Raw genomic sequence first — 456,363 nt, 5'->3', positions numbered from 1 at the left:
TCACTTTTTTCCTCCTAAAAAGTAAGGGGAAATGTCTGTGCGTGTTATGGAGGGAATGCCTACGGGTAGCATGCCTACAGATTTTCCTCCTCTAAAAACTACGTGCGTGTTATGGTCGGGTGCGTGTTATAGAGAGAAAAATACGGTATTTCTATTGTTTTACATGATCTACAGGGGGGGCACGGCGCCCTCTGCCTCCCCCCTTGGCTATGCCCATGGCTCCACTTATCTCCTGACTCCACTTATCTCCTGGTACAGTGGTACCTCAGGTTAAGAACTTAATTCATTCCGGAGGTCCGTTCTTGACCAGAAACTGTTCTTAACCTGAGGTACCACTTTAGCTAATGGGGCCTCTCGCCACACGATTTCTGCTCTCATCCTGAAGCAAAGTTCTTAACCTGAGGTACTATTTCTGGGTTAGCGGAGTCTGTAACCTGAAGCGTCTGTAACCTGAAGCGTCTGTAACCCGAGGCACCACTGTATACAGCAAGTCACTGCCACTTACCCAAGGGAGAGCAGGAGGTGTGGGGAGCTGAAGGCAATGTGGTGCTCCTGCTGTTTTGCACCCACACTGAGCCAACACTCCCCCCCCCCCACATCACCCCTCCCCACCAGACAGATGCCACTCCACAAGCTGCAAATCGTGCAAATTTGGTTATGATAACTTAAGAGATGTTCAAATGCATCCGTAAATATTTGGTAGGTTGCTAGATTAGAGATAAATGAAACAAAATTAAACAAAACCATTGCCGTTCCAAGGCTTAGGCCAATCCCTTCGGGGGGGGGGGAATGCCCATGGCATGGAGAGTCTTTGTTTAATTGGGAAAACTTTTAAATGGCTAGGCACAGAATGCAGCCAAGAGTGGAGTGGAAAATAATTAAATTAAACTACTTAATGAGACGAAACAATATGAATATGGTACTAAGGGAACTGCAGGCATCCACCGCAGAAGACACAATTAGCCTAATTGGATGTGCAAACAAATATTTCTGGTGTCTAAATTTCAAACAGATTGCCCTGTAACTTGCAGCATATGACTTATTCAAGACTGCATAACTCTGCCAACCAAACACTTCAACAGGGTGACAGAGCAAGACCTGGTTTTAACAGTTCCAAAAATGTCCTGACAGTAATAAATTTTCCCCTGCTGATGAAAAACTAGGATCCGTTTTTAAATCGGCTCTGTCTCTAAGTTATCAGGATAGATAAAAGTCATTCACGGACCCTGATTTTCCAACACTACATATTAATTAGGTATCGAGGGCCTATGGACCACAATTAATCAACATTTTAAAAGAACCAGTGAGATATATTTGAGGTTAATTTCTGTTTAATGTAAAAATAAAAATGATTTGTTCCTTTGTTGGGTTTTTTTTTTAAATGAAGGGTCACTACAGGGCTATAGCTGTATACCAGAAAGGTATCTGAACTTAGGGCAGGCCACTGTTTTTTGCCTACTATACCATTAAAGTGCATTCGAAACACACAACCCACCCCAAGGAACCCTGGGAGCTGTAGTTCACCACACAGAGCTACAATTCCCAGCACCCTTAAACTACAGTTCCCAGGATTCTTTGAGGGGAGGAATGTGCTTTGAAGGTGTACTGCGTATGGAGCCGCCTATGAAAAGTAGAACCATATATCCACACTTTTGTGCTGCTGCTTCCCCCTGGGGAAAACCACTCTTTAGCACTCAGCCAAAGCAATCTGATTTTCTGTGGATTGCTGTTTGTTCCTATTCAGAGCTAAAGAGTGAGTTTTCCCTGGGAAAAGAGCAAGGCAAGGGGGGGAGGAACTGATTGTTGGGCCCATGCTTTCTATATATATAAAATTATATATATATAGATATGTATACATATATATAATTTTTATTAAAATGTCTGTTTTACAATTAAAAATACTCAATACTGAGATATCAATGCCTTCCCTTCTCTTTCTATGGTACATTTTACATATCATAAATCCCTGCATACTTTACAAAAACTATACCATTCAGTATTCCATTATTGCAGCTATCAAAACTGATTTACACCGTTGAATTTATCTTAAGGCTGCCAGCTTTTTCAGCTGTACACATTTCCCATATATTCAATAAACATTTTCCAATCTTCTCTAAATGTATGTTCTTCTTGTTCTCTTATTCTATATGTCAAGTCTGCAACTTGTGCATACTCTGTCAATTTAAGTTGCCATTCTTCTTTGGTTGGGACCTCGCTCGTTTTCCATTTTGGGGCTAACAAAACACAGGCCGTGGTAGTAGCATACATAAATAACCTTTTTGGACACCTGGGAATTTCCGTCTGAATTATCCCCAACAAAAAAGAACTCTGGTTTTGGGGACGAAAGTACTTTTAAACGTTTTTTTCGATTCATTATGGATCATTTCCCAATACTCTTTTACCCTTTTACAAGTCCACTGCTTTCTCGGCATAAGACAAGTGATTCCTGAGAGGCGGTGAAACCCTTTGTTTTGGATTTAAGTAAGAATACAGGCAGGCAGGCACAGTCTGAGATTAGCAGGGCAGCTCTCCATTTGCCCTAATTCACGGCTGTCCAACTTCCAAGAGACTGTGATCTACAACCACTATAAAAAAAACTGGCAGTGATCTGCCCATTGGATTGATCAGAGTTGTTGAGCTATTTTTAGGGAGCCAAAGTTGCTGAGCTTTTTTTTTGGGGGGGCGATCCTGCAATCAACCAGGATCCACCAGCGATCGACCAGTAGATCACAATCTACTTGTTGGACAGCCCTGCCCTAATGGACCAGCTTCCACTGGATCTGCGCAAGTTGCAAAGTGCAAGCCTGCAAGCTGCTTGCCTCCCTCCATCTTATAATCTGCTGCCCATATAAATTGTTGTTGTTGTCGTTTAGTTGTGTCCGACTCTTCGTGACCTCATGGAGCAGAGCACGCCAGGCCCTCCTGTCTTCCACTGCCTCCCGCAGTTTGGCCAAACTCATGTTGGTAGCTTCGAGAACACTGTCCAACCATCTCGTCCTCTGTCGTCCCCTTTCTCCTTGTGCCCTCAATCTTTCCCAACATCAGGGTCTTTTCCAGGGAGTCTTCTCTTCTCATGAGGTGGCCAAAGTATTGGAGCCTCAGCTTCAGGATCTGTCCTTCCAGTGAGCACTCTGGGCTGATTTCCTTAGAAATGGATAGGTTTGATCTTCTTGCAGTCCATGGGACTCTCAAGAGTCTCCTCCAGCACCATAATTCAAAAGCATCAATTCTTCGGCAATCAGCCTTCTTTATGGTCCCCCATATAAACTAGTGCCCCATGCACTGAGTCTTTTCTGTACCCGGCCACATCCCAAGAAGCATCATGTACCACTTTGGCCCATGGAAAACTGCTGCTTGCATTGCTCCGCTGTTCCCTACGGAAGACATTCCCTTTTCAGATAAGACTGTTGTCAGGCAGAAAGAGGGGGCGGTAGAAATCCTATTCACCTTAATGTTTTCATCTCAATGCAGCTTTCTACCCCCTCCAGCAATTTATATTACTTCCCCCCCACTTGCAACAGTCCAAATCAAACTAATCGTTTCTCATCAGGTTTTTGTTGCTATGGAAGTGTTCATTATCTTAAAATACCCAAGGCAGAGGCAAACGAGGTAGTGATTTGATTTCAGAAAGATAATAGGAGCTTTTTAATGTGTGCATTTCCATTGGGTCACTGATGCAGCCCTATAGTTTGTAGAAAATGTCCACCTGCCCATGCCAAGAACTTAAAATATATGCACGGGGGAGCAGAAATCGACGACTCCAAGTAATGTCATCTATCTGACAATTAATTATAGTGCTACCAAATGAGACTTTGACTGTTCTAAGAATACCTCTGTGATCCATGACAGTTTCCCAAGCCCTGTTTCCGAAAAAGAGAAGCACATTATTTGATCTCTGCCCTGTGGTGCTCCTGAGCAGAAACAGGAAATTGTTTGAGGGGCACGATTGAATGCCTTGTGTGTGTGTTTAACAATATTACAAGCTTCATGATTGCAAGGATAGCTCAGAAAAACTGCTTTCCTGTGCCACAGCAGACCCTCCAAGTATCCCTGTTTTTCAGGGATAGTCCCAGATTTAAAGAAGCCACCCTGGTTTCTGATTTGATCTTGGAATGTGCCACTTTTCCTTAGGACATCCCTATTTGCATCAGAGAAATGTTGCAGGGTATGGAATAAATAAAAAGGTAACGGGACCCCTGACCATTAGGTCCAGTCGTGGCCGACTCTGGGGTTGCGGCGCTCATCTCGCTTTATTGGCTGAGGGAGCCGGAGTACAGCTTCCGGGTCATGTGGCCAGCAGGACTAAGCCGCTTCTGGCGAACCAGAGCAGTGCACGGAAATGCCGTTTACCTTCCCGCCGAAGCGGTACGTATTTATCTACTTGCACTTTGACGTGCTTTCGAACTGCTAGGTTGGCAGGAGCAGGGACCGAGCAACAGGAGCTCACCCCGTCGCGGGGATTCGAACCGCGACCTTCTGATCGGCAAGTCCTAGGCTCTGTGGTTTGACCCACAGTGCCACCCACGTCCCAGGGTATGGAATAGGAGGTCCCTATTTTCATCAGAGAAAGGTTGGAAGGTATGCAGTTATCCGACCCCTGAGCCAAGGAGATAAGTACCCGGTAACTATACAACCTTTAGTAGGGGAAGCTTGTATGGGGAAGTTTGCTAATGTCCAATGTTTTGTTATGGTTTTATAGATATCGGAAGCTGCCCAGAGTGGCTGGGGTAACCCAGTCAGATGGCCAGGGTACAAATAAATAAATTTATTATTATTATTATTATTATTATTGAATAAGATGTCCCTATTTCCATCAGACAAAAGTTGGAGGCTATGCCAGAGATGGACAAGAGTAGCTCAAGATACCCAAAGGTGGCTCTCACCTATGGAAGCTAAGGCCCGAAAAACACCCAATATGGAGGCCAATTGGCCAAAATATTGGGAGATACTAGAAAAAGATGGAGACAATTGGAAATTGCAGAGTTTGGAGAAATTGAAGGACAAAGTGCGAGACTGGTTACATTACGCTCAGATTAAAGAAATTTTTAAAAATGACAAGAAGTTAGGGTTCAAGGGGGAGAAATCGAAATTGGAAACAGAACTGTTAGAACCAAAGACTAAGGTACTTTCTAGAATGTATAACTTGCTGCTAAAATGGAACACTCAAGATGAAACGGTTAAATCCGCTATGATAAGGTGGGCGCAGGACATTGGGTATAACATCATGTTTGAGGACTGGGAAAGGTTGTGGACTACTGGGTTGAACTTTACTGCATGTAATGCTCTGAAAGAAAATATAATGAAAATGATTTATAGATGGTACATGACCCCAGTCAAACTGGCAAAAATATACCACCTGCCTGATAATAAATGTTGGAAGTGTAAAGAAAGTGAGGGAACATTCTTTCACCTCTGGTGGACATGCCCTAAAGTGAAGGCCTTCTGGGAAATGATATATAATGAATTGAAAAGGGTATTTAAGTATACCTTCACTAAGAAACCAGAGGCCTTTCTTCTGGGCATGGTCGGCCAAGGGGTGGCAAAGAAGGACCGAACCTTTTTCATGTATGCAACAACAGCAGCAAGGATACTCCTAGCGAAGCACTGGAAAACTCAAGATTTCCCCACAGTGGAAGACTGGCAGATGCAACTGATAGACTATATGGAACTGGCCAAGATGACGGGCAGAATTTGAGACCTGGGAGAAGAGAGGATGGAAGAAGACTGGAAGAAATTCAAGATTTACTTACAAAAATATTGTAATTTGGCTGAATGTTAAGTAGGTTGCTAAATCATAAACAATCGGGCACCACTAAATTAGATAGAATTAGGAAGACAAGTGAGATTGAGAAAATGTGAACCATTTGGAGAACTATTAGATTATAAATTAAGATAGTGGGACATAAAATGCAAACAAGATGATAAATTGCTGGAAAATTCCTTTTTTATGATGAAAATGGGAGCGGGAGATGAGAGGAAGTCCAGAGAAGTTGTGAAAATATGTTATGGCAGATATTGTATTGTGAACCAACTATGTATTCATATTGAAAAACCTTAATAAATATTTTTTTTTTAAAAAAAAGAGTAGCTCAAGATATTCAGCTGCAGGAAGTGAAGGGTGAGGTGGTGGCAGAGGCAGAGCTAGCCACTGGGGCACCCAGAAGGGCACGCATGCCATGCACCCGGGGGCGGGGCGATCCGCCCAGGAGGCGATCCTGCGCCACAGCAATCATGCACATGTATCTAAATATATAAACCATGTGTCTGAAATAGTACTGGAGAGCAATCCTGAGGCCATTTTCACTCTCCCAGTGACCTGCAGTAAGGGAGGCAAATGGGGAAAGCCTTCCCATTGTCTTTTCCGCTTCCAAATCCTGTCTTAAGGGCCTATTTGTGTATGAATAGGGTGAACCTGTGATCTAGATTCAGGAACTAAAGTATTAGCCATCACAAAAGAATAGCCAGGCTGCCCAGGTAATGCACTCAGTGATCATTATCAGGTATCCTGGCAGACAGGGTTTCTGCTGTAGACACCCTCCTATGATGTATGTATGATGTTTGGGGGGTGGCCTTTGGCTAAGGGGGTTGGGCAATGTCAAAAGTCTTTAAAAGTTCCTGAACACTTTTGTTCAGGGTCTCTCCTTCCTTGGAAGGAGGCGAGAGAACTCTGTTGCAACATAAAAATGTCTGCCTTGCTTTCCACTGGATCCTATCTCCATCCATTCTTCTCGGACCGATCATGAACTTAGGGGACTCAGAGTCCCATGGGGAGTTGGGCAGCAAAAGGCAAACCCCAATTTTTACACACCATAGTTATGCAAAACGGCTTTATGCTATCAGTGGTTTTATTTTTCAGTTCCTTTTCTAATGTTCCATGCAATGAATAGCACAGCTGCCACATATAGGTTTGGCACCTTCAGGTCTTGTGCAGTTCCTAAACATTGGCATAAGATTTAGACTGCTTGTCGTGGACAACCTTGCACCAATGCACACACAGAAAAACCAAACCATAACTACTTCTTGTGTATGATAAAACACACACACACATCCATGGACACAGCAGAAAATCTAATTAAAAAATGCGTACCCCTCCAGATCTGCAGCAACTCAGCAGTACTTGATATTTCCACTAGATGGTGCTAGGTTTTTTTTGGTTTTTGGTTTTCTTTTTAAAAAAAGCAGTAATACAAATACAGTAATAATAATCATTTGCAGCAGCAAGTCCTGAATCTTGGAAGAGGCCCAAGAGATTTCATCTAAGTCACCAAATATTACCGAGCAGGCAAACAGTATTTTGAAGGGCTGATTTATTGCTATGAAATGCATGCAGACAAGTGCAGTGTGGTTTTTCATAGCCAATTGTACTGGGGAAAAATGAGCCGCAGGACCTGCTGTTCTATATAGAAGTGGACTGTCTCTCGAGACTCTGTAAAAAAAAGTTAACGGCACTGAAAACTGAGCAAGCGCATTTGGCCTCTGCCAAATTCAAATCCCAAATAGACTACTTTGGTGTGAACAGAGGCTGGCAAACACTCAACAGGTATAAGATGCAACCCCCCAAATCTTGGGTGTGCAGCAGCTGGATTGTATTACACCAATCTCACACCAACAAAACTGGTTACTCATTCATTTCCAGCCCCTAAGGAACTTCCTTTCAAACCCCTTTCAAGCTTGGCAACAAATTACCTGCAGGACCCGCTGTATCCGCATGAATCTGCTTGGGGCTGGATTTAGAGGTCCTGCTCTCTGACCTCACTAAGTCGCTCCACAGCTAGACGGCAGGTAACAAGGACAGCATCTCCTTGGAGGTGGTACTAGTGCAATTCTGGGACGCAGGTGGCACTGTGGTCTAAACCACTATGCCTCTTGGCTTGCCGATCAGAAGGTCGGCGGTTCGAATCCCCACAACGGGGTGAGCTTCCGTTGCTCTTTCCCAGCTCCTGCCAACCTAGCAGTTCAAAAGCACGCCACTACAAGTAGATAAATAGGTACCGCTGTGGCGGGAAGGTAAGCGGCTTCCATGTGCTCTGGCTTCTGTCACGGTGTCCCGTTGCACTAAAGGAGCTTTGGTTATGCTAGTCACATGACCCAGAAAGCTGTCTGTGGACAAACATCAGCTCCCTTGGCCTGAAAGCAAGATGAGCACCGCAACCCCATAGTCGCCTTTGACTGGACTTAACTGTCCAGGGGTCCTTTACATTTACCTTACTAGTGCAATACAGTGGTACCTTGGGTACCACTCTGCTAACCCAGAAATAGTACTTTGGGTTAAGAACTTTACTTCAGGATGAGAACAGAAATCGTTTGGTGACAGCTGGAGGCCCCATTAGCTAAAGTGGTACCTCAGGTTAAGAACAGTTTCGGGTTAAGAACGGACCTCTGGAACAAATTAAGTTCTTAACCCGAGGTACCACTGTATTGGATTTCCTACCCCAAAGAGCTCCCCCAGGCTGTCTCTTTGCCCACTGGCCTACCTGGCAGCAAGTCAGTGCATCAGGTACAAAGTCCAGGATCCAGCCACCCAAGCAAAGTCCAAAGGTCCAAAGGTCATGACACCCAGTCCAGGGTCAATCCAAGCAGCCAAGTCCTGCAGTCAGGATACAGTCCAGAATCAAACCCAAAGCATAACCCCATTGAGGCCCACAAGCATCCAAGCTAAGGCCCATCAACATGGGCAGTTGAGCAGACACGGCACCCCACCTCTGCTTCCCTTTTGTACTTTGCATGCTGGTTGCAGCATCTGGGCTTGACGAGGCAGATGACCCTCACCTGTTCCAAGCCTACTCCAGGTGAGAAATCACACCCCTCCTCCCAGAGCCCCACCTGGCCAGCTAGGGAGTCAGTGTGGTGTAGTGGTTCAGAGCGGTAGATTCGTAATCTAGGGAACCGGGTTCGCGTCTCCACTCCTCCACATGCAGCTACTGGGTGACCATGGGCTAGTCACCTTTCTCTGAAGTCTCTCAGCCCCACTCACCTCACAGAGTGTTTGTTGTGGGGGAGGAAGGTGAAATATACTCAGAGTCGCAAAGTGATTTCATGCTCTTTATTCAGCTCATAGTGGTGAGGAGGAATGAATGTCCCCTCAAAGTATCTGCTTTATATACATTATTTACACTATGGGCTGCACATGATTGGCTAATTCTGGAATTCTACTGTAAGCCAATCAGGTTGTGGATTCACTTCTATCTGGAGCATGATTGGGTGGTTCCTGCCAACCAATCATACTGCTGCATTGTTCTAAGACCAATCAGACTGCTGCATTCTGAATCCTATTGTTCTAGGACCAATCAGACTGCTGCATTCTGAATCCTATTGTTCTAGGACCAATCAGACTGCTGCATTCTGAATCCTATTGTTCTAGGACCAATCAGACTGCTGCAGTTGGGATCCTATTCAACTCAGTACATAACAGAAGGGAAAAGATATTGTTAGCCGCTTTGAGACTCCTTCGGGTAGTGATAAAGCGGGATATCAAATCCAAACTACTACTACTACTCTTCTTCTTCTTCTTCTTCTTCTTCTTCTTCTTCTTCTTCTTCTTCTTCTTCTTCTTCGTCTTCTTCTTCTTCTTCTTCTTCTTGCCTGCCTCAGCCTCCTGGAGCACCCTGTCAGCTGCTCCCTATGTCTCGGAGCCTGCAGTGTTCATGGAGACGCCGCCCCCCTCCGAAATCTCAAGGTCTGGGATGCTCCTTACCTGGCAACCCTAATCTTAAATAACTAAGCAGGTTTTCAACCAACGTGGTGTTCACTGACTGGATAAAGTGTGCCTTTAATCATCATCCCAGTACGTTTCCGAGCACAATTCAAAGTGTTGGGCTGACCTTTAAAACCCTAAATGGCCTCGGTCCAGGATACCTGAAGGAGCATCTCCATCCCCATCGTTCAGCCCAGACACTGAGATCCAGCGCCGAGGGCCTTCTGGCGGTTCCCTCACTGCGAGAAGTGAGGTTACAGGGAATCAGACAGAGGGCCTTCTCGGTAGTGGCGCCCACCCTGTGGAACACCCTCCCTTCAGATGTGAAGGAAATAAGCAGCTATCCTATCTTTAAAAGACATCTGAAGGCAGCCCTGTTCAGGGAAGTTTTTAATATTTTACTCTGTATTGTTTTTAACACTTGATTGGGAGCCGCCCAGAGTGGCTGGGGAAACTCAGCCAGATGGGTGGGTTATAAATTATTATTATTATTATTATTATTATTATTATTATTATTATTATTATTGGAAAAAAGGTTCACCATGAATAACTCCCCCATTCTCTTACAATGGCAATGGCACCCACCTGAATTAAAAGCTCTGGCAAAAATAATAATACTTCAAAAAGAAATTATTAGTCATGCAACCACATTTCCTTTCAGTTTCCCACATGAAAAAAAAATCCAGCCTCGTCTTTTCACCCGGCCCTGCCAAACTTCACTTGCTTCTTGCACCTGCCTGAGGGGCTGATAATGCCACTTAGAGCTTGGCAAGGTTCCCGCTTTTCCCCGCAAAGTAAGGCACAACCAATATACTTTAGCTTCGGCCTGCACACCATGCTTGCTATTCTGCCCAGAGACTGCCAACCGTGCCAAATTGAATAGTGTTTATTCTGCAGACAGAATTCCACCAGGAGTCAGGCTCTGACAGTCAGACTCATTTTTATGTGTGAGCTAATCCAATTTGAATCCAGATTTCTTAGAATGTGCCGCTGGCACGTTATGCAACGCAGCTCCTTTCCTTCATAGGCAGAGGAGAAATTAAGCCATTCCCCTTACTAATCTTAGGAAATCAGCTCCCGTTTGGGCCCCGCACAGTAACTGCTCTTCATAACTACCTGTGGGCAATATATATGCAGAGCATTATCCAATACATTATTTTATAAAAACACACTCTTCTTTCCCATCACTCCTCTCTTTTCAAGAAGCTATCGTTCACAATCTCCTAGCATTTCAAGGTGAAAACTTTTACTCTAGTGCCAATTTGTTCTGGCACCAAACTTGCTTGCATTATATTGGATAAATACTCGGGTCTCCTTCGTTCTCTCTCTGTCTCGCACACATGCACACATGATATCCGTATTGCTATTCATAAAGGATATGCTATATTATTATTATTATTATTATTATTATTATTATTATTATTATTATTATTATTATTATTATTATTATTTTCCTGGATAACCTTTCTCCAAAGGGAATGTGTCAGTGGTAGCCAAGGCAAAAAACTGGTTGGAGCTAAAAATATAATTTTTACCTTTGTGCGCTAGGCTGAGTTCTACACACAGTCCTTTTTATCCTCTATCCAGACAGGGAAAGGACATTATGCAAGTTCAATGGCATATTCCACCCAGACAAAAACACTCAGACTGTGAAGTAGGGAGTGTAGCCTGAGGAGCGTTCCAAGGGCCAGGTAGGGAGGTTGAGAGGGCCACTCTGGCTAAACATTTTCTAGGCACTTCATATAAGGTCAAAACAGACATTAGACAGACAACATCACTCTGCTCAAAATGTTTCAAGAAGCCCAGCCAGCTACACAACATTGTGACATCTCTTCTGAAATTTGTTTTAGAGGTTTTATCATTTTAAGGCGTTTCTTAACCGTTCTAAAGTGCGGTAAATATTTGCCATTGCATTTTTTTGTTCGCAGAAGTGATTGCTGCCCTGGGCTCCTTTGGACGCAAGGGCAGGCTAGGAGTTTAATGAATAAACAATCACACGATGTTTCTTTGTTTGAGTAAATAGCAGTGGCCTGAAGCCCCAATCCAGAGCAAACCTGACCGTCGTGGAGGTGAGGGGTGGGTTTTAATGTTTTGCCCCCACCGTGCGCTGAGTCAAATCCTAGGGAAATGGCATGAGGATGAAATCTCCCATTGGCTGCCACTTGTGGTTAGTTTCAGAAGGGGAATTTCAGAACAGGGGCTGGAAAGGATTAAATTTGTCCTTCTGTGCCTGCTCTGAGCCCATTAATTATCAGCTAATGTGAGTTGCATTTTTTAAAATAACAAATCACCCTGCACATTTGATGCAAAGACACATTTAAGGGCAGGTGTGAGGGACGATAGGAAGGATTAGGGAGGGAAAGGGGACTGAGGAAAGAACAAGGAAACAAGCAAATTCAGGAACTAATTCTTCATTTATTTATTTTATTAAAAAAAAACAGGTGGAAAGGCCGAGCCAGTTGAGTGAACTGTGTGCTTTTACCACTTCCTCTGCTGCAGCCTGATGGAATGGCTGCTGAGAGAGGACAGCAGCAGCGGTACATTAAAGAGGTGTTTGGACAATCATATTTTTTCCCCCTTTTGGAAAATATAACTTGATTCCATCCCCACAGGCAGTATTTGTCTTTTCAAATTGCAGCATACCTGGGTCATCATACCTGGCACATGAAGTACCGTATTTTTCGCTCTATAAGACGCACCAGACCACAAGACGCACCTAGTTTTTGGAGGAGGAAAACAAGAAAAAAAATATTCAGAATCTCAGAAGCCAGAACAGCAAGAGGGATCGCTGTGCAGTGAAAGCAGCAATTCCTCTTGCTGTTCTGGCTTCTGGGATAGCTGCGCAGCCTGCATTTGCTCCATAAGACGCACACACATTATCCCTTACTTTTTAGGAGGGGAAAAGTGAGTCTTATAGAGCAAAAAATACGGTAGTTTCCCTCAGATTAAAATGACAACTATTTGAGACTCCAAATGTGCTTCTTTCCACTGGTCCTCCCCCAATATCTGATATACCAGATTGCCAGGACATCATTTGTGGGTTATCAGTAATATTTTGGATGCTCCACCTGAGATGCTCCAAATATTTCTGGACTGCAACAGCCCCGGCCAGCATGACCAATGGCCAGGGATGTGGGGAGTCTGGTTATCTATTTATATGATTTATATACAGTGGTACCTCGCAAGACGAATGCCTCATACGATGAAAAACTCGCAAGACGAAAGAGTTTTTCGTTTTTTGAGTTGCTTCGCAAGACGAATTTCCCTATGGGCTTGCTTCGCAAGACAAAAACGTCTTGCAAGTTTGTTTCCTTTTTCTTAAAACCGTTAATACCCAGGGTGCATTGCTTGAAGAGGTGCAGTTGCGACTTGACTTCGAGGAGCAACTCATAGCAACTCATAACTTCTTTTGCAGCCATTTGGTAAGTTAAACTTTTAAAACTTTTTTGGGGGGTTTTGGATTTGGGGTTGGGGTATTTTCTAGGAGGTTTGGTGCTTTTGAATTTTTTGGGTGTGAAGCACTGATTTGGGGGGGGGGGCGTTGCGAAGGTAGGAGCTGTGCTGCCATGGGGCCCAAGAAGACTGCTGCTGTAGAGGCCGGCGAGAGGAAGAGGGAGAAGAAAGAACTGAGGGACATGTGCCAGAAGTGGAAAGATGTGCAGGCTTTTGCACAGCGGCACCACCCTGACAAGGACCTGACAAGTGACCTTGCGAACACTTTTGATACAAGGGTCATGTCGTCTTTCAGGGAGGTGCTGAAAAGGCGGATGAAGCAGCAGACCATGGACAGGTTCTTCAGCAAGAAGCAAAGAGTGGAAGAGGAACCTTCTTCGAGTTGTCCCCCAGAGTCTTAGAAAATGTATGTACAGTACTGTACACTTTGGTGATTTTTAAACTTTTTTTGACCATAGGAATGCATTAATTGATTTTCAATGCATTCCTATGGGAATCCGTGCTTTGCAAGACGAAAAATTCGCAAGACGAAAAAACTCGCAGAACGAATTAATTTCGTCTTGTGAGGTACCACTGTACTGTTTAACATAAAAAGAGGAAAGTGTGCAAGAAGAAGAGTTTGGAAACCTGGGTAAACATATATGTCTGTTGGGTGATTGAAATCATAGGAACCAACTCCTAGGAGCCGAGGTCCCTTTGCCCCCACAATAAAATATATTGAGGGGTCTGTCCCCCCAAAGTTGATAGGCATTGCCATTTAAACGGTGTGTGTGCACCGCATAATGTGATTGATATGGGGCGGGTGTTACCTTCCCTCCCCCCAGTATTTTATTCAAGTTGGCTACCCTGACTAATGGTCTACGGCAGGCATGGCCAAATCTATGGGAAAAACTTTGGAAGAGTTATCTGAAGTTTACAGCATGTTATTCCTTGAAGGAGAACTACCTGAAAATGATTTACAAGTGGTATCTAACTCCGAGTAGACCTGCTAAGATGTATAAGACTGAATCAGATATGTGCTGGAGATGCAATGAGACTGAGGGTACATTTTATCATATGTGGCGGACCTGTAAAAGGGTAAAAGAGTATTGGGAAATAATTCATAATGAACTGAAAAAAATGTTTTAAAGTACTTTTCAAAAAACAACAACAGAGTCCTTTTCGTTGGGGATAATTCAGACGGAAATTCCCAGGTATCAAAAAAGGTTATTTATGTATGCCACTACTGTGACCCGTGTTTTGTTAGCCCAAAAATGGAAAATGAGTGAAGTCCCAACTAAAGAAGAATGGCAACTTAAACTGATGGAATATACGCAGCTTGCGGACCTAACATATAGAATAAGAGAACAAGAAGACAAGAAGAACATATGTTTAAAGAAGACTGGAAAAGGTTTATTGAATATATGGGGGGGGGGAATTGTGCACATTTGAAAACGTGGGCAGCTTTAAGATAAATTCAACAGTGTAAACAAGTTTTGATGGATGTAATAATGGAATACTGAATGGTTTTGTTTATATAAAATATGCAGGGATTTATGTTATGCAAAACGAACCATGGAAAGAGAAGGAAGTCATTGATATTTTAAGGTTGTTTAAATGAGTATTCCAAAATGTAAAGCAGAAAATTTAATAAAAATTATACAAAGGAAAGAAAAAAGAAAGAGGGCATAGCTTTAGGGATCACCTTGTTATGGCGACCCACTTTTGTCTGCAAGACATGGAAAGGAAATTAGTAGTAGGATTTTTAAGAGAAAAGCAAGGTGGAGACTTGCAGTTCTGAACTCCATCTGTTCTCCTTGACAACAGGTCTCAACACTGGTGCGAAGATTTCATGAGTGAAATAGCCAGAAACTCAACAGAGCATCCTCAGGCAAGCTAGGCGGAGAATTGAATAAATTGAACCCTAGAGCGTTGTATTATTGGATATTTCATACATATAATTTTTCCCCCTGATCATGGAAGGGGGGTGGGGGTGAATCAGATCTTCCCAAACTTTTACTTAGACCTCGACATAGCACAAAGGAAGTGAAAACTTCCTGTTGCAAAGATCCACAATATGTGAGTTTTTTGTGAACCTTCAGCCAGGTTATTATTTGTCGGATCACGGCGCATCTCATTTCCAATACATCCCCCTCTCCGGTGGCTAATAGGCTGTGTAACAGATACACGTACGTTAATTAACAGCCATTTTGCACTACGGCTAGTGCTAATAGTTAATGAGCCATAAAAGCAACACTCAACTTCTTCCGAGCTTTCGTTTCAAAGTTTCACTTTAATTTGTTTAAATCGCACTGGCAAACTGATGCTCGCTCGCTCGCTCGCTCTCTGCATCACGAGCTCAGCAATTAATCGAAGTATCACACTGGGTGTCCTTGTCCGATCGCGCACCAAATGCATGGAGAGAAATGCTATTTCCGGCGTGTTGCATTTAGCATAGACAGAGCAGCCACTTCTAAGATGTTGCCGGCTTTGTCCTAACAAATATCCGCTAATTACAATCAAGGATTTGTTCTTCTCCTTATTACGGGGAGGAGGCAGAAGTGGCAAACATAATTTTCCATAAACATGCAGAATGGGGCTTATGTGGAATCTTATCCACTTAAACAAATTTTGGTTCGTTAAAATAGACAAAACATATATATCCCCAGAACAAATACCCAATTAGCCTTTAAATGGAGGCCTGATTACAGAATAAGGCAGCGTACACACCATATACCCCCCCCTCAAAAATCCTGGAAGCTGTAGTTTACACCTCACAAAGCTACAATTCTTAGCACCCTGTAAAAACTACAGTTCCCAGGATTTGCGAGGGGTGCTTTTCAAAATGCTTTAAATGTATAACAGTGTATAACCAGTACTTAGTGGGAACTTACTAACTTGACCCATTTTAATCCAGTTTGTGGCCTAGTTTTAGCACCAAAACAGATTTGGTTGCCCTGATTGTCTGTCTGTACAGTGGTACCTCAGGTTAAGTACTTAATTCGTCCTGGAGGTCTGTTCTTAACCTCTTAACCTGAAACTGTTCTTAACCTGAAGCACCACTTTAGCTAATGGGGCCTCCTGCTGCTGCTGTGCCACCGCTGCACAATTTCTGTTCTCATCCTGAAGCAAAGCTCTTAACCTGAGGTACTATTTCTGGGTTAGAGGAGTCTGTAACCTGAAGTGTCTGTAACCCGAGGTACCACTGTATTGGGAAAGGAGGAAGAGGAGGAGGAGGGCAATCCTATAGATCCCTCCTTGATTTCCCATCATCTTTTGAAACCATCAACCTTGGGATCCTCCTGGACCGGTTCTCTGGACAGGGAGTTGGATAAATTGGGTCTTTGTGTTTCCACATGTATCTACATGGCCAATTTCAGAGAGTCTTGGGGGTGGGTGGGTGTTTCTTTGGCCCCATGGCAACTGTGCTGTGGAGTCCCACAAGAGTCGATTCTGTCTCACATGCTCTTTAAGGCTTACAGAGTCACTGGAAGTGATTGTCCAGAGATTTTGGGGGGAAATTCAGCTTCACTTCTTGCCATCTGTATCAAGGGAAGTTGTTCCAGTGGGGCTGATCAGTGTCTGGAGGGTGTAATAGATTGGATGAGGGTCTAGAAACTGAAACTGAATCCTGACAAGTTGGAAGTTGCTCTTTCTCCAGAAAACAGAGGGTGATTTCTGAATAGTTAAAAAAAACCTATGCTATATGCTGAATATTGTTGCACAGAAAATGGTGAACATCTCCTTTTCAATCAAGCCGAGAAAGCTTTTAAAATCTCCATTAAATGCCACATTAAAAATGCAAATTACATTAATGCATAATGTAGATGCATATGCCTGTTGAGTCGTTTTCCTTTCACGCCTTTGCTGTTGGTGCTAAATTTCATTCCAAGCACAGGACTGTTTTGTCTAAACACCACCAAGTGCCAACTTGGTACAGAGATTCAGTAGCGTATTGATTTGATATGACATGACACAAAGTGGGCCTTGCGTTGACCGAGCTACCAAACAAAGAGAAAACTCTGTCACCCTATTTACCTTTATATGAAGATACTCCTCAGCTTTAGATCTGAATCTTCACTCAGCCACAATGCTCACTGGGTGAGCTAAGCCCTCTCTTCCAAACACATCTCCATCATTGGGCTGTTGTGAGGATGGAAGTGGCAGAGGACCAAATATACCACTCAGAGCACCTGGATAGTAGGTGGGACTGCAAAGTCCTGTAAGGACCAGGACCCTGGGCGGGCAGGCAGCATTGGGAACACTTGCTGCATCAACTAGACATACAACTAGACATACATATAAAGCCTGCCTGCCCTGGGGGTGGCGGCATGGCTGAGATGAGAGCATGAAGCCAGCCCCCTTGCATTGAAATTATTGTTGCTGGACTCCCTGGGTCATGGTTGGGGGCGATAGGAATCATACTTCGACATCTGGAGAGCAAAAGGTAAAGGACCCCTGAATAAGTAAAGGTGTGATGCTCATCTCGCATTCAGGCCGAGGGAGCTGGTGTTTCTCCACAGACAGCTTTCCTGGTCATGTGACCAGCATGACTAAACCGCTTCTGGCACAACAGAACACCGTGACGGAAACCAGAGTGCACGGAAATGCCGTTTACCTTCCTGCCACGGCGGTGCCTATTTATCTATTTGCACTGGTGTGCTTTCAAAGTGCTAGGTTGGGAGGAGCTGGGACAGAGCAACAGGAGCTCACCCCGTTGTGGTGATTTGAACCACTGACCTTTTGATCAGCAAGCCCAAGAAGCTCAGTGGTTTAGACCACAGCGCCACCCATGTCCCTAGGCTGACATACACCTGAATTCACAAAGTGAAGTTGAAGGGATGGTGAGCAGTGGCGTAGCGTGGGTTGTCAGCACCCGGGGCAAGGCAATTAATTTGTGCCCCCTAACCCATGGATTTGCGCCCCCTAACCCTAACCCCCAGATGTTGCGCCCGGTGCGGCCGGCCCCCCCTGCACCCCCCCCCACGCTACACCACTGATGGTGAGATACTTAGCCAAGGAAGGCAAATAGCCAATCATGGGCATAGTTGGAGGGGCAGCGGGGGGCAGCTGCCACCCCTAAGTCAAGTAGATAAATAAAAAATACTTAACTAAAATGAGAAATAATCAGAATATTTGAAATGGAAACGACAGATTTTTCTGACCACTTGAGGATAAAAAGTAATTTAGAACAACTGTGATTGAGACATTTCATTCTGAATCTGCCAACAGAGGACAATCACAGGTCTGTCCTGCCCCCCCCCAACATAAATCCTGGTTATGCCAATATTTAATTCTTTACTGACTTACAGCAGCTCCTAAGGTGCACCAGATACACGCACACGTTTCTAACATTTACATAGCTGACACAAACCTTTCTAGGATTCATAAGCATATGTGGCGTGGGGTGCAAAGATCCGCCCGGTGCCCCCTCCCCCCAGGTTGCCCAGTCCCAAGCTTGCAGCTGGCTGCATCAGTGTCTCGCTGGCTCGGTCACCCCCGAACTCACGCCGCAGAGCCACCCGCAACAGAAGAGCCCACCACAGCACTCTGACAAATGGGTGGGCTGGTCCCAGGACTCAACTCTCACGCCCCAGGCTATTGGCCTGGCGCCCCTGAAAACCCAGCGCCCCGCACCCGTAGTGCCTATGGGTAAGACGGTCCTGCTAGGATTGCACCCAGTGAAATACAGTGGTACCTCGGGTTGAGAATTTAATTCGTTCTGGAGGTCCGTTCTTAACCTGAAACCGCTCTTAACCTGAGGTACCACTTTAGCTAATGGGGCCTCCTGCTGCCACCGGATGATTTCTGTTCTCATCCTGAAGCAAAGTTCTTAACCCAAGGTACTATTTCTGGGTTAGCGGAGTCTGTAACCTGAAGCATCTGTAACTCGAGGTACCACTGTAGTTGAAGCAACAGTAGGCTATGCCCTTGTCTGTTGGAGTGCATACACACTACCCAAAAACTACTCCTGCACTGAAGTTGTCCCTGTGCTTCCCTCTTCAAGCCCCTATTGATTCTAGGAGACAGCGTGGCAGAGGGCAGGGGACATTTGACCAGCCCACCCATCACCCGAACAGTCTCTTCCTCAGCTTCCAACACATCCTGAGCCCCCCACCTCCTTCTCTGCTTGTCCTTGGCCCCTTGCCCTGGCTCCTGTAAACCCTATAAATCCCTGAACCCCTCTCCTGAGTCAGCCTCCGACCCCACGGTCTCCATCACACGCTCGCCAGAGCCCTTCCAGTCCCTGTTGACATCTGGGCAGTTGTTTCTTTCCCCTACTAAATACCATTTCCCATAGATCTCTACTTCGTCTCATTGTGTCCTCCGGGCTCCCCCACCTCTGCAAGGAATGAGGACATATTTCTCTTCCCAAGACACTTGGGCTGTTTGTCTCCCTGCGTTGGCTAGCCCTAACAACTGACTACCACTCCCTCCATGGAATGATAGAACATAAAGAATGGCATATCTAATCCCATTATATTTCTAGTCAAACGACGGCCTTCCGGGGGTGTTTGCATTGTTCGAGCAAACATTGCTTCTTCCTTATGCAGAACCTCCATGAAAGCAGTCACTGCCCCACCTTTGTAGCAGATGCTTGCACAATCTGTAGGGCTGAATTGAGAGCGATTGTTTTTAGAGTCCCAATGAAGTCTTAGGAGGTGAAACTTTGGGTTCCCACCACCACCTTCCTTGCAATCTTGGTTTTGTCCTTCCTTTGTGAGGCTTGTGTAACTGTCAAGTAGGAGTGAGGTGATAGAGAAACTATTTGGCTCCTAGGGACCACATTATCCAGTGGTAAAATGATGAGGATTACATTCTAGTAATGAACCAAGCCAGACCCACACACAATCGATCTCACACAAAACTATCTCCCATGTAAACGGAGACAGATACTTAATTCATATTTACTCCAGTCAAGTTTCACCTTCCATTTTCTCCATATAAAACATTATTTGTAATAACATATTTTTATTTTTAAAAACCATCCATTTTTTAAATCTGTCCTGACTGTGCAAAAGACAAAAAACAAAAAAACAAGCCAGCAATCACCACATAAGGATGAAAATAAGGTGGCCTCAAAATTCAATATGCAGTTACCAAAATGCATTAAACACGCAGTTTCAGCTCATTTGATGGTATACTGGTACCCGACTCCTTTAAGAACAAGTAAAATAACTCTGGGATGCCCTTGTGTAAAATAAAAGTAGGTAAAATGAATAACTTGGGGGTGCTACTGCACCCAAAACAGACGGCATTCTTACATGGTAGCATGTAGAAATATTTAACAGTTTTCCAAGGAGGTTATTGAAATTATGTACAAATTTCCACCAACACCTTTTAGGGCTGCAATCCTATATTCTTTCACTTGGAAATGAGCCCATATTAAGTAGACATGTATAGGACGGTAAGGTTATTACTTCACATTTATTTACTCATAGGCATTTAACAGCTCATCGTAGGGATGTGAGTAGTGCTGTGGTCTAAACCACTGAGCCTCTTGGGCTTGCGGATCAGAAGGTGGGCAGTTCGAATCCCCACGATGGGGTGAGCTCCCATTGCTCTGTCCCAGCTCCTAGCAACCTAACAGTTTGAAAGCAAACCAGTGCGAGTAGATAAATAGGCACTGCTGCATCAGGAAGATAAACAGTGTTTCCATGCGCTCTGGTTTCCGTCATGATGTTCCGTTGCACCAGAAGTGGTTCAGTCATGCTGGCCACATGACTCGGAAAGCTGTCTGTGGACAAACATCGCTCCCTTGGCCTGAAAGCGAGTTAAGCACTGCAACCCCATAGTCGCCTTTGACTGGACTTAACTTTACCTTTTACCTTTAATAGCTCATCCAGGATGGGTTACATGGCTTGATTGCATGTAACTTTTGATGGAAGGGATATTCTGATCTCATCTTCTACCCTTAAAGGCCTGTGCAGAAAAAGGGTGTGTTTTCATCTGAGGATGAGATGTTGAAACCTTGATACCTACAAGAATTGGTGACAAACAGAGGTCACCTCCAGGGCGTCAGAATTTTGCAGGAGTGATTCAAGAGCATGCTGGAAGTGGATGTTAGTTGCACAATTCAAGGGGATTAAAGTACTCTGCCACCCTAATGCAGGGGTGGTGAACTGGATTTGACCGACAGACCAGATCATTATCTCCCCCACCCATCTGTGGGGCAAGTCTGAATGGAGGCCACCCAATGCCACTGAGGAACGTGAAGAGGAAATGCGCCCCAAAGTGTGGGACGAACAAATTATGAATGGGGAAGGAGTACGAGCGGCACGCAAGAACATCGGGAAGAATAATCACTGTCATATTTCCTCCGTGTAAGCAAATCAGGAGGAGTGCTCAGCAAAGAGTGGACATCATTTAACTGCTCAATAAACAAGGAGTCTGGAAGAGTGCTTGCTTATTTCAGCCACAGCAGCTTATAAATGGGGGGGGGGGGACCATGCTTAAACATATGTATTTAGTGTGATTCTGAGAAATTCCATATGCATTAAATTTTGGATCCATCTAGAATTCATTTCTTGAACATCACAATATACCATATTTTTTGCTCTATAAGACACAACTTTTCCCTCCTAAAAAGTAAGGGGAAATGTGTGTGCGTCTTATGGAGTGTGCAGTGATCCCTCTTGCTGTTCTGGCTTCTGGGGTTCAGAATATTTTTCCCCTTGTCTTCCTCCTCCAAAAACTAGGTGCGCCTTATGGTCTGGTGTGTATTATAGAACGAAAAATACGGTATGTTGTCAGAAACATATGTCAACTGATATTTTTTTAAGGAGCTGCGTGGTTTCTGGTGTATCGTTCATAATCACATAAAAAAGGAATAGTTACAGAGATGGTGCAGAGAAGAAGAGAACACATTACAGTGGTACCTCGGGTTAAGAACTAAATTCGTTCCAGAGGTCCATTCTTAACCTGAAACTGTTCTTAACCTGAAGCACCACTTTAGCTAATGGGCCTCCTGTTGCCACCGCCCCACAATTTCTGTTCTCATCCTGAAGCAAAGTTCTTAACCCGAGGTACTATTTCTGGGTTAGCGGAGTCTGTAACCTGAAGCATCTGTAAACTGAAGCGACAGTAACCCGAGGTACCAACTGCACGTATAAGGTGAGCAGATTGTCCTATGTTTTGTGCTTCCAGAGTCCCTGCCCAGGTTGAATACATGCAGAAGTAATAAACGCCTGGGTTTCCAAAAATCTCCACCCCAGCATCGGAACAGTTAGAGCTGGAAATGTCCATTCTGCACATGTCTGTATGCTCAGGCATCTGTGTGGCTATGATGGCTATTTCCTACCTTTGCTGTCAGAGGCACTAGGCCTCTCTTTCAATACCAGTTGCCAGGAACCAAGAGGCAAGGAAGCGATGATGCAGTCAGATTCTGTTGTCAGCATCCCCCAGGCATCCAGATGGCCACTGTGAGAAGAGGATGCAGGACTCAATGGGCTGTTGGTTTGGTCCCACAGGCTCTTCTCGTGTGCATAGGTTTGTGAGCAAGTGAAAGAGAGCTGTGTGCTGGTAAGTGTGGTGTTGGTGAGTTGTGTGTATGTGTGTGCATGTGGTGCTCAGAGGGCTGGCTGATGTCAACATACCCAGGGCCAGATTTAGGTTTGATGAGGCCCTAAACTACTGAAGGTAATGGGGCCCTTTATATGTCCAGCTGTCCTTTGTGAACAACAAATTGTTGCTGTTTTTTGTGTTGAATATATGCTGTATTTCCAGACTCCCTGGAAATGACCCTGATTTTGGGGAAGATTCAGCGCACAAGGAGAAGGGGACAACAGAGGACAAGATGGTTGGACAGTGTTCTCGAAGCTACCAACATGAGTTTGACCAAACTGTGGGAGGCAGTGGAAGACAGGAGTGCCTGGCGTGCTCTGGTTCATGGGGTCACGAAGAGTCGGACACAACTAAACAACAAATAATGGTAATTTATGGACCTAATAGGTATCTAAAGCCATTTGCACATAACAAAATATGTATTTTATCAAAGTAATTGTTGAAAAGTCCGTGCGGAATGCAAAGTCCATGCAGAATGTAGGCAGCCTATATATAGAAATGAGCAAATCAGTATATTTTAGGGAGCAGGCTAGCAGACGGGGCCCATTACTTATATACATCATAGGAGCCTGCACAACACAAAACACTGTTGCTGTATGTAGGTTTTATTTTATTTGTTTTTTACCTTATATTTTGGAAATGTACATCCAGGGTCCCCCCCCCCTTTAATTTGTTTGGGGGCCCCAAGAGAGTGGGGCCCTAAGCTATAGCTTGTTTACATAAATCCGGCACTTAACATAGCTCTTGGGGAAAGGTTAGCTCCCCCCCCCCACCCCCTACTGTTAGTGAGAACTGTTTGCAGGGAAAATGCATCCCAGAGGAAGAATTGTTCCAAACCTGTCACGCCTGAAATGGATCTTCCTCCAAGTGCCTGGAATTCTCTGTCTCCTCCCCCCCCCCCCGCCCCTTGTCTCCCTTCTTCCCCCACATGCAACACATTGCAAACCTCCTGCACCTTTGATGGCTGGGTAGAAAAAAAGAATTCCACTCATTGTGTAAGTTACACATGCTGAAATTTCTCTTCTATTAAAGGTGCAAAGACTTTGCTCTCTCTTGCATAGGGCCACCCTACCATGTGGCTGCTTAGTTGATCAAGTCAATTTTGCGGGGGAGGGAGCATTGATTTTTAGCAACAGGCGAGGAAGTTTGCTTCATAGCTTAAGAATTATGATGCTTGACAACCCTTCCCCAACCATGTAGTGTAAACATGTATTTTAGGGAAGTATTTTCATTTATTTACTTGATTTACGGCCTCCGCCCCCTGGCGCAGGCCTTTGCTGTCAGACAGCTCGTTCTCTCTACCACCCCACATGGGTGTAGCCAGAGAGGCAGGCTTTATGTTTCGGAGGGGGGGTTATCTCAGAGTACTGAGTTATCTGTGACACAAGTGGTCAGTTAGCATGGGTCATAGCCAGGATTTATTTTGAGGGGGCAGGCTTTGTGCTGGGGGAGGGGGAAGAACCAAGCTATCGACAAAAAATTGGTCAGTTAAGTGTGTGTGTGTGTGTGTGTGTGTGTACTTACACAGTGGTAAAGGCAAAGGGACCCCTGACCATCAGGTCCAGTCGTGGCCGACTCTGGGGTTACGGGGGTCCAGTTGTGGCCGACTCTGGGGTTACGGCACTCATCTCACTTTATGGGCCGAGGGAGCCAGCGTACAGCTTCCGGGTCATGTGGCCAGCATGACCAAGCCGCTTCTGGTGAACCAGAGCAGCACATGGAAATGCCATTTACCTTCCCGTTGGAGTGGTACCTATTTATCTACTTGTACTTTGACGTGCTTTCGAACTGCTAGGTTGGCAGGAGCAGGGACTGAGCAATGGGAGCTCACCCTGTCGCGGGGATTTGAACCGCCGACCTTCTGATCGGCAAGTTCTAGGCTCTGTGGTTTAACCCACAGCGCCACCCACGTCCCACCCATATATTGTGGTACCTCGGGTTAAGAACTTAATTCGTTCTGGAGGTCTGTTCTGAACCTGAAACTGTTCTTAACCTGAAGCACCACTTTAGCTAATGGGGCCTCCTGCTGCCGCTGTGCCGCCAGAGCACGATTTCTGTTCTCATCCTGAAGCAAAGATCTTAACCCAATGTACTATTTCTGGGTTAGCGGAGTCTGTAACCTGAAGCGTATGTAACTTGAAGCATATGTAACCCAAGGTACCACTCCCTATATATAATTTATTGACTTGATTTAGGGGGGCAGCTACATCCCCCCCAGCTATGCCCGTGCCACCCCACATGTTAAAACCGTACTTTTGCCTTCAAACAAGATATGAACTCCAGCCACTGTGATTGTTCTCAATTACTATGCAGCTCCTATTAGCATTATTTTTTACAAAAAACCCCCCAAAAAAACCAAATTATGAAGAGGTAGAAACTTTCCCAAGGGCCACGTGGAGCTCAGATGGCAAGATCTGCCGTAGCATATAAGGAGTTGAGAACGGTGGGCTTTTACGCAGGGAAGTCTCCAGCAATCCAGCCGAAATCTAGAGGGATGCGGTGCAGCGAATGTAGCGCCGCTTCGCTGCAGGGACAGAGAATTCCGACAGAGGGCGCCGGAGGGCACACACAATGCAGAGCTCCTAAGGCGATGCTTAACTGTCGCCTCCTTGAGATCATGGGGGATGGGTCTCTTCTAGGCGAGTCTTAGCAAAGGGGAAGAAAGCTCTCTGCAGCACGGCTTGAGGGCTTAAACTGCTGCATGGAGGAGCGAGGTGCATGCAGCTGGGAATAAGTTATTTGCACACACTGCTTACCATCTGCAGGTGTCGTGCCAAGGAAAGCTATACCTGTTGAATTCCTGCCAGCACATATAACACTGAGGTCCAGCTCTGAGGGCCTTCTGGCGGTTCCCTCACTGCGAGAAGTGAGGTTACAGGGAACCAGGCAGAGGGCCTTCTTGGTAGTGGCACCTGCCCTGTGGAACGCCCTCCCATCAGATGTCAAGGAAATACAGTGGTACCTCTGAATGTGGACGGAATCCATTCTGGAGCCCCGTTCGCATCCAGAAGTGAACTCAACCCACATCTGCACATGCGCGGGTCACGATCTGCCACTTCCGCACATGCGTGCGACGTCATTTTGACCGTCTGCGCATGTGTGAGCGGCGAAACCTGGAAGTAATGTGCTCCGTTACTTCCAGGTCACCACAACACGTAACCCGAAAATACTTATCCCGAAGCTACTTCAACCCGAGGTATAACTGTAAACAACTACAGTGGTACCTCGGGTTAAGAACTTAATTCGTTCCGGAGGTCTGTTCTTAACCTGCAGCACCACTTTAGCTAATGGGGCCTCCCGCTGCCGCTGTGCCACCGGAGCACAATTTCTGTTCTCATCCTGAAGCAAAGTTCTTAACCCGAGGTACTATATCTGGGTTAGCAGAGTCTGTAACCTGAAGCATCTGTAACCTGAAGCGTATGTGACCCGAGATACCACTGTATCTGACGTTTAGAAGACACCTGAAGGCTGCCCTGTTTAGGGAAGTTTTTAATATCTGACGTTTTATTGTGTTTTTAACATTCTGTTGGGAGCCGCCCAGAGTGGCTGGGGAAACCCAGCTAGATGGGTGGGGTATAAATAATATACTACTACTACTATAACAACGCACAGGAGTGCTGCCGGGTTGCAGGTGGCATGGGGAGGTCAATTCTAGACACACTGGAACTCAGAGAAGGCTACGTTATAGATGTGGACCTGGTAGTTGGGCAGGAAAACATCCAGCAGCTAGTCTTATGTAGCCAGAGCTAAATCTAGGCTCTGAGGAACTAGGTGTCTGCTATCCTCCCAAGAGACTCTTTAGGACGCTGGGGTCAAGTCACGGCCTCTCGGCTTCAGCTCTGTGGGGCAAAATGAGTGAAATAATGGACTGTCTCCTAGGTTCATTGTGGGGTTGGTGGCCCTTGGGTCCCTTTTAGCTCTACAATCTGATGATATACTTGGAGAGAGAGAGAGAGAGAGAGAGAGAGAGAGAGAGAGAGAGAGAGAGAGAGAGAGAGAAGGGTGGGGTTTGCGGCAGGCACAGAGGTTTTGTATAAAATAATAGTCATACCCAGTTGGGAGAATCTTATGGTCTAGAAACCTATTCATCTTGCTTCAGCTTCATTTGGTTAAGTCTTAGTCAGAAGGGCCAGAGAAATAAGAGGCGGAGGCCCCTAAATAGCTATATGCAGAAGGCAAAATTTCAGCAGGTACATCTTGTTGTCACGTGCAGCTGCTGAACTTCCTTCAAGGTGGAAGAGCCTAGTTCTCGTTTGCATGTGGCCGAGCAACTCTAGCCTTTTGGCCCCGAAGCAGCGAATCCTAAGCTGTCTTAAGAACAGCTTCTTCTCCAGAGCGATCTCGGCCCTGAATGGGAAGCCTGGACTTTGAAAGTCATCTAATCTTCCTTGCTGTATTATACTGTATTGTTTTAATTAGTGTTTTTATAGCTGTTTTGATTTTGTGTGGAGTGCCCTACCTGGGTGGATGGAGCAGCCAAGTAATTTCGTTGTCCCCGAGAGGGGGCAATGACAATAAAGATATTATTATTATTATTAAAAGCTACCGAACCTCTCTTACAGCCCGAGCTTCTGCACGTTTACTTAGGAGTCATTCGCAGGATGTCACTGTGTAGTCAGGATTGGTTCCTTAAAACCTCCCCCTGTAGAACGTCTCCTTCGAAGTAAGTTCAGTGGAACTTACTCCCAGGTAAGCAGACTGCACTGCAGCTGGAATCAGGAGCTCAGCTGAATCCCACGGCACACGCCTTCCCAGTTATCACAGAATTGTAGAGTTGGAAGGGACACCGGGGTCATCTAGTCCAACCGGGGTCATCTAGTCCAACTTTTGGCCAAGATTCAGAGTCTCAGGTTCTGCTGACTGAACTATTCTTCAATGGAAACAATAATAAATCAGCAATAAAGTAAAAAGGATGATACAGTATTTAAATTATCCAATGCCAGTCCTTTGAGCCGATGTGCCCTGTCAAAGGATGGGAGGAATCCGATCTGTGAAATAAGAAATATATATATTTCTTCCCCATCCCAAGGAATAAATCTCAACAACAACAAAGCAAATGCAACGCAGATCGGAGATCGGAGATGAATCCAAGGCACCGCTCGCTTCCTCGGGAGTAAGCCCCGAGAGAACCAATAAGAACTTCCTTCCCAGGAAGTATCCGCAACTCATTGTATGATGCGGATTTGAGCCTCTGCGCCCTTAGAAGCCGTTGCGCAAGGTCTGATCCTTTGCCCTGATCCTTTGACTGGAGATGCGCGCCAAACTGGTGGAGCGGGTTGGCCAGAGAGAGGCACCAGCTAATTCGAATTAACGTGCAGCAACGGCATGGTCTGCTGCAGTTACAGGAGGTCACCCCCTTCTTTGAAGCCAAGCAGGTATCGGTCAGGTCGGCGTTTGGAGGAGACGCCAGAGCCAAGCGCGCGATTGCTGCTTTGGGTTGCTTGGCTGAGGGAACAAAAGTATATTGCGTTTAGACGCGTTGCTCTCAAATCATCCTTGTCAGGATCACGCGCAAAGCTGCGATCTTGTGCACTTTGGCCTACGGGAGGAGAGGGTCGCATTGTAAGCGCCACTTCCTCACTCTGTGCGGCCAAAACGCTTCCCGAGAGCAAAACCTTTTTAATAAAACAAAAACCAGCGCCGCGGAAAACGCCGCGCTCTCCCCACTCAAGAGTTGCCCGCGAAGGAAACAGGCTTGCCAGTTCAGCCAGTGACAGGGGGAGGAGATGGCGGGCGCCTGGGTGGCGATCCGAGCATCCCTCCACTAGGAAAAAAACGCGCCGCGCGTTGCGCAAAAAGGCGCGCCAGCGACTGCGGCTCAGCCGCGGAGCCGGAGCCGGATTTCCTTTTCCAGGTTGGCTTGAAAAGCAAGCCTCGCACCTTCGAGGGGCCGAAAGAAAAGGGCTCGGGTCTTTACTTCGGCAAAAAAAAAAGGGGGGGAGGAGCGGATTCTCTAGATGGCAGCATTGTAGCCAAAGAACATGGGATTTTAATAATAATAATAATAATAATAATAATAATAATAATAATAATAATAATAATGCATGAGTAACGGTGATAAAATTTTAATAACAACAGATGCATGATTAAGGGTGAAGAAGAAGAAACCGACAGTTAATCATGCATCTATTTTATCTTTCCAATTTCTTCAAATTTTTCGAAAAAGAAGAAGAGAATTGATTAAATTAATTTAAAAAAACCTTTATTGGGGGGAAAACAACCCTCCCAAATAACTATAGATCTTTCTTTGTTGTTAAATCTAAAATAACAATCATGCTTCTCTACTAACCATCCCAACAGCGACGATGCCGCGTCTTTTGCTGAACAAGAATCGTTCTAGTGGCATCCGCCCAAATCCTAAGCAAGTTTACATGGGAAATCATTTTTTCGTGGCTTCCAAGGTAATTTACCTGGGAATGATGTAGGGAGGCGGTTAGGGACGACCGTGGCCTTAACTGTTTTCTCTGTTCAGCTTGGTGAAATTTGACTAATCCCGTTCTTATTTTTATTTGGCAGGAGGGAGACGGGAACTTCTGATAAAATTTCTCTCTCTGACCAACCCAAGTTTTGTTTTCGTTTGGCGATGCCCACCACCGGCGCTTAAATAGCACCCGATTTATATAGTATATAAATCACGTCGGGAAATGCATAAAAGCGCGCGGGGGGGGGGAGCTCGTACGAGGAAAAATGGTTTCGCGAGCTCCCCCCAACAAACAAACAAACCAACAAACTTGGCAGCCGCCCCGTCGCCTCCTGGCAGCGCGCCTTGTCAAGACGAAGCGGCGCTAATGACTCTAATGACGTCGGGCGCCATCGAGGGTGATTAGAATCAATAAGAGCTTCGCCTTCGACGGCATGCGAATCACACCGATTATGCTCACTATTATTTTGCCCATTGCTCTTTTCCGAGGTGAAAAGGAAGCCTCTTCTCTCTTTTTTAAGGGCTTTAAAAAACAAAATCTGAGCCCCACGTCGGGCAAAAGATTCCTGCATTGCAGGGGGTTGGACTAGATGACCCCGCGGGTCCCTTCCACTCTACAATTCTGTGATTTTCTATGAAAACTTGGTCTGGATACACACACGCACGCGCGCAGGCACTTGCCTATACAGTATATAACCCCTCGCAAAGAAAGCGGGAGACTCCGGGGAACACAAAACGTCAGGGACGCCCCCTCAACCCAAGGCCTACATTGGCCACGGGTGAAAGGCCGCCTAGCCCCACCGAGACCCCGCCCCCAATTGCCATGGGGCGCTCCCCTCCCCCATTGCTTTTTCTCTCTCTTCCTTTTGGCCTTTGATTTGTTCTCTTGTCACTCGCTTCGCCAGACGTATTTTAGCCGTCTGCCTCCCGTCCTATACGCCCTCCTATTCCAGAATACACCGGGCGCTACTTAAAAATATGTAGCAACAATAATTATAATAGATCCACACCAGCGGACTGGTTCTGACCCTCGCAATGCTCTCTGGCTTGTTTCTTGGCTGCCAAAAACCTTCTAAGCTCTCGACCTTCGTGAGAAAAGGAAACGCTGCCTCCTGACTTCCACGTTGCCGGCTGCATTTAAAGGGCGGCGGCGGCTCCTGGGAATTACAGTCTAGCCCGTGGGTAAGCAAACTAAGGCCCGGGGGCCGGATCCGGCCCAATCGCCTTCTAAATCCGGCCCGCGGACGGTCTGGGAATCAGCGTCTTTTTACATGAGTAGAATGTGTCTTTTTATTTAAAAGGCATCTCTGGGTTATTTGTGGGGCATAGGAATTCGTTCATTTTATTTATTTTTTCAAAATATAGTCCGCCGCCCCCCACAAAGTCTGAGGGACAGTGGACCAGCCCCCTGCTGAAAAAGTTGCTGACCCCTGGTTAGCCCTCCCTGCACCCAAAGTCCCAGGACCCTTGATAATCTACAGTTCCCAGCACCCATCAGAGGAAGTCATGTGCTTTAAACGCGCGGCGTGCCGGCCATCCACAGTCTTCGCTGCCTCCTTTGGCGACCCCAAGTTATCCGGAATGGATCCAGAGGGTGCGAGAGTGGGAGCCCTCGGTGGGCTCTTTCGCCCCATTTGCCAGACCCAGGTTGAGGCCGAGGGAGAGGGAGGGGTTCTCCCAGGCCTGCCCGACCTGCAGTCGCCAGGAGGTGGGGGAGATCAGGGAAGCCGTCCTCCGACTGCGCGCTATGGCGCACGCTTCCTTCTAGCCTCTCCGTCAACAGGGGCGGAGGAGGGACGCGCGCTCTGGCTGGCCGCGAATCATCTCGAGTCGCTGAGCTTTGATCAATCCGAACTAATTACCCCCGAGTCTTAATTAAAGTCTTTAGCAGTTGGATCAACGCTTTGGCAAGCGGACAGGAAGGAGCGCTTGGCAGTTCGACGACACTCGCGTCGGGCGGAGCCTCGCAAGCAAAGGGCGGCGGCCGGGAGGCCTCGCAGCTCCGACGGCGAGGCCAAGCGGCTCCCCTGGTGCCGATCCACGACCCGTTCTCTCCCTCCCCGCCACCTCGAGTCGCCAAGAGCCAACGCACTCTGCTTGAAAGGGGCGGTTCGCCCGTTTATTTGCCACCAGATCCACCAAGTCTTTTTTTTTTTTTTTGGCACGTGCAATAATTATAATAATAATAATAATTCTTTTAAAAATACAACCGGGAATTTCAGATCCGTACAAAACTGAAGCCAACCCCGTCCCCATTCACAAGAGATCACGAAGGACAGGAGGCTTGGCGATGGTTGGGGTTGAGGCACAAGGGAGGGAGGAGGAGGAGGGAGAAGACCGTCGGGGAAAGGGGGAAATCGAGAATCCGAGATTCAGCCAGCCGGCAAAGTCAATCGACACACTTTTTTCCGGGGACGAGGGGTTTGTTATTCTATATACAGCGACCAAATTCGAGGGATGAATATCGAGGGTTGTCAGAGCCCAAAATAACACACTGTTGGATGTCGGGGAACAAGAGATCGTCTTGCGGACGCATCCCTTCAAGGAGGAGACCTTCCGTGCCAAAGGAGGGACTGGAGGGCTCTGCTATATTTTAAAAGGCGTCTCTCTCTCTCATACACGCACACAGTTAGACGAGCCACACTCTGAAGTAAGGTGACACACACGACCCCTGGAGCTGACACTTTCCGGACCGTCGAGGGGCCGTCCTTGCAGTGCAGAGCCACCGCTGAACTTTAAAGAGACGCCGGTTCCGTTTTCTACAGCGGGGCGGGAAGGCGACTCTTTGCCAAGGGGAGATCCCCGCTGGAAGGCCGCTGCTCCTTTGGGAAGGACGCAGATCTCTTCCCAAGAAAGGTCAGTCGCGCTCCCGGGGCAACGCAGATGGGTGGGACTGGGGCCTTGCGACAGGGATAGGAGGGCCTTCGACGTAAGTCAGCGTCCCTTCAGCTAGAAAACCCTTGCCACCGGTTACTGAACCCGAGCTTAGAATATATATTTGGATAACCTTAGGCAGGGAATCCTGCATTTAAATACCCGGGACTTAACAGCTGCTGAATAAAGCGCCGGGCGCGCTGAAGTTTGAAATGGCACACGTCGAAGGTGGCATTTGAAAAGGGAGCGCCCCCTCCCGCTGTTTTCGGTGGGGCAGGGTACTTAGAAGGACTCCTTTGAGCAAGGGATACCCCAGAGTTTGGGATGTGGGGGCGACGCTTTAAAATCTCTCTCACTCTCTCACACACAAGTGACACCAATTGGGCGCTGCGAGAAATTCTGGAGCGAATGGAAGTCCTTTAAAAGGAAGGGGCCTTTTCAAAAAAGGACAGGGGATTTTCATAGCAAAAGGGGGTCTGTTCCCCGCACCCCTCTTGGAGGTGAGCACCTGGCAACTCTAGGCAGACTTCCCAGCCGGGTCTCGACCCAGCTTTTTCAATAAATATACGCCCAAAGTAACGTTTCATTAGTCCTGGTTTTCTCAAAACCAGCTCCCCGGCTCACGCGGGGAGACGCAAGTCTTTCTTTCCCCGACTGTCGGGGGCAGAGAGAAAAAAACAACCCAAAGCAATTTCCTTGTCTCTCTATCTTTCTCCAGCAGTCCCAGAGGGGAAGAAAAACCCGACGGCTTTCTCTGGAGGGAGCGCGGGAGAAGCGCGGACCGCCGTCGAAGTGCATGCAGAAGAAGGGCGGACGGCGGCGGTGCGCCTCAGGGGCGGTGAAGCAGCATTGGCGGCGGCGGCGGCGGCTGCAGTTCTGGCTCGACGGCGCTTCGCGAGGGAGCCACGCTCGAGCCGCCGCTGCCGTTGGTGTCGTGCAGTTTGCGGACGTGCTTCTTGAGGTCAAAGTTCCTGCAGAAGCCTTTGCCGCAGGTGGGGCAGGTGAAGGGCTTGGTGTCGTTGTGGGTGTGCATGTGGAAAGTCAAGTTGTACACCTGGTGGAAGGCTTTGTTGCAGATATTGCACTTAAACTGCTTCTCGCCGCTGTGCGTCAGTTTGTGGTTCTTGTAGTTTCCTGTTTGGTGGGGAGGGGGGACACAAACAACAGGGCGAGGCGCTCAGTGAGGCACGTGGGGAGACCCTCTCCCGCCCCCCAGGCACACACAGCCCAAGCGCGCACACACCCACACCCACACACCCCGCTTCAAACAAAAAAAAACAAAAACAAAAAACCCCCCCCAACAACAACACAAAACTAGCTCGGGTTAACTTCTTCGGTTGGTATTCCCGATTCCATTCCGTCGAAAGAATTCAAATTCTTTTTAGTTTTTTTTCTACTTTAAAACAAGAACGAAACGAGCAATCGAACAAAAAACCACACACGCAAACAGACAAGACACCCAAATCCAAAGAAACAGAAATCTTGGGACGCTCCTGGGTAGCCGATTTGTGTGCCCAGATCCAAAACGCCGCTTATTTGGACAAAATTCCGTGAACTGACTTCCAGACTGACCTTCAAGAACCGGGGTACTCCAAATAATAAAGCGGTTTAAATCCCTTTCCTCTCCTTCTCCCTCATCCAAAATAAAATAAAATCGTTAGCGAGCGAAATCAAACCGCTTTGGGGTGGATTAAATTAGGACTGGAATAATCCACAATGCGGTACTAAACATAATCTACGATTTTTATTTTTAAAGATTTTCTTCACAAATAAATATTTAAGATGGGAATGTTAATTCCCTGCACCTCTGCGAAGCGGAACCATCTTAATCCGAAGCGGTGCGTTGTGGATCCGGGTTTTCTTTTTGCAATTAATTGCACCTACAAACAGAACCGTGCAGAATATTCGGAGTTTACTCTCATAAGACTCCGGTTAACACTTGCAAGCCTATAGTTCGTTTATTTGGAAATAAGTGCCGTCGAGCTCAACTGGGTTTACTCCCAGGTAAGAGTGCAAGACATCGCTGCCTTGGGTTTCAATAATATACGCGCCGCCTCACAAGTAAGTCCCACTGGGTTCAGGAAATTGCGGCAAGCCCACTGAAATCAGTGGCACTTATATCCGCATAAACCTGCACAAACTAAGTTGTTAATCCCAATTATCCTCACAATAATTGCAATCGTTCTCGCGTTTTTAAATCCACACTAACGCTTTGCCCCTCACCCCAATTAACAGAAGTGGCTATCTCAGAAAAACAACAATTGGAGAAGCTAAATAGATATATATCTCTCTCTATCTTTTGCTCCTAGTTTTGTATAACAGCGGTTATCCTCCTTTCGTCTTCCCGCAACATAACTCTCCGAGCCTACACAAACAATAATGCTGGCGTAACATTTTAGACACGCTTAAAAAATATCCGTTTGATATACGTTTTAATTATTATTTTTTTAGCATATTCGTTTTGAACATCGGACACGGGAGGAAAAAAGGGTGTGTTTGTGCGCGCGCGCGCGCTGAAACAACAACGACGCCATCGAATGCAGAGTCGTACCTTTTTGGTGAAACCCTTTCCCGCAAAACTCGCAGACGAAAGGTTTGTAGCCCGCGTGGATCCGCGTATGCGTGTTCAGCGTGGAGCTCCGGTTAAACGCTTTCCCGCACTGGTTGCATTTATGAGGCTTCTCCTGTATTTTTAATTTTAAGGAGAGACAAACGCAATCAAAAGCCAGTCCGTTTTGCAGCTTCTCTCCAAGCGGGGCACAATCCTGGCTCACTTTTTCCCCACCCCCCAGGACCGCAAGAACTGGGGAGGAAGGTGCTGTTTTCGCTTGGAAAGAAGATCAGCTTTCTTTGCGACCCGAGGGGCCTCGTCCTGTTAAGTTTAAACTCTGGCGGCGAGCGCCCCTCAAGTCTGTTGGAGACTCGCGCGGGGTTGCGGGGAGGGAGAAGACCGAAGCTGGAACTCGGAGCCTAATCGCGCTTGGTGGGATGTGAGTTTAGTCGGGCTTACTTCCGAGGAAGCGCATTTCAGGATGGTGGCCCTAGTGAAATAAACAACCGACGGAGAGGCAGCAGTGGGGAAAAGGGAGAGAAGGTGGCTGTCTAGGGGACAATACCCAAGCACTATTGTTGGGGAGGGGGAGAAAGGGAAAAAGACTAGTATTTCTCTCCCCCCCCCCCACTCCTCTCTCACACACACGACGAACAGCTCGCTTTCCAGTTACTGTCTCTAGAAGACAAACATTCCGCACGTCGAGGAGGCAGAACAGTCTAACTCAGACAGAGGGAGAGAGGCAGATGCTGGCCAGTTCGACGGACCAGGGACGGGAAGGGAGGAGGCTTGCAGAGCCACGGCGCGGAGCCGTCGGTGGGAGCCGCGCGTTGCTACTGGCTTTGTACGCGGCGGTCGGGAAACCCGCGCGTTTGCTGGGCGCGGAGCGGAGGGAGAGCGAGCGATCGCGCGCGGTCGGTCGGTACCTGGGTGTGGATGATCTTGTGGCGACAGAGTGTGCTGGCCTGGCGAAAGCCTTTGCCGCAGACCTTGCAGACAAAGGGCCGGGCTCCCGTGTGCACCGGCATGTGGCGCGTGAGGTTGTAGTGCGCGTTGAAAACCTTGAAGGGGGAAGGGGAGGGGTCAGAAAGTGAAAGCAGAAAGAGACAAGAAACGCGATTAGAAAGGGTGCGCGAGAAAGCCAGCGCAGCAGCCGCAGCAAACAGCAGCCTCGACGGCCGCCTTGGCGGATCGGATTTGGGAGAGGGGCCGGATCCGGCACTTGCCTTGCCGCAGACCTCGCAGGTGAAGACTTTGGGCTTGGCGCTGGGCGAGCCGCGGCTGAAGTCCGCCCCGACGTTCTTGAAGGGCAGCTTGTCGGTGGCCAGAAGGTGCGCGGCGGCGGCGGCAGCTGCGGCGGCGGCTGCGGCTGCCGCGCTGTGCAGCTGGGCGTGCGCCAAATCCTTGAAGGCCGGCGTCGGGTATTTGTCGGAGCCGGGAGGCAACACGTGCAGCTTGTTTCTCTCCGCCAGGTAGGCCTTGGGCGCCGTCGGGGCGTGCAAGGCGGCGGGAGAGGAGGCGTGCAGCGGCGAGCCTAGGAAGTAGGACGCCACCGGGTGGAGGCTGAGGCCCGACGGCGGCGGCGGCGGTTGCGGCGGCTCGGTGGCGCGGCTGAAGTAGCCCAGGGTGCCCAGGGCGTGGAAGGAGGAATGGTTGACCACGCGGGGCCGGACAAGCTTGTAGTGCTGCTGCAGCGGCTGCAGGTCCCCCGACGGCGGCTTGAGGCTCAGCGCGCAGCTCAAAGACGCCGCCGACGAGGAAGAAGAGGGGGAGGGCGGCAGCGGCGTGTCCATCGGGGGCTTCCTGGGCTCCGAGCCCGCCTTGGCTAAGGGCTCGTAGGCCAGCGGCACGAAAGGGATCATGCAAGGGATGGAAGATGCCAGGCTGAGCGCCGCCTCCGCCTGTTGCTGCTGCGGCTTGACGTGCTGCTCGGCGCTTTTGGAGCCCCCTCCTTGCAAGAAGTGGGGCAGCAGCGGCAGGGCTTTGGGCTCCGGTGCCGTCCGGGCCATGATGCGCTCGATGGAGAATGCCAAAGGCTTGGAGGCACTCAACATGTTGGCTCGAGGAGCGGCCAGGCTCTTGGCAGCCGTCGGGGGGTGCTGCTGCTGTGGCGGCTGGCCGCTATTGTTCATGGCTGGCCGCTCGCTTGCCTGGGCGCCTCTCCAGCTGCCTTTGCCCCTCCGCAGCCCGCTCACTGAGCCGAGCCGACGGAGCCCCGCGCGGCTGCTGCCACCCGCGACGCCTCGTCCTCCGATGCCCACACCAAGCCCACCGCCGCTGCCGCCCTCGCCGTTTCGCTCGCCGTCTGGACCGCCTCCAGAACCGCCGACAGCTGCCTCTCCATCTCGACGGCCGGCGGCGGCACCAGCCTGCGCATCCCGACGGACTCGTGCCGGCCCATCGCCGCCTCTGCGCGCCTTTGGCGGGGGACGGTCGCCCCTGTCTGCTCCTCCTCGCCTCTCTCCCTCGTTTTCTCTCTCAATGGAAAGTGTTGGGTCAATAGCAGCAGCCACGATCCCGCCAATCGTTAACTTCCAAGAGGAGAAGGTAAACTAGATAATTGCTCAATTCGCTTCCAACAGGCATTAGGAGGAGAAGGGGGGGGGGAGGAAAGTGGAACCCCCTCCCCTCCCCGCTCCCAAGATCAGGAGGCTACTTTCCATTGGCGCCCGATCCTCCTCCGCCTCCTCCCCCCGCCCAGAGGGAAGGAGGTGGGTCTCCCCTCCCCCTCCGCCTCTGGGTCTCCCCCTCCTTCTCCTCTCCCCTCCTATTATTCCCAGTCTCCTTACCTTACACAGGCTTCAGAGGCCTCCAGATCAATGGTCTTGTTTGCCTTTAAATGACATCATCTTTTCCTTTATAATCATAAAAGGAAAGACAATTCGCGGCGTGACCTCTAAATCAGGGAAATTGGGGGGCCACAGCGACGGGCTTCTCTCGGACAAAGGAGGGGCAGTTGCGCTGCCTGCTTGTCAGTTTCAGCCCAGGCCGACATCCCCGCGCTGCGCACCTGGGCGCGCGTCTTGGCTGCTCTGCTTCTGCCCCGGGTCTGCTCCTTCTTTCCTCCCTCCCTTCCCTCCTTTCTCGGTGCCACTTCGGAGGTAGTCCTTTGGACGCCTGGCCTTTTGACAAACGCGCCGCCCTTCCCAAGAAACAAAAACGCTTCGCTTTCCCGAGGAAAAGCGCGGGGCTGTCGGCGGCGGCTGCAGCTCCAAGCGGGTGTTAGACGGGGCGTCCCAGTGTAGACGGGCAAGCCGGATGCAAAGGAGGAAGCCGTTGGGGAGACCCAGGTTTCCGGAGCGTTGAGGATGATGGCCTCGCCCAAGACCAAACTTTCAATAGCTATTCAAGCAAGGGCGACCCCAACCACTGCAAACTGGGGGTGGGAAGAGACAGACGGCAAAATGCCCAGCGCGAAAACCAGAGGTCAGCTCTCCCAGCGAGAACTCGGGAGGCTACAGTGAGAGATCACATTGAAATCAACGAGAAAGAGGTGGTTCCCCCACCGCCGTCGATTTTGATGGCTCCAGATTGCTCACCCAGCGAGTAAGGGAATTTCTGGAGTCATTTTCCCCACCTCACCTCAGACTGGGCTTTCAGTCCAACCTGCTTTCTAGAGGCTGCTTAGCAACACAGCCTCGTTGTGCTCTAAATAGCGAGATGTTCCTTCAAAGGAACCTTTCGGAGTTTTTGGTACTTTTCAGAGCTCCCGGGAACAAACTAGCGTTTAGCTTTAAACCAGTTTCATTAACCAAACAGAAACCACGCGGATTCTCTTAGGTTTAAAAGAGAAACAGATCCCGGTTCTCTCGCTTGTGAGTTGCTAAACGTAGCCAGCTCCGGCTGAATGGCGGGAGCGAGCGAGGCTTTGCCGTCGGAAGACACCCTCCACCCTTCAAATCTGGAATGAGCCCAAGGAAGTGAATTGCAGGGCTATTACAGGGCCGTTTCGGGGCAAATTGGTTGGGAGCCTCTCCGCTTTCAGATGATCCACTAATTAACGACAAATCTCTCTTTCGGTCCCCGGGGCCAAGGGCTATGTAAACAGGCCGGGGAAGGCGCGGGCCTGGATTTCCTCCTCCGAGAGGAGGCAAACGGGCAGCAGAATGCGGGTTTGGCGTGTGTATTAAATCCAATGTTTCCTAATAGCTTCACAGAATCCTCAGCACAAAGGAAAGAATTAAGAAAAAGAAAACACCCACAGATTGTACTGGACATTGGACAAAACAAACAAACAAAAACAAACAAACCACCAACATATAATACAAACGCTCCAAAAACGATCGCGACGCATTGTGCTTTGTAACTCAAGTGGGACTAGAGAGGCGTGGAATATTTCTTTCCTTGCCACATACCCGTCCCATGCCCACCGCGAGTGGCTGGTCCCGTGCCCCACAGGAGAAATGCCGCAAAGCCTTTTGCGGGTGCTTCTCTTTTAAGGGCATTTGGGATAATAATTCTATGTATTCCTTCCTTCCTATATTGCATGCCTACCCCACCGTTTATCGTCAATGAGCTCGAGGGGGCGCACACGGTTCTCCCCCTCCTCATTCCATCCCCACAACTAGAATACACGCGACCACCGTCGTCAGGCTGGCCTCTTAAATACATCACAGCAGAATCCCCCTCCCTAACTTTTAATGGCACTCGCGGGCAGCTCCGCGTCAGCTAGGATCCGTCGAAAGACCGTGCAGATCTAACATACGCGGCAAGCCCTCTCCCCCCCCCCCGACGCCCAATGAGTCCTGGATTTACTCCCTTCCAGCGGGGAGGTGGGGGTTTTCTCCCTGGGATCCCTTCCCCACAGCAGATGGGTTGGCGCAAAACTTCTCTCCCCCGAGGGAAGCTCAGGTTCCCTTCCCTCGGCCCCCGAGGCAGACGCCAGACGGGCGCACTTGTGGCGCGAGGGGGCAAACCAGGCTGGTTTCAGCGTACAGGTGAACTGGCTCACCTGGGCGACAAGGAAACATTTTGGCCACTTATCTTCCTCCTATTATATTTAATCTGTTTCTTATTTAATAAAAATATCTTATCTGCCCGACTCCCCATTTACTTCTGGGGCACGTCGCCGCGCCCTCCATCAATCCCTCGCCGTCGAATTTTAAAGGGGATGGATTCGGTTCCTCGCTTCCTGCGCTCCACCCCTCGGCTGGGAACTATTTCAGGCGAAGCTTTCGCTTCCTTAGCGCCTCAGCAGCTGGCTCGCTCCTGGTCTTTCTGAGATCGACTTTTCTCTGACATGTGTTTGGGAGGAGGCGAAACGACACGCCGCGTCGTCGCTGGAGCGTAGGAAACCTGGTCCCAAAGCGACAATTACTGGCTCTGCCGTTAAGACAACGCCGGACTGAGGAGGAGTTTGGGCAATCTAGCGCAGGATTCCGGTGTTTGGTTTTACAGTGAAAAGAAAGAGTGTGAGAGAGAAAGAGCCAGAGAGTAAAGAGAACAGACTAGGCTGAAATGGAAAGTGTCACCTGGAAGGGAAAAGATCTCCCTTTCCGAGCCGAATTCACGCTACAATGCAGCGTTACTTCGGAATACTTCTCCGAAGCACTTCTGCCCTTGAAACCCTCCAAAGTTAGGCAACAGCCCTAAATGCATAAACTTGGGAGTAAGTCCCTCCTGGAAGCAGATGGGACTATAAGTGCGTAAGATCGCTCTGCGCGAGCGCGCAGAATTCCAGTCACGCGTGGTCATCCTAAGCTGGTTGATTGAAAAGTTCTTGCGTTCCGTAAGAACTTGACAGTATAGGATTGCAGCTGGATCGTAGGCAAGTTTGTGTAGAGGTTCAGGCCCATCATGTCCAGCCCGGCTGCCTCTCAACCTAAAGAATCGCAGCTTTCTGCATCGGAGGAAGCGAAACCTGTCATCTTATATATGCCTTTGGTTTTTCAAGGCACCACCACTGTAAGGTGTTTCCATCCTAAGCTTGTTTTCACGGAAGAAAGGTCTGCCGGAGCCAGTGGATTAGCTGCGCGCTCGCTCACCAGTCAATCCGTTTGCTCTCTTATCCTAAAGCCGGCTCTTTACTGAATCTCGAAGTAGGTGCCCATTGCCCAGAGTCTTGAGGAAGCAAATGAGTCTGACTCATCAGTGAGGATGTGAGATGCGGACGTTTTAAAGAGAGCGACCTGGTCATCACCAGTAACATCGATCCTTACAGTTTTGTTGGAGAATCCGGCAGTTTTGCTACCAGAAAGGGCCCAGAGAAGGATTGCTTGGCAATGTGCCCTCTGCCCAAGCCCAAACCGGGAGCCGGTCGCTTCTCCTGGGCAGGCAAATCAGGCGAACTCCCAAATCTTCTTCTAAGGGAAGGAAGAAACGAGGGAGGAAGACCTGAAGCCTAGGCCAGGGGTGCTTAAGGTCGCAGAAAAACCCTCCCCGTTTCAGGGAGAGAATAATTCAGGCCCCACCTGCACTAGACATTTAAATCAGTATCATACCCTTCTAAACAATCAGAGTTTCCCACGAAAAACCCTAGGAACTGTGGTTCCTTAAGCATGCTGAGAGTTGACGGGAGACTCCTATTCCCGTTTCCTAGGGTGCTTTAACATCCCTCTTCCCAGGAAATTATGGGAATTGTAGTTCTGGGAGGGGACTGCCGCACAACTTTCAGCACCCTTAACGAACTACAATTCCCAGAATTCTTGCGGGGAAGCCGTAGCAGTTTAAAGCTGTATGATAATGCTTTAAATGTCTAGTGCAGATGGGCCCGTGTTAAAGCGAATCTTTTAGGAGACGGAAGGGATTATTTCAGACTAAAGCGATCTACTTTTTTTATTTTAAAACAGAAAGCTAGAACTGCCCAGATCCGCCAAGTGGAGTTTGGTGCAAAAGACATACACTTAACAGAGATTCCCAAACTGTGGCCATTGGCTAGGCTTGCCATACCTCAGGAAAATTCCTGAGATGTCCTAGTTTTCGGGTGTAAAAATGGCGTCAGGGGGAAATTTTGCCGACCTGGCAAAATGTCAGGAAAATCCCGATGGAAAAAACAGCGCAAGCAAGCTCCAAAGGCATAATATCACTATTTTTTTGTTTGTTCCCAAAAATAAAAGCTCAACAATGTCGGTGGTTTCCTTAAAGAAGCTCAAGAATTTTACTTTTTGAAATATGGCAACCTACCATTGGAACACGAGACAAGCTTCACTCAGGACATGCCTGTGAATTTAGGGTCGAAGACAGTACAGTATTGCATTTTATTGTATTACAGTTTGGAGTCTGCAATTAACTGCAATGTATAAGAAACTGAAGAAGCACGGACAATGCAAAATCGCACAGCATGTAACAGAGCGCATTGCCGCGGCTGCTACAGCAGGCAGAAAGGTCCGTCAAGACCCCCCAGCAATTTTCAAGTGGTCTGTGGGGCAGAAAGGTCTGGGGACCCCTGACTTCGAATGAAAGAAGCCTGAACGTCGGAATTCGTTCTGAGTACTAGAACTGAATTGAACTCCCAGCCCTTCAACACACCCCAATGCTGCCTTTGTTATCCGCCCCTCTGCGCCTTTCTAAATTACATATCTTATGTAACCTGGAGGGGGAGAGAAGAGGAAAGCAGCTTTATCTGCGCTCCACGTACAGACTGAGTCCAGCCAGATTGACTCCGAAATAAGCCCCAGTGAGCACAACGGGTCTCACCCAGAACTAACATTCTCTTGTTGCATGGTTGCACGGAAGTTGTGTCTCGCTTTACGCCGTCTCTCTCTCTCTCTCTCTCTCTCTCTCTCTCTCTCTCTCTCTCTCTCTCTCTCTCTCTCTCTCTCTCTCTCTCTCTCTCTCCTCTCTCTCTCTCTCTCTCTCTCTCTCTCTCTCTCTCTCTCTCTCTCCTCTGCTTTTCTTGCTCACTTACGTTTACTTGTGGTCGAAGCCCTCTCCCTCTGGGCTTTTCATTAGCAGGCAAACGCATCGCAACCTCAGGGCAATATCTGAACCCAGAGGCGATTAGATCGCCAATATCACCAAAGGCACGAGCTTCGCGCCGCTTCCCATCGCGGGCAGCTGGGAATCCGAAGGAGCGCGCCCCTTCAGTCGGAAGGGCCGCTTTCTGCCCAGGGTGTGGGCGAGACCTCGCCTTCCGAGGGGGTAACCTGAACTTGACATCTACGCTTCTGGTGAAGGATCGCATAACCGCCTTTTCCCACTTGGTGGGGGTATTTCCCCCCCCTCATTGCTAAAGACAGCGCGGATAGCGGTTAGAGCGCCTGGGAGAGCAGGGTTCAAATCCCTACTCGCCAGGAAGCTCACTGGGTGACCAGTGTCTCAGCCTAACCTACCACAAAGGGTTGTTGTGGAGAGCGGGAGAATCCTGTACGCCCCCTCGAAGAAAGGTGAGATAGAAATGCAGTCAATAAAAACTATTAAAATAGAGCAGGCATAGGCAAACTCGGCCCTCCAGATGTTTTGGGACTACAACTCCCATCATCCCTAGCTAACAGGACCAGTGGTCAGGGATGATGGGAGTTGTCCCAAAACATCTGGAGGGCCGAGTTTGCCTATGCCTGAAATTAAGGACGTGTCTAGGATTTGTAGAACCCGAGATGTGAGGCAAATGGGCAAGGCCCTATTCTCATTTGTTTAGGGAGAAACTTTTAGCTGTTTGTATGAAGTATTTATTTTGCCCCCTCCCAGAAATAAAAATAAATTCCGGATGCCCATGCCCACACAATAATCTTCCACACCTTGGGCTATGGCAGCAAGAGGAAACTTTCTGCAAGGTTCCCAGCCTCTCGGCAAGACAGAGGAGTGGTGAGGTGGGTGGCTGGGTATTTATTGCCCCCCCTTTGGAAAGCCAGTTCCACCAAAGCAAGAAATAGACGCCTTCGCCTTCTCTCAAAGTCAAAAGGCAGCAGAAACGCACGTCTAGTCTGCCGCGTCCACGTCAAAGAGGAAATTGGCAAGCCTGAACGCTGCACCTGAACTCCATCTGTCCAGCTCAGGGAAAGAATTGCTCCACTGTGGAAGTGTATGGTGAAAAATAAGTCCTATCAAAAGCAGCAGCAAAAAACAAACAAAAAAAACCCCAAGAAAAACACCAACACCCAGCGCTGCGTGCGCTAAAATATGTTTATCTGATTGTGAAAGGCGAGCTGAATTTACGCACTTGCATCTGAGTTCTAGAATAAAGGTAAAAGCAATCCCGCTGTTGCAAATAAGTAAGAGAGAGAGAGTGTGTGTGTATTTTCCCCCCTGCAGGATGTGTGAGAGTCCACAGTGAACCGCCGGCCCTGTTACCCCGATCCAGCTGCGGGAGAGAGGTCTGCGCTTTTGACACGGTTTCACCTGCCCCGGTTGATCCAGGCGCGCCTTCGGAGCGCATCAACGGCTGTCAGGCCCAGGTCGCCAGACGCGCGTTCGCAAAAGGCTCTGAAACCCAGAGAGGATTGAAAGGCAAACTAAACAGAGCCGATGCAGCGATTGCTGCGCTTTTGGAAACCCAGCCCCTCACGAACCACCTGCTAACCAAGCCGGACCACAAAGCCTACAAAAGACATCTTTCCTTGGGCGCTTGGTTCCGCGTAAGCGTGAGCATGAACTCAGACTTGCAGCCGTCCGGAGAGATTTAGAGATTGGGCTCCAGACAAAGGGGTGAGACGGTGTGGGGGGGGGAACCACACGCACACACACAAATGACGATCCACGGGACAATAAACTTCAGGACTTTCATCCAGTGTATAAAATAAATGGCGTGCTCATGAAACTGTGGATGGCACTAAATCACTAAGTCACAAACGCTGAAGCGTGGACAACAGAAATCGGCCCTGCCAGCTCTTATAGAAGAACCAACATTCATTTTCCTCTGCTCAGGGGCGGAACATGTCACTGCCCTCCAACGTTTGAAGGCATCATTTATAATCGTCATTCTCACTCGGATACCTATTTAGACATAAATGTAAAGGTAAAGGGACCCATGACCATTAGGTCCAGTCGTGGCTGACTCTGGGGTTGCGGCGCTCATCTCGCTTTATTGGCCGAGGGAGCCGGCGTACAGCTTCCGGGTCATGTGGCCAGCATGACTAAGCTGCTTCTGGCGAACCAGAGCAGCGCACGGAAACGCCGTTTACCTTCCCGCCGGAGCGGTGCCTATTTATCTACTTGCACTTTGACGTGCTTTCGAACTGCTAGGTGGGCAGGAGCAGGGACAAAGCAACGGGAGCTCACCCCATTGCGGGGGTTCGAACCGCCGACCTTCTGATCAGCAAGTCCTAGGCTCTGTGGTTTAACCCACAGCGCTGCTCGCGTCTTTAGACATATGGGCTACTAATTTATGTTTCAAGTCAGAACTGATGGAATATTCCCATCGTTAATGTCAGCTGACACAAAAAGCCTGCTCTATTTGTAACGAATTTTTTTTTAAAAAAATAATAATGTTAAAGGGGGTCCCCAGTGCTTTTTTCTGGAGAAAAAGGTGGGGGAACTGACCAATACGTTTGCTTATTACCAGCCCAGTGACAGTGCCAGACCAACCACCCCCTGCCAGGGGCAAAATGTAAGATATTATTAATAATTTGGATTAGAAATTGTCAAAACTTTGATTACAGATATGGGTGGATTTTTGGCTCATTGGGTGCATATTCCAGCACCCCCAGGCAAAATAAATAAATAAAATAATTATTTAATTGAAAAAAGGTAAGGGAACTCAGACCCCCCCAGGTCCTGCTCAAAAAATCCCCTTCTCCCACGCAATACATTTTGTTCTGCTTGAGTTGGAGCAGCAAACCGTGCCTCCTCATAGGATTCAAGGCTGACCAAATTATTTTGGCCCTGGGGCAATAAATCACCCATATCACCATCAGTGGCCACTGCAGCCAGGAACCTCCACTCTAATGAGAGTTGCTACCATCTTGTCTTGTAAGAAATCACTGCAATTTGGGCATTTGAAAGGCAGCAGTGGCAGGACATTTTCTGGACCAGCGCTGGGTGCTGACGTGGGTCTTGCAGCATGGCCTTAAAATACCTCAGCCAGTTTTCAACGCATTAATGCATTGCTTATGTAGTTTAAAATTGGCTTTCTTGGTCCCCTTGATGTCCCCTAGACATCCGTACTCGGCAGCACATTCCATTGAGATCAATAGCACCTCCTCCCAAGTAAACGCGGTGCAGATCAAGGGATCAGCTATGACTGTCAGTAACTCCCATGCCAGTCTCAACCCTGCTAATGTCATATTCCCAGGGAATATTCAGGTCAAGTATACTTCTGTCAATATCCCCTGTATCAATAACAACTCTCTCACGGATACTGCTCACTGCCAGCCACTCTCTAGTCTAAAGCCACTCTAGGTGATGGATTCACTGAATAAGTGACCATGCTCTTGTCCCTTTACCAGGTATGCAGGAGAGGGGATTTCTACACTTGCTGAAATATGATTATGATTTACAAGTTGCCTTATACCCAAAGGTCTTAGGCACCTTACACGGTAAACAAATATTTCAAACATAAAACAGTGATAACTAAATGATCATACGAAACAACCCCCACAAAAACACATTCCTCCCTCCCTCCATAAAATTGGTACCCTCTCCTGCTATATATCAGACATCTATTATGTCTTCTGCATCTGCTGAAGACATTTATCCTTCAACAAGCCACCCAATTAGCTTGTTGACTCTGTATTGGCTATGAAATTGTTGTCATATATGAATTAGTACCTAAATACACAGTATATATGTGTGTGTTATGAAATAGCTTCGAGATATTTCACTTAATTCATGAATTGCTTCCTACAAAGTGATAATGAGGCCATCGCAAAGCAATCACCATAAAACAGCAAGCAGTTAAAAAACGTTCACTGAACAAGAGAGAGACAGACAGACTGACAGACCATTCAAATGCTTAGGCGTATTAAAGAAGACTTAGCCTGGTGCAAATGCGATGCCAGACTTTGACACAACAATTAAAGGGGCGGGAACTTCCCTGCAATCCTTCCCTAACAAACAGGCAAGGATTGGATGTTCTCTGCAGGCATATGTGACAACTCCCAGTGAATATGGTGGGGCCAAAGCTGGAAGGCTGAGGTATTGAGGAGTGATGTTTTAAACCAAGCAGCTCTCACAACTCAGGGTGAAATGCTCAGCACACTTTTGTTGTTGTTTAGTCGTTTAGTCGTGTCTGACTCTTCGTGACCCCATGGACCAGAGCACGCCAGGCACTCCTGTCTTCCACTGCCTCCCACAGTTTGGTCAAACTCATGCTGTTAGTTTTGAGAACACCATCTAACCATCTCGTCCTCTGTCGTCCCCTTCTCCTTGTGCCCTCCATCTTTCCCAACATCAGGGTCTTTTCCAGGGAGTCTTCTCTTCTCATGAGGTGGCCAAAGTATTGGAGCATCAGCTTCAGGACCTGTCCTTCCAGTGAGCACTTAGGGCTGATTTCCTTAAGAATGGATAGGTTTGATCTTCTTGCAGTCCATGGGACTCTCAAGAGTCTCCTCCAGCACCATAATTCAAAAGCATCAATTCTTCGGCAATCAGCCTTCTTTATGGTCCAGCTCTCACTTCCATACATCACTACTGGGAAAACCATAGCTTTAGCTGGTAAAACCCTAATATAACTCAGTGGGGCTTGTTTCCAAACACAGGTTCTGGCTGATGGTCAGTCTCCTTATCAGGCTTCTAGTTTCCTCTTCTTTTGCATCTAGACACCCCAGATGCAATCCTGGCTGCAATGTAACACTCCCTTGAATGGCCACACATCAGTGAATGGCAAATGCTGACTTGCAGGTGTTCCTCTCAACAACCCCGAGACACAGCTCTTCTGAGACGATATTAGAAAAATGAATTTTTGACTAATGCAGACATGATGACTTCAATTCCAACCAAGCTTTCTCTCTCACACACTCTTCTTGCTTTGCTTGATTAAGAGTTCTAAAAGACACAAAGGCTTGCTCTCTATCATAAGGCATTTTGGTTGGTCATAAGAAAGGGTGTTGTTGTTTTTTAATCGTTCAAAAGAAAAGTGGCATTTTATTTTATTTAACATAAACTTACATTCTGCTTGAGTGTAAGAAAATCTCTAAGCGCTTTACAGAAAAGAAAGAAAAATCTCTAAGTGGTTTATTTTATAAAATATATTTAAAAAATATAAAAACTTTAAAAATACTGAAAATATAAAAATTGTTGATAAAAATATATACGGAATATATTAAAAAATGATTAAGATCAACAGGAGCTAAAAAGAAATAAAAACACATATAACTTCTACATGTCTGCATGTTTAAGCAGGCACACAGAGGAGTAGAGAAGGTACAGTGGTACCTCGGGTTAAGAACTTAATTCGTTCTGGAGGTCTGTTCTTAACCTGAAACTGTTCTTAACCTGAAGCAACACTTTAGCTAATGGGGCCTCCTGCTGCCGCTGCACCGCCAGAGCATAATTTCTGTTCTCATCCTGAAGCAAAGTTCTTAACCTGAGGTAGTATGTCTGGGTTAGTGGAGTCTGTAACTTGAAGTATATGTAACCTGAAGCATATGTAACCTGAGGTACCACTGTACTTCCCTCCCTGATGTCAATAGACAGGGAGTTCCAAAGTGTGGGTGCTGCGACACCAAAATATAAATTTATGACACATGTTAATCAAGTATTATGTGGCCCCTAGAACAGTGCCGGTTTGGCAGATTGTAGTGGTCAAGAGGGCATTTATACAGTACAGTGGTACCTCGGGTAAAGAATTTAATTCGTTCCAGAGGTCAGGTCTTAACCTGAAACTGTTCTTAACCTGAAGCACCACTTTAGCTAATGGGGCCTCCTGCTGCCGCCACGCCGCTGGAGCATGATTTCTGTTCTCATCCTGAAGCAAAGTTCTTAACCCGAGGTACTATTTCTGGGTTAGCAGAGTCTGTAACCTGAAGCATATGTGACCGAAGGTACCACTGTAAGTTGATCCTGCAACAAAACTGGTCCCAATTCATTTAGGGCTTTATATGCGATTAGTAAACCCTTGAATCTGGCCCAGTAGCAATTGGACAATCAGTGCGCATCTCTGAGCAGTGGTGTTGCATGCTGGCAGAGTCTTACTGTGTCGCGAAACAATGCAAAGTGAATTACTATGTCGCCAAAGGATGCAGGTACAAAAAGTGTGTCACCAACATGAACAGTTCGGAAAGCTCTGGTCTGAACGACTGTGGACAAACTCTCTTGGTCAATGAATGGCTGTAGCTATTGCACCTCACACAGCTTGTAGCAGGTGCTTCTAACCACTGAAGCCAGCTGGCCCATAGAAGCAAGTTGCACGGGGCGCCAGGGTGCCAAGTTCTGGAGGGCACCAGGGAAGAGGCGGAGGCTGGATGCAGCGCCTCCCAGCATCAGCTTGCCCCCCTTGCCCGCCTCGCTGAAACAGCGCTGTGCCCAGAGCCTTTCGCCTCTTCCCCGCCGGAGGAGCCGCCCTCCAGCCGCTGGCTGCCTCCTCCAGCCCCACAAAGCTGCCAGCAGCGCCGTAAAAAGGTCAGCAACTCTGGGAAACTCCAGCGCCGGAGGGATCTTTGTACCACGGCGCCGTGGATATATTTAAGACGGCCCTGCTCCCTGGGTTTCCAGTGACAGAGCTGGATCAGTTTTTAACCCCCAAGGCACACCTAGTAACATCACCTGCCTCTTCATCTGTGTACTTCATTTGATGGGTTTCGCTCTGAGCAAAGCTTATTTAGTTTGCATGCAGAGGATTGGCAAATGGCTTCATGACTTCATTGTCCCTGTTGCAAAATCAGAGGTTGCCCTTTCTTCCTCCTCCACTGGCACAGAAACCCTTGTATGGAATTATTACTACAGCAAGATGTCAAGAAGAGGTGGCATTAGCAGCTGAAGGGAAAATAATACGGCCTTAAGTCGCAGGGCCAGAAGACAGGAAACGGAACCTTCTATCCTAGTGGTTCTCAGCATCTTTTTTTCTGGGCCACGCTTTCCGAGGAAACATTTGCTCGCACCACACCGATTTTTCAATTGACAAGGAATGCATTGGAAAACAAAAAGAAGTGCCTGACTGGTCACACAGAACACAACTACTTTATAGTATGATCACTTGACTTCCAGAAAGTATCCAACAATGCAGCTTCCTCCCACACTTGCCAGCCTCTCCTGCCACACCAGTGTGGCACGCCAAACCCTTTGAGAGCCACTGTTCTATCCCATCATGCCACTGCCACACGGGATACCCACATCTCCGTGGGATGTGAGACACAGTGCAGTCAAATACAACATTCCTAGAGGGGACATAAAAAGAGGGTGTCTGGACCAGCCAGTCGGAATTTCCTGTTTCCTCCTGGGCTGGGAGAGACTTCCTTTGCATGTGACCAGAGGTGGGCGAGGCCTCACCTGTGCAGGTAACAAAATACCTCAGGGGAGGCAGACATATCTCTCTCTCTGACTCCATTCATCGAAGAGGCAACATCTTCTTAGCCTAAGATGCTCCCTTGCCCCCTGCAAATATATAAGATCCATTCCCCCTCCCCAGCACACTTTCAGTAATTAAAGGCCATTTATCTTACTCCAATACCTTGGCCACCTCATGAGAAGAGAAGACTCCCTTGAAAAGGCCCTTGTGTTGGGAAAGATGGAGGGCACCAGGAGAAGGGGATGAGAGAGGACGAGATGGTTGGACAGTGTTCTTGAAGCTACAAACATGAGTCTGACCAACTGCGGGAGGCAGTGGAAGACAGAAGTGCCTGGCGTGCTCTGGTCCATGGGGTCACGAAGAGACGGACACGACTAAACAACTAAACAACAACATCTTACTTGCATACAACTACTAATTATCAATAAAATACAAAGATAGCTAACTGATCAGGGCACCTCTCAGGCAGAAATTAAACAGGTTCACCAGCTCAGTTCTGCATATCCATGCCTGGAAATGTTTCCTGTTGCTACTTTTCTGTCTTTCACTCCAACGGTAAAGACAGAAGAGCTCAGAAAGGGAGGAAAAAGGACAGTCACTCTAGAACAGAAGCCTGTGAAAAGGGGCGTAACTTTGAGGACAATGAAGTAAAACCTTGAAACCTAAAGCACATTCATTCAGAAGCAGGTCTCTTTTTAGCGGAGCTTGCTTCTGAGTAAACATGCATATGAGCAACCATTTGAAAGCTGTGGTTCTTTGTAGACAGAGAAAATAAATCTTTGGTTTAACCAAGTCTTGGCTCCCCCAGCCCTCACACCTATCTCTAAGAGTCAAGTCTTGGAACATGGGGCCATAATGAGAAAAAATAAGGCCTTTGGGCATTGCAGAGTGCCTTCCTCTCATCGATGTGGTGTAGTCATTAAGAGTTTTGGTTAGACTAGGGCCTGGGAGACCAGGGTTCAAAACCCCTCTCAGCTATGCTGGGTGACCTTGGTTCAGTTGTTGTCTCTCGGCACAACCTACTTCAGAAGGTTGTTGTGAAGATAAAATGGAAGTTTGGGTGGGGAAAACCATGCACACTTCCTAGAGAAAAGGTAATAACACAGAAAGAAAATGATCAAAGCCAAGGGTGCCTTCTTGAATAAAATATTTGGAGCCCCAAGTAAGCCCTGCCCCAACAAAATCAACCACAAGATGTGGCACACCCCATTTCAGTGGCAATGCCCATCAACTTTGGGGCTTCTCTCGAGTGGGCTCCTGTGACTGAAGCATTTTAGGACCCCCCATCAAACAGGTATACACAGACATTTAGGATCAGGCAGCATAGTTTCTCACCAGGCTTGCCTGCTTTAACAAAAGTTCACTTGTTGGGGGGGGGGGCAACAGGTATATGTGAGGGTTGCAGATGTAGTATGGGGAAAGAGGAAACCACAAAAGGGTGGGTGGGAAAGCACTGTGATGCTCAGAAATAAGGGGGTCGCCCTTCGGAACGCCCTCCCATCAGATGTTAAGGAAATAAACAACTACAGTATCTGACTTTTAAAGGTAAAGGGACCCCTGACAGTTTGGTCCAGTAGTGACCGACTCTGGGGTTGCGACGCTCATCTCACTTTATTGGAGCTCACCCCGTCGCGGGGATTCGAACCGCTGGCCGGCAAGTCCTAGGCTCTGTGGTTTAACCCCACAGTGCCACCCCTGTCCCTAAGACATCTGAAGGCAGCCCTGTTTAGGGAAGTTTTGAATGTTTGATTCTATTTTTAATATTTAATAATATTTAATAATCCTCAATGATCCTACCGGGTTCTGTTGGTTTCAGTGCTGTCCAAGAACGCGCAGGACTGCAGCTCCGACAACCTGCGAGGAAGTCAACTGCACAGTCCTTCTGTCTTTAGTCCTGAAAGAGATTCCAGAAAGCGGGGAGAGGGTGCTGATAGAAAACCCGCTGGTCTCTGAAATCGCCCAGCAGAAAGTTTCTTTTAACGAGCTTCCCGCGGGGCCTGCGCTTTGCGCCTTAGCGCGCAGAACGCGCCAGAGGAAGCCTCCATCCCGGGAAAGGATCCCCTGGGCTTTTCGCTCTTAAAGCCAGGTGTGATCTTACAGGGAGTTGGCCTAGGTCAAGGTGGTCCTTCCGAATCCGAAATGCTCTGAATATCGAGGGAGAGAGCTTATTTCTAAGCGGCAGAGCTGGCGGTGATGATCCTGCCCGGACACTTGCGCCTGGGAAGCCCTTTTAAGCCAACAAGCCTCAGGTGTGAAAAAAGCGCAATGGCTACGTGGCGGGCGTGGCTTGGCCTGTCGGCTTGGGAAAAGGCGCCGTTCGGGAGGGAATGGCGGTGTAAACCCTTGGCGTTCCCCAGGAGTCCTGGGGAAGGGCCCGCCTGCGCCCCACGGTTATTTGGGTCTCCTTCAGCGGGGAATCCGGGTAAGTATGAGTGAAGCGCTTCGGGGCCCAGCGTTGGCACGAGGCGCCAAGAAGCGGAGCAGGAGTTTCCTTCCGAGCCGGTGCAGGGCGCCAAACCTGGCCTGGCGCCTCTCTTTTCGTCTGAGCCCCGGGCCCAAGGGCTCCGGCCTGGGAGCAGGTCGCCCGCCTTCGTGGCCGGGCGCGCGTTGGTTTCGAGGCAGCTATGGTTGATCCGCAGCGGGGCTGAGGACGGGTGGCCACCTGTCCTGTATGATACAAGATTGTCCCGTATTTCAATGTAAAAAGCTGCATCCTGTATTGATTCAGAGTTTTGTCCTGTGATTCAGGTCTTCTCTATCTTTATCTCTCTGCCAAGTTAGGGACCCTCTCCAAATGCGTGTGTTGGAAAGGGTGTGTGAAAGGTTATGTTTTTAAGCTCTGCGTAGCCAAGTGCAGATAGATCTACAAATTCATGGGTATGTGTGCACAACGGAGCTTTTTTTAAGGGAACCACCGAAAAAAACGCCGGCTGCCCATCAAATGCACGCCATTTTAGGAAGACCCCAAAATTGTTGAGCTTTCCTTTTTAGGGAAACCCGAAAGTTGCTGAACTTTTTTTTTAGACAACTCCCAAAGTTTTTCAGCTTTTTAAAAGGAAACCACCCCCAAAACACATTTTTTTGATTGACCAAGACAAAACACCGCCTTTTGGAAATTCTCCTCCGACGTCAGTTCTGCCCTTGAAATCCCGTCAATGTCTGGGAAAATCTGGACGTATGGCAGCCCTGCTATGGGTTGTTTTGAAGTCGCTTCAGCACCATATGAAAAAAAATCACCGCAACCACCCGGTCCCATCCTGTGCAGAACAACCCTAGAGCCACGGGCGCTGCACCTGGCAACAGGTGTTTCTCTGGCAAGAAGCAACTAGTTGAGTCCCCCGCATCCCCTTCCAACCTCCCCTCATTTGCCTTGGGGAAGGTCCTGCTTGACCTCGGGTGCCCAGCTTCCGGGGCGACTTGGGAATCCATATTTCCCTCCCTGCCTGGTCTCGCTATGGCCGGAAGTAACAGACAGCTGGACAAGGGAGAAATCCAGGATTTTAGGGTAGCTGTGATAGGACAACCACATGTAACCCCCCACCCAAAGTAGGAGCATAGGGAAAGAGTTTGTGTACGCTTTTTCTAGTTCACATCTTATTTCATGAGGATTTATTATTATTATTATTATTAAATAGTTTTGGGGTGTGTTTTTTTTACATTAAAAGGGGAAGTGCCCCTCCCTGCAAGTTAGTGAATCAAGAGTTGTTGAACAGTGGCATAGATTGCCTTGGGACTCCTTTGCTGGGGATATGTAAGGAGAAACTGGCCCATCACGAAGGCTGTAGTTCAGGCTTCTCCAACCAGGTGCCCTCCAGGGATACTGGATTTCAGCTCCCATCAGCCCTGACCATTGGCTCTGCCAGCTGGGGCTGATGAGCTTTGCAGGCCTGAGCCAAGTTGGGGAAGGCTGTTGGATCCTGTCTTGAGTAGCGGGTTGGACTAGATCACCCTATCTGAACCTTTTGTCTCCAGATGTTACTGGACATCATAATTCACAATTATGATGACAATTCCCATCATCCATCATTGGGCCATGCTGGCTGGGGCTGATAGGAATTGTAGTCCAGTGACACCTGGGGGGCCCAAAGTTGGAAAAGGCTGCGTTATGACATCCAAGGTCCCATCCAACTCCTATGGTTTGAAAACACTGAGTGTTGAGTTTGCTGCTGCTAGCCATTGAAAGCTGCTGCATACCATTGAGTGCAGAGTCTGACCTAGGAGGGGTCAGAACCTCAGAGGAGGCAATTTAAAGGGTTTGGTTTTTGGTGCAAGCAGAGGGGTGTTTTGAGTTGTGGATTTGGGGCTGGACTAATCCAGCCATAGACCTACCTGCAAGATTAACACTGGGCTGAATTGGAAGCCTAAGCTTTCACTCAGCTACAGCTTGACTCCTGTTGGGGATAATGGACAATTTGGATTGGCAAGGTAATTGAAGAAATGCTTTGATATCACATTTCCCCACATGATCAGGGCAAGAGTTAGAAAGGGCACGGGCTCCTGTCTTTGCTGCTAACTTTTGTTTGGAGGGAGTATTATTATTATTATTATTATTATTATTATTATTATTATTATTTACATTTCTACCTCTCCTTTCCTCCAAAGAGCTCAAACTGGCACACGTGGTTTCTCTCTCCCTTTTTAAAGACCCACAAAAAAGCAAGAGACCAGAGTCTCTTCTGACTCAGGCTGGGATGGAGAAGACAAAAACATCAAAAGGAACAGGATAGCTCGGTTGGTTAGAGAATGGTGCTGATAATGCCAAGGTTGCAGGTTCAGTCCCCATATGGGACAGCGGCATATTCCTGCATTCCAGTGTTAGAAACTCGGATATATAAGCTAGGCGCCAAAGGACTTCATAAACCAGGGTTACAGTTGCCAAAATACCTAGTTGCCGTTTTGGGGCCAGGCAGCATCATTGACCAACTATCAACTATCAAGGACCAGACTCAAGTCAAGGGCCCACCAATACCTGGGTTCAATTTAAGGTTAATTGTCTCCCTTTGTTAAGAGGAACTGAAAAAGGAAATGGAAAGATGGAGTCAGAGGAATGGCTCCTGGACTGGTAGAAAGAAATATGGAATCTGATGCTGAGATTATGGATCCCTTTTCAGAGTCCCAACAGTGCAAATTCCAGAAGGAAGGGGGAATCTAACGCCCCATTTGAAAATTTTGTGCACGTATTGGCTATGTAACCTGCCCTCGGATTTTTAGGGAGAAGGGATGTCAAAATGATGATGATTCTCATGGGCTGGAGGTTCTCTGGCCGCTGCTTAAAGGGGTGAGTAGAATTCAGAACAGGGATACAGTGTATGGTGTAGGTTCTGGGAGGGGGGCATTGGGCAAGATGTACCATCTTGTGTTTTTGGCTACAGCCATCCAGAAGGGAAGAGAAGCTTGAGGCTGAGTTGGTGCTCCTCCTTTCTCCTGTGATGCTTACTCACTTAAAGAGGACTGTGTACAGGCAATGATAACAAGAAGCAGCAGCAGTAAGGCTGGGAGTGGGGAACCCAGGTATTGATGGGCCCTTGACTTGAGTCTGATCCTTGATAGTTGGCCAATGATGCTAATACCTGGCGAGCGCCCTGGGAATACACACAGATGATCAATGTTCAAATAAATTAAAAGGATCTGGGATTCTGTTGGGTTTCTGTGGAGATCTGGAACCATTTGTGCTTTTATAGGTGCTGCCTTTTGCATAACACTTACACAAGGAAGGGTTCTGGAGAATTTGAAGGTCACAAATGCAGGAAATGCTAATGTGCTTTAATGGCCATGGGCGGCACACACCTTGCACCCGGACCGAACTAATTTAAGGAGCTTGCACTTTTGTAGCTTTAAAAGTGGCTGAATTGTAGGAATGGGAAGCAGGTTATTCGGTTAGCTTCCTTCTGGAGGTTTCTCTTTTTCTTTACGTACCAAAGGTCATAAAGTCTTTTCTACAGATCAATTATATCTGGTGTGAGACATTAATGTTGTATAAAGTTGGGGGGAGAAGAGAGGGGTGGTAAAATGTCAGGGCTGAGGGTGTCCTCTCTTCACAACGATCACCATGGCTTTTTAAATAGTCTTTATTTACAGTATTTACAACGGGTCATTAACACATCTTCTCATCCATCAGAGTCACTCAGTTCAGATCTCTGTTGAGGCCTGCAGTTGCCCCTCCAGCAACCCATGCCTTACGCCCTCCTCTTCTCCCATGTCTCAAGAGAGCTGTAGAAAGATTCTGAGCTTGAGCTTAAGCCTTGCTGCTCCTGTGAACTTCCTGGCTCTCTAGCCCTTCCTGCCTCTTCCTCTGCTTCCTCCCACAGCTCTCTCCTCATTATCTCCCTCCCTGTCGGGCACCTCGCCCTCTTCTTCCACTCCCAGGTTCCCCCTCCCTCCGGGGAACTTGAAACCACTGGCTCGTCCCTGACATAAACTTTCATTCTTTTACATGGTGTTAAGGTTGCAAGGTTTTTGTGCCAGCATCACATTCTCTTTCTATTCATTTCTTAGCTTTTCTTGGTGGTGAGAGAGGTTGGGGGACCCAAGGCATAGTTGGTTGACTTCAGTTGGCTGCAGTGAGTACCCCACTGGTTCTCCATATTAATCTTTTTCCTAGTTATTGCTCCTGTCGGGTATAACTACAGTGGTGTCTTTCTTTCTGGTAAGTTTTTGTGTTTTCCCCGGACTCTAATCAAGTTCTTTCTGATCACATGGTTGGAGAAGCTCTTGTAAATTTTGGCTCTGCCACACCACATACAGGCATGTCATCCATATTTACCATCATGCCCTTCCAGATCTAGCAGTAATAATAATAATAATTGATAATTTATTATTTATACCCCACCCATCTGGCTGAGCTTCCCCAGCCACTCTGGGCAGCTTCCAAAAAAATATATTAAAATACTGTAATACATCAAACATTAAAAGCTTCCCTAAACAGGGCTGCCTTCAGATGTCTTTTAAAAGTCTGGTAGTTGTTGTTCTCTTTGACATCTGGTGGAAGGGCGCCACTACCGAGAAGGCCCTCTGCTTGGTTCCCTGTAACTTGGCTTCTCGCAGTGAGGGAACTGCCAGAAGGCCCTCGGCGCTGGACCTCAGTGTCCGAGTAGAATGGTGGGGGTGGAGACTCTCCTTCAGATATACTGGACTAGGCCATTTAGGGCTTTAAAGGTCAGCACCAACACTTTGAATTGTGCTCGGAAACGTACTGGGAGCCAATGTAGGTCTTTCAAGACTGGTGTTATGTGGTCTTGGCAGCTGCTCCCAGTCACCTGCTTGTTCTTCAGTAATCCAGCACAAACCCAATGCCTCAAAGTATAATTGTAGATCTGGTAGTTCTGGAGAGGCTTCTAATACCTGTTTTGTTATTTTGCATATTTCTTGTAGGTCTGATGTCCAGAAGGGTTGGATTCTGGAGCAGTCCTACCACATGTGGGGGTATGTACCTGCAGAGCTGCAACTTCTCCAGCATTTTGGTGAGGTTCCTGGGTGTATCAGCTCCATCTTCCATGGTGTTAGGTACCATCTATAGGTAAGTTTCAAGGTGTGTTCCTTTCTGTTGTCTGAGATAGATTTGAAGGAAGGTTTAGACCACAGTTTAGTCCATTGGATGGAGTGTATTTGGTTACCTATGTCATACTCCCGTTGCTTTTTGATTGAGATTTCTGTGTTGAGCCCCCAAACATTGCGGGAAGGAATAATGATCATCACTTGCTCTATCCCAAAAATCTTTGGCATCTCTTGGTATAATTTGGGAAGGTTATTTCCTGAAGGGAGACCAAAGAGAATGCTAGAGCCCAGACATATTGTCCTCGCCATCCTGTTTGTGAGGACAGTGCAAGAGCACAGAATATTTTATTTGCCCTTTCTCCCACTAAATAGCTCTATTTCAAGTTCTCGAGAGTTCTTGGAGAACGAGGAGTAATTGCCACTTCGAGGAGGAGCCAAGCTCTGCTGAAGTGTAACTTGTTTGCCCTTGTTCAGCGCAGTTTACATGAGCGCTTCAAAACGAAACAAAACAATGAGCTCCTCTCTGGAACTCACTACTTTTCAATCCTTCAAGCCTTTGTGCTCACAGAGCAGCCGCAAAGTTGCGCGACCTGTCTTTGCAAAGAACCGTCGCGTAAGCCACAGTGATTCTGAATTGTTTAAGGAATTCATTGAAGTAAAGCACTTCACTGCTAAATTAAGGCCAGGCATTTAAGGTCACTAGGAACATAAGTAACGCCCGCCCCCAACTTCTTCGCTCAGTGCTCTTTCAGATTACTTTGGAACCATTCAAGCCGTCATCAATAGGCAGAGATGTATGCATTTTATGGGAAGGTATACAAAAGCAGTATGCCTTTTAGAAAAGACATCACCGGAGAATATAGAGATGCAAGTAATTTCTTAAATGAAAAAACTATAGGTTAGGCCACTCAGGTAATTCTTCATATAAACACTTTATCAAATGTTCCAGGGGTCCAGGAAACAATTGCACTTTATTTTTGTAACTGCCCTCTCCTGCCAGCAAAACAAATCACACGCTGGAGGTCGAAGGATTTCAAATATTGCAAACATATTTTAATTTTGGAACTTTGTACAAACGTGGGCTAGATACAGAAGTGGTCATGACAGGAGGGGAAAGGGGGGTTCTTATTGCCTGCAAATTTTCACAGAGACATAGAAATACCGAAGGCAAGTTTCTGGACAATCAACGAGATGAGAAAGTTTTTAAATTTGCAAGAGAGAAGAAGCAACACTTGCAGTGGTGTGTGTGTGTGTTTTTCCCCTGGCAGTCCTTGGAGATCCTCTTGCCTTTTATACAAAGCAAAATCAAAGGACTAGGGACCAAGTTTTTCTTTTAAATGCATGTCTCCTAAGAATGAAGAAAAAGCAAGAGACCGACAACAGAAACAAAACACAACAGCGACAAACCATGGGAAATACATTTTCGGGCTGCAATGAAATGCCTGCTCTGAACAGTTTCCAGTGATGACTGCCTGTAGTATTGCGCAATGTACAATGTCTGCTCTCCCGTCCGGTTACAGGAAGAGAAACGGCAACGCAACAAACAGAAAGGGATGGAGCCCACACTCCATGCTGGCATTCTCAAAAGTGCAAAGCAAAGCTACATAGGAAAATATGCAACCCCCACCCCACCCTGGCCATTGTCTTCAAAATGTCCTCGGCATTAAACACCCCTGCCCCCAATACCACCCCCTTTCCCCCTTTCTAGCCCACCTTTCCTCCCTCACAAGTGGGATGAATTTTACACCATAGCATCGGGGCATTAAGGCAAAACCATAAACGCGAAGTGTGAGGACAAGTTACGGAACAAACACTCATGAGGGGAAGCAGGTGGTCAGCCGTCTTCTTCGTCGCTGTCCTTCATTGTGATGCCTTGAAGTCCGCTCCCATCAGACACAGAGACCGTGGCTTCCTCTACTGTCAGACGGCTGTGGACGGTGTCGTATGTTTTGCTGTTCAGGGTTCCTTCCAGCACGCCCTGCAGCCTGAAGTCTCGATAGGTCTTCTGTAGCGACAAGAGAATATTTTCAGCAAAGGGTCAGTTCTTCTCTTTTGTAGCTCCCTAAAAATGTCAGTCTCATCGAAGGGGGCAGATGGAATGAAGGCCTGATAAAGGGTTGGGAAAAGGTATGTGGAATAGAATTGGCGAATTAACGTGGTTTGCTAAATGGATGCGTAATCCTCACGTGACAATATTGGAAATGTTAACTAATGCTGATGGATAAAAGGAAAAAATGGAATGTGAATTAGAACTATGAAATATAAGCAGTAATAAGGATTAATTATGGAAACATCTAAGAAGGGGGTGGGAAGTCTTTCTGTTGTTGAAAAAGTATTAAATTTGCTCAGTTTTTTAACAAATCCACAACAATATGGAAAATCAAAAAAGAATCAATTGGCAAAAAAAGGGGAATGGTAGGTAAAAAGCAGACTATTGGACTGTTTTGATCACAACAGTCTACCATGGCATCTTCAGAACAGCGTTCACTGAACTGGTGTCCTCCAGATATTCTGGATTACAACTCCCATCAGCCTCTCTGCCAGGTAGCATGATTTTTTTCTGGAAGCTGTAGTCCAGAACATCTGGAGGGCAACAGCTGCTCTGGGGGGCTTAGGATGGCGTCTGTGCCAGCCCTGTATTTGAGATCCTTTAACTCAGTGTTTCCCAAACTTGGGTCTCCAGCTGTTTTCGGGTCTACAGCTTCCACCGTCCCTAGCTAGCAGGACCGGTAATCAGGAATGATGGGAATTGTAGTCCCAAATTAGAGATGTCAAGGATTGGAGCTGGAATGTTCTGGATGGAAATCACATGCTCTTAACCCTAAGCTATGCTTCCTCCTTCAACACAACACACGAGAACGGGATCCCAGCCCCCAAGCCCCAGAGTGTATTGCTGTAGGCAAGGGAGAGCTATTTAAATGCTTTGTTTATGGTGCTAAAAAGCCTGGAAGTAGTTCTCAGTGTAACATCTCCCAACAGAAAGTTCTTTTCCGGTACCTTTCATAGTGTGTGTGTGACAAAAACAGGGAAGAAAACAGCACTCTTTCAAAAAAAAAAAAGTAGCATTCTTTCACATGCTTTCCAAAGAAACGTATCAAACTCTCATCAAGTAATTGCTGTGTCTTGAATGAGCTGGCTCTTAAACTTAATGAGCAACTCTCCAATAGCCTGTGTGGCTTGGGGATGCTTTCTCCTGGAGGTTATCAGGAAGAGCAGCAGCTCTGGGAATCGCTTGCCTTGAGTAAGTACAAATATTTAATTTAATACATGGCTCTGCCGTAACGGTATAGCTCAGGTACAGCACAATTGCCCGAGCAATGGTTCCACCAGCAGATCTGGGCTAATGAAAGACACTGGCCGATTGCTGCAATGTAGGCTGCGTTTCATTGTCACATGCAGCAAAACATACAGGCTTACAAAGGTGTTGGGCTGACAGCCACTGGGAATCAGGACTGTTCTAAAGGCTCTTTTTGCTTTGATCTGCGGAGTTGGGAGAGAACTACCCTGAATACAAAAAGACCGTGCTCTGTTAACCTTAAATCACAAGAATGTTAAAACAGGCGCTTAAAAACAAGATCATTATTGCTTTACATTTCCAAAGTGAAACACATCTTGGATGGTTTACATGTCCTTTAGATGCATGACTGGCTGATTATTCTGAACAGAGGACTATATTTGTCATGATCAACTGCATTAAACCACCATCTGAATACCAAAATACGGCTCCAGATTGAGATCCAGTGCTAACAACTGAGCAAGTGTGCCGAATCGTGGCCCTGCCTGTGGCAGGAATGCCAGAAACACTAGTGCTTCTGAACTGGAAAATAAGACTTCAGTTCGATGTGCAAACTCTTCAGTTGATCGTGCTGAAGGCTTGATCAATTCATCTCTTTTAAACTACTTTTGTAGAATTTTTTTTACTCATGCAAAACTAGTGATCCATATTAATAATAAAAAAAGTTATAAAAATAATTGTAGGAGCTGCAAATGCAATTTAACTCCCCTTTGCTACGTGTATGCACTCACACAAATTCCACTCGGTGGTGCTTGGCCCCTGAAATCACCTTGGTAGCTGTAGGATCCAATTTGCTGGCAGGGGAAATGTTCCCATCAGTCAATCTCCATTTGTGCAGCCTTCCATTTTTGCACCTGATAAGTAGCTGAACAGATTCAGATAGGCCTTCAGACCACTAAATCACCTCACCAATCACTCATTAAGTGGCCTTTTGGGTTTCTGTTCTGCAGTGTTCTGGCCTCCGGGGACATGTTTATTAGACGCTAGCTGCTTGTACAATTTGGCTTATATACACCACTCTAGATTTGCTGGAGTGACTTCCATTGCGAAGCACAGATTCAGCTACTAAACAAATTATTCTTTCTGCCGGTCCCAGATAATTCTAAAAGGCACCTTTTCACTGCAAATAAGATGGGTACTAGTGCATTGCTTTGCTTCAGCCCTTTCAAGCAAGTGCTGTAGCCGGTTCGGTGCAGCTCATAAATCACTGAGACCAAGACCATAAGAACTAATTCAACGTTCCCAATCTCTAGCTGTGTTGGACTAGAACTCCCATCAGCGCCAGCCAAGCTAGCTGATGGGAGCTCTAGTCTCAAAACAGCTGAAGGGTAACAGGTTTGGAACAAGTGATGTAATCTCATCTCAGCTGTGAACTCATTGGGCTGCCCTCCCATTTTTTAAAGTGGAATATCCACCTTACAGGAGTTGAACTTAGGAATGAACTGAAGTGCTTCAAAGCTTTGGGGAAATTGTTATATTGATGCATATGATGCACAATATCTGGGATACAGCAATGTCTGAGCATCTCACCAGACACAAGAAGGCAATTAAAGGCATAACGAAGAGAGATATCTTCCAAGAAATGTGGACCCCATTCTTTAACTATGTTAATGACCAAAATCAAGACCTCCTTATATCAATTACTCAATATTCTCAGTGGAGGGTTACATTAATATGTTTGAATGTTGAATGTGTCAGTTTATGTCTAGAGACAAACATTTGGATGTACTGCTTGGTAAGTATTCAATGGTTACTTAAAAACCAATAAAACTTCTTTTTTTAAAAAAAAAAGCCAGAAGAATTCATTGTTTGCTTTTCTTTTCAATGCTGCGGTGCAATCAAATTCTAATATATTTACCTTCACTATCTTGATGAGAGTCTTCAGCTGATAGATATGAAGCTGCAGTTCTAATCTATCCGCCAGCCACACGCATATGATTTTCATAGAGTTACTGTACCATTGCTGTTAAGAAAAAAGAAGAGGCAGTAAATATATAGAGAGAGATATGTCCTGTCCGCCATTATTTATTTAGCAGATCTGGCGACGAGAGGCAAATTGGACCCTTCAAACGGGCTGCAAATCAGCCCTTGAAGTCAACGATGCCTTGATCCCGGTCAGTAAAACGGCAAGTGTCGTTGCTAGGAAATTGGCAAACTTGACCTGAATTGGTCTTCACGCAAATTAGCATTAGCAAAAACTCCTCAGTGCCGTTGAGCTGGGCCATCTTCATGTGAAAGAGTGTTTCGCACATCGCGATCTGTAGGCAAAAAGGAGTGTTCCGTGCGCACACTTGCATGAAATAACTGATTGCTAAAACAGTAGGGGGAAGAAGATTATTTACGGAGACGAAGGGGAAAATTGCACAGCTCTGCAAGTTTCACTTAGCAAAAAGGGAAATGAAGTCTAATGGAAGAAGAGGGCATCCGACGATGAAACACAATTCCTGCCGTTTTTTGCAGTTCTCACTCTCTTACCAAGGGTGTAATGAAATAGAGGGCGTGGGTGGGGAGGCAGACAGATGCTAAAATTGGGATGAGGGAACTGATAATGTATAACACAAAGCTTGCAGGTTTGATCCCCATATGGGGCAGCTGCATATTCCTGCATTGCAGGGGGTAGGAAGGGACCCTGAAAATAATCAATTCTGTGATTCTGAGCCACCATAGCCGCTAGAGGGCCATAAAATTTATGTCCCGGGCTTTTTAGACTCGTCTATGCATGTACTAAAGATGCGGGTGGCGCTGTGGTCTAAATCACTAAGCCTCTTGGGCTTGCCGATCAGGTCGGCGGTTCGAATCCCTGTGATGGGGTGAGCTACCGTTGCTCAGTCCCTGCTCCTGCCAACCTAGAAGTTCGAAAGCACGTCAAAGTGCAAGTAGAGAAATAGGTACCACTCCAGCGGGAAGGTAAACAGCGTTTCCATGCGCTGCTCTGGTTCACCAGAAGTGGCTTAGTCATGCTGGCCACATGACCTGGAAGCTGTACGCTGGCTCCTTCGGCCAGTAAAGCGAGATGAGCACTGCAACCCCAGAGTCGGTCACAACTGGACCTAATGGTCAGGGGGCCCTTTACCTTTACCTGAAACCAAAGCAGTGCATTGGTTGCCAGATGTGATTTCCATCCCCCGCCCCCAGCTCTCCTACCGCACTAATCACATCCCTTATTGGGAAGTCTGGGCTTTTAGGAAAATGGGTTGTTGTTTTTTGCAAGAGCTCCAAACCAGCTAATTTCACAGCCTAGGACGTGACTGAATCTCTCTCAAAAAGAGAGACTGTTTGGAGCATCCTGATTCGCTTCAGCTACAATGGGTGCTCAGGGATAAACGCAGCTGCGGTCCAAAAACATCTGGTGGGCCAAAGGTTCCTATCCGTGAGGTAAATATTGACCTAAGGAAAGGCAAAGGCATTTTGGAGTTGGCCAAGGCACTACCTGGTTGCTTACTAGGTATATTCAATGTTCTTAATCAAAGATATTAGGAAGGCTTTAGCTAAAATAAGTTACATTGATATTTAACCAGTCGCCAAGGCAAAATAGAAAAACAAACCACCTCTGTAGCGTCTGTCTTTCTCAGTATCAATTACTAAACAGAACCCTGTGGTCAAAGTATGAAAAACAGAGTGGTGGTTTCATTTTGGAGCAAAATTGCATTTGGAGAGAATTAGCACTTCAGGGCTTTCTTAAAAAAGAAAGAAAGAAGCGGCTTTAAACCTTTTCCTAACATAATTTCCTCTTTCTTTACAATAGGAGAGGGTATGTATATATTTGTGTATGTGCACACAGACAAGAAATGGGGAACACAAAGCTTCAGGGAGTGGAGGCTACATGAATACGGTTTAGTACACGCAGCCAGAACCAAGCAAGCAGAAATTAGGGCTGAAGAAAGGTGCCCTGGCTAAACAACAACAACATCAACAACGCTGCTCCCATCTTGCAGCTTATTATGTGTATGTTAGGCTGAGCAGTGAAATAACAGCATATTAAATAATGAACAGTTAACCAGATAATCATCTTCCTTTGGTTTCTAATGCCTGGCAGTTCTTTACTTCCTGCCCTTAAAAAAACCTCTCGTCTATTCCCTCTCTGGGCAGCGGAGATCAGGAGGATCTTCCATTGTGTCTCTTGTGAAGCAGAAGATATTACCCAGCCAAGGAGCTGCTAAACTTCATCCGTGCACATCCTCCAAAAGCACAGGCAGAAGCACTTTCATGCCGCCTAAGCAGGCACCCCTGGAATTTTGGCACCCCAAGGGGGAGCCTATTTTGCCTCTCTGGTTGGACAAGCCCTGGCAACAAAGGAAAGATTGAAATGACGGCAAGTACACTCCCAGATACCACTGAGCTAATGATAAGATTCACAGCTCGCCAGTATGCTTTCTGCTCAAAGCCCAGCTAAATGGGGAATTGCACCAATGGCGACATGTTTCAATACAGCTTGTGCTGGGGAAATTCCTTGGAACTGAGTCCCAAAGCAGCACTTCTAGAACAGCAGTTGGGGAACCGGATGCATCTGGTGGGTTCCAAAGTAGACCTGATCCTAGCCAGGCTTGCAGTAGGCCTTGCATTTAAATTCCACACTGGTGGCAAGCCCTGTTTTCGGCAGGGACCTGCTCCACTTGGGGGCTCATGACTGGCATTCCTGAGTGGAGACGACCCCCAGCAGGACTTGTGATTGGCTTTGCATTTCAATGACGCTGTGTGCAAGTCTCCCCTGCACAGAGTTATGATTCCCAGTACCCTTAACAAATTACATTTCCTGAGATTCTTTGGCCGAAGCCCATCTGCTCTAGGACTGCTAGCCATGATTTTAAAATTCTGAAATATAAATTCTGAGGCTTCGTAGTGTTACTATTTCAAAATAAGGATATTGTTGAACACAATACCTAGCCACCATTTGTTGTTTAGCACCTGCAAAGGCTGTGAACAGGCATGCAAATATATGCAAATGAGGAGTTTCCTTTTCGCTTATTATCTATTTCTGACATACTCTCTTCAGAGCTGAATCCCGGCTATAGGAAGTAAGCAAACATTAAAAGATGAGTGCCTTGCAGAGTTTGCTTTTACGAGTCTTATTCACACTATATATATATATATAATATTTTAAAAAGATTATTGATTAGAAGTTATTTTTAAAATCCATGGATAACAGGTGGCATTCAAATAAATGCTGTCAGCCACATTGGGATGAGTGTCATGTAGCTTAACAGATGGTATCTGAGTGAATTCACTGCGACAATAAATTCGCTCACCTGATCACTCTCCCAACCACCATTTGTTCTTTTGTATCTATTCATTGTTACATGCAATATGATAGACCCAATCTGTTCTCTTATCAAACAGACCTTGGGAAGAATTAACCTCGGAGGTGTGCAACACGACCCAGTGCTGCCCATTTCCATGGGAAGACCGGCACCCTCGACGAGAAAAGGAAAAAGCCCACGTTGCGGGCCATCGATTAGCGATGCAAAGGAGACTGGGACCAAACAATTAAGTCGGGAGCAGAAGTGGTGCCACTTTGCACAAATGAGCAAGCTGCAGCTTGTCGAAGGAAGTGTTGTGATTTGTCGTTCCCTGAAAAGGAAATTAATGGGGTTGCGGGAGGCTAATAGAGAAAAGAACCTTGGCCGAAGTCACTCCCCTAAACACACAAATGCCATGTGCCCCGTGCACACACATCAAACAGGGCCCTCTGCTTGCTGTTGCCCCTTCCTGTGAACCTTTAAATGCTAAAATCACTGTTTAGCACTGGACAGGATAAGCTGGTAAACAGCGCCGGGTCCAGAATTTTACATTTAGCATCACCCTTCTTTGTATTTAGTTGCAAGTAGCAGGGTGGACTAGGGCGGAAAGCCCTGAGAAGTGTTAATCACGAGCATGATTTCTAATAGCCATTTTACAATATCCATTTCTATTTAAGTCACACTGCTGCTGTCTTCCATTCCTTACTAATAGAAAACGAGCCTTGTGTAGCACCGAATGCGTTTCTATTTGGAAGTCAAAAGGACCACAGGATTTTTGACTGGAATATTTTGCAGGTTGGATTTGTCCAACCTACAGCAAAGGGTGCTTGGGTGCGCATAAGGTTTTCGGAAATAAAGGCAGGTTAAAGAAACCCCCATGCCTGAAAGGGGAAGTGCCGACGTGCTTCTTACAGCACCCAGAACACACACCTGGGAAGTCTTTTTTCACTTTAGCATAAAGATACACAGTCAAACGGAGACTTACTGGCTGAGAGGCAATGCACATCGAAGGTTGTAATTGCGGAAGCATCTTTGGGAAGGTATATTGCACATTTTGGGTGCAATCTTCCCAGCAAACACTGCCGCTGTACCAGACGGGCTTGTTTTGAAGATGATTGCCAAAGCCTCCCAAACGAAATCACATCACTGCTAAAGTCCCAATCATGCTTGATCTTAACCCAATCTCTCACAGGCTCAAAACAGGGCTTGCAAAGCTGCGGTTGGATCCCAAGCTTTCGTTTGCTTACAGGAGGGTTCCTCCTGATGACGGAAGAAAATCTTGGGATCCAACCGGGTGTAAGACAGAACAGCACAATAAGGTTCACCGTGGTTGCTAACCATGGCGGCTGCCCACTACCTCAAGTATTGCAGGCAGTATGCCTCTGAATACCAGTCACCTCTGATTACGAGTAGGGAAAGTGCGGCCTGTGCTCCTGCTTGCTTTCCGCAGGCAACACAATTCAGGAAGGGTGTTGACAAGCTGGAAGGTGTGCCAAAGAGGGCGACTGGAATGATCAAGGGTCTAGAAGCCAAGTCTTATGAGGAGTGCTTGAAGGAGCTGGGGATGTTTAGCTTGGAAAAGAGGAGACTGAAAGGAGATATGATAGCCATCTTCAAATATCTCAATGGCTGTCCCAGGTAACGGGGATCAAGCTTTATTTTCCTCCTGCTCTGGAGGGTAGGAGTCAAACCAATGGCTTCGAGTTACCAGAAAGGAGATTCTGACTAAACATCAGGAAAAACTTTACGACAGTATGAGTTGTTCGGCAGTGGAATAGTCTCCTACAGGAGGTTGCAGACTCTCTTGGGTGTTTCATCTGAGATTCCTGCATTATAGGGGGTTGGACTAGATGCCTCAAGGAGTCCCTTCCAACTCTACAGTTATTCTATCCAGTAGGCTACTGTGAGAACAGGAGTAGATGGGCCTTTGGTCTGAACCAGCAGGGCACTTCTCATATTCAATACAAAAATATACTAAATTAAATGACAACCCACAGGTAATGTTTCTTTACAAGGACAGGCAGTGCTCAAATTGTATGACAGTGGGGTTGGAGCGGAAGGGCCCGTAACAAAATCTGTAAGCTCCACCTCTGACTCCAACCAATCTTACCCAAACCATTCCCTTCCGGAGCCTTCTAAATAAAATGGCTACGCCGGTGAAAGCTAAGGAAGCCAGACTCCCTCTGCATTTTGAGCACAGTAAAGCTATACCTTTATTTGTCTCAAACAACGTTCACTGGCAGTATGCAAGCTTTTTGTGTTTTTAAGACAAACAAGTATTATTATCTTTCGCATCAATGTATGATGGCTGCTAGACTCCAAAGTTCTTACAGTAAAAACAACAATACTTTTCAACGACACCCCAAATAATCACATTCTCCTGAGCTTGGAGGAGGGAAAATTGAAAAGGCATTACATTGCGCCCTGATGTCAATTCTATGGCATTATTGCTTTTTTGTTGTTGCTGCGCTGTTGCCTACACAGGAATAAAACAGAAAGTGTATATTATATATATATTTTTCACACCAGTGCATGACAGCAGCCAACCATTTTAAAAGAAAATTTGTTCTCTCCCTCCTTCCCCCCCCCCCAATACATAGTTCAGACAGCTCCTGTAAGGGCATGTATTACTCACTTCATTTTCCCTTGAAATATCTCTTTTGAAGTTAAAAAAAAAAGAGGGGAAAAAAAGGAAAGGCTAGGGTTGACTCTGCAAGACCCCTGTATTTATTCACACTTATTGTGCATGACTGTAGACTGGTAAATCATATTAGCGACCCGTCTTCCCATCAAGCTGCTACTTGCTTTCCAGCCCTAGGAAGGTTCAACAAATCAACAGGAGCACGGAAAACAGAACATCAGTCTAATCTAGTGTTTAAGGTGAAGTTTTCAAACCCAATCTAAGAAGATCTTTAGAGCAAGTAAGAAGCTGAAGGGCTCAGAAGGTGGTATTGACAATGAAAGAGTGTTGAAATATTGAGAAGCGCAGCACTTGTGCATTTTTAATAACCAGAGGGTCAACAAGGACACAGCTCACTCCGTGCCAATAGTTGCCACCGACTATGGAAATTGCCACACCAGGGCCGTAAACGCTTTCAGTTCATCAGCTTTCTTAAACACCCTAAACCCCCTCAGTGGACCTTTAGTCTTGAATTAACAAACCAAAGCAATGAAAGAGGGTGCAGCTTGAATGGCTGGCGTTGATCCCCAACTGCGTCCAGCACTGCTACAGGCGCTGAAAAACTCTCTCCATTGTCAATAGAAATTGACAAACCCTCCTCTCTTAAATAGTACAGCTGAGCCAGGCTGGATCCACGCAGCTGTAAAGGGCTCCACTCTCAGGGCCCGGGAGCACTAACAATGGAACAAGCATGAGCTCTTTGTCAGCCTCAGACTTGGCAATTTTCTAACAAGGATTAAAGTTGTTTCTCGGCAGTGCCGGTGAAAAGAGATTTAGCAACATACCGAGCTTTCTTCAGCCAAGTTAAAGAGAAGTAGTTAAGGAATTTCATTATTCGGCCGGCCATTGGAAATACAAAACAAATATATTCAATATTCACAATCCCTACCTCGCTCAACTACTAATCTATAATGTTCTGAGACGGAGCCTACTAAACCGAACATTTGTCTCTTGGGGAGGGGGGTAAACACATTGCAGATTTTTTTTTAAAAAAAAGATTTTTTTTTTTTAAAAGATGCAGCTGTTTGCTACCTGGAACGAAGACTCAATATGTACTAATACACAAAGCCGTAGACCTCGGAGTCCTGATATTCCTACTTTTGAATCGCCAGACCACATAGGGATTTTCTTTGGCTTGGCTCTTCTGGCGACCGGTCACTGATGAAGAGGAAGGCGGGTGGTGGCGATGGGGAGGAGAATATGGTACTTTTTGCCTCTCAAGGAGCAGAGCGGCATTTCCCTCCAATTAAGGGCACAATCCTGCCAGGGCCGAAATGAATAGGGCTGGGACATCAGACAGCACAAACCGTGAAATAATATTACATGATTAGGAACCAGCGCTGCAAAGATCCCGGTGGATCCTCTTTCGTGGTGTTAGTTGCAGTCCTAGATAACGGCAAAACCACACATTCAGTGGAAAAGATCTGCTTTATTAAGATGGCAGGAGCCGAGGAGCAGAACCGCATGCCGCTAAATAAGAGACTTTGCTATTTTAGATGCTGCAACGTTGTCTAGCGATGGGTGAAAATGCAGTATTGGCCGAATTAACAACACGCTCGGGGAGTCAGAGAAGAATGTTTGTAATTGCATGGATAATAGAGAACTTAGTTTAATCAAATGCAGGTAAAAACAAAAACCAGAAGCTCTGTCCGTTTACCTATTAAGGGACAGCCAGGGAGGTGAAAAAACTCCTAGGATTTTAGCCACAGTGTCTCTATCATTTGCAGTATTATATTAAACGATGGCACTGCAGAGAGTGATGGCAAAAGGGCTACCCAAATTCTATGCGGGGGGAGAAACATGTTAGTTTTCAAACCAACTATATACATATATAAATAGATAGCACTTCAGATCATCACATCTATTGAGCAACTGGTTCATTTGCAGAATGGTGAACGGCTCAAGTAATGACAGATTACACAGACACACCTCTTTGCATAAACATGCTTCATTATCACGGCACATCGTTTATGTTTCTCTCACATGATTTCAGGCTCCTCTACCTTTCACTACCTTTCTACAATAAAATAGAATTTTCATAAATAATTGGCTAGAACGCCTTTCCAAAGGTCTGAATTTTCAAAATAAAATCTAAGACAGTATTTAAATGTCACCCAAAACATTTTTTTTTTCATTTTATTTTTTGCTGAAGGAGAAAAGCAAGCAAACAGACCTGCTTGGGAGAACAGAAAAGGCTTCTCCCCCACAAAAAGAAACCCTCTGTTTTGTCCATATAAATGTGCAATTGTAGGTATAAGAGCAAGTGATCAGAGAGAGATTTGGATGCTCTCCATTATGCATATGTGGTTGAAAATTAATGGCCTATTAAGCCCCCTACCCTTCCCCTGCAAAGTTCAACTTCATAATTGAAACCGCCTATTAACTGCCAACAATCTTCCATTATGGTGTGTGTCACCTCCTTAATTATCCTAGATCAGCTAATTTATAGTTTGATGGTCTCCAGTCAATACACTTGAAATTAATATTGCCTAAAAAAAACAAAACCAAAAACACCCGCTACTGCGTTTTTTGTGTGTGATGCTAAGTCACATCTGTAGAACTGTGCCTGTGTCAGAATTAATTTTATACAATTACCCTACATTTGGTTTGTTAGTACGGTTGATTTGGAGCGTGTAAATGTGTGGGGAGGGAGGATCGGGAGCAGAGTTTAAAAACTGCCTTGTGATTTTATGATGCAAAATATTTTTAACCACCGATGCCCAATTCACATGGTCTGAACTGGATTTTAGAGGACAGATGGCCTCCGTATGGAAGGGAAGTGAAACTAGATTGGGAGAAATGAAGAATCTGTGCTTTCCAAGGATCTCGACCCTTTCACCCTTTGGGTTACTATGGTTCCAACCAATAACAATACTCCATAGCTTCAGAAGCAGATGTATAGCTAGCTGGGAGTGGGATTTAGTCCCTCGGCAGCTATTGGTGTGTGGGCAAGAGAGAGAGATTTCGCCTTGAAGCCAAACGATGCTGACAGCTCTTTTCAGGGGAGTTGCATGGAGAGCTTTGGTTTCGCAGCCCATTCAAAACATTCCCCAGCTATCTCCCTTTGCTTTAGGAAGAAAACGGGCAACTGGCAGCCTACCAACAAATGGGCATGCTTTTTAGGAAAAAACACATTCAGCCAAAAGCAAAGCTCCTTAGGAGGAGGAGCTCTAGGGCTAAACCTCATTCAGATACCCTTGTGCAGTACTCTGACGCAAAGGGTTGCTTGATCAGAGCTACAACCCATTATTTCACAATACCTCCTTCTCCCCATATAGCCCCCTCCAAACCAAGGGGCATGGCGTTCCAGGGGAAGTGGGTCCTGACAATGACCCCCACTTCACCCATCAATTCATTCAAGTATTTATAAATCACACTTGCACAAAATCACAACGGGAGTGATAAAATTGCAACAAGAGCGAAAGCACAAATTAAAACTTTGGTGAGAACATCAATAAATACTGGTTGGTAAGAAGAAAATTCCATTGCTAAGGTCTGTCTGAATAAGGCCATTTTGAGGAGACATCTAAAAAAAGGCAAGGATGATTTCTGACGAATCTCTACTGCCACACTGAAGACTCAGTCCCTAGTAGAGGTGTGAGGAGCCACAAAAATTGCCCCATCAGAGGATCTCAAAGACTGAGGTGGAGCAGAAAGGATCAGATGATGCTGATGGTAGTTTGGGCCTAAGACGTTAGCGAATTAACAAAATTCACAGAACTGAACCTGACCCGGGAGCAAATTGGCAGTAAGAAATAAAGCTTCATTGTGGAAATGGAATCGGCGCAAATCCTTATTTAAAGGATTATGTTGAAACCAGAATTAACGCAAAACAATCTGTTTACCAACCGATGCAGTTTTAAATGGCATTGTTTACGACCTGCCTATCCCTTGTGCCTTCCCATGCATATGGTAGGCATAGAACGGAATCAAAACTCTGCACAGGGGGTGGGGAACACAGACCTAGACACCTGCAATGTTATTTCTACTTTTAAATATTATGTTCTAACATAGATGCTTCTTGCACTATGGGACTTGCAGAAGTGGCACGTGGAATTCCCTCTCCGCCAATCCTTGCACCTGATCTTCAGTGCCCCGTCGTGTTCCAGTTCTGCAGCTCCCTTGAGCAAACGCCGCAAAGTTTCCATATTGCACCGCACCGAGCCGTAGCTTTGCGATGCAGACAGACAACCGCCCACTTAACGTTACGTGAGATTTTCAATCAACACAGCTCTGCAAGAGGTGGAAGGCGACAGTATGAAATATATTCAAAGGCAGCCTCCTCTACTTAGATGGTTTCCCCCCTCTTTTCGTAAACAAAAGGAGTGGAGTCAAATCTCCTTGGGCACAGAGCCACTCCAACAGCTGTTGAACTCTTCTTCCCTAAATACACTGGTTCTGTACTACTATGAGGCTTTGGGTAAGTAAACAGAGCTTAACTAAGTGCAATTAAATATCTAACTCTCTCTATATATTAAAAGTCACTTGGTTCGTTTCCATCACGTTTGGGTGCTTGGAGGATCAATCATCTTCTGCTGTAGGGGAAAAGACTCCGACAACAATCCTAGAAGAGGATTCTAAGATGATGTTACAGGCTTATATGATTTCCCCTCACTAGGGAAGAAAAGCCTAGAATGGGGAATTTTCTTATTCCCCCCCCATGGAGAAAAATGGGGAGAATGTGGGATACAAGAATGTTGGAGCGCCTTGAAATTGGGGTGGGAAACCTGTGACCCTCCAGATGGGACTTCAACTCCCTGGCACTTCAACTCCCAACAGTCCCAGCCAGAACAATGATTCAAGGATGATGGGAGTTCAACACATCTGTACTACAGGCCCATCCTGCGGGCCTCCTCTGTTGCCATTGATTTGAGCTGTTCAGCCCGATGCTTGCTGTAAAATGGCCCAGATGTGATTGTGTCAAAAGCATAATGATGGCTTTTGCTGTCCAATCAGTAGTGCTCAGTCAGGGTCACAAGTTGATTATTCCTTCCTCTATAAGAACAGCTTGCTGGATAAAGCCAATGGACTACCTAATTCAGCATCCCGTTTTCACAGCGGCTAACTGGATGCCTGAGGAAAACTCACAAGCTCAGTATCCAACAAGGAAGGAATACAGAGAACAGAATCTAATCAAAACAAATGCAGCCCTGTATACAACAAAAGTATAATATGTACTGGATGTCCCAATGCAATTGGTATTAAGACTCAAGCATATATACGTAAAGTCATATATATATATATATATATATATATATATATATATATATATATATATGCAGTTTTGCAAATTGCTGTTCAATGTGTAACAGCGGATTTGAACACAAGAGCACTCTCCCTTCCTGTGGTTTCCAGCAAGGGAAATTAAGAAGCATTTCTGTGTCCAACAGTGAAAGCAGAACACAACCATCATGGCTAGCCGCCATTGATAGCCGTGTCATCCATGAATTTGTCTCATCTTCTTTTAAAGAAGCCATCACTTCTCCCTTGCCTGGGAATAAAACTGCTGCAGACACTCAACTGATGCAATTCTTCTGCCTTGCCACACTAAGCTGATATTTCAATATTCACTTTCCATCTTAAATGGGTCTAAACTGAAAAAGCAAGATATGGCATTAACTCGTTTAATCACATGCCACGATATATGAAGTTCCTTTCGCACATATCTCTCTGCTATTGGAACCACAGGATATGTAGAAGTATCCTGGACTTCTTGCCTAGATTATATTCTGCTGTGGTGGGATGCAGGTGGAGCTGTGGTCTAAACCACTGAGCCTCTTGGGCTTGCCGATCAGAAGGTCGGTGGTTTGAATCCCTGTGATGGAGTGAGCTCCTGTTGCTCTGTCCCAGCTCCTGCCAACCTAGCAGTTTGAAAGCACGTCAAGTGCAAGTAGATAAATAGGTACCACTGCGGTGGGAAGGTAAACAGTGTTTCTGTGCACTCTGGTTTCCATCATGGTGTTCCATTGCACCAGAAGCAGTTTAGATGACTAAACCACATGATGATTGGCCACATGACCCGGAAAGCTGTCTGTGGACAAACGCCAGCTCCCTCAGCCTGAAAGTGAGATGAGCGCTGCAACTCCATAGTCGACTTTGACTGGACTTAACCATCCAGGGGTCCTTTATCTTTTACCTTATATTCTGCTGTCCTGCCTGAAACCCTTCCCATGCAATATACCACAAGCTCCTTAGTTTGTAATTTATTTGTTAATTTTTTTTAAAAAAAAGTATATACCACTTGGCACTAAGGGGAAAAAACCTCCAAGGCAGTTAAGATAGGAAACACAGAAAGAGTCAAATGGCAAGCTCAAATATTGGGTAGTCATATCTGTGTTCCACTTTAAAAGAATGCATCCTCTGTTGGAACAAGGAACAATGAAAAAGATACGGAAATGGGAATGTTGGAAGTGTAAAGAAGTTGAAGGGTCATTCCTCTACATGTGGTGGTCTTGCAGCATAATTAAAGATTATTAAGAAGTAATATAAAATGAACTTTAAAGCAGTACCGACGAAAGAAGTGTGGCACCTTAAAATGTTGGAATATGCGGAATTAGCAGTAGACTAAGACATCAAGTTGGAAAATGGTTTAAGGAGGACTGAATAATATACAGTGGTACCTCCGGTTAAGAACTTAATTCGTTCCGGAGGTCCGTTCTTAACCTGAAACTGTTCTTAACCTGAGGTACCACTTTAGTTAATGGGGCCTCTCGCTGCCGCTGCGATGCTACTGCACGATTTCTGTTCTCATCCTGAAGCAAAGTTCTTAACCTGAGGTACTATTTCTGGGTTAGTGGAGTCTGTAACCTGAAGCGTCTGTAACCCGAGGTACCAATGTATAAGTATATAGATTACATGGAAAAACTATGATAAACAGACAATTACTTACTTATCAAACCTTTATTAGGCATTATGCGAGTAACAGACAATTAACTTAGCAGGATGTTAGTAATTTCAGCGGTGTAAGTAAGAACAAGAGATAAGGAGAGCAGAACAGAAAGGATTGGAAAACTAAGAAGATGTGGGAGGGAGTGGATTATAAAAGGAGCCATGGAAGGAGAGGAAGGGAAATCCACTAATGTTTGTATCTTTGAAAGTAATAGAAGACGTAACAATTTTGAATTGTATTTGAAATGCACACACACACACACACACACACACACACACACACAGTGGCATAGCAATAGCACCTGCAAATTTTGTGCAAATGTGCGCTCTCTCTTTTTTGGTGATGCATAAATGGTCACCCTAAACCAGTAACAGTTATGGAAGCTATTCTTTTAAAAAAAGCCTATGGCATTACATTTCCTAATCAAACATCTGCTGGAAAGAGCTCAGTCACACTGGCTACCCTAATGCTCGGACAGACCCTTCTGCCACTGTTTACCATTAGGATCTGCAACAGGGTATTGCAGTGCAGTGCATCTTTCCCCCAGAACAGGAGTTCTGCCCTTCTGGATGCCAGCCAGCTAGCCAGGCCTTCAAGCTCTGGGATACTGTAAGTTGTAAGGAATTCACCTTCCAGCCTCTCCTAGGGGAACATTTTTCTTTTTCTGCTGACACTGGGCATGCTCAACACTCATTGATACATACCCTCCAACATTTCACTGATGAAAATAGGAGAACAACAACAACAATTTTACTATCTATAGGGTGGATTCCAACATATATAAAAATATAGGTAAAGGTAAAGGGACCCCTGACCATTAGGTCCAGTCGTGACCGACTCTCATCTCGCTTTATTGGCCAAGGGAGCCGGTGTACAGCTTCCGGGTCATGTGGCCAGCATGACCAAGCCGCTTCTGGCGAACCAGAGCAGCGCACGGAAACACTGTTTACCTTCCTGCTGGAGCAGTACCTATTTATCTACTTGCACTTTGATGTGCTTTCAAACTGCTAGGTGGGCAGGAGCAGGAACCGAGCAACGGGAGCTCACCCCATCGCAGGGATTTGAACCACCGACCTTCTGATTGGCAAGTCCTAGGCTCTGTGGTTTAACCTATAGCGCCGCCTGCATTAAACATTAAAAAGCTTCCGTATACAGGGCTGCCTTCAGATGGCTTGGGGAGTCGGATAACTCCATACCTTCCAACATTTCTCCAATGAAAATAGGAACGTCCTAAGAAGAAGCGGGACATTCCAGTGCCAAATCATAACTTGGGACAGCTTCTGTAAATCTGGGACTGTCCTTGGAAAATAGGGACACCTGGGGGGTGTCTGTTGATATATATACCCTTTTCTGTTTTGTAAAAATCACCACCAGAAACATCTTTATATCTGCATACCTCTGGGTTCACCTCCCTCTTGTCTCTTATTGACCTCAGTTTGGGTCCATTCCAGCTGGTATTCACCCACCCATGTTCGCTATTAAGACAGAATTATGATTATATCCACCACCACTCCCTGGTATCTCTGTAAGAATTATTATGTTTCTCTGCAAAGACTTCCAGAAAAGAGAAAGCTGCTGCTATGAACACTGGCAGGCTTTCCCCCCTTCTCTCTCTCTTGAGCTAGGTAACACATACAAACAGCACACCGGCAAAGTAGTACATATTTGTCTTTAGAAACTGTGAGCTTCTCCTGCTGATTAAATGTGTGTATATTTACAGTACATGCAGAAATCAATAAACCCTCAATGGTGCCTGCGCTTGGCACTTCATGGTGGAAAAAAAATATGACCTGAGACAATCCAAATGGTAGAGATCCTATTGATTTTTCCTGACTGCACGGAACGAGGAGGCAGCAGTCCCAGTTAACACTCTCCAACTGATTCACCTACAGTTTCAGAGCTATTACGGCTGGATATATCCCATTGATCTGAGTAAGGTGAAATACCATTTTAAAAATCCTCCTCGATAAAAGTTCTGTTTAATTGTGAACTACCCACTTTTTCTGCTTCCTCCTAATGACATGTGGGCTGTTTATTTACCGGTAATTCTAAGACAGAGATTTATGAAGCCCCTCACCAGCATTTATAGGGTGCTTTAAATCAACATTTTTGGTTGTACTTGAGGGTCACTTAAATAAATGTAGGTTTGTTTAACATTTTTGTCCAATTAACTATACTGAAATCTGTGATGCTCAAACCCTATTTTGATGCAGTATAAATATACTACAACATTCTGATACTTCACAATATTGCTATAGAATGCAGATGTTTTGCAATGTTACAGAAATAGCTGTAAAGCATCCTTGGATTGTGAAATATTACGGAGCGCATTTTAATTACTGTTGCCACATGTGCAGACTATAAAACAGACATGTTTAATCAAAGCTTTAAAAAAGTACTAAACAAAGTCTTTAAGACTTCGTTTTGTTTCAAAAATCGATTTCAAATCAAAATGAGTTTACTAAATCTGAAAATTGCTGATAAAAATCATCATGTTTCATGGATGTTAAAATACTACTCTGGGTTACAGTTACAATGCTGTTTTTGAACGATCTTTGTAAAATGCACAAGACTCATGGGGAAAATGTTATTTTACTGGACAGGAGCTCTTCACGTAAAAAACACACACCTTAGCAATTCTTTATCAGGATACAACATATAGACTTTTCTGTTGTTTGGAGGATCATTCTTTCTCAGAACTAGGGAAGTTTGAAGATGTCAGGCCAATGACATGATTAGGCTTGTGAAGAGAAAGTGGCAGGATTCATTCTGAAGGTGCAACCTGCTGATTGAATCATGACTCAGTGTGGGATGTGTGTTTGCTCAGAGAAAATCCTCCTCCTGGGTTCTTGGCCTGAGAACTGTGTCACCACAGTGGTACAAGGAAGAACAAAGAGACAGGGGGGAAGAACTATATCTGGACTAGTTAACCCACAATCGGACCCCAACAGGGCACCAAGAATCTGCACAGACAAAACTGTGTAACCACATTATAGCGACTTTAAGAACGTCTGGGTGAGCTTGCTTTTCTTTCCTCCCTCCTATTCCTTCTTCCTTGTTTGTCATGTCTTAGACCATAGGTAGGCAAACTAAGGCCCAGGGGCCAGATCTGGCCCAACCGCCTAACAACAACAACAACAACAATAATTTATTTATACCCCGCCCATTTGGCTGGGTTTCCCCAGCCACTCTGGGTGGCTTCCAACAGAACACTAAAATACAGTGGTACCCCGCAAGACGAACGCCTCGCAAGACGAAAAACCCGCTAGACGAAAGGGTTTTCCGTTTTGGAGGCGCTTCGTAAAACGAATTCCCCTATGGGGTTGCTTCGCAAGACGAAAAAAATCTTGCGTCCCCCCGCGGGTTTCTTTCGCTTTTTTTGCCCTTTTCCTAAGCCGCTAAGCCGCTTATCAGCTGTTCCGCTGATAAGCCGCTTAACAGCTGATCGCTGGAAGCCGCTTGACAGCTGTAGCGCTAATCCGCTAAGCTGTCAATGGGCTTGCTTCGCTAGACGAAAAAACCGCTAGACGAAGAGAATCGCGGAACGGATTCTTTTCGTCTTGCGAGGCACCACTGTACAATAGCCTATTAAACATTATAAGCTTCCCTAAACAGGGCTGCCTTCAGATGTCTAAAAGTCTGGTAGCTGTTCTTCTCTTTGACATCTGGTGGGAGGGCGTTCCACAGGGCGGGTGCCACTACCGAGAAGGCCCTCTGCCTGGTTCCCTGTAACTTGGCTTCTTGTAGTGAGGGAACTGCCAGAAGGCCCTCGGTGCTGGACCTCAGTGTCCGGGCAGAACGATGGAGGTGGAAACGTTCCTTCTAAATCTGGCCTGAGTAGAGTAGAATGCATCCTTTATTTAAAATGCATCTCTGGGTTATTTGTGGGGCATAGGAATTTGTTCATTTCCACCACCTCTCAAAATATAGTCCGCCCCCCCCAAGGTCTGAGGGACAGTGGACCGGCCCCCTGCTGAAAAGGTATTCTGACCCCTGTCTTAGACTGTAAGACTGAGGACAGGAACCATCTTGGTACTGACTTTTTAAAGCCATTCTGGGAGCCATCTTGGCTAAAGGGTGCAATAGAAATGAGTTAAATGAATAAATGGAAATGCATAAATGCATAACCAATTCTGGCCGGGCAGCAAAATTAAAAACTGTACCTCGACGGTTCCAAATCAAAGGCATTAAAAATCTAAACAATGTTTACATCGCCAAGCTATTGGCCATACTCCCAATCTCCTAAAACCAGGGGGAGAGAAATGGCATAAATGCAGAAAGTAAGGGCAATCTCTTACGAGATGAATGTTGAAAGACCGAGCAAGTGAAGTTTAAGGAGTATAAACAGACTTAAGCAGTGCTGGTAGGCTGAGAGCTGTGTTCAGCTGCTGAGGCAACTCAGCGATTCATAAAACAGAACAAGTGGAAGCCAGAAACAGAACATCGCAATGCAGAATGTTCCTTTTAAGGGTTCAGTTGGTGAACGATGCCTTCTTTTCAGGAAATTCCAGTCCATTCCCTCCGTTTACTTTCTCTCCCACCCACAATATTCAGTCGGCAGCCTGTGACTAGAGTATGCTTAGTCCTCACTGGACTGTTCTTCTTTCCCACATAGCCAATTTTTTTGGGAGCCTGAACTATCACAAGCCTTCTAAACACAAACCACTTCATTTCGGAGGACAGGACACAAACTATTATGGCAAAGTTGACTATAATAAGGAATTATTTTCAAGTGTATATAACTGCGTAAGTGTATGAACCAGTATTATATTATTGTGTTTTTACTATTCTTTTGTTGGGAGCAGCCCAGAGTGGCTGGGGCACCCTAGTCAGAGGGGCGGCATATAAATAAATAATGAATAATAATAATAATAATAATAATAATAATCACTACTACTACTACTATTACTACTATTATTATATAGGATTTCCCTCTCTCCTACCTTTCAGGGTCCACCAGGACCACCCGGTCCAAGTTGGATATGTTCCCTATGATGGTGTCAGCATAAAATAAAGAGTTGGTCCACTATCCTCAGTAGGCACTATTAAGGGATATCGGTTTGTTTTTGCTCCTGTTTTTATAATGTATCTTGTGTTCTCATTTTGTATTTTTTTGTTGTGAACTGCCCTGGGATCTTCCGATGAAAGTTGGTATATTATTATTATTATTATTATTATTATTATTATTATTATTATTATTATTCCATTTTATTTTGACGAGTTCCATTTGTTGAAAGGCAGGCAGTGAATATTCTCGGGGAGATAGGAAGTCTTTATTAGCCCTTACTTGAAATATTTTGATGCTTTTTAAGCACATTTCAAAGGTGATTGACCGAGAGAGCAATTCATCAAGCCCTGTGGTTGCACAACCTCCACTTATTTTAATAAGGCTTGTGAGGGACCAATCCAAACCCCACTGAGATGAAAGGTGGCTGTTCTCAGCAGCGCTCGGTGGATTGCACATTGTGTGTGTGTGTGTGTGTGCATCTGTGCACACGCACGCCTGCGTGCGAGGCACCTTCTCCCACAACAGCCTGTTAACGTGTTTGGAAATTTACAAGATTTGCTCTTTCATGCCGTATGGGGGGAAACCTGATGCTACAAAAGAACGTTCAAAAGGAGGCAATTATTTCCCCACCCCCAACGACGGAGAAAACCTCTGATCGATTCTTATATGAAGGGGCTTTTTGTTACCCAAGCGGGACAAAAAAAAAAAAAAAGGGAGAAAAGGCACAATTAAAGGTGAGTTTAAAGCTCACTAGAAATGTACAGAGCATCAGCAAAATCTGAGCAGTGCTCCGCTTTGGAATTGTTTTTCTACTTCTCGGTTCTTTTAAATGGTTTTCTATGGCAGGGACATTTTTCTTAATTAGTCACAGCTAATTAGTGTTCTGGCATAGACAAGTAATCAGAAATGTCAGAGCTGCAAGGCTACATCTCCCTAATCCTTTGATAATAATTTAGCCTCCTGGGAGGGCCTCAAGCTGCGGTAAGTAGTGGCTTGACAATAAGGCGAAATTAGGTGGGCAGCAGACCATTAGGATAGAGAAATAAAAAAGCACTACCAGGTCCTGCTGAGCACCATCAGGCAACTAACTACATTGCCAGATGAGGTGCCTGTTTAAGCCGGTGTTGTTAATTAGCTGATTCTACCAGACCTGCTGCATATGCCCAGGTGCATCAGGCAAAAATGTCTCTTTCTGGCTTTGTGCCAAGTGACGGTTGTGTTCTTTCTGAGCTTCTCGAAACCCGATAGCAGAAGTCCACATATTTCTCAAAGATTATTTTGACTTATCAAAGAAATACGCAGCTCAACAAGCTACAATGCATTGTCTGGTGAAGCTCCCTCTAGGGAGTTAGTCACGCTTCTCTCAAATTTCCCCCGATTTTCATTCTCATGCAGGCTTTCGATTCAGGAAGAGGACTTTTAAGAGCTCACTAGCCCAGTCTCAACTTGCAGGAGATATTCTGGCATAGAATCGAGATCAAAAGAAGAGCTTGCTTTAAAAAAAGAAAGAGAGAGCGTCAAAGCCCCAAACTTGCAAACGATAATTTAACGTGGCAAAACGGAAGATGATGCGCTGAAACTCACTTGACAAGGTTGTAATCTGAGAACGAGCTGTTTTGAAAGCTGAAGTTTGTATCTTGAAAGAGCGGGAGAAAACGCACACACACAGACACTGAATTATGGCAATGAATACTAAGTGTGAATTATTAAAGGTAAAGGGACCCCTGACCATTAGGTCCAGTCGTAACCGACTCTGGGGTTTGCGGCGCTCATCTCGCTTTATTGGCTGAGGGAGCTGGCGTACAGCTTCCGGGTCATGTGGCCAGCATGACTAAGCCGCTTCTGGCGAACCAGAGCAGCACACAGAAATGCCATTTACCTTCCCGCCGGAGCGGTACCTATTTATCTACTTGCACTTGATGTGCTTTCGAACTGCTAGGTTGGCAGGAGCAGCGACCGAGCAATGGGAGCTCACCCCGTCGCAGGGATTCAAACCGCCGACCTTCTGATTGGCAAGTCCTAGGCTCTGTGGTTTAACCCACAGTGCCACCCGTGTCCCTCCAAGTGTGAATTATTAGGACAGAGTTAAAACAGACTTCAACAGGACAGAAAAGTGCTATTGAAACCGTAGCAGTTTCGAAAATATTGATGGCAAAAAAACATTCAAACATGACATAAATAACTTATGAGAGTCCAGGCCACAGTGGCAGGATGCTACCATTCGATGTAATAAATCTGCATATGTACAAAGCTCAGTCTTGGGTGGGCTCTTAAAATGCATCATAGGCTGCCATGTGGCCAACCAGCAAGTTCCTTGAAGGAAGGGCAGAATGCAGAAGTAATGCATATAGTATTTTCTTACTTAAGACTGAGAACAAATGCTCACAGATCTCCTTTATGACACCGCAAACTTCAGAAAAAGAAACCAAGCAGCCTCTTGTGTATCACAGAGCCTGCATTAGCCTGTGCCTTCCTTCGAGGGGAAAATGCTGAAATGTGGTAAATGTTATTAGCATTCAATTCAGATTGTTGTTATACCCCCAAATCACGGAACCATCTGTTTCATTGGATGCAAAAAAATAAACATTGAAATGCACATCAAGAATGGTTATGACCAAGTCAAGAGTGCCGTTCCCATACGACTTCCTTCAACATGAAAGCATTGCTTGTACTACAAAACAAAGGTCAGAGAAAGTCAAAACCAACAAAAATAGCAGATCATATGCATTGGTCGCTCCAGTCCTTCAAAGTCAATGGATTCTGCCAGCTTAAACTCTAGGTCACAGAAAATGTTCTTACCAACTCCTTCCTTATGTGCAACATGAGGCATGTACTTAGGCAGAGATTTAGCATTCAATGCCAGTAATATATTGGTAGCAGAGAAATCACCTCTCATTTTCACCCAGCACCCAGAAGTGAATTGACCAAAGCTGATTAAAGGAGGAGGAGGAGGAGGAGGAGGGGGAAAGGACCATTTTCAAGGGCAGCTTTCAAGCTGCTGAAAGGCGTAGCTTCCCCAACCCCCCTTGGCCAACATTTGAACAAGATCTTTTGGGAAGGCCGCACTGGTCTCGCTCCCACAAGCTACTAATGTCTTGGCACTCAGATGTGCAGATTCAAAGTTGGAACAGCAAGGCAAGGGCTTCGAGAGAAGTGTTCTTGTGGCTGGCCCTTGACATCGGAGCCCCTGTCTTTTGGAAACTCCACCAAGCCAATAATATTTCCCAGAAATACGACAATTCTTTTTGGTGAGTGATAAGGCCTGAGGTTCAACAGCTGCAGAGTTCCTTTAATCTATTCTGGGCATATGGTATTTCACATTTTAATTGGGCATATTGTTAACTACTCCAGTCCCTAGAGATAGGGTGGGTTATACATGGAAATGGGCTATGGAGGAGGGAATCACTGGAGGTACTCAAAAGATGTACATAGCTTAGCGACAAAGTTTCTGACCAAATGTGTTACAGGGGTGCATTTAAACTAAGAGCCGATTTGAACGGTTGGATTTTTCTACGTATTCATATGTATGATCGCATGGAGACTAGCTAGCGTGAACATGTGGAGAGCCAGCAGCAATTTCTGTGATTGCAACTACTGGAAAAAATGAAGCCATGATCACACCAAGCTTCTGCAAAACAGCTGTTTAATCAGGACAAAGTTAGTACTGTCGATTGACCCTCCAAATGGAAGAAAACTCCATTGGCCACATTTGAAAGCTTGGGCAGAAAGAAAGGGACAACTTGTGCTCAATTATTACACTGTAATTATTCTCCTCTCTCTCTCTCTCTCTCTCTCTCTCTCTCTCTCTCTCTCTCTCTCTCTCTCTCTCTCTCTCTCATTGGTATCTATCTTTTATACTTCCAACCCATACATTCTAAGACCATTTTGTGATATCTGAGAATGGTGAATCCATGTTTTCTATGGTTAGGATGAACAACCGTAGAATACATGCAGTACGGTACATCCACCACCTTGGTTTCAACATCTTTTGATGCAATTGATATTCAAAATAAGCTTCATTTTGCAAGCTGAAAACATGCAAAAAGAAAGAGGCCGAGAAGCAAGGCCCACAGCCATTGGGCAAGTTGCTCTTCTTGACTAAGGTGGTTTCAAAACCTACATAATATTACTAGCATCAATTCTGTCCAATCTATTGGAGCTCGACAGAAGGCAGCCAACAGTCCACTGGCAGATCAACAGTCAAGTGTGGTGTAGTGGTTAGGAGCGGTAGTCTCCTAATCTGGGGAACCGGGTTCGCGTCTCCGCTCCTCTACATGCAGCTGCTGGGTGACCTTGGGCCAGTCACACTTCTGTGAAGTCTCTCAGCCCCACTCACCTCACAGAGTGTTTGTTGTGGCGGAGGAAGGGAAAGGAGAATGTTAGCCGCTTTGAGACTCCTGAAGGGGAGTGAAAGGCGGGATATCAAATCCAAACTCTTCTTCTTCATTTCCTATTGGACCAGCCATAAGAAGAATGTTCCCAAGCATCATTTTCTTCTTGACTTTTGGCACACTGACTTCCTCTTGGGGCTCTGGCAAGGATCTCCTTGCAAGCCATGAGGACTTTCCAGCTCTCTCTCACACCATTTCTAGTTAGAGTTTATTTCCCGATGTGGTGCATATACGTGGTCACACACGAGTCTATTGTGCATAAGGAGGATGCCTGTCAGGTATAATTTAGCTCAGATTCCTGCATTGCAGGGGGTCGCATTAAGTAACCCTCAGGGTACTCTCCAACTCTCCAATTCTATGATTCTATGACTTGATGGACTTGGGTCTGATCCAGCACCACTAAGCAAGAATATATACTCAGGATCGCGTGACATTAATTAGCGATGTCTTAACTATTCCAAGAGCCTGAAACTGTACTTTCATTTTTGTAAATTAAGCGCACATCTGGTGGGCCCACAGAGATCCCTTAAAAAAAATGTAGAGCACCCAGACTTGCAAGAAATAGCATTCTTCTACTTTACTTGACACCTTCTCTCCTTTTCATAACAGACATTATCTTCATATTTATTTCACAAATGACAATATGTGAAACTGATATGTAACCCAAAGAAATGTGAAGAAGCATTATTATTTCAGGGAAAGAAGCATATATGTGGATCAGAAAGCATGTTTACCACAGAAATAACATTTTTAATGAGCAACATTCACCTTTGCCACATGACCAGGTTAACACCAGCTAATTTTATTTTTTAAGTCGGTTACTTTAGCATCTCATTTACTAAGTCTAATGCCAATTAAAACTCCGTTGGAACAGGTAGAGATGGTGGTGCATTGTTAATATTTCACACAGGAATGTGAATCTGTGTTTAACCAACTAGGGTGAGCTTTGTGAGAGAGCTCTTACTGCTGTTATTGTGGAGGAGAAAGTGGCAAGATAAAAACTGCTGTCACAGTGTGTGTTGTAGAGACAGCTGAAGCACATCGACGGCTTTCACAATTGGAGGCGTCGGTTTGCCAATAGCTACAACAAAAGCCCTTTTAAAAAGCACAGGGGACTGAATTCTCCAGTGCGATGCAACAGATCCATAGCAATTTCTTAGCCCAGTTCCATGGATTTTAGAGAGTACGGTTTTGGAACCAGGCGATATATGGCAACTCAGATGTTTACTTTTTAGGCCACTTTTCACCCCTAACGTGGGCTGCTGAAGTAGATCACGTAAAACCCCCAAGCCAAAACACAACCAAGTAACCAAAGTTATAGTTAATACTAAAAACTTTAAACCGGAGGCTTGCATCCAGTGCAGTGCTACGTAAGCATAAGGATTCCTGCTGGTGCAGTGGGATTCCTCCCCACTTCTCCCTGACACAGGACTCCAGCATCTGTCCTGGGGTTTCTCCCAACCACCCAGAGCAGAGTTTTGGAGGGTTTGGGGTGTGGGAGGAGAGGGGGTGAAGTCCTGTTGTGCAAGCAGGAATTATTGTGCTGATGGGACGCTGACGTAGCACCACATTGGATACAAGACCAAAAGGACACAGTTAAAACAGCCGTAGATTAGAAGTCACATGGAATAAATATGCTTTCACTGCCCACCTAAAGCCCATCAAGGATGGCACTTGCCTTGGCTCCTTTGGGAGGGAAGTCCAGCATAATCTATCTTATAACCAAGGGTGAAAAGAGTGTGGTTTTCCTCCTTCCCACCCCATTTAAACGCCCAGGTAAAGATGAGTTGCCCTTTAATGCCTGGCCCCAATAAAGAAAAGCCTAAAACCTGTTTTTTCATCACCATGGGCTCATAGGAGTTGGGCTACAAACCAGCTCTTCCCTGTGCAGAGGATCGGTGTTGAATTTTTTGAAAGTTCTCTCTAATTGTATAACAATTTGTGAATTTCCTATTGATCTTCCATAAGTTTTCCCATTGGGCCATGGTTATTGAATGGCCAAAATCTTGTGACCACCAGGTGAGAGGGTTAGTTAAGGGGGAGGAGAAGGAGGGAAGAGAACAGCGTGCTCCTTCTTCCTGTGAGTTCTCTTGCTGCTCAGTAAGCGCAGTTAATAGGCATGGTCTTTGTTGGGCACATTCAGAGATCCAGACCCATACAGGATGATGCTAGCAGCTTGCAAGTCCCAGGTAAGAATCACCACCAGATGCTGTGAGTCCAGCACAAAGACCATTACCTGATCTATGTTTTCCTATCCCCTCCCCAATCCTCTCCTAGCTTCCACCATGGCATCTCACTGCTGAACAGGTAAACTCCATCTACTGGAAAGCCCTATGTTTGTCTGACTTAAGGTAGAAGTTCTATATGATTCCAGTGACTCATTCATGCAAGCTAGACTGCTTCAGGAGCGGGCAACCCGTGCCACAAGCAGGCCCCACATTAGGGACTTGTCCTCATAACTTTGGCATGTAAGTCAATTTAGTCAATGGTCTGTTTGACATGTAACGCTAGACCATGGTTTAGTGCTGCAAGACATGAGCCTTGGCGGGCCCTGAACAGTTTGATCCCGGCTTGATTGAACAAAATAAAACAAATATCAAAGCAAAAGCTCTCTGTTCACCAGAGGAGGGTGTAGGGAAAGAGGTAAAGATTATTTCCCATTAAGTACTAAACAATGGTTTATCATTATGGGCAGCCTAGGCCAGTAGGGTTGCCATATTTCAAAAAGTAAAAATCCGGACAGAAAATAAATTGGACGTTTTTGAGCTATTTCTGAGGAACATCAGCAAAAACGACACTGCCGACATGGGCTGCCATACGTCCGGATTGTCCTATACATTTAGCTGATTTCCACCTGGACGCTGCTTGCAGGTGCAATATTCTGGATATGTTTCTGTAAATTCCAGACATATGGCAACCTTATAGGCCAGTGACTTAGATAGTATTAATTGCTACTTTATTACCTACCATATACACTTCATAGAAGCCTGTTACTAGGTATAGAGGCTATTTGTAGGAAAAAAACATCAGGAACTGAACTTGCACTTATTTTGGAACAAACCCATTCACTTCAATGTTAACTCAACTGGCATACTTGCAACTTTTTTTCTGGTCATAGCAGCAATACTCCTTGGTTGCCAGCACAAATAAAAGTCACAGCTTTTGATTCCAGAAAAGTTACAGTATAACAAACTCTGAGGAAGCCCAACAACCAATATTATTATATCGAAGCGCAGTGCTTTCTGTTTCTCTTGTATTCAGCTTATCCAGTCAAACCATTTCTTCAAAAAACTTTTCACGAGGTCTTGCTTACTGATTTGAGCAACTGCATGATTATGCAGAAATTATGAGAGGCTAACATTCAAAATAAAAAATAGGCATGGAAAAGAAAGAAATAAGCAGATTGTGTCCCTCAGTTCATCTCCTGAAAAAGATGTGCCTGTTTTTACAGACTCATTTACGCGGTGCTTTGGAATGTCTTTCTGATTTCAGTGTTGCGGGGCTGACTTTACCTTGTAGTCGCAAGGTGGACAATAATGATGTTTTTCTTTCCCTTTCTTGCCTACATACATTTCCTCATCTGAAAAGACTCCATGAGAGGAGTTAACTCCTGGTGCCTTCTCATGGGCTTCTATTTAAGCATGGGAAGTTGGAGAGGGAGCCGAGATCAGTGTCCTTGCTGATTTTCTTTAAGGAAAACCTTTCCTTTTGCCTTAACCCCCCCCCCCACAAAACTTTATGCACCGATTTATTTGGCAAGGAAAGAGAATTCACTCAAAAAACCCCAACAACCATGAGCAGCATGGTAGACAGCCTCCTCAGCTCCTGTGATTCTAGGAAAGTCCAGCTGAGGGCATCATGGGGTTTTCTGGAAGCTTGGACACCCTAGGAAAGCTGAAGAGCAAAGACCACCAGAGAGACGATTTGTAGAATGAAAGGGCAATCATAGACCCCATCCACGTCCGCCCTTGCAAACTACCTAAAAGAATTTATCCAAATCTCTCTGATAGTTTTTGGATGCATCCTCCCCCTCATCAACTGAAGGAGAATGGTTAAAAATTGGAAGAAACCCAAGTCTTCCTAGTCTGGGGACTTGATTGAGCTCTGTGATGACAGAGCCCAAAATCTTTGTTGAAGGATTGGGGATGATCCAGTGAATTATTAGATGTGTACTGTACAGAAAAACAACAGCAGCTTAACTTTCCCAACTACTGGATGCCATGTTGAATGCCTGGTTTTTTGTTTTAAAAAAACACATTTTAGCACAGAATCAGGACTGTGTGCTCAGTACATCGCAGGAGCGAGTGCTATGGATCTGGCCCAACGCCCACTGAAATCTCTATCAAGGTTCCTATCTAAGTTTTAAACATTTGGAGAGAGAGAAATCACAGTGCAAACAGGCAGAAAGCCTAAGAAATGAACCATATGCTTGCAGATCCCGCTGCAACACTAAACTGATGCAGAAGTTGCTAATATGTCTCTGGTACTTTGTAAAAATGCCAGCTGGAGGGATGGAGTTGTTCCCCCTCCCTTTCTACCTCTGCAAGGTATCGTAGCTTTCGCAAATAAATAAATAAACCTTTCTTTCACACATACTAACACTTAGCTTATTAAAACAGATGATACTTTTCAAAAATAATTTTAGAACCGTTCAGAAGTGTCTGTAAGGAAAGGGACTGAGCGCTAAAGTCAAGCTCCTTCCAAGCAGTCAAGCTAACAGACGACAAACGGCGACACGACATACCCACGTCGGAGAGTCTTGCAAAGCGAGACCTTCCGCAAACTACCGCGAGCGAAGTGTCACCGCAAAGGCTGTGAATCGCTGTTGTGAAAACATTTGCGGCAACTTGCATAATTAAACGAAACTGCCAGAAAAGCTTTCTAAAATGCCGTGGAGATGGAACATAAATAAAGATGCACCGCCGTGGCAAATGGTAAGGCGAATTCAGACCCAGGGCAGGAACTGACCATAGTGAACTGCAGAAGGAAGGTAGACTTCTCCAGCAGTCTGAGGGGAGGCTGCTAGAGGAGTCTGGGCTTATCCAGACTGATGTGCTCAGTGCTCTAAATACACATAGAATGGGATTGTGATATTTCTAGCTGCTGAGAGCAAGTGACTTATGAGTTCCTTGTTGTGTATGTATGTTGCGGTCCTGGAATATATTTAATAGGGCTAGTTCTGGAGTTGCTTCTATTGCCTGTTTTGTTATTCTGGAGATTTCATGGAGTAAACATAGACCACTGGTATCAAAATGTATGGGAAACTGCCCTATTGTCAGGGACCATGCTGAGGAGGACTGCACTGAGGAAGAATGGTGGGAGCCACCCCCTCCCCCTGAATCTATCAGGAGCAGGAAAACAGTATAGATTTGGAACAGTGGTTTGCAGAGGGGCATAGTTCAGAAGGCAGAAGCTGGGGAATACTGGATAGGGAACAGCTAGCAGAAGAAACACTAGAAGAGAGAGAGAGTTAACAGATTCACAGTTTCTGGACAGCATTCACCCCCCCCCCTTCTCCAAAGACATGAAGAGCTCTGAATGTGTTATAACAGAAAGCACAGAAGGTACAACATCAGATTACAAGATGTAGGAGTGATGTAGATTAATAGGGACGGAGTGGGGGAGCGAGCCTTAATTGGGAGCACCGCCATTTCTAGGTAGACATGTTCTTTTATCTCTCACTGTGATTATTAAAGAATCTAACTGCTAAGACATTCCTTTCGTTTGATCTTTTTATTTACTGCCACGGGGGAGTAAGCTGATTCCCTGAAGCCTGACACCTATAGAAAAGTTAACCAACAAACGTAGACTAGCACACAGACAAGCCTTCATCCCGTTATGGTTCCTCTTTATCACATACACAGCACTACGAGACAACCTATCCCCCCCAAAAGCACACAAATCAATCTAGCTAACCAGACCCAACAACCTAGCTCCCCCCCCCTGCAAACAAGCCATACTGCAATCAGCTGAACGCAACCAACCAAGCTCTGGACCCCCAATCTCTTGCAATATCAATATAAATATATATAAAAACAAAGGACCTACCCGCATGATGCTGACACAAACCCCGATGCTAACACTAGGCAACAGAGCAAAATAACATCTTTCCCTCCTCTTTTCCCTCAGCTGAAAGATGTCTATGACCAAAGTGTCTCTCACTAAATGTAAATGAACTGTGGAAAAGACTCCATCGCTTCAAAGTGGAGGTGACAGATGATACCTTTCCCTGTTTATCTGTTTTGTAACCCTCAAAAAAACCTTAATAAAAAATATTTTTTTAAAAAATTGGGATCACAGCTCTCCGTAGGGGGGAGAGTTGAGGGGCTGAAGTTTGCAACACTCCGAGGAAATAGATCACTCAGAAGAACGGTCTGGTCCGTACAGACCAGTGCAAGTGTATATGTTTAGATCGTCCAAAAGCCTGCTCATTTATTTATGCTTTTTAAAAATTTGCATACTGGCTTTCATCCGAAAATCACAGGGCAGTTTACAGAGCTCTACAATGAAAGTGTGTGTCTGTGGCCACTTTGCATTAGGAGGACAACAATGCAAAGAAAGAGCAGGAGGGATGGAGAACAAGGCAGAGAACGTTGAGAGTGAAAGGTGGACTCATGCTTGGGAGTTTTATCTTTGTGTGAGCACTCGTGACATCCAGGAGGGACGCCCATCAATGGAAATGCAAAGTGGAAGTCTGAAGTGTGAGTGAGGGTCCTCTCTCAACTATTATCTAGGTAAAGGTAAAGGGACCCCTGACCCTTAGGTCCAGTCGTGGCCGACTCTGGGGTTGCGGCACTCATCTCACTTTATTGGCCGAGGGAGCCGGCGTACAGCTTCCGGGTCATGTGGCCAGCATGACTAAGCCACTTCTGGCAAACCAGAGCAGCGCACGGAAATGCCATTTACCTTCCCGCTGGAGCGGTACCTGTTTTTCTACTTGTGTGCTTTCAAACTGCTAGGTTGGCAGGAGCAGGGACCGAGCAACGGGAGCTCACCCTGTTGTGGGGATTCGAACTGCCGACTTTCTGATTGGCAAGCCCTAGGCTCTGTGGTTTAACCCAGTGTTTCCCAACCTTGTGCCTCCAGATGTTTTTGGCCTACAACTCCCATCATCCCTGACCACTGGTCTTGCTAGCTAGGGATGATGGGAGTTGTAGGCCAAAAACATCTGGAGGCACAAGGTTGGGAAACACTGGTTTAACCCACAGCACCACCCGTGTCCCTCAACTGTTATCTAGTTGCGGCCAAACTCTCAGACTACAGCAAAGGGAGATAGGCAAGCACAGGAAGAATCTGTTGGCTCTGCTGAGTCACCAACAACTTCTTTCTCTTCTTCTTCTTCACGAAATGTTGCCATTCCAGCCAGCCATTGCAAGAACTAAGAACTAGCCCACGAGTTAGTTTCCCGCATCCTCATCCCATTTCCTTATGTGTTGTGGTTTTTAGATTTTGAGCCTGAGGGCAGGGACCGCCTTAATTTTATTTGCAAGCCAATCAGGGGGCAGTTTGTCAGCTGAAGATTGGGGGGGGGGGCAAAGTGAATAAACATACACAATGGAGCTTGTGCAAAGCACACGGTTTAGGAGAGATTGGGAGGAGATGACGACCAAACTGAGAATAATTCCTCTATATACACATCTAAAAGATATTTCATCTAAAGCCCCACATACAGGTTATCTGGCCACGTACTATTAGAAAGGGACTATTGACAGTTGATAGAGAGAAAAGCAGAATGGATTTGCTCTGCTTGGACCAGCATAGGATATAGCAACCAGTTATGTGAATCACTGTGATAATTTCATCTATTTAAGATCAGAGTGCAGAGGATTCACCAAAACATAACATCCCATCATCACCATCACCATCAGGAAAAGAATACTGTATTTCAGAGTTCCCAAGACCCTCTACTTTATGGCAGCTCTTTTTTTTTTTTTAAAAAAAAGATAGGGTGAAGTTACAATGACAGCATAGCCCTAGTATCTTTATATTAACTTATTTGTCAACCAGTATGCCTCTTGGGTATAGAATAGTTAAGGCCAGTTTGTGAATGCGGCAATAACCAACAAAAACAAGCATCTTGTTCTGCAGTTGCAGCCCGAAAGAGCAGCTCGTAATATTCAGACAGACCACTTAGGATTCAGACAGCTACTTATACTTACATCAAACAGTTTTTCTATGTACATTTCTTCATTGACCTTATCGCGAAGTATGTCTTGGTTCTGACGAACAAACGTTATGTAAGTGTCTGCTAGATCCATCCCCGGTTTCTGTGAGAGGGGGAGAGAAAGAAAGATTGGGGGCAGGGGGAAAGACCACAGAGGTATAACTTGCACTGTGTGATAAATCTTATTCTTCAGATAAACACACATTTATACAAATAATAATAATAATAATAATAATAATAATAATAATAATAATAATAATAATAATAAACATGCACATATGCACATCATTTTGTCTCATCCAAAATCCGTATCAGATTTGACAGAAATTTACAGCAGGTCTGGAATTTAAATTTGGTGAACGTGGAGTCCGGTTCTTCTAACAGAAGCAGACTCTGGTCTGTTTTCAAAGAGCTTTCCTCCCCACCCTCACCTCCCCAATATATACGGTAATGCATGTTTCAAGTGTCACTGATATATATTTTCTTTCCAGATGTGTATTTTGCAGGTGCTGACACACAGAGGCAACCATACGGAAAGAAAAAGAAAAACATAGCAGTGCACGGTAGTGAGAGGAAAATGCCATAATTTGATTGTGAATGGAAAGGCTTCTATAAATACCATGAGACGTTTCATGCGCAATACTATGAAAAAAATATATATATTAAAGTCCATTATATTTACTCATCCATACATACACAGTTGTGGTCTGCAGTCTGGATGTATAGTAGCATAGCATGGATATGAAAACAAAAGATGGATACATTACAAGTCAAGAAAACACACGGTACTTTTTACTGTTCTCCCTCCTTCCCTGCCCCGCCCCAGGTTGGTCTTGGAATCAACCCAAGTTTGAGACTGAGGAATTCACATAACATAGTTTGGAGGAGAAACTTTAGGCGAATTCAACAGGCTTTCATTATTTCTTCACTTGCCTGATCTGAAAAGTTTCAAAGTGTTGGCAGGATGAAGACCCTAGGGCAGAGGTTTTCAACCTTTTTGAGTCCATGGCTTCCTTGACCAATGACGTTCTTTCCTCAGCACCCCTGTCACGCTCAGGAACCCAGTTAGGCCACCCCTTGCCTGCAAAGCTGGCAGCCTCTTATAATGGCAATGGTGCCCACCTGAGAGGTGCTAGAACTGAGTTCCGGTGAGCTCTGGCTGAAAAAGCCATTATTATTATTATTATTATTATTATTATTATTATTATTATTCCACCCTTCCTTCTGAAAGAGTCCAGTGCGTCAAACACATTCACAGCAAGCTATTTTTAAAGAAGTATTCTAAAAACAGTTACAGTTAAAACATCTCTAAAACAGTTAAAATGGTCTAAAAAATGTTCTCCCATTCAATCATCTCAAGGTTGCCAAGAATGGTGTCCAGTCATTAAATGCCTGGATAAACAGGAATGTTTTCAAATTCCTTCTGAAAAGCAGTAATCATGAGACAAGGTGGGTGTATCATACCTTAAATGGTTAAAAGATCAGTGAAGGCGGTGAAGGTGCTCTGTGAGTGCCTGGAGGTGGTTGGAGGATGGATGGCTGCTAACAGATTGAGGTTGAATCCTGACAAGACAGAAATACTGTTTTGGGGGGACAGGGGGCGGGTGGGTATGGAGGACTCCCTGGTCCTGAATGTGGTAACTGTGCCCCTGAAGGACCAAGTAGGAGTCATTTTGGACTCACAGCTGTCCATGGAAGTGCAGGTTAATTCTGTGTCCAGGGCAGCTGTCTACCAGCTACATCTAGTATGCAGGCTGAGACCCTACCTGCCCATGGACTATCTCGCCAGAGTGGTGCATGCTCTGGTTATCTCCCACTTGGACTACTGCAATGCTCTCTACGTGGGGCTACCTTTGAAGGTGACCCAGAAACTGCAACTAATCCAGGATGCGGCAGCTAGACTGGTGACTGGCAGTGGCTGCCGAGATCACATAACACCGGTCCAGAAAGACCTACATTGGCTCCCAGTATGTTTCCGAGTAGAATTCAAAGTGTTGGTGCTGACCTTTAAAGCCATAAACAGCCTTGGCCCATTATACTTGAACGAGCATCTCCACCTCCATCATTCTGCTCGGACACTGAGGTCCAGCTCTGAGGGCCTTCTGGCGGTTCCCTCGCTGTGAAGAAACCAAGTTACAGGGAACCAGGCAGAGGGCCTTCTCAGTAGTGGCACCTGCCCTGTGGAACGCCCTCCCATCAGATGTCAAGGAAATAAACAACTACTGTATCTGACTTTTAGAAGACATCTGAAGGCAGCCCTGTATAGGGAAGTTTTTTAATGTTTGATGTTTTGTCTATATTTAATATTATGTTGTTGTTGTTGTTGTTGCTGCTGCTGTTGTTTTGTGGGTCTTTGCAGTGGTTCCTCTTTCCAATTATGTTTTTAACTATGTTAATGCTTAAGTCAGCATTGATCTTAACTATTAACTCTGATTAACAGGGTATCCTGGGAAGCTTTAGTGCGAATACTGGTTAGCTTTAGCCATGGTTTTATGTTTTGATGTAACCATAATTAACACCAGTTGGGGGGAAGCCAGGGAGAGGAGAGGTGAGGGGATCTTATAGCTTACTCTCTTAACCATGACTAAAGGAATCAGGAGCATTGTGTGTTCAACACTTTTACTGAGGTCCCGATTTCAGCACATCAGAAAAAACCCCACCAAATTATGTCACAACCTCTCTTGAGAGGAGGACAATGGCACTTTTTGTGCTTTGTACAGAACGTGGCGTATCTAATAAGTGTCGTTTTTGCATTAAAATAGCTCAAAAGTGTTTTTTTAATCTTAATTTGCCTAAGAAGCTCAAGAACTTTGGCCAAAAAAAAAGCTCAACAACTTTTCTGTCCAGGTTTTCACTGTTCGAAATGTGGCAACCCTCACTTAAACTGAAGGTGTAGCAGTATTTCAACATTATGTATGTTACAGCCATGTTTTCAGGGGATTTCACAAGGAGGAAAAATGAAACCAAATTGTGATCAACATCACAAATGAAAAGAGTTTGGAAGCTAGTATTATGTTGAGGAGCAATTCTTCCCAACAAATTGCTCTTTAATATCTTTAGTGAAACATGCAAATTTGGTTTCAAGTGAGTTGTTGTTTTTTCTTTAAAAAAAGAGATAGCCTGAAAGCAGTCGATTCTTTGGGGGGGGGGGAATTCCCATTAGCAATCTTTCTCCCTTTTTCTTGGAAATGTTTACCTAATTTGTGACATATGGGAATTTCACACCTAGTGAATATATTTTCATGTAGCTTGTAGCATGAGACTCTAATCATTAGAAGAATATACACAAGAATGATAACTGCAACAGCTGGTGACATTTACCAATTAGAATTACAGTTCTTTAAAACACTATCTCTCCCCCCCTCCAGTGTACACAGGGTAATTATCTCTGATAAATTGCTGGGAAAAAAATCTTAATTTTCCTTTTAAATAGTTTTACTCACTGTCTATACATGCCTCGATAAACACGAATGATTCTCCAAAGAACTACAGTGGTTAAGTTCTCCTTTATAAAGCTAATGAAGCTGGATTAAACAGCTAATTAAGAGCCATTAAAACTCCCTTTTATGAAAATTTACTTAGGGAGTGCATTTTAAACAAAAAGATCGACGGCACTTTCAAATATTTAAGATACACTACCTAAGTCACTGGAAACTTTTTAAAGGCACTATTTGAAAAGAGCTTCTCAAACAGAGCCTTTTGACTTGCAAGTCTAAGATCTGACAAGCTGCTTTGTTAACCGGCACAGGATTATTTATTTCAGAATTAAGGAGACAAAATATATTTCTGCAGCCATGTCAGCGTAAAGGGATTTATAGTTATTGAGCAAAACTGGAAAAATGGAATGGAGAAACTGAGAACAGATTTGTGAGTGTGCCTGTCTGCTAGTTAGTGGGTTGTCCGCTTACAGACTGGAGTTCTCACAAAGGGAGTGCAAATACAGAATGCAAAGGTCACTATTGCAGTAGTTTTCAACCAGTATGCCGTGGCACGCTGGGGTGCCTCAAATGAAGGTCAGGGGTGCCGCTGTTCCTCTTTCCTTCCTCTGATGCCCTCCTGCGTCTCTGCCTCCCAAAGAGAGAGGAGAGGAGGCTGAGGGAACACTCCACAAAGGAGGGTGTTTGAAAAGGGGTGAAGGGCTGCCAGCTCTGCAGGCAAGGGGTGACAAAACTGGGCTCCTGTGCCCCACAGGGGTGCTGCGGAAAGAATGTAGCTGGTCAAGGGAGCCGTGGACTCAAAAACCTTGAAAACCTCTGCACTGTTGGCATACTTTGCCCACTCTGTGGTGCTGCAATGCCTTACATTGCTGTGATGTGACCAACAACATGTTGTGACTTCACTTCCTGTTGAACATCAAGTGCTTGGTGGAGACTTATTAAATTTCACGCAGGCATTTTCAGCAAGCCTTTTCTTCATTTTGCAGTTAATTTCAACTTATTTTATCCTTTTTTTTGGTAACCTGATCAACAATTCTTAAAAGCTGTGGTGTTAAGCAATAAGTGGAAATTCAGTATTAGACTCAGAACAGACCCACTGGAATGAATGCATCTAACTTCGTCACGCTCATAACTTTCAGCAGGTCAACTCTGAGTTAAAGTCAGCTCAGTACCACCCACAATGGTTGAAATGAAATAAATAAAACATCGCGCTGGGTGACAGCACTGCCACATCAGCAACAGCCATCGCCCCAAAATACCACACCACAACCCAAGGAAAACACAAAGCTGGACAGAAGCTGCTGATAAGGGGAAGATCGTCACTCACCTGCCAGCATTATAAGCCTGTACTGTTATTTCGTAGGAACCATTTGCAATGGGATATTAAACAAGAGGAATTAGAAGCAGCCATCTCAGGCAACAGAAGCAGCGCTGCTGCTAGAGAAGTACTGCTGGTGCCGCAGAGTCACCGACTCTTTGGCTTCCCAGGTAAGGGTGGCATAGCATTGTGGCATGTTCCTGTTTTGCCTCAGGTGGTAAAACGGGATGCACCACCCCTGAGAAGCAGGAAGATCTGAACCAGGTTGCCAAAACGCTGTCAGCTCAAGCTGGGCCTACAACCTTGCGCATACCACCAAGGTAGACTATGTGAATGATTATTATTCATTGAATTTACCGTGTTTTTCGCTCCATAGGACGCATCCGACCGTAGGACGCACCTTCAGCACCCCTTCAGCGAAGTGGCAGGGAAAACGGAGCCCCTTCCATTTCTCCTCCAGCTTCGCTGAAGGGGCGCTGTGCAGCTCTCCCTCTCTGAAGCCAGGACAGTCTTGTTCTCCCAGCTTCAGCAAAAGGAACCTGAAGCCTTCAGAGTGCAGCGCAAGTTCCCGCTGAGCTCCAAAGGCTTCAGGCAGCTATCCCTGACCGCTCTCCAGGCTTCAGTGAAAGCAACGCGTAGCCTCCGGAGCGCGGAGGGAGCGCTCCCTCTGCACTTCAGAGGCTTTGCGTTGCTATCGCTGAAGCCAAGGAGCCTGCATTCGCTCCATAGGATGCACACATATTTCCCCTTAATTTTTGGAGGGGGAAAAGTGTGTCCTATAGAGCGAAAAATACGGTATATACCGCCTCATACCTGGAGGTTGAATAACTGCTAGTACTAGTTTGTAGGGCAGGGCTAGGCAGAACAGATTTCCGATGCTGGGGTCGCTGCCAGTTACTGTGAGAGGCAAGGCAACGGGGAGATTGGCACAGTGTGGAAGCAGTTGCCTAAGAAGCGAATTGACTCCCACTGCACCTGCAACCCTGTCAACCTCCCCAGTGCCTCACCTCTGTTGGTAATTGGCAGTGATCCTGAAGTTGGGAGGCCAGGTGAACCCTACACCATCTTATCCCTGCCAGCCACATCTGGTAATGAGACAGAGAATCCAGCTTAAAGTCATTCTTTTATAGAGCAATTTGTTACTGACACTTGGTGTATTGTGAAAGGTTTGAAGATGCGGGAAGCATCAAACTCTGCTCTGTGATTCTTTAGGATTAGATGGCAGTGAGGAAGGGAGAGCGGAAAGTAAATTTGGTTCAGCAAATGTCTGACAAATTGCTTAAAAAAGACACGGTGGATCACTTGTCCGGTTTCAAGGGAGAAAAGGTACGTTGGTCTGCCTGTTATTTTTTCGGTAGAGTATAGACATCTTTTTACCACAGTCAACAATGCGCAAAGGTGATCTGGAAACACAAAGGCGTCAAGGCAGAATCCCAGGAAATGAAGCATGGTAACAGGGTTAGCGTGCCACTGTAACACATGTAACCAAATACCACGGCAAGAGAGAAAAGGGAAAGAGTTTAAAACAAGCGAGTAAACTACAGCAGATTCTTTTCCTGGGGGTTAATCACTTGTTAACCTGGTAGGATGAAGATGATTTAAAAGAGAGAGAGAGAGAGAAATTCCTTGCTAATTATATGCTTCTGCCAATGATCTTCCTGTGGCTTCACCTAATCCTGCAGGTGCAGGTCATGTCTCTCCATTCACTGGTAGGAGGGTCCCATGCCTGGTAAAAACCTCTGTTCCCCACAGGGGTCCCCCCCTCCCAGCCACAGATGCAAATACAGAAGAGCAGGCCAAACCTTTCAACTGAGTGTTAACAGTGTACCAGGAGGAGGGAGAAAGACAGAACCGTCAGGATACCTTCTTAACAAAAAAGGAGGGCATTCTTCTTCATCATCATCTTTTTTAAAAAAAAGATCCAAAGTGTAAGAATTCTTTGCAACCTAAAAAATCTACATTAAAATTCATTAAGCGGAGCAAGAGCCTATATTGAAAGAAAAACAAGGCAGCTAAACAAAGCCAAGCCGTTGCAGGTGAAAGGGCTGGGGATATTACCGACGTCTTAACAATCTGTCAGAATCTTAACCAACAGCAATAGTGATAAAAGTAACAATTGCAAGCACAGCTTGGCTACATTTGGGTTAGTCAGATAACTTAATGGCTTGCCACAACCTCACTGGAAATCCAGTTATGTATGCAAATACTGGGATGTTTATCCTCACTTGTGGAACTCAAAGGGAAATCCAGTTACAGATAGGTAGCCGTGTTGGTCTGCCATAGTCAAAACAAAAAAAATATTTCTTTCCAGTAGCACCTTAAAGACCAACTAAGTTAGTTCTTGGTATGAGCTTTCGTGTGCATGCACACTTCTTCAGATACACAGTTTTGTCAAAGGAAAATGTTATGCACATAAAGGATACACGCAACATGATCGTCTTTCTGCAGGGCAGGACTTAACAGTAATCAGGGCTGGGCAATATATCGATATATTATCTAAAAGCCGTATCGTGATATTGGTTTCATAATTTTTGACCTGGCAATATATTGTGAATCATGATGTGTGTGTGTGCTATGCAACAATTACAATGTGGGAAAAACCGTGAAGCCAGCCAATGCCTCTACATAGCTCCATCCTTATTTCAGACATTGTGATATATCAGCATATCCTGATGTTTAGCTGGTGATATATCACGAAGCTGAAAACCAGGTATCGCCCAGCTCTAGTGTACTCCCAGATTTTGCATTAGGTCAGCTTTAAGCATTGAAAGAAAGCAGGTAAGCTTAGCATTTTCTCAGAGGGGAAAAATGACTGATAATTGAAAGGGAAAGGTGGTTTAGAACAGGATAGCATTCTGTCTTGCTTTTTTCCAGTGTTTGAAAGAAATTAGGTTTAGGCTTGAATAACCTGACAAACCTGAGCAACAACGGCTGGAGCGCCTGAGGTGCGCAAGAAAGATATTCACGGACAAAGGATATAATTTTCAAAGCATCCGCCCAAATGAGCTAAGCCTTGGAGAACTACTTCCAAATGACAAGACGTCCCCCGTGAAATAGTTCCTAGGTTACAATCCTCACTCCTCCGCAGCTGAAAAAGTACACTGAGAGTAACCTTCCTTAACTTTGCTTTGAGAGTTAGCTGCTGCTTAAGGGAAATGAAACCCCCTCTAGGGGCAAGATGTATCTGTTTAAATACTTTGTTGTAAAGCTATAATGAACCGCTAAAGGAAAGCATAATGATAACACATGAAAAAGTACACATTGTGGAAAGCGACAAAATTTAGAAAACTAGTACTGGGGAGGAAAGGCTACTTACAGGAACGTCCACGTATTTTGCAGCTGCTTTCACCTTCAGAGAAATAAAAAGCAAGAAACAAAACCTGTAACTAACCACTGTTAGCTCGGAGTGGACTTTAAGAAAGCAATTGTTGCAAGAGCTGGAATACTTACAGTGAATGAAAGGATTGATGAGAAGAAAGTGCCTTCATCATACCTTGATAATTTAGACAGCACACCTTCCAGCACTGAAATGAACTACATTAAGAGGCAGCGTGTAAATATTGATAATGCTGTTGTAAAACTCCTAAGGCTGAGGAGGGGAAGGATTTTTCTCCTGTGGCTGCTACTATGCAACCAAACACTGCAATTGGCAATTCCTTAGCTAGATCTATTCTACATAAAAGGGTGCTCAGTCTATCCAGCAATCTAGAATATACAAATTTATGTTGTGGAAGGATACAAATTGATGGATTACTACTTCCCCACCACAGCTACTGTAACCGGAACATTCAATTTAAATAACAAAGTCCTGGGATTTAAAGATTCAATAATATTATTTCTCATCTCAAGTGTCCTTCTGGCTCCTTATTGCTTGTGGGCTTTGCGGCAATTGTAACATTTCACTTGAAAGGAGTGCCCAGTCAGAATTCATCCAGATGCTTTTAAGAAGAAAAAAAAGCTGGGGAGGGAAAGGTTAAGCAGAGCCTAACCCATCCCCGCCAGTTCAAAACGGTGACATCCCTCAGTACTTTTCATTTAAAAATCAAGGAGGTTGGGAGGCTGCTTATGTGTGAGGCCAAGTTTGGCCCTCTGTTATGAATCACAAGAAAGCGTCCCAGAAATAAGGGTATTGTGTCATTTCTTGCTTGGCGTTACTCAAACACTAGCCAAGGAGCTGAAAAGCTACTTCTGTTGGCTACTAATGAGAATCTGCACGCTAAAAAGCTAAGAACCCAAATTCTCAATCATTTGTACATTGGAAGTCACATCACAAGACGCACGAAGCAGAATGAGAACCCTATCACCTAATACGAGACCAGAGATTTCTTTAAAAATAAAATAAAACTATGCACACCGATATATGCTATAGCTGTATTAGCTGTCACATTACTGCAACATAAGGTGAATAGGCCTTATGACAAACCTATCAAAGGTTTTAAAGAGCAATTGCTTGCCGTCCAGATGACTCTCATTCCTAGAACATCAGAGCACCACTTTGTGAGTGAGAGGACAGGACAAAATTCCCCCTGGCATGCTGTTAATGGCCACTCTAACAGTGTCACAACAGTGTCACATTCCTTATTCCTTGTAAGGACCTGAGACGCTCACCCAGGCTCCTAATGGCTTGAAGGAGTTACGGTAGTAAACTGCACTCGTCAGATCTTTAACCTGTTCTATTTCCAGCATATCTATTTGTAAGACCATTAGTCTTACATCATCATTTAGACATGTCTCATTACACCAAGAAGTGATCTCCGCTGTGTTTCGAATATAAGGAAGGGCCCCACTTCAATTGATGGCACCTGTTCTCTGCCTTCCTATTACCGCAACACTGAATAGCTTCTATTTAAGTTTATTAGTTTTATTTCATAAAATTTATACACCGCTGAATCCCATCAAAGCAGCTTATCTGCTCAATTCGCTGTGGTCATCTCAACCAGGGTGCCAAATTATAGTTAATATGGTTCTCCAATGACCCCACTGCTGGAAGGTGGTCAGTTTTAGAGCTAGACCTGGAAAACACAGGTTCAGATAACTGCGGGATCAACCTGCATTTTGCCACAGGTAAACTGGGGTTGTAGCCGCTAAAAACTTAAGGCATGATGAGAAAGCATGTCCAAACATTTTGGGATATCTGGTGAACCCAAAGCAGGGAGCCAATTAATTGACTTGGGCAAGTCCGTGTTTTAGCCTGATGAGGTGTGAAGAAAAAGTAAGCTAACTCCACACAAAGCATTCTGGGTACCTATGTGACAAATATTTGGAATCACAATGTAGTCAATATAATACTCAAAATCCAAATTTGACTAAAATCTAAGGTTAATTTTGATGCTATCTGCCCATGTTAGTGTCTAGAGCCTCTGTGACCTATAGGGCACAACAATGGACCATTTAAACGAAGCTTGTGGACCACAGTTTGGGACCCCTGCCTTTGTCCATGAAACTACTTGTGGATAGCACTTTTTTGTACGTGAGAATCTCCAGTTTGGAGCTTGTAGCTTCAAATGTTGGAATCCCTCCACATCCATTGTGTTACTAGACCATGGAGAGATACTAGAGTCGAACTGGGAAAAAAGCAGGGGCAATTGTACCACTGTTTATTACTCTTTGGGCCAAGCTGAGGCTGAAAATCCTGCCATTCCCACTGGTACTGTACCTCACAACCCACCCTGTTCATGAAAGTGCATTTTCTTTTCTGTAAAGTTTTATGTTACTTTATTTGAAACATTCTCAGACCAAGGTAATTATTTCAAGATTTCCCTTTATAGAAGGAGAAATGCCAAGAAGCAACACTGAAAATAAGGGCGGCTAAAAAGAAGAGTTAAACAAAAAGCCTTTCAGGGTCTTTCTACGTAAGATCAATGTCAAAATTAAAATGGGCTTTAAAAGCCTTTGAAAAATCGAGAACACACTTGCTTCACGTGCATCATGAAACAAGCAAGAAAACAACGATGCACCTAATTAAAGCTAATCTTAATATAGTACAAATGTGGTCATGGTCGATGCCAGTAATTAATGAAGGTACTGTAGTATGAAGCACAAAAGAAATATACCCGATTAATAGACGCTGCATAGGAATCCTTGATCAAATAGGGTTCTAATTTAAATCTGTAAACATTGTGATGAACTGACCTGGTGTTAGTCACTAAGCCTATTTTCCTCTAAAAATGCAATGGGGAAAAATACCAAACATCTCCTCATTGTAGAAAGCAGGCATTGTAGAAAGAAAGACACATTGCCGTTCAGCTACAAAGTGTGAATACATTTACCTTTGAAACAAGAAGTGAAATTACTTCCTTCACCGTTTCTTCAATCAAGTCATCTATTTTTGAATGGTATTGTTGCTGCGTTTTAGGAGACAAAAGCAGCGTTAGTGTGTTATATGAACACAACACCTTTGCCATAAATCATACATAGAACAAAGAGTCTAAATCTGACAGATCAGATTTGCTCAAAATTATCGTTTTGAACTTCCAATGAACAAAACCTTGAAAATGATCCACCCTGTCAGTACTTTCTTACACTCTGTGTTGAAAATTTTCCCATGTACGCTGTTGAGTTAAGCAGCTAATAGGGTTATTATTTAGCCACACTGAGGTCTTATTCTTATTCAGGCAAAGGAATGTGAAAGATACTTTTTGTCTCTCTGTAATTAAGGTGGTTGTGGGTCTTCCCTCTTCCTCAGCTCAAAGGTTTGGTTTAGCTGAAGAAGCAAGATGATTCCCCCCCCCAATAAAGCACTTTATATTTAACCATTCTCATTCATAAGTTATGGCCTCTAGAAATAAAATGAGAGGCCAATTGTTAAATATTAAAAAAGAGCTCTTTTATCCATGAAGTGAACTGCAGTTTATACAACTCCCGCATAATCTGTTCAAACAAGGGCAAAAAATAAAATTCCATCAGGAAACCTGAAGAGATGGTAATAAATTACCAGGCCACAAAAGGCATAACAACAAAATCAGCTGTTATTCTCCATCTTGTTGCTTCTGCCTTTTCTTCCACTAATGAAAATGCCGTCTCTTTAAAGAAGCCCACTTTAAATTAAACCTGAAAGACTTTCGTACCCTGTTTCGGCGATAAATAGAGCAGACTTCCATCCTGCAGTTAGCAGGAGAAAAGACTCCTTTTCTATTCTCAAAGTACATCCATTAAAAAAGGAAGAAGTAATTCTCCTTTCAGAACATTTGTTCCAGGGAGAAGAATGCCCCGCCAACCACTTCACAAAAAAATATGACTTGTAAAGACTAACCCTATCTTGATAGTTCAAGGCTACCTGAAACAGCAAGAGCATAATGCTCAGAGTAAAAGCACCAAAATCAATATAAACATTAGGCTAACTTGGCAGGAGCCCATTGAATAGTTTTCTAAAATTTAGCTTTTTGAAGGCTATTTGCCTCCTTTCCCTCTCCCCTCCCAAAGTTTCCACACAGATGTACTTAATAAATCCCAGGAGAGCTGCCCTTTTGTCAAGCAACTGCCCACTGTGCTCAGATTAATGAAGCAAACATTTTGTATACAAGTAAATGGATGCAGATACACATGTAATGTCGGGAAGTGCCAATTGCCGCTTTTATAAAAGGGACTGTAATGTAGTCCACAGTTGCCCATTCTCAAGTCCCACGGAAATCAAAGGCACAGCCATCGGGATAACCGTGAGCAAGCTTGTAATCACAGTAAATTAGTCTTCTGCAGCCAGAGAGAGTCACATGCAAGGAAGAAAAGAGCTTGCGATTCAGTTTGCGAGCATGATAATTTCTCGGGCTCCAGGAAACCGTCTTAAAATGGAAAATGGTAGAATGAGGCTATTTTGGGGGGTCATAATTTAGCGCCGATACCTAGTGCTCACGATCATGTATCTTTTCCAGGGATTATTTTGCATGTTAAAGCCCCCTCCAATGCTTAGCCCATTTGCAGGTGAGTTAAGGAATGCCACTACCTGATGTGTTTTTTGAAGATCTCTTGGGTGTTTGGGTCTCCTTTGATTATAAAGGAATTAAAAGAGAGCTTTGATGAACCCAGTTTAGGTATGAGAGGGAATTGACAAAAGATGCCCAACGCTCATATGTACGATGGCAGGAAGCTCATTTATGTGATGCTGAATGAGATCAAGCGTGGGGGAGAAAGGCCTTAGGAGTCAGTAACAAGTGGCCAAAAGAAAAAAAGGAACAGTAGTGGTGGGCTTTTGCTTGAAGGAAGCAAAGGAGAAGGGATTGGTGGGCTTTCCTGAACCACCTTAAGCGCAAGGCATGGTTGAGAAGAGCTTGGGTGTATTTCCTCTGTTTTCTTTTGCTGTATTTTAAAACTGTGATTACAAACACTGGGATGTTTTAAATAAGTATGGCGTTTGCTTTCTGCAAAAAAAAAAAATATAATAATTATGGAAACACCTCCAAAGAACGGGCATGCTTTTGTGCCACACAATTTCAGTAAAGCGTTGAATAGGTGACACACCTTTGCCTGTAGAAATTGAGATATTAAACTATTTGGGATTTTAAATGCTCATTTCCCCCCTGGTATTTTAAAATGTATTTTTTATATTTTATGTAGACTGTTTAAGAGTTTTTGATGAGCAAGTGGTACATAAAGCCTGTTAAATAAATGAATGGATGGATGAAATGCTGATATGCATGACAACTCTATTCACTTTCCCTTTTGCAGTGGCTTTTGGTTTGCACGTGCATGAGTGCAGACATATGTCTTTGGTGCCAAGCCTCAAGTTCTAAGTGGGGAATGATGCTTTGACTTCTTCAAACGTAACCATTTCCAAAATCTCAACATGTGAAAATGAGTTGAAGCTTCCTTTGGCTCTTTTTACAACCGTTACGGTTTTGATCTAGGGCAGGAGTGGCTAACCTTCCTCAACTTCCTCAGGCCCACACTGAAAGTTGGCCATGCCTCAATGGGGCACATACCAGAGGTGGGTGTGACCAACACACACCTGTGCACACATACTGACTCACTTCCCAAACCTACAGCACCCTCAAGCACACCCACACACTACCCTCACTCTGTGATTAAGGGGAAGGAGGGCAGGAAAGACCTTCTCTTGATCTTCAGCAAGCCCCACTGGGATCAGCTGCACTAAGGTGTCCCCCATCGAGACCTCCCAAGTTCAGCTGAAGGAGGTAAGCACTGTTTGCGAGCCCTGCTCTGTCTGTTCCCATGTGCAATTTAAATCAAAGGGGCTTGCTAACCTCCAACCAGTAAACTGATGCTGACAGCAAGTCCCTTTTGATCTCTGACAAGTGGGCGGCCCTGTTACTTGCCAAAGTTGGCCTGCAGCAGGTGGCGGAATAAGGGATCTGGCCTGCTGGTCATATCTGGTTTCCTTGCATTTGGGTGACTGGATACATAAGGGGACAGGGCTGCCGTCCTTCAACATTTGAGTGGACATGGGCTTCTCCATTCTTGCGCCATAAGCTGCCAAATTCCCTCTCACGCACAACTACTGAAGGACCTGCCATTCTTATTTCTATGTAGAATCAAAGAATCATAGTATTGCAGAGTTGGAAGGGCCACCTGGTCCAAGCTCCTGCAATGCAGGAATCTCAGCTGTAGCTTCCACAACAGATGGCCATCCAACCTCTGCTTAAAAACCTCCAAGGAAGGAGAGTCCACAACCTGCCAAGGGAGACCCTTCCACTGTCTAACAGCTCTTACTGTCAGAAGTTCTTCCTGATGTTTAGTCAGAATCTCCTTGAATCTTGAAGATATATCTGGCAAATATGGAACACATACAGACTCTCTTGCTTGGGGACCTACATTTTGGACCAGTGGTTTTACTACTCTCGCCACACTGTTCACAACAAGCAATGGACACGTAAACACTTTTGAAGACAGAAAGAAATTCTAAAACAAAATCAACTTACCCACTGATTAGCAAACTGGGCCATGTGACAGAAAGGCCCCCAAAAACCAGAGAGTGGGGGGAAATGGGAAAAATAATCATTACAAAATAGTATGAGAAATAAATAGACTTAATGAAATGATATGGATCAACAGAGAATATGAAAATATTGTAATGCTATAAAACAACGAATGCACATAAATATGGTTGACATTTGTACTGCGAAGCAAAACACTGCAATAATGTGTGATGACCTTTCACTTTAGGGGTCCATCTGGGCTAGCCTTGTTGGCCCAGCCGATGGGTCTAGGAACCATAAAGTTTGGCTTTGCCACTTCCTGCTTCACAGAAGCCAAGAAGAGTCTTTGCTTTTGTACCAACTGCCTGGGATGGGAGGTGACAGGGAGAAAGGCAGGTGGATCTTTCTGTGTTCACAGAAACCCCTCCCCTCCAATCCACAACACCGAAGCTTTTGCAGTCTGGTGCCATTTTGAAAGAGGCACTCTCTGCCTCCATATGTTGTCAGTAGAGTCACCCCTATGACAGAAGGTCCTGGAAATGTTTCCTTTTGTGTGTGTGGTTAAAGTTAAATTTCTGGTCATCATCATCATCATCATCATTTTATTGGCATGGTCACCACTAATGACTGCATTTGTGGACCTCTTCTTCAACCCCTCCCTACTTTGACAGCAAATATTAAGAAAATGCACCAAAATGCAGGCACATTCTAAAATCACGTACGGCAGAGTTAATGTAGTTTAACATTCTGACTACAACTGTCCTCCATCTCAGGTTGCCTTGGCCAGAAAGCCTTTATCTGACAATGCAAGGCATAGAAGAGCAATAGTAGGAGGCTAGTAGGACAAGGGACGAGCAAGAACATACATGGAGAAATTGATCCAGTGGCTTCTTACATCATTCTTTTTTGACTATGTTTCTCCTCCCTGCTCTTCCTCCTCAAAATCTGCAATAGCCACCCTGGAGCTGAAATCTGGCAAAAGCCTTCTGTGTTCTTCCTGATCTTGTGAAACAGACATTTCAAGATGCTCGCTTACCTCCTGCCCGCCATCCAGGACACATAATTTAGCAGTCTGTTTCTTGGCATCAACCAGCACGTTGAACATCGTGCACACAGGAGAGGGAATGCGCAAGTCCGTAGATTTATTTGTCTTTTGCAGTTTGAGTTCAAAGGCAATTCTTGTTCTATTAATTAAAATGTGGGGATCGCAACAGAAAGGACTGTCAAAATTCTAAATAAATGAAGTGCAATAGCAAACCCAGGTGAAATGTACTGACATAAAATTAATTTCAACTATGGAAAAACCAAAGTAGAAATGATTAAGCACCTGCACGTAAAACAGTGGAATTATCATTTTCACATATCTTATTAAAACTTTCCAGCCCCCTCAAGGTTAGATGCTGCTTTGACTGAATAACAGCATGACAAAACATAACACAGATAAAATACATATTGCAGCAAATGCTTTCTGACAGATAAGCTTTCCACACAATTTTCAAACTGGCAAAAACAGAATATAGACTGTCATGTAACATATTCAGGTACTTCTGACAATTTTTTAAAATAAAAAGATATGCTGTTAAGAGTTCCAGTAAGTGTGACAGCTTTTTATATACTGGGGGCGAGGGGGAGTATGTAATAATTGTTTTCTTCACTTTTGCACTTTGACTTACAAAAGCACTCGCAACACGGGTGGAATTCAGAAGTTAACTTGAGTGGTGAAGTCAGGAGCAGATGGATCTTAGAACTGCTTGCGCTATAAAGAACTAAGGGTCAGCGCACATATCACACAGCCAGCCTTACCAGAAAGGGATGTTAAAATCACTCCATGGTCAATCAGGTGGTTCTAAGCATACCTCGGTCCTGTATACCTGAAGGAGCGTCTCCACCCCCATCATTCAGCCCGGACACTGAGATCCAGCGCCGAGGGCCTTCTGGCGGTTCCCTCATTGCGAGAAGTGAGGTTACCGGAACCAGACAGAGGGCCTTCTTGGTAGTGGTGCCAGCCCTCTGGAACGCCCTCCGTTCATAAGTGAAGGAAATAAGTAGCTATCTTATCTATAAAAGAAATCTGAAGGCAGCCCTGTTTAGAGAGGTTTTAAATATTTAATGCTGTATTGTTTTTAACACCCTATTGGAAGCCGCCCAGAGTGGCTGGGGAAACTCAGCCAGATGGGCGGGATATAAATAATAAATTATTATTATTATTATTATTATTATTATTATTATTATTATTATTATTATTATTATACCCACATGAAAAGATGGGTCTGTAACAGCATTGTGAAAGAGGCCAGATCTGAAGAGTGAACCATCATGTCAATTGCCCACCATGCTTTACAAAGTGATTTAAAGCCACCCCCATCTGTTGGGTGATTCCAGGGGCACAGTGTGGGGGCTGTGGCCCTGGGCACACAATTTTGGAGCGAGCGCAAACCAGGCACTCCCATGCAGATTCCCTCAGTGTGGCCTGGCTCGGTGTTCCTCTCTGCCTGCCAAGGGCCATGTCAGCCAGCCAGGCTCCCCCCTACACAGGCGGGCACGTGGCCTCACTTTGCCCCTGTTGGGGTCAGTACGGTGGTGTCAGCGGCAAGAGCACGTCTGCACCCAGCCCAGTGACTGAGGAGGAATAGTGGGAGCCGCCCCCCACTGTCCTGAACCTTCCCAAGGACAGGAGGAGAGTATAGATTTAGAACAGTGGTTAGCAGAGGGGCATTGTCCAGAGGGGAAAAGCTGGGAAATACTGGGTCAGGAACAGATAGAAGAGGAAACACCAGCAGGCAGATTCAGTGTCCTTGGACAGCGCTCCTGACTCCCCTTCACCTAAGACTAGACAGGCTTTGAAAGTGATAGTACGGTGGTGTCAGCGGCAGCAAGCTCAGATTATCTGACGTAGGAGTGATGTAGATTAGTGGGGACGGAGGGGGTGAACCTTTACTGGGAGCAACGCCATTTCTAGAGGGATATGCATTCCTTTGTCTCTCGCTGTGATTAGAAACTAACTGGTAAGAACACTCCTTTCGTTTGATCTGCTTATTTACTGCCACCAGAAGAGGGATCTGATTCCCCTAAGCCTGACACCCAGGCAACCAACAACCAATGCCACGCCGCTGGATTAATCCTGCCACTTTCACACAAGGCTACTCAACTCAAACATCCACAGGAGTCCCAGAAATGGTAGCATTTGTACGGTAATTTCTGAAATTGCCCACGTACCTTTTGACACATGCTTCTATCATATCGCTGGCCATGAGTTTCAGCCTCTGTTCTAAGTGGTGGGCAAATTCCGGCTCTGGCCAATGAAGGTCAAAGACGAACATCTGCAGTGCGTCAAGTTTCCAGAAGAGATCTTCTGACGTTGCTGACCCGTTGCTACAACAACAAATCATTCAAGGCATTGTTTGAATTACAGTGCTAGAGAAAACAGAGCCCTCCCCTCTTTTAAGCACTGGAACTGGGTGTTTTTTTACAAGAACATAAAAGCAGCTCTGGCGACATTATCTTTTTGTTATGCCTACTGGACTGTCCAGTATTCCAACAGTTTTATCTGATGTGGCACAAATTGTGCCTTGGTAGCAACAGCTAGAAACAGTGTCTTGCCAAGCAACAACTTGGCAGGAGGGTGCCATCTTGTAATGGGGTAGGAGAGCCAAAAACAATGCCAATATATTTCGCATCTGGCAACCAGTGCACCTCTTGGGCTTCAAAGTAACAAAGTTCAGTTCTGCTCATCTTTGGGGGTTGGAGACAGAACCCAAAAATTCACAGGACACATTAATTCAATAATTTTAAAAGATTTGCCAAGCCCCTAAGCCAGTATACACCAGCAGGCTTATGTTCATACAGTGGTACCTCAGGTTAAGAACTTAATTCATTCCGGAGGTCCATTCTTAACCTGAAACTGTTCTTAACTGAGGTACCACTTTAGCTAATGGGGCCTCCCACTGCCGCCACGCCACCACCACGCAATTTCTGTTCTCATCCTGAAGCAAAGTTCTTAACCTGAGGTACTATTTCTGGGTTAGCGGAGTCTGTAACCTGAAGCGTCTGTAATCTGAAGCGTCTGTAACCTGAGGTACTACTGTACTTCTAGAGTTAATGCTAAATACATAACATCTGGTAAATGAATCACCATAGCCGCTAAAGGGCCCTGAAAATTTGTGTCCTGGCCTTTTTAGATTCGTCTACCCATGTACTATCTAAAAACCAAAGGGTTGCAAGATGTGATTCCTTCCTCCCAGCTCTCCTACCCATTATTATGACTTAATGTACTTTCAGTGGTTTGGCTGCTTTGTTGCTACACAACTTAGACCCATGCACAGACTGCCTCTCCAAATTCTTTTATTATTATTATGTATTATTATTTTGACAAAGTAATAATCATAAATAAATAAGTATAAAAATGTGTACCCCAACACCGAGATAATTTCATTGTAACTATCCAACCCTCCAAAATTTCAACACCTCTTGTGATGGTTTGACCCCTTTCCATTTTAACAGTACAAATTCTACAAACACCCTCCATAACTCCTTCAAAATCATTTAACCTGCCTATCCCACGTCTTACCTTAATGGCACATGTAAATTTATCATTAACAGCTATATCCTACACCTCTTTATACCATTCTTCCATTTTGTATTCTGCATGCCCCTTCCACTTCCTGGCTATAATAATTTGTGCAGCTGTCAATAAATTTGTGAGCAAGCCTGTGAACCTCCCACCCCATTGTAAATTGATAATAATGCTACCTCTGGGCTTTTGGTCAGCTCTAACCCAGTGATTTCTGTTACCTCCTTAAACACCCTTTGCCAAAAAAATTGTACATATTTACACCGCCTCTCCTAATTCTGTGCCCTATCTGCGAGCAGAGAAATTGGGAGGGGAAACCATTTAACTGAACCTTTTTCTAGGAAGGGGAGGAGAAATTCTCCAGCACTTTCTCCAGGGCGAAACTCATCATGGAACCAAGTCTGACTGACATAGTCAAGAAGCCAGATGAGAGTGATGGCCAGTGTCGTGTAGTAATTAAGAGTGGTAGTCTCATAATCTGGGGAACCGTGTTCACGTCTCCACTCCTCCACATGCAGCTGCTGGGTGACCTTGGGCCAGTCACACTTCTTTGAAGTCTCTCAGCCCCACTCACCTCACAGAGTGTTTGTTGTGGGGGAGGAAGGGAAAGGAGAATGTTAGCCGCTTTGAGACTCCTTAAAGGGAGTGAAAGGCGGGATATCAAATCCAAACTCTTCTTCTTCCTCTTCTTCTGCCTTCCCTATGTCTTGAGAAGGGAGTGGCAGCAATGGTGGCAGGAAGGGCAGTTTCTGCCAGCACATTGACCATGGCCACCTCCCTGCCCTTTGCAACCTGCAGTGAAGGTGGTGTCAGTATCAGTTCACTATTCACCTTGCATCTGGGCTTTAGAGAACTAACATGAAAAGGCCCAAAGAGCTACATCTGTATCTGGGATGGATTCAGGTTCACGGAGATCCCTGGTTGAACCCCAAATTGTGCAGGTTGTACTGTACATTACGTTCTGCCTGAGGTGCCTGTTTCTGGGAAAAGAAGTGGCTATGCAAGCTTTGAGGGCCATGTAAGGTCATGTAAAGGGACCCCTGACCGTTATTTCCAGTCGCAGACCACTCTGGGGTTTCGGCGCTCACCTCACTTTACAGGCCAAGGGAGCCGGCGTTTGTCCGCGGACAGTTTTTCCGGGTCATGTGGCCAGCATGACTAAGCCGCTTCTGGTGCAACAGAACACCGAAACCAGAGCAGCGCATGGAAACGCCGTTTACCTTCCCGCTGGAGTGGTACTTATTTATCTACTTGCACTTTGATGTGCTTTTGAACTGCTAGGTTGGCAGGAGCTGGGATCGGACAACGGGAGCTCACCCAAACGTGGGGATTTGAACCGCCGACCTTCTGATCGGCAAGCCCTAGGCTCTGTGGTTTAGACCACAGCGCAACCCACTCCCTTGAGGGTCATACCAGATTGAAAAATGTCTGCAAGGAAAAATCTGACACTTGTGATAAAAGTCTTGCATGGTATAATGTCTGTTACACCCATTATTTGAATTTGGCCTGTACATTACACACACACCCTAAGATAAGGCAACCAAATTTATGGAAGGATAAAGGTTGAATAAGCCAAAAAAGTCAGCTTAATGTTTGTCTGTGCTCTGTGATGATCAAATGTAGCTTCATCTGTAAAAGCAGAATTAAGCCAACCAATTTTTGTGTGATGTCCAATATTTTTTTAAAAATATGTATGTTTCCCAACAGGCCTAATAAAAAAACGAAGAAATTATTTTCTCTAAATGCTGTTAAAATAATCCTATGCATAACCATTTCCTGTTAGCCATTTAAACTGGCTTTCACCAATTACAGTAAAAGCTACAATAGCCGCTGATTCACGAAATGTCAAAAACACCCAGTAATCAATGCCTCTTATGGTTTTTATGACACAAAGTCACAATAACTTTATTTGTTCTTTCATTTGGGAATTTGCGCAACAATATTCACAGAAGGGTTTTTTTTTGGGGGGGGAGCTGATGGGACACAGGAAGGAAAGCTGCAGCAACACAAAGAAATAATGTGTTCCTAGCAATGCAGCAATTTTGTCACTGGATATGTTTGGTTGCGTGAATAAAATTCTCCCAGGGATAAGAGGCTTCGACACTGACAATGCTACAATAATCTATGGAAATGGTGCATAATTTATCTGCTCTGATCACAATGCAGATATCTGCACTAGGACTTGTCTTTCCCTTTGGCACAAAGTTCTTGTAATTCAAACGTATGATAAATTGGCACTTTTCAAAAAGATTTTAATCTTTTGGCAACTGCTTTCTATAAAGCAAGGGTGGATACGCTATTCTTATTCCCCCGGCACAGAATGAAACTGTTTGCATTTCAAAGTACGGCAACATTAATGTCACTGCGATCTGTGAAGGATCTCAACTACTGTACTCAACAGTGGTGAAGAGAAGGGCTTGCTCTGTGGTGGCACCTATTTTATGAGATGATCTCCACTTGGAGATCAGGTGGGCATCAACAGTTGTGTGTTTCTGCCAGCAACTGAAAACGTACCTCTTCACCCAAGCTTCTCCCGGCTAACTCCTTGTATCTCTGGCTACTGCATAAATGACGCAGAACTTTTACAGTTGTTTTACTGATACAGCTGATACAACTGTCCTGTTTGTTTCCTTGTCCTGGCATAATAATGGATGGAGGGCAGATCACTTTAATAAAGAAATAAGAGAAATCACGACTGTGTATAACTAAGGAGAGAATTATGCTTCTCTCCCTGGCTGTAGGAATATTCTTCTTTCTTATGCTTATGAACACACTGCTCCTACCACACTGTGGACACCACAATTTTAGCTCACACTCCCAAGTGGTGACCTGTTGAGTTTCCCTCTGACATGTATCCCGTAGGAATGTTAGCTAGCCCTTACAGGACCCGCTCACGTTCCTGAAAATTCAAAAACAAGCCTCACAGCCAAGCATAATTCAGTGTGCTTTTCATGTCTAGCCAAGCGGTCCTCTGTGTTGGCCTCTCGAGGGACCAATCAAGCAGAAGAGTGAATGCTACGCAAAGCGTTTTGCTCTCTTAATACCTCCTCCACCTTAATCCACAATGCCCCAAATGTGCCATTAAAGAGACGGACCAGCAAAAACAAGCGAAAACAAAGTAATTATGTTCTTGGGGCTGTGCAATGATAGATAAGAACACACACTCCCTGTTTCTAACCATACAAAGGGGGGGGGGTATCCATTTTATGTGAATGGAAAGGCCAGCAGACAAGCTATACCGTATGCAAACAACCCATACTTCTATTACAAATAAAGCATATTAAATAAAACATGTAAAATTTGATTCTGGAGGAATCAGAGATACTACTTTTAATAGGTATAAGTATATTTGGCAAACTATATTTAGTTCACCATAGCTGAGTACAGCTAGATGAATAGTGCAACCCTACTCAGAAGTAATAATAATAATAATAATAATAATAATAATAATAATAATAATATCTTATTATTTGTACCCCGCCCATCTGGCTGGGTTTCCCCAGCCACTCTGGGTGGCCTCCAACAAAGTTTATAAATACATCAAAATGTCACACATTAAAAGCTTCCCTGAACAGGGAATCCCCTCTTAGTTCAATAGGACTTACTCCTAGGTGTGTGTGTGTGTGTGTGTGTATATATATATATATGTGTGTGTGTGTGTGTGTGTGTGTGTGTGTGTGTGTGTGTGTTTTCTAGATTCAGGTAGGTAGCTGTGTTGGTCTGACACAGTCAAAATAAATTTAAAAATTCAAAAAATCGTCCAGTAGCACCTTAGAGATCAACTAAGTTTGTTCTGGGTATGAGCTTTTGTGTAGTATCTGAAGAAGTGTGCATGTACATGAAAGCTTATACCCAGAAGAAACTTAGTAGGTCTCTAAGGTGCTACTGGATGATTTTTTAAATTTTTAAATTTATATATATGTGTGTATACATAGGAGGCAACTCCTAGGGGCTGAGGTCCCTTTGCCCCTCAATAAAATATCTGATCCCCTCCCAAAAAAGTTGGTAGACATTACCATTAATATGGTGTGTGTGTGCACCATGTCATGTGATCAATTATGTGGGGTGGGGCTTACCTGTCCCCCAATATTTCATTCAAATTGGCACCCCTTTGTGTGTGCATGTGTATGAATGACTGTAACCTAAAATGTACAGTAAATTGCGTCGAGCAATCTATACCTCTATAAAAGGTTCGCAATTTAATTTTTAGAATAGGAAGACTCTGCAAGGTTTAAAACATATAAGCAGTAAACCCAAAGACCAATAGAGATCAGCTGATATTCTGAGCAAGAAGTAACTTTTCAATTCTCCAGGATTTTTTAAAAGAATCCATTTTATTATTAGAGCCCAGTGGTAAAACACATTTGTTGCATGCCAAATATCCCTGGCAACTCTAGATCAGGGATGAGTGGGAACAGGTCTAAGAAAAAGCTTTTACTAGCCAGAGACGGCAGACCAATGTTCTGACTCCTCCGTGTGAGGCAGTTTCTGTCGTTCATATTTTTAAGCTTCACAGACAAGCCACAGTTTGTCTTCGTCTGATAAGGCACAGTTGCCCATCCTTTGACTTAGCTCCCTGTCAATGAGTGACAACGCTCTCTGCACAGGGACGCGGACTTATAAAAAATATTGGGGGGGCCCGGGAAAGCTCATGAATAATAAATAAGCTCATGAATATGCAAATAAAGTGGCGCCGCCTCCTCGTGAGCGAATAGGGGAGAGCGTGCTGCGCCTATTAATCAGCTCCAAAGGAAATTGGGTGGAGCTTTTGCTCGGGAGGGAGGGCAGGAGGCATGCAGCCCGCCCCTCCCTGTGCATTTTGGGCTGGGGGAGGGGCGGCGATGGCGCTCTGCTGGAGGGGTGCCGGAGATTATTGGGGGGGCTCCGCCCCCCCAAACGAATTTTTGAGGGGGCTCGGGCCCCCTCAAGCCCCATGGAGTCGGCGCCTATGTCTCTGCATAATCCCAGCACCAGTGTCAAGCTCTGGCATTGTCAAGCACTTTGCTGGAGCCCACGTCACAGTAAAGGCCTGTTGCTAATCCCTGGAGCCTCTTGGCTCTGCTGCTCCTTCTCTTTGCTGTTGCTGACAATTCACCTGAGCTCTCTGAACAAGCAAGCAAGCAAGCGCCCTAGCAGTGAGAAGCACATAGAGAAGCCTCTGGGGCCTCTCCATGTCTTGCCTCCACTCTCTGGGAGGTGGAACAGCCTCGGCCCAGAGGGAGAGGCAAGAGAATGGGCACTGCCAATAGTGACTTGGGGGAGGGGGGAGGCGCTGAAAGCACCTTGCCCAAAGGATCCCAATTCCAGATGACACCCAGGCTTTTTAGATACCGTATTTCCCCGTGTATTGGACAAGGTTTTTTGACTCAGAAGTCATGTCCGTTTCCGAGCACAATTCCAAGTGTTGGTGCTGACCTTTAAAGCCCTAAATGGCCTCGGTCCTGTATACCTGAAGGAGCATCTCCACCCCCATCATCCAGCCCGGACACTGAGGTCCAGCGCTGAGGGCCTTCTGGCGGTTCCCTCGCTGCGAGAAGTGAGGTTACAGGGAACCAGGCAGAGGGCCTTCTCGGTAGTGGCACCTGCCCTGTGGAGCGCCCTCCCAGCAGATGTCAAGGCAATAAACAACTATTTTACTTTTAAAAGACAACTGAAGGTGGTCCTGCTTAGGGAAGTTTTTAATGTCTGACACTGTATTTTTAATATTCAGTTGGAAGCCATCCAAAGCGGCTGGGGAAACCCAGGCAGATGGGCGGGGTATAAATAGTAAAAGAAAGAAAAAAGAAGCTGAGGTTGTCCAATACACAGATAGTGGCTGGGGGGGGGGGGGGGAGAAGCGGCGCGGTGCCAGCCAGTTAGTTGGCAGGAGTGCAGCTTCCCCCAATGCTGTAGCGAGCAGCGAGCAATCTGGGGGGTGTTTCCTGCCCGCAGCTGCGTGGGGAGAAGCTGCGCGCTGCCAGCCAGCTCGTTGGTGGGAGCGCAATTTCCCCCATGCCTGAGTCGTTTCCCATGTGCGGCAATACCGGGGGAGGTTGTGCTCCTGCCAGCCATCCAATTGGTGAGAGCGCAAGCTCCTCCGGTGTCGACGCACGCGGGAAACGATCTAGGGCAGGGGTCTGCAACCTTTAAGACAAAAAGAGCCACTTGGACCCGTTTCCGAAGAAAAACAAAACTGGGAGCCGCAAAACTCGTCATTATAAAAATAACTTTTTTGTCACTTTTTATTATTTCTTTGTTTGAGCCCTCAGAATTACTCCTCCTCATAGAAATAAACGTTAAATTAACAAGTTACCTTTTTTTGTGTGTGTGTTTTTCACTCCCCTTCAAAGCAGTGACCAGCGTACATGACCCCTTTAAATGTAGTGACCAGCGTACATGCCCCTTACAATGTAGCGGGTAGGCGGGAAGGTGACGTCGGGACGGTGCGTGACTAACGCACGCGCCGCCCCCATACGACTTCACAGCCAGTACAGCACCCGCCACAGTGGGGAGTGTCAGGGCACACAATGCACTTCCTCCCCTCGCTAGTATCCACCCTGGAGCCGCAGCAAAGGTGTAAAAGAGCCACATGCGGCTCCGGAGCCGCGGGTTGCAGACCCCTGATCTAGGGAGTGTTTCCTGCCCGCAGATGCATGGGGAGAGAGGCTCAACAACTTTGGGCCATCTCTCCTCATTTTCTTAAAACTGAGACCCCCCAAATGGTGTGTGGGTGTCTTATACATGGGGGCGTCTTATAGATGGGGAAATACGGTAAATGAGGTTGGGTGGGCGGTACTCATTTTAATTTATTTTTAAGCAACGGAAAAGAAGATTACTTGGGAAATGTAAAACTGCATGCATGCCTAATATCTGCAGTTCTGGGGATTAGCTTTTCATCCCCCGGTTCCGACAGACAGTTCCCCTGTCCCTCTTCTGGAGAAGGTCCTCCCTCAGGCTGACTAAGGCCGGTTCTATTCCAAAACCACATCTAAACCCAGAATGAAATGGGTCTTGATATTCAGTTTCCTCCAAGAGTACCTGCACCAACACCCTCTTGAGAGACTTGCCCTCCAAAGGGGTATTAGCAACTGGGACGGATATTTGGAACAAACTCCCCCTTGGTCTCCTAGAACATGCAGAGAACTGAAAAGGCCAGATGAGAGATTGGTTGTGCACAGAAAGCTCCCCTGGCGAGGAGGGGACTGAGGCAGCTGGGGGAAGGCAGGGACCTCCAGACCTCACAACTGCTTCATAGGGGCAATTGCTTCATTGGGAAGGGTTGTTGGGATCACTAGGCCTGCAATGTTTTGGTTTTTTCAAAGTTAACCACATGGACACTGTGCTTATTTTTATTGCTGACCTACTCTTGACTCCGGCTCCTGACAATAGGCCTCAAAAACTTAAACTGATCTCATGAAATAGGTCTCCGATGTGCCCTGGATGCCCCGGGCACTGTTTGAGCAGTGGTACACAGAAGGGCACTGAGGCAAGCGATGTTGTCTTCAAAGGGAACCTTGCAAAGTGGTCACAGTGAACTACTGGTGGTTCTAAGAATCGACTGGCGCAGAAGCACACCAAAAAAGCCTCAATGGAAAATCTACCTGTAGACGATCATGCACTCTACTGAGCGCCCGGTATTCCTCAAGAAAAGTTTCTCACCACTTGCATTCTAGAATCCACCTGGACAGCTTTGGTGTGGAGCACTCCTGTTTAGAGCTATTTTGGTTACACTTTTATTATTTATACCCCACCCATCTGGCTGAGTTTCCCCAGCCACTCTGGGCGGCTTCCAATCGAATATTAAAAGCACAATACAGCATTAAACATAAAAAACTTCCCTAAACAGACTAATCACCTCTGAACATCAAAATAGAGATAATAATACCTCGGGTTAAGTACTTAATTAGATCCGGAGGTCCATTCTTAACATGAAACTGTTCTTAACCTGAAGCACCACTTTAGCTAATGGGGCCTCCTACTGCCACTGCGCCACCGGAGCACGATTTCTGTTCTCATCCTGAAGCAAAGTTCTTAACCCGAGGTAATATTTCTGGGTTAGCGGAGTCTGTAACCTGAAGCGTATGTAACCAGAGGTACCACTGTAGAGGCAAGGCAGCAAAGAGTAATGGAACCAGCAATGGGCCATTGCTTGTAAATGTGCTATAAACTTTGATTTAGTACTAGGTATGAAAGCATTCCTAAAAATAACCATTTGTTTGCTGAATATATGTCATGGAGAGCCTTCCACCACCCCCCAACCCCCCCCCCCTGCTATACAGTGGTACGTCAGGTAACATACGCTTCAGGTTACAGAGGCTTCAGGTTACAGACTCTGCTAACCCAGAAATAGTACCTCGGGTTAAGAACTTTGCTTCAGGATGAGAACAGAAATAATGTTCCGGCAGTGCGGCGGCAGCGGGAAGCCCCATTAGCTAAAGTGGTACCTCAGGTTAAGAACAGTTTCAGGTTAGGAACGGACCTCTGGAACGAATTAAGTACTTAACCCGAGGTACCACTGTAATGCTTAATTGAGAAGTTCTTCATTTTAAACTACAAAAGCTCCTCTGAATCTGTTTTAAAAAACAACAACAGGGACGTAATCTCCGACAGCCAGTAGCTAATTAAGTGAGATTTGAACTCGATTAATTTTGGCAGTGTCCTATTACGAGGGAATCCAGAAAAGCCAGAGAAAAATAACGCAAACCAATTGCTGTTGCTGCTATTTTCAAAAATCTTTTAGCACATGCAGTGGATTAGTAATAACATGCCAAAACACGAAGAGCTATTGACATTAAAAAAAAAAAATCAACAACCCCACCATACTGAAGTACAATAATTTAAAGTGTTTCCACACTGCTTATTAACTAAATAGCAGCAATTATGTAATTAAGGGTGATGACTGCTAAATGTACCACAACAAACCTTTGCCTAGTTAATTGTAAGCTACTTCCTACTGAGATTTTACACACCAAAAAGCACAACCCAATGACATTCCATGCTTGGCTTTCAACCAAAAAGCTGCAATTTCCAACCAAATGATCACAAAACACCATGCAGTCCAAATACAGCTGTACATGACATCAGTAAGGCCGTGCAGAGCTGACACACACACTCAACGTTTAAAGATCAGTCAAGAATACACACGTGGAATCATATAAAGAAGCCATCCAGGTTGGCGTTGAAAAACTAGGTATCTGTGGAAGATTAAGAGGCAAACTTGGAACTTTTGGAAGAGCTACATTGGGAAGACTGTTGGTGATGGTCCTGCAGAGAAATAGACAACGTAGGAGCACAATAAAAATGGATTGTAAAAAGGAAAGCTGGAGGAGTAGGTGCAAACCAAATGGGGACCCAATTTGGCATAGGGCCTTCCGGAAACACTTACTTGACAGGCTGCCATGTTTCTTGTTCAAGACCTCTGTGAAGGGACTGGGCAATGGAGGACTCCATGAGATCAATGTAGCGGATGACCAAGGGAACAAAAATCTCCTGCAAGTGCTTGTGAAACTTTCCATTGCACAAAAGTGCTTGAAAAACAAACAGACAAAAAAAAAATAGGTTGCAATTATTTCCCTAGCTTTGGTTATGACAGGATTTAAAGATGACACTATGTGCTGACGGCATTCCGCCAGAGGTTACTTAAACACCTTAATTATAACTACTTGTGTTGTGAGGCAACCATAACAGCAATCTAATGTCACGTTTTGTGGTGTTTACTGCCATAGTTATTGATATTCTTCAATAAAAATGTGCGCAGCGTCATAAATACTGGTTTATTAGTGCTTTTAAAATTAACTAGATATTGTTGTTGCTATCATCATCTACAATTAGTAGTATATTGCAGGTCTCAGGGAAGTTGACAACATAAATACACAATACGAAAATACAAAACAAAAACAACCTCCATGTCCCCAACACATTTTAAAAGGGCATTGGATGTCAATCAGCCAAAGGCCTGGTTAAAGAGGAACATCTTCACCTGGCTCCTAAAGGTGTATAATGAAGGCACCAGGCGGACTTCCCTGGGGAAAGCATTCTACAAACAGGGAGTCACTGCAGAAAAGGCCCATTCTCATGATGGCACCCTCTGGACCTCTTTTGGAAGAGTCGCGAAAAGGAGCACCCCAGAAGATGATCTGAGGGTCCAGGTAGGTTCATACGGAGAGAGGAGGTCCTTAGGGTATAGCGGCCCTGAGTCATTTAAAGCTTTATAGGACAAAACCAGCACTTTGAATAGGGCCCAGAAACTGGGTAGCCAGCGCAGTCAAACCATCAGTGCTGAAACTGTCTTGCCTCGGTGAGCAACCTGGCTGCTGAATTCTGCACTAGCTGAAGTTTCTGAATCGTCTTCAGAGGCCGCCCTACGTATAATGTCTTGCAGTAATCTAACATCGAGGTTACCAGAGCCTAAATAACAGTAGTTAGGCTACCCCTGAGGGACTAGCAATGGAGATAAAGGTTTGTCCCACCCACACAAGTACAGTGGTACCTCTGGATGCAAACGGGATTCGTTCCGGAGCCCCGTTCGCATCCTGAGCAGAACACAACCCGCATCTGCGCGGGTCGCAATTCGCCGCTTCTGCGCATGCACGTGACATCATTTTGAGCATCTGTGTATGCGCGAGCGGTGAAACCCGGAAGCAACCCGTTCCGTTACTTCTGGGTCGCTGCGGAATGCAACCTGAAAATGCTCAACTTGAAGCATATTGAACACGAGGTATGACTGTATTTCCACTTATGCAGTGAACTTCCCTCCCTTCCCTTCTCCCCATGTGTCCCGACACACCCCAATCTGCTCCGAAGAGTTGAGCGACAATCTGGGAGGCATTCAGGGCGAGGGAAGGGAAGGGAAGTTCTGTTGCACAAGCGGAAGTCCTTAAGCAAACTGGGTGACTTAGGGATATAATCCTATTCACACAGGATTCGATCCAGAAAGACCCTGTTTGCACATGCTTTTGATTCGCCTACTTGGAGGTGAACACATTTTGGATCAGGAGATCTGGCATAAGCTAATGCCATTTACAATTCATATGTTAAAAAATGAACTGAAGCGCTTCCTAATTTGCCAACTGCCTTCAGGAACATCTTCACCTGGCTCCTAGGTGATCCTGGCCGTGATCCTGTGCAGACTGATTTGAATGCACGCCCCACTGAACTCAATGGAACCTCTAGTGAGTGTGCATAGGATTGGGCCCCAAGTGCATTTTCCTATGTGGAGCTGCAAGTTGTTGTTGTTGTTGTTATTAATATTAATATTATTTGAATTTATATACTGACCTATACCTGGAGGTCTCAGGGCGGTTCACAAAAAAAATCACAGTATATAAAATAAAAATAAAAGCAACAACCCAATAATACCCCCCCAAAGAGCCACATTTTAAAAAGGTATGGGGATGTTGATTAGGTCAACCAAAGACCTAGTTTTTGTTTTTTTATTAAAAATTTTCTTGTTTTACAGAAGTATGTGTAATGTCTCTCGTATTTTTTCCATGTAACATTTTGACAAATCAGTTTCATTTGTTGAGACATTTGGGGGGGGGGAGGGTGGAGGGGGGAAGATGGGTGGGGTGGGGTCGGGTGGCGATGTTTCTATTTTGCTTAATGTATGTGGGGTTTGGTGTCAGCGTTGCTCGTGCTGTTCATGTGTGCTTCTTTGGTGGTGAGAGAGGTTGGGGTTGGCCTAGGGTGTGGTTGTTTGTTTGTGATTGGCTGTGGTGATTTTTGTTTTTGTGTGTGAGTGGGGTGGGTGGTTGTTTTGGATCAGGTTAGCCATATTGATTTGTATGCTGTTGGTGGATTATTGTCATGGTCTTGTTGGGCTGTGATAAAGGGGAGCCATACTGGGGTAAAGGTGTCTTCTTCTGTTTGTCCCCATGTCAGTTTCAGCTTATTGGTTAATTTTTCTAGTAGGGCTGTTTCCCATAGTACTTAACCAAAGGCCTAGTTAAAAAGGAACGTTTTTGCCTGGCGCCTAAAGGCATATAATGAAGGTGCCAGGTGAACGTCCCTGGGGAGAGCATTCCACAGACGGGGAGCCACTGCAGAGAAGATCGGTTCTCATGTTGCCACCCTCCAGACCTCTCGAATGAGGGCCTCAGAAGATGATCTCAGGGTCCGAGTAGGTTGCTCTCACCTGCCAACCTGATACGGATATTGGGCTGCAGGTGAAGCCTGAGTGACTCATTCCTGGTAGGGACTTATATCCCCCTGTGTTTCCTTCACATTAACAGCGTTTGTTATTGAATAACATATCGGAAAGAAACACAGTTTTTTTAAAAAAGCAAAGCAGCAAAGCCAAGCTTCAGCCACCATAAACATATTTTTGCACTTAGGTTCATTAAAGCCATCAGGAAAAAAAAACCATCTCCCAAAGCACCTACATTAGACCCAGTACACCTGCTCTCTAGACACCACGGACTGTTGTTCTTATAACATGTCTTTTAAATGCCAGCAACTATCCATCGTTTCTCCCCACTACGCTGCTGTGCTCCACACCTTTCCCTCTGCAACCTCTCATTCCCAACCTCACATTGATCTCTCCCCACTATTCTCAGCTCTGCAGCTTCTATGGACCTTGATCCGAGACCTGAAGGGAACACAGCTCCGACTGCATAATGTACATGCACCCTTGCTCCCCCTCCATTAGCTCTTGTGGTTTTTTTGTAGATTGTTGTACTATGCCATGGGTAGGCCCAATCGCCTTCTAAATCCCACAGACAGTCCAGGAATCAGCATGTTTTTACATGAGTAGAATGTGTCCTTTAATTTAAAATGCATCTCTGGGTTATTTGTGGGGCCTGCCTGGTGTTTCTACATGAGTAGAATGTGTGCTTTTATTTAAAATGCGTCTCTGGGTTATTTGTGGGGCATAGGAATTCGTTCGTTATTTTCCCTTCAAAATATAGTCCGGCCCCCCACAAGGTCCGACAGACAGTGGACTGGCCCCATGCTGAAAAGGTTTGCTGATCCCTGTGCCATGCTATGGCTCCTTATGAGCATATTGGTACGGATCTGCATCAGCCTGAGGATACATTTCCATGGGCTTATTTATGTTCCAATTTTGGGGAACCCAAATGGCGTTTCCGTGTGCTGCTCTGGTTCACCAGGAGCTGCTTAGTCATGCTGGCCACATGACCCGGAAGCTGTACGCCGGCTCCCTTGGCCAATAAAGCGAGATGAGCGCCGCAACCCCAGAGTCAGTCACGACTGGACCTAATGGTCAGGAGTCCCTTTACCTTTTTTTAAAAGCCCCGCAAAAAGGTCAAGCTGAGAAGGCAGCCTGTCTGTACGGCCGCTCGGAATGAAGACTTGCCAACACACATTCTTCCCTGTAGCATGTTAGAAAACAACAACCCACACTTTCATCTCACAGTTTTATGTTCCAAAAAGGAAGCTTCAGCACTGTGTGCTTAATAATAATAATAATAATAATAATAATAATAATAATAATAATAATTTGTACCCCGCCCATCAGGCTGGGGTTTCCCCAGAATCTCTGGGTGGCTCCCAACAGAATATTAAAACACGATAACACTTTAAAAACTTCCCTAAACAGGGCTGACTTCAGATGCCTTCTAAAAGTCAGATAGTTGTTTATCTGATGGGAGGGCGTTCCACAGGGTGGGTGCCACTACTGAGAAGGCCCTCTGCCTGGTTCCCTGTAACCTCACTTCTCAAATCTCAGAACCATTTGAAAACCAAGGCGCAGCTTCCAATTGGCTGCAGGAGCTTCCTGTACTCAATCGAAAGCCACGTCAGATGTTCAGCTTCCAAAAAACATTCGCAAACTGGAACACTCACTTCCAGGTTTGCGGCGTTCAAGAGCCAATTTGTTCGGGAGCCAAGCCATTTGACAACCAAGGTACCACTGTACTTCATTACTCAGCAATCCTTATAACCACCCAGAAGTTAGTAAAGAGAGGTTGCCCCGTCTATTCATGGCTCACCAGAGATTTGAACCAAGTATTTCCTGCCTCATTCCATCACAGCAGCTAAAGTGGTCCCTAAAGATCAAATCACCAGCCAGTGTCACAAATAGCAAAATGATACCATTTTTTTTTTGGTATGGTATGAGGAAGCTGCCCACCATAAGCGTATCAAACAGAAGTGGATTGAATTATCAAATGGATTTACGGGCCTATTTATATAGATTTGCATAGGAATAGCAACATTAACACTCACTGGGATTTCCATCTAAATGTATGCAGATTTCTTACAGATGATGATATGCCGACATGGATTTAACACTAAGTAGACAGATGTGCATCAGAGTGTGAGGTTTAGCATCACTCCATATGGTCCAGTGGGAAGGATGAATATATGGCAACATATTATGCAAATTCCACCTCCACTCATTAAACATGGTAACGCTGAAGATAAGCATTTTATTGCTTGACCTTCATTCAAACTTGAGTTTCTACGTAGTGGTAGATCTTAAGTACTTGACCTTTAGTCAAATATGGCTTTTTACTGAAGTCAAGGGCATACCTTCTAAATTACTTCATCCAATTTCAGTGTATATCTTATAAAACCATCCCAATCCTTCAAATTGAGCAAAAGAAAATTACAGCCCGACAAACTTTCATTGATATTTTGGCCTCTAACCCATTAGGTAAATATACACACATGCAGTAAGCACAAACAGTCTTCTGAAGCTATCTTAGAAATGATGGCATTTTAGGTGCCAGGGACAAAGTCGGTATATAGAGAAGAATCACGTGGTATAGAAGACGGAAGCAATTCAAGGTTTTCTTTCTGCATTATTTGAAAGAGAGGGCCACCTATCAAATGGTTGCAATTCCACGGGAAATGAATTAGCTTCTCATCCAAGGAATTTATAATATGGCACTGTGGTTATATACATGTGATAACAACACTACATCTGTTTCATTAAATAATCAAAAGGTTAAAATAATACTTAAAATGTTGGCAGGGTACTCATATCGGGTGTATCTGGAAACCATCTGCAGTTTCACAGATTTTGAGTTGACGGAAAGCTCTTGAGATAGTACAACATGCAGGTGTCAACCCTTCACGTTTCAAAGGCTGAAGATTAACTTCATCTACAATATGGGGACCTAACAGTTCTGCATTTCAAAAGAAACCCGAAAAATCATCTCTGATACTGGCCTCACCGAGAGAATAACCCAGTGGGATTTCCACCTCTTCATTTCCTAATGAGCTTTTTGATAATGAGAGGTAACTTTAACAGTCACTATGGGCTCTATTATGGCTAATTTGACTCCACTTCACTCTCCTTGTTAATTACTAACACTAGCCTTTTTATCCTCACGAGAACACACTCAAGGGTTTTTTTTTTGGGGGGGGGTGTCCATCTTTTTTAAATTTTTGTGGGGCTCTTTTTAAAGAGTTGGATGTCTTCAGCAATAGATTTATACCTAGCAGTTCAGCCACAAATATTTATTAGTCGTTACATGAAGACTCTTTGTGACACCAGTCCCACAAGCATAGGGCATTCTGTCCGATGGTCTTAATAGGCTAACTCTGTGAAAAGTCTGAGTATTACAGACAAACTACATAGAATAGTGTATTTTATCTAAGTGTCAATTCCTTTTAGAATAATTATTTGTAATCTGCTTCCATTTCTAGAGACAGAAGGGTTACTAGGAACTAGCGGGTTTGCTGATGGAAAAAAATGTATTATTTTCTACAATTCCCCCCCCCCCCATTTAGGTATCTTATTTACAACTCACAAAAGCTTTCAGGTGGCATAAATGGGATTCCCAAATGGTTCTCCTTGCCAGAAAGGATCATGTTCTCTATCTCTCAGTTAGAACAAGGGTGGAAAATGACACACAACTGTTAAAAAACGCTTCCCCAATCTGCTTTTTCTTGCTATTAACTCACCCCTCCCCAACATATCAGGGCTATTAGGTCTTTTAAAATGCCAGTGCCTTTGAGTTCCCTCAGTAGCGTTTCATAACGTTGTTCATAATTACTTCATAATGAAAACGCATTTTCTGTCATTTAAATGAATTGTCTTCCTCCCTTGAAAGCTTCCCCCAATAATTATTTGAAGTAATTACATATTTAATTGACTGATGGGGAAAAAAGAATGTAAATCCAAGTCTTCCAGTTATCCATTTCTGGAGAGTCTGTGAGATGATCAGTACTGGTTGGTCAATGGTCTATGAAAAATCTTGCGGAATTATTTTATCACTTATTCATTATTAAATTATTAAATACAACCATTCACAATAAAGGAGAGGAACCCTAAATGGTTGCATTCCATCTTGAACTATGTTCTAAAATGCAAAAAACCCCCCACATATCTACATTTTTGTTTCAAAGAAACCAACATTTATCTCCCCTTGATTCTCCATAAAATACATTATCTCGGCATGCCCTGTTTTCAGATACCATTCCAAAATAAAAGGAACCCTTTTCAATTTACAGTACTTGCAATACAGATATTGGCTGCAGGAAGTAAATTCTAAGTCAGCTGTGAAAATCAGTCTCTATCACTATATCATTCAGGTGACCAGCAAATAAAACAACACCATTAGAGGATAATTTGATAAAGGGAAAAAAAATTAAATAATTCAATTTGAAGCCGGAAATGGTAGGAGAAAGCTGGAGAGTCCTTGTGGACGTCAGTGAGGGCAGAGGAAGCCCAGAAGAGATTGGCGGTGCAGTAGGGATTGTTTATGCTGCTCAGCTTCCCCGCCTAACAGCTGATGTGCAGAAGTTGTAGAGCTAGTGCTGCTCTCCTGCACATCCTTCAGCCTCCCGCCAGCCCCAGAGCTTCAATTCTAGTTGTGGATATTTTTGAGTGCACTATTTTTGGTCTAGATTAGGAGCGTGCGGCAGAGAGAGCATTTAAGGGGTGTTTAGAGGGTGCTCCCCACTTCATGCGATTTCACTTATGCACGCGGGGGCCAGAAACGTAACCCCCGCCAGGTAAGGGGGGCCACCTATATAAGTAAAGATTTTGAAATGAATCGTTGTGAAGTGCAACATGGAAATATGCACGAGAGACATAGGCTTCATTTTTATGCCAAGGAGATCTGCCTGCTAAAATTTCTCCTGTGGAACACAGTGGTACCTCGGTTTTCGAACGTATTCCGTTCCAGAAGACCATTTGAGTTCTGAAAACTCAACACAGAAAACTCAATACAATAGGGAAACTCAAAACAGAAGCCACACAGCATGTTCGACTTCCAAAAAGTGTTCAAAACCAAAGCATTTACATCCAGGTTTATGGCTTTCGAAAACAGACGTACCACTGTATTCAATTCTGAATTTCTAGGGCAAGAAGAGATTTTTAGCCTTTCTGCAGCTCACATGCATCTGTTCTGCAGCACATAGCAGAACCAGAGCATGATTCTCTAACAGGGGATGTCCCAGGAATTATGATACCCCGTTCGGCAAGAAAGCTGTTAGAGCCACTCTGCATAGATATCTTATTAGCTTTTGCTAATTTAATATAACGGCTGTGTCCTGTTATCTAATTTAGTATATACATAATTGGCTGACAGCTGTCTTGCAGCCCACGCCTATGCATGTTTACTCTAAAGAAAGTCCATTGAGTCCACCAGGGCTTACTCCCATGTACCAGCACACAGGGTCACAACTTTCACAAATGTGAAAAGGCTAGGGTTAAATGAAATACATATGTTTACATAGATTTACACGATCTAGGCCAGCTCTGAACACTCGAAAGGCAAAATTATTCATAGCTGCAATTGATGTTATGATAGAACTAAACTGTTAAAAAAAAGCTTACGGTCATTCCGTAGGAAGTTGTTAAGCAACTGGAAAAGAGGAAAAGTATCCCAGGAGTCCTGTGGCTGTGCTTCCAGTGCGGAATCCATGTCAACCGTAAACAGAGACCAAAATTTCTCCCCATGTTCAGCCAGCAAATCTGGCCACCAAGCAAAGGCCTGTATCACAAGTGAGACACAATTTTAATTAAAAGGGAGTAGGAAGATAAATCAAATTTCCACACACACACACACACACACACAAAATACGATGAAACACACTAACGTGCATTTTTATGAAGCAATGGCAAGTTGTGTGCACTCTGCTTAGGGAAAAAACACTGCATTAAGGAAAGTCATATTCTGCGTTGTATATTACTTATGTGAAGAAGGAAGAGAGTATACCATATTTTCCCGTCTATTAGATGTGGTTTTTTGACTCAAAAATCATGTCAGAAAACTGGGGTCGTCCTATACACGGATAGTGGCATGGGGGGGGGGAGCTGTGGGCCGCCAGCCATCTGGTTGGCGGGCGCGCAGCTCCTCCCCATGCCGCACACACTCTAGGGAGCGTGTCCCGCAGCGGCATGGCATTTTCTTTAAATTTAGTCCCCCAAAATAGGGGGTGTCATATAAATGGAGGCATCTAATACATGGAAAAATTTGGTATATTTCATTGAGGGCAGAAATGTTTCATTGGTTAAAAGCATTATGAGTAACAGCTTATGAAACTGATGGACTAAGCTGAAATGGCGAAATTAACTGCCCAACTAAGAGGACATAATGATAAAGAAGGAATGGAGAACATTGATGGGATTATCTATCAAAGGAGGCATAGGCAAACGTGGCCCTCTAGATGTTTTGGGACTACAACTCCCATCATCCCTAGCTAACAGGACCAGTGGTCAGGAATGATGGGTGTTGTAGTCCCTAAACATCTGGAGGGCCGATGCCTGTACCAAAGTATTACCCATACATGAAGTTGTGGGCAGGCTTTGAAATATAAGTAGTGGATTATTGAAAGAACTAACGATAGTGAAGTTTAGATAATAAAAGCACATGTATTGTAAACTAGTTAATAAAGAGAAGTACAAAACAAACATCAGGAAAGGAAGGGGGGAAGTCAAGAAGAAATTTATACTGAAAAAAAATGTGTATGATGATAAATGTTTTGGAATATTTTTGGAGAATTAATAAAAAAGCAGATTTTTTTTAATCTTAAAATTATTGTTGATACAATAAAAACTACAGATGGTAAAGGCCGCCTTAAAAGCATATTCTGGTGGAAAATGCATCATATTACGGGAAATTGCTTGCAAAAGTGTGTATATTAAGCAAATAAAAAGTACAACTTGGTAGAACTTCAAACTAAAATGCTGATGAATTTTCACAAGGCCTTTTTTTTTATAGTCAAACTGATGGAGAAATGCAGAGACCCAAACTTCTACTGGAAAATGGAAAAACAGAGAAAAACTGACATGGTCAGAATGGCCCGTCTCTAGCCACCACGTAATGAATGTTTGTTTGTTCCTAAAGTGACTTTTACGAGACTGTTTTAATGTGTAGGTTGACTCTGAAAATGAGATGTAGACGCACACTAGCTCCACGAACTTCTGAATGCAGAAGACCTCCTCTCTGGTTCAATTCTTGACATGTCCAGCTAGGGCTGGAAAACTCTGTTGCCAGATTCTAGAGCAGGCACAGGCAAACTCGGCCCTCCAGATGTTTTGAGACTACAATTCCCATCATCCCTGACCGCTGGTCCTACTAGCTAGGGATGATGGGAGTTGTAGTCCCAAAACATCTGGAGGGCTGAGTTTGCCTGTGCCTGTTCTAGAGAGTCATTGCCCATCAATGGAGACAATAATGACCTAGATTATAGAATCATAGAACTATAGTGTTGGAAGGGACCACAAGGGTCAATGTAGTCCAATTGCCTGAAATGCAGGAATCTTTTGCCCAGCATGGGCTTGAATCCACAACCCTGAGAGTAAGAGTCTCCTAATCAAACAAGGAATGTTGGAAATGTAAGGAAAAGGAGGGGACTGGAGTAAATTTGTACACTGTAAACATTTGAGAACGTTTGCAGGTCTGAGTTAAAATATTTTGTAATGTTAATTTTTGGAACCTCTTTACCATTATTAAGGTAAATTTTATAAGCATGAAAGAAGGTAAATACAGATACAGTGGTACCTCTGGTTACATATTTAATTCGTTCTGGAGGTCTGTTCTTAACCTGAAACTGTTCTTAACCTGAAGCACCACTTTAGCTAATGGGGCCTCCTGCTGCTGCCACCGTGCTGCTGCTACGCGATTTGTGTTCTCATCCTGAAGCAAAGTTCTTAACCCGAGGTAATATTCTTGGGTTAGCGGAGTCTGTAACCTGAAGTGTATGTAACCTGAAGCATATGTAACCCGAGGTACCACTGTAGGTTGATATAGAAATGCTAAGTTGTAAGTGAATATTTATGAAAGCCAAGCAGTGGGGGGGGGGGGGAGTCGAGGCTCAGTTTGAACAAGACTATAGGTGATGTTATGATTCTAACGGATTGTAATTATGGTAAAAATTATGTAAACTCAATAAAAATTATTATATATATAAAAAAGAAAGTAAGTGTTTCCTGCTCTGCCGACTGATCTATTGTGATTGATTAATGGTCCGATTTGGTAAATGGCAGATTCCTATATTCCTATGTACCATTTGCATACTTCACTAGTATCAGCTACGGAGATATAGGCTCCCTTGGATAGTTACAAAATATCGATATACAACATTGTAGCATATTTTTTTTATAAACAACAACATTGTAGATGACTGATAAGGAATTCCTTAATGGTAGTTATTAGAAGTAAGGTATCGTTGTGACTACAGTAGGTATGAATGATAGCCACAGGTACAGACATATCTGCTAATAAATCAGGACTCTTAAGAGTAATGAAGCACTGAGATACTAAAAATGTCCACATAGGCGTCACTCATATCCTTGACTCTTTAATGACTTTGGTAATTTTTGGCATGGGTTTAATGGCTGCAGCTAGAAAGGGAATATTGTTGACAGCTGAAAAAGTATTTTCCAAGATCGGTTAGCTCTTACAATGACCGGACCATTTTCTACCTGTTACTGAAGAAAATGGTAATTGGTTGCATCAAAAAGTATAACCGGTGCCTATGAGAAAACCAGAGGTCAGATTCTTCCTTCCTCTAACTAGAAATCTCAGATAAAAATACTGCAAAAATGAAATCAATTAAGAGGAAGAACATCAAACTATATAAATAACTATCTAATTAATTAGCTCAAAAGCTGAGATTGGGAGAAAAAGGCATTAAAAGATTTCCCTTTATATAATCTTCTCCCCAATCTTGCTTTGCTTTCATTACTAAATATCTTATTTTGAGCATGTACTAAAAACAACACACAATGCAGCCCAGGAAACCAGTCAATTTCTTTCCCATCTCTATATATCCTTGCAGAGAAACAATATAGTGTGGGGGGGGGAGGGAGGGGGAGAGAATTCAATTGTATTGGAAAAATTCTCTTGACCCACTGATGCCTATGAATAAAGTGGTTAAACTAGACAGACAAATATCATAGACACAACGTTGTTCCATATAACAAGACACCAAAATGAATGCAATTAGTGATTTATCACATGCACTCTGAGAGGAAGAGAGAGAGAAATGTCATTGTATGAGATTAAAGGCTGATTTCTTTTTTTCCAGACTATTGTTTAAAATGTGTATTATACTATATGGCAGCACTTGCTACACAGTCGACAGAACAATACTCAGCAGTGGCTCCAATTTGCTGACTCTCTGCTCAAGACTGAAGTGACACACGGCGTCTATCCCTTCTCTGCAGCTTCTCCCTGGGGGACCTTCAGTGACATGGGTTGCCTCCTGCCAGATAAGCTTCTTTTCAGATTCCCTTATCCTGCTTGGTGAACAATTGCAGCCACGTTGGAAGCCTTTGTGGATCTCCTGGCTCTAGGTAGGTTTTAGTGCTCTATATGGGATACATATACATATGGGACGTGGGTGGCGCTGTGGTCTAAACCACAGAGCCTAGGGCTTGCTGATCAGAAGGTCGGCAGTTCGAATCCCCGCCATGGGGTGAGTTCCCATTGCTCGGTCCCTGCTCCTGCCAACCTAGCAGTTTGAAAGCACGTCAAAGTGCAAGTAGATAAATAGGCATCGCTCCAGCAGGAAAGTAAACAGCGTTTCCGTGCGCTGCTCTGGTTTCGCCAGAAGCGGCTTAGTCATGTTTGCCACATGACCCGGAAGCTGTATGCCGCCTCCCTCGGCCAATAAAGCAAGATGAGCGCCACAACCTCGGAGTCATCCACGACTGGATCTAACAGTGAGGGGTCACTTTACCTTATAGGATACAGGTTACGGGTTACCAACCTACTTGAGTCAAGGCCCTGAAAAGCTCCAAACTTACCATGCACATTTTATCGTCTTTGTGTTCACAACCCAGTGATGGATTAATTAGTTTGAATTTATAGATGTGTCTTTTAAAAGACAGGTCTGGGGAAGTTTTGGTCCTCTAGATGTTGCTGGACTCCAATGTCCATCAGGTCAAGCCAACCGGCCAATGATCAAAGATTATGGGAGTTACAGTCCAGCAACATCTGGAGGGTCAAAGGTTCTCCAGTTCTTCTCAAGGCTGTTTGATGGCTCCGCGAGAGAGGTGAAACTTAAAGGCAGAACCGCACTGAGGAAAGAGAAGATACCAATATGATGGATTTTAGAAGGAAGATAAATATGGGGAAAGGAAACCATCGATGGACAGAGTTGATGCGACATGTTCGAAAGTGGTTAACAATTCCATGCATGGAACCCTGAAAAAAAATGCCCTGCCTTGGTTGGGATGAGCTACATACCTCTTTTCCCTGAGGGAATCCAAAATTTTGGTAGTGTTGTGGGGGGAAAAAAGTTAAAATGGTTAAACATGGGTTTGAAGCCAGCAGATTACAGGTTCTCTTTTTCTACAATGGTACGAGATCTGTACTGTCTTTAATAGTATCAACTTATTTTCAGTTATTAATATTTGGAGAGAGATATAATGAATATTTTTCAAAAAGACAATATTCATCGGAATTATAAAATGTATGTCTGTATGTAAAATTATTTCCAGAACTATGTACTAAAATTGCAATTTAAGAACAAAAAAATAAGGATGTAAGTTCTGACATTTCCTATGACTCTTTTAAAAAGTTTCACTTTAATGCATATTTTCAGAAGGCAAAACCCACAAATACATTTTATTAAGTAATTATTTACAGAGTAATGCAGTGGTAATACTAGTGAAGAATAATGTCTCTTGGGAGTGCTTTTCAAATTATTGAAGCAGCTGTTTCTTCAGTATAAAATAAAATATCCATAACAAGTTCACACATGACAGATGTAAGCTAAAATCTAGAATCGACAGTGTGAGATAAAAGCAGATGTTTTGAATGATCATATTTATAGACACCATATCTTAGTTTACCACTTTGTATGATTTCCCAGGGAAAAAATGCCAAAAGGTTTTTATTTCAAAAAATATGAACTTCCAAGCATCTTTGTAAGCTAGTTGATCAAACTTTTAACACGCTTAATAACAACAATATTAATGCAAGTGTATGAAATATATTTGTTCATTTTGTAAAATAAAGGAAACTCTTAATTCTTGAAATATCACTGTTACCGCGTGGCTTCAGTGGAAGTTATTTAGGGATGTCTCCAACATTTGCTTCCCCAAAACAAATAGGACTTGCCTGTGAGCAGAATGCATGTTCATTCATTTAACAGAGCTTCCTCATGGACTGAACCCACTTTTTTTAAAAGAAAAAGACAGATTAAATGGGACTGTGTTGTTGGTTAACTTACAGCAATACTAAACGTGCTTCAACCTTCTAACTTTTAAATCTAGTGTCATTCATAAGGGCCTTCCCTCTTTCTCTTCTGCTATTTATTTTAGTCAAGAGATGGGAAATTGGATCATTCGCACTATGCATTCTGTGAGATTTCGGGACTGACAACTAGAAGCATCTCTCCCTTTCCCTTCTGCTTTATCTGCTGTTTATATTTATTTATTTTTAATGTTGAAACCTGAAGCTTATTCAAGAGAAAACCCAAGTCGGGTTTTATTTCACTTCACTTTTCATAACCTTCAAAACTATTACGGCTCTGCAAATGTGAATTGCCTTTAACATATGTCACAGGCTTTCGCTGTAATGCTTTTTGACAGAATTGCTTCACACCGAGGCCATAGACGGTGGCTATTGAGCATTATAGTACAGCTAATGCCGTTATCCTCACCTCTGAATGGTGCTCTTCGTTCTGCTGTAGGACTTCAATGCAGAGCTCTGCTAAATGAATAACCTCTTCCAGCTTTACAGAAGGAGACGCTTGGTTCAGTGTCTCTGCAGTGAAAAGGAACACACAAATGATAGGATGATCACAGCTAGGAAAATGTGGGAACAGGAAACGTTCCAGAGAAGTGAGACAACACAGAATTTGATGACTTAAAAGGCTGACACTTTCAAGCACATCAGCCATGCTTTCAATATAGATAATGGCAATGTTGTTATGACCAGATTGCATGCATGCAAAAAATATTTAATCCACCCCCAAAAAACACCACTCTGTGAGCCCTTTCTAATTTAATACTTCAGAAGTAACAGGTACATCTGCACTGGGACATCAGATGCTCAACTTTTGCCACACCCAAGTCTGAATCCTCTCCATTGTGAACTATAGAACAAAAGCAGAGGCTAGTTGCTTGTTTTTCTCCTCTATCACACAATGGACTGGTTTGGGAATGAAACTAGCTTTCCTCTAGGCTTGTGCGTTCCTTGCTTCTCCCTCCGATGTGGTCATCCGAAGGAGTTTGGAAGCATCTGTATCTGTTTTTGATCAACCACAGCCGGCCATGTCGCTCAAACCTGGACAAACCGTGGCGAATACTACCTACCGCCGATAGAAACAAACCACCTTCAAACCACAATTTGTGAGACGGGTAAGTTTTCACTAACCACAGTTGCGATTAACCTCAGTTTAGTGCTCAGATGACATGCTAAACTGCACCTAATCCAAGATGGAAGCCACAAATTACCTCCTCACAACGACACTGGAGATGTAGAAGGGACACCTAGTGTTATGTTCAAATTGAGCTGCCTACATTGGGGTTCACAGTGGGTAAAAAATTGTGCTCTACAGGAAGAATTTATTTATTTATTTATTATGTATAATGTATTTAAAAAAAATATTTTCTTGGTTTACAAATGTATGTGCAATGTCTCTTTCTCGCTCTCTCTCTTTCCAAGTACAGTGGTACCTCGGGTTACATACGCTTCAGGTTACAGACTCCGCTAACCCAGAAATAGAACCTCGGGTTAAGAACTTTGCTTCAGGATGAGAACAGAAATCGTTCTCCGGCGGCGCAGCAGCAGCGGGAGGCCCCATTAGCTAAAGTGGTGCTTCAGGTTAAGAACAGTTTCAGCTTAAGAACACACCTCTGGAACGAATTAAGTACTTAATCTGAGGTACCACTGTAACAGTTTCTACAGATCAGTTTCATTTGTTGAGACATTAGGATGAAAAGGGGGAAAGGGGTGGAGGGGGGAAAAGGTGAGTGGGGGTGGTGTCAGGTGGTGATGTTTCTAATATACTTTATATATGTGGGGTTTTGTGTCAGTGTTGCTTGTGCAGGTTCTCTGCTACTCACTTGTGTCCCTTTGGTAGTGAGAGAGGTTGGGGTTGGCCTAGGGTGTGGTTGTTTGTTTGTGATTGGCTGTGGTGATCTTTGTTTTTGTGTGTGAGTGGGGTGGGTGGGTGTTTTTGAATCAGGTTAGCCATATTGATTTGTATGCTGTTGGTGGATTTTTGTCATTGTCTTGTTGGGCTGTGTATGTGATAAAGGGTAGCCACACCGGGGTGAAGGCGTCTTCTTCTGTTTGTCCCCATGTCAGTTTCAGTTTATTGGTTATTTTTTCTACTAAGGCTGTTTCCCATACTATTTGGTACCATTGGTCCATGCTTACTCCTGACAGGTCTCTCCAGTGTCTGGTTATAGTGTTTCTGGCTGCTGAAAGTAGGTGGGTTATGAGTTCCATTTGCATCTCACGCTATAACTGCACTGTTCACAGACTTTGGATGACACTCTATTGCATACAGTGGTACCTCGGTTCTCGAACATAATCTGTTCCGAAAGACAGTTCGACCTCTGAAACGTTTGAAAACCAAGGCACAAAGGGCTGGCTGCAAGTTCATATTAGAAAAATTGAAAAACACCCAGCAGAAGCCATTAGACTTCTGAGGCGCATTCAAAAACTGAAGCAATTACTTTCGGGTTTTTGGTGTTCGAAAACCAAAATGTTCGGCTTCCGACACGCTTGAAAACCGAGGGACTACTGCATATCATTTTTATTCCATTTTTTGTTTTACAGTTTAAGATACTCATTTTACATCCTTAAGATATAAATGACTTCCCTTCTTCTCTTTCCATGGCTCATTTTTCATTTCACAAACCCCTGCATATTTTACAAAAACCATACCATTCAGTATTCCATTATTACATCCATCAAAACTTATTTACACTGTTGAATTGATCTTAATGCTGCCAGCGTTTTCAGCTGTACACAATTATTTCCCATATATTCAATAAATGTTTTCTAATCTTCTTTAAACGTATGTTTTTCTTGTTCTCTTATTCTGTATGTTAAGTCTGCGAGTTGTGGGCCTTTGGACTACATACTAAACCAGATATGAAGGAGCTCTGGCCCTCCAGAGAGAGGTGGGGGGCGGTCTGGGTGTGTGAATCTGAGGTCAACGCGATGAAATGGCCGAGTTCATATTGTTGAATTGGTAGTGATGAAGCATCACAGACTCAGCAAATTCTTGCTTGTATGAACATAGCAAGGTTGCAGGATTTGCACATTAGCACAGACAAGCCTTTCGCTCGTGTATTTGATTTCGCCGTTGAACGAAAACCAGCATCCAATATAAAGATATATACCACCGGCCAACTCACCGATTCTGCCCTTTGTTCTTTCAGTGAAATGAACATGCACTAAGAGCTTTAAATTACCGCAGAAGGCCTCTCACCACATACACAAATGGCTCTACTCTGCCTTCAGTTCAATAGTGCCTCTAGTGCTCTTGTTTTCCTTCAGACAAGTCCTTGTGAGCTTGGAGGGCATTTACATGCAGCCATTCTTTATAGAAAACTTGTCTGTAAAAGACCTCATTAAAGAGGTGCAAGCTTTTGAGCCATTTGTCTGAACAGAAGTCTCTCATTGTCCTTTTTCCTGGCCATAGCCTGCCCTTCGTCCTTCACTTTGTCAGCCTTTTTCTTTCTTTTCTTTTCTCCATCCCCCTCCCCCAGCAAATTTGCACTGCTGCACTCGTTCACAGTTAGAAATCTGGCTAATTTCATCAGCAAACAGAAGCTAAAATCTGGTAATGTCATGATCCCAGATCTATCCCAGTCCTATTGAACGGCACAATCTTATCACTTTTTTTCCAGTGTAGATATGGTAGATATGCAACTATAAACATTCATTATTGTTAACATGAGCAAACAAACCAAGGATGAAGGATGAAAAAGAGAATGTGTATGGAAAACATGCAAAAATTAACTCTGGGGCAGCGAGGGGTGAAAGCTAACCAAATTATAATGTCGTGTCGACTTTTGTATTTATGCATTTGAATTCTGCATTAAAAAGCCAGATCGCTTAGTTAGTAAACCCAGATATGCACAAATTAAATGTACTCATTTGTCTGCATTCGTCTGGTCTCAAAATGAGGAGATTTGGGTAGAATTTTCATTTTGTTTTCCAACAATGTGCACATGTGTTAAGGATCGGGGAGTAATTGATCTACAATATTTACCTGAATTTTTTTTGGAAAAGGGGCTCAAGGAAGAAAGGAGAGTGTCAAACTTCTGAGTCGATTCAAAGTATTTACTGGAATGCTTACAATGCCAAAAAAGGGCAAATGACGAAAGCCTTTATTATTTTCACAGGAGTGTTTTATAAACCAGCTCTGGACAGATAAGGCTAGAGGAATGAAAAACAGGGAGAATTTGGAGGTACCGTATTTTTCGCTCTATAAGACGCACCAGACCACAAGACGCACCTAGTTTTTGGAGGAGGAAAACAAGAAAACAAATATTCTGAATCTCAGAAGCCAGAACAGCAAGAGGGATCGCTGCGCAGTGAAAGCAGCAATCCCTCTTGCTGTTCTGGCTTCTGGGATAGCTACGCAGCCTGCATTCGCTCCATAAGACGCACACAAATTTCCCCTTACTTTTTAGGAGGGAAAAAGTGAGTCTTATAGAGCAAAAAATACGGTACTTAGTATGGCCCCATGAGAGCTGGTGACACATAACTGAGTCAGTCCCGGGCACTGACATCACCGCCACAGACAGTCCCATTGCAATTATATAAACAAACTTCAAGGTAAAACTTGCTCCCATGTTTTATGGTTGCTCTAGCAATCAGGGGAGCTATAAACACGTTTTAAAGCCTAATATGGTTGGGATTTTGCAGAATTTGCAAGGAATTCTGTAACAGTCATCAGCTTCTGCTTTGCCAACCATATTGTACCACCCAAGTTTTGATCACATCCACAGAGATGCTAAGACTCTTTATTCATACAACTCATTATCAGGCACCCACAGAATAGTTTTTCTTCCCCTGGAGCTGCCCTCTACTCCCCAGGAACTAGGTGGAAACTACAAGGGTGCCATGCAGGTAGAAGAAATGCAGATCTAGCTCTTACTCTGCGATTAAAAGCAAAGAGTGTTTAAGCTTGTAATTTAATTTGCACCGGGATCAAAATGCTTTGAAAAGAACAGGAAAAAAAAACCTTGTTAGAGAAACCGTGCCTCTCCCAGGGAGGAGGAGAAATGGGAGCACAACCCTGTCAGCAGCTCCCTTTTCACCACTCCTACAAATATCACTCAAAGCTATCACATCACCACCTTAGCCGTCTTTGAAAATGGAAAGTGACCTTAACCTCGGGGACATCACCAAGGCAACCCTTCTCTGTGCCGATTCGGCAGTAGCACCAAGAGTCCACGCGCACAAAAAGGGAGGAAATCCATTGTGCCTGGCATGGCATGTACGTATCACAGAGGCAAGACACCAATCAGTATGCTAGACGTGCACATTTGCGCGCACACATGTGTGGGCATCTCTCTCTCTCCCTCCCTCTCTCTCTCTCAAACACACACACACACTGCTCACTCATAGGTGTGTAAACTTCAGAGAACATTGCTGCTCCAGTTCTGCTCTAGCCTCATGGACAAGGAAAGGTCCCCTTCAAAGTTCAGAGGACTGAAATTCTAATCAACCCGTTCTTAGTAGCCGTTCTAGCCGCTACTAAGAAAACACGCTGAAGCAACATCACAAAAGCGGCAACATAAAATGTAGTAGCCCACCAATAGGAACACATTCTGGGGTGAAGTTCCTACTGTGGAAAAATATTTTTGAAGATTGTCTAAATGTTTCAGCTTCACGTATGGAAGATTACGTATCGCACATAACAAATTGACCACAATATCAAAATAGACCACTTAATGATAATAATACAATGCACAGTGTTTTATTTTCTAAATGAACAATTAAAATGTCAGTGCAGTATCTTTACATCTGTATGATACCCAAAGGTCCAACAGTGGCATTATTTTCCATTGATGGCATCTCGCTTTAGTGGATAGAAATTGTTTGGAGGGTGGAAATTAAACTTACTGCCATTTGCCCTGCTCTTCCCTTAATCTCATTACGTAGTGTCGAGGAAAGATAAGCACTGGAATAAGTAAATAAAATAATACTGTCTGTGAGCTGACACTAGACGGAACACATAGTCTGGTGAGAAATCCACCAATTGAGACTAGTTATAAATGCTGTTAGGCTACTGTCTGCAGAAGGAAAATGAGCTTCAAAGAAGTCAACCTCAGATCAGGGTGAGTTGGGCGGTGGACCTTGATGCATATTTTTGGAAAATTATACATTTTACTTTATAATTCTCCAGTGCTTCAAAATTCTGAATTTTCTTTTTCTCCTTTTTTCCCTTTATTCCAAAACCAAAAAAGAATTACAAACATCAATTTCAAAATCCATATTTGTTTTGTAACATAAGCCTATTACATAGTTGACTAGATTAAAATATACCTAACTGCTATAGACTTCCCTTTGCTATACAGTGGTACCTCGGGTTACATACGCTTCAGGTTACATGCGCTTCAGGTTACATACGCTTCAGGTTACAGACTCCGCTAACCCAGGAATATTACCTCGGATTAAGAACTTTGCTTCAGGATGAGAACACAAATCGCGCAGCAGCAGAGCGGCGGCAGCAGGAGGCCCCATTAGCTAAAGTGGTGCTTCAGGTTAAGAACAGTTAAGAACGGACCTCCAGAATGAATTAAGTACTTAACCCGAGGTACCACTGTATATAAATTCAACACAATTAGAAATATTATATTAGAAATTTTAATAAATTCCCCTATACCCCCCACTCCCCTTCACCCATTTGTGATCTCAGTATTTTTTTTACTTCTTCCATCTTGTTGTGTTGTTGTAGTTTAATAATTATTCAACTGATCCTTTTATTATTTCCTTGTTTACCCCTGCACGTTTTACACATTATCTATTAATATTCCAGTTCCGGAACCATATTTTTTCATGTATTCCTTCACTCTATCCCACTCTTTAATTATTCTCTGATTTGAATGGCCTCTAATGATTGCCGTCAATTTTGCCATTTCCACAAACTCACAGAGCTTGCTTTGCCATTCTAATAATGATGGTATTTTCTTCCCCTTCCAATTCTTTGTGATCAATATTCTGGCTGCTGCTGTTGCATAAAGGAATACATTTTTCTCAAAATTCTGAATTTTCATGACAAATCTGAAGAGGCAGTGAGGCGAAAAGGCAGTGCACTTCCTCAGGTTCACCAATGAGTGTCATGCTTAAGTAGGGTTGTCCATATCCCAACTCAATTTTAAACTACTTCCTTCTACAGGCTTCCACTAAGACCCGAGGTACATAGTCTGAAACAGCCCAAGTTCTGCACCATTTCAAGCTGAAGACAAGGGAGATCAGAGGCTTAGGTGTTCTCTTGCAGAAACAAACTGTCTACCCATGGAAAAATGGGGGGCGGCATTTCTGAACTTAGCAGACGTCCTGAAAAGTTAGTCTTTAAATAATTGGGCCCACAATGTGTGGACTCGTTATACAAAGAATCATCTGGCATTCCTTGCCCATATTGCAAGAGTTCTCCAAAGGAGAAAGTACTGAAATTACCATATGGGTTTAGAAGCTTCCAAAGCTATAACAGTTCTGAGAAAGCGTGTTCTCCTTTACAGAGAGCACGTGTTGCGGTGGGGTCTGACAGGCCACCCCTCTTTTGCTGGGCGGGTTAGTATGGATGACCATCCACATTGATTGGGCGGTTGGGTTGTTGTTGTTGTTTAGTCGTGTCCGACTCTTCGTGACCCCATGGACCAGAGCACGCCAGGCACTTCTGTCTTCCACTGCCTCCCGCAGTTTGGTCAGACTCATGTTTGTAGCTTCGAAGACACTATCCAACCATCTCGTCCTCTGTCGTCCCCTTCTCCTTGTGCCCTCCATCTTTCCCAACATCAGGGTCTTTTCCACGGAGTCTTCTCTTCTCATGAGGTGGCCAAAGTATTGGAGCCTCAGCTTCACGATCTGTCCTTCCAGTGAGCACTCAGGGCTGATTTCCTTAAGAATGGATCGGTTTGTTCTTCTTGCAGTCCATGGGACTCTCAAGAGTCTCCTCCAGCACCATAATTCAAAAGCATCAATTCTTCGGCGATCTGCCTTCTTTATGGTCCAGCTCTCACTTCCGGTTGGGTTACTGGGCAAATTTTGGTGTTGCCATTCAGGGGGACGGACCAAAGGTTATAAAATCAAGTCACGCAGCAATGACTGGGCTCTTTTGCTGCATGCATCGGATCACCTGCCCACCCTCCCTAATCTAGGGCTATTGTGTTCACCTTGCAATGCCTGTCATGGGGTCGGAATGGTAGGAATTTTGTCCATTTTGCTGGTGCCATTTGGTTTTTACCTACTGCGTAGTTTTTTGCGTAGTTTGGTTTTTTCCTACTGTGTAGCAAATTGTCACAACTTGTAAGGTTGCAGTTAGGCATTGGTTAAAAAATTGGTTGGTGGAGGGGTAAGGATTGGCGGTGCCTGCCCCTCCAATGCTGCTGCAGGAAGGGAATTCCATTAAAGGAATCCAGGGGCTTGCCATTCTTTCATCCGTACCCCTGACTGGGGCTTGGGCCGTGGAAGCCCCTGGGAGCATGCGGGAAGGGGGGAGGGTCTGGTGCCCGGCCAGGGGCGCCGACTTATAAAAAATATTGGGGGGGCGGGGGCCCATACCGACTTATAAAAAATATTGGGGGGGCCAAGACCTCCAAACCGCTGCTGCTGGGGGAACGAAAGGGGCGAGCCCCCGGGCTGCCCCGACCTTAAGTGAACCTGTGAGGGCCCGCCCTTTGCAGCAGCCGATTGGCTGCCGCCGTGGGCGGTGAATATTAATGAGCTAAGGGGAATCCCCGCTTCTCGCGGGGCTGACGCCAGCCCCGCGAGATTGTTGATGGGTCAAGAGCCCGCAACCCCACCCCCTCTCTAGATCGGGAGTGGCTTTGTTTTAACTCATTACTGAATGTATTTTAAAAGGTAACTCTCGACAAACAAGGAAAATAAAAAATAGCAACATAATTTTGTGATTTTACAAAGCATAATATAACTAATAATTTTCTTAAATCATTGGGGGGGCTGAGCCCCCACAAATGAATTTTTGAGGGGGCTCGGGCCCCCTCAGGCCCCATGGAGTCGGCGCCTATGTGCCCGGGTCCATGCACTCCCCAATATCGTTTTCCCTTCCTGGCTTTCACTGGAATCCGGAAGTCAGTTCTGTCTTGGGGCAGGGGGCAGATAGTTGGAACCAATGCCTAAGCAACCACTCACATTTATGCATTTTAATAAAGCTGTGGCCAAAATTATGCCAAAAACCTTAAACAAAAATTATGTGTGAATTGTGATTTATTTAGGAGTGGCTTGGGGGACCTCAACACACAAGAGAATTTTTAATCTATTCGTAATATTAACCAAGTGGCTCAGTGGCAGAGGCACACACTTTGCCTTCAAAATGTCTCTGGCTTAATCCCAGCCATCTGCAGGCAGAGCTGGGAAAGATTTTTTCCCCCCAAAAGAAAAGATCCCAAATGACCAGCCCAATACTGGAATACAGCGGTGCCTTGGTTCTTGAATTTAATCTGTAATGAGAGTCTGTTCGACTCCCAGAAGGGTTCAAAAACCAAGGCACGGCTTCTGATTGGCTGCAGAAGCTTTCTGCAGTCAACCGGAAGCCACGTCGGATGTTTGCCTTCCAAAGAACGTTCGCAAACTGGAACACTCATTTCTGGGTTTGCGACGTTTGGGAGCCGATTTGTTCAGCAACTAAGGCATTGGACAACCAAGGTACCACTGTACCTCACATTTGCTACCCCTAGATATTTCTTTGCAGAAAGAACACTGCTGGTGATCAAATTGGTGTTTGTTTCAGCTTCCATAGAACTGCTGGGAAAATGAGGAGATTTTGGCCCTGCACAGTTTCCCAGTGTAGACTGATATTATTATTATTATTATTATTATTATTATTATTATTATTATTATTTACCACCCTTCATCAAAAGATCTCAGGGTGGCTCACAGAATAAAATAGAAAATAAATCACAAGTAAATAATTAAACCAAAACAACAATACTCACCCCCTTCCCACAGACACATTTAAAAGGCTGTAAGATATTAATCAGCCAAAGGCCTGGTTGAAGAAGAACATTTTCACCTGGCGCCTAAAAGATATATAATGAAAACGCAAGGCAACCTCCCTGGGGAGAGCATTCCACAAGCAGGGGGGCCACTGCAGAAAAAGCCTTTTCTCATGTAGCCACCCTCTGGATCTCACATGGAAGAGGCACACGAAGGAAGGCCACAGATGGTGAACACAGATTCCAGGATATTTTATATGAAGAGAGGCGGTCTGTGAGGTAACATATAGGTGTAAAGCTACTGCAGTGCCATTTTAATTGTTCATTTAGGAAATGAAATGCTGCATATTATATTATTATCATTTGATACTGTGGTCAATTTGTTATGTGTGAGATGTAATCTTCTATAAGTGAAGCTGAAACATTTATACAATCTTCTGAAATATTTTGTCCGTGGTAATAACTTCCCCCTAGAATGCGTCTGCAGGTGAGATAACTTGAATTGTGATAGACACTAGCCTTCTTCAAGCGTAATGCTAACAGTTATGAGACTATGTGATCTTGGATCTTGCATGCCCAGTGCAAATGTCTAGGGGGAAGAGGAAGCCTTCGCATGAAAAGGCTTACACGTGATATGGAACTGTAGATCACATGGAAGTCCGTATGAAGGTTCCCACCTTTCCGATATTTGAACTGGATGTGGAGGGGCTACTTGCAGTGGCATAGCGTGGGGGTGCAGGGGTGGCCGGCCACACCAGGCGCAACATCTGGGGGTTAGGGTTAGGGGGCGCAAATCCACGGGTTAGGGGGCACAAATTACTTGCCTTGCCCCGGGTGCTGACAACCCACGCTACGCCACTGGCTACTTGGCAGAGATCCACAACCTTGTCACAAGTTCTCCTTGACTATAGCACATAGAGAGGGCTCTTGTTCCATTCTGATACAACACTCCCGGTGACTTAGCCAGAGGCCCCATATATACTTAGGTGGCCCATAGATCTTACTTCTGAATAAGCATGCACTGATTTTGTTGTTGTTGTTACATTGTACAATTAATAAAGCCGTAATGAACACTTAATACATCCATGCATACATGCACACAATTAACACAGCAGTCACCTGGATCCTTTTCATTTGTAGCTTAAGTGAAAGGGCACGAAAAAAGGGAGGAGGGAGAAGCAGAAAATAGTAGTATTAGTTTACCTCCATTATGTAAGTCAAGCTGTAATGTATAAGAAATCAGTTTATTCTAGCAAACAAAAATATGCAACCTCTTTAACATCCTGTTAAAAAGACAACAAATTCATCCCGATAATCAAGTTCACGATATAATTTTTATATGGGATCAGCAAGAAAATAAATGATGTCTGTGACTTTATTTTCTATCCTATAATGGGCATTATATTTCTTCATATGGAAAAGCCTGAACAGTGTTTTTGTTAACTTCTATGAAATATGCTCCACTACCAACAAGAAAACCATTTCCTGCGATTAATAATTGGATGTTTTTTCACAACCAAAAATAATGATTGGATTAAATGTACTGCAGATATGAATCAGAGAAAAGATCAACGTTTTTAAACATTCCATTGTCACCAGCAGCCAAGTGAACTGATACTGGGTCAAGCAAACTTTGGCAGGCCGTCAGTCAGGTATGGTATCTATTTTGCTAAGAAAATGGTAGTATTTGATGACTGTGGGTACTCTGAATTAAAAACGTATCCTGAAATTGTATGCCAAGAAAAACTGGATTGTGCAACTTGAATGAATTATACATACTAAGCAAATTCACATAGTTTTGCTTGTGTTGAATTGTTGTATTTGTCACTTACTACAGACTTTGTGAACATAAAGAGACCACTGACATCTTATGAAAATGCTGATATAACAAAAGGTTTGACATTGAAAACCTATAGAATACTCCTGGATACAACTAAAAGGAATGACTTGGGGATAAAAGCACGTGACAGAATTCAGTCTTTCAGTGACAAAAGAAAATTGAAAATATTTTGGAAGAATACTGGTACTTAATGCTTATGAGAATAGCAAAAACGTGTCAAAATATATCCAATATGTATTGGAGATCTAAGAGAGGGAAAACAACACTGACTTATTATTGTAAAAGGTATCAAGGATACAATTATGGTATGTGAGGCAAATTAATTCCCCAGCAATGTTACTGGGAGCAATAAAGGGGCAGGTTCAAAAGGAACGTGTTGTGTTAGTTGTGAACATGTTATCAATAGCATGCGCTTCACTGGCTAAACCATGGAAATCAGCTTGTTGGCTAACTCTTGGCCAGTGAAGGAGAAAAACATGGGATCCCATGTTAAGCTTACAGTTAATAAACGTTTGAGGAAAAGAAGAAATGCCTGTACAGAAATCTTCTTAAAAACTGGATTCTGTTTGTAAAATTTTGGAACTGAAAAATTAGCCCCTATGGGCATGTTCACTTTGAAAAAGAATTGCAATGCATAGTTCCATATGCACTGCATATGAAAGTTCCATGTGCATATCCGTATGAAAGGATACAGTATTTGGAGCTGTTTAGGAAAAAAACTAGGCAGTGGGACAGGGAGCAACATTATGAATGTTGGGGGGAAAGTGGAAAGACAGACATTTTTCTCCCTCACTCATGATTCCAGGACCCAGGAACACCTAAGGAAGCTGAATGTGGGAATTTATTAACGCTACCAATCTCAAGTCTTCCCATATTTCTGGATGAAAAAATGTGATATTTTTGTTGTTATTTACTGTATGAAAGAAACCTTTAATTAAAGAGAGAGAGAGAGTTAGACCTCACTTATCTTTTGTTTCCGTTTAGGTTTTTGTACTTTACACTGTTGACTCAAATCACTTAAACGCAATAATCTGAGCCAGTTATATGGCCTTTTCCCCCTGGTAGTGTCAATATGGAATTCTTGTTTCCTTCAAGAACTAATTCTGTTCATGCTTTTCTTCCACACAACTCCAGGGGGGCACATATAGGATCCTGCCTCCGCCCCACCAGCTTTCCACTCAGGCACTGACTCAGATATACTTGGCAGCAGCTCATGCCCTGGTCTGTGAGCTTTCATACCTAGCCCCCACGACAAAAAAATAAATACATTGTACTTTGTAATGTGACTCCTTTTTCACATTTCTGTAAAGTTTCAGAGGATCTAAGGAATGATATATTTATATCACCTGTAAACAATGAGCTGCACACCAAGATTACTTTGCTTGACTCTCAGCCCAGCTTGGGTGCCTTCTTTTAGAAACTTTCTATTTTTACACCAATTATGCCAAACAAGCTTGTTAAAAACTCTAGATAATTGAACAGCAAGAGCCCCCTGCTGCAAGCATGCATAGGATGCTAGCTGAAGGTGAAAAGGTACCTTTCTCATTTTCAGAAAGACCCGCATATATCCTCCTTCATTTAAACACAACATGATATCTTAATTAATTATGATAAACTGGTTACTGAGGTGCTTTCATGTTGTTATTCCCATGATATAATATTGGTTGCTATAGTGATGAGATGGCTTTATTTTTTTGGTTAATCACTCAAGAGATTGGCTAACTCATGTTTGTCAGTGATGGTGAAGAGGCAGGAAAATAAGTTAAAACGAATTGTTAAATACAACCGGCACCATTCCTCTCCCCTGCTTTCGGTATTATTTGTGACTACAATTTCAGTCATGCTAAAAACAAACTGTTGCAGAATATACTGAGCATGTGATTAGGAAAAAAAAATCTATACAATGGCTTCCACCAAATTATGAATTTTAAACTAATGCTTTTGCTATGCTTAGTATGAAGACGTTGCAAATTACCTCCGCCAAGAATGGAGACTCTCCCAACATAGCAGGAGAGAGAATGAGAGAGTGAGAGAGAGAGAGAGAGAGACGGAGATAATCAGATATTGATGGGGGAATTTCATTATCTGCATTCCTCTTCAGTTGGAAGAAGAATCAGGCTCCCATCTGCAGTTTGCCTTGAGGTCTGGCACTCGCTTCCCCATGGAATGTGAGGGCAGGCAAAGACACTGGGTGCATGGAGCACTCTGGCTGCCGCGACCCCCCCAATCCCATTACTGGAAGCACAGGTTATCCTGCTAATTGGACTTTAATTGGAGTAAACTACAGGTGCGTGTCAGAGACGATGAGATAAGAAACCGCAAATACAACCCAGCTACAAGGATGTGAAAGGTTTGGATTGAGAGCGGATTTCATTAGGTGAAAGAGACAATACAGGGAGGGAGCCCAAGGTTTGCTTACTTAAGGTTTTTCTTTACATTCATGATATGGCAACCCTCCGCCCCAAAATGCAAGTTTTATTTTAAAATACAGTGGTACCTCAGGTTATATACGCTTTAGTTTACATACGCTTCAGGTTACAGACTCCGCTAACCCAGAAATAGTGCTTCAGGTTAAGAACTTTGTTTCAGGATGAGAACAGAAATCGTTCTCCGGCGGTGCCGTGGCAGCAGGAGGCTCCATTAGCTAAAGTGGTGCTTCAGGTTAAGAACAGTTTCAGGTTAAGTATGGACCTCCGGAACGAATTAAGTACTTAACCTGAGGTACCACTGTATCTGCACAAGTGAAGATGGAAGAAATTGGAATAAAGTGGTACCTCGGCTTTTGAGTGTCTCAGAAGAAGAACGTTTTGGTTTTCGAATACCGAAAACCCGGAAGTAATTGCTTCCATTTTTGAACACTTTTCAGAAGTCAAACGGCTTGACCACCCTTTGCGTCTTGGTTTTTGAACGTTTTGGAAGTCTAGCAGTCTTCCAGAACGGATTACGTTCGAAAACTGAGGTACTACTGTATAATGTGGAATTTAACAAAATTGGAACTGCTTGTTTGAGAGAAAGGAGCTGAGAGGGAAGGGGCGAAGAAATGCTGTGCTTTGAAAATATAGAGCAAAATTTTCCCCAACCTCCATTATCCACAAAGGAATGTGTATGAGATAAGGATAAATGGGCATAAATCAGCAGCAGGAAAGAAAGGATTCTACCAGCTGTGAGAATAGAGGTTTTTGGATTAACTATCTGTAGTCTGGATTCAGACCGTTCTTCCTAGGCTGGAAAAATGGCAAAGGTGGCTTGTTTATTGGAAGGCGAATCACGGGACAAAGTGATGCAGTGACTTTTGGGACCAACAATCTGATTTGGTGTGACACAGCTTCATATGTTCCATACTTTGCTTTGCAAAATAACCCATTACAACTCCATCATGTTTCTGATTTCTTCTTAAAGATTATAGGTGGTGGTGGAATAAAAAAACCACACCACATCATCTTAGGTAATGTGGAAATATAAATCAATGTGAAATAGACAATAAAGTACATGTTTACAATTTTCAACATTTCTGGAAAAGGTCTTGGGGAGCTCAAGCCCCAACTGATTATCAAGTTGATTATCAAGTCAGAAACCTAACATTTTCCCATTTAACCACAGAGATGGTGGAAATCTGGCAGCAAAAAATGTACAGATGAATATCTGTATCATCCTGTGTTCTTTTGCAAGTCTTGTTGCATATAAAGAAGCTGATCTGAAGGCAGCCCTGTTTAGGGAAGTTTTAAAAAATGTTTAATGTTTTATCGTGTTTTAATATGCTGTTGGGAGCCGCCCAGAGTGGCTGGGGAGGCAGGGTGTAAGTAATAATTTATTATTATTATTATTATTATTATTATTATTATTATTATTATTATTATTATTATTCACCAACAATTCTTGATGTTGCAAGCCCCTTGATTTTATGTTATATAAATGTATCTGGTTTCTATTCAAGATTTAAATGATTATTTATCATCTGAGACACCCTGCCCCACCCCGGGGGTTAAAACACTACTCACACAAAAGGGAAATTTGAAAAACGTCCACTCTCTCCTATTGGAAGAAAGCTTTCTCTAGCTTCACACGTAAGTGAGCCCATTGGCTGAGAACTCGAGATGGATTTCATTATGTGTGTTCTTAATGGTTCATTAATAAACAAGGGGCAACCAGGGAACTGGAGCTAGGTAAGGGGTTACAGTATAACCTTCAATGGCTCCGGAATGCCCAATGTCTCTTCCTTATGCAACTAAGTTCAAATGTTAAAACTGGGCAAGAAAGTACCCTCCAGAATGGGTTGATTTGGGCCAGTTATGCGACACACAAAACTACCCTTAAAATAAAGGACAAAGGAGAACTTCAGCACAAAGCAAAGATCATTCATTCAAGCGCAGTCCCAGGAGGTATATTAAAGCCATGAATAGGAAAAAGCTCAGTAGTTCACCAGCTGAGATTTTAATGAGATATTTCCCCTTGCTGTGGTACAGGTTTTGCTCAGGAAAGAGAAAAGGCTGCTCACAAAATATATTCAGTTAATAGGCGCCGATAGCTTTTGCAGCCACTCTGGTAGCTAGCTGATTGCTGTACTAACCTTCTGTTTTGGCATAATCTGTAAGCCGAGTGTAATTGATCAAGGCTGCTTTCTCCAGACATTTTCTAACCACTTTCTTCACTTCTTCCGCTGGTATGGGAGTGGCAATATCTTTCATTAAAACCTGTGTCAAAGACAGTGCTTGAGTTAGACACATTACCATAACCCCCCAAGAGAAAAGGTTTCAACATATACTAATAGTTGTTTTAGATTTGCTGGCAATTAGAGACTGAAAGAAAAGGAAGTCGCTAATCGACTTAGCTATTAATCTCTGCAGATTTGAGTGAAAAGCAGCCATTTAGGCCGTAACTTAGACTTGCCCACCTGCAGACACCATTTCTAAATGAAACACAAGGCTAAAACAAGCGTTTACACAGTACTTAACATACATGTTATCTTGTAATATTTACAGCCGTTCATAAGGTCAAACTATCTTTACATTAAAGATTGGGGGTGGAGGAAAGGATGAGAAAACATCAATTGGCTTGAGTCCATCTACAGCACTTGTAGGGAGCTTTCACGTGGAAGTTTATTGTGGAATAGGGTGCTGCTCCTACTCAGAAGCTTTTCATGGCATCCGCATGATGTCGTCATCATCAAAATGCCAGTCCATACTTTTTCTTTACTTAAATCTGGATTTGCCCTACCACACAAAATCCAATAAGAAAAATACCTCATTGCTGGCACAGGAAAATAATGGCAGTGGAAGGTGAAGGGAAAGCCACAAGAATGACGCTGGAGACTGGTATTGGGTTGAAACAGGCCACAAAAGAGTAGGTGCGGCTAAGGCAAGACGATCGGCCAATATTTTATTCAAGTTGGTAAAAAGGTAAAGGTAAAGGACTCCTGGATGGTTAAGTCCAGTCAAAGGCTACTATGGGCTGTGGCGCTCATCTCGCTTTCAGGCCAAGGGAGCCAGCGTTTGTCCACAGACAACTTTCCAGGTCATGTGGCCAGCATGACGAAACCGCTTCTGGCACAACAGAACACCATGACAGAAACTAGAGCCCATGGAAATGCCATTTACCTTCCCGCCACAGTGGTACCTATTTATCTCATTGCACTGGCAAGCTTTCGAACTGCTAGGTTGGCAGAAGCTGGGACTTACCCCATTGCAGGGATTCAAACTGCCAACCTTCTGATCGGCAAGATCAAGAGGCTCAGTAGTTTAGACCACAGCACCACCTGTGGTACCTCTGTTTGAACTCATGCCTCCTAGGTATGAATTTAGCTCTCCGGACATTGTTCATGAGCTTCCTAAGATTTCTTGAAGAGTCTAACAATGGAAGGTACCGTATTTTTCGCTCCATAGAACACACACACATTTCCCCTTAATTTTTGGAGGGGGAAAAGTGCGTCTTATAGAGCGAAAAATACGGTATTTAAAGCAGTATGCAGTAAAGGCAAATTTCCTTAAACACAAGTTATCATGGATAGTCGCCACTGATAGCCTTATACTGAACTAGGTCAACCTGGAGACTCATCCAACAGACTTTTACTTACGTTTTTTAGGGATTACATTTTATGAGCATGAAAGGCTTTACTTATTTCCATGGAGAATTCCTCCATAAAATATATTGCTATGTGAGAGAATTCTAAAGATATGAATCCCATGACTGATTTCAAAGAGTCTAAAAATATTTAAAGTCATGTTCTTCTCAACTTATTCTGTACTGAATAGGTGTCTGCCACACACACGGGGAAAATTAACATTTTGGAAATAATACCAAAGTTTGTAATGCGTACACTTTGGTCAATTTCTAAAACACACACACATACTGGAAAAACTTAAATGAAACTCAGAACGTACCCTTTCGAGTAATGAAAGTGTAGCTTTTAACGCTCCTTCTGGACGCCCAAAAGGGAAACAATACCTTAAAGATAGACAAAAGATAGACCCTTTATTAGAATCATAGAACTGTACAGTTAGAAAGGACCCCAGCCAAGAGTCATCTAGTCCAAACCCCTGAATTGCAGGAATCTCAGCTAAAGTTGCACCTCTGTGTGACAAGAACATTTGTATATATTTCTTTTAAAATTATTTAGAAAAGTATGTGCTCCTTTGGGGGCGTAGGTGGGTGGGCACGAGGGACAGAACCCCAAGGTTCTACAATTTCCTGCCCTGAGCGGTACAATTGACTCTCTCCTGCCAATCATTTAGGCATGCTCTCAAAACACGTTCTATTCGTGGATGCTTTTAATGTGGGTGTGCAAGGTTTAAGGGTCTTCATTTCTATTTGGATGGCTTCAAGATGCAACTGGGTCAAAAGTAAAATGTGTACTACCCCAATTATTAGTATTGTTTGAGATTTCATAGAGGTTTATATCAACAAGATTAACAGGTTAGCAGTGCAATCCCACACAGAATTACTTAGAAATAAGCAGGCTACGTTTAGGTTTATGGGACCTGCTTCCAGATAAATGAGTACAGGATTGCAGCCTTAATAAACTTCTACATCCTCAACTTCTAATAACAAAGGCATTACATTTTCTTGCCCACATATTCTTAGATTATCTGCATGATTTTTCGCCCTGTCCTTTGTGCTTTCTCTTGTTACCATATAAAATATGTAAGATACACAGAAACGCTGGTTGTAAAGTTGCATTTCACATTCTAAATCGCTATGACATACCTAGTGTAAACAATTCACTCTCCACCAAGGACAAATAACAATGACTGATAGGCAAAATCAGTGTTAAGTTATATTTTTTAAAAGGAGGGGTCATTTGTGCTATATATTTTTGGTCTGCACCATCCATGCTTGCAAGTCTCTGATCTGTTTGCATGACCAGCATAAATTGGTACAGAATGGGCAAAATTCACATGCGACTTGCAACGTTAGGTAGAGTAAATGCCTGATGCTTTAAAAAACCAACTGACAGGAAGGGTGATATTCCTCTTCAAAGGCCTTAGTTGGTTTATAAAAACTGAATGGCATTCAAATTTAAGATTGCACCAGGATCTAAACCCTAATTCACCATCTCCTTCTTTCCTCATAAGCATGTCTAACTTGCAGTATGCAGATGTTTACCTGAAGTGGCTAATCTGGTTTTCCAAAAGAGAAGTAAGCCTTTCCTTAATATCTTCAAACTTTTCTTTCTCTTCAATGGTTACCGTTCCAATTCCATCTGGTCTGAAATGTACAGGTTTTTAAAAAACGCATCATAAGTTTAAGGACAGAACAGTGGTAATCGTGTCTTAATTCATTAATGCATCACCTTGAAAACATAGGCACTTATAGTTTACCAGTTATAATTTCACATAACACTTCAGCATCAAAAGGAGTAAAGGGGACAAAGCCCTGATGGCAATAACACAGCCTTTTAGAAGTCATACACTACCGAGACAGCTCTTTGAGAGGAATGGTGCAGCAGAAGTGTGAAATTAAATAAGCTGCTAACTGTGTCACATACATATAATAGAGGACGCAACAATTGAAAATAATTAAAATACATTTTCAAGGTGTGAAGAGGAGTCCAGTTCAGAACTTAAAGAGCAGTGAGCAGTTAAGAGCCACTAATATTGTGGCCCACAGAGACGACAAAACAGGTAGAGCGGAATGAGGTTAGAAGCTGTTCAATTTAAAGCCTAGTTCTTAATGGACCACATGTCTGGCAAACGCAGGCATCTTTGTAATGTATATACATTTCGCATCAGTTCATGAAAATGCTACGAAAGAAGTCTTCTCTGAGCACCCTTCCATCACACTATTGACTTTGATCCCAAACTCCACAATTTCCCTAATGTGATGGTAAGCAAGGGTGACACCACCGAGAAAACAATGCTCAACTATCATGCTCTCCTTAGGGATACTGCTTCATGGTTGGTCCCAGTCTCTCGTTCTTTTAAGTTAGAGATGGGGAACCTCCAGATGTTGCTGGGACTCCAACTCCCATCAGCTCCAGCCAGCATGGCCATTCTTCAGATGATGTGAGTTGTAGGCCAACAATATATGGAAAGTTGCATGTCCCCTACCCCTGCATTTTAGGTTTAAGCAGGGCAGAAGGCAGTGAGGTCTTCCTTCTTTTGTAAGGATCCAAGTCCCTCCTTGTCCATTTAGAGATGTGGTTAAATGTCTTTACTCAACTATGAAATCAAATCAAATCTGACCACCTGAACTTTATTATATTGGACCCATTTTTTTCAGTACTTTGCTGTTCAGTTTGGATCTGTCCACAAGAGTAGATATGTAATGCATTTTTCCTTCTCTGGATTATTAGACTGTGACTCAAATCCAGTTAACAATGTCCACGTGCAGAACAGAAGGTAACTTTAGGTGACTTTCAGAAGAAATCATTCTGATTTATTTGCCACACAAAGTCTGCAGGGCGATTTGGCGACGTCGGCTAATTGTCAAACATCCATTTCCATTTGTTTGCAAGAAGGTTATAAAATGTCATGTCAAGTAATTGCTATCCCGCCTTTCCCAGGCATTTTCCCCATCGCTTTCCTTAGTGCAATTGTTAAGTGATTTTATTCTGAATGGGTTTGTTGCGCGACAGCACCAAATCAACTTCAATTCAGCAACCTGAATTTACAGGCATTTGATGGAATAGCACCATGGCCTTCATAATTCCCCATCATGCCCTCTTCTCTTGGTTTGGGTTGTACCCTTTCTTTCTTTTTCCACATTCCTTAATGCCTGCTCATCTATGACAGCATAAGTACACATGTGTATAATAACTGTTAGGTCAATGAATTCAAAAAAAGAGACCAGTCCACGTGATCTACTTTGTCTTACAAACAGAGAACTCAAATAAAACCAGTCAGCTTGAGCTCAATTGCAACTGGCAACTTTCAAAGTTAATAGCTTGGTGCAATGTGTGCCAGATTTGTGCCTTATCCCCAGAGTATACCCCACCTGGAAAGTCCATGTTGCACACCGGAGAATGCAACATAAGCATCAAAAGCAACACATACAATCTGCAGTTCTTTGGATTCATCCTTTTGTAGTGGAATGCTATTCTTGGCTATTGTTTGGGTGTGTGTGTGTCTCAATGTATGTCTCAGAATGAAGTCTGGCAGGATTCATCGAAGTACACAGAATGTTGGCAAAAGGCTTGCAGTAATCTGAACATCTAGCCATTCCTTCAGCCACATAGAATACACAACTGAATACGGTGTAAAGTACAAAATCTTTGTCTCCTTTATTCATGGATTAGAGTAGCCCAGAGCACATGGCAACATGTTGTGTGCCTATTTAGAAATGTCAGTTCAAATGCCAAAAAGCAAGAACAAGAGATCCTCTCCTAAATTTCTGGTCATTTGCATCTCTCTCTCCACCCTCCCCCCCTCTTGCATTGTGGCAAGATCATAATAAGCGTAGATATTATCTACAGTGAGGGTGAAAGAGGAGAGCGCAAAATATGGTCTGAAGCTCAACATAAAAAAAACGAAGATCATGGCCACTGGTCCCATCACCTCTTGGCAAATAGAAGGGGAAGAAATGGAGGCAGTGAGAGATTTACTTTCTTGGGCTCCATGATCACTGCAGATGGTGACAGCAGTCACGAAATTAATAGATGCCTGCTTCTTGGGAGAAGGGCAATGACAGGCCTAGACAGCATCTTGAGAAGTAGACATCACCTTGCCAACAAAGGTTCGTATAGTTAAAGCTATGGTTTTCCCAGTAGTGATGTATGGAAGCGAGAGCTGGACCATAAAGAAGGCTGATCACCGAAGAATTGATGCTTTTGAATTATGGTGCTGGAGGAGACTCTTGAGAGTCCCATGGACTGCAAGAAGATCAAACCTCTCCATTCTGAGGGAAATCAGCCCTGAGTGCTCACTGGAAGGACAGATCGTGAAGCTGAGGCTCCAGTACTTTGGCCACATAATGAGAAGAGAAGACTCCCTGGAAAAGACCCTGATGTTGGGAAAGATGGAGGGCACAAGGAGAAGGGGATGACAGAGGACGAGATGGTTGGATGGTGTTCTCAAAGCAACCAGCATGAGTTTGACCAAACTGCGGGAGGCAGTGGAGGACAGAGGTGCCTGGTTTTCTCTGGTCCATGGGGTCACGAAGAGTTGGACACGACTAAACGACTAAACAACAACAACAATTATCTACAGGGCTGATGAGAGTCTTTGCCAATGGTAGAAACTCCCTACCTTTGCTGTATAACTCCAAGAGCTAGAAGCACACCACCTGTTGTACCTCAATCCTATCTCTGATTGCTGAGGGTGACACAGTGTCTCCACCCCCATTGTTCAGCCCGGACGCTGAGGTCCAGCTCCGAGGGCCTTCTGGCGGTTCCCTCCCTGTGATAAGTGAGTTTACAGGGAACCAGGCAGAGGGTCTTCTTGGTAGTGGCGACTGCCCTGTGGAACGCCCTCCCATCAGATGTCAAGGAAATAAATAACTACCTGACTTTAAGAAGACATCTGAAGACAGCCCTGTTTAGGTAACGTTTGATGTTTTGTCGTGTTTTTAATATTTTGTTGTGAGTAACCCAGAATGGCTGGGGAAACCCAGCCAGATGAACAGGGTATAAATAAATTATTATTATTATTATTATTATTATTATTATTATTATTATTATTATTATATGCAAACACTTCTACCAGCAGCAACTGGAACAAATCATGGCCAGGAGAGAGCAAAATTAGATTAGGTGTGTGCAATGTTCTTTCTCTGCCTGAATTCTTTCTCTCTTTCTCCCCTGACCCCATTCTTCATGGGACTTTGCATGTGTGGGTGCAATATTATATATGAAAGGGGTACTCTCTGACCTTCCCTCCCATTTTCACACTAATATGAACGTAGTTTAAAGTTATGTAGACAGGAACAGATTGAGGGCTCTGCCCTTAAATATTTGTATATCTATTTACAGAAGCCAGCAGATGGGCCCTAATTCATGTTGGATCTCTAGCAAGGAAGGACAGTGGGTTTAATTCTTTGCTCCCTGCAGTGGGTTAGAACCAGACTGGGCCCCTCACAACTCCTCTGTCAACCCACTTGGTCCTTCCTCTGAATCCTGTTCTTCATTCCCTGGACAACTCCCACCATGCTTGCTGGGGCTAAAGTGAGAGCTAAACCAAGGTTAGCCCTCTCCAGCACACACTCTTACTGGTGTGCTTTTGAACTGCTGGGTTGGCAGAAGCTGGGACAGAGCCACGGGAGCTCACCCCATCACACAGATTCGAACTGCCGACCTTCCAATCGGCAAGCCTAAGAGGCTCAGTGGTTTAGACCACAGCACCACCTGTGTCCCTGTAAAGTGAGATCTAAGCCAAGGTTAGTCCTTTCCAGCACACACCCTTACCTAAGATACAACCAGGTATTCTCCTGCAGCATACATCAGTGAAAAAAGAGAATTATATAGCTGATATTGTCTGTGTTATTTATAACTTAACTATCAAAAATATCAGGAAAGATTTAAGCAAATATTAGCTGGACATTTTAGCTCTCAGGAACTGAATGTGATCGCTTGGTCATGGCACGGATTTGCTGCACCAATAGGCACACAGGCGGCTCCTCTCTTCTCTTGAATAAATTCTGCTTGTGACCTGTCAGGTGAGGAAGCCCAACGTGCTTTTCATCTTTAAAGATAAATTTCAAGGACAGCAATTTCATCAGACACCGCCAAGATGTGTACATCACTCTTTTCTTTCATAAATGCAATGTGAAAGAAGAAGGAACTTCACTCCTCCCTTGCAGTGAATGCCATGACACCGTTTCCTCGGCGTTCTGACAGATGGAACGTGCTCAGATACAGGTAAAATCCTCCGTCTGATTTGACTGTCAGGAGAAATTGCATTCTGCAGCGAGAAAGGAAATACTTCTGTCATGTTAAACTTCGCTGCAGCGTGTCACACGTGTGACAGGAGAGCACCAGGGGTCCTGATAGTGACAAGTGAGAAAGGTGAGCCAGGATAATGTCACCATCTGTTAACCTGCCGTAAGAGGAGATTCGCTACATGCACATGGGAGACCTCACAGCCCGTCATGTCTCTACCTGACTTTGCTGTCGTACAAAACTCTGCTGACAACACATAGGATTTTCAAAGAGCTTGTTAGATCCATTTTCACTGACTATGTAGTGACCTGTACCTCAGAATAGTAAAAGTGAACAATACCCACCCCCCAAAAAACAAAGACAACCCCATCAGGAACAAGGCAACTTGTCTTCCCTTGTCTAAACTTGTAGGGAATAAAGGTTTAAAATTATTTGAGACCCTTGCTGTGATATCTTTTCTGCTTCTTAAAGGGTACGGTCCCTAAGGAAGGAAGTGCACCTCTCTGGAATAGCAGCGATTCATGGTGAGATCACAGTCTGACCTGGATACTTCCAGCTGAGAAATGCTGAAAAAACAAGAGCTTCTCACTACACCCCCCTTTTTTTGTATTTTAGGTCCTCAATAAGGGTGTAAACTGCAGAGTTCTAATGCCGCTCCTCACATTTTAAAATGAGGCATAACTAGAAGCATTAGGAACCAGCAATGGACTGGGGATATTTTCAAATACTACTGCACCAGAAAATGCCATGAAAATTAGTCTAAGGTCATGAGTAGCATTCAGCTTCCCGAGGAACCTTAAATCCTTCATATTTCCCACCTCACCCTTTTCCTCCTTCCACCAGAAAGTGCTTTTCAGCAGGCTTCCTTAGCATAAGTGCAGATTAAACGGGAGCTGAAAGTCAGGTGTAAAGTGAGGTTGAATTCTGCCTCCAGCTTTTCAGGAAGAAAGCTTTTCCTTTGCCACTGAGGATCACAAGCTGCTGTGTTTTCTTAGATTCCAAAGTCTGCACTGAGATAGCAGCTGGGGCCAACCACACAAATTTTGTATCTGCAAAGATATACAGATATCTCCGGGCCTGCCTAAAGTTTTTCTACCACAGCTCAAACACAAGTGGTGTTGATTTGCCGTACTTTCAAATATCTAAAGGGTATCGCCAAGCTTTTCTACAGTTTCATTTCCCTCCCTTCTGGACGACCTCTTCCTAGTACTAATCTAGTTCCCAGAGAAGCACAGGAACTTCGTGTGGGCAGCACATAGACAGTATTTAAGCCAGGGAAGTTGTTCACCCCATTCCTGCGTTATCATCACCAAGACTTAAAATAACAGTACACTGCAACCAGGAGAAGTAACAAAACAAGGGAATGCAAATTGCTAAGTGACTTAATCTTCCCTGTTACAAAACCCCAACTGATAGAAAAGAAAACAGTCCAAAATACATTCATCTGACATCCTTTCTTTTTTTGCTGCAGTCTCCAATGACCCACAGGACAGAGAATACTGTAATTCACTGAAGGGGCAATGGGAAGCAAAGTGAAAACCAGCCCAGACTAGAGTTTCCAAGACACTCAAGACTGCAAAACATCGAAGAGAACAAGATACACCAGAGTCCCTCCTTCAGAACTGCCACTGACACAAACTATTGAGAAATGAGACTTTTTTTTAAGAATCTGCGTCCAATGGCAAACACTGCAACACTAAAAATAAATACTTCCAGCTGCAAACCTATTAAACAGCAAGGCAGATACGCCACTGGTACAACCATGCTCTGCCATGGCTTGGTGCCTTCACAAGAGGCCCAGCTTCTTCACTGGAAAGGCAATTCTCCATGTTCTGACATTTGCGTTCCCAAAGTCTGTGAAATATCTTACAGAGTTCATCTTTTGCAGATTCCGCCCCCCGCAAGAAAGGAAAACTTTAAGAACAATAAAGGGCGAAGCTACAACGTTGGTGGTAAGAGGCTTGATTTGGTTCCCGTGAGATGGCATTCGCTTTTATTATCTGTTTGACGAAAGTTCAGTGCATCAGCTTCCATCAAAGAGAGGGAGTGAGACGCCAACCTCGGAAGCAGGCCGGGCACCTGTCAATTCAACCTGCTTCTCAGCAGGGAGAAAAAGTCACTTTGCACTTCATGTATTTCCCACCAACATCATTTCAGAAAGAGAGGGACAAAATGGGAAGTCTCAGCGTGAGAACTAGATACAAGATGAGATGATGAGGAAGAAAACAATAGCTCCTTTTCTGTATTTTGTACCTTCACTTAACCTCCACTGCTACTGTTTAGATTGCCACGTCTATAGTCTATTTACATAATTAGCCCACTGCATGCATATTTCAAATATATAAATCTAGGGCTAAGGACAGCAGCGACGAGCAACATTAGCACCTCTAAACAGCGATTTTTGTCTTGGGAACACTAGGCAAGGAAAGGCATGAGATGAGAGGGAGGGGCACATTTCCCATAACTCATTATAAATCACAGGCCTTATTTTCACAGATTTTAGTCACTGATGGAAGAGAGCTGCAAAGCGTTCATTTTGTGGTCTGTATGCTGTCTTCATCCTACATGGACATGATTTGGCCAAGTTAGTGATGTCAACGAGGAGCCATATCTGGTTTCCTCTGTAACATCGCGACATCTATGATGTGAGCCCTTCATTGGCTGAGTTCACCTGAGGAAGAATGGAACAGGGTGGGGAATGGCTATCAAATGGAAAACAGAAGGGTGAAAGAGCAGCTGTGAACAGTGGCAAATGAATGATCATGAAAAAAGAAGGGGGGAGCCCATTTTCAGGCCTAGTCTACGGCAGCGATGGCAGTAAAATTATGCTTTTCTGCCACAACTACATTAGCAGTGCCATTCAACAGTTATTTTGGCGAAGGTATGGTAGATTCTTCCTGCCAACCTAGCAGTTCAAAAGCACGTCGAAGTGCAAGTAGATAAACAGGTACCGCTCCGGCGGGAAGGTAAACGGCGTTTCCGTGCGCTGCTCTTGTTTGCCAGAAGTAGCTTAGTCATGCTGGCCACATGACCCGGAAGCTGTCTGCGTACAAACGCCAGCTCCCTCGGCATGTAAAGAGAGATGAGCGCCGCAACCCCAGAGTCGTCCGCGACTGGATTTAACGTGCAGGGGTCCCTTTATCTTTATCTTATGGTAGATTCTAGAATGCAAGGAGTTATAGATCAACCCTTGGTGATTTTGTGGTGGCAATTTTGCAGAACACTGACAAAATCACCTTTAATCATTCTGACATGGTCTCCACACTAAGGGCAGGATCTGTGGGGATGCTTCTCCAGTTTTGATGAATGAGTTTCATATTGTTCAATTTGATGGTGTGGAAAGGTTGCTTGGAGGGATGATGCCAACCATCTGGACCGGACCTGTGTCCATCCTGGTTGCTAAGAGCTGGCCCGATGTGCTGTGGTGATCATAAATGCTTTCTTGCAGGAGGGCTGTGTCCCTGTATCCTCAAAGGAAGTGGTTGTGAGACCTTTATGAAAGACCTCATCTTCGTATCCCACTATCCTAGACAATCATTGGCTAGTCTCCAACTTTTCCTTTTTGAAGAAGCTCTTACAGCAAATTGTGGCAACTCAGCTCTGGGATTTCTTGGATGAAGTAGAGTTATCTGGGATCTTTCCAGCCTGGTTTCAGGCCTGCTTTTGTGGCTAAAACACAATTGGTAGTCTTTGATGGTGACCACGGCGGCAGTGGCAGTGGCGGGGGCAGTTCCTCTTGATTCTGCTGGATCTCTCTGTGACATTTGCTATTATCACCCATGGTATCTTCCTGACATGCTTGAATAGTATGGGACTGCAGGGGCACAATTCTACAGTGACTGAATAGTAAAATAATAAAGGTGAATGCCATCTCACAGGAATCAAATCAGTCAAATACTCTCAAAAGGTGATCCTCAAAGATCAAGTACTGGTTGGCTACCAGGACAAAGTAATCACTTAAGACAAATTAGAAACAAGGCAGAAGGAAGTCCCAGAGATACAATTCTAGTTGAAGGCTAGGGGTGACACATTTATCCACTCCGTTACCTGAATTTGGGCCTGTTCTCTTATCATCTCAAGCAGTTAGGCTTTATCTCTGATATTTATGCCTTGAACCTCTGCCTTGTTTTTTACCGCATATATTGTTTTCCACTTGGAACTTGTGGGGGCTGATTCTACACTTTTGGGCACCAGACTGGTCGTCTCTTTCTCATTCAATTCTCATACCCACTTGTCTATTTTTTTGACCCAATTCCCTTCATACATAATATATGCTTGGTCTTTTATCTGGTTAGTTTAACTTAAAATATTCCCTGGTTTTTCATCTTGACCCCCTCCCACCACATTCTCGTCTCTGTCTGTAACACTGCAATTGCAAGCCTTAAGGTCAGGGCAATGTGATTTTTTCCAATTACTGCTGTATAGCATCTAGTAGCTTTAGACACTTGTAAAATAAAAGAGGATGACAATCTGCCTATGCATGTGGAAGCTGTGGTTCAAAACAACTGCAGACAAATGCGGTACAACAATTGCTCCATTTCCTTGCACCACTCACGTTATTGCAAGGTACTCCATTTTAATTTTTAAAAGCTATCTGCCACTGCTAGCAAGAGCAATTTAGTTTGTCTTTTTTGAAGTGTGGCTGTAGAGTTAATGTATGACTACAATGCAGTAGAAAAATTAAAACAGAGGGCAGGGAGAAGATACAGGGAGCTTCTTCATAGCATCTTATGCAAAAAGATTGTCCACCACACACTGGGAGAAAAACTGGCATTAAAAACAAACATTAATTACCTGCTGTATGAAGTGGAAACATGGCACTCCTATGCACTCGGCTTCTGAAAGGCAACATGCCTTATATGGTCTTCGCCAAGCTGGTAATAGGGATGTGATGGCCCTCTTAAGAACAGAACACACTGCTCATCTAGCACAGCCAAACCATTTCACCATTGGGCCTTTAAGACCTTTGTCTCCATGTTGACGTCTTTCTCCTCATCAAGCCTGACTTAGGAAAAGTATGATTGGTACTCACCTGAAGTGTAGATCTCTGATTGGCATCATGAGGTCACTAGATTGGGTTCTGGCTCCACCGTAGTCACAAGGCAGGAGAAAAAACTCTTTGGGAAAATGGGAGGCTCCCCCTCATTTTTGCAGCCAAACTCCAACAGTCATTGATGTCACAAATGGTAAAAGGCCACTTTCTCCTAATACAGTTACAGCCACCAGCTGCCCAAAGAGCATGAGAACATGCAGTAATAAATGAGGCATGTTGTAGTCCATGTTAGGGTGTGGGCTCCAGTGACCTCATGATGCCATCAGAGTTCTACAGTTCAGGTGAGTACCAACCGTACTATCTCTTACTGGCACAATAGGGTCACTGGATTGGGATGTACCAGAGCTTACCCAGTTAGGGTGGACCCCAACTGTAGACTAGGTTACTGTGGCAGGGCTTGCACCTAAAGGAAGCCTCAGCAGATGAATGCAAACCAATCATATAGAGCCTTGTAAAGGTGCTAGGGGATATCCCAGTGGCAACCCTACAAATATCTCCAATGGGGCGTTAGTGGAGAAAGCTGCTGAGGAACACACATCTATGGGGATGTTAGAGCATGACAGCCCTCTGCTTGAGGATCCTGGAAGTGAGAAGAATGGTGGCAGCTGCTGGGTGGCCCAGTTCATGAAGAGGTCCACCACGAAGAGCCCGTAGCAGTTCTGAAGCTGAGAGAAGATCAGATGATGCAGCATCTATTCCCCATAGATCTAGTTTGGTTTGACTCAGCCAGTCTAACTGGGTGCTGGATTCTCCTGATATATGTTCAGTGGAAAATCACTCGTAGCTGAGTAAGACTGTCTTCCATAAACACGGTTTTAACAACGAGTCTGTAAGTGACAGTGGAGGCCAATTCTGGATCCACATGTCCTTCCACAGTGGGGGCATTGGTTTCTGGGCAGGAGTTGATCAAGCGTGCCTTCCTCTTAGCATGTTTCTCCCTTGCATCCTGAGTTCGAGTGTCTTCAAAGCCCATGACACCTTTGGTAAAGACTGTTCTACGATTGGAGCGCTCACAGGCCAGTGTTTCACAGTTGACAGTGTTTATGCTACTGTACATTTTTTAAGATTTGCCTTGAGAGAATCTTTAAACCTCTTTTGTTGACCACCAGCATTACACTTTCCATTTTTACGTTTGCAATAAAGTAGTTTCTTTGGAAGACGATCATCAGGCATCCACACAACATGACCAGTCCAATGAAGTTGATGTTGAAGAATCATTGCTTCAACACTGGTGATCTTTGCTTCTTCCAGTACACTATTAGTTCACCTGTCTTCCCAAGTGATGTATAAAATTTTTCAGAGACACTGTTGATGGAATCTTTCAAGGAGTTAGAGATGGCGTTCATAAGTGGTCCATGTTTCACAAGCATACAGTAAGGCTGGTAGTACAAATAGCTTTGTAAGCAAGCATTTTGGTTTCTCTGAGAATGTCCCAGTCCTCAAACTTTCTGCACTTCAGTCGGGAGAAAGCCGCACTCGCAGAGCTCAGGCGATGCTGGATTTTGGCATCAATGTTGACCCTTGTGGAAAGATAACTGCCTAGGTAGGAGAAGTGATCAACATTTTCCAATGTTACACCATTGAGTTGGATTTGTGGCAATGCAGAGGGGTTATTTTGTACTTGTTGGTGCAGCAACCTGGTTCTTTGGATGTTGAGTGATAGGCCAAGCTTTTCATAAGCTTCTGCAAAGATATTTAGGATGGTTTGGAGGTCATCCTTTGAGTGTGCACAGACTACGTTGTCATCAGCATACTGAAGCTCTATGACGGAAGTTACGGGAAAATTTTTTTGGACTGTAGGAGGACATGGAGAAGCCATTATTAGGTGGGTTTTCTTTTGGTTGATGATGAAGACATGGGCTTTGAAGGATGGCATAGTGATTTCTAGATGATGGCGTGCTTCTTCTTGTGTTGGGGGATGAAGGATTAGATTTTATAGGTAAGGATAGGTGTGAATGCCCAGAAAGGGGAGCACCAGGGCAACTATAATCTTGCTGAAAATGTGGGTGAATCAAGTGTATAGTTTGCCAAGTATATATATGAGAGAGATATCCCATTTTCCTCAATTGCCTGTTGTCTGTTGGGGTTGGAACAAATCTGGTGGAAGTTTGTAGCTCTGGTAGCACTTTAGCCTCTTTTGGGGGAACGGGGTCATCAGAGTGAGAGATGCTCAAGACTTGCAACAATGGGCATCCTGGAACAGGTGGTCAGAGGTCTGTTCCTTTAGCATGGATCCATCACTCCACTTCCCTTCTTCAGTTACAACGAAGGACAAGGAGCCTGTACTCAGGGATGGCTTCTTTAATTTGCTGAATAATTTATGGTGATAGAGGTCCCCCTGTGGGCGCTGCTGGTCTTGGATGTGTTGGGAGAGAGGTTAGTTTCCTAGGGGATTGAGATAGAAGCAGCCGCCTCCGGAAACCCCACAAATTCATCCTCATCTGAGGTGGTGGAATGAAAAGCTTGTGTCAGGGTTGGGTGGCTGTCATCTGAATCCCTTCCCAAGGGAGTGCCAATAGTGGCTGGGTCTGCTGTGGGTCACTGAGGAAGGGAAGGGCCTTGTGGCGACCTAACTGCTGTTGCAGGAGATGCTTTAGAAGCTTCCATGTGTTTCTGCTTCTGTTTAGCCTTGTGGGCTACTGGGAGGTCTACACCATGAAAAGCTGCTGGCTGTTGAGGTGGTTCCATGCTCAGCCATGCAAAGGGTTTGCAGGCAGCAGGCCAACTGGATGCCGAGAAATCAGGCTGCAGCAACAGGAAGCGTCGATGTGGCCTCCGATACCCACAGGTCTTCTTAGCATGCTCCGTAAGTGCCAAAGGCGGGAACCATGACTTCCATCAAGACATGCTGTCCTAGAGTGGCTTCTCTGGGAAGGCTTCAGGATTTGGAGAAGGAAAGTCAAAAGGAGAAGGGCAAAACTAGCCTGAGTAAAAGCAGGAGCCAATCATGATGGGACTTCATCATTCAGGCAGGAGCAACAAAACAAAACAAAACAAAACAAAACAATCTGACTGGGAGCCGCCCACTTCCCCAGAGAGTTTTTCCCCCTGCCTCATGAGCAGGGTGGAGCCAGAGCTCAACCCAGTGACTCCATGATGCCAGCAGAAGATCCACAGCTGCAATCCTACATGTGCTTACTTGGGAGGAAGCCTCAGTGAGCTCCATGAAGCTTACTTCTGAGAAAACATACATAGGATTACACAGCACGATGTATAATCACAGATATCAGCCTAGAACTCTGACCTATCCTGCTTTGTCTGTGAAATTCCTTTTCTCCCCCTTTGTAATGCTGTAGATGAATTGAGTGGATGTTATTATCTGTGTGTGAGCAAAATTCCGAGTGAGAGCTACTGTTTCTGTCCTTGACTTACCTTTCTTCTCTCTCCCTTTCTTCCCATTTCTTTTTCTCTTATTTCAGTATCTTAATACCAGCTGGAGCCTCTCTTTACAACGCCATTCTATTCTTTTATTTCTAAAACACTCATAATGCCTCACAAATACAGCGGCTTGAATAGGAGGAATACATACAGAGTGGTGGAGGAGGATGTGCTCTCTCAGATATTTCAACGTCCTGCGTGCACCGATGTCCTTCACTCGCGTTAATAAATAAAAGAAAATACTTCTACCTTCCTTTTGAATTATTGAAATAAGTTTGGGCAATTATAGGACACACTGTGCTAAACATTAGCACCAAAAGGTTCAAAACCAGACAATAAATAAGGCTAGGGAAGTAGTCGCATGCAGTCAGGCTTCCACGCGAAAATTTCTATGAATGTGTCAGGCAGCTCAAGAGTTGGCATGGAAAGTAGGCTTTCATTGTAACCAGTAAAGGCCTTGAGATTTTGTACAAAAAAGAGGGGGGAAGAAAAGAAAAGCCCATCCCCATTCACTGAACAAAATAGTATTAATGAAAGAGGCTGAAAGCTAGCCCATCATATTCTTGTAAGAAACTCATCTTTGCAAGGATGTCCTCTCTTGTCCTTGTCAATTTCAGTCCCAACTATAGAAGGCAATCAAGACCAAGACCTTGATGACAGAGCCAGCCTTTTGAACACCACGAGACGGACTGGTTTGCTTTGTGTAAGCTGGCCATCTATCCTTCAGGTTTATTTATATATTGCTTCAAACATGTATTACTTATCTTTGTTTTCCTGAAGATCAGAGTAAAATACAGCTAAAGGAGCAATGGAAACCGGGAGGTTAATTTTTTGCATAGTCTTATTAAATTCTCCATGTATAAGTGTGATGAGAGGAAGGCTCATGAAAAATAGGTCTTATAAAAACAAGATAGTGGACCCCCCTTTTTTGCAGGGGGTAAATCTACATGAATGGTGAAAGTGATCACCCCAGAAGCTCAGGGAGGAGGGAGAACATATTTTGTCAAGAAGCTCTGGCTCATGACTGAATAAGGCCTGAATGGTTGTTTTAAGGGTGGAGATGTTTTTTGTCAGGTGCGGAAATGATGACAAGGCTTGAGTTTCTGAGCACATTTCAAAGTGTTGGTGCTGACCTTAAAGCCCTAAACGGCCTCGGCCCAGTATACCTCAGGGAGCGTCTCCACCCCCATCGTTCTGTCCGGAAACTGAGGTCCAGCTCCAATGACCTTCTGGCGGTTCCCTCCCTGCGAGAAGTGAGGTTACAGGGAACCAGGCAGAGGGCCTTCTTGGTAGTGGTGCCTGTCCTGTGGAACGTCCTCCCATCAGATGTCAAGGAAATAAACAACTATCTGACTTTTAGAAGACATCTGAAGGGAAGTTTTTAATGTTTGATGTTTTATCCTATTTTTAATATTTTGTTGGAAGCCACCCAGAGTGGCTGGGGAAACCCAGGCAGATGGGTGGGGTATAAATAAATTATTATTATTATTATTATTATTATTATTATTAGTTGAGCTAAGACAAAACACCCTTGTGAATAAGATATGAGAAGAGTTGCTCATGCGGCCAGCAGCATTGAGTGACCTCTATCGGTCCCCCTATATTTGACATAAATATGGAACTTACTTGTCATTGATTTAATATCTGATTGTCCCCACTTGTTTGTTTTGTTTTTTATTAATATTGTTCTGTATATTTTACTTTTATGAACCTGAAACCTGACTGATGTAAAAACTTTTTTAAAAAGTTATTAAAAAATAAAGAAATTAAAAAAATGAAGAGAGACTTGGTGACCCTTCTTGCATTTTGAAATGTGATTACATCTTTTCTTTCCATCTGGTGACTCTCTTCTCCCCTTCTCACTCTTGCTGTTTTCCTCCCTGTTCTGTCTTCTTTTCAGATGGATGTAAAACTAGAAACTACCTAGAAAGTGCACCGAACACTTTCTTCCTCCAGTTTAATACAGAGATGCCTAGTTTGTTTGAGAAAGCTGTTGGCAGGAGAGGTGAAGATGAATCGTTGGTGAAGACTAGAGTGGTGATCTAGTTTCCCTACAGCAAATAAATTAAAATGGTCAGAGTTGTATAAAAGCAGAGTAATTTCCTGTTTGGAGAAAGGAGTCCCTATAGGTAAACTTTTGAAGAGATCCTTTGGTCTTCTTAATCTCTGGAGTTCTGGTTAATCCCACCTCCACTGAACTGGACTCTGCAGGTTTAACAGGAGATTATGGAATCCTCTTATATGTTTTCTCCTTGTGTATGGCCATTTTGTATTTTTATACTGTTGTTTGTTGCTATTTTTCTTTAATTTTTCAATCAGCTATGGACACTATTGAATAAATCAGGAATTTTATGTCAGATGTTTTGCTCTAGAACTATTTTAGACTCCCTTCTAGTTTGTGTCCTATAATGTTGCTTCTTTATTTGGGTACAATTATTGTTGAGCGCTTGATTTATTTTTATTTTTTTAAAAAAGCTTCCTTTAATCAGGAAGTTGCTGAAAATGCTTGGGAAAATGGAAATGCAAGTCAGGGTGGCAACCAAGTGCTTTTGCCTTCAGTTGGAAAGGAGTTGCATTGACAGGGAGAGCAGGAGACCTTGACAATTAGCAATCATTTCACAAAGAGGCCAGGGCTGTCTATATGAGCACTGTATCAGTGCAGAGGAAACCTATGAAAAACATTTAACAATCAAAGCTACTCCATTTGTAAGTCAGGCATATGGACAAGAATGGGAGGACATCAAAGGGAACAGACAATTGTTGAGCTTGTGTCCAAGGTGGCAAAAAAAGAAGTAGTTGTATAAGATACAAGAGATCATAAAGTCAAGGACAAAGAAATAGGCTGCCTAAAAAAAAATCTAACATTGAGCCAAATTTGATAAGTTGGTGTACTCGTGAAGTCTTTCTTTTTCCTAAAACTGAGTTGGATCTTTAAATGACTACCATGTAACTTGGCATATGAGTAAAATTATCTGTGCCATAAAACCTTAATCCCGTCCCAAACCACCAGTCAGAAGAGTGCACCCATGGACTAGAATTTTCTCTCTCTCACTGTTGCAAAAATATAGACTGAAAGCTGGATTATCCACCATTTCTTAAACCTACAATTGTAGAAAAGCTAACTGAATATATTATCAAAGCAGAACACCTTTATTGCAGCAGTGAGGTCATTATCCTGTTGTTGTTGATTATGTTGTTGTTGTTGATGTTGTTGTTAGCATCTATTTGTCTTGAGAGACAATGGAGTGCACCTGCAGGGGTGCAGTCAAACTGTTGTATTAGCAGAACCGAATTTACCTCTCTGGGGTGCAAGCCTGGGCATTGTGTATGGAGGTCCTGGACTGTGCAGACAACAAGACCCCTCTCTTGGCTTTGATGTGGTCCAACGGAAATCAGAGCAATACACTTGGCACCAGCTTGGCTGGAGGAGTTGCCAGAAGAAGGCCTACAAGGTGCCACCCAACCATCTTAGGGACACCACTCCTTTTCGTCTCCCAAAGATGACGTAAAAGGCAGCAGAGATTTAGGGCAAGAGTTTTCCTCCTCTTAGATGAGCTCCCTTTCCTGGTGGCAAGCTCCATCTGCCCTTCACTTCCCTCTGCGGCATGTGCTGAAACCGTCTTCTTCACCATTGGACCCACTATTGATCTTGTCCACTCAATCCACTGAAGCCTGTCTTCACACGCAGGGGAAGTCCCTAACTCACTGAACTTTGAGGCCCATTGGCTACTCTCACCTGGTTTAGCTGTTCCCGGGGTGTGGCCGCTGTTGCACACTGACAGCTTCTAGGAGCTACTTGTGAGAGCTGAGTGCAGGATGCAAAGGTGGGCAAACTACTTCAGAAGGAACATAACATGTCCCCCCAGAAGTACTTTCTTTTTTTCTTTCTTTTTCTCTTTCTTTGACAATCACTGACAGCCGAATAAGATTGCCTTCCAGGAATATGGTTTTGACAGTGTGTCCTTAAGTTGGTTTGGAGGCCAGTTCTGGATCCACATGTCCTTCCACAGTGGGGACATAGGTTTCCGGGCAGGAGTTGATTACGGTGAGGATTTGCCAAACGTGCCTTCCCCTTAGCTCGTTTCTCCCTTTTGTTCTGAGTTTCTGCTTCTTCAGAGTCCATGACGCCTTTGGTAGAGGCTATTTTACAATTGAAGTGCTCACAAGCCAATGTTTCCCAGTTGTTGGTGTTTATTTTTTTAAAGATTTGAGAGCATCTTTAAACCTCTTTTGTTGTCCACCAACATTATGCTTTCCACTCTTAAGTTGGGAATAGAGTAGTTGCTTTGGAAGATGATAATCAGGCATCCGAACAACATGACCAGTATAACCAAGTTGATGTTGAATACTCATTGCCTCAACACTGGTGATCTTTCCTTCTTCCAGTACAATGACATTAGTTCGCCTGTCTTCCCAAGTGATATGTAAATTTTTTGGAAGACACCGTTGATGGAATCTTTCAAGGAGTTGGAGATGGCATTTATAAGGGGTCCATGTTTCACAAAGTTGGTAGTACAATAGCTTTGTAAACAAGCATTGTGGTTTCCCTGCAAACGTCCCAATCCTCAAACATTCTATGCTTCAATCAGGAGAAAGCTGCACTCACAAAGCTCAGGCATTGATGGATTTTGGCATCGATGTTGGCCCTTGGGGAAAGATAACTGCCTAGGTAGGAAAAATGATCAACATTTTCCAACATTACACCACTGAATTGAATTTATGGTGCTGCAAAGGGGTTGTTTTGTGCTTGTTGGTGCAGCACTTTGGTTTTTTTTTAGCTATTGAGCGATAGGCCAAGCTTTCCATAAGCTCCTGCAAAGATATTTAGGATGGTTTAGAGGTCATCCTCCAAGTGTGCACAGACTATGTTGTCATCAGCATATTGAAGCTCATATTGAAGCTCTATGACAGAGGTTATGGTAACCTTACTCTTTGCTTTCAGCCTACTCAAATTGAAGAGCTTTTCATCTACCCTTCCTCTAACACCACACACAATCCTCTTCATTCTACACATTGTGATATTCTTGAAATCTACACATGCACACAATTAAAAAGTCTGTTTACCTGTAAGCTATTAATATGGAAACAGATGTGCTCAAAGTAACAAAGCGAAGTTGCCCAAAGCCACCTGTCCCTTGGGATGAACATGCACCCATTTATTGAATTATACAGCTAGGGTTTGTTTGCCTTGAACCACTGCTGCAAATTCAGGGCTTTTGCCATACAAGCCCTAATTATGTTCTCAGAAAAACTGAATGTTCACTTAAATTCACATGTCCATTTATTGCTACTTCTTTGCAAGTGTGAACGAATTCAAACCATTTTAGCAAGGAAAGGAGTAACGGAGGCCAGAACAGAGGCCAGAGGCCAGAGTCTACCACATGAAGATCAAGGAGTCCAAAATTCCCTCTTTCAAAACAACTGCAGCTTTCGTTTCAGAATATGAAAATGCTACACACACTATAACATTTCACTCTACCAGTGAAGGGAAAGATAAATTGTACTACTTCCAAACTTAGTTCAAAGCAGAGTCCAAGATGTCTTTTGAGAAGCAAAAACAAAGCCAATATCGAGAGCAATTCATTGGCACCTATGATAGTTTTCCCAGACATGTTATGCATGGTAGACACTGACAGAGATTTTTAGGACGAGCATAGGTCAATGATAGAAGCTCACACCAGCACCCAGAGGTCATCGCTGTTATTATAAAGCACCAATGCTGCAGCAAGCAAAGGCTCTAGCAGCTAAGGCAGCTGCTTGTGGCTGGAAAGCCAAACAGGATGTTTGTGACTGTTGCCATGGGAACAAAGGGGCAGTCCATTCTATACTGAGCACCGGATGTTAGCTCAGTGTGTGTGACATATGACCCGTACTGGAAGTACATGGGTGGAGTCTATTCTTACTGCTGTGGAGTGCAGACATGTTTTCTCTGTACTGAAATGAAAGACAGAAATAAAGATGTAAATAGATTTCTGTCTGCTTCTTTCCCCTCCCTGGGGGACACCAAAGGGGAGAGAGGAAGAACGGTGTGTTCCTCTCACACATCTGAGAAGAATCGCCGAGACCTCGGCTGCTTATCAGCAGTGTAGCAGCGGGGAGGTCACCAAGGAATATCTGCCGGTGCCTTCGCTGAGGCACATTTCTCTGACCGTGGCAGAATTCCAACAATCACTGGGTCCCACAAGTGTTCTTCATTTGCACTGGACATCTATGGGTCACTAGAAAGCAGGGTCTTCCTAGGCGATGTTACATTTCTCCTAAATAAGTGATGCTTATATTTTTTCAACTGCAATGAATGCATTGTTCCCCACCCCTTCATGCATTTACAAAATATGCACCTCCCCTTTTTGTGCTACAATGCATATAAAGGCATGTAACAAACATCTGCTGTGTTTGGTGAGAAATAGCCCTTCAACGTAGATCTTTCAGAATGCCTGCATATTTTCAAGTGAGGTTCGCTTTGATATAAAAATGTTCTACTGCACTTCAGAACACACACAGACCATTTGCAAGAACTGAACTCTTGATGCTCGCTCATTCCTCTGCTACACCGTGTGTGGGTGAAGCTAAGTCTAAATACATTGCTTGCCTCTCGTCACATAGCCTAATGACTTTCCTGGCAAGTCTGCATATTAAAATACCTGTTGCCGTGAACATGAGAAGCACAAAAGGCAAAGCTGTAATGGAGCAAGGTTGGGTCAATGACAGCGCCATTCTCCGAGTGTTCCATCAATTCATTCAGGTAGCAAAGATGACGGTGACAGCCCCTCACACCATAACGAGCGCAGTATTCGTCTAACACAAAGACTTGGCCCGGGCTAAACCAACCCTGTAAGAGATGGGAAGGGGGAATGTGTTGCGTCATTAAATCTGGACTGTTCTTTTATGCACTGTTTTCAAATTTTCAGAGAGAAAGAACAGAAAACTGCAATTTTTCATGCAATATACAGTGCAACCTCAGTTTTCGAACATAATCCATTCTGGAAGACCGTTCGAGTTCCGAAACTTTCTAAAACCAAAGGCTCAATACGGAAGCCTCAAAACGGAAAAAAATAATATTGAAAACTCAACCAGGGAGCTGCCTCAGAAGTTTGACTTCCAAGGCGCATTCGAAAACAGAAGCATTTACTTCCGAGTTTACGCCATTCCGAGTTCTGAAATGTTCGTCAATGAAAAATACAACGGTTCCACTGTATTTTTAATCAATGTGATTTGTCATTAGCTCCAAAATTGACAGTCTCATGAACAATTTTTCGGCAGGGAGAAGAAGAGGGAAGAGAGGTATCGCAAACAGAAATGCGTTAAAATGTTCAAAGTTGTTTCCCGCAATGTTCCCAATTCTTCCTGAGGAAGGAAGGTTAGAGGTTTCTCAGGCAGAGTGTTGCTTTAAGGAAAAGAACAAATATGAACAGCTTAGAATTATCTTATGAGAGAAAAGGCACACAGCAAAAGGGAAGTTTAACTGCTGGTGAGAAGAGTCCAAATTGGTTATTGGGAGATATCACCAAGATTGTGCCCAGTCAGCATCCTCCCTGCATAAACCCCTCACACCCAAAATGCCCCAGTGCTGACAACCAGACCTGCCAGTTATTACATCTAGACTACACATCCTACAATGGTCTTCAATCAGTGGTGTTTGGTGAAATTTTCCATAGGGGAACAGTTAGGGCCAAAGGCACCAGCCTGCGAAGCACCATTGCGATTTCAAACCACAGTTTATGAAGCTAGCTTGTTTCTGAAAACATTCATTAAGATCCACCACAGTTTAGGTTTTGGATACCAGGATATACTGTGATTAGCTGAACTTGGAAGCACCAGCTCATGGCTATGACAAGAGAAGGGAGTGTGTGATCCCAGTGGGAAGCTAGGCTCCCTTCCATCATAATAATCCATAGTTTAGCATGATGTCTGAATGGGTTAAGAAAGGAATCCAGGAATACATTGGAAAGATCGCTGACATACATGCTAGAATTAGGGATGATGCTCAGTAAGCCATCAGAACACACAAGACAGACATAGAAAGAAATCAAACATGGCAGTGTTTGGGTGAGAGGTTTTTAGACATTTTGTCTGAAATTGTTATTGGAGACGAAGGTGACTTTCAAAAGATAACTGGCTTAAGTAAAAACATCAGATTATCTTGTAACACCTTATACCACATAAGCTTTCGTGGACCAGAGCATCAGATGTCTATGAAAGACCTGATGCCATAATAAACGTGTTAATCATTAAAGGTGTGAAGAGTCTCGACCGTTTTTACTGCGACTAACATTGATACCCCTCTTAAAGTTATTACGGTACACAAACTTTTTTTCCAGTAAAGGGAACTTTGGCAATGTAGTTCTCTGATTTCCAAACCAAAGTGTGAAAAATAATGAGTACGTCTTTAAAAAAAGAACCTACATACTACCTTTCACTTTGAAAAGAAAGACCAATGCAGTTCAAATACAATAACAATGTCAAAATAAAATATCAGTCATGTTAACCAGTAACTGGTATTAATGGTCAGGGAAATGCTGGGGTAAAGTACATTTTCAAGTGTGGGTGAAAACATGCCATAGTAAGAGACTGCCGGATCATTGCATAAGTTAGGACACAGCAGAGAGGAGATGCACATTTGCAGACAGTGGTACCCTAATTTTGGTGAGCAATTTTCAGACTGAATATGTTTAATTTGACAGAGTTGAAAGTTAGTTCCTCCTTGGATAGGTGACACTTTTCTAACCTAAACATTTCGAAAACTGGATGCACTTGGACATGCTCACCATAGAAATAATATAAGCAAAGCTTGGCTGTTGAGAGTGAATAGATAATACTAAAAATTTACTTATTCTGAGGAACAGAAATGGAGGCATAAGCAGAAACTACTAAGGAGTGGTTACTCATTTCTTCACAAAATTCAAGTTAATATTGTGATAATCATTTTTTTTTTTTTATAATTGCTTAGAAGCTCCCTACTGTTTACTGGAGAGTGCAATAAAGGAATTTCAGTATCGCTAATAGTTTAAATCACAGGTTATGTTTAAATCTAATTGTTTTATATTAGCTTGGTTTTGTTTTGAGGCGAATGTCGCTACTTTCATTTAATTTGTTGAAATGCAAAAGTTGGATGATTAAAAGTAAATTTTCAGCATCTGCAGACTGACAGAAGCAACGGTATGGTTAATTTATTTATCTTTTTCTAAAGTTGATGCATGTGAAAAGATTCTAAGGGAGCCTTTAATAATAGAACCCACTATTCTCACAGAAGAAGGAAAATAGTGTGGGGTTGTGACTGAATTCAGTTTTGGAGGGGAGAGCTGTGCACATGGGAAAGGCGAACAACCCAGAAGCTGTGGAACGGAATGTAAGAAAATGTATGTCAAGAAAGCTCTGGCCTATGACTGAAATAGGTCTGAATGTTTGTTCTGAGGATTCCATATGCTACACACTTGATAGGTAAAGGTAAAGGGATCCCTGACCATTAGGTCCAGTCATGGCCGACTCTGGGGTTGTGGCACTCATCTCGCTTTATTGGCCAAGGGAGCCGGTGTACAGCTTCCGGGTCATGTGGCAGCATCACTAAGCCACTTCTGGCGAACCAGAGCAGCGCATGGAAACGCCATTTAACGTCCTGCCAGAGTGGTACCTATTTATCTACTTGCACTTTGATATGCTTTCGAACTGCTAGGTTGGCAGGAGCAGGGACCGAGCAATGGGAGCTCACCCCTTTGCGGGGATTTGAATCGCCGACCTTCTGATCAGCAAGTCCTAGGCTCTGTGGTTTAACCCACAGTGCCATCAGAAAATATGTACATAATAGTGGCATGTTTGCCAGGGAGCCAGGATAGGCGATGACCAGCATGAGCTTGGGTTCTTTGGTGTAATATTACATTTTGGAATCAAGAACTACCAAGAGATAATGAGAATAAAAAATCCCCACAGCAGAGTTTACACTTCTGTTAATGAACTAGACCTCATATCGCATTAGTTTATGTGCAACTGAGAAGGCATTTTTCAAGTTACTCCTAACCTCCACTTTCTCCGTAAGTGGGATCATTCTTGTTGTGTAAGCAAAGCAAGCTAGTCAGCCAAGGCAAAGATTGATCAGTAGATAAGGAAGGATAGAACATGAATGTTGTTTAATTTTTCGTGATTATGCATCCTTGCGATTGCAGCCTCCACTCCTCAAATACTCTATGCTTTCTTTTGAAAGGGGGGGGGGAGTGAAATTACAGAATACCCCTAGAGCGGTAAGTAATTTATCCAGGATTTAAGCCTACAATGCTAACCTTGACTCAGCTGAATACAAGCACAATAAATCTATTTGCCTTTCTCCCCCTGTGGTTTTGATTCTATTCTTTGGATTTCTTTTTCCTTCCCAGTCTATGAAAGAGGAGAGAATTACAAGATAGATGACATAATGCTTGACATCTGGCGAGCTAGATTTGTACCTTAAAATGCCTGTACAGGTGTTAGCAAATCCTACCACAGAGGGTTCCATATTTATTAAAGCCTTCTGTTTTTATTCAGCCCTCCCTAGAGGAGCTGATAAACCACGGTTCAGAGTCAGTTTGAGTCTATTCTCTTCTCTATTGAGTGGCACAGCAGTAGTCTTCAAGTGTATAATTTTCAAATTTGAAGCCAATCGATTGAAATCCTTTATCCCAACCTCACGCACAGTTATTAAATGAGTCTGGAAGAAAAGACCACTTTGCAACAACTATTTCTCACTTTTTCTCTCTCTCCCCACTTCTTTTATTCCAGCCTTTTTACTCACCAAACAAGAATAGGAATCATTCAATCGGTGATCCAAGGTCTTACTCTGAAGTACTCTAAAGAGTGCAGCATGGTCAAACTTGCAAGGATTAGCAGAAATAAACTCATCCATGCCATGTTTCTGAGCGCGATCTGCATCTGATCATAGGGAGGAGAATGAATGTATGGATGTAGATTATTCCGCTTTAAGACAGGCTTTAAATTTAATTCAATAACAGCCTCATTCAAGTTTCATCTGCTCTTTCATGCCTCGCCAAACCCCTCCTGGATAAATACCTATCACAATAAAATCTAAGCAAACGGCAATGGTTTAAACATAGCAATGGATAAAGAGGCAGCAGACAGCCCCCTTTTCATATAGTATGAACATTACCCCTATATAGACTTGAGACAGACTTAACAATCCATTCTGATATTTTTCAGAAAGGATGTCTACTCTAACTGCTTCTAGAAAGCTTGTAAAATATTGGAACAACAGACTTTCTTTCTGGAGTGCCTGTTTTCACAAGGTAGTAAGTGCAACAGAGATCTTGTACATTAAAAAAACCCCTCACTCTATAAAGTTTTGAGGAGGCCTCAGCTTATGGGCATGACAAAGATGCTCATCAAAGACCAAAGTAGCAAGCAAACATGGCTTCAAGGCCATTTCTCAAATGGCAAACTGGAGCAGAAATGAACACACAGGCTTGAACGAGGTCATTTCCAGCCTTTTCCTCTTTACATGCGGCTTTTAATGAAACAAATATAATGCAGTAATGGGAAAGAGTGCCTTCAACCTTCCAGGATTGAATAACAAAACAGGGAGCAATTTTTGTGTGTGTAAATTATAGACAACGTACCATCTTAAATGGCATTTCAACCAGAGATCCGGACTTATTGTTGCTCACAGATTGCGTCTTTCAACGCCTTTGAACCCCGCGGGTTTGTCAAAAGACAAGCTCTGGTGATTGCATTCATTAATGGTATGTTTTGTCAAAATCCTGAATGCGAGTTGTCCACCAAGTATGGACGGAAAAAGCCTTACAGTGACCAAAAGGACTAGTTATGCATTAGCACATTAGCTCACTTGGATTCCATAGACAACATTGGGGGTGAATAGTTTGCTATCAACTCAAAAATTGACTTAACCCTTACAATAAGGTCTCCGCTCCCTCTTTGTTCGTTTAATTTCAAATATGGGTCTTTTTATGTTCGTTACTGGAAAAGATGCATCCTAAATGTACTTTTGACAAAACTGCATAGTACAAACCTAAAATTTCTATAGAAAAGGAGACAAAAGTTTATTGATTAAACCCAATTATAGAGTTGGGTTCATAATAAAACTCCATATTGATCTGTGGGCATGATGCTAACATAATCAGTCACATTTAGAAATTTAGCCCCAGATCATATTGATCCATGTCAAGTCCAACTTTCAGCTGTATTTGCAGATGGAAGAATTATTTAATTCAAGCTGAAGGATCTGCAGTATCACATCCTGAAAAGATGCACAAACTAATTCATATCACTTGGCTCTGCATTGTCAAAGCAAGAGTCACATCCATGTGACAGATTTCACCAAGGTGGATATAGCAAATAAACAGTGTGACAGTACATTGATGATTTAAGGTACGAGATGATCATCTGCAGAAGCAGTAGTATATTTTTCCAGCGTTTACGAAGCAACACCATGAATGATTAAACACCCTTTAAGCTGCAATCCTGTGCACAGCTAAATCCCATTGAAGTCATAACATGAACGTACAGATAAGTGAAAGGTGGATTACACCCCAAAGGGATCACCACTAATTCAAGGGCAAACAGAGTTCACTTTGTATATAATTTACATGTCTTAACCAACAATAGATAATAAAAAACTCAAAAACAAAATGGGAATTGGTCTTAAATTGCATGGTGTTTTATTTCCTGAAATCATATGGCACTAATGAAACATTTTGAACAGCTCATTACTAAAACTCTCCTCATTTTCAAACAATACTAAGAAGGATTTTTTTTTTTTTTACAATTCTTGGTATTGTTCATTGCATAAAATTAAGCAACTATTATCCGATGGCTCAGAAAAGGATGGTTTTGTCTTTTGTTTCTCATGCAAAAGAGCTCAAGACAGAAATTTCCAAAGCATTCGTAGCCTTGGTCTTTCAATACCATTCTTTTCATTATATATAGTCTTTCAAAAACAGGAAAATGAAAATTAGTTTATGTATCTTTTTGGAAATGTATTGATGCAGCACAATGAAGGCATCAACTCCTTGTTAATATGGTCCCCTGCATATGTAATGCAGTTACATCAACCTAAATTGATTCCACGTTGTTGTGGCAGCCTATGACGAATACAATAAAATGAGGTTAAGATGAATAAATATAGCAATAAATAAATATAATAGGAATCATTTCCTAAGGAGAAGAAAAAGCACCCAAACCACAGTCAGGGGTCACAATGGGCATTGTTCAACAAAAGCCATAACTTGCATAGGTGTCTATATGTTTTTTATGATAGATAGCAGACTATTTTTTTAATAACCCACTTTTTATTTCTCTCAGTGGTCTTGGCGATGGAAATGGAGCAGAGGATCACCCACCAAAACAATCCCATCAGCTGCTGACATTCTTAACAATGGAAAACCAGCAAGAGTGAGAGGGGCTGTCTGCTTGACTCTACCACAGGCAAACTTGGCCCTCCAGATGTTTTGAGACTACAATTCCTATCACCCCTGACCACTGGTCCTGTTAGCTAGGGATGATGGGAGTTGTAGTCCCAAAACATCTGAAGGGCCGAGTTTGCCTATGCCTGCTCTACCATCCCTTGTGATAAACCATGAAGTAGCAGCTTGGACTGAAAGATGAGTAAGCGTAGGAGGTAACTTTATGAGATATCAACCACTGACAGGGATCCTGGAGGTCAATAGCTGCTAAGTGATACCTTTGGTTCTTGCAATACCAGGCGTTTGGCTACTGTACTGCACTCCCGGGTGTGAATGACTCTTCCCATAATTTTATCCCAGAAGACCACAGCTAGGATCAAAACCCTTTTATGCTAAACCTGCAGAATCTTAACAATGTCACTATACAGAGCCTCTTTGGTCCTGATCTCTATGGCTCGCTACATAAGGGAATGGAAGCAGAAGGGGATATTTGTCAAGGACTGCCAGGCATCAGGGAATCCAATCCCTCCACAGTAGGCTGCCAGGAATACAGACAAGGAAGCTCTTACCAATGTCTTTCATTCAATATTCACACAGAGAGGCTTAGAAAAGCAGCCACTTGGAGTAATGGCATTGCCACCACCTTCTCTCCTCAATCATCAACAGCACCTTACGGTGGCTGCTGAGGGCCATTTGCCTACGAGCCCTTACTTTCAATGCTTGCTGGGTTCTGAGAGAAAAGGGTCTGTCAGCCAGCTGCTCTGGCTCTGCCTCCTCCTCCTCCTCTCCCATTATTTCCCAACGTTGCTCTTCATCTACCTCTGAGCCGTGACCTCCTCAAGCCACTGTTGTAAATCTATACTGTCTTCCTCTTCTCTGGAAAGTTTAGGAGGGGGAGACGGTCTCCACTATTCATCCTCTGCCCAGTCCTTGACACGGACATGACAAGGGTCCCATCACAAACATATCTCCTGTCTTTTCCACTGGCTGTATCGTTAAGGATGTGGGTTAATGGAGAAAGAGGCCTATTGTCATGGTTCCGGTTCATGGGCGGTCGAGGTCCTGGCTGGGAACGTCAAGACTGGGGGCAAGATGGCGGGGTGGGAGCAGGAACGGGAGTCCAGAAGCCAGGAGTCAGGAAGCCAAGAGTCCGAGGGTCAGAGAGGCGGGAGTCACGAAGCCAAGGGTCCGAGGATCAAGAAGGAAGGAGTCATGAAGTCAAAAGTCCAAGGAGCAAAGGAGCCAAACACAGCAAGGCAGGAAATGTTTTGCTGTGGCAAAGAGCCAAAGGGAAATGCTGACCTTATATCCCTTCCCGGCTCTTGCCACCAGGTGCTGTGAGTTACCAATCTGCCTCACCTGTGTGGCCAGGCCTTGCCTCTTCAGAACAAACTTAGGAAAGCCCCAGTTCTGCAAAGACTTACTAGTCACAGGGCCTGGTTCCTGCACGCACTCCTGACACCTATCATCCAATGCCAAGGAGCATTGCTTTTCCATTTCAAATTTATTGTCACCATTACAATCCCCAAAAGAAAGGAGGTCATCTCAGACGGACACTAGGACAAGGGTGCTGTTGTGGATGGAATGGCAGCTTTTTGCTTTCCCCTCTGGTTCTCTCCCTGGCAAAAGGGTTATTTGCAATCATAGAACTGTAGAGTTGGAAGGGGAGCCAAGGATCATCTAGTCCAACCCTCTGCAATCTCAACTAAAGTATCCATGACAGGTGGCCATCCAACTTCTGCTTAAAAACCTCCAAGGAAGGACAGCCCATCTGTTAGGATATTTCCATTCCACCTTAAAAGGGAGCAGGCTTTGTGAGTCACAGCCTGCGCATTTCCTGTTCACAGGATGTTTATGTTTCCTATTGCTTTCGTTTTCTCTCTCGGTGCCTGAACACGCTAGCAGGCGGTCATGTTTTTCTTTGTTCTGACCAACGCTGAATAAACTTTCTAAATAATGCTCTCCTGAGTGCAACTTTCGCTGTGTGAATTCTGCTGATAGAGCGTGCATCAGCCCAGAAATGTGGAAGCTATTTTCTGGAGCTCATGTCGCTAATTGCTGATACTGTATCTACGGGAGATCGGTGGACGTCCGGAGTCGACGTGGAGGCAGTGATGGCCTTTGTCTCCCTGGCAGTATCCCAACACCATCAACTTCCGAGGGAGCCTGGTTCCACTGCTGAACAGCTCTTACTATCAGAAAGTTCTCCCTGGTGTTGAATCAGAATTTCCTTCCTTGCCACTTGAATCCATTGGTTCGGGTCCTAGCCTCCAGAGCAGGAGAAAACAAGCTCCACATGGCAGCCCTTTAGATGTCATTATCTCCTCTCAGTCGCCTCTTTAACTGGCTAGACATACTCCATTCCCTCAACCACTCCTCATAAGGCTTAGTTTCCAGATCCTCAATCATCCTCAGATGCAGTTCTGGCTGGGAGCTTTTTGCCATAGCTTCAGCCGCTGCCTTTGTGCAGATGTTGCACAGCTGCTGAGCAATGCAAAGTCCCAGATCAAAAATATGCATTACAATATAGAACCACTGGGAAAAAACAACAACCACAACCCTCACCACAACCCTTTTTTTTAATTTATTTAAGGAAATACTGTTTCCATGGAAATCTGCATTTGAACTCTAAAAATATCAGCTGTACATTTTCAAAGGTAGTGCAACCGTGGTAATGAGCTGCAATCAGGCATTTCATGACACAAGCTGTCGGGAAAAATCAAGTTCCAATACTGATTAATGACAGTAATGAAGTCCTAAAAGTATATAAAAAAAATAAAATAAAACAAACTTACTCTGCAACACATCTGCCTGCATGTTGCTTCCTTTTGGGTTCATCTTCTGGGCTTGGCTTGCAGGAATGGGCTTATAGGACTGACCTGTTGCTCTATACATTGCCTGAACCCAGAGGATTCTATCTTGCTCGTCGTCACTGGCAAATATCACTGTGTCGCCTTCTTTGACTGCATTAAAGAACATCTGACCACCCTGGAGACCTGCAAAATCAATCAGTCATAGTCTCTGATTCCAATATGACTTTCATTCCAATATGATCAAGGTTGGAACATAAAAAGGAACCAGGCCACAGAACGCCACAAATATTTGCTACTTAGGGGCTTTACAGAAAGCTTCTCCTGCCTGCCCCTCTTTCTGTGACCCTTAGCTAGTTTTACTTTGCAATTGAAGAATTTTTGTTTTTGTTTAGCTACATGAGATCATTTGCAAGAACAGTTGAATAAATAACGAATAAGCATCACACAGCAAAATACCTGCATGGGGCGCTGTATAGTCCACAGTGTATCCTTCGAGCTGCATTAACTCCTGGGGCTCAGATTTCTTCTCTCTGTAGCTGCACATTGCAAATGTGTACTGGCTAACCTGAGTTTAAAAAGAAGTTGGATTGGATACAGTTCATTACGTTGTATTGTACTGCAACTTGCAGAAGACTGGTAAGATACAGCAACCAACTCCTTGGTGTGTTGCAGATGAGCTACCCACTGCTTATCTAGTTGCAAATCACTTTTCACATAGCTGAGAAGAAATAGACTCTTCCAATTGTATAGTTGGAAGGGACCCCAAGAGTCTTTCAGTCCAACCCCCTGCAATGCAGTGATCTCAACCAAAGCCTCCATGACAGATGGCCATCCAACCTCTGCTTAAAAACCTCCAAGGAAGGAGAGTCCACCACCTCTCGTGGGAGTCTGTTCCACTGTCAAACGGATGTCAGAAAGGCTCCCCCCCCCAACATTTAGTTGGAATCTCCCTTCTTGCAACTTGAATCCATTGGCTTGGGTCCTAGCCCCCGGAGCAGAAGAAAACAAGCTTTCTCCATCCTTCATGTGACAGCCCTTGAAATATTTGAAGATGGCTATCATGAAGATGTCCTATTACTTTCACACGGACAGCCTGAAATGGACTCAACGCATCAGAGCAAAGCTACATTTAGTCTTTCAATGACAAATACATTTTGGCACTGCGGATAATAGATCATGCTACCAATCTCTTTGTAATATTAAGACTGTAGTGATATCAAATCCTTAATTGATTTCATTTTATAAATAAAAAGGATTAATTTTGAATGAGCCGAAGTAATATTGAAAGAAATACCCATTTTTTTAAATGACAAAAATTGGGCCACTCTGATCTGTGAGATGGTCACCTGTGTTGTCCTTCTCTTTCTGCTAACATGTGCCGTATTAACTGTTTCTTGTCTTTGGGGAGGTGGACTTCTCATTTTATCTGGTGGGGTGGGGTGAACTGAGAGAGGATATTTATTTGCCAGGTATGGCAAGCAAAGGGGACGCGGCTGGCACTGTGGGTTAAACCACAGAGCCTAGGACTTTCCGATCAGAAGGTCGGTGGTTCGAATCCCCACAACGGGGTGAGCTCCTGCTGCTCGGTCCCTGCTCCTGCCAACTTAGCAGTTCAAAAGCATGAAGTGCGAGTAGATAAATAGGTACCGCTCTGGCGGGAAGGTAAACAGCATTTCCGTGTGCTGCTCTGGTTTGCCAGAAGCGGCTTAGTCATGCTGGCCACATGACCCGGAGGTTGTACGCCGGCTCCCTCAGCCAATAAAGCGAGATGAGCGCCGCAACCCCAGAGTCAGTCACGACTGGACCTAATGGTCAGGGGTCCCTTTACCTTTATGGCAAGCAAGTGACTTATCACCGTTAGCTATGAGGGGGTGGGCTGAGGCTGAGAGAAAAAGGGTGTTCCTCTATGAAAAGCTAAGAAAAATAAGTGTGGAAAGAACTACAACTACCACCACCTACAGAACATCAACTTTGGAAAACGATCATGTCACAGGAGTGTGCTGGTCAGTAATCACACAGCTCAAAGTTGGAGTTAGCTCTTCATTAGCAAAATGCGATCTCTACAGACTTGGCTGAGTGTCAGCAACTCATTCCTGGTGGTATTATTTTGTAAAAATCAGTTGCTAAGACTGAAAGTCCCCACCTCCTCACAGAAGTCTAAGTCTTCTCCTCTCCAGGGCTTTTCCTGGAGACAGTGCCTTCATGCATCCAACCTCTCCTTCGCCCTTTTCACCCCTCTTCTGGTTCTGGGAGAGGAGAGCTTGTCTCAGCAAAAGGGGAAAACACCTATGACTCTCCACCAGCCTGACTCATCACTTGACCTCACGGACCTGATTCAGCTTCTCCCTCTGATTCTTGACTTCTCTCAGACTCTCCCACGTCTTCCCTGCGTGGTTCCTCAGCTGGTTCCTCCCACCACTCCTCTGCGTCCAACCAGTCCATGACAAATGTTGAGTGGCAGCTGAGATCACCATTCCACGTACCCCCACCCATAAACCCTTTCTAGATTGTGCTGCTTTCCACTGCGTATGAAGCTGCCAAGCAGGAGAGAAGTCCTTTAGGTGGGCATGCCAGGAGTTGAACCTGGAACCTTATCCTTACAAAGCATGTGCTTCATTACAGATATGCCAGGGCAAAACATGCCTCCTGAACATACAGACTGACTTTGTGCATTTTCCCAGCAATCAGGAAATGCAACTAGGAAATTATGGGGCCTCCAGTCTTGTGTATTTGCTGAGAAAACCAGCTTGTTGCATCATCTGCCGGGTAGAAGACGTAAAATGGAAAGCGATTCTCATTATCAGGCAAGAGGTTGCTGAGCTAATTCAACAGTCTGGCGCTACCTGATGCAAGTTGCTTTTCTTAGTTCCCTTAATGGTGTTATTCACTATGCAGCCCAACAGTTCATCAACCTCTTGATAAATGCTGCTGCACGGAGGTGAAATAAAAAATGTTCCGATTTTGTACAACTCCTGAAGTGTCAACAGTGCAAGAGATATGAAAGCAGAAACAAAATGCCCATCACTTTGTATTGTTTCCTGGAGTCCTTCTGCATCTGCCCTATTCATGCAGCAGAATGAAGTGGTGGAACAGACTTGCACACTTCAGATCAGGCTGCAGGTGGAAGAAAGCAGCATGAGCAGCTGAGTGCACGAGGGGGCATGTGGCGATGCAAGGGCAGGTCTTTCATGGGGACAAGATGGTCCTTTCCGGAGACAACCTCAGAATCAGAAAGCAGAAGGAACACGGTTCAAAACAAAACCGAAAGCCAGATTATTGGTGTGTGTGGGTGTAGTTAATCAACTTCAGCCCCAAACTGCTTAAAGTATTTTAGAGGGAAGCATGGGCTGGCTGGCTAGCACCCTAAACAGGATCCTTCCTGCTGGGGGGGCTGGGGAAATATTGGAAGGTTTTGTTCCAGAACCCACTTGTAGCAACTGGAATTTGTGTTGTGGACAGAGGCACCGGCTTGTGAGGGCGATGTGACATTGATGTCCCATGCGGTCTGTCAAGAGGAGGCAGGGCCGGAGCTGAATGCTGCAGCTGTGCAGCTTCAACGGTGGGCAATTCCTTCTGATGCCATCACTGGTGGGAGAGGGCAGAGGGCTTTCTCAGTAGTGGTTTCCACCCTTTGGAACACCCTCCCAGCAGATGTCAAGGATATAAACAACTATCTGACTTTTAGAAGACATCTGAAGGCAGCCCTGTTTAGGGGAGTTTTTAATGTTTGATGTTTTATCATGTTTTTAATATTCTGTTGGGAGCTGCCCAGAGTGGCTGGGTAGGCCCAGCCAGGTGGGTGGGGTATAAATGATTTATTATTATTATTATTATTATTATTATTATTATTATTATTATTATTATTATTATTTCCTTCCATGGCAGGAAGAGGAGCCGGCCACTGGAGCCATGCTGTGCTTTGCTCCACACTTTTCTTCAGTGCTTTTTGGATGTTAGCAGGCTTGGCCCCTACTTCGAAAATATTGGGGGGCTGGTGCCCCTGCTTGACAATGTAAAAAGTCCTTGCAAATTATTGTGGTTGTGTTAAGCATTCACAAGAAGTATCACATGGCATGCTGGGAGGGAGGAGGATAATATATTGATTTTAGCAATTAGTAAGTGGAAAGAGACTTATGATCGCATCTTATCTGAGGCAAAGACCAGTAGGAGATACTGATTTAGAATGTCCGCTGATGAATAACTTGGGATAAGCGAAACTAAGCATGCATAAATGCTACAGTCCTTAGGCATAATTCTATTGATCTGTGTCTGTCAGAAACTGCAGAGCAGCACACATAACTGAGATGACCAAGTGAATATTTGTGGGCAAGGGAGACTTCAGGCATCCCAATGGCCAAAATGACAGCAAATGAATTCAAATAACAGCTTTCTTGAACACCGTGGATCAAAATTTGAGCGGGTATGACAAAAGAAACCACCCGCACAATATTGAAATGCACCAGCCCCAACAGAAGTTGTGAAGCAATCGCTAAGCGTATCGATGAAGGATCAATAATATCACAATGCTCATCCCTCGCCACTGTGTGCTTTACCTATACTGTCAATAGAGCTGCAAGTGGCCTGTATAAGCTTATATCAATGAACAGAGCCCTACAGTCTGCTGCAGTAATTGAACAGCAGAGTCTTTAGACAACCAAGCATTGCATCTTCCTGCGAAGTTTTTCTCATGTACTGAAAACAAAGCCACACTCATAATGGCTCAATATGGAGGTTACTGCCTGTAAATCTTCCGACACGCGCATACTGCTCTTTTTTTAAATCCTTCTCCACACAAACCTGAGGCTGAGAACAAGCAGAGAGAATGTTCTGCCTCATGTCAAAGAGGAGGGGCACAAAACTACCCTTCCTTTAACCCCAAATTTATTGTGGGCACTGGGCAAGGGACTCTGAAAAAGCCCTGCTCCGTATACTGAGAGCTCTGGAGAAGCCCTGTTGGACTGAGGAGGAGGAGGAGGAGGAGGAGGAGAAGGAGGAGGAGGAGGAGGAGGAGGAGAAGAAGAAGAAGAAGAAGAATAGTAGTAGTAGTAGTAGTAGTAGTTGTAGTAGTTTGGATTTGATATCTCACTTTATCACTACCCTAAGGAGTCTCAAAGCGGCCAACAATCTCCTTTCCCTTCCTCCCCCACAACAAACACTCTGTGAGGTGAGTGGGGCTGAGAGACTTCAGAGAAGTGTGACTAGCCCAAGGTTACCCAGCAGCTGCATATGGAGGAGTGGAGACGTAAACCTGGTTCCCCAGATTACGAGACTACCGCTCTTAACCACTACACCACACTGGCTTGTGGTCCTCCAGATATTGTTGGACTCCCAATCTCATCATCCCTGACCGTTCTGCTGTTCTGGGGCAGGTGGGGGTTAAGAGTTTGAGCACATCTGGAACAACACAGGTACCCCACACCTGCACTAGGGCTTCCTTTCTTGACATAGCCCATAAACCCAAAGGGCAAGGGGACCTAGGGAGCCCCAGAGCTGTGCCCTCAGAGCTCCAGTATACAATGGCCAGGCCCATTTGCATGTAGGGTAAAGACATTCTGGAGGAGCCCTGGTGCCACAACCATGAGATCTGGCAATGTGGCTGTAGCCACCCCAGAGTTTGCATCCACCAGCTTGTGAAGGAGAACCAGCACCACACCTCTAGCAGGCTGTATTAGGGTCCCACCCACCCCTTCCTTTGCCTTTTTCCACGCAAGTCACTCTGATTGTTCTTCTCGGGCCTCACTTATGAAATGTTGGAGCTGGTTTAGCTGCATGACCTTCAAGTCCCTACAACAAAACCCTGGAAATTCGAGGCTGAACGTGGATTGTTGATGCCTATTCCACCCTGTGTGCCCCAAATTAATGTATGGGACTCCTCATGCAGAATGCCAACTGAGCAAGCTGTACACTTCTTTGATAACTATTTGCATTATAGCTATTTTTGTATCCAATGAGTCAATGAATGCATTACCTAAACTGGTTCACATGGCCAATAGTTTGAAAACTCCTGCAATGGCCCACAGAAGATGACCCTGGCTGGGCCTATTGGAGACTTGCTCTCAGTGTACCCTGTACCTATAACTAATTGTGGAATTGCTCTCTTAGGACTGACTTGGGAAGATGTGGTAGGCAGGCTCTAATAGGAATCCATGATCCAAACCACAAATGCTTCAGGGTAGCAAATGTGGTGCCCTCCAGGTGTTGTGGACTACATCTCCCATCAGCCCTTGTCGGAACAGCCAATGGAGAGGGATTATGGGATCTGTAGTCCCAGACATCTGAAGGGCTTGATGTTGTATACTCCTTGCATACATGATGCCGGGGCCACTTGAAAAAGTGATGTAAATGCCAAAGGTTTTGGTGAAACCCGGTTTTAAGAAATCAGAAGCAGTTCTATGGGCTAAATTTCACATTTCTCAACTGCAAAACTAAAAACAAACACACATGCAGCTTCAACACTGGAGCTGTTACATACAATGAAGTTTTATTGCTCCACCAATGTTCTTGGCAATACTACTATCCATATTGAACAGGTAACAAACATTACAAACCTGTACAAGAACGAAGTAGCGCTTTTTCCACCTTTTCCAAACCTTCTGTCCAAGTGCATACAAATACCTGCCAAGTAAAAATAAATAAATCATAATTTAAAATGTTACACTAAAATGACTCTCAATGGCATATTAACAACACTATTTGAGCTCCTTTTGACTTAAGCACTTGATTTTTGTTTTACCCTCTATCGACCTGCCCTTAAAATTCCTGTGTAATTTTCTGCCTGATATGCTTACAATTCTATTTTCAACTCAAGTATGATACAGATATTATATTACTCATCTTTTCAACAATCTTGTAAAGCAAGTCAGTATTGTCTCCCATGGGGTTAAGATTTGCTGAACATTACCTTGTTAAGTTTATTGGTGAGGCAAATTTTAAACTGGTGAGTTCTTGGCTCACCACTGTGACTTCAGTGTGGTCGGCCTTCAGGACGCTGGTTAAAATCTTACTATGTGAAGGAGACCTCCGTGTGCCAAACTACAGTGGTACCTTGGGTTAAGAACTTAATTCGTTCTGGAGTTCTGTTCTTAACCTGAAACTGTTCTTAACCTGAGGTACCACTTTAGCTAATGGAGCCTCCTGCTGCCGCTGTGCAATTTCTGTTCTCTTACTGAAGCAAAATTCTTAACCCGAGGTACTATTTCTGGGTTAGCGGAGTCTGTAACCTGAAGCGTCTGTAGCCTGAAGCGTCTGTAACCCGAGGTACCACTGTACAGGCTGTTTGTCTGCATTGCCGACTCTAGCTTTCTGCAATTCATCTGCTGTTTATTATAACAGCAGGTTTCTATTCTCCATCAAAATTTTACTCATGATGGTGCCTCTTCTAAACACTAGAAGAACACTCGATGTATTTGTAACATTTTGTATGTCAAGATGTCGTTAATTACACAAGGGAAAACAGCAGTTTGATAAGAAAGTCTACGCTGATAAAATGCTTCAAAGACCAAAAAAAAAAATAATTCCCTGGGGAGTACAGCAACATCTGGAGGCCACAGGTTAGCTGTGCCCCACCCCAGTCTTAAGAACCTTCCTGTAAATATTAAACGCAAAGCAACCCTGCTTGTTTTTGAAAAAGATCCTGTATTGTCATTCAAAGAGAAGCTTGTGTTGTGTTAAGCTTGACGTAAGATGTACACCAAGTTTTTCCATCTAAAGAGGCATGGAGAGAGGAGAGTATGGTCCAGGTGGATTCTCTACTTTCTTACACCCCTAAGAGGCTGCCACTCTTTGCACTCAGACGCTTCGAAGAATAAATCACCTACAGAAATACAAATTGTGTGCCGTGATTCATTGTCTTCATTCACGCTTGCACAGAAGAAAGTGTGTCTGTGTGCAGGCCAATATTCCAAACACACACTCAAGCTGCAGTGTTTACAATGGTATAATGACATGACCATTCCCGTACGCAAAGCAGACCCAATGCAAATAGGATTACTACTGAACTTCCTTAATGTCTCATCTGGGTCAGAAAGTCTCATACTCTTGCTACTCAAGATGAATGGCAGGATTTTGCTGGCTTTCAAAAAAAGGAAGCGGGCCGAAATATTGGGAGATATTAGAACAAAATGGAGACACATTGAGATTGCAGAGTTTTGAGAAACTAAAAGATAAAGTGCAAGATTGGTTACATTATTATCAAATCAGAGAGGCCTTTAATTTGGATAAAAAAAATAGGCTTCCAGGTGGAAAAATCGAAATTAGAAACAGAATTGTTAGAACCTAAAACTAAGATACTTTCAAGAATGTATAATTTGCTGCTAAAATGGAACACTCAGGATGAAACAGTCAAATCAGCTATAATTAAGTGGGCGCAAGATATTGGTTATAACATCATGTTTGCTGACTGGGAACAATTATGGACCACTGGTGTAAAATTTATGGCAGGTAATGCCTTAAAAGAAAATATTATGAAAATGATGTACAGGTTGTACATGACCCCAGTCAAGCTTGCAAAAGTATATCACCTGCCTGATAAAAAATGTTGGAAATGTAAAGAAACTGAGGGAACATTCTTTCACCTTTGGTGGACGTGTCCAAAGGTCAAGGCTTTCTGGGAAATGATCTATAATGAACTGAAAAAGATATTTAAATATACCTTTCCTAAGAAACCAGAGGCCTTTCTTCTGGGCATTGTCGGCCAACTGGTGTTAAAGAAGGATAGAACATTTTTTATGTATGCAACAACAGCAGCAAGAATTCTCATCGCAAAATACTGGAAGACACAAGATTTGCCCACCCTGGAAGAATGGCAGAGGCAAGTGATAGACTATATGGAATTGGCAGAAATGACTGGCAGAATCCGAGATCTGGGAGAAGAGTCGGTGGAAGAGGACTGGAAGAAGTTCAAAGATTATCTCCAAAAACATTGTAAAATGTTTGAATGCTAAAATGATGTTGGATATAAAGATAATATGGCATTAGTGACATAGTTAAAAGGATTATGCAAAAACGTTTTAAAGAAAAGGGTGAAAAGACCAGAATAATATTATGTCAAATTTAGACAAAATGATACAAGGGATTAAGTTATAAAGAAGCTATAAAGAACATTTAAAAATGGATTTAAAGAGAAAAGGAAAAACCGGAGACATAATAGGTTGAAATGTATAAATGTTGAAGAAGATTTGAAAGAGGGTAAGGAATTGCTGAATTTGATTGTGTAAAGGGGAACTCAGAAAAGGGAGATGTGAGGAAGTCAGGAAAGAGGCTTGTAAAGATAATAAGTAAAAAACTAGATTTTCTTTGTTTTTTGTTTTCTCTTACCTTTTTTGTGTTTTTTATTCTATTTTTTTTGCTTTGTTTGACTGTGTTGTTTTTTATTGTCTCTCTCTCTCTTTTTTCTTATGTTCGAATGTGATGCCTGTTTTATTACATAAAATCTTAATAAATATCTTACTAAAAAAGGAAGCGGCAAAAGAGCTATAGCCTGCCCGGAAGACCATTTACTCTGAAAGCCTGCCCTTTATTCCTTATATTAGCATTATTGAGATGTTTGCAGTGAAAGGAAAAGCACACTGAGCAGAATGCAGAAGAGGTTTTTCCTTATCACAACTTAAAATACTTTCCTGGCTATATGCTAGGGAAGAGCTCTGGCAAAGGAGCAGGTAAAATCTGTGATGATCCACTGGGCAAGAGATATTGGTCACAATGTTGAAATGGCTGCATGGGAGAAACTATGGAATGTAGATTTGAAATTCACAGCATATTATGCTGAAAGAAAAATATATGAAAATGATATATAGGTGATATTTATCTGCTAGCAGACTTGCAAAAATGTGTAAATCAAAATCAAATCTGTGTTGGAAATGTAAAGAAAAAGAAGGCACTTTCTACCATATGTGATGGTCCTGTAAGAGAACCAACACTTTCTGGGAAATGATTTGTAATGAATTGAAGAAAATGTTTAAAATAACTTTTAGTAAAAAAAAAAGCGTTTCTTTTAGGGATAGTGAACACAGAAATTCTGAAGGCCCTTAGAAATTGGTTTATGTATGCTACAACTGCAGCCAGAATGGTATTTGCCCAGAGGAGGAAAGAGGATGCTGTTCCAACTAAGGAAGAGTGGCTGATGAAATCGATGGATTATGCTGAAATGGCAAAATTAACGGGTGTGGTAAGAAACCAAGGGGGGGGGGAATTATCAAGGAGTGGGGAACATTTGTGGAATATTTGAAAAATCATTTGTGCAATTAAGTACATTAGTAGGGCTAATTTAAATCAAGCAGTTAAAAGAATTATGAAGGTTAATTGTAGAATAATTCAAAAATGGAGTAAAGTGGAAAAGACAGTGTTAAAAATTTAAGAGAAGAAACCACAAAATGCAAGGAAGGGTAGTCTGATATGTATTTGCATTGGAAGTATGTGATTGGAAGGTGTGTATTTGTTAACTGAAAATAAAATTTATTTTCAAAAAGAAAAGAATGTAAGTAAAGACCTGTTGGGCTAGATCAAAATATCTATCTTAGTCCAGTATTCCATTTCACCCAGTTGTCAACCAAATCCTGCTAGGAAACTCACAACATTCCTCTCATACAAATGATATGAGTCCTCTGAGACACACCGTCTCGGATAGGAAGAAATATAACTTCCAGCGACAGCCTCGTCCTTCATTGATTTATTGAAGCCCATTCTAAAGCTAGTTGCCTGAGCTGATGGCCATCACACCATCTCAAGGTAGCAAAGATGCATCGTGGGGAAAGGTTCCTCCTGTTACCTGTCTTGCATCTTCTGCCGTTCAGCTTCACAAGGTGACTGCCCTGAAATATCCTGCCAACTACGCCAATTGAGCCGGCAGAGGGTTCACAGGAGTTCGGATATGGAGGAATTCCAAAGAAAGGAGCCCAGGCACCTTCTATCATACGTGGTGGACTTGTAAAGTAGTAAGAGAATTTTGGGAGATGATATACAATGAATTGAAAAAAAATATGTTTAAAATAACCTTTTCTAAAAACAACAACCTAGAAGCCTCTTTTTTTTCTTTTTTGGAATTGTAGGTGCTGAAATTCCAAGCAACCAGAAGAGACTTTTCATGTATGCGACTACTGCTGCCCGGACACTATTAGCCCAGAGATGGAAAGAAGGCACAGTCCCTACCAGAGAAGAATGGCAGATTAAACTGACGGACTATGCAGAAATGGCAAAACTGAGCAGAAGAAATAGGAATCAGGAAGGCCAAAATTTCAATAAGGAGTGGGGAAAATATTTAATTTCCCTATAAACATTCATTGTAAACAAATAAAATTATTAGGATTGGAATGAAGCTTGTAGTTAAAAGGTGGGCTATGGTTTTATCAGAGAATGAATAGAATTGGATTAACAGAGAAGGGTACAAACTTATAGCAAAGGTCCGATGGCTCCCTCCTTGCCCCTGCACCCAGCATTCCATGGGGCAGACTCCACAGCAAGGAGATGGCTGGTCTGCACCCAACCTTTATAGGCCCAGGCAGGCTACATCGCATGATTAACACAGGTGACTGGCATTGACCCTCACAGGTGGCTGATATCCCAAACATTACCTCTCCCTTCTAGCTATACCTGGAGCCTCCGGCTACATCAAAGTGTATGAAACACACTTGATGTCAGGCGTGGCTAATCCTCTCCCCCCCCCCCCCCCGCCCTAACATCAAAGGCAAGAAGAACAAGCAAGTTCGTATTTATGGGTTTTATTCAGTCATCTGGGTGCAAGACAAAGAACCCATGTTTCCACACAAGGGAGATGCTGCCTAAAGTGAGCCCCTCCTCTTCCATCCCCAACAAAATCCCGAGAGCCTACAGCAAGTCCCAGGAGCTACACTTCTCTGCATTCTCTGCTCTTGAATGCGAAGTGATCAACGAGTTCTTGGAGAAGGAGGCTCTCCCAAACACTCCAAGGAGGTATCTGCTGGCTGCTCTCCCCCTCCCCCCTCCTTCATTTTCCAAAAGGTTGAAAATGCCGTAAACTTTTCCTGCAGGGAAGGTATATATAGAGGAACACACCACCGCATGCAATGTTATGCGCACCGCCTTGTATTTTAAAGCAAACAATACAAAATGGCCGCTCTTTACCCAATACATCTGTATACATGTAGAACGCCTTCCGTTTGTTGAATATGGAGATGTTGGGGGTTGTGTGGTGGTGGCAGTTGTTAGGGTATAATGGAGGGTGTGGGAACTAGTGAAGAAGCTAGATTTTGCAGCTTGCAACCCCCTCCACATGTTCTTTCAAGGCCTGCAACACCCCCTGTCATCTACGATCCATTTAAGCTCGTCAAACTTTGACTACAAGCTCCCCAAAATGTTTGCATGCATTTCTAAATGCACAAATCTTCCTGAAATTCGCATTGATTTACAATGTAATCACAAACATGCCTACTCTGAAGTAAGTCCCACTGAATTCAAGTATGTTATAAGAATGCAGGCTTGGTCAGTACGCTTCCCCAATTCTGGAATTCTTCACCAGGTTTCAGGAAAAGCCTTGCTTCTTCCCATGCTTCCTTATTGGTTACAACAATACAAAGGGGGAAATTAAATAACCCCCTACTCACATTGCCCAGAACTGAAGTGGAAAGGCAAAAGCTCAAACAGTCAGGAAATGCCATGCTAAAATCAGAGGTTTATAAAGCAGCGTGAGGTTGTTTGCAAAAGGGCTTTCAAATAGCCCCGCACTGCTGTGGCTATGCACCTTGTTCCCAGGTGTATGGAGCCAAAGTGAGCAGGAGTCAACCCCATCCCGCCTTCATCAGCTGATGAGGATTGAACCCCCAGAGGTGTCAGCTGATGGACAGGTACACAATGGACCAATGAGGACCCCCGATGTGCCAAGACTGGTTTGGGTATCAGAAGTTCCCCGTCACTCCTCTAGATCTTTGGGATGCATGATTTCCAACGCACCTCCTTTCTACTTCTACTGATATTGGAGCTCCGATATCAAAAAGGCAAGGACTGAGGAGGTTTCCATGGTTGGAGGGAAGAGCCTTTTGGGTATATAGGAAGCTGTAGTATACTGAGTCAGACCACTGGTCCACTGAGCTCAATAATGTCTACACTGGATGACAGCAGAGCTCCAGGTTTTCAGGAGCATTTTCCACACCATTTGTAGATGGTGTGGTTGAATCGGGGATTTACTGTATATATGGAACAGTTGCTCTGTCACTGGGTTATGGTCTTAGGTGGTTGGATCCTCCTCTCTGCCCTTGGGCAGGGAAATGCAAAACATAGGACTGCAGCCTAATCTATGTCTAATTAATACATTACATAATGAGCTCTCTTCTCTGCTACTTTTTGAGTATGCAAAGTTCCCCATTTAGCACCACTGACATTTCAAAGACATTATTGAAATGCATTTTTCAAAATAAAAACATTATACTGGGTCCTGGGTTGTTTTCACACGCCACATATGCCAAGTGACTATACTTATACAATTCCCCCCTCGGATGTGCTGACTTCCACAACAAGAAAACAGTGTTTTGTGTTAAATGCAATGATCAAAATTGTTAATACAGCATGTGTAAAATATTCTTCCCCTGCCACCTGAAGTAAAGTTCTAAAAGGAACAAAAAAATCAAAATACACAACGATAGTTTCTATTACGGTATCTGCCAGTATGTCAAATATGTACAGAGAAAACAAAAGTTTATGCATTAAAACCAAGCTGGGAGTTTTCACAGTTCTAGATGTTGATGACAATGTCCTCATTACTAATGGCTAGCAGAATGAATAATTTGTCTATGGAATACTGGAACAATTCATTCACGTGAGATGGCTGGCTTTATGACTTTCGGAGAGATTGTTTTCTCCTTGTTTGGTTGTGGGTTTTTTATTTATTCTAAGGAATGGAACAATCCCATATGCATCCTGAATACAACTTCTCTGCTTTCTATAAGGTTTTATTTATCACAATAGGGGAAAATACAACAAGGGGAAGAAGGAGGGGAAAAAATCAATACACATAGCTGTTTAGTCCGGCAAAGGGCTTTCTTAAAAAGAAACCTCAGTCAAGGTTGAAAGAGCAATTAATGCAGTCTCAAAATCTGGGCCATTCTGATAGAGTTCGGTTAACATGTGGCAGAAGTAATCATCCACTTGTGAAAATGATTTTCAGTTCATTCTCAAACACCTTTCAGACACTCATGATCCCATTTAACTGACAACAATACAGGCTATCTGTGGGCATCATTGCATTCAATGTGAGAACCAATAGGGACCAAATGCCCACAGGCACTTTCAGTCATCACGACATGTTCAGTGTTGTTGCCTAGCATAAAAGGAATCTTTCCTTGTACCACATTCCTTCTTTTATTTAACCCTACAAGATTAAGCCCCCCCCCTTTTTTGCCTTCCATTGAGGATGAGAGAGACAACAGACTCAAGGCGACAATATGGCCTGGGTCATCAGAAGCGTTGCAGCAAACATTTCCAGATTGATTTTAGTACTTTTCTGCGCTCTTGAGAAAGAGGACTAAATACATCTTCACAACAAATAGATGGAAGGGGGGAAATGGGGGGAAGAATCAGCCCAAACAGCTGTTGCAATTATGTTTGCTAAGTACAAATATCTTGAGTGTCAAGAAAGCCAAACAATAATGGAGACTATTTCTATTTACTTCCAATGAACGAGATGCTTATATCATGAATAGGAAAACTGGCATTTAAATCCCAGATATTTCTTTGATTTCCTCCCTCCCCCACTTTACTTCTACGCCTTCCTGTATATTTTGCCCATTAATACAGGCATAATGAAGGAGGCTCAAGATATTGGCTGTTGCCACAAATGTAAAACAACAGAGATTCATCAGTTCAGTCTCTGAACAAAACAGGCCAGCTGGAACTTCCAATTTTTCTGACCAAAGAAAAGTGAAGCACATCCTACATCTCACTGATAAAGACGACTGAAACAAATATCAGCATTACGCTGGCAGTCACTGCAAGTCAGGAAAGTTTGCCTGTCAAACACAGAGTGCTTACACAACAAATATATCACCCTCAAACAGTAGGTAGGTAGGTTTTTATAACCTAGAAGTAGAAGGTATATATGTTGTCTGTAGGTTCTCTGCAACCTTACTAAAAGGCAGCCCTGTTTAGAGAAGTTTTTAATATTTAATGCTGTATTGTTTTTAACACTCGATTGGGAGCTGCCCAGAGTGGCTGGGGAAACTCAGCCAGATGGGCGGGGTATAAATAAATTTTTTTTAAAGGGGGTTTCTTAAAAAAAGAAAAGGTGAAGCTAGAGGGTCGTCGTCCCCCCATAAGCCAAGAAAAACTGCCCACCAGGCTTCCAAAATGTTTGCTAGACCACTGCCACGGTGGGAGTTACATCTTCAGAAACACTCCACTCCTATTCTTTACTTACTGTAGCTGCATAGAGCATGGTGCTCTACCTTGTTGAAATGAAGTAGGTCAAGGCTTTTTCAGTGCCTGAAAACCACCTGGGAACCCCAGATAAACTGCCTTGCATTTTATGATGGAATAAAAGTGGGCCATAAATGAAAATAAATGAATCTATTATCTTTGCAGACCACTGTCTGTAAACTAGGGGATTCAATACCTTTAAGTTAAAAAAAAATCCTAAAGAGAAAAGAAAATCATATTATTTATGCCCCATTTTCCTTAGATAATTAGTGGTCACTTCTCGCCTCCTGTAACAAGACATTTCTTTTTCTTCTGAATGCATGCTTACAAAATCAGAAATTATGCAGGAACCCTTTTATAATTTCCGACAAAAGTCCCAAAGCAGTCACAACCTGATCTTGATCCAAGCAGCTGTTCTATCAGAGCAATCCTATTCACGCCCTCCTCAAAAGTAAGTACATTCAGTTCAATGGGACTTCAACCCAGGATTGCAGCCTAAATGATCATTCTAAATCCAATCCAAGAAAATGAAAGAAAGCGAATAGATTCTTTTAAAAAACACCTGCATTTAAATATTATTCTTAATATATGCTTGCATAGAAATAGAGATAAATACTTCAGATGTTGTTGTTGTTTAGTCGTTTAGTCGTGTCTGACTCTTCGTGACCCCATGGACCAGAGCACGCCAGGCACTTCTGTCTTCCACTGCCTTCCGCAGTTTGGTCAAACTCATGCTGGTAGCTTCGAGAACACTGTCCAACCATCTCGTCCTCTGTCGTCCCCTTCTCCTTGTGCCCTCCATCTTTCCCAACATCAGGGTCTTTTCCAGGGAGTCTTCTCTTCTCATGAGGTGGCCAAAGTATTAGAGCCTCAGCTTCAGGATCTGTCCTTCCAGTGAGCACTCAGGGCTGATTTCCTTCACAATGGAGAGGTTTGATCTTCTTGCAGTCCATGGGACTCTCAAGCGTCTCCTCCAGCACCAGAATTCAAAAGCATCAATTCTTTTGCAATTCAGATAAATTAGCCTAAAAGTCAAGCCACCCTCCCCCATTTTTTTTTGAAAGGACTGAAGAAAAAGAACCAAAAATGGAGAAGGAGCAAAGCAACAGACTCTGAAATGGTTCCTTTCAAAAGTGGAACAAAAGTGGAAACCATGTCAGATGGGTAGGGTATAAATAAAAAAATAAAAAAATAACCTTTAGGCACATAACTGTTCTATTAGATAATATGCCATGCTTTTTTTTCATTTACATATTTTTATTCTGTCCATCTACCTTCACCAACATGCAAAAAAGCAAAATCAGCACACGCTCTCAAGAAATGTTCAGTCAGGAGGTCCACACGTCTATTATTTTGAAAGTTACAGGTAAGACAGATAATTGACTCCTGGTAGCCTTTCGTAACGCAGCCTTTTTGCTGGGACACTCCATAGCACAGGTAAACTCACCCATTACTATGTGCTCCTTTCTAGCAACCTTACGTGAAAGTACAATAGGTTTTGAGCTTAAGACTGTAAAATTGCGTGACTAGGGTTGAGCTCCAGTGCCAGGAGAAGAGACGATTGTCACCCAGTAGGACCAATCACAGGATCAGTTCCCTTGGATTATAAGGGGAGGGGGGAAGAAGGTCAGAAGGCTTCATCAGCCTGCAGTTCCCCAGTAACTAGGATGTAATTGTGGATATGCTGTACACATGTACTACTACAGTGGTGCCTCGCAAGACGAAAAGAATCCGTTCCGCAAGTCTCTTCGTCTTGCGGTTTTTTCGTCTTGCGAAGCAAGCCCATTAGCGGATCAGCTGATAAGCGGCTTAGCGGATCAGCTGTTAAGCGGCTTAGCGGATCAGCTGTTAAGCGGCTTAGCGGATCAGCTGTTAAGCAGCTTAACGGATCAGCTGTTAAGCGGCTTAGCGGCTTGGGAAAAAGGGGGGGGGAAACCTCGCAGGAACTCGCAAGACATTTTCATCTTGCGAAGCAAGCCCATAGGAAATTTGTTTTGCGAAGCACCTCCAAAACGGAAAACCCTTTCGTCTAGCGGGTTTTCCATCTTGCAAGGCATTCGTCTTGCGGGGCACCACTGTATAAGAAAGCCAAAACCATCTTTCTCAAGTGATAATTTCTCTTATGCACTTTTAGGAAAGGGAAAACATTTCCATTTCAGTTTCTCACCTTTCCAATCTTATTAAGTTCTCCAGATTTCCATATCAGCTAGTATTTTTTAAAAAAATGTCCTTATGAAAATTCAGTGGTATTTGACTAGAAATTTCTCCTTAAAAATATACCTTTTGTAGGCATATTTCTTCTAACATAATGCACTTCTGGATCCCATTTTCACCAACATATGTATTTTCATAAGCACTGCTAGGGCTGGAGAACTGTGTTTCCAAATTTACCTTGTTTAGGGAAATTTTTAATGTTTGATGTTTTCTCGTGTTTTTAATATTCTGTTGGGAGCTGCCCAGAGTGGCTGGGGAAACCCAGCCAGATGGGCAGAGTATAAATAATAAAATTTAATAATAATAATAATAATAATAATAATAATAATAATACAGTGGCATCTCGGGTTACTAACTTAATTCATTCCGGAGGTCCGTTCTTAACCTGAAACTGTTCTTAACCTGCGCGATTTCTGTTCTCATCCTGAGGTAAAGTTCTTAGCCTGAGGTACTACTTCCGGGTTAATGGAGTTTGTAACCCGAAGTGTTTGTAACCCGAGGTGTTTGTAACCCGAGGTACCACTGTAAATAAATAATAATAATAATAATAATAATAATAATAATAATAATAATAATAATAATAATAATATGGGGCAGCAGTTCTTATCATTGTCACTACCACCATTTTAATTTATTACCAGTCTTTCACCCTAAGGTTCCAGGATGCGTTACAACTATTTAAAATACAGCATTATCATAAATCACAGAACTCCCGAGTTGGAAGGGGGTACCCCAAGGGCCATCTAGTCTAACCCCCTGGAATGCAGAAATTAAAACCAGTCCTTAAAACTTGCATGGTAAAAAACAAACAAACAAACAAAAACTTACATGGTGTGCCCAAGAGTCCAAACATTGTCCTCACATCAGCTGAGAGAGAATGGCTGGTCCAGCCCAGCTCACTCCCTTAACTTCATGGTGACATCCCTGCACTCTTAGACCAAAATTACAACCACTGCACCTTACTGGTTCTCAACCTGTTCCACGGCTACAGCCATGAAACAATTTAGCACATACCCCATAATTTATGAACCAAGCTATTTGCGGTATCTTGTAATTATTTTTGTAATCACTCATAATCACATTTCTTCTTCTTCTTCTTCTCCTTCTTTTTAAACAAAGGCTGCCAAAGAAATTAATTTAAGAAAAATATTTTAAAACACTGCCAGAGGTTTGGAACTCATCAAGGAAACAAGAAAGTTTCAAGTCAACACACTTATTAGTTGTTTAATAGCAAAGCTACACTGGGAGGTTAATGGAGGGCCTTGCAAATTAATTATCACATCCCAATGGAGGAGAAGCGACCTCAGCTTCATAGGTACATAGATCCAACACACGAGTAATCACATTGTATTTCTAAGAGTAGAGGGCAAGCCTGAATGGCACCCACAGCAGCACATATTCATTAAAACCATAAATTCCACTTGAAAACAACCCGCCTGTCCCAAAACACGAACAAGAGGTTCTTAAGACAATATGAATGCCTTGATTTGCTCTGTTCCTCAGCCTGCTGCGGCCTCAAATCCCATCAGCTCCAGTCAGCAAGGACAATGATCAGGGATGAAACGAACTATAGTCCAAAATATCTAGTGAGCATCAGGTTGGGGAAGGAATTTATGCCCTGGGTAATGGGACACACGCGGTGCAGGTGGCGCTGTGGTTTAAATGACAGAGCCTAGGACTTGCTAATCAGAAGGTCGGCAGTTCAAATCCCTGTGACAGGGTGCGCTCCCGTTGCTGGGTCCCTGCTCCTGCCAACCTAGCAGTTCGAAAGCATGTCAAAGTGTAAGTAGATAATTAGGTACCGCTCTGGCGGGAAGGTAAACGGCGTTTCTGTGCGCTGCTCTGGTTCGCCAGAAGCGGCTTAGTCATGCTGGTCACATGACCCGGAAGCTGTACGCCGGCTCCCTTGGCCAATAAAGCAAGATGAGAGCTGCAACCCCAGAGTCGGTCACAACTGGACCTAATGGTCAGGGGTCCCTTTACCTTTTAATGGGACACACATGGCAGCTTGCATTAACCTCGATTACAGGGTTTCCCAAACTTGGGTCTCAAGCTCTTTTTGGTTTACAATTCCCATCATCCTTAGCTAGCAGGACCAGTGGGTGTCAGGGATGATGGGGAAAAGCAGCTTGAGACCTAAATTTGGAAAACCCTGCTAGATTAAGCAGTACAGAGTTCCCCTCCACTGGGCTGCCACTGACATAAAAACACAGTAGAAAGGTGACTGATAAATTCAAAACCATCTAAATCCATACAGAGGCAACCACAGAGTTGCACAGTAATCTTGTAATTGCACTTTGAGCACAGTTAGGAGGCACTTCAGTGGCTGCTTGCATTGGGTATAATCCAATTTAAGTCAATGAGGCTACACGAGTGTTAAGTGGGCTTTGAATGACCTTCTTAGAAACTCTCAGATGCTGTTTGTCAGATTACCGAGTCAACAAACAACAAGCCGGTGTTACATATTTATATATATATATCTGTTTGTGTGTGTGTACACACATACGAGGTACACTCACATTCTGCATTCCACTGCACAATTCGTCTAAAGTAGCTACAAAATGGGACAATAAAAATGGATAGGGTTCCCTGTTTAGGGAAGATTTTAATGACTGATGTTTTAATGATAGATAGATAGTGGTGCTGTGGGTTAAACCACAGAGCCTAGGACTTGCCGATCAGAAGGTCGGTGGTTCGAATCCCCACGACAGGGTGAGCTCCTGTTGCTCGGTCCCAGCTCCTGCCCACCTAGCAGTTCCAAAGCATGTCAAAGTGCAAGTAGATAAATAGGTACCGCTCCGGCAGGAAGGTAAACGGTGTTTCCGTGTGCTGCTCTGGTTTGCCAGAAGTGGCTTAGTCATGCTGGCCACATGACCCGGAAGCTGTACGCCGGCTCCCTCGGCCCATAGAGCGAGATGAGCGCCACAACCCCAGAGTCGGTCACGACTGGACCTAATGGTCAGGAGTCCCTTTACCTTTAACCTTCTGCTGGAAGTCACCCAGAGTGGCTGGGGAAACCCAGCCAGATGGGCAGTGTAGAAATAATAATAATAATATTTCACTCAAGCAAAACAGTTTAAGAGAAACTGCTCCTAACTTCTCCTATGGATAAAATGTTTTGCAAATGTGAATGATCACTAGTGAGGCTTAAAAAACTTCTGAAATTGCCTATGAGTTCTACTGATCCTGATCCAGAAAACAGATTCTATAATAATAATAATATATATATATTTAAAATCTGGGATCCAATTCAAGGTAGCGCTAAAGAGATTGCTCAGTATGTGCAAGCTTTTCTCCTTGTCTATCAGAACCACACAACCTCTTCTCCCCCTGTTTTCTGTGGGCTCTCAGATCTGGGAGCATGTTCACTGGCTTCTACCTGCAGAAAACATCGGTGGAATCCAGACCCTGCTCTGTGCTGGAATTCAATAAATCCATTATTGCACATTGTATGGCTCATGTTGGGATTGCACAGAATCCAAGTATCCATATTGCTTGAGATAGAAATCTGAGCTTTTTATTGTTTTGTTTTGTTTTGTTTTTGCGGGGGAGAAGCAACTATTGTAGAATGTGTAATACTTGGTTGCATCAAGTGTGAAAACATATCGGAATGTTCCTGGTTTGTTCCTGGATTCTGCAAGCATGGTGGATCCTGGTAAGGCCACGATAGACTTTGCTGTAGCACTTTGAACTTACAAAACTGTACAAGCAAAATCCCAGCAGCAGCAACAACAGCCACTAAAAGCTTTAAACCCTATTATTGAAAGAACTGCCCCCACTTCCAATTACCCGTGGGTGGTCTAAACACTCTCAGGCTGATTTAGAATGTCATTACATCGACTCCGAATTGTTTGGCATAGAGTATCCTGGGGCAATTTTTACATGGTGTTTAATATATAGGATAACACAATGATTGCTCCATGAGTTGGCTGCTCAGCTTTGGAGTGAATTTAGCAGCTTGCCGGTGGACTCCCTTGACTGGCTCCTTGGCTCATCATTATCGATTTTGCACTTCGTAAAATAGGCTCCAGGAATCTCTATATGAGGTTCTGAGGTTCTCCAGAGACCCTTCTCCCCCCCGAAACTGAGGACCTGAAGCTACACCCTTGATACAAGTGTACTGTCTTCCTGAAACCAAATTCCATGAGTGACACAGCCACCAAAGGTGTAGGACTGAATCCACAAAAGCATGAGTACCACACTGGTTGTGGCATTCTGAAAACGTTTGTGTCATTGCTAGTGGAAGAGTGCAGCGCTCTAACAGGCAGGTTCCAACAGAAGTTCACATGCTTGTGCCAGCAGAACAGATGCTATACCAGCAACACTGACTCCCGGTGGAGTACAGGATCAGGTTTAAGGTGCTGGTTTTAACCTTTAAAGCCCTATATGGCCTAGGACCCTCGTACCTACAGGACCGCCTCTCCTGGTATGTCCCACAGAGGACCTTACGGTCTTCAAATAAAAACATATTGGAGATCCCAGGCCACAGGGAGGTTAGGCTGGCCTCAGCCAGAGCCAGGGCTTTTTCGGCTGTGGCCCCGATCTGGTGGAACGCTCTGTCACAAGAGACTAGGGCCCTGCAGGACTTGACATCTTTCCCCCCCACCAAATTGTTCTCTCCCAGGTCAGAACCAAAACATCTGGTGGTCTGGTTTGTGAACTTTACCTCAGTCTAAGAATGGAAGCCAAATGGTGGAAGGGCACCAGCGGCAGGAGGCCTCATTAGGGAAAGCGTTTAAGAAAGGATTTGGTTTAAGAACGGACTTCCAGAACGGATTAAGTTTGTAAACCAAGGTACCACTGTAGTTCATTTCATTCCTGGGCAAAACTTTTCTAGCACAAGGTGCAATCTTCTGCATCTTCTGGGCTTTAACTATCTTGCAGTTGAGCTTCTTCAATTCTGTCCCTGCTGGTGCCCAGAACTTAAGAGCTTCCACTTCGCTTCCGCCTCCCACAAGGAGGTAGGCAAACCACGAAGAGTCGTCTACACCCACAACCGTGGTTTTCGTCACCCTAACAAGACACGATCGCAAAGCCAAGAACGAATGATGGTTTCGAATTGGCTTGCTGTGATGGTTTGCAGAGATAACAAACCATCGTCCTGGCCTGCTTTGGACATCATGCTAAGCTAGCCTCTTCATGGTTTCTTTCATGGTAGGGAGGAGCGAAGCAGATGCATTTGGGCTCAGTATGGCTTAATAAATCATAGTTTATGGGCTTAGCGTTACATGCAAATGAGACAAGTAACTTCCCCATTCCCTCTTGACAGGGAAAGTCAAGCCTATTTGCCAAATATACCTGCACAATGAAGCTGGATTCAAACTCCTCTATGTGTCAGATTGATATTTTATGTTCTTTTGATTTAGACTTTTAAAAACTCCTTACATATATACACCTAAAATGCATTAAGGGGGATGGCACTGCAAGTTTATCAACCTGAAATCTTTGTGACTTGCCTCTGAACAGACGTAGCTGAGGTCTGATCACTGAAGGATATAACCAAAAAAGTTCTGAACGCCCAATATCAAAGACTGCAACGACTTGCATGTAGCACACTCTCCAAAATGAAAGCAGAAATACATTTTAAGGCAGGAAATAGTGTCTTTCTTCATTCTTCCAAAACAAAATAGAATGGGCACCCAACATGACATAGTTTGCATATAACTAAGCTTTGGAAACAAAAATTTGAGTTTGCCACTAGAAAATGAAACCCAAACGCTTTTCATATTGCCCATTTTACATTTTGAACTTCAAGTTCACCCGTAGGCTTAACAGTTTCTTAGCTTTCCTTTAAACCATGGTGCCCTCTTGTGGCCAATGCTGTTTAATACAGAGGACCAGAAGCCGCTTGTATTAGTTTTAGCTACCTCATACTGATCACCAGACTACAGCGGATTAATAACAAAGATTGTGCATGAACTGTATCCTGGCATCACAAATGCCAATATAATCAAAGTTGCCTTTTGAAAGCACTTTAACACTGCCTGTGTAGCTGAACACGTATTGTACTGTACTTAGTACTACCTTAAGGGTGAAAAAAATAAGTCGCTGGACAGAAGGAACTGTCTGTAAAATGGAAATTTCAGCCACTATCAACGTGTTAGGAAAGTCACATATATTGATGAAGGCTGTGGAGAAGAAAGAGGTTGGGGACCCTCCAAGATAAAATTCAGGGTGTGTTCCCTCCCCCTTACAGAGCACCTGCCTACCTGCAAGTCTGAAATGGTACAGCCCAAAGATTCACCACTTTAGTAAGAATGAGTCTTATTACAATTAGCTCTGTGATAGTTTCCTCTGAGGGATTTCTATAACCAAATATCACACCTGTGTGTGACTTCAGGCTAAGCAGAGCAGCGACTGGGAGAGAGGACACTCCTGCTCCAAATAATTCCTTACAAGCCATTTCACACTAAAAATCTACTCCCTCAACAGCTTTTCACCTTGCTAAATATAGCAGAACAGGGACTATGCAGTTATTGAGAGCCATGCCTTTCTTTCTGTGGTACGAACATTGTGCAAAATACAATCTCATAACCCAAAGGAGATTGGTCTAGCTTCTTCTCTGTACGGCAATGCCTATATAGCAAGAGTCATTAAGTTCCAATGGGGCCATTAATGTACCTTGATGGCTCCCTTCACGATGGAGAATTGAAGCTCCCTACCTCACATGTCATCCTCAAGTATGTGGCTTCCAGACCCTTCCCCAACTTCACGTTGAACATCTGCACACATCTGCACACATTCCTGACAGCACAGGCTACTCAATCTCATGGAAATCTGTGACCTTGTTAGCTTGCAATGCCAAGCCAAACCAAACCAAACCATGGCTTAGCAGGAACGTGTGGGCTCCCAGATAAGAGAGCGTGGCTGTTCTGCTCTACTTCTGGGTCCTGTTACTGCTGTGCTGCTAAGTGATGGTTTGTCTCACGCCAGACAAACCACGAGCCACAAGGCTTGTTCTCAGTTTGTAGCCCATGGTTTGTCTGGAGAAGACAAACTACGAGCTAAGCCAAACCATGGTGCAGAGCAACAGCAGGAGCAGTGGAAGAGCAAAGTGGCCTGTCTGGGAGAGTGCACACTTGCGCTAAGCCAGGGGTCAGCAGACTTTTTCATCAGGGGGCCGGTCCACTGTCCCTCAGACCTTGTGGGGGGTCAGACTATATTTAGAAAAATATAAATACCCTGCAAGCTGGTCCTCTAGCTGCCTCTGGACCTGGAGGAAGAATGTACTCTGCACGTGCTTGGTGCCTCTGCTCACTGGCGTTGTTGGCCAGCAGCAGCTGTTCCATCAGCCCATCCCCGCGAAGCTCCCAGGCGGCATGCACCACACACTGCGGCCTGTTGTCCAAGGCCAGGTCGGCGGGCAGGCGGCGCACAGATTGCCCTCCAGCTGCTCCAACGTGGCCGCCGAGTGCGCCACCAGCAGCAATGCCGAGCCGGGTACCAGGTGCGGGACCAACAGGTGCACCAAGCTCCATCTGAAGCCCCACGACGTGCCCGTCACGATGCCCATGGTGCAGTCCAGACCCACTGTCTGCCCGCTCACCTCTCCATCCATGGCCACGCCAGGTTTACCTCAGCAGGAACTTCCTGCAGCCAATCAGAAGCCGCGCCAGCATCGCCACCTGCCCAGAGCCATCCACAGCTTTGGATTGGCCGCAGGAGCTTCCTGCAGCCAATCAGAAGCCGTGCCAGTGTCACGCAAGTCCCTGCGCAAGAACTGACCAAGCGGGTGGCAGGGTCTGTGGGCCGGATTTACGAGCTGGGGGGGGGGCCCATCCGGCCCCTGGGCCGTAGTTTGCCAACACTAAGCCATAGTTACACGCTAACCAAGTCTTTTTGTGTAGCCTTTGTCTATGCCCACATCCACTATCAATGTGGAGACGAGTGGACTAGCATTTCACGCGTGAATTTAAGGGACTGCTATATTTTCATCACAAAATTTAAATTAGCTTTAAAAATATGCACCACTAACTTCAGGAAGGGTGCTAAGGAACATAGAAATTCAAACTGCACCACTGTTCTGGATTACAGACTTTTTCTGTGTCTGCTCATTCAGAAAGTTAGGAACATTCTGCCTTCAAATTCCCTGATCAGAAAGCAGAGACGTTCTGCTGGTCCTGATAGAAATACGCACAACATAACATGTTACAGTTTGATAAAATGACAGAACGGCCAAAGCCTCGGAAGTGTGCCGTCTTAAAACGAAATACGGCGTTTTATGTTATTTCATGCCAATCAAAGTCGGAAGTCTGCCATGCTAATAAAAAAGCAATTGACCCCAGCAGCGAAGCTAATTAAATGAGATAAGATAATTAAATGCTTCTCAATATGTAATCAAAATGGAAGCTGTAAGTGTTTCACAATGAAGTATTTTTTTTCTCTCTCCTCAATGCTAGAAAGAACTGGAATGAGCCTAAACAGATGCACAAGAAATAGGCCAGACTCCAGAGAAACAAAACATGCTTTTGTGGGGGAAAACAGAGCTTTGTTTTATCTTGAGACAGAAGCCCCTCAAAGCTGACCACAAGTTGTGTTGAGCGCAGCCATAGGTTAAGAGATAACATGCACAACAAGAAACAGCACATATTTAGTACTCAGACATGGGGAAACATCTTAATGTGACAACAGTCAACACATGTAAGTTTCCCATCCACGCCAAAGGGACAGACATAAATGTGCATCTGTATCAAGGATGGGGAAACCTGTGGATTTATAGATGTTGCAAGACTACAATTCCCATCATCCCTAGGGACCATGGATGCTGATAGCTGGGGCTGATGGGCCTGTACAGTAAGATGAGCGCTGCAATCCCAGAGTCGTCTGCGACTGGACTTAACTGTCAGGGGTCCTTTACCTTTACCTTTTTAAAAGACTATTACCTGCTCGACCTCTTAATCCTTTATTACTTACCAAACAAGCCAGCATAGAAAAATAAAATAAAGATGCAGTACTTTGCTATTCTAATGAGAATTATGCACCAGGTATCTTTATTGTCATGCCATGAAGGCTGTATTACATGGGGTATGCATAAAATAACTCTAATCACAAAAGAAATAAAGGAATAAATAGAAAGAGATGTGGCTCAATTCTTACAGTGGTACCTCAGGTTACATGCGCTTCAGGTTACATACACTTCAGGTTACATACGCTTAAGGTTACAGACTCCACTAAACCAGAAATATTACCTCGGGTTAAGAACTTTGCTTCAGGATGAGAACGGAAATCGCATGCTTGCGGCGCGGCGGCAGCAGGAGGCCCCATTAGGTAAAGTGGTACCTCAGGTTAAGAACAATTTCAGGTTAAGAACTGACCTCTGGAATGAATTAAGTTCTTAACCCGAGGTACCTGTACTTAAGTATGGGGAAAGTGGCTCAAAGCAATGTCTAGGTAAGTGGAAATAAGAAGAATCAGGGCTATTGGACGCCAATAAAATACTATTTTATACAAAAACAAAAATTCTACAAGCCTGGCAGTAGAAGCTCCAGGCAGTTAGCAAATCAGGTAAGACAAAAAAGGGGGCAGGGGGAACATTGTAAGCATTCTGAAATAGTTTGTCTCCTACTAGAGCTTTAATAACTCAGTAAAAAATAAATGTGATTGCACTGAAGCTCTATTGCAGTGTTGATGAGTGCATAAAAGTATCACAGCAGATTATTTATTTAAATTGAAAGAACCTGATTCAGATGTTTTCCCCCATGATTGAAACATGCTGATGAGGCCAATACACAGTTGAGAGTTTATTCCCAGAGCAGTCAATTGGCTTAAATGCCAACCAATCACAGGATTATAGCTTAAACCACTAAGGAAACCTTTCATCTGCATAGCACTGTATGGGACGTTAGTCCAAACTGTGGTTAAAAAAAGTTGAGTTTGTATCTGGTTTCCCCCAAGTTTTGCAAATATTTCAGACTAATTACTCTGAAATGAATGCAAAGTGATACCTCGTTTAGTAATATATCTTCTGGCAATTAAAAGCCTCTCGGCTTCTCTCTGCAATTAAAATGGCTGCAACTTGTTACAAAGGTCTCCAAGATCCCTTTACTAGCAATTATTGCCAGAAAAAAAAAAATTAAGATCAAGCTCGTTGCTATAATCTGTTCTCTATGGATCTATCAGGAGGATGTACACTTCTGTTTCTTTATTCCCTAACCCTTTTGCATGTAATATCATCATCATTATGCAATGACTCATTAAAATAATTTCTGCATGTCACCTGCTCTGCAATGTTCAAATCTTATTTCCTTATTTTTGGGGTAAACTGATTTAAATCTATTCATTTTGTTCAGAACAAGAACAAACGAATACCTAAAAGGTTGAAATGCCATCACATTTTTATGGCAAAAACTAAACTTTATTTCCTATGATTCAACCTATGGCATGCAACTTGATGCAGGAAGATTGAAATGTCAGAATCAACATCAATATTTTTGGCAGCCTGAACACACAGCATGAAAACAAACTCGCAGAAAAATACGCTAAGCTGCAAATTGACCTCGCGTTATAGTGCTTTATACTGGGATGCGGGTGACGCCGTGGGTTAAACCACAGAGCCTAGGACTTGCCGATCAGAAGGTCGGCGGTTCGAATCCCCGCGATGGGGTGAGCTCCAGTTGCTCAGTCCCTGCTCCTGCCAACCTAGCAGTTCGAAAGCACGTCAAAGTGCAAAAAGATAAATAGGTACCACTCTGGCGGGAAGGTAAAAGGCGTTTCTGTGCACTGCTCTGGTTCACCAGAAGAAGCTTAGTCATGCTGGCCACATGACCCGGAAACTGTATGCCAGCTCCCTTGGCCAATAAAGCGAGATGAGCACCGCAACCCGAGAGTCGGTCACGACTGGACCTAATGATCAGGGGTCCCTTTACCTTTTATAGTGCTTTATTGTGTTGTCTTATTGTGTGCTTCATTGCTGCAGCCTTACCACACTCATTGCCATTTTACAGAGGTAGCTTAGAAAGTACCTGTGCTTTTGTCCCATAACATTCCAGGATGGCTAGACATTTATGCTTTTATATACCGTATTTTTCGCTCTATAAGATGCACCAGACCACAAGGCGCACCTGGTTTTTGGAGGAGGAAAACAAGAAAAAAAATGTTCTGAATCTCAGAAGCCAGAACAGCAAGAGGGATCGCTGCGCAGTGAAAGCAGCAATCCCTCTTGCTGTTCTGGCTTCTGTGATAGCTGTGCAGCCTGCACTCGCTCCATAAGACGCAAACACATTTCCCCTTACTTTTTAGGAGGGAAAAAGTGAGTCTTATAGAGCAAAAAATACGGTGTGTGTATATATATATATAGAGAGAGAGAGAGAGAGAGAGAGTGTGTGTGTGTCTGGGGCAGTCTGGTAAAATTCTGCCCTCCTTCTCTGAAACATCTGCACTGGTCACCAAGATGCTTTCGGAAACAATTACTGCGCTGAATATTGTGTAAAAAGCCCCAAATGGCTTAGGTACAGGGTATCTAAAGTGCACCCCCCCCCCATTCACCAGTATCATCTTGCCCACACCATAAGATCTGATGAAGAGACTGCCCTCTCATGACAAAGGCTTGGCACACTTTGCCACGAGTGTTTGCAGGGTTCGCAGTTTTAAAAAACAGAGCAAAGACGTATTAGGAAACTGTAGAGATTCCATTCTCAGAAATGATTGGAATTCCCAATGCAATCTGTGGCAAGGCTTGATCGACTTTCTCACAGCTGGAAACAAAAGATGCACACAGCCTTAACTGATTTACGCTTTGAAATAAAAACAAAAACAAAAATCCAAGATGTTTGCAAAATCCACACCCCTGCAAAAATGAATAATACAACCCACAGATCAGCAGATCAGCTCATATTAACCTCCAAACAAAGGGTTTGAAACAGCCAGGAAAGGGTCTGCTCAGATCCTGCAGAGCTGCTGCCTTTCTTGTTCCCCCCCCCCAATTTTTTTTATTGATTTTCCAAATGTTTTTTAAACAAACAAACAAACATAAATCTCTACCGTATTTAAATCAAACTTACTAACATTGTAAAGTGACTTCCTCGTATCCCTCTGGTTGAATTTCAGTGTATATCATTTTAACGGTTTTCCAAAACCACTATTCTTATAAAATTAACATCCTTTTGTTTTCCTTTCCAATTCAGTATTAAATATACTAATTCATCCCATTACCTGATTAAATCCTAAGCCTATCTGTTATTTTCAAGCTTCTCCAATTAATTTAACTTAACATATTTAACTAGAGCTCCTGCCTCACAAAGCAGATAATACTGAATTGTATGAACCGCTAGTATGACTTAGCAGGTTTGTGTGTCTCTTAAGTTAGTAGTAAACAGCTGAGGCACAAGCAAACAAGTATACTGAGAACAACTAAAACTTATAAAGAATGTTTCCTCCTCTTTGCTTTCTTGTTTGTCCCCTCCCTTGTCAATAACTCTGTATTTGCTTGTTTTATTTAGCAACTTTTAATGAGTTTTTAAAATATTTTGGCTTGACAATGTAATACGTGCTGTTGGCCACTAGGCTATGCTAAAACATAACCCATCCAACCAAACGTATTTTTCAGGTAATGTTACTTTCAAAGCTAGGCATTTCTTCCAAGTCAAGATGAACATATAGCATACATGCTAGAAGGAACCCGTTCTAAGAAGTACTGGTATGTTTTCCCCCTTAGGTCCACACGGCCCTGGCTGCACTTTACATCTAAAGTAGTATCATTCCACTTTAAAAAGTCATGACTTCCCCTAAAGATTCATGGGAAATGTAGTTTGTTGAGTGTGTGGAGAGTTGTTTGGAGGCCTCCCACCCCATAGAGCTGTAATTCTCACAGTGGTTTAACGCTCAATCCTCCCTTCTTCACCTGGGGTACTGTGTCCAGTTCTGGGCACCACAGTTCAAGAAGGACACTGACAAACTGGAACGTGTCCAGAGGAGGGCAACCAAAATGGTCAAAGGCCTGGAAACGATGCCTTATGAGGAACAGCTAAGGGAGCTGGGCATGTTTAGCCTGGAGAAGAGGAGGTTAAGGGGTGATATGATAGCCATGTTCAAATATATAAAAGGATGTCACATAGAGGAGGGAGAAAGGTTGTTTTCTGCTGCTCCAGAGAAGCGGACACGGAGCAATGGTTCCAAACTACAAGAAAGAAGATTCCACCTAAACATTAGGAAGAACTTCCTGACAGTAAGAGCTGTTCGACAGTGGAATTTGATGCCAAGGAGTGTGGTGGAGTCTCCTTCTTTGGAGGTCTTGAAGCAGAGGCTTGACAGCCATATGTCAGGAGTGCTCTGATGGTGTTTCCTGCTTGGCAGGGGGTTGGACTCGATGGCCCTTGTGGTCTCTTCCAACTCTATGATTCTATGATTCTTCCCAGGGAACTCTGGGAATTGTAGTTTGGTGAGGGGAAAAGGGGTCTCCTGACAACTTCCAGCAACTTGAACAAATCCAGGGTTCTTTTGAGGAAGCCATGGCTGTTTAAAGCTGCATGCTAAAGGTAAAGGGACCCCTGACCATTAGGTCCAGTTGTGGCCGACTCTGGGGTTGCGGCGCTCATCTCGCTTTATTGGCCGATGGAGCCGGCGTACAGCTTCTGGGTCAGGTGGCCAGCATGACTAAGCTGCTGGCGAACCAGAGCAGCGCACGGAAACGCCGTTTACCTTCCCACCGGAGCTGTACCTATTTATCTACTTGCACTTTGACGTGCTTTTGAACTGCTAGGTGGGCAGGAGCAGGGACTGAGCAACGGGAGCTCACCCCATCGCGGGGATTCGAACCGCCGACCTTCTGATCAGCAAGTCCTAGGCTCTGTGGTTTAACCCACAACGCCACCCACATGGTAGTGTTTCATTATTCATATTATTATTACTAATTATATTTATATGTCACTTTTATCTTCCAAGGATCTCAAGGTAGTTCTCCTCCTCCCCATTTCATCCTCACAAAAACCCTGTGAGGTTGGTTACGCTAAGAGCTGGTGACTGGCCCAAGATCAGCCTGTGAGCTTTTTGGCTGAGTGGAGATTTGAACCCTGCTCTCTCAGGTTCTAGTACAATACTCTAAAAGTGCAAATCGGGTCTCAGTTCCACAAGCAGCAGTCAACACCATACATACTGTAGTTGACAATACCATACATACAATACCATATTGTGAACTACCTACCATAAATCCAAGGTTAACTCTGTTTTAAGCCGTGCACTGCACTTAATTGAAGTCACTTAACCTTAAGTGAGTTAAAACCAGTGCGTCTGCTTATCTGTTCAGTGGATGCATGTGCCCAGGGATTAATATTATCAGTTAGTCCCAATGCATTTCAGACTTCTTCTGTATTTTAGATATCCAAGCTCCACTGATGCTCAACTGAGATTAAATGCTTGGAAAGCTGTCCATCTTCCTGGCCAAAGCCAGGAGAATTGATGTGACAAAGTTGGCTTTCACAATCCACCCTTTGGGTCCCAAGCAGTTAGCTGAAACAGTTGAAACTGCAAATATTTTATTTCATCTCATTCCTTGCCCTTCCTCCCAAAGAAGTCCAGGGCTGTGAGCACCAGAGCGATAAAACAAAACTACTGGGGAAAAAAACAAGCATATAAAAACGTGTAAAACAGCCACATACTCTCACAACTAGAATAATGGAATTGTAGAGTTGGAAAGGACCCTGAGGATCATTCATCATCATCATCATCATCATCATCATCATTTATTATTTGTACCCCGCCCATCTGGCTGGGTTTCCCCAGCCACTCTGGGCGGCTTCCACCAAAGATTAAAAATACATTAAAATGTGACACATTAAAAACTTCCCTGAACAGGGCTGCCTTCAGATGTCTTCTGAATGTCAGGTAGTTGTTTATCTCTTTGACATCTGATGGGAGGGCGTTCCACAGGGCAGGCACCACTACCGAGAAGGCCTTCTGCCTGGTTCCCTGTAGCTTTGCTCATTCTCGCAATGAGGGAACCGCCAGAAGGCCCTCGGTGCTGGACCTCAGTGTCCAGGCAGAACGATGGGGGTGGAGATGCTCCTTCATGTATACTGGGCCGAGGTTTAGGGCTTTAAAGGTCAACACCAACACTTTGAATTGTGCTCGGAAATGTACTGGGAACCACTGTAGGTCTTTCAAGACTGGTGCTATGTGGTCTTGGAGGCCGCCCCCAGTCACCAGTCTAGCTGCCGCATTCTGGATTAGTTGTCGTTTCCGGGTAGCCCCACGTAGAGAGCATTGCAGTAGTCCAACCCCCTGCAAAGCAGGAATATGCAGCTGCCCCATATGAGGATAGAAACTGCAACCTTGGCATTATCAGAAATCACGCTTTAACCAACTGAGCTATCCATGCACTGGAACGCATGGGTGAAAATGAGTGTTTTTAAGCTCCACCTGAAAGATATTAGAGGGGGACAGTTGCACCTCGCCAGGGAGGGCATTTCACAAAAGGCAGCACCACTAACAGAGCCCTTTTTCCTGCTCGACTCTAGAGTCTGATGGTTGATAATGCGGGCAGCACTGTTCTAGCTACCTGAGTCTCAAGCTGATTGTGGCTTTGTATTAACACACTGAATTGGGACTGGAAGCTCATGGGAAGCCAGTGCTCAACTTTCAGAACACATGGTACCACCAGGCTGCCATACTTGCCAGCTTAACAGCCACATGCTCCCCTAGCTGTGGCCTCTTCCAAGGGCAGCCCCGCAAAGAGAGCATTACAGTAGTCCAGACGGGAGGTCAACAGAGAATGGGCAACTAAGCCCAGGGCAACCCAGCCTAGAAACAGCTGTACCAGTGAACCAATGTAAGGCCAGCATAAACACTTCTAGCCACAGACATGTCAGGGTCTGACTGGATGAGGAAGAGGCGTGACGGCCACCAGGGATGACACAAAGAAAGGAGACATGGACCCAGGACAGTGGGGACCAGTCTGCTGAAAGGACAAGTTGGGAGGTAGTAGAAGAAGGTTTGAGTGGGCACAGATGGGATGGAAGAAGGAAGCTATTCCAGGACAGGCCTGGGTGCCAAGAGTCTTGTGTGAGCGCAGACCAGTGGAGAGGAGGCAGAAGCTACTTCTACAGCTGGACAGCAGCTGGGCAGCTCTATTCCTGCTAGTTCTCCTCCTCCATTGACACCCAGAATGTGAAGAGTCCTGCATATTACTGACCAATGCGCCAGACAGGCCCAGAGAGGAAGCTCTTCCCATCGCTGCACTCTATGGACGCTTGGGAGGAGTAGAGTTTGAGGGATCTAGAGAGGGAAGGAGGGGCCAGACACCAGTTCCAGCAATGTCTTCAACTAGGGGAAACTAGTTCTAATGAGCTCTGTTGCGTTGTTTTTTTTACTTTTGTGAGTATAAGCTAGTTGCATTTTGTGTCTCAAATCATACTCTTGACCTGTAGATGACCTGCATTCTCCCAACAGCCCCCTGACAAGACGCCACTGGAGATGTCAGCTGACGGATGAGAGGACAAGATTTGATCCTGTAGCCTTATTGGAGTTCACCGATTGGGTCTGCGTTGCTCCGGGACAGGAGGAAGGAAGTCAAAATGACACCGAGGTTGTTTCAAAGAAAGAGTTTATTCTGCTCTCCGGATAGCAGAAGGCACCTGCGTGGTGAGTCCACAGCAAGTACAAAGAAATGACAGGTTTCATGCAGTTTATATATCCTCCAGGCACCCTCTCACTCCGCCCCTAGGAGCCCAACCACGTCGGCGTACGTACACAGGTTGACATCACATATGTTCCTGCTCCGGCACTCTTAACCATAAAAGGGATTTCCTTCCTGCACTCCTGAACATAAAAGGTTATTCCTGTTCCTACTCCTATCTTGGAGCAAGAGGTCACTACTTCCAAGAACATGCTCTGGCGTTAGTCCCAGACTTGGGTCTCTGCGTCATTTGTGGTCAGGACATAAGATATGTCTGTGTCCGTTCTACTGGTAAAGTCAAGGCCAGTCTTGCCGTCAAACTGATAAGGGAGAGAGCTGTGCTCTTGTTTTGCATTTGCTCAAAGGCTAAAGTTTATGCATTTAGCTAAGGAGAAATGGGGATTTTGGTGCAGTTTAAAAACTGCCTGCACAGTCAGTTTTGGGGTTTGGGAAACCCATTGCTTCAATCCTGCCCTGGCTGTGTGATCCTGTTCTCCTGTTGCAGATTTCACAGAGTAGGCAGCAGGATTTAATCTCCGCTCATCAGTTGACGAGTGGAGATTAACGATTGGAGTGAGATTGGGGGATTAAAGGGATCGGGGTGGAGACAGACCCACAATTTTATTTTTTGTAATACAGTGCCTCCATTCCCTGAATCATTCCAGAAGGGCACCATGTTCTATGGTGTTGAAAGTCACTGAGAGATCAAGGAAAAGCAACAGACACATTCCTGTCTCTCCAAGGATAACCAGGGTGGCCAAGTGCTAAAACCAGCCTGGAACAAGAATGAAACATATCCAGATAATCTGCTTCTGGACATATGTGCAGCTACCTGGCTAGCACACTCTCGATCACCTTACCAAGGAAGGTAATATTAGAACCTGGGAACTGATTTTCTAAAACCACTGGATGTAGGGAGGTCCTCTTCGAGAGGGGCAACTGTACTGTTTGCGGACTGTAGGCAGAACAGTAACATCCTAATCATTTGAAACCGCTCCCCTCGCTTGGAGCTCAAAGATAGTATTTTTCATAAATTTTTAAAAATCCTGCCATAAATTATTTATACAGTGACCTTTTCGTTTTGGTACACAAGGAACGGTTTGTTCCCTCGCAGGCAGAGTTTTTTATTATTATTATTGCCGTTTCCCTGTGAAGGCATTCACACTTAACTGTGGGGAACAGCGTCGCCGAGGCTTTTTGTTCCCGTCAGAGCCGGGCCATGGGCTGCAGGGTGATATGAGCTGGGAGCCCAGCAGGTCCGTGTTTGGCACCAGTGAGCGAGGCTGGGACAAATTTAGGAGGCAGGATGAAGGAACAAGGAGGGCACTGGAAGCAAACAGCAAATCAGGACCGAAGGGTAACCAAGAACATGGGACACACTGGCATTTAGGAACAAGTAGTAGCGGGGTCAGGGACATGGGAGTTTTCTTGGCAGGGATACTGGACATCACCTTGCCAACAAAGACCCGTATAGTTAAAGCTAAGGTTTTCCCAGTAGTGATGTATGGAACTGAGAGCTGGACCATAAAGAAGGCTGATCGCCGAAGAATTGATGCTTTTGAATTATGGTGCTGGAGGAGACTCTTGAGAGTCCCATGGACTGCAAGAAGATCAAATCTATCCATTATGAAGGAAATCAGCCCTGAGCGCTCCCTGGAAGGACAGATCGTGAAGCTGAGGCTCCAATACTTTGGCCACATAATGAGAAGAGAAGACTCCCTGGAAAAGACCCTGATGTTGGGAAAGATGGAGGGCACAAGGAGAAGGGGACGGCAGAGGACGAGATGGTTGGACAGTGTTCTCGAAGCTGCTAACATGAGCTTGACCAAACTGTGGGAGGCAGTGGAAGACAGAAGTGCCTGGCGTGCTCTGGCTCATGGGGTTATGAAGAGTCGGACAGAACTAAACGACTAAACAACGACAGTAGCCGGGTCTAACCACCTCTGCAGCTGAGACAGGGCTGAGACAGGCAGTGGAGAAACCATAGGCTGCACAGACACACTGGTAGGAACTCAAGGTTAATTCCACTGTTGCTGTCCATGAGCCCTGTCTATTTGTCAAGGAGATGTTGAGGAGCCTGGTCAACCACAGGGCAGGCAAACACACAGGAGGCACAGAATGCAATTAGCTCTTTATTAACAGAAAATAACAGGAGAGTCCTCTGGTTCATCTTAACCCAGCTGAGACGTTGCTGAAACTGACCACTAGCTTCCCCCTCCTGCCTTTCACTCTGCATCAGTGGTACTCAACCTTTTTTGGGCCATGCCCCACCTAAGCATCTCTAAAATCCTGATGCATGCCCACATAGTTCTTCTTATTCAAAAAGTGAACTCCTATTCATGTGGAGGAAGCCTAAAAGGCCATTACAGTGGTACCTCGAGTTACATACGCTTAAGGTTACACACTCCGCTAACCCAGAAATAGTACCTCAGGTTAAGAACTTTGCTTCAGGATGAGAACAGAAATCGTGCTCCGGCGGCGCAGTGGCAGCAGGAGGCCCCATTAGCTAAAGTGGTGCTTCAGGTTAAGAACAGTTTCAGGTTAAGAATGGACCTCCAGAACGAATTAAGTACTTAACCCGAGGTACCACTATAAATGTTGATAACTCATTCTCGAATTGCCCCCCTTAAAAATCAAATTGCCCCCCTGTGGGGCATGTGCCCCATGTTGGGAACCATGACTCTGGATCCTTCCCAAGCAGACAGGCTGAGTCGAGGGGGTGAGCTCCTCCTCTGGGCCTGTCCGGCCTGTTGCTCAGCAGCGTCGAGAACTCTCCTCAACCGCGCTGTCACAGGGGGAGGTGAACCATCAGGAATGGGATTGTCCTACTGCTGTGTAGCAGAGGGGCAACCTCTGATTCTTCTTTGTCTGTCCTCACACTGTGACTCACAGCCTCTAACCCTGTCCTGGAAGGCCCTACTTCTCCTGGCCCCCCTTGATCACTCAACCCCCCTGCTTCTAGCACCTCTCAGTTCGCCCCTTCCACAGACTGCCCCACCACCAGGATCTAAGTTGTCGTCTTCAGTGCCCTCCCTCATCCAGCCAGTTCCTGACGCTATACTACCATGCTGGCAAGCTGCTGGTGTTGGAAGGGTGATTCCACAGTTATATCACACCACGCCAAATGATATTGCTCAGCTGCAAAAAAAAGTAGCAAGTTAAAAAATGAAGGCTTTCCCACTCCTTCCTGGTCATAAAGGTCTAGCAGTGATCCCGGGGTAGGCAGAGTCAGTTGTTCTTCCCTGAGAAAGTTATTCAGTGGTGCACAACATGGGGCAGCCACTCACAGATTCCTCCAGCTCCTGACACATTCAGCCCGGACACTGAGGTCCAGCTCTGAGGGCCTTCTGGTGGTTCTCTCACTGTGAGGTTACAGGGAACTAGGCAGAGGGGCTTCTTGGTGGTGGCGCCCGCCCTGTGGAACGCCCTCTCATCAGATGTCAAGGAAATAAACAACTATCTGACTTTTTGAAAACATCTGAAGGCAGACCTGTTTAGGGAAGTTTTTAATGTTTGATGTTTTATCACGTTTTTAATATTCTGTTGGGAGCCACCCAAAGTGGCTGGGGAAACCCAGCCAGATGGGCGGGTATAAATTATATTATTATTATTATTATTATTATTATTATTATTATTATTATTATTATTATTTATTATTATTACTACTGCTGCTGCTGCTGCTAGTGCTAGTACTACTGCTAGAGCAGGATCCATTGAGCTACTTTGAGTGGGCCCAAGAGCTGAGGCATGCCCAGTGCAATTTTTTATCCTGCCCCCCCCCCGAACAGGGAGATTTTCCTGTCACCTCGCAACCTGATTTTCCCATGACCCCCTTCATTTCAAAAACGGGTTGCCAAGGCATTATGGGCAACAGTGAGGGCCAGCCCCAGACGTTGTGCTACTTGGGACAAAATACAAAATGGCGCCACCTCTTCTGCCTGAGGCAACTGGAGACGGCCTGGCAAAGCCCCACTGTGCTAAAGGGGTAAGAAAGGGAAAAGGAGGCCAGACAGAAACACGGGCAGTGGCAGAAGAGCTGGAACAACAAGCACAACAGGTAATGAGTGGTATGTTTCTCAGGGCACAGATCTGCTGCCCCTCTCAACTGTCCTTAGCCTGCCACCTGAGGTGACCCCGGGTATGGAAATCACCATCTTTTAAAACCAGTGGTTCCCAATTGGTGGTCGACAGACCCATAAAGTTATCAAAACTTTCAGAAGTAGGGGGTCCATAGCTTGGCTTTTGAAAAAAGGTCTGCAATACTTAGCTACTTGGAAACTGATGTTTTAGACTATTCACAGGGAATGAGGAATGATGAGCAGATCTCAAACTCTTAGAAAATTACAATAGAAAATAACTGCATGTAGCATTTTTTTCATACACAAGAGACAGGAATAATTCATTAAAAAAAACCGTTGATGGAAACCGTAATGCCAAAATTCAAGTGCATGTCTTTTAAAAATCCAGTGAATTTTCATTCTTGCATATATTAGTTTTCCCTGACTGCTTTTGATCCTCAAATGACTCTATTATACATTCATTTCAAGCCACAAGTTACTCTTAGTTTAAACAAAGCTTGCATTTCCTCTAGTCATACTTGCATTACTTCTTTAATTCCCCCTCCCTTTGGATTATACAGTAGAACAAAAAACAAACCAAACAAAAACTATGTGTCCACTGGAAACAGAATTAAAATTTTGCTGCTTGCAAAACTCACCCGCAATGCTTCATGTGTGCTGGTTTATCCATCCTCACTGCCAGCTTTATCCTCAAATCAGAGTCTTGGCTGTTTTTGGGGACGATCATTTTATGCAGCTCAGGTGACTTTGAGCTATTGGATGTTGGATACAATACTACCTGCGGAGAACACAATGAGAGCTGTTTATCACACTGAAAAACTTCTAACCAATTGACTTGTGAGCTCTGGCCAGTACAGAAGCTGATTCTGTCACTTTTCTTCTGCTTGAAAGGGGATTATAGAAGAAGCAAATCTTTAAAGACTTCAGCTTCATTTTAACACATCCAGCTTCAAAGCAGACAAGTTTATTTTCCGAAAAACATCACATTTCGGATCACTTTGATACCAAACCTGTTTCATTCATGAATTCAAAGCTTCAATGCGCCTGAAAAACAACCTTTCAAGCGATACAAACATTTTCAAGATGGGGCTATGCGCTGTTTTCAAGTTATCCCTGCTATAAACAACAGGTTATACAAGATATAAAATGAAATTATGAGAGGGCACGGAATAGTTGTTTCGCTTTGAAATTTTGTAGACAGTGCAGTTTCTAACATAGAGAAAATATTGTACAACACAGAGAACAATTAAAACACAATAATTAATAGTACCAGCCACAGTAAACCAGAGGAGCATACAAAAAACACACATGTATTAAGGAGAAACACTACTATTCCCCCCCCCCCCATGGTCCAGGATAGCAGGTGTGCTTTTGCTTGGTGATGGCACAACCAAAGATGTTGTCATTCCTGCTTCTAGAGGGAGACAGTTCCACAGTTGAGGTGCCTCAACAGAGAAGGCCTTGCTCTCTGCCACCATTTAGCAAGTTATACTCACCAGCGTCGACACCTGCACAGTAGCAGACTCTACAGAAAAAAACCTCTTCTATTAAGTGCGTCCTTTGAGGCATCATGCTAGAACAACAATGCCCCAAAGCAAGCAGCTGAAGGATTGAGCAGCTTCTGTAGTCTTCATTCATTGTCATGAAATAGCAAATATAATAATAGTTTCTGGAGACAGTCCTGTAATTTCTTTATTTAAAATATTTTGTAGAATATTCTATTCCTTTTTTCCATATTAAAAATGACATTTGTTACTTAAAAGTTATATTCCAATTCAACAAAACTAGTGGCTCACCCAACACTGATGTGGAAAAATATCATTGATTTACATCAGGGGTAGGCAATCTCAGGTCCGGGGGCTGGATGCGGCCCAATTGCCTTCTAAATCCGGCCCACAGATGGTTCGGGAACCAGTGTGTTTTTACATGAGTAGAATGTGTGCTTTTATTTAAAATGCATCTCTGGGTTATTTGTGGGGCATAGGAATTCGTTCAATTTTTTTAATTTTTTTTTTGCAAAATATAGTCTAGCCCACCACATGGTCTGAGGGACAGTGGACCGGCCCATGGCTAAAACAGTTTGCTGACCCAAGGGGTAGGGGTAGGGGGGGATGGGGGTAGGCCAACGGTTTGAAAACAGTATAGGTGCAATATACTCTGAGCAAAAAGCTAAACTAATTGTAAATAATGTGGTTACGGAAGAATTTAAGATAGAAAAAGGGACACGTCAGGGGTGCCCAATCTCCCCATTACTTTTTATATCAGTCCTGGAGGTTTTGCTGAACATGATTAGAAGGGACCAGCTGGTTAAAGGGGTACAGGTCGGAGTCAAACAGTACAAATTGAGAGCATTTGCAGATGATCTGGTACTTACATTACAAGAGCCAGAATCTAGTACTAAAAGGGTTTTAGAATTAATTCAAGAGTTTGGTCATGTGGCAGGATTTAAATTGAATAAATTAAAAACCAAGGTTTTAGAGAAAAACTTAACAGTTATTGAAAGGGAGAGGTTTCAGAATGAGACAGGCCTAACTGTGGTTAAGAAAGTGAAATATTTGGGGATCAATATGACAGCTAAAAATGTGAATTTATTTAAAGATAATTACGAGAAATGTTGGACAGAAGTGAAAAAAGATTTAGAAATATGGTCAAATCTGAAGCTTTCCTTGTTTGGTCGAATTGCAGTTATAAAGATGAATGTATTGCCTATAATGTTGTTTTTGTTCCAAACATTGCAAATTGTGGACAAGATGGACTGTTTCAAGAAGTGGCAGAAAGATATTTCTAAATTTGTCTGGCAGGGCAAGAAGCCCAGAATAAAATTTAAGATATTAACTGATGCAAAGGGAAGGGGTGGATTTGCCCTGCCAGACTTTAAACTTTACTATGAATCAGCAGCATTCTGCTGGTTGAAAGACTGGCTGCTTCTTGAGAACACAGACATTTTGGATCTAGAAGGTTTTAACAATATTTTTGGGTGGCATGCATATTTATGGTATGACAAGGTTAAAGCTCACAAAGCTTTTAAAACTCATATTGTCAGAAAAGCATTGTATAATGTCTGGATTAAATATAAAGATTTGCTGGAAAACAAAACTCCAAGGTGGTTGTCGCCAATGGAGGCAAAGGCAGTGAAAAGACTCAATATGGAGTCCAAATGGCCGAAATATTGGGAAATATTGGAACAAGAAGGGGATAAATTGAAATTGCAGAGTTTCGAGAAATTAAAAGATAAAGTGCGAGACTGGCTCCATTATTACCAAATAATGGAGGCCTACAAATTGGACAGGAAAATTGGCTTCCAGGTGGAAAAATCAAAATTGGAAACAGAACTGTTAGAACCCAATGCTAAAATATTATCAAGAATGTATAACTTGCTGTTGAAATGGAATACGCATGATGAAACGGTTAAATCAGCTATGATCAAGTGGGCTCAAGATATTGGTCATAACATTATGTTTGCTGACTGGGAACAGTTGTGGACCCAAATTTATGGCATGTAATGCCCTAAGAGAGAATATTATGAAAATGATTTATAGGTGGTACATGACCCCAGTCAAGCTTGCTTGCAAAAATTTACCACTTTCCTGATAATAAATGTTGGAAATGTAAAGAAAATGAAGGTACATTCTTTCACCTTTGGTGGACATGCCCAAGGATTAAGGCTTTCTGGGAAATGATATATAATGAAATGAAAAAGGTATTTAAAAAGGTATACCTTTCTGAAGAAACCAGAGGCCTTTCTCCTGGGCATGGTCGGCCAATTACTGCTAAAGAAGGATAGAACATTCTTTATGTATGCTACAACAGCAGCAAGAATTCTCATCGCAAAGCTTTGGAAGACACAAGATCTACCCACCTTGGAAGAATGGCAGATGAAGGTGATAGACTATATGGGACTGGCAGAAATGACTGGCAGAATCCGAGACCAGGGAAGACAGACGGCGGAAGAAGATTGGAAGAAATTTAAGGACTATCTTAGAAAACATTGCAAAATTAATGAATGTTGGAATGACGTTGGTTTAGAAATTAAGTGGTTCTCAGCTGAAATGGTTATGTAAGAAGAAAAGAAAGGTTAGAAATTAACTGAAAATTAAGGGAGAGGATTTGCTGAACTAATAATTAGAAATTGGGATACAGAAAGGGGAGGTATGAGGAGGTCGGGGAAGTAAGTTTAAGAAAATAAGGGATTGAAATTATACTTGTTCTTTGTTTGTGTATTGTTTGTTTTATTGTTTTATTGTTCTGTTTTTATATAATCTGTGAAACTTTAATAAATATTTAAAAAAAAATGTTTGCTGACCCCTGATCTACATCATGCCAAATATTAATTGCACAGCCTTAATACTGGCTGCTGAGGGTACGGATGGTTGAATTTTGCATTTTTCAGTGGCTGAACGAGATGAAATGTGAGATTAGATCTAATTAGATCTAAAGCCATTCCTCTGGCTGGCTTCAGGAGCTGCTCGCTGCTGTGGCACCCGCCATTTTGCCTCAAAGGAAGGCCCCATATGATATGTCTTGTGCCGTTGAACCAATCACACAACATTCATTCCCTACTAATAAATCTACAGCCCTTGAAATATAAATCTGGGGGACATTAAATGAAATCTGGGGAGATTCCGGGGAGGGAGTTTGTCCAGGGACAGATTTGTAAGACTGTCCCCGGGAAACAGGGACATCTGGTAACCATATCCTAAGTGACTCTCTCTCCCGATTGCTGCTTTGGCTGTTTCTCCCCCCAAGCTTTTATCAATATAAAATCCAGACTGGTAGTCGCCCGTCTCCCACGGAAGTTCCCAGTTATGCTCTAATTCACTGCCATGCAGCAACTGGACATGTTTTGAAGCAATGCTTTCTCTGCCCTGCTCCGAATGCACACCTGCAATGCTGCACAGCTTGACAAACCCCAGACTGACATTACTGCTTTAACACCACATTTGGAGACAATATGGCCAGAGGGGGAAAGAGGATATAGAGGTGTGAAGGTTTTCCAGAACACACGAACCATTTCAAAGAAGGATTTTCACCTTAACACTTCTGTATCAGCTTTTGTCATTAAATGGCTTTGAGATGTTTCACAGGAAGCAAATATATAAAAGGAACTAAGTAAGTAACGAAACGGCAATATTAAGATGAGGCATTAGGATGCGACACAAGGATTCTAACAAGTTCAAATGATTCTTTTTGCTTACGCTAACAGAATCCCAAGCAAGGTATTTCTTGAAGATTTCTCACTCATCTATAATAAATAAGACAGCGGATTTATTTCAGGTTGGTTTCCTCCCTTGCTCTCCAAGCAACACCTTTCTTCTTTTTGGATTATACATTCCTAGCAAAGGACTTGTGAGTAATGGTGTGATTCTTTTCCTCTCAATTACGTCCAGCTCCTTACATCAAGAAAGTGATAAACTTTGTGAATTGTTTCTCTGATTCCAAAGGCTGAGTCAGAGGAAACATTGCCCACTCCTCAATATTTTTAAGATGAAAATCTGAAGCCAAAAAATATACGTATAGTTATATGCGCTTTCAGCGCATGCACACTGTCCACATTTGGGGTGCATAATGATCTTCCCCCTTGAACTCAAGATTGGGAGGAATAAATTCTTCAGGTCTGCCGCAGAAGCCAGATTTACCCATCACTGAATGGCCAGCTCCTGGGCCAATCACAAGGCTACCTCCATAGTTTTTTAGTTAAGCAGGGCTTTGATTGGCTGGCCCTGTGTCAGTCAGTCATACACACACACTTTCTTTACCATTTATGAAACTGCAATATCTCTGATTTTAGCTGTTCTGTTATTATATGTATGGGGAAGGGCTGATGTATTGGGACAATAATTTCTTAAATTTACAAAAAAATGTGGTTAAAATGGGTTTAAATATATTAATAAGTGATAGACAGAACAAATAAGGTAAAAAAAATTGCAGATGAATCCAGAAATTGTATGAAGTTCATATTACAATAAAGGTAATTCTATATTTACATTTCTGCCGAATTTCCTTTGTACTGTAGCCAGTAAATAATGAATATTTCAAACCCTACAATAACTTTAAAAATGAGATTTTCTCAATTGGATCACCCAGGTATGTTTTAGCTGCTTCAAGGTTGTCCAAGTTTTCACCATTTAACAAGTTTAGAATGTAATGCATCTGTCATTTTTGTACAACTCGTGTTCTGTTACCAATAAGTCAACCAATGGGAATTGGTCTTCCTTTTAGGAATTCTAGGTGCCCAAATCCCAAAGGAGCAGAAAATACTATTTATGTATGCGACCACGGCTGCATGGATGTTACTGGCCCAGAGATGGAAGGAAGATAAAGTCCCTACCATAGAAGAATGGCAGATGAAGTTAATGGACTATGCTGAAATGGCTAAAATGACCGGAAGAGTCAGAAATCAGGAAGACCAAAATTTTAATAAGGAATGGGGGGGGGGGAATTATAACTTATCTTAAAGACCATTGTAAATAGTTAAACTCGTTAGTAGGCTTGGAATATCACTTGTGATTTAAGGTTGAATTCTGGACATAATGGAAGAGGTAAAGGATTTGGAGCATCATAAAAGATGCTGGAGGAAATGATTAATAACAGAACCCACAAAGGGGTGGTTGGAAGTCCAGGAGATTCCTTGGAATTTTGTCTAGTTTTTTTTTACTATTTATGTTTGATATATCTCTGTAAAATTTTAATTTGAAAAACCAAATAAATAATTTTTTTTTTGGGGGGGGGGATTTGGCTCTTTTAGACTGTTGGGATTTCAGATCTCACCAGCTACTGTGTTGACATCATGTGATGTCTCTGAGCGTGAGACAGGAAGTCTCTGCCAGTTTTCATGCAGAGTTGCTTTTGCTTCTGAGTCAAAGTGTGAGTCAAGTCGTAGACTCTTGTGTTTGCTGCTCAGGAGAGCAGTCATGCTTGTAAGAGCTGCTTGTACAGTCTTAATAAAGTAGTGAGTAGACTACGGACTGTCTCTTTCTTCTGTGATGGGATGCCAGAAGATGAGTGTGCTCCTCTCAGGAGGGAGGGGTCGCTTATTACCGGTCTCTCTGGACTGAGGGAGGATTCCAGCCAGAGAGTGACCACCAGAGAGAAGTCTTGGGAAGTTGGCCCCTTCCGGGGGGGGGGGCATTTTTCCAACATAGACTTTATGCCGCTGCCCTCATAACTATGCATGGCGAGATCAGAAGTGGGTCCTTAGGTTTCTGCACTTCCTCCTTTACCTTCTCTCACCCCGAATAGCAGTGAGCATCTAATCCAGGGGGATTCCTGGTCTTCCAGTTTTGAGTCAATCCTACTCTAGATACCAGCCCCAATTCCCTGTTGTACAAATATTTGCAAAGATTGATGGCCATCGTTATTATCCCTCCTGTTCACTCTGCCCTCCCTATTAGTGCGTCAATACAGTACATCTCATTCACCTTACCTCCTTTTTCTTACCACTACTTGCATTCACGATTACCATTCAGCCCACACCAATTACTGATTGTGAGCTAGAGACAGAAAGCAGAAGGAAGAGCGGCATTTTCTCCTGGATCAAATTCAGCAACCACAGCTTCCTCTTGACCTATACCTGCTCCAGCAGATTCAATAGACTGAACCTGAGAGCGGGCGGCGGGGTGGGGGAGAAGCAAAAACGTCTACCATGGCTTATGTTTTCTTATCTCAACGTACAGGTTATAACCTCAATCTCCTTGAGATGAATGCCAGCCATCAGCTTCCATTCTCTAGCCGAGACACAAACTAAGCCACTAAGACCGAACGAGAGAGAGGGTCACAGGAGAAGACCAGCGAAAAAGAAATCTCGCTGAAGAGGCCACCACACTGGAAGATGAGCACTACACTTTTCAAATGTCTACAGGGCTAGATATTTAGAGATATTCCGTAAAAACAGACATCACCTATTCTGGTGACAGGCCTTGAAGCTTGCTGGAGCTCATTTTATGTTAGCATAGAATTTAGACGAGAGAAAGTGCTAGAGTATGAAGGACCTGATTTAGAGAATGCCAGGGGCCTGTGGTGCTAGAGGCAAGGGAAGAAATACTGGACGATCTCACAAGAAGTGCCATATTTTTCGCTCCATAAGATGCACCTTACCATAAGACGCACCTAGTTTTTAGAGGAGGAAAGGGGAAAAGCCCTGTTTTTGTGGGGATCAGCTCACAGTTGTGCAGCTTCTTTTGCAAAGGGGAAAAGCCCCCTTTTTTGAGGATCAGCTCAGAGCTGTTGAGCTTACTTTGCAAAGGGAAAAAACCCTGTTTTTATGGGGTTCAACTCAAAGTTCTGCAGCTTCTTTAGGAAAGGAAAGGGATCCGTTTCTACAGTTTCCAGACAGATAATCAGCCAGCCACATGTCGCTGGGGAAACAAACAGCCTCCGTCTGCAGAACATTCAGCAATGGAGGCCTGGGCAAGGGGCCGGGGCCAGAAAGGGAGCCAGCGATCGACCACACATTCGCTCCGTAAGACGCACAGTCATTTCCCCTTACTTTTTAGGAGGGAAAAAGTGTGTCTTATGGAGCGGAAAATATGGTACTTGACCAGCTTGGATGAGCAAAACTCGGCCATTCAAGGTCCTACACCCAGATTAAAACATTGCTGGAAAATTTGAACTTGTGGGATGATAAAAATATAGGGTTAGGGGGCAGAAGTGGGTGGGGAAACACAACCTTCACTGTCCAATTTGGAAAGAAGAGAAACGAAACAGCAATTCCAGTTCCAACAAAGGAGAGCACTTATAATCAATGAAGAAGTTGGATCTACTTCTTCTTCTTCTTTTTAATGACAAGATGAGCCAACAAGTTATTTTAAGATTTCTACAAGCAATTATAGAACTGAGGCAGTATCTTCTCCATAAAAGATAACATGTTATACAAACTGCTTTAGGATTTGACGAGCAGCTAAGAAAGAATAATAAGTTTTTCTTTTCTTAATTGAATAATCACTAGAACAAGGATGAATTATCTTTATACTCAGATAGTCGCTGTAGTCAAACACCACCTGTTGCTCCCACATTGTATTCACTTGTGTGTTAAGCAAGTACAATGGCTGTCACTTTCAATTAGTAATCTTGAATATTTGATATTCAAAGGACAGAACATGACAAAAAAAGGAATGAAATGAATCTTTGGGACTAGGAAATTAGCATTCCTGATTCAAACGCAAGAACGTATTTTAAAAAATGAACTTCATACATCGATTACCTTTGCAACTGGCCTCTGTCAAATAAATCCTGATGTTTTTATGTACATGAAAGCTAGAATATGCACACAGTTTTAAAATCTCAGTCATTGCTAAGCAAATTAAACATTAACTCTGTTCCCAACTCACCCCTCCATTGCCATTACAACTCAAAATTCCATACAATTCACTCACACTATTCTATCAATGAAGGGTTAGGTACTTAAGTACCAGTATATATGTCTCACTCCTTTTCCCTGTTGATCAACTCATACATTCCTCATCAAGTCCTGACAGTTATGTGGCCAAAGCTCCTTTATGTCAGATATTTGGGCCAAAAGCTTCTCAGCAATAAAAGCAGCATACAATTGTAGAGCCAATAAACCCTATTTAATGCCAGCATTAAAACTATATACAGTGGTACCTCAGGTTACATACGCTCCAGGTTACATACGCTTCAGGTTACAGACTCCGCTAACCCAGAAATAGTGCTTCAGGTTAAGAACTTTACTTCAGGATGAGAACAGAAATCGTGCTCTGGCGGTGCGGCAGCAGCAGCAGGCCCCATTAGCTAAAGTGGTGCTTCAGGTTAGGAACAGTTTCAGGTTAAGAACGGACCTCTGGAACGAATTAAGTACTTAACCTGGGGTACCACTGTACCTTATTGATCGTACAGTGTATCTTGGTTCTCAAACTTAATCCGTTCTGGAAATCCGTTCCAAAACCAAAGCGTTCCAAAACCAAGGAGCACTTTCCCATAGAAAGTAATGCAAAATGGATTAATGCATTCCAGACCTTTAAACACAACCCCTAAAACAGCAATTTGATGTGAATTTTACTATCTAACGGGACCACTGATCCATAAAATGAAAGCCATAATCAATGTACTATACTATAAAATAAATAAGACCGTATTGTAGATGATAAAAATTAAAATTAATTTTTTCTTACCTGCACTGATGATAGTTATTGTTTGGATGGGGGGCTTTTATCCCTTTCCACAGTCACACAATCAATCAATCAATCAATAGCTGAACTGGGTTCCACACAGTCACAAAAACAAATTAACCGAAAAAGCCTCAAAAACAAAAACGCAAAATAAATAGCAAACGCAAAAACGCCACACTTAATCCATTCCGGAAGTCCATTTGACTTCCGAAATGTTCAAAAACCAAGGCACAGCTTCTGATTGGTGCAGGTGCCCTGGAAACAATAGCTGACAGCCGCATCTGATGTTCGGCTTCTGAAAAACGTTCAAAAACTGGAACACTTACTTCCGGGTTTTCAGCATTTGAGAGCCAAAGCGTTTGAGAACCAAGGTACCACTGTATATACTTACTATGTATGCTGTTAAAGTGAAGCTAAAGGTCTTATGATATTTGCCAACAATGGTGGATTTGAAGCAGTTTATACACTAGGGAGGAGCAAAGAATGAAGAGGGAGTAACTCATACTATTGGTTTGTGCTTTAAGAACTGAGATGCGGAATTAAACACATCTCATCCATACGGATAATTTCCCCGTCTGGAATCACAGAGCACACAGAACTCACTGTGAGTAAGATGTACATGTCTGTGCACATTTCACAAGAAATAAGGAAAATGAGTTGCTCACTGTTTCTGTTTTGCACACAATGCGATAATGTATGATCTTCCTCCAAAGGATACCTGCACAGAAGCCTTTCTTGCCTCCATTATAATTATTTGCCAACAACTGGATGTTCTAAAGTAATATTTCACATGCCCCATGAAAATACCACACTGCATAAGTGGATTTTGGGCTAACATCATATCGAGTACGTTTCTGAGCACAATTCAAAGTGATGGTGCTGACCTTTAAAGCCCTAAACAGTCTTGGCCCAGTATAGCTGAAGGAGCATCTCCACCCCTATCATTCTACCCGGACACGGAGGTCCAGTTCCAAGGGTCTTCTGGCAGTTCCCTCACTGCGAGAAGCGAGGTTACAAGGAACCAGGCAAAGAGCCTTCTCTGTAGTGGCGCCTGCCCTGTGGAATGCCCTCCCGTCAGATGTCAAGGAGATAAGCAGCTATCTGACTTTTAGAAGACCTCTGAAGGCAACCTTGTTTAGGGAAGTTCTTAATGTTCGATGTTTTATCATGTTTTTAATATTCTGTTAGGAGCCGCTCAGAGTGGCTGGGGTATAAATAAATAAATAATAATAACAATGTTTATTATTATTATTATTAAGGGGCAATGTAAACAGTGAACACCAAATTGGTTCTGCTCCAATTTTTTTCTGCCATGCAGATGGGCAGGTGATTAACGGGGAACTTACAATGATCAAGTCAAGGAAAGTTCGTATTATTGTTTTCAGCCATCACAACAGAAACATAAAATACATATGTGTGAAACAGAAAAAGAGGACCAATCAACTGAATCGACAGGGTTTAAAATATTCATTTAGTTAAAAAGTTCCCTTAACATTTAACACTGATCTGATTCAATGATCAGATGCATTCGTGAAGAACATCTGAACAATAGGATGAAACTCGAGTCACTGTCTTCCAATAAAGGTAAAAAAGGTAAGGTAGAGGACCCCTGGATGGTTAAGTCCAGTCAAAGGTGACTATGGGGTGCGGCGGCCAAGGGAGCCAATGTTTGTCCACAGACAGCTTTCCAGGTCATGTGACCAGCATGACTAAATCGCTTCTGGCACAACTGAACACAAGACAGATGGCAGAGCACATGGAAACGCCATTTATCTTCCTGATGCATCGGTACCTATTTATCTACTTGCACTGGTGTGCTTTTAAACTGCTAGGTTGGCAGAAGCGGGACAGAGCAACAGGAGCGTGGATTCAAACTGCCGACCTTCTGATTGGCAAGCCCAAGAGGCTCAATGGTTTAGACTACAGCACCACCTACTCCCTTTCTTCCAAAAATGACTGTGTGGATCTTATCACTCATCTGCCCCTTATCAGATGGGATCAACAAGCAAAATGAGTATCTTTTAAACTTTCCGCCTCTTATTCATTTCAGACTCCCATATTCATTGTCTATTATTTTCATTACCTTTCTTACCATAGTGAATGCAATCTCTTCCATCTCTCAATCTCTTCCCATCTAAAGCTCTGTTATACAATAAAACATTCAATTTGGCGCTGAGGAAAGATGGGTGCCTCAATATATAAAAACAGTCAACAAAAAGCACTCAAGTAATAAAGGTCCCTTTATATATATATAAAAAATGGAAAACTTATCAGAAAAATACCACCATGCATGATTACACAATCTGATTCATCAAGCATGGTGCCAGACATGGATTTCTCACTTTTTTGAGAGAGATAGAGGGCTGGGGGAAGAAGATAAATAGCCTTATATTGGTAATGCCGTAATTAGGAATGGAGACCTTCTGCTTGTTGTTGGACTCCAATTCCCAGCAGTACCAGGGATGATGGGAGTTGGAATCTGTGGCGATCACACACAGGGTCCCCGGACGTTTGACGGTCTATTGACCCTGTGCCACCACTGCAATTGCTTTTTCCGCTGCCACCACCCCGTATCTCACGGGGACACACGGAGTCCAGTCAGTTGTTAACATAAACAAATAATCAAGTTTCTTTTTAAATGCAGGAACAAGCTTAAGGTTACAGTTAATTTTACTTGGCAGTTTCTTATTCTTAGTTCCTAACAACTCCAAACTGATTATTCCAACTATCTATCTGACTCCACCTAACAATTCCTCTCATTCTCTCACAATACAACTCTTCCAACCCACTGCCTATTCCTCCCTCTTCCTCCCAAACCTCAACTCCCAACTCTCAAACCTCAACTCAACCTCAACTTCCTTTTATTCCCCCCTTGCATTTTCAATAGCCAATCACATCACACCCATTTTAACCCTTTCCTTATGACCCATACTAGGAGGCAAACGCCACAGAGTCCAATAACATTACATATACAATTGATTTGTATATTACAAATCAAATGATATTACAATTGATTCTATTGCAACAAGTAATCAAAAGTAATGATTTACATCTTTTTTTTTAGTCACATTTCCATAGTCAAGCAAATTTTCAGGCACACACTTCTGAAGCAAATCTAGTACCCAAGCTTTAGCTAAAGCATTAGTATTATTTATTTGCCAGTGATAACAATGCTTAGAGAGTATTATTATTATTATTATTATTATTATTATTATTATTATTATTATTATTATTATTATATACTGCCCTATATCCACAGGTCTCAAGGTGGTTACAACATAAAATCACTATATAAAGGCAAAATACACACAAAAAAAGAATAAAAACAAAAAAGTCCAATAAGGCATTGGATGGCAGCCAGCCAAGTGTTGGAACGATTAAGAAATATTCAAACTGGCTTTGCAACTTGTATTTTGCACATAGATCGGAAGTTGTGACATAATTTACTGTAGAACAGGTAAGAGTGTTGAAAACATAGTTCTGATTAAAGTGTAGAAGCATCTTTTCAAAATGACGCATGATGAATTAGGCTAGGCTTTCCCTACTTACAATGGGACTCGCTTGTCTGGAATGAAGTTCAGAATTTTGAAGATTTACCACTGAATGCCTATAGAGATTTCACAGATAATAATAAAAAAGGCATAATTCAAATCACTAAGTGGCGCAGCACTGCGAGGAAATAAAGGTAACACTTTTCAGTGCAGGGAGAAAAGCAGGGACTTTCATTAGGTGACTTGTCATTAGGAGCCACTGGGCTCCGAGGAACTCAAATGAATTTTTATTGCTGTAGAAGAAATTTCCAGATAAAAAGCCATCCATTAATGTACAACAGCTAAGATCGCATCATTAAACCATTACGTGGACACAATGTTCCGAAGTAGAATATCACAGCTCAACTCTTCCTTTTCGATAGTTAGAAGTGGGCAATAAACCTCACAAATTCATGAGAGGAAATGTCAGGAGCATCTGTGTTGCCTTTGCTGTCGAAATCCAGCCATTCCTGGGAAATTCAGACGCTCTCTTCTCTCTTTCTTTGTTTAGAGCAAGAACAGGGAGGGGGTGTCCCAGGAAGGGCTCTGGGGCAGGCCAGAGAAGGCTGGAGGATTGCATTTCACCCCTGGATCTGCGGTTCCCCATCTCTGCACTAAGAAAACTCCCCTTTTCCTTTGTAAACGCAACTGAATGAATCCTCTTTTTTAAAAAAAATGTTGTTGTTGTTTAGTCGTTTAGTCGTGTCTGACTCTTTGTGACCCCCTGGACCAGAGCACGCCAGGCACTTCTGTCTGCCTCCCGCAGTCTGGTCAAACTCATGCTGGTAGCGTGACGAACACTATTCAACCATATCGTCCTCTGTTGTCCCCTTCTCCTTGTGCTCTCAATCTTTCCCAACATCAGGGTCTTTTCCAGGGAGTCTTCTCTTCTCATGAGGTGGCCAAAGTATTGGAGCCTCAGCTTAGCATCTGTCCTTCCAGTGAGCTCTCAGGGCTGATTTCCTTAAGAATGGATAGATTTGATCTTCTTGCAGTCCATGGGACTCTCAAGAGTCTCCTCCAGCACCATAATTCAAAAGCATCAATTCTTCGGCGATCAGCCTTCTTTATGGTCCAGCTCTCACTTCCATACATCACTACTGGGAAAACCATAGAAATACCATGCACCTATCTATCAAGAATGCTTTCTTACTGGCAGATTCACATTATGGATCTCCTTGCCACTGGAAAGAATCGAACCCTGCTGCGAAGCATCCTTTGTTTTTAGCAGGCACAGCTAAAATGGCATTGGATGGTAAATAACACATCATTTTAGAGCCGAATGCTTTGGCATTCGTACGCTTTGGCTCCCGAACGCCGCAAACCCAGAAGTGAGTGTTCCGGTTTGCAGATGTTCTTTTGGAACCTGAATGTCCGGCGCAGTTTCCGTGGCTTCCAATTGGCTGCAGGACCTTCCTGCAGCCAATCGGAAGCCACGCCTTGGTTTCCGAACATTTTGGAAGTCAAACGGACTTCCGGAACAGATTCCGTTTGACTTACTAGATACAATGATATTTGAGACATCTTATACTACCAACTTTTGTGATATTGGTGGAGTTTTGTTTCTCTTTGAATATGGCATCACAAACTACCCAGACACTTCAGAATAGAGACTGGATTAAAGCCCACACACTGGTTTCTGAATAGAGATTGTCTCGGATGTGCCATAACGTTGAGGTAATAACTTTATCTTTGTGTCTCAAACTCTCACCAAAATAAAAGGGTTCCAATAGTCAGCATTAAACAACAGTGGAAGCTTAAAATCAGCAATTAACACCAGGTTGTCTTTTACCCATTGAAAGGTCTGTCTTTAGCTTCTTACCCTTGTATGGTAACAGAAAGTCAAACTGCAAACACAGAATGCTTAAAGCGTATGTATCACCAAGGTCGCAAATAAAGGGTAGTTTCACTTGAGCACCATGGCTGAAAACTGATCAACATTCAGGGGGTTCACCTCCCCCAAAGCCTCCAGTCATCACGCCCTCTATCAGCATCTTAAACTCTTGAAAATTATGTGAGCGCTTACCCTTCCTAGCTCCTTATCTTCCAGTGCCAGGACCCCGGTACATTCTGTGAAAAGTTTCACTTTGACGACAGGCCGTGGATGTGTGGTGGTGAAATCCCCTTGAGTTCCCCATCTGCAACAAAATAAATGACAATATTCAAATTCCAAATGCATTAAAAAGCAAGCGTTGTGGCGGCGGCAATCTCTCGAGGCCTCTGTAAGCAAGCACAGCATTTCTACTTCCCTACAGAGTTGCTACCTCCATCTGAAAACTCAAGTTCCCAAGATGGAAGAGCTTTCGCAATTCTCCTCTATTGGTTCTGTAATTAAAAATCATCCAATGTGGCAGATGGCATAATGAAAGATTAACTATATTCGGGGAGTTTGTAGCACGAAGCAGATGGACTTCTACAAATTTATGTTTGGGTAAGTTTGTATTTGTCCCATTAAAATAAACCGAAGGTGGTTAAGATTAATGGTATGGCATTGAACTTGCTTTTCAAGCTTCTTATACAATTGTCTACTGCAACCCAAGTGTGTTCTTAACTCAGGATCCTGGCGAACAGTAAAAAGGTAAGGTAAAGGTACCCCTGCCCATACGGGCCAGTCTTGCCAGACTCTGGGGTTGTGCGCCCATCTCACTCAAGAGGCCAGGGGCCAGTGCTGTCCGGAGACACTTCCGGGTCACATGGCCAGCGTGACATCGCTGCTCTGGCGAGCCAGAGCCGCACACGGAAACGCCGTTTACCTTCCCGCTAGTAAGCGGTCCCTATTTATCTACTTGCACCCGGAGGTGCTTTCGAACTGCTAGGTTGGCAGGCGCTGGGACCGAGCAGCGGGAGCGCACCCCGCTGCAGGGATTCGAACCGCCGACCTTTCGATCGGCAAGTCCTAGGCGCTGAGGCTTTAACCCACAGCGCCACCTGCGTCCCTTTGGCGAACAGTACATGTGGGCTAATAGTGGCGTAATGCATTAATGATCCTATGTGCACACAGCGGATTCCACAGCACAGGAGTTGCAGAATCAAATTATCTGCATGTGCTGTTGATCTCCCTGCAAGGAGAAAACAGCTTGCCAGATCACCCCTGGAGGACACCCCCCAACTGATCTGTAGCAGCTGGCCTAGAGGCCAGACTTTTTCGGGTGGTAGATGGGGAAATCAAATAAACAATCAACATTTATGGGTTGACGTGGTCAGGGACTTCTGGGCTAGGGTGCTGATTGCTGTTCTTAAAACTGCTGAGCATTGTTTTGTTTCGTTTTGTTGTTAGTGTGCTGCGGGAGTTTTGTACTGCTGTTATGGTGGGCTTTTTGGAGGGGCTACATGTTGTACAGAACATTAACATCTTATAACATGTCACAGAATCATAGAATGGTAGATCTGGAAGAGACCACAGGGGTCTAATTGAACCCTCTGAACTGCAGGCATCTTTTGCCTGAAGTGGGGCTTGAACCCATAACCCTGAAATTAAGAGTCTCAAACTCTACCAACTGAGCTATCCCAGTGGTGTAATACATTTTTTAAGTTTAAATAATAATAATATTCCTGTAATGTCCCAGGCAAAGTTGACACCCCTCCCCGCACCCATCACAACACTACACACTGTGTAGTGTGTAGTGCCCACATTACATGCAAACATAAGGCATAAATCAATGCATGGCAATGCCTGAACAACTCTTTGATGACCCCCAACCTATTATAAAACACATCTTCAATGGTAGCGCACAACATGGGAGCAGAAGAGTTAATGCAGCGCCTGTAGCTGCTATGGCAGGATAACAACAACAACAATTTATTATTTATACCCCACCCATCTAGCCGGCCCTACCCAGCCACTCTAGGAGGCTTCAAACAGGATATTAAAAACACAATAAAAGATCAAACATTAAAAACTTCCCTAAACAGGGCTGCCTTCAGATGTCTTCTAAAAGTCATATAGTTGTTTATTTCCCTGACATCTGATGAGAGGGCGTTACACAGGGTGGATGCCACTCTGCCTGGTTCCCTGTAACCTCACTTCTCGTAGTGAGGGAACCGCCAGAAGGCCCTCAGAGCTGGACCTCAGTGTCTGGGCTGAACGTTGGGGATGGAAACGCTCCTTCAGGTATCCTGGGCCAAGGCTTACACAGAAGACCCAGTGAATTGCAAAAGCCACATGCTAACAGGATTCTATCTGTGCAACAAGGGACACCAGTTGTCACGAGGGTCTGGTTGGGGAGGAGTGGCTCCTTAGTCAGAATTCTCACATGGTAGATTCCCCATGCCAAAATTTCCTGCTGATACACCCAATTGTCTTGATTTTTCACAATGAAAAAGTCATCTATATTAAACAATAGGGTTGCTCCTGAGGCTGCATTTCCCCCCAGATTTTGATTTAGAAATATTTTTTATTTACTCACTGAAGTTATTAATTGCCCAAAAGCTCCTGTTCTCTGGGCATCCTAGAAGTCTCAAATGAAATGAAGATTACTGACTAATACAGCACACAACAGGCACCAATACTACAAGCTTCAAAATTCCTGGGCATAAACCAAACCTGTCAAAAGACAGCAAAACTGGATTGCAAACATCAGATTGTAAAAAACCTGGGACTTTCGTGCAAATGACAATGTAGTCAATATTATCACCTTCAGTCTGACCCTTAGTCCTCACAAATCGAAGTTTGTGTCTGCCTTCAGCACAGAGCTTCTGCCTTGCAATTCCGCTGTCATGGGATGCAATATGTCAACTGTTGTTAATGGTGCAATATGTCAACTGTAAAAGTTACTTATCATGTCCTAGTCTGAATCTGACCTTTCTGTTACCAAGACCACAAACTTACAGTACCTTCCTAAAGTAAGCAAAAGCATGCACTGCTATAACAACTGGATTCTCTTCCCTTCCATTAGTTATGCAATTGTGCCAATTTCACAGCGAACTTTACATAAACATGCAATTTTTGATTAAGGCTTTGATGTTTTGGAGATAGCAGAAGTTACCGTATTTTTCGCACCATAGGGCGCACCGGACCATAGGGCGCACCCAGTTTTTAGGGGGGGAATCAAGAAGAAAAATATTTTTCCCCCCCCAGCCCCAAAGAGCAGCGTACAGGCTGCACACAACCTCTCCCTGCCAGAGAGGTTGCGCAAAGCTATGGAACAAGCCAAGGCAGCGAGCGGGATGGATCCCGCTCGCTGTTTTGGCTTCCCCTTTAGCCCCGTGCAGCCTCTACCTCCTGGGAGAGGCTGCATGGGGCTAAAGAATCCATAGCCCCGTGCAGCCTCTCCTTGCGAGAGGGGTTGCGCGCAGCTATGGAAGAAGGCAAGGCAGCGAGCGGGATGGATCCCACTCACTGTTTTGGCTTCCCCTTTAGCCCTGTGCAGCCTCTCCTTGCTGGGAGACGCTGCGCAGGGCTAAAGAAGCCATAGCCCCGTGCAGCCTCTCCCTGCCGGAGGGGTTGCGCGCGGCTATGGCACAAGCCTGCATCCGCTCCATAGGACGCACACACATTTCCCCTCAATTTTTGGAGGGGAAAAACTGTGTCCAATAGAGCAAAAAATACGGTATGTTCCGTGGCTTCTGCCAGGAGGGCAAAAAAGGGTCATTTAACTTCTGACAGAACTGTTACCTCTTACAACTGATCCACTGCAACTCTGTCAAAGATAGCCTAAATGTTTATTTTATGAAGTTACACAAGCATTAGATGCCAGAAGAAATATTTTCTACTCATATCCTTGACTCTACCTCTGCCTTTTGTGCCTGCTAGGAAAACCTAACTTCTATTTACTTAAAATATTCATCTTATATCTTTTGGCCGCTCACAGGGCCCCCAAGGTAGGTTTGGGTTAGTTTTAAATTTATTTATTTTGTTTTGCAGATTTATAAACCTCAAAGCTACGAAAGTGGTGTGCAATAAGTTAAAAAACGAAAGATGCAGACTCAGTAAACTAAAAGCAGTAAAACAATTTCTACAATTCAATTCAGTAAAATGAATGGGTCACACTTCAGGTAAGCCTTCTTCAACAAACACAACTTCAGTGGCTATCTGAATATCAAGATAGTTTGTTCTTGACTACTACTCTATTCTGAACTTAAAAATGAAAAGCGTAATGCTGGTGGGTCAACAAAAGAGGTTTAAAGACTCTCTCAAGGCAATTCTAAAAAATAAAAGTAGTATAAACACCGACAACTGGGAAACACTGGCCTGAGAAAGCTCCAATTGGAAAACAGCCTTTACCAAAGGTGCCATGGGCTTTGAAGACACCCGAACACAGGATGAAAGGGAGAAACCTGCTAAGAGGAAGGCACGCTTGGCAAACCCTCACTGTAATCAACACCTGCCCAGAAACCAATGTCCCCACTGTAGAAGGACGTGTGGGTCCAGAATTGGCCTCCACAGTTACTTACGGACTCACTGATTGTACTTGGCTACAAGTGATTGCCAAAAAAGAAGGAAGAATATCAAGATGCTAGGTGCTTGTGTACTTCCAATTGGTATCGAATTCAAGAGGGCTGAAGCTGCAACAATTAAAGTCTGGTTTCTAGTACAAACCGCCTTCATATTGGATCCATCTAGCTCGGCACTGTTTGCAGTGACTGGCAGTTAACTACCAAGATTTCAGACAGGGCACATTCCCAAGGCTACCTGAAGATGCTGGGGTTTTAACCTGGGGTCTTGTGTGTGCAAAGCAGTGGCTCTACCACTTGGTGAACTTCATCCATAGGATTTTGAAGATGGCAAGCTGTGATGGCCTGGGAATCGGATTCAGAGGCTGAACCTGAGGAATCCCAGTCTGCACAGGAGTCCCTGCCTCCAGGACCGGCTGAGCCGGGGCTGGGTCTTGAACCTGAAGGGCCCTCACCTATGCTGGATCCTCAGGAGCAGACACCAGCTGAATCTACTCTGGCTCCGGAGGTGATCGAGGACCCATTGCTTGCAGGTGCTCCACTCTCAGCCCCGTCAGGGGAAGGTGAGGTTGCCTCTGGGTCCAGTAACCCTCCAGCCTCTCCTCAGCTGCAGAGGCTCAGGGCAGAGAGGCGGAGGGAACTAAGTTCCCGCAGGAGGAGTGCTCACCTCCAGGCTAGGAGAGGCGAGTCACCTGTGGACCGGGGCTGCCCTATGCCTCAGAGGAGATAAAAGCCAGCCATCCCAGTCCCAAGTTGCGGGAGCAACATTGTTGATAACCTGATCCTGCCGGCACCCTATCCTGCTCTTCTGCCAGAGTTCCTGACCTCACCCGACTCCTTGCCTTGGGCCCCACTTCAGCCTTGATGGACAGCCCCCATACCACACCCTCGACCTCGGACTGGACTCGGAACACGCTGCATGGTAACCCCCCGGAACCAGCACATAAGCGTTGAAACATGGGAGCCCTGTTGAAGCTTAATACAATGCCAGGGGTTGCCTTTGTCATCCTGAGTTAGATGATAACAGTCAATGTTGGCAACAACTTTCCAGGATTTCAGACAGGGGCACTTTCTGTCCTTTTCCAGGGATTGAAATCTGGGACCTTCAGTGTGCAACAAGTGTGAGCTGTCACTGAGTTAATGCTCCTCCCTGGAGCTGAGCAACTGGGTATCTAATTCAGCTTACTTAAGCGACTCCCCCGAGATGCTAGGCTAAGTATTCTCCAAAGGACCCTAGGGGGCATCACATCACTAAAGCCAATTAATAATTTTCAAGCCTTTTATCATGCAAATTTAAACAGTAAGTGCACTTGGAAACAAGGAAGAGAACATTATTATGTAGGAAAGAAATGAAGATAGAAACAATTCAAAGAAACGCTAGTAAGATAATACACTTCAGGAAGTCATTTCATGTATAAAAAGAATTCATTTTTAAAAATGATTTAGTATTCATTTCAGAGAGAGAGAGAAATTACAATTGCAGATTGCCTAAGGGCATCTCCAGCCTGTCACTGTTTGGCAGGAGGTATTCAAGTGCACACCGTAAATTTTGGTTTGTGCAATTAAAATGAACTAAAAGGCTCTGTTGTCCTTGTGCAACAAATCCACTTTAAAATTGCTTTTTTTCTTTTTGCAGTTAGGAAAGTGGTGGGGAAATGTATTGGGAATAAGGAATGAACAAATGATTAATGGTAAGACATCTAAACACCTTACAAGCAAATCAGAATGAACGCTCGCTGCTGATGAACTTCCCTACAAAAAAATCTGATTGGTTGCTCAAACAAGACCAGGTACCAGCTAAGCTCTGCAAGACTTGTACAAGCAACTCGGAATGAATGCTTCACAGATAGGGGGTATGGAGAAGACGTTATCTTTTGCACCCTTGAGATGTAAAGGTGCATAGCATGATACAGAGTTGTGACCACGTGGCTGACTTTAGTCTACATCCCATCCCCTAGATCTCCTCATAATATCTAGCCGGATGTGTGACATTACATTGACACATGTGACCACATACTTCCTGCCCTCCAAACCACTTCAGTGGCTGCTGTGTGTGAAAGAGAGGTTGGGGAGAGATAAATGACGGCTTGGAAGACTTGTTGCATGTCTGTTTTAACTACACATCACTGGGAGACATAGGAAATATATGGGGTGGCAGTGGTTACATGTGTTGTGCAGCAATGTGAAGGCCTGGGGGAAAGGTGGAACATCTCTCCCCCTCCCTGTTTTTAATGCCTAAATCACAGCAAAAATTCCAAATGTAGATGTTTGTATGCTGCATAACCCGGGCCTTCATTATTAGAGCGCGCTGATTTTAATATGGAGCCTGACCAGTCCTGGCAGAGTCAAAATCATGTGACAAACTACATTTCCGGCTTGTCAACCACTTCCTAAAGAACAGAGCAACCCTCGGTAACATAGACTTTAGCCTGTCTTAGACCATTAATGTAGTATGACAACCTTATTTGTAGATTTAATCAGCTAAAGTTGTGGAAAACATTTGTACGTGTTTTCAATTTATGCATTTTGATTCACCCTGCCCCCAACCCCTGAGCACCTAGCCATCTGTGAGCTATCGTAAGGTGAATTGATTTCTGTTGCAGGGAACAGGTGCCTTGGAGACAAAATGCTGCAATCTCTTACTCTGGGATAGAGCAATTACGGCATGTCAGTCACTGCAGATTTAATACTTATATAGTCCTGACATGTTATTGGCAGTGAGGGGGAAAACAACCCAAACGTCAGCTTTGCGTCTCAAAAATACAGCACCTTTAGCAAGCTAATGGAAGGGAGTGGGAAATTTTTGGAGGAAATGGGAAAAGTCATTACAATCAAGTCTTGGAATTGCATCTCAAAAATGAAAAAGGGAAAGGGAAAGAGCCTACACAATCCCAACAGAATACACACATGCAAACTGAGCAGGCATCTACCTTCACAAAATGAATCAATCTTTGTGCCATTGTTTACCAATGAAAGACTAATGTCTGCAAGTATGCAAAATACACATACATCAAGGGAGGGGAAACTCAGGTCTGGAGGGGGGGGCAAACGTGGCCCCTTTTCAGGCTTCGGGGACTCGGCTTCTTCCCCCCCAATGGAATATAATACTGTTTTGTAATTTATGACTTTTATAATTTATGATAATTTAGAATTTAAATGTATTTTCATGTAATATTTGATACTTCCAGCTGGTGAAGGTGAATACATCGAAACAGGGCCCTATCCTGGTTTCTAATCCATAATTCACTTCTGACTTCTGCTCTATGATTGAAACTGAGTCTCCATCTGCAAGCTGTTAAATTATAAGGATCAACATTATTGTCGAGTGAAAAAGAAAAAACATTTGTAACAAATTATTATGTTATACGTATCATTTTGAGTTTGAGTTTGTAATCTCTGTTAGAGTTTGTAATCTCTATTTGAGTTTGTAATCCTTATCAGAATACATACTTTTGAATGGATTAGTTTTTGTTACTATTGACTAATGATTTGTGAGTACGGACCACTCCCACTATTGAAACTTACATTGGCCTGAGTTCTTGGTGTGCTTTTTTTCCCCACCGCTTTGGCCGTAGATAAGAAGGACAAAGCAAAGAGAGTTGCTTACCATTTAAAGAGTCTTTAATGATCACAGCATAAGAACAAAGCAGCCATTCTCAGAATGAAGATGTTCCCAATTAAGGTTTCCACCCACTTCCCCTCTAATCACTTCCATGCCTTGCAACCTGATCTCGCAACCACTGTGCTTTTTGAGTAGCCACCTTATCTGCTCTACATGACCTTGGACTGATAGGCTGGAGCTCTCTCTCTTCCTGTTCTTCTTCACTTTGCTGTTCACGCCCCAGGTTCATCCCAACTTTTGTCTTCAGAACTATGCCCCTCTGCAAACCACTGTTCCAAATCTATACTGCTCCACTGCTCCTGGGCAGCTTCAGGATCCTGGTAAGGAGCATGGGGAAAGGAGAGGCTCCCACTATTCCTCATCAGAGCAGTACTCCTCAGCCTGGTCTCTGACACCCCTCCAGGCTACTTTATCTAGCCCTCAGGACTGTCTACGGGCCACACCCTGCACTGGCTCTGCTCTGCAATTTCCTCTAGTGACTCTGCCTGCCTGGACTGTGTCCTTGAACTGTGCTTGGATGAAGGGTGGAGAGTCGTGTGTCCGAATGCATCCACCGCTGGAATGCAGTCCCAAGGCGGCTGCCCATGAAGCTAGCAAGAGGTCTTCTCACAGCTCAAGGATGCAATCCAGTGATGTAGTCATAGTGAAAATCAATCCCCAACCCTGATGTCTAGATGCCGTGCTGGGTTGCAGGGACCTCAAGGATCACTGGAACCAATTTCTGCTTCTTTTCATTCATCCTGATATTTTGGAAGGGCACATGTTTGTGTAAACAGTTGATTTCCAGTTGCTATAGCAGAACCAAGAAAGGGAATCCAGCATGGATGTGTGCAAAGAGAAGTATGTTGAGCTAAGAAGGGTGGAGGGCAAGGTTTAAGATCCCGCTCTAGCAGGGTCTTCAAATGTATGTATATCGTTTGTTCCACATGACTTGCTACTTTCCTCCCCAAGGAACGACTAGCAAAGCATCACACTTAGGTAGGATGTATGTAGAATGCTTCCAGTAGTGAGAAATACTCTGTAAAACATTAACTACTGCTTTTATGCAGATAAATAGGTACCACTTTGGCGGGAAGGTAAATGGCGTTTCCATGCGCTGTTTCAGTTCTCCAGAAGCGGCTTAGTCATGCTGGCCACATGACTTGGAAGCTGTACGCCGGCTCCCTTGGTCAGTAAAGCGAGATGAGCGCCGCAACCCCAGAGTCGTCCATGACTGGACCTGATGGTCAGGGGTCCCTTTACCTTTACCTAGAGATCCCAATTGTTTTATTTAATGTTTTTACAGATACAGAGTGCAGTTATGCCACATTCCCCACTTCCCTTCAACCTTACCATTTTTATTTTTTTAAAAAAAAAATCAAGTTCTCATTGTCCAAGGCTTCTGGACAGCTATAATAATATGTCAGAACCAAAATGTGAACTACTTATTCTGAAATTTGCTGTATTGAATTCTGCCTACCTATCACAACAGGGAAGGAACTGGCAGAACCTGCCAAAGTCTCCTCCTTTCCTTCCCTCCTCATCTTTCTGAAGGAGTTGCTTTTAATGCAATGTGTCCAAAAGTTATTCCCTTGTCTCTGCAATGTATAACTAATTCTCATTTTCAACAGCTTAGCAATGCTGATAAATGTTCCAAATAAATTATTTAATCCAATTTTACATAGAATCTTTCGGTCCAATGCAGGGTAAAAAAGAAACATTCTTTTAAAACTCATGTCAAAATGGAACTCAGATCAGTAATACGTACAAGCAAGCTGCATCCAGATTAATTAAATTTCAACATGAAGATTTATTACTTGTGAGTTTCCATTAAAATCTCCTCTGTCCTTACATTTGCAGGAATCATGCAGCACATATGTCCATGTAAGCAACGCATACAAAAATAATGTACTGTTTCAAGTATTATTTACTTACACTCTTGAAAATGACACAAATGTAACAGCTGCAATGTTTGCTGTAGTGGGTAATTTTATTTTAGTGACATCTGCAAGTATTGTGTCCACAAAGGTAACTCAATTTCGCAGAGACTATTAAAAAAAATCAAACTATCAAGATCAATGTTAAATAAGATTCAATACTTTGGGATTTGGTTAGCAACGGCAATCAGAAATGCGTATTTTTGTAACGAAAACAACACGTAGAGAGAAAAAAGCCTGGCAAGCTGAAAATTGATATTGTAAAAGGAACAACACAAAGCACAACTCTTTAATTTAAGACGTTGATGAAGATGTTATGAAAGATTAAGGCTGAGAATCTCTCTTTTGAATAGAGATGGCCACTGAAAGTTGCGTGTCGAGGTCCCCAGGGCCACCCCAATAACTCACACATCACACAGAATTTTTGTTTAAGTTTTTTGGCATAATTTTGGCCACAACTTTATTAAAATACAAAAATGTGAGTAGTTGCTTAGGCATTGCTTGCGACTATCTGCCCCCACTATGGGGGACAGACTGACATTCTGCACAATGCGAAAGTCAAAAAAGGGGAATACACTTGGGGGGAGCGACGGAGCAGGGAACCTGCCCTCAGCGCTCCCCAAATGCAACCAGGAGCTCATTGCTATGGCCCGAGCCCCCTTGACAGGGTGGACAAGCAATAGTTAGCCCCCGATTCCTTTAACGGAATCCCTTGCAGCAGCAGCATTAGAGGGGCAGGCACAGCCAATCCATGCCCCTCAACCAATCAAACCATAAACAAATGCCTAACCGTGAACCTTACAAGTTGTGACGATTTGCTACGCAGTAGGCAAAAACCAAATGGCCCCAGCCAATCAGCCAGATGGACAAAATTCCTACCCGGCCCCCGCTCCAAAGCAGACGACCCCATGACAGGCATAGCAAGTTCAAAGTGAATAACCCTATCCAAGGAGAGAGGGACGGGCAATCCGATGCATGGGCAAAAAGAGGAAGCCCTAGCCTCGTGCAAGGAGTTTTAGCATTTCTGGCTGTCAATCAACAAATGGCAACATTAACTTCTTCCCAACAACAAGGGAAGCCCCAATCGCATCAATTAGCTTGCCCCCAACTTTGGAGTGTCCTGGCGGCCCCCACCGCAACACGTGCTCTCCATGAAGGAGAAAATGCTATGTCAAAGAGGGATGGCAGCAGGGTAGAATGGGGGTATACACTATAGGAAGCCTTCTGCAGGCAAAACTAAAAAATGGCAAAAGAAGAAATAGGAAAAAGAACACACAGGTGTTGGGGTATCTCTGTGGTGGGTCAACACACACAAGAAAGACATAGTCTGGTATAACCAAGTGGAAGGAACTCACATTTCCTCTCTGTAAAGAGCTTCTGTCTGCACATTTTGTTATTAAACATTTACAGCAATAAAAATTAAAATGGTCAAGAAATCCTATGGACATTACTGTGCAAAGCTCCATGGCTAACAATGTCAAGAACTGCCAAGAGGAAAATGCTAAGGAGTTGGCTGTTCAAGCAACAGGAAAACCTGATAGCATGTAAGCAAAAGAGAGAAACAGTAACTGCTTTAGACAAGTAAGATTCAAGGAAAGTGTTTTTTAAAGTGAGGCTTTGTGGAAAAGGTCACTGTCTGTGTTGGTGTCCTTTTGAAAGCATAAAGAAATAGAAAACTGCTAACAGAAGAGGAAAAAAAAGAATACAAATGTTCCACAAATAGCAACAAACATTTAAGTTGGCCGACAACAAGGGGAGAAACTAATTCAGTTCACTTTTAAATAAAGGATTCCTGGACCAATATGCAAACTGAAACACAACTACTTTTAAAATCCACGTTTCTCTGAATTTTGTGATGTAGTTTTCCAGCCCAAAAGTGCACAGGAGCACACATATCAGTGAAAACGATGTCTACAGGTACATTACATTAGGGAAACAGCTAGCAAGGAATCACCTATTGTAGCAGAAATGCACACCAATCTGTAAAGTAAATATTGCAAATTGATGGGGAAATAGGGCAAACAGAAGAAACTGAGAGAACCTGAATTTGACAGATATAATAATAATAATAATAATAATAATAATAATAATAATAATAATAAATTTTATTATTTGTACCCCACCCATCCGTTTTTAAAACTGACTTAAAAAGATAACCTCTCTGAGATATATATGAAGCTTTAATACAAGTACTTATAAAAATTGCAGATGGCAAGCATCATCTTAAGAGGAACTGACCTTTCCCCTCACAAAGGAGGCATCACCTTAGAAGAGACATTCCCTCCTAGGACACTGGTGCATTACCTAAAGCACACACATTTCTTGCTTCAGAAGCACAGTTTCTACCGGTTTGCAAATTTAAATTGATGGAGTAACAGACTGATTCCGACGATTCAAGACATTTTAATTGATTAATTGGATCGCTTCCCTACTCATGTGTCATCCATCAGACTCCCAGCAGGGAATAACCATTAGAGAAATGTAGAGAAATGTTCTTAACATGAAGAGGATCTGATTTCTAACATTTGTGATAAAAATCCCTTTGCACTGGAAATGGCAAGTAAAGCAGCTGGTGATGCTTTACTTTGTATACATGATCTTCTAACACTTGGCGCTTAGCAGCACATCACTGATGCCTCTGATTATTCTCCAGATTAAAGGTAAAGGGACCCCTGACCATTAGGGTCCAGTCATGAACGACTCTGGGGTTCCAGCGCTCATCTTGCTTTACTGGCTGAGGGAGCCGGCGTGCAGCTTCCGGGTCATGTGGCCAGCATGACTAAGCCGCTTTTGGCGAACCAGAGCAGCACATGGAAACGCCGTTTACCTTCCCACCAGAGTGGTACCTATTTATCTAGTTGCACTTTGACGTGCTTTCGAACTGCTAGGTTGGCAGGAGCTGGGACTGAACAATGGGAGCTCACCCCGTCACGGTGATTCGAACTGCCGAACCTTCTGATCGGCAAGTCCTAGGCTCTGTGGTTTAAGCCACAGCGCCACCCACGTCCCATTTACATCATGGTAAAAATGACACTGAAACACCTTCATATGGCAACTAAGAGGCTATTTCCAGCTGCCTTGCCCCACCTCCAGCCCGAGGAACGTTCAGAATGGAGTTGCAACCATGGGTATTATGTATATGTGAATTTTAATGAGTTGAATAGAGTGAAAGATTGAGAGTCATGGGTGTGTGGAGCAAGGGGGCTGGCTCCTGCAGGCTGAGGCACGGCAGCTCCCCCTGAACTTTTGAGGGGGGAAGTCCCCTCAATGTTCAGAGGGCACCAGGCGTGACATTCAGGACATTGCAGAACCAGACAGAAGGCCTTCTCGGTGGTGGCAGATGTGAAGGAAATAAGCAGCTATCTTATCTTTAAAAGACATCTGAAGGCAGCCCTGTTTAGGGAAGTTTTGAATATTTAATGCTGTATTGTTTTTAACACTCGATTGGGAGCTGCCCAGAGTGGCTGGGGAAACTCAGCCAGATGGGTGGGGTATAAATAATAAATTATTATTATTATTATTGTTATTATTATCGCATGACATTGCGCACAGGCCCCCTCGATCCTCTGGAGAAGATGGCACCTCTGGTGTGGAGACTGTGTATATGAACTTAACAGTGTTTAATCTATCTTTTGGCTTTTATTTTGTTAATACTGCTTTATAGATTATAAATGTTGTCTTGATTTGTTAATCTTATAATGTGACTTTTGCTTTAATGGTGATGTTCAGCTTATTTTTCAGTTGTTGTTGTGTTTTAGAGATCGTAATTGTTTCACTAACAGAATCAAAGAGTTGGAAGGGATAATCTGAGGTCCAGCGCCGAGGGCCTTCTGGTGGTTCCCTCACTGCAAGAAGTGAAGTTACAGGGAACCAGGCAGAGGGCCTTCTCGGTGGTGGTGCCCACTCTGTGGCACACCCTCCCATCAGATGTCAAAGAATAAACAATCATATGACATTTAGAAGACATCTGAAGGCAGCCCTGTTCAGGGAAGTTTTTAATGACTGATGTTTTAATGTATTTTTAATCTTTTGTTGGAAGCCGCCCAGAGTGGCTGGGGAAACCCAACCAGATGAGCAGGATAGAAATAATAAATTATTATAATATTATTATTATTATCATCTAGTCCAAACCTCTGCAATGCAGGAACATGCAGCTGTCCTCTTTTAATTATTCTATATGATTTATGCCAAATGCTCTGTTATGTTCTGTCGCGTTATTGTGAGTTATTGCTTGTAAGCCGCTTTGGGATTCATTTGAATGAAAAACGGCATAGAAATATAACCAATCAATCAAATCAATGAACTATATTTGTTTACATGGGCTCTACGCTCTTATTAAAGCCCAGTTTACCTGAAGAGAAACAGCTGGTCACACTTCTTGCTCTGGGCTCCAATAAAGCATTTGGCTGGTTCCTGCCTGCCCCTTCTATCGGAAGCAAAGATGGGGAAGCTGTGGATAGCCAATTTCTGTTGTCCATTGGTCATACTGGCTTGGTCTGATGGCTCAAACAATATGGCTGCTCATGGCAGCGGTGGACAATGTCGCCCATGGAGAAACTGCAATGTTGTGCACCATTGTGCACTCCAGATTATGAGAAGTGTTGCAATCAGTGAGTCACTTTCCTACTCCAACTCCATTGTTTATCACCCACCTCTTTTTGCTGTGTCACCCTCATTTGGCTCCCTCCACCTTCTCTCCTCCTGTCATCCTCCTCTTGTTCTCCCCCCTCATTTATCTCTCTCTCTGCTCTCTACCAGATGGGACCTTCATGTGTAGTTCCTTGGCCAGACGTTCTTCAGTGATAGGCTGAACATGGCTGCAGTCAACACTCTTGGGTGAATGAAAATGTGGAAGAAGAAATTTCAGGCCATGTTTTGAAGAAAACGTGGCCTAAAAATTGGCTCCTTTTATTTCTGTTCACCAATTCACTTGGACTTGTTTTTAGGTATTTTTGCAATCTGATTCATGTGTTTTGGCTGTATCAACTATTCTCCTCCCTTGGCTCTGTGTGCCTTCAAACTCTTTGCCTTGCTTCTTCTGCGCTGCTTAGGGAGTGACTTTTAAACATATACCACAAAAGCCTAGAATTCTATGGCGGCATAAAACTAAACAGCTGTACAATCTTGGCAAAGCTTTTCCATAATTGTATTTCCCTGCTAGAAAAGGCATAATCTGTTGAATATCTGCCTGACATACAATGCTCAAAGGGAGAAGAAAACTGTTTTCCTCCAATGCCAACTGTAAACCAATATCTAGTTTGCCATGCTCTGTCCAGTTACCTGTGCTAAGCCTTATTAAATCTGGAGATAATTATTTCTGAGTAGACATACATACCATTGCAATGTAAGTTAACTATACGGTACCATAGATTCTAAATGTATATCTGGTTTTTAGCTCCTGCAGAACAGGACTTGCCTACGCATCATTGCAGACTTTTCATATTTTCATTTTGCGGGGAGAAGGGATTCTTTAACATCCACCCACACGTACTGTGTCGTAGTATTTGCAGAAAGTAATTTCTAGGGACTACCTGATCTCAGATGAGCAAACTGCAGGAAAGATGCATCCTGGTTGCTAGGGGGAAAGAAAGAACAAACTACAGAGATTTCAAGGACTAGAAAATAAGACAAGCAGGGAAAGTGCACAAAAGTAGAAGAGGAAACAACAGCTCTTTAGGACTCCAGCGATTCCTATTGTCAGCTATCCAAACAACTTGCTTATCAATCACAGCTCTCTGACTTCGCTCACCAATACACTCTCTCACACACAAACACATAACAAACAACAAATGTACAGTCTGTGACCCCCTAGCTATGGGTGCATCTGAGGGCATCTTGATGCCTGCAGGCACTGGGTGTAAAAACTAGCCTAACTTAGAAAGCTAAAATTCACATTTATTTATCTGCCTAATTTTGCTTCTCCCCACCATTAGTCTGCCCCAAAGGGAATGCAGCCATTGTGTTGAAAAAGGTTATAATTTATAATTACCGGTAGCTTTCCGAAGCCATTTTGAACATTTCAACATTCAGCTGTTCCTGTACTAGTTTCCCGAATGCTGCTCTCCAGTTATATTAACAGAGGCAACCTGTCCCTCACTTGACACTTCAGTTGCCACTAAACGGAAAGTAATCACAGAAGCATGGATAACCTGCATAAAACAAGAGGCCTCCCACTCAAGGGAAGAGCTTATAAGCACCACATGCAGAAGATATGAAGTTCAATCTTTGGAATCTTTGCTTCTAAGGACCTCTGAAAGCAGCTGAGCAAGACCTCCTTCAGTAAGAGTAGAGAATACTGTGATGAAGGGGACTTCCGGGTTGGCGCCATCGATTAATGGCAGATTGCCTCCGAGCTCCGGAGGGAATCGGCTCTGCAGAGACTGGGTCTTACCGCTGCGGCGACGCGGGGAACCTTACAATCACAGGCGCAGAAGCCTGTGAGCGTAGTGACTCGGCGGGCACCATTTGCGCCCCCCCAATCCATGAAGGAGCCTTTTTAAAGGCTTCAGAACGGGGACGGGGTGCGGCGTGGTGCTGAGAGTACTCCATCTGCGGAGTGAAGCTGCAAGCCATTATCGGAGAGCGCTGATTTTTCCTTGGAACATTCGGACTCTAAAACATCAACCCATGAGTAATACAGAAATTGGAATTTTAAATAAAAATTTGGCGGATCAGGAACGAGCGGGGAAGGGTTAAAAAGGAAGTCCACCCCCCTTTGTAAACAATTTAAAGCAAAGGACCTGCTAGCTAAGGTCGAGAGAATCTTTTCTTTTTTTTAGTAAAAGATTTTAATTTCACGGTTTTGACATTATAAGAATTTTTGCTGGAGGATAATAAGATTAATTTTGGAGCTGAAGTTTCACCCGCCCCCCCCCCCGGACCAGGGAGTGTCCCACGAGAGAGCCTGTTGATGAAAGACTGAAAAGTTTGACAGCTGTCAAGTTGGCTGTCGAGACGGAGAAGGAGAACCTTGTTTTTGTTGCTTCTGTTGGTTATTTTGTAATAATTTGCTGAAAATAAGGAAGGGCTGATACAAAATAATCTGACTTTTGGACTTGAGCTGAAAGGAATATTAAGGAACTAAAATCCCCCTAGAGGGGTTTAGTGACATTACAGGAATGGCTGGAGGAAGGAAAATCCAGGCTGAATTGGACAGAGCATTTGTTCTCTTGGGAAAGTTACAAGGCCAAACTGATGTTTTGGCTACAAATGTTACAACTCTGGACTCAGCAGTAAAGAACATCGTTGAATCTGATAAGGACTTGAAACAAGGAGCCTATCCAACTGAACAAATAGAGAAAACAGAGAGCTTTGACAATATGGAGCAGGTGACATATGTTGCCCCTGAAGGAAAGGAAGGAGGAGCTGAAACTTTGCAGAAGTTAAAGGAGAGCAGCATTTTGAGGCCTGACATGATGACAAAAAAGGAAAATAAAAATCTGATGTGGAGAGCCTGGCCTGAATTGGAGGTGGAAGCTGGAGCTTGGGGGACATTTGGACCTGAAAGGAGTACAAAACAAGATTTGAAGTACCCCATAAGCTTTATTTTTAAATATGGAGGTCTGGCTGGTGGAAACATGGATCCTGTTGGGCCGAAGCTTCTTCGAGATTTGGAGTTTAACATTAAAGACTATCAAAAAGACCGGCAGAGAGGAACTGAGAGAGAATTGAGAGCCTCGGACGTGAGATCTCCAGGCTAAACAGTATATTGAGACTGATGGATTTTTGTTGAGGGAATCCAAAGGGTATATAAATATAGTTTGTTTTATTTTTACTTTGCTTTGCTATTGGTATGGAAATTGGGAAAGACGTGGAAGGGAAATTTGGGTCGACTTTAGGAAAAAGGTTTAAGAAAAAATAATGAGATATAAATATTGATGTGTAAATTTGGATAAGTTAAAATTGGTCTAAATTAAATGAAAATAAGGTATATATATATATATATATGCAGGTTTTGGTGTCCTCGGGTGTCTTCCCGTGTAAAAGTTGGGGTGTCTAGGCGACGTTTCGACGAGGTCTCACTCGTCATCTTCAGGCTGGTGCTTTCGGCTTCTTGTTACTGGAACAGAGCAGGATCTCAGTGTTTGAGTTCCTATAAATACTGTTGAGGGGGTGTGGTGTATAGCCTCCAATGTTCTGGGCAGAGAGGAAGTTCCCAGGCTAGTGTGCCTTTTCTTCTTTTGTTCCTTAATTACTTGAGGGATATCTTGAGTGATTTCTTGAGTGATATCCTGAGTACCACTTAGGTGGGTCATTAGGTGTGGATTAGTTGCTAAAGTCTTTGTGTCTTGACCTCTTGAACTTTGTGAAGAGTTTTTCTGAGAAGATGGCTGTACTGCACTTAGTTGTGCTCTGGCTTGGCTTCGTGTATAGGGGCGAGCTGTGGTTTTGTGGCCTGTGTCAGCCAGATCTGTGTAGGGATTGCAGGGGGGTGCAGCATCCGGAGGTGCCACCATGGTTTGGCTACTGGATGGTGTCTGTAATTTATCTGTGGAGAGGGTCTGGGTTTGGGTCTGGTGTGGTTGATTGGTGATGGCGTTCTGTGTGCCTCTGGATCTGGTGTCAGTTTTTGTGGGGAGGGCTAATTTCCAGATGTCTGGCAAGCGGGATGTGTCGTCACGCTTGTTCATGTTGTGAGGGTGTTTCTCTATCTCGATGGCTTCCATGATTATTCTCTTGTGGTGATGTTCCATGTTAAAGAGCAATTTGGAATCTGCAAAATTAATTTCGTGTCCTGTTTCTTTCATGTGTTGGAAAAGAGAGGAAGTTTTTTCTTCTTTTTTGACGGCATTCTTGTGTTCTGCGATACGTGCATTTATTCGTCTGTTTGTTTGTCCAATGTACGTGGCTGGGCAGACTTTGCAGGGTATTTCATAGACCCCTTGGTTTTCCAACTGGATTTTATCCTTGGGGTTTCTGAGGATATTGGCTATTTTTTGGTTGGTGCAAAAGGCTGTTTTGATATTGTGTTTATGGAGGATTTTGCTAATTTTATCTGTAGTGCCCTTGATATAAGGAAGGAGGGCCATGCCATTGTTTTCTTCTGTGTCTTGGTTTTTGGGGGGTGTTTCTTTTTGGATTAGCTTCGTAACCCTGTTTTGCTGGTATCCATTGGCAATTAACACATTTGAGAGATTCTGTAACTCAGTTGTCAAGTGGTCTTTGTCAGCCAGGCGTTTGGTTCTGGAGATGAGAGTCTTGGCTACGGAGTTTATTTGTGCAGGGTGGTGGTGTGATTGTGCATGTAAGTAGCGGTTGGTGTGTGTTTTTTTCCGGTAGATAGTGTGTCCTAGGGAGCCATCAGGTTTTTTGTAGATTAGGACGTCAAGGAAGGGAAGTTGGTTGTTGGCTTCTATTTCCATAGTGAATTGTATTTTGGGGTGTAGGCTGTTGAGATGTGTGAGGAAGCTATCCAGTTTTTCCTTCCCGTGTGGCCAAATTACAAAGGTGTCGTCAACATATCTGAGCCAAAGTTTGGGTTTGTGTTCTGACTTGTCTAAAGCATTGGTTTCAAAGTGTTCCATGTACAGGTTTGCGATGACCGGTGAGAGGGGTGATCCCATAGGTGCTCCTTCTATCTGTTTGTATCTTTGTCCATTGTGGATGAAGTACGTGTTGGTTAGGCAGTGGTTGGTCAGGTCCAAGATGTATTCGGGGGGATTGTATTTGTTTTGAATGGCTGTCAAGGCTTCCTATCAGTGAAGAAATCCAGCTAAGAATCATCCCCAGAGAAAAATCATCCAGATGCCCCAAACTCTACGGCCTCCCCAAGATACACAAAGAAGGAACACCACTCAGACCAATAGTCAGCTCCATAGGCTCACCTCTACAAAATCTCGCTAAATTTCTCGCCAAGCAACTTCAGCCCTATGCAGAATCCATCTCTTCACACGTTCCAAACTCCTTCCAGTTCATAGAAACAATAAAGAAGCAAAACCTACATCCTAATGACCTACTTGTGAGCTTCGATGTTGTATCTCTCTTCACACAAGTGCCCATTAATGAAGCCTTGACAGCCATTCAAAACAAATACAATCCCCCCGAATACATCTTGGACCTGACCAACCACTGCCTAACCAACACGTACTTCATCCACAATGGACAAAGATACAAACAGATAGAAGGAGCACCTATGGGATCACCCCTCTCACCGGTCATCGCAAACCTGTACATGGAACACTTTGAAACCAATGCTTTAGACAAGTCAGAACACAAACCCAAACTTTGGCTCAGATATGTTGACGACACCTTTGTAATTTGGCCACACGGGAAGGAAAAACTGGATAGCTTCCTCACACATCTCAACAGCCTACACCCCAAAATACAATTCACTATGGAAATAGAAGCCAACAACCAACTTCCCTTCCTTGACGTCCTAATCTACAAAAAACCTGATGGCTCCCTAGGACACACTATCTACCGGAAAAAAACACACACCAACCGCTACTTACATGCACAATCACACCACCACCCTGCACAAATAAACTCCGTAGCCAAGACTCTCATCTCCAGAACCAAACGCCTGGCTGACAAAGACCACTTGACAACTGAGTTACAGAATCTCTCAAATGTGTTAATTGCCAATGGATACCAGCAAAACAGGGTTACGAAGCTAATCCAAAAAGAAACACCCCCCAAAAACCAAGACACAGAAGAAAACAATGGCATGGCCCTCCTTCCTTATATCAAGGGCACTACAGATAAAATTAGCAAAATCCTCCATAAACACAATATCAAAACAGCCTTTTGCACCAACCAAAAAATAGCCAATATCCTCAGAAACCCCAAGGATAAAATCCAGTTGGAAAACCAAGGGGTCTATGAAATACCCTGCAAAGTCTGCCCAGCCACGTACATTGGACAAACAAACAGACGAATAAATGCACGTATCGCAGAACACAAGAATGCCGTCAAAAAAGAAGAAAAAACTTCCTCTCTTTTCCAACACATGAAAGAAACAGGACACGAAATTAATTTTGCAGATTCCAAATTGCTCTTTAACATGGAACATCACCACAAGAGAATAATCATGGAAGCCATCGAGATAGAGAAACACCCTCACAACATGAACAAGCGTGACGACACATCCCGCTTGCCAGACATCTGGAAATTAGCCCTCCCCACAAAAACTGACACCAGATCCAGAGGCACACAGAACGCCATCACCAATCAACCACACCAGACCCAAACCCAGACCCTCTCCACAGATAAATTACAGACACCATCCAGTAGCCAAACCATGGTGGCACCTCCGGATGCTGCACCCCCCTGCAATCCCTACACAGATCTGGCTGACACAGGCCACAAAACCACAGCTCGCCCCTATACACGAAGCCAAGCCAGAGCACAACTAAGTGCAGTACAGCCATCTTCTCAGAAAAACTCTTCACAAAGTTCAAGAGGTCAAGACACAAAGACTTTAGCAACTAATCCACACCTAATGACCCACCTAAGTGGTACTCAGGATATCACTCAAGAAATCACTCAAGATATCCCTCAAGTAATTAAGGAACAAAAGAAGAAAAGGCACACTAGCCTGGGAACTTCCTCTCTGCCCAGAACATTGGAGGCTATACACCACACCCCCTCAACAGTATTTATAGGAACTCAAACACTGAGATCCTGCTCTGTTCCAGTAACAAGAAGCCGAAAGCACCAGCCTGAAGATGACGAGTGAGACCTCGTCGAAACGTCGCCTAGACACCCCAACTTTTACACGGGAAGACACCCGAGGACACCAAAACCTGCATTCCTGTACCCGTGAAAATCTACGAAAGCAAATATATATATATATATATATATATATATATATATATATATATATATATATATATAAAATAATATTTATTAAAAATTTGTTTAAGCAGTAAAAAACATACATAGTAACATAGTATTTTCCAATATCCACATTTCATTCTCATCATTGGACTTCCTCACAACTCTTGTTCCTGCATTCCAAACTCTTAAGTTTTGCCAGCAAATTATTAACTTGTTTCAATTCATATAATGTAATTTTCCAATATTAAATCTCAAATTTTAGAAAATTTAGATCATTTTTTTGGAGACTTAGTTTTAACATAGTATTTATCCAAAATTTGTCTTTTCTTTCAATTGCATTTAGATTCATATTCCTTATAACTAATTTGTTGGAACCATGTTATTGCTAATCTTACATCTTTCTTAACATTCATACAATTTGCAATGTTTTTGTAAAGGTAAAGGTACCCCTGCCCATATGGGCCAGTCTTGCCAGACTCTGGGGTTGTGCGCCCATCTCACTCAAGAGGCCAGGGGCCAGCGCTGTCCGAAGACACTTCTGGGTCACGTGGCCAGTGTGACATCGCTGCTCTGGCGAGCCAGAGCTGCACACGGAAACGCCGTTTACCTTCCCGCTAGAAAGCAGTCCCTATTTATCTACTTGCACCCGAGGGTGCTTTCGAACTGCTAGGTTGGCAGGCACTGGGACCGAGCAGCGGGAGCGCACCCCGCCACGGGGATTCGAACCGCCGACCTTTCGATCGGCAAGCCCTAGGCGCTGAGGCTTTAACCCACAGCGCCACCCGCGTCCTAATGTTTTTGTAGATAGTCCTTAAATTTCTTCCAGTCCTCCACCAGTTCTTCTCCCAGGTCTCGGATTCTGCCAGTCATTTCCGCCAATTCCATATAGTCCATCAGTTGCATCTGCCATTCTTCCAGTGTGGGCAAATCTTGAGTTTTCCAGCATTTAGCGATGAGTATCCTTGCTGCTGTTGTGGCATACATAAAAAAGGTTCGGTCCTTCTTTTGCACCCTCTGGCCGACAATGCCTAAAAGAAAGGCCTCTGGTTTCTTAGGGAAGGTATACTTAAATACCTTTTTCAGCTCATTATATATCATTTCCCAGAAAGCCTTCACTCTAGGGCAAGTCCACCAGAGGTGAAAGAATGTTCCTTCGGCTTCTTTACACTTCCAACATTTATTATCAGACAAATGGTATATCTTTGCAAGCTTGACTGGGGTCATGTACCACCTGTATATCATTTTCATAATGTTTTCTTTCAAGGCATTACATGCCGTAAATCTCAGACCGGTGGTCCATAACTTTTCCCAGTCAGTAAACATGATGTTGTACCCTATGTCCTGTGCCCATTTTATCATAGCTGATTTGACCGTTTCATCCTGTGTATTCCATTTTAGCAGCAAGTTATACATTCTTGAAAGTATCTTAGAGCTGGGTTCTAACAGTTCTGTTTCTAACTTTGATTTTTCCTCCTGGAATCCTATCTTTTTGTCCAACTTAAAGACTTCTTTAATCTGAGCATAATGTAACCAATCTCACACTTTATCTTTTATTTTCTCCATACTCTGCAACCTCCAGTTATCTCCATCTTTTTCTATTATTTCCCAATATTTCGGCCATTTGACCTCCATATTGAGTCTTTTCGGAGCCTTAGCCTCCATTGGTGATAACCACCTTGGGGTCTTATTTTCCAGTAAGTCTTTATATTTTGTCCAGACATTGAACACTGCTTTTCTGACAACATGGTTCTGAAAATAAGGTTTGTAAATATAAATGGAGGAAATGGAAGAAAGAAGAAAAGTAAAATAAGAATATGTTAGAATAAATTAAATTAAGTTAAAATGGAGAAGTAAGTTAAGGATTTGCTGAGCTAATAATTTAAATTTGAATACAAGAAGGGGAGGTGTGAGGAGGTCTGAGAAACAAGTTAAAAGAAAATAAATATTTGAACTTTTAGGTGTTTTTAATTGTTTTTTAAGTTTTGGATTTTTGTATTTTTTTGTTTATCTTTGTTTTTGTTTTTATATGTTTGGTTCTTTTTTTGAAAATGCTAATAAATATTCATTTAAAAAGAATACTGTGATAAAGAAGGACAAGCCGAAGTGCTAGAACGTAGGAGACACAGAAATTCAGGATGGGGACATATGATTTAACAGGCAATGAAATATGGACTATATTACTCAGATTTGGTGAAACTCTTTTTTTTTTTTAAAAAAAAAAGATAAATAAAAAAGGAGGGGGAGGAAAGAGAGAAGCTTGTCACAAGATCAGGAGTAATACAATCTGGAAATATGTTAAATTAATTGATGAGAAGCCATTTTGAACTTTTTGAACTTTTTGAGTGACGAAAGAGGAAGGTTGGACCCAGAAGGGAAAAAAATACCATTTAGCAGAGCAGCACCAAAACCTGAAATTTTAATTACAGCCAGAAACATTTATTGGTGGGTTTATATTAAATAATATAAAGAATGGTCGTACTAACAATTGACAGAAAGGGTTGGGGAAGTACTGTTCTTTTATCTCTATTTCTTTTGTTTTTTCCTCTCTTTCTTTTCTGTTTTTTCCTCTTATTTTTTCTGATTCTCTTGATATTTTCATTTGTACTATTCTTTCATAAATGAGTTTGGATTTTATTGTTTAATATGTTAAAAAAACCTTTAATAAAATCGACATAAAAAATAAAACTGGAAAAAGCTGTTTCTGAAACATTTGAATAAAGTTTCAGTCTACAGTAAGTTTAATACAGTGGTCCATAATCCTATCTATGTGCTTAGAAAACTTCCTAAGGGGTTTTTGTGTTTGTTTTGAATAAGTGCCTGCTTTGTAGCTGTCGTCTGGGAGCTTGTTGACTACAATTTTCCAATTGTTTTACAGGGCCCATTAGGGAGAAGGAAAAACTTTTATCGGTCTTTCTTAAAACACATTTGCAAAAGACCCTGGATGACATTTTAACAGCTGAGAGAGGCCTCTGAAGAAAATTGCGCAACCCAGAGGTCAATCACATCAACCAAATAAACACTTCATTATCTACCCGTACGCCAACTTTTCTACTTCAAATGATAGGTGGCATCATCAAGTCCTTTTGCTGATTGTACTCTCCAAATATTACCTGGAATAAGTGGATCGTACAATTAGAAGATGTTCAGCGGATAAGTAGGCTTTGTCAGGACTGATTATGGAGCGTTAATTATAAATTGGTTGCACATGCTGAACCTGCTAACCTAGAAAAGGCGCATCTTGAGTTTAGAAATACATTTATATCAGAGGGGGGGTTTTAGACTGGAGAAACATCAGTTGCACCGTTCACACATACTGTAAACACACTGAGTGCAAACATATTATTAGACTGCAAACCTATTCTCTCTTGTAACCAAATAGTGCCTTGGTTATCAAATCTTAATAAAAAAACTTTTGGCTTCACATGTTATCCTCTAATGGACAAGAATCTTAATCAGAGTATAAAGCTTGACTCTGGTCTGAATTCGTTTAAGGTAAGATTCCAAACTAAAGGTAATGGAGGGATAACCGCAGCATCTCTGGTCAGTGGAAAACATGAAAAAATTGCACTGATTAGCTGTACAATACGCAAGTTAGCCCCATCCCTTTCGCCATTCACGTTGTCTCTGGTGGTGGTACCCCGAGAACAACTTCTGAAACATTTCAACATTCAGACAGGATGGCAAGTGAGAACATAGGAAGCTGCCTTACACAGAGTTGGGCTGATGGTCCATGTAGCTCAGTATTCTCTCAGTACTGGCTCATAGCAGCTCTCCAGGGTTATAGAAAGCCTCTCCTCCTTACAGAGGGGAGGAGTTGTGAGCAGGAGCCGTTTCCCGTGTTGGCAGGACACGTTCCAGCCCCTGCCCAGCTGGCCTGGCTGCCGTGCCACACCCCCAGGTAGCCAGCCAATCAGGTGGAGGCTTGGGGGCGGGGTTTTGCTGCTCAAATGTGGCCGCGGCAGCATTTTCCTTTCATTCCGCTGCTGGTTTTCGACGGTCCGACCTTCTGAAGAGAAGGGTTTGCCGAGGCTCCCATAGCCCTATGGCCATTGAAAAATCCAGGAAACTCTTAAATTGTGTGGTGGCACGCAAATTGTGCTATATGTATGGCCATGTGATTCTGCATGCTGACATCCGGTTCAGCGAGTTGTCTTTGTTTCGAGATGACAGTGTTCACCTTTCGGATCTTGGCAATGATATGTGGCTGGCTGACATCATCAGAAGCCTTAGGGATCGGTTGCAGCTGTGAGGGTATTGGTGGTGAGCCTCTTTTGGCTCGGGTGGCGGTTAGACATTGGAATATGTTTGTGTATTGGAGGGCATTGTGTGGCCATCACCTACCCCTCCACTTTATGGGTATTCCGGTAAAGGAATCCGGTGGTTGTGGATCCTCTCCGACGCCCTCGCTGGTGGCCAGGGCCATAGCACGACCCCCGGTGACATCAGGGGGAGCTTTCAGTTGTATTTGCATCAACAGGCTCCTCCCACTGGTGGATAACCCTTGTTAGACTCACCCCTCCCTGAGGGGGTGGAGTCATGCTCTGTTGTTTTATGCTATGCCTAAGCCAATACATCTCACATGCTGTAATCAATAAAGCTGCGGCCTTTTTTAGCCCATTAACCTAATATACTTTGTCCATGTGTCTTTCTCATCCCCAAGCCGGTGGCGGGTCCTTGAATCACAAAGAGGACACTCCCAATTCCTACCTAGAGATATCAGGAACTGGACATGGGAATGGAGATGCTCTACTGGTGTGCCCTTCCCAAGCTTGCGATATACATTTGACTGTGTTGTTGTATGGTTGTTTAGTTGTGTCCGACTCTTCGTGACCCCATGGACCAGAGCACGCCAGGCACTCCTGTCTTCCACTGCCTCCCTCAGTTTGGTCAAACTCATGCTGGTAGCTTCGAGAACACTGTCCAACCATCTCGTCCTCTGTCATCCCCTTCTCCTTGTGCCCTCCATCTTTCCCAACATCAGGGTCTTTTCTAGGGAGTCTTCTCTTCTCATGAGGTGGCCAAAGTATTGGAGCCTCAGCTTCCAGTGAGCACTCAGGGCTGATTTCCTTCAGAATGGATAGGTTTGATCTTCTTGCAGTCCATGGGACTCTCAAGAGTCTCCTTCAGCACCATAATTCAAAAGCATCAATTCTTCAGTGATCAGCCTTCTTTATGGTCCAGCTCTCACTTCCATACATCACTACTGGGAAAACCATAGCTTTAACTATACAGACCTTTGTTGGCAAGGTGATGTCTCCGCTTTTTAAGATGCCATCTAGGTTTGATATTGACTGTACATTTGACTGTAGTTACTACTAAAGCAGCAGGTTGCCTGTCCCCAAATACCATCAATAAAACCAACCAAGCTTCTATTTTGCCTCTTTTTAAAAAAGATGGTGCCTACTTTGGCACACAGTTTCCCCACCATGTGGAGCAGACATTTCTTGTGAATAACCATCCCGGTGCAACACTTACTGTGGTCTCGATGCTTCGGCCTGATCTGTCTGGAGTTTCTCTCCTCCCTCCACTTCCATCGTGCAGTAAACAATGCGGTTGGGAGCAAGTGACTTCAAGCCTTGGACTTCTGCTATAACAATCTGAACAAGGAAAACAAGACACAGCAAATGAACATCAACCGTTTGAAACAAAAGCAGTACACATGTTACCACATTATCATCAAGTATAAAAAAGGAGGACTCAGATGGGTCTGTAAAAATGCGAACTTTATACGTCGTGCATCCAGAACCAGGCTTATGTGTGCAGATAACCCTCCATTCTAAGCAGTGCTCTGGAATAAAATAGCAGCAGCAAACATACACAGCATGTGTGTACTGTGATCTGTACCAGACTGGGTCCGCACTTGGTGCCTATCAGGTACGGTTTCACAGTTATCCTTCTAGGATGAAGCCCAATCCAAAGATTGATCAGATTTCACCCCTCCCATACCCAAGAATCTCCTGATCATCTCCTGAGGTCTCTGCTGACTCTACAGAGAGGAGGAGCAATGTACTGCTCTCTACTTAATTAGTCAAGTGAGTGAGTCTCTGTGTGTGTGAGAGAGAGTCAGTCAGTGTGTCGGAGAGTGAGTGCAAGAGATAGTATTTAGAGATAAGATTGCTGCTAAGAGCAGCTGCAGGCACTCAGAGTAGCATTGATGTATGCTCAGAATATTTAGCTCTGTATATAGTTTGTATTATAGCTGTAGTTATAGAATAAAAGAAGATACTTTACAGAGCTGCTCTCCGAGTGGTTTATACTCTGCAAGACTCTGCAAAACGCTGCTGCGCAACGACTGCATTATTGAGACAGTGAATCCAGTGCTCTCAGCTCCAAGCTGTGAGTCCACAGCACTGTGACCAGTTCCTGTGAGAAAGGAGGTCTCTGGCAGTGCTACCCAGCTCGCCTAGCCCAGTCAGGGCTGTAGTGCATGAGTCCAGTTGGTACACTGGCTCAAGGGCGATGCTGACACTGTGAACATCGATAGCACAAGAATATATGTTTGGTGGATGCAAGGATCTGAAGATCAAGGCTATGTCTACAATCCTGATAGATGCATTTAGTGGCCTAATGGATAAGGCGTCTGACTTCGGATCAGAAGATTGAGGGTTCGAGTCCCTTCGTGGTCAATACGTTGGGATGCGGGTGGCACAGAGCCACAGAGCCTAGGACTTGCCGATCAGAAGGTTGGCGGTTCGAATCCCCACAATGGGGTGAGCTCCCATTGCTCGGTCCCTGCTCCTGCCAACCTAGCAGTTCGAAAGCACCTCAAAGTGCAAGTAGATAAATAGGTACCGCTCCAGCGGGAAGGTAAACAGTGTTTCGTGTGCTGCTCTGGTTCACCAGAAGTGGCTTAGTCATGCTGGCCACATGATCCTGAAGCTGTACGCCGGCTCCCTCAGCCAATAAAGTGAGATGAGCGCCGCAAGCCCAGAGTGAGTCACGACTGGACCTAATGTTCAGGGGTCCCTTTACCTTTACCTTTAATCTAGTGGTATACAAAAGAGAACACCAACAACACCCTGAAGTTGTTGTTATATTATTGAACAGTACAGCGAACATACAAAATTGTATTCTGAGCTTCTTTTGTGCAAAGTGCTTTTAAGCTACCAAACTAGGACAAAACAAGTATTTTCCATTTTAAGATGCAAACTCTATAGCACTTGTGCAGAAAAACACAAAACACAACAATAGAGTTTCAAGATCTTAAGCCAAAAGGCAATTTAATATATAAAAAGCACTTTATGGCCTTTGTACCACTTCTATAGTGGGTTCCTCTGAGTGTGTAGTTCACCTTTAACAACTAAAACTAGTTTGTCAATTGTGCACATGTTGTTGCTCAAAAACATTTTAGGAGTGGATTCAAAATTTGTGAAGTTTTGAAGCTAATCTCCCTTTTCATAACTTGATGCAATCCTTCAACAGCAGTGATGTCCTTGAATAAAAATTTGAAAAACTAGTTAGACTTAACACTAAGGTTCTGAGAAATACTTGTGCTGTTAATGAACTTCAGGGATATGAATGGATGCACATGAAGAACCTCTTATGATATACAAGTTTATTGATAGAAATGTGTCAAAGTACCCAAGGGAACATCTTTGGATCCAGCCTGCTACCAGTGAAGAGGTTGAGTGCTTGACACAAACTTATATGGATATTGCCATGTTTAATTTTATTTTAGCAGGTATCACTGAGATACAGTCATTACCCTAAGACCACATAAGCTACTTTCAACTAGCAGTCATTCACAACAAGGACTTGTTTTACCAGCAAAGCAAGACTGAAACTAATGTCAAAAGCAAATCAAACCTTGGGACTATGGCATCTGTATAATCCCTATTGGTTTTGGGAAGATTTGCTTCCATGAAGTTTTTGATTAATCATACCGAGCCCGGACTGAATATCCCTCCATATTTTTGCAGGACCATTCAACCTCCACTGAAAGTGGGGAAAATATTTGGTGACGGGGATGAAATTCTAGGGCATTTTTGTGCAGGGTGCGGGTATTCTTCATTCTTACCTTAATACAGGGGTAGGCAACAGTTTGTTTTCACTACAACTCCCAGCATTCTTGACCACTAGCCATGCTGACTGGGGCTGATGGGAGTTATGGTCCAGAACATCTACAGAGCACTTTGTTGACTACCCAGCCTTAATATGAGGTGGCCTAGAGCTTGTTTTTGCTTTTGCTTCTTTTTACTGGAGAAAAAGCCATGCTGTAGCACCATTCCCTATTCCAGGAAGGAAGGAAGCCTGTTCCTGTCAGTCAAGGCTTTTTCCTCAGTCAAAAATACCTTACATATTAAGGTAAGAATTAACCAGAACCTCAACCCACCCAAAATCTTATGTGTTAGACCCAGGTTTGGGAAACCCTTCACGCCAGCTGTTTTTGGACTACAATTCCCATCATCCCTGACTACTGGTCCTGCTAGCTAGGGATGATGGGAGTTGTAGTCCAAAAACAGCTGCAGGCCCAAGTTTGGGAAACACCTTCTTAGTGTCTTAGCTTGAATCAAGAACCCAAAACGTTGATAGGCATTTTCACTCCACCTCAACTTACTTCTGTGATACTTTGGCCCAACACCAGATTTTCCTTTAAGGCTTGTTTTCAATTTTGGGATGGAATAAGGTACAGTAGCCAAAAACCAAAATGGCACGGCTCACAGAGAGGAAGAACTATTTGCCTTTTCATGCATTCGCTCTGCAAAAGGCTTCAGTAGCATGGCGGAAGAACAACATGAACCACAAAATGGGCTAGGTGCAAAGTGGACTCTTAGCCCAACTGCCCAAAGCTCCAGTTTCACTACTCTACTGTAGGTCTGCCTCTGGATGGATGTAAGAATTGGGGGGCTCTGCTTTTGCATTTGCTACAGCAGTTCCCAGTGCTGAAGAGCCAAGCGGCCTCCTGAATTAAATAGCTTGTCTTTTTCCGGAGTAAAGGTAAAGGGACCCCTGACCATTAGGTCCAGTCATGACCGACTCTGGGGTTGCGGCGCTCATCTCGCTTTATTGGCCGAGGGAGCCGGCGTACAGCTTCCGGGTCATGTGGCCAGCATGACTAAACCGCTTCTGGCGAACCAGAGCAGTGCACGGAAATGCCGTTTACCTTCCTGCCGGAGTGGTACCTATTTATCTACTTGCACTTTGAGGTGCTTTCGAACTGCTAGGTTGGCAGGAGCAGGGACCGAGCAACGGGAGCTCACCCCCGTCGCGGGGATTCGAACCGCAGACCTTCTGATCGGCAAGTCCTAGGCTCTGTGGTTTAACCCACAGCACCACCCGTGCCAAGCAGCCTCCTGAATTAAATAGCTTGTCTTTTTCCGGAGTAGCAACTGCTAACTAATACCTGGCTATGCATGTGATTTTCCATCACATGCACTTCTCCGAAGCCTAACAAGTGTCTGATGTTATTCGGACAAAGCTTCTCCTCCCCACCACCGCTTCTTTTTAACAGAAATGTGCACGTTGAGTGGGCCAACTTGCATATGTGTTTCCCAGAGTGGAAAGTGGCACATCATTGTTACAGTCTGACATCTAAGAAATTGGAGGAAAAGAACAAACAAAACATCTAAGACAATTTTCTCTCTCTCTCGAGGGAACAGTTACATCTTACTCACAGTTTTGGGGAAAACTTCACAGACATTTTAGCTCATTTACCGCAGATAAAGCTGCTATCAGCTTCAGTTCACATGAATAAATAGGATGAACTATGCCTTGCCAGTTTTGGAAAGATCATTGGATTAGGCAACTCCCAATACTACTTAACCAGTCTGGAATTACATGGACAAGGTGCCATGCAGGAACAGAGAAGATAGTTCTGAGGACACAATTTTAAAACTACAATATTCACTAGAGCACTCCCAATTGGCTATTTTACATAATTACTTAACTTGTTTTTCTGAGGCAGGTGAATGTATTTTAGAATTAAAATACAGGGGAACCTCGGTTTTCGAGCATCTCGAAGGATGAACATGGGAGAGAACAAGCCTCCTCGTTTGGTGAAAAGATTGCATAGCAGCAAAAACGTTCTCTAACCTTGGCATACGTCCAAAGGGCAGCATAAGAGGTCAGGACAATACAGTGGTATCTTGGTTCTCAAACACCTTGGTACTCAAACGCCGAAAACCCAGACGTAAGTGTTCCGATTTTTGAACTTTTTTCGGAAGCTGGGTGTCCGATGCGGTTGTCGGTTACTGTTTCCGGGGCGCCTGCACCAATCAAAAGCTGTGCCTTGGTTTTCAAACATTTCGGAAGTCAACCAGACTTCCGGAACAGATTAAGTTTGGCGCTTTTGTTTTTGCTATTTATTTTGTGTTTTTGTTTTGGAGGCTTTTTGGTTTGTTTTTGTGGCTGTGTGGAACCCAGTTCAGCTACTAATTGATTGATTATGTGACTGCAGAAATGGATGAAAGCCCCCCCCCCATGCAAACAATGACTATCATCAGTGCAGGTAAGAGAAAATAATAATTTTAATTTTTATCATCTACAATACTGTCTTATTTATTTTATAGTACAGTACATTGATTATTGCTTTCATTTTATGGATCAATGGTCTCATTAGATAGTAAAATTCATCTTAAATTGCTGTTTTAGGGGTTGTTTTTAAAAGCCTGGAACAGATCAATCCATTTTGCATTACTTTCTATGGGAACACATGCCTTGGTTTTGGAATGCACTTCTGGAATGGATTAAGCTTGGGAACCAAGGTACCACTGTATTGTGCTTCAGGACAAGGGTGGGGGATCTGTACTGCACTTCAGAAATGCTCAAAGGACTTCCAAAGCAGGGTGTGATTACAAGGAAATTCTCCTGCCCTCCACCTGAGTTCAAAGTGCAGGAGAAAGGTGTGGGGTTGCCACACATGCAAGAAGCGATGGGAAATACTCAACACAGCAACCATATCTATGGATCCCTGTGTGATCAGAGAGACAGAGAAAGGTTTTAGCCTACCATTCACCCTAAGGTGATTGTTTCCCACTGGTACACCTCTTTGGTCTACCTGTAGCCTCAAGTGGTAAAGTTATAGCTGCTGCTCTTTTTGAACAGGTCCTGATGTACTGGGCAAGAAGAGGAAAACAAGGAAAGATGTGTTTATGAAGATATACCTGAAGGAGCGTCTCCACCCCCATCGTTCTGCTCAGACACTGAGGTCCAGCGCCGAGGGCCTTCTGGCATTTCCCTCGTTGCAAGAAGCCAAGTTACAGGGAACCAGGCAGAGGGCCTTCTTGGTAGTAGCACCCGCCCTGTGGAACGCCCTCCCATCAGATGTCAAAGAGAAAAACAACTACCAGACTTTTAGAAGACATCTGAAGGCAGCCCTGTTTAGGGAAGCTTTTTATGTTTAATAGATTATTGTACAGTGGTACCTCAGGTTACAGACGCTTCAGGTTACAGACGCTTCAGGTTACAGACTCCACTAACCCAGAAATAGTACCTCGGGTTAAGAACTTTGCTTCAGGATGAGAACAGATAGCGCGTGATGGCGGCGGGAGGCCCCATTAGTTAAAGTAGTACCTCAGGTTAAGAACTGGCTCTTTCAGGTTAAGAAAGGACCTCAAGAACGAATTAAGGTCTTAACCCGAGATATTTTAATATTCTGTTGGAAGCCACCCAGAGTGGCTGGGGAAACCCAGCCAGATGGGTGGGGTATAAATAATAAATTATTATAATATTATTATTTATGAACTTATGATATGATCCAGCCATGATCATCATTATTCTTTTGTGTTGCCTTAGTTAGAATCACACACTTGGAAAAGGTAACATGACATTTACACAAAAGGGAGCTACACCAGCCAAATTTACCCGACAGCCTGAAACCTTTCTTATGCATTTAGCCACCAATAATAGCAGAGGCTTGCATACATTTTCACAAAATTTCCAATGGAGTGTTTGCCAGCTGAAGACTGGGCTGCACACATAGTGTTGCCTTAGAATATCAAAGGGCAAATTAAAGTGTCAGCAAGTATTACATTATATGCATGCTCACCTCCAACGTGAATGATAGCACCACATCAGATTTCGACAGCTGAACATCACTTTCATCTCCCAGGTCCATGAAAGCAGAATTCTGTGATCGCTTTAGCTTCTGTAATTTAAATTCCGGGCCACCTTTGGACACTGGAAGACTTTCCAAATTTGCCATTAGCAAATTCACTGAAGACCGCAATTCTTCTATATACATGTGTTCCATTTCTTTCGATACAAACTTTGGAAATTTTCTTTCCTTGAAAAAATATTTTTAAAAATTTGGTGTGTAAGTTACTGTTCAGTGACTGCATGCATTACTTTAAAATCCTCTTCAGATCAACATAAGCCTGCTTACCTGGTATTTGCTCTTACATAAATATAAAAACATACTTTATAAAAATCTTTCTGCCTGGACACTGAGGTCCAGCTCCAAGGGCCTTCTGGCAGTTCCCTCCCTGTGAGAAGTGAGGTTACAGGGAACCAGGCAGAGGGCACTTTTGGTAGTGGCGCCCTCCCTGTGGAACGCCCTCCCTTCAGATGTCAAGGAAATAAACAACTATCTGACTTTTAGAAGACATCTGAAGGCAGCCTTGTTTAGGGAAGTTTTTTAATGTTTGATGTTTTATCATGTTTTTAATATTCTGTTGGGAGCCGCCCAGAGTGGCTGGGGAAATCCAGTCAGATGAGCGGGGCATAAATAATAAATAATACATTATTATTATATATTTTCCTGGGCAACCAGCGGGAGCCACTGATAGCATTCTGACAGTCCCACTGAATTCATGAACATGATTCCAACCTTAAACAGATCACTAAAATACTGTACTTGTTAAAGTTAGAAAGAAAAGCACACCAGACTTACTCTGGCCATTTGGTCAGCCATTTGAAGATGCCCATCAAGTTCGCGTCTAATCTGGGCTGCTTGCTCATCTGCATTGTCCAGCTTGAATAATAAAAAAAAAGGAACACACCACAATATTAAAATAAAGTACTAATCAGGCACGGCACACTATTTGATATTGGCATCAACAAAACAAAATTCAGCCTCGGGGGGAGTGCAACATCAACTTATGTAAACAAGACAAGGAAACACAATGTTGCAAACTCATTTCACGGTCAAGGGCGGAATTAAATATCAAAGAAGTGGCCTTTGACAAATGGCTGCAACCAACGTCACATGGGAAGCAGATCCATAGACCGGACAGTGATATTCTGAATTCAAAGCAGCCTTTAAGATGCCATGGTAAAATAAGGTCAAAATGCACTGAGGAAAAGACTGGAGACTACAACTGGGGTTTTTTTGGCAGACTAAAGCATAGTTAGGGTGGTGCTGTGGGTTAAACCACAGAGCCTAGGACTTGCCAATCAGAAGGTCAGTGGTTCGAATCCCCACAACGGAGTGAACTCCCGTTGCTCGGTCCCTGCTCCTGCCAACCTAGCAGTTCGAAAGCATGAAGTGCAAGTAGATAAATAGGTACCACTCCGGCGGGAAGGTAAACGGCATTTCCGGGCGCTGCTCTGATTTTCCAGAAGCAGCTTAGTCATGTTGGCCACATGACCTGGAAGCTGTACGCCGGCTCCCTCGGCCAATAAAGCGAGATGAGCGCCGCAACCCCAAAGTCGGCCACAAATGGACCTAATGGTCAGGAGTCCCTTTACCTTTAAAGCACAGTTGCATGGCACTGTTTTTCTGTTAGCAAACGGAAGAGCAAACACTCATTCTGCATGCTGCAATCCCATCTCTTCAAGCTTCTAAAATTGTACTAGTCACGGCTCACATGCTTTCATGTCTATCTTCAGGACTAGAAACACGTTTAAAATAATAAGATGCTGAATTTTGCTTTCAGTTCAAACAGGCTGTTTATATTATAGAGTGTATGATCTTAACAACTGCTGTGCTACCTTATTTTTTTTTTAAAGCTGCATTACTCTAAAAAGCCATTTCCAGAGACATCTTGATTATTTATATAAACTCACTGTATACATTTCTGAAGCACAGTACATTGATGAGAATAAACGAATTAAAATAACTCAAAAAGACACTCAGATGACAAGGAGCCTGGGGATATTATAATATGAATGCAAACACATTGTTAATTATGTGACTCTGAGTGTGTTATAAGAGTGCTCTCAGTTTAATACCTCAGGGAGCACCTTGCCACAGCTACCGTTCTGACAAGTGCTACACAGAGAAGCAGCTCAAACAGAATCCTAGAGCTAAAAGGGTCCCCCAAAGGCTATTGATTCTATTTCACAGTGCCAAAGACAGCGCCATGTTAGATCACAGAGTTTTCCGAGCGAAGAACAGGCACCACATACAGTAAGATGTCTCCTGTATGTGGCTCCAAGTGGCTTTGCAGGTTACCATTTTCAGCCTGGTCCCATGTACTCCTGGAAAGATGGAGCCTATCCTTCAGATTGCTGGGCAATATCTACAATCAATTCATAGTACACTCCCAGCACCAGGGCTGGGCAATGTATCAATATATTGTCCAAGACCGGTCTGCAATCCACATCATGATATTGGCTTCATAATTTTTGACCTGTCAATATACTGTGAATTATGGTGTGTGTGTGTGTGTGATGCAAAAATCACAAAGTGGTAAAGACTGTGAAGCCAGCCAATGCCTCTACTGTACATAGCTCCATCCTTATTTCAGACATTGTGGTATTAGTACAGTGGTACCTCTGGACACCTCTGGTTGTGTATCCTTCAGGATGTGAATGCGGCAAACCCAGAAGTATTTGTCCAGGTTTTGCCCCCCCCACGTATGCGCAGAAGCGCTCTACCGCGCTGTGCGCATGCGCAGAACAGGCACCTGCGGATGTGAATTCCTCGGAATCCGACCGGAGCTCCAGAACGGATCCTGTGCACAACCAGAGGTACCACTGTATAGCACAATGTTTAGCTGGTGAAAACCAGATATTGAAAGTTGAAAACCAGATATTGCGACGTTTAGCTGGTGATATATAGCGATGTTGAAAACCAGTTATCGCCCAGCCCTACCCTGCACTATTGTCTTATTATTATTTACTGAATTTATATACTGGGCTATACCCAGAGCTCTCAGGGCGGTTCACAGAACCATTGGCGGTTCATACCCCACTGGCCATGCTAGCTGGGGTTGGGGTGAGATGGTGTCCAGCAACATCTGAAAGGCCACAGGATTCCTCACCCCTGCCCTAAAGGTAATTTACAGGTAGAATTCTATTGGCTGTTTGTGTTCTTCAGAATCTGGAAATCTGAATGCCAACAGAGGTGAGTTCACAAACCTGAAGCGGGCATACTCAAAGAACAACTTCTGTAATGCAAATGGTATCTCAGTATCTTGTTACACAACTTCCACACGGCACTTTTGAAAGCCCTGGAGTACAGTGGTACCTCAGGTTACAAACACCTCGGGTTACAGACTCCATTAACGTGGAAGTAGTACCTCGGGTTAAGAACTTTACCTCAGGATGAGAACAGAAATCATGCAGCGGCAGCAAGGCTGGATGTGCACAGATTTTTAGCATTAGCTAATGTGGTACCTCAAGTTAAGAACTGTTTCAGGTTAAGAACGGACCTCTGGAACAAATGAAGTTCATAACCAGAGGTACCACTGTAGCTAGAAAAAAATGGAATATATTTATAACCAACTTCTGTCTAGAGTTGTGGGTTGTCTACGTGAGCATGGGAATCCTATATTGCTAATAGCACTGGATGTACAGTGACACGTCTCTCTTGTATATTATCTTCCACATGGTAAACCCAAACTGATCCAAGACTCAACCTCTTAGAATTCAACACATTGCTGCTGGCTTACCTTAAGCAATACATTGAGCTCTTTTAATCACCACGCAGAAAATCTTCCTGAAAAGGTACACCTGGCATTGTGTTGATTTACTCATATTGACTTTCATACAGCTTAAATAAAGGTTAAAAAAGGCATTGCAAACAAGGCAGAGCCAAGAGATTTATCCAGCTGTTCTTTTTGTTTGTTCTCAGGGCTTAAACTTTATGCCATAAAGGGTGATTTTGAATTCATGTGGCCAAATGAATGATATCGAAAACACAGCTCAGGCACTAAAAACCGAAGAAGAGGTTTCAACACAAGGTCAGTTGTAACTGAAGATTTCAATGCCCCTTTCTCAGTATATGACTCTCTGGACTCGGTCCTGATGGTACGAGTGGAACCACTGTAATACAGTGTCCCCAAATCCCATGTCCAGGAGGATAACATGGTCAAAGATATCAAATGCTGAAGAGAGATCAAGAAGCAGGAGTGAGGTCACATTCCCCCTTGTCCCTCTGCAAAGGTCATCCATCAACGAAACCAAAATTACTGGAAATCGTTGAAATACAAATATGGCAGAATCTTCTAATACCATAGCTGTCAAGTGTCCCTTATTTGAAGGGACAGTCCCTTATTCCAGCGCCATGTCCCGCTGCTGTCCCTTATTGATGGATGTCCCTTAAATGTCCCTTAAAGGATGTCCCTTAAATTTCAAAGGAAGCAGCTCCTCTCCCTCCCTCCCTGCCGGCCAGGGAGGATGGAGGCTCCAACTGTGTTGCTTGGCTGTGTTGCTCACCCAATAAGAAGTCTAAGAACGACTGGGGGGTGGAGCTTGCATGCCTTGTGTGCGGCTAGTTAATGCAAGCTGAGGGTTTTTTTGAATGCTGGACGCCATTTTGTTGCACGTGCTGCTGCAAACTTTGCAGTGCAAAGCCAGGCTGGGGAGCCGTCTTAAGTTGAGGATGCATAGGCCTTGTGGTGCATGTGATTCAGATTCTGTTCAGTTGAACCTCTGGTTACAAAGTTGGTTGGACAGTGTTCTCGAAGCTACCCAGCATGAGTTTGACCAGACTGCAGGAGGACAGGAAGACTGGAGTGCCTGGGACAGGTGAGGCTGCAGGTCCCTTATTTTGGCTGCTGGTCCCTTATTTTCAAGGCTGCTGGTCCCTTATTTTCAAGGCTGCTGGTCCCTTATTTTCAAATCTGCAAGTTGACAGCTATGTCTAATACAGGCACCCCCAACCTGTGGCCCTCCAGATGTTTTGGCCTACGACTCCCATGATCCCTAGCTAGCAGGACCAGTGGTCAAGGATGATGGGAGTTGTAGTACAAAACATCTGGAGGGCCGAAGGTTGGGAATGCCTGTTCTAATGAGAATCTGGTTTGACATGGAAATATACTTTCCCTTCCAGATTATAGATGACTTTGATTTTGGTGATGTAAGAAAATATCAAAAGATTCTGCCATTTCAAGAGCACATGTTGGGCGTTCTTACTCATAGGATGAGAATCATTTGGGGGAAGGGAACAGAATGGGACTTTACTCATGGGCCCCACCCATACACTGGGGCAGAAGTTCTGAAAGAGGGAGCTGTTCCACCCATGTAACCTCCCCACTTGAAATACAGCCCTGATCACCCAGGGTTCTCAAGAGAGATGGGCACGTCAGTCAATTTCTGGTTCTCTTAGTTTCTCATTTGGTCAATTCCGGTTGCCAAAATTTCCATGCAAGTTTGTGACTTTTTGAGAACGCTCACAAAAATGTATCTGCATTTTCATGCACATTTTGATACACATATTTGCAACACCACTCGGCTCAATCTAATGCATCTTTTATGTTCTTTTCATTAATATATGCATTTTAATGCACGCTTCACCCCAGGACGTGTATTTCTGCACACATTACTTGAGCTGGTGAAAGGCGCTGAAAACATTTGGAGAAGTGCAAACTCTGAAGGAGGCGGTGTTCCAGTTTGCGTGTTTTTTCAGAAAGTGCAGATTAGGTAGTTTTGCCTTTAAATGAGAACTGATTGAAAGCTTCCCCCCACCACAAATTCTAAATTACATAGGGAGTCTCTGCACCTAGAATACAATCCCTGCAACAGATCTTCCCTCGGGGGGTGGGGGGGTGGGCAGACAGGAACATCACAGAGGAAGTGGGGGTTATTTTACTTGTTGTTGTTTAGTCGTTTAGTCGTGTCCGACTCTTCGTGACCCCATGGACCAGAGCACGCCAGGCACTCCTGTCTTCCACTGCCTCCCGCAGTTTGGTCAAACTCATGTTTTTAGCTTCGAGAACACTGTCCAACCATCTCGTCCTCTGTCGTCCCCTTCTCCTTGCGCCCTCCATCTTTCCCAACATCAGGGTCTTCTCCAGGGAGTCTTCCCTTCTCATGAGGTGGCCAAAGTATTGGAGCCTCAGCTTCAGGATCTGTCCTTCCAGTGAGCACTCAGGGCTGATTTCCTTCAGAATGGAGAGGTTTGATCTTCTTGCAGTCCATGGGACTCTCAAGAGTCTCCTCCAGCACCATAATTCAAAAGCATCAATTCTTTGGCGATCAGCCTTCTTTATGGTCCAGCTCTCACTTCCATACATCACTACGGGAAAACCATAGCTTTCACTATACAGACCTTTGTTGGCAAGGTGATGTCTCTGCTTTTTAGGATGCTGTCTAGGTTTGCCATCTCCTTTCTTCCAAGGAGCAGGCGTCTTTTAATTTTGTGGCTGCTGTCACCATCTGCAGTGATCATGGAACCCAAGAAAGTAAAATCTCTCACTGCCTCCATTTCTTCCCCTTCTATTTGCCAGGAGGTGATGGGACCAGTGGCCATGATCTTCTTTTTTTGATGTTGAGCTTCAGACCATATTTTGTGCTCTCCTCTTTCACCCTCATTAAAACATTCTTTAATTCCTCCTCACTTTCTGCCATCAAGGTTCTATCATCTGCATATCTGAGGTTGTTGATATTTCTTCCGGTGATCTTAATTCTGGCTTGGGATTCATCCAGCCCAGCCTTTCACATGATGAATTCTGCATATAAGTTAAATAAGCAGGGAGACAATATACAGCCTTGCTGTACTCCTTTCCCAATTTTGAACCAATCAGTTGTTCCATATCCAGTTCTAACTGTAGCCTCTTGTCCCACATAGAGATTTCTCAGGAGACAGATGAGGTGATCAGGCACTCCCATTTCTTTAAGAACTTGCCATAGTTTGCTGTGGTCAACACAGTCAAAGGCTTTTGCATAGTCAATGAAGCAGAAGTAGATGTCTTTCTGGAACTCTCTAGCTTTCTCCATAATCCAGCGCATGTTTGCAATTTGGTCTCTGGTTCCTCTGCCCCTTTGAAATCCAGCTTGCACTCCTGGGAGTTCTCGGTTCACATACTGCTTGAGCCTGCCTTGTAGAATTTTAAGCATAACCTTGCTAGCGTGTGAAATGAGTGTAATTGTGCGGTAGTCGGAGCATTCTTTGGCACTGCCCTTCTTTGGGATTGGGATGTAGACTGATCTTCTCCAATCCTCTGGCCACTGCTGAGTTTTCCAAATTTGCTGTAGCACCTTGTAGCACCTTAACAGCATCATCTTTTAAAATTTTAAATAGTTCAGCTGGAATATCATCACTTCCACTGGCCTTGTTCTTATTTTACTTAGTAAAATAATAATCAAGAAATACTTCACTAGAAAGAAAATACCACAACATAATGTTTTCATTTGAGTGCCTTCTAAACGTGACTAAAACAGCACAATTCCGAGCACAATTCAAAGAGCTGGTGCTGACCTTTAAAGCCCTAAATGGCTTTGGCCCAATATACCTGAAGGAGCGTCTCCATACCCATTGTCCAGCCCGGACACAGAGGTCCAGCTCTGAGGGCCTTCTGGTGGTTCCCTCGCTGTGAGAAGTGAGGTTACAGGGAACCAGGCAGAGGGCCTTCTCGGTAGTGGCACCCACCCTGTGGAATGCCCTCCCATCACATGTCAAGGAAATAAACAACTATCTGACTTTTAGAAGACATCTGAAGGCAGCCCTGTTTAGGGAAGTTTTTGATGTTGATGTTTTATCGTGTTTCTAATATTACGTTGGGGGTATAAAGAAAATAATAATAATAATAATAATAATAATAATAATAATAATAATAATAATAGCAGCTATGTATGTAGCAATGAGAGAAACTCTCTGGAAGCTGACACTATGAGAGATTCAGCCCAGCATTTCACCTCTGGAGGAATTTTACTATTCTGTCAGACCTCCCTCATCACACGAAGTGTATAAACAGGAGAATAGATCTTCTTAAGAAAAATTGTCACAAACATGTTAGCCTAGTCTATTCTGTTCTTGCCGCCGCCAGAGCACACAGCTTTGTCGATTTAATTAAACCAACCATAGCAATGAAACTAATCCAGCCTAATCTCCTAAAATCCATAATAATGGAAAACAGGGTGGATAATCTCTGCTTAAAATGAACACGGATGATCATCCCAAGACACCAGCAAATTAGTTTCTCCAATTGTGTACTTCAGTTTGGAGGAAGCCTGTGACAAAAATCATCAGCATAATGTAACAGATGTTTGGGTAGCTCCTCAATGACCAATGTAACATTTGCATGCATCTTCACCTAATATCTTGTGTTTTAACTTATATAATTTGAACTTCAATTAACATTAAACTATTTGTTTGTTAATTGCCTTGATCTTCCCTGCAAAAATAATAAAAAATAAGCTACAGGTAGCCTTAATGCTTTCTTTATTTTGTGTCTTAAAATACGTGACCGCATGTAAGAGTTTTGAAGCATCAAGAATTTATCTGTAACTTGAAAAAAGTGTTTTCTTAAAAAATATGAATCCTTTCCTCCCCATCTGCGGCAATATACTTAAAGTGCTAATGTTTCATGGGCAAATGTCAAACTTATGGGACTGATCATTGGAAACTGTGGGGAAAAGGTTCTCTGGCAAATGACTGATGTTAATGTGACCAATGTAACATGTGACAATTCATAGGTGCCTCCAAATCAACACCCCGTGTGTGTGTGTGTGTGTGTGTGTGTGTATGCTAAAAATCTCAAAGAAGAGATTAAAGTGAAAACATATCCATTTTTCTTTTCACTTGCCGCAAGAGAAAGCTCCAGGCTGCGTGCAAAGTATTTAAACATTTTACCCCTCCCACCAAAATTGCAACATAACTTTTACCCCAGCAACCCTGTGAACTAATCACTGCCCCAGGCCATCTTTAGAGACCCTGCCTGGTAACAGAGGGGTGGCTCAGCAGACCCCACCGCAACACGTGCTCTCCATGAAGAAGAACACGCTTTAGAAAGCAGGTGTTTTTGTGACCAATGTAACATGCTCAACCAAGTTAAGTTTTAGTTTCCTAAGTTCATCTGATTTTGTTCCTAACATTAAATTTATCATCAGTTCACCAAATAAGATGGCAAAACTATCAATACAATAAATGGTCATTAACCTATTCTCTGTTTCCTTGGAGAAGCCTTTCACTGAACTTTAGGGGGAAACAGGTATGTCATGCTTCTGGTTGTTTTTATTCACATGTACAATGCCATTTTAATTGTTTTTAAGCTTGTTTTATGGTTGCAACAATTATATATTTGTGTATTTTCTTTTTGTAAGCCATCCTGGGACCTTGAGGTGAAGGATGGGCAAGAAACCCAGTAAAATAAATAAGTAAAAATCCCTGCAAGGGTGCAGGGAGCTAGTCGAACCACTCACCTTCTGTAATCAATAACGTTGTAGCCTAAATTCTGCCAAAAACCAAAGCTAAAATTTGAGTCATGTGTGAATTTATTTAGGGGGGAGGTCTCTGGGCCTGAACATGCAAATAGCAACCCTATATATTATTATCAATTCATACCTAGAACAAGAAAGCACTTTTCATTCACATGTTGACCCACCTCTTAAAAACAACAACAACAACAACAACACCAGGCAGAATAGTAGTAAGCAGAGAAAGTTATTGCCAAAGGCCCAGTGGTAATAACTCTAAAACTGTGGCATCAAGTCCTGCTATGCTGAAAAGCAGCATCAACAAGAAAATTTGGACGTGGGGAACAGCTCACAGCAGCATTTCCTCTCCCACCTTCTGTCACAGCAAGCTTCTTAGGTTCAGAAGGAAAAAAACACACAACCCACACACATCCTTAAATCTGCATGTATTTATAGTGCCTCTTTTTCTTCGGTTCTACAAATCAAGATAGTATGCGACAACTTTGGTGAAGTAAATGTGAGAATAGACATCCTGCATTAAGGACATCACGTCTGCACAGCGCTGACCCCAGATGCCTGTCCGTTTCTTTAATTTCCTTGTCTTCTTCCTTGGCGATCACTTGTAGCAGAGTAAGGTTGTCTTCCATGGACACGGTCTTAACAGTGAGTCCGTAAGTGACTGTGGAGGCCAGTTCTGAATCCACACGTCCTTCCACAGCGGGGACATAGGTTCCCGGGCAGGAGTTGATCACGGTGAGGGTTTGCCAAATGTGCCTTCCTCTTAGCACATTTCCCCCCTTTTGTCCTGAGTTCGAGTGTCTTCAAAGCCCATGACACCTTTGGTAAAGGCTGTTCTACAATTGGAGCGCTCACAGGCCAGTGTTTCACAGTTGACAGTGTTCATACTACTGTACATTTTTTAAGATTTGCCTTGAGAGAGTCTTTAAACCTCTTTTGTTGACCACCAGCATTACACTTTCCGTTTTTAAGTCCGAAATAGAGCAGTTGCTTTGGAAGATGATCATCAGGCACAACATGACCAGTCCAACGAAGTTGATGTTGAAGAATCATTGTTTCAACACTGGTGATATTTGCTTCTTCCAGTACACTGGCATTAGTTCACCTGTCTTCCCAAGTGATGTGTAAAAATTTTTGGAGACACCATTGATGGAATCTTTCAAGGAGTTGGAGATGGCGTGTATAAGTGGTCCATGTTTCATAAGCCTACAGTAAGGTTGGTAGTACAACAGCTTTGTAAACAAGCATTTTGGTTTTCCTGCAAATGTCCCGGTCCTCAAAGACTCTGAACTTCAATCGGAAGAAAGCCTCACTGGCAAAGCTCAGGCAATGCTGGATTTTGGCATCAATGTCGGCCCTTGTGGAAAGATAATCGCCCAGGTAGGAGAAACTGCCTTGTAACAACCAGTGAGCATGCATGTCACTGGTTAGTCAAACCACATTCTGTGATCCCAAGTCTGTGCTTTTGATCAGGAAAACATGCTCATGACATCTCATGCCAAAGGCAACATCAAGCAAACCCATCATGGAGCTGCGGCGTTGAGACTTCTTAAACATCTTCCTCTGGCAATTTAGCAAGCAGCACAACTGTAGGAACGCCACAATCAGTGAAACCTCCTAGCCATACAGCACAGGAATATGTGGATTTTCCAGGTGGAAGGTCAATAGGGACAAACTGAACACAGGCAGTCAGAATAAATCACAGCTTTCAAAGCCTCTGTGTTTTGGTTTGCTTACAAGCGTTGACCTTAGCTGTGTTTCATACTGAGGTCTGCTAGAATTGGGACCTAATATTTGGCTTCATATGCATTAAGAATTTGCCTTGATCTGTAGACTTGTCATCTAAAATTAAGGATCTGGGAAAGTATTCAACTAGGATGGATACCATATGAAATTATAACTGGCATGGGAACAACAATAAATACCAGGCAGCACACACATTTCCCTCACTAAGGTCAGCATTCGGTAGCAAATAAAATAATCAATTTTGCTGAATGTGGAGTCGGGTAATAATTTAGGAACTGGTACCCTAATGGGATAGTCCTTTGATTCAAACAGAAAACAGAACAAAACACATTTTGTCCTTGAGTGTATTAATTAGAAACCTTGAAAATGAAAAAATTGAGGGAGACCAAAAAAGAAAAAACTGATTAGAAACTAGATTTTGAGGGCCAACTTGGTGTGCCTTATCTCACGTAAAGGTAAGAAGAACAGGTGTTTTCATTTAGCTGGTGATATATCACAAAGCTGAAAACCAGATATTGCCCAGTCCTACTGTTTGCCTCTACATAGTTCCATCCTTATTTTAGACATCATGATATATTGGTATATCACAATGTTTAGCTGGTGATATATCACAATCTTGAAAACTAGATATCGTCCAGCCCTAGCCCCCACAAGGTAGGTTAGGCTGAGAGACAGTGACTGGCCCAAGGCCACCAAATGAGTTTCGTGGCTAAGTGGGGATTTGAACTCTGGTCTCCATGTCCTAGTTTGACACTGTAACCAAAATACCAATTTGTCTCTCTATGCCAAGCACCCCCAAATTTGGCCCTCCAGATGTTTTGGGCTACAATTCCCATCATCCTTGTCCACTGGTCCTGTTAGCTAGGGATGATGGGAGTTGTAGTCCCAAAACATCTGGAGGGCCGGGTTTTGGGATGCCTGCTGTATGCTATGTATCTTCTCCCTCTCAGGAGAGATGTTGGTCAACAATCCTCAACATTTCTTCCCATTAAATAAATGGTTAATTTGAGAAAATCTATTTGTTGCTCCACAGGAAAACCCAGGATAGCTTAGGAACAAATTCAGATACCAAGAGAGCAGGGTGGATTTTAAAATAATACCATCTACCTTTCTTTATCTTTAAGCAGTGGCTTCTTGAACCTGAAACCAGAGTGAATCCAACTGATCATGGTTACATTCTTTTTACAAATGGGTGGCTTTGTGTTTTACCCATTTAAAATATTCTCAAATCCATAGCCCTGTAGCAGGTGCTACAAAGTTGTCTGGCAAACTTTCCACACCCAGCTGACCCATGTATAACACTGGGCCCTGAGATCCTGGCACAGTACTGAAGTAAAAACAAATAAATACATAAAATGAAGAGGTGTTTTCTAGAAATATTGGACAGATAGAAAATTGGCTTGTTATTTTTATTTCATATGTCTGGGCGGAATAACAACTTCAAACAATTTGTCCCCCAAGCTGAGTTTAAATTCCAGCCAGGGAAATTGGGCAATATATTCAAGCGACACAGAGCCCAACATTCAAATTTGGACTCCTGAGGTCCAAATCTAACACTTCAGCTTCCGAATATGATCCCAAAGCATACTGCAATCTGAAACAATTTTCTGTAAAGCCACAGTGTGTGCCACTGCTAGAATACTGATAATAAGCATTCTGCTTATGGGAAGGGATGCCTGACAAATCGTGTCCTCCTATACCCACCCAGAGATCACCTTCTGACACTCCTCTCAGGTTTCCCTCACCAGAAGTAGCAGCTACTAGAGAGCTCTCTGTTTGAGGAAAGCCATCACCAGAGATGCGTCCCTGGAGCCTACAGTATTGCAATTTTCAATTTTCCAAGTCTTCCCAGTTGTAAATAATTTTTGAGTACTTGTTCAGATCCACACACTGCCTTGCCCTCTGTTGCCAGGTCTACCTTGGGTGCATCCTGTTGCCAGCTTTGTTTTATTTTAGACTGCGTGGCTTTAGGCTTTATTTGTCTATCTTATGTTCTTATGGGTTTCTTATGTGTGTTTCTTATGGCGTGTGTTTACTTGTAAACCACCCAGAGAACGTTTGTCTATTGGGAGTTATATAAATACTGCAAAAGAGAGAATATTGCCTTGAGAACTCTCCACAAGTACTGGATCTTTGCAGAATACCAAGTAACCAAAAGAATCAATCGCAGCATTAGATGTCGAATATCACCCCTTCACCTGACAAAAGGTTTGATCCTTGTGTGGATAGGCAATAAGAGAAACAGCTCTGAGACCTTCACTTCCTCTTAGAATTACTTCCTTTATCTCTCTTTGATCAGTAAAGGTAAGGTAAAGGACCCCTGGACGGTTAAGTCCAGTCAAAGGAGACCATGTGGTTGCAGCGCTCATCTCATTTTCAGGCTGAGGGAGCTGGCATTTGTCCACAGACAGCTTTCCGCGTCATGTGGCCAACATGACTAAACCGCTTCTGGCGCAACAGAGCACCGTGATGGAAACCAGAGTGCAGGGAAATGCCATTTACCTTCCCACCACAGTGGTACCTATTTATCTACTTGCACTGGTGTGCTTTCAAACTGCTAGGTTGGCAGGAGCTGGGACAGAGCAACGGGAGCTCCCCCTGTCATGGGGATTTGAACCGCCAACCTTCTGATCAGCAAGTCCAAGAGGCTCAGTGGTTTAGATCACAGCGCCACCCATGTCCCAATGTTTCATGTAACACACCACTGGGTTCCAAACATATTCATACCTGCTCTCCTCCTTCTTGAGGTACAGGTGTCAGAGGTCTGTCCATTTTGGGAAATTCCATCCCCACCTCAGTAAACCTATATTCCATCCCATATTTTACACAAAGCCCCCCCCCCAATTCTCCAGAAAGGCTTTCTAGTGGGTTTCAAGTAGCTCAAAGGGGAGAAGACGGAAAACCTCACTTCCATGAGCCCAATGGTATAAGCCAGTGAAAATTAATTCTGAGTAATTTCACACTTAGGAGTCAAACATCATTAGACTTAGGAGGAGTCAAACATCATTAGACACTTAGGAGGAAACATCATTAGACACAATCCATTTGGAGACCTCCGAGATTTGTGAAATGCCCAGCATAAACTATTCCATACAAATGATGTACAGACCCTGGCTGTTTCCCCACCCACCCCAATACAGCCCCGAAAGTCAAAATTAAATCTCCACCAAACAGAAATTGGACCAGACAGTCTAATCCCTTTCATAACAAACCCTATTCTACAACTTATCCTAGGCAATTTCAGAAATTTCATCGTGAAATGTTTCCATGGCAATATGCAGATGCCATTAAAATACCCAAAGATGGCAAATTTCGTTCCTTCAGTGAGAGTGTGCAGAAAATGGTCATAATGCAAAGCATCAGAATTTAAATTGAAGATAAAAAGCTAGACTAGGCAATGCATGAGAAAGTTGGGGAAGGCAAATATAAAAAAGTATACCCAGAAAAATGTATTGAAAATACTCTTTTTAGTACAAGTATTTCCCATATTATAGGCTGACTTCTCCAATTTACTATTAGGCAAGATAAGATCAAGAGGATTTCTATTAATGTTTTGCATACTGTTGGTTTACACAAGGAACTTAGATCATCACCATTTAAAGGAAAACAGATCACTATTAAAATTGTCTGCTCAAATTGTCTGCACTTGACTGCACTCCTAGTTGCCATTTTCACACTCGCAATGGAAAAACAACTACTCAGAAAGAGAGAAGCAATTACCGTATTTTTCGCTCTATAAGACGCACCAGACCACAAGACGCACCTAGTTTTTGGAGGAGGAAAACAAGAAAAAAAATATTCTGAATCTCAGAAGCCAGAACAGCAAGAGAGATCGTTGCGCAGTGAAAGCAGCAATCCCTCTTGCTGTTCTGGCTTCTGGGATAGCTGTGCAGCCTGCATTCGCTCCATAAGACGCACACACATTTCCCCTTACCTTTTAGGAGAGAAAAAGTGAGTCTTATAGAGCAAAAAATACGGTATTTCTGAAACAGGAAAAATTGAACTATATGAAAATTATTTCTGAAGCATGAAAAGAAATGTATGACAATCAGCTGCTACAGATAGATGCTGCACATGACTTTTCTATTCCTGAGTACACTTGACCAAAATAACACCGCCATTGATATGTGGCACACATGCAGGCAGAGAGGATGGCTGAAAAACACACACAAGCACAAAAATAGGAAGGGCACATGGAGAGAGATGCAGACACAGCTAAAATTTTGGACTGACCCTCACCAGCTAACAGCTCATTTATGCTCCTGTGAACAGATAATTCTGGTCTGCTGCTTAGGCCACATCTGTCCTGTACCTTTAAAGCAGCACCACAGCCATGGCTTCCCCCAAAGAACCCTGGGAACTATAGCCTGTTAAGGGTGCTGGCAGGAGATCCGAAATTCCCCTCACAGAGTTACACATCTCAGCACGGTTCAACAACCAACCCCTCTTCCCAAGACAAGCGAAGGGTGGTTTACATATGGTCAACTGGTCAAGAAGGAAAGGTCTATAGAACTGAAAGGAACTCCTTACTTGGCAGCCATTGTAGATCAACTGATGCTCCAGTTTCTTGATTCCCAGAATCTGCTGGAACATTTCATAAAGCTGCTCTTTGCTCAGAATAAGTTCTGACACGGCACTTAAAGCCATCCTGTTGGGCATTTTGCTCAAGTCCTCCTCTCCCCTGCAAATGGCGTCGTATTTGGCTATCCAAGAACTCAGCACAGTCTCTTTGCTTAATCCATCGATTTCAGGCAAACTCCGAACCCTCTTTTCTATGTTCTTCTTAAACACATCTCTGAAGTCGTTCGCCGAGCATCCTCCACTGTGGACCATCCTGGCAACTCGATCACTCCTGAGAAATACCTTTTTTTAAAAAAAGAAAAGAAAGAAAAAAGTGGAATTAGGAAAACAAGCACGTAAGAAGAGTTTGGATTTGATATCCCACTTTATCACGACCCGAAGGAGTCTCAAAGCAGCTAACATTCTCCTTTCCCTTCCTCCCCCACAACAAACACTCTGTGAGCTGAGTGGGGCTGAGAGACTTCAAAGAAGTGTGACTGGCCCAAGGTCACCCAGCAGGTGCATGTGGAGGAGCGGAGACGCGAACCCGGTTCACCAGATTACGAGTCCACCGCTCTTAACCACTACACCACACTGGCTCCCAAGCCAGTAAAAGCATGAGTGTGAGAGAGCAAGAAAAGTCACCACTAACATGTCACCCTTGTTTCAGGATAATGGTTCCAACTACTACACAGGCCAAAGCTTGAGTAGCTGAAGCCATTGCTAAAACCTGCCATTTATATGGAAAAGAAACTTGGCTATAGGGTCTGTCGCAAGGAATACAACTAGCCAAGCTCCAGTTGCATGAGCTGTTCTCTTCCACATGTATATGTCCCTCCCATGAGGCATGGAGAGTACATTTAGGAGCACTAAAAGAAAATTTAGCCCAAAGGCATCTCGCAAATGCAATAGACACTGTACTACTTCGTCCCTGTTACAGCCCTCCTTGCCAAAGTGAGAAAAGTTAGGTCAAATAATACTTTGCAAAGATTGAACGAAGCTCCCTTTCTACAGAATTTGCCAGATAGCTCAGCCCAGTCCGCAGATCATTTCGAAATTGTGTTTATTTCAATGGACGCTGCAGTGAGCACCTCATTCTAATGCTCCAATATACCTTTGAAGGATCAGCTTTAACGTCTCGCTAAAAATTCCACCCAATTCCTATCACTTAAAACCAGCCAGATTTTCACTCCAAATACCAACACTGTAATTCAGGTGCTTAAGGGGGCTGTGTTAAAATTATTCAGTGTATCTTGTGAATACTTTAAGCAGTGCCAAAGGCTCAACATCCCTTTAATAATACAACACCTGCAACAATTTCCATCTATTCCTTTGCACTACAATTGGTTTTGCTTGCTCTCAGCAAAAGCGTCATGTCTCCAAAATCTACTTGACTAGAGTTGTGATGTCATTCCATTTGCCATGTGACCCCATATTAGCCAGATGACCAGTTAAGGAAGTAATGCTCTCATTGTCTTTTAATTTCAGAATCATGATTCCTTTCCTATAAAGTAACTATGCAACCCGCAGTTGAAGAGAAAGCAACATAACACAAAATGCAGTTAACTTGTTTTCCTTCATAGGTATTCAAAGGAGAGTGGCAGTCCCTCCCCAAACTGCCCCACTGTCCACCCTAGTATGTCCCTTATTGAAAGAAAAGCGGTTAAGCCAGCTGAAGAGAGATGTATGAGGCTGGTAAGCATCTATGCGCTCCAGGCCCTGAGGTACATAAAATAAAAACATGCCAAGTTGCATAAAAAGCATTTCCTTTTGCTCGTCCTTTGGTCACCCTGATGTCACAAGTGACTTTTTCTAACATGTCAACAATCTGCAGTTTATCACACCATCTGCCGTACGAAAAATGGTTGGCTTTCTTCCAGAAGAGGGAGAGAGCAATGCTTTCATTTTCAAATTACTGTTTGCCTTTGACTAAACCCAGAGAGCCAAATCTAGCTGGTTATGCAGCAGTATCACGGCATCGCTCCTGTTCACAATGGGATCCAATCCAATTCATAATATGATCACCCAGGTGAGTAATCCAGGAAGAAGAAAGAAGCAGAAATAGGAAAGAAAAATACCGTGCAAAAACTGCATGGCAATTAAGAGGGCTTTGCGGGTTGTGAGGTACGGGAAGAACTTTTCCACATCAATATTGGCTGGGGAAGTTTTTCCTGCTGAGCTCCCCCAGGGCTACTTTTATCTCCCAAAACTGAACTGCAAAAATATTTTCTGCAGCCCTAGTAACAAGCCTATCTGTTCAGTGGAAGAGCAGAGTAGCACTTTAAATTAGGTGCTGTATATGAGCTTCTGTAGGTAATAATCTCCTTCATTAGCTGCAGAAATGGATAGAAGCAGAGTGGGATGTCAGCTATCAGCAGATAGAGGATATCCCATTTTCATTTACAAAGATATCTAACCCCCCCCTCCCAAAAAAGAGTGGTATTAAGCTCAGCATGCAAAAATGGAGGATAATAAGGGCAATCTGCGTCTCTGTAATGTGCATAAAACCCATAGTCTCTCTTCAAAGCCAGATTGCTACAATCAAATTCTAGTACAAGTTCTCGTTCCGCTATCATATATTCCATTCGTCCCCAGAACTGATCTTCTATAGAACAGCTACCCTGAAATCTGAATTTGTTTCCAAGAAACTTAAAATACTTACCAATAGACTTCCTAAAGGTTTGGGGGCCTTTATATTTAATATATGCCCACTCAGCCCTTGCCTTAAGGTCAGGTGATATATAATGTCAGAGGGCACTTAATACACATTATTAGTTAAATCGTATTACTTGACATGAATTGCACTCATTTTTTTAAATAATTTTTTATTAATTTTCCAAATTTTAAGACCAGACAACAACAACATACAAACATCAAAAAGAAAAAGAAAAAACAAACAAACACACAAATATAATTTCTTAAGCACTTTTTCATAAACCTCTTTTCTCGGACTTCCCCATACCTCACCCTTTTTGCATCCTTATTTTACATTTTTTCAGCAACCCTTTTTGCCAATCAAATTTAAACTTATTCTCTTTCTCAGTTTCACCTTAAATCATCAAACAATTTCAGCTGTAATTCTACATCTTCCTTCCCCTTGACATTTTAGCACTCCTCAATTTTGTAACAGTTCTTAAGATATGCTTTAAATTTCTTCCAGTCTTCCTCCACCGTCTCTTTCTCTTGGTCACGGATTCTGCCAGTCATTTCTGCCAGTCCCATAAAGTCAATCACTTTCGTCTGCCATTCTTCCAATGTGGGTAGTTCTTGTGTCTTCCAATACTTTGCTAGAAGAATCCTTGCTGCTGTAGTGGCGTACATAAAAAAGGTCTTGTCCTTCCTTGACACCAACTGGCCGACCATGCCCAAGAGAAATGCCTCTGGTTTCTTATGAAAAGTACATTTAAGTACCTTCTTAATTTCATTATAGATCATTTCCCAAAAGGCTTTAATCTTTGGGCAGGTCCACCAGAGGTGAAAGAAAGTACCTTCAGTCTCATTACATTTCCAACATTTACTATTGGGCAAATGATAAATCTTCGCAAGCTTGACTGGGGTCATGTACCACCTATAAATCATTTTCATAATATTTTCTCTTATGGCATTACATGCCGTAAATTTAATACCGGTGGTCCATAACTGTTCCCAGTCAGCAAACATAATGTCATGACATGAATTGCACTCTTGAGGCCGCTTATTAGTGCGTTGCTGCTGTTGATTAAAGGTCAAAGTTGGCATCTCTGTCTGTTGCAAGGCTTGCAAAGTGAGTGAGGGTCTTTTAAAAAACAGACGGCTACGTTTCCCTCCAATTTATTTATTTAAATAATTTTTCTTCTTTAAGAACGATTTTTATGCCACGTTTCCGAGTCAAGAGCAGGCAAGGCAGCTCAGAACAGGAAAGCATTATACAATCACTAAGTTAAAATCACTAAGGAAAAAAAATCAGTAAAATTGTCAAGATTTAAATGTTCAATAAAAATTTCAGTACTGACATAAAACACTGAATTAAGGGCATTGCTCCATGGCAAAACTTAAGACCATCCATAGAGGAACCCAGGCTATGTATTGTGTGTGACCTGCTAGCTGTTTATTAAACCAAGGACACTGGGATGAGAGATATTATTCAACTCCTAGCAGGGTAAGATTATAGGTGTCTGGCCATGGTCTGAAGAGAATAACAATGGAATGAACCACCTTGATAAATCTATGAGGCTCTGGGCTCAGTCGGTGTCCCAACAGAGACTACCTGAAAACTCATAACTAGCACCTTGAGTTCCACCATGAAAGAAATCTGGGATAGAAATGTAACAAACAATATGACTGGCATCTACTGAAGTTCCTCCTGGTTGTGTTGCAGAGGGCAGAAGCACATCTTGCAGTAACCAGAAAAATGTCATTTTCTGTTGTGGTGTGATGATTTAGATAGAATAGTCTCTGTCCAGAAATAATGCATGTGCTGATGAAGAAGCCATTTTGATGCATGGTGAAAAGAGTACTCATTACTAAGGCCCTTTGCTGGTTATTGACACCAGTTACTGGTAATTTTTTTAGGTACATTTTGTATTGACTGACAGTGCTGCTGGGTTTTATTGATGTTATTGTATTTTAAACGGGTGTTATTATAAACAACCTTGAGATGTTTCCATAATAGGAGCTTCAAAAATATTTTATCAGGTAAGGAGTTAAATAGATTTGAGGGTGTGTGTGTGTGTGTGTGTGTGTGTGTGTATCCAATCTGCGGATTAGTATAGAAAAAGATGGAACAGAATTATGGAAAAGCCAAAGAAAACAAGGAATTTATTTATGTATGCTACAACAGCAGCAAGAGTCTTGATAGCACAAGGATGGAAGAATGAGGAAACCCCGACAAAGGAATAGTAGCAAGAGAAATTGATAAACTATGCAGAATTGGCTAAACTGACCTACAAACTGCGAGACAAGGAGAACTGTGACTTAAAAGAAGAATAGGAACTTTTTACAAATTACTTAAAAAGACAACAAAATGAACTGGACTCCTTAGCAGGTTTTGAATAAACATACACAAATTTATTGATTGATAACATGGTAGATAGATAATATAAGGATTTATACAATTTATAATATGCAGAGAATAACGTGTGTTGAGAAATCAGAGAGAGGAACTGAGGGAAGTCTCGGGGGGAGGGAGGGAGGGTTTGAAGGGGAGGTGGGAAAAAAGGGGGAAAATAATGAATATGATATGTTTTGGTATTTTGTTATGTTGAAATTATTAATAAAAAACCTTTTTAAAAAAAGAATTATGGAAAAGCATGTGTGAAAGTGTGATAGATCAAAGACACTAGATTCGTCCATCTCTAGTTTCCATTGCTCTTTGCCACCATCCATACAAAAAGAGTTAAAAAGGAAAAAGCATCACCTTTGAAGTTTAATTGTTAATAAGTTACATACAAGAGTCCTCTTTAGGGAAAGTTATTTGTGCTACTGCAGCTGTATGTTGTAAAACTCAAAAAGATTCAGTTTACAATTTTGAAAACATGTTTCGATTTTGCTTTTTTAAAAAGAAAAAAAAGGGGGGAGACACAACCCAAAATGAATTTAATGCCTACAACCTGGGAGAAACTCATGAACCTAAAGCAATTTCTATTCTTGTTGAGCCAACAGACAATAAGATCTGCACAGAGGTAGAAGCAAAGCTTTTTATTTCACATATGCTTACGCTTGATTTTTAGGAATGAGACAATCAAGCATGGAAAAAGTTGCTTGTCTCCAGAATGAGCGTTTGTTGCATTCCTTCATGAACTCACGACAGTCCTATTGCTTAGGAGAACTGATCATGGGAGAAACTTCATTTGGCCTTTGCCTACCCAATGACTCTGCTTCCGTTGCAATGCTTTCCACCATTCGGATCATGTCCCATTTACAAACAGGACACGTCTGGTGATTCAGAAGCCAAGGATCAACACAGGCTTTGTGGAAAAGATGTCTGCAGTGCAAGACACGGGTTATGTCTTTCGGTTTGTACATTTCCAAACACACCGCACAACTCTCTCCACTTGACCCAACTTCCTTGTCGTCCTTCTTCAATGTGCGAAGCTCAAGATCATTCATGGCCTTACCGATATCAAGTTCCTGCGGCCATCTCTGGACCGGGTTCCTTGATCTCCGCAGCCTTGCGGCAGAGTAGCAGGTGCAATATGCCACAGCGAGGGAGGCAAAAACAAAAATGGTACCCATGTAATGGGTTATCCATGGGTAATGGTGCTTTCCAACATCAATGGTCACCCTCACTTGGATGCCATTCTGAGCCAAATGCAAAAGATCTATGCCTTTCAGGTTGCTGATCATAACTGAGACAATATCTTCCGCCCCAAAGTTATGCATGGGAAAGATAGCATTGCCTGTACCTGGATAATTATAGATGATCACACCGGCAGCTCCCTTTTCTGCAGCCACCATGATTTGCTTTGCAAATGAACACCGTCCCCTCATGATGAGAGCTAGCCAACTGTCCCCATTCGCTGGCTTCTTAAAATGTGTTAAAGAGCTACAGGCATTTTGATGCAGACCCTCCGGAGGCACCACAACCCCAGACACCTTCTTCAAAGGAGAGGCTCTCGCAAACACTCCGTTTTCCAAAATCTCCCACAAAGTCCGATTTGCTACTAGGAACGATATGTTAAGATTGGCAACCCAAAAGGCGTCAGCTCCTGAGCTGTGCATACAGAGGGCGAGGAGGAGCCCAAGGTGCAGGTAACAAAGAGATGTTGCCCTTCCTCTTCCAACGGCAGTCCCGGACATGCTCATGTTGACACCTGCAATATAGCTGCTGAATCAATAATGCAGGACCAGACAAAAGTCGCCAGCATGCCAAAGCCGAGTCGCTGCTAGCAGAGAGATATTAAAAACCTATCCCCCCAAAATTGCAGAGAAGCGACCTCAGCAGACTGTCCAGGCTTAGATACTTGGCAAAGCTTTATGGCAGGTGGCATCAAGCAAAAATCAGGATGGCTTTTCCTCCGGTGAAGTAGCTCATTGTTACGTAATGAAATTATGACATCGTGGACAACTCTGCCAATTAGCACTGACTTAGGACGTGGTCTATATAAAATCTTACTGGCTCAGCACCCAAATATGCTTTTGGATGCAGGTGGCACTGTAGTTTAACTACTGAGCCTCTTGGGCTTGCCGATCAGGTCGGCGGTTCGGATGCCCACAATGGGGTGAGCTCCTGTTGCTCTGTCCCAGCTCCTGCCAACCTAGCAGTTTGAAAGCATGCCAGTGCAAGTAGATAAATAGGCACCACTGGGGTGGGAAGGTAAACAGCATTTCCGTGTGGTCTGGTTTCTGTCACGGTGTTCCATTGAGCCAGAAGCGGTTTAGTCATGCTGGCCACATGACCCGGAAAGCTGTCTTTGGATAAACACTGACTCCCTCACCCTGAAAGCAAGATGAGCGCAACAACCCCATAGTCACCTTTGACTGGACTTAACTGTCTAGGGCTCCTTTACCTTCTACCTTATGCTTTTATTATCCACTCCCCCCACCACACAGAATCCAGATGTACAACTAAAGTATTGCATAGTGTGTAAATCAATGTTCACAACCTTCTGGGTAACTTTTACTGGAGGGTTTGGCATCTAAGGGAAGTCTGAAGGTATGTGATGCTGTATCGTTATAGCTTAGCTGAGCAGATAGCAACACACACAACTGTTTTTCGCTGGTGCACTTTATGCAATATTCCACTGTCAGGTTCAGGCTCTCTCTGTTAGAGAGCTGCAAAAAAATGACCCCCAACTCTGTGTCTGTTGTTAGATTAACATGCTAACTGGCAAGGTGTGAAAATGCCACCAGTTTTCACTCTTAAGGTTTTGACATATGAAGGTCTTAATGGCTCAGGACCCCAATATCTTCTGGCATCTCTCTCCTTATATGAACCTACTCAGACCCTTAGATCTTCATCCATGGCCTTTCCCTGAGGCTCAGAGAATAAAGGGACCCTTTCAGCCATAGTTCTTTCCATCTGTGGAACGCTTTCCAGTGAGGTCCGCCTGGCACCTTCGCTGTCATTTTTGGGGGCACCAAATAAAATCTTAGCTCCCCTGCCCCACTGACTTTTGAAAAGTTATACTTTTGCTGTTAATGTACCGCCAAAGATTTCTGTAGGTATTGGGCTGGAGGTATTGTTCTATCTATTTTTATGAATTCCAGCAAGACCGTGACTGGGGCTGGTTATAAGGAGCATATAAGAACTCCCTTGCTACAATTATTCCTCTGGCTGCCAGTCTGTTTCTGGGCACAATTCAAAGTGCGGGTTATGACCTATAAAGCCCTATATAGCTTGGGTCCAAGCTATCTGAATGATTGTATTCCCTCATACAAACCTGCCTGGGCTCTGAGATCTTAATGGGAGGCCCATCTCTCAGTCTCGCCACCCTCCCTGTCATGCTTGGTGGAAGAGGGCCTTCTTGGTAGCTGCTCCCAGACTTTGGAACACCCTTCTCAGAGAAGTTAAGATTGGCTCCCTCCTTGTTGTTCTTCCGCCAGCAGGTGAAGACTTGCTTCTTCCAATAAGCTTTGGGGGAACAGACTGTTGTTTTTTAAAGAAAGGGCTGGTGCTGTAGGGCTTTTATTCTAATTATCTGTATTTTTAAAATAGGTATCATATATATTATTTTAATTCTATTAGTCTTCAGTTGCTTTTAATGATGGCTTTGTCCATGGTTTTAGCAGTTTCTGCTTTATCCGTGTGCTGCCTTGAGTCTGTGTCTGGAGGAAAAAGTGGGATATTACTACTACTACTACTAATAATAATAATATTAATTTCCTTAGAGGCCCTTCTGAATATCTTGTTTGAGGGGTCCAATAAAATCATTACTAAATAGGTGGCAAAATATCTGAATGTCTGTTAGGGCTGCAGGGATAGTTAAAAGAGCTAACCATCATAGCAGCTCTAAGAGATGTTCAGATATTTTGTCACCTATTCAGTAACTGGTTTAATAGACCCCCTTGCTATTTTTGTTCCTCAAAGGCTACAATGATGTATTTTTTTACATGATCTTTTTAGTGGCTGGTTGACCATAATATGTATTTGACTGACTGCTGCTACTAGGGCTATCAAATATAGTTAAAAAGAGAAATAACATTAAATGTGCTTCTCATATGGAGGTGATGCTAACCCTCCATTGGCATTGTAAGTTGAGCATATGGATAGAGACTTCAGCACAACAAAAAGTGAAGAGGAGGAGCCATATGTTTTTGATTCCTCCTCTTCACTCCCTGCCAACACACTCTAGGGAAGATGAGGCAAAGGCTCATGCACTCTTGGGCTAAAGCCAGGTATCTGGGATTAACCATGGAGCTTTCCTCCCAAACACATTTTTGCCTAGCATTATTTTTCAGAAATTAAAAAGTAGATGCATATGTACCTCAACAGAGAAATGGCATTCACCTCTTTAGTTTTGTCCTCCTTGGAAGGAGTAAAGCAAAAATGCTTTCAGCAAGCAACCTGAACTAGTGTGCGATGATTGATCTCGTGCTTATGGATTTAATTGAACAGAGTCTCTGGAGAAAATAAAATACTTTGCAAGGATATATGAAATACTTCCTGAACTAGGAGGCTTCACTCAAGACTGTTGTTCTCACACATGAGCACAGCCAACTCAGAAGCCGATTGCTGAATATATCCTTCTGTGAAAAAAAATAATTTTGGATCTGTGAGCTGCTGAACATACACTTAAGATTTTAATTAACGGTCCCAGCTACCAGTAGCCTCAAAGGCAAATCATTCCCCCCAATAAATATCAGTTCTTCACCTGTTTAGTGAGGAGAATACTTTTATACATGCTTTCTGAAAGTTACAAGCACTGTTGGAAGCCTCACGAGATACAAGCAATTTCGTCCCTCTCAGTTCCTTTGGATAACGGCATGGTTGCAAATAGGGCAAATGCCACGCTTTAGCAACCAGCGGTCAATGCACCTTTTGTGGAAGATGTGCCGGCAGGTTAAAATACGCACTACCTCTCTCGGCTTGTATGTCTCCAAGCACACCACACAGGTCTCTCCTGCTAGATCCGTTTCGTTCCTTTTCAACCTGCGCAGCTCAAGCAAATCTACAGCTTTGCGGAGTTCCGCCTTTGCTGCCCTGACACTCCTCTCTTCGTGTCTTGCCCCAGTCTGCCCCGGAGTGCAGCACAACGCTGCGCAGGCAACAAATGCCAAAAGGAGGAAGAACAAACACAGGTAGATCTTGTAGAAGCACTGCATAGCTCCCACTTCGATTACCGCGGTGACCTGGATACCTTCCTTAATCAACTGCAAAATTGGGTTTCCTTTCAGGCTGCTAATCATGATGGTGGCAATATCGCAGGCATCGTCGCAAGTCAAAATGAGAATCTCTCTGTCTGGATGCAAATGGTCATAAATAACAACACCTGTGGCACCTTCTCCTACCGGTGCCTTCCTTCTGCCTTCAGAAGCCTCACCTCCTCTTGCAACAAAGGCTATCCAGGACTCAGTGTCTGGTGGTATACTGAACTTAGCTCCCATTATGTAGGCACCTTTAGCTTCTGTGGGCATCTTTAACTTCACCAACAGCCCTACCATCTTCTTTGAAGGGAGGTCCTCCTCAAAGGAAGCTGGATTTTGTGCTACTGATATGGCCCACTTCTCACTGTCAAGGGTTAGATTAATATAGCCAACAGAGCAACTTGCAGCTTGAGAGCGAGGCACACCAAATATTAGGGGGAGGCTGAAAGCCATCTTCCAGAAAGAGGAAACATTTATTCCACCATTGTTGAGAAGTTTCATTTTTCTTTCGCAAGCGGCAAAAATAAAAATCCAAGCGATGACTCACATGGTCAAACAGCCAAGGCAGCATGATGAACAAAGATGTCTTTCCATATTTGTAGAAAGATCAAAAATCCCATTGACAAGAAAGCCACCACAGACTCTAAACCTCACAAACATGTATATGTAGAATTTCAACCCCCACTCCCCTTAACTCCATACCAGTAAGACACAGAACCACCACCATAGATCACAACATGCACGTCTGTCATCAGGAAGAGAGCTGTAGCCATTGTGACATCAGAACTGCCTCAAATGACCACTCCTTCCTTAGCTTACTCATATTTTAAAGGGAGGAGGGGGGAAGAGAGGGAGAGAGAAGAACAAAGAAATTTCAGGTCCACAAGAAAAAGAAATACTGTACACACCAAATTCTTGAAGTATGAAATAGGTAGAGCTCCCTACAGAGATGTTTTCATTTGGGGAGGGGGAAGGCTTCCTCCCTTGAGATGTCTGCTGGTGTTTTTGGGGGCGTATGCCTTTACTGGTCAGAGAATTAGAAAGATCAGGTATCCTTTTTTCTAGCAAATACAGATGTTTGGTTTGCATTGTGTCCACAAAATCAAGTTGATGGTCCATGTATGGGATCATTGAAACCACCAACCATTTCATTTTATGCTGTGTACTTTTTATACAGACTACATAATGGCAAGATGGCAAATCCTATTCTTTCTCTCTTTTCCTCTGATATTCTTGACCTGAGCATCAATACCACCAGCTATGCCACTTTTGTTTATACCTGCTCCTTTAAAATATTGGGTGAGGTGGTGGTTTCTATTCTACTTTGACAATTTAGAGCACGGTTAGGCAAACTAAGGCCCGGGGGCTGGATCTGGCCCAATCACCTTCTAAATCCGGCCAGCGAACGGTCCGGGAATCAGCGTGTTTTTGCATGAGTAGAATGTGTGCTTTTATTTAAAATGCATCTCTGGGTTATTTGTGGGGCATAGAAATGCAATCATTATTTTTTTTTCAAAATATGGTCCGGCCCCGCACAAGGTCTGAGGGACAGTGGACCGGCCACCTGCTGAAAAAGTTTGCTGACCCCTGATTTAGAGAAAGAGCCTATGCCGTGATTATTGTAAAACAGAGTCAAAGCTCTCTCTTCCAATTTTCCAACAGCCTGGGAATAATATTGAAGTCTCGTTAATTTTTAAATGGGACTGATTAAAAAAAAGAAGTGATTGTAAAGGACACTGCATCTCCCAAAGAATTCTGAAAACTAAGTTTACCCCTCACAGAGCTATAATTCCCAGCACTCTTAACTACATTTCCCAAGATTCTTTGCAGAAGTCATGTGCTTTAATTGTATGGTGTGTACACAGCCCACAGTCAACAACATTGGTGTGATTCACAGGGAGCTTTGAGTCTATTGTAACTACTGTGAGAAGGTAAACAGTGAAATAATAATCCCTTTATAGTTCTTCCATGAAGTTTTCTGGCAGTATAAAATTTCCTGAAAAGTTACAGGCTCAGTTCTGATGTAAATTCTGCCATTCAAAGTGTGGTTTATGAAGCCAAGAATGAACATCATGGTCCTTTCCTCATAATCCCAGCAAATTAACCAACATTAAACTAGAGCTCCCCATTTCACTTCTAATAAGGAATTCTGCTTTCAAAGAACCAGGATCTCCACATGTAAGCTGCAGCCAATTATTTGGTCCATTTATCTCTTTCTGCCTTCATAAACCCTGACTTGTGTACATTCAGGTCTACAAACTGGGATATTCCAAGTGGGAATCAAGGCTGTGGGGTGAGCTAAAGAATGGGAAATTGCTAAAGGCCTCTGGTGGATCTCTGTACCATCTAGGAATAAAAATTGGAAAGTATCTGGCACTTCCTATGCAAGCACCATTGAAAGCAAAATATACTATGAGATACTAGGTAAAACACAACCCTGAAAATCACACATGGAAAAAGGCATGCATAAATAAAATAAATAAATAAATTTTATTATTTACACCCCACCCATCTGGCTGGGTTTCCCCAGCTACTCTGGGCGGCTCCCAAGAGAATATTAATAATAACAACAAAAAAGCAATCAAACATATAGGGCTGCCTTCAGATGTCTTCTAAAAGTCAGATAGTTGTTTATTTCTTTGACATCTGATGGGAGGGTGTTCCATAGGGCGGGCGCCACTACCGAGAAGGCCCTCTGCCTGGTTCCCTGTAACTTCACTTCTCGCAGTAAGGCAACAGCCAGAAGCCCCTCAGAGCTGGACCTCAGTGTCTGGGCAGAATGATGGGGGTGGAGACGCTCCTTCAGGTATCCTGGGCCAAGACCATTTAGGGCTTTAAAGGTCAGCACCAACACTTTGAATTGTGCTTGGAAATGTACTGGGAGCCAACGTAGGTATTTCAGGACCAGTGTTATATGGTCTTGGCGGCCACTCCCAGTCGCCAGTCTAGCTGCCGTCTTCTGGATTTGTTGTAGTTTCCAGGTCACCTTCAAAGGTAGCCCCATGTAGAGCACATTGCCATAGTCCATACCACCAATTGTTTTTTGTTAAGAAACAAGAAAACAAGCAAGCCATTGACAAAATAACAGAGATCTGCATTATGGATCGGCACTTGAATGGTAGTCCTATCTGGACATTCCTCCTCTTGTAATTCCAACAACATGAGGGAGGGATGGAAGAACAAGGAAGGTTGTTTTTGCTGGCGCCCACCCTGTCAAATGCCCATTGCCACATTACACAGTGTGGCAGGGGATGGGAGGGCTGAGGTGGAGAAGCAGTGTTAGGCATATAGCCTCCCCAGAGGATTTAAGACCTTGTTCAGTGTGGGTTCTAAATCACACAGGGTGCCTACACAGAATTCCCTTCACCAGACTTTCCCCATCCAATGCATGGAAGACAGTGTCAAGCATGCAGTACAGAGGGCAGAGTCAGTGAACATTGCTTCCCCTGGCGATCAAGAAATAGACATTTCCTATAGGGTTTTCCCCCTTCCATATTACAATTCTACCAGAGTTATATACATAGTGCAGACTGTTAGGCTATTTCCGTTCCACCTTAAAAGGGAGCAGGCTTTGTGAGTCACAGAGTCTGCATATTTCCTGTTCACAGGATGTTTCTGTTGTGTCTATGCTTTCGTCTCTCTCTGTGTGCCTGAATACGCAAGCAGGCAGTCATATTTTTTTCTTTGTTCTGACCAACGCTGAATAAACTTCTAAATAATGCTCTCCTGGGTGCATCTTTCGCTGTACGAATTCTGCTGATAGAGCGTGCATCAGTTCTGGAATGTGGCAAGCTATTTTCTGGAGCTCATGTCGCTAATTGCTGATACTGTATCTACGGGAGACCGATGGAACGTCCGGAGGCGACGTGGGGGCCATGATGGGCCATATCTCCCTGGTAGTATCCCAACAACAAGTTATGGGCCCAGATTCACGGCACTTACAGGAGAGTAAGGCTGCGAAGGACTGCGTTGAGGTATGTGGGAAAAGCGAAAGCAAATAAGGCTTTTCTGATGCCGCGGAAGAGTCTTTGAACTCCGGCTGGCTAATTAGCCTGGGAGTCGAGCCAAGCAGGCCTCAAGATTTATGAGTAGCCAAGATAAGGAGTCTCTGAAGTGAAAAAGACTCACGGCTCAAGTAAAGAGCCATGATGGGCCATATCTCCCTGGCAGTATCCCAACACAGACATCTTTCCACCAATGAATGATTTGTTGCTGGGAAATCACATTTTTCTTGCACTACACCTATACCAGGTTTTCATCCTTTGAAACTGCATTTATGAGGGACCTGTAGAACGCAGTTCTGCCAAAAAACCACGGGCAACCTGTTGGTTGAGCACTCTTCCTGACCCTGCTACATCACTGCGGACACACACAGTGGTGGACCCACATTTTGAAGGTCCTAGAGCTTCAACTGTTATGGGAGCCCCTTCGCAACAAGTTCTAGGTTAACCACTGTTATCTTCTTCAGTCGGGTTGCTGCTGACTTTCAAATTTTGAGATTGCTGAAATATATGCAATGAAAAATGAAGCAATTTGAGTTGTGCAACTCAAATTGGATCTACTAGGCCAAGGTTTCCCAAATTTTGGGGTCTCCAAATTTGGACTACAACTCCCATCATCCCTAGCTAGCAGGACCAGTGGTTGGAGATGATGGGAATTGTACTCCAAAAAACTGCTGGAGAAACCCTGTACTAGACCCAACTTCTTTAAGCAATGTGGACTAAAAGTTGCTTCTGGGACCCCTCTGGGATTAGAAGCCCTGGTTTCATAGTAGATCTGACCCTGCACACATGTGCCCAGACTAACAGAACTTTCTAGAAGGGTTTTGCTTAGTACAGTGGTACCTCAGGTTACATACGCTTCAGGTTACATACACTTCAGGTTACAGACTCCGCTAACCCAGAAATAGTACCTCGGGTTAAGAACTTTGCTTCAGGATGAGAACAGAAATCGTGCTCCGGCGGCACGGCGGCAGCAGGAGGCCCCATTAGCTAAAGTGGTGCTTCAGCTTAAGAACAGTTTCAGGTTAAGAACGGACCTCCAGAACGAATTAAGTACTTAACCCAAGGTACCACTGTAGACAGAACATATCCCAGCTGTAGCACTCAAGCACTTAAACATTCCTTAGAAAGAAGTGGTAAATGCCATAAGGCTTCCTCTTCTGACACAGAAAGTGCAAGAATTTGCGGACATTTTTCACTGGTTTTAAAAACATTTTCCCATCTATTGTAGCCCCCCCTCTGTTTCCTCAATCACACATCCCATTGTGTTGCCCATGAGTAAAACCACTGGTTGCAAAGCAATCTTCCCATGCATGAACATTACACGGAAACATGATTTCACGCTGGTGGCACTGGATTTGGTGCAACAGAGGTTTGCACTAAAAGAAAAGCCCAGTGGTTCAAAAATAATCTGAAAAGAGCCTCTCAATGCAGCCGTGACACAAAACTGATATATATATCCCCCCCTCCTTGTTGAATCTCTGTTGCTAAAAATGCAGCTGAAATATTGTTTCAACTTCAGAGGCTTTTCAGGTGACAAAATAAACCAATTTTGTGCTTATGGGTTTCTGAGTCTCTGGAGAAAATAAAACACTTTGAACAGATATATGAAATGCTTCCTGAGCTAGGAGGCTTCACTCATAAACTGTTGATCTTACACAAGAGCTGACACACCCCAGAAGTCTATCGCTGAAGGGATTATTCTGTGAAAGAAAAGTTTCAGATTTAAGAGCTGCTGATCATGCGCTTAGGGCTTTAATTACCGATTACAACTGCCAAAAGCCTCAGATGCAAATCACCTTCCTCTGACAAATATTCGTTCTTCATCTGTCTAGTGAGAAGAATACTTTTATATATGCTTCTGGAAGCCACGCGAGGTGCAAGCGACTCCATCCTCCTCAGTTCCTTTGGATAATGGCATGGTTGCAAATAGGGCAAATGCCACGCTTTAGCAACCAGCGGTCAATGCACCTTTTGTGGAAGACGTGCCTGCAGGTCAAAACACGCAACACCTCTCTCGGCTTGTACGTCTCCAAGCACACCACACAGGTCTCGTCCGCTAGATCCATTTCGCCCTTTTTCAACCTGCGCAGCGCTAGCAAATGAACAGCTTTGCGGAGCTCTGCCTTTGTTCCCTGGACACCCCTTTCTTCATGTCTTACCACCATCTGCCCGGGAGTGCAGCATAATACTAAATAGGCAACCAGAGTCAGGATGAGAGAGTAAGCACACAAATAGATCTTCCAGAAGCACTGGGTCGTTCCCACTTCAATGACTGCAGTTACACGGATGCCTTCCTGAATCAGACGTAGAATCTGTTTTCCTTTCAGGCTGCTGATCATAATTGCAGCTATGTCACCTCCATCCTTGTGGGTCAAAATGAGAATCTCTTTGTCTGGACACGAATGGTCATAGATGATAACTCCGGTAGCACCTTTCCCTGCAGCCACCTTTATTTTCTCTTTGAAAGTGCAACCACCCCTTGCAATAAAGGCTATCCAGGCCTCTGTGTTTGGTGGCACATTGAAATCCGTGCCCAGACTACAGGCATCTTTTGCTTCTCCTGCCGGGATCGCCAACACCCCCACCATCTTCTTTGAAGGAAGGTTCTCTTCAAACAGTGGCGGGTTGTACACCTCAGACATGGCCCACTTCCCCCAGTGAAGGGTCAGGTTCATATAGTAGATGGATTGACTCGCTGCTTGAGAATGAGGCAGGCAAAAAATTAAGGGGAGGCAGATAACCGGTTTCCAGCACGACGAAACCTTTCTTCCATAGTTACTGTCAAGCTTCATTCCTCCTTCCTGCTTTCGAAAAAGGCAAAAAAGAAAAGGGAGGGGAGAAAGATCCAAGCGATGGCTCAGGTGACAAGATGCCAATGGCTAATGGTTTCTTCAAAGAAAGATGGCACAGATAGCTAACATTTCTTTCCACGTTTGTGTTTTGGAGAGATTGTTCTTGGGATCAGCCTACCCTTTTGACAGCCATGTGAAGTGAGGTGGTGGCCAAGGAGCAGAAGACAGCATAAACAATGGATTGACTCATATAAATACTGCAACCCTATTGGCCAATTGTCTAAAACTGGCCACAACCTTCCTGACATAGCAAGTATCATCTGATTTCATGGTCCAAGTTTAACTTCTCACCTATCAGGGCTGTTGAGGTGGCAAAGATAACAGAAAACTGCATAATGATTGTGCTGTGCAGTATAAATCTTTTTTTTCTCTGAATAATATTTTCCAAGTAACACAGGCCATTGATTCATCTCAGGTATGGAGACTGACACCGAAGAATATGCTGGCAGTACAAGGCACCATCGTTCTCTCTAACTAGTAAAGGTAAAGGGACCCCGGGCTCTGGGGTTGCGGCAAACCAGAGCAGCTCCTGCCAACCTAGCAGTTTGAAAGCACGTCAAAAGTGCAAGTAGATAAATAGCTACCGCTCCAGCGGGAAGGTAAACAGTGTTTCCGTGTGCTGCTCTGGTTCGCCAGAAGCGGCTTAGTCATGCTGGCCACATGACCCGGAAGCTGTACGCTCGCTCCCTCGGCCAATAAAGCGAGATGAGCGCCGCAACCCCAGAGTCGGCCACAAATGGACCTAATGGTCAGGGGTCCCTTTACCTTTACCTTTAATCTAGTGGTATGCAAAAGAGAACACCAACAACACCCTGAAGTTGTTGTTATATTATTGAACAGTACAGCGAACATACAAAATTGTATTCTGAGCTTCTTTTGTGCAAAGTGCTTTTAAGCTACCAAACTAGGACAAAACAAGTATTTTCCATTTTAATATGCAAACTCTATAGCACTTGTGCAGAAAAACACAAAACACAACAATAGAGTTTCAAGATCTAAAGCCAAAAGGCAATTTAATATATAATAAGCACTTTATGGCCTTTGTACCACTTCTATAGTGGGTTGCTCTGAGTGTGTAGTTCACCTTTAACAACAAAAACTAGTTTATCAATTGTGCACATGTTGTTGCTCAAAAACCTTTTAGGAGTGGATTCAAAATTTGTGAAGTTTTTAGCCGGTTTTACAATAGGTTTGTAAACTGCCCTGGAGACACACATAAAATGTGATTCATAAATCAACACCACCAGCACACCGTAATGGGCTACAGCTAGGGTCAAAGTGCAATGGTGTCTACAGAATTTACCATGAAGCCAGATGAAGCCAAAAGCAACATTATACTCCACATTCTTTTACCAAAAGTCTGTTGTTAACTGCATAGTTCCCCCCTCCTTCCTATGTAACTTTAATAAGTTAATGTACTATTGCTCTTTATGTTCTCTGTCTGTTTCCTTGGGGAGTCTGTTAACAGTCAATGTTAAAACTGTACACTGGCAGCTGATACGTTGAAATTCTGCAGAATGCTTCGCTCACATCATCAAGTTCTCTCCCTCTCTGCATTATAAAACATCTGTGTTTCACCGAGAAGCTACTTGAAAAAATAAAAAGACACATATACAAATTGTTCTGTGCTTTATGTTTAACAGCTTGGATGTGCAACGGGCAAAATCCCAACCTACCCTCTGAAAACCTGCTGGCACTGGAAGATGGTTTTTAAAACTTGTGCCAGTAAACAGCAAAGGGAAACATAAGATGAAGACCTCTGCCAACAGAGAGATTTCTGCTTTTTAGCCATTAGACAGCATATTTCGCTTTCACCTCAGTCTCTCCCAAACATGCCCCACTGCCGTGCTTTATACAATCATTCCAATCTGCCAAGACAAGAAACATAAATTGTTACCCCTGAGTTTCGAGATTCAAGAGAGATTTAATGCATTCTATACTCTGAAGGAAGTTCTGCATGACCTGGCTGCAGCTGGCCCACTGAAACATTTCTTTACTATGGCTGAAAGATCTAGAAAAGTGTGCATTCTGAACAATGGCGCAAACAGTGAGGTGCACCTGTGGCCATTCAGATTTTGTCAGATTACAATTCGGCTAGTGTCCATGGATGATGGACACTGTAGTCCAACAATACTGAGAGGGCCACAGGTTCCTCATCCTTACTCCAAAGGCATAGTACACTTTAAGCACCACTGAAACTCCCATGTCAAGCTGATTTTCTGCAGCAGATGAGGAAAGTATAATACTATGCACGTGTACAAACATCTTGAAACATTCACCTGGAAAACCTGCTTCACCAGCTTCCTAATAGGTAGTGAATGTGTATTTTACTCCCAGCACGGTATGAATTTGCTATAAGAAACACTGGTGCTTTCCACAATAATCCACTGCAGGGTCTAAACCCCTGAGCCTCTTGGGCTTGCTGATCATAAGATCAGGAGTTCAAATCCGTGCAGCGGGGTGAGCTCCCGTTGCTCTGTCCCAGCTCCTGCCAACCTAGCAGTTAGAAAGCATACCGGTGCAAGTAGATAAATCAGTACCACTGCAGTGGGAAAGTAAATGGCATTTCCGTGCATTCTGGTTTTCGTCATGGTGTCCTGTTGCGCCTGAAACAGTTTAGTCATGCTGACCACAAGACCCAGAAAAGCTGTTTGCGAACAAACTCCAGCTCCCTCGGCCTAAAAGCAAAGTAAAGTGCTGCACCCCACAATCAAATTTGACTGGACCTAACCATCCAGGGGTCCTTTACGTTTTTTACCACTTCCACACATTATACTTGAGACACGGAGCACTTCCTTTCCAAAACCCTTTAGCCAATTTTCTACATGGTCAAAGGAAACTTTAAGCCAATCACAAGCAGTAAATCTTTGCAATACAGTGGTACCTCTGGTTACGTACTTAATTCGTTCCAGAGGTCCGTTCTTAACCTGAAACTGTTCTTAACCTGAAGCACCACTTTAGCTAATGGGGCCTCCTGCTGCCGCTGCACCGCCGGAGCACGATTTCTGTTCTCATCCTGAAGCAAAGTTCCTAACCCGAGATACTATTTCTGGGTTAGCAGAGTCTGTAACCTGAAGCATATGTAACCTGAAGCGTATGTAACCCGAGGTACCACTGTACTCTTGTGAGGCACCAGGTAGACTCCAGTCCTTCATACCACTGTTGGAGTCAACTCTACCACTGGGAAAGGCAAGTCACACCTAAGGCGTGATCCATTCCATTTTTATCAGGCAAGCACCATTTCAATGTTCTGTCTGAAACACCAATGATATTTGAGCCATTTCTGTCACCAGTGGTCACAATTTCAAATTTAGGCTCCAAAGCCAAACCCCTCCCCCGCGATACAGAAATAAAAACAAAAAACTACATTGCTTGCTATGAGAAGTGCTGGTTAAATTACTCCAAATCAGGCTTGGAAGTAAACCTCAGGAAGTTAACAAAAGCCCATCTCAAAATTGAGACAAGCTGCATGAGCCCCCAAATTCTCCTCCACCTCATATTTTGGATTTGCTTACAGAGTTTTCCAGATTTCTCTATTTTTTCCTGGATAATCCTAAATTAATTGGAGCGAGCAATGGAAGATGCGCCCATCCTCTATTTGCTGCAAAGGAGCTCAACACAGATCTAAGGTATGTGCTGTTCTATGCATTCCTCTCCAATATCGCTGACCAGCTAGAGTAATTAACTTACCTAGAAATGTGGAGCAAACAACATCATATCTTGATTTCATTCTTGGTATATAGCTTTAAAAACGTTGGCAGGCATTACAGAGAAGTTATGAGAAGACGACCACACAACTGAATTAGCATGAAGCATTTCCCTACTGCCTTGATCTCTTTCACCAGCAGATGGGATTTGGGACTTTATTGGGAAGACTGAACTGAGTAATGTTGGCAGCCAAATATAGCCTCCACATTTTAAATCCTTTTTGCATCAGAAAAGATGCAAAATAGGACAATATAAGGGAAGTAGTACAGTTTGCCTCTACATTACGTTTTAGGCTTCTTGGTGCATTAACCCTCTGTTTTCCTATCATGAGTTTCTACCACTCCTCCAAATCTCTGCTTGCAAGCTGCCTTGGTTTTTTTCCACCCTATGAACTGCAGCTATATACAGTGGTACCTCGGGTTACATACGCTTCAGGTTAAAGACTCCACTTACCCAGAAATATTACCTCGGGCTAAGACCTTTGCTTCAGGATGAGAACAGAAATCGTGCTCCGGCGGCACAGCAGCAGCAGGAGGCCCCATTAGCTAAAGTGGTGCTTCAGGTTAAGAACAGTTTCAGGTTAAGAACAGACCTCTGGAATGAATTAAGTACTTAACCCGAGGTACCACTGTACATGTCCCAGATTGGTCAAAGAGAACAGCAGCTAGGAGTGCTCACTGGAAGGACAGATCGTGAAGCTGAGGCTCCAATACTTTGGCCACCTCATGAGAAGAAAAGACTCCCTGGAAAAGACCCCGATGTTGGGAAAGATGGAGGGTACAAGGCGAAGGAGATGACAGAGGATGAGGTGGTTGGACAGTGTTCTCGAAGCTACCAGCATGAGTCTGACCAAACTGCGGGAGACAGTGCAAAGACAGGAGTGCTCGGTGTGCTCTGGTCCATGGGGTCACGAAGAGTCGGACACGACTAAATGACTAAACAACAACAACATGTCATCTTCTGCAGCCTTGAACATAACACTGCATGGTTCCCTGAAACTTAAAACCCATGGATGTGGGGGTCACATTACTAGAACTTCACAAGTCATCCTGCAACAAAATCCGACACTGACGACAATATTGTCCCAAACCCCTGGCCTACCTGGAGGCAAATCGGTATATCAAGTCCCCAGTCCAGGGTCCGTCCATGTGTCCAAAGTCCAAACCAAAGCACAGTCCCTCAAAGATCCTGGAGTATCCAAGCAGAGGCCCGTCAACATGCAAACACAGCACCTCAGCCCTGCTTCCCTTTTGCACTTTTCATGCTGATTGCAGCATCTGGGTTTGATGAGGCAGGTGAACCTCATCTGTTCCAAGCCTCCTCCAGCTAAGAAATCACACCTCTCCTCCCAGAGCTAGTGAGCCACACCTGGCCAGCTATGGAGCTGAGCTGTGGACCCTTGCTTGTTTCTGCCTCCTGAAGCACCCTGCCAGCTGGTCCTTATGTCTCGGAGCCCGCAGTGTTCAGGGAGACAGGGGCCCCTCTGTCTCTGGGTCCCTGCTGGTCTAGTTCCTGTGCACTGGGCCCCTTCCCCTGTCACCCTGTGAGTACTTTCTTTTTTTAAAAAAATCATTTTTATTAAATTTTCCACTTTAACAATCCGAATCAAATCACATTAAATATTCCAAATTATACATATACGTATCAAATAATCCAAATATTCTGCCAGATTATAAAATTTTATAGGACTTCCCATGCTTCAAGTTTGGAGGGTTCTGATTATCTCATATCTCCACTGCTTTTCATTGTCACTTCCAATGGTTCCTCTAATTCTTCCTGTTATTCCTTCTTTCACAGCCTCTGAGCTGTTCCCACAAGCGACTTAAAACAGGCAATGTGTTTCTGCGTGGATTTTATGTCTGATTCCCCTCTATAAGTTTTCAGCATCTCCTCACACGCTGGTGTTTCTGCTGAATCAATCCAAAGGTCTTTTCGCTGCTGGCAGCCGCCGTCTTCACTCAGTTCCGATGAAATCAAGTCTAAGCGTCTGCTCATTAATTTCCCCCACCCTGTGAGTACTCCCTACACCAACCTCTCCCTATCCCCAGCTTGCCCCAGTGTGCCCCAGTCCAGCAGCCCCCTTTGCCAGCATCCTCTTTCTCCTCCCTGTTGTCCTGCCAGTTCATGGCAGCTGTTATTTGTGTTGCAGATCAAGTGTAGTTTTCTTTCAATGGTTGTAATAAACGTATGAATTAAATGTGACAAAACTATCAAAGAAGTAAATGCACCAGTAAAAACAAAGCACACAGGTTAATTTGGATGCTTCAGTCATTTTTTTGTTATGGCACAAGGGTATCATGAACACACAAACCTCACCTTAAATCCACAGCAAGGCCTGTGGTGAGGGGAGAGCTATGGGACAGAAAGTGATGGCACTGACCTCTAGCCAAGGCATATGTCCTGGGGATGCTTCCTGTGAGATGTGGGCCTTCTGGCTGTTACAAGAAGATCAAGTGACTTGAGAGCTACTGAAATGAAATTGCCCAGTCTCCCATGAGAAGAACCCGTTGGATTGGCCCACTGGCCCATCTAGTCAAGCATCCTATTCTCACAGTGGAGGAGGAATATATTGTCAGTTTGCATTTCCTAGTGCAGAAAGTATTGCTCTAATATGTAGAGGTCTTTCCTATTCTACTGTACTTAATCCAAGAGGGTTCTGGAAGCTCCTCTGTGTGAAAGAAACAAGCAGAAGGTTCATGATATTTGGGTTATTCCTTCAGAGAAGCTTCATACAGCTGGTTTAAACTGATTCTGTTATCTCCATCTGTCAAGGTCATGCTGACTATAATAGTGAGGCCAGAAGGTGCCTGGGTTTCACTTTCTCTTTCCATCTCTTTTCCTTCTGGTGTGGTGTTGTGTACATAGTATGCTTAGAGTTAAGGGTTTAGACTTATTATAAGTTATTGTAAGTTTAAGTTAAGTCTACTGCAACTGGATTTCTTATGGACAGGGCCAATCCTGAATGTACTGGATTTGTGACCATTATGCTCATTTGCCTTCAGTAGCAGTAAAGCTCTGCTGGGTGAAATTTAATTGCCTCTGGTCTATTTTTGGGAATCCTGCAACACGTTTAAGTTTTTACTCTGCTAACTATACATTGGAATCTACTCTGGATCAATATTGAGTAGTATCCCATGACACATATCCATCAGAGTTAGAAGCCAATGATGGCCTTATCTTCCTTGAATTTGCCTAATCCCTTTTTAAAGACATCCAAGATGGCAGCCATCACATGGGAACAAATGCCACTGCCCAGCGATGAACTGTGCAAAGTAGTACTTTCTTTTCTTTGTACTGAATCTTCATCTCCATTAGATGTCCCCAAGTTCTGACATCATCAGAAAAGGAAACAACCTACTTTCTCCATACCTCAAGATCTGAGTGGTGGTGGTGGTAGTGGTAGTGGTGATGATTTAGAAGAGGCCTATCTGTCCTTCATGACTTGTCCTTTATGGCTTCACCTCCATTTCAGGCTGGGCAGGAAGTGTAACCTACCAAATCTATCAGGGTTGTATACTACAACTCTCATCATCTCTGGCTATTAGCCATGCTTGCTGGGGCTGATGGGAGTTGTAGTTTAGTGACATTTGGAAGGCCCAAAGTTCTCCACACCTGTCTTAAGAGATTACGTTTGAGTCTGAGATCCAGGGCCCCTTCCTACCGTCTCTTCTTTATTACATGTTAATCCATTTATTGACTGTAGAAATTAAATAAAGCTGTGGACAATTTGTACTCTGAGGCTGGTGTCTGCCTCTTTCTTTCCATCTTCAGCCTAAAGCATTACTTCTAATGGACATAATACAACTTTTATATGGAAAATAATGTTTCAGAAGATTGCACCTCCTTCCCAGCTTCTCTTTTAAAACGAGGAACTTTTCTCTTTTGAAAAGTAACAAAACATTTTCTTCCATTCTGTGCAAAGTTGATTGATTCAGAATGATGGCTGAAAAAGTTATAACTTGCATAATGGCTTTTCAGAATGCATTCTGAATATTAAATTCATTTAAATTTAGTAATCACCCAGCTGCACTTCAGACAGCAACGCTTTAACAGAAAGATTAACGAACATTTGGGCTACAGTTTAATCCCTTCAGATTTTAGTATGCAAAATGGAAACTTTTATAAATTAGACTATTTTTCTGCATCCCAATTAGGTGTCAAGGTTCATACAGCTTTAACAGTAACTCTGAGACAGATTAGTCATAGTAATTTCTCCCTTTAGAGCCATTGACTTTCAGAAAAAATATCAAATATTTAGCGGACTAGTATTTTATAGGCACTGGAAAGATTCTTTCGGAGGCTTCTGTCTAATGAGAACCTGTTTCCTATTCAGTCAAATTTGGTCTCATTCTATATCAATATGTTTATTTTCTCTTGTGGATTTACGTAAGAATGTAAGAGCTCCACACCAAAGGCCTCCTCTGGACAAACAGCCTATTCCCAAAGTGGTCAACCAAATACCTTTGAGACGTAGAAAACAGGACATGCAGCAATGTCCACACTTTTATTTCCCAGCAACATTCAGAGGCATATGGTGTCTGATACTTTAGGTAGGGCATAGCCTTACCCTCCATGAAACAGAGAGAGACCACAGAGCACCAAATGATAACTAAATTTGGCGCAAAGATCTCTTGGGGGGAGGGAAGTGGAGAGAAATGGAACATCTTTTTTAAAAAAAATAGGACAATATTTATTAACCTACAAATCTGGGGCTACAATTGGTTATGGATTTGGACCTCCTCCACAGCCTCCTTTATGGCTAAATTATTTGATTGGCTTACTTCCTCAAAACATTGAAACCATTTTCTCGTGGTACAGTGGTTTGCTTTCCTAGGGTTGTAATACTGTACATCCAGAATTTCCCAGACGTGGCCGGGATCTGGCTGTCGAAAACAGTATCCGGGAGGAAATCACTGAAACGTCTGGGAAAATCCGGATGTATGGCAACCCATTAAAAGCAAAATTCATTAAAAAGAGCTCCAAAACTTTTTATTTTTATTTTTAAGCTCAACAATCTTTTGTGTCTAGATTTTCACTTTTTGAAATATGGCAACCCTACATTTCCAACACTCCGCTTGGGAATTGCTACCCTGTGATGATCATGAATGCTGGACCTGTCATGATGGACAATACTACTTCACAGCGAATAAGGCATTGGGCTGGATCCTTAGTCACAGAGGTATCAGGGACTCGGGTAGCACTGTGGTCTAAACCACTGAAGCTCTTAGGCTTGCTAATCAGAATGTTGGCAGTTCAAATCCACATGACGGGGTGAGCTCCCGTTGCTCCGTCCCAGCTCCTGCCAACCTTGCAGTTTGAAATCACACCAGCGCTACTAGATAAATAGGTACCACTGTGGCGGGAAGGTAAACAGTGTTTCCGTGAGCTCTGGCTTCCATCACAATGTTCCATTGCACCAAAAGCAGTTTAGTTGTGCTGGCCACATTACCCAGAAAAGCTGTCTGAAGACAAACACCAGCTCGCTCAGCCAGAAGCGAGATAAGAGCTGCACCCCATAATTGCCTTTGACTGGACTTAAACCATTCAGGAGTTGGTTTACCTCCCCGATTACATGACTAAGCCGCTTCTGGTGAACCAGAGCAGCGCACGGAAACGCAGTTTACCTTCCTGCCAGAGCAGTACCTATTTATCTACTTGCACTTTGACGTGCTTTCGAACTGCTAGGTTGGCAGGAGCAGGGACCGAAAAATGGGAGCTCACCCCATCGCGGGGATTCAAACCACCAACCTTCTGATCGGCAAGTCCTAGGCTCTGAGGTTTAACCCACAGCACCAGCCGCGTCCCTTGGACATCAACAGTACTGTTATGCTGAACTCCTACTTGCAGTCTTCCCATAGCCAACACCTCTGCTGCTGTGAGACCAGCATGCTGGGCCTTTGCTCTTTTCCAGCAGCCACTCTTTCATATGATCTCAAGTCATGTCTCAGATTAAAGAGCATTCTTCCAGTATCACCTTTTAGCCCTCTCTTAAATTGAATTTCTACAGAGGCAGCGCTTCTTCTCTTGCCAGCTCTTCAATGTTTTCCGTCCTAGTTTCTGCTTGTGAGAGAGAAAGAGACTCTCAGATGCCCCAAACATTTCTTTACAAGTTTTGCTGCATGGCTGCCAAAGTTCCTAATACTGGGGGCCATGCTAAATGTTAAGGGCAATCTTGCACATGCAAAACATTAGGACATTGCTTTTCAGCCACACAGAATAACAGAATTGTAGAATTGGAAGGGCCCCTAAGGATAATCTAGTCCAATCCCCTGTCCCATACAGGGATCAAACCTGCAACCTTGGTGTTATCAGCACCGTGCTCTAACCAACTGAGCTATCCAGGTTTAAATGTTGTGCATGGTTTCTTTTTTCCTCCTTTTAAAAAAGATTTTTATTGATATAACCATAGACACATAATTTTCTTAGCAAATATATCAGTCTTAACACTAAAGACCCAACCTCCCATCTATTCCATATTTCGATTTCATATTACTTATCGCCAAGACACACTTTTATCATAATTAAACTTTTTCTTAATATATCTATTTTCTTATATCTACCTTGCAACTATTACTGAAGTTCCTCAAATGCTGCAACATTCAAGGTTTCTTTTTCCCTTCTAAGGCCACCTCAGGCCAGCGGTGTGACAAAAGTGAGCTAATGCAGCTCTCCATCCACAATATAAAAATGCCAATTGTTTTGGGGCAAAGTCCAAAAGGTCCAGCAAAACAAACCGCAGTCGGTATGAAGTATTCCTTATAGTACAGACTATGTCCCTCTTCATCTGGAAAACCAGGTTGCTTTGGCAGGCCTCTCTTCACACACACACACACACACACACACACACACACACACACACACACAGCTAATGCCAAATTCAACGTTGTTAACTATCAAGATACTTTGCTTTTGGTGAATGCCGTTTGGAATCTCAGGGCCTCAAAATTATATCAAAAAACCGGAAGGTCCTGCACAGATCATAATAATCCCGCAACAACCAACATCGGCCTGCGCCAAAGTTTTCCGCACTACATCCAGGACCAAAAGAAGTGAAACAGATAAACAACTGGCCCTTAAAAATGAACTCAAACATGTTTTCCAGAAATTAAGAGTCATGTTTCCTCCATACTGATATGAAGGCAAATGACTGGCCTATCTGAGCTCTGAACATGCTTATCTTATACTGGGCAAAATCCAGAATTTTATATGCTAGTCCAGTGAGTGTCAGATTTCCAGCTAGGTGGACATGCATATAAACCACCAGCTGCACCCAGGATCTTCCTATTCCTTGCATTTTATAAAAGATGGAACTAGGCTACCTTCAACAGCAAGAATTTGAGCTGAATGTCCCGCCCCATTTGAAGTGGACTATATAATAAACATCTCCATTAAGCTTTCTTAAGAGTGCCATAAGTGATTTCATTACATTTGTGTAGAATAAAGAGCTTAGGGGACATTTTCATAGTCGGGTTGTGTCTGCCAGAAGATATGAGCCATAGCTCATAGCCTAGCAAACTTCACTGTGCTGCATTTTGAATTCTACAGATAATTCCCCACCCTAAAAGCAGCTGAATGAAGCCTGATAAGATATTTCAGCAGGCTCTAAATTACTGTTACCAAGAGAAATGAGATTTCAATCATAGCACTCTGCAAAATTAGGTAAGTTTTTGCAGTAGAGAAATGAATTATGCTTAATTCATCTGGCACAGGATACAGAAAAACAACAATGTTACACTAATGGGCCACCAAGTGGCCTATTAAGATGTATTCTCAGAGGTATAATTTTGAATGCAGTTGATATTTCAGCCTGCAATACGCAATTGCTGTAATAAACTGTTCATTTTCAACACATGAGTAGCTAATGGGTAGATTAATTAAACGTTGATTACTTACGTATTAGCAAACTTATAACTAAAATATACTATTTTGCAAAATCATGAATTTGGTCCTCTAAATTCCATCCCCTCCTTTCCCCCAACTGGCTGCTGTAGCAAGTCCTCAGCAAGCCACACATAATTATGCTAGGCTTTCAGGACCGATCATTGCCCTTAATTCAATAATCCAATTTTAAAAGATCAACTTTTAAGAGGATTTGAATTTGTGCTAGCCTCGGCAAAAGGGAATCAGTGCTCAGCACTGCATGAGATTTAAAGGCATGCACTTGTATGGGGATCCCATTACCAGTGGCAGCAGTTGGAGTGCAGATAGCACAGAAAAGCAACCCCCTGCCACTGTTTGCATGCACAACCAAGGATCAGAAATCTAAACCTGCGATAGGGATGAATTAATCTGTCAATTTAGGTTTCTCTCCGTTTCTCATTTTTCCACTCTGAAGTGCAATTCACAATTCCACATCACAGTGTGGTTTTCTTAAAAGCACGCAGTAAAATTTTATACACACACCTTAGTGTGAATTTCTTCTAAATACAGACAAGTTAGTATGCAGTTTACCCCAATCTACATATTTCTGCAAAGAATTTCTGGATGCTATTTTTCCAAAAATATATACACAATCTTGGCATTTGGCCCTGGTGGAGCAGGTTAAAATGCTCATCTAGGACAGAATACTTTTGTCACAGTTACAGACGCTTCAGGTTACAGACTCCACTAACCCAGAAAGAGTACCTCAGGTTAAGAACTTTGCTTCAGGATGAGAACAGAAATCGCGCAGCGGCAGCGGGAGGCCCCATTAGCTAAAGTGGTACCTCAGGTTAAGAACAGTTTCAGGTTAAGAATGGACCCCCAGAACGAATTAAGTTCTTAACCCGAGGTACCACTGTAGTTATTAGAGCTTCTTCTGGTAGCATTTCCCCCCAGAAATTATCAGGCTAAATACCAACACTAATTTAATGAACAGGTAAGTCCTAGAGCCCTAACTGTGGTAACTAATACTACTACTACTACTACTACTACTACTACTAATAATTTATTATTTATACCCCGCCCATCAGGCCGGGTTTCCCCAGCCACTCTGGGTGGCTCCCAACAGAATATTAAAAACACGATAAAACATCAAACATTAAAAACTTCCCTGAACAGGGCTGCCTTCAGATGTATTATAAAAGTCATATATTGAGTGAAATTGTTTCAGACTAAACCTCTGCAAGATGATATCATTCAGGAATATCCAGAGAAATGGCTGTACCTTATAAATGAATACAAGGAAACTTGGGGAGGGAGGGGGGAATCAAGAAGTTAATGTAAGAATACCATTATGTCTCTAGCAGTTGCCTCAAAAATAGAATTTTTAAAAATCTAGGGATTCTTGGAACTTTAAATATTATGCTGTAATGAGTGGCTGGTTCTGAGTGTTGCTCCTAACAGTTTTAAAACAAACCAATAAAGATACAAGCATACAAAAATGTTCAGGAAGAAATGGTTGTGATGTTAGCTCCTGGTAACCATTTTCAAAACAAACAGTTACAGCAATAAAAATAATAAGCACATTAAAGCTTCTACTGCATGCAAAGATATCTACAGGGTACTGTGGCCCAATTTTAATAACTTTTTTTCTTTTTTGCTATCTCTTTTATTGTTTATATCCAGGGCTTATAATAAAAACGTGTGCATCTGCATGAAATAGATAGAAGTCACATAATTCTACAGCAAGCCCAGGAGAAAAAGAAGCATTTTAACTACATTCACAATTGTACTTAAAATGCATACAGGAGAAAATGAAATTGAAATTTAGTATGATATAATGGCATTATAAATAATGGATAAGAGGAACAAGACCACAGCTTTCAAGTTTTTCTGCTGCAATACTGAGGCTCCTTATCAACACCCCTCTTTTCTATTCCATGTGTAATTCCCGATACTTACCCATTAATAAGAGTTACCTACACACACCTGGCTGGTTAAGTATCAGCCTGTTGACTAATTTGCATTAGGAACATTACCTTTATTGAGCAAAACTACTGGTGAATAGGCAAAACGTGAAACTCTAGCAGCCTTTGCTATATATAAATAAAAGAGGGCCAAGCCCTCTCGTTCCTTTCCAACTTGGAGAGATGAAGCAACAGGGAAGGAGGGAATGCTTAAAATTTTAACCTTCTGCCAGCATCTGCTTAGAAAGCCCACAGGATGAAAAGTGCTTTGGAAATAAACATTGCTTCGCTCTCACTCTCTCTCTCTCTCTCTCTCTCTCTCTCTCTCTCAAAAAAAGAAGTCATCCAGGGTTTGTTAGTTGAGCTTTCAGAAGCCATTAGAATGGATGGCTTACTTCTTTGTTCCACCAAGGTTGTATTTACTAAAAGATCTATGTGACAAGTGCGGTTTCAGCATTCTGTATTGCCAGGTGTAAATAGGAGCTTTGAGGGAGAATGTATTTTGAATAGTCTCTGGGTGTTTCTTAAGGGTTATTATTGTGCACAGCAGGGGGGCGGGAATCCACCTTTCTGTTTAAATGCAAATCCAAAGTCAGACAGAGATATGATTTAATTGGTTAGAAGACAGTCCTTATTTGATGTACAGTGATACCTCGGGTTGAGAACTTAATTCGTTCCAGAGGTCCGTTCTTAAACTGAAACTGTTCTTAACCTGAGGTACCACTTTTGCTAATGGGGCCTCCTGCCACCACCGCGGCTGTGTGATTTCTGTTCTCATCCTGAAGCAAAGTTCTTAACCCGAAGTACTGTTTCTGGGTTAGTGGAGTCTGTAACCTGAAGCGTATGTAACCCGAAGTACCACTGTACAGTGGTGCCTCGCAAGACGAAAAGAATCCGTTCTGCGAGTCTCTTAGTCTAGCGGTTTTTTCGTCTTGCGAAGCAAGCCCATTGACGGATTAGCGGATTGGTGCTATTAACGCTATTAGCGGCTTTTCGGCTTAGTGGATAAGCAGATAAGCGGCTTAGCAAAAAGGGGGGAGGGGAAAAAAACCTCAGGAACTCGCAAGACATTTTCGTCTTGCAAAGCAAGCCCATAGGAAATACGTTTTGCGAAGCACCTCCAAAACGGAAAATTCTTTCGTCTAGCGAGTTTTCCATCTTGCGAGGCATTCGTCTTGCGGAGCACCACTGTATTCTAGACGCCTTGAGGAAATAAACCGAAATACTTTTGTAAGCCAGAAAAGGTTGAGAAGTAGACCTGCTCCCCATTACTTGTGGTAAGCTTGGGTAGTCAAATAGGGACGCAGGTGGTGCTGTGGGTTAAACCACTGAGCCTAGGGCTTGCCGATTGGAAGGTCAGCGGTTCGAATCCCCATGATGGGGTGAGCTCCCGTTGCTTGGTCCCTGCTCCTGCCAACCTAGCAGTTCAAAAGCATGTCAAAGTGCAAGTAGATAAATAGGTACCACTCTGGCGGGAAGGTAAACGGCGTTTCTGTGCGCTGCTCTGGTTTGCCAGAAGCAGCTTAGTCATGCTGGCCACATGACCTGGAAAAACTGTCTGCGGACAAATGTCGGCTCCCTCGGCCAGTAAAGTGAGATGAATGCCGCAACCCCAGAGTCGTTTGCGACTGGACTTAACTGTCAGGGGTCCTTTACCTTTACCTTTTTTTAGTCAAATAGGAGCTTCCCCCTATATCAGCTAAGCAGTTCAATCAAGCCCCTCTGAACCACACACAAGCCTGAGAGGCATTGGGGCTCACATTGGGCTGGTTGATGTATCTCAGCTACTTCTTCCTTCCGTGAGGTGGGAAGAAGCAGCCAAGATAAATTTCGTGCATTGTGATATTATCAGCATATCACAGTATTTAGTAGGGCTGCCATACATCTGAGATTTCCCAGACGTTACCAGGATTTCAAAGGCGGAGATGACACCTGGGAGAAATTTCTAGAAGGTGGTGGTTTTACTTTTTGAAATATGGCAACCCTATATTTAGCAGGTGAAATATCACCATGTTGAAAAACAGTTACAAGTATCGCCCAGCCCTATTGATGACCAACAGCTGTAGCTGTTACCCTGTTCAGTATCAGAGGAATCACAACCAATTCAGACATATAGAAGACAACAACTATTGAATACTACAGCCTAGTCTCTGATACTCTCTCCCCACTTTTAGGAAACCGCCAGCCCCCATAACTCTTTGGATTATGTAAACACAATAAAGGCTCTTCCGCCTCTTCAGAAAAGGAGAAAGACTAGCTGGTCTTCTATTCGTCCAGACGTTGTACCTCACCCATAATGCTTATCTGAAGATTTCGCAGCCACATTAGGATGAAGAAATGGGCACTGGGGCCTAAAGGTTTGGTGTGCTTGCCCTCCTGCCCTCCCTACCCCCTTCAGGCCTATGGGGAACAGATTGAGAAAGCAGGAAGAACTCACACATGGCCAGCAGATAGGTGATATGTAAGGACAGGAGGAAAATTCCTTCGTTTAGACAAAATAATGCAGATTCAGTAGGCACACCATAACACAATTCCTCATAGGGTAATAAAGGAAAAGAAAAGGCCTATTTACATTTGAAAGCAATGAGCTAGACAATGAACTTACGTTTGCTAAAAGTGAAAAATAAATAAACTGAGTAATTAGAGGAAAGTTTTGGTAACAAGGGCAGATCAGACAGTGGAACCAATTCCTTAATGAGGTAGTTACTGCTAACTAAACAGAAGTGTTGCAGCCATAATATTTCCCATACAAGTAGAGCGGGTAATTAATTTCTTCAGCCATGATGTTTTCTTTAAGTCATGTCTCCAAAAAAGAAAAGAAAAAAGGATATTGATATTACCCTCACCCCTCAGCACAACTACAGACTACTTTTAGCCGTTAAGCAGTCTCTTTACTGCTCAGGTAGATCGTAAGGCAGCCTTCAAAAGGGAACATGATAAGAACAATTGTTCCGACAGCATTACAACTATTTCTTTAGAGAATACAAGCTTGTAAAAATCCTGATTTCCCAGTTTGCCCTTTCAGTATATCACTGTAGTGGAAAATGCAAATTGAGCAAAGCCCTCATACCCACTCTCTCCTCCCTTCCCCCAATATCAAACAAGATTACTGTCAAGAGGTCCTCAGTTACCGGAACAGGCCATTTTGAAGGCATAAATTTGCTCTCCATTGGTTTGCATCAAGCAATCATGAACGCTGATTACATAAATTTAGCACTTTGCTGCTCATTTTTCTTTATGGGATTTCAGCCATGGATACATTGTCCTGTTTTTGCAGTTTCTCCACTCAACATACAGTGGTACCTCGGGATGAGAATGGGATCCGTTCCAGAGCCCCGTTCACATCCTGAAGCAAACGTAACCCGCGTCTGCGCATGCGCAGGTCGAATTTCGCCGCTTCCGCGCATGCACGTGACGTCATTTTGACTGTCTGCGCATGCATGTACGGTGAAACCCGGAAGTAATGTGCTCCGTTACTTCCGGGTCACTGCGGAGCGCAACCCGAATATACTTAACTTGAAACACATTTAACCCAAGGTATGACTGTATTGCCCTGCTGAAGTTTACATAAAAATTAGTTCAGGATTTGACAGGGTACAACATCTTGAAGATTCGGTGTTGCTAATTGCAACAGAGCGCTCTCAAACACATTTCAGTCGCAAGTATGCAAACTACTATGACTTTTTAAAAAATGGTCTGGGAAGTGGGGTGGATTGCATTGGCTGGGATAAGAAGCAGAATGTTTAAGCATTTGCTCACACTGGACTAGCGATTTGGAGTCTGGACCCAAGGGCAACGCAGAAGAACAGTCAAGACCAAGAAGACTAACCAGACATGCAAGCACGATAGAGCTCAGGCAAACCTCCTTGATCAAGCAAAGCTCAGCTAATAGCGGAAGCTCGAGTCAGGCATTGGCCAGCAATAAAAAACACAGTGTTCGTGAAGTGAACACTTTATTTCAAAAGACCCCGAAACAGTGCAGGCCTAGCGATCGCAGCAAATCTTCCCAGTAGGTCTTGCCCCAATTGAGGCCATTGCAAGGACTGAAGCTTCCTGCCTTCCCACAGCCGCCTACCCCCCCTCTTCTCCAGGGGTTTTTCCAAGCAGTTGCAGACTGTGTCTGGATGCAACCAAACTCTCCTCAATACTTTATATTTCTCTGCGTATTCTAGGAAACCAGCGGGGAGAGGAGGTGGTCACAGCAGGAGGGGGAAACCCCCTGGCTTCTTCAGCAGCCTGCCTCATCGCTGCCTCTTTGCCTGCCTCCTCTGCAGCCTCCACTTCTGCCTCTGATTCTGGACTGCTCTCTACCACAGTCTCTTCCTGCTCACTAAACCCTGTTGCCCTTTCAGCTTCCAACATGTCCTCCTCCCAGTCTTCTCCCTCTGACCACGCATCACTGTCCCACCACCAATCCCCTGGCTCTGAGCCTTCTTCCCTTGCAGGATCCCTAACTGCTGCCTCCCACCACTCCTCTGCATCCAGCCAGTCCATGACATCTAAAATAGGAAGGGATCATTTTTAATACTCCTTCCTGACTAGGAAGAACCAATGGACACTCTGGGTGGATGAAGTCAGGCCAGGTCTTGGTGGTACTTCCATGAGTCTACAGTTACTCAGTTTCACCACAAAGGGCAGTAATCAGCAGCTCCTGAAAAAGTGCAGAGATCTCCTGTTTTTAGATCTTGCATTATGAGTGTAGGGACAATAATATATAATACAGTCATACCTCAGGTTAAATATGCTTCAGGTTGAGCGTTTTCAGGTTACGCTCCATGGTGACCTGGAAGTAACAGAGCGCGTTACTTCTGGGTTTCGCCGCTCGCGCATTTGCAGATGCTCAAAATGACATCACATGCATGTGCAGAAGCGGGAAAACGGGACCCACGCATGTGCAGTTGTGTGTTACGTTCTACCCAGGATGCGAACGGGGCTCCGGAACGGATCCCGTTCGCCTCCAGAGGTACCACTGTACTTGCTTTGGTTAATGACACACATGCCCTTAACTACTCAGAAAACCCAGCCCCTTCAAATACTATTAGTAATAATAAAATGTAGATTTTTTTAATCCTATGTTTCTTCCAAGGAGCTCAGGACGGTGCACAGACTTACCTTTCCACATTTAATCCTCATAACAAGCCCTTGATGTGGTTTGGGCTAAGAACGCAACTGCCTCACCATGTGAGCTTCAAATCTAAGTAAATATTTGGTCTAACACTAACCCTGAAACCACATTGCTTCTAAAGTTATCACATACAGCAGTACAGGGCCCAGACTTTAGTGTCCTTGCAGCAGACATCTATATACCCAACTTTGTACTCATACAGTTCTACCCCTCCTATCCATTTCCCCCCTTTCATTGAAAGCATGCCCGGTTCCCTACAGTATAAATACTCTAAACAAAGCTTCAAAAGGCTCTATAGCATTCTGTTGTCAGTTTCCTGGTGTGGAAGGGAAGAGCTAAGCCTCAAGCTAGTGCTTAGGAGAAAAACATTTATTCTGGCACACAGGAAACTAGAGAGTAACATTTTGATTGGCACACTAGGGTTTTCATTCTTCCAGAATACAATCCTTCCCCTCCTAATACTGGCTTAAGGCTTGCCTCTCTTCTCTTGGATTCTACTTATGGAATTATCTCTTCCTCTCTCTTTTGTTGCCAGTATGCTTTCAGACTCGATTCTTCTAGTTTCCCCCCATCGATTCTGAGTAGATGTTGTTTGGAATAGCCAAGACCAATGGCATTACCAATGGCACAGTACTGCTCTCTTTCAAGTGAGTTATTGCATAACTAAATGATCGCTGCAAGCACAGCCTCTCTTCTGCTGATAATTAGCCTTGTGATCAAGGTCTACTTTGTACTGGGAGCATCACCAAATTTGCGCTGCAGGCCTGCTCTATAGAATTGTCTCAAAGCGAACAGCCACCAGAATTAGGAAGCATATTCTTCAGACATTCAGTTGGTCTATTTGTTCATTGATTCTACAGCTTGCCAAAATAGTCCATGTCTCAGTGCTGGGCACATATTACAAAAGGATTGTAATAAAACGTTCCCATTGGAGAAATGCTCCTTTATATCGCCACAACAAAAGCTTGTGACTTGAATTCTATTCAGAGTTCTGCAGAAGACTTTTTAAGCTCTTCATATGCCATTTCTAGTGTGGTATCATCTGTAATATGGGCTGAAAGCAGGAGGGAATTTACCTCTCCACCCTTAGCTATCTATAATTAGGACTGCAAGCCTTTTGGCTTCCACCTCATGGGAATAAGAGATGTGTTTGAAAATGTTATAGCAAGAATGGGAAAAGATCCAGGGAAAGGCAGAAAAAATAAACAGAAGCCAGAATTAAATCTGATTTTCAATTTCCAAGGTCATAGATCAATGTTCTTCAATACCTGATTTCTGGATTTTCATATTTGATAAATATTTTAGATGCTGTTAAATAAGCACCACTGTAGCTAGGGCCCTCTATTATACTCCTAAAAACATGAAAAAATTAAAAACATAAAATATATTAGTGAAAAATAAATTATATTGGTATATACAAAATAAAACATAGTACAGGTGAAACTTGGGAAATTAGAATATGTTGGAAAAGTTCATTTATTTCAGTAATTCAACTTAAAAGGTGAAACTAATATATGAGATAGACTCATGACATGCAAAGCAAGATATGTCAAGTATTTATTTGTTATAATTGTGATGATCATGGCGTACAGCTGATGAAAACCCCAAATTAACAATCAGAAAATTAGAATATTAAATGAAAGCAGCAAAACAAGGACTGCAAATAGAGCAAATATTGGACCTCTGAGAAGTAGAAGCATGCATATGTACTCAGTCCTTGGTTTGGGCCCGTTTTGCATCAATTACTGCCTCAATGCGGTGTGGCATATTTTCACCTGTATATATAAAATATATACTCTAGCTAATAATCCATCATATTTGCAGTAGTACTGAAAAACGTTGGCTAACCCAGCTGAAAAGTTGCTTATTAATCTTTGCAATCTCTTGGGATCATTCTGTGGTGTCCACCAATAGATATCTGTTTGTGCACTGCACGTATATGACCTGCACTGAATGAATGCCATGAATATGCTTTAATTATTCTATTGATTGATTGAGTCAATTATTCCGTTATATGTAGGATATGATAAGCTATGCTCGGGAAACATTTTGCTGCAAAAAAATGACATATTCTAGCTCATGCACTAAAATTATGATGGTAGGATTAATGACACAATCAGGGGTTTCCAGAATGAAGATGTTCCACTCTTCTCCAAAGGATGTTTACTTGAGATAGCTAAGAAGTATGCAGAAGACAAGATGAAGTAGCTTAACCCTCAGGTGGATCAACTTTGGTGCAAAGTGATGAATGTGGTAAGGCACTGATGGTAAAGTTTCTATTAGGCACCAGACTTGGAAGGGTTGGACCATATGGAAACAAGGAGGTACCCCTGCTTGGATAAGTAGATCATCAGCAGATTCCAGCCTACCAGTTTCTGAAAGCTTAACAAGCTGGTGGTATTTCAGTGTCTGACTGGATTATATTTCCATTTGGCTTGTTGTTGATCGCTTTATGGGGACGGCAGTCTTCTTTTCTCCTAATTAGCCAAGTCAGGGAAGTAAGCAGGCCCAAACATTCCAAGAGGAAAATTTTGATTGGCTCAAGTTCTTTGCTTATCTGTGTTGAGTATTCTTTCAGCAGATCTTTATACAGCCCTATCAGAATGTAGGGATAGTTGTCCAAGTCCAAATATTGTGCTCTTGTGTTGTTCAGCCACTCCTCCAACTCAGTCAAGTGAGGGGATCCGACCTTCTCTCCTAGCATCGTTGGTCCTAGTTTCTGAGTTGCCTGATAGTAACTCCTGCTCCGGTCGGACCTCAGGGACCTCGTTTTCTAAAGTTAAGCCGGTGGCATCTCGAATTCAGATTTCGAGAGTAGGGCTGTCAGAGAATTCCAATGAAAACAAGAAACAGGAGTGGGAATTGTCTATGTTCTCTTATTCACCTCAGGTCCAGAACAGGAAATCAATCAGGATTGGCATTCTCTACTGGAATATCACCATAGTGGACAGTGAGACACATAACTTAATTGTTGGCAGAAGGCAAACTGCAGCAGAACAGAAACACTACTGCATATGACAAACCCAGAGCGGAGTAGAAAATGATGCCTTCTTACATCCCTAGCTGAGAAGAATGTGTCAAAAGGTGACTCTAGACTTGTGGTGGACGGGGCAGCAGATCAGCAGCATGTCACCATCAGTGTGGGGGAGGGGATAACATTTTTTGGTTGTTCGGAAAATCTTATGTGAAACTCTGTCAACTCCAACTCCTAGGATGTTACCATAAAGCAGCAATGCAGCTACAAGCAAAGGCTCTAGCAGCTCAGTCAGCTGCTTGTGGCTGGAAAGCCAAACAGGATGTTTGTGACTGTTGCCATGGGAACAAAGGGGCAGTTCATTCTGTATTGAGCACCGGATGTTAGCTCAGTGTGTGTGTCATATGACCTGTACTGGAAGTACATGGGTGGAGTTTATTCTTACTGCTGTGGAGTGCAGACATGTTTCTCTGTACTGATGTAATAGACAGAAATAAAGGATGTAAATAGTTTTCTGTCTGCTTCTTTCCCCTTCCTGGGGGACACCAAAGGGGAGAGAGAAGGAACGGTGTGTTCTTCTCACATCTGGGAAGAATCGCCGAGACCTCGCCTGCTTATCTGTCGGGATTAGCAGCGGGGAGGTCGCCAAGGAATATCTGCCGGTGCCTACGCTGTGGCACATTCCTCTGACCCAGGCAGAATTCCAACACTGAGCAGAATTAAGAAATTGTATTCACACAATTAAGTAACCTTGAGCTCACACACTTACAAATACTACTATAAAATTGGGGGTGGGGATTTTTACACACATGCCTATGCTGCCACCCATTTTAGGCACTGCCCCATGAACAACCACATTCAACGTACCTCATAGTAACTTCGAACGGCGTTACAAAATGCTTCATCAGCCACAATTTGTGTCTCTCCATTCAGGAAGGCCTGAAAGCGCTCCTTCACAATCTGTAGCTGTTGCTTGTTCAGCTGGAGAGAAAGCAAAAATTCAGTCAGCAAAGCTACATGTTTAGCTTCTTTTCAAGATTTAAAAACTCTTAGTTGTTCCACACATCAATTTCCTCCTTTAACTCAGTATGCCGTTACTTTCAATAACTGCTAGCAACCACACCTGGATAGACAGATATTTGGGCTGCCATACGTCTAGAATTTCCCGGAATTTGGCAGCCATTTTAAATGTTCAGGAAATTTAAATGGCAGTCCATTGTGGGAGTGGATTTTTTTACCAGAATTTTAAAAAAAAGTTATTTAAAAACTGTTTTGGGGGCATAGCTGTCAATGTTTCCCTTTTTTAAAGGGAAATTCCCTTATTCCAAATAGGATTCCTCGCAAGAAAAGGGAAAAATTGACAGCTATGTTTGGGGGGATATTTTGGAGAGAGAAAACGCTCAACAAATGTGGGCAACCCCCCCCCAAAAAAAACCCCAATAAATAAAAAGCTCAACAACCTTTGTGTCCATATTTTCACTTCCCAAAACACGGCAACCCTAAGATAAGATAGATAACACAATTTTGTTTATTCTATTCTACAAAATCTATGTAATTTGTTATACAGAACAGCTTTAATTTCATGTTAGGATAAGCTACAGTCACACAATAATTTCCTACTACTTTTACCATTTCCCTAGTTAAAATGGACTCATCCCCTATTCTTAAAATCTGAAAAGTTTCCAACTGCACAGTGGTGTGAACACAAAGAGATGGAGGGAAGGGTGTGCATGTTGTTGCACTCTCACCCCCAACACACACACACACACTTCACTGTACACACTTTAAGCAGCAGAAATGAGCTTATGTGCATGATGGGAGAGATGTCATCAAGGCAGCAGCATGAATGGAGACTATAGGACATATTACAAGAGTATTACGAAAATCAGAAAATTTAAATATACCTTTTTCCCCATTACCGTGAACCGTTTCCCTGCCCAGAATCCCTAACTGGGACAAAACATGTCCCAGTTTTGCCTGAAGACTTTTCAGAACGATCACTCGGAAGATCAGCAACTAACTTAACTGCTCAATCTAAACAATGCGGAAAGAGAAACCATGTAACAAAGGGACACTCGAAAACAAGTTTTTGTTTCCGCCCTTCCACAAAACCCAAACAAGAATGAAAACCTTAAGACTTGTAGCACTAAAGGCAAACAATTACACACCACTTTTGTACATCAAAACCCACCACAAATAATAGTTAGGAGTCTTGTGTCCTAGCAGTTGTGGGCCCAGACATCACGTTCCTCAGTCCCCAACCCCACGGAGAATTCAAAAACAACAGACTGGTTTGGGGATCAAAACAGGCTATATCTTCATTGAATACAGATGAAAGAGCTTTGGCTTGGGCAATTAAATACTTCCAGCCCGCCTGCCAGAAATGATATTCTGGTCAATCTGCACAGGGGTTTCAAATAGGGCAACCCCTGCAAGGACTGCTGTCTGGAGAAGTGCCATCAGCCCTGGGCTGTGGCTGGGCATGAAGACATGGCCACTCCCCCCCCCCAAAGAATATGTTTAACAGGATACCCAGCGTTTGGAGGGGAAGACTAAGACTACAACCTCTCCTCCATCCCAGACTGAGGTTTCCCCAATGCCCAAACAAGTTGTGACGATTGCTGTAAGGTAGGCAAAACCACCAGGCTGGATCCAATTTGACCAGTGGGCAAATTCCTACCTGTCCCCAGAACACGGCAACCACCTTAGCCACAACAAGGTCATAAAACCATCTCTTGAATTGAGGGAAGTGTCACGGTCCAGTTCACGGGCGATTGAAGTCCCAGTGGAGACGTCAGGACCGGGGGCAAGATGGTGGAGTGGGAGCAGGAACAAGGGTCCAGAAGGCAAGAGTCAGGAAGCCAAGAGTCCGAGGGTCAGAGAGCCGGAAGTCAAGAAGCCAAGGGTCTGAGGATCAGGAAGCAAGGAGTCACAAAGTCAAGGCTCTGAGGATCAGGACGCAAGGAGTCACAAAGTCAAGGCTCCAAGGATCAAGAAGAAGGGAGTCAAGAAGCCGAGGTTCGAAGATCAGGAATCAAGAAACCAAACGCAACAAGGCAGGAAGCGTGTTGCTGTGACAAAGAGCCGAAGGGAAATGCTGACCTTATATCCCTTCCTGGCTCTTGCCACCAGGTGCTGTGAGTTACCAATCGGCTTTACCTGTGAGGCTGCGCCTTGCCTCTTCAGAACAAACTTAGGAAGGCCCCAGTCCTGCAAAGTCCTGTTGGTCACAGGGCCTGGCTCCTACACACACACCAGACAGGAAGACAGGTGGGGAACCCGACAAGGGAAATAACAGGTAAGGGCTCCAGGTGCGGACTCTTTAAATGGCCAGGTCGTGGACCTGAGAGAAGCCTTCCTGCTCCATCAGCTCCACCCCGTGCCCCAGTCTGCACGTGAGCCTGCACTCCCATTTGCCAATCCCAGGTGCAGGCTAGGATTCAGCTCCTGATAGGCGGCACGGGCTTACCCCTGAATCACCTGTCCGGACTGGATGCTGATCCCAGGATCCCCTGTCAGGGCCTTGGAAGAACCTGCGCTGCAACACAAGGGTGAGCAGACTTGCAATCAGTTTGCGTGGCTTTAGAACAGGTATAGGAGGGGAGGGGATATAATAAATAAATAAATAATAATACGGCGGTACCTCAGGTTATGGACGCTTCAGGTTACAGACTCCACTAACCCAAAAATAGTACTTCAGGTTAAAAACTTTGCTTCAGGATAAGAACAGAAATCGCATGGCAGCAGTGCGGCAGCAGGAGGAGGCCCCATTAGCTAAAGTGGTACCTCAGGTTAAGAACATTTTCAGGTTAAGAACGGACCTCTGGAACGAATTAAGTTCTTAACCCGAGGTACCACTGTAATGATAATGTATTATTTATTATTTATACCCCACCTATCTGGCTGGGTTTCCCCAGCCACTCTGGGCTGCTCCCAACAGAATATTTAAAAATATGATAAAAGATCAAACATTAAAAACGTCCCTAAACAAGGCTGCCTTCAGATGTCTTCTAAAAGTCAGATAGTTGTTTATTTCCTTGACATCTGAAGGGAGGGTGTTCCACAGGGCAGGCACCACCACTAAGAAGGCCCTCCGCCTGGTTCCCTGTAACCTCACTTCTCGCAGGCTGGGAACCACCAGAAGGCCGGGCTGAACGATGGGGGTGGAAATTCGCCTTCAGGTATACTTCAGGTATTGTTTTGCTGTTGTGTTTTCCTTATTTACTTGTTTTTGTCTTGTGCTTTATTCTGTGAGCCGCCCTGAGATCTTATGATGAAGGGCGGCATATAAATCTAATAAATAAAATAAATAAACATTGGAAACCTGCGGCCCTCTGAGCTTCATAGAGTCATAGAATTGCAGAGTTGGAAGGGACAAGAGTGTAATCTAGTTCAACCCCCTGCAATGCAGGAATCTTTTGTTGGGTTCCAAACTTCCATCAGCTCTAGTGAGCACGGCCAAGTTCACAACATCTGGAGGACCCCAGGTTCTCCATTCCTGCTTTAAAACATTCCCTCCATATACATTTCAAGCGTCCTGAACTGGAAAGCCCCAAACACTAGCCTCTAAGAGGGCATCAAGCTTTCTAGCCACCTGACAAATGTGGTCTATACTTTCCTCCTCGACAAGACTGTGTCATCTTGAAGCTGGTCATTAAAATGTTTCCCTGACACATGCTGCATCACAAATAAACCGCTGACAAACAAATGCTAAGCTTTCTGCCCATTTCCTGCAAAACACGCACAGAATTGTTTTATTAGGCAGGCATAATGTTTATTCTTCTTTGCGCAAATCAAAAAGCACTGTTTGCTAATGAAGGCACATTACAGTTTGCCATACTCCTATTATGCTAAATGGTTTCACTGTTCTCCGAAATGCTTTGCAATTAGATACTGTTACCAGCTCTGTTTAACTAATACTTTAATCATTTGTAGCTTCGTGTTGCAAAGCAAATAAATAGATGTTTAGAACGTTGAGGCAATTTTAATCTGTTTTAGTATTCTAACCTTTGTGTGTTTGAAGGGAGGGTTGTGATTCTTTCCTTGTTTTACCTTTTAGGGGTATTTTGCAATCGGCAAATGAATTATACGAAATATAAATAAATAAATAAATAAATAAATAAATAAATAAACAAACAAATAGCTGCAGAGATATCACTGCCTTTGTCAATCTGTGTGATTCTGTTTTCTAAAAACGCAGTATCGTCTGAGTTAGTTGCTGCTGTCTTTCTCCTATGGTTCTTCCAAAATATACAGATATGCCAGTAGATGGCATAACTCTTTTGTGGCTGAAGCCCCTTTTTCTAGTAACAGCAAGCAAAAAAAATGCTAAACCAGGTATTTAATTTCTCCTTACAGAAACAGGCAAGCAAAACCCCACAAAAATAAGAACTGCCTCTGAGATTCTTACTGCGTACAAGTAGTTAAGAGGATTATGATTCACTACCCAAAAGAAGCAAATGCAAACTGATGAAATATGCTGGGAATGATACTGGAACAACTGCAACTAGTGTCTGAACTTTTTAATCTCCGTCACTTTTAATATCTGTTACAAGTGTATGCAGTTGGGCAAACGACTAAGTGCTTATCTCCTGCTTCTAAAAATTAGTGCAGAATGATAAAATGCAGCAATTACAATGGCACCACCACCACCCTCCAAAAAGAGGGGTGCAAAAGATGACACAGATTTGCATGAAATTAACATTTCCCCATTTTTCTGTATGGACACAAATTCTGAAAAAAATTGCTGATACAGTGCATCTCACCATAGAGGAGGCAACTGTACCTGTTCAGCCTGTGTCCAGGTGTTTACTGTTGATGAGCAAATTTTCGAGGCCCCAGTTATCTGTTCCTAGAGTCATCACTACTTGAACTAGTTAGTCCTTCAAGTAGAGGACTCCTTCAAAGGGGCTACTCTCTTAATAGAGAGCGGTCTTCTGTAAAGGAAGACAGGTGACCACTATAGCAGCAATACAGATCACTATGGCTGGCTTCGTCATATTCTGTGGCTGCTGTTGCTTCACCCATAGTTACTGGCAGGTTCTGTTGCTATGGATTAAACACAAATCCCTCTATGCATCACTTCAGCATTTAAAGGACCCCTGGATGGTTAAGTCCAGTCAAATTTGACTATGGGGGGTGGCATTTATCTCCTCTTTAAAACCAAGGGAGCCAGCATTTGTCCGCAGAGGTAAACGGCGTTTCTGTGCACCTTGGCTTCCATCACGGTGTTCCGTTGTGGCAGAAGCGGTTTAGTCATTTTCACAATACTTTCTAGTTTTTAATTTGGGTGGTGAAATGGTTCATTGGTTACTATATCCTCAAAGTAACATATTTATTGGTATATGAAGCAACTTTTTAAAAGAGGTCCATAAAAATATTTCCCACCTCTCTTAGGCCCAATTTCAGGCTTGTTGTTGTTTTTTTAAAAAAAGAAGACCATTTGCTTTTAAGCCTTCTGCATCCTCTGCCTCTGTTGTTTCGCTATTAAGCCTCTGAAGCCATCTACTGTGTGTTATTTTAGATTATCCATTTGTGCTTTATGTATAATTTCTTAAAAAGATGAAAAAGCCTAGAATCACATGCAATTTACACCTTGAAATCAAGATCAGTCAAATAAAGCACACACAAACACGCCGTTCTCACCACCACACAAACAAAGAACCATAACTTCAGAGGTAACTGACACACACCAGTATTTTTCTTCTCCTCAAAACTCTCACAAAAACTACAGATATTTAACTTATTTCTAAATGTGGAAATCCTACTTCAGACAGAAGTCTAACTTAAATACTTCAGACAGAAGTCTAACTTAAATACCTGAAAAGCACAAAGGACAAAACAAAAATTCTGTAGCAGCATAAAAGACTAACAGACGTCTTACGTCATAAGCTTATGTCGTCCAGAAAAACACACGAAGAATGAGAGAAAAGCAATTCTAGTGGAATTTCTTCCTCACTCAGTCACCTGTCATGGAATGCTAATGCCACCTTACCAAGAGGTTGAGTTGGCAAAGTCTTACCAACTAATAAGGTTTCCAGCCCTGGCCCCATATTAAAATCCTTTGCAGGATATTGTTTCTATTTCTTGAATGGACAGCTCAGTGGCAGAAATTCTTTCCAATTAGTTACGTGATATGCATTGGGCATCTTCCCATTTCACCCAAGCACAGATGTGGCTATAAAAGCTTAGTGTGCTTTCTGCAGGCACAACTTGTCTCATATAAAACTTGAGTTTAATCTTCTTAATAAGTTAGTAAAGGAAGAAAAATAAAATGCTGGCCTGACATAAGGATACCAGAAAACACAGTTATTCAGGGAGGACTATCTAAGGGCCTTCCTTAGCAGATATATGATGCAGGTAGGGAGCTAAGGTAGCAATAACTTCTTTTATGGGTTTGATTTTCTGCATTTCCCATCTACTAAATATGATACATAAGTTCATCACTGGCTGAAGAAAAAAGTTCTAGATCCCCTCAAATGTGCATTTATTTGCCCTTGCTGAGTTGTCAGAGAGTACCCCCAAATGTTATTTATATTATGCATTCATCCTGGGAAGTTGTTATGCAATCACACTTTCAATATTATTTGCCCCTACAAAGGTTTTGGGGCAGTCCTTCTGCTTCATTTGCAATGAGTGCATTTTAAAGCTAAGTTAAGAGCTTTGAGAACTTAAAAAAGAAAAGTCACTTGATCCAGGGACAGTCTACTTATATATTGGCCTATTCCAACCTCTTTTCCTTAATGGCGACTGCTCCTGCTCAGGCTGCACAGACTAAGCTTTTTGTTTCCTGAAATTCGTTCTGATTTTGCAGATAAACTATAACTAATAGAATTCTACAGGATGGGATATGAGTGTGTGAAAACAGTCAAGATCCAAGGATCTCCAGGCATGTGCCTCCAGATGGTGGAGATAATCAGGCACCATTCTGGCACCCAGGCATCTTTACTTGGTCGCAAGTGGCTGATAAGGTAAAGGTAAAGGGACCCCTGATCATTAGGTCCATTCTTGAGCGACTCTGGGGTTGCGGCGCTCATCTCGCTTTATCGGCCGAGGGAGCCGGCGTACAGCTTCTGGGTCATGTGGCCAGCATGACTAAGCTGCTTCTGGCAAACCAGAGCAGTGCATGGAAGTGCCATTTACCTTCCCGCCAGAGCAGTACCTATTTATCTACTTGCACTTTGACGTGCAACCTCACTTTGTGAGGTTGGCAGGAGCAGGGACCGAGCAACAGGAGCTCACCCCATCGCGGGGATTCGAACCGCCGACCTTCTGATCAGCAAGCCCTAGGCTCTGTGGTTTAACCCACAGTGCCACCCCCATCCCTAAGTGGCTGATAGCCAGGGGCAAAATGCGCCTGTCTAATTTCGAACACTGCTTTTGCCACAACTTAAAGCAACAGCAGGAGCTTAGGGAAGATGGTGCCCACGTGGCAGAATGCCTTGCTGGTCCTATCTGGCATCTCCAGGGTTCAGATGAGATCTAAGAGAATTTCTGCTAGAAAAGGAAGGTAATGGTTTTAATCATTACATAGTTTGTGCTAGCAGACTAAAATTGAGCCATTAACTGACAAGGCTAGCCTATGTGTTTTGCCTCAGTTTGGTTGACAGGCTTCAACAAAAGGAATATTACTTTGTAATGAATGCCACACTGATCTCAAGATAATATATATATGAAAAGCATTTCCAGCATGGGGGTTTGCATCAGGCTAGTAGCTCCCTACCCACACACCAAACAAACCATAATCCCCAGGTTTCATTTTTAAAAGTTTAATTTCTTCGTTTTGAAAACTGATGCAAAAACACCCCTAGACCCTCCAGCCTTAGGTGTTGCTTGGAAAAAAAGACCCACAGCTTGAATGTGACTTCCTGTTCGCCTTTTTAGTCCACAATTCGTGTTGTTCAGAGTCCTCAATTCTACCAGCGCTACTGCCTTTAAACCTGCTATGCTATTACTCCTCCAATTCTCCCAGCCCATTTCCTGTATCACTCCCTTGTGTAAACTGAAAGCAAAGCAGGTACACAACAACACACCATCCATTGCACAGCCGGGAACAGATCAGGTTTTATAGACTGAAAACATGTCATGCCCATTTCAAAAGAAGTTTGTTGCTCATCAACTCTTAGAACAACAGGAAAGAACTCTCTCCTTTACTGAAAGAACCAACTCTGAAAAGGTTATTTAAAAATAAAAAGAGCTAGACAGAAAATATTTTATATTGAAAAACAGTTCTGTGGATCCATTGCTACTGCCCTTAAATCTTAAGCCCCATAAGTAAATAAACAAAAATGAAAGCATAGCAAGGAAATTCAGCTAAGAAATCTACATAAAATATTATTCTTATATACTATATGCAGAGTAACATATTTGGGGCAAAGGAAATCAGTTAAAAAGTTCCAGTTTCTACAAATCATCACTATTAATAGGAGAAATGCAATTTATGACAGTACTTTACACCTTAAGGGAACTGAATTTAAATAGCTGAGTCAGTTTGCCTTCTACATGCTGAATACTAAACAGAAAAGTGTTTCCAAAACAAAGCTAGCTAAATGTCTGCCAACTGAAACATGACTTTGCATCATGCAAATTTCAACACTAAAAGACGCTTCACTCACGAACTGACCAAATGAACAAACAGCATGTTTAGGGAAGCTTTTAATGTTTAATAGGTTATTGTATTTTAGTGTTTTGTTGGAAGCTGCCCAGAGTAGCTGGGGGGACCCATCCAGATGGGCAGGGTATAAATATTATTATTATTATTATTATTATTATTATTATTATTATTATTATTATTAGATAAGGTTGCATTGGAATTTATAAAAAAAGCACACATAAAACAACTAAAACCCACTCAAACATTTCATGTTACTAATCTCATGATATCTAGAACAGGACAGTAATATACGCAATAGCTTTAATGAAAGTAATATCATATACCATCCATATCGGGGAATCTCATAGATCAGTATCTTTCGCAGGTTATGTATCTCAAAGGAGCGGGGGGGGGGGTTAATTCTGAGTAGGTCACAAACCTATTATCATAGGCTTGGGAACCCTTTTCCAGCCCCAGGGTCACTTGCCAGTGGCAGGCAGGGCCAGAGGTGAAATACAACAAAGCAATGAATACAAATTCTACCTTTGTACCATAGGCCAGCTCCTGCACATTCACAGAACTCTCTGCTTTGCCAGCAGGAAAGCAAGAGACCTTCTCAGACTTCAGGGAGACATTTCAGCTGGGCAAAAACACTGGAGGCAGCAGCTAGAGAAGTGATGTGGCCTCAGAAGAGTCCTAAGAGCATAGGATAGCCAATCACACAACAAAGACTGTGAGGTATCATGTAGATCCTGTATTATCCTACCTACCAAGAGATCATTCATTCACAGAGTTTGGATCTTTACTGCATGCAGAATGGCACCATATGCCCTTGAGAGGAGGAAAAAAAAGAAACCAACATTCAAATGATGACTGCGGGTGGTTCAGTTGATACATAAAGCTCGCCTACTTTTGGGAGAGAGAGGCAACAAAAAAACTGGGGGTGGAGAGAAAGGAAAGGGCCGGCTGGAATCCTGAACAAGAGAACTCCATGGTGGAACGTTTTGTTGAAAGCCCACTTGTCCACACTGGCAAGGGGCTGCCAGTGTCTACGTGGTCAAACTTGAAAAAGGTATTCTGCCATCTTTGGCCCTCAAAACCCAACACAATCTGCCACTACTACAAAAGAATGCTTTTTGCTGAGCTGCCAGGATCAGGGTAGAGGAGGCACAGCTGACTGGCCCTTGTAAAAGGTAAAGGTAAAGGGACCCCTGACCATTAGGTCCAGTCATGGCCTACTCTGAGGTTGCGGCGCTCATCTCGCTTTATTGGCCGAGGGAGCCGGCGTACAGCTTCCGGGTCATGTGGCCAGCATGACTAAGCCACTTCTGGCGAACCAGAGCAGCACACGGAAACGCTGTTTACCTTCCCGCCAGTGCGGTACCTATTTATCTACTTGCACTTTGACGTGCTTTCGAACTGCTAGGTTGGCAGGAGCAGGGACCGAGAAACGGGAGCTCACCACGTCACAGGGATTCGAACCGCCGACCTTCTGATTGGCAAGTCCTAGGCTCTGTGGTTTAACGCACAGCGCCACCCACGACCCGACTGGCCCTTGTAACCTGAGCTAAATAGTTTACGACAGATATGGGAACATGGATAAGAGAATGTTATCACTAGTAAAGTAAGCACCCCATTTATATTAGGAAACACTCATCAAATATAGCACATTGACTAGTTGTGGGGAGAAACAGGCATCTATCACTACATCAAACCTCCAGACAAGCAATTTTAATTTAACAGCAATATCTTACTGATCCCTCCAGACCTTCCAGTGTACCTGTGAGGAAATGCTTAACTTGTGAGTCATTAAACCAGGTAGAAATCGAGCAATACAATTCTACCTTAATTTAATACTCTGGGTGGCTGTTACAATCTCCGCCTTTTGCTACTGCAAAAGTTGGTTTAATAACCAACGTGTAAGTTTCATGTTCTAATTTTAATAGCTTTATAATATATCCTCCATATTTTGCACTGCCAGCTTACCCCCTGGTAACCATTTCTGACTGATGTGCTACTAGAAGTCAGAACTAGTTCTAGTATCAATAACGTTAATTAGATTATCAGGAAAAACAAAGGCTAGAAAAGTGGACAGGGTTGTGCAGCACAGTGTGGCGTTTTTCTCCTTTATTAAGAGCTATGATCAACAATATGGAACTTAGGAAAATTAAGAGAAAAGTTCTCACCGACAGAATAAAACAGGAAAAAACAAGCCCAAGATCCACTGATTCCAAAGTCTCCTTGCAGCAGCTCTTTGGTTTGGATTGCGATGGTTTGCAGAGTTATTGACATAGTTTGTTTTCACTTCTCCTACCCTACAAAGCTTGCTGAGGACTGAAGGGCAGTGGAGAGGGGGAAATGTCTCAATGTATAGTTGTATTTTCCCCAATCAATGCTTCTTCTTGCTGGAACATTTCTCTTCTTTGTTTGTATAACCTAATTAATATTATTACCGTATTTTTCGCTCTATAGGACGCACCAGACCATAAGACGCACCTAGTTTTTGGAGGAGGAAAACAAGAAAAAAAATTCTGAATCTCAGAAGCCAGAACAGCAAGAGGGATCGCTGTGCAGTGAAAGCAGCAATCCCTCTTGCTGTTCTGGCTTCTGGGATAGCTGCGCAGCCTGCATTCACTCCATAAGACACACACACATTTCCCCTTAATTTTTAGGAGAGAAAAAGTGAGTCTTATAGAGCAAAAAATATGGTATTTTTTTTATGAAAACTAGGGTCCCTGCAATCCAGTTAATGAAGACCCCACTGAAGGGTTTCTGGACTTTTGTTTTAACACATTCTTTTCTGTCAGGTTTGTACAAAACCTTAGCACCAAACTAAATGCAGTGGGAGGTATGTCATTAGAAACCACCTCAGGGTTTTAAAATGCAATAGCAAGGCCTTTCAATGGGACCACAGCATGACATGGGGAGATCCTGGCCTCCCCAACTATGATCCCAATGAAAACCGCTCCCCTTCCACCTTGCTATTAATGTGCTTTTAAATAAATAAATAAATAAATAAACCCTGCTGTGATTTGTAATGATGTCTTTAGCATCATATCTAGATCTGCTCTCTTTTTTGTTCTGAGTAACTACAAGAAAAGAGGGAGTGAAGACCACTCAGAAAGAGCTGCCAGCTCTCTAGAGATTGGTTTGTTTAAGAATTATAAAGTGACTCACTTGTTCCTAAACAGGAACTTGACAAAAACAAACCGTTTAAATTACCAAACCTTGGTTGCAGGTGAAGAGGGGCATGATGGGAAATCCCCATTCACTTCAAGATTCTGCTTTTCCATGGAGCTTTGCATCCAGGACAAGATGGGTCCAGAGATAACAACAGGCATAGGCAAACTCTGGCCCTCCAGGTGTTTGGGACTACAATTCCCATCATCCCTAGCTAACAGGACCAGTGATCAGGGATGATGGGAATTATAGTCCACAACACCTGGAGGGCCGGAGTTTGCCTATGCCTGGACAACAGCTCTCTCAAAACCAGGGCCAACCTTTTAATGAGGCAATTTGAAACAGTCTCCTTGGGACACCAAGATCCACAGGGGTGGCAGATCTGCCCCCACCCCCAATGGATTGCCTGTAGCCCCCACCACCAGAGAAGCAGCTGTGGTGGTGGGCTTCTGGGTTCTAGCAAGATCTTGGTGGAAGCCACCACTGTAGTCACTTCTTTGCCACTGTAGGTGCCCCATCTTACCCTGCCAAAGTGAGGAGGTGGCAGCAGCTTCCAGCAAGATCTCACAAAGGCCTGGAGAGCTCACATGATGCTCTCACAAGACCTTGCTGGGACATGGAAGTCGCAGCTGCGCAACCCCAGTAAGCGAGGCTGCGTTGGGGACACCTTCCTGTGCCACCTCAGGCAGCAAAACAATGCTACTCACTGGTCTTGGCAATTCAGAACACAATTCCTTTCCATCCCTTTTAGTTTCAGAGCTCGTTTGTTACATTTGTTCTGGCGTTAATGCTAGCCACAAACCAGTGGCGTAGCGTGGGTTGTCAGCACCCGGGGCAAGGCAAGTAATTTGTGCCCCCTAACCCATGGATTTGTGCCCCCTAACCCCTGGATTTGCGACCCCTAACCCTAACCCCCAGATGTTGTGCCCGGTCCAGCCGGGCCCCCCTGCACCCCCCACGCTACACCACTGCCACAAACAAACCGCAAAACACAATTCATAAACCTGCCTCAACTAGGACTATGCTCTGTAGTTTTACATTGGTGCAGATAAAGCACAGAAGTGGTTAGCTCCAAAATGGAAAAGGGAGTGTGAGAGTTATTCTGACCCCTTAACTCCTAAATAATAGGACAGCATTAACATCTTGCATTAACCCAGTGCATAAATAGCTCATATGTCTTTTGTAGCGCAGGATGGAAAGGAGAATTGGCAATATTCCATTTGTTGTCGCTGAAGTAGTCTCCTGGGCCTAGAATTAAATAATTCTATCTACCTGGGGACTAGAAGCTGCTGAGGGTCCAGAAGTCAACATAATCTGATTTAGTAAATAAAACGGGCTAACTGAATACCGAGACATGATTTTAAGTGCACTAAAATAGAAGGTAAAGGAGCCAAAAACCAAAGTAAAAAGCTTCACTCAACCAGGAAGCTCAACAGCAATTAATAAAGTCCTACAATCACCTGCTGACTAAATAATATTGATGGCTTCGAAACACCTCATCTACCACTGGCCAGGCAGAGCACTGTGAATTTCCAATAGCACTTGCTAGAATGACACACAGCTTTGCCATTCAAGTCTATCCACTATTGATCAGAAGAGACAGGTGTGTTCGCTGAGGAACTGAGCACTGTCTGGACTATATATTTTATAACTGTCAAGTTAGTTCCTCAAACTTTGAAGATTATGGGGTTTTTCAGTGCCAAACACCTTGCACTTATTTGACAATAAATTATCTCTCTGGCCCAGCTGAAGTGCCGTATCTGCAGACAAGGTGATGGGAGTCATTGCTCCTTCCCCCAAAACATGACAACTATTTCTGAGCTGGTTTGTACATGTGGAGCAGAACTAGACAAGATGCTCAGGAAGGGGCCACTATTTTACCCAAGGTCCCCTGTTGAGTTCTCTAAGCCCCACCCCATCCCCAGTTTTCGGCATGTAGCTTAATGTTTCCTTACCAGCCACAGCCAATTATACAGAGTGGGAGCAGTTAAATACACATATTGTTATTCTGACAAATCTAAGGGTAAAGGTAAAAGTGAAGGGACCCCTGACCCTTAAGTCCAGTTGCGGACGACTCTGGGGTTGTGGCACTCATCTAGCTTTACTGGCCTAGGGAGCCCACGTTTGTCCGCAGTTTTTCCGGGTCATGTAGCCAGCATGACTAAGCCGCTTCTGGCGAACCAGAGCAGCACACGGAAATGCCGTTTACCTTCCCGCCGGAGCGGTACCTATTTATCTACTTGCACTTTTACATGCTTTCGAACTGCTAGGTTGGCAGGAGCAGGGACCGAACAACGGGAGCTCACCCCGTCGTGGGGATTCGAACCACCGACCTTCTGATCGGCAAGCCCTAGGCTCTGTTGTTTAGACCACAGCGCCACCTGCGTCCCTTAATCTAAGGGTAGAATTCACCTAACAGAAATTCTGCAAAAGGCTTTCCACTTGCAGAATGGGGCTTTCCTCCTGTCTCACCCAACACACTGCCGCCCCCAATGGGCCCGGGGCAAGGGAACCCCTAGAACAGAGCAAAAGGCAGGGGCATTCTTCCTTGTGGCAAGCTAATGTGCAGAAATGTGATGTTCCTTCCAGGCACACGACATAGTTTCTATGATGCAGAAATTCAATGCATTATCACCTATTATATATGTGATGGGACGATGAGCTGCTTGTGCGTAAAATGCAAGTCCCTCAGAGTTTGATCAGGCTTTCAAACCTCTGCCTGTGACGGAGCCCCTCCAGCATGGCTGCGTCAATCACTAGTAGAATCCGAAAGTGGCTGCTTTCGGAAACGTTTCCAACATAAAAGCTCCTTAACGGAAACACGTCGTCTGGCCTCTCGGCGTGACAGTTTCCGTCGAGGTGTGGGTGTCCCTATAGGAGGTCCTGAGACCTCCCCACTGGTTTCGCTTGAAGCGTCTCTGAGCCATCCCTCCGACTCACTTTCCCTTGGAGTTCTTGCTCGCCCTCTACTGGTTCCCTCTTCTGCTGCTACTGCTCTCTCACCCTCAGTGAGCCTTTGCGCCTCCGGCGCTTTAGATGTCAGTTCCCTGACATCCACCTCCCCTCCAGGGCCCCCTTCACCCCCTCCCGTCTCCTCTCCTACTGGCGGTGAGGAGGTAAAACCCTTGAAAGAACCTCCCTCATCTTCCGACGTCGCGAACACTTCCTTCCACTTGTTGCTGTTCCTACTCTCTAGGTACTCTTCGTCATCAGAGTCCACTCCCTCTTCCAACTCCGACTCCGCGAACCCTTCCATTTCCTCTTCCTCATCGGTGGTGCCGAAATACTCCCTCCTAAACCTTGCTATCGGCTGAGGTTTCCTCGGGAACCTTTGATGGAACGTTTCTGTTAAAACCTCGTCATTGACTTCCTGCGCACTTACCCAGGTGTTTTCTGACTCCGGTTCCCCTTCCCACGCCACTAAATACTCCACCTGATTTCCCTTCCACCTGGAATCGAGGATTTCCGCTACATGGTTGCGGCGTTCCCTCTCTTCCAAGGCTGGTCCCCTGACGTGCTCCCCTTCACCTCCTCCCCTGTATGGTGACAGTAACGACCTGTGGAACACTGGGTGCAATTTCATGTGATTGGGTAATCGGAGTTTGAAAGCTACCGGGTTGACCTGCTGAATCACCTCAAAGGGTCCCAATCTTCTGGGCCTCAGTTTCTTACAACCCCCTTTGAACGGCAACCCTTGGGTTGACAACCACACTTGATCCCCCACCCTTATGGTTTCACCTTCCCTTCTGTTCTTGTCTGCCTGCTTCTTATATTGTGCCTTAGCCCTTTCTAAGTTGAGCTGGAGCTGCTGATGGATGGCTTCCATCTCTTCTACAAAATGTTCAGCCGCTGGGACGCTCCATCTCTCCCCTCCTTCCCCTGGAAATGCCCTGGGGTGACACCCGTAATTAGCCAAAAAGGGACTCATCCCTGTGGACACATTCTCCGCATTATTGTAGGCAAATTCTGCCAACGCCAACTTTTCGACCCAATCGTTCTCTCTGTCATTGACATAACACCTAAGATATTGTTGAAGAATGCCATTTGCCCTTTCCGCCTGCCCGTTGGTTTCAGGGTGCCGGGCAGTTGAAAAATTGACTTCCACGTGTAACAAGCTCATGAGCTTCCTCCAGAACCTGGAAGTAAATTGTTTGCCTCGATCTGAGATCACCCTCGAGGGAGCCCCGTGCAACCTAAAGATATGTTCCACAAACAACTTCGCCGTTTCTTCCGCTGTGACTGCATGTGAGCATGCTACAAAGTGGCACATCTTAGTTAACAGGTCTACTACTACCATGATGGCTGTTTTCCCCTTGGACCTTGGCAGATCCGTCATAAAATCTATTGATATCGCTTCCCAAGGCCGTTCTGGTGTGGGTAAAGGTTCTAATAACCCTGCCGGCGCCCTTCTTTCCCCTTTGGCTCGCTGACATTGGTCACACCCTCTTACATACTCCCTTACATCTTCCCTCACCTTAGGCCACCAAAATTCCCTGGTAACCAACCACATGGTCTTGTGTTGCCCAAAATGTCCCGCCGTGGGGCTATCATGCAACTGCTTGAGTACTCTCCCCCTCAATTCACCTTCGGGTATATACAGTGCCCCTTTGTAATACAATGCCCCATTTCTTTCCTCAAAACCTCCGGGGCTCTCGCCCTCCCCCCTGAGACCTCTGAGCTTATCCTGGGCATATTCATCATTTTCCGTTTCCTCCACCAGTTCTCGTTGCCCCACCATCGCCGCCCCACACACCCAGCGGTCCTCCGGGATGACATGTCTCTCTTCGATCACCCCCTCCCCTTCCCAATATTCTGGTTTGCGTGAGAGCGCGTCCGCCCTGACGTTTTCTGGGCCTGGCACATAACAAATCTCAAAGTTAAATTTGGAGAATTCCTGTGCCCATCTCACTTGTCGTTGGTTGAGCACTCGAGCTGTTCTCCAATACTCTAAATTTTTGTGGTCGGTGCACACTTGCACCTTGTGTTGTGCCCCAATTAATAAATGTCTCCACCTCCGGAATGCTTCGTGAATGGCAAGTAGTTCCCTGTCATACACCGTGTAATTCCTCTCGGACTTATTCAGCTTCCGCGAGAAGAAGGCACACGGTCTCCACTCCGACGCACTCCTCCCCGGTTGAAGAAGGACCGCCCCTACCGCCCGGTCGGATGCATCTGTTTCCACTCTCATGGGTTTTCGTAAATCCACATGCAGAAGTTGTTCTTCCGAGGCGAAAGCCCTTTTCAGTTCTTCAAAGGCTCGATCCGCCTCTGCCGTCCAAACAAATTTCTTCTTGCTGCTGAGACAGTCGGTGATGGGCGCCGTCAAGTGGGCAAAGTTCTTGATGAACTTCCGATAAAAGTTCCCAAATCCCAAGAATCTTTGCACGTCCTTCTTGGTCTTCGGTGTCTTCCATTCCAGTACCGCTTGGACCTTGCCTGGATCCATGGCCAATCCCTTGTCTGACAAGCGGTACCCCAGGAATTCCACCTCCTTGGTATGAAACTGGCACTTCTCCAGTTTCACCCACAGCTGGTTGGCTTGCAGCCTGCCCAACACTTCTCGAACGTCCCTCACATGCTGTTCCTCATTTTCCGAATACACCAACACGTCGTCTAAAAAGGCCACACAATTCTTGTAGAGCAAAGGTCCCAGAACGTGGTTTATAAAAGCTTGAAAACACGCGGAGCCCCCTTGTAGACCGAAGGGCATAACGAGGTATTCAAAGGCTCCCAACGGGGTAAACATGGTGGTCTTCCATTCATCTCCCTCCCTTATGCGTATCAGATTGTACGCCCCCCGCAGGTCCAGTTTTGTAAAAATCTTTCCCTTCCTTACTCTGGTCAAAATGTCATCAATTCGGGGCATAGGGAAAGCCAGGGGCTCCGACACTGCATTGAGGGCCCTGAAGTCACACACCAGTCTCGGTTTGTCTGTGTTCTTTTTGTCCACAAAAAACACTGGGCTGCCCCCCACCGCTCGGGACTCTCTGATGAAACCTCGCTTCAAGTTTTTGTCAATGAACTCCCTCAGCTCCTGCATCTCCCTGTCTGACATGGCGTACAGCTTGCCTACTGGGAGTTGGGCCCCTGGGAGTAGGTTGATTTGACAGTCAAAGGGTCTATGCGGTGGCAGTTTGTCTGCTTCCCTTTCGCTGAATACGTTGCTCAGATCTGCGTATTGCGGGGGCACCTTCCCTTTGTCCATCACTTCCATCCCCGCTAGGGTGACTCTGTCTCCTCCCGAAACCTTCCCCTCCTTGCAGTGTTCTAGGCAATGCGCTGACCCAAAGGAGACCACCCTCTGATGCCAGCCCACTAGCGGATCGTGTAGCGCCAGCCAGCTCATCCCCAAAATGATGGGCGCTCCTCCCAGGATGGCCACATTAAACGCTATCTGTTCGGTGTGCCTTGCCACTCTCATTATCATCGGGACAGTCTGTTGGCTAACTTCTCCCCCCAACAGCTCTCTGCCGTCAATCGTAGTCACCTGCAAGGGGTTACTTAAAGGGATAGTCTGTATCTGGTGCTCAGCTGCAAACTCCTTACTCATGAAATTACAGGAGCTGCCTGAATCCAAAAGCGCCTTGACCTTTAGTGGGTGTCCGTTTGGCAGTTCTAGTAACACCTCTATCACTAAAGCGGGTCTGGGGGGTTCTGGCATGGGCACTTTCATTGCTCTTTGGCCTGGCTGCTGTGCCCCAACGGTGGCAGCCAGGCGTTGGCTTTTACTTGCTCCTTGCCTTCCTCTTCCTTTCCCCCAACAGCTCCTGCCATCCCTTGCCATTCCTTTCTTTGTGGGCAAACTCTGGCAAAGTGCCCTGGCTGTTGGCAGAGATAACATCTCTTGGCGCTCTTTCCCTCCTTTTTCCGCCCTTCACTGGGATTTGAAACTGCGCGCGCCCGCGCTGTTCCAACTTCCATCGGCTCTGCCGGCGGGAAAGGTGGCTCTGGAATGTCTGGAATGCGGAACTCCCTCCAACGGTCTCCTTTCCCTTCCCGCTTTTCCATAGCCCTCGCCTCCTGGCGCGCTCCTATGGCCAGCGCAGATTTGGTTAACTGGTCCATAGACTCCGCCCTGGGGCCCCGGGAAAGCTCATCTTTGACGGTTGAAGAAAGCCCCTCTTCGAAAAGCATTTGGATGGGCTCCGCCGATAGGTCCCACCCCAATTTGTGAATCAACATGGTAAATTCAGTCCAGTACTCACGGACAGATCTGCTTCCTTGCTGGCAAGCCATTAACTGCCTTCGCACCACCCCCTGCTCAATATCGCTGGAAAACATCAGGTCCATGGCACGAAAAAACTTCCTCGTGTCCTTTAAGATCTCATTATTCGCTGCCATCAGGGGTCTAACCCAATCTTTCGCCCCGGATTCGAGATGGCCAATCACATACGCCACTCGCGATTCCTCATCGGGGAAGTCATCAAACTGCAAGTTTAGAGCGTATTGCATCTCTGTTCTAAAGGCATGATAGTTCCTGGGATCCCCCCCGAATTTCTGCACCAATCCTGGCACCTTTCTGGCGAGCGGGGTGGTTTTCTCCTTTCCCTTTTCTGCATCCTGAGCCCTCCTCTCCTCAAGCCTCGCCGTTTGCAGCGCCAACTGGATCTCCAACGCCCTGTACCTTTCTTCTAGGCTTGGACCTCCTCCAGCTGCTCTTGCTTCCCCGGTTCCGGCTGGATTGCTCATGATGCTTCTCCCTGCACAAGCTGGCTTTCGGAGACTTTCGGATTGCTGTGATGGGACGATGAGCTGCTTGTGCGTAAAATGCAAGTCCCTCAGAGTTTGATCAGGCTTTCAAACCTCTGCCTGTGACGGAGCCCCTCCAGCATGGCTGCGTCAATCACTAGTAGAATCCGAAAGTGGCTGCTTTCGGAAACGTTTCCAACATAAAAGCTCCTTAACGGAAACACGTCGTCTGGCCTCTCGGCGTGACAGTTTCCGTCGAGGTGTGGGTGTCCCTATAGGAGGTCCTGAGACCTCCCCACTGGTTTCGCTTGAAGCGTCTCTGAGCCATCCCTCCGACTCACTTTCCCTTGGAGTTCTTGCTCGCCCTCTACTGGTTCCCTCTTCTGCTGCTACTGCTCTCTCACCCTCAGTGAGCCTTTGCGCCTCCGGCGCTTTAGATGTCAGTTCCCTGACAATATACTTAATAGTCTGTGAACCGCAAGCAATTTTCTAGCTGTGGGACCAAGTTGTTTCCATCTGCACTACCAGAATTTCTTGTAATGTAAGTATTTGACATACTGCTTAAGGTTAGACAAAAAACAACAACAACCCACCCCATATCTCATCCTTTTCATGATACTGCTGGCATCTTCAAATGTTCTAGGCTCCGTATGTGAAGCCCGAAAGAATTCATATCCAAGGGTGGAGGGGGGGAGGAAGGTTAAAATCAGCCCACTATTGCTCTCATCTCCCATTACCTTCCCCTCCCCCCTCAAAAAAAAATATAAAATCATCATGATGTGTGTGAAAGTGTGAGAGCCATAGCAGCTAAAACCAAAGGTAAGATGAGCTGAGAGTCCTGTAGGAGCATAACTAAAAAGCAAGATTTTAGAAGCCAAGTGATTTTTTTTTATGGGCAGTCTCATTAATTGTAAACAGAGGTGCTGAGTGACAATAGGAACAATGCCAAAATAAGGCACCTGGAAAACAAAAGAGAGTTGTCAGCGTGCTTGGAGGAACTCCAAGATTTGAAGAAGTACAAGGAATCTTTTCAAAATACAACCTAAGGGGCAGGTAAAACATCAAAGCAGTGCATTGAGGACCAAGCACGCTCTGTTGCCATAGGATGTTGAGCTTCGGATGAAAAAGAAAACTGGAAAGCCAGAGGGTCGGGAAATGGAATGGAGTGTCCTAAAAAGAGGTAGCTGGGTGACTGGTGAGAATGCACTGCAACCTCTTGTCACAGGTCCCACTTGTACAATGTTATAGAAAAAAACCTGCTCCTTTTCCCTTATGGGGTACCCAAGAGCCTGTATAGAGTCCTTAAGTGGGTTCCCTGTCGGTAGGAGAAAATAACAGAGGCCAACCAGAGAATATTGAGAAGCAAAGCAGCTAGTAAGCCTGATCTTTATTAAACTGTTGCAACAGGGTCCTCGCTCACCACACGCAGGAGGAGGGACCCAGAACAATGGTGCGCACACCCTTTATATAGACTATTGAAACTGCCCACCCTATAGCTTAAGACCACCCCCCAAAACTTCATACATACATTACAGAAGGGGGGCGCGGTCTACAGCAGAAATCCTATTTGCCAGGATATCTGTTAATGGTCCCTGATTGTTTTACCTGGGCAGCCTGGCCATTCTTTTGCGATGGTAAATACTTTAATTCCTGAATCCAAGTCACAGGCTCACCCTATTCATACACAAATACACCCTTAAGACAGCTAAGCAAAAGACAATGCAGAGACTTTCCTATTTCTTTCCTCCTTGCAGAGAAATATTTTAGGTGAATTTGGGAGAGTCAAAATGGCTTCAAGGACTGCTCTCCTGTCCTATTTCAGATACGTGGTTTATATACTTATGTATGTATTAGGGGTATCGGGTGGTTGCTCTCGAGCAATCAGGCAAGATGCCTCACTGGGCTGTTCTAAAGCTTTATTATTGGTGCTAAAAACCTTTACAATGCAGAGCGCCTCTATTCCATGTCTTAAATCTTCCCCAGCAGAGTAGTGTCTTGACCCCCAGTCTACGCCTCCCCTCTCTGCGCGAAAGCCTACTGCGCAAGGAAGGCTTGGGAAACAGGGAACCTCCCTCCTCCCTGCTTTGCTCAGGCAAGGTGTCCTGGAACTGCCTTGCATCCTCCGAGCCCTGAAGCTCCTCCCCACTAGAGGCGTGGCTTCCTTCCTCTGCTGAGGAAGTGCTGCTTCCCACGATCTTTGGGGGCTCTCTGTAATCCATCCGCCCTTTCCCCTCTTGCCCCTGAGCCAATGGCAGTTTCCTGACAGTATGTGTTTGCCTTGTACATTTATCAATGTTTATTTTATATTTGGGACCTTAGAATTCTTATAACAACCATGTTACCACTGGACAAAATTTGCCTCAGACATTGCTACTGGTAGCACCAGGGGCAGAGAGAGTTTGTTCACGTCCTGATAGGATGAGAGATGATAGTGCTTGGCGATGCCTATAGTGTTGCGGCTACACTTGCCATTGCCGTGAAAGTGGGGGGAGACAATAGGAAACAAGTCTAAGGGCAAGGGATGTGTGATATTAAGAGGAGTATCATTATTATTCTGTCTTGAATTTATATACTGCCCTATACCCAGAGGTCTCAGGGCGGTTCACAGAATAAAATCAAAATATAAAACCACAAAATACACAATCAAAATAAAGACAACAACCCAATAACCCCCACCCCAAAAATCCACATTTTAAAAGGGCACAGGATCCTCACAACATTTAAAGTAAGACAATTAACAAACCTGGACAGGAGCCACTTGTTGGAAAGACTATGAGCTCAGAAATGCCTGCAGCAATATTTATTGGCAACCAAATTGGCCGGGTGCCTTTCTGATACAAAGACAAAAATTAACTGCAAAAGGCCAATGTTATATAGTAAAGAGAAAATTGAACATTGAGGAAGTATGAATGTGAAGACATAGAACATTGCAGCCATGGGGGTAGCTGGATCCAAGAAAATCTGATGGACTGTAAATGCCTTTCTTTGTGGCAAGACTAGCTCTTACAGAAGTCAACGTTTTTGTCTAGAGGCATTTGATGCGGCTGTTTAAACAGTTTTGGTTGTATCAGGCAATCAAAACTGTTGGTTTATTCATGTTTCAGCCCTTGCATTTACCTTCTGTTTCTAGACAGTAAAGTTTCTTAATTCTTTTTCTGTGCTCGGATGATATAAAAAATGGTGCCTCAACTTTTGCCAATAAATATATATATGAATCATTTAATAACCTGATTTCTGACACCCTAAGGTACCAACTAACTGGTCACACAGAGATAAGGGCTGAGGGAAGGTAGTGACAAAGACTCCCTTGCAAGATTGTGGACTCTCTTTCCTTGGAGGTTTTTAAGCAGAGGTTGGGTGGCCATCTGTCTTGGATGCTTTAGCTGAGATTCCTGCATTGTAGGGGGTTAGATTAGATGACCCTTGGGATCCCTTCCAACGCTATGATTCTGATTCTATGACTCTATTAAAGACATAGGCAGTAGAACTCAGTAAAGTGGGTGGCGCTGTGGTCTAAACCACTGAGCCAAGGGCTTGCTGATCGGAAGGTCAGCGGTTTGATTCCCCGCAACGGGGTGAGCTCCCGTTGCTCGTCCCAGTTCCTGCCAACCTAGCAGTTCAAAAGCACGTCCAAGTGCAAGTAGATAAATAGGTACCGCTCCGGCAGGAAGGTATACAGCGTTTCTGTGCACTGCTCTGGTTCGCCAGAAGCAGCTTAGTCATGCTGGCCACATGATCTGGAAGCTGTCTGCAGACAAACGCCAGCTTCCTAGGCCTATAGAGCGAGATGAGCGCCGCAACCCCAGAGTCATCCGCGACTGGACCTAATGGTCAGGGGTACCTTTACCTTTTATGTTAAATATTAGAAATGAATAGCATTTTATTCTAACTTAACACTCCTATGACATTCTGACTGACAAATGATTCCTCGAGCCTCACTCTCTCCTGTCTGCAAATATTAAGTCCCCTAACATGACAAGTGCCAAGAATTTCCAGAAAGAGTTCAAGCTTTCTGTTTACAAACAGAAGAGGAGGCTGTTGCTTTGGATACTTCTGTCTACTGCCGCTATCTCAAACTCCAGTTTCTGTGTTAAGATACACACTGCCAAAGGTCATGTGCATGAAAGGTGCTCAGTGATTATTTCTTTATCAGTATTGCTTTAAACTCTATATGCTTAAATGATTAAAGTCAAACGCCTGCCTTTAAATGCAAATGAAGAGCAGGCTTGTAATCTGTATTCACGACAAGAGTCAGCTTCCAGAAAGGTGTTCTAATTATTATTCCAATGATATTTTAGAACCACATGCTCTTTGATACACCACCAAGTACTTGATCCTAAGTTTCAGAAATGTGAACTCTCTCAGACAGGAGAAGCTGACTGATCTGGTGGTTAGAAAAAGGACATTTTCACATGCCCCTGACATGGCACAACCTGGGTAAAAATTGTGATGGTGGAATGCAATAAGAACATTGAGAGATTGTGTGCACATGATTCGCCAGCACATTAAAAGAAATGGGAAAAGGAAAGAATCGCCCATCTTATCCCAGGTGGAAACAGAGGTTTCTTGAAATAAATTATCTAATGCAACATCCCAAATCTGGAAACCAAAACTAGGAATGGACACTTTATGAGAATTTAGTTAACAACAACAAAATCTAAACCCACAGTAACAAGGAATGTATTCTTATGAACTGATATGGTATTCAGCATTTGAAATTTTCCAGGCACCAGGTGCATTTCGTACCTGGCTATCGGCCACTTGTGACCAAGTGAAGATTCCCAGGCACCAGGACGGCACCTGATGTCTCCACGATCTGGAACTGCATGCCTGGGGAATCCTTGAATCTTGACTGTTTTCACACACTAACAACACATCCTGTAGAATTCTAGCCATGATATTTTATCTGCACAGTCAGAACGAATTCCAGGAACCAAAAAGTCATGTTGGAAAATAAGACTTTTGAGCCGTCCGGCCCCAAAATGGCAACCAAACATTCCATTTTGGCAACTGTAACTCTGGTTTAAGGCGCCATTTGGTGCCTAGCTTACATATTTGAGTTTCTAACACTGGTGGTATTCCATTATTAAGAGTTTAGAGAGAGAATGCTGGCCAGTGTTTAAAGCAGGATAGGCTATCTATCACCTCATAGTTTCAGGTGGGCCTAAAACAATCCCCTGTCTTTCCAACAGACCTAATTTGAGGCAAAACCATCTTACCCTCCCCCCCCCCCGGCTTCAGGCACTGACAACTGATAAGATTCATAGGATGTGCTATGTTGCAATTATTCTTTCTGTGAAGAATTTATAATCATTCCATTGTAAAGGTAGTAAAACCTTGCAGGCAATATGGGTTTGTGGGTTTAACTTTCAATCTGATTTAAAAGTTATTCTCTCCCGTATTTATTTCTGCTGCCACATCTTTATTTCCACTTTTCCCGAAAGCAATTACAAGCACATAACTCATACTTAACAGGTGCTGCGATTTCATTTGAGGTAGTTTCTTAAAAGCATTAAGTAAACTGTCTTCTCAGGCTGTGTGCACACATTTTATTTTAGAATCAATGGAAACTAACTGTTTTTCTATGTTGTCCACACACAATTTATATCTATTGCCTATTTTTCTTGAGAAACTGCTTTTATTCTGAAACGGGATTCATTCTGAGAAGCTCACTGCCGACTGATTTTGTCAAGGTATGAAGTTTTGTGAAGTATAGAAGCTACCGGAAGCATCCTGGTATATTTCCAAAGTGTTCATTCAAGGCAAGCACAACTGTTGTTTTCATGCTACGTGTCTTATCTTAGTGCCAAGGCCACTGGGAAGGGCTGCCCCGTGAGCCGTTTCTCATTCTCATTCTTTTTCTGACTTCTATTCTTTCCTTTCCTTTTTGTATTTTATATCCGTGTGGTGTGATTTTTATGCTCTAACTGGATTTTGCCCTAATTGAGCCAAGTGTTTGCCGTGCTAGGGATCTAAAAACAAACTGTAAGCTTTAGTAATCTTTACTGAAGACTTCGCGGAAAATACTGTGTCTTTTTGGAAATTCCACTACTCTGTTTATCAAGCAACAGCCGGGGGTGTCCCCGGGCTTGGAGCACTGGTCCTGACAGATTCTACATCACTCTGCAATGCGTACATTTGAAAACAGATTAAACAAGTAAAAGTCCCCTGGACGGTTAAGTCCAGTCAACAGTGACTATGGGGTTGCAGTGCTCATCTCGCTTTCAGGCCAAGGAAGCTGGCGTTTGTCCACAGACAGCTTTCTGGGTCATGTGGCCAGCAGGACTAAACCACTCCTGGCACATGGAGGACTGTGACAAGTGCCAGAGCAGCGCATGGAAACGACGTTTACCTTCCCGCCAGAGCGGTACCTATTTATCTACTTGCACTGGCATGCTTTCGAACTGCAAGGTTGGCAAAAGCTGGGACAGAGCAACAGGAGCTCACCCCATCACGGGGATTCGAACTGCTGACCTTCCGATCAGCAAGCCCAAGAGGCTCAGTGGTTTAGACAACAGGGCCACCCAAGTCTCACCTGTAGGTGGCGCTGGCAAGGTGGCGGTGGGGATGAAACCACACCTGTCGAATGATGCTGTGGGTGGGCATCTACCAAGATTATAAGCACCACTCCCTTCTTCATTCACCTGGGCAATGTGCAAGAAGGAACAAAGAGAAGGTTTTCAAATCCTTATCAAGCAATTACACTCGCCCTGCCAGGACAGCAAGATCTAGGCCTAATCTAGATTGAAAGCAACATGTTGAAGATGAGCATGAACAATTCCAGATTGAGAACAACTCAATTTTCCTGCTACAAACAGGTTTGTGTTCACACAGACTCAGACACTATTCCAAAGCAGAACACTGGAAGAACATCGGGTTTTCCGGCCAAGTGGCCGTGTACCATTGTGTAAGGTAAAATGTAAAGGGACCCCTGACCATTAGGTCCAGTTGTGGCCGACTCTGGGGTTGCGGCGCTCATCTCGCTTTATTGGCCAAGGGAGCCGGTGTACAGCTTCCGGGTCATGTGGCCAGCATGACAAAGCCGCTTCTGGCGAACCAGAGCAGTGCACGGAAACGCTGTTTACCTTCCCGCCGGAGCGGTACCTATTTATCTACTTGCATTTTGATGTGCTTTCGAACTGCTAGGTTGGCAGGAGCAGGGACTGAGCAACGGGAGCTCACCCCGTCACGGGGATTCGAACCACCAAACTTCTGATCAGCAAGTCCTAGGCTCTGTGGTTTAACCCACAGCGCCACCCGCATCCCCACCATTGTATAAACTCTATAGTAAAACAACTACCTGTAACACCCAGAGCTGCAGAGTAATCTGCCCAGATTTCTCAGTTGATGTGCTAAATAGAGGAATGGTAAAATTCTGGTCACAGGTACAATGTTTTAGAGTAGATGACTGGTTTAGATTAAACCATGCATACCTGGTAAATAAACATCTGCACCTACTCACTATCCAGAATACAAAGAAAAAAACATTTTCAGGATAGAAAGCACATGGAAGAAGTACTGAGTACAAATCCATGCAAAAAGTAGGCTTTTTGTCTGAAGATATTGTGTAATGGCACAGTGCTGGCCTGTTCTATAGTAATGTTTAAGTTCTCCTCTACAGACATCCATGATAAGGATCTTGGCTCAGATTTCAAAAGGAACTTTGTGGAATAGCTCATAAAACTCCGGAGGCATAGATTAGACAAGTTCGTAGAGCAAAGAAACTTGGAAACAAAGATGAAGAATGATATTCTCTCCCCCCACCCCAACCCCCAACAATTGCAGAATAGAAATTATATGGATTTTGATCATAAACAGGCACCAGACTGTCTTGAGTGCCAAACCTGGCAACCCATCTCTCATTTTTGGAACATTTCTTCTTTTACATCACCTTGTATTTTTATTTTTACCTTCTCCTGTATCAAGCATGTAGCTAAATATATTATGTTATTCATGCTGCAATGTGACGACTAAGTAGATGTCCCCATGGGGTACTCCAGCTTTCATAAAGCTACTGCTTCACAGCACAGGGGTTTTATTATATAAAGAAAAAGTCCAGTATTGATCTGAAGATGCAGTTCTCTCTGAAGATCTTTAGAAAAATCCCTTACAAGATCCAATTGTCTTCACCCTTTTTGGCCCAAGCATGTACCAGAATGGAAGACAGTTGCTACCGATTAAGGGTCCACCCATTAAGAAATCCAGACTTCCATCCAAAGTCACAAAAAGTAATAGGAGCATATATGAAAGATTTACATTGGCCCCCATTATGTTTCCAAGCATAATTCAAAGTGTTGGTGCCAACCTTTAAAGCCCTAAACTGCCTCAGCCCAGTATATCTGAAGTAGAGTCTCCACCCCTATTGTTCAGCCAAGCACTGAGGTCCCTCAGTTCCCTCACTGCAAGAAGCAAAGTTATAGGGAACCAGGCAGAGGGACTTCTTGGTAGTGGCGCCCGCCCTGTGGAATGTCCTCCCATCAGATGTCAAGGAAATAAACAACTATCTGACTTTTAGAAGACATCTGAAGGCAACCCTGTTTAGGGAAGTTTTTAATGTCTGATCTTTTATTATGTTTTTAATATTTTGTTGGGAGCCGCCCAGAGTGGTTGGGGAAACCCAGCCAGATAGGTGGGGTATAAATATATTATTATTATTATTATTATTATTATTATTATTATTATTATTATTATTAATTTATTAATATATAATCTCTGTATTGACCTTCTGGTCTTGGTTTGTCTGTTGCTTGTATAGGATATTTTGTTTTTTTAATGTCTGATGTTTTGTTGTGTTTTTATATATGTCGTAAGCCACCCAGAGTGGCAGGGGAAACCCACGCAGATGGGTAGGATATAAATTAGAAAATAAATAAATACTAGTAGTACTAGTACTACTAACCCAACCATGCAAGAATGAAGAGAAATAATAGAAACAGGAGTAGGTCTACAAGAAGCAGTTATTCCTGTGATAAATCACACACAGAAAAGCTATGTGCACAAAGGCCCCCTTCATGGTGTTATAGATTGGGGAGACCCACTAAATGGTAGGATTTTGATTATTTGGGATGTGAAAGGAGAAATGCAAGCTGCAGAGGAAGTCCTGGGCTAGCCCATGCAAAATGACCTGGCCATTAAGAAACAATACAAGATCTTTCAGAATCATTGTTAATGCAAGAGAACTGTCTCTCTCCCCCCACCCCCACCCTGCTTGCCCTGGGGTGTGAACAGAGACTGGGGCTTCAGAAAGGGTAACTGGGTGTGAGGTGACAGGAGGAGAGAATCTTGAGCAGGGGTTGCTGGGAAGAAGGAGGAGAAAGAGGAGGAAGAGGAAAGACTGGGATCCATCTTGGGCAGGCAGGCAGCAGGCTAACTGTGAGAGATGCCTTGGACTCCAAGGTTACATCGCTGTGGGGTACAAGCCCCCTGTGAAATGACCATGCTGTAAAATCTGGACCTGGCTTCCTCAACCTCAGCCCTCCAGATGTTTTGAGACTACATTTCCCTCATCCCTGAGCACTGGTCCTGCTAGCTAGGGATCATGGGAGTTGTAGGCCCAAAACATCTGGAGAACCGGGGTTGAGGAAGCCTGATCTGGACCCCGTCCATGCAGACTGAAGGTGTAAATAGGTGAATGAACCATATTTCTTAAAGCTACAACAGTCTCTGTTGTTATTGTTTAGTCGTTTAGTCGTGTCCAACTCTTTGTGACCCCATGGACCAGAGCACGCCAGGCACTACCACTGCCTCCCGCAGTTTAGTCAAACTCATGCTGGTAGCTTCGAGAACACTATCCAACCATCTCGTCCTCTGTCGTCCCCTTCTCCTTGTACCCTCCATCTTTCCCAACATCAGGGAGTCTTCTCTTCTCATGAGGTGGCCAAAGTATTGGAGCCTCAGCTTCAGGATCTGTCCTTCCAGTGAGCACTCAGGGCTGATTTCCTTCAGAATGGAGACGTTTGATCTTCTTGCAATCCATGGGACTCTCAAGAGTCTCCTCCAGCACCATAATTCAAAAGCACCTTGTTGGCAAGGTGATGTCTCTACAACAGTCTCTGCCATGTCCCAGTTCTCCAAAGGACCACAGGCCTTGGGTGAATGCCTGGAACCCCATGGGTTCTTGCAGAGAACTGGAGGCACCCAGCTTCTGCAACAATACCAATGTTAGGGAACGGCCAGTGGGTGCTGTGCATTTCAGAGAAAGCACTGCAGAAGAAGGGGAGGGCGGTGTGTGTAAGAAACAAGAGACTGATAAAGACTCTCTTCATCCAGCTTTCATGCCCTCCCATGTTCTTTGCCTTTAAAAGCACTTTTGAAAGTGCTGTCCAGCAGAGAGGCAAACAAATGCACTAAAATACACCCCAAACAAAGCAACAAATGGATACCTATACATTTGATGCTGATGCCTAGGCATTTTGCTGTTTCCTAACTTAACAGAGAGGCTGACACCTGCAAATTAGCGTGTAGCAGCACCTGGAAATCTAAAATTGTTTTTTCCGGTTCTGGGGTTAGGTATATTCTTTCTTCCACAGGGTTATCTGTGCAGAGTTTTCTCCAGTATGAGGAACTGCAGACAACCCACTGACAGCTTGCAAGCCTGCAGACAGGCACATGAACCATAACTGATAAGAGGGAGAAGCAGAAAGAACTTCCAATTAAAATTGGTGTCCTCCTCTGGAAAAGGAGAGCAACAGATGCATATGAGCTTCTGCTGAAAGTCAATAAGGGTTCCACACAAATTAAAAGACGTGCGCCAAACAGATGACAAAACATGCCTACACGACGCGATGACAAATAAGCAAGGGTGTGTTGTGCTCAGCCACTCAAAACAAAATAGCCCCCCCCTACACACATGCACAAACACAAAAGGGACGTGAATTGCAGTTGCAAAATGGTTTGCTCTCCCTACACTGCATGGGGAAAATAAACCATACATTTGTTTCTCTATAGTTGCCCTTTCCACCAAAATGTTTAAAATGGGGGGGGGGAGAGAGAGAGGAAGAAAGAGATCACATTCTCCAATTACTGTCTTAAAATGTAAGTGTACAAACATAGCTTCTTCACAGAAAGAGGTTTATATTAAAATCAGTAGGCAATACCTAAAGGCAGTGGTTTTTTTTCTAAAAAATGTTTAGGGGAGCTCTCATTTTCCTACTCATATTGAACTATAAGAGAACAAGTGAGTTCTGGCACTTCTTTCTTGAAAAACAGCACTGCTCAGGAGACAATGGATGATTGAATCTTCGGGGTTTAAGTAAAACCTGTAGAGACCAATACAGAAGAGACATGTTTTGTTGCAGCTGCAGCAGATTAATGTGTTCGGTGGCACTCATGCAGCTGCACCATGGTGTATGCCACCACAGGGGCTTCTCAGCACCACAAAAGGTCAGTGAGATCAATGACCTGTCACCCCAACACAGGCCTCATTGAGGTGCAGGCCTATGTTCAGATATGTTACTCCTTGAGGAGAAATACAAGATGAGGTCTCCCAAAACCACAAGCAGAAACCAACCTGGTAAAGGTAAAGGGACCCCTGACCATTAGGGTCCAGTCGTGGCCGACTCTGGGGCTGCAACGCTCATCTCGCTTTATTGGCTGAGGGAGCCGGTGTACCGCTTCCGGGTCATGTCGCCAGCATGACTAAGCAGCTTCTGGCGAACCAGAGCAGCACACGGAAATGTCGTTTACTTTTCCACTGGAACTTTACCTATTTATCTACTTGCACTTTGACGTGCTTTCGAACTGCTAGGTTGGCAGGGAAGCAGGATTGAGCAATGGGAACTCACCCCGTCATGGGGATTCGAACCGCCGACCTTCTGATCGGCAAGTCCTTGGCTCTGTGGTTTAACCCACAGCGCCACCCGCATCCCAAAGCCAACCTGACCGTCAGTCAAATATTACTTCTACAAAAGCTGTCTCCAATACAGCAGGCTGGCTTAGGTGGCACAGGGCAAACTGTATGGCAAACACAGCTCTGCCCTCCAGCACATTTGCAACCATTAATGACATCTCCTGGTTTCTGCCACCTGAGGCAGTTGCCTCACTCTGACTAATGGCAGGGGCAGCCCTGTCTACATTCAGAAAGAGTTATTGGAGAGAAACTTTGGTGTTATTGGACAGTGAACTTCTGACACAGGATACGAGATGGATGCCTCTACAGTGGTATCTCTAGTTATGAACTTAATTTGTTCCAGAGGTCCGTTCTTAACCTGAAACTGTTCTTAACCTGAGGTACCACTTTAGCTAATGGGGCCTCCCACTGCCACCACACTGCCAGAGCACGATTTCTGTTCTTATCCTGAAGCAAAGTTCTTAACCCGAGGTACTATTTCTGGGTTAGCAAAGTCTGTAACTTGAAGCGTATGTAACCTGAAGCATATGTAACCCGAGGTACCACTGTACTTCTAATGTGTGCACGAGTTCCAGGGAATCCTTAAACTAAGGTGATAAGCATCCTTTTCATTTCATGAAAAGGACGTTTAAAATAACCTTTGTAAAACAAAAACAAAAAACCTAGAAGCTTTCCTTTTGGGAATTATAGGGACAGAACTACATAAAATGTATAGAAACTTATTCATCTATGTTACTACAGTGGCAAGAATGTTACTCGCCCCAAAATGGAAAGAAGCAGAAATCCCAGCAAAGGAAGAATGGATACAAAAACCTGTGGAATATGCAGAAATGGCAAAACCAGAAGAATAAGAAATAAAGATTTAAAAAATAAAATAAAAGAATGGAAATGGTTTATTGAATATTTACAGATAAATTATAGACAAATAAAAATGCTGGCAGGATTATTGTAATCACCTGCAGTTTCATAGGAGTATATATTTAAAGAAGATGAATAAATGAGCAAATTAAGTTAATTTGGATATGCAGAAGGTATTAAACATAAATTTAAGGAAAGAGCAGAAAGAGGGGGGAGGAAGTCAAGTTTTGAAATGTCAAAACGATTGTGTGAAATGCATAAAATGAGTGAAATGTATAAACTTGAAAAGTACAAAATAAAAATACATAAACTGAAAACAGAACAAAATTAAGGGTGACAAGCTTCTATAGATTCATGGAACATTCTCAGAGGTCCTGGAACAAGCAGGTTTTACAAATAGCGAAAACGAACAAAGCATGAACAGCAGCAGCCTTTGTGACCATCAATGAAGGCGAGGGATTATGATGTGCAAAAACAGGAGTTCTTACTAAGCATCATGAACAGAGTCGGCAAGAAGAGAGGAGAACCGTTTCACCGATGCAAACCTAATCCTCCAAATCACTAACAGCAGAAGCAGAGTTGTTTATGTTGTATGTATTTAATGTTTTTCTTTTTGTTTTGTTTTTTTGTTTGCTTTGTTTGTTCCTGTCTTCTGTATGTTTTGTGAAGTATATCTATGCAAAATTTAATTAAAAAAAAATAGAACCATAAAAAAAAAGCAGAAGCATCCTGCGCAAAAATGGGCGGGGAGACTACAAAAGGGCAGATAGTCGGTAATTAATTTTGCATTAAGGCTAACTAGAAGATAATTTGAGCTGCCTATTATTATGCTCCTCTCTAAGTGGCATTTGACCTTGCATTTCACTGATGTAATTCTCAACTCATGAGAACAGCGGCAGAAGAGAAAGGGGAAACTGATTTTAGACCAAACAAAAGCTACAAAATGTCCTAGAAAATGCGGGGGGGGGGGGGGAAGTAAGCAAACCCAAGAAAGACAATCTGCTGGAGGGGCTGGGGTAGAGAGAAAACACCTCCTGCATATTTCCCAGCTTAAAGACAGTGTTTATAATTCTCGGTAATAAATGCTAATTCTTTACGGAGTCACTTTGACACAACACAAAGGCTTCCAAGGGAGCAAAGCAACTTTCTCGAAGTCAATCTCTCCTTGAAATCAAAAGTGTGACTTTTCCCCCCAAGGTTCCAATTCAAAACCTCTGTGTCTCTAGAAAATTTCCTTGCAATAGAGCTTAAAAAGAGGGATTCTTCAGTTCATTGTCCTTTATATATAAACAAGCTTGTTCAGCAGCAAGAGCTCCCAGCTGAGGTTTTTGCACAAGGGGAAATGGCCCTGAGAATCCCATTTTTTTGGGGGGGGGAGATGAAAATAACTCCCTCTAATTCTTTATCTTAAATCCCTTTACAATTGGGGAAAAGAATGAAGTCAAAGTTAAACAAACGCAGGCGGGGGGGGGGGGAGAGAATTATGTTTGAATTTCACTCAGCTCATACACAAAGGCCTAAATCAAATAAGAGGTGGGTGATATGCCAAAAAGCAAACAAAACAGCAATAAACAGAAGTCTCATAAGATTCTCAGAGTCTTCTGCAAAAATTGAGACTTCTCAGGATTAAGTCAATGTGACTAAACACGCATAAATCCATGGGCTGCAGCTCAAGTTGCTTGCGTGCCCAGGCTCAGCACACACACACCCCACACCTTCTCTGAGCAGATATGAATGATGGACACAACAAATTAGATGGGATCAAATAAGGCCACAACTTTATTGACGATGGGACGCAGGTGGCGCTGTGGGTTAAACCACAGAGCCTAGGACTTGCCGATCAGAAGGTCGGCGGTTCGAATCCCCACAACAGGGTAAGCTCCTGTTGCTCGGTCCCTGCTCCTGCCAACCTAGCAGTTCGAAAGCACCTCAAAGTGCAAGTAGATAAATAGGTACCACTCCAGCAGGAAGGTTAACGGCGTTTCCGTGCGCTGCTCTGGTTTGCCAGAAGCAGCTTAGTCATGTTGGCCACATGACCCGGAAGCTGTACGCCGGCTCCCTCGGCCAATAAAGTAAGATAAGCACCGCAACCCCAAAGTCTCCTGTATGGGAGGACTCTCCTGTATGTGAGTGTCTGAGGGCCCTGCTCCTTCCTGCCACTCACCATCTGGCCTGGGGCGGGGCCTGAAGCCTCATAAAGGACTGCTGGACTCTGCTGCCCGGGAGGACTCTCCTGTGTGAGTGTATGGGGTCCTGCTCCTTCCTGCCACTCACCATCTGGCCTGGGGCAGGGCCTGACGGGCCTCACTAGAACAGTTGCTGTCACTGCTGGAGGGCTGCAGAGTGCTTTTAAAATGTTTTAAAATTTTTATTTTGAATTTTTTGTATGTGGGGGGGGGGTGTGGTGGATGTTTATTGGGCCTGGGAATTTGTTTGATTTTATGTTTTTGTAATTTTTGTAATTTTTATTGTTTTTTGTTTGTATTGTTGTATTTGTGTGTTTTTTTTGTTTTGTTTTTTAAAGGGGTTATTTTGCTCTTAAGGGGAGGGGTCAGGGCTGCCGGGGAATGGGCCCCAGCCCACAAAATGGCTGGGATATGTTTCACAGGGGGGAATGCACTGGGACAACCGATCTCAGTGATCACGGGTAGGAGGAGGAGTTACGCTAAGACCAGACCATGTCATTACAGAGGAGGCAGGTTTAGTCGTTGTCTGAGGACTATCCCTGCCTCTGGGTCTGGTCCTGACCGGATGAATACTAGAATCAGCAAGGGATACCCACATGACCTGAAAGTGTTGCTGTGCAATGCCAGGTCAATGATTCATAAGACCACTGCCATCCATGACTTGATCATGGATGGAGGACTTGACCTGGCATGTGTAACAGAGACTTGGTTGGATGAAGCAGATGGGCCTGTCCTTGCCGCTGCTTGTCCACCAGGTTTCTCTTACGCACAGCAACCCAGGTCATGTGGGCGGGGAGGGGGGGTTGCAGTGATTTTTAGGAAGTCATTAGTTTGCACCAGGCGTCCTATTGGGAAGACCCAGTTTTCTGAGTGCATGTTCTGGAAGTTGGGCAATAGGGGCAGTACAGGATTCCTTTTGGTGTACCGACCTCCCCGCTGCACCAAGGATTCCCTGCCCGAGCTGCTTCAGGTCGTGGCGGATGTTCTCCTGGAGACACCTAGCTTGGTCGTCCTAGGGGATTTTAACATCCATGCCGACACGACCTTACAAGGGGCCGCTCGGGACTTCGTGGAAAGCATGGCCTCCATGGGGCTGTCCCTGAATAAGTCTGGCCCAACCCATAGCCGCGGACATGCCTTGGACCTGGTGTTTACCTCTACGGATGTTGGTGATCTGACACTAAGTAAAAGTGAAACGAAAGAAGTGCCATGGTCAGACCACTTCCTGGTGCAACTAGACTTCTCTGCGACCCATCCCCTCTGCAGGGAGGTGGGACCGATTCGGATGGTCCGCCCCCACCACTTAATGGATCCAAATGGTTTCCAGAGAGTGGTAGGGGATGCTTTATCCCATGTTGATGGCCTTTCAGCCAATTCCCTGGTGGCCCGCTGGAATGTGGAGTTAACCAGGGCTATTGACTGTTTGGCTCCGAAGCGCCGTCTCCGATTGCATGAAGCCCGGAGAGCCCCGTGGTTTTCCACAGATCTGAGGGCAATGAAACAATCGTTGAGACGGCTAGAGCGCCGGTGGCGGATAACTCATTCTGAATCTGACCGGACACGGGTTAGAGCTCAACGTCGAGCCTACCAAGTGGCGATAGCGACGGCGAAGAAGACTTTCTTCACCGCCTCTATTGCATCTGCAGAAAACAGCAGCAGGAGACTCTTTCAGGTGGTTCACAATTTAGCGGAACCACCTGTAACATCGGGGCCCAGTACGGGCCACATGTTCTCCTGCAATGATTTTGCAAATTTTTTTGCAGATAAAATCGCTCAGATTCGGGAAGAAGTAGACTCCACCGTGGGAGCAGGGCCGGGGCGGGAGAGTGCTAGAGTCCTGTCTGGTCAAGTTGTGTGGGATCAATTTCAATCTGTTACCTCCGAGGATGTGGACAGGCTGCTTGGACGAGTGAAGCCAACCACCTGTCTCCTGGATCCTTGCCCATCCTGGCTTATAAAAGCTAGCCGGGAAGGACTGGGCGATGGGCTTCGTGGGGTGGTGAATGCTTCCCTCCGTGAGGGAGCCTTCCCAGACCCGCTGAAAGAGGCGGTTATCAAACCGCTTCTTAAAAAACCATCTTTAGATGCGGCCACGATGGCCAATTATCGCCCAGTCTCAAACCTTCCATTCTTGGGCAAGGTGATTGAGCGAGTGGTTGCTGAACAACTCCAGGCACGCCTGGAAGAAGCGGACCATTTGGATCCCTTCCAGTCGGGATTCAGGCCTCATCATGGGACTGAAACTGCCTTGGTCGCACTGGTTGATGATCTCCGGCGGGCTAGGGACAAAGGTGAGAGCTGTTTCCTAGTTCTGCTGGATCTCTCAGCGGCGTTTGATACCATCGACCATGACATCCTTCTGGACCGTCTTGAGGGGCTGGGAGCTGGGGGCACTGTCATACAGTGGTTCCGCTCCTTCCTCCTGGGCCGTGTTCAGAAAGTGGTTGTGGGGGATGAGTGTTCAGACCCCTGGCCGCTCACTTGTGGGGTGCCTCAGGGTTCTGTCCTCTCCCCCATGCTTTTCAACATCTACATGCAGCCGCTGGGAGGGATCATCAGGAGGTTTGGGCTGGGTGTTCATCAGTATGCAGATGATACCCAGCTCTACCTCTCTTTTAAATCAGAACCAGTGAAGGCGGTAAAGGTCCTGTGTGGGTGTCTGGAAGCGGTTGGAAGATGGATGGCGGCTAACAGATTGAGGTTGAATCCTGACAAGACAGAAGTACTGTTTTTGGGGGACAGGAGGCGGGCAGGTGTGGAGGATTCCCTGGTCCTGAGTGGGGTAACTGTGCCCCTGCAGGACCAGGTGCACAGCCTGGGAGTCATTTTGGACTCACAGCTGTCCATGGAGGCACAGGTCAAATCTGTATCCAGGGCAGCTGTTTACCAGCTCCATCTGGTACGTAGGCTGAGACCCTATCTGCCTGCGGACTGTCTTGCCAGAGTGGTACATGCTCTGGTTATCTCCCGCTTGGACTACTGCAATGCGCTCTACGTGGGGCTACCTTTGAAGGTGACCCGGAAACTACAACTAATCCAGAATGCAGCAGCTAGACTGGTGGCTGGGAGCGGCCGCCGAGACCATATAACACCGGTCTTGAAAGACCTACATTGGCTCCCAGTACGTTTCCGAGCACAATTCAAAGTGTTGGTGCTGACCTTTAAAGCCCTAAATGGCCTCGGTCCAGTATATCTGAAGGAGCGTCTCCTCCCGCATTGTTCTGCCTGGACACTGAGGTCCAGCTCCGAGGGCCTTCTGGCGGTTCCCTCCCTGCGAGAGGCCAAGTTGCAGGGAACCAGGCAGAGGGCCTTCTCGGTGGTGGCGCCCGCCCTGTGGAATGCCCTCCCACCGGATGTCAAGGCGATGGACAACTACTTGACATTCAGAAGACATCTGAAGGCAGCCCTGTTCAGGGAAGTTTTTAATATGTGACATTTTAGTGTATTTTTCATTTCTGTTGGAAGCCGCCCAGAGTGGCTGGGGAAACCCAGCCAGATGGGCGGGGTACAAATAATAAATTATTATTATTAATATTATTATTACTGGACCTAATGGTCAGGGGTCCCTTTACCTTTTACCTTATTGATGACAGAGGTTAAGAGGTTTGGCATAGGCACTGGGCAACCATTAACTTCTGGGCCGTTTGCTGGAAGTGACACCAACGGCCTATCCAGCAGCAGGGGATTCGTGTTATGTATTCAGTGGTCTGTGTTTGCCTGAGCTTGAGTCTGGACTAAGGATTCTGAGCCCCTGTGTTCTGATTCGATACATGATATCCAGTCACAGAACATTTCAAGATTTGGGCCTCTGCCATTGGCCCTTAAACTCTTGAGTCATGATTCGCAGCTTGGAAGTTCAGACAGCCAATCACGTTGGGAGTGGGAGTGGCCCAGGCCTTCAGAAATGTATATAAGCAGTTGCTTCGTCCCTGTTGTCCAGTTCTGTTAGTTCAATAAAGGTTCTTGCTGTTATCACTATGTCTTGCCTCGTGGGAACCCACCTACACTTCAATTCCTGCCTTACATTCCTGGAAGGGAATGCAGCCTTGAGGAGTGCTAAATCAGCTCCTCCCAGATCCCTTTAACGGGACACCCTACCTTTGGAGGGGCAGGCAGAGATGACAACCTCCCCTCCACCCAAACCTGAGGTATAAAGGTAAAGGGATCCCTGACCATTAGGTCCAGTCGTGGCCAACTCTGCGGTTGTGGCGCTCATCTTGCTTTATTGGCCAAGGGAGCCAGAGTACAGCTTCTGGGTCATGTGGCCAGCATGACTGAGCCACTTCTGGTGAACCAGAGCAGCGCACGGAAACATCGTTTACCTTCCCGCCGGAGTGGTACCTATTTATCTACTTGCACTTTGATGCACTTTCAAACTGCTAGGTTGCAGGAGCAGGGACCGAGCAACGGGAGCTCACCCCATCGTGGGGATTCAAACTGCCTACCTTCTGATCGGCAAGCCCTAGGCTCTGTGGTTTAACCCACAGTGCCACCCATGTCCCTAAAAACCTGAGGTATACCCAATGCCTAAACTGCCACTCGAGCAAACTATGCTTGCCACCAAACCTGCCACACCCGCAGCCAGGATTTTAGGCCTTCAACCAAATCCATTAACCAAATTTCTTTCTGCTGGTCCATCCAGCTCAGTATTGTCTTACATGGCAGGGACTCTTTTGGGTTCCAGACACGGATGCTTTCTGAGAGATTGAAAATGGGACTTTCATGATGCAAAACACGGCTGTGGCTTTTTGTTTCTCTGCTAACAGGCTCCATTCTTTCTTGTTGTTGGGTAGGGGAACAAAGCACATCAATAAATCTATTGTGAACAACAGGGTAGTCTACTACTGCAATTTGATTAAGGAAGTTAAACAGTGGCAAGCTAAAAAAAATGACTGCCCAGGGCAAAATTTCCACAAGCAGCTGCCTTGAAATGGAATGGAAATTTGTCGCAACCCAGAAGTGCCCCAGCCTTTCCACTGACTGAGCGCAAACACTGGTTTGAATTCAAGAATCCTTGAATCTCCACAAAGCTGTTTCCAGTTCCCTTATACCATTCTCATGACATAGGCTTCCTTGCTGAACTGCTCATTTAACAATTTTACAATCTTGTGCATCTCATACCAGCCTCTGTCAGATAGGTAAGGTAAAGGTAAAGGGACTCATGACCATTAGGTCCAGTCGTGGCCGACTCTGGGGTTGCGGCGCTCATCTCGCTTTATTGGCCGAAGAAGCCGACGTACAGCTTCCAGGTCATGTGGCCAGCATGACTAAGCTGCTTCTGGCGAACCAGAGCAGCGTACGGAAACGCCGTTTATCTTCCCGCCAGAGCGGTACCTATTTATCTACTTGCACTTTGACATGCTTTCGAACTGCTAGATTGGCAGGAGCTGGGACCGAGCAACGGGAGCTCACCCCGTTGTGGGGATTCGAACCGCCGACCTTCTGATTCGCAAGCCCTAGGCTCTGTGGTTTAACCCACAGTGCCACCCGTGTCCTGAATCCTCTGTTGGATACAACACATCAAACACACTCCTTTAACTTTTTCTTTTCTCCCCAGGATGCCCTCTTCTACCTAGAGCTTGAAAAATACAAGCTCTTCTTTCGTAAACTTCATAGTCATCCAGTGCACTCATTTCTCCATGTTATAGTGGGTTCTGCTTGATTACAATTCCCATAATCCCTGACCCCAGGATGGGTGTTGTTCTCCAACTACAATTGGGGACACAAGACTGAGGAAGGCTTCAGGTTGCCCTCAGTAATGTCAACATGATATTATTACTGGAAAACATCACTTTCACATGAACTACAATAATGTTGGGTGTGTTTTTTTTATCCTGAAAGCCAAAAGCTTTTTCTTTTCCCTATTCTCTCTTTCTTTTTTAATATGATGGATGATGTTCTTACAACAAACATATTGACTGCCCAAAGCTACCAAGCAAATGGTTATTCCCCAGGTTTGAATTAATAATAAAAGGGGTTGTTCGGGGTATAATCTCATTTAATAAACACAATTTATTATTTAATTTCAACTCTTTAATATTGTGATTTTTATTAAACCTCGAAGGCACGCACAACTGTTTCCCAAAAGCTTTTTAACCCTTATACTGGGAGGCTATCAGTGGGAGGGAGATATTTTGAAACACAACTGCAATGCATCTAATATCAGGTTGCAATACAGTTTGCAAAGTACAAATGTCGCAGCTGGTTGCCTGAACACCATAATTGCTGTACACAAGGAGAAGGGAAAGGTTTAAGGCACATGTTACAATGATGTTTAACAAGATTCTTCACAACTGCGGTGGGAGGAAAAATTCTTTTGAAAAGTAATGTACAAGATACACACTCATGATTCCATTAAATCTCTGTGTTGTACTGTAACTGGTCCAGGGAAAACATTATAGGGTTCCTGTCGATATGCACACCCTGGAGATTTTCACTATTCTCACAGTGGCCACCCACCCAGGTGCCTGTAGGAAACTCACAAGCAGGATTCAAGCACAAGAGAGATTTTCCCTCCTGCAACTGGTATTCAGAAGCCATCTGTATCTGGATACAGTGATACCTCGGTGTTCGAACATAATCCATTTCAGAAGACCGTTTGAGTTCTGAAATGTCCAAAAATCGAAAACTCAATAGCCAACATCTAGGCCCCAGGGTCTTGCACTCAGTGGAAGCTGTGTGGCATGTTCGACTTCCGAGGCGTGTTCAAAAACCGAAGCATTTACTTCTGGGTTTACAGGGTTCAAAAACCAAATGTTTGTCAACAGAGACCTTTGAAAACCAAAGTAATAATAATAGTAATAATAACAAAATTTTATTTATACCCCGTCCGTCCCGGTTCAAAAACTGGGCTCAGGGCTAGCTAACAACAAATTTAAAACACTTTAAAACACTTAATTATAAAAGCAGCATAAAATACGGTATAAAAACATGAATAACAATAAAATTCAAAAATTAATTAGATAATCCCCAGGGCTAGCTGGCTGAATTAGACCTACTTGGGCCAGCGAGGAGGCCAGGGAAGAATTAGCTGTGGGGTCTCAGAGTGGGTGATCTTCATAAAAGGGGAGGGGGAAGAAAGAGAAGGGAAATAAAAGATCAGGCTGAATTCAAATTAAAGGCCGGATGGAATAGCTCTGTCTTAATTAAAAGCCCGACGGAAGGAGGTTAAATCCTGCAGGGCCCTAGTCTCATGGGACAGAGCATTCCACCAGGTCGGAGCCATCACTGAAAAGGCCCTGGCCCTGGTGGAGGATAGTCTGACTTCCTTAGGGCCCGGGACCTCTAAACTATGGTTATTCATGCATTGCAGGGGGTTGGCATAGATGACCCTCAGGATCCCTTCCAACTTTACTATTTTATGATTCTACACAAATATCTGGCATGTGGTGTGGATCCCCCCCCCCCCGAGGTGCATTATTTTTCAGAGTACAGTGGTGCCTCGCAAGACGAAATTAATCCGTTCCGTGAGGCTCTTCGTATAGCGGTTTTTTCGTCTTGCGAAGCAAGCCCATTGACAGCTTAGCGGATTAGCGCTACAGCTGTCAAGCGGCTTCCAGCGATCAGCTGTTAAGCGGCTTATCAGCAGAACAGCTGATAAGCGGCTTAGCGGCTTAAGAAAAGGGCGAAAAAAGCGAAAAGAACCCGCGGGGGGATGCAAGATTTTTTTCGTCTTGCGAAGCAACCCCATAGGGGAATTCGTTTTACGAAGCGCCTCCAAAACGGAAAACCCTTTCATCTAGCGGGTTTTTCGTCTTGTGAGGCGTTCGTCTTGCGGGGCACCACTGTAATTTTCCCTGTTTCATAAGTTCATTAATAGCAATGAATGCATACCAACTGTAAGTACCCTATATTAAGCAAGTTGGGCAGGTTCAATGTTTTTAGCTCCATTTACTAAATATAAATAAAATAAACATGCCGAATGGGAACACAAGGGCACCAGAAAATTTTCCAATGGAAATTGTCCTATGCAAAAAATTTGGAATTTTCTGGATATGCCAGATTGATGAGAAAACACACAAGCAAAGCATACTAGAGGAAAATATACTGTATTTTTTGCTCTATAAGACTCACTTTTCCCCTCCTAAAAAGTAAGGGGAAATGGGTGTGCGTCTTATGGAGCGAATGCAGGCTGCGCAGCTATCCCAGAAGCCAGAACAGCAAGAGGGATTGCTGCTTTCACTGCGCAGCAATCCCTCTTGCTGTTCTGGCTTCTGAGATTCAGAATATTTTTTTTCTTGTTTTCCTCCTCCAAAAACTAGGTGCATCTTGTGGTCTGTTGCGTCTTATAGACCGAAAAATACGGTACTTCTCCAGGCAGACAGGAGAGCTGCTAGTTTTGCAAGAGACTACATACAGAGCAAATGTATGCTATAGACACCCCCGTCCAGCTCACAGATGCTACATGGTCTACTACTGTAATGGTTGGCCCCAAGCAAGTATTTTTAAGACTATTGTGATCTTATTTGTGCACCCACTCACCCCTTCCTCCTTTTCCCGTGAATAGAAAAGGAATGCTAAAGAAAACAGAACAATTAATTCTTCCTACACAAGCAGGTGTTAGTTTTGAACCTCTAAGGCTGCATTTAATTGGCTCTCAACTTCAGAAAATACCAACATATTGTTATGAGGTTGTGGGTGCCATACCAGGTTGTGTGAGGAGGAGGAAGAAGCAGGCTGTAAACAAGACCCTTCAAATTCCTGGATCCAGCAGGATACTAGTGAGGGAATAGTCAAGCCAGCCCAAGTGATGGGCCGTTCATAGAATCATAGAGTTCGAAGAGACCACAAGGGCCATCGAGTTCAACCCCCTGCCAAGCAGGAAACAGCACCAGAGCACTCCTGACATATGGTTGTCAAGCCTCTGCTTAAAGACCTCCAAAGAAGGAGATTCCACCACACTCCTTGGCAGCAAATTCCACTGTCGAACAGCTCTTACTGTCAGGAAGTTCTTCCTAATGTTTAGGTGGAATCTTCTTTCTTGTAGTTTGGATCCATTGCTCCGTGTCCGCTTCTCTGGAGCAGCAGAAAGCAACCTTTCTCCCTCCTCTATGTGACATCCTTTTATATATTTGAACATGGCTATCATATCACCCCTTAACCTCCTCTTCTCCAGGCTAAACATGCCCAGCTCCCTTAGCCGTTCCTCATACGGCATCGTTTCCGTTAAGCGAACAAAAGGAATGGTGATGGACTATTAAGAAAACAAAGGAGTGGCTCTGTGCCAGAGAACAAATGGGTAGGTCTCCTGCCTTGGTTAGTTAGAAAGACAAGAGGCAAGAGCTGAAAATTGTGGTTATATGAGCTAGAAGCGGTATGCAAGAAGTTTCAGGCTGGAAAAGGCAGAAGGAACGCCATGGCTGATTTGTGCTTGAACCCAAGGATGTGGCTAGGGGAGTAAAAAGACCCTTTGGGTGTTAATGCTGTGAACCCTTCTATCATAGGCTCAGTTGTATATATGAGTAAATAGGTAAAAGGGGCATGGATGGCGCTGTGGTCTAAACCACTGAGCCTCTTGAGCTTGCTGATCAGAAGGTCAGCAGTTCAAATCCCCGCAATGAGATGAGCTCCCATTGCTCTGTCCCAACTTCTGCCAACCTAGCAGTTTGAAAGCATGCCAGTGCAAGTAGATAAATAGGTACCGCTGTGACGGGAAGGTAAACGGCATTTCCGTGCACTCTGGCAATCATCACAGTCCTCTGCGTGCCACTAGTGGTTTAGTCATGCTGGCCACATGACCCAGAAAGCTGCCTGTGGACAAACGCTGGCTCCCTTGGCCTGAAAAGTGAGATGAGTGTCGCACCCCATAGTTACCTTTGGCTAGACTTAACCACCCAGGGGTCCTTTACCTATGTGTAAATAAACCATATATCCTAAAGACTCTGCTGTGCCTCATTCCCAAAACATGAACCATAGTTAAGCTCCAGAACCCCTGGAATCTCTCACCTTTCAGAGATTTGAGTGGAGTGCAACAGTATATTATTTTACTCAAGTCTTTCTGGTCAAACCCTTCCTTTGACCTGAAAAATATTTCAAAGAGAGCAATTCCACAAGGCTCACTCCAATCTGCCTTGGGCCAATTATGCCTGGAGCTCAGACTCCAAAGATCTCTGCTGTCTTTGGTTTGGTGGTCATGGCTGAGGACTTATCTCCCGAAGTGGTTCTCAATTTGAATTACAAGGAGTAGGGAAAATGAATTAAGGAATAACACCCACTCTTTTACCACTGATGCATAAGCAACTCTTTCCAACTTCACGTCTTAACCCTTCACTTCTAAGACAAAAAACAAAGAGATTTGGGTTGGGGGAAGGGGAGTCCACAAACCTAATGTTATCTGACAACCATGGTTAAGAGACTGAGAGCACACCTTGTGATTGTGAGCTCCTCCTCTCCTTTGGAGTGTGAATTCCTCATTCTTTCCATTTCAACAATTTAAGAATAAGATGGTAACCAACAATTTACCACTGCTGTGATAGGAGCAGCCGGAAAAAGTTGTTTATTGAAATTGTGGAACTGGAACAGCTTTGGAGAATTTAAGCAGAACAATTGCAGCCCGTTTTATTGCACAACAAGACAGCTGCAATCCCCGTAACACAGAGAAACACTTTTCCTTGAACGAAACATGAGATGCCTTCGTTGCAGTAGCTCAGATGGACTGCTTGAGGCATGTCTTCTTTAAAAGATGGTCAGGGGCTTAAGAGAATACCTTTCAGCTGTATAATCCACCGTGGAACCCAACCTTCCCATGTTCATTTCAAAAACAAACCACTGCGGTTGTGGACAAAGACAGAAATAAGGGATCTTCTAATAATACACCTCCTTCCTAAGAGCACCTTTGAAAATGCCATGAGAGCCATACTATTAATCGGCCGGGTGTTCTTAGCAATGAAGAGAGCACTATAATGGAGAAGGCTGGCTGTGTGTCAGGGCACCTTGGGTTAGAAAAATAGATTGCTCATTGTTCCTGAGCGCTTTGAGTGTGGTAGATAATAGAGGGAGAAGACTGCAGCTAGAATCCAAGAGAACGCCTCTCCCTTGATTTCCACAGCCATTCACTCAAGATGAATGAGGTTAGTAGCTAGGCAATGTTAAGTCTCCCCTCCTCCCAGTTCAATTCCTAAAGGCTCCCCATCCGTGGTCAAAAGCATTCTGAATATGTTTAAGCAGTTTACAACTTAAAGCATTCAGATATATGCTCAATTATTGCTGCCTTGGTACATAGAGTGCTTTCAAGTACTCAGCTCGTCCACTGAGAAACCTGATTATCTCCCTGTCATCATCGGTCCCCTGCTGCCTCACATCTGAAATGCCGATTGAGGTCTATCAACTCATTAACAGTAACAAAATTATCCTAATGCAGAGCATTATTCATTTGGAGTAAGCAAATTTCTTCGGCAATTAAAAAGCAGAATTTCCTCCAGATGCCTTCTTCTGAAATTCGGGAGGCCTTATTCATTAAATCATCACAGCACTTCAAGATGAAATTAACCCTTAAAGAAGATGGGAGGCAGGTGGTGTCAGGGACAGGCAAGAGTCTGAAAAGTATGCTGAGGAGGCAAGGGGCGGGAGGATGATCTAGCAGAAGGGGACAGTGATTTGTGGGATTCTGTGCCACTCATGAGCAGGGCTGGATTTAGGTTTGATGAGACCCTAAGCTACTGAAGGTAATGGGGACCTTTATATGTCCAGCTGTCCTTTGTCAACAACAAATTGTTGAAGAAGAGTTTGAATTTGATATCCCGCTTTATCACTACCTGAAGGAGTCTCAAAGTGGCTAACATTCTCCTTTCCCTTCCTCCCCCACAACAAACACTCTGTGAGGTGAGTGGGGCTGAGAGACTTCAGAGAAGTGTGACTGGCCCAAGGTCACCCAGCAGCTGCATGTGGAGGAGCGGAGATGCGAACCCGGTTCTCCAGATTGCAAGACTACTTCTCTTAACCACTATACCACACTGGCTCACCACACTGTTGCTGTTCTTTTGTATTGAATATATGCTATATTGTAATTTATGAACTTAATAAGTATCTAAAGCCATTTGCACATGCAGAATGTAGGCACCCTATATATAGAAATGAGCAAACCAGTGATATTTTAGGGAGCAGGCTAGCAGGCGGAGCCCATGACTTACATCATAGGAGCCTACACAACACAAAACACTGTTGCTGTCTGTAGGTTTTATTTTATTTGTTTTTTATCTTAAATTATGGAAATGTACATCCAGGGTTTTTTCCCCTTTACTTTTTTTTTGGGGGGGGCAAGAGAGTGGGGCCCTAAGCTATAGCTTTTTTAGCTGCTTCTTCTTTGGCGATCACTCGTAGCCGAGTAAGATTGTCTTTCATAAACACGGTCTTAACAATGAGTCCGTAAGTGACTGTGGGGGCCAATTCTGGATCCACACATCCTTCCACAGTGGGGACATAGGTTTCTGGGTGGGAGTTGATCATGGTGAGGGTTTGCCAAGCGTGCCTTCTTCCTCTTAGCACGTTTCTCCCTTGTGTCTTGAGTTTGAGTGTCTTCAAAGCCCATGACACCTTTGGTAAAGGCTGTTCTCCAACTGGAGCGCTCGCAGGCCAGTGTTTCCCAGTTGTCAGTGTTCTGCTTATATGTAAATCCGGCACTGCTCATAAGGCAGGGGGAAGAGGAAGGGGCTGGACAGGAGAAGAGGTGGCAGGGGTGATTTGCAGAAAGGCACAGAGGGGGAAGAGACTGGCCCAGAGAGAATCTCCCCAATCTCCTCCCTGACTGTCTCCAAGGAAAAGAAAGGGCTTAAAATGACTGGAGCAGCTGGAGCTGCCACAAAGGCTTACACATGCCACGTCAGAAGAGGGGGTTTAAATGTTCTGCTGGCAGTGTGTTTGCCCTGTTGCTCCAACTGCCCAGGTCAGAGCACAAGTCTGAAGATGGAGACGCCTAGCTAGCTATTTAGCAGAAGTGGTGCATTCAATTCTTGTGCTTCAAAAACTAAGATCATGGCCACTGGTCCCATCACCTCCTGGCAAATAGAAGGGGAAGAAATGGAGGCAATGAGAGATTTTACTTTCTTGGGCTCCATGATCACGGCAGATGGTGACAGCAGTCACGAAATTAAAAGACGTCTGCTTCTTGGGAGAAAAGCAATGACAAACCTAGACAGCATCTTAAAAAGCAGAGACATCACCTTGCCAAGAAAGGTCCGTATAGTTAAAGCTATGGTTTTCCCAGTAGTGATGTACGAAGTGAGAGCTGGACCATAAAGAAGGCTGACCACCAAAGAATTGATGCTTTTGAATTATGGTGCTGGAGGACTGCAAGAAGATCAAATCTATCCAGTTTTTTGTTTTTTAAACATATTTTTAATTTTATTTTCAATGCAAAATTACAACAAAAATTACAAACATTGAATCCAAAATAAAACTATATAAACAAGAAAGAAAAGCAAAACACACAAAAGAAACAAACCTATCCATTCTTAAGGAAATCAGCCCTGAGTGCTCACTGGAAGAACAGATCCTGAAGCTGAGGCTCCAATACTTTGGCCACCTCACAAGAAGAGAAGACTCCCTGGAAAAGACCCTGATGCTGGGAAAGATTGAGGGCACAAGGAGAAGGGGACAACAGAGGATGAGATGGTTGGACAGTGTTCTCGAAGCTACAAACATGAGTCTGACCAAACTGCGGGAAACAGTGGAAGACAGAAGTGCCTGGCCATGGGGTCATGAAGAGTCAGACACGACTAAACAACTAAGCAACAACACTGGGTGACTGGGCAATAGGAAGGCAGATGTGTACAAGTAAGTCTATATCCACAGTATCAGCTTAAAATGCACCTAGGCCATTCTTTTTCTCAATTCAGGCCGAAGTTGGTTATGTGTGTGGGGGAGTGTTTCAATCAAAACACAGTATATAATAACAAATGGCCCAATAGAGATGGAGTGTGGCTTATGTCGTATGTTTGTTACTGAGAACACACTGGATGCAGAGAAAACAGGAGTGTGTACACAGCTGAAATGTCTCCTCGCCAACTGTACCCATTTAGCCTGGAATAGCAATCATTTGCAGCACTCTGTCCTGGGGAAAAGTCTATCCTCCAACCATTTTATTTTAAAAGCAGCAGCTATGAGATAGTTCTAGGGAAATTAAATTCAATACCATTATTTTTTTTGTCCTAGCAGTATTCCAGAAGGAGTTCCCCAAACAGCCAATGCTGTGAGTTTTCTGTCACCTTCTCAATATTTCATTCCTGGGTATATACAACCAATATTTTGATCCAGTGTGTACTAACAAACTAAATGCAACATAAACTAAAAGCCTAGGAGTTGGGAGAGTGAAGACATCTTTGTAGAAAGCTCACGTTCTATGTTCCAATGAAGCACAACACTTTCCGAAAAGTAGACAATCATGACAAGCTGATGAAAGGTTATTTTTTATCAAGAAAAGGAAACAGGAATATTAAAGAACAAAAAGAGAAGAACTGAGGCAAGAAGAAAAGACAGTTCCAAGAATAGGGAAAAGTGAATGAGCAGAGAAGAACCTACAAGATGACTACTGGAAAGACAGGCAAAGAATACAGAATTAGAAAATGGCAGATGAAAATTTCTGGGTCTCTTTCAAGTCCAGAGATCAACATCTAAGGCCAGAGGAAAATGTCAGGTAGGAATATGACCCTCCCACCTTCTTCTGATGGTAGTCCAACTCAAGGAACCACCTGCAGTCTCTGCAATGGATGAAGGTGCTGACTCACTTTGTTATTCTTTCTGCTCTTTTTTAGAAATGGGAAAAAAATATTTGTGTGTTTGTATAAGCCACCCAGATCCTTTGGAGATAAAGACAGACATCTAACACAGAGATACACATCAAGGTCATTTTCAAAAACTAGATTAAAAATAAGTCCTCTGCTCACAAGTGCTCTGGGAATGCACCCTAGTCAAATACACTAAACAAATATGTGCCTAATTTACACAACAAATCAACACCATCCAAATAACAGTATACCCTAATTGACGTCCATCTGCTGGAAGTCAATTCTACATATTCATCCTACTAAATTGTTCCCTTGGAAAAGCCAGGCATTTAGGACCCTAAAGTTCAGACATTTAATGACACAAAACGCAACCGACGTATATTGAGACACTCTCCATAGTTTTGGAGACTGGCTGGTGGAGCAAATATGACTCTTTAAAGATATGAAGAGAATATGGAACAGCAAAGAAGAAAGGATTCGCAACTGAGAAAGGGAGTTTGGAATGGGGAAATGGAGGAAGGGTAAAGCTCTAAACTCGAAAGCAAACTGGTGCTTAGAGAGATTGGTCTGGACTCAACCATCCACAGTAAAAGCGAGGGCCCATGTGGGATCCACTCCACCTACCGGTGAAGTGATCAGAAACATGGATCTTGCCTGCTGCAACCGGAAGGAGAAAAAAATAACAAGCTGTTGAATGCCCTTCAGGAACCACCAGGGAATATTCCATATCAAAAACTCTGGAACAGATGCCTGTACAAAGAGCATGTGGGCACAGTGGTTCATATATGCAAGTGTCTTCCTTACTAAACATTATACAATACATATATACAGTACAGTATGTATATATATATATATGCGCACTATACAAAAAAAGTCATTCTTTAGCATTCTTGCTTAGCTTCTCCCCAATCTCCCAACCAACGGGCTTTATTACAGATGTGTGCATACTGTGTAGAGCTGTACATTTTGTCATCTATTTATTCTGGCATCTATTTATTCAAGCGCAGAGAGGCTGGATGCAAACCCACATTACATGGTTACTCCTTCTCAGGCTCTGCAGGTAATCACTGTAATGTTCCTATTGCTAGATGTAAAATTGTGGGGAGATTTTTTATTTTATTTTCTTCTTCTCAAGTCGAAGCGTACAGCAAAACCTAATTGGCAGCATGCAGTCTAACTTTTATTGCAGTCACATGACTTAGTAAAATTATTGGCTCCTCACTTAAACAAAACAAGTCACCCGGTTCTCTTGTGGCTTGCTGTAGGAAAACCTGCTCCCAAGTAAGACCTTTAAAAAAGGAATGAAATGTTAGATCGGCTAAGCTCTTATTTCTTCTCCCCAGTCACTGCTATCATTCCCTTTGGAAAACCTTTAAGACTTACAGGAAGATGTGTCACTAGGCTCAAAAAACAAACCCAGAAATTGTCCCAGTACATTTCCGAGCACAATTCAAAATGTCTCCACCCCCATCGTTCAGCCCAGACACTGAGGTCCAGCTCTGAGTGCCTTCTGGCGGTTCCCTCACTGCGAGAAGTGAGGTTAAAGGGAACCAAGCAGAGGGCCTTCTCGGCAGTGGTGCCCGTCCTGTGGAACGCCCTCCCATCAGATGTCAAGGAGATAAACAACAACACAACTTTTAGAAGACATCTGAAGGCAATCCTGTATCAGGAAGTTTTTAATGTTTGACATTTTATCATTTTTATATGTGGTGGAAGCCACCTAGAGTGGCTGGGGAAACCTAGTCAGATGGGCAAGGTATAAATAAAAGTGGTGTTGGTGTTGGTCATCACAAAACAGTAGACTAATGAGGGTTGTGTTTTCTTAGTTAGTTTTTCATAACCCCCCTTCAGAGGTCAAGGAATCCTGTGATCTTGCCCATCCCAATATGCAAGGATGAAAAGCTGCCATGCCAGCTGGCATTGTTCTTATAGCCAGGACCGCTGATTTTCATTGCGTCTCTGTTATCATTTGTCCAGCCCACACACTATCTTTTTTAAAAAATAAAAATAAAAATAAATTTTATTTAAGATTTGACAATAACAATAAATCAACAATAACTAATGTATCAATTCACCATTTGCTACAGTTGACCATCATCAACAACAGTTAACAAACTACAAAGCATCACTTCAAATTAGTCAACTTTTCATAATTAACTTTGTCTCTTTCTTAGCAGATTAGAAAGAAAAAAGACTAGAAGGAAAAAGTGAGAAGAGATAGAAATTAAAAAAGGAAGAAAGAAATTAATAAAGAAAAGAATTAAAAAGAGAAAATAAATACATTTAACTTCCGATTAGACTCATTGTAGTTTATAGCACCACAAGATGTAGCATTTGCAGTTTCCAGCACATTCATATGTATGTAAATATATTTCTTATTACAAAACCCACCCCACCCCCAACCCACACACTCCAGTGAACAAGCGACTTTATTTAAGGGAATTCTACAACAATGGCACACAAGCAGAATTCACAGGCAAGGAGAGCTATATGGCATCACGTTATATGCCTCCCTTGAGGTTTCACTGAAAAGAGAATAAAACAAACTGTGTAAAAGAAGTGCTCATCACACTTCATGCATAAAACAGAAGACAATTTTAATCAAACACCCTTGCATTGACACAACTGTTCCAACCTAACCACAGATCATTGTCCTCCTCCCTCTCCTCCTCACCTGCCTCATATACTTCATTTCATGAACATTACAACAAAATGCATATCAAAATTATGGGGGGGGGGGGGAAGCACCTTACATATGAAATGGGCCTGAAAGCATTTATTCTTCCATTACTTTACACCAAATGCTTTTCAAGAGCATTGGTTGCACATAACATTTCATTTTAAGTTTGGCCAGTTACAATTCTTTTGAAATTTCAAACTCGCATAAGTCAAAATTGGGATGAGCTAAACATATTAAAATTGTAGATTTAAACTTAAGTTTTGACCATTTGACAAGTGTACAAAATATTAAGAAAATTGGATGACATGAGGTTAAAAAAAGGTGGATCACTATCACTAAGGAAGCCTACCTAGATCATTCCTGTTTGGTAGAGCATGCGACTGATAATCTCAGGATCGTGGTTTCAAGCCCCACTTTGGTAAAAAGATTCCTGCATTGAAGAGGGCTGAACTAGATGACTGTTTTGGTCCCTTCCAACTCTATAATTCTATCATTCTAATCGGAGGTCCTAACCTATTCCTTTCTATCTTAAGGAGCATCGTATGGGGCAAATCATGTTTGAAGGGCAAAGAGGACATGCACTATTTATCTGGATGCCATTCCCCTTTCATGGAGAAGTCAAGCTTACTTACGTTCCTAGATTCCATGCTTCAACCCTACGCATATTAATTGGCTCGAGTGGCACACCGGGAGCTGACAAACGGATAAACAAGCACTGCTGCCCTGCCCTTGTCAAGGAAAACACGGTGGGGCTGGCAGCCACTCAGCTGCAGTACCATGGACAGTTCCATGTGTGTTCTACTGCAGTTTGCTAAGGTTGCTGGGAATGGTAGCTCTGTGAGGGTTAAACAACAGTTCCCAGAATGCTTTAGGAGAAACCATGTGCTTCATATGTATCATGTGACCTAAAAATGGACTGAAGTATTTTATGCCACCAAAGCCAGGTCCTATTTCCCAAGCTCTTCCTATTCCTGGGAGCACTCCTTCAACAAAGACCCCTGGAGGTTGGCTTCCTGTACTGATAAGGTCAACAGAGTTCTTCAGAGCTGCAAGCTCTTGATGAGATGGACTCCTGAAGTCCTGATATGAGGGTCATTGGATCAAGAGTCCCAATCCAACTGGACTCTACTGTACTGGGACTCGGGTTTCTTGCCAGCATCTCTGCTTCTAGAAGCACTGCTTTTAGTGTCAGTTTGAATTTCTTAGTACAGAAAGTATTGATCTGATGTGTAGAGCTCTTTTCTATTCTAATTAATTCAAGAGGGTTCTGAAAGCTTCTCTGTGAGAAAGAAATAAGCAGAAGGTTCATGATGTTTGGGTTATACCTTCAGAGAAGCTTCGTACAGCTGGCTTAAACTGGTTTTGTTATCTGTTTCACTCAAGGTCATGCTGACTATAAAAGTAAGGCCAGAGGGAGCCTGGGTTTCATTCTCTCTTTCTATCTCTTTTCCTTCTGGCGTAGTGTTCTGTACATAGTATGCTTAATATTAAGGTTTAGACTTATTATAAGTTATTGTAAGTTTAAGTTAAGTCTGCTGCAACTGGATTTCTTATGGACAGGGCCAATCCTGAATGTATTTGATTTGTGACCATTATGCTCATTTGGCTTCAGTAGCAGTAAAGCACTGCTAGATGAAATATTAATTGCCTCTGGTCTATTTTGGGGGAATCCTGCAACGTGTTTAAGTTTTCACTCTGCTAACTATACGTCAGAGTTCTACTCCAAATCAATATTGAGTAGAATTTCATTACATTTTGAACTGCTTCCAAAGCAACTCTTCCTCATCTGAGCCAGAGTCTAGGCTGCTAGGGGTCCTGACAACCGCTGCCATTCTTCCCAGGTCCAACCAAATTGTATTATTTATCACAGCCAACATCGGGTCATAAATTCTACCCTTGTGTCACCATGGCAGCAAGAAACCCAATCAGTCCAGATGAGAAAATTTGTAGGGAAAAGGGATGCACAATCTGAACTTTCCTCATCCGTAAAACCTAAAAGACAACCCAGATGTGTACTTCAAAAAACACAGATGTTGCTACTCCTAATTACATGGCGGAGATTCCTCTCTCACGGTCCACTGAGGAACTGCCTAAGGAAAACAAAATACCAAACTTTTAACTGTGGAGTGAAATTCTTCGAAATGTGCATTCAGCTTCCAAATGGTAGGTGATCTTGAGGACATTGCCTGGAAACAGGCCAGAGTCATAACCATTAAGTCTGATTTATTTCTTGAGGCTGCCTGGATTGGTTACGTAAGCAGGGCATAAAGGTGAAGGTAAAGGGACCCCTGACCATTAGGTCCAGTCGTGGCTGACTCTGGGGTTGTGGCGCTCATCTCGCTTTATTGGCCGAGGGAGCTGGCGTACAGCTTCCGGGTCATGTGGCCAGCATGACTAAGCCGCTTCTGGTGAACCAGAGAAGTGCACGGAAACGCCATTTACCTTCCCGCCTGAGCGGTACCTACTTATCTACTTGCACTTTGACGTGCTTTCGAACTGCTAGGTTGACAGGAGAAGGGACTGAGCAACTGGAGCTCACCCCGTCACGGGGATTCAAACCGCCGACCTTCTGATCGGCAAGTCCTAGGCTCTATGGTTTAACCCACAGCACCACCCCTCGTGTACAAATGTAGGCCCAGCTACTTACACAAAGGTAGCTACCGATACTTGCAGGAGAGAGAAATAAACCAAAGGCTGCTCTCAAAGTTCTCCATATTTTGTACAGCGTACAAATACACATATGTTATTTGTTACAACTTGGGAGCTACAGCACTGGTAAACTTTAGCTATGGTTAGTTCTTATGAGGCTATGTTATACATACTACCAGAGCCATTTCCCTTCCCCATGCACCTAGTTTTTTGGATACAAGAGGTGAGTACAGACGCTTCGGGTTGTGCACCGCACTGAACCCGGAAGTACTGGAAAAGTTACTTCTGGGTTTCGGCACTTGCGCATGTGCAGAAGCGCCGAATCATGACCTGCACATGAGCAGACGCGTGGGTTGCAAATGTGCTTCCCACACGGATCACATTCGCAACCCGAGCATCCACTGTACAGTGGTACCTCAGGTTAAGTACTTAATTCATTTTGGAGGTCCACTCTTAACCTGAAGCTGTTCTTAACCTGAAGCACCACTTTATCTAATGGGGCCTCCAGCTGCCACTGCGCCAACGGAGCATGATTTCTGTTCTCATCCTGAAGCAAAGTTCTTAACCTGAGGTACTATTTCTGGGTTAGCGGAGTCTGTAACCTGAAGCATATGTAACCTGAAGCACATGTAACCCGAGGTACCACTATATAAGAAAGTAATCTTCCGCTTTAAAATACACGGTAAGTAAGTAAGTAAGGTGGGTGAAGGAATCGGTGAGCTGTTTTTGGAATCCTGGAATATCATCTTTGTTGTCTCTCCCACACAGTATTCAAAATCAGCCAGGCGCATTTTGGACCTGGCTATTGGCCACTTGCAACCAAGTAATGATGCCTAGGTGCCAGGATAGTGCCTGACATCTCTGTTAATATTCCTGCTCCATGATTGCAGTCATGGGATTGTTGTCTATCACATGACGGTGTATGTTTTGACTCCACAGAGTGGGAAGTAACAGAGACAGGATGTTTGTGTTATTGTGTTCCGTGAAATGGGACTATTGTCCTTTGTTCTTTCTCTTTGCTGTCTGATGAGAAAGAGGAAGGAGCTAAGTTAGAATGCTCCGAGTGTATTGTACGTAAATAAACGTAGATTAGCCAAATGCTGAGCTACTGAGTTCTGTTACGTGAACTGCGCAAACTCTGCGGATCCGTGAGTGTGCTGATGTCTGCTGGCATCAGTTGCTGTGGTGTTCGGGCAGAAGAAAGCTTTTGAAGCTCCCAAATAATCGACCGGGAGGGAGAGAACATGCCAGTCGGGCATGTGTCTCTGCCAGGGTCCTACTCGAGAGTAGGGTGGCTCCTGACAATCTCCACCATGTGGAGATCTTTGGACCTGGACTGTTTCCACACACTCATACCACATCCTGTAGAATTCTATTAGTTATAGTTTATCTGTGCAATCAGAATGAATTTCAGGAACCACAATACTTTTTCTGTGCAGCCTGAGCAGGAACTGTCACCATTAAGAAAAAGAAGTCTGAGTAGGCATACGTGTGTGTGTGTGTGTGTGTGTGTGTGTGTGTGGACTGTCCCTTGAGCAAGTGACTTTTCTTCTTTAAGTTCTCAAAGTTCTTTACTTAGCTCAAGGTTGTTATTGGAACTAGCTAGATGTTTAACTGAGAATCAATCATAGTCCATCCATCATTGGAAAAATAAGGTACTGGAGCCGTCCTGCCCCAAAATGGCAGCTAGACATTCCATTTTGGTGACTGCAACCTTAATTTAAGGAGCCACTTGGTGCCTAGCTGATATATCTTAGGTCAGTGTTTCCCAACCTTGGGCCTCCAGCTGTTTTTGGACTACAACTCCCATCATCCCTAGCTAGCAAGACCAGTGAATTGTAGTTCAAAAACAGCTGGAGGCCCAAGGTTGGGAAACACTGTCTTAGGTTCCCACATACGCCAGCAGATACTAAGCAGAACTGAGCCTGTGGAGGTTGGTCCATTGCAGTGAATGGGGCACTTCCCCACCAACCTCAGTCTGCCCTCAGCCAGCCTTCTTATTTAAAACCAGTCCAGGGGGTGCCTGTCAGCTTCCTCCACAGTTTCAGTGTTGCCCTTGCAGAACCCAGCAAGGAAGAGGGTGGGGAGGAAGGTGGAATTACCTGGCCCTGCCTCTCATTGGTTCTGGCTTCACCTACCCCTCTGAGTCCCCTTCCTTCTGCCCTCCAAGTCACAATGGGCACTAGCTACTGCTGACTGAGCACTCCTTAGTCTGTGGTACAGGGATGGCAACGTCCAACTAGCATCATTTCAGTCTTATGACTTCCTCTAGATTTAACACAAGCCAACACGGGTGGCACTGTGGTCTAAACCACAGAGCCTAGGGCTTGCCGATCAGAAGGTCGGCGGTTCAAATCCCCATGACGGGGTGAGCTCCTATTGTTGAGTCCCAGCTCCTGCCAACCTAGCAGTTCGAAAGCACATCAAAGTGCAAGTAGATAAATAGGTACCACCCTGGTGGGAAGGTAAACGGCATTTTCATGTGCTGCTCTGGTTCGCCAGAAGCGGCTTAGTCCTGCTGGCCACATGACCCAGAAAAGCTGTCTGCGGACAAATGCTGGCTCCCTCAGCCAGTAAAGCAAGATGAGCGCCGCAACCCCAGAGTCGTTCGCAGCTGGACTTAAGGAGTCGGGGTCCCTTTATCTTTAATGGAAGCGATTTGGAGGAATAAAGCCTTACCCCAAATTTGTAAATTATACTTTAGCATAGACATATTTTATACTGAGGTTTGGCACTTAGTCACACATTTTTTTTAGGTTGTTTGTGTTTTTAAGGACACTTGTGAAGAAGGCAATTATATTATCACAGTAAAAACTGTAATGTCAATCATGAGCAATATCTGATAACAGGTTAATTACGTGAATCATTTAAGCAGCTCCCTAAGCAGACAAAAGCTTCCTGATACATTTCACAGACACAACACAATGTTCCCTTTTCCAGCAAGGCATACATTCAAGCTTTAAGAGAAGTTGGTATTTAGAAACTTAAAACAGGCTTGCATGTACAAAGGACAAAATAAGATGTAATGTAGTAGCACAATCTACTATCTCATCAGTTCCACAAAGATCTCTACATGGGAATCTGATTATCACAGCCTAGTCAGAAAACAAATAGCTGTAAAGGCTTGTTTGAGCTTAGGAAAAGTAACATTGACTGAAAGGGAAACTACCATGCTAATTTTTATACAGTCAAAACCATCCGGAAGATTACCAATCCACACATTGCATTTCGACAAAAATACCTGTTTTAAAATAAACCAAAGTTTATATTCCATCTTGGTATATTTTATTCACTTTTAGAAGACATCTGAAGGCAGCCCTGTTTTAGGGAAGCTTTTAATGTTTGATGTATTACGGTATTTTAATATTTAGTTGGAAGCCGCCCAGAGTGGCTGGGGAAGCCGAGCCAGATGGGTGGGGTATAAATAATAAATTATTATTATTATTATTATTATTATTATTACTCGGATTGTATGGATTGTGATGTATGGAAGAGAAAGCTGGACCATAAAGAAGGCTGATCGCCAAAGAATTGATGCTTTTGAATTATGGTGCTGGAGGAGACTCTTGAGAGCCCCATGGACTGCAAGAAGATCAAACCTATCCATTCTGAAGGAAATCAGCCCTGAGTGCTCACTGGAAGGACAGATCCTGAAGCTGAGGCTCCAATACTTTGGCCACCTCATAAGAAGAGAAGACTCCCTGGAAAAGACCCTGATGTTGGGAAAGATGGAGGGCACAAGGAGAAGGGGACGACAGAGAACGAGATGGTTGGACAGTGTTCTCGCAGCTACCAACACGAATTTGACCAAACTGCGGGAGGCAGTGGAAGACAGGAGTGCCTGGCGTGCTCTGGTCCATGGGGTCACGAAGAGTCAGACACGACTAAACAACAACAACAACAACTTGGATTGTGCATATGGTGTCCAACCTTGCAATACATATTTCATGTGAAGCACATGAAAGCCATTTTTTCTCTGTTCTCTCTGATTTCTTATGGCCCATTCCCAACCATGCCACTTAAGCAGATGGGATCTAGAAGATTTAGTGTGCCTGCTCTACCGTATGTAGATACCTCCGAGCCAAAACAGAGGTGATAACTAACCCTGCACTGATCAATGCTTGCCCGAACAACCATTCCTTCCAAAAAAATAAATACCAGTGTTGTAGATTTCCTTTATTTACTGGCAACCCATCCTTCACCTTCTCCAACTAAGCAAAAGGGCATTTATACCAAGGTCATTTAAATTCATTTGTTATTAATCTGTCCCATCTCCTTTAATGAATTAACTATTCACCCAAAATTCTATTATTGGTCAATAAGCCCTAGCAACTAGGGGCCTACATAATTTTACCTTTCTCCAAGTTATGTATGTCCTTGGCATATGTCCTGAATGTGGTTTTCATTTTCTATTTAGGGTTGCCGTATTTCAAGAAGTGGAAATCTGGACCATAAAGTTGTGCTGTTTGGTTTTTGGCCAAAGCTGTTAAGCTTTCCCACCCCCGCCCCCCAGAAATTCACCAAAAAATTCAGCACTTCCGATATGGGCTGACATACGTCAGGGTTTTCCCGGGCACTTTAACCAGTTTCTGAAAATTCCACCCAGATGCAATTTTCGGCGAATGGATTCCAACTGTGTCCAGGAAATTCCAGACGTATGGCAGCCTTATTCCTATTGCATCTTACAACAGACATTTAGTGCCAGACCTCAGTTCTGCGGTTGCTTCTAATCTGTATTGCATTGGATACCCAACCATCCCTCTCTCTCCCCCTTGACATTACCACATCAATATTTACTTGCAAGAATTGCATATTAGAGTGTGAGAACTTGGCACAACAGCTGTCTAAATTAAATACATTGATATGTATTTGCTTGAAAACCTAATTGCTTAAAGCAAACATTTCAATCTCTTTCAACAGGGGAGAAGCAGCTATAAATACAGTGTTCGAAATACTTGGAACTGCCCAGCAGTCCTATCAATGTTAAAAAAAAAAGGACACAGAACATTTATATTCCAGATGTAAAAGTTTCCAAAAGCTAACCATTTAAGCACAAAGGGTATCTAAAAATTTGCAAGCAACTGAGTCCAATCTACCATAAAGCTAAAATTTGGCAGAGGTGGTTCGTGGTGTTAATGCCTTTTAATCCACACTTTGGAAAAAGGCTAGATAAGCTAGCTAATTATTTTAGAATTTCCCAAGAGTAATTTGAGGGCAGGTGTATCACATTCTAGATGGAAGTACTATGAATAACCACTGGAGATGAACCCAGACTTTTCAATAGTGAAAAAGAACCACCTCAGCTTAACATTTTCTAGGAGCTCTCAGCATCTTTAACAAACTACAGTTCCCAGAATTCTTTGTGGGAAGTAATAACTGTTAAGGTGGTATAAAAATACTTTAAGCACTGTTAGAAGCTCAGATATATAAGCTAATCACCAAATGGCACCTTAAACCTAGGTTACAGTCACCACAACAGAATGTTTAGGTGGCTTTTATTTTTGCAATGGTAGTTATTATTTTTCATTTCATTTCTAAAACACTTTAAAATATAAGAGAAAAATATTTGAGAAAGCAAATTAAGAAAGCAGTTTACAACAAATTAAAACATCTAACAAAACAATCCAGAATAAAACAAGTTCAAGCTTCAAGGAAAATAGTTCTGATCCTTCTCTAAGTGACATATTGCTTTCTTAAGTTGCGTCCAAATCATGCCAATCAAAATATTCTTCACTTGCGCTGGATTAAAGGTAAAGGTACCCCTGCCCGTACGGGCCAGTCGTGTCCGACTCTAGGGTTGTGTGCTCATCTCGCTCAAGAGACTGGGAGCCGGCGCCATCCAAAGACACTTCCGGGTCACGTGGCCAGCATGACGAAGCTGCAGCTAGCGAGCCAGCACCAGCGCCGCACACAGAAACGCCGTTTACCTTCCCGCTATAAAGCGGTACCTATTTATCTACTTGCACTTAGGGGTGCTTTCAAACTGCTAGGTGGGCAGGAGCTGGGACCGAACGACGGGAGCTCATCCCGCTGCGGGTATTCGAACCACCGGCCTTACGATCAGCAAGTCCTAGGCACTGAGGTTTTACCCACAGTGCCACCCGCATCCCTTGCGCTGGATTAGACATATCAAAGAAGCATTTCCGTTGTTAACATGTTGTAAACTTCATAAAGGGAAATCACGTTGACAAAAGTCGGGACTCCACAGTGCCATCTGGTGTCACAGAGTTATATCGCATATAAAGCACCTTTTCTTTACGAATGTATTTGAGTCCCTAGTCTGAGGGGCCAGTTCTTGCAAGCTCTTCTGTTTTCAGTCAGAATTGCTTTCAGGTGGAGTGCCTAGGATCTGTCGGAAATCTTTTAGCCTTGTCAGAGGAATGTGCCACTCTCCAGGCACCTGGCTTGATTTCCTTGTTGACCTCTCCGTCTGCGACTCCCGGCAGGATACAGGCGAGGTCTCTATCGGCGATCCTCCTCAAACGTGAGAAGAACACACCACTCTTCCCTCCTCCCTGCCTTCCCCAGGGAGGGGAAAGAGACAGACAGAAAAGTATTTACATGCCTTTATTTCTGTCTTTGCAGCAGTACAGAGAAACACGTCTGCACTCTCCATACACCAACAGCAGAGAAAGAGACTCCACCCCTGTACTTCCAGTACAGGTCAGATGACACTCTGAGCTAACACCCGGTGCTCAGTACAGCGAATAGACTGTCCCTTTGTTCCCACGGTACAGTCCCAAACATCAACATCCTGTTTGGCTTTCCAGCCAGCTGCAGCTCGCTGCTGCATTGCTCCTTTTTCGTAACAGGATCTCTGTCTCACAGCCTGAACATATAAACTCAACTGTCACACTGATCCTGATGGGCCTCACTGCAACATTACCTAGGAGTAAGCTCTACTCAATTCAATTGAACTTACTTCCAAGTAAACATATACAGGATTAGGCTGCATGGCACACTTTTGGGAGCTGTGGTCTGCATTATTTCCGTATGTATCAAATGTATTTGCAAGACTGGATACTGATGTTTAGCAATAAGATGCATCAATATTAAAACAGCAGACCTTGTATGCAGCTATTTCACCCTGATATTTACATGTTTTCTAGATTTGTACGTATTGGGTTTTTTTAAATTATTATTAAATTTCTATACCCCCCTTCCACTGAAGACACACGGTGATTTGCCATATAAAAACACACAAATGCACACCATAAGAAGAAACAAAAACAAAACCACACACACCAGGTGAAAGCATTCCTTTTTGTTTGTCCTTATAGTATGTATTTTTGTGTTTTTATATTGCCTGGTGCCTGGGGAGACCATTCAATCTCCCTCCAAAAGGGAAAAAAAAACCAGTTTTCAAGGGACTTGAAAACCTTTCACCTTCCATTCAATGATAGTTATGTCTGACCAACCTGGAGCTACAAATCTATTTCCATTGGGGTGCAACCGTTCAGATCAGCAAAGGCTGGATTGCAACCTTTAAGCAAAGCAACGCTGAAGAATTAGACAGCAGTTCTTTTCTTGATTTGATGTTCCATGGGCTTCTGTCACCTTGCAAAAATGTCAGATTCTGAACTCATTTCACAGTGTGTTTATGTACACGACCAGAATCTAATTTCCTTTAAGGAGAAGAATGCAGATGCAAACGAGTGGAGCTGTTGCCATTGCAAGACATACCAAGGCTACTGTATCCGACAATATTAATTTTTGAAGACCTGATGCATATTTTAGATCCCCAAAAAAGGTAGCTGCATAGCCATCTCATGATGTTGAGAAGCAACTCTTGGTCTCCTGCCATGAGACCTTTGAATCTGTAATTCAAAAATTAATGAAGGGTTGAAGAGATGGTAGACACCAGCTGAGCAGTCAACTGAGCATCAAGCAGCAAGACATATAATTGCCATGATTTGCCTAAAGCAAAGCGATTTACTTTCCCCCACCCTGTCTTCAATTAAAGCATCATGCCATTCATTCACCATATGAGCAGATCAAGCCGACACATTATTTGATTGGCGCTAGTCTAGTGCACTGGTTCAAAGAATGAGCTATGAGCCAGATTCAAAATCTCACTCCAAGCATAATATCAGTAAACAAATCTGTCCTAGGTCCTAAACACACTTACCTGAGATTAAGCCTCCCAAAATCAATGGGATTACTGCATACAAATTTGTAAAGGTAAAGGGACCCCTGACTGTTAGGTCCAGTCATGGCCGACTCTGGAGTTGCGGCGCTCATCTCGCTTTATTGGCCGAGGGAGCCGACAACAGCTTCCAGGTCATGTGGCCAGCATGACTAAGCTGCTTCTGGCGAACCAGAGCAGCGCACGGAAACGCCATTTACCTTCCCGCCATTTATCTACTTGCACTTTGATGTGCTTTCGAACTGCTAGGCTGGCAGGAGCAGGGACCGAGCAACGGGAGCTCACCCCTTCGTGAGGATTCGAACCGCCGACCTTCTGATCAGCAAGTCCTAGGCTCTGTGGTTTAACCCACAGCACCACCAGTGTCCCATACATATGTGTAGGACTGCAATAATCAATCAATCTTTATTACGCTCCAGAGACCTAACAAATCGTTACAATCGTTCTTGCAACCACCGATAAAAACTTCACCACTGCTAATGTGTCCAGTCTTCCAATAGGAACCTGACATAGTGAGCCTCTGATTTTCCCAGGAAAGGTACCAGCAAGGGTAATATCAGTTCAGCCCTGGCTTGCTCATATTTCGCACAGTGCAGCAAAATACATTTTATAAAATCGATGTCTTGAGCACACAAGCAAAATCTGTCCTGGTAGGGAACTACTCTCAACCTGCCATCTCAACCTGCAGAAGGAAAGACGTTTAGTCTGGCTTTGGTGAATAACCTTCAATAAGTTGGTACTGTCAAGTTTTTAATGTAAGGTGTTAACTTAAAGACATGCCCATATTGTACTCCTACTGCCAACAGACTACAGACTGCGTGTGATCGAGATCGCAAGCCACTGTGTGTATTATCCCATAATCTTTGCTTTAACGTCTTTAGGGCACCTTCATAACCCAGGTAATAAAGTTGGGGGGAACAATAACATTGTGGTAAGTGTTTCAGCAAGGCAATATACTGGTGAACAAAAGGTGGGAGACTTTGCGGCTTCCCAGGGGGTAGCTCAGCTGAACTGATACTTTACAGATACCTTTGCGAATTATAGGGACAGAACTACCTAAATTGTATAGAAATTTCTTTATGTATGCTACTACAGCAGCAAGAATTCTACTCACCCCAAAATTGAAAGAAGCAGAAGTCTCAGCAAATGAAGAATGGATACAAAAGCTTATGGAATATGCAGAAATGGCAAAACTCACCGGAAGAATAAGAAATCAAGAGAACAAACTTTTTGTAAAAGAATTGAAAAGGCTTGTTGAATATTTACGGATAAATTGCAAACAGATAAAAACATTGGCAGGATTATTGTAATCACCTGCAGTTTCATAAGAGTTTATATTTAAAGTAGATAATTAAATGAGCAAATTAAATGAATTTGGATATGCAGAGGATATTAAAAAGTAAATTTAAGGAACCGCAGAAAGAAGGGAAAGGAAATCAAACTTTGAAATGTTAAAACGATTATAAAATTAATGAAATGTATAAATTTGAAAAGTATAAATAAAAACTTTAAAAAAAAATTAAAAAGACACTTTGCGAATAATTTGCAGGCACCATGTTGCCTGCTTTGCTTGCTATCTCCCTCCTCCCTCTTCACTAATAAGAAATGAAAAGCCCTCACACAAACCCAGATTCACTGGTATCTTTCCACCTACCTCACAAGGTGGCTGTTAAAATAAAACTGAATAACCTCCATGTAAGCTGCCCAACTCGGTCCCAAAATGATGAACTTACTTTACTTTTCATACCTTTGCAGGCATCTACCAAGTCCATCTGGTATGCAGGCTGAGACCCTCCCTGCCCGTAGACTGTCTCACCAGAGTGGTGCAGGCTCTGGTTCTCTCCCGCTTGGACTACTGCAATACACACTACGTGGGGCTACCTTTGAAGGTGACCTGGAAACTGCAACTAATCCAGAATGCGGCAGCTAGACTGGTGACTGGGAGCGGCTGCTGAGACCGTATAACACCAGTCCTGAAAGACCTACATTGGCTCCCAGTACGTTTCCAAGCACAATTCAAAGTGTTGGTGCTGACCTTTAAAGCCCTAAACGGCCTCAGCCCAGCATCTCCACCCCCCATTGTTCAGCCCAGACACTGAGGTCCAGTACCGAGGGCCTTCTCCCCCCCCCGCCAGCCTCCAGATCAGGTCGGGGAATAGCGGGGTGGCGGCGCTCCACCTCCCCGCTATCCCCTGAGCTTGTGGGGCTGGCGATGGGGAGAAGCAAGCTTGCTTCTCCCCCCCCCCCACGCCAGCCTCCAGATCAGGTTGGGGAATAGCGGGGTGGCGGCACTGTGGCTCCCGGCTGTCCCGAGCTTGTGGGCTGCAGGCTACTGCCTGCAAGCCTTGTGAGCCCACGGGACCTCCTGCCTGGCTTGCAAGGCTTGCAGATAGCTGCCTGAAGCATGGAGAGCAAGAGGGGTCGGTGCGCACCGACCCCTCTCGCTCTCCATGCTTCAGCGAAAGCCTGCATTCGCCCCATAGGATGCACACACATTTCCCCTTCATTTTTGGAGGGGAAAAAGTGCGTCCTATAGGGCGAAAAATACGGTATATTTTATTAAACTTCAACATTTTTAGCATATACAGTCATAACACAGTGTCATCTTTTCTCTTATTTTTCTCAACTTCCCACCCCTTTTCCCATGGAGTTGTTTTTTCTCTCCTCCTGCTGCACCCCATTTTCTATCAAATCATAACCACAATATTATAATCTAATTACTTCTGTCACTCATACCTCAAATCCTGCTCACGAGTTCACCATACTATAATATTTCTTTAAATAGTCCCCCAAAAGTCATCCATTTTTCAACAAGACACTCATCATTAGATTTTCTTAATTTTGCTGTTAATTTTGCCAGTCCTGCAGAGTCCATTATCTTACTTATCCAATCTACTTTGGTGGAAACTTCTTCCTTTCATTTTTGCACATATAAAATCCTAGCTGCTGTTATTACATGCATAAATAACTTTTACATTTTGGGGGCAGTGGGGATTTCTGCCCCTATAATCCCTAACAGAAACCCTTTGGGCTTTTTTGATCTGCTCCTTTTGGGAAATGATACATGCGAGATAAAAAAAATATCTAAAATACCCTCACTTTCTTGCAAGTCCCACCAGAGATGAAAAAAAGATTCATCTACCCGTTTTCACTTCCAGCAAAGTCTCTTTGCTTCTTCACAACCATTATTTTAGAAAATGCAAGGTTATGTATGTAACTGGAAGCCTATTTTGCAAGATTCATAGGGTGGAGAACACTAGCTATTTCAGCTACATTCTCTAGTCACAAAAAACTAGGGATGCTACTCCTGTCAGTACACTTAAATCTTGCTAGTACAGGCAATATTATTCTCAAGAAAGCAAGTGTAACCATAATTATCCTTCTGTATTTTAAAAAGGAAATATATGGCATTGAATTGGAATTAAAGGGGGAAATCAAAACACCTTTCATGGCCAGCCAAAATATTTGATGTAACTCGCCTCATAATTATAAGACTAATTTGTTTTTGCCTCTGTTTTGGCTCTGTTCAAGAAAAATTAGATGGAGCAAATATTACCAAGTAGAGCCAAGATTGCTTGGCATACCACATTACATTTGCAACTGCTGTGTACCTGTTGTACAAGCTCAATAAACATTTAATTTAAAAAGCTTTCTTGGCATTGTGTAGGAACTGAGAAAACAGCAGCACCCCAAAGACCAGCTCTTCAGAGGCACGTAGGCTTGCAATACAGTATTGTCTTGAAGCTAGGCTGATGGGCTAGGCCTCAGATCCATTTTACTCTGAATTGAGGGGTGCATCAAATATTTTATACAATTTTCAGTGAACAAGGGACTGTAAAGAACGAAAGCTTTTGGAAGCCTAAACTAGGGATGTACTGAAAACTTGGGGACCTATAATTCAAGTTTCCTGAACCAGCTGCTGTAAATTCCCCTTGTGCTCTGTTAGCCTCTGACAACATCTTACTAATTTCTCTCAAACTGCACAAACAGAAACCCTAACGCTCCCCACCATGAGAAAGCAAACTCTATAAAGGCAGGTCACCTTTTAAAAAGTTACTTCTATTTGCAGAGTTTTTCCTCATGTATTCATCAAAAGATCAGAGGTAGAATTGATGTACTGACATCATGTATTATCTGGTTTTTCATTTATGAGTTGACAGTGGCCGAACAATTTCCAAACAGAAGCCTCCTTCTCAAATTCAAAATGTTTCAGAAGTAGCCAAACAGATACAACCATAATTTGTGTGTGGTAAAGATGTTTTATTGCACCCTTGTCATGCATATATAGGCAAGAGTGTAGAGGGTATACCAGAAAGTATATCAGATTCTTATTTTCTATGTAGGGCAGTGATGGCCAAACTTGGCCCTCCAGCTGTTTTGGGACTACAATTCCCATCATCCCTGACCACTGGTCCTGTTAGCTAGGGATGATGAGAGTTGTAGTCCCAAAACAATAGGAGGGCCAAGTTTGGCCATCACTGATCTAGGATGTCAAGAAGAGGGTCTCACCTAGCCCAAATCGGCTGGTTTTCTATATGCAGGGTTCCTGTTGTTTAATAAAAAGAACATGCCGTAATGTGAGCCCCTGCTTGCTGTTTGAAGCCATAAAAAAGGTAAAGGTAAAGGACCCCTGCATGGTCAAGTCCAGTCAAAGGCAACTATGGGGTTGTGGCACTCATCTCATCTTCAGGCCAAGGGAATCAGCGTTTGTCCACAGACAGCTTTCTGAGTCATGTCGCCAGGATGACTAAACCACTTCTGGCGCAATGCGACACCATGATGTGGATGGCGCTGTGGTCTAAACCACTGAGCCTCTTAGGCTTGCAGATCAGGTTGGCGGTTCGAATGCCCGCAATGGGGTGAGCTCCTGTTGCTCTGTCCCAGCTCCTGCCAACCTAGCAGTTTGAAAGCACACCAGTGCAAGTAGATAAATAGGTACCACTGTGGTGGGAAGGTAAACAGCGTTTCCATGCACTCTGGCTTCCATCACGGTCTGCGGACAAACGCCGACTCCCTTGGCCTGAAAGCGAGATGAGCGCCGCAACCCCATAGTCACCTTTGACTGGACTTAACCGTCCAGGGGTCCTTTACCTTACCTTGAAGTCATAGTACACAGACACAAGTTTACATCCTCATCTCCTAGTGAGAGCTAGGCCTCTATCACTGGCAGAGAGACAAGAGGTTCTTCTCTCTGTGTTCACAGTTGAATAAGTAACTCCTAGAATTAAGCTGAACACAACAAGCCATATGTTCTTTCAGTATCCAATTTACTCTGTATATAAGAGAAATTCCTCACACATTACCCACAATGCTCTGGGGCTCTTCTATGCTTCACAGGTGCTCCTTGGCTCTGTGGAGAAATTATGAATTCCTTCTCTCAGCCACACAGAGGCTGCCTCCTTCACATCACACTAAACTATGGTATTCAGCATAAGGATGTCCCAAGATATAAACACCCTGCACTTAAGAACTCTGCCTCTTGTACTATCTAAGGAACTATAACTTGTAAGTTGCTAATTTGCTGATGGAAGGCTGAATGCTATGCTACTTAGTGGAAACACACTGCCTTAAATTCCTTTGTAGATTAGCTTGTTCATTGAAACACCATTCCCTGACCTCTTTCAGTTACTCATAATACAATGTTGCTCAACAAAAAGGATGAGATGGCAGAAAGATTTAATGTCCCAATGGAAGAGCATACGATCATTTTGTCACAATACATAAATTTTCAAATTATCTCAATTGTATTTGCAGACTGTTAAAAAAAACCACCCTGGAAATTGTCAGATAGTAGTAGTTAAGTCAGTCAAAACACAAATTATTCAACCTATGAGGCAACACTTATATCAAAACTGCTTTCGCATTTATTAGCAGGCGTGTTCCCAAATGGTTGTAACTGGAGCTGACCTCATTTTGCATCTGATGGGAGGAAATGGAATAAACGCTCATCACATTTAGAAACAATTAGAATTCATTAACGAAACTCGGCTCATAAAATTAAGTGTTGTGGTCCCATGAAAGGGATTCTGTAAGCTCTCCAAAATAATATAAGCAGAGCAACTATCCCTTCAGAGATGCGCTTTATTTCAAACTGAGGATTTGTTTGAAATGTGTTGGTTCCATCGCTCTCCCTAATGAATATTCCACAAAAGAAAAAGCAGTTAATTGTGTCAGATAAGATAGGAAGGCCAGAGAGAGTATTGGGTGATGACTTTAAGTTGAGCTTTGGGCTGTTTACATTTCCCATCTCTTTGCAAAAGGGAATGTGCATTGCAGAAGATTCAGAGGGGTTACTCATTTGATGCCATGTGGAAGAACCAATCTGTTCTACACTCCAACAACTCTTTGAAGGGAAGAGACACTCCGTTCACGATCCAGCCGCCATGTTCCTATCATCCATGCACTGAGGAGGAGGAAGTCTATAGGGACTAGTAGTACATGCATGAATTCCCCATTCATCCAATGTGGAGATCTGCACAATCGGGGTTCCAATTAATGGGGAAGCTTGTTCACATACAACTAGGGATCAGCAATTCTGGTTTTCAACATTGCAATGTATAATAATAATAATAATAATAATTTAATTATTTATACCCCGCCCATCTGGCTGGGTCTTCCCAGCCACCCTGGGCAGCTTCCAACAAAGTATTAAAATACAGTGGTCTCTTAAACATTAAAAGCTTCCCTAAACAGGGCTGCCTTCAGATGTCTTCTAAAAGTCTGGTAGTTTTTCTTCTCTTTGACATCTGGTGGGAGGGCGTTCCACAGGGCAGGTGCCACTACTGAGATGGCCCTCTCCCTGGTTCCCTGCTACTTGGCTTCTCACATTGAGGGAACCGCCAGAAGGCCCTCGGCGCTGAACCTCAGTGTCCGGGCAGAACGATGGGGGTGGAGACGCTCCTTCAGGTATACTGGACCGAGGCCATGTAGGGTTTTTTAAAGGTCAGCACCAACACTTTGAATTGTGCTCGGAAATGTATAACCAGCTAAACCTCACCATATACTAATACATCACAATGTCTGAAATAAGGATGGAGCTATGTAGAGGCATTGGCAATTTCACAGTCTTTACAACATTGTGATTTTTGCATAGCACACACACAGACACACAAATCAGGGTTGAAACGAATATCACGACATGAACTTCAAATGTACGTGCTTGTCTGAATGTGCATATACAGCTTCTGTTTACAACCCATGGCAACCATTTTGTGTTGGCACCCACAGCAGCTTTAGCAAAACATGAGTTCTAGCATCTAACTTAATGTTGTTGTTTTGGTTTTAAAAAGTAGTTATCTGTACTCATATTGATAGAAGTATCATGGGTGCCAGCTCAAAATGGCTGCCATGAGCATCAAAAAAGGGTGCAAGTACGCCATATCAGTGAGTACTGTCCCCCTCCCCCCCCATAAAAACCCTGGATTTGTGGGTCTATGAACACACACAATTTGGATTGTTTATACTTCCAACAGTTGATACAGAACCAGTAGTACCATATCAAGCATTGGGCCTGTGGGCCTTGTTCATCTCCTCATCCTCAGGCTCCTATTTCTAATTCCCCAAAATTAAAAATGGCACTGATTCAGAAAAATCTCACCAGCCTTTGAACTAGAATCTGGCTTTTTGGGCAACAGGGTTACATGCCAGAACAGAGAAAGTGAAAGAACAATTGCTTTTCAGTCATTTCTGCATTTTATAGTTGGCCTTTTACAATGAACTTACAGAGCATGTATCTGCACTTTCTGATATGAAGCTTGTCATAGTTTAAAAAAGCACAACTCTTTTTTATACTGCTAGAAGTTGTAACAGTTGCACACCAAGTTGTAACAAACTCCCTATAAACATACACATGCAAGCTGATGTTTCATTTTGTTGTTAAATGCATGCCACAAATAACTTCCCACCATACATAAACTCAAGAAACCTTTCCAAGAATCATTATTATTACTATTATTATTTTAAGAAGTTTAAATAAAAAACTCCTGCCACCAGCAAACCTCTGGAGCCACTGGATGATCTGCTGTGGGGGCCGGGAATCTTCACAAACATATTCTAAGTGCTCAAAGAGAAAAGTCACTCTAAGTTTGAAGGGCCAACTTTTGCACACATAAAAAAAATGAGAAGCCAGTTTTATTGACAAAGGGGGGGGGCTATAGACAGAGGGACACTCTATGGTGTTGATAAGCAAGGGCAGTGAAATTCACACCTAACAAGTCAAAAAGGGCACATGCACCTCCACGGAACTTAACATACGTAGCACATACACGGTCCAATGTTGACTACATCAGGCACATGGTGGAGCGTATGGTCACATACCACATAAACAGTTTCCTTGCTTGTGGAGAGTACAAACCAGCACACAGAACTGGTGCATTTCATATGTGGATCTGCTCCTGTTCAGGATCCCTGCTTCAGATATGGACAACCAGCATTCGAAATTCACCAGGTGCATTTTGCCCCTGGTTATCAGCCACTTGGGACGTGGGTGGCGCTGTGGGTTAAACCACAGAGCCTAGGACTTGCCGGTCAGAAGGTCGGCGGTTCGAATCCCCATGACGGGGTGAGCTCCCATTGCTCTGTCCCTGCTCCTGCCAACCTAGAGATCGAAAGCACGTCAAAGTGCAAGTAGATAAATAGGTACCACTCTGGTGGGAAGGTAAACGGTGTTTCTGTGTGCTGCTCTGGTTCGCCAGAAGTGGCTTAGTCATGCTGGCCACATGACCCGGAAGCTGTATGCCGGCTCCCTCGGCTAATAAAGCGAGATGAGCGCTGCAACCCCAGAGTTGGCCACGACTGGACCTAACAGTCAGGGGTTCCTTTACCTTTACCTTTACCAGCCACTTGTGACCAATAAAGATGCCCAGGTGCCAGGATGGTGCCTGACGTCTCCACCATATGGAGGTGCATGCCTGGGGAATCCTTGGGTCTTACTTGTTTTCACACACTAGCAACACATCCTGTAGAATTCTACCTGTGACATTATATCTGCACAATCGGAACTAATTTCAGGAACCAAAAAGCCATGTTGGAAAACACGACTTTTGAGCCGTCTGGCCGCAAAATGGCAACCAGACATTCTGTAGCCTTGGTTTAAAGGAGCCACTTAGTGCCTGGATTATTATATATCTGAGTTTCTAACACGGCCAACAATGATCCCATCAAGCATGAAAAGGCTATCACCGCATCCGTTAACAGCCTGTGTCAAGCAACGGGAGACAATCCCCGGGAGAATTCCCTGGGGAAAGTCATTTTCAGTAGCATAAAAATAGCAGCACACCTCGCAAGATACTGGAGGCTGCAAATGCTACATGTTGAGCAAGTGTGAATGAGCAGGCAGAAGTAGCCAGTTATTAATCGTTAGCAGCAACATAAAACGGAAAAAACACTGGGGAGCGGCAAATCACCCCTTGGAAAGTTAGGTCCTTTAAAAAAAGAAGCAGCACAATTGTCAGAAGGTTGAACTCTGAAAATTTATTGCATAGGCCCGCGACTCCAATCACTCTTGTTTTTCAAAGAGCGACCTTAATAACTTGTTTGAACATGACAGTAATCTATTGAACAGAATACACAGAATACACAGGAACTAAGTACAGAAGATGTGCTATCTTTTGAGGGACCAAGTGCATGTGAAATCCACACAACGTCTGCACTGGTATCAGCCTGTGAAGGTTAGCTGCTCATTTGTCCTGAAGAGGGAACTGGTGGAGAAAATGGGCAGGCATGCCAGATGGCCTTCACTCAACAGTCAATCAAGAGCCATGCCAATGCAGAATTTTCAAATGCACCATTATTTTAGTGTTCGAAATTAGCCTGGTGCCAGGCACAGTGGGTATCATGGCCGAGTGGCTATCGGCCACTCGCAACCAAGTGAAGATGCCTGGGCGCTAGGATGGTGCTTGAGATCTCCACTATCTGGAGGTGAATGCCTGAGGATCCTTGTGTGAGAGAGCCAGTTTGGTGTTAAGAGCAGTAGACTCGTAATCTGGGGAACCGGGTTCGCATCTCCGCTCCTCCACATGCAGCTGCTGGGTGACCTTGGGCTAGTCACACTTCTTGAAGTCTCTCAGCCCCACTCACCTCACAGAGTGTTTGTTGTGGGGGAGGAAGGGAAAGGAGAATGTTAGCTGCTTTGAGACTCCCGCATGTAGTGATAAAGGGGGATGTCAAACCCAAACTCTTCTTCTTCTTGGATCCTGACTGTTTTCACATACTCATACCACATCCTGTAGAACTCTATTTCTTAGATTAGTTATATTTTATCTGCACAATCGGAATGAATTTTAAGAAGCAAAAAGCTTTTTCTGTGCTGCCTGAACAGGAGCAGCCGCCATTAGGAAAAAGAGGTTGGAATAGTCCCTGGAGCAAGTGACTTTTCTTCTTTAAGTTCTCAAAGCTCTTAAGCTAGGTCAAGGTTGTCATCTGAACTAGCCAGATGTTTAACTGAGAATCAATCACAATCAGTGCATCATTTGAAAAATAAGACTTTAGAGCCGTCTTGCCCCAAAATGGAAACTAGACATTCCATTTTGGTGATTGCAAACTTGGTTTATGGAGCTATTTGGCACTAGCTTATACAGGGTGTTTGAAAAGTAACTGTACACCTACTATAAATGCACTCTCCGTAGATGCATAGTTACTTTTTGAACCCCCTGTATATCAGAGTTTCTAACATAGTTTCGACTTACAGAGAGAAATTGCCACAAGCTCAGGCCTAAACTCTCCACATGGAAAACTGTACGACTCTGACTTTGAGGTACATATTAGGCATGTGGAGAGGGGAAAGAGAAGAGACAGATTGCTGTAGAGAAAGGGCCAGGACATAGGGAGAGACTTATCATAGGATGAGTTATCTATTTTACCATCCAAGGAGTTATTTGTCTCAGTCACATCTCACTTCCACCACTAAACATTGAAGTACAACTGTAGGAAGTTTCCTACAGTGTAGATATTCTGATGGAATGCCATGTTTTGACCAAACTATATATATATTACAGGAACCTCCACAGACATAGCACTTGTTTTTAGAAGTCTGAGGTGAGTTTCTTATTGCTTGTAGGACATAACTCACATTATGGTAAATCACCGACACAACGCATGGAGAAATCAATTAGCAAAACCTGCACACAGTCTAGTGCACAGCAGGAATGGAAAACTTTATCTGAGGTCACTGTGCCTTAATTTTAATCATAGTCCATCTACGTTTGTAATTGCATTTGCAATCTATTTTGTTCCGAATCTGAATATGCTTTAAACCATTTATGTTCAGTTTTGCAGCTTTAGAATTCCCCAAGGCCGAAATCTGAATAGTGGGTAGCTTTTACCCTTAAACAGTAAGGAAAAGTAAGACTGCCAGAGTTGCTTAGTAATAACTGTTACACACACCGGTATAGGGAATGCTCCATTAACCCTGCCACGCCATTCCCTGGGGGTTGGAGGAAACAGAACAGGGCAAGCGGACCTCTGCATGGGAGCCATGCTGATCCAAATGACTTGTGATTTGTGGTGCAGAATCCGAAAGAGCCCACCACATCTGAGCTGATTGGTCCCCTGCAGTTATCTCCCAATTCTGGGACACAGACGTCTAAGGAAGTCAGATTAGCCTCAACTAGGGCCAGGGCCTTTTCAACACTGGCTCCGGCCTGGTGGAACACTCTGCCTCATGAGACCAGGGCCCTGCAGGATCTGATTTATTTCCACAGGACCTGTAAGACAGTTGTTCCGCCTGGCCTTTGGCTTGGAATCAACTTGATCCCCTCCCCCTCTTTCCTTTTTTCTCTTTCTGTGATGGAACTCCGATTTGGGGACTTCCCTGGCTTTTTTCTGGGCCACGTAGCACCAGTCTGGATAGCTGGCCTTGAAGACTTGATCCCCCAAAAAGTTTTTGATTTGAGTTCCTACTGACATGAGGCTGCATTTTAGTGTTTTAATGTCGTATTTTAATCTTGTTTTTAAGTTGTATTTCAATCAATTGTTTTTATACCGGGTGTTAGCCGCCCTGAGCCCAGTCTTGGCTGGGGAGGGCAGGGTATAAATATTATTATTATTATTATTATTATTATTATTATTATTATTATTATTAGGAATGAAAGGGAGGCACATGAAGAAATGATGGAGATGACACAAATGGACAAGCTCAAAGTAGTGACAAATGAAGAGCAAGAAAAATATGACAGATGGGGTTGCTGTGCATCAAGAACAAAGACAACAAATCATCTGCTGTGAGAAGGTATTGGGAAGATACCTTGCAAAAGAACTCAGTGTGCCTCGTTTCATTCCAAGACAGGCATCAGTCTTCCAGCTCTCTTCTACATATTTCTTTTAAAAGGTTAACATCCTTTAGGATCTGGAGGTCTGAAGATCTCGTTTTTATTAACCAACTCCTAGATCTGCTGGTTTCTAGCTGCACAAACACATGCAGGAATATTTTTGCAGACAAAACCCCCCACTAATGCAGGACTCAATAATTAAGCAGTTTGAGGAATGCCAGAGAATTCAATGAAATTCGGAAAAGAAAAGGAAACTTCAGTAGCCCCTGCAATTTATACTCGGGGGTACAAAAAGAGAACAGCAATTATTTACTAATCTAGAACACAGAAAATCAATACCAATAGGCTTTGCCCTTACAAAACAGGTTTGTGAAGTCTTCAGTTTCTCTGTGCTACAGTACGGTACCATTCATTGTTGGGTCCATTTAGCATTGTTTGCCTAAATAAAGCCATGTGCTTTAGTCATTCTCAAACAGTTGGATTCCAGTAGACCTACAGAATTATTATTTTTTAAGCACACTTAAATGAAGCTGTAATTGGAACAAGTGAAACATTCCAATTGCTACCAAAGAAACAGGAAAGGTTTCAAAGAATTTCTCAAAATCAACATCTCTCAGTACTAGCATTTAAGCAAGATTGATGATCACATCTACGGGTTTCTGTTGCAGACACAATTCCACTGCAATATAGAAATTAATGTCCCCCTGCCAAATGTACACAAATGCCCGAAGCAAATGAAACTCAGGTCCATTAATTACAGTATACAGGAGCCATCACTTCTGAGCAACGATTACAGGTAGCATTTAATTCAGGATAAGATGTCAAATGTTTTTCACCCAATACCCTTCCTTTAGTCTGCTCTTCAGAGGCCAATTCTACCACAATTATTATTATTGTTTTATTACTTATACCCCACCCATCTGGCTGGGTTGTCTTCATCAAGCTATGTTGTCCACTGACCTTACAGTTTTTCCACATTGTTCTCCCACCCTCAGTAAGCACATTAATTGTCACAAAATCAAGAGGAGTGTATTGGTGGGGCAGAAAATAAAAATGACTACTTATCAAGGTAGTCACTTTGAGGTATAATTTGGGAAACTCCAGTCAAAGCAGAAAAGAGTCCCCCATTACACCGCTGACATACAGTAATCAACAACAACAATCTTTATTACGGTCCAGAGACCCAACAAATCGTTACAAAGCAATACACAATTCAGACAGCCTACCTCCAGGTTAAACAAGCATTTTGTTCAGAATATAGGGATCATTGGTTCTTGCAACCACCGATAAAAACTTTGCCACTGCTAATGTTCTAGCATTTATCCGGTCTTCCAATAGGAACCTGACATAGTGAGCCTCTGATTTTCCCGGGAAAGGTACCAGCAAGGGTAGTATCAGTTCAGCCCTGGCTTGCTCATATTTTGCACAGTGCAACAAAATATGTTTTATGGAATCAATGTCTTGAGCACACGAGCAAAGTCTGTCCTGGTAGGGAACTCCTCTCAACCTGCCATCCAACACTGCAGAAGGAAAGACGTTTAGTCTGGCTTTGGTGAATAACCTTCAATAAGTTGGTACAGTAATCACAAGAGTCACAACAAGGTACTTTCATAACTCTTGGTAGCAGCACACCAGACTTTCAAGAGAATAACACCACATTGCCCCAAGTAATAAAGCCTCGAATGACAATTTAGTAGGTGTTATGGAGAAAAATACCATTAAGTGGCTCCCTCCAAACCAAGGTTTTCTCTTCATGGGCACCATTTTAGACTATGATGGAGGAATTAATGTGGGAAATGCTATGCCAGGACTGAAAATACTTCTGAACTTCTCCTGATACCTCCAGGAGCTGGCAAGAATCTAGTTGCCTTCGACCGAGAAAGACTATTGGTCCATCAAGCACAGCATTTTGCCCACTCAACAAACACACACCTCACTCTATGCTGATTACACTAACTGGAAGCAGCTCTCTGAAGATGCAAATAAGAGTCTTTTGCAGCCTTATCCGGAGAGGCCAAGGTTTGAACCCGAGAACTCATTCTGTATACAAAATACCGTATTTTTTGTCCCATAGGACGCTCCATCCCATAGGACGCACCTAGTTTTTTTGGGGGGGAAATAAAGGAAAAAATTTTTTTCCTTTATTTCCCCCCCAAAAGCAGGTCGGGGAAAACAAACCAGGTCGAGGAACAGCGGGATGGCGGCGCTGCGCCTCCCTGCTGTCCCCCCAGCTTGTGGGGCTGGCCGATGTCTGCCCTGCGGGGGGGGGGGGTGTGCTCTGCTTCAGGGTGCTCTGCCCGCCGGGCGGCAGGCTGCTATCTGCAGCGTGGGGAGCCCTGCGGGGAACTCCTGCAGGGCTCCCCACACTGTGGATGTATGCCCGGCGTGAGGGGCGCTCTGCTTTCAGGGCCCCCGACGCTCCAGGAAGCAGGCTGCTATACGCAGCCTAGACATCCTTGCGGGATCTCCCGCAGGGCTGCCTAGGCTGTGGATGTCTTCATTGAAGCCTGGAGAGCGAGAGGGGTCGGTGCGCACCGACCCCTCTCGCTCTCCAAGCTTCAGTGAAAGCCTGTATTCGCCCCATAGGATGCACCCAGATTTCCCCTTCATTTTTGGAGGGGGGAAAGTGCGTCCTATAGGGTGAAAAATACGGTATGTGGTCTCTCGTTAACACCCAGCAGTTCCCCTAACAGCCTGCTCACAGATCTTTCCAGAGAAGGTGTTCAGATTGGACATGAAATTTTCATCAGCTCATCAAATCTGTGGTCTAAAAGCATTCACCTGAAGGCTAATCTCACACAGAGATCTGGCCCTAAAAAAGAACTGGGGTCCAATTTAACTCAAGGAAATGGAGCTGAAGAGGAGGATGAGGAGAAAGATGAACCTATGTTAGGGATAGGAAGCCCTGTACTCATGCAATGCACCATTCAAAAGTTATTGTTTATGTTCAGGGACAGCATAAAATAAAAGACCTTTCAAGGAAGTCAGTCCCACTCCCTTTTGCAACTAAAGGATGCTACATTTGAAGAAGCTCATGCCTAAATAATGCTTGGCTAGTCAGATACAATTCTGTTCCATTTTATTGGAGTGTCAATAGCTTCATTTCATTGGGCGACGGTCTCTTAACACACAGTTGCACAGGGGACCCAAGCAAAATGGATACAGTATCTTGTTGCCTGAAGCAATTTCGACTCTATTATTTCCCCTAAGCATCTGGCTTTCAATCACCTGCTTTCCAAAGGAAACCATGTATCACCTTCAAGAGGCACAGAGAGAGACGCTTAAGTAGAAGGAAAACAATGCCGGTCTCGGCAACTGGAGATAATACTGTGCCCATATTATAACAAAGTATCAGCTGACGGGAGTTGTTGCAACTTGGTGAAGCTGTTATAATAAAGGCACATAAATCCCTTAGGCTGCCACTGAATAAATAACTTGCTCAAGAGTAAGCCCTACTGAATTCAAGCAGCACCAATCCACCCGGTCCCCCAATGTTCAACCCTTCCAGTGTAATATCTCCAAATTTTGTTCTGTGCTAGCCTAACCTCTAACTGCAATCCTATACATGTCTTAGGATGTCATCCCCATTCAATTCTCTGGGACTGCCTCCTAGGTAAGTGGGTACAGGACTGCAAATGTAAAGACTGCAGTCCAAAAAATACTTATTAGGAACTGTGCCCCACTAAACACAGCGGGATGGGGGACAATAGCTCAAATCACACGCTTTGCAGGCAGAACAGAAGGTCCTCGCTTCCTTCCCTGGCATGGCGTAACCAGGAAAGGCTTGAGAGCCACTGACTGCCTGTGTCAACAATACCAACGGTATGCGTCTGGCTATAAAGCAGATTCCGATGTTTCTATATCCCGCATTTAATTGCACGAGGATTACGCTGCAGGGAGCGTTTCCTTCCGGCTTTCCGGCTCCACAGAGAGCAGCAGAGTTGACGTTTCTTGAGGAATCCGCGTTAAGCGACCGCCGAGACTTGACCCCACCAACCCAGCCGTCTGTCTGCGCGCCTGCCCGGGAGCTGCGTGCGCTCGGAGAGCTGCTTCCCAACCCCCCTTCCCGGCTCCCGAAAACTAGGAAAGAGCGGCTCAACCTGTTGCAGCAAAGGAAGAGCGGCAACGCCATCCAACAGGCAGCAGCTGCGCGCACAGGCATTTCTCAGCACACAGGGGAAGAGTTTACTTCCCGGTCTCTGCGCCGTGTGACCCACTGACACAAAACATACTGCAGCCAGAAAGAAAAGGAGGGAGGAGCTCTATCTACTGAAAGACCAGGTGGAAGAACCGAGAAGATCCTGCGACCCACTGTGAATCTCTTCTCCCCCTCAACGACTCTCAGACATGGACGTGGGCAGGGGCAGGGGGAGAGGGGGCAGCTGCCCCTCTAATCAAGTAAATAAATTTTAAAAAATAACTAAAAGTAGAAATTGCAGACAATTTTTGACAGATTTTTCTGAGCACTTGAGGTCAAAAAGAAAGTAATTTAAAACAACTGTTGGTGAGACGTTGCATTGGGAGTCTGCTAGACAGAGGATGGTGACAGGTGAGTGTCCTGCACTCCCCCCCCCCACACACACATAAAGCCTGAGTAATTGACCCCCGCGACAGAAATCCTGGCTCCCAGAACCCACAAGTTATTGGGAACCGCTTCGGTGCGTGGAGATCTTCCGGGCACGCATTGCAATGCAGGCGATTTGCAAGCAGAGGCTCGCGCTACCAGTTGCATGCGATGCCTGCAGTTTCCTGCTCGGGAGGCTGAAAGTGGGAGGGGAAAGTGGCTGGGAAGGGAAAGTGCTCCCGCCCGCCGGACCTCCCCCCCCCCCCCCAGCCAAACCATCCGCCGCTCAGAAGGGGCGGAATGGGAAGCATCGGCGCGTCCAGTCCGGCTGGCGCTGCGCTCCCGGCGCGCCTCACCTTCTGCTGCCGCCGGGCCATGTCGGTGGGCTGCTTGGCGTTGAACGGGTAGGCGATGCAGCGCACGATGAAGGCGTACAGCTGCAGCCGGAGCCGCTTCTCGCTCTCCTCCTTCTGTAGCCGCTCTTGCTCTTCCCTGCCTTCGCTGCGCACCGAAGGGCTGGGGCTCGCCGGGCGCCCAGACGCGCCACCACTGCCGCCGTCTCCAACGCCGCGGTTCCCCGGGCGCCCGGGCTCTCGGTGCGCGGCAGGGAGGGTGCGCGGGGAGCTGGCCGCCGCCGCCGCCACCACCAGCACCTCCCGCCGGTCTTCGTCCAGCACCTCGTCCGACTCCTCTTCGCTAGACGACGGGTCCAGCATAATGGTGCCCTCCCGCTCCCCGCGGCCGTCTGGAGGCGAGAAAGAGCGCCGCGCGCAAAGGCGCCTGCAGCTGCCCGACCAGCGCGCACCTTTCCGGACACGTCGAGCTTCCACGCCCGACTATTTCCTACCAGCGAGCCGCCGGCGGCAGCCGTGAGAAAGAGAAAGAGAGAGAGGAGGAGAGGCGGAGTTTGGGGGGAAAGGGGTCGAGCTTGGGCGCTGTTTTCCACCGGGGATCCTATCAGAGCCCGCGCTGGCCTGTCACTTCTCCGACCGCGGCTCCGCCTCGCCGACAGCCGCGGCGCCGAGACGCACAGGTGGGAAACCTGTAGCGCCCACAACAAGCAACACGTGGAACAGAAGGCGAAAGGCGCGCCGCGCCAGGCCGGACGAGCGAGCCGAGCCAAAGACCCTTTCTCTTTCTCAGTGAGCAGGATCAGCCACGAGCTTTCGGTGCTGCCGGGCCCTGCAGTTGCCCAACCTTGCTGCCTTTCTAACCCAGCAGCTTTATACAGTGGTACCTCGGGTTAAGTACTTAATTCGTTCCGGAGGTCCGTTCTGAACTGAAACTGTTCTTAACCTGAAGCACCACTTTAGCTAAGGGGGCTTCCTGCTGCCGCCGCGCCGCCAGAGCCCGATTTCTGTTCTCATCCTGAATCAAAGTTCTTAACCTGAAGCACTATTTCTGGGTTAGCGGAGTCTGTAACCTGAAGCGTATGTAACCTGAAGCGTTTGTAACCCGAGGTACCACTGTGCTATACTGCAGCTGCATCCCGCCCGCCTCCCCAGCGAGTAAATCAATAGAAAGACTTAACTGAGGTTTGCCTGCCCCCCTCCCGGAACATAAATCCTGGTAACGCCCATGTTTACACCGGGGGAGGGGGGAGTCTGCGCCTGCATGATAGAGATCTCCTCCCCCCCCCCCCACTTTAAATACACTTGCAGGGCTCCGTCTACTTTGCATAATATTTCTCACTGCAAAACTCCTTGAGAACCATAAGCCACAGGATGCTCTCTCTTTCCTCGGGGAAATTGGGGGGGGGGTTGGGTGGGGGAAAACTAGGGGTTCTGGTAGACAAGGGTGCATAGGCATAACCAGGGGGAAGCTGTCGGCCTAAATCAAATAAATAAATAAACATATTTAACTAACAGACCAATTGCATCGCGGGTAACTCTGTTCTGCCACCCGGTAACAAAAAGCCTGCCCCCTTAAAATAAATCCTGGCTATGCCTATGCAAGGGTGCCAACTTGAATAAAATATTGGGGGTTGGACCAAGCCCTGCCCCCCCCATGATGATGCAGTGCAAGGACACTGTTTGAATGGCAACTCCCAGCAAATGGGGGGGGCAAAGGGCTCTAGGCCAGTGGTATTTACAGTGGTACCTCGGGTTACATAGGCTTCAGGTTACACACTCCACTAACCAAGATATAGTGCTTCAGGTTAAGAACTTGCTTCAGGATAAGAACAAAAATCGGGCTCCAGCGGCGCGGCAGCAGCAGGAGGCCCCATTAGCTAAAGTGGTGCTTCAGCTTAAGAACAGTTTCAGGTTAAGAACGGACCTCCGGAACGAATTAAGTACTTAACCCGAGGCACCACTGTATTATGAAAGCCAATCCACTTCCACAGCAAGCGGTCACCATGTTAGACTTCCCAAGATTCAGTGCCTGTCTTCAGCGATGGCAGTGCTCTGCTCCCCTAATAAATGCCACCAGATCCAGGCTTGGGTGTAGCTGGGGGGGGCAACTGCCCCCCCTGAATCAAGTAAATAAATAAAGATACTTAACTAAAAGTTGTAGAAAGATTCGTGACAGATTTTTCTGAGCACTTGGGATCAAAAGAAAGTCATTTAGAACAACTTTTGTTGAGATATTTCATTCCAAATCTGCTAGACAAAGCTAGAGGATGATAACAAGTGGGTGTCCTTGCTCCCCGCCAACATAAATCCTAGCTAGGCCCATGCCTCTAGGTAGCATAATAAACAGAGGTGAGGAGAATAGTGGAGGCAGCTCTGACAACCCTAGTACTATGTGGGGGCCCATGATGGAATTTGCTCCTGGGCCATGGGCGTAGCTGGGGGGGGCAACTGTCCCCCCCAATCAGTAAAAATCAATACAAATCTGAGGTTCTCCCCCCCCAACAAAAATCCTGGCTACGCCCATGCCCTGGACAGCACCTTGTTGAGGGGCACTAAAAGGTGCTGTGGGTTAAACCACAGAGCCTAGGGCTTGCAGATCAGAAGGTCGGCGGTTCGAATCCCTGCGACAGGGTGAGTTCCCATTGCTCAGTCCCTGCTCCTGCCAACCAAGCAGTTCGAAGGCACATCAAAGTGCAAGTAGATAAATAGGTACCGCTCCGGCAGGAAGATGAACGGTGTTTCCATGCGCTGCTCTGGTTTCGCCAGAAGCGGCTTAGTCATGCTGGCCACATGACCCGGAAGCTGTATGCTGGCTCCCTTGGCCAGTAAAGTGAGATGAGCACCACAACCCCAGAGTCGTCCACGACTGGACTTAATGGTCAGCGGTCCCTTTACCACCTTTAAAGGCTCACGCAATTATAGTCAAATAAGGGGGAGTGGCATACAGGGCTCTAAAAGTTCTTTGTTCAGAGTTTGCCTCTTCCCACTCAATCTCAATTCTGCCTCCCCCTCTCTCAAGAGGTTAGCTCTGGGCTCAGCTCCTCTCCCCCCCCCCAAAAGAAAAGTTTGCTTCCCCGGGCACAGCGAGGAAGGTGGTGCAATCACTGCTGTAGCTTTTCTTGATCGATTAGCTTCGACTGCAACATTCGTCTTTCTTTCTTTTTTGTTTAATCTGGCCTGCCCCATTTCACCACTTGAGGCAAAACACCACTGAACTTACCAGGGTCATGGCAGCTGCAGCTTCAGGGTTCTGGCAAGATCTCATGAGAGGCCTAGGAGATCTCACCAAAGCCCAGAAACTGCAGCCACTTCCCTGGTGCTGTGCACCCTACCATTGGAGAATCAGAGAATTGGAAGGCACCCCTGTTCCAAACCTCTGCAATGCAGGAATCTCAGCTAAACCATCCATGGCAGATGGCCACCCAACCTTCAAGGTTGGCCATCCCTTGACATTCTGATGTCCAAGGTGGCTGCCTCACTCCACCTCATGGGCAAGCTGGGCTTGCTTGGAGGGCCTTGGCCCCCTCGCCTCCTGCCAATGTTGGGGTTTTTCCAGGGTTGCTTCTCAGGTTTCACATATGCACACTGATTCCATTCATATAGAATCATAGAATTGAAGAGTTGGAAGAGACGACAAGGATAATCTAGTCCATTGGTTCTCAACCTGTGGGTCCCCAGATGTTGTTGGAGTACAACTCCCATAATCCCTGAGCTCTGGCCTTGCTAGCTAGGGGTGATGGGAGTTTTAGTTCAACAACATCTGGGGACCCACAGGTTGAGAAAGGCTGATTCTAGTCCAACCCCCTGCAACATGGGAATCTTTCGCCCAAAATGGGGCTGGAACCCACAACCCTAAGATTAAGAGTCTCATGTTCTACCAACAGAGCTAGCAAGGCAGATGTTTGCAGAAGTAAATCATACTGTGGTCAGTGAGACTTACTTCTCAGTATCTGAGTTCAGGGTGGCCTTTTATTGAAACAAATGCCTCACTAGACCAGAACTCACTTCATCAGATGCATGAAGCATTATTGCACACCCACAAATGGGAATAGAGGAAAGATTATATAAGAGGGGGGCAAAAAGTCTGCAAAATGCAAGAAATACAGCCTAATGTTTCTACACAAAGCCTGAATGTATACAAGAGGCGCATACTGAGAACATCATCAGAGGTATTTCTACCAGTTCTTTCATGGCAATGGAATCCAACCAACCGAGCCTAGCAAAGATGGCTAGTTCATTTAATTATTTCATCCCATTTATAGCTAGCCTTTCTTTCCCAGTGGAAACTCAAGGCAGCTAATGGCTCCAAAGCAACTGTAAAATCACAAAAAACACCATAAAAACTGATTGAATCCTGCTGGATCAGCACTCCTGCCTTTGGGTATTAACCATTAGAAATCACAAAGGAAAGAGATGATTGCTGTCACCATGGTCCTCTTTATAAGCTGATCAAAAATGACCCGAGTTTGTGCCGTCAAGTTTACTGGCAAAAGTCACATCCTTCTGGGTCACCGAAATCATTTGCTGCTCAGTCTTGAACAAGCTTATGCGGAACTAAGTCTCACTGAATTCAACAGGGCTTGTATCCCAAGTGTGCTTATGATTGAGCCCTAGAAACCTGAAGAATGAAATTCAGTGAACAAATGGGGTGGACAGTATCAAGGGGCCATTTACACACAGCTCTCCCAGAAGCTGTTGTCATTGTTTATTGACTGGGAAGCTCCCTAGAGTTGGCCTCAGTTGTTTCCTGGGTACTATACCACCATATAGTTGTAACTAGGACTATGTTCCTGAGAAGCCACAGGTGACATCCATACCATACATTTAAAGCATCATACCACTTTAACAGTCATGGAGGATCCTGAGAACTATAGTATGTTACGATACGATACGATACTCTTTATTGTCATTGTCCCATACAGAACAACGAAATTGAAAAAATAAGACATCCAAAAAACAACAAGCCTGCTATCCCAGCTATCCCAACCTGGTTAGCCCCCTAAAAACTCCGATATCCCATTTTTAAATACAATATACTCCCACAGAGACTCCTTACACTGCATTTAAAACCAAAATCACATTTGGATAGAAACTGTTTCTCGGGCAGCTAGTCCTATTCTTTATAACCCTGTACCTTCTTCCAGAAGGCAGAAGCTGAAAGAGATCACAAAGGTGCTGTTAAGGGTGCTGACCTCACAGAACTACAGTTCCCAGTACCCTTCAACAAACTTCCCTTCTCAGGATTTTCCATGATTGCCTATAATTTCACTGCATGGATCAAGTCAGCCCCTTGAATGGAGCAATTCTTTTAGGCCCATGCAGGGGAGTAGGAAGGGGGTGTGTGATCCTCTCTGGGTGTCATTCCTGAGGAGATGACAAAATGGCACACTGTGAGGGGGTCACACTTACCGCGCGGGCTGGCCTACAGCATGCCTGAGCCATGCGTCTCTCCTGGAAGTGACGTGGTGGCTTGGGCCTCGCGCTGCCGGAAACAGCAGCGTGGGGCTTGCGTCTGCCAGGCGGACTCCGTGGGCAGCTTGCCACGATGCCCTCATGCACAGATCACCCTGCCACAGCCTTTCCAGGTGCTGGAGCAACTACCTATGCCCCTGGGCCCATGCAAGTTCTCTTGGATAGCTCAGTAGGCTAGAGCGTGGTGCTGATAAGGCAAGGCTGTAGGTTTGATCCCTATATGGGACAGCTGCATATTCCCTCCGTGTTTTTCCCCTCCTCCCTCTTCATTGATATTACAGTGGTACCTCGGGTTACAGACGCTTCAGGTTACAGACTCCACTAACCCAGAAATAGTACCTCGGGTTAAGAACTTTGCTTCAGGATGAGAACAGAAATCGTGTGGTGGCAGCGCGGCAGCAGTGGGAGGCCCCATTAGCTAAAGTGGTACCTCAGGTTAAGAACAGTTTCAGGTTAAGAACGGACCTCCAGAACGAATTACCGGTAAGTTCTTAACCCAAGGTACCACTTTACTTAACAAAATCCCTATCATTCAAAAACCAAGCATGTTTACTCAAAACTAGGGATATTCACAGTCTTCAACTCTTTAAGTAACTGGGTGGCCGAGTCTCTAAATATGACTTCTTTCTAAACTGTCCCTGTTAACATTTATGTCCAGGCTAAGGCAGCATCACTGGAAAAAAACAAATCAAATGGGAGCATTTCCCCAAATAGAGCAATATAAATGAGCTATTTGCAATAATAGGATGGAGAAGCCAGAGTGAAGCATATACTCTATCCCCACAAGTACACACGGCAATCAGAACTGGTAACAGGAAGAAATACAGTTGCTATGATCGGATCTTTTCATTCTGTGCCACGTAGACGGCTTATTTGCTACTGCTCAGGAGAAGAGAGGGTTTGCTTTGCAAATCCACTGGTGCCCGCAATGTAGGATCAAAGCAAATGGAATCTCTGAGCCCATCTTTGAAATCTGCATTTCAAGTAATTGGTCCAGTCATCCCAAGTCCTGCCTCGCCCCTGAACAATCCTGTTTGAATATAATATGCAGGCATTTGAAGGGAATTTGATTCAATCTATTTCTCGAAGGCGGGATACAGTACAGATAGCCCACTTGTCTTTACTGCATAAAGAAATTTTAAAAAGTTAGAGATACGGGGAGGGGGAGAATCCAATATTTATGAGGTGGGCTTTCAGCAAGTGCATTATGTGGATCTATTTTATCCCTGTCAATTTGGTGTTCTCTGGGAAAGCGCTCGCAGATGCATTCTGGCTACAGACAGTCGCCGAATAAAACTGCATCTCTACGCTGTCCTTGCTTTGTGCCTCTCCGATTTCCTTGTTGGTTCTTGTTTCTTAAAAGTCCCTTTGAATGCTGCATTAAATGTGGATCCTTGCTATGGCGAGGCAGGGAGAGGAAATGTAAGGCCTCGGAGTACAATCCATAGGAAAGCTCCGCTGAAATGACAGATATATGGAACACCGCTTCGGGCCAAACCAGATGTGGCATTAATGTGTGAATGCAATTAATGTATATGTACATCAGGGGTCGGGGACGCGGGTGGCACTGTGGGTTAAACCACAGAGCCTAGGACTTGTCGATCAGAAGGACGGCGGTTTGAATCCCCACGACGGGGTGAACTCCCATTGCTCAGTCTCTGCTCCTGCCAACCTAGCAGTTTGAAAGCACGTCAAAGTGCAAGTAGATAAATAGGTACCGCTCCGGCGGGAAGGTAAACCACATTTCCATGCACTGCTCTGGCTCACATGCTGGCCACATGACCCAAAAGCTGTATGCCGGCTCCCTCGGCCAGTAAAGTGAGATGAGTGCCGCAACCCCAGCGTCGGCCACGACTGGACCTAATGGTCAGGGGTCCCTTTACCTTTACCTACATCAGGGGTCTGCAACCTAAGGCCCATGGGCCACAAGCAGCCAATGGGGGTTGTTTAACCAGCCACAAGCTGCACCTGAACCAAGCTGCTTGCTCGGTGAGTCCCTGCACGCTGCGATAAAGTGGTGCAGCACAGCTCAGGGACTCACTTCCGCGCCACCAAAAATCATGTCTGTGCATGCGCAGATGCCGGAAATCATGGACGCATGCGCGATCTGGCCCATGGAGGGATCTCTGCTGGAGTGAACCAGCCCAGGCGAGGTAAACCTTGTCGCCCCCTGGTGTACATAGTGGTATCTGCAGGGAGGCTGGAGCAAAACTGGGGCCCTGGTGGGGGGTGGGAAGGGAAGGAGAATTTAATTCAGCGCAATGGAGACCTAGGAACAATTGCTCAGAGCAGACCTACTGGGAGGAATTCATCGCCATGCTCCTCTGGTCATTGCATCAGTGCAAAGATTTGGGCTTGGCAGATGGAACGGTGCCACTTTCCCTCCCCCGACATGCCAGGTCGAGATTTGAACTCTGGTCTCCCAGATCCCAGTCTGACGCTAACTACTACACTGACTCTCTCTTTTGGGAGGAGGGGGGAGAGACAAAGAGGAAGCCCCCTTGTGCTAGTGAGAGCACTTGTGCAGCTTTCCCTAACACACCTGGCTAGTCGAATCTGGCCCATTGAAGTTAATGGACCTAACCTGTTTAATGTTATTAGCATTATATTAGATATATCATTTTAAGACATCACAGGGCAGACATGTATAAAACGCATTTCTTAAACTCTGTATGTGTTGGAAGCTGCCCAGAATGGCTGGGGCAACCCAGTCAGATGAATGGAGTATAAATTGTAAAATTATTATTATTATTATTATTATTATTATTATTATTATTATTATTAAATGGGAGAAATTTTTCACCTCTGCTCCCCATAGTCTAATTTTTATCAACATCTGAATGTTTTCTTTCCCATCTCCTCAAATTTCAGTCACGTTGGCCTTTTGCAGGAGTTTATTAGTGCCACACTGACATTTTAGCATTTGAACTTTCCATGCTTATTATCGTAAGTATTTCTGCAGTGTTTTGGTCATGCCAGTAGCATTTTATAATAAAGATCCCATTGCTATTCAAAGAAAAGCCAATTCTTTGTATCTTTCAGGCTTACAACAAATTGTCTGGAGTCACTAATTTTCTGGATGGCTAGCGGCTTCCTAGCATGCAGATCATTTACAAAATCTGAGGTCTTTTCAGCCTCTAACATTAGACTTGGATGTAAACATGCGACTAAGGATGCAGTTAACACTGCCTTTTGTTTTCATAAGCCTTAAAATGTGTAACAGGGATCCAGTACCTAAAAATATATATATTAATGAAGGCACTGTAGGGCTTAATTAGATTACAGGCCTTTTTAAGTTGGTAGAGAACAAGACTGGGGAAATTTGATTATATGATATATTTGGAATGATATGACATATTTGACGTAAAATTAATTACATGATCAGAAGGCTGCACTGCCTCCTTGTATTAAATTGTCGCAGAAATTAATTAAAACTGCCTGTACCCTAAATAACATAACACAGTGGAAGTGTAATTTAAGCATTCGGCTCTGCCCAATTTGGCTTCTGTGGGTGTTGGTGCCTAACCAAACTTACTCAGTCCGAGGCGCCGAGTTGTGCCCAACATTGTGCCCTATAGAGTTGGCATCTGTGCACCTATGATTGCCTAGTGGGATCACCCACCCTAGCTCATTCTCTCACCCCATAGCTTTTAAACTCCCATGGAAAAGGAGGCAAGTCCAGATATCTCCAAGTGAATCTCTTGCTCTGACAAAGGATGGGAGAAAACTGAAGTTTTTAATGTTTGATGTTTGATTGTGTTTTTAATATTCTGTTGGGAGCTGCCCAGAGTGGCTGGGGAAACCCAGTCAGATGGGTGGGGTATAAATAATAAATTATTACTACTACTACTACTACTACTACTACTACTACTATTACTAATGGATACAGGTGGTGCTGTGGGTTAAACCGCAGAGCTTAAGGCTTGCCGATCAGAAGGTCGGCGGTTCGAATCCCCACAACGGGGTGAGCTCCCGTTCCTTGGTCCCTGCTCCTGCCAACCTAGCAGTTTGAAAGCACGTCAAAGTGCAAGTAGACTGCTCTGGTTCACCAGAAGCAGCTTAGCCATGCTGGCCACATGACCCGGAAGCTGTACGCCGGCTCCCTCGGCCAATAAAGTGAGATGAGCGCCACAACCCCAGAGTCGGTCACAACTGGACCTAATGATCAGGGGGTCCCTTTACCTTACTACTACTACTGCCGAGGCTTGTTAAGTCTCTGTCTCCAGATTACTTTCTCCAGATTCATATAATAATTATTTCTATATTTGCATCTGTAGATTCAAATGGCACATGCAAATTCCATGCAAATTTGTATAACAACAACAATAATAATAATAATAATAATAATAATAATTTCTATACCATCCTTCATCCAAATATGTTTGTGAGGTGGCAACCCATCTACTTCCACACATTCTTGGTCTCATTACTTCTCACTTCCCAGCCTCTCCATCCTGATTTGTCATTACAAATTTAGTGAATTTGCCTGAAATTAATGTTTAAAATGCAACCCGTTCATGTTTCTTTTTGAATTTAGCTAATGGGGATTTGTTGTGAGAGCCTACATGCCATGAATTTTTATTTTTTATTTTAAAAAGGTTATTGAAACTGGCTTCTGTAGGCAGAACTAAGTGTTCAATCTGGGACTGGAGGTCCATTGCAGATGATTTTGCTATAGAAAAATGGATCACCAAGGACTTTTAAAAGTTGCTGCTATACATACTGTAGCATATATAGATTTTCTTCAACTCTTTTACCTCTTTCTTTGGTTGTGCATTTTCTCCTTTTTGGCAAACAGTAAGCTGCTATTCTACCCGCTTTTTAACCCTCGGAAAAGAGGACTCACTTTTCCAAGTCAGAGACACAAGTCACAGCAAGGGCACTGAGGAAATTTGGTCCTAAAATGTCCCACGACAGCTTCCAGGTTGGGGCTAGTTTGCAAGGAGAGAATCCCTTGGTTAGATGCTGGTGGGCGAAGGGACTGATGGCTGCCCAGTCCACCAGGGGGTGCAACACTTATCTTGCCCCGGGCACCGGCAATGCACACAGGCCCCTGGCTAAGAGAGCTGGTTAGATCTTTACAAGCAAATGAATTTGAACATCCCTTTCAACACATGCATTCCCCGCCACAACTTGTGAAGACCTAAGTCAGGGGACAGCAAACTATTTCAGCAGGGGCTGGTCCACTGTCCCTCAGACCTTGTGTGGGGCCGGACTATATTTTTTGTGTGGGGGAGAACAAATTCCTATGCCCCACAAATAACCCAGAGATGCATTTTAAATAAAAGCACACATTCTATTCATGTGAAAACACCAGGCAGGCCTCACAAATAACCCAGAGATGCATTTTAAATAAAAGGACGCATTCTACTCATGTAAAAACACGCTGATTCCTGGACTGTCCACGGGCCGGATTGAGAAGGCGATTGGGCCGGATCTGGCCCCCGGGCCTTAGTTTGCTTACCCATGACTAAGTTGTTAATGGGGGGGGGGTTGTCATGCAAAACGTAAAATAAAATTTACAATAGATGCATAGGATAACTCAAGAGGAGAAGTCGTCTGCAACAGTTACTAGCGATGGAAGATTTTGCTTGGTTGGGTTTAAGAGATCATAATTTGCAGCACATCGTGCCTCATTAAGTCCATTTCTGAATGCCCAGATATTTCCTTCAGAGTATGCATTTTTTCTCAATGGTGTGGTGCCAGATGGGTTCCTCTTACTTTCCCTTCCGAGTCTTTCCTTTCAAACACCAACTCCCCAGCTTCTGCACCAGACCAAGCCGAGAAACAGGAAAGCTGGGTGGAACTTCCTCCTATTCTTCTGGCTAATCTATGTGCCGAGATATGCTGAGGCCAGGCCCAGTGGAACTTCAAGGCTCTCCGTGAGAATGTTAACTCTTTGTTCTCACGAAGAAAGCTATGGTGAGCCTACCGATATCAACTAGGAACCTGCTCAGCTAGTGGAAACCACAAACTAAGCAGGTTTGCAACTGAAATGGTTCTGATCTCGAGGTTCCCCTTTGGGTTGCTTCCATAAGGTTTATTGTCATTGTCCCATATAGAACAACAAAATTGAAAAAATCTGCATCAGACATTCAAAAACCAACAAACCTGCTATCCCAACTATCCCAGTCTAGTTAGCCCCTAAAAACTCTGATACCCAATAACTGAATACAATATACTCACATAGAGACTACCTTACACTGCATCTTTCCAAACTCAGATGCCTCCAGAAGGGGAACAGAAGGACAAGAGAAGGAGGCCCTATTCTGCTCTCTATTATTCCTCCTCCATCCACCCCCAGGTTTCTACTAGGGAAGTAGACAATCTGCTAGGGAAGTGGACCCTCTGCTAGGGAAGAAAACCAGCCTTTGAGAGCATGTATCACAAGATGGGTGGGGTATAAATAATAAATGCTTGTGGTGATGTGTACAGAAGTTGCACAGTGTGTGAATGAATAGTGTGCATTTGCGTGAGAATGGACATTTGTGTGAGGAATGCAGACTGATCTCAAGACTGTCACAAAAAAAGACAAACCTATGTTATTATTATTATTATTATTATTATTAATTTACATGTTTATAAACCACTTCACTGCCTGAGGCCATCAGAGCAGTCATAAATATAAAAAATACGCATTTTAAAAACAATTACAACAATTCCTTCATGCAGTCGTACCTTGGATCTCAAACGCCTGGGCTCCCGAACAAATCGGCTCCTGAACGCCGCAAACCCAGAAGTGAGTGTTCCGGTTTGCGAACTATTTTTGGAAGCCGAACGTCCGACGCGGCTTCTGTGGCTTCCGATTGGTTGCAGGAGCTTCCTGCAGCCAATCGGAAGCTCTGCTTTGGTTTCAGAACATTTTGGAAGTCGAACGGATTTCCAGAATGGATTCCGTTTGACTTCCAAGCTACGACTGTACTCTAAAATGCATAGGTGTACAATTAATATTTCATAAATGACTGGGCCACACCTCCTCGAGGTCACACCTGAAGGAAATCCTTCTTAAACAAGAATGCCATCACATCTCTGCTTGTGGTGTGTGTGTGTGTGTGTGCATACACCGGCACACAATTCATTTTGCCTTCCTAGCACGCATTTGGTAATCATCACATCAATAGCTACGGTGTAAAATGACACACTGGCCGATTAAAATGGTAAAACAGTTGCATCAGGCATGACACCAGTGTGTAATAAATGCACTTGATTCTCAGCAGGCTTTACTGAGAGAGGCGCTTTATACATTGATTGCCTGGGATGCAACTGGCATCTGGTAATTTTCTACGTGGAGACTGATTATATCTGCAGCAGAACAGGATCTTTAAAAGGCATTACTGGAAGAGAAATGATCTTCATAACTAATTTATGATCAAAGTGGATTTTGAGAGAGATGTATTAGACCAAAGACTTCTTCCACCCACTCATCCGCAGCTTGGAATTAGCCTACTGGTTAACTATGTTGTTAAAAGAGAAGTGTTCCAATAATCAGAGCGCTCCCAACCCTGAGCTGTTCCAAGGCTCACATGGCATGCAAATGCCCAGTACACACACACACACACACACACACACACACACACACACACAGGCATTCTGCCATCCTTACGGAAGCATCCCATGGCAACCATACTCTTCTCAACAGCATGGACAGAGCACTAGCAACAAAAGTACCAGCAGTAGAAACATAGTATCGCAAGATCTAGGCTATACAGTGGTACCTTGGTTCTCAAAATGCTTTGGTACTCAAACAACTTGGAACCCAAATACTGCAAACCTGGAAGTAAGTGTAACTTTTTTCAGAAGCCGAATGTGCTCCATTTTGAGTGTTATGCTTCCACTTTGAGTGCCACACTTCCGTTTTGCAGTACATTGCAGTACATTGTTTATTGCTTTCATTTTATGGATCAATGGTCTCGTTAGATAGTAAAATTCATGTTAAATTGCTGTTTTAGGGGTTGTTTTTCAATGTCTGAAGGCTCCAGAACAGAAAAATACCCCTCAGCCAGTCCAACCTGAGCGTGGCATCCCAGAATAACAGAAGCCATCTCAGCTTCTGATTGGATCCTGGATTGTCTCAATCTGAGTGCCAAACCAAAGACACTTGATTTTTGCTCTTGTGTCAATCAGCTACCTCATGCCAGAGCGTCAGACCCAATTTGGATCAGTGGGCTGTTGGAGGGTATGCAGAAGTCAATTTTGCAAAATTAGACTCCAAGGTCTTCCAATCCATTAAGGCCTTTGCTTCCACAGTGGTACTAGAGAAGAATGCTTCTAGAAGAGGATGAATACTCTTAAACAAATGCGTATTTCCAGCTGTTCTCCTGAATTTGATTTGTGCCCCACTATGAGTTCATATGCAACTGTTTAAATGCAGTCTTGATCTATCTTCTTCAAGGAAAGATAACCAGAAGCAAACACACAGGAATGCATAAGGAATGTCTTAGTCCCTCTAGATGGTTCAGCGTTGTCAGCAGTGACTCTCCAGGGCTTCAAGGAAAGAAGCAGCCTTACCTGCAGGCACCTGGGGCCTTTGCAAAGCAGTTCCTCTACCAGTGAGCTACAGCTGATTCTATCTTAAGTGACTTAGGACAAAGACCCCACCAAAACTAATGATTTCATTTCGGGTGCTACTTATTCCCTGCTTTTCAAGGGAAGAACATTACAGTGGTACCTCGGGTTACATACGCTTCAGGTTACAGACTCTGCTAACCCAGAAATAGTACCTCGGGTTAAGAACGTTGCTTCAGGATGAGAACAGAAATCGTGCTCCGTTGGCACAGCGGCAGTGGGAGGCCCCATTAGCTAAAGTGGTGCTTCAGGTTAAGAACAGTTTCAGGTTAAGAACGGACCTCCAGAATGGAGAATGGAATGGCAGGCTAAATTTTTTGAGTATACAGAATTAGCTAAAATGACTTACAGAATTTGAGACCAAAAAGGGACATAGTTTGAAGAAGAGTGGGGTACATTTGTGATATATATAAGAACTGCAGAAGTTTAAAAACTATAGCAGGGTTGACATAAATCCGGTGATGTGTACAGAAGGTGAATAAGAAACTACAAGAGAAGGTACCACTGTATTTGTGACCAGCTAACATTCAGCTGTTTTCACTGAGATATGCAACCTTTGCGCATGTGACTCTTCTGAGTTCAATGGGATCTAATCTCAGGTATGCATGCATCCCTGTGACAAACCACAGCCACACAACTGTCACAAACTATAGTGCATGCCGCTTGATGGCTTTTCTAACAAGCAAAGGAAGTCACTTAATTAAGTGGCAAGCGTTTCATCTTCCTCAGCCTAGTCTGGATTTGTCAGCGTCAATAATTTTAATTTCCTTTTCCACGAGGGCGTACCGTGGCTATTAAAACTCCCACTTGAATGATAGAAATATACTGCTCTCGGTTTACAAACGGATGCCGGCCTAAGCCACCATCATATAGATTCCCCTTTTTTGCACACCGCAGTTACCTCACAGTTTTTATCTGTTGTAAACAGAACGCACACTTAAACAGCCTGGATTGGGTGGTTAAATGAGAGTCAATTCAATACACGGAACCAAACTCACAAAGGACAAGGAATAAAATATGAGCTCCAGTGGGGGGTGGAGAAACCTAATGATGGCCATATGCTCTCATTATTTGCTCTTTGCCTTCCCACTGTTAGCCCCCCAACCCCCAGCTGCTTATAGTTCCGATTTTCCCTTTTTGCCCTTTCCTTAATGGCAAGACCCACTCAACGGTCACTTCTCATTTTAATAGGTTTTCCTATTCAGCTGTGCTTGGTGCTTCTGTTATTATCTTCATATTTAAACACCACACAACCACTTTCTGCAGTATTAAGCAGGGGCACCCTATTCAACATTACTATGAATTAATAATAATAATAATAATATTTATACCCTACCCACCTGACTGGGTTACCCCAGCCACTCTGGGCAGCTTCCAACATATAAAAACATCTTACACATTAAAAAAACTTCCCTGTACAGTGGTACCTCGGGTTAAGTACTTAATTCGTTCCGGAGCTCTGTTCTTCACCTGAAACTGTTCTTAACCTGAAGCACCACTTTCGCTAATGGGGCCTCCTGCAGCCGCCACGTCATCGGAGCACGATTTCTGTTCTCATCCTGAAGCAAAGTTCTTAACCTGAGGCACGATTTCTGGGTTAGCGGAGTCTGTAACCTGAAGCGTATGTAAACTGAAGCGTATGTAACCCGAGGTACCACTGTATTGGGCTGCCTTCAGCTGTCTTGAAATTTGTACAGTTACTTATTTCCTTGGCACGGGAGGTCACATAACTCCATACCCTCCAACATTACTCTGATGAAAATAGGGGTGTCCTAAGGAAAAGCTGGACATTCTGGGATCAAATAAAAAACTGGGGGTGGCTTCTGCAAATCCTGGACTGTCCTTGGAAAATAGAGACACTTGGAGGGTCTGAAAGCTCCCTATACAATATATATGCCAAAGGGTAGCATTTGGGTGCGGGTTAGGGATTGAGCTCCCACCATTTTTCAAATCACATGTGATAATTATACCTCTGGTTACTATGAGCTATAAAGGCCAAAAATGTAACCTTTACAATTTACGAAAAGAATACATTCAAATGCTCTTAATTCATGCTGATTTCCCTTTCCCTCCCCACACCTTTTAATACTGAAGAGTCGACTGTTGGTCTTGCTGTGGTTTTCGTTCCTCCCCACCCCCACCTGAAATGTTATTTCTCCTTTCATGACATTTCTTTTTCCAATAGGTGATGATGGGAATGTGTGCGCAGAATGCCAGAGATGGCTCCAGAAACCTGGAGACACTGCGCAGATCAAGTCAGACACGGCACATCTGTGAAACTCAGAAGTGCGGAACAGACTTTTGATTGCACTGTTGGCAAAACAGAGCAGAATACATTGACATATGCAAGCATGGCTATGTTTCTAGAAAAATACAAACAAACAAACAGGCAAAAGCACATCTACAAAGAACAGGAGCTTGCTGTAAAACTGAAACTCAGGGCCCTGTATGATTTTTTTTGCAGTGGAAAAGTTCGTACTCCTCTCAGACTCTCCAAGTGTCCCTATTTTCCTGGATTTACAGAAACTGTCCCGGTTTCTGATTTGATCCTGGAATCTCCCACTTTTCCTTGGGACATCCCTATTTTCATTGGAGAAATGTTGGAAAAAGATATCATGATTCCATCTTAGTAAACAATAAGGTAAATGGATAAATGGACCCCTGAACATTAGGTCCAGTCATGACCGACTCTGGGGTTGCGGTGCTCATCTCGCTTTATTGGCCAAGGAAGCCGGCATACAGCTTTCAGGTCATGTGGCCAGCATGGCTAAGCCGCTTCTGGGAACCAGAGCAGTGCACGGAAACGCCATTTACCTTCCCACCAGAGCGGTACCTATTTATCTACTTGCACTTTGATATGCTTTCGAACTGCTAGGTTGGCAGGAGCAGGGACCGAGCAACGGGAGCTCACCCCGTCGCGGGGATTCAAACCACCGACCTTCTGATCAGCAAGTCCTAGGCTCTGTGGTTTAACCCACAGCCCCACCCACATCCCTAATGAACAATACATCCAAGGAAAAAAATACCAGTCTGGTGGGGCTCTTTATTGAATTAATTGCCTTGCAATGGTTCATTAACTAGCCTCTATGCAAAGAAAAGAAGGCAACTCTTTGCACCACCCATCAAACACCTCCATTTTCATTATTATTGTGTTCAAAAGGAGAGGGGAAACTAACAGGCTTCACTCTCTTCCCAGTCCACACAAGCATGTGATTAGGGATCAAGCTTTACCAGGCTTTTCTGTATGTGGAAGAAGTCTTGCACATTTAACTCATGCTTCCTACCCTCAACCCACAATAGCAACATGGGATGAGTTGGTGCTGTCAGAGTTACACACAGTCACCAATGCCATCCTCACCATACTGTCGACATGCAGAGGGCCAGGAGGCCAGCTGATAAGGAGACGGCCAGCTGTGCCGTCTCCTTCCATAGGCCCATGCTCCGACGTAACTCAGTGACCCGGACTTCAAAAGCCAGGGCATGCAATTAGCAGAGTGTACTGCGCACACAGAAGTAGGTGTGAGGCTGTGCAAATGTTCTATTACTACAGATTTATTAAACATAAATCAGAACAAAGAAACACGCCGTCTCTTTCTCTCATGTCATCTCGGAGGGAACAGCAAAAGCAAAAGCTATACACAAACAGAAGTTCCCAGCAAGCTGTGCTGGAATGTAAACAGACATGTGACACACACCTGCTCCTTAAGGTGGAATGGAAATGTCAACACATACAACAAGCCCACAAGTGGAATGCTAGAGCCAAGGAGGGTTCACACTAGCAAAGACTGCACTGAAATTATGGTGAAAGTTTTAAGAAACCCAACAACTATGTGAAAAATGAAGACCAGTGGCGTAGCATGGGTTGCCAGTGCCCAGGGCCACCTGGAGGGAGTGGGTGGGAAGGAAACAGACAGAGTACGCATGCACATCCAACTGCCTAACAGCATCCATGCCACCCAGGAGATCACAGCCACAGAGTTAAGAAAACAAGAGTGGTTCCAATGTCCAGAGAGGTCACTTCCTGGTCCGCACGGAAAAGCCATTTTCAACATAGCCCAGCAACGAAAGTGCACAGCTGTACAGAGGTAGCACCAGGTGCTGAAATTTTGCGCCCCCTAACAATTTTGCACCCAGGGCAACCGCCCCGTGGGTCCCCCCATACTACACCACTGATGAAGACTCGGACCAAAAGTGGCAACTAGGAGAACACAGGAATGACATTCTTTGGGGTTAGGAATGGACTTATTTCTGAGGAATAAAGGGGCAAGTAAGAAGGTCAATAAAATGAGAAAACATTCTTTTCATCGCTTAAACTACTGTTCATTAGGGGTCAGGCTGACAATGCATTCAACGTGCTGCCCTGAGTTTTTAAGCAGTCATTCACCAGGTCATCTACAGAGAATAAGAAAAGCTTCCATGGAAACAGACAAGGAAGGTTTTTGAGGAGTTTCTGGGAATCATAAGTGAGCATGCTGCTGCACTCAACTCCTGCTTGTGGGTTTTTCATATGCTGGGGTTCCTAAACGTTCTCTCCTCACTGAGGCCCACCAGTCACAAACTGTGGTGTTGAGGGCAGAGTCTGTCTCAACATGGTGGCAGATAGAACTGGCAATGACTGACATTGCACATAATCCATCTTTGGAAATTGCTAAATTCTTTGCCACAGCATTTTCCTTGTGGCAAGAAGTCCCATAGTTTCCTCAGGCTAAGTACAGACATTGGGTTGTATCCAACTAAGTTATCCTCAGAGTAAAGGTAAAGGTATCCTTGACCGTTAGGTCCAGTCATGGACGACTCTGGGAGTTGCGTGCTCATCTCACTCTATAGGCCGAGGGAGCCGGCATTTGTTCGCAGACAGCTTCCAGGTCATGTGGCCAGCATGACTAAGCCATTTCTGGAGAACCAGAGCAGTGCACGGAAACGCCGTTTACCTTCCCGCCAGAGCGGTACCTATTTATCTACTTGCACTTGACGTGCTTTTGAACTGCTAGGTGGGTAGGAGCTGGGACCGAACAACGGGTGCTCACCCTGTAGCGGGGATTCGAACTGCCAACCTTCCGATCGGCAAGCCCTAGGCTCTGTGGTTTAGACCACAGCACCACCCACGACGTTTATCCTCAGAGTAGGCCCTTGAAATAAATGGACCCAAATTAGTCATGTAAATTAATTTCTGTAGGCCTACTTTGACTAACTCAAGGCCCGCTGATTGAAAAACAGTGCTATGGGTATCTGCTTAGCCACTGTGAGGACAGGATATTGGACTAGACAGACTTTGGCCTGATCCTGCAGGGCTCTTGTTATGTTCTTAAGTTAGTCAGAAATGATTAACACCAGGTAGCTTGTGGGCTAGTAAGAATTCTTATGGGCAAGTTATTTTTGTGGGTTGATTAGAATGCCTGTTTTTAACAATGGCATGTAGTTGTCAGGGTCTGGGCAGAGGAGGAATGGTGGAGACCGCCACCCCAGCCTGACCCTTCCAGAGAAGAAGACAGTTCAGAAATACAACAGGGGCTTGAGGGAGGTCACAGCTCAGAGGCAGATGAGGAGGAAAGCTGGGAAATAACGAAAGAAGAAGAAGAAGAAGCACTGGAGGGGTGACAGCTGACAGTCTCAGTGTCTTTAGAAAGCATTCCAGACCCCCCTCTCCCAGAACCCAGTGAGCAATGAAAGTAGGAGAGCAGAAGTCTCAGAAGCAGAGGGTACTTCTCAGCACCCGTAGTGATGACACATGAAAGAAGAGAGGGAGGGGGTGGAGACTCACTCAGGGCAATGCCATTATTCCAAAGAGGCTGCATTCCCAAGCCTCTCTCTGTGAATACTGAATCAAAAGCAACTGGTAAGAACTTTTCCTTGTCTTATCTGTTCCTGCCGACCTGCCGTGGGGGTTGGAACTTCCATTGCCTGACAGCAGTTCCTGAAGGGACATCTTACAGTGCAGTTTTCTACAGGTCTGCTCAGAAGTAAGTCCCATGCATTTATCTGGGGCTTGGTCCCAGGTAAGTATTGAACTGCAGCCTTAATCTCCTTATCCCCAACAAGCAGCGGTGATATGGGCTGTTTATAAATCTGCAGAGGGGATTTTTCAGCCCACTGGATAGTTAAAGTTCTCCTTTTCTCTTCTTTCCCATTTTAAATGCTCTCCACATTTCTAAAGCCAATTGCTTTTTTTAAAAAGAAACCCATGAACATATTAGTGTGAATTTCTCAGAATATAGCTGTTATGCAGTATGGATTTCCTCTGAGAGGATGCCCTTTTGCATGCTATTTACACCAACGTATACATTTCTATGCACAGTTTGCCCTAATATACACACTTTGTACACATTACTTGGCTAAAAAGCTGCAGTGCAAAATTCAGAAATGTGAAAATTTCAAAAGATGGTAGTGTTCTGTTTGCAAACTGGAAAGCACAAATCAGTGCACACTGAAATGGATTTCTCCTCCATACCCCAACCACGAGGCAACCAAAGCACACTCTGGCTAACAACTAGGCAATCAAGGATCACTAGGAGGCTGAACCCCCTGCCCCCCAGGAAGAACTCCATGGCAAGGGCAAGACCAGCTTGGGCCACCCATCAATCAGAAATTAAGCACCTTCAAGGAACTTGCTTCACCCTCTCTACCAGAAAGAGCATTCAGCTCCTGCTGACAATCCCCTTTGGACGGCTTCATCAGAGGTAAGCATCACCCACCAGCCAATCCACCTGAACCAAGTCATTTAGTAGCTTTGGGCATTTCCCTGATGAGATTAGAATACACAAGCGCTACCTGCAACATAATGTTGTAGCACTGAATTAATTTGTTCAGGGTTCGGTACTTCATTTTGGGCACTTCCATGTGACCTTTTTGTGTGTGTGCTGGTGTTTACCCTGTCATTAATTTCAGTGGGTTTACTCCGAGTAGAAATCAGTTGGATACTGATAGTTGCTTTTCTGTCCCTGCTTAGTTGACAAACCATAACCAAAAATCCATAAAAAGGATGGATTGCCATTTTACTTCCTGTATCTTTTGTTCTCATCTAGTGGTTTTCTACACTCACAAGCATTTTATGAAAACACTTGTTGGACTTTCTTAAGAACCATGTTTCCATTCTAAATCCATTGGCAGGTCCATCATATTCAGAAGTTAAGAAGGCTTTTTCTCCAGAAGGGTTTGCTTTACAGAATCTGGAAGGGAATATGCACTCCAGAAAAATGGAATGGGTATTTATCATCTGAATAATCCTCGTGGGATGTAATGTCATCAATCTGTTGCCCCTGGCAATCAGTGTGCTTGTGTACATTTTTTCTTACCAGAAAGGCTAAATACAACATGCCTGTTCTACAAAGTTTATGCGCAGTTTCTAACGTGTGCGATCGTTTTGAGAAAATTGGTTTAATGAACAGATGCATTCTGCAAAAAACAAAAAAACAAAACAGGCCCTGCAAGGCTGGCATTATTCCAAAATCGAAGATTTCAGTTTGCAAGTAAATAGTGGGATTTTCTAACTGCAAACCTAGAAACTCAAAGCAAGCTGGGAGGAAAGCTGTAATCTTTTGGTTTAATCATTATTGATCAGTGATTGCATTTTTGCAAATCTCTTTTTCCACACAAAATGAACAGAGTAAAGGAGGGAAAGTGGTCAAGAATAGTTGAGATTGCAGAGATCCCATCTCTGAGGAAGGAAAGCATCATTCTTACATGGGAAATATACTGTAGCGGTGGAGTAGTAAATATAAGCTGCAGAATCAATTGATAAAGCTGTTTTTCAACTGCAATACTTCCCTATACAGTAAATTTCAAGCACATACAAAACAAGCCCGTTGTGGAGAAAGATGCCTGACATGATACAATCTAGGAAACTCTTCTATTACTCTGATTATGCTGAATAAATAAATTGGCCCCAGTTCAGATGCTGAGATGATGCAAAGTTGCTCACGTTTTGAATTTCAGATCAAGATTAGGCACCTTGTAGAATTTGCATTTGGAGCAGAGGGAGGCTTATCTTGAGTGAGTCATTCTTCAAGCTTCCTTAAGGGCTGAATGAAAATAGAAGAATGCTGCATTTGCTTTCATGAGGACTTGAACTTTGACTTGACAGGGATTTGTTCCAGCAGATTGAGCTTTGGACTGACAAATAATGATGGGCTGGTTGGATGCAGAGGAATGATGGAAGGGACCAGCTGGGGAAGCACCAAGGGAAGAAGGCTCAGAGCCCAAGGAGTGCTGGGACAATGATGAGTGGTCACAGGAAGAAGACTGGGAAGAGTTGTTGTTGGAAGCTGAAGAGGTAACACAGTTTAGTGAGCTGGGAGAGTCTGTGGCAGAGAAAAGTTCAGATTCAGGGGCAGAAGCTGAAGCTGAAGGATGGGATGAGGAAGGCCAGGAGACAGAGGTGGGTCAGGCTGGCGAAGAGTCATGGGTGTCTCCCCCTACTGTTGTGACAAGCTCCCCTCCTCGCTTGTGTCCCAGAACCAGAAGAGGCATGAAAAGAGCAGTGGAGAGGTTGGCTGAATGCAGTCACAGTCTCTGATTGCTTGGGGAAAGTCCTGGAGAGGAAGGGACCTAGACCAGGCATAGGCAAACTTGGCCCTCCAGATGTTTGGGGACTGCAACTCCCATGATCCCTAGCTAACAGGACCAGTGGTCAGGGATGATGGGAATTGTATTCCCAAAATATCTGGAGGGTCGAGTTTGCCTATGCCTGACTTAGACAGCTGTGAGGAGGCAGGGAATTAAAGTCTTGGCAACTGATTTTCATGAAGACCACCAGGAATGAGTTGTTCTTCTCATTAGGCCTGATGCTTAACCAACTCTGTGGAGGTTGTGGTTTTGCCAATAAAGAGTTAACTCTATCTTTGAACTGTGTGACTACTGACCAGCACACTCCTATGACAACCAGCTGACATGGTTCCCTACAGATGTTCTTAGATTCAAACACCCATCGGCCCCAGCCAGCATGTAGACCCACAACATCTGGAGTTGGCTACCCCCAAGTCCTGCTCTATCATCTTAGTGTTATGCATGTTTCCTTAGGCACAATTCCCATCAAATGCTCAGTTTAGCGAATTTGGGAAAATCCTAAACAAATAATTCAACCTATTGATTACTGTAGATGGTGACAGCAGCCACAAAATTAAAGGACGCCTGCTTCTTGGAAGAAAAGCAATGACAAAGCTAGACAGCATCTTAAAAAGTAGAGACATCACCTTGCCAACAAAGGTCCATATAGTAAAAGCTATGGTTTTCCCAGTAGTGATGTATGGAAGTGAAAGCTGGACCATAAAGAAGGCTGATCACCGAAGAATTGATGCTTTTGAATTATGGTGCTGGAGGAGACTCTTGAGAGTCCCATGGACTGCAAGAAGATCAAACCTATCAATTCTTAAGGAAATCAGCCCTGAGTGCTCACTGGAAGGACAGATCGTGAAGCTGAGGCTCCAGTATTTTGGCCACCTCATGAGAAGAGAAGACTCCCTGGAAAAGACCCTGATGTTGGGAAAGATGGAGGGCACAAGGCGAAGGGGACGACAGAGGACGAGATGGTTGGACAACAACATTTCTTTGCTCAGTAGCTTTTACTTGTTGTGGCTGCTTTTAACACAACAATGGACATCCTTGATTATAAACCCTGATGGCAGCCATCTTTCCAAGGTGGACAAACACAGCCCATTCATATTGTCAAAACGGGCATCTCATAATTAAACAGTTGGTTTCGGAAATAGCTCAAAGCCATCTGGAAGGCTTAGAAAGAAGAAATCGGCTGGCAAACTCGCTGCAGGGGAAACAAATAAGGCTTCTCTCTCCCCCCACCCTTTATTGTTTTTCATAAGTTGCTAATGAGGGGGGGGGGACCACACAAACAATTTGAGCAACCAGATGACAAACTTGCGTAACAGTCACTGTAAAGAAAAATTAGACACAAAATGTAATCTAAGTCGTTTTGCTTTTAATGGTTATTATATAAGTATAATGAAGCCATTGTTTCGAAGATTAATAACTGGACCTCAGGCCCGATCTGAAGCTAGCAACATCTGCGAACGCCTGTCCATTGATTTTAAAGTTAGATAGATAAATCAGGCCCATTAATTTAAGAACAAAATTACTGCAAAAAACTGGGAGGGAGGAAGTCCCCTCCCATGCCTTGACTGCATCTTGTTTAAATGAATTCTTTATTAGTTAATTTAACTTGTGCCACACTAAGATGCCCTACAGTCGTCGCCAGAATTGATTATTGCTTTGTGATGCACATTAATCTCTTGGTCAAAAGAGAGGGAAGGGAAGGAGAGGAAAAGAGTAAGATTTAGTCATAGACAACCTCTGTAAAATTCTGCTGTTTGCAACAGTCCAATTTGATTCAAAACATCTCACAATAGCACCAATTGTTAACTATTGTATTTCAGCACCCTTTGTAACCATGATGAGATTGAATTACATTATCACTATAAAAATCAGATTTCTTTGTTGGAATGATGAACTGGTAATATATTTCACTTGGAGTATGTGTGTGTGCGCTAAAGCCCCCCCCCTCCCACTTCTGATATTACTAAATCACTCAGCACATCGCAAGAGGCCAAGTTTGTGTTTTTCTTTCATATTATATTCAAGAAGAATAATTTTGGATTTATGCTTCACCAGTGTCCTCACATTTGATCTCCCCCCCAACCTCAGTTGCAAAATTGATTGAACAATATTGTACGCAGCTTGAATTGGCAAAAATGATTTAAATAGCCTCTCTGTTTGAGGAGCCTGAGTGGAATTCAGAAGGGTAAAGATATTTTCTAGGAGGGCATCAAGATGATTTCTCCACACATCCGAGTGCCGCAGTCTGAGTAAAGATGATGAGCAAATCGTTCCGGCGGAGTGGAAATGAACCAGGTGCAATGAATTCTGGGTCGTCTTAGGGATGCAAAAGACAAGAATAACAGACAAATACTTGTCTGGAGTAAGCACTGGCAGAAGACCAGAAACGCCAAACACTTGCTATTTTTAGTTGTCTTGGAGAAAAATCCAGGACTGAAACATGAGTGCCTCCTTTTCAGAGTAAGTGGTCCTGTTTATATTTATTCCAGATCTTACTGAACCTGGAGCAGCTGGGAGTTGCAGTACTGGCAGGAGCTGACCCCATTGTTCCTGGGTAGGTGGCTTAGAATACAGTTGCATGGTTGGTTGGTGGGTGTAGGATTAGGCAAGCAGGGCGTGGAACAAAAGACTCCAGTCAGCAATGGCTATAACCACCTGCCTTTTCCACCCCTGCTTGGCTTCCACCCGTTCTTCTCTCGCTTCCATCTCCACTTCTCAGTCAGATCAAATCTCCCGAAATCTCCCTTCTTTGTGGTTCATTCCCACATATTCTGACCCAAAAATAGTTTGGAATGTTTCCACTGCTCCAGTCCAGGAGAATGACAATGTTAGCATGCCGCACGAAGAAAAATAAACACAATAGCACCTTTAAATTAAAAGGGACGCGGGTGGCGCTGTGGGTTAAACCACAGAGCCTAGGACTTGCCGATCAGAATGTCGGCGGTTCAAATCCCCGCGATGGGGTGAGCTCCGGTTGCTCAGTCCCAGCTCCTGCCAACCTAGCAGTTCGCAAGCACATCAAAGTGCAAGGAGATAAATAGGCACCGCTCTGGTGGGAAGGTAAATGGTGTTTCCGTGCGCTGCTCTGGTTTGCCAGAAGTGGCTTAGTCATGCTGGCCACATGACCCGGAAGCTGTACATTGGCTTCCTCGGCCAATAAAGCAAGATGAGTGCCACAACCCCAGAGTCGGCCACGACTGGACCTAATGGTCAGGGGTCCCTTTACCTTTAAATTGCAAAAATAGGGAGAGGGACTTATTAAGTGACAGAAATCAGGAATGAGGGAGGCAGTTTGAGCTTTAGACCTTTGGCCTTCCAGATGTTGATTTTCAGTTCCCCAGCATCATTCTTGACCATTGGGCTAAGCTGGTTGGTTGGTTGGCTGGCTGGTTGGTTGGGGGTGATGGGTATTGGAGTCACATTTCCTTGTGGACAACTTACTAGACGGTAGTGAGTGGGGTCAAAGATAAAAGTGGGGAGGACCAGAGATGTGACTCTTTGTACAAGAGGCTGTTTTTGACCTTTAAAGCCCTTTGTGGCTTAGGGCCCTTGTATTTACAGGACTGCCTCTCCTGGTATGCGCCCTGCAGAGGACCTTAAGGTCCATGAATAACCATAGTTTACAGGTCCCGGACCCTAAGGAAGTCAGACTATCCTCCACCAGGGCCAGGGCCTTCTCAGTGGTGACTCCGACCTGGTGGAATGCCCTGTCCCATGAGACTAGGGCCCTTCAGGATTTAACCTCCTTCCGTCGGGCCTGTAAGACAGAGCTATTCCACCCGGCCTTTAATTTGAATTCAGCCTGATCTTTTATTTTCCTTCTCTTCCCTCCCCCTCCCCTTTTATGAAGACTACCCACTCTGAGACCCCACAGCTAATTCTCCCCTGGCCTCCTCGCTGGCCCAAGTAGGACTAATTCAGCCAGCTAGCCCTGGTGATTATCTAATGCTTATTAGATGGATTTCTGAATTGATTTCTGAACTTTGCATTTTATTGTTATTCATGTTTTTATACTGTATTTTATTCTGCTTTTACAATTAAGTGCTTTAAATTTGTTGTTAGCTGCCCTGAGCCCGGTTTTCTGAACTGGGAAGGGCGGGGTATAAATAAATTATTATTATTATTATTATTGTTATTATTATTATTATTATTATTTCAGTCATGCAAGAGCCCAGGACACACTACCCCCTCCATCCTTTATCCAGGGAAGCAAGAGGCATTGTCTCAGGAAACATCCTAGCCAGGCAAAAACACTCCAGGAAAACACGGGGCAAGGACAGTGAGGAGCGTGACTTGGGTGTGGGTAGGTATGTGTCAAAGTGAGGCTCTAGAGCAGTGTTTCCCAATCTTGGGTCTTCAGCTGCTGTTGGACTACTATTCCCATCATCCCTGGCCATTGGTCTTGCTAGCAAGGGATGATGGGAGTTGTAGTCCAAAAACAGCTGGAGACCCAAGGTTGGGAAACACTGGCCTAGAGGGTTAGTTGGATAGCGAGACTAGATATCCATATTTAGCTCCCCGGCCCACCAACATCACTAGGTAAGAGGAAGAGGGCAGTGATCGAGTCTGGTTAGCTTTGTGATAGAAAGAGAAATACACAACTAGTTAGGACTCTCTGCTTTGCAGTTTCCCAAAACGAACCTTTGGCCACTGTAAAACAGCAGCCTATGCCAAGCAAACTCAGACCCTCCAAGTGTCCCTATTTTCTAGGGACAGTCCCAGATTTACAGAAGCCTTCCTGGTTTCTGATTTGATCCTGGAATGTCCCCCCTTTTCCTTATGACGTCCTATTTTTAGCAGAGAAATGTTGGAGGGTATGGCAAGATGGCCGTATTTTCCTCAGAGAAATGTTGGGTGATTATCTGACCCCCGAGCCATTTGAAGGCAGCACTGTATCGGGAAGTTTTTTTTAAAAAAAATGTTTACTGTTTTATTATGTTGGAAGCCGACCAGAGTGACTGGGGCAAGATTTGTGGGCTATAATATAAATATAAAAATTATCACCATGGAATAGGATGTCCCTATTTTCATCAGAGAGATGTTGGAGGGTATGGAACAAGAGTTTATAATCATTGCTCCTGTTCACATTTACATGTATGCTTGTTCTTTTCTGCGCAATTCTGTGTTTATCTTTTGCACGAAGCCCACAAAAGGAAGTAATTGGTAGTCCAGTATATTTGATCAGGCCTTTTATTTTCCCCATGGGTGGTGGTTATTAAAACAAGCTGACAGGCATTACAGCTTAATCAACAATACAGAAAGAAATCAAAATGGTTAGGCAGAGACAGGAAGGAAATAAAATTATATGGTTTTAGTGAATTTGACCTTAACTCTTGACTCAGTAACTTTCCTCTTTCTTCCAGACCACACTTACTTTCACAGTTTGGGATTGCTCTGCATTATTTAACCTATGGTCACCCTGCTGGAGGTCACGGCCATTTCTTCAGGGAAGCTCAGAAGGGCTTCTTTCCCATCTGAAGATCTCTGAAAAGAGGTTGCCTGTAGCATACATCAGAACAAGGTCACCATAATTGCAGAAAGGGCTGCACCCGGGACCCCTGAGCTGCTGAACTGACAAATTAGCAAAACAGAGGGATAATGGTTGTGCAGCCATAAATAATGCTGTAAGTAGACTGTTTGGTTACACAAACTGCCCGTCCTCCCTGTTTTTGTAGTGCTTGGCATTTGACAGTGAATAATAGGATCATGATTAATGATCTGTCGTGGCCAAGGATAACTCCAAGCTTCTAGCATGCGGATGACATCCCACTTGTTTCAGCGAGAAATGATGAAACAGTTGTTTGGAGTTTTGAATCCATGCTCAAATTACAGAGGTGTTATGTACTGAGCTGAATCCTAGAATGATAGGATCCAGAATGCAGCAGTCTGATTGGTCTGCAGGAGCCACCCAATCCAGCTCCAGGTGGAAGTGAACCAGTGACCTGATTGGCCCAGGTGGAAGTGAACCAGTGACCTGATTGCACGCCCCTGGACGCTCGCTGCATGGGCGGTGGGCCGCTAGGGATGACGCTGCCACTTGTGGCTAGCGGTGCCCCCTGGCACTTGGCGGCAGACGACTAGGGAAGCTCGCCGTATGGGCAGCAAGTGGTGCCCCCCACACTCCCCATATGGGCAGCACGCGGCTGGGGACGGGCGGCTAGCAGTGGCCCCCCATGCTCGCCACACGGGCAGTGGTCAGCTAAGGATGCTCGCCGTGCAAGTGGCTAGCCCCGCCCCTGCGGGTCATCTAGCCCCGTCCCACTCCAGGAGTCGGGGCAGGTAGCTCCACCCCTGGCTAGTGGCCATTTCCTGTGGGAGAGAGTTCCACAGTTCAACTATGTACTGCATGAAGAAGTGCTTTCTTTTCTCTGTCCTGAACCTTCCGACGTTCAGCTTCAGGGGTGCCAACTAGATGGACCTGGGGGACCAAGCCCAAAGCCCCAAATTTTCAAGGAGGGGACTGGGGCCCCTCAAAATTCTATGATGGCCATGCATGCACACAATGCAACGTGTTCACCTCACTTGCGCATGCCGCACGGCGTGCTCGCATCGCTTGTGCACGCCGTGTTATGTCCGCACGACACATCGGCATGTCGGCCGGCGTGCACGAGTGAAGTCAGCCATTCCACACACCCCACCCAGTGTGTGCAAGTGATGTCAGCACATCATACAGTGTGCACGCATGGTGTGCTTGCGCACTTGTTCAGCTTCATTGAATGTACAAGACTTCTAATGTTATGAGAGAGGGAGAATTTCTCTCTCTCTCTGCTTCCTCCAAGCTATGCACAATTTTACAAACTTCTATCATGGCACCTCTTACCCAACTTTCCTGTCATCTAAAAGTCCCTTTCAACTGCAATCTTTCTTCATGGGGAGTTGCTCAATCCTCTTGAACATTTTGCTTTCCCTTTTCTGAATCTTTTCCTACTCAATATGCTTTCGGAGGTGGAGAAACCAGACCTGCACACAGTCTTCCAAATGTGATCACCCCAGAGATTTCTATAGTGACATTATGATAGTGGAAGTCTTATTTTCAATTTATTTTATTTTTATTTTCAATTTCTAAACTACACTGATTCCTTCCCCCCCCCCCCGAATTCCCAAGCAACGCTGGGTATGAGGCTGCTAGTAAATAACGAATGAAATCAGCTGGCAATGCATAAAATTATGGAAGCGGGTGGCGCTGTGGTCTAAAGCACTGAGCCTCTTGGATGGCTCTTTCCCAGCTTCTGCCAACCTTACAGTTCGAAAGCACACCAGCGCAAGTAGATAAATAGGTACCACTGTGGCAGGAAGATAAATGGCATTTCCGTGGGCTCTGGCTTCCCTCACGGTGTTCCATTGTGCCAGAAGCGGTTTAGATGACTAAACCACATGACTGGCCACATGACCCGGAAAGCTGTCTGTGGACAAATGCCAGCTCCCTCGGCCTGAAAGTGAGATGAGCGCTGCAACCCCATAGTCGCCTTTGACTGGACTTAACCGTCCAGGGGTCCTTTACCTTTTTACCTTTTACATAAGATTATAACATTTAACCATGAAATGCAGTACAAAGCAAGACTCACAGAGAGGAGTCAGATCCTTTACTTATGCAATGCAAGCAAAGGCTATGTGTTACTCTGCATGAAAAGCTTAAGGGCATGTCAAAACTAGACCTTTGACACCATCTGCATAGTCTGAAGCGCACAGGATATATCACATATATCTTCTTCGAAGTTAATTGCTAGCTAGCACAATTAAAAGATAGGAGGAAGCTATCTAAATCAAGGAAAGATTTCAAAAATTCTACAGAACATCAGAACACTGAAATTAATTCCAAGTGTGAGATAAGGCATGTGTTTCTATACATCATTCTATACACCAACAGTTCTGTATATTTTGCCATGGCAAAGATACCAGAGTATGGCTGGTTCCCTTCTTTGTTTGTTTTTTGATTCATGTGGGCATCTCGGTTTGTTTTATGGTTTTATTATTTTGTAGTTTCATGGTAGGGGAAATATCTGGTCTCCATCTCCTGCACCTGTTTCTCTTTTTTTCTTTTTACTGTCTGAAGCCAAAAGGTTGTTACGTGTGCATTTTATTGCTTATCTTCTGCTTCACAGAGATGCTTCTGTCTAGAAAAGAGCCAGCTTTCATTCTCTGAGCAATAGTTCAAACTGACCAGAATTGGGCCGGGGGAAATGTTTAACTGGATCTGGTGCCTTAGTCACTTTGATACAGGTACGCCCCATTGAAGAAAATATTGGGGTTACAGGATTAATATTTTTCATTGACAAAAATATTGGGGTGACAGGATTTCCTCTACTCGCTCCACCCCCCTGCACACATACCCCTTCCAGCTCCAATCCCAGAGGCCATAAGAAATGATGTCAGAGGTTTCTGTCCAATCCCAGCTCTCTTGCCACCCAGCAACCCTTTTACAAGTTTGTTTACAGGGCTTGTTGGGAAATGAAGTCCAAACATGTAAAAGAAAGAAAAGCAGAGATGCCTGTTAACTTGGGTGGGGGCTCAAATGCTTTATGGGGTGGGTGGGAGAAGGGAGTTGGAGCCTATGCTCTGATACAACAAAGAATAGTTTGTCCCTAACCTGCTACAGGTGTGCCAGGATTTGTATCCACCTTCTTTGTAACAGGTGTGTGGTGGCGCCCTGACCTTGGAAGGCCATCTCCAAGGAGATATGCTTGATACCAGCACGGCAAGGACAATTTCAGCTTCTCATTTTCCAAGTCTCAAATTCAGTTCTCTGCAGCTTTGGAAATTAGCCCATTTCTTTTCTATCCTTCGCACGGCTTTGGTGCTTCTATTTTCAGTTTCTATTTTTATTGCTGCTTGGGTTGATCGAGATTGCATTATTCCATGGCTATTTAATTCTTTTTTTTTTCCAGTTTGTGAAGCGCTTTTGGAATGAGTATGGAAAATTTTAAAATGAAGATATATGTAAATCGTGCCATCACGTCTGAAGATTCTGGCCCACACCTGGGATACAGTTCCCACCTCTGTCTTTTTAAGTCAGGGTGGAAGGTACCGGGGACAAGTTGTGGAACAGTGAGGAGATGTTTTCTTCATTGTTTGCTGTTATGTACTGAGTTGAATAGGGACACGGGTGGCGCTGTGGGTTAAACCACAGAGCCTAGGACTTGCGGATCAGAAGGTCGGCGGTTCAAATCCCCGCAACGGGGTGAGCTCCCATTGCTTGGTCCCTGCTCCTGCCAACCTAGCAGGTCAAAAGCACGTCAAAGTGCAAGTAGATAAATAGGTGCCGCTCCGGCAGGAAGCTAAACGGCATTTCTGTGCGCTGTTCTGGTTCGCCAGAAGCAGCTTAGTCATGCTGGCCACATGACCCAGAAGCTGTAGGCCGGCTCCCTAGGCCAATAATGCAAGATGAGCACCACAACCCCAGAGTCGGTCACGAGTGGACCTAATGTTCAGGGGTCCCTTTACCTTTACCGAGTTGAATAGGATCCAAATTGCAGCAGTCTGATTGGTCCTAGAACAATAAGATTCAAAATGCAGCATTCTGATTGACCCTAGAACAATAGGATCCAGAATGCAGCAGTCTGATTGGTCCACAGGAGCCACCCAATCCAACTCCAGGTGGAAGTGAACCCGCAATGTGATTGGCCTACAGGAGAATCCTGGAACTAGCCAATCACGTGGGGCCCATTGTGTAAATAATGTATATAAAGCAGACATTTCAGGGGAACTTCCAATCCTCACTACTATGAGCTGAATAAAGAGCCTGAAATCCACACTCGACTCCGAGTATATTTCATTTGCTGAGGTACATTTGTTCTATTATGTCACTTCGTTTAAACATTGATTATTCAATAATAATAATAATAAATTTTATTTATATCCCGCCCTCCCCAGCCGAAGCCGGGCTCAGGGCGGCTAACAACACCAAAATAGTGCGACATTATAAAAACATTATAAAAATTAATTAAAATCAAGATTGATGGCAGCCATAAAGTTTTGTAAAGGTTGCCAAAGGAGGGAGTCAGGCTGCGCCCTAACCAAAAGCCTGGCGGAACAGCTCTGTCTTGCAGGCCCTATGGAAAGATGTCAAGTCCTGCAGGGCCCTTGTCTCTTGTGACAGAGCATTCCACCAGGTTGGAGCCGCAGCCGAAAAGGCCCTGGCTCTAGTTGAGGCCAGCCTAACCTCTCTGTGGCCTGGGACCTTCAAGGTGTTTTTATTTGAAGACCGTAAGTTCCTCTGTGGGGCATACCAGGAGAGGCGGTCCCGTAGGTACGAGGGTCCTAGGCCGTATAGGGCTTTGAAGGTTAAAACCAGCACCTTAAACCTGATCCTGTACTCCACCGGGAGCCAGTGCAGCTGGTATAGCACCGGATGAATGTGATCTCGCAGCGAAGACCCCGTAAGGAGTCTCGCTGCGGCATTCTGCACCCGCTGGAGTTTTTGGGTCAGTCTCAAGGGCAGCCCCACGTAGAGCGAGTTACAATAATCCAGTCTGGAGGTGACCGTCGCGTGGATCACAGTAGCTAGGTCAGGGCGAGAGAGGTAAGGAGCCAACTGCTTAGCTTGGCGGAGATGAAAAAATGCCGCCTTTGTAATAGCTGCAATCTGCGCCTCCATGGAGAAGGAGGTATCGAAGATTACACCCAAATTCTTAACGGACGGTGCTGGCACTAATTGCACCCCCGCAAGAGATGGGAGTTGCCCCCTCAGTCCCATATCATCCTTTCCCAGCCAGAGGACCTCTGTCTTCGAAGGATTTAACTTCAACCGGCTCCCACGTAACCATCCAGCCACAGCTTCCAAGCATCTGATCAGTGTGTCTGGGGCCGAGTCAGGATGGCCATCCATCAACAGATAGAGTTGGGTGTCATCAGCATACTGATGGCAGCCCAGCCCAAAACTCCGGACAAGCTGGGCGAGGGGGCGCATAAAGATGTTAAAAAGCATCGGGGAGAGAATCGCACCCTGAGGCACTCCACACACCAAGGAGTGGCGCGATGACAATTCCCCCCCAAGCGCCACCCTCTGTCCCCGATTATTCATACATTATTGTTGTCATCCATCAGTCTCGAGAGACAATGGAGTGCACTTCTGAGGGTGAAGTCAATTCACTGCATTAGTGGTTTGTAAGCCTGTGCTGTGTATGGAGATCCTGGGGTACACAATTAACAAGATCCTACCCCCCAGGCCTTGCTGATGTGGTCCAAAGCAAAGCAAAGCAATATGTTTGGCTTCAGCTTCACCACAGGAGTTGCTAGAAGGTGGTGTACAAAGAGCTATCCAGCTGTCTCAGGGACTCTGCTCTGGATTTGTGTAGGGTTGGTTTACTTCCTCAACCTTGGCCCTCCAGATGTTTTTGGCCTACAACTCCCATGATCCCTAGCTAGCAGGACCAGTGGTCAGGGATGATGGGAATCGTAGTCTCAAAGCATCTGGAGGGCCGAGGTTGAGGAAGCCTGGTTTACTCGTTAGCTTTTTCTTCTCCTGAAGATACCCCGCAAGGCAACGGAGGTCTAGGATCATAGTTTACCTTCTCCTCGATGGGCCAACTTCTCAGTTTGGTGAGCCCCATCTGCACTTCATGCATTTATGATTAATTATTGTAATCATTTAATAGATTTCCAGGGTTGAGTGTGTGCATAGGTTCAGTGCAAAAGCATACACCGGGGATGTATGCTTATACATCAGTGATGGCAAACCTGTGGCCCTGTGCTGGACTACAAATCCCATCAGTCCCAGCCAGCATGGTGTGGGATGTCAAAGAGTTGTAGTCCAACAATATCCGAAAGACCACAGATCCTTGTGATACACAGTTCCCTGGGAAGAAGGCCGCAATCATACATGCAGTTCCCAGAGAGAAAGTCCCAGTGAAGTCAATGGGGCTTATTACTGAGTAGCCATAGAATTGCACTCCTAGTGACAAAGGCAGTAAAGAGGTCCTCTCACACACTTTGGAATGACCTTCCTAGAGAAGTTAGACTGGTTCCCTCCTTGTTGTTCTTCCACCAGCAGGAAGGTCTTTTCCCCAGCAGGCTTTTGGGAACTGACAGCTTTTAATGCAAGGGGCTGGTGCGGTGCTGTTTTTATTGCAATGATTTGTTTGGTTTTAATAGATTTTATATACTTTTAAATCTATTCATGTTTAATTGTTTGGCTTCTTTTTTTAAAAAAAAAAGATTGCTTTTTTCCTGTGTTTATAGCAGTTCTTGTTTTTATCTATAAACCACCTTGAGTCCCGTTGAGGGAAAAGGCAGGGTATAAACAAATATATAACAACAGCAATAATAAAGTCTGCTCTTGCCAATGTCAAACATCAAGCAAAATTTCCCTTGAAGCTCACAGTTTGAAGTGTGTTGGAACTCTTCCAGATAAATAAGATGTGCAGCCGATTGAGATATCACTCTCCCCTCCTCCTGGCCTCAGCTCAGCTACAATGGCTGAGTGCAAAGCTGCTCCGTGGTACTCGATTGGATGGAGAGAGAACCGCGAAGAGGCTCAATTTGGGCTGGGTAACAGATGTTACCCAGATGAGAAGAGAAGACTCCCTGGAAAAGACCCTGATGTTGGGAAAGATGGAGGGCACAAGGCGAAGGGGACGACAGAGGACGAGATGGTTGGACAGTGTTCTCGAAGCTACTAACATGAGTTTGACCAAACTGCGGGAGGCAGTGGAAGACAGGAGTGCCTGGTGTGCTCTGGTCCATGGGGTCACGAAGAGTCGGACACGACTAAACAACTAAACAACTAAACAACAACATTTCTTTGCTCAGTAGCTTTTACTTGTTGTGGCTGCTTTTAACACAACAATGGACATCCTTGATTATAAACCAGCATGAGTTTGACCAAACTGCAGGAGGCAGTGGAAGACAGGAGTGCCTGGCATGCTCTGGTCCATGGGGTCACGAAGAGTCGGACACAACTAAACGACTAAACAACAACAACAACAACAGATGTGGTATGTGGAAAGTAGGCCTGCCGTATTCTGAAGAGCAAAAAAGAGGACACATTTGTTGACTTCTACTTTTAACCAGTGCTTTTTTCCTGGGGGGACGCAGGACGACGCATACCCCTAAACATTTCAGATTCGGGTAGGTAGCCATGTTGGTCTGACACTGTCGAAATAAATTTAAAAATTGTCCAGTAGCACCTTAGAGACCAACATTCCTGGGATGCAAGGAGGCCTCTCAACGGTTGGTGCTACTGCCAGACAAGTGAGAAGATGGCAATGGGCAGGGTCCAGGGATGAAGAGAATCTCTTTCCCAGCTCAGATTTTGATCCGACCCGAAAAATAACTCAAGCAGCATGTGTGGTGTTCGGCTGACTCAGAATTGGGCCACTTTGAATTCTGAATCGTCTCCTCTTCCTGAGTTTTGGCGATATCAATTTTGATTCCTCGCAGCCCTACCCACAAGGTCTCCTTTAGTCCCCACATGTAATCTTGCTTTTGTCTACATGCACACAACTGCAAACCTCCACAAAGAGATTTACTTGTCAGACATCTCAGAAACACTGACATTTACAAGACCAAAAAAAAGAGTGTTTTTAATATAACTGTCATCACTTCCTGCAACTTGGCTTCAGTTCAAAATCTATAATGAATTGGAATGTCTGGCTGATGAGAATGTTTCTGAGACATTTTCCAGAATATGACAAGAAATCTATTTAATACCTTAAAAAAAAACCACAACACACAGCCTGGTGCTGGGCTTTCGCATTTGGATTTAGGAATAATTCCCCAATCAGTATGATTATTCATATCCAGCAACTATTCTTTTTAGTAGGTACAATTGAGCATACTGTCCCCAGATGTTTAGCCTCATAAAAGCAAATATTTGCACTGTGTGTAACTTAAAAAGGAATTAAGTCGATGCTAGATTCAACTCCCCTCCATCCCCCCCCCCAATTTACTGGCATACTATAAAGAGAATTCTAGAGATCCACGTTCAAATATCAATTGAAAAATGAAAGGTTTCTATCTGACAAGGAAATTCAGACATTGCAGTACTAACTATAGTGAGCAACAGTGCCATCTAGTAGGTTAGTCTGCATTTCATGCATATTTAGGGAAAACAGGGAGATGTCTTAAGTGTAGTTGGAATCATAGAGTTAAAAGGGACCCTGAGGGTCATCTATTCCAACCCCCTGGGATGAAGTAATCTTTTGCGCAACGTGGGGCTCGAACCCATGACATATACATCCCAGCATTGTAAGTTAATCTGTGGCAGGCATTGGGTGCACACGCTTTGGATGCAGAAGGTCCCTGATTCAATCTCTGGTATTTCCAGGTAGAATTGTTGAAGACACCTGCCTGACACCCTGGAAAGCAGAGACGAGGGACTTGAGATTGAGACTGAGGTCCAGCGCCGAGGGCCTTCTGGCGGTTCCCTCGCTGCAAGAAGCCAGGTTACAGGGAACCAGGCTGAGGGCCTTCTCGGTAGTGGCACCCGCCCTCTGGAATGTCCTCCCCACCAGATGTCAAAGAGAAAAACAACTACCAGACTTTTAGAAGACATCTGAAGGCAGCCCTGTTTAGGGAAGCCTTTAATGTTTAATAGACTATTGTAGTTTAATATTCTGTTGGAAGCCACCCAGAGTGGCTGGGGAAACCCAGCCAGATGGGCGGGGTATAAATAATAAATTATTATTATTACATTATATGAGATATTGTTGAACCCCATCAGCCTCAGGCAGCATAGCCAGTGGTGGGAGTCGTAGTCCAACAACGTCCACAGGGCCACAGACTCTCCATCCTTGTCGTAAACCCCCTGTCAGCTGGTGAAGACAATGCTATGCTAGATGGACCAATGATATAATTTGCTATAAGGCAGCTATATTACTCCCTTGTTAGCAAAGTCACCTAAATAACATAGAGTCCAGAAAAAAAGGAAGAAGTCCCGATAGTACTTCACTGAGCAAACTGAACCAAAACAGTGTACAACTGCTCAGGACCGCAATACCTCAAGGACCGCCTCTTTCCATATGAACCTACTTGGACCTCAGATCACCTTCTGAGGCCCTCCTTCGTGTGCCTCCTCCTTGAGAGGTATGGAGGACGGTGACACAAAAACGGGCCTTCTCTGCAGTGGCTCCCCATCCGTGGAATGCTCTCCCCAGGGAAGTTCGCCTGGAGCCTTCATTATACACTTTTAGGTGCCAGGCAAGAACGTTCCTTTTTAACTAGGCCTTTGGTTGATTTGATTGACATTTTATGCCCTTTTAAAATGGGTTGGGGGGGAGTTTATTGAGCTGTTTTTGTTTTGAGTATGTAATTTGTGGTTTTATATTATGATTTTATTCTGTGAGCCCTGAGACCTGCGGGTATAGGGCGGTATATAAATTCACCAAATAAATAAAGAAATAATTTGAGGAGAAAGCAACAGAGAGGTTTGGTGTTTCTTATGTCAGACCTTGAACATGGAAGGGAGACAGTCAACCAAACGTACAGTGGCAAAATAAAAAGAAAAACACCCCTAACAACTGCACCGCCAATCAGGGCATGTGATATCTCAGTAAACATCACGCTACTCTGCCCGGTTGCTAAGCAACACCTCCCCTCCCTCCCTTAGTTGACTTTAACAGAATTATCTCTTAAGCTGCGCACAGAATCATCTCTGCTGTTGTGTTTCCACCATCCGTCAACTGCAGTGGTACCTCTGGTTACGAACACTTCTGGTTACACACGCTTCGGGTTACAAGCTCCACGAACCCAGAAGTAGTTGCTCCTGGTTGCAAACTTTGCCCCAGGATGAGAGCAGAACTCGTGCACCAGAGGCATGCATGCAGCGAGAGGCGCCATTAGTGAAAGCGCGCCTCAGGATAAGAACGGTTTCATCTTAAGAACGGACCTCCAGAACGAATTAAGTTCGAAACCAGAGGTACCACTGTAGTTTGGCACTCGCAGGGCAAAGACGTATAGGTCAAAACCTGCATATAGAATTGTTGTTAAAGATATTGGGGAAAGATCTGCAAATAAAGTTCGCGGCGGCAAAGGAGACAAATGTCTAAAACTGAAAAACAAAGCAGCCTTCCAGACTGGCAGATCGCACTTCAATCCTTCTTCTCATCTAACTGAAGATCAGCAAGGGATATAGACTGCTGGTTAATTGGAACAAATAATTTTAACAAGCCAACTGTCAATATGTAAGTATTCCATCAAATGAATGGGCAGAGGGAAATCAATAGAAGATCAGCAGGAAGCAGTTAGTAATTGGCAATTGGAGAGTTAATTGAAGAGAGGGGCTCTCCCTAAATAAGAGTCAGATCAGAGGATAACATAAAGAGACACATAGAGAGATCCAAGCCTTCCACTCAGCTTAAAAAACCTTGGAAGTCTTTTTTCCTTTTAAAAAAGGCTTCTGCTGAGATTCAGTGGAGTCTTAACAACTTTGTATGGTAGAAAAGAAGTTACACAACATCAGTGCTATTTTTATAGAAAAAGAGGAGCTGGAAATCACCACAAATGCCTTCCTTGTTCCCTTAAAATGGCAATGGCACCCACCTGACATGGGCTGGAACTGAGTTCCAGTGAGTTCCGGCTAAAAAACCACAACCCTGCATGATTAAGCTTGCTGTTGTCAAGCTTCAGGGAATCAGCTTCCTCCCCCATGGCCATAAATGGGCAGATCAAACTAAAGGAATTCTTACCAGTTAGTCTCGTTAATAAACACAGCTAAGGACAAAGAAAGCACCCAGCCAGAATGACGGTGCTCCCAATTAAGCTTACATCAGCTCCATCCCTATTAATCTACGTCACTCCTACGTTTCATAATCTGAGCTTGTACCCTCTGTGCTTTCTGTTCTGAAACTTCCTGAGCTCTCCGTGACCTTGGGGAGATTGGAGGAATGCTATCCAGCAACTGTGAATCTGTTAACCCTCTCTCTTCTGGTGTTTCTTCACCTAGCTGTTCCCCATCCAGTATTTCCCAGCTTCTGCCTTATGAACTATGCCTCTCTGCAAACCACGGTTCCAAATCTATGCTGTCCTCCTGCTCCTGGGAAGATTCAGGATCCCGATCAGGATCAGAGGGAAGGGGTGGCTCCCACCATGCCTCCTCAGTGCAGCCCTCCTCAGCACAGTCCCTGACAGCTGCCTACAGAAGTTTGGTAGTATTCAGCAAATAAGAGTTGCCTTGATTTGATGCCAAACAGTGCAGTCGTAGGTGGCAGTGGACCTGCAGCAGCAATGCAGGTGCATGCAGTCAGGTAAGCATCACCAGCCACAACCGAGAAAGTCTACCTGGGGTTGCATATCTTTAGGACACAGGCAAAAACATTCCTCTTTTCCCAGGGGGGAATTGGGGCATTGTTTTTGTTTGTTACTATGTTATGTATATTTGCATTTTAAAAAAATTGTAAACCACCCCACGATCCTCAGATGAAGGGTTGTATCATAGGCAACTCTATGGGGCTGAGGACATGTGAGCCCCCTGTGAAGTATGTGGGGACAGGGCTGAGCTCCCCGATTTTGATGGGCTGGGTTGCAGTGGTGATGGTATGCCCTGTTGTGTTTCCCCACGATGGCGGAGGGCCCCACTGGTCCTCCATCTAGGGGCAGAGGGCTCCTCCAGACCTCACGGCCTCCTCCCGATGCACATGATGTAACACACACATGATGAACCTCCCCCCATGTCAGGTAGAACTTGCAGCCTCTGGGTGGTATAGAAATCTAATAAATTCAATAGGTACGCTTATTAATTCAATGAGAAACAGCTACTTTCCTCTCAAGGTCAGTGTAGTAATTGACAATATAGTCTTAGCAAGGTACTGTTATGGTCCCTGTGCCCAGGCCCCAGTGTCTCCCCCAGGAAAGATTCAAATCCAGAGGAATCACAAGTCTCCCCACCCAGCTTTTGGCCCTCCTTCCTATACTGTCCTGGCCCAAGTACATTGCTTTCTCATCATCCTCGTGCTAAAGGGATGATTTCCTGTAGTTTCTCCTATTCCACAATAGAATCAAGTGATTACAGAACTGGTTACAGGTCCGTTAAGGATTACAGACAGCACAACCACTGGACTTGCCAACCTTTTGAAGGCTTAAGTTGCTTCTGGTCCTCTGTAGAGGAAACAATCTTTGAGTGGAGAACATTTGGAGCTGTCCATGGTTCTGCTCACTAGTCATCAGAACCTTCTGTGACCAAGCCAAGCACTGCCTTGCTTTGTCTTGCCTTTTCATACCTAGACCTGACCCAAGTTGACTATGACCTGACTCTTTTGATCAGCTGTAACTTACTGTGGAGGCAGTTTTTGAGTAGCACAACCGGTTCAGCCACACTGGGCAAGGTCTCCTAGGTTTTCAAATGTTTTCGGTGACAGTGGAAATGGACTGGGAGAGACAAAAATAGTACACAATCACTAATCTCAAACCAAGCATTTTAACAACTGAAACTAGCAATACAGTAGCCATGCAATCATTATATGTAACTCTTAAATATTCACTCCAGACCATTGTTTGGTTTTTAAAAGCCCTAGTTAGACTGGTTTTCTATTCTCTTAAGAGTTCTGTTCAAATGCCTATAAATACTATGTACAAAAAAAAAAAAATCATTTGTCTAATTCTTACAACTTGCTATTGCTTTGAATGCTGCATGGTTGATCTTTTCTTTTTAAAACACTCGCTTTTATACAATATTTATAGCAGCTTCTTATGAGAATATTGCTCAGCTTTCATATTGGCATGAATAAGAATTTGTTTCTTTAATTTAAAACCAAAAATAAAGAATGATGTGAGCCTTTATGTGAACATTGGTATCAATATATTGGGAACTTTATATAAAACAGAGTTGAGAGCAATGGGCTTAAGTGCTCTCAACTCTTTATTGGACCGTAGCCTGCAAGGAATAGCTTCATCCTGTTGGAAAATTATACTTGCTTGACATTATGATATTTTGTCTGGCAGCATTGCCATCTGCAGACATCAGGATGCAACATCTGTTGAGTGTATTAAATCTATTCACATGTTTTAAAAGAGCCAAGAGCCACCTGATTGTGCAATTAAAATATATCAGCAAGCAAAATTGCTAGATTAAATCTGTTGCCGCCACACCTAATTCAGTGCATTTATGTTAAATGTTTAAGGACAAACACATTGTTTCTCCAGGGAAAACAATCAAATTAAAGCAAAAACAAGCATTATTTTTTACAATCAACCCAGTAAATTTAATATTTGCACTGGCAAACAGAAGTTCGGACTCTGATCATCTAAACTGGACACTCTAGTTAATGGAAGCAACTGATTTCAACTCTTTTCATCGCCTGTAAATTGACCAAAGGGATTTCTGTAATGACTTTGTTTTGCTAACTTCCCATTTCTCATTGTGTCAAGCTTTCTTGTGAGGGCTCAGGTTCATCTTCTTTCCTGTTTCTTGCTATTTAGCAGCTGCTGAAAAGACCAGATTAATAGAGAAGGCAAGCAAAGTCAAGTCTATTGCGTTGGGCAACACATACTGTGTTATGTGTTTTCCTTCATAGTAAGCCAAAGGGGGAGGAAATCATTGTGAGCATTTATACATTTTAAATGAGCTCATGCAGATAAGAAATTGGCTTAGCCAGGCCAGTTTCAGTTCTTGGGGAGTAAACACATTTCCAGAGGAAAGGCTGAGCGTCAACAGCCTTTCACGTGATGAAGGGATTAGTTTGAGACCTTGGTAAAATGGTAAACATAGTCCTAGAATATAGAACAATAGCAGGCGACAAAATTCCTAGATACTATCTTTACCTTGTGCTACTGATGTGCCATAATGTATCCACGGGTCAATTATTGCAGGGGATTGAAGTTTCAGCGGATTGAAGATAATGTTTGTTTACAGAAAGTGGCTTTGTGTTTTTATATAGCGGACAGATGAGGAATCATAAGTCCTTTACTTTCGGAACCTTATTTTTCTATCTTTCTCTTTCAACCTCTATTCTTTTCTCTCTTTTCTGCCTTCTCTATTCTGCCCCCCTTTTGTGTTTTTATTGAATCGATATAAAAGTCTTAGTTTGGTATTTAAAAAAGGGGAAAGGCATTAGGTTTTGTATTTTTCTCTATAAACCTTAATAAAATTTATTTCAGAAACAACAACCATGTGGCATTTGGGCAAGGGATGTGGCTCACTGGTGGAGTATCTGCTTTGCATGCAAAGGACGCCAGGGTCAATCCTTGGCAGCTTCAGGTAGGGCTTCCTGAAACCATGGAGAGCCACTTTCAGTCAGCAGAAGCACAATGAGCTAGGCAAACTAATGGTCTGATTCAGCATAAGGCAGTTTCCTGTGTTCGTATGCACATACTCCTGTGTTCACAGGGGGTGAAAATGGGGAGGCAGTTTTGCTGAATATTATTCAGGGTAGGACATAAATTCTCAAATAGTTCAGGAAAAGAAAAGAAAAAGACAAGACAAGACAAGACAAGGAAATGAAAGGAATGTGAGGAAGGAAAAAAGACAAGACAAGAAAAGGGAGGAGAGGAGAGGACCAGAAATTCCCCAACAAATGTAGGCTAAGCCTCTAAACCAGGGGTCAGCAACCTTTTTCAGCTGTGGGCCGGTCCACTGTCCCTCAGACCATGTGTTGGGCCAGACTATCTTTTGAAGAAAAAAATGAATGAATTCCTATGCCCCACAAATAACCCAGAGATGCCTTTTAAATAAAAGCACACATTCTACTCAAGTAAAAACACCAGGCAGGCTCCACAAATAACCCAGAGATGCATTTTAAATAAAAGGACACATTCCACTCATGTAAAAACACGCCGATTCCCAGACCGTCCGCGAGCCGGATTGAGAAGGCGATTGGGTCGCATCTATCCCCCGGGCCTTAGGTTGCCTACCCCTGCTCTAAACCAAGTCCTTATTGCAAAACATATTATTTTTCTTAGTTGTTTGCTGTTTCAGAGTCCATGCTCTCTTCAGAACAAAAATTCACAGTGTTAGGAAAACGTCGGTGTAAAGTTTACATGCACTTTCTGTTGTACAAAGGTCAGGGAAAAGGGATCCTTCGCATGGTTTACTTCCCCGTTCTCACTAGACTTCTAGAATTTAAAGCATGAGCCGCTTGGATTCAGCAACTCAGAAGCAGACTCTGAGGAAACTGTAATAGCCAACACGAACCACACATGCAATTCCTTGCAATCTTTCAAAACAGGAGACATCCTAATTAACGCAATCCAACTTTTCTGGCAAGAAGGCTCTTTGTTCCATTTTTAGAAAACTCCTTTCCATGGCAGCTAGGATAAAGCTCCTTCCACAACTCTGTCTTAATGGATCTCAAACAGAATGCAACGCTATTCAGATCGACCCCTCTCTGACACGTCCCTTCCCCAAGTACACTTTCTCCTTTAATCAATCCCATCATTTCCACCCTAAATTAATATTCATGGCTTATAGCTCGCAGTCTAAATCAAATTCATTTACAGAGCACAGAGCAGTATGACACCATAATTGCCCTGTGCATATATTGGTGAAGCTATTGTCCTTTGAACTGTTATGCTCGATTTCAGCTACCTCGCGCTTTTGAGTTTGTCCTCAGCAATTCAAAGGAAGTTTTTTCAATCCCATTTCCTATGTTGCACATACAAATGACTATATTTCTGAACAGAACTAAGAGCACTAAACATGTATCCGACTTCATTTTCCTTTATCTTGCCAATAGAAGATGCATGGTGGCATGGGAGACTGCATATTATGTAAACCTAAAAGGCAAATACAAAGGTCCGTATAGTTAAAGCTATGGTTTTCCCAGTAGTGATGTATGGAAGTGAGAGCTGGACCATAAAAAAGGCTGCTCACCAAAGAATTGATGCTTTTGAATTATGGTGCTGGAGGAGACTCTTGAGAGTCCCATGGACTGCAAGAAGATCAAACCTATCCATTCTGAAGGAAATCAGCTCAGAGTGCTCACTTGAAGGACAGATCGTGAAGCTGAGGCTCCAGTACTTTGGCCACCTCATGAGAAGAGAAGACTCCCTGGAAAAGACCCTGATGTTGGGAAAGATGGAGGGCACAAGGAGAAGGGGACGACAGAGGACAAGATGGTTGGACAGTGTTCTCAAAGCTACCAACATGAGTTTGACCCAACTATGGGAGGCAGTGGAAGACTGGAGTGCCTGGCATGCTCTGGTCCATGGGGTCATGAAGAGTCAGACACGACTAAACAACAACAAAAGGCAAATTACAGTTTAAAATCAAATACTTGGGGGTAAGTGGGGGGGGGGAATGAAAAGCAGCTCTAGGAGGAAGTGATTTTGAGTAGAGGAGTGTCACAGCAAGAGGGGGTGCTTAATCCTTTCCCAACCAGGCATTCTGTTCAAAGTAGACAAAGCTGTGTTTGGGCTTACAGGGTTCTAATTGCACATTTACCATCACACACACAGACACTTGAAACACTGTGGCGGGGGGGGGGGTAGCCAATGTTGTGCCCTTCAGATGTTGCAAACTACAACTCCTATCAGCCCCAGCCAGCAGGAAGCCAACCAAGGATGCTTCTTGCCCAGAGATGGAAAGAAGTAGAAGGACCGACCAGAGAAGAGTGGCAGACCAAGTGATGGGATATGCAGAAATGGCAAGACTGACGGGAGAGATCAGAAATCAGGAAGACCAAGTATTTTTTAAAGACTGGAATAACCTTCTAACATACCTGAGAGATCACTGAAAACAGTTGAAATCATTGGCAGGAATACAAGGACACTTGTAACGTAACATGGATTTTGGATATTATGATTATATAATGGATAGAAAGATGCATGAATAAAATTTAGAATTGGAACCCATGAAGGGAAGGAAGGAGGTCTCAAAGTTTGAAAGAATCCTTTTTTAAATGTGTGGAAATGTTATGTTTATGGTGTATAACTTTTATGTAAAACTAATAAAAATTATTTTTTAAAAAAAGCATGGAAGCCAACCAGGGATGGTGATAATTGTCATTCAACGTCTGAAAGACACCATGTTGGCTGCTATAAAGGGGAAAGCAGCCCAAGGTGACAATTTTGCATGAGAAAGTGCTGGGTAGGCAAAGGATTAAGTAGCACCTCTTTCCTCCAGGATGCTCCTCCCCTCAAATCTATCCCTCCTGAAGATGCTTTTGTTTAAAATGCAAAGCTGTTGGAGCTTCCATTGACATTTGTGTACATGGCATAAAGTTTGGTCCTGACTGTGAAATTGTTTTGCCCATACCAGTGTTTCTGGTTTAATTTCACGTGATATTTGCAGACAAACTTGGTGACTCCCAAAATGAGGAGGAAATCAATGCCTCTCCCCTCCTGCCCCCACCTCGGAAACTTGTTTACAGCTCTTACAGAATACAGTGGTACCTCTGGTTAAGAACTTAATTTATTCTGGAGGTCCGTTCTTAACCTGAAAATGTCCTTAACCTGAAGCACCACTTTAGCTAATGGGGCCTCCCGCTGCCGCCGCACAATTTCTGTTCTCATCCTGAAGCAAAGTTCTTAACCCAAGGTACTAGGCTGGCCTCAACTAGAGCCAGGGCTTTTTCGGCTGCGGCTCCAACCTGGTGGAACGCTCTGTTACAAGAGACTAGGGCCCTGCAGGACTTGACATCTTTCCGCAGGGCCTGCAAGACAGAGCTGTTCCACCAGGCCTTTGGTCAGGGCGCAGCCTGACTCCCTCCTTTGGCAATCTTTATGGTTGCCATCAATTTTGATTTTAATTAATTTTTATAATGTTTTTATAATGTTGCACTGTTTTAGTGTTGTTAGCCGCCCTGAGCCCGGCTTCGACTGGGGAGGGCGGGATATAAATAAAATTTATTATTATTATTACTATTTCTGGGTTAACGGAGTCTATAACCTGAAGTGTCTGTAACCCGAGGTACCACTGTATGACAATTTAGCTTGATGCCTCAATATTACCAAGTCAGCTTAATTCAAAATTTTTACCTACTTCGTCTTTTTCATTTTGCAGCATAATGCCGTATTGTTGCTAGATTAACTTCACCGGAATCCTTTTAAAGACATTTACCATGCAATCTAATTCACAACTAAGCCCCGATGAATCCAATGGGGTTTACTCCCTGGTAAGCATGCCTAGGGCTGGAGCCTCAGTCTGTCATCTAAAGGCTGGGGAAAACAAACCACCATAACAATATTACTTTGCAATTATATGGCAGAAAATGCTCAATTTGTTTCACTTTACCTCAGTAATCTCCATATTATCCATGGGGACTGAGGTTGAGTGCCAATGGCTTGGCAAAGTTTAAAGCCACTAGAATACAGGGAGATGTTGTTTTGTTTTGCCTTGCCAAAGAGGCTGTTCTACAAAGCAATCTAGTTCTTACTTCCAAATTATCATCATTCTGCAACAAAGGAAGAAGAAGAAAATAATCTCAGTTTACCAAACACACTTTTTTTTCCCTTGAAAAAGCTCTTTCAAGACTGTGGCTCAGTGGTACAGCCCTTCCCCATACCCCCCAACATCTCTGAGAGCCAGTGTGGTGTAGTGGTTAAGAGTGGTAGTCTTGTAATCTGGTGAACCAGGTTCGCGTCTCCACTCCTCCACATTCAGCTGCTGGGTGACCTTGGGCCAATCACACTTCTCTGAAGTCTCTCAGCCCCACTCACCTCACAGAGTGTTTGTTGTGGGGGAGGGAGGGAAAGGAGAATGTTAGCCGCTTTGAGACTCCTTAGGGTAGTGATAAAGTGGGATACCAAATCCAAATCCAAAACTCTCTGCATCTTTCAGTCAGACAAGCAAAAGGCTTGTGACTATGGATTCTCTTTGGGCATATCACTGCGGGGGCATCAAAATAAGCTCCCCCCGCTTCAAAATTTACCACAACATCTCTGGCATTTAGGACTGGGAGGTTCACTGATCCTTCCTAAGATTCCCTTCAAAGCCTAACTTGGAGCCACGCTCATAACCGACAGCAGTTGTGTGCCACAGCTTATTTCAGTGGATTTTCAACTAAGGGAGAAGGCTCAGCTCTATATCAGCACCAGCTGAACTCTCCACACAAAATGATTTCTTGCCAGGCAACATGATAGAGAGCTCAAGCTCAGAATTTTATGAAGCTCCAAGCAGAGCATCCATAAAGGTACCATTGCCCCAATGACCTGACACTCAACGTTTTTTTGATGTATCTCAGTAGCGGTGCTGGACAGTAAGTTCAATTCAGACATTAGCATCCCCCCGCTGCACTTTTTGATGTTTCTGTCATGCTTAGCAGATGGTTCCTTTTGTAATCTTGCATCCGCCTTTCTGGGGGAATGCTTGGTGCACGGCCAAGAGGTTTATTTGTTGTAGCTCTTTACTTTAAAGCTTTAGAGCTAACAGTTTCAACATATTTGTTGTAGAAAGATAAACACTTTTTAAATGAAAATGTTCATAAAGCAATTTGGGTTCGGGTGCTCTGGCTGTGAAAGTGGGAGGGGAGAGGGAGGGGAGCCTTAAATGGTTATTTACATAATCTGCCATTTGTCTGTTATCGGGAACATTTTCTAAAGCAAAATCGTAGAATTTAAAATGTCATCTCATGAACTCATCTTAGCCAAATGAAATAAGTTCCACTTAGCTCATAGTATAAAGCAGCCAGCAAAGCATACTTTTAAAAGGCAAAATTACATTTGGTTTTGAGGTCACCCTGTTGGCTTACCTCTCGTATTTGAAGCTTGTGCACGATATGCATGGAAACTACTTAGAATTGTTATTCAGGCTCCTTTTTTCCACCCTGAAAACATATGTAATATTCTTGGTGAGTGTTTTCACCACTGGTGTGAACCTGTCTTGTCACCTTCCCTGGTGGATGATGGTGTGACCAGGCATCCTGGACCTTCCAGTGACCCAGCTGGAGGGTAAAGGGATGCCGCCTGTATCGTGGTGACTCCCAGCCATGCCATGCCCCCGGCTGTCCAATCAACACGGCCAGGGCATGGCCCCAGTCTGTTTAAACCTTGGAGTGGCCAGGGACACTGTCTGTTTAAACTGTGGAGTGGCCTTTTGCCTCCTCACCGGATCTCCCAGCCTACCCGGTTGCTATGACAGCAAGCTTGCTATGGACATATGTTGGCCGCCATATTGATGGAGCCGGGTAGGAATTTTTCCACTTGGCAAACTGGCTCCAGCCATTTGGTTTTCGCCTACCTTTTAGCAATTGTGAGATCAGGCATTGGGTAAGCCTTTGTTTATGGAAGGGGATGTTGTAGCCTCCGCCTGCCCCTCCTTGATAAGGGTATCCTGTTAAAGGGATCTGGAGGTGTGGATCCTGTCTGAAGCCTGGACATGGGCTAGGGCCATGCCACGATCCCATCAGGGACCCTGGGGATGCCCCAATTTGACGTACGTCATAGGGCTCCCCCTACTGGTGGTTTACCCTTAGTGAGACTCCCTGTGGATGGGCAGGAGTCGGGATATACCGGTAGTCAGGTTTCACCCAATGCCT

General features: G+C 44.1%; 4 protein-coding genes across 16 annotated transcripts; 1 reads left to right on the top strand and 3 right to left on the bottom strand.

The window, feature by feature from the left end:
- Positions 1 to 31,795: 31,795 nt before the first annotated feature.
- On the bottom strand, positions 31,796 to 36,669 carry FEZF1 (FEZ family zinc finger 1). The gene is made up of 5 exons (XM_081928869.1): positions 35,763 to 36,669; positions 35,463 to 35,597; positions 34,537 to 34,669; positions 33,791 to 33,865; positions 31,796 to 33,119 (listed from the first exon to the last, which is right to left on the bottom strand). Exons 1-5 carry the CDS (start codon positions 36,666 to 36,668, stop codon positions 32,815 to 32,817), a joined length of 1,554 nt encoding a protein of 517 aa, XP_081784995.1. The 5' UTR covers position 36,669; the 3' UTR covers positions 31,796 to 32,814.
- Positions 36,667 to 62,791, top strand: LOC309379588 (uncharacterized protein; the record flags this gene model as incomplete). The annotated part of the gene is made up of 3 exons (XM_081928868.1): positions 36,667 to 37,083; positions 57,227 to 57,371; positions 62,681 to 62,791. The coding sequence occupies 2 exons, from the start codon at positions 36,667 to 36,669 to the stop codon at positions 57,230 to 57,232; spliced, it is 423 nt and encodes a 140-aa protein (XP_081784994.1). The 3' UTR covers positions 57,233 to 57,371; positions 62,681 to 62,791.
- Positions 58,381 to 407,943, bottom strand: CADPS2 (calcium dependent secretion activator 2). Of its 13 annotated transcripts, XM_081928821.1 has the most exons (31): positions 407,426 to 407,943; positions 327,559 to 327,672; positions 287,888 to 288,220; positions 272,964 to 273,044; positions 272,121 to 272,357; positions 265,610 to 265,731; positions 238,452 to 238,563; positions 223,410 to 223,549; positions 191,043 to 191,109; positions 184,951 to 185,059; positions 184,477 to 184,677; positions 179,041 to 179,177; positions 174,923 to 175,110; positions 155,143 to 155,244; positions 153,921 to 153,984; positions 152,111 to 152,234; positions 146,823 to 146,843; positions 136,214 to 136,317; positions 129,933 to 130,089; positions 121,572 to 121,713; positions 121,331 to 121,450; positions 110,854 to 111,009; positions 108,674 to 108,821; positions 107,641 to 107,655; positions 104,038 to 104,112; positions 101,219 to 101,302; positions 101,085 to 101,117; positions 93,710 to 93,727; positions 93,009 to 93,116; positions 62,503 to 62,607; positions 58,381 to 59,354 (listed from the first exon to the last, which is right to left on the bottom strand). In XM_081928821.1, exons 1-31 carry the CDS (start codon positions 407,783 to 407,785, stop codon positions 59,184 to 59,186), a joined length of 3,948 nt encoding a protein of 1,315 aa, XP_081784947.1. In that variant the 5' UTR covers positions 407,786 to 407,943; the 3' UTR covers positions 58,381 to 59,183. The 13 variants fall into 13 exon arrangements, with proteins under 13 accessions (XP_081784947.1, XP_081784953.1, XP_081784952.1 ...); XM_081928827.1 differs by lacking the exon at positions 93,710 to 93,727; XM_081928826.1 differs by lacking the exon at positions 107,641 to 107,655.
- On the bottom strand, positions 293,579 to 294,904 carry RNF148 (ring finger protein 148). The gene has a single exon (XM_081928866.1). It carries the CDS (start codon positions 294,698 to 294,700, stop codon positions 293,708 to 293,710), a length of 993 nt encoding a protein of 330 aa, XP_081784992.1. The 5' UTR covers positions 294,701 to 294,904; the 3' UTR covers positions 293,579 to 293,707.
- Positions 407,944 to 456,363: the final 48,420 nt, after the last annotated feature.

The sequence above is a fragment of the Podarcis melisellensis genome (genome assembly GCF_964234715.1).
Source record: "Podarcis melisellensis genome assembly, chromosome: 10".
NCBI lineage: Eukaryota > Metazoa > Chordata > Lepidosauria > Squamata > Lacertidae > Podarcis > Podarcis melisellensis.
This window is presented reverse-complemented; position numbering and strand designations above follow the sequence as displayed.

Coding starts and splice junctions, on each gene's coding strand:
- CADPS2 (XM_081928821.1), bottom strand. CDS start 407,785: ATGCTGGACCCGTCGTCTAGCGAAGAGGAGTCGGACGAGGTGCTGGAC. Junction 223,550..238,451: donor AAGATAAGGAGCTAGGAAGG/GTAAGCGCTCAC, acceptor TGTTCTCCGCAG/GTAGTATTGTATCCAACATC. Junction 101,303..104,037: donor TTTCACTTCTTGTTTCAAAG/GTAAATGTATTC, acceptor CTCTTAATGTAG/TTCATTTCAGTGCTGGAAGG.
- FEZF1 (XM_081928869.1), bottom strand. CDS start 36,668: ATGAACAATAGCGGCCAGCCGCCACAGCAGCAGCACCCCCCGACGGCT. Junction 35,598..35,762: donor CCTGCGAGGTCTGCGGCAAG/GCAAGTGCCGGA, acceptor TCCCCCTTCAAG/GTTTTCAACGCGCACTACAA. Junction 34,670..35,462: donor ACAAGATCATCCACACCCAG/GTACCGACCGAC, acceptor TTAAAAATACAG/GAGAAGCCTCATAAATGCAA.
- RNF148 (XM_081928866.1), bottom strand. CDS start 294,700: ATGAGCATGTCCGGGACTGCCGTTGGAAGAGGAAGGGCAACATCTCTT.